At 35.6% G+C, this 576,716-nt stretch overlaps 1 protein-coding gene and 1 long non-coding RNA gene across 7 annotated transcripts; one reads left to right on the forward strand and one right to left on the reverse strand.

Moving 5' to 3' along the window:
* Nucleotides 1-50,445: 50,445 nt before the first annotated feature.
* Nucleotides 50,446-460,040, reverse strand: PCDH7 (protocadherin 7; the record flags this gene model as incomplete). 6 transcript variants are annotated; one of them, XM_082652846.1, is made up of 4 exons in its annotated part: nucleotides 54,437-54,625; nucleotides 90,996-91,035; nucleotides 269,569-269,785; nucleotides 455,988-459,161. In XM_082652846.1, the coding sequence occupies 4 exons, from the start codon at nucleotides 459,159-459,161 to the stop codon at nucleotides 54,577-54,579; spliced, it is 3,480 nt and encodes a 1,159-aa protein (XP_082508972.1). In that variant the 3' UTR covers nucleotides 54,437-54,576. The 6 variants fall into 6 exon arrangements, with proteins under 6 accessions (XP_082508968.1, XP_082508970.1, XP_082508969.1 ...); XM_082652845.1 differs by lacking the exon at nucleotides 90,996-91,035 and adding an exon at nucleotides 242,921-243,016 and having other exon boundaries at nucleotides 54,502-54,625; XM_082652842.1 differs by lacking the exon at nucleotides 90,996-91,035 and having other exon boundaries at nucleotides 50,446-54,625; nucleotides 455,988-460,040.
* On the forward strand, nucleotides 108,672-126,508 carry LOC309821666. The gene is made up of 4 exons (XR_014296650.1): nucleotides 108,672-108,838; nucleotides 110,655-110,683; nucleotides 114,239-114,394; nucleotides 126,426-126,508. It is a non-coding gene; the product is annotated as an uncharacterized lncRNA (long non-coding RNA).
* Nucleotides 460,041-576,716: the final 116,676 nt, after the last annotated feature.

Raw genomic sequence — 576,716 nt, forward strand, 5'->3', positions numbered from 1 at the left:
AGATTCTAATAATGCAAACAGAGACAGAAGTAGAGTTCTGGGATTCTGATCCCCATTGATATTTTTTTAGAGTGAATTAGCCATAGATAATTGTCAAAAAAACAGAATATTTTATTATAGAACTAGAGAAGCTATTGCTGTTCAAACAATGCCCAGATGCCTTCTTCCTCTTGAATTGAATCCATCTACAATACCAAAAACAAATATTAGGGAAAACAACAAAAGCATCTTTCATTTCTAAACTAGATTCATGAGAAAAACTGATGAGAGCAGAAATTAATAGCCAAGCCATTTCAAATGAGGCACATAAACTGGAATTTTACTTTGATACACACTGGTTGAGCAGGAAAAACTAGAAACCATAAGAGGTAATAGTGATTTTATTTAATTCATGATCTTGCACAAACTACTTGATCTGAGAAAGAGCCAAGGAGGCTTCAGTTTCAGGATAACAAATTAGGTAATCTCGCAAAGTCCCTTCGTCAGGAATTGAGTGCTGAAAGCATTTACCATGATGAGGGGGACCCATGAGGAGAGGTCCAGGTAAGGATAATGGGAGAATGGCCAGCCATGCAATTAGAAGGCAAAATTCAGAACCATGATGAAAATTATCTGGTAGTAGAAATCACAGCAGATGGCTGAACTTAGGGAGGGTGATCAATCACAGCATTGTTTGTAGTAACTAAAAATTGGAAATAACTAAATGCCCATCATTAGAGAAATAGATGAATAGAATGTGTAATACTAATGGAATAATTAACAATAGTGTATATAGTGAGACATAGAGATGCACACACATGTACACATACACACACACAGAAAATTAGGGAGAGAGACGTCAAGAACAAAATAAAGTGAAAAATCAAGTCGCATTATCATCCCTATTTTTTTAATCTCACTCTCCGAAGTAAAATTGTTACAAATAAATATACATGTATGTAAAGGGATAAACACAGATTGGAACTGTATACACTAACTTCCTGATGGTATTGGTCTCTGGAAACATGGGCAGAGATTCTTTAAAAGGAAATAGGGGCTTCCCTGGTGGCGCAGTGGTTGGGAGTCTGCCTGCCAACGCAGGGGACACGGGTTCATGCCCCGGTCTGGGAGGATCCCACATGCCGCGGAGCGGCTGGGCCCATGAGCCATGGCCGCTGAGCCTGCGCGTCTGGGACTTGTGCTCCGCAACGGGAGAGGCCACAGCAGTGAGAGGCCTGCGTACCGCCAAAAAAACCCAAAAAAACAAAAAGAAAAGGAAATAGGATTATAAATACTATTCTTTGTGCTTTTCTGTATTTGTGCATTATTTAGGCAATGAAAAACAAGGAAAGAAAGAAAACACAATGAAGTAGATGATATCAAGAGAACCAGACACTTTGTATAAGGACTTCCAGAGCATTACTGTAAAGCGCAAACTGATTCATATGTGTTACTGGCGAAATCAGTTATGAGAGGAAATGTCGTCAGTCTCACTTGCTGTAGGTGATTGCATTATTCAGGACTCTTGGTTGCAAATAACAGAAACCCATGTTAAAGTTATTAAACAAGGAGGCCATTAGACTGAGGTGACTCCAATGCCTTGGTAGCCTCCATAAGCCAAACAAAAACTAAGCCAGAGTTCACTGACTAAGCCAGAGTTCACTTGAATTTGAGAAAGTGAAATTTGAGAACAACCAATCACAGCCAAGTTTTTCCAAACAAGGCAACTACTTAAGCTCCAACCAAGCAATTTTTTTTTTTTTTTTTTTTGCTTTGCTTTCCTTCTGCACCTTCTCTATATAAACCTTTCCCCAATCTCCTCCTGTCAGTGGAGCCACTCCTAACCACTTTCGGCATGGCACTGCCCCTTTGAAGTTGACATATACTCGAATAAACTGAAAATTTGAATGGTCCTCAATTTATCTTTAGCACCCATTAATGCTAACTTAAACATGTGGAACATATCTTAAAAATCCAAGCACATTTTACAGGTAGGCTCAGGATAGTACTGGATCATCGGAAAAACTTAAAACTCAGATGTCATCAGAACTCGCTCAGTTTTGCCCAAACCTACCCAAATTCGGTCTTTTATTCACCTCTGATTCAGTTAAATTGCATCTCAATGATTGTATACAATACCCATCATTCTTTCAGTTTTAAATAGGCACATAGGTCCTTGACACCTATTCTGTCATTCCCCCTTCAAGGCTGAGTATAAAATTTTAAAATAGAATTTATAATACTGTTGTTAGTATCTACCCTTAATAGTCAATTCTTAATTGACTATTATTTTCATATAATATTTGTATAACTATATTATAAATATGATTGTTGCTAGTCATGAAATTTTAGTTCATTCCAGGATTCTATATCTTAGCCTTATTAAGAAAGAGAGAACAACTTAGTGTAGTGATTTTGAGTATCCCACATGATATATTTGTTTTTATTTAAAATCTGTGCTTGGGTTAATTCAATAATGGAGGTTAAGGAACAGCGAATTCAGTCATTTGAGGACTTTTTGTCATTCTATTTAGAGATATTCTTTTATTGACTAACAAAGTATTTTGTGCTTGGCTGAGATGAAGGATCATTTAACCACCCCAGAGAGGCATTTCAAAATTTGTATATTTCGGGCTTCCCGGGTGGTGCAGTGGTTGAGAGTCCGCCTCCGCAATGGGAGAGGCCACAACAGTGAGAGGCCCACATACCCCCCAAAAAAAAGAAAAATTGTATATCTCATAGAATCATTAAATTCAATGTACATTATCTTTTACTTTGAGGTATTTTGATTAACATAAACTAAGAAGGTTTCAGTGGAAATAAACAAAAAAGGTAATAGTTCATCAAAAAAGTGAAAGCATAACACACTACAATGAATTTGCAATTAAAGTTTCATTCTTTACATTTTTTGAACATGCATTTATGTTTAGAAATATACCTACTTCATATCTCTTCTGTTTCTCTTAGCAGCCTCAAGGATGCCAGACATGAAGATGAGAAATCATCAAACTCACTTAGCCATTCCAATTTATTATTTGTTATTATTTTTTACTTTTTTTTTCTTTTGTTGGGTTCACTTTTGGCTATTGAAGTTATGATTTATCCTATTCTTAGAACTGCTTAACTTCACAAAGCATTTCCAAGACCTAAAAATTAAAAATATAAGTATACATTTTCCTAGTGGGAAGGAAGAATAAATGGAAGGAAGTGTGATTGCTAGATTATTGTAGACCTGTGCATATGTAAAGATATATAGAGAAATATAGGTATAGACAGTGAAATGGAGCTCCCAGAAGGAGAGGAGAACAAGAATAGGGTAGAGGGAATATTTGAAAAGATAATGGTGAAGAATTTCTAAATTTAATGAAAATATTTTAACCTGTGCATGTTGTAACCAAGATGGTCAATGAACCTAAAATAATATATACAATAAAATCTATACCTAGGCACGTCATAGTTAAATGGCTATAAAGTGAAAATGAATAGAAAATTTCATCATTGGGCAAAGACATAAAAGCACATAACATACAGAACAATAATGAGAGTTAAGACAGACGTCTCATTAGAAACAGTTAAGATCAGAGGGCAATGATACAGAGTTATTAAAGGCTTATAGGGAAAAAGTGCCAAACAAGAATTCTATATCCAGTGAAAATATGCTTCAAAAATGAAAAGAAAATAAGGACTTTTTTTCAAACATATAGAAGCTGAATGTATATGCTTCTAAGCAGAACTTTATTGCAAAATATGACAAAATTAGTTCTTCATGCTGAAGGAAAATGACAGAAAACAGAACTCTGGATGTTAACAAAGAAATAAAAACACCACCAAGGGTATTCATATGCATAAATAAAGCAGATTTTAAAAATTATGCTTATTTTTATAGATATATGTGTATGTATGCATTTATAAACATATGTGTGTTTATATATACATGTTTGTGTGAGTGTATGTGGTTACATATATTGTGAAAATTACTATAAAATAAAATATATAAATTAAAAAAATAACAGAACTAAAGAGAGAAAAAGATAAACCACAATCCCAGCTGGATATATAATGTTCTTCATGGGAACTGATTTTTTTGAAATAGAAGAAAATTAGTATGGCATAGAAGATTTGAGTAGGATTATTTACCAACTTATTTGGTGTGGAAAGATTACTATACACAACAAAAACAAAGTTCACATTTTTTTCAAGTGCATGTTGAACATTCACCAAGATTGATCATATGTTGAGCCAAAGAACAAAACTTAGTAAATTTCAAAGGACCAAAATATACAAGGTGTATATAAAGCAATGATGAAATATTATTTCATTTTCATTAGAATAGCTAGAATTTAAAAGTCTGACAATATCAAATACTGGCAAAAATGTAGAACACCACGAATTTTCATCGTTGCTGGTAGAGGTGTAAAATGGTAGACTTTGGAACACTGTTCCAATAATGTTATCAATGTCTGACAAAATTGAATAAATATCTCCCTTAAATCAGCACCAGAGAATAGATAAACAATTTGCATTATAGTCATATCATGAGATACCACTAATAATAAACATTTTTTTGAATGAAAGAAGTCAAAAGTAACAGCTCCTTGGAGAATAGGAATTGACTGTTAGCAAAGGAAGGAAACTTTTTGGGATGATGGAAATGTTTTGTATCTTGTTTTACATGGTGATTACATTATTGCATAAATTCAACAAACGTTCAAATGTCAAATGAATGTTTAAAACCTGTGCAGTTTTATGTAAATTACACCTAGATGGACAAATACAACAACAAAGAAAAAGTGAAATTACAACAATTCCAATCAAGAAGTATTTATTGAATGAATACCAGCAGGGTTTAATGGTGATAGAGGTGTAGTTAATGCCAGCAACACAATACTCCTAATCTCCTCTCAAGCAACAATTTTAACTACAGTGAAAGAGTACACACACAAGTTAAATAATAATTTTAAATACAAATGTAAGTGATAGTACAAAACAGTCTATGATTAACTGTAAGTTGAAGTCTTGCCTTCATCTTCAGAGCAGAGAATAAGAACACTTTGAAACTGAGGAATTAAAAAGGCTTCTTGGAAGTGATATATTTGAGCCTGGCATTTCAACCTTAGTTAAGATTTGGTTGAAGGAGACAAAATAAAATAAAGACTGTATAGTCATTACCTCTTAAATTTTACTACTTTTTCTGAAACATGGGTAAATTAGTTTCTGATCATTACTGCAAAAAATTACCACAGACATAGTGTCTCAAAGCAACACAAATGTATTATAATTATGGAGGTCAGCAGTCCATAAAGGGTTTCACCAGGCTAAAATCAAAATGTTGCAGGTTGACATTCCTTCTGAGGGATCTAGAGGAGAATCCATTTGCCTTTTCTAGCTTCTAGAGATTGTCTGGCATATGATAAAATTATAAACATTCCCATTCAAAAAGGGAGAAAATAAGAGGAAAAAAAGGAAGTCACCAGTACCAAACAATTTCAAAATCCAGCCTGGAAAATCCCATTTTGTTTCAGAGTTCTGGAAATAATCCTCTTTTGATTCCAGGCCCATGGCTCCACCATTAGCTGAGTGGTATTACTACCTGTTTCCTATCTGTAAAATTGGTGGGGAGAGGGTCTTATATCTGCCAAGTAGGCAATGTTCACACATTACAAGGATTAGGATGTAGGCATCATTGGGAGACCATTTTTTCTGCCTACTGTGATGGGCTTTAAAAAATTCCTATGATTCTAGTTAGCAGAATTTCCTCACTTGATTAAAGTAGTGTAAACATATTAACTTTCCAAATTATAAACCTGAGAGGTGCTTTAAAAAAAGAAGAAGAAGATGAGGAAGGATTTTTCTTTCACTATATCAGGGAAAATCATTTTTTCACTCTGGGAGGAATTATCCCATTGACCCCAGCAGTGACTATTTGTATACCAAGATTTTCTCAAACCTAGAATGTTATTCCACTCCCTACAAAAATCCTTAAAAGATCACTCTTTCAAATCTTTCAGAAAGCAGTTTATTGGGTGGGTGTTTTAGTTACCTATTGCTGTGTAATGATTTACATCAAAATTTAATTACTTTAAACAAAAATAAACATTTATTATTTCATGGTTTCTGTGGATTAGGAATTTGGGAATAGCTGGCTGGTTCTAGCATGGGGTATCTCATGAAGTTACAGTCAAGATGTGTGCGCTGCAGTCATTTACAAGCTTGATTATGCCTGGAGGATCCAACTGCATGATGGCTTATTCATGGCTGACAAGTTGGTTCTGCCTCTTAGTAGGGGGTTTTGGTTTCTTGCCACTTGTATATCTCAATAGTGCTGTTTGCAAGTTTCCTTAGGGGGCCATCTTGGAGATGGCTGCCACCATAAGCAATACAGAATTTATAGGGAAATCTGTCAGACAGAAGCTCAGTTGTGAAACAAATCCCCACAGGCAGTGAGGAGAAAATGTCCATGATCTATAAAGGATTTGAAATCAGTATTAAAAAAATATTTTGATTCTGTCTTCTAGAATTATCCTTACATTTGCCTTTGGGAAAGAAGACTAAGAAGAAGTATTCAGAAGGCTTCTTGAAAACTAGAATACTGTTGATATGTACATCATATAAGTGGAAATTGATCTAAACCACTGAAAATATTTGCTCCATATCTAGTATCTGAAGCCTTGATACAGCATCTATCAACTGCGTGCTTACGGAATTAGCCTTGCAAAAGTAGGCACAGCTTCTAAAGACTCATTTCGACACATTTTCCAAAAATGCATTGTTTGAATGGGAATTTAGCCAGTATTTTAAAAATCCCCTTGACTCTAAATTTAACATTATGAAATAATCATAATTGAAAGGAAATGTAAGAGGTCATCTAATGTTTTCTCTAAGCAGAACAGTTAAGGTAGTATTCAAAACAAGTGGATAATTATTTGGATTTGTGTTCTAAATCTTGCCTTTTGCTGGTGGTAACAGTGACCTATGGTGATGCCCCCAAGGCTAAAGTTGTTCCTATATTGTAACATAAGTTAAGGTATGTTTATTTAGCTTTTTTGGAAAGATTCAGTAAAAGTAGGTGATGCTTGAGATTGAGGACCAGAATATGGTTAAATAATTAAAAATTCTTTGTTCTGCTTCATCTAAAGGCTTATGGTCTGATTTTTGCAATGTTCCTTTTTAGAAAAAGTAAAAATAACAAACGACTACTGTTGGCCTTAGTCAGAAGGTAAAAACCTCATAATCCTTGGGATACTCATTCAACAAAGATACATGCAGTACTTATTTTTCCTAATATGGGGTTGGACATTATAGAAAAATTGTACAAAACAATACAACATCCTCAACCTCAAGAAACTCTATGTGCCGATGTAGAAAACAAACTTCTCATTACCAAGGAAGGGGAGGGGTGTGGGATGAACTGGGAGATTGGGAATGACATATATACACTACTATATATAAAATAGATAACTAATGAGAACCTACTGTATAACACAGGGAACTCTACTCAATGCTCTGTGGTGACCTAAATGGGAAGGGAATCTAAAAAAGAGGGGATATATGTATACATATAACGATTCACTTTGCTGTACAGCAGAAACTAACACAACATTGTAAAACAACTATACTCCAATAAAAATTAATTTAAAAACTGTATGTGAAGGGTCCTGACGCTTGTTGGTTCAGATATGTCCATTACCCTCTCTTGCTCGCTAGATTCCCCTCGGTAGATCCTGGGCAAAAAGGAGTCAGAAGAGAATGAAAATATCAGCTTTATTTAAGGCTACCCAAAATGCAGATGCATTAGTAAAGGTGGAAGAGGACAGCACTGGGACATGTTGCCAAAGTGTGGTGGATATATCTATTACTCTTTTTTTTTTTTTTTTGCGGTATGCGGGCATCTCACTGTTGTGGCCTCTCGCGTTGCGGAGCACAGGCTCGGGACGCGCAGGCTCAGCAGCCATGGCTCACGGGCGCAGCCGCTCCGCGGCATGTGGGATCTTCCCGGACCGGGGCACGAACACGTGCCCCCTGCATCGGCAGGCGGACTCTCAACCACTGCGCCACCAGGGAAGCCCTATTACTCTTTTAACTTCCTCCTCTCAGGCCCCAGCCCTGATCCAGTAATTCAGCACTGATTTTTCTCCATTTGCCCACATTTAGGCTAAATCTGACAAAACAGATGCTTATCCAGTACAATAGCAAGAACTGTTTATCCTTAGGGATTAATATGCATTTTATCTCCCTGTCTGAATGTCTCAAGATAAACCTAGAGCTACGCAGCAGTTTCTCCCACTGTGACAGGCTCTTAGTCGCCTTAAATAGTCTCGGGATGCATCTGCCATCTGACACTTAAGGTCTCTTTCATTAACATATCTCAGCCCCTGAGTCCTGCTAGTGATGCACGTGGCGTGATTTTGCAGTCACTGAAATTTACAGCCAAACTCAAACAAATGAATAGGAAGATTTTAGGAGGAGCCCAACACCTCATCCGGTATGACTTTATTAATTTATATCTAGTTAGAGAGAAAAAGAAAGCAAATTACAGCACAAGAGCTCCAGAGAATCCTTTAAAGTATGTATTAAAAAGTTGTTTTGAAACATGGAAATATGAAATGGGAATGAATTAAATTGATACCATTTCATTTCACTAATGAGTAAATCTTTAAACAACTATTTGCCATCTGGATAGCTGCCTATACAAAAACTCCTTCAATAAAGAATTGCTAGTCCCTTGTTTATTAGAGTCGTATTTTTTATATACCTGTTCTCTTGCAGGTTTTCAGTGAAAAATGTAAATGCATTAAAATAAAAAGTTTAAAGGTCAAAACCTTAAAATATTTTAGATTACCCATGGTAATATGAATTAATTAGATTAACATATAATTATTGAAACCTACATTAATATGTAGGAGGAAACTGACATAGATAAAGGGAAGCTGAAATATTCTAATGACTTTAAGAATATTATTATGCAATAACTCAGTTTCTAATACTGCAGAGAACTAATAGACTCAGGTAATAATACCCTCGCAGCAAGATTCTCTTTGCTTTAATTTTATCATTGCCAACTCTTAAAACACAGTACTGATGGTAAGTACATACACCTGCATAAACACACATACAATAAGCACACTCACAAAGACTAGAATGTGTTTATTTTTGGAAATCAGTCATCTTTCATTCTATATTTTGTGATCAATGCCTAAGGAAAGAATAGGTGGCATGTATAATTAGCACTTCTAAACAATAATAATAAAATGTATCAAAGGTTAAGAAGTTAAGAATTAAAATGAAGTCCTGCCTTTCAATCCTAGTGGTTAAGCCATTTTTGGTCAAATGTAATAGTCACCATAAAGAGTAGATATATCACGGCTTCCCTGTTAGCACTGGCTAAATATTATTGCTCTGCTATTTCAACAGCAAACTGCAGGCCTTTGGAGCCAGCAGGCTCTCCTCAAGGACTTGCTGATGTGGAACAAAAATATTTTAGTGTGAAAAAACTACTCCCTAGTGCACTTGTTTGCAAACTGCTGAATTTCTAGATAACTTTATGTTCGAGGACTATTTTTGATAGTGCAGATCTGGTGCTGAAATGCCTCTAAAAGAATCAACACTTCTTTTTTTTTTTTTTTTTTTTTCTTTTTTACTCACAGCATGACAAACCCAGTAGAAACACAAAGCTGCTTGGGTAACAATCTTTTATTTTGTACAGTAATTTGTTGTGTTGAACCCAGACTTCACTGTTTTGTGCTTGCAAAACAGTAAAAAGCAATCAAGTGAAATGCAAATTAATATGAAACTCAAATACTCAACAGCTTTCAACTTAGTAGACTCAATTGCCAAAAGAATGTAAAGAAAAGCTTTAACACTGCTGTTAATTATGCTTTTCTTGCCAGGAACACTTTTGGCATTACCTAGAAACTATAAAGAATTGTTTTATTTCATCCAGAAATTTCTGTGTAATTTAATTACTGTTTATTTCTGTTTTATCTTCATCTGCTTTAACATAAAATCTAGCAACTAAGCAAATACTTTTCTTAATGTTTCTGTTGAGATGTATACTAAACTGAAGTCCATTTAATTTCCTTGATAAAGTCTAGTTGAAGTAAGAGTAAATTTATTTTTCAATTGTTGTAATTTATATAGATTAAATTAACTTTTAGCTTTGTGTTGTCTACTGGGAATATGATTTTGCATAGCTAATTATATCTACTTGTTCTAATAAGCTTCTAACACATGAGATTTTAATATGTTTAGGAAAGTGAAATTAATATTATAGATAATTGAGACTGTTACATAGTCTTGTGTTTACACTACAGCCATGCATTAGGAAAATTTTACCATTCATGGATGATGGGGTGGCATATTTTATATTATGCCCTAGGATAGAAAAGATAAGCAAAACATCATGCTTCCTTCATGGAATTCAATATCTAGTGAGGGGATACACATTCAAACAAATAATTACAATAAAAAATACTAAGTATTGTGAGTGTTTTTTATTAAATCAACATATTTTGTTCTATCATCAGGCATTTAAGACCCATCTGTAATGTGATTTTTTTTATTCCTCTGATTAACAGACACAAATAAGTCAGAATTTGGTGAATAAGTTTTTCTTATTACATTTTTCAATCACATTAGGTACAGCGTTAACTGCCCAATTTGCTACCATTTCCACCACTCCCACTCCAGAAGGCCAGAGTATCTCTTTGGTTACCAAAGTCATTTTAGTTTGAGACCCTGAAGTGGTAGTGCCTTTAGTATATCACATAAACCTGCATGCTGACCAACTAAACTAAACTTGATTGGATTTCTAGCCCAAATATTCAATTACAATTGGATAACTGACAAATCTGCACTTTACATTTCAAAATAAGAACACATGCCATCCTTTATATGCTAAAGTGACATTCCTGACCTACCATCTGCCTTAAGAATTTTTCCTAGTTGAGAATAGATTTTTACTGATCCATATACACCTGGTCCCTTTTGTGATAAAAAGCATATATTTTGGAGACCGCTGGCCAGAGTTAGGGGCATGCTGTGTGGATGTGGAAGAGGGCACAGTTAACTGGACTACATGGGGACTGGGCCGTGGCCTCATTAGTTATATACTGTAATCAGTTGAACTCAATAGTCACTAACAGCTTTATTGAAAACCAACAATATGCTCAGCTCTCTGCTGTGACTATACTCTTTCTTTTAGTGTGTTGAACGAAAGAATCTCTATAACAAATATCAAACTTGCTCTTTTGTTCTCTCTTATTTCTGGTGATACAAGGTCTCACTACTTACCTTTTCTTCTATTTTTTTCCATGTTTTTCTCCTTCAGTTTGCTTTTTCTTTTCCCTTTTTTTTGGCCATGCCATGCAGCTGTGGGATCTTAGTTCCCTAACCAGGGATTGAACCTGGGCCCTTGGCACTGAAAGTGTGGGAGTCCTAACCACGGCTGGACCGTCAGGGAATTCCCATTCAGTTTGCTTTCTGATGTCCATATTTCTCTGGGTCCTTTCCTATTCCAACCACTCATGTTATTTATGGGCAATTAGTGGTCTATCCTGAAATACACTTACGTCACACAGCTTCCAAGAATGGGTCTTAGGCAATATCAATCACTCAGTGGGGGCTAAGAAGAGAGCTAGACTTCGAAATGGAACTTTTCTTACCAAAAAATATTAGTACAGTTATCTCCCTAAACTAATTTGATCCTTCATGTGTTGTGATGGTTACAGTGAGGAATACCAATGATTTTCCACAGTCGCATAACAACTCTTAGTTTTAGGCTCATGGACATTTCAAGCTGGAAAAATTCTTAGAGTGCATCTAACCCACTGAAATCCAAAAAGACTAAATAATTTTTCACCATTAGAAAAGCTGGCTAATGACAGAGTTTTGCATTAGTTAAGGTATAAGCTAAGCTGCTGTTATATAGAGACCAAAATGGAGTTAAGTTTATATTGCCATTATCAAAAGGACTGAGAAAACATCATCTATTACTAGATAAGTAGCAGCCTCTGCTATAGCAGAATTCTAAAGAATTCTTGTCTTTATTACAAGTTTAGGAGTCTTTACAGAAAAACAGCCTTACAACTTGAATAACATTCTATTGTTAAAAAATTTTATATTATTAAAATTTCATATCAGAACATCATCTCTGTGGTCATCATCTAAAGACCTTAGATGGTCTTTCCTCGTATCTTTTGTGATCTCTTCATACTACTCTTTATGTGAGAAAAAGTAAAAAATTTAACATATACATAGTATATATATAGTATACTAAAGATATAGTAAATATTCAAGTGTTCAATGTTTGAACCTAATTAAGAAAATTAGATAGAGGTAAAGGTTCATTGACATGAGTCTTAAATCATTACTGTATTAAATTACAATATTATGACATTTGAACCCATGTAAAGGAATTTCTACATTTATTGTAAAATTAACTTATACTACAAAATAGTATTCAAAAAAACTTTACATATGTCACTGGACAAATTCTACTGTCTGGAATATTTGAAAAAAATTAGTTCCCCAAATTAATTTGTAAATAAATGGTTGAATGTACAAATGAGTGAATTGACCAAGACAAATTTTTATTATGTCTTAACTATAGTAACCTGTACAGATAAAATACTTCAGAACTACTTGTTGAATAAATAAGTTCCTTGTGAGATGGTTACCTACTGACTTTGTTTCTTAGATCATTAAAAACAACTTTCATTCCTTCTGACCTTGCATTAAGAATTTGGGGACTTCCCTAGTGGCGTAGTGGTTGAGAGTCCACCTGCCGATGCAGGGGACACGGATTCGTGCCCCCGGTCCGGGAAGATCCCACATGCTGCGGAGCAGCTGGGCCCGTGAGCCATGGCCGCTGAGCCTGTGCGTCCAGAGCCTGTGCTCCACAACGGGAGAGGCCACAACAGTGAGAGGCCTGCATACCGCTAAAAAAAAAAAAAGAAAGAAAAAGAAAAAGAATTTGGTAATCAGAATATGTGTGAATCTATACTAAATCCAAAGCTTGGCTGATCTTTTTCTCCCAACTATTTAAATGCCCCCATTTTTCATATCAAAACTTAGAGGGTGAGTGATATAAATGTCCTTCTACACATATCAACAAAATATCCTAAGACATTTGCTGTCTCTACACCCAGGAGTATCAACAGACTCCAGTAACTTTTGTCCTCTGGCTACTACTTGTATAACATAAGGTAGTACATTTGCTATATTTTTCCAAGACTCCCAAAGCCATCTCCTTCTCTTTCTTTTTCTTTTTTTTTCCCCCCATGAGCTTCCTGTCATTTGTTTCCCTGGAAAGGTTTCCCAATGATATGCTGTGAGAGTTCTTTAAAGAGGTTCTGCCTTTCTTTCTAGGCTTTAGGGTGGGGATTGAAAGAAAAAAAAAGGTCCCATTGCTGGAGACAGTGGGATGTATAGTACAGTTGGCCTATCAAGTCTAGTCTCTTTGTTTCCTTTTCTCTTTGAAAAGCTCTGCTAGAGCCACAACCAATTTTTTTGCTTCATGCCTCCAGCAGGGCCTCAGACCAGCTGACTAGCTGGCACCACATCCTTTGGAACAGGAATTCTTCCCTTTATAGGGTTTAGCTGTCATTGCCCAGGCATTTTATGCAGTATGATTGCTTCTCTACTTCCCACAAACACAACCTACTTTTAGAAGAACTGTATCTATTGTTTTCAAACTGTTGACAACTTTAAGACATTATATGCAAAGATTTCAAAATACAGAAATGATTTTTGAAAACACATGCCATTTAACCTAGTGGGAGCACTAAGGATACTAAGCACTAAGGATATATTAAAATATATAACAGATGATTTTATTGTAAAATTTCTAAAACTAATAACTTACTTCCTGTCTTTTACAAATTCAGTTTCAAGAGCATTTCCAAGATCTGGTTAATAAAAAGTAACTTCTTCATTAGTGTTTGTTTCTATTAGCTATAAGCTGGTGACATCAGTACTTCTCTGTTTCTTGAGTTTATATTTTAAAGCAAATTTAGAACTATAGAGTTATTTTGCTTTCTATTTTGTTAAGTCACTGCAAATTTCAAGCACGTAAATGAAGAATAAACTACAGAGTGCTAATATTTCTATAGCTCTGTTGTTTGACATATATTGAAAGCATACAAATGGAAATTGGTTTTAATAGGACGGCATGCGTAATTGCATTAGAATTTTTCATGTAAACCAATTTTCATGACTCAATGGAATTTCTGCATAAAATGTCTCTGAAGCCAAATTAGCCAAAATAGAACCAATCAAAATTTCATAAATTAAATTTAAGGATATATATGTTCACAAATTTGCAAAATTAATGAAACTTGTTTTTTCTGAAATTAAAACATATAGAAATAAAAGGAAAACAAGGAAAAAAAGACACAGGATACCAGTTGGGGAAAAAAAAGACTTTAGTAGAAGATGGTACAACTTCCTTCCAATATTTGAAGAGCTGTTCAGTGGACACGTCTTATATTTTTGAGGGCCAAAGAGTAGACATAATAATATTAGATAAAAATCACAGAAAAATTGATTACATTTTACTATGGGGGTTTTCAATAAGAGTTATTAAGTAGCTAATCAGTTGCCTTATGAGGTTGTGTAGATCCTATCAGGTAGGTCCTATCATGAGACTTACCAACAAAATGTCATTTCGTCGAGGGTTACACTGAACCAAGCCAATTGTATGCCAAAAAAAAAAAAAAGTGCTCACATAAGAAGTTTGATTTGATATATGTATGCGTATGTGTATACACATACATATATTATATATATTATATAGGCATTGTGTCCCAGAAGCCCTTATTAAAATGAATACATAAATAACCTAGGTATGCCTTCTAGACCTACCCCATTATCATATTAGAATGTCCCAGATTATCAGAACAACTTGTTGACATAAATAAAAGTGATTATTGAGTTTACTGCTGACTACAGCAGCAGCAAGCCCTGGGAGGTAAGAAAGTACCTGAGGATGAGAATACAGCCCTAGAAGAGGCTTCATTAACAGAAAGGATCAGAGACTGACTTAAAGAAAAATTCCATTTGCCTGTTTTGCTCAAAGCATTAAAAGTCCCTATTCATGTACCCTCACAGGAACTCACTCTTTTATCAAGTGTATGTGGAGCCTGATTATGTGCCAGATACTCTTCCAGACTGTGAGAAAAGTGCAATGAACATAACAGGCAAAGCTGCTGCCCACGTGGTGTTTAAAGTCAGCTTGGGGATCCCTAAGAATATAAATTAAAGCAAAACATTGAGATATTATTCAGAGAATTGAAATAAAAAGTATCTCATCAAACTCTTATAAAAGTTGAGACAAAGCAATAAAATTATATGACTATTTGAAGTGTCTCATCTTCCTTTACCAAGAAACTGTCCTAGGAATACAGATGAAGAATTCTAGGGGCAGGACAGGAATAAAGACGCAGACGTAGAGAATGGACTTGAGGACACAGGGAGAGGGAAGGGTAAGCTGGGACAAAGTGAGAGAGTGGCATGGACATATATACACTACCAAGTGTAAAATAGATAGCTAGTGGCAAGCAGCCACATAGCACAGGGAGATCAGCTCAGTGTTTTGTGTCCACCTAGAGGGGTGGGATAGGGAGGGTGGGAGGGAGACGCAAGAGGGAGGAGATATGGGGATATATGTATATGTATAACTTTGTTATAAAGCAGAAACTAACACACCATTGTAAAGCAATTATATTCCAATAAAGATGTTAAAAAAAAAAGAATTCTCGATATTACAGTATATTGATTGATCTTAGAAAAATATTTGGAACAACACTGATTAATTTTGTGACAACTCATTTATATTTCTGTAATTTTTTGAATAGGTAATTTGCTCAAAAAGTTAATAAATTCAAAAACATACATAAAGTAAAAAGTATAGAGTTAAAATTACCCTCCCAGCTTTGTCCCATATTCACCCACTGCCCTTGCTACCTCCCCTGAAAGTACAGTAACCATTATTATTAATCTTCTTTGTGTTAATGTAGGCAAATATTAGTATAAAAATTTTTTATGCAAAAGATAAAGTAACATTCATATTATTCTGTACTGTTTTCACCTAATATATCTTAGCAATCTTTCAATATTTGTCCATAAAGAGCTTTCCTTTTCATTTTCATAGCTGTGTAGTATTCCATTCTGTGGATGAATCACAGTTTATATAGATAGTCCTATTTTGATAGACATTTGTTTTATTTTTCATCATTTGTTATCAAAAATAATGTTGAGTAAATAACACTTTTTCATGCATTATTTCCAAAATGCAAGGGTATTTGTACAATGTAATCCTAGAAACAGAATTGTTTAAAATGGATATGTGTTTGCAGTCTTGATTAATTTTGCTAAAGTGACCTGCACAGAGATACACTAATTTACCCTCATAAATTGAGTGCATAACAGTTATCTATTAGTTTTTTCATGTTATGTTGATACTTTTTTGGATTTTTGCTGATATAGAATGTAAAAAATCATATCTCAGTGTGATTTAGTTTGGACTCTTGCATGGTCCAAATTGTTTTCAGTAATCTTTATTCTAGAAAGATCATTTGGCTAGATAGAAAACCTTGGTTCACACTCTTCCTCTTTAGGTATCACAGATGTTGTTTCCCTGTCTTCATTGGTTGAATTTTGCTGTAGGGAAGTATGCTGGTTTTAACTTTACCCTTTAAGAGATTCTGCCTTAATTTTTTTCATTTTATTATGATACATCTTGATGTTGACCATTCCAGGTCAATTATTCCTCATTCATAACTTAACAATATAGTTTTCATATCCTAACAATGTAAATTTTGTTTTATTTTATTTTTCTTGAAATGTATCATGAGTTTCATCTTTGAATATACTTTTGTACTTCAAATACACTTATGATTATATAATACATCTTCTGGTTTTCTTCTCTGGGTACAACACATTTACTTATGTTGGACCTCCTTTGCGAATCTTCTGTAATTATTGCTTTTGTCTTCTATCTTTATTTCTGCTTTTCTCATTTTTATTCTTTTTACTTATACTGTAGTTCTCCCTTATGCCCCTAAATCCCTGTTTATTTTATTTTTCTAATGATATTGTTTATTTCTGCTCCTTCATTCTGATTTTACCACTTTTGTTTCATCTCATTTTGTTATCTAGTATCACTTTCCTGAGGTTTTGCATCTCTGCTGTTTGGTTTTCCTTCAAAAAGTTGATGCTTCATTTTTTCTTAAAAATTCTTGGTGAAATGTTAGTTTATAATTTTCACCTGCTTTCTCAAAACAACAAATTTTGGGTGTAATTGTTTTGTCTTTTTAAAAATTCTACATCCTTTTTCTAACTTCTTATGATATATATTTTTTAATGCTGCCCTTGCTATTTTTCTCATTACCCTTTATTAAATGAGTTGTCTTTTTCTTGACTGACTAGTCCTTTTCAGAAGAATCCCATGGAGCGTATAGAAAGTAGGATAACAGGATCACCTTCCTGGCTTCACAAAATAAAGCTTCCTTCCTTTGGTATGCAAAGGAAACATCTTGCAAATACAGCTTTGTTAAACTCTGTGTGGCTCTGCCTCCTCTTTCCCTATGGTTCTGTGTCCAGGAGGGCTTCTCTTGCTGTCCCTCTTCACCCCAATTTCCACAACTATTACTGTCCACAAGAGATTCAGTATTTATACTTTATAATCATGTCCTCATCTTCAGGAACTGTGTTTTGCTGGTCTTTTCTGAGATCTGCCACCACTTGGCCCCTTTTCCACTTTTTTTTTTTTTAGTTTACTTCCTCCAGTTCAGTTTTTTTGCCCTATTCCAGATATTTTTAATAGAACTTATTCTTATTTTGAAATCCCTGAATTAAGTCTTTCTTCAACTTTCTTTCAAAATGGGAATTTCTTCTTTTGAATTACTGGAAGGAAAGGGGATAGATAAAAATTTACACAGTTATGCTCTTTCCAGAAGTCCCTATATTGATGATTTCATTTAAAAAAATAAATAGTTAACTAGGAAATATTGGAACGGGGGAGAAATGGATTTTGTCTATTGGGTCTCAGTTCTTCAAATTGGTAGTAAGCCCTGATCCAGACATCAAGCTTTATTCTTTTATTAACTTTTGTTATGATCAGGTATAGAGAAACATTGTTCTTGAGGAATTAAAAGCTTATTTGAAAGACAGAGTAAATGAAAATCCTATGGTTTTTTAAACAACATTATTTTTCTTTACTACTACAAAATAGACAGATGCTATGAAAGCCCAATGTTAGCAAGTTAATTTTTGATACTGATAAAATAAAAAACAAATGGAGAGCAGCCTTGAAAATTCCCTGAGCAGACGAAACCAGTTTAGTCATACAAGCCAAACTTAGTTTAGCTTATTTTGCAAGGCTAAATTGACCTGAGTCATGTCTTGTTTACACCTCGGGAAATTGTAAGCAAAGCTTAAACTGTTTCCGAAGGTTGATATGAGGTAACCACTGACCAATTCTCTATCATTTAAGAAAAATCTAATATTAAAAACAATCACTGTGAAGAATAAACAGTCACTGCCTTCTCACTATATAAGCTGCTTTGTAACAATATATCCCTGAGGCTCATTCCATGTCTTGGTTTGAGTGCTCCCAGGCTACAAACTGTCTTTTTGGTATTTGCACAATAAACTTTTACTAATTACTTCTTCAGCCTGTAAAAAATTAATACACAGAAACCTCAATTAAATAGTGTCAGGAGACCACAAGGGGGAGCTTTCGCACCCTGCGGTAAGAGCAGAGCCCAACAGGAAAGACTCCTCTTCTTTGGCAAGGATGCAGCCAATGAAACTTTAGCCCTCCCAACTTCCTCATTCCTCTCTATAAAAGTGTTCTTCCTTTGCCATGAAGGTACTTGCTTACCCCTGTTGCAGACCCTGGATTGCAATTCTTTGCTGATCCCAAAGAAACCCATCTTTTTTGGAGAGATATCTGGCATTCTATTTCTTTTAGGTTAACAGGTGATACAGTAGCTTTACATCTATTATTTCTGAACTTTCTACAATACTTTTAACTTGACTGCAATGTAGTTCGAAAACTCATACAATTTGAGATTAAATTTTCAACTCCACCATTCCTTCTTTATTCTGCATTTCACTAATTGCACCTGCAATCAACCAGTTTCCTGCTCAATTATTTGCACCTGCATTTTTGCACCTGCAATTTTGGTGACCTTTTGCAATCAGTATGCATGTCTTTATTTACATTTTCAACTTGTTAATCTTACCAGATACTAGGTTTTTTGCTTAAACTCTTCAAAAAAAATTTTTGTGTGCTTCCAAGGTGAATTTGGAGGCAAGCAATAGATGGGCTGACAATGATTTAGTCAAAAAGTTGAGTTATTTTTAATTAAAATAATGATGACATTTTCCAAAAGAACAGTCGTTACAAATAGAACAAACTTAGAGATCAATTTTAAAGGGTTATATACACTTATTATATATTAAAAATACTGTTTTAAAAAACAATAGCACATCTCCTAAATCTTATAAATTATGTCTATTTTTGTATTTACATGTGTCATGGAAGGTTAAAAGGTTATATTGAAAATATGCCCTTTATGCAGGCTAAATGGTTACCTCCATAAGAAGGATTAATAATTGGGGCTCCTGGACCCTTGAGATTTTTATCTTTTGCCAAATGATGTCTAAGTTCAAGTCATGATAATTTGAAATGAAGTCAAACAGACAAACCACTTAACCTGAGTTGAAAATTAATGGTTGGAAATGAATTAACTCCCTAAATATTTAATTACTTATAGATATAAAAGTCAGTGGTCAGGATCAAAGGTAATCTTTTGACACACTATTGCTCAGGAGGGTCTTTCATGACAAAATCTTTAATTTATTTTTAGGAAGTATATATAAGAAAGTAAATTTTTAAAAGTAATAAGTCAAATGGCAACTCCAGTTTGTTCTGAGAATTACTTGAATCTTATGGTCTCTGTTCTATTGCTATTTTTTTTTAAGTGTTGCTAGTAGATGCTGCAATCCCACTAGCATAAACCTAAGAAAAATATTAGCTTGTTGAGATCTTGAGAACTAAAAGTTAATAAACTAACCAAAACTGACCAAATGTACTGTCACCTCTGAGGCCAGATAGATTTGTTTGTACATTTCCTGTGTCTGTTACTCTCATTTATGAAGATGAATTTTCAAAGGAGGAAAGGGAAGATAGATTTATTACATATTTTTCTATTATCCTTCTTGTTTCGGGATTTGCCAGGTCTATGGCGCTTGACCAAAAATTGTGTTTTCTGAATCATGCTTAGGTGGTTTGCTATTGTTCAAATTGAAGGAGCTCATAGGAAATTGCCCCTGAGAAATGCTGCAATGTGTGTGCTGTAAAGAAGTTAATGGAACCAGATTCACTGGGTTATACATTGTTCTTTTTATCAGAACCCTGGAGAAAACACCTCTGGATTTTTCCAGATTAGTCGGGTTTCCTGTGAGTCAGAAGTTAATTTCTGTCTTATGGATACTATGAATGTCTTGACTTGATTGATTTTCCTCTTCTTGTTGGTTGTCAGGAAGTTTAAAGCCAACATTATGACCAACTTTTTAAAAGAGATTAACATGTTTGATATGCATTTTATGTATCCACCATCTTATTTCCCTGCATGTATTTTCTCTTTGCTCCTCATTTTCCTTATTTATGGAGTATGTAGAGATATAACAGCCACCTCAAAAATAGGTATATTCTCTAATAGGACACCAGTTTCAGAAGAATCTTGGATCAAAGAAGCATTAACTGTGATTATTAACACTCTAACATTTCTAACATTTTTAGAGCCAGTGGAAAAATAGCAAAAAATAGGAAGTTAATGTGAAGAGAGATGACAGTTGCTTTGTGAACCTCATGCTTCCTCCTGTAGACTAAAATTGTGTGTGTGTGGGGTGTGTGTGTGTGTGTGTGTGTGTGTGTGTACACCTATGTGATAGGCATAATGGTTGCTCACACACCACTGCCTTGCTAACAGAGCTTTGATTTTCTCAAGACATCAAGAAGAGATCTCTTGATCTCAGAGAAAGTGGGCATAAAACTTCTTGTTTAGAGAGTGGTCATTTTCCATTTCTTGTGAAAGAGATAAAGGAGAATTCTGCTAAGGGTCTTTGCGTAAAACTTTCACAAGCAAGAAAGTGGCATGAGAATCTGTCTTACAGCTCTGGCTTACATCCCTGTCTTAGATAGAGGTCTTGATATCTGGAGCTATAGTAGCCTTCTTGTAGCCATGAGTCAACAAACTTAAGACTAAAACGCCAAAATTCTGAGGATCATGGAGTAGAAACATGGAAAAATCCTGGGTTCTTTATGATACACTGAATAACTGACCTCACACTACCAACTTTTTATCTCTAAACTAATTGCTGTGTAGAAGAAAAACAATATTTTTAATAGTACTTATATATTTTTTTTAATGTTACTTGCAATTGAATGTGTTCCTGATGATACAGTCTTGGAAGACAAAGGTTAGGAAGTCTAGCAAATTTTTCTTAGTGATTGATAACAGAAAGAAGACTTATCTCTTCTACAGTCTCAATATTGAAGTTTATTATAATTTCTTATATGATAGGTAGTCTGACAACTTTCTCTACATTTATTGGTACCTGTCACAAAAAATATCTGATTATCGGGGAAGACAAACCAACAGATATTTTTTCTTTATTTTCATATTTTTATTTTTTAAATTTTATATTTATAAATAAATTAATATTTATATATTTATAATTTTTAGCAGTTAATAATGAACTCCACTAGCTATTCTTCCAAAATTGATATTTTTGATGCCGATATCCTTTGTATTTTTGAGGTAGACTTATCCAATTTAAATTTATTTCAAATAAACAATGGGAGGCCATTTTTCATTGAACACACACTATAACTTAGTGTGTTTTGCAAAGGAAAACCTGGCACTTCTTGCATTAATTTTGGATCAGAAATGGAACAATAGGCCCAGAAACAAGAGAATTTCAGAAAGAAAACCTATAGAGAATTTCAGAACCTCTCTACAGAAATGAAAAGGAAAGTAAATTTATGGAAGTCATTAACATTACAAACAGTGAAAACTATAGTGGAAAGAGTATGAAATAAAGTGCAGAACAGTGAAGAAGAATGTGACATTAGGCAATGAAACAGCAGAAAAAAAATCAAAGATGTGATAGATCATAGATAATATTTAAAAAACATTTATCATTTGCCTAACATTATGCCAGAAAGTTTGCATAAAGAGTTTTATTTAAAACTTACAACCACCTTACTAACTAAGTTATATTAATTATTCCCATTTTACGAATAAGAAAGTTAAGCTCTGGAGAGATTCACTAAGTGACTCACAGTTACACTGCTAACAATTAAAGCAAGGATCGACTTGTGTCTTAGCATAATTGTAAAGTCTATCCTCCTAACAGCCATATTATGGTGCTCCCAGTAAATACATTAGGACAGCAGTGTGTATTCCTATACAGATCACATCTGCATTTTTGTCTAGCATACGTTTGTATATTCATCTATGCCCACAATTCTATTTTCCCACTAATGCTTCAGAGATTTTAGAACTAAAGTCAAATGTTATAATTTGACTATTCATGTAATACAAAATTTTACCATTGTACATATCAGCCAAAGTGTTTTCAGCAACCATTTTCATTTCTGCTCCTCAATTAATGTTAATCACAGTGATTATGCTAATCTAGGTTGTATACAGTATACAAGAAATAACAAGGAGAACCATTTTAGACTAAACAGCCAAAACAAGCTCCACAGTAGACACAAATACTTGAATTGTAAATAATTTGAATCAGGTCATATGCTGAACAAACAGCAAACATTTAAATATCAAAGAACAAGCAGAATTTTCTCTTTATAATAGTACATTTTAACATTTAACTCTTGATGTTTATACTTTCACATTATTTCTGCCCTTTATGTACTTCTACACTATTCTGAAACAATATATGAATCTGAAAAAATAATAACAGTTTTGTCTAAACAAACATTCAAGTTGATTTCTACCAATGGTACTGACTGTCCGTTATGTAATATAACACAGGATGATGGTGAATTGCACACACACTCTTTGGGGAGCTAAAAAAGTGACTATCAGTGCTTGGTAGCAAAAGGCAAATTCAGCTGTGAAAAAAATTGGAGCCTGAGGAAAATGTGCTCTCCTACATACACTTAGAAAATATTCTTCCATGTTTAGAACCAGTTGGCAAAATGTAATGAAGTTCTACAATCAAAAAATACAATGATACATTACAGTCTATATTATTCAATCTGTTCCCACACGGTTGCCAGCTCTCAAAACCAACATGGCAACATGACATCTATTCAGCCCAGGAACTTCAAGCTGATGCTTTTTTCTTGCAAAATCATGCATGGTGGCAAATAAACCAACCCCTATTTTATTTAAAAAATTAATATTTTGTACATCAAAAACTTTTTTCATTAATTTTGATGTGCTTAATATTTTGCTTTATAATATTATTTATCTTGATGACTAAGTGTTTTGGACTTCTTAAACTTTGTACCTGCAGTAAGTGCCTCACTCATTTCAATTAATCCCAGTCCTATACTATATGAATCTATTCTAATTTTATATGCTAAGAATCATAGAAAAGTCCAGGCATGCCCAATGAACATTCTCTATAAATCTGATACTCAAGGACACATTGTGGTATGTCTTTTGGGGAGTTGCCAAAAAAGAAATCATGGCAAGTAATAACCTGAACTAAAGTTTTTCTTTAAAAATGGAATAGGACTAAGAGGGGGAAGACAATCGTCCTATTTTCATGACCTTAGAAACAGCATGCAGGTAAAGGTCTAAAGCTATTTTACAGTCTTCTTTTGTAAGAAGCTTTTTTTTTTTTTTTAAGTAAAGGAGATTTGGCTACTGGAGAGTAAAAATTAAGCAAATTTATTAGAACCATCGCCTCCAAATATGTGTTGTCTTTTGCAAAGTGGTCATCATATTTATATATTAATTCCAGTGATGTTCCTATCAGCATTTTGAAATTCATTCCCGCAACTTGCTCTCAGAGCTAGATTATGAGCCTTAGGAGTGAAGCAGTCTTGTTAATCTAGAGGCACAACACATTTTGTCTTAAAATAATTTTGCCAATTTCAGTGCCTAACACTTACATGAGAAGAATGTTGACTATTACTAGAAACCAAGTCTACTCGCAAAGAATGGCCACATGCCAAGATTGATTGAATTTAAACGATTTGAGCAAGCTTCAAAGGATATTCCAAAAGAAGAAATTAGAAAATATATGAATATAAATGAATTCTGGAATAAGAGAATGGGTGCCAGCTTTTAAGAAACTAGTTCACACTTGTTTATCAATGCTCGAATAGGTTTGCCAAAAATTAAGTTGAATTATTTTATCGTCATACCTTATATCTTATTTGCAGCTGATGTCCTCCAATAGTCTACGGATTGTTAGTTATGCTGGTTTTCTACAGTAAAATCATAGAGTAAAAAAAAAAAAAAAAAAAAAAAGAAAGAAACAACCAAACAAAAGATGTACATATAGTCACATACAGTCAGTAATACCCTTGAAAATTCCCAGACATTAAGTTCAAGTTAGCAGGCAGTTGAAGGTATAACTTCCATCACTGGAATAAGTTGTGATTTCTTTAAGCTGAGCACTGGATGAAGTAGTTGGATTGTATTTAAGAGCACATTGCCAAAAGTACATATCTCTAAATACTAGAAACCCACTCGGTATGGTGATCATTTCACACTATGTTACATATGTGGGAACCCAGGCCAAGTAATGGAAAAACATCTTTACATTCTAGTTTTTCATGGTAGTTCTGGGACATTTGTTTATTGAGTAGAATGTGTGTAAAATAGCTTACACCATTTAGAAGGATATTTGTTTCCTCTATCTTGTGTGTGCGTGTAAGGTATGAATTAATTTTTGCAAGTGAAATGCAGCTATGAAGTAACCTCACTGTATTTAATTGAAGACAGATTTATTTTTAAACTTGCTTGATATAGATAAGCTGGACCTCATTAAAATTAAAGACTTCTACTCTGAAAAATACAATGTCAAGAGAATGAGAAGACAAGTCACAGACCGGGAGAAAATATTTGCCAATCTGAAAAAGCTACATACTGTAGGGAGCATTTTTACTGTATGTGTCCATCTATATGAGATTCTGAAAAAGGCAAAGCTATGGAGACAGTAAAAAACCAATGGTTTTTAGGGACTGTGAGGGTTGCATGGGGAGAAACAGGCAGAGTTCAGAGGATTTTTTAGGACAGTGAAAATACTCTGTATGACACCGTATGTCATTACACATTTATTCAAACCCACAGAATGTGCAATGCCAAGAGTGAACCCCAAGGTAAGCTATGGACTTTGGATGGTTATGATGTGTCAATGTAGGCTCATCAGTTGCCACAAATATACCATAATGGGGGAGGCTATGCATGTATGGAGGCAAGTGGTAGATGGGAGATTTCTGTACCTTCCCTTCCATGTTCCTGTGAACCTAAAACTGCTCTAAAAAAAGTTAATAAAAAAGAAAAAAAGTATATGAATGTACAATAACTAAAAGAAAAAAAGGAAATAACCCAGTTCTACCACTTTTTATTTGAGTGACTCAGTAATTAGATAACATTCTGAAGTTTTGCTTATCATCTGATAAAGAAAACAGAGTAAGAAGCAAGTGACATTATATATATATGTTTATATATAATGTATATTAAAGTGTATTTTTAAAGCATTATAATAGCAATTTTCATCTGAAATAAATATAAATACAATATACTAATTTGAATTATTGTATACATATTAAATAATCTTCAAAAATTCTTACAATTAATTTGTTGTAGTATAATAAAAACACAGATATATATAATTTTCAACCCCCCAAAATTAATGGATATATAGAATCTATCTCCCTTGTAGGTAGCATAACACTAGCTAATATCAAATCACAAAAAGAAATCAGGAGATCTAGCATGTTCTTCACCTTAGCAAATTATTTTTTCCATGGTGTTTTATTCAGTGTTTTTTTCTACTCTTCCTTTCCACACATATTTGTTTTGTGCAACATTTTATGAAGTTGAAATCAGAACTGAAGATCTATAATGTATTACTAATTATTGATTGTTTTAGTAGTAGACAAAGAAGTGTGTCTTCGAAAAGTTCCAGATCTGACTACTTCAGCAACTGTGGCATGATTTACCAGTTATGTTTAACAATAAAGGATATCACACAATACTCAAGGCTGAGGCACACTGCCAGCTTATCAGTCAATCAAGCACTAGTCAGTTTCCTACTCACCACACACTCTCATGGACGCTGTGGGAGAAGAGGAAATTATTGGTGACCGACTCTACTTTCAACTGCTTTTAGTATTTCTGATGTAAAGGAAGTCTTTTCTGACCTTCACTTTCCCACCTTCTAATACCTGTAAATGCTTTTGCTTCTAAATACCTAGAATGGATTCTATGATCTGCCAAACTCTGACTCTCCAATTTGGTCTCCAGAAGTCAAGCCTGTCCCTGAGACCTTGACCACTAGGCCAGGCAGATGATTCAAGGGGAGCCAATCAGAATTCCTTTCTTTGGGATTTAGAACTGCGAACAGGAGATACCAGTCTCAGCTGGGGTTAGAGAGATTTCGAATTCTGGAAGGCTCTTAATTTCCTGTTACAGTGCCTGCACTGCTTCCTTATGAGTTCCCTAAAACACACTTTTATGTCCTTAGAACAAATTCTCCCTTGTGACTTAATCTAGCTCAAATTTGTTTTTACTGTTTGGAACAAAATGTTCTAATTTATGTAAAGTTACTTTTATTTATTTATTCTTATTGGAATATAGTTGATTTACAACCTTGTGTTAGTTTTAGGTGCACAGCAAAGTGATTCAGTTATACAAATACATATATTCATGCTTTTTTTATATTCTTTTCTCATATAGGTTTTCACAGAATATTGAGTAGAATTCCCTGTGCTATACAGTAAATCCTTGTTGGTTATCTGTCTTATACATAGTAGTGTGTGTGAACAGCTACTTTTAAATTGATAGCTCTTATCAAGTGAGTGGATATGTCCAAAATAGTAAAGACACTTAAGTAAATGGTTAAAAACACGTGACTGCCCATATACAAGCTCTCAGCAATACCCAGATATGTCTGGGATTAAGAGGCACATTCCAGTCTGAAATGCTTGGGGAGCACAGAACATTCTTTGACCCACTCTGAGTTAGAGATATCAGGGCCATGAGGTTTCATGGGGTGGTAGATTTGCCAGGTGATTTTTATAAAACTCAAGATTATTGGTCTGTTTATACGTATTTCCTGAACTTTTTTGTCCCTTCAGGGTATGTCTAATATAATAAATCGAAAATAATCCCTTGCTCCATGAATGGAGTTGGAAGAAAAACTTTTATTACATTCCAATTCTGAATGAACTAAGAAAAAACTTCAGATCAAAATTAAAAGCTGAATAGATTTCATAAGAGAAAATATATACAATAAAAAGCTTTGTTATTAGCTATTTTATCAATTGGAAAACTCAAGAACACTGCATCCTGACATGCCCCATGCATATCTGGTCTCTGAAAATTAGAGAGATCGACAACAGGGTTAAGATATTTTGAAGGATGTCTGACTAAAAGGCAAAGCTAAAATGTTGTCTGTTTGCTTAATCTAAGTAGCTAAAACTAGAGGGGAAAATAAATTCCTCTAGGAAATGCCACACAGTGGAAGGCAGAGCACTTCAAAAGTCCAGAGGAAAGGGTAGGAATTTTTAATACAGAGGTTGATTAGAAATGTAAGAACTCAGAAGTGTTTCTCAAAAGTAGAAGGGTTAGGAAATTTACAAGGAAATCATTTCTAATCAGGGCAGAGACCTAGTGAATTAAGTGCTAGCTCACCTGGAAGCCTCAGAGAGTCTAGCCATTGGTTTGAAACAGGAGATCCATTTCTGGCCTTTATGGTGACTTTATCTCAGAAGAGGTATAATCAAGGGAAGAAAGAACGGTGTGACTTCACCAAAGTGATGATGGAGGAGGGAAATTGGATTCCAAAGCCCAATTATGGCTTCAACTTATCCTCTGTGAAGGAATCTGGAGCAGTAGCAAAAGAATCAGTATTTTATGATTTTCTAAACCTCTCTGTTAATTTTGTTATTACCTATATTTTTTCATGTGAAGAATATCAGAGGCCTCTGTGAAGAAAAAGGTCTGCATGGTTCTGTAGGTTAATAAAGAACTAGAGAGGCTGTATCCCACAACAAGGGAAGTCAGTTGAAAAGTCAAAAGAACATAATCTAGATGGAAGCAGCTATCAAAGGTAGGAGAGGACAAGAGCAGAGTGAATCCCTACAAGTGAAAGATAAGGATTTGGAGCTTGCTGAAATAAAGAAGCAACCATGATGACCAGAAGACCCACATGTAGTAAAGGAGACCAGACACTGAGCTTAAAAAGCCAGGGCTGTTTGTCAAGACTGAGCCGGCTTTGGTCTTTGGGGCAAGACCATCACTCAAGTCTGCTGGTCACACTTCAGTTGTGTGACTGGCTAAGTTAGGCAACCTCTTTGTGCCTCAGTTTCTTCACCTGTAAAGAGTAAATAAAATAATACCAGATTAATAAGATTTGGGAGATTCTAATGTTAGCTAGTGTTTGAGGACAACCTTTTAGCATAGAGGCTATTACATAACAGGAATCAATAAGAGGTATTATTAGAGAACAGAAGAAAACAAATATGGAGTGACCTCTGCGTCAGAACATATGCATGATTGATTCATTTCTTGAGCCAACATCTAATTTGTCTTAACATGGGATTAAACATGATTAATCTCTCATGATTAATCTCTCATGATTAAACATGATTAATAGTCTAAAGAATATAGATATTAAAACAAACAAGCAAAAACCTCAATTAAAGGAGTTCAACATATTGAAGAACATGCATGTGAAAATAAAGCAAAAAAATTATCCGTGGAGAAATGACTGATTTTACTACTGAGATATAAGATACACAACATAAACCTGAAACATCATGTGTAGTGTCAAAAAGAAAGTGCTAGGGGCAGAGAGAATGAAAATGATGAGAGTTTGGGGGTAAGTCAAATGGAAGCAGGGACCAAGTAAAAGGACCCCCAATGGACTAAGCTGTAACAATTTGTGCAACAAAATAACTAAAATAGTACTGAATTATAATCCAAAGTTTAAAATAAATATCCATGAATCCATACTGATATAAATAATTACATAAATAAATAAATAGGGAAGAAAAGACAAATCTCCCATGCAGATGAATCTCAATTTATGTAGATACTCCTCCCCCAAGGAGATGGAACATGAGTAGTCATTACTGAGCATGGGCTTCCAAAAAAAGGTGGTATAGGAAAAAGAGTAACTTTACAGTAGAGAAACGTAACAAGCACTACTTCAGCCTGGAGCTCAAAGTCAATAGCAGCAATGATGTCATACTGATAGTGTGTACCTTAGATATGATGTGATGAAAAGCATACATCCCCTCTGTGCTCTTCCTGCCAAAACCCATAACTACTGTCTAACTGTCAAATTCCAACTGAAATATTCTCCAAAATACCTGACCAGACCTCCTCAAAATATTAAGGTCATCAAAAACAATGAATGTCTGAGAAATTTTCATTGTCAAAGGAGCCTAAGGAGACATTAAGACTAAATGTAGTAGTATAAAATAAATAAGCTACTAGGCTATATTGTACAACACAGGAAATATAGACAATATTTTATAATAACTATAAATGGAGTATAACTTTTAAAAATTGTGAATCACTGTGTGTATACCTGAAATTTATATAATACTGTACATCAACTATACCTCAGTAAAAAACAAAAGCAAAAAAGACTAAATGTGTGGTATGATATCCTGGATGGGATCCTGAAACAGAAAAGAACATAAAGTAAGAATTAAGGAAATCTGAATAAAGTATGGTCTTTAGTTAATAAGAATGTATATATCAATATTGGTTCATTAATTATGACAAATGTATTATACTAATTTAAGATGTTAATGGGGGGAGTAGGTGTGAGACTATAGGAACTCTCTGTATTATCTTTACAATTTTTCTGTAAATCTAGAAATATTATAAAATAGAAAGCTTATTGAGACATACTATAAAACAGTAAGATAAGCATTTTCCCTCTCTAATATAGACTTCCTGGGGGCAAGAACACTGTTAGGTGTAACTTTCTATCCCCTATATCAACATCTAGCATAGTCTCTAGAACATATTGGTATCTGGACAAGTTGGTTGAACAAATCAATGAATGCAGGAAAATAGGTACTAATTATCAACAATACTGGGTTTAAAGTCATAAATTATGCCTGGGAGTTTCAGGAAAGTTTTTATAAAATGATAACCAGTAATTTATAGAGTAATATTTATGTATGATGAATACTCCAGAAAGAGCTAAAACCATGTATGTACTTTATCTCTTCCCATGTTAAAATGACATTGTGTCATATTAATAGTTAACTCTTCCCCCTGTTGTTACTATAGTTCAGACATAATGGTCCTCAACTTAATTTGTTCTTTAAATGGGCCAATTTCCTCCTTGCTCCAAATCTCAACCCACCTTCCCTCCTCCTTGCTTTCTCCCTCCCACCCTTTACCTAATCAATTCTTACTCAGTCTTTTAATCTCAGGTTAACTCTCATTTCCTCCAGGAGTGACTCCCTGTCTCCTGGGACTAAGCTAGGTTTCTGTTTTTGTTTTACTATTTTATATCACCCTCTATCTTTGTGTTTCTCCCATGTCTCTTATATCATTGCAAATACACACGCATGCACCCACACATACACATTTAATGACTGCAAACTCTACAAGAGCAAGGATTACATTAGTTTTGTTCACGCTTGTATCTCCTGCAATCTAGCATGATATCTAAGACATGATAGGACACAATACTTACTTGTTATATGACAATGAATGAAAATATATTAAACAGAAATAGAAATTTTAAAAAAGTTATGAAAAATAACAGACAAATGAGTTATCAACTTAACTCCTCTACACCCCCAAAGCCATATTTCCTATCTCTCCCTCTAGCTATTTACTGTAGTTTCATATCTTCTTATCACTCATTTTACTCCAAAATAACATACTTTGCAACTGCTCCCTAGTATTCTCTCTCTATATATAATACGCTATCAGTCCTTAAATTACTTAATATAAGAAAGCTATTACAGGCACACATGATAATCCTTTATGTGCGCTAGAAATCCACATACACACAGAAAGAAATTAAAAGGACATATTGTTTACTGACCTTGCAGCCTAGTTTAAATTTGCTTCAATTTAAGGGACTCCTTGGAATACAAAAGCTATGTTTTTCAGCTCCATGTGCACGTACTGCACTACATGAAATACTTGGCTGGGTTCAGCGTCTGAATCCAAAAATATCTCCTTATGTTATTATGACTGCTGCTATCTCTTACAAAATTAGCTGAGCCGTGGAGATAAGAATGTTCTTCTGTTTCACACATGACATGCACACCCATAAACGTGTAGGCATGAGAGAATAAAGGGAGAGGGGCAGACACACACAGAGCTTTCCTAACCTGGAGCACAAAAGCAATTTTGATCATAAATATTCTGTTCTCTACCTACAGAGTAGTGAGACCCAGTCACAGGATCCTATAGAAATTTACCCAGTGCTAGTTGAATTGATTTATCCTTCCAGTATTTAAAAAATAAAAATTAAAAAATTTTTAAAAGGCTTCAAATATCTAAGTTAGGGTAAATGTGTTAATATATTTTAGCTTTTTTTTTTTCTTTTGCGTACGCGAGCCTCTCACTGTTGTGGCTTCTCCCGTTGCGGAGCACAGGCTCCGGACGCGCAGGCTCAGCGGCCATGGCTCACGGGCCCAGCCTCTCCGCCGCGCGGCATGTGGGATCTTCCCGGACCGGGGCACGAACCCGTGTCGCCTGAATCGGCAGGCGGACTCTCAACAACTGCGCCACCAGGGAACCCATATTTTAGCTTTTTTAGACCATTAAAAATCAGACATTTTGCTTTGCAGAATATCATTAGTTCTATGAGAAAAGTAGGGTTTGGGAAACTCAATTTTGAGGGCATTAAGATAGGAAATAGAAAAGACCTTATATAAGGCAAAATGGCTTAATTTGATCTTATCCTGATTTCATGTAGTCAGAGACCCCTCTAATTAAATCTAATTGCCTCAGTTATTAATGAGAGCTTGTGCACTCTTAAGAACGTAAAATGTCCCTAAAAGCAGATATATTTAGTCTATTTACAACTCAAGGGTCTACTAGAAAAATGCAGCAAACCGTGGTTTTACCTGGGTAAGGAGTTCAGGAAAGTGACCAGAGGACATTGGGGGAACTCTTCCCCTTTTTATCAGTAAATACCCATTTTGCAACTAGGAGAGAGATTAAAACAACACATTTAATTTAGGAATTTGAACTAAATACCTCTATTTGCATGCAAAATATATTGGACTATTTAAAGTGGCAAAATATTAGGGAACATGAAGATATGTAAATACAATGAATTTATAATTTCATCCTAGTAAAATAATTCTTAAATCCCTAATTCATGCCAATCTCTGAAATCCTGCATACATTTTTACTTATTGCAAAAATTTCCACAAAGGCTACTTAGTAGAATTGCTTTCTGGGGACAGGTTGCGTATCAACACTTAAGAGTAACAAAACATCAAATTCTATAATATCCACAAGTTCAGTAAATATCCAGAGGGGTTATTCTACCTGGGTGCCCTCTGGGGCCAGGAAAAGTGCAATCACTTACCTATAGGAGACTAAATCTAGTAAGGCAGATACTTGCATAAAATCACTAAAATGGAATGTAATACATAATTTAACAAAAATATATAAACTGTACTATAGGAACTTGGATGAAAGAGCAATTAATTCTGCACCATCAAGGGTAGTTTCAGAGAGCTGTTCCTTGAACTGGGCTATAAAGAGAAGAAAATACCTTCTAAAAATAGTGTAAAATACATAATGATTATCCCCAGAGGATATCTAGGGATTATTTGGCCTCTCCAAACCATACCCTTCCAAAAATATTAATTTATTCATTTTAAAATTGAGGTACAATTAACATATAACATTGTGTAACTTCACAGTGTATAATGTGTTGATGTGGCACATTTATGTATTGCAATATGACTGCCACCATGGAAGGGAACTTTAGCCATGCATCAAAGAGGGGATATCTCAAAATCTGAAATCTGGGGACTTCTCTGGTGGCTCAGTGGATAAGACTCCAAGTTCCCAATGCAGGAGACCCAGGTTTGATTCCCTACTCAGGGAACTAGATCCCACACGCATGCCACAACTAAGAGTTAGCATGCCACAACTAAGGAGCCCACGAGCTGCAATTAAGACCCAGTGCAACCAAATAAGTAAATAAATATTTTTTAAAAAGTCTGAAATCTATCCTAATTTACTTAGGTTTCACTTGGTTTGTAGGACCAAATTTGCTTTTATCTGAGTGCACACAGTCATTCAGAAACACACTTTTCCCAAGAATAGAATCGTCCAAAGACACACAGTCACACAAAGATAATGTGAAAAATACTCTCACTTACAAAAACTCTTGATTTTCAAGATGCATTCAATAAAATTTCTGAAAAAACAGATAGAAATATAGATGATTTAAGTAATTCCCTCCAAAAACATAAATAATCTTAAGTTTAAACATGTTTTTAAATTCATGGTAAAAGTTATTAAAGACTATGCTGTAACCTTAAGTCCATGTTAAGCATCTCAGGTTAGCCACACATTAAGGAATGAAGTAGACAATCTCAGATGACTCAAAATGATTCCCATTGACTACTGTTGAAAAGAGTATAAAGATGCTTTTGTACATTAAGTGTGAGCAATATTCAATCATGGAGATAGTCTAGGCTGAGCCAATGGAAATTAAAGAAAACAGAGATAAAGAAATGGTTGTGGAGCAAAGATGATAAAATGAGGGCTCATTTGACAGCAGATACCTCTTTACATTCTTTGCAACTTTTCCAACAACCATAAAGTAGGTAGAGTCTCCATAATGTGGATGAGAAAGTGAGTTTCCAATAGGTTAAATAATGGGTCTCTGGACCCCATCAGTGAGTAGAGTGCTGGGCTTCAAAATCATCACGACCTCATTTAGAAGCCAGTGTCTCTTGTAGCTACAATATTATTCTGGATTTAACTTCTATGCAAGAAAACGGAGATTGATGAGCAGTGTCATAGCAAATTTTAGTTGGTTGATTGCAGTGAAAACCATGTGGAAAACCCTGTGATTTATATATGTTAAAGACATTCTGAAAAATGCAGGGTCTACACTGTCCAATCTTTATGGTTAAAGATCTTTTCTTCTACACTCATGCCCTAATTTTATAGTTAAATAATAGATAATGACAGAAAAAAAAAGAGTGACAGATATATTCCAGTGGAATAGCAGGATGCTGTCCTTCATTTCATCTCATAGAAAGCACACACACACACACACTCACGCTTTTTTATACTGAATTTAAAAAGCAAAAGAACAAAGTAGGCTCTAATTCAGGGCACTGGCATTAACCTAGAAACTTTTTCTTTGTCATGTTGGAAAATTGCACCACACTTAACAAGTTGTGGTTTAACTTCATTACTTTCATACACTTCATTAGCTTAGAGAAAGTTAAGTGGAAATAATCTGTGCATATATTATAGTCCTATCGAAAAGATATCAATCTCTTGAGCTGAAAATATGTTCATAAGATTTTACTTTCCTTATATTTAGTGAAGAAGAAATCAAATTACTTTTACTTTATAAGGGAAAAAATCTCAGATGATGTATTTGGATATCTAATTAAAATGCTTATGTACCTTGCCTAATTAAAACTAGACACTTATTCAAAATAACAGGATGTCTAATGTATCTATTTATAAATAACTCAGAAGAAATGCCTAGAAACTAGGAGAAGCAGAGTAACTGAACTCTGTTCATGCATTAACCTTCATTTCCCTTCACTCTTTTCACAGGAACACCTTGTGTAAAACAAGCCCTGTCCTAATCAAGCTTTTTTAACAAACTTCCAGTGGTGACAAGCATAAAGGCAAAACATCTAAAGCTAAGAGTTTAATTTTTTTTTCAGCCTCAAGTGTTATGACCACAACCCAGAAATGCATTAGTCACGCGGGGATTAGAAGATGGCTTTTTTTAAAGGACTTGAACGATTTCATGAATGCAAAATGAATCCCAAGAGCCTGCCTATTTTGATTTGCTTAAATGTCTTTAATCATAGAAAGAGCCTCTATCTGAGAAGACAGAAACTACTTGTAAAAATCCTAGACGAATCTTGGATGAGGATCTGAGGCATTTCATAATGTTTCTAAATATTTGAATGAATAGAATAGGTTAATGGAATTTTGCCTGGAATAGGGAAGAACTCAAACTTGGTTTTAAGACTCTTCACAAGAACTTTCCTAGAACCTAGGTCAAAATCCATTGCGTTGCAGTCTGCTGTCTTCATGGCCTTTATAAACTCTCAGATATGATTCATGTTTATCCTCTCAGGTTTTGAATATTAGGAGCAACAATTTCAGAGCCAATCAAAAAAGAAAGTGTTGTGTTTAACTGCAATAATTTTGCATGCCCCCCATGGAAATTATAGATGTCTATAGATATTTTTGAGAGAATTGCTTTTTCTACAAGATAATAGGAATAGAATAGAATAGAGAGGTAATTTTGTGAATTCATCCTTTCTAAAACAGGCTAAGACATCTGAATGTGTTCACAGTGAAATTAGAAGGCCATTCATTTGAGGATTACATTAGAGAACAGACCGTTAAGAACCTTTCCAATAAGGCTTCCTATAAAGTAGTTAAAAGGCTGTTTTTTTTCCTCCCACATTTCCCCCCTTCCCTCCTTCCCTCCCTCTTTGTTTCCCTCTTTCTTTTCATCTTCTGTCCTTCCTTCCTTTGTCACATGTTGTTGGGCATCAACTATGTGCCATGAACTGGGTTAATTAAATGCTGAATATTGTAGACACTTTGTCTGTCCTCTGGGAACTGAGAATCTAGTTGAGGAGTCTGTTCATGTCATTGATCTCAATGACCAACTGAATCCATCTTGGAGACTACAAAAATAAAAATCAAATCTTCATTCTTCCTGTTAGTGAGTCTTTCAGTCGGTAAGTTAATATTATCTATGATCAACTTCAACTCCATTTATAAATCTTGAAATCAGTTCTACCTCACCTCAAAGATTGGCTACCCACCAATATTTCAATCCCAGACTTTCCTCCAGCTTTTCTTTAAGATTCAGAAAAAATAAGTAAAAGTACAATGACCCCTGAAAGAGCATGACAACATTTTAATTAGCCTTGCTTCAGATTTGCTTATGTCGACATTAGGCCCTTATAATTCTAAAACTGACCATCCAACACGTATTTCTAAGATTTGAATATGCATATTGATTGACTTGGGTTTATTTTTTGCAAACCCTGTATCTTGAATTTTTATTAATCTCACTTTTGAAGTTTGAGTTCTATCAATTATAAACAAACATACATAGAAGTTATAACTCACAGAAATTCAGTAGTCTTATGTAGGCCAAAAACTATGCTCATAGAATCCCCAGAATCATTTAAGTCTCCTTGCAAAGATGCAGTGCCATAAACCTGTGTACTCTGTCCAACTGGGACCACCTCTGAAGTCAGCTTCTCCCTGGCCTCTGAAGTACCACTAGATTATTCAAGAGAGTGAGATGTCTCTGATTTATAGGAAATATTTTTTTAAGGAGATGTTCATCCAAAGCATTCGAAAGTCTCTTTCCCTCCTGAAAAGGTGTGTGCAAATAGTCAACTATCCTGTGTCTGAAGGGCTGAAGTGAATGTGACTTCACTTGTCAACGAGCTGGTAGCACACAGTGGTTAAGGGCAGAGTCTAGAGGCCGATGGCCTGGGTTTGAATTGGTAATTCACTGTTGGGTGACCTTGGGCAACTTGCTGAAACTATTTGTGTCTCAGATTCCTCACTGGAAAAGTGAGATAATGATAATTAATTTTCTCATAGGGTTGTTTTGAAGGTTCTAAGTTAATATTAGTAAAGCTCTTGAAACAGTTCCAGATATATAGTAACACATATATCTATATGTATGTATGTATGTATATATTAGGTTACTTTATGCTGTCTTGAAAATGAGCTGTCATTGACTTGAGCAAAGAGACCCAGAAATAAATAATCACATGTCTAAACCTCACCTTTCTCTTGTTGCAGGTAGATATACCTCCTGAATGAGTGGAAACATGGAGAAATAAAAGCTGAAGAAGAAAGTTTAGTGTTAAGGTCAGATAATCAAGAACAAGAGAGAAGCCATATGGGAATTACAGTAGGAAAGTCCTGTAAAACTCTCCCTTGCAGATTATTTCTTGTACTAGCTATGGGAGACAGTGCTCATCATGCATCTCTCCCTGAAAAAAAAACATCTTGAGGGTAATGATTGCTTTTTCTTTTTCTTTTTTTTTTCCAAATACAGATCAGAGGCATTATTCTGTCTCTTAGTTACCCTAGTTAGCTCTAGGTAGAGGAAATCGTTCCAGATATGATATTCTTACCTACCACTCTTAAGACACAGGAACAGTTAAGCAAAATTCACACAAAATTTCAAGGAGGAATCCGCTGGTTATTTTAGTATAGAAGAAGGATCCATCTCTCTTTCTACCCCAGCTCAAAAATGTGAGTGACATTACCTCTAAACCTAAATTCACTAAAGTTGTTAGAGAAGGGAAGATTCAAAAAGAATAGAGAGATATGTGGTCTTTTTAATAGCATGGTTTCCTAGAATCTATTTGTGGATTTCACTACTAGATAGTCATATCTATATTGTCTTTAAAAAAAAAAAGAAACACAATGGTAAGTAGCTAAAATAATCCAAAGTGAACAAAATATTCTTCTGACTTTAAATCTCATGTTTATTGCCTAAACAATTTGAGGACTGCTGCCCTTTGATTTATTTCTATTTACTGCATATGGATTCTTCGTCTCACTTAAAAACTCTTAGTGTTTTTGTCAAATAAGAAAAGACAACAGTGTAAAAGAATCATTTCCTCTCATTATAACTATCTTGGAGCTCCAATTGACTCAAAGGAGTCGTGTACAGAAAGAATAAAATGGCTTTTTAAATAGGTAGTAAATGGCTCTGAATACTTTTGCCTTATTGTGTTTAATAAGTGCCATTTAAATTGCTGGACCCAACACTCTCTATTACATTTAATCTTGGTGAAAAAAAGTAAAAATATCAGGAAAATGTTATCTATACAAAATTAAGACCAGTACAGATAGATGTTTTAATTCAAGCATCATTTGTAGCAATTGATTTATTTTAATCTCAATGGCAGTATGTAATTTCCTGTTAAAATAAAAGCCTTTTCAAAACTATTTGTAGAAAATGCAATGTGAGTCATTCTGGAGTCTAAATTTTCATGCAAATTCACAATCTCTCAAATATTTAGCTTTTTTTCAATTACTAAAGTGACTAGAACATTCAAGACTAAGTTAAAAGTATACTACTGGGACTTTCCTGGCAGTTCACTGGTTAAGACTTCACCTACGAATGCAGCAGGTGCGGTTCGATCTCTGATCGAGGGAGCTAAGATCCCACATGCTTACGACCAAAAAACCAAAACATAAAATCGCCAAAAAACCAAAACGTAAAACAGAAGCAATATTGTGACACATTCAATAAAGACTTTAAAAACTGTCCACATCAAAAAAATCTCTAAAAATAAAAAGTGTACTATTGAAAAATGATTGTGCTTCTTTTTGACCTGTCTCAGCAAGGAAAGGAGAAAGGAAGGATAAAAGGAAGAAATAGAGGGGTGGTGGAAGGAAGGAGGGAGGGGGAGAGGGAGGAAGAAAGGAAGGAAAAAAGGAAGGAAGAGAGAGAGGAATCAAGGGAAGGAGGAAAGAAAGAAGGGAAGAAAAAGGAATGGTATACAGGCTCAGGGTGAGTGGGGAGATAGAAGAAAACAGAGAAAGAGAAAGAGATAGAGAGAGAGACAGATTCATTTCTAACAATTTCTTTAATGTATGTGTATAAAATTGATTCTGGTTCAGAACATGAATCACCCTCTGTATTTGTTTTGCTCTTAAATGGTATATTGGATTAGGAAAAAGATGTGTTTTAAAATTCTACATTGATGTTTTGCTCTTAAATGGTATATTGGATTAGGAAAAAGATGTGTTTTAAAATTCTACATTGATGTGTACCATGTAAGATACCACAAAGCATGTATTTCTCAACACTCAATAGTGACCTGGAATTTGTTAAGTTTAAAGAACAAATGACCTTTAGAATAGTGGTTTTCGACTAAGGGCACTTTTGCTCCCCAGTCCCCCCTCTGTGAGGGAGGCACATTTGGCAACGGCTGGAGAAATTCTTTTTTAATTTATTTTATTGAAGTATAGTTGATTTACAATGTTGTGTTAATTTCTGGTGTACAACAAAGTGACTTAGTTATACATATAATTGTAATGACTGAGGAGGAGGTACTACTGGCATCTAGTGGGTAGAAGCCAGAGATGTTCCTAAATACCCTCTGGTGTGATCTATCCGGGCTACAATGTTAATAGTGTCACTGGTGAGAAATCCTGCTCTAGAATGAAATTCTTGTCCTTTCCTCACAGTGTGTGCTGAGCTAATTAGGGAAATTCTCTGCACGAGGAACAATAATTGAAGCAGATTTGAAAATCTACATTGGAAGATGATGGGGGATGGTGTTAAACACATAGAAGTATGGACCTTGAAGTCATTCAGATAGGGTTTGGGATTCCTTTCAGTTAATAGCCAAACAGTGTATTTTAATTTGAGTGAGACTCAATTTCTCCATCGAAAATGGAGATAATAAAATCTAATTCTTTTATTTATTTAGACATGATAATGGGATGATATTAAATTCAAAGCTTGGAACATGGGTAGTTAACAAATAATTGTGGCTTTTATCATTGTTATCTTTATTGTTATCATTCTGAAAGCATAAAATTAAACTCATATTAAGAAATTTCTAGGCCTTCCACCAATTTTCCTCCTATCCCCACAAGTTAACTAAAATTAACATCGCTTATATTACAGCCTATGAAATGGCTGTAAATGTAAATTTATTTTTCATCATAAGCACAGGACCTGCAATCACTCACCCCTTTCTAGTTCTTCCCATATTTACATATTTCTACTATTTCACAAAGATATGCCCTTCTTTATTATAACCTCCTTAGTCATTGCCTAGGTTTAAAAATTTATATTACAGCTAAGCATGCAAGTGGCTATCGGTCTTCAGCTGACAATTAACAATATTAATGTCATCTTATATATGTAGAAATTGAAATGCTGCATAAAAACATTAACAAGAGCAGGCAGAGGATGTGTGTGTTTGTATTGTACAAATTTATTTTTATGTATAAAACTCAGACTATATTAATCAGTAGTAGGTCTAAGGAAGTTTAAAACAAAGAACATTTTGATATATATTAATTTACATTATTCTCAAAGCGACACTAAGGATAAGTGTTATTTCTTGTATGTTCCAGATTCCAAAACAGATATTCAAAGTTATGCCAATGTGTATAATAAATAGTAAAGCTAATCTCAAAGAAAGTCATTACAGCCCACTTTTTTGGCTCTTTGTGTTATTATAAATCATAGTCACTTTTCATGAACAATGAATAAAGATACCTATTAACCAGCAATCAGTCACTCAAAATTAGTACATTAGTGAATGTTGAGACTGTTGAAATATGCTGAGTAATTTAGCAGAAAATATGCTCAATTACTTCCAAGAATATTGTTCCATTACTACAAGTAATGTCACTCTTGAAATTCTTCAGAATTGGCACATAATATTCCTTATTAAAAAGAGACCACAAAAGCAAAGATAAGATATTATGGTAAGTATCTTACCAATCTGGGGAGTCTTGAGATTTTTATCAATCTTGGGAATATTGGGGAGGCTCTATTCTTTCACTAGCATTTATGTTACAAACAATGTGGGGAAGATGCTGAGAAACCTGTAGATTCTCTATCTCTGTCTCCATCTCCATCTCTATTTTTATCTATATCTATAACTTTACAAGAAGATCTATGGGATGAGGATGTACATAAATGCAAGAAGCAAATATTCTACCAAGGAAGTGAAAGAAAAAGAAATAATCCCGTTTTTTTTTAAATTAAAAAAAAACACTCCTTTGGATTCAAGAAAGAAAATGAGCAATTGTCTGTTTCTCATCCATAAATCAATTCATTCTTCTGCTGTGAGAGAGTGAGATGTGAGGCAAGAAGCCAGGAGAATTTTGTGAAACTCTCTCCTCTAGGAAATGAGAAATGAAGAAATAATATTTATCTCCCAAATTAGTTTCAAGGAATTAGAGAGATGATTCGTGAGCTGAAATAATCAGAGAAAGTGGTAGGGAATCTAAGGCTGATCTAGGCCTTGCACTGTGGGCAGGATTTGGAAGCACACATTTTGGGATGAGCGGAAATGCCCTAGAGACTGAAATCTACCAGGAAAGTTCAGAAAGAGTGAAGATGACTAACTAGGGCACAGAGTGGTCATGAAGAGATTAAGGAAGATTCAGCTGAAAAGGGAAGAAGATAAAACTATGTGAACAGAACACTGAGAATATGCATCTGTTCTCCGGTATTGTTTTTTTTCTTCAGTGAATATCATTAAGCACATATTGCAGGTATTAAGGTTAAAATATTCGATAAAAGTCAGGTAGTAGGTAAACTCTTACAGAGCTCTTTGGAAACAGCCCTGGGGCTCTAGGCTGCAGACATTATGGAATAATCTTCAAGATGACACAATCAGAATCAACAAGCTAAATCATTTTCTGTTTTGGGTTCCCCTCTGAATTGGAGAGAGGGTCAAATTGGCCCAACATGAGTTACCCAACACCAGGCCAGGGGAAAATGGAAACCCTTAGCTGCAAACAACTGGCAAAGAAAAACTGAGGTGATTTTACCAAAAGAAGGTGGAAGGAGTGCTTGGTTGGTGAAAAGGGCAGATACCCACCAATAGTGATGTATCAAAATAATGTGGAAGAAAGATTAAATAATACACAGTGTGGGTATAAAGAATGGAACTAAGCGGTAGAGCTGTATGATAGGATGTAGGGATGCCTGCTCCTCCTCTTTATTGTGCTCTGGAAATATGGGACACTTGAAGGTACAACCTCTGATTTCTTTATTTTCTTACCTTTAACGTTTAACATTGCTGTTCACTGTGCTTGGAATATTTATTTTCCTCTTATTGTCTTTATCTTTCCAGGTTAAACTTTAATGAGCCTCCATTTTCAGCCTCACCAGCTGCCCCAGCCAGATCAGCCTTTTTATGTTCTAAGAACTATAGATATGTATTTCCTTACTGTGATACTTATTTTTGCATTTAGTATTACCAATGTTCCAACTAACATGTTCCTTAAATTCATGGAGCATGTCTTCTTCAACTTTGGCATTAAGCAGAGTTACAAATATTTGTTGAAATATATATGGTATGATGCCTGTAGCTTCCTTCTGCCACTAAAAGCAGCAGATTCAGGAATTTCCTTCTGGTTTGGTTATCATCTTTGCCTTCATCTCACCCCGCACTCAACCGATTGCAGCAGAATGACCAGAAAACAACCAATAGGATGACCATCAACCTATGAACTCAATCATTCTGCCTAACTCAGTCAGATTGTAACAGAACTGAGACTGAAGTATGCTAATTGAATTAAATTTATATTTAAATAGCCACATGTGGATAGTGGCTACCATATTGGACAGGGTATGTCTAAAAAGTACAATTATTGGCCACAGCAGCAAAAATGGCAGGAGAGGCAGAGATGAGCTAAGTCACAGCTTTGGTTAAGAATGGATAAGGGGATCCATGGCAGTCAGGAGATGAATGTAAGTGTTGAAACTGGGTGGTATAATGAATAACAAGTCAGTTCCCTGAGAGACAGGGCTTCAGCTGCTAAGATGGACCCTAAACTTTCTTATTTCTCACAACTACTGGAACAACCTGAAAATGTCTCAGTTCTTGGAAACAGAATGACACTAAATAATTCAATCCCAATATTAGGATTTTTTTTTTTCTCAGGAAGGGAGATGAGAACAACTTTTGGGTGGTTCATCCCTTTCTTACCTTTACCCCCATTACACTTACTCCCTATCCTTCCACTTTCCACCCCCAAAACACCTGCATACCCTTTCTTCTCTATCATTTCCCCATCCTGAATCTTTTCCAGTTCTTCAAACTTTCATGCTCTCTCAGACCCCCTGTCCTTTATACACAGTTATTTTTCCCTAAAAAACCTCTTCACCCTTCATCCCCATCCATCCTCATTCCTGATCTTGGATACCTCTTTGAGTAGCTATTCCTACTGCAAAAGTCTAAGACAGATGCCTCACAAGCTATCCTAAACAACTTAGTTTCTCATCTTTGACCATACCAAGTTCTTTTCAGTTTCAATGTTGTTTTTCTCTGGCTATCTCCATGTATTTTATAACGCTATAAGAGAAAAGACCTTCTATTACTTGCTCATTGTACCTCAAATATCCATCACTGTGTTTGATATACCTCATATTATTTTGTTAAGTTAATAAATTACACCCACATTTTCTGGAGGAAATGCACAATGTTAAAAAGTTCAGGGGGGAAAAGATATACGAGCAATTTTTCTGCAAGAATATGATACATTTTTAGAAATGTTATTCTGAGTTAAGTTATCCTTATGGACTGGAAAATAAGGAGAAATACTTTTAAAAGTCAGAATGACAATGACCAGTTTAATAGACAATTTTCCAGAAGTTTTTTCCCTCCACAATTGGAGAAGACTGAGAAGTGCCATCACATCTTCGAGAAGCTGTTATTGAAATGCACTTTCTAATTGGGATCTTAGCCTAGAAATTATGCTACGCTCCACACAGTTATAACCAAAACTTACGCACTGGTTAAAACTGAATTGACTTACAGCTAAGATATAAATTTAGAACTAAGAGGAACATCTAGACATTCCTAGATAGTAGTTGACCACGGTGTGAGTGAAATAAATATGTTCCACCTGGTTCCTCTATGCTGGTTATTTGAAACGTGTGTGGAAGGAGTGACACTTCTGGGAATTCTTTGCCATGGTGTTGTAAGGGATCAAGTAGTGCAGAGGTCAAGGCATTATTTTCATGAGTCCAGTGAAAGCAAGCAAGGCAGATGCCATTTCCAAATTAACTTCTGGTAATTTGGCTACAATCCACTATCCTGAGCAATCTTTTTATATTTGTAATTCAGGTTGATATTAAACCTGAGTATATCTTTCTGTTTACATATCTTCCTGCCCTTCTTGAAGAGTGAAAGTATAAATTGGTGCCTTCATCTCCACTGAAGCACCAGAGCAATGCATGATTCTTTTTCACTGTTGGGTCTGATTACAATAGAGTGAAGATTATTTTTCCACCTGTGACACTGTCATTATAATCGGCTGACATATTTATAGTCAAGTGGGAGTGTTTCTCTGATGACTTAGAGCCTTTAAACCTGAGGATAACAAAATGCTGGCTATGAAACACATATAAATCCTAAGCAGAGAAAAAAATCAAATCTCCTGTTATACTATTTGTTTTCATCTAATAAAAAAACGAGCCTGGAGTATTCCAGGCAATTTAAGGAAAGAAGTCGACAGGCAGTATACTAAATATCTCGTTTTGCATCCTAGTAATTGACATAGAAGAAGCATAGCTCAAATACTAGAAAAAAAGACAGTTCACTGAAGGATCAGTTTCTTTGGATTAGGGCTATATTGCTTACCCTGTTCACCCTCTCTTTGCCAATAACATCTATAGCTTTGAAGGGTTTCCCTGTATGGTAGCATTTTCATTTGCCCTTTTTATTTCTTAAACCATGTATGGACTGACAGTACCCAATGTTATGACTGAAAATTTATCTTTTCTTTTCTTCAGTTATGTTGCCAGATTAATTTAGTCAATAAGAACGTCGATTGTTTCTAGACTAGGCATAGATTTTTAAATTTTTATTTATTTATTTATTTTTGCGATACGCGAGCCTCTCACTGCTGTGGCCTCTCCCGTTGCGGAGCACAGGCTCCGGACGCGCAGGCTCAGCGGCCATGGCTCACGGGCCCAGCCGCTTCGTGGCATGTGGGATCTACATGGACTGGGGCACGAACCCGTGTCCCCTGCATCGGCAGGCGGACTCTCAACAACTGCGCCACCAGGGAAGCCCTAGGCATAGATTTTTATGGTAGCTTTTTCAATAGCTTCATTTCTGGAGGTTTAACAAAATCAACTAGTGCTGACTACTACCCAGTCAACATCTACGATAATTCCTAGATTGAAGGTTCAGAGATAGTCATATTAGAAAATGTATATTGAAATAATACAATTTACAAGATGAAACACATCCATATTTTCTATGTTGATCAAACCTTAGATAAATAGGGTCATTGTAGTTGTCAATTTTTTTCTGCATGGTTATATGTTAGTTTCCTCAAAATATAAACTTCAAAGTTAATTTACAGGTTTAGCAGTGTTCATATTTAGGTTTTCTATAAAGATTATTTCCTTTACACTAGTTTGGTAACAACAATCTCTGAAGTTATTTAGCATATCATATTTGCTTTCCTGGGAGAGGAAATAGCTGATGTCAAATGTTACACTAGAATGATAATCTAAGATTTTTTTTAAGCACAATTTCCTTTGGGGGTATTATCAGATGAAAAGTGTTCAATGTTTTAAAATTAAATTGCTTCTCTTATTATTCCAAAGTTTATTCACTCAACCACAGATAATTTTAGGATACTTCAAAATGTTCACTTTTTTTATTGTTAATGTAAAACATATTCATGTACGTAATTTGGAAAACATAAAAAAGAACTAAAAAAACCCCACCTCACTCCAAAAATGCCGTTACATTCATCACTGTATTTCTTATTTTTATTTTACATATGTCATGCTCTAAATATAAAACTTCATACTATTTGTTACTCAACATAAATAAACTGCATACATAAAATAATCAGCCCTTATCCGTGGCATTTAAATCGAAGTATGTTTAAAGCTTTCGACCCAATGAAAAAAAGGAAGTCTTCCACCTCTAAACCAAACTGGGAACTTCCAGTATAAGACACTCTTTTTATCTTTCTTCTGAAATGGACAACGATGATGCCTGCATTGAGAAGATTATGAGTTCCTTTCCAGATGCCTGAGGATCTGTTGTACATCGACCTGCATCTCTTAAGGAGTCTACCTATTGTGATCTAGGGATGAGATTTTTACGTATCTGGTCAATGGGAAGAAATGATCCTGATAACCAGGGTAATCACATAGTCTAAAATTTGAGGGTGGTTATTAGTGACTTTGCTGGATAAAGCCATATACTAACACTGTTCAGGTCAGACAGGGGCATCCTTAAGTAAGGTGTAAGAAAAGGAATTTTAGTGATGAATTCTGAAATTAATCTCAGCTGAAGCCGTTTTTGGTATACCAGGTTGAGGAAACTGTAATTCACTGGTCAAATCCAGCCCAATGCTTTTGTATGTCTCCTCAGCTAAAAATGTTTTATATGCATTTAAATGGTTGAAAAAAAAAAAAAAAACTAGACATTTGTTTTCTTTCTTCTCATACAAATACCTACACAATATCCTTGATTTTGATTCTTAAATTGCAAAGCCTAAAATATTTGCTATCTAGCCCTTTATAGAAAGTCTGTGTATGCTGGTATCTTCTAGTCCAATCATTCACATTGTTTAAGACTTTGCTTCTTATCCAAATCTCTGATTTGGTTTTTCTCATAGCTGAACTAAAATATGGACCTCTGTAAAAAAGAAAAAAATCCCTTTGGACTCCAGAAAATATAATTGCTCACACAATAGATGGATAAATACTGATTTACAAAATGAACATTTTATTCTATTAAATTCAGCTTCAACTGAGAATTATCACTGAAAACTATTTATGCTGAAAGATTACTTTGATATCATATTAATAAAACTCAAAACTTTAAAAATTTTCATAGAATACCTGAATCTCTAGAAACTTAGTGGATCACAAATTTCAGTTTAAGAAACACTATTCTAGTATATTCCAGCTGTACTGTAGGGTCTGGAAAAACATTCAAGTAAGTGTTTCTCTCCTAAAGGCAGGTTTTAAAATTATAAGTAAATGACCTAGCCATCTACTTACTTTACTTTACTTTTTTTTCTAGTATTTTTTGCCCTTACTTCCTTTTCATAAATGTATTATAAAATGGTTTAAATACATGGTCAAATTTTTATAACAAGCCATAAAACTGTAATAAAAATATTTGATGTACTATTGCATAAAAAACACTTGGAAAAAAAACTGACATTATCCTATCAAGTTACTACTAATTTTGCTAAGTCTGGGATGTTGTAATATACTTTCAATTAAATTACCAAAATAAAACATCTCGTTTCTATCTCTTTCTTTAGACTGCTCATTCAGGCGTTTATTTTAATGGACTATTTTTTTTTTAATTAGACACTTTAACATTTTTATTTTTCAAAACCCATTCTAATCTTTAAGATTATATCTGCATTTCTCTGTTGACCTCATGCACCTTTCTTATGACCTTTTCGGTGATACATCATTTGAATCATAACTTTTAATAGAAAAAAATAAAACTGAATATCACAAGTGAACTATAATTTTTGTGAGGCATCATCTGAGAATGTTGGGGGTAAATTTTGCATTTATGAACAACTGAGCAATTTCTACATCTTTCCACAGGAAGTTCAGTAAAAAGACATAATTATTTTTTTGTGGGTCACACATATTAAATTCAACCAATGAGTACAATTTACATTTAACAGCAGCAAGACAGGAAAAAAACGAAGTTAGGCCTAAAGGAGAGCATAAATTTTTAGCTTTTCACATTTTATGTTCATATCCTTTCCTCATTCCATGTAGCTTAGAAAATTTATACTATCTTGGTTAATCACCTTCCTCCATGCAGTTTATAAACAAGTATTAAAGTAGGGATAAAGTAGGGATAAAGATTTGTGTATAAAAATAAACATATATAAGTTTAGTCCCTATTCACTCTGACTCCCAAGAACTCGAGTGATATTGTAAATTTCTATTAAAATAAAGCTGATTGGGTTGCAAATCCTCTAGTCCTGGGTTAGCTACCTAACATTCTGCCACCTCCTGGGAAAACTAGCTTTGCTTTTGAAAGAGGAAAAACACAGGAAAAACACAGGAAAAACACAGAAAAAACACAGGAAAAACACAGAACAAATAAACAGAGTAAGGCAAAGGGCTCTGAGATGAGGACACAAAGAAGTTAAATATAAAGAGAAAAAATTACAAAACCAAAACTCGTGAACAGATTTCTTTATGAAATCAGTCTGTTGAAACCAAAGTAAATTTTGGGAATTCAAAATTATCTGATCAATTTTGATAGTGCTGATTGTTGGTTGTGATCATTCAAGTCCCTAAACCTAGAATGACTCGATATCCAGCCAAGGTCCACAAAAACCTCATTGCCTGATAGATTAGGCCAAGGGTATTCAGCAGGAAAATTAGGCTATGATGTTTTCAAGATTTACAATTTGCTGCCAGAAATTCCATACAAGTTACAATTACTGCCAGAGTATGTTGTGTGATGTCAAGTGAAGATAACTACCTGCCAGTCTGAGTAATTAGTGTCCCCTCTGCTCCCATTCCCAATTTACCAAATGCCTATTTTATTCAGGTAAATGGGAAGAGTTCCTTTTCCTTGTCATCTGTTAAATTATAAAAAATGTTTTCATTGGTACATAAGCTAGGAGAGAGATGTTAACACTGGCAGAATTTTGTGTTAAATTTATTTTCAGTCTAAGAATAATTTAATACAAGTAAAATCTTTCATACATGGCTATTCTAATAGATTGTTCAGTTTATATCACAGGTATTATGGGAATTTTGCAATCAACCTTACAAAAACATTTGTAAACCATAATGTGTGCTGTATATGTAAGATACTGTTATGCTAAGTCAAGCTTCTAAGTAACTAGATGGAACTCTTCAAGGAATCAGAGGTGGTAGAATAACCAAACTTAAGTCTTGGAAGCAATACACACAACTTTTGTTGACCTGCTTTATGTCTATCTACTTTCTAAAATGTATCACTGTATTTTTACATGTTTGAGATTTTAAAAAATATTTTAACCAAAGGATGCAGTCTCAGGGTAAAATATATTTATTAAATCTAAATTGAGAATTTAAAAGAAAAGTAGTGATTTTATTTTATGTTTTACTGATTTAGGTACTGAAGTTTGGGTCTCACCATTAGATGATCATAAAGCCAAATGAATGCACATATTTCTTCAATTCATTACAACTTGCAGCAGACTTTCTCATCATACTTCACCCTTAATTTCTTCTTTAGAGAAGGAGGGCTGTCAGCCAAAATCAATTTACAAAGATATATTTGATTTAAGAATGAATGTGTCATTCTATGTAAAGTATTTTGAATTTTCAACCAAGAAAGGGAAAAAAATGGTAGGGAAACTTCAAGGCAAGCATCTTCAGAATTTCTACTTTTCACATCCGTAGATTTTAGAAGTACTGTTGTGAGATGGGGCAAACATTCCTTGCAATCTATTAGCTTATATAAAAAGTATTTTCTTTCCTTTTCTAAGTCTCTGAGGTGGATTGGAGAAGAGAAGTTGCTTGTTTGAATAAATAACAATTTAATAAACAACATAACCACTATAGTTAGGGTAATAATCTGACAAAGAAGAGTAAATGCAATAGTTTAACATAAAAGACAGTAAATGATTGAAAAAATATAAAAAGTAGAGAAAGTTCAACTAAAAAAAGTGAGTAAGGTAAAAATTCTAATTTTTGCTTCAAGTTTCTTTATATCTAACATGATATAAGGGTTTTTTTTTAGTCTCTTTTTGTATTCATCATTACTTTAGATTAAAAACCAAATTTCCTTTACAGAGATACATTTTGACTTTGAATTAATTTTATCTGAAATGTAAAATTTCTCTAGATAACACCTGAAAAAAATCAATTTTTATATTACTGATGAGAAGTTCTTCCACTGTAGACTTAAGATTTCAAAGCCAGCTAGGTAAATGTCTCAGGAATTATTTTGATGAAACTGAAGAATCCAAGGTCTATTCCATTATAAGGCAAAGTAATAAACAGTTATGCCCAGTGCCCTCTAAATCAACAATTACTGCAGCATCATCTTCCTTATTCCATCTTCATTTAGCAGAAATCATACCATTTAAAATCAAACTGGTACATGCATCCATTCACTTCTCGTCCAATCAAAATTGAATTACCTGTCAACAGAGAAGTACACTGACAAGTGTGAAGCCATTTGACCATGTTATATTTTAATCTGCAGAGACAAAAATGACAAGCAATTTATTTACATAAAACTGTACAAAAGCAAATTAAATTATATAAAGTATTTCATAAATAGTTGGACTGGACAAGTGTTTAATACATTTTGCCATGTTTAGCATAGTTGCGTGCATAGTGACTCATAATAAACGATGATAAATTGTTCTCTGCTTCACTATCAACATCCAAGTAGCAGAACAATAGTCAATGATTAACATTACAAACGGATCGTACCACACTGAATGCAAGTGCTTTAAAATGTAGGAAAACTTGTCTGAAAGTAAACCCTAGGTAGCTGAAAAAATGATGCCTTCCTCCAGATGTTATATATACCTCTGCCCAGGTCACAACTAACAAGCTTTACGATACTCATGATCATCTTCACTCTTTTTTTTTTTTTTTCCTTAAGGACACATTGTATATTTATTACTGATACAATATACCTAAAACTACTGAGATCTTCAGATTTCTCATGCCTGTTTTAGGATAGCTGTTTGATTCTTTGATTCTTGGCAGTTTCTTCTGGTCTCTGTGTTTTATTTTCCTATAAGACAGCTTCCTAGGGTAGCCTTTCAGCCAGACATCTTCATTACCATCTTAGTTTTCTTCCCATAAAAATAATGCCTCCCTTGTTTTCTGAAACTCAGGCAGCAGGCCAGTCAGAAACCATAATGATATCTGGAGGTTCCAAATGAGCATTAAATTTTAGACTGAAGCTACAGACGTTGTAATACACATAAATTTATATAGTTACTCAATTTATAAATGTGTCCTAATGTATAATGCATGCAAAATTCACTTGAGCTTCTTGTGTACAGAAAACAAATATGGTTTATATACTGTACAACCAAAGTGAAACAGCAGTTAAAAGAAAAATAACAACAAAAAAAGAAAGAATACAAATTGTAAATCAATATTTTACCTTGCAAAATGGACTGACTTCACCCCTGATAATCTCTGTGTTACTATTACAATAAATGTTTTAGCCTTCTAGACAGAATTAAGCAGCCCATATAAATTTTGTTTTATGAATGAATGATATTTAAGACTGTTCCACTATCTGAGTTTGTCAGAAGGCAAATTTTTAATATATTATTTATTATTTTCAGAAAATAAACATGGATAAATATACAAGGTCAAAAAAGGTGAGAATAGCCCATTTCCCCTCATTGTCCAAACCCAACAACCGTTTTTTTACCATAACAACAGGTATAAAAGGCACAGTTGCTTATTTTGCATTCACTCATTTATTATTTTTTTTGTTTCTTTTTATTGATTTTTTTCAAAAGCACTCTATATATGGAGTGGCACCAAATTTAACCTATTCAAAATAAAAGTCATACAAACACAAAATATATTTCTGTGTCATGCCAACTCATTATAATAATAAACATGTTATGATAGCTAATTCTACTAGAATTACTGCAAATACTTACAGTACACTGAATTTTATTCTTTCATACCCATTTTAGTTCTAAAGAGGCTCACAAGTTAAATGACAATGACATGGCTGTCTTGAATGTTGTGCAGACGTCATTGGGGAATGTGGATCCAATTAATCCAAAGAGCCCATATGACCCGTATTAGCTTTATAGACAACAGAAGGGTTTTAAGATAGAGTGAAATGAGCTATCTAATGTTTCAAGTGTCTCATGAAAGAAAGAAAAAAATGCATTAAAAAGTTTGCTGCACACATGTGTTATGCAATTGAATATTTCCTTTGTAACGTGCAAGAAAAAATATGTATACATTTCATAAGTATCTTTAGAAGTATTTTGTCTTAATAGGTACTTACAGATTATACAAGGCAGAACTGCTTTAATGCAGTTTCCTAACAAAGTACTAGAATTGTATCTTTCCATAATGTAAATAATAATCAAACATAAACATGTTCAATTATTGATATTTTAGTCCAATGTTTTTGTTTCTTCAATTACATATCTTCTTTCATCCTAACTATTACACATAAACTAACATCAAGATGAAAACTCCATTTAAGAAAGAGCATAAGGAAATGACCCCACCAAAGAGTGGGGGTACCCCACCAAACAGAGGAGTGGTTTTCAAAGAGTACCCCACCAAACAGAGAAGTGGTTTTCAAAGATAAGCATTTGATGACCTATAGTGAATTAACAACCTATATTCCAGGCTGCTTCATGTTGTAGTCTGAGAAATATTGCAAAGCATGAAACTATCCAGAGCTACATATTTTCTACATTTCACTACCTAGTCTGTCCCTGGATTGTTACTTTTTCTGAATGTCTCAGCTCAATTTCCAATTGTATTAAATTATCCTCTGTAGAGGAAGTGACTCAAAACCTGCATATTCTGTTTCTTTATATTACACTGGAAAAAACTGCATATTTTCTAACTTTGAGATGTGTATACCATGAGACATGTCACTGCCCAGAACTCATTTCTTTCTTGTTTACTCTGGCTTGGTTTTAGGAGATTATGTTAAATAACATTCAAATCACATTAATGAGTAAGTCTTTTAGGGTGTCACCTTGTTTCAAAGTTATGAGTCTCAAAATGTGCCACATTGCACAGGATTGAAAATTAATGCACTTTTATTAACATGGAAGAGTGCACTGAACACGTAAAAATTGCACTTGGTCGTTTGAAATGTGGATAAGACCAGCAAGCATAACCTGACTGTACAATGATTATAGTGAACTTAAAGACTATATGCTGATGTATCTTTCTTACCCTACCTACCCACAAATATGATTTTAAAAAGTAAAATCTTCCCTGATAATATTTTTGAAACTAAACTTTAACCTCAACTAATTGTCTATTTTAATACCAAAAATATGTCTCATTGACTTTTCATTTTCTGAGCTTTCAAAGAAAATCCATTTTAAAAGAAAATGCACGCTTTCTGGGTATAGAGAAAATGTAAAATAAACTGGTGTTTGAGGACTTCTGTGCATGCCTGGGTTCAGTGACTTTTGTTACTTAATGGATTTCCACATCAAGACCAAATCTACTTCATGATTTCCCTGATCTGCCGCATGATCTTCGGCCTGTTAATGACATAATTGTTCCAGTTAGTTGATAATAGTGGTGCTGTTCTGAAAAATATATATATAATTTTTTACAACTTATAACTAGTGTAATTGATACATGTGGTCAAGATTATGTATATACTAAGAATATTCAATACAGGTATGGGATTGAAATTGATGCTTCTGACTTGAGAAAAACAACATATGCCAATTTGGGACTGCAATCTCCAACCAGGTATTGTTTAGTTTTCAGCCTTTGTTACAATATTAAAGCTGTGATCCTCCCCCAAATGCTGCTTCTGGAGTTCCCCTCTGTAAGGACTATACCTTTAGAAGGACTCTTATCATTTTTGAGGGATTGCCTTCCATGGTGATTAATCATTTCTGATCACACGTCTGAAATATATTTCACCTGATCTGCTTTCTTTTGACCAACCAGATGACATTCGAACTAAATCAAAGTGACTAAAATCATACTTCAGCTTAGGGATAATGAGAGTGTGCTGTGTTCTGCTAATCAGGCTTGTTACCATGAAGGAAACTTGCAACCATCTTTTTTGTTTGTTTGTTTGTTTGTTTGTTTTCTGGAGGGGGGTGGGGAAGAGAGAGAGCCAGTGTTGGGAATCAGTGAGGGGATTAGACATGCAAGTAACAAGGATGGTTTCTACATTGTATATTACAATCAGGCTAAACAGTATCATTCACTAAAGGCCCGATCTGGAGGCAGAAGTGGCAGGCAAAGCTTTGTCTCTTTGGTAACCCCCTCTTTTTGATTACAAGGTTTTGTTTTGTAAGGTTTTTCACCCCTTATCCTCCTTCTCATACATGAAAAAAACTTTGCTGTTGCTTCTTTATAGCCTACAGGTAAACTTCTCTTCTAGTGAGAGTATTGACAGGAGATGGCTTGTATTCCCCCGTTTTTGTAAGGGGAATATCCTCAGTGTTGGCTTCCTCATTTTTGCTGAAACTAGCTGCACTGAAGGTCTCATAGGATGAGGTCAACTTTTTGTTCAGGAGGTTTCTGTTGCGGTCGCCCATGATGGCGGCTTCGCCATTGGCCAGCTTTTCCTGGCTTCCTCGTTCATCAACAGGCATGAAAGTAGATAGTTTGGGCTGGCTCTTCTTCCTCTCCGGAGAAGTGCGGACGGGCATCCAGCAGGAGTCTGAGTGGCCATACTCATCACACTCACGGGTACACTTCCCAGTTAGGGCTACATCTGGAAGAGGTCTTGAATCTGAAATTCAAGGAGACGGAGCCATTAAAGTTGGCCATTTCTCAATAGGTTTTCCTGACCTATATAAAATTGGAGGGGATATATATATATATATATATATATATATATATATATATATATTACATTTATATAATATATATTACATATCTATATTTCCTTTACCATATTATTTCCCTTTTTTCAACACCCTGCTGTTCATCATCTCATAGAACAATTTTTATTTCATATCCAATAAAGATAAGGTTTTGCAAAAACATCAAATGTTATAGAAAGAGAGGAATGGACAAACTGATAAATTTAAGTGTGTAGAACAGACAGGTATATATGCATGTGTTACAGGACAGGTACATGTGCATATTCTCAAGTAGAAATAAAGTACACATGTATATTTTTATGGGTACAAATTTTTCCACATGCATAAGGAAAGTTATTGAATCCAAAAAGATAATTTTCTGTATTTATAAATTATCCCAGAAATCGTGTACCTTTGCCAATTGGATTCCTTCCTGCTTCTACATTATTCATAGAATGCAAATATGCAAAACCTTATAGTAAAAATACATTATAAAACATCAGGGTGACTCAGAAGTAGAACCTAAATTGACAGCACATTATGTGGTTAAAAAGTAAAAAAGCAAAGTACTAGTGGGTTCCAAGTGTGAGCACACTAGCAGTATCACCACCTACCCCACTCTAGCCCACACGCTCCTGCCTCCCACCTTGTTAATGACCTAGTGTGTGCTGTAGTATAGTCCGTTGAGTGTTCACATAGAAATACATCTGCCAGTGTGTTTGCTGAATGGAAATATTATATGAAATGCAATGTATTGGGTAAATCGAGTCAAAACTTCTACAATTTTGATGAAATGGCTTGTATTCTTAATTAATGGTGTTGCCTAATGGAGTGGGAAATATCTGTCTTCTATTTCTATAAAGCTAAGTTATATCATTATATGTGTCTGTCTTTGGAGAACAGTTATATATTTTCTTACTATTAAAAATATTTTTTTAACAAATTTTGTTTTGGTTTGAAAAAGAGAGTGAGAGAGAGAGAAAAACCTGCTTCACCTCAACAGATTCTAAGAAAACTACCTCTAGGGTTTTATTTAATATATTTTACAGTTTCTTTTATTGCCAAAAAAAAGAACATAATATGACTAACATGACTATACTCCAATTTATATCATTCAGTACCATTTTATTACAAGGCTTGGGACTTAAAAGACTGACAAATTTAACCTCTGCAAATATATTCACAACAAATGAAATCAGTGAGATTTGCATATGCATCCTGGGTAGACTTGGTTTAAAATAGAATAGGGGGTTATTTAAATTATATCCAATATATTTAAACCCTCTGCTTTTGCCTCCATGCAACATCCCCTGTAGTTTGTAATGATATTCCTATTTGATTATCATTTGTATAAGGATATTTTTAGAATTTTTATCCTGCCAAAACTCCTAAATCAAGGCAGTCCAATACTACATGTCATTTTTTTCCTACAGTGATGGGTGGATAACCGAAATATTGACATTTGTCAGCTCATTGATTTTTGAACCACTGTGACCTGAGATTTTTATGCTGTGTGCTCAGAGTTCAGCAAGGAAATCCCATTATTCTTCATAGGAAATCTAGAATTACTTTTCTCTTTTCCAAAGGTAAATTGCAAAGATAATTATTTATTGTAGTTGCAAATACTACTATTTGACTTTTAAGTGAGCAGATCCTATTAATTTTATCATCAAAAAATAAAGCACTTTTCTACTTATCTTTTTGTGCTAAATTCCCTCTGTCTCTCAAACACAAATTTTAGATGCATTTTAAAAATCAAACTATTGACAAATTTTGTGAATGGTTTTTGTAATCTGGTCAGTTTAAATGAGCAAATTGAGTTCTTTGGGAATATTTCTTGTCTTGGGATACTTTGCTTATTTGAAGCTGACCTAAATTCTTTGAACAGACCAAAAAAAAAAAAAAAAAAAGAAAGAAAGAAAGAAAGAAAACCTTATAAAAATGCAAAGTGTGAGATCAGATCTACTTTTTACTATAAACATTCCTTTTTTTGTCACTGCTTAAATAAATTCAAGCTTTTCTTTTTTTCTTATGCCTACCAAGGACACAAGACAATAATCAGAAATTTTGCTACTGAAATAGGAAAAATCTCTACAAATGTGGTTGTCATTCCCTGCAGAACTGACCCAGAATAGTCTCCAATCATCTCTCTATATTTACTTAAGTCTCACGAAATGTGACAGTTTACTTACACAATGACTTACACAGGTCGCTGCTCTTTGGGGATTAATTTGTGTTTTCTGTTTGAAATTCATAGCACCTTGTTTTTTCTTTGTTTGAGATGCATTTAGGGATAGCTCATAGAGCTACCTTAATACTTTAACATCTCTTCCCACCTGTTATACTTAACTTGTGCACCTTGAACTCCCTGTAGCTCATAAAAAAATTATATTCATTTAGATTGACTCAATTTCCAGTCAACTAGGAGTGAGATACTCTTCAATTCATTCCCTCAGCCTTTACTTCATAGTCTGGGTTATAAGCATGACTTTTAATAAGGATCTCCTGTCATTTCCAAAGTCAAAGACTTGATTGGGGACCACAGTGGAAGTTGACAAGACTAATTGGTTGAGACATGTTGCAGTGTTTATCATCAAATTTAGAAAATAATCAAGAAAGGCTATAAGAGATTCATCACAAGCAATCAAAACTTCCAATCTTGATGACTCAAATGAATCCTCAAAAAATGCTAATGATCAACTAACACAATTTATATTATGATGCAATCTATTAAAGGAAGGCATGAGTGGAATAGTATTTTTCTGTGTTTCTGTATTTTCTTATTTTAATTATTCAAGTAGATATTACATATATATGTTTTTTAAAAGACAAAAGTTATATGGGGTCTTACAGAATCATCAAATGCACTTTTTTCTCTTTTTTATAAAAGATATACTCTTAAAATGTCCTATTTGTTGTGGAATTACAGAGGCAGATCTTCCATAAATAGTAATCCTTCTTAGTCTTTCAGTCTTCCACTGAAGAAGGTGTTTTGTGATATCTAAGAACATTATTTCACGCTTTAGTTTAGTACTCTTCCCTTTCATTTTGACCTGAGTGGAAATGGAAAATAGTTAATCAGAACTCTGTTTACTTGGTACTGAGTAAATCAATTAAAAAAGTAAAATGTTCTGTATCAAAATATAATGGTATTCTTTATCAGCATTTTCCATAACCAACTCAGTTCCTTAGAGGTTCCCCCCTACACACGCACTCAGTCATATCAAATCTTGAAAGGACTGGAAGTAGAAATCGTATTCATTAGCTCTTGTTGTTGCTTTAGCATCATTTGCAGAGTTCTCCATTTTTACCTAGCTATGCTATTTACTAGAAACGTTACATAACTTTAGAAAGTTAAAGTCCTTTCTTAGACATAAAGTTAATTTCCCTCTCAAAAGTAGACAGTTTTCAGCCATCATAATATCAAACAATGTACAACACATAAAATACTTCCCCACATTTCATCTCTTTTACTTATCACCTCAACCCAACAGCAAGGAGGATGGAAACAGTGAGGGGTCCAGACTACGGAAGAGCTGAGGCCAAAGAACAAGTGTTTTGACTTTCACTTTAGTGTTTTCCATAACACCATATTGCTTCTTCTTAAAATGTAACAACAAAGTTATTTAGAGGTCAATTACTGCTACCCACAGCCATAAGAAAAAGCTAGAGTCCCCAAAGAAAGAGAAAAAAAACATATCTGACGAGCACAGGAAATAGATGCCACAAAGACACAAATTTTACTACTTAATGAAAAAAATAATAATTCAACCTTTTTAAAACTATACATTTCCTAAAGTGGAGGTAATTATAACTAATTTAAGAAGTCAAGTTCTTTCTCTGAAAAGAAATGTATTTGCTCTTAAGAGGCAGGGAAATGAGTGGGTGGTGAGAAGATACTGCTGCAATGACCTCAGCAAGTAGCGACAGACAATACGTAGCATCATTAGAAATAAAAAGGAAAGCCCAGATTTATGGAGGCATTTGATGTTTCAGGAAGCTGTCCTATACAATTCAGAAGCCTTTAGAAGTATTATTATAGGAGAGCACTGGAATTGTTAAGACTCTTAAAGACAGCTCTGCACCAGTAAAGATTTTGATGGACTCAGTTATGCATTCTGCCAGAATCCTGGTCACCCATTCCTATTCCAGACCCTTGGCTTGGGGCTGAAGATAAAAGGATTATTTCCATTTCCTAAAAGAAGCATGAAAATGTTGCATTTAGTTTTTAAATATTTCCAGAGTTTTTCTTTGTTTTGTTTTGCTTTAAGCTCAGATACTTAAAGCTATATGTATCAATTGCTTATTTGTTTAATATACAAATAATTCTCTGACCGTATGAAATAAATGGATTGCTAATCAATGTGTAGACTCCGAGACAGTCACATCCTTCCTGTGCACTTAGCACATTCTTAACATTATTTGACAAAATTTTGCAAATAAAAAATTGTGCTATTCTCTTCTTTTGAGGAGAAAAATCACACACAGGCACCTTTTCCCTTATTCCTTTTTAAAGTACTTATTTCTCTCTTTATATGTCTTGACTTCCAGTTATCCAAAGATTTCTTTTTCTAGAGACACACCTAATTCTGGTGGAATTTGGTGGACTACAAACAACTTTTACAAAAGGATGAACAACAAATAAAGGCAGATAAATCTGTTGATGTTCCAACAAATAATTTAACATTACCTTTATTTTCTTTAGTCCAAATGAAAATATCATTTTTATTCTAATGATTCAATCAAATGCTTTATTTTATAATAGCTGTCAGAAAATGATTTACTTTTGCCTTACATAATAAATCTGAGAACAAATAATTACATAAATGTTTTACTGGAACATTATTATTATAGGCAATAAAATTTAGGTGTGAGGGGGCGAGATCCAAAAATTGAGTACTGAGTCAGACTTGGCTTTTTTATATAAATGGCCTAAAGATCCCCGTCTTTGATCTATTTGGGGAATTTGGGAAAGTTAAAGATAAGCACATAACAGATCATGAAGAAGATGGAAATCACTGACTCAGATAAGCAGTAAGTGATCCTCCAAATATCCCAACACTTTCTGGAAGAAGGGGAAATTTATAGTTTTGCAAGTAAGTGTTATCCAGTGTTACTACAAGGGGGTTAAGATTTCTACATTGTATTCTAAGTTATCATGAAATCACTTGATTCAACTGAATTAGAAGAGAATAAAGATCGTTTATCCAACCAACCCTTACTTCACTCTCAATTATACCTCTCCTGAGTGCTTCTCTCAGGACAGAGTGGAACTTGTGAAAAGAACGGGAGATTAGGAGTCCCAGCAGTGCTGAGTGTGATTCTGATCCCATTATGTATAAATTGTGTGACTTTGGACATAATTTCTTTGAGCCTCAAGTTCCTCATATGTGAAGTAATAATACCTACTTCCCATGTATTATGGGGATAAATGAGTTAATGTATATAAAGTTTATATCATGGTGTCTGGTGCCTTGTAGATTTTAGGTAAATAGTAGGTCACAGCCCCTGGAGAGATTTAAAGAAGTATAGATTTTTTTTTCCTCTCTGCCGTCTTCCCTGAATGAATGGGTATTAAGGGAATAGGCTCCAGAACCAGGATCCCTGAACTCAAATCCTAACTTTGTCACTTAATAAGTATGTAACTTTAAACAAGTTACTTGATTCATTTAAATTTCCTCATCTTTATAAAGAGCATAAGAATGAATTAACTTCTTAGGATTATTGTGAAGATTTAATGTGTTAATAAAGGTAAAGTATTTGTAATAATTCTTGACACACAGTGGGCCCTCAGTAAATATTAGAAACTTCAGGTGCACAATCCCTTATATGCAACTCAGTCCTCAAAATAGCTTTGAAAACCAAAAGTTTTTTTTCCCATAAATTTACAACAAACCTGACTTTCAGTACAAGGTTATTTTTCATCTTTATTTATCTCACATAGTGTGAATATTTATGTTTTCCGGGAGAAACAGTGTTTAATTAAGGACACTGTCTCAGACTCTTTGATCTTTAAAATTATATACATGCATGATATTACCTTTTATAATATATGAAAGATTTAATTTTTAAGATTTATTTGTTTCCAAGGATTTCAGATAACTTACTGTGGACCTAGTAACAATCATCAGTCAAGAGGGCATGTATTTGGAGTTTCTTTTCCAATAGTACTCATGGATTTATGCTGATAGAGTCTGCAGTATGCCAGAGCTACCACCTACTTAGGAAAATACAGTGGTCACTGGTTACTTATATCAGATGTTCCCCTTAACACGTCTTTATTAAGACTTTGGCAGTGAAGATTTATTCAGAATTTGTCATTATAGTTGCTCAAAACTGAAGGGCAAATGCTCTATTAGTTGCAGTTATCTTTACAACCTAAACAGATCAACCTCACAATTAATCGTTTTCATTTGAAAGAGACTTGCCCCTAAGATGTTGGGTTGTTATCTTGCTTTGCCTGCATGGGCCACAACATAAAAAAAAAAGAGCTCCCTTTTAATGACATGTTAAAAATTAGCAATAAGCTAAGACTAAGAGGTTGAAAATCAAGAAAAGACAACAAAAAGCGGTCGTACATGCGGTACACCCTTCAGAGATCAAAAACAATGAGACATAAAAGCCATCTAGCATACAAACTACGCAGACTTTATGATGTATGTACGTGCTTGTTTTAAGTTGCAAAATAAGGCCAGACGTTCCTCTCATCTTCCTATACACAGCCCTTTGGAGTGTGACATCACTGCCCCTACTGTCGAGATCCTATTTCCACAGCCCTTGAAGCTGGGCTAGCTTTGACAACTGGAGTGATACTGTGCAATTTCCAGGAGAGGTCTCAAGAGTCCTAGCAGCTTCTGCTTTTGCCCTTGGAAGACTGCCATCTCCATTCTGACAGAAAGCGTGATCTAGCCTCTTTGAAGATGAAACATTTTTTGAGAGACAGACTAAGTTACCTCAGTTGGCCCAGTGGAGCCTACCCCCAGTGAAGCCCCCAAGTGAATGCAGCCACATGAGTGATCCAGGCAAAACTTGCAAAAGAAGCAATAGTCAATCCACAGAAGTATAAAAGTAATCAATCTTTGTTGTTTGAAGCTCATAAGTTATGCTTGTTTGTTTGATTTTGTCTCTTTAGGGGGTGGGGAGAGTTCCTTGAGGCAGCAATAAGTCACTGAGATCATGATCATGGACATACTATATTATCTGCAGTAAATCAAAAAACACCCTGAGATGTGGCAACAATATATTCTACTTCTTTTATGTCTTCTTATCATGGGCAACAAACTGACCAATATTATGGAAAGCATAAACATTTTCAGGGCTGTAAGCACATTTAATCAGTAGTTCAAGCAGAGGTCTCCCATAGAAAGCTCTGGAAATTTTGGTCCTGTAATTACAGGATTTCACTGCATTTTTCACCTAACAGTGCTCTAGTTCGGGCTGACATGCCAAGACAATATTAAAATGTTTAAACAGGTTTGAAAGCATCAGCAACTTTTCTCTGTACCTTAGGCTAAACTCAGTTAAACAGCAATTGAATGTATCTCAAGAAGCATTTACTGCCCTGAGGCTTAGACCACTGTCATTCTGAATGTGGTATTAGCGTATACAGTGGAGACTGCAAGCCAAGTCTCAAGCAGTCCTGCTGAATCAACTCAAACATGATTCTGCTGGTTGGTACATGAAAACTGCACTACAGCAGAAAAATGTATGGTGGCTGCTGGAGAGTGATCTATTTATGCACATCAGAGCTGGGGCTTCACTTTGATTTCCCTATTCACGAATGCAAAATTAGACGTGGTGGAGGTTAAGGGAGTATTAAGGGAGGAGAGTGAAAGGAGAGGAATTAAGTGCTGGAAATGAGAAGATGCTCCAAAATTGATCAGAAGAGTTTATAAAACCCAGAATGACATTGGGGACACTATTACACAAGTTAGCGGTTGATCATCCCACTGAAAATAGACCAAATTCTGGTTGTGTGGGTCATTTATGTTTATTTTTCCACTGCAATAATCAAAGCTTTCATGATTTTTCTTCTGGTCTCTTGGGTTTCCTTAAATTAGAAATTATTTGCTTTGGGTGTCATAGACTAATAATCTGATGAAAAGTGTAAGTATTGCCTCCCTCCATAAAGCATGTGCCCATAAAGTCCGCATAAAATTTCAGTGGGGTTCAAGATACCAGAGTAAGGGTTTCAGCATCCTGGTGGATGGAAGAAAGAAGGGTGCATTTTTATACTGATACCTTTTTTCATTTGAGTTTAAATCACTGGTTAAGAAATATTTAACAGATCAACATTCATCCTTGAAATATAGAAATTTACATGTGGTAAATAAATTGCCATTCAAACAGTGACAGAATGATTTAAAATTAACAAACAAAAAAACAAATTCTGAAACACGTATTTAGAAGTAAGGAAAATAATTTAGATTTGATTATGTTAATATTGTACGTAGGTCGTTTAAATGCCTAAATCTAAAAACCCCCAACAAGTTATAAGGCTTTGTATTAATAGCAGATTCATACTTGTGGGTGGATTTTACTGATTGCTGATCACTAACTTGAAATGTATTTTCTTTCCTAGAATCTACATCCAACATTTACACCGGTGTCTTGAATTGCCAGCAGCTGGATCTTCACTAACCATGAGAAGGGAGATGAATAGGTGAATTCTTGTCATTAAGGAACTTTATACAAAACAATAATGATACAGATGAGTTTTTTTTAATTAATAAAATGTGTTAGCCACTGTACATTTGTTTTACATACAGTAAAGTGTGAAGTGAATGCTTCTAAAAGAGTTGCAAATATCAATTTAGAGTCACTTTCCAGTAATGATCTCAAATCTTCAATGTTTTCAATACTGGCTAAAAAATTGTAAAATATATATCCTCAAGAAATATTAACATTGTCTTTAGGAATGGATATTTATTCTAAAATAATACATAAAGGCTCTATTAACTGTAAGAATATTATCTTTGGATTGTAGTCTTGAAGGCAGTGCCCATTTTATCTTTGCTTCTTCATATAACATGTAATTCTATACAAATAAAAAAGCTGAAAAAAAGGAAACTGGAAAAATCAATTAAAGTATATTTTCTCAAACCTTCTTTCCTCCCATATAAACCATGATAAAGCATTTTTTAATTGAAGTACAGTTGATTTATAATATTGTGTTAGTTTCAAGTGTATGGCAAAGTGATTCAGTTATACATATATATATTTGAATTCTTTTATAGTATAGGTTATTACAAGATATTGAATATGGTTCCCTGTGCTATACAGTAAACACTTGTGGTTTATCTATTTTATATGTAGTGGTGTATATTTGTTAATCCCGTACTCCTAATTTATCCCTTCTACTTTCCTCTTGGGTAACCATAAGTTTGTTTTCTATGTCTGTGAGTCTGTTTCTCTTTTGTATATAGATTCATTTGTATTATTTTTTAGATTCCACATGTAAATGATATCATATAATATTTGTCTTTCTCCATCTGACTTACTTCACTCAGTAAGTGGTGAATTAATGCTGATGGAATCTAGGTCCATCCATGTTGCTGCAAATATCAATAGTTCATTCTTTTTTATAGCTGAATAATATTTCATTGTGTGTGTATATATGTGTGTGTGTGTGTGTGTGTGTGTGTGTGTGTGTATCTCACATCTTCTTTATCCATTCCTCAGTCGATGGACATTTAGGTTGCTTCCATGTCTTGGCTATTGTAAATAGTGCTGCTGTGAATAGCGTGCATGTATCTTTTTGAATTAGAGTTTTCCTCTTTTACAGATACATGCTTAGGAGTGGGATTACTGGATCATATGGTAGTTCTATTTTTAGGTTTTAAGGAACTGCCATACTGTTTTCCATAGCGGCTGCACCAATTTACATTCCCACCAACAGTGTAGCAGGGTTCCCTCATGATAAAGCATTTTTTAAAGTGAAAAGTTACAAAATAGGTTGTATAATAAGTAGCTGGTATTAAATATCTAAACATTGAATGTGAACATGTTAAATATTGAAACAAATTAATTTAGTATTTGGGAATGTTTTAAAAAGAAAGAGAATCACTACAGTAGCCATAATATGATATAAATTTTTTCTATGTATTTTTTCAATGCATTATTTTGTGTGAAAGTCTAAAATAGGCTATGTTAAAGCTCAAATCATGTATGAAATAGAACTGTAACATAATATGATTATTTTTTCCACAGAGGAAAATCATAGCAATTTAGATTTACTAAAGATATTACTTTATTAATTTTTTCTAAATGTGGCAAAATCACAACACCTGTTCATTTTCTCCTTCAATGTAGTGATCCTGAGAAACTATACAATTATTCTAATGATGTGGCCATTTTAAAAACACATTCTCAAATTATTTGCATGGGAGCACCTGTTGAAATATTTATCATACAGAAAGCTTATCTAGTTGAAAATACTCCTGTAACAAGAAGCTGTGTTGTAACGGAATTCTATTAGTTATTATGATCCGGGAGAAAGATAGAGTTCCTCCTTTGTGTTCCTTACTGAGGAAAGTTTCACAAAAACCCTGAGTCCTGAAGTACTTTTGAGAGATGAGGCTCTGAAAGCTTTTTAGTAGGAGCTGAAACAATATTTATGGGGAGAGTTTAAAAACTGTTGGAATACTGGCTCCTTAACTCTGGTCAATAAGTTGATCAGTTAAACTAAAATTGGCAAACACGATTAGGACCAAAAGAGTGTTGAAGGGCTTGGGAGCTTAGAGCAGGTAAATAAAAGGAAAAGGAAGGAAATGATCTCTGATGACTAGCAAACAGGACTCAATGAGCAGTTCAAGTGGGGGAAATCAATGAAGCAAAACTGGATCAGTTTGCTTCATTGATTTTTGCTGCTCATTGAAATGTTTTCCTTTATTTACTTCCTATTTCTTCAGAGAGTGACTAAGTCTCACTGTTGAATCTCCCTGTGAGCCTGTGATGAGCAGATAAGCAAGCTCTGGAGATCCTCTTATGCCTACATTATACCTTTTCATGCTCCATGGATTCAGAGGCACTTCAAATGCTCCCTGTGACGCTGTAAATGCCTCACTGAGCCCACAACCTTACTGTGGTAGGCGGAAAGATGGTTCCCCTCCTAAAATGTCTACATCCTAGTCCCCAGAACCTGTGAACATGTTAGATCACAGGGCAAAGGAAAATTAAGGTTGCAGGTGGTAATTTTCCTAATAAACTGTCCTTAAAATAGGGAGATTATAGGCGGCTAGGATACAAACCAAAGAATGTGGACAGGCTCCAGAGACTGGAAAAGGCAAGGAAACAGATTGTCTCCTCAATCTTCCAGAAAGGAAGGCAGTGCTGCTGAGACTTTGATTTTAGCTCCTGGAGACCCATGGTCAGACCTCTGACTTACAGAACTGTAAGAGAATAAATTTTTGTTGTTCTAAGACACTGAGTTTCTAGTAATTTGTTACAGTTGCAATGGCAACTGATACACACTCTCACCACTTCTCTGCTCAGAGTAAGACAGCATATATTTGGTCCTTTCTACCCATATTTCATCCATTGAAGGAAATGGAGTGGAAAAATTTTGATTTTCAAAGTTTTCATTGAGTCATGTTTACCTAATTTTTGAGTATCTGCTCAGGAATTTTTGTTTTACACTTTTGAAAATTTTGCTACATTCTAGTATCTAATAGTGCAAGTTATTTGTATCTGACCAATCAACAAAGTCCAGCAAAGTGCTAACAGCTCTCCTTTCTGAGTGATAACATCTTCCTCCTCCGGCCCTCAGTGATAGCTGTCTCTGGGATTATTACCAGAGAATCCACTTTAAGGCATTCAAAATTTGGGTAGTGTGATTCCCAAGAAAAGAAAAGAAAGAGAATTTGGCATAACATATAGGAAGGAGAGCCAGGTACCAGGGTACAACCTTAATGATGGCTGTCAGATTATTATGGTGCTTTTGACTTCCTAATATTTATTACTTGTGTCACATTTGTCTGTTTGTCCTGTTCCCTCTTAGTAATTAGCAGGAAAGTGCCTAATTAAAAAGCACCCTTATGATAGTTTTAAGAACAGTAAGTAGAATAAATCTCTCCCTACTTTAAAACCCTCTTCTATAAATTTCGATATATGTTTCCAACTTTGTATTTTTGCACAGAAGTTCCTTCAGGATCAGGGTCCTGCTTACCTCTTTCCATTCTTATATGCTCCCATTTGCCACTTCAACAGACCTACTGTAGTTGTCATTTCTAGAAAGCCCTTTGCTGTTCCATGTCTTCATAATCCTAATGCCTTGCTTCTTCTGCTATTCATTGCCTTGTCATCAGTCTCCCACAAATACTTCAAAATCCAGTTTCAGCATTTTAACTTTGAGATTTCTTCTAACCAGGCTGTCTAATTCTGACTTCTCTTTGCCTCTCTAGTCTTCATCCTATGCCTGTCTCTACCACAGCATTTAATGTATTGCACTAAACCATTCATGTGACTTTTTCTGTAACATGTAACTCCCTGTGGCTAGGATTCACAAGTTACTTAACTGTGTACTTGGGACGCTAGCACCGAGCCAGTCACATGCTCAATAAGTGCCTTTTTAATGGATGGATCAAAACCAGGTAGGGAGGGCTTCCCTGGTAGTGCAGTGGTTGAGAGTCTGCCTGCCAATGCAGGGGACATGGGTTCGAGCCCTGGTCTGGGAGGATCCCACGTGCCGCGGAGCAACTGGGCCCATGAGCCACAACTACTGATCCTGCGTGTCTGGAGCCTGTGCTCCACAATAAGAGGCCACGACAGTGAGAGGCCCGCGCACCGTGATGAAGAGTGACCCCGCTCGCTGCAACTGGAGGAAGCCCTCGCACAGAAACGAAGACCCAACACAGCCAAACTAATTAATTAATTAATTAATTAATTAATTTAAAAATAAAACAGGTAGGGAGACATATTGCATGTCATCCCTGATGATTCTGTCTAATTCCACAATGGCCATAGGTAAATGGAGGATAAGGACATATGTTAATTGCAAACACAATGTAATTGGCCAATAACAGAAGGTGAAGTGTTTCAGTATGTGCAGATCTGAATGAATTTCTTTACTACTCACTCTCCTTACCCTCTTTCAGAGCCTGTCCTATAATCTCTAGTTGAGATTTGCTTTCCAACAGAACAATGGAATTGATTGAAATAACCCATGGATATATTTTACAGAAAAATATGCAGTCCTCATCCTCAGCCTGGGACAGGCTAGTGGGGTCACTGGAAGCAGTAGTGGATGCAAAGTAAAGTCTAAGGGGAAAAGCCTATACTTAGTGGTCACAAGGCTACACGTATGAACTAATTTGTTAAGCTTCTTTGGTCATGGGTGGTAGCTATTTTATAGTTATTTTAATGTTTTCAGGACCTCTGGTTGGCAGTTATACAAATCTTTCAATAATAAACTTGGGAAATAAAATTTATTTTGGGCTTTTACACAGCTTGTATCATAGAAGAAAAATTTCAAAGCATGGAGTCATGAAGGAAAGGTATTCTATGTGATGGAAAATGAAAAGAAGAAAGCTCTCTTCTCTCATTCTTGTAATGTGGGTGTATTTTAATAGGAACTATTGTAGGCAATATGCCTACCTATCTTAGTTCAATAAATCTTATTTGCCTTTTCGTAGCAACCTGATGGGTACATGTTAAGTGAGTAGGATCATGGGCAATTTACATCAGTGCTTTTCAAACAGAGAATCATGATCCTCTGGTTGGTGGTTGAACCCACTTACAAGGTTATAACCAGTTTACACCATGTTCACATTATTTCGTAAATATTTTGTTGTAGTTTTTAAAAAGTATGTGTATGTATATTTATATGTGTGTACTCAGTCCCTATGTAAAATAAATATTTTATTCTGGGTCACACTGAATCTATAGCTTAAATCATATCATGTAGAAATCTGTGTACTTCTGGCTACTTCTGAGTAAGCTATATATTATGTGATATTTAATATAAAATATAATTTTAATATGCACACAATGTCATGTGAATTTTAAATTGTATTTTTATCTGTCATTTCAAATTGTACTTCAGAGACTAAAATTTTATCCTCATTAAAAAGGAATTCAGGGGCTTCCCTGGTGGCGCAGTGGTTGAGAGTCCGCCTGCCGATGCAGGGGACACGGGTTCATGCCCCAGTCTGGGAAGATCCCACATGCCACAGAGCGGCTGGGCCCGTGGGCCATGGCCGCTGAGCCTGCGCGTCCGGAGCCTGTGCTCCACAACGGGAGAGGCCACAACAGTGAGAGGCCCGCATACCACACACAAAAAAAAGAATTCAGTTAACTCAACAAATAAGAGTTAGTCACATCCTCAATAACCACTTCAGGAAGTCTACTGTAAATACAGTTTCTTACCTTGGGACATTCTGAATTTACAGTTAATTCCCTAGATTCCAATTTTCTAGAATTATGTGTAATCGTGATGAACCTTCTCATAATCCACTTAAATCCTCGGATAGACTTTGATTTATATCAATCAGCAAAATGGCAACAGACCCTTTAAAAAAGGAAAACTTAATATGACTTCTTAAAGTCATATAGACATTAAGATGTAGGACACATTTAAGCTGTCTAATTGTACCGCTGGTCTAATGCCTATGTATTAATCTGTCACAATGTCAAACTACATACATTTAGGGCTTTTTTTTTTTTAAGTAAAACGTTTCTGTGCTTAACAAACTCATAGTGCAAAAAAATTCAGGAGTGCAATTAGAATGTCATCTCTTCTGCAGATGACTTAAGAAAAGCATGAATCAGAACTTAACAGTCAACATAATTTCACAGATAATCGTGGCAAAATTATGGTAATGCAACAACGCAGAGTACAGTGAGATTAGCAGAGAGTGATGATCAACTATTTATCTCTACCTTCTGCCATGCATGCTCTTTATTTAAGTCTCTTTTTTTTTTTTTTTTTTGCCAATGTTTTCAGTTTTTACTTTGCCAGCAGTGGGCATCGCATAGGAAAAGAGGTTTCATGGTGTAAACAGATTTTTCCATGTGTTCAATGAATTAGCTTCACTGGCTCTTAGGCAAAACAGACTGGCTAGATGGAATTAATTTTAGCAAGCTTTTGTGTTTTGCCCAGGGTCTTGTACAATTCAAATGAATCAATACTATACCAAAAAAAAAAAAAAAAAGATAAAACTACAAGTATTGTAATGAAAATCATCACTAAAGCATATGCTTTAGGAGTTTCCTTTAAATGGCATAGTTAAAATTTTTGTGTACTGTATTAATCATTGCATTGTACTCTGTGAGCACTTAAGTGAAGTATTTGGTGGGAATTTTGCTAATTTGTCAACCTTCTCTTTCTGCAAATAAGCCAAGGACTAGTGGAATTAGGACTTGGCTATGACAGGACAGGGGAACACAGAGGAAATTTCACTATACAGAGAAAATAAGAGACAAACTTTACTGCAAAAAGCTGGCATGAAGTTTTCAGTTTCAGGGAAGATAGGTCACACTATTATGGTAACATAACCTGCAAAAGTAAATTCATTCATTCAAGAAATATTGATGCATCAGGCACTATTCTAAGACATTACAAATATTAACTCATTCAATGCTCACAGCAACCTTGTGGGGCAGGTGGTATATTGCCCCCATTTTACAGATGAGGAAACTAAAGCACAGAGAAGTTAAGTGAGTTACCCAAGAGTTTGCATATAGTGAGTGTTAATGAGGTTGCAAACCCAGACATTCTGACTTCAGAGCTATGCTCTTAACTGCTATACCACACTCTCTCTCAATCAATAACACATCAATGTATTATAAACTCATGTTATAAGTAGGAAAAAAGGCATATTTACCTAAGCTGAATTCAAGTAGAAAAGCATTTCCCTATACATAGAAGAAAGCTAGAAAAAGCAATGTCTCTGGACTTCAGATATAGTAGGAATCTCAACAGTCTTAGATTGAAATAAGGGGAACATTTTTAGTTGGAACAAACAGAAAGGTGAAAACTCAAGAAACGTGTGTAGAAGTTCCAGGGCCTGAATGACATTGGGACAGCTGTCCCTCAGTTGGTCTTTGAATGGGATGAAGAATTTTGTATCTAAGTCAAAATAAGGAGTGTAAACTACTATGTTGGTAAAAAGCCTCAAACTTCTACTATTATTAAAGCCATATTCAGCTAAGAAAAGGTTGCGTCTTCATAATATGTGTCCATTTTTAATTCTACATGGTAGAAAGACACCTCAATTTTGAGGTTTTGGATCATTTTCATTCCAGAGACAGAAAAGCCATGTTTGGAAACCACAGTGTGCTGGGCTGAACTTCTGAGAACAGGAGATGCTGAACCACTCCTTGGTGAACTGAATGTGAGAGTGGAAATAAATGCTTTAAGAATAGAAAAAGAAGTATGGACAGTCATTTCCGGCAAACAAAGCACCAAAGAGATTAGGTAGGACTTATTAATCACAATTGGGTTGGTTAAATTGGGAAAGAAAACCTGACTGTACTGATTCTTAAGAGAAAATGAACACAAAGAGATATCTGGGTGATACTTATCTAACTTGATTCCCTGTATTAATCAGGAAACTGATTAATATCCAAAATTTTAGATTATTTGAGAATATATAGTTGCAACCCACGAAGCTGAGATTTAGTCTGTAGGGATGGGGAAATCAATGTACATTAAAATATAATGAGGTAAAGAGTGGTGCCTTTAAGTACACTTACATACCTCATACTTTTTCATAATGGTATCTCGGAGCAAAAAACCAGGGAACCATGCACAGTGTAAACTTTTACATTCACTTTGTGAAAACCTTTACTTTCATCTCTTCACTGGAGGGAATCAATGAATCAGAGTGATTAACACCCTGGGATCTGAGCAAAGGAAGTCTGATTGAGTCCACGTTCTTCCACTTACCCACAATGTAACCTCCGGCAAATTACTTAACAGAGCCTATCGCATTGGGCTGTTATGAGGATTAAATGAGACAAGAGTGTTGAGTGCTTAGCATAAAGATCTACATATAGAAACACAGTATATTTTTCTGCTGTTATCATCACTGTTAGTATATTTTTCTGCTGTTATCGTCACTGTTACTCTACTATGCTATGTATCTTTTCCACACATATATTTGAATGGGAGAATATTGATTCTAAATTATCAAAAATTATATATTTTTAATCAATGTCTTCTTTTCTTGGCATAATTTAAAGGAGTCAAAAGCTTACATTTTTAGAATATTTATCAATTAATTATAGAAAAACAATAGTTTTCATATATGAAAGATGATAAATTCATGTTTTTGTACTATAAATTATACTGCCAAATACATTTCTTTAAAATAAAGCCCCAGAATAGTAGATGAAAAAAGACATCTTTTAATAAGTTTATTTTAAAATTATTGAAATTAATAAATGTTAAAAATGCATACTACAGGAAGCTTACAAGAAATGTAAACTAATTTAATTTCAAAGATTAGGTGTACGTAAGTTAGTGATTTGTCTGGCAAGTAGCATTGTATTTTATAATTACTAGCTGTTCAATGTTAATTGAAACAATCTATTGTTACTTGCAACTATATCATATTAAATGCTATAAGTAATAATTAGTACTCTACTTGACTAGGTATAATCTCTCATTTCCCCCAAAGAAACAATTTTTACATAATTATTATTTTGCTTACTTTAAAATCACATTTTTTACTGCTTAAATCCTAATTTGCTGCTTTTTTTTTTATACTAGGACAGGAAAAGATGGTAAAATTGAGAAAGTTAAAGAGATTATGTGTCTTCAACACAGTATAATCTCTGAATTATTACTTGGGTGGACTTTACAAGTGTATCAGCATTTAAAAGAAAAAAGAGTTTAAAGAATCTTTAAACAGATCAGAAAGTATAAAATGTGTAGAATCCCAGTTAATGTGAATTAAATTATCTTCAAAAAGAGGGGGAAAAAAGTTAAGAAACAGCTTTCTGTTCTGCATGTTAACTAGCCTAAATAATGCAGAGCTTATGTGCAAAAGCGAGAGAATTTAAAAGGGAAAACAAATATCTTGAGACTTGTCTTTTAAAGTAACTGTCAAGGAGACTTGTCTCTCTGAATAAAAGCTAGCAGTGACTTACGGGATTCATTTATCCTTTCGGCTGTATTGAAAAATGTCATTTAACTATTTAAAATGTTGTCCAGTCAAAATAAGGACTAAGTATCTGCTCATGATATGCCTATATGGCTTCCAAAGAACACACCGGGATTTGGCATGATTAAATGCATTTGAGAATTTCAGTCAGGTTGAGGATACAGAATAAGATGATCTGAGAAGTATGACTAGTGATGCATTATTCATGAATATGGGAAACTAGTAAAATAAAATATGTTGCTTATGGTGTGCCCAGATAGTTAGGGCTAAATATTCCAAAATAGTCAGTATTAGATCTGCTTCTCCTTCTTTGCGTTAAAAAACTTCTGCATAAATAGTGATTCAGATGTAATAATGATGATATTGAATATTTAACCCCAGGGCTACCAAACAAGAAGAAGCACTATAAACTTTTTTTCCTGTTGGAAAAGATATAATTAAACCTGCTATCTTGTAGATAACTAAAGAGATCCACATTTTTTTTCCTCTTACAAAATGGAGCCACTTACAGATGAATCACCAAGCCACTATCATCATGTTAGATTTGCTTATTTTAAACTAACTTTTAAGTAACTGAAAATAAATAAATTTTGATGTATGATATGTCTTACCCTCTCCCTTGGCAGTTTTTCTAAACTGTTCAGTGTGGTTCCTATTTGGAGTTTGGGAGTGTTTTTCTCAATATACAGAAAACTAACAACAGCTACAAATTCTCAACTAGTAATCATATTTTCCTGACTGTATCTCAAAAGATACAGGGACACAAAAAGTCTGTAAAAATAAAATATCTTAAATAGCTAAGCATCCACAGAATATTACACTGCTGCTTGCTACAAACCCAAGATATCAGCATTAAATAAATTATTCTTTAATTAATTATTTTTGAATTTTTAAGCAATCATTTACAGATGATAGTCCTTCTAGTTTGTTCCTCTACAGTGAAGAAAGCTGATCATAGCTATTGATAGTTTCCTCCTCCTCTTCTTTCCTTTCTAGTGCTATTCTGTCATATTTTTTAAAACAGCCTGCTAATTCATATATACCACCTCCTGTCCTAAAAATTTGTCCTAAATGAATATTCTATTCAACCTAAATTGACTTTGGTTAAAAATGTCTTTTTTTCCTCTTGCAGCACCTGGGCATGGAAATAAGGATAAAATGTGCACAGGGTATAATAGCCCAAATAGCCCAAAATCATCATAAGAATTGATTATTCAGTGCCTGGCACAATTTAGGGCATCTTTTCTATTGAGTAAGAAGATAAAGAGGCAAGTATTGTGCCCATTTCCCAGAGTGCTAAAATATGAAACGGTTGCCAAGTGATTTGCCTAAAACAAAGAAATCTAGGAAGTGAAAGAGGTATAAAGAATTTGGCTAAGCTAGGGATCCTGGAATAGATTGTCATTTTCTACTCCTACAACTCACTGTATGAGCTTATGCAAGCTAATTAACCTTGCTTAACCACTGCCTCCATACTCACTTGTAGGAATGTTGTGAAGAAAAAACATGAATCTGCACCTGAAATTCCTGGACATGTGCACATAAGAAGTTTTCAATAAATACGTGTTTAAGAAAGGACAGAATGAAGGGATAAAGGAAGGAAGGTGGGGTCCTCATTTTATCTTCTATTCTTTCCATTATACCTACCTAGTTTTCAGTGAACATATGGCAAATTTAACATAGAGATTGAAAAAATACAAAGAAAGGAAAATAATAGAGTGAAAACATACTGAAAGGAAGAAACATGGTGGGAAAGTTAGGGAAGACAAAAAACATAAAAGAAAAAGAGTGAAAGAACACATGAAGGAAGGAGGGAAGCAGGGAGGAAGGAGAAGTAAAGGGCAGGGGAAAAAAGGATGGAAAGAAGGAAAAAAGGAAAGAAGAAAAGAGTATGAGGAAATTAAGGAAGAAGGAAATTAAAACAAACAAACAAACAAAAACAGGCAAAACAAAATAGAGAAAGATAATGAGTCTCTCAGCTAGACGTGTGACCTGTGGAAGAATTTATATTTTTCATTACCTTTATATAGATTTTCAGCTTTGTTTTAAGGTATAGCGTGTGGATTAATTATAAACATTGACTCTCAAGGTTTACAGATTTATGACAGATTAATCTAGGTTAAATCCATTAGAAGCTGTGTTGAAGCTAGTAGTCCCCTTCTTTTATATATGCAGGCAGTACTGTAAGGCTAAAACATAATTTTAAAAATGACTCTACAGGATATTAGCCCATCGGCATGAAAAATAACAGAGAATGAGTGAGTTGATCAGTCATTTCCTATCATGAAGAAAGAAAATATATAAAAGCCTTTGAAATGAATCTAAAATTGGAACACAGTAGACAAGTTAATGAAAAACTATGGGGCCTGGCAAGAAACAAACAATTGCATTAGGAAAAAAATGTAGATCAATGATAGAGAACACTTGAACATGTTTTAGCATCTTCCCTTCATTTCAAAAAGTTTTTAGCAGTACTCTAACGATTAAAAAAGAGGAGTAGGGCTTCCCTGGTGGCACAGTGCTTGAGAGTCCGCCTGCCGATGCAGGGGACACGGGTTCGTGCCCTGGTCCGGGAAGATCCCACATGCCGCGGAGTGGCTGGGCCCGTGAGCCATGGCCGCTGAGCCTGCGCGTCTGGAGCCTGTGCTCCGCGACGGGAGAGGCCACAACAGTGAGAGGCCCGCATACCGCAAAAAAAAAAAAAAAAAAAAGGGGGGAGTAACCAACAAGAGCTGTCTGTTAAATACACATCGAGATTTACAGTTTTTCCTTTTATTTCTTTTAGGTTGATTTTCAAGTACTGAATCTCATCTAGAGTTTTCAAGATGTTTTAACTAGTCTCTTTATTGTGTTAAAGAACATAGACAGTTTAAGCTTCTTCAAATTTTAGTGTTTTAAGTGTTTTAAATAAACATCACTATTGGTCAGAAGGTCTTCCTGAGGCCCCTCTTTACCTTCAGCTCTTGCTCATTTGCACCATCAGTACCCAAATTACAGCTTTCTGTTGAGGGCAGAACATCCAAGAACAGATTTTAAATTAGATACTACTCAGGTTGACATCCTGTTCCTTTTTTTAAAGGAGTTTCTAAAGACTAAACATGCTTTGAACTAAAATTTTTTAAAAACTAAAAATATGTTAGATTAGCTTCCCAGAAAGAAAGAACTTCCAAATGACTTGGCTAGGCAGAGGCCTATATTTTAGAACAACGTTAAAAAATGTTATTTGAGAACTGTTTAATGTTCCAAAAGAAGAACAGCTAATGACCTAAAATTAGTAGATGTTTTAGAGTGTTCCCAGTGGCTGATTTCAATTCCCTTTCAAAGTAAATCTGAGCACTATAATGACAGCAGAACTTTCATCACAATTTACACAAGCTTTGCTACTTTCTTGTCATGGTAGATGTGGATTTAAAACAGAATGGTGGGCTTTTATAAGACTTTGAAGGGTCATCTCACTTAACTGAAGAACTTTACACCAGTGACTTACTCAAGAAATAGTTACCTGGTTCCTCCTATCAAGTGACTGTGGGAATTACACTACTAATTTAAACATGGATGCTGTCTTAAAGATGCAGAGAATCTACGAAAGGTAGACAAGTATATTAGAAAAATTAAACCTGTTAGAAAGCAATGACTTTCATAACAGAAGTACAATAAATTGTGTGAACTGTTCAAGGAAGAATATACAATATTAATGCTATTTAACATTAAAATTGACCTTATTATTTTTGGATTTATAAATTGTCTATTGGAAATTTTTGAATTGTCATAGATCAAATTTGTTCAAATTATGACTGCCTGTTTTTGGTCTAGTATTTCATTAACATGTCTGTCATTGTCTTAAATATTTATGAAATAAATAAGCTCTATAAATTCCATTTTTGTATAGAATGTTTGGTAACCACTGGATATATAGATATTAATTCCTTCTTCAAAGTGAATCAAATGCATATCAGTAAAGTCAAGTGACAAGTTGAAGGAGTCCTCCATTTAATAAATAACATTTTGTTTTTGTCATTGACCCTGTCATTAAAAATGGCAACATTGGTCCATAACAGTCCCCACCCACATTCACAACATACAGCATTAATAACATCTCCACCCATTCTTCCCTACACAGGCTGACCTCCACTTCCAAGTCTTTCCAAATGTCATTACTCAGTATTGGATGAAAGATAAATCCGTTTTCTTCATCTCTGAATATGGTGAAAAATATTTTTTTTGTAAATTTCAGCCAATTATCTCCATCTGTCATTTTACTCTATAGGGAAACAGATATAGCCTCATCCAAGCTGGAAAATTTGTGTTTTTAGCAATATCATAATGATGCTAATATGCTAGTAAGAAAGAAAAAACATATTGGTTTGATAAATATCCTTCCTAGAATATCACTTGCCACATTTAGATACATGATGAATAATTGTGGAGTAAGTGAATTAATGAATAATAAAATATTTACATCTCAGCATTATGATACTTCTTACTTCTCTGTTGAATGCATCAAATATATACAGGAGTCTTGCATTGTTACCCAGTGAAAAGCTCAGTGCCTTTAACAGAACTAGAGGAAACAAACAGCTCTAATGTACAACACCCATCGCTGAATTGAACTGGAACCTCTGGTAGCATGGGAGAGGTTAGCCCAGGTAAATTGGTTTACTGACTTTTTACTCAAGACAGATTCCAAAGTGCCTTAACTCTTCCCTGGTTGCTTAAAATTTTAATACACAATTCAGCAAACATATAAAATTCACAGAATTTCAGTCAGAATGCTCTAATTCATGGTTATCATTGGTGCTCATACTTAGCTTGATTTACATATTTTACAATTGTAGTAAGGCTGTTTTCTGTTTTGTTTTGTTTTGTTTTTTTCTACTCAGCCTCCTTTATTCAACTAGCATTTGAAACTATATGGAGAGAAAAGAGTAAGCGGCAAGAATTTTCCCAGGATTAAAAAGTCATCGTGACCTGTATGGAGTTTTTCAAGCAGCCCCATAAACTACTTGTGCAAATCATAGTGCCAATACCACTGAAAATGCCACCTAAGAGGTCATGACACAAACTCTGTCCACCTCAGTTCTCCCAGATGTGAAGTGATGATATCAGTACAGCCTAGCTAAAGCCTTGGACAAGTGCTGGTGGGCTTCTGTGAAGTTACAAGTTTCTATGAAACCCCAAATGCTCATAAAAGCAGCATTCTGGTTACTGCCTGTAACAGCCAGAGAAGTCTGTAAACAGTGTTTATGGACGTTTTTATAACCAAATTCATTTCGTTAAACCAAAGATGTCTCATGCTTTTCCAGAGAATTACTATTCTTAAGGGTGTCAGATACAATGATGCCTGTAGAGACTCAACAACGATGAAATGATGCTTCAAGATATTTTGAGCATAAGACAGACTTTTCTTGGGTCAGAGACACTTACTTACTTATGAGGAGGGCTTAGTCCTCCTAAGATCGTTTCTCTCCCCTCCACTGACCGGCCTGGTCTTGTAGGAATCTTTTAAAAACTACATCCAAAGAAGGATTTTTATATATTATATAGCTCCCAGGAATAAGAGAATGAAGAGTTGTCACATCATTACCTTTTTTCCTAGGTTCTTTTTAAATAATATTATTTAGGGGGAGAGAAAAAGAGAGAAGCATTAAACCATACCTAAGGCATTTGGATACAGTGGAGGTTTTTCTTATCCATTTTGCAAGAAAAGAATAAATGTGAATTCAATAGCGATAACAGACTGAATTCTCTGAGCTGGCAAAATGGATATTTTAAACTGATTTTCTGTTGTGTGAGATCAAATTACTTTTGTTAAACTGCTTTAAAATTCAATATCACTTTCTCCTGTCCATGATTATTAGAAGGAAGGAAAGTGTAGAATATGTATTTTTTAAGAATTCTTTTCCTAGTTGTGTGAGTTACAATAAAGAATTCATTGCATTCTATTAATATTATTACTTATAGCAAAATTTAAGAAAAATAAGAATCCTACAGTTTTCCATATAATGAATGAATATAGCTTATACAATATACATATATGAGAAACTTTTAAAAATCAAATTTGTTACATGACCATACTAGCCACAGAAAATTAAGGAATGAGCTGAAAATAAATGAAAGAATTCATACTAAATAGCTGCATATAATTCACAATGAAACTGTGAACTTATCACATTAATCATCTTACCAAAGTGCTTTTTCTTTCCCAATTGAATGTATTAAAGGGGATAAAAAATATCCACAATAATAACATAGCAAAAATTCAGAGGATTGATAGTAATACTGAGCACCCTTTAAAAAATCATTACATACAAAAAAAAAAATCATCAAATTATACTGTTTGTTCATAAGCTTCTCTGTGTTCTTTGTTCAATACACTCAATTCTGTTAAATTGAAGCTAAACATGACAACTTAATTCATGATGTGCTATTTATTTTGTACTGTATTATACTGTGTATGTTGTTTCCTTTATTTGTAGATTTTCAGTAAGTGAAAGTGGGGGAGGGAAAGAAAGAGATCAGAACTGACAGCAAAACTGAATCAGTGCATCCCATGCCAATGAAGTAATGAAAACCCGCACTGTTCCTGCAGCGGCAATAATGAATATAAATAGACAAAGGACGTTGAATAGCTACTGGGAGGAAAAGAATGAAGCATCCATTTCAAGAAAGAACCTTTTTCTGCCATCACAGATAGCTTTGTGGACTGGCTAAATTAGGATGCCATATAACAATTTCATGCTTTAAGAGAAGTCTTTGACAGACAGCTCTCACATATTTTATTTAGGGGATCTGATTTAATAATAGGAGTTCTGCTTGTTATAATAGTTGTACATGCCCAAGTCTCTCTCTCTCTCCTCCTTCCCTCCCTCCCTTCTTTTTCCCCTATCTCTCCCTCTCTCACAAAAGAAGAGTGTTTTGAATACAGATCTGGGTGATTTATAGGATTATAATCATTTTACCTGGGAGGCAGTACCTCACTGGATTCTGGATGTCTAAAATAATATCAATATATTAATTTATTATTTACTCACAGATGCCACACAAATATGTAATAACCCATCACTTAAATGTCAGAAGTAGTAGTATAGTTATAATTATATGAGATGATTTCTTTGACTAGACAAGTTTTTAATTGAAAAATAAGGACAGAATAATATGAAAACCATTTCAGTGGTAGGCGTATGTACTTATAATGCTTAACTTTTAAATTTATAAAATTGTCTATAAATCGACAATGTATTAAGAGTACGGCAGACTGTCACTAAGAGTTATTTTGGGATCTGCAAAATTTCTCATAGCCACATGATCAAAACTCAATAGATAAAATATTCTGTTCTCTTTCTGGGAACATGCTAAAGATAATTCTTGAAATTACACAGAATAAAATAAACTTATTGTATTTAAGTAAGATTTTGGATTTGCTTATGCAGTATGATAGTATAAATGGGTAATTTACAGAGTAAGCCATAAAAATGCTTAAGTTTTAGCTCTCCTATGTCACAAAAGTAAAAAGTTAATTTACTAATGTAGAAGAGGAGGAAACAATATGTAATATGGTCCCCTAGATGAGGATTTATTCTGGTTAAGTAAAGGTTTTAAGATGTAATACATAAGCATCAATAATATAATTATTCTGTGGTGGTCTCTCAAAAGAAAGTCAAATGGAGGATTCCTTCAACTTGTCACTTGACTTTGCTAATGTACATCTGATTCATTCTGAAGAAGGAATTTATGTACATACATACATAGGCAGTTACCAAATATTCTATATAAAAAAAGAATTTATAGAGTTTACTTATTTCCTAAATACTAGACAGCAAGAAACATGCTAATGAAATACTGCACAAAAAAAGCAGTCATAATTTGAATAGATTTTGATCTAGGACAATTAAAAAATGTCCAATAGACAAATTCTAAGTACAGACAAAAGAAGGTCAATTCTAATATTAAATAACATTTTTGCTTCCAATGCTAGACCTGCTTGCTTAAAAAATAACAATAAGGATAAAAAGGGAGCATAAAGGAAAACCTGAAAAAATGAATCAGCTTTTATCTAAATAGGATCTGAACGATTATCCTGAAATTCATGTAGTGTAAAGAATAGCAGTCCTAGACAGTAAATCTGACTATTATCCCAAATAGCATAATTATCTCCTCTCTACTAAATACTCTGTGCTCTTTTCAAAAGGATGGGCAGAGAGACTAATTCTCTGTAGTTATGCAAATCCTGTCTAGAAAGAACACTATCAGTAATAACCACTGGTCAGTTTATTTCAAGATAATATACCAGGTGCTTTCATTGTCAAAATACCTGCATTATAATTCCATTCCAGTTGCTGTTTTTAATTATGAGGTTCTTCTCAACAGGAAACAATCCCACAGAGAACTGAAACAATTTATTTTAAATACTGTAAACAACAGAGAGGCTTTGCTTCATGGATTTGAGATTCCTCTTCATCCTGAGAGCTCACAGCATGTTACGCCAACTGAACATACAGTATTGATACAGACAGATTCTCATTTCAAAACGTTTTGCCTCGTGAAAGGCCTTAGATAGAGATTCAAAAGGCTTTGATTCTTTGTAGTAATTCCTAAATATTATATTTTCTTTGCTTTCCTAGTAATAACGTTTATGGAAATACAAATCATTGTACAAATCAAATACCCCGGTTCTACATAAAATCCAAGAAAAACACTTAGATAAGACACAGCTCTGGACACTAGTCTTCAAAAATACAAATAACTAATTTTTAGAATAACAAAATGTCTATAGGGTTCTTGTACCACATACTAGCAACTAAACCTTATCTGCTTAAAGAAAGACACAAAATCACCAAAACCTAATCATTTTAGGCAATTGAGGGAAGGTTTCCATTGCTCCTTCCAGGTTAGTAAATAAAAGGGCAGCCGAATAGAATTTAAGGAAACGTCAAGAAAAATAAATATCTTAGTTAACTAACATCTGTCCCCACACTGAACTTCTAGAATTTACAATAACATTTATAGAGTACTTATTATATACTAGCCATGATTTTCAATGCTTATTTATTAACCCATTTAATTTTTTTTTATCCTCACTTTTTTATCCTAATTTTGATGAGTCACAAAAAGGTTAAGTAGCTTGTCTAAATCACTGTGCTAGTAAATGCCCCCCTAGCCTGAAGTTGAACTCGGTCTATCTCCTGAGTACATGGCATACTAAGAGTAAAGTTGAAGCCAATACTTAGAACCTAAAAGAAAAAGATATAAATACAATAATCTTTTGTGGGAATGATTTGACACGGGAGACATTGAGTTAATTATTATAAGGCCCATTAAGGTTGGGACGTGCCTTATCTTCCACTGCTTTCTCTTAGGGTGCCCACAACACAGAATTGCTTATTGTTGTGAAAATATATGATGTATGAAACTTCTGTGTCTCTGAGTGGAGTTTCCATTATTCTCATTTGTTTATCATGGATGGAAACTATGTCTACACATGAAAATTTGGAATAAATATCCATATTATTTAAGATAGTAAATTACTAAAAATATTAAGCTGCTGCTTAAATATTATTCAATACTGCAAATTATGAAATATGCTTTAGGCCACATATAAGGTACATTGAGAAATTTGTTTGTAACTTGTAAGAATAAGTCGATTTTCTAGAATAAGTATGAACCATATATTTTAGAACTGAACCTTTATGAAATCACAAATATACTGACCTCACCCAGAGTAGACCACATGGAGATTGTATGATATCTGTAGTGTGAATCTTGATATGAAATTCTGTTAACAAATACAGACTTAAATTTAACAATAGTTTTAAACATGTCATGGCAAAATTTACTACATGAATGTTAACTTGACCCTTAGATGATGTAGATTGCTTTTGGTGTTTTAAGTTTTAAGGTTTGTTCTCTGATATCCAAAGCCATGAACTGCTTGGTCAAAACAACAAATTTCGGGGCTTCCTTGATGGCGCAGGGAAGAATCTGCCTGGTTGAGAATCTGCCTGCCAATGCAGGGGACGCGGGTTCGGGACGCGGGTTCATGCTCCGGTCCAGGAGGATCCCACATGCCGCGGAGCTGCTGGGCCCGTGAGCCATGGCCGCTGGGCCTGAGCATCCGGAGCCTGTGCTCCGCAGCGGGAGAGGCCACAACAGTGAGAGGCCCGCGTACCGCAAGGAAAGAAAAAAAAAAATTTCCTTCAGCAATATCTTTTGTGGTATACACGAGGTGACCAAATCGCTTTCAATCTTTCAGCTTAACCAGCAAACTCATTTTATATCTAATGGAACGTCACATCTTTCACTTTCTGTAATTGAACAAATAAAACTTTTGAAGATGCTTTTCAGGAAAAGATGACAAAGCCTAAGAGTTGCCAGCAAGTCATTGACACAATTCAAACTTGTAAGAATGTATCAGACATTTGATTAGTCTTTCTTCTCTTTCCACTAAATGGCTTAGTCAAATAAACACATTCTATAGTCTACATTTCCTGTTAAATTTTCCAGGCATGGTAAACTTGCCAGTAGAGAGCCACTAACTGAACGTAAACTTGGTCTCGTAAGTATATAGCACCAATTTTCTTGGCAGGCAAATAGTAAATAATCAAAAGCAAATGACTGACCAGTTAGAATGGGCATCATCAGAAAATCTACAAACAACAAAAGCTGGAGAGGGTGTGGAGGAAAGGGAACCCTCTTGCACTGTTGGTGGGAATGTAAATTGATACAGTCACTATGGAGAACAGTATGGAGGTTCCTTAAAAAACTAAAAATAGAATTACCATACAATCCAGCAATCCCACTACTGGGCATATACCCAGAGAAAACCATAATTCGAAAAGACACATGCACCCCAATGTTCATTGCAGCACTATTTACAATAGCCAGGTTGTGGAAGCAACCAAAATGCCCATTGACAGAGGAATGGATAAAGAAGGTGTGGTACATATATACAATGGAATATTACTTAGCCATAAAAAGGAATGAAACTGTGTCATTTGTAGAGATGTGGATGCATCTAGAGACTGTCATACCGAGTGAAGTAAGTCAGAAAGAGAAAAACAAATATTGTATATTAACGCATATATGTGGAACCTAGAAAAATGGTACAGATGAACCGGTTTGCAGGGCAAAAATTGAGACACAGAAGTAGAGAAAAAACATATGGACACCAAGGGGGAAAGCGGCAGGGGGTGGGGGTGGGGTTGTGATGAATTGGAGATTGGGATTGACATGTATACACTGATGTGTATAAAATGGATAACTAATAAGAACCTGCTGTATAAAAAATAAATAAAATTAAATTAAAAAAACAAAAAGCAAATGATTGGTTTCATGGTGTTTATTTGCATGGGGAGGCAGTATATCGTGGATGGTAAGAGTGTTGTCACTTTGGAGCTAGTGTCTGTGTTGGAATCACAGCTCCAGTGAGCTTGGGAAACTTTTAATACTCTTTGCCTGAGTTTCCTCAGCTGTAAACTGGGCTAAAAGTAGTACCTAGCTCCCATAGTTGCTGTGAATACTGAATGAAATAAATAATACATAAAACAAACCTAGAACAGACTTAGGCAGCCCAGCATGTTTTGAGTATTCAGTTAAGTGCTCTGATGGTGATTGGTCTATCTATACTTTCTATTAACAACACTGAGCCTTCAGTTGGGCCACATACTTCCTTAGGCACCAGTCAGTTTACACTGAAGCTAAAAATTTTAGATGGCTCTCAATGAGTCTAAGGTAAGATTGTAATGGAATCTGCCTAATTTATAGAAAAATGAAAAAAAATTATGAATCTATCACTTAGATTATCAATATTAGGTGTACCAACAGCAAACCAAGGCAAAGTGCTCGTATTAGGTATTTAGTAACACATATTTGGGAAAGTAGATCATGTCTTTCACGGTTTCAACAAGACTATCAATTTCATTAGGACTGCAAGAAATAAGCCCTTGAAATTGTTATACTTGTGACAAGCACATCACAGTGAACATATATTTGTCCTGTCCTCTGTATATTAAAATTTAAATACATAGAGTTAAACCTAGAGATAGGAGTCAGCCTGTATTCATTATGACATTTTTACCTCTGAATAAATAAATCTCCATCACGTAACAATTTAACAAAAAATTTGATCTATTCTGTATCTTTGATCAGTTTGTTTCATGGCTCAACTTTTGTTTGTTTGTTTGCACTGTTTTGCTTTATATGGGAAAAGACTGAGGATGACAACCTTACAGTAGTAAAAATTGTTAAAGATATTTGAAAAGCAGAGTCATCGATGATTCTTTAGCACGGTCTTCATAGTAAATTCCTAAAACGGTTATCATTCTCTCTCCTTTCCCATATTATTTCCTGCCTATTTTGCCATTTGATTTTGCAGCTTCTCCCATCACGTGGAAGAGTGTACTTCCTCCTACTAAATTAGGCGTGGCCTTGGGACTTGCTTTGGACAATGGAATGAGATAGAAGCAACATTCCAACACTTCCAACGTTTGGGTGTTCCTGCTTTTGCTTTATTTCTGCCAAACCACGAGAATAAGCCTGAGCTAGTCTGTTGGGGTAGGGTTGCCCTGTTGTCCCAGCAGAAGACAAATGAGAGAGTCCAGCAGAGGTCAGCAAAGCAACCCACAGACAACCCACAGTGGACCAGAGGGGCAGAGAGAGTCCCGCCAGGGAAAGCTCACCATGGTCCCAATGAAAATAACCACCCAACCACTAATAAATGCATAGGGTCTTAAGTCACTGGGTCTTGGAATCTTCTCTGCACAGTTTATTCTTTCTCATTATATGACTAATGCATGTGACGCTCATTGGGAGAAAAGTGAATGAATCAATCAATATTTGCTAATACATTCTTTCTCCAATTTATTTCAAAGTTACTTTGTGCCAGGAATGTTCCAAATATTTTACATAAATTCTCAGTTCATTTCCTCACCAATAAAAATAGCAACTGTGAGCCTTACTTTCCGGCTGTGAGGTAGGTGCCTATGGAATCACAAAAATAGGGTTTGTCTCTTGTGGAAATCTCACTGAGAATGGGTTTCCAGGTTTCCACGCGGCACAAATACTGAATCTTTGAATTAGCGGTTAACTTAGTTAAAAGGAAAATTCAATTACTTAGAATCCTTTTCCCCTCTCTTTCTCATATAATTAGAGAGTGTATTTTTTGCTAGATGCCTTATGTTACAGTCTACAGTAATCGTAGCTCTATTTTTAGAATGTTGGTATATAGCGCTTGTTCTACATTTTTCTCATTAGTAACTTTTTACAAAGTCTCTACTATACTAAATTTCATATTTAAAAAAGAAAGTTCATTTTTTAATAGTGTGGGGCATAGGAATAGAGTGAACATTTACCAATTTCATATCATAAACATGGCCGTGGTCTATTTTAGCCTTGGAGATTAGGGTAATTTTAAGGTAAGCTTTTCTTCTGACTGGCATCAGTGATATACATTTCTTACTCTCTAGGTTTTTTTTTTTGTTTCTTTTGTAAATATAACAAGCTAAATCAAAGCAGTACCATATTTTGTATATTAGGGCTTAACCTTAAGTTGGTTCATTTTGTTGGTATAAAAATTTTTTGGTTATTCTATAAGTAAATTTAATAAAATCTACAAGTAAAAAAAATCTTTGCTAATCATGTTTTTCCATGCAAAGGCATTTTACATATGTTTAATTATCAATGTATATAAAATTCCAATGATAAAAGTCATATAGTACCCATTTTAAGGACTATAAATTCCTTATTCAAGTTAACATAGGAAAAAAATTAGAAGTCTTTAGTTTCACTGATTTCAAAGATTATTATTTCCCTACTAGATTATAAACTGCTTTTATTTCTCCCAACTAAGAACTGTAAACTTTTTTAGAAATATATTGACACGGAATCTATTACACCAAAGCCCAAAGTAAAACTGAAGCAAAAAAAAAAGATTAGAAACTCTCGTCCCGGATGCCTAGCTCAGTGGTACCTGACTCAGAGGAATATTATACTGACATCTCTTATCATTTTGACTGATGTCCTGTTTCTGTCTCAGAAGAAAATAACATTTTCCTTCCCCATCATCTGTGCAAGCTAAAGCAGGAAGGAGATTGCTTTTGACTCATTCTAATTATCAAAACTGCTTTCTCACTCTCATTACACATCTCTGGTCTCTCTGCTGAACTACATTGCTTCAGCAATTTTGTATGCCAGTTAATGGACCTTCTATCACGTATATTTGTATCACCCTTCACCACTTCATTGTGATAAAGAAAAAAAATGCAAATGCGAAATGCATTTCTATCGCTATTTAGTCTTCAACTTACATTCCATCACCCATATATTCACATCATTACTTGTATACTTTAGTGCTTAGTTATAATAAAAATTGTCTGGGTAATTATATCATATATATATATATATCATGATATATATATATACACGCTTTGAGAATGCATCAACATTGTAGATAAGGTTAAATTTTACAACAAGGAATATTATAGAACAGTTTGAAAACTTAAAAAGAAAATGTAGGGCTTCTCTGGTGGCGCAGTGGTTGAGAGTACGCCTGCCGATTCAGGGGACATGGGTTCGTGTCCCGTTCCGGGAGGATCCCGCATGCCGCAGAGCGGCTGGGCCCGTGAGCCATGGCCGCTGAGCCTGCATGTCTGGAGCCTGTGCTCCGCAACGGGAGAGGCCACAATAGTGAGAGGCCCGCGTAACGCAAAAAAAAAAAAAAAAAAAAAAGAAAAAAGAAAGAAAATGTAGAAAATAAGTATATGAAATTAGCTTCTTATACTATGAGTAGTTATCTTAAGAAAATAATTATCCAAAAGTTAGTACAGATTACAAGTATCAGTTGGATTAAGAAGAAATTAAAAGGTTAATGGTTAGAAAACCATACTGGATTACTAAAAGAGGCTGGAATGGTCATCCTTAATTAAACTTCTTAATCTATTGACTAATATAAAGGATGAAACCTGCACTCTTTCATAAATCACACTGCATGCCACTTCCAGAAAGAAAATGTTATTCTAAATGAATCATATTTCTGATCCAGTAGGACAAGTCTACGTAAGATGCCTTTAAAATGTGTGTGGCCATTTCTCCCACTAATATTTTTCTGTTGCAAATAATTTTATAGTAACTGATGTGAAATAAATAGTCAAATGCTGGATTTCTGGGGCCAGGAAGTATGGTTAACAATGTTAAATGGGAAGTATCATGGCATTTATGTTTCAGCCCAAAGGCAGATCCACTTTTAGCACAGAACACAATCAGGAAGTGGCTCGTCCATCTAAAGGAGCAGAGTATAAAACCTCCTTTTAATCACCAGAGGACACAGGGAAGCCTCACTTCCTCAGACACGGAGAAAGCCATGCACATAGCAAGAGAAGCTCTATTCTATGCGTGACATGTATCTGGTGGCCAGCGCACTGCAGAGACCAAAAGAAGGAAAGCCGATCCTTCATAGAAGCACATAAAAAGATTCTGTATATTCAGAGGTTTTTTTCACAAACGCCAGTATGAAGTTTGAACATTTCTGCAAATAACATTAAGGATTCAACTCAAGGAAGCCACTTCCCAGCACAGACTCAAGGTCAGGGAAGGTGGAAAAAGAAAAGAAATGGGAGAACCTCAGGAAGAAAAGGAAACAAAACTGGACTGGAACATAGATGACTGCCTTACACATACTCTGCTAAGTTTTTGTTTTAACGAGTATCTGTCTTAAAGAACATAAAATTAACATAATATTCCTGCCACATATCATTAAACTTTTAAACATATGCATCCCATGCTTATGCTTAAATCCATAGAATAAGCTCTATAATTCTCTATTAATACTCATGATAGCCGCAAGTTTAATGAGCACACACACAAACACACACACAGACCCTTACAGGCAGTGTTATCAAAAATATTCTAGACTAGTGAATTCTACTTCTTCACTGTAGTAAAGCTGCTGTTCCCTGGAGTGACCAAAGTAAGTTTCTAGAACAGGCGTTAACAGAGAATATAGTCCCAGTAGGAATATTCCAGTCAGGGAGTTTCTCTCTCTGTACTCAACTGCTCTCACACATATTTGAGTGGTTTCTAGAATGTTCTCTTGATGTTTCTCTGACTTATATCCAGGCAGAACTTAACACAGACAACCTTGATTTTGTGAATCATCTACATACATTATTTTAAAAATAATACTATTCTTATAGTCATTCATATGAACCAGATTTAAGATAAAATTTCATTGTTGCAAAGCTCATAAAGTAATTATTATCACATTGGGTTAATAGCTTTATATTTAAAACATCCTCTATTTATCCTCTAGTAATTACGACAATTATTCATAGCGAATAGTTTAGTTCAAAGCTAGGCTTTAGACTGGAATTTTTCCACAACCAACTTCATTCCCCATCCTGCATTACACATGAAGGCAGGTACCATCCTTTGGGTCAAAATGAACCTCTTTTCTACTTCATTGCAAATGAAATGCTATCTTCGAAATATCATATACAAATTGTCATTCATTTCTTAAGGTACACTAGTGCCTTCATATTAAATAGTGAGTCCCACCCTCTCACCAACTATCCCAGCCAAATTTTACCAACCTAGCTTTGCACACAACTCTGACTTCCCTTTAGGTTGGCGTACCCCTTGTTTGAGCTGGCACTAATCGATCAATACGCTCATACTTCAGCTGTTCAAGCAGCAGCTAACCAGGCAGTCACAACAAACACAATTCTGGCAGCTCCTAATGTGTGTCTCTGCTCATAATTCACATGCTGTTTGCAAAGAGTTTATATGTAGACCATGCCGCTCTCACAAAGCTCAGTGCTAGGATTTTAAACAGAAAGCTTATTAGGCAAACAGTCCTGCAAATTAAATCATTACAAGTAGTTGCCCAAAATAGTTTGGGAAGACAGAGTGCATGGTCATGTATTTTTACACACAAAAACTAACATTTTCTTGGACAAGGCCACTGTTATAACAAATGATAAAATTCTGGCAAGAAGCAATTAATATTGATTCAATTAAGTATCATATCATTTACCTATAAGAACAAACTAATTTCTTCCCAATTAAAATCACAGAGGTCAAAGACAGAAGGGATGTGTATGAGACAAGTAGATTTTTTTCTACCTGCTATAAATGTTTTTGGGTGGGAAATATGACTTAGTACAATTAGAGAAGAATGCATTTACTCAAAACCTCACACATAATTCATTTAGTACAAACTGAGCAGATTGGACATCACAGTTACCATTCTGAGTGCTATGATGGTAGAAAAATAAACAGAATTTGGTGTTTTCACTGTAAGAGCTTACAGTATACAAGATAATACAAATATTGAAAAACTGTAAATGCACAAAGTCTTGTGCTATACAAGCCCATATCTGGGGGGAGGAATTCTGCCTGAGGCATTGACATGTAATCTGGATTTTGAAATGATTGGCTTTTGCCTACCTAGGAATGGTGTAGGGGTGAGGAGAGCACTCCAGTGACGGGAACAGCATGACTCAATGCATGGAGGCATGACAGGGTATTATGCATTTGGGGGTTCCTAAACTGATCCAGAATGGATAGTCCAGATTATGTGAGGAGATAAGGTTAGAAAAGAAGGTAGTTAAGGTTCTTTAGTGCTATGCCAATCTTATCTCAAATCCTTTGGTCAAAACGGTAAATCACTAATGTTTATAAGTAAGTATGTGGTATGATGAGATATATTTTGAGAGGAGCATTCTTACTTCAGAGAGAGTGGACTGGAACAGATAGGAAAATACTCTAGTAACCCAGTTAAACTAGCATGGGCAGCAAAGCTGGAGAGGAGCAGGGAGACTGGAGAAACATTTTAAAGATAGTAATTTGAAGCATAGAGAGTAAAGTAGAATAAAACAATTATACTCCAATAAAGATGTTAAAGGGGAAAAAAAGTCAAAGAGACTAAATCAAACTTTTTTTAAAAAAAGTGAATGAGTAGTTACAGAGTGAAGTAAGTCAGAAAGAGAAGAACAAGTATCGTAGGTTAAGGCATATATGTGGAATCTGAAAAAATTGGTATAGACGATCTTATTTACAAAGCAGAAGTAGAGACACAGATGCAGAGAACAAACGTGTGGATACCAAGGGGAAAAGGAGGGGGTTGGGATGAATTGGGAGATTGGGACTGACATATAAGCACTATTGATACTATGTATAAAATAGATAACAAATGAGAACCTACTGTATAGCACAGGGAACTCTACTCGATGCTCTGTGGTCACCTAAATGAGAAGGAAATCCAAAAAAGAGGGGATATATGTATACATAGAGCTGATTCACTTTGCTGTACAATATAAACAAACTAACACAATATTGTAAAGCAACTATACTCCAATTTAAAAAAAGTGAATGAGTAATAAAATGTCACTGGTACTTGTCTGATATGGAGTAGAAAGGACTCTACAAAGTTATCTCCAAATTAAATAAATAAATAAAATATCCTTCAACATCATCTAAACTTCCTAATTATGGAAAAATTGCAAGGAAATATAAGAAAATAGGTGCATAAAATAATTTGATATCTCCCAAGCAATATAATTATCAAATGACAAAAGACTCTGGTCTGGCAATTAGCCATACGCTTTGTAAGGAGAACTTTATTATAGCTAATATTAAATATTCAAACATGAAGACAGTATTATGCACATTATTTATTTTTTTCTGTCTGCCACATGAGAATACTAATGTAAACATCAACTTAAAAAAACTTATTCCCAAACATTAACGACCTTTCAGTGATTATACATTACACTAACTAAATCATATTTCATAGTTCTATGAAATATATCATGGAAAAAAGTATGTGTTACTGAATGTGAATGATCTGGATCTTATGATGACTCTAAATTATATCTCCAGAAAGTATAGTTATTATCACTTCTAACATATAAAATCCATAAAAGGTACGGGAAATGAAAATCTTGTGTTCAAGTTATATATCAGATACACATACACGGATCCCCCTGCATGATCCTTGACTGTCATCCTAGAATACCTTTCATAAATCTTTTCCACTTTTCTTTTGTTTTTAAATGCTTTTTTCATTGTTCCACTTTCAGCAGAAATCTTCAACATTATGAACACTGATGCTCCCAGGAATGCTTCCACTTTCTGTTAATCTCAATAGCCCCAGAGAGGCTAGCAAAATGAAGCATTTCATTTCTACATTTTTCACTTGACTTGTAGACTGATACCAGGTGACATTATTACTTTGGGTTGTGGATTTTGTTTGGGGAAGAGGAGAGTAAAACAAAGGATAAAATTATTGTCTCAAAAGGGGCTACATTTTGGGGCTGCCTTACCTACCAGTTTTCATTTAAAGTAACAACTCTAAGAATGATGCCTACTGCTGGAATTCTCCATATCTTATTTCATTTTAAATAATTCTCTGTTACTGGCAGATATGAAAACATTAAAAAGGCTTGAAAAATGCTCCACAGAGATAATATTTAAGTCATTAGGGTCAGAGCCATGTGAAGTTTTTCATGCATAAAGAGATGAGTTTGTTATTGCAAAGTATTCCTACTATGTCCTTTCATTTGTAATATAGAATTATGCTTGGTTCATCCATATTTTACTGTGAGACTGTACAGATGCAACACACACACACAGGGACCATGTCATAGATCTTTGAATTGTTCAATATGGTTTGCGGTGCCTTGCATTTATAAAAAGTATGCTCAATGCATTTATGTAATATGCTCAGTTTTTTAACATTTCAGTTGAAGGGGAGATTTAAAGGTCAGTGCTTACTCTGCCAAGATAAGACTTTTTCATACTTAGAAATAACACCCCACTATGCAGGACTTTCAACACACATTGTTAGGAATCTAAAGGACAACAAAGAGTAGTAGGTTTTCCAGGACACCTGAATATATATAAAGTTTAAGGCACTTGCACTTTGACAGACTTGACAATTGTTAATTGCTTTTTCCCAAGGTATGCTTACTACAAAGAGACAAAAAAACCCGTATCTGGTTATGTCACACACACATATGCACACAATCTCCTCCAAATCTTCTCACTAAAATGCATGAATACCTGAATTATACTTAAAGGTGTAATTTCAAGCAATGCCTAGAAAAATTTCTCTAAAAAAATCATTTTTTTTAAATAAAAATTCCACTTTAGATATAGCAGTTCAAAACCCAGTACATAATTAAATACATATGATGGATTTTACTGAGTGCTTAATGCATGTAAGATTTCCTTTGACAATTCAAATTTAAACTCACTTTAGTTCTTATAAATCTTGCAAGAGTATAATTGACTTAATATTTTTTTTTTCAAAACAGCTAATACATTACTTTCATTTCTATCTCGATTTTCATATAAATGAGAAAAAAAATGTTACCTGGTAATAATCAACAGAGAAGCAGCTTGGGAAAACCAAATGCATTTTCTTTTCTCCTGTGCAGTCTTTTGTATAAGTTTTTGGTGATTTTGAATATGATTCATTACAACCAACACAGTAAATAGGGTAAAATTAATTTTAGAGTTGCAAATGTTCTGATAGGAATCAGTAGAGAGAGTGCTCCAGGCAGAAATTAACAATTTTTCTCTGGAGATTATGAAACCAATTTTCCACATGCCAAAGATATTAGTAAATGCATGTGCAGAACTATCTAGATGAAAGAGCATTTTTCTATAACTTTAAGGACAAACAATTTATATCAGACCATGGTTTTATTTTCCTGACTTATCCACTGATAACTTGTCCAGAAAATTGGACTGGTGTTGAAAGAGCACTGAAGAGAGAGCCAGAAGTTCTGGAATCCAGTTCTGTTGCTGCTCCATAAACTTGAACTAGCCCTGGTTAATTTCTCTATAACTCAGTTTTCTCTAAAAAGAGATTATCCCTAAAATAACCAGGGACTCGAAAATTCTGCTTCTGGCTTCCAGTGCTAACCACGTGAGAAAGGACAAGTGTCTTGCCTGATAATAACCTGTTTTCTATCAAAATTTCCCCAGTTGTTACACTTCAGAAACCAAGAGTGAACATATCATACACTCAAATGATAAAAATCATACGATAGTACATTTCTTCTGGGATTATCTTAACTCAGTTTTACTGAAGTTATTTGCCTACATAAATACCTACCCTTTTATTTAAATTTTTGCTCGATGCTGACTTAAATCTCCTCCCATTATTTTTCTCCAAACCTGCTTCAGCCCCACTGATCTCCTTATAACACTCCTGTATTTCAGCTAAACTGCTCTTCTCTAACTAATCTTATCGAAATCTATTTCTGTTTGAACCCTCAGCTACAATTTCTATCTTCTTCTTGGGGCCTTTCCTGAACTGAAGAAATCAGAGCTATTAATTGATTAAGATTCACGTTATAATTTAATGAATTTGTATGCATTTGTGTATAATGGTTGTGGTGGTTTTGTGGCACATCCAAGGTAGAGTAGCAAGAATAAGAACCATACTCAGCAATGTGTAGCCTTCCTCCCTTCCTTCCTTCCTTCCTTCCCTCCCTCCTAGTCCAGTGTTCACCTTGGCCTTACCATGGCATAGGCACAGTGTTAAACACTGTCGATGTAAAGAAGAATCAATCACATCCCCTTCTTGCAAGAAGGGACAGGCCCATGTAGATACAGAAATCACAAGACATTACTACAAAAGCTAATGGAGACACGTGTCAAGTAATCTTTTCATATTTTGGTTTGTCGGTCAGTATGGTTTAGAGCATGGGCTGAGAAATGTAAGGGACATACCTACTCTGCTTGCTAGCTGTTTGGTCTTCAAGAAGTTTCTTAGCTTCTCAGGGGCTTAACTTCCCCATATGTGAAATGGGGGAAATAATATTCTCTTCCTCAGCTTTTAGTAAGATTTAAGCAGATAATGTATCACAGTCCTTGACATAATAAGCAATAAGTAAACTGCCCATGATATATTTTTAAAGATATCTGTATGCATACCAAGCATTTGCATATATCTTGAGGCAAAGCCCCTCATCCATTATCAATAGATTTCCATAACACGTGTCTTGCATATAGTAGATAATATTTGTAAATTCACTACCTATGATAAATATATGTCTGCCCAGGTTTCCCTGACATTCTTCTGAGTGTATGATTTGCCTATCTAGGAAGAACAAACAGCTTTAGGCAGATTGCTTCTGCAGACACATGCTGCTTATATAAAGGAAATCCACTTTACTTAGAGAGCAGATTAAACCAAACTCAGACCCACAGTATAAGGTAATAGTGACTCCACTTTTGCCCCCCTTTAGGCAGCATAACTAGTGCAGCTTCTGTGCCCTGTAGTGGTGCACTCCAGTGCTTCCCAGACTGTGTCAGTGACAAATGAAATAATATTCTCTCCCTTTGTGTTATGGACTGAATTGTATTACCCTCAAATTCCTATGTTGAAGCCCTAACCCCCAATATGACTGTATTTGGAGACGGGGCCTTTAAAGAGGTAATTAAAGTTAGATGAGTCAACAGGGCTGGTGTTCTTATAAGATAAGACAGAGAGAGACCAGGGGTGTGTATGCAAACAGAAAGGGCCATGAAAGGACGCAGCCAGAAGGAGGATATCTGCAAGCCAGAGGAAGAGGAATTGTGGAAAACCAAACTTTTCTACCCCTTGGTCTTAGACTGCCAGCCTCCTGAACTGTGAGAAAAAAATGTCTGTTGTTTAAGCCCTGCAGGTATATTTTTATGGCAGCCCCAGCAAACAAATACACCCTGCATTAAAATACTGGCCAAGTGTTTCAGCTAGTGTCTAGCTAGTCTATTCTATTTTAGAAGCAGAAGGGACTACTAGAAAGAAGGATAACTTTTCTGAGAACTAAAGCAAGGGAGACAGCTGATATTTATATTATGTGTTTACTTTCTACCAGTTACATAACTTTGCAATGGTCATAAAGTTAAGGTGACCAAACTGATGTGAGCCCACATGGTCTGGTATCAGACCCCATGCTATAACCACAACACTGTTCTTCCTACTGTTTCTAGTAATGGTTAGCTTTGAGACTCTGCAACCATTGGTCAGCCTCTTTGAGTCCTTGCAAATTGAGTGGAACAATATTTACATTGCAAACTTATTAAAAAGACTAGAAATAATGTATACAGACTGGTAAACACCAGGCACTCAATATATAATAATTATTATTATTATGTAGTGTTTCCTAAACACTAATTCAAATTGTGCTAGAAATACATTTCACAAAAATAGCTTATGATTAAGCCTGAGTTTTTCCAGTGTCAGTTGTAAGACCTAGAAACAAAAATACCCTCAGAGATGATAATACAGTTTAAATATGGGAACAGGAAAGCTAACTGGTGTCCCTGGCCTGCCTATTTGGGCAGTGACATCACTTTGTAGGGGGATTGGCAGCTGGGAACATAAATCCAAGATCCTGATTCCATTTTTCTTCTCTCTGGGTGAGGAAACAAGCCTAGGTTTGCCTAAATAGAAGTACATGAAGAATTTAGGATTACAGGGATACTCCCAAATATATTCCATTAGGATAAACCATGGCCTGAAAGACCTTTCCTAGAAAATCATTCATTTAGGTAAGAATCATCTCAAAACATACACATTTCCTTAGTGAGGGTAAAATAACAGCAGCCTACACTTTCAAAATGTCAGATCTTTGATAACTTTGCCTTAGTTTAAAAGAAATCTCTTTAAGACAAGGGCGGGTACTTAATAGTTAACAACTGAATAGGGAAACATATACATATAAAGGTACATAGAGCCTAGCCTGCCTTTGAACTAGGCCAGCTCTTTTTACGTTATACTTTCATTGTACTTGTTGGATTAATCAGGTAGTTAATAACTTGAATATAAAGTCATTAAACCTCACTAGGGAAATTACAAAAAAAATATCAATGACATATTATTGGAGAAAAAAAAAATAGTCCCATCTACACAGTCAGTGCATGTGTGTTACTTGAGAAAACAAGTTTTTGTTTTTTTTTTAAAGATAGGAATATGTCACTGTGTCATCCTCTAAAATAAATGGCAGGCACATGCCATCCATTTGTCATAGATTAGTGGATGTCTAGATGAGACAAATTGGGGACAATTCACTTCCTCTAAAACAAAAGTTACATAATAGTGGTAAACGATTCTCTCTTTCTCTAAATATATACGTACATATATAAATACATAAAAATATATAAGTATATAAAAATATATGCACACAACCTAGGGGCTTCCCTGGTGGCACAGTGGTTGAGAGTCCACCTGCTGATGCAGGGGACACGGGTTCGTGCCCCGGTCCGTGCATCCGGAGCCTGTGCTCTGCAATGGGAGAGGCCACAACAGTGAGAGGCCCACGTACCGCAAAAAAAAAAAAATATATATATATATATATATATACACACACACACACAACCTAATGGGAAAACACATTCACACATTGACAGAAAAACCTATTGAGAGTAAACAAATAAAAAATCAAAGGAATGTATTTTTCATTATTCTCAAAGTGATCAATTATGGATTCAGAGAAAGTATACTTATGGGATTTTTCTTTTCGGCTTATCTCCTAGGATACAATAAACTCAGTAACAAATTTTATGACCCAACATAGAGCAAGGATGATAGAATCTACTAACACCTGGATTGCTCTTTTCCTCACATTGACAAATGTCTAAGGTTTGAAACATGTCCCCAGTTATGTTTTACTATGGGAAAAGGTTTCCCTTGTCCATTTATCACTTTATGCCTGAAAGCGTGAGATTTGATTATTCTTACACCATCACCTAAACTTTTGCAGCCATGAAATTATTTGTTTTTAAACTCTAGACAGAGGTTTAACTTAACCTCCTGAGGCTGTAAATCCCACAGGTTGATTATATGATAGAAAAAGAAATTCTAAATTTGCTACCCTTTAATTTAGTTGAGAGTGTCTACTTTTACCCAGCGTTTTGGGACAAGGTGAAAAGGAGGTTCTTCTCTAGGTCCTTTTTATATCCTTCAATTACTTCACAATTTTTTTTCCCCTCCAGATCCAGTGACCCAACTTTCTATTTTCATGCAAGCTTGATTGCATCCTTTTCTGTATTGGAAAGGTGACTCAAATCTTGGAAAAAAATATAAAATAGATTTTCTTGAATATTTAAGCAAAATACATTCTAAAAACTAGAAATAATTCTATCTGCCAAACTTCTCACAGCAGGGGAACAATTTTATATGATGCAAGTAACTGAGAATACTTTGGGGCCTAGAGGATATCTTTGTACACACACAGTTTACCTATGTTTTAGACTATGATATGTATTATTAGTGAAGTTATGGTTTGTAATATTTCAGCACTTATTAAGGGCCTGAAATATTAGGCAGGTTATTTCCATACAACGATTTTCTATTTACCCTAGATCACTAGCACCAAGGAAAATGAACATCTGATGATGGGAGTACCATGGCAAGACTACCTCAGGCTTAATTAGGTAAGAATTTATAATATCCTGCTTAACGTTAACAAAGCAACAATGTATTGACACAAGATCTACATGTTATAGAATGAAACAATCATTCTATAATAATTATCAGAAGAAACAGAGATAGGTTACTAATTAACAGAAAATTTCCTAAATTAATAGTATACAGGGGTTCTTCTTTTTTTTTTTCTATTTTAAAATAATATTTTTTCCCATGCAGAAAACCTCAGTTGATTCCTTCACTTCCAAGCCTCAATCGACCAGTACTTGGTCCTCTGTCAGGACCAGGAGGTGTTTTTTTTATTAAAAAAGAAATGCTTATACTGAAATCCTTTTTTTGAAAAATAAGAATGAATAATTTCTCACGATGCTCTACTGCAAAACAGAGACCCAGACAAAAGACGCCAACAGAAGTTATTTTGGAAGACATAACAAGTACAGATGTCTGATAAGAAACTTGTAGGCCCTTGAAGGGCCTACAGAGAACCGTTCTGGGGTCAGTTAGTCGATTCTCAATAGGAATAGAAAAGTTATAAAATCCTCTGCCGGTGCCCCCAATGAATGACTCCCATTGCCATTGGTTCCCTATCGTTAATCATCCTCAGATTCAATACTCCAGGGTAAAGGTGAGGGTGGTAGAAAGGGGCTCACTACACCAAAGAAATGCAATTTAAGCTAGGTACAAAATCTACCAGGGGACCAATCTGCACAACCACAATTAATAGCCTAAAATAAAAGGAAAGAAAATGGCACCAGCAATATTTAAACCTAAGGTTTCAACCATAAAAATACCCTGCCTAGTAGATCTATAATTCAGTTCTCTATCTTTGGCTTTTATACAGGTCAATGTCTTTTTTGTTTCTGAAAATATACACCCAACTACTGTATTTGATTTCTCACCTATAGCTAAACCTTTACTAAAAAGATTAGTTTGGCTATCAATATTTAAGCCCAAGGATCCTGTCTTTTCAAATAACAAAATAATTATATGGCAAATTGACATTTGATAGAACTCTAAAGAACTGTCCCTAAGGCATAATGTTTTTGGTTATATTGATCATAAAACTTAACTTGAATGTTTTAAGGATTTAAAGGAAAGTGTGTATTGACTGCAGGCAATGTTTTGGAGAAGCAGCCCTCAGCTGAACCATACATATTTTTTGTTGTTGTTTATGTGTTTCCTAACAGTGGTGTTTGGACCAAGGGCAGGATTTTCTCTAATGCTCTCCCCAGTTCCATTTGCCTCTAACAGATTCTATGAAATTGCTCCCAGTCCCACTGTTGGATGTGCCTTGCTGATTTGCTTCTGTTTATCAGAAATGTTTTCTCTTATCTCAGTATGACCTATCTGTGATTCTGTAGTATAAACTAAAACACTTCTTACCAAGAAAATACACGTTTCTCCTCATAACCCATTGTGAAGATTTTTGAGTCTTTAAGACATGTTTTGTCCATTCTGTAGTCTTTCATTGATTTGTTTTAACATGTACTTATAAAGTATCTGGTGAAGTGATGGTCATACAGCTATCTCTCTTTTTAATGCAAAATCTAAATGGATTGATTCAGTTTTGTATCGGGAGGCCTGGATTGTTTCTGTTCTAGAGATTGTCGCAGATATCTGCACAGATTCAAGTATTTGGTTCTGCAGATTGAATTAGTTTTGATGACTTCACTGCAAGATTTTCTAGACAGTGGAACTATCACCTCATTTTCTCTTTAGCAATGGTAATTTGCAAATGGTTTTCACATACATTATTTCACTCAATTCTTCTTAGGACTCTAAAGAGGCAGGTATTATAATCACTATTTGGAGGATGTGGAAATTGTACAGATGGAAGTTACAGAATGTCCCCAAAAACAGTGACAGTGAATTCACATCTTCTAACAAAATGCCCACCATAAACTGGAAAGGATGAATAGAAGTAGGAAGATCATTTAAGATTCCAGCTATTAGGTGACGATAGACTCAGAAGACACTTATAAAGATTTATAAACAGTTTCTATATTATCTTGTGATATTTTGTTTATAATAGGATTTCCCATATATTATCTCCTTTGATCTTCACAATAACCATAGAGGAAAGAAGGGACTCACACTGTTGCCTTTCAAAGTCTCAGAAGTGTAACTTCTCCAAGATCACAATTATAGGATGAACTTGGTTATAGGAGGAACCAAAGATGAATCACAATGCAGTGGATATATCTGCAGTGCTGCTTTTAAGAAAAACTTATGTTTGCATTTTAAGTTTAACAATTCATCTTCCAACTAATAGATAGACAGAAATTTCACTATACCTTGCAATTTCATTTCTATAACCTCCAAATGAAGCTGTAGAAGACAAATATGCTTCTTGCTCAGGAAAATCCAGCCATATACAATATCCCACTACCTCAAGAGATGGTCTCAGAGATATATGGCTTTAAGGAACAGAAAGAAGTAGAAGAAGCCTATAAGTCCTTTGCTCCCTACCAAATTTCACAGAGCATCTTTTTAAATGAGTGATACCAAAAGTAGAACTTACCTTTTTACTATTACTCAGAGCAAAAGAGAAGGGAGCAGTGCTGACATTGACACCCCCTTAAATTTTAATTAAATGAAAGTGGTAAAAGTGACTCCTCCTGCTATTTTTTAGTTGTCACAAAGCTCTACTCTAAGAGGTTAAAAATAATTCCTTATTGTTTATGACAAAAGAACATCCCATCCTGTTTGAAAATCAGGTAATATCTGTTAAAAATAAGAATACGGCATCCAAGTACCTGCCACTGGACAACAAATGCCCTAGTCCACATTATTCTTTGGAAGATAGAAGCAGAATCAAACACTTACAAGAAAGGTGGGACAGCTTAGTTTAAGCTTTGAAATGGTAATGGATACACACACACACACACACACACACACACTTACACAAAAGAGAAAGGACAGAATACTTTTTTCACCTATAAAGACAAAATTAGGTAGTGGAGCTGGAATTGTCTCTAATGAAAGTGGAAGTTGCTTCCACACATTTTCATTTCCTTTCAGTCATAGAAATAGAAAAAATGAGCATTAGGTGAGAGTCTGTTTGGAACATTATCAGTGCAGATGGCTGGACAACTTGAGAGGTATTATTAAAAGGTCAGTGGAATTGGAATTAAGGAGTCTTCTTACTCTCTGGATCTCTAGTTGACTCCATTTATAAAGTGAACTTTGAATAATCAGAGACTCTTAAATTGTGTCTGTGGGTTGCCTGGATTAACTGGAATTCCCGGAAATGTACACAGAATTGTGTGCAAAACTGTGATTCTGGGCAAGTGTGTAGTTTTTCAGTGAGGGGGTCTTGAACCCTCATCGTATTCACAAAGCATTTCAAAACTCAAGTTAGTTAAGAACCATTGGACTAGTTGATGTGTAAAGGCCCTTTCAATAGTAATGTTCTGGGCTTCCCTGGTGGCGCAGTGGTTGAGAGTCCGCCACCCGATGCACGGGACGTGGGTTCGTGCCCCGGTCTGGGGGGATCCCACGTGCCACGGAGCGGCTGGGCCCGTGAGCCATGGCCGCTGAGCCTGCGCGTCTGGAGCTTGTTCTCCGCAAAGGGAGAGGCCACAACAGTGAGAGGTCAGCGTACCGCAAAAAAAAAAAAAAAAAAAAAAAAAAATAGTAAGGTTCTATGATTTTAATAGAACAAATAGCTTCAGAGAAATGTAACCAAATCTCTCTGGAGAATAGAAATGTTACCACTGCTGACAGATTAGAACCTGGTCCAAAACATAACTTATGTTTGTAGCTTTTTCTAATTCGTTATTTTCTTTCTTCAATGTCTATCCCTACTAAATTCTTTGAATTTCATTTATTATATAATCCTTATATCTAACAAAGATAAAGATTTGACATTTGCCTTTTTATATTTATTTGGAAAAGGATAATCTCATTTCTTAGGGATATAGAAATATGTATATTTTAGAGTATGTATCTATAGAAAATATTTGTACATTACTTTTCTTATATAAAGAGAAACCTTATTCCACATCAACATTGTACCAAACACTTCTCAGAACATGGAATTAGGCAGTTTCTCATAATGTAAAGTATGCAGAAAATTTGAACACGTGCATGGGGAAAGAATAGTAACTCCATCAGGCAAGAGATTACTAAAACGACCACCGGAATGGAAATCATAGTACTTCAGATTGAGCCTGATTATAATTTCACAATTCAACCATTATAAATACTTCTAATTTTTCATTTCCTTTAATCATGCAAGCATTTAGCTACACTCTTTAATTATATATATCCAGAATCTCACTTTCTGTGTTTCTAAGTTGTGAAATTCTTCTTCAGTTAGTGGAAACTTTATGCACAGATTTGTAAGTGGAATGAGAATTATATATTACATATAATTATATATTATATTTTGCTTGAATAAACCTTCCTAATGATAGCTGTGAGAATAAATGAGTATTAGACTAGGATATAAAGTTATCTTTTCTAACCAACTCATTTTTACTTTAATTTTTTAATTTTAGTGATATTTACTACTACGGTTTCATTCAAAATACAGAACATAAATGAATTACTGATTAATAAAAGTTTGAAAAATCACTGTGAATCCACATGTTAAATAAGATAACAAAAATAAGTAATTTTGAAAAAATCATCTGTTTTCATATCCTTAATCTTATAAATTCAAGTTACTTTCCAAATTTTAAAACATTTTCCTTAATTATTTTTATATTTGTTTCTGTAGCAATCCACAAATAATTGAAATCCATAAGCATATATATATAAGCACATTTTAAAATCTCTTTCAAGTAAGAAATAAATAAAATATCAGCAAGTTCAGGAAGCTGCCTTCAGACTTTGGTGACAGAATGTAATAATAGTCTGTCCAGAAATTTCTTCTGCATAATAGGAGTTTAAAAAAATGAACTAAGCTAGAAATGAAAGTTGAAAGTTATAATCAGAATACCACTGAAAATATTCATTATATTAAGAGATAATCTCTAATAATGCTACTTGTCAAGTGTATTTCAAAAAGGATTTTTTAACTGAACAAGTTTTGTATTCTTGAACATTCTGATATATGTTTAAGGGAATGTTTTGAGGAAGCAAAAAAAATGGATCTAGATAACACTTTCCATAGATATTCTCTAAGGAGACATAGGGTTACATTTTATTTAAACATTGATCAGTGAATTCGGAACAGAAAATAGTGAAGAATGAATATAAAAATAGTATGCTTCTCATCAATTTGTAAACCTCAAAGATTGAAAAACAATCTTCTCATATGCAAAGTAAGTGTCCAGTTCTAGAGGAAAAAAAGTCTTTTTTGGCATCATTAGGGTCGTATATATCTACTTTAGTGTAACTGCAAATTTCTTACTGTTTGAATTACAGTCTTAATATTTGTTAGCATTTATATTAAAGACAGATTACAGGAATTCCTTTCTTTCCTCCCCCCATAAAGTCTTTTAGAACAATGCATACATTTAATGCTTGTACACATCAAGGACTCTCTTCTCGTTAGGCACATTTGGCATAAGAGCAATGATCTGAATAAACTCTAAACTGGCATGTTATTCCTGAAGGCTACTTCTCAGCCTGCTGACTTGGCTGTTAGCCACTGAAATCAAAGGAGAGGAAGGGGTGATGACTCGTGGTTTGCATATGTACACAATATCTGAGTCAGGTGTTTCTTAATCACATCTTTAGGGATAATTATTAGGTCAAATTACATTTGACAAGCAGCTCTAAAATCTTACTAAGTTATCTGAGGCCTGCAGAAGAAAATTAGCTTGCTTTACTCAACAGAAATGTATGAAAGCTAAAATGTGGAGCTTATTAACATGGCCATTTTTTAGGATCTTTCCTTGTTGTAAGACTCTGATAGTTAGTTGATGGTTCTGTGAATATAATGTTACTTCTCCATTAGCTAAAATTGCTATTCAGAGAGCATGATTAAGTAGAATTATGGGGAAAAATGAAAAATTTTATAGGAAGCTTTTGTAAATTGCTTGAAAGAGATCCTCAAGTCAGAAAACACCTGTAAATATGTCACTATTCTAAATTTAACCTTAATATTTCTATACCGGGAATTGAAAAATAGAAAAGCACAATTATGATTCAAGCCATTCCTGATATTTTACACAGCATTTAATACAGCACCTATCAGTACAGAGATTTATTTACAATCTCACTCAACTTCACATGTAAGTAATGCCAAGAAGGGAAAAAATAAGATAAATTTTTCTTGGAATTTTGTGTTTTGGTAGAGTAGCCAAAAAATACTTAAATTGTTAAAATAGCAGGGTGGTCTTTAAGAGGCATATATGTTTTTTTCTGTATTTATTACAAATTCTTTTTCTGTTTCTAGAATACATTGTATTATATGCCTTAGAAACTATAACATTTTACAGTTTAAACTATAGAAATAATGTTTTAAAGATATTGTTCAATTATACTTACTGGTATAATTTTGCCAACTTTTGCCAACAACACAATGTCACTGAAGTGTGGCCATTTTCAGCATGAGAGGTGATGAATGACCAGGAACTCATTTATCTAAAGCAAACAAGTGGTGCTCTTAGCTGTTTTCTGACTGAGTCAGAATTACAAGATAACGTGTCTGAAATAGTTCAAAAATGTAGTGCAAATGCACCGTATTAGGAAGTAAAAATGGAATGTCTAAAAGTGTAAGATATTTTGGGTGTTACACATGATATATTATGTCATGTAACTAAACTAAGTATTGGAGCATAAAACCAGACTTTAATACTATCATTGAAAACATTTAAGGTACTTGAAACTTTTGCTACACTCTACTAGGTAGGTGAAAAGAATTATAATTACTAATTTTTAAACGTTGACTTTCGTAATAAGTTGATCACATTGAAAAAATGGCAGACCTGGGTACAGAGATTCTAAGGGAGCTGATGCACTTTATTTTTTTTACATTCTTTATCTTTTATACATTTTAAAGGGTTCAGAAATAATGTTTTAAGTCAAATTACAATGTAAGATGTTCTTTTCATTGCTAATTTGGGGAATTATCATAGATATCCTTGAGTCATGTATTTTTTTCACTAGCAATATTTTAAAGAATAAACACCATTAAATAATGACTCTTGCCTTCAAAAAGCCTAGAAAGAGAAAAAAGACATATACAAATATAACACAAAACGAAAGGTATGGCATGTATAAGACGTAAAGAAAGGCTCAGGGAAAATCAAGAGACAGTCACTAAACTTTCTTTAAGTGTTTCTTTTGTAAGTCTGAATTCACCTAAATAACTGTGCTGCTCTTTGTGTTGCTTGCAATCTGCTGAAAGAAGTATTTACAGAAATTCTTTGTCATATGCACCTCTCAAAATTACCAGAAGAAAATGGGCCTTTCTGTTAGATCCCTCTACATGGATAATAACAGTCCCAGTGGATGGTATTTTGGCTATTTTCATGTATAATATTTCAAAGTGGTTAGAAGCACAGGATGTGGAGAAAAAGGGCTGGGTTCAAATCAGTTTACTGAGTAACCTTTGGCCTTTTACTTGAAATCTCTGCCTCAGTTTCCCTACAGAAATAATTGGGGATTGTAATTGCATTTACTCCTTAGAATTGTTATAAGAATTAAATGAATTAATAGGTATAAAGTACTTAAAAGAATGCTCGTATTATGCCATCATTCTAGTCCCTCCTTTAATTTGAATCCCTACTATATTTTAAAATAATAATTTGTTGTGTCTTAATAGCAATGTATGATGCTCCAGGAAACTGAAGAAAAATATAGAAATTTCCAAGGTAAATACAAAATAAAACATTTGCATATAATTAGTGTGAATAAAAAACAATGTCATCAGATGAAATTCTGAATCAATCAACATTTTAGTCCCTTTCACATTGGCATCCAACTTTTTTCAATGAGTGCAGTTAAGGGAATCAGGGTCCTTTTCATTAAAATTTGTACCACTGTGTTTGTCACTCTTCCTCCTTGCCTTTCTATGCCTTTTCTCATTAGCATAGGTCATGTCTACATCAACAATTGTCTACTTCTAGATACCAGGCTGCTTCCCTAAAAAACATGCAGGCTCAAATATAGGCACGTTTTAGCAAAGGCAATTTTTTTGATATATAGAAAAACATGTCTTTTCTAAGAATACAGATCTAAATATAAAGTGTAGAATTGTGTCTCAGTTTTACTTAAGGATAAGTGTCATTCATTAGTCTTTTAATATAAATCTTCCATTGAATATCAGTCAGTCATCATTCTATTAGCTTTATAAAACATGATAAATGACAGGGAACACGATGAATTCTGAAAGCGAATGAAGGTACAGACACCACACATGATGAAATGATTTTGATCTCCCCATGGCTAGTAGTTGACATACTGATTTGAAATTATTCGAACAGGGTGACTACGTTTATTTACTACCAGCATTGCGAACCATGCCATGTAATTAATCACACCCTGCACTAGCAGTAAGGAAATCTGCTCCCCACAATGCAGTGAACAGTTATTTGCCTCTCTTTCACTTGGCGTCTCTGCAACACTATTGTGATTTTGTTTCCAGAAAGACTTCTGTCCCTGCTATTTGGGGAAATGTATCTATAATATCTTGATCCAAGAATTTCATATTCAACAGATGGTATTCTTGGCTATGTATTCACTGTGGTTTCTCTGAGAAGAGCTGAGTGCTTAATATTGCTTGTTCTCTGCCAATCACCTCTTAGCCTACGAGTGAATTTTGATCAAATATGTATTATTCCTTGTGCTTTGGCTCTGACCCTTTTGGAATTCTGACCACTATCTAGCATGAGTTGCAAAGATACCAGGTTTGTTTTTGTATGGTCCTGTCTTAAAAGAGATGCCCAAGACTATATGTTTACATGCACAGATAAATATAAAATAGTCCCATACTTATAGAGACAGAAACATACACATGTGGCTACTCCTACTAGGACTGATTCTTTTCTGAAAGTGAGATTTTCTCTATACTATTTTCTTTGTGCATATCATATACATATACACCTGTCTTCAAATTTTGTAAACCAAAACAAGATACTTATTATGCATGATAATGTATATAGGATATTAAAAATACTTGTGGGAGATCATCATCTGAAAAGTCTTTTGAAATGCTGTAGATCAAGGATTAGGCTTTTTGCAGCAATTTTAATTTATTTACTTAAAACCAATAAAAGCAACTCTCCTCTACTTTATTTTTACATAGGTCTGGACATCAAAAAGATGAATGGAAGGAGAGAGTGTTAGGGACACCACAGGCTTCACAGAGAGCAGAAACTCAAATCTCATTCATTTTCTACCTCATCTAACAAGCCTCTATAAAGCTACAAGAGAAAGATTCTATTTTTCCAAACAAAGCAAAACCAAGAGTGAACTGGATTAACTGATCCAGTCTTCAGTTTCCTGATGCTTTCTTAGTTGGCAAAAATCCACTATTTGTGTTTTTCAACTTACTTTTTTATTTTCTGGCCTGCTTTAAAGAGTGTCTTCCTGTTAGGCATTAAATCTGCCATCAAACGATTTGACATGGTCATTTGTAGAAAAAACGTTGTGATATCTCAGTGAAGAGGAAGGATGAACATGAGAATCAGATAAGGAGGATGCCACAAAATGTTTTTGACTTTATGATCAATTTTAGAAGTTGCCAAGTCAAATTACTTGTTCAACACTTCTAGATATCATTGCCTAATTAGGAAAGTTGACAAAAATGCTGTACGCTTGTTTAGGTGAAAGCCAACGATTGAATTCAACCACAGTGCTAACTTCTCTATAACAGGGCTCCATAGCCACGCATTTAACTAATTTCACATCTCAGGCTATTGACGCAGGGAAATTAAATTCTTGTCCCTGTAAATGGACCTATCATATATTTCTCAACTTTTAAATATTTGCCTGCAGTCAATCTATATATTCACTATTGGAAAGCAAAGGCAGCCTTCCTTTCCAGTTAGTATTTTATGTACCCATACTATAGGCAGCTCAGCTTCAGTCTTAATATACTTATGTCAGGAAGTATAGAGGCATTTCTTAATCACCTGAATCAAAACTGTGTATCAAATCTTTACATGGAATTCCTGGATAATATTTATTCTTTGAATATAACAAGTACAATGAAATAGAGTAAATGGCAAAAGTGTTGACCAGAGCACCCTATATGTAATACATGATTATAGATTTTTTTATTTCATTTCCACTTTAAAATTTTTAAAGAAAAAATATTTATGATGTTCGGCATTTCCTATTTATCATTTCAGCATCACTGAATAAGGCTGGGGAGGAAAGTGTTACAAACAAAAATACTGCATTAATTCCCTCGGTATTGAATAATAAATTAAAGATAGTCACACGCTGACACAGCTGACTTCTTTGATGAGGTAAAGGGCTTAGAGATTCTGTCCTTCCTTGCCCCACCACTGAGAAATGAGCATCTTGAAGATGGGTTGGAGGGCTCTTAGAGACACTGCAGTCTCACTCCTTAATCCTGCTGGAACATTTACAGCATCACGGGATGTCTCCTTTGAATGTCAAGATTAAGAACGTAATCCTTTAAAATTTGGCTCAGACATATACAGAAATGAAATTAGGTTTTTCACTTTTTAAAAGGATGGCAGAGAGATACTATATAGGTAAGTTTCAAAGAAAAGATCTTGAAAACAAAAAAATTCAGGAGGTGTGTCATAAAGATAAAAAAGATGATTTTTAAGATTCTTTCTTAAAATTGATTGTGGCAAGTTATAGTTCATATCTATATTGTGCAAAAGATATCACAAGATTTAGAATAATTTCTAAATACCAATAATATAATCTGATTAGTATTGAAAACTAAATAAACTAAAATCAAATTCTGATAATGTCAAGATTCAGTTTAACCTTCTTGCTTTTTTAAAAGGTCTTTTTCATCAGTATCTAACAACCGTCCAGACACCCAAACTTGCAGTTCAGTTTAGTTGCATCTAAAAATTTACAAAATATCTGAATTATGCTAAGTATGGACGGACAAATCCTTACTTTACCGTATTTTATTCTCAGCAATTCAGAATAAAACTCATGTTTCATAGTTGTGGAAAATAAATATAATTTAAAGTGTTTTGTATGCATATTTAATATATGGTTCTCCACTTATACTAATCTTATAGTTGTTGCAATTTTGACTATGATTGTTAGCACAGAAAACTTGCTATAAAATTGGACAAAGTTTAGCCTAGAAGTAATGTGGAGTCATTTAAGACTTGTATCTGTAGTCCAAGACTTTCAAAGGCAGTTTAATTAGTTTCATGTACTATTCTGTGTCAGTTTTCTCAACTTCCCATAAATTCATTTTCTATTAGAAATAAGAAGAAAGTAAAAAACAAATGCTCTTCTTAAACAAGTTTGTTTTATATTTAAGAGATTTCTTAAAAGACTATCTGATAGTTTTGACTTTTTTTATTTTTACAGTCCTCCATTCTACAACTGAGCTATTGAAGGACCAGTTGACTTTTTTATTTTTAAATAAGAAGTTGGGGAATGGGAAAAATGAACCTTGGTAACGTTTTTGAGATAAGCTCATGTAATCTCAGCTATCTTGGCCAAAAATCATACAAGGAAACCTAAAATAATAATGTTGCAATATCGAAAGAGACAGAAGTATGAGTCATTGTAGAGGTATATAATTGGGACTTCTTGTGAAGTTCTAAGGAAAAGAAACCAAAGTGCTATAGTAAGAAAATGTTATACAGTGCTTCTAAATCGATATTCCCATTTATAAAATTGCATATAAAATGATCAAAATATACATATGTATATATGATTATTCATAATTGGGTGGAAAATCTAAGAAATATAAAATGTGGTCAGTTTTAGAATAAATGCTTAATAGTTTAGCTGGTTTGATATTTCCTTGATTAGAGTTTAATAATCTTATTCAGAATCTTAAATATAAGAAAGCCTGCTTACTATTTAGAAATAGAATTTGAAAGCAGCTCTTTTCTCGGGAAATCAACAGTATGTATAGATCTTTTAACACCAGAAATCCTTTTAAGGATTTTTCTTCATTATTCCAAAATACTGCAAGTTATGTATGTATTACAGTTCAGTTTGGTACTATTGCTAAGGCCTAGGGCAAGTTTACTCATTTTATAGCTTTCTGTGGCTCCACCTCTTCAAAGAAAAATTTGCTATAGATGACTTTTGAAAACAGGGATAAATGCAAATAAGAAGAATTTTATTTTCTTCTAAAGAACAATCTTATTCCACTTATCATTCACTAGTCATTTACTTAACAGTGAGTTCCAGTGGTTTCTAATAAATCAAATGATTAAATATTATGGGTTTAATAGTACTTTGTTGGTTCACTAATACTTCTTCACACCGATTTTTTTAATCACAGTCAAAACATAAAATGATTTTTTTGTTTTGTTTTGTTTCATCCTAACTATATTTATTTTGCTCTTAATATGTTAGGTAATGTTCTGGGTACCGAGGATACAGAGGTGAGTAAGACAAAGTCCCTGCCCTCCATACTTCCACCTGTAGATGCTAAGACATATTAAAATTTACAGTAATTAAAGCAGTGGGGTGTTGGTACAAGAATAGATATAGCAATGTTACAGATTAGAAAAAACCCTGACTTGTTACTAGTGAGTATACATTAAAGATAATACTACAGAATGGCTTTGGGACTAGTTTGTATAATTTAGAGAGCCTATTTCAAGATTCACTAGGCCACACACATGAATCACTTTTGAGGATTTTTTTTAATTACTTAATTAATTAATTTATTTACTTTTGGCTGTGTTGGGTCTTCATTGCTGCTCGCGGGCTTTCTAGTTGCGGTGAGCAGGGCTACTCTTTGTTGTGGTGTGCGGGCTTCTCATTGCAGTGGTTTCTCTTTGTTGCAGAGCACAGGCTCTAGGATCCCCGGCTTAGTTGCTCCTACTAGTTGCTTCTAGTAGTTGTAGCATGCGGGCTCAGTAGTTGTGGCTTGTGGGCTCTAGAGTGCAGGCTCAGCAGTTGTGGAGCACCGGCTTAGTTGCTCCGCAGCATGTGGGATCTTCCCGGCCCAGGGATTGAACCTGTGTCCCCTGTATTGGCAGGTGGATTCTTATGAATGTTGTTATTTTTTAAGTAATCCAGAAATTTTGACATTTTTATCATATTCACTGCACATACTATTATTTAAAAAAAATTAAATTGATCAATCAAGTGTGAGGCAAAGAATAGGTATCCTAGTTAAACACACCTTTCAAAACAAGGTTAATAACATCTATAGATTTGTAGGAAAAATCAGGTGACATTTTACAACTCAAACATTTTATTAGCGTTTTTAAAATAGTAGAGGAGCCTTTATCCAGTGATGTTTAAATGTTTCTAATTATAGGATTTATGGAGGGCACTCTGAATGATTTAGCAACTAATTAAAACACATGTTCTAGGACCCTGCTTTTAGCCTATCTAAAGCAAGGGCTTAGGTGGTACCAGACCAGGGGGAAAAATTATGTGAAGTGTAAGAAAGTACATGGCACTTCTTACTGAGTGTTTACTCTTGCTACTGATGTTTTCTTTGTATTATGTACTTTCCCCTCATCACTTTATCTTCCTTTTATAATTATTCCTTTTCCTTCCACTGTACACCATACTCTCTTCTATTTCTATGTTCACTGATTTTTTAAAAATTAATTAATTAATTAATGTATTTTTGGCTGCATTGGGTCTCTGTTGCTGGGTGCGGGCCTTCTCTAGCTGCAGACAGCAGGGGCTACTCTTTGTTGCAGTGCGCGGACTTATTGCGGTGGCTTCTCTCGTTGTGGAGCACGGTCTCTAGGTGCGCAGGCTTCAGTAGTTGTGGTGAGCGGGTTCAGTAGTTGTGGCACATGGGCTTAGTTGCTCCGCAGCATGTGGGATCTTCCCAGACCAGGCTCAAACCCATGTCCCCTGAATTCGCAGGAGGATTCTTATAGGTTCACTCATTTTTAACTGCAGTGGAATTAACTGCAGTGGAATTAGTTACATTGTATGAATCCACCCAAATGTGTCGATCTAGAAGTCTGATAATGGACATTTGTGCTCTTTCCAAAGCTGCAGTTCACATTCCTGGGCACATCTCAATGTGCCCCTGTACAAGGGCTTTTCCAAGGTCTATCTAGGAGAAGAATTAATGTGTCGTAAGGTGTGGAAATCTTTAACTTTACTAGCTATTGTCAAATTTCTCCCTAAAGTGATTCTACAAAATTTTACTCCCAACTGTTGTTTGTCAAACAGACAGTATATGAGAATTTCTGTTTCTCCATACCCTCACCATGCTCTTGTTAGCCTTCTTTGGAATCTGATAGTTGTTAAATAGTATTTAGGCATAGTTTCAATCAACCTTTACTTGATTACTAGTGAGACTGAATATCTTTTCATGTTTACTGGCCATTTGGATCTCTTCTCACATCAACTGCTATTTTGCCTATTTTTAAAATTTGGTTTATATATCCCAGTATTGTAAATATCTTTTCACACTCCGTGGTATTCTTTTTTCACTTTAGTTTATCATGTCTTCTGTTGTACTGAGCTTTCAAATATTAATGAAGTCAAGTTTATTAAATGTCTTCTTTAGAGTTTGTACTTTTAGTGTCTTGCTTGAAAAAGAATTGTCCTCACTCAGGAGTCATAATATTTTCATATGCGTTCTATAAGTTTTACATTTCTATCCTTAAATTTTGGGTCTTTAATCTACCACAGGATTTATTTTGTGCATTCTATGAGGTAGAGTTCTATCCATCCCAAACCCCCAAGTATCCCAGGATCACTTGTTGATTAGAGTCAATAGACCATTGTTTTCCCCTGATTTCTAATAGAGTTTTTGTAAATTAATTACTCATATATATGTGGACCTATTTTATAGTTTCTAATTCTGTTCCATTTGTTTATTTTGTCTAACACTGTGAATACCATACTCTGAACTACTCAGGCTTTAAAATAAGTTTTCATGTCAGGTACAGAAAATTCCTATCACCAATTTTGTTCTTAGAATTTATCTTGCCAAATTTTGGACCTTTTAATCCCAAATAAATTTGGAGATGAACTTGTAAAATTATCTGAAAAATACATTTAGGTCTAAATGCCTTAAAAAAAAAATCTTTGAGGAGAATTGGCTTGGGCCTGGCAGATGTTCAAAGCTGACTCCATTGTGGGATCTTTCATAAGTTCCACAAAAGTTCCATTGCTGGGTCTTGTCCTTCTACAACTACAATGAAATGGGTGGCACACCATTTTCTTCCAGCTTCTATATCTGGCCTTGGCTCCCTAGTTTTCCAGGGTGATGTAGACTCTTACTGTTAAATTCCACATTTGACTCTTACTAGACAGAGGCAAAACTAGTTATAAGCCAACTCTCTTCTCTTCATGGCTCACTTCTAATTCTTGGAAAACATCTACATTCTTAACCTGATGATTTCTGGGATACAGGCTGATCCTAAATCAACTGCCTCATTTTAATTCTTTCATCAAAGTAGCTTGTCCCCTCTCCTCTCTCGTTCTCTAGATTTCTATCTGGGATTTAGTCAGTGGACCACATTCCTTCTACATATCAGGGTCATATATCAAATTCTCCAAGTAGGGTCATTGAAGGCTTTCTTTTTAGGCATCTTGGCATGTAGAATGTGCTCTCCTTATCAGTTCCACTCTAAAGGGAGGGTGTGAAGCACATATATTATCAGATCTAACCAAAATAAGCTCTTAAATGGTCTCTACCTATCCGCAATTCCCTTTCAATTCTTTTTCATAAGCATGTCATGATGAGGGATATGAGACAGGATGTAAATTATTTTGAAAGTTTCCTTTGAAAATTTGTAATTTATTTGTCTGCCATTCTCTTTGGTATCTGATATCTGTTGTCTTTGCAACTCATTGTTAACTTCCAACTTAACATCCTTTTGCAAAAGCTTTGCATATGTTTCATTAGATTTGTACATATATATGATATAATCACATTAATGTGTATGTAATATAGATAGCATTTCCAATCATTACAATTTCTTCTCTTCCGTTTTTGTCTTTTGCAGTGATAATGAGCATTTTTGCCTAGTTTCAAATTTTAAAGGTATTCTTCCAATGTTTCATCGCTAAATATAACATTTCCTGAGGATGGAGAAAATTCCCTTTCATTCCAAGTTTGCTAAGCTATTGTTTGAAATGAATGAGAGTTGTTTCATCTGTTGGTAAGACCATTATTTTTTTTCCTTCTTTAATCTTTTAATGTGGTGAATTACATTAATAGATAATCTGTGTAATAACGTTCCATATCTGATCTCCCTTTCTGTTTGAGATCTTCATAAAGTTAACAGCTATAATAATATTAATTCTGTTGAAATGCTGAAAAAGTGCAATTTTGGCTTTTTTCTTTGGCATATGAATAATTTGAGAAAATAAGAATAAAATGTAACTTATTCAATATTTGTTTGTTTGAATAAAGTGTAGAGGACTTTATAAGTATAAAGATTTAAAAGCAATTTAGATGAGAAAACATCAACACCAGCAGTATATTTTAGTACCATTGTTTTAAATTAAAGTCTTATTTATGTTTTAAGAAAGTAGAAAGTAATAAATTTCTATATTTAATATTTTCCTTTGGAACATTTCTGCATGAAAGAAATGCATTATTAAATGTTTTTCTTTTTAATAGTGACAGGCTTCAAAAGAGAGTTAAATAAAGTATGAATTAAAATGATACTTTCTGATAAAGGACATTACCACAAAAGGTGAACATGTTGTATCTGGATATAGGTTTAATTGACATAACTTAGTACACACTAAGAGAGTTGGTAACATAAACTTGATGATGAAGAGCTGGTCCTTCAGACATATTGTGTCATAACAGACAAAATTCATTCTACTCTATTCTAAGAGCTTTAAAAACAGCATGCTTTCAGACTTCAGACTATACAGGGGCAAGCAAAATAACTGCCTCACTAGAATAAAATATATGTGCCAAATAGTATTTGCATGCTACTTAACCCTAAGGAGATTATAGAGATATAAATATTCCTAGGAGATCAAAATGCACATTGGAACAGGCATACTGGCTTTACGCCTACACGAACTATGCCATGGCTTGCTGGAATATTGTGCACACCTTTGAATTTAAAACTGTTTGAACTTTGCTTCTGGGATATGGAGGTAAAATGGAGAAAATAATTGAAGGAAGGAAAGAAGGAAAGAGGAATGAAGGAAATTTTGGATTTAAAAAGCTCTTGACAAATCACATTTCTCATCAGATTTAACGTAGTTACAGACATCAACTCCCATGAGACATGGTAGGACCCATACCCAGATAGTCAGACACTGACCTTTGCTCTCTGTTGTGACATAGCTAGTGTTACCTAAAGAGGAAGAGAGTTGGTCACCTGTCTTGAGGTTCTCAAGTCATAATCCAGACCTCTGGTTCTCAACCCTGGTGCATAGCTAAACTGCCTGTGATTCTTTAAAAAATCACACATCTCAGACATAAAGAATCAGAATCTTCGTTTAGGTTACAGATCTTTTTCTTGTGAGGGAAGATACCTTAGAGGTAGAAACTTAGACTCTGGAGACTGAGACATATGTGCCGGAGGTTCAAGCTGACCAGCTAGCCGAACCAGCTCTGTGATCTGTTATTTTCCTTTTTGATTTAATCCTGGCTCTTTTTTTTTTTTTTTTTTTTTCTGTACGCGGGCCTCTCACTGTTGTGGCCTCTCCCATTGCAGAGCACAGGCTCCGGACGCGCAGGCCCAGAGGCCATGGCTCACGGGCCTAGCCGCTCCGCGGAACGTGGGATCTTCCCGGACCGGGGCACGAACCCGTGTCCCCTGCATCGGCAGGCGGACTCTCAACCACTGCACCACCAGGAAAGCCCTCTGGCTCTTTCAATCCTGAGTGTGTTGCTAATCTATAAATAGCACTCTATCATCACTATGTTTAGTATCATACCATGTAAAAGGAGCACTTTCAGGCAAATGCAAAGGTCATATGCATGATTATAGAACAGAGCTGAATAAATGAAAATAAGACAACGGGAACAACAACAACAAAAAGTTGATGGTAACATATTGTTAAAACATACTGCACACAGCAAATATGATACTGTCACTTTTATCCACATCCGTCTCTGTAAGAAAGGGTGAGGTCTAGACAGTCATGTAATTTCTTTTATGCAGGCTCCCTTTCAAAGGCTTTTTCAGTAAAGCTTTAATAAGTACTCTGAAGATGAGAAGGACATGGTTGATTATATGCTAGTGTAGGAGGAGAGGAAGAAAGGCCACTAACATTTCCTCCTAATTCCTATTAATTTTCCTGGTACAAATGATGAGCAATGTATCAGGGGGAATGAATCTCATATGTAGAGTGGCGTGGCTAGGCCGCTCAAATAGATGAAAGTTTCAACCAAACCAAGAATCTTTTGCCTAGTGTAGAAAGAACTAAGAGTTATATGTTGTCCTTTTCAGTCACACCCAGAAATAGTTTGTATTCATTATTAACAGCATCTTTGAAAATAATGATATAAATATATGGGAATGCTGTATCTTTATTCATTCAACTGAACACCTACTGTCCTAGGCCCACATGTAAACAGTAATGAGCTAAATGGGCAAGTTACTTGCTCTTATATTTTGCAATCGTGGTGTGTGTGTGTGTGTGTGTGTGTGTTGGGGAGGAATGGTGGGAGAGGCAGAATAAATATATAGCAAGGAGATAAATGGAATGATTTCAGTTAAGAGGGGTGTTATGGTTGAGTGCGACTGGGGCTTTGGGATTGGAGATTGTGTCTATCTAATTTAGAACAGATATGGTGCTGACATTTGGGCTAGGATCTGAAAGACAAAACAGCTGTCTGCATCTTGGGGAAAAAGAATGTGTGCAGTAGGAAGAGCAAGTGCAAAGGCCGTGGAATATTGGTGTGTTTGAGGAACAGATAGAAAGACAGTTTGGTTAGAATGTGAGCCCAGAAGAGGATGACAGGAGATGAGTTTAGGATTATGCAGGGTTTAGGTACTGGAATATTTATAAGGCATGCCAAGGAATTTAAATTTCATTCTTAGAGAGATGGACTGGAGGATTTTTTTTTTTTTTTTTTTTTGCGGTACGCGGGCCTCCCACCACTGTGGCCTTTCCCGTTGCAGAGCACAGGCTCCGGATGCGCAGCCTCAGCGGCCGTGGCTCACAGGCCCAGCTGCTCCGCGGCATGTTGGATCTTCCCGGACCGGGGCACGAACCCGTGTCCGCTGCATCGGCAGGCGGACCCTCAACCACTGTGCCACCAGGGAAGCTCGGATTGGAGGATTTTAAACAAGGAATTGAATACCTATGTTGAAAGGGATTATGATTTACCTACCTAAAAAAGATACTTTGTTCTATAAACTTATATATGAACACAGTAAGACAATCGTTCCATATAATCATTATATATCATCAAGATTAGGGCAGAGGTTAGAGAAACTACTATTTTATTACACATAGCAGATGTGCTTCTTTTCAGATTTATCCTATTTGGTGACCTTATATAGAAACAGCCATAACCTTGATCTAAAATGTTTCATTTGTCCATTGAGTTTCTTATGACACTCAATGAGTTATTGTCTCTTCATTTGCTCTGTTCTTGAAATGCAGAGGTTCATGTTCAACTGAGTAAACTGGATGAAGCAATTGGGCTAACAGTTTATCAGATAAATCCTTCAGTTCTTTTTAGTGATTGATACATTATAAATTCTACTTGATCCAAGATATGAATATAATTTAGAAGGTACTAGATATTAGTGGGTTGACTAAGTTACAGCCCATTTCGTTTGTCTATGTAGGCTATAAATCAATTCCCAAGGAATGGTGCTAAAGTTCAGCTAAGATCTTTGACTTCTCTACTCACAGAATTGCAAAGTCTGTAGGGCTATGGAATAAAGTCCTATCTCCTAAGCATAGCACTCAAGTCCCCCACTCTGACACATTATGCCTTTCTACACCTGTCTTCATTTACAAATATTTATTTCATCTGCTTTGACAATTCATCTTATACTCTTTTCATCCACCCTAATATTTACATACCCTTCAGGATCCATGCCAAATGTCAATTTTTCCATTAAGTTTTTCCTGATTCTCCCAAGCAGATTTAATTGATACATGCGTTTTATTCTCATAGCACTCTGCACATTCCAAGTAAAGAATTTATTACATGGCCTTGTAATTATCTGTTTTTATTTCCATATTCCACAATAAAGAATGATTTCCAGGCTTCCCTGGTGGCTCAGTGGTTGAGAGTCCACCTGCCGATGCAGGGGACGTGGGTTCGTGCCCCAGTCCGGGAAGATCTCACATGCCGCGGAGCGGCTGGGCCCGTGAGCCATGGCCGCTGAGCCTGCGCGTCCGGAGCCTGTGCTCCGCAACAGGAGAGGCCACAACAGTGAGATGCCCCCATACCGACAAAAAAAAAAAAAGAATGATTTCCTCCTGGACAAGCATTATATTTTATTCACCTTTTTTCTGAACGTATCAGTAGTTTATACCAGGGAATAGCTCATTTCAGGACCTCGGTGAACTGAATGGATGAGTGAATGAACAGATAACTGCATGCAGCTATCATTTTCACCTTATATTTGATTCATTCCCACAATGTGCTCTGTGTAAGGGGACTGAGATAAAATGACTCTCTGAAATGGCTTCAGATTTCTGGACTTTGTGTCTCCACTCATGCTGTTCCCTGTGCTTGCTGTTGCCTCTTTCCACTAATGACACTACCTGTGAAATCTTACACATTTTCCAAAACCCATGTAAAATGGTTACTCTTCCACAAAGCCTTTCCTTGCTCTTAGTCAAATAGCCATCCCTCCCTCTTCTGTATTCCTTCACACATTGTCAGTGTTTCCCTTTTCCTCATTTCTTTCTAACTGGGTCTGTTTATATTAAGTCATAATTATCGGTGCACAAGCCTTTATGTGTGTATGCAATTACAAGCCATTTAAATGAGATCATATATGGTTTTCTTTGTACCACTCTCTTACAGCTGTGCAGAGGAGCACACATTTTAGGGCGAGACAACTGCAATGCTCAATAGAATAACTGATATAGTTATAAACATTATCCTGTTTGCATTTTTTCAAAATAGATCTCACATATTATTTCTGCCAAAGATGACCAGACCTGGTAAAACCCTTCATTGAATTGGGTATTTTTATTTGTCCAAGTGATTTCTTTAGAGATTTATACCAGTTTTGTTTTTATCTAGAAATGTGCTAATGTGCATCTATGGTGTGTTTTGAACTGCTCCAATACTGTCTTCCAAAGAAAATTAGCTTGTTACATTTCCAAACTTAGAAAAACAAAGATAGTAAAAATGAGTCAGCTCTGACACAAGTTTAGTACTAAAAGTAGTTATTTATATGAGCTAATCTAAAAGTAATAACAACCAAAGAAAGTGTTCTCACTCTCTTCAGAATACCCAGGAATGCAGATATCCTATATTGGTATCTACTATTAATTACAGAATCTATTTAACACTACAGGAAAAGTTCTTTCTAAATGCTATATTCCTGTGTATTTCTAAAAGAACAAAGGGAAAAGGGAATAGCTTACTAACTATTACACAGCTAAGTGAAAAGTGAAGGGCTTATGCCAGGGAGGATGATGGGATATGTGCTCATGAAATCAGAGCACCGACTCTGCAGATGAACTAAGGTGGGTGGGATAAATGCAATGAATTGAGCTCTCTCTGCAGACTTATCCCATTATTTCATCACTAATGAATTGATTTGTCAAACATCAAAAGCAAAGAGTATAGAACTAAAATTTACCTACATTTGCTAAAACCTTCAACTCTTTTCTGTAATTCCAAAGTATGATTCTGTTAGATTGATCTAGTCAAAGATGTATTTAACAGTACTTGGATTATGAAAGGTTACCTCCCAAAAAATGCATTTGCTACCAAATTTATTTTCTTGATGAATAACTGATTTTCTTTCATATGGATAAAAAAATAGTCTTGTTTGTAAATAAATAGACACACATGTACATGAAAGTATATTAAGATGAATTTAAAATATAGCTTCAGAAAGATGATGTGTTTTGGGCATTTGGGAAAATAACAGCCACACAGTGAATTAATACTATGCATTTTCTATATATATATTTCCCCTCTCAGACTTAAAAAAATCTACTAAAGACTATTCTACCTGTGAGTGAGCTTTGAATTACCTTTGCTTCTGTCAAAGCCCATTTAACAACCTGACAGCATGAATCTCTAAAAGCAAATAAGGGCAGGAAGGGGCCCTGCACTCTTGGCTTGGCAGAATTAAGCTTCTTTTCCACAAGGGAAAGGCATCCTAGAGACAGCTATAGTATTTTACACAAACTCAGCGAAATACTACATAGTGTCTTTTTTTGGAGGACCTATATAAATTGTGTCTGATATAAGTCTAAATGTCCCTACGTTGCAACAGTGTATTAACAAATACATACATTTATTCATCTCCATAAATCTAACATACTTAGCTTTAAAATGTAAGCGTTCAGGAGAAAAAAATATAATACAACCTCCTCTGTAAAAGTAACTTCCGATTATGTATTCTTTTGATATTTTTGCATATGTTCTTATAGTTTTTGTATAGAAACCTAAAGACAAAATGATTTGATGGTATTCCTTGAGAAATATTTTCTATAGGCTACACTGATTTTAAAAATCTGATTAGTTCTACATAAGCCTAAGTTTAATACAGTGGTCATTCGATTAATACAACAAAATGGTTTGCTTGAACAAATACCTACTTGTAAACATTCAACACCCAGGCACAGAGGTCTGTGTTTTATTAACCAATGTCCTTGAGAACATATCTATGTAACTTGAGCAACTCCCTTTTCACTAATGGAGTGGAACATCATCGTAGAGAGAATTCTATTAAACAAAAAGTCAGTCTTATTATTGGATCTTGCTGGATCAATGATGCTAAAACATTACCCCAGTTTGAAAAGTATTCATTGTCAGATGTCCGTCTAAATATTTATGGCCATTTTGTTTAAATGAAACACGTTAAAAATTATACCATTGAATGATAGACATATGGAGCCTATGTGTTGGTAAATTGATAAATCATACTCCAGGTGAAGTGAATTCTTTAGAACACCCAGAGTAGAAGTTGATGGTAGGCAAAAAAACATTCATTCTCACACATACATGCATATTTCAGCTTTTCCAAGAAGTCACTTTGTATCAATTCTGCCTTCAATTGAAAGGAAAATTCATTTTAGGCTTGGGCTACTTTTACCTTTTCATTTTTTATTTTTTAATTTTATTGCAGTATAGATGGTTTACAATGTTGTGTTAGTTTTAGGTGTACAGCAAAGTGATTCTGCTATACATATATATATATATATATAAATATATAATAATGTATATAAATATATTCATTCTTTTTCACATTCTTTTCTCATGTAGGCTATCACAGAATACTGAGTAGAGTTCCCTGTGCTAGACAGTAGGTCTTTGTTAGTTATCTATCAGTGTGTGTATGTTCATCCTAAGCTCCTGATTTATCTCTCCCTGCCATGTTTCCCTTTTGGTAACCATAAGTTTGTTTTTGATGTCTGTAAGTCTGTTTCTGTTTTATAAATAAGTTCATTTGTATCATTTTTAAAATTAGATACTTTTACCTTTTAAAATTGAAGTCTGACTAGATAAGTCTATTATCAGATTGAAAACCAGATCATTTGCATTATGTATCTCAATAATACAATTAAAGCATTTGAGCTGTGAAAGATTATTGCATAATATTTCAGCTTTTAAGAAGGCAAAACCTAAAAATAAAATAAAATGTTAGTGTCCAACATTCAAAAATAAAAGGCAAAACTTCAAAAATTCAGCTTACAGTTGATTGGTTGAGAGAATCGCCAACTGAAAATGAACTAAAACTGAGAAAACTTGAGATTAATTTATATTCTTACAAAATACACAAAATGGGTGAAGGGGTCAAAAGGTACAAACCTCCAGTTATAAAATAAGTCATAGAGATATAATGTACAGCACAGTGACTATAGTTGATAATACTGTATTGCATATTTGAAAGTTGTGAAAAGAGTAGATCTTAAACATTCTCATCACAGGAAAAATATTTTTGTAATTATGTATGGTGACAGATGTTAAGTAGACTTATTGTAGTGATCATTTCACAATATATACAAACATCAAATCATTATGTTGTACACCTGAAGTTAATATAACATTATATGTCAATTTTAACACATACATACACATACACACACAAAGAAATAAAACAATAAAACAATAAAAGACAAATACCCCCCAATATAGCTAATTCAATCTTATAAACAGATATAAAAATTAACAAGTATAAGCATGAAAAAAATATTAGAAAAAATTATGCCACATGGACAGGTGATCTAATAAGAAAATTTTCCTCACCTTTTTTTAATAGAAAGTTTTCAGTTTTTAAGGAAATTTTGGTATAATTACATATAACTTGTATTATCATTTGTTCTGAAAAGTTTACACAAAAACTAAAGGTTATTCTAAAGCACTTCAAATCATTAAAGTATCATTTTGAAGGAAATGTATTGCAATCTCAGTTCTGCCTTCCTTAAGTATTATTTTTAATAATATGTAAGGTGATGCTCATTTCTTCTCCCTGGGATTTCTCTGATAGTTTTTTTGGTTACAAAATTCTTCCAATGATTACTGAGAATGCCCTAAATTCCATGAAAAGGAAAGGTATTTTCACAAGGAAACTTGAGGCATGAGGTACCATGGAGACTTGCTTATTTCTGCAAAGTGAATGAATTGGATAAGGTTTTTAATGGCCAGACTGCAGAATAAACCAAGTCCTCCATGGATTAATGTTTCTGAAAGTCTAAAGGCCTCTTCTGCAACAGTTGGCAGAGGGCTGCATTATGGTTGAAGTAAACTCCCTTTTTAAAAACTCTTATTTATCCCTAAAAATAAAGACACAGAGGAGGAAATCATAGAGTATTTTAGAAAGCATTTATATTGTCTATCAATTTAGCATTTATCTCAGATGTAACAGCTATTTCAATATGTAAATACACACACATATTGAGAAGTTATGTGTACTTAACAAAGAGGTCATCTTTTCTGTTACCCCAACATTTCTAGGACAAAGTCAAGGGAAGTATCTGGAACCAAATTTTAAAACAAATGTTATTCTCTGAATTATAGGTCTTATGTCTGTTCTGGAAATAGTTGCATGGCCAGTGTAATTATGACTTATATGAGTCACAGAATCTGCTCTAGGCACTGTTCACCCTATTTATACTCTAGCCCTGGAACAAATACTCAGAAGTTAAGGATACAGTGACAAAGACCGATGTCAGGTGAAGTTCAATGGCCACAGCCTCCTTTCTTATAACTTGAACTAAACTTAAGGATCCCAGCAGACAGGTTAGGGAGACCTCCTACCTCCCTGGAAATCTTCAGTAGTTATGAGGAGACATACAAGGCAGATCACAGCTTCGTTTGAGGTCTGACTTTGCTGGGCTATTATAGAGAATTGAATCCTACTGAAAAATTTGGCCATAGCAATTTTCTCTACAGCAGAATAATGTACTTCACAAGAGAAGTGTCAGATTATTGAATTCTTTGTGCTGAAATGCTCTTTGTACCAGGATGTATGTATTGGACCCTACAAGCCAAATACAGTTCCTATACATTCTGTCCAGCTTCAGCTTACAAGTCATCTTGCTGTGTGGGAATTTTTATACAGCAACAATGTGTTAGTTGAATGCCACTGAATGTTTTTTTTTCTCTTTTCTCTTGAGTTAATAGAATCAAAGGAAAGAAAGAAGACAAAAATTATGAGAATTGTAGTTTCAAAAGTAGAAAAAATATTAAAGTCCCATTTTCCCACAAGACAAAACTAGCAATACATTTAGAAAATCTTGTCTCCATATTCAGTCTCTCTAAAAGTAATTGTGTGTGGACTGTATCAAACTGTAAGCCCATGGGTAGAAGAAACTATGTATTTAAAAACAGTTATGAAGAATTAGATCCTTAAGAAGTAGACAGCAAATATTGAAAAAGCATCTTTTGATATAAGAGAGACTGTGAGGCTTAAACTATTCTTTATTCAAGACTGGAGGAGAATTTCTGCTGTTCTCATTATTTCATTGTATGTATAATTTATTTTTAACAATTTAATATCTCTTGCTGTGGACAATCTTCTACTATATCTTAGAATGAACTTTTCAAGATTCCCTACAGATCTTTAAAAGAAGAAGCTTGTGTGATTCATTGAAATTTTGTAAAAAGGTGTTGTAAGCTCATTAAGAGAAATGAATTAAGTTGGTGACATAATGGAAGCTTAGCAAACATTATGTTACTCCTCACTCATTTCATATATACTTATATTTCTTTCTGGTGCCTTGATAATATTTCATTTTGTGATCTGGTCAATTTTCACTCTCACTCCCTTTATCCTTCCAGCTAATATTTACTGGAAGTACTTACCATACTAAGTACTATAATACAAGCAACAGTCCAGGGCAATGCAGCTAATACTATCCTCATTTTTTGGAGAAAGAAATTGAGTCTCAACAATTTAAAGTCTTGCCTCACAAGGCAAGTAAACAGCAGAGCTCAGAATCCAATCCTGGATTGGATTAATCCTAACCAGGCATATTCCAGCTCATAGATGAAATTTCTCTGAATTAGACTTTGAGAGTCATATCCATTAGGAATTGAAATAGATCTTAGGGATTACTTGAATAGTGGTTCCCAAACCTTGTTTTGTGCAATCAAAATCACTATGGAGTAAAGAACACAGATTCTTGGGCACTGGTCCTAAATTCAGATTATTCTGGACTGGGCTGGAGCTAAGGTATTTGTATTTTGAACATGCTTCACAGCTGAATGGATGGATGTGCAGTGGATTTGGAAAGCATGGAACTCTTCCAGATCCCTTATTTTGAAATGAGACAGCTGAGACTTGTGTTTGTGATGATGAGAGGAATAAAGCCCAGACTTCTCCTCTCACCAGTCCTTTTTTCTACTCTATCATGATCAGCAACTAGTCCTTGTGTATGACTGTACCCGGGGACTGCATAATTATTATTTTATTTTTCTTTACTGTCTCTGCAACTGAGCAGGACCCAATGGGGCCTTCCCAAGACAGACTCCTCCCATATATCCTCTCCTGTAACTCCTCTCTGAAGTACCCAGATAATAGTATCTTATGCATATTTCCTGAGTTTTTCAGATGCTAAAACCACCACCAAATGGAAGAAATTAACTACTTGATGATAGTGATCAAGTAGCCTGCAGACCTACTGACGCCTAAGGATTGATAATGTCAACTGCCCTGTTACCTCACCATCAACCAGAGAATTGTGCATGAGCTGATCACATACCCTCGGACACCCTTCCCTCACCTGGTCTTTATAAATGCTTTGCTGAAACCCGTGGGGGAGTTCAGGGTGTTTTTGAGCAGAAGCCACCTGTTCTCCTTGCATGGCCCTGTAATAAACCTTTCTCTATTCCGAGCTCTGACGTTTTGGTATTGTTTGGCCTCAGTGTGCGTTGGGAACACGAATTTGCGTCGGTAATATCTCTAGTCATTTTCTTTAGAAAACTGTGAATGAAATGAATGCATTTATTGAGACTTGCTTAAAAATGTTCATGAAAAACTGTGCCTTGTCTACTATTATTTTGGTTAAAGGAAACAGAGGGAGCAATTGAACCTTTATGAAAAAATATTTACTACCACAGATGGTACCCTCCATATGGGAAAGCATATTTGGGTTGTTAAGTATTGTGTCAGTGGCCTGACCAAAGCACATTAAACCCCATTTAAAATCAAAGTTCATGTCAAAGTACTTTGAAAGAGCAATCCCACAGTAAAATTCCAGAGGGGGAAGTGCACAGAACAGATTAATAAAGCCCATTAGAAGGTGTCTGAGAAACTGTTACACTTCGAGAATGTGGCTTTGGTGAGTGAGAAAGGCTAATGATGACACCTGAACTAATTTCCCACTTGAATTCTCACTTTGTTTTTAATCTTATATTAAATATGAAGAGAAAAATTAAAGGAATATAAATTTTCTGAAAGTTTCTTAGTGTTTGGGCAGACTGTATGTCTTTTTTTTAAGGGTGGTGGCTTATGAGTACATTTATTCTTATGTAATAGACCATTAGTATTACGTTATAAAACTCATCACATTAAAACAATATTCAAGCTGAACTAACTCTAAGCCCTTCCTTTAACACAGGGGAAAGGAAGCGTTTCCTTCTAATTCATGGATCCCGAACTCCCTGGCCGAGGACCAGCGCCAATCATCAGCCTTTTAAAACAGGGCTTCACAGTAGGAGGTGAGTAGCAGGTGAGTGAGCAAAGCTTCCTCTGCCACTCCCCATCGCTCCCCATCGCTCTCCGTCCCTCCCCATCGCTCCCCATCGCTCCCCATCCCTCCCCATTGCTCCCCATCGCTTGCATTACCTCTTGAACCATCCCTCCCCCATGCCCTCTGGAAAAACTGTCTTCCAGGAAACCGGTCCCTGGTGCTAAAAAGGTTGGGGACTGCTGTTCTAATTATTTGCAGGTATTATCTCCTAAATTACAGAGTGAACCTTAAGAAAAAATAACCTCATCTTGCACTGCATTGTAGTGTCACAGAAACTCAAGTGAAGCCTTACTTGAATTAGATGTGAATATTTGTTGAAGGATGTGGCTGACTTAGAACTGGATGGTGATCATTGGTCAGCATGATGTTTCTGAGGATACAAGGAACACTCACATACAAGATACTATCTTTCAAGAACACTGAAGGGAAAGGTCTAGAACTTAATCACCCTATAACATGTTTCACCTCTATTATCCAGTTTCACCTCTATTATCAATGGAAATCCGCTGCTAACCCTGAAATCGTATTACACAACGAAAAGTGTCCTGATATAAAGTAATTTTTTCCCTGGTTCTAACAGATTCTAGAGTCATAGGCAATTTCTGTTAATATTACAGTGAACTCTAGTGGATAATAATGACCATCAACTCTACTTTGATAGAATGCTTTTTGATTTTCTTAAGAGTTAAAAAGCTGAAGAAAGGAAAAAACAAAGAAGTTAAGGCAAAAAGCATCCAGTCACAATGACAGACCCTTAACACTTACTACTCAGTACCCGCTGATTCATTTAATAATCATTTGTCAAATACCTACTGGACACATGATTCTGTCTCTTAATGCCACGTATTTTTCTAAAGTCCTAACCGACATAGGAACCGCATGTTATATTTCCTCTTCCACTGCTGACTACATGCTTTGTAATGGAGAAGCATTAATTTTACCTTGAATGTGATCTCTTAGCAACAGGTAAGTGAGGGAAAAGAAAGTTGAAAATTGCCACCCTGACTCCAAACTACAAAGTGAAGACAATTTTCTGTAAAGTCCATTTAATTTAAAGTCTCTTTTCTGCCTCTCAGACAGCCTTCCCACTAAGCACTGCTATTAAAGCGCTGCTCATTCCACCTCACCAAGAATTGCTCTCCTGGTTGTTAAGATGACTCACAGCCAAGTACACCAGACTGAAGCTGCCACACGGATCTTATATTTATTACCAATATGCGGGGGGAAGGATGAGAACAAGTCAAATGTCTAGTGTCCCTGCAATGCCAGAGGAAACTAATAACATGCCAGGTTTACACAGCATCTCTCAGAGGGCTGTCTTACTTCCTCACAAATGCACCATGGGGTGATAAAGTTCATTACCATATTATTTGACAACTGGAATTTTAAATTAAAGATTTTTACTACATTAGAAATAAAAGTAAGTCAACTGGAGAACTGTAATCAAGTGTAATTATCTTCATTAATGACAATGTAAGTTGTTCACAATGAAAAAAGCCCTGAAATAATACATAAACAAAATTCTAATTCTGTAAGTATTGTGTTTCTGATGGAATTGATTGTATCCCCCAAAGATACGTTGAACACCTCCCATTACAGAATGTGAACTTATTTGGAAATCGGGTCCTTACAGACACAATTAAGATGTGGTCATACTGGACCCTTAATCCAATATGGCTGGTATCCTTATAAGAACAGGGAAGACAATGTGAAGACAGACACACATGATGAACACCACATGGTTACAGGCAGAGACTGGAGCAATGCACCTGTAAATCAAGGAAGGCCAGGGATTGCTGCCACCACCAGAAGTTAAGAAGTTAGGAATGATTCTACTTAGAGACTTTGGAGGAAGTGTGGCCTTGCTAAGACCTTGATTTTGGACTTTTAGACTCCACAACTGTGAAAGAATAAATTTCTGTTGTTTTAAGCCACCACCACACCCCCTCCACCCAGAACATGCTCCATACAAGCATACAGCAAAATGAGAGAATACTACATGCATATGTGTCAATATTTTCAAAGTTGTTATCTCTGGGTGATAGGAAGAAATCTGACTTTTTAAATACATGTTGTTTCCAAACTTCCTGTATTAAATATGTTATTCTGTTGTATTAAAATAACATATAATAAATAATCACAGAAGGGCTTATCCCCAGCATGGCCAAGTGGACATAAGCAAAATTTTATCTGATTTTATTCTATTGATAATCTAAATTTCTTTGTACCTAACATTCTAAGTTTTCATTTTGAAAACAGTAGTGATACTTACTACATGGCCCATAACATAATGCTAGGTCCCTTAACCTGCTTTTTGATATACAGTATATTGTAATAGACATGGGAAAAAAATCCCAAATAGTCAAATTATCTTGAGCTTTCAGCACATTTTTACAGACTTTGTGTCAGTACAACATCAAGCTTAAAAGTAGTACGTACTTTTCGCTTGGAACTGGGTTAAATCTCTTCAACGATTACCAGCTATTTGATTTGAGGAGGATTGCTAAACTTCTCTTAATCTCAGATTCCTCATCTATAAAATGGTGACATTTATAAAAAACCTACACTCATTGAGATATTATAATATATAGAAGACATAACGAGAATTGCTTAGCCCAATGTCTAACACATGCATGCTCATTAAATATTAGATAACATTATACTCTACAGACTGGGACAGACAATTTAAATAATGAACATACTACTATGAATATCCCCTTGTCTTCAAGAAGATAACATCATTCTTTAAAATCAATTATCTATTGCTTTCAACGTTAGCAGTACCATTTAATTTGTGCAGTCTCTTTTAAAAATAACTTAACCTGAGAATCAGTTTGCTCAACTGTGAAATGGAAAACAATAATACATATCTCATTTGGACAGTTTTGGAAAAAAATAATATTGATAATAACTACTATAATTTATTGAATATGATGATGAGTCAGGCCCTAGATTAAACACTGCATGCATAGTAGTATACTCAATTCTTACAAAATGTTTGTGAATTATTTTGAAGCATCAATGCCCAAGAATTAAATGTAGGTGAACCACGTAAATCTAAAGGAATAATAAGTTGGTGTTAGAAATGATGTATTGTGTACTTGGTTGTATTAAACTTATATTATAGTCTGAATATTTAAATAAGCTTTTTGAAGAAAAAGATACACCAATACATGTATTTTCCCTGCCATTACAATCCACATGGCCCCCAGCTTTGATAAATGCTTTGAATAAATGAATACATGAATGAGTGAGAGAATTAATTAATGAATAATAACCTATCTGTCTGGAAGCATCTGAGTTTTCAACTATGTTAAAGATTTGTGGACTTAACAAGGTCTTTCTTTTTAAAAATTGCATTTTAATCTTTATTTGCTCAGTATCTTTTCAGATATCCAATAAGGATTAACTCAGCAAATATATTATTCACACATGTAATTATACATACACACATGCTCTCTATATGAATATACTACTTACAGTATGTAAATTGTGTGCAGCCTCAAATTTTATATAAAAAATGACAAAACTTGGTGTTTCCTTCAATATTTTAAAAACTATGAAAATGTGAAATTTTTACTTTGCCTAAAACCCCTTTTGCACTTCATACCAATCAAAAGCACACAGGAAAAATCAGGTTTCATGGGACATACACACAGAAACACAAAATTACGTTTTGTATGGCCCTGCGGCATTTTGACAAAATGGTCCTGAAAAGAATGTGAAGAATGAGTATGAGGAGAGGATCATGAATGTAGAAGGAAATTGTTTTTATTGATTTTCATTGGCACTACAGTTCCTAACACAAGAACTAAATTTATGAAATCAGTTATAATTTTGGCACTGAGAGGCAGGCTACCTTTAGCACCCAGAAAGTTGGCTCTCATATCCTTCTGATTATTAATTTCTGAGTTTCAGACCTGTTTCTGATGTCCAAATGATAAAAAAAAAGGACAAAATAAAGGAAATGAGATATTTTAAAAGAACAAGAAAACTATTATTTTTATCCTCCACCAAGATCTCAGAATCTATATTGTTCTTTTATGTATTACTTAATTTCTTTTGCACACTATGCTACCCTGTTACAACAGTAAAAATGTAACTTGGAAACACAGGGATAGAATGCAGTATCCTTAGTGCATTCAGATTTATCCTATTGTTCTAGGAGGCTCTCCAATTTTTTTTAAATGTTGGAAATCATACAGTTATAATAGATGGCTATCATACTGTCAATGGCTTTTGGTTTTCTGATAACTTTACAGAAGCCAGATTTCAGATACCATCTTTAATATAACAAATAAGTGTAATATACAAACTATATGAATCTGAAACAATCTTGTAAGAATGGTTTCTTTGGATGTTAAACAGTTGCTGAATCCATTGTTCCTCTCCCTTGTGTATGGTACTATTTCCATTTGCTTTCTGACACCTTATTAAATGCAATCATAAAGCAGAGTGTTTCCTGGAGCAGAAGAGAAGCAGAGGGAAATTATGTTACTCAGAATATCCTAAATTCAATAAACAAAGTCTCTGTGTATATGCACAACCAATTAAACCATGTTGACTCAACTGGTCAATCAATTCTGATTTAAAGCAAAGGTCAGCTCAGTCAAACCAGCAATCAATTAAAAAAAAAAATCAGTAAAAACTAACTTTCAATGTGCATGCCTGGAATATTACAGGTGATGCAATTATTCCAGAAAAAAAGAAGAGAACTCTAATTATGTAACACTGAGTTTAAAATTGAGTTTTAAGTTTGTTTTGTTAAACTATTCTTTATACTCTTTCTTGCCTTAGAATATTTTTTTAACTGCAAAAGAAGGAAATTAATTTAAACACAGGACACATTTTTCTTTGAGAAAACCTAGATAAATTTTATAATGCATAAAACAAATATGATTTTATATTTTCTAATAGTTATAGTCTCGGGGACTAAACAAAGTAGGATCTTTAGACTAACCCTCTAGAAAACAATTAAAATTATAATCTTTGGATTTTGCCTCATCATCATCATATCACTATCTGAATACCTTATACATTACATGACTTAAAAAGAAATCAAACAAACAAAAATGATTTCATGAACCATGCAGTGTTGGGAGACAAACCTAGCACACCAATTACCACCTGGTAGCTTCTGCTAAAATAGATTTTAAAATAAAATCACAAATATTCAATCCAGGGGACATCTTAAATGCCCAAAACACAGACTTGAAAGAAAACACAGACACTGTAATTTAAGGCTTTCTTAAAAATGATACATGTTCTAGCATTTTATGTTCCATAGAAACCAACATGACAATAAAGGGAAGTCAGTGAAGAACCCAGGCTTGTTCTTTCAAAGAGAAGGCTGTACTGTGAATTGGTTACAACCTGGGCTCAGAGAGGTCTGGACAGAAACCAAGATTCCTTCTTACAAGTGAAATAAACTTGTACAAGTTACTTAACACCCTAGGTCTTGTCTTCTTGAGAATAGTGAAGAATTTCCCTAAATTTGTAATGATACTTAACCAAAATAATGTGTGCTATGTGCTTACTACAGAGAATGTTGAAAACTTGGCATTCGATAAGCTATTATCGCTATTGATACATTACATAAGCTAACTAAATCAAAGATTTCGGACTTCCCTGGTGGCGCAGTGGTTGAGAGTCCACCTGCCGATGCATGAGACATGGGTTTGTGCCCCGGTCTGGGAAGATCCCACATGCCGCGGAGTGGCTGGGCCCGTGAGCCATGGCCGCTGAGCCTGCGCGTCCGGAGCCTGCGCTCCGCAACGGGAGATGCCACAACAGTGAGAGGCCCGCGTACCGCAAAAAAAAAAAAAAAAAAGATTTCATCCACAAGGTGGAGGGTTCCTGTTCTTCTAAGGAAAATATAAAGAAAAATCACTAACTAAAAAAAAAATTTAATCAGATTACAAGACAAAATTACACATTAACCTTCAAATATACAAAAATTGAATATTTTAGACTTTGGAGATGGAAGGAAATGATTGCTTTTAGGGAGTATTTAACACTTAAGGTATATAGATGGTATTAAAAATATACACAGAAGTAGCCTAAGTAGACAACAAACACTTGGTAAAATGAGCTTCGGAGGATGTCCAATAACAAATAATAAAAACTATCCCCTCAAGGGTCGTTAATTAAATGTTTGGCCACTAAGGGCCATCCAAACAATATGGCAATACACAAGACAAAACCATTTAAGAATCTGATGGTACTGGGAGCTCTTTGGAGATGCAACAAATAGGAGTGTCTTTTTTTGAAAATTAAATGCTAGCAAATTATAATTAAGTGACCTCAAATAAATTAACTCTCACTCGGTGGGCTCTTAGTTATTTAAACGTTAAGGGAAGTAATTTATTATCATAGAAAGATATCTAGACCCATAACCAAAATTGGGAAACATGCCGCCACAAAACATCTATATTTTATCTGTATATATGAGCAAAGGAAAATGAGCTTACTACTAGATGCAGCTGATTTATTCTTCATAGGATTTAGCCAAACTAGTATAAACTTGTGTGTAAAGATGAAGGTACCTTTTAATGGTAATCAACACAATCTCTACATTGTTTTGGTCTGATATGCTTGACCAAGCACATGTGCTGTTATAACCACAGAAAGGCAGGCTGATTCCAGCTTTCATTATGCCTGAATAACTGTGGAGTTTTCTAAGCCATTTTGCCTCACTGTAGCTAAGTCTCTTCAATTTGTAGAGGGAACCAAGAGCAGACTATCCCTAAGGTTATTTTCCACTTAATATTTTATACATGTAAGAAAATAATACTTTATATAGTAAATGTATAGAACATTTCAGTCATATAAATCCTTAGAGATAAGATGATATACAATTAATAAGAAAATATTATCTTGATTATAATTTCTTTGGGTTATAGAAGCATAAATTTGAATTCAGAGATATTTAATTCAACTACCTTGTCCTAATTATAAATTATTGTTTACCCTAGAATATTGTGAAAATGGTAATGTACATCTAACTCAAGTTGAGAAGTGTATTATTTTGCTATATATTCAAAACTATTTAATTTGTATCATTTGAGGGTCAAATAAAACAACATTGAAATGACATAGAGCTTAATAATTAGAAGAAAAATATTTATGTAAATTACAATGAACATTATGAATAAGTATGAAAATTTATACAATTTTACTGTCATGTTCTAAATGAGTGTCAAAATAAAGCTGAAGGACTACACCCAAAATGATTTTAAATAGTAATAATTATACAATGCTGTTAGAAATGTTACTGGGTAGAAAGTGTTTTGATTTATATATTTAAAAAACAGGTTTAAGAAATTATGAAAGTAATATAGATGCTACTTGTCATCAAGGACTCATGGAATATTTCTTCTCAAAATGAAGATTTGCTTCATTATTCATTATTATTTCAAGTTAATTCAAATATAAATAGTCATAGACTTCGAAAAAAAATTTAAAGAAAGCAAATATGAACATGATGTTAAGGAATAATGGTATGATAGACAAAGTCAAAGACAAGTATCACCATTTTCAAAAGTAAATTCTAAGGAAGAAACTTGAAATGTTGATGAATCATTGCACTTCTCTGTATAAGGGGGAAAGTTGCTTCAATTTCTATTGAGTCTTGCACTAGGGCCTGTGTTTTTGCCACATGAGAATGGAACAATAGGTTTTAGATCTGCAGTCAGTAACATGTGGCAATGAGTGTCAGCTTGTAAATAGTTTCACAATTCTGTGCATCACTGCCTCTGTTCATTCTTCAACTTGGCTCTGCTTATTCTATTGTTTCCCTCTTGAATGACTATCTAGAATACCCTACTCAAAGACTCTATTATTATCTGAAGCATGTTTGTCTATACGAGAGACTATTTATTAGGTTTGCCACTAGATTGCCAGCACAGTTGGTGTGAAAGACTGCCAGGCAATTAACATTTTCATTCAGTAATTTCCAAAAATATTACCTAGATTATAAGAAGGTTTTTTACCTCCTTAATTAAATCACTTGTCAAATTATATTTATTGTCCTCAGGTAGCACATTAAAATAAAAGTAATAAAAATTTAGAAAGTCATCTTTATAACTAAATGTCATATATGCATTTACATCTCAGGTAAATGCACTCTGCCTAACTAGATGATTACCATCTATTTGTTAGGTTTATAAGTTTTTGGTTAAAACTTGCTTTGACAGACTGGCATATGTAAATGAATATTTAACAAATCAGTTAATATTGCTTACACAACCATCAATGATATATAAGATGAATGCCAAAGAAACGGACTATTGTGAATACTTTATTAAACAGAATGAAATAAGGGAAAGAATACAGTAATAACTCTTTAAGTGAAAATGTGTGTCACCTGATTTCTTTGCACAGATATATGTCTGGTTTGGAATTAATTGGTGGATGTTTTCTACTTTTGTTTTTAGTTTCTCTGTGTGTGTGTGTGTGTGTGTGTGTGTGTGTGTCTTTGTTATAGCAAGCCAAAATTTCTCCCAGTGCTCCTAAATAAAAATATTTCAGTTCTCCAAATTCTTGTTTCATAGCAGATTCTTGTTCAGAATCTCATTGCTTTCAGTTGTCAAAGTTCATTTCAACTTAATTAGATAGTTAAATCTTAAGAATCTCCAGTGAATATCTAGTAAATATCTTTTTGAACTCCTATCATACTTTCTTAAGGCACTTAGTGTGTGTGTATACATATATATATATTTCTTTATATTTATATATACAAATGAATTTACAAATGTGACTTTTCCAGATAGGAATTTTTTTTAATCAAGTAATATTTTTAAATTATGTATTTTTTAAATGATTGCCCTTATACACTTTCATAGAGCGCATGGTGCTACTTTGGCTGTTGAATCCAGTAACAGCATCAGATTCCTATGGTGCTAATTGGCATGTGATCTTCATTACCAGGTGTATCATTAGAGCCCAACTAGCTCACAGACACATACAGCAACGTTTTATTTTCTTCTCTAATCACCGATACAGACAAGCTAATATATGTTTATGTGTAGAAATTAGTATAATTAATTGCTGAATGCCTGGGTTGTTCTCTCTGAATCACTACTGTGAAAAGTGAAAATGTTTATTCTATTTAAAAGATTGTACTTAAGACCAAGCTCTCATTTTTCTATTTTCCATGATGATTTTATTTTGAAGAAAACTGGAGATAAGATGACTATTTAAGTAGAATCAGAAAAATAATGTCAATTTCTGGTGGGTGCAGGAGAACAAGATAACATGACTAAGCTTTCTACTTATGAAAGTCAAAATGTTTTTATTGGCAAAATCCATGAGTAAGAAAGAAAAAGTCTCACATGTTTACAAATATTTTAAATTAAAGCACATTTGAGTGTGCTTTTATGAACTGACTTAACCAAATACCAAATTTGTTGTTAAATAACAACATTTTTCTAAACACTGACGTTTTCTAAAAATAAGCAAATTCTTAATATGTAAATAAAGAAATTGGAATATTCATCGACAAACATACATATGTATAAAATTTGTCTCAATTGGATGTTTGATAAATGGATGAAAACTTAAGAAAATGTCATAGAGAGAAAATATAAACACCCAATGTTTATAAAGATGAAAGTGGCATCTGGAATCTGTTTGCATAAAATACATTTCTCCTTTTTACACTGGAACTCAGCTATGTCCAGGTGGGTAAGTGTCTCCAACTAGAGTCCTAGTGATCAATGACATTAACAATTAGGTGAACATCTAACATTCCTTAATAAGCAAGATACAAAGCAAGTATTGGATGTTCTCTTTATCTCAGATTCAGATACCTTAAATATAATGGGAAATTTGCAATCAATTTATTAAACACATCCTTTTGACTCTCATTATTTTCTTACTCCACTTTTAGGATGCATTCTTAGTCTCAAAGAAAAACATTGCTAACTACAAGTGACTTAGTTATAAAATCTGAGAATTACATTATAATGATGTGCCAATCACTGATCTAGTGTTTCTTCTTTTAAAAAGATGAGGAGGTATCTTTTCTGAAAGTACTTAAAGAAGATAACATTTAAATTATATTTTATATTATAAGGCTCAACTCAAGAACTTATTATGATGCCAGATGTTTACTGAGGTAAATGAAATCATTGCCATTTGAAGTGTTTAAAAGCCTACTACTACCCAAAGTCATTAAAGTCCAGTATTAGATTTTCAAAACCTTTATCACCCAAAGCTTTTGTAGATGCAATATATTCAGCTACTACATGAGAGATCTTAAAATCTGTAAATATTAAATTTATTATGCCAGTTAGGATCTACTAAATTTCTCTGTCATTTAAAAACTTTAACAAAGAAAATGCTTTATCAACTTAAAAATATCATCTCTTAAAACATAGCTACCTTTTTTCATTTTCGTTGGAGGAAGGTATAAAAACATAATATTTTGGGCTTCCCCGGTGGCGCAGTGGTTGAGAGTCCGCCTGCCGATGCAGGGGACACGGGTTCGTGCCCCAGTCTGGGAAGATCCCACATGCCACGGAGCGGCTAGGCCTGTGAGCCATGGCCGCTGAGCCTGTGCGTCCGGAGCCTGTGCTCCACAACGGGAGAGGCCACAACAGTGAGAGGCCCGCGTACAAAAAAAAAAAAAAGAAAACCATAATATTTCACTTGAAGATGAATCACATAAAAGAAGAAGTAAAAATATCAGTTAAGGAGAAAAGGAGCAGGGAATTCCCTGGCTGTCCAGTGGTTGATACTCCACATTTTCACTGCTGAGGGCGCAGGTTCAGTCCCTGGTTGGGGAACTAGGATCCCACAAGCCACAGGGAGTGACCCCCCCAAAAAAAATTAAGGAAAAAAAGGAGTAAAGGTAGCTGTAAAGTTAAAAACAAGTGAGTTTGCATGTCACATCCATACTTCTTACCATCAAACATAAATGCTTTGTTTTTCAGATGTTCCTGTAATGTCTAGGGACAAAACATGTAGAGATAATGCCATACAATAATGTTAAAAAAAGAAAGCCAAACTAAGACATTGACAGCAGTTAGAAAATAACATGAAATGGGATGGGACTAAAATTACGGCAGGTTGATTCAAATATTTGATAAATACCCTACACTCACTCCACATAAAAGAAAAAAGAGCAAAACATTAAATAACAAACATTACAGGGAAAAATTAAAATAAATTGCAGTTTTAAAGAGAAATCTGCAGTTATATTAGCTTAATTGGAATCAACAAAAAGGCACTAAGGACATAGACCGGATGGACATCTGATACTTTTAACCACTCTGCCTTTCCCATGTAACGTCACCATGAGGAGGAACCAGAATCTTTAATCTCGCTGATCTAATGGCATGCAGATTACTTCCTTTAAGTCAGGCAAACTAACTTTTTCAATTACTTATCTCCTTATACAGAATGTAGGTGTTGAAAGAATTTTAAAATACGTTAGAAGAACTGGACCTATATATAATAACTCAAGACAGCTCCTTACAAAGTTGGTGTGGTTTAAACTAGCAATATCTCTCACTCTTGCAAATTCCTATCTATTGTAAAGGTCAGTCTGTATCTCCTTGCTGGTTGTAACTCCAGCTGTAAGATTAATAATCATCAACTCTCTTTGGACACATTTACTTGGACATGTTAATAATCTTCAATACTTCTTACAGATGTGAAATATGTTCTAGCTATTCTGATTTTACATGTTGCTCTCAGGAAATTCTGCTTTGATGGTTTAATCAAAAGCTGTTCCAGGTTACAAGAGTTTCATCTGTTCCAGGTGAGTATTTTATTATCATTACTGCTGAAAATAATTTCAAGTAACCAGTAAGTTTTAGTTGAATAACCTATTATTTCTAAAATATGTTTTGTTTAATGGCATGGGAAAATCAGAAGAATTATAAAATGTATCTACTAACTCCTAGAAAGTAAAATGTAGCTGTAGGGACAGAGCATGCATCCATGACAGGATATGGGACAATAACAGTTTGTAGGTGACAAAATAGTAAATCAGTGTTAAATCCTGAGTGTCATATAAAGTTACAATAAAAAAGAGAATACAGCAACATGAGAAGAGCAGGGAAGACTCACCAGAAGATTAAGAAATCAAACTGAGTTTTGACATGTGAAAAGGAACCAAGTTAGGGGCCTTGTGAGAAGGATGATGTAGGTTGAGGAAACAGCAGGGACAAATGCAGAGAAGCAAGAGAAATTTAATTATGTTTGGGGGACAGGATGTAAAGTTTGGAAAGATAGGTTGAAAAAGTCTGAATGATGAAGTAATGAGATTAGAATTTTGGGTTGGACAAGTGGGTGAAGAACTTTGAGTGAGGGGGGTAACATTATGAAAATGGTGTTTACACAGGATTAGCCTGGTGATAGGTATGCTGAACTGTGGAAATGAGAAGACACGGAAGTAGAGAGACGAGCTAGGGTGACTCAGAGAGTACAGGTGAACACTGAGGGGGATGAGAATAAAAGGAAATATGTATTTTCGCTTTTTGTTTTTATAAGTCGTATCCACTTTTTAGCATCTATTAAAAAAAAAAAAACCGAAAACATAAATTGCCAAGAGAAAAGGTTTCCTAACTGTTGCAAAGAGAGAGATCTGGAAAATGATTTCTCAAAAAAGCCATCAAAGTTCTGGTAAAAAAGTAATTCAATTCCTGAAGGAGCAATAGCAGTCACAACATGACATTTAACTACTTAAAAAGAAAAATGAGAGAGACCTTCAAGATGGCAGAGGAGTAAGACACGGAGATCACCTTCCTCCCTACAAATACATAAAAATACATCTGCATGTGGAACAGCTCCTACAGAACACCTACTGAATGCTGGCAGAAGACCTCAGACTTCCCAAAAGGCAAGAAACTCCCTGTGTACCTGGGTAGGGCAAAAGAAAAATGAAGAAGCAAGACAAAAGAATAAGGATGGGACCTGCACCTCTGGGAGGGAGCTGTGAAGGAGGAAATGTTTCCACATGCTAGGAAGCCCCTTCACTGGCGGAAACGGAGGATGGGCGGGGGGTGAAGATTCAGAGACACGGAGGAGAGCACAGCAAGAGGGGTGCAGAGGGCAAAGCAGAGAGATTCCCACACAGAGGATCAGTGCTGACCAGCACTCACCAGCCCGAGAGGCTTGTCTGCTCACCCGCTGGGGCGGGTGAGGGCTGGGAGCTGAGGCTCTGGCTTTGGAGCTCAGATCCCAGGGCGAGGACTGGGGTTGGCTGCGTGAACACAGGCTGAAGGGGGCTGGGCACCACAACTACCTGGGAGGGAGTCCAGGAAAAAGTCTGGACCTGCCTAAGAGGCAAGAGACCATTGTTTCAGGGTGCTCCAGGACAGGGGGTTCAGAGCACAGCCTAAATGAGCTCCAGAGAGAGGCATGAGTCGCAGCTATCAGTGCGGACACCAGAGATGGGCATGAAACGCTAAGCCTGCTGCTGCAGCCACCAAGAAGCCTGTGTGCAAGCACAGGGCACTATTGACGCACCTCCCAGGAGGAGGAGCTATAGTTTTTAGCTCTTGTTATCATTTGTGGATTTGTTTTTTGGGCTGTTTGCTCTCTTCTTTGTTTGTTTTTTTTATTACTTTTTAATTTTTACTAATTTTTAAAACTTTTAATTTAATTTTATTTTTTCTTTCTTTCTTTCTTTTTTTCTCCCTTTTCTTCTGAGCCATGTGGCTGACAGGGTCTTCGTGCTTCAGCCGGGTGTCAGGCCTGTGCTTCTAAGGTGGGAGAGCCGACATCAGGAATTGGTCCATCAGAGACCTCCCGGTTCCATGTAATATCAAACTGCGAAAGCTCTCCGAGAGATCTCCATCTCAATGCTAAGACCTAGCTCCACTCAACGACCAGCAAGCTACAGTGCTGGACACCCTATGCCAAACAACTAGCAAGACAGAAACACAGCCCCACCCATTAGCACAGAGGCTGTCTAAAATCATACTAAGGTCACAGACACCCCAAAACACACCACTGGACAGGGTCCAGCCCACCAGAAAGACAAGATACAGCCTGATCCACCAGAACACAGGCACCAGTTCGCTCCACCAGGAAGCCTACACAACCCACTGAACAAACCTTACCCACTGGGGGCAAACACCACAAACAACAAAAACTACAAACCTGCAGCCTGCAAAAAGGAGACCCCAAACACAGTAAGTTAAGCAAAATGAGAAGAAAGAGAAACACACAGCAGATGAAAGAGCAAGGCAAAAACCTACCAGACCTAACAAATGAAGAAGAAATACACAGTCTACCTGAAAAGGAATTCAGAGTAATGACAGTAAAGATGATCCAAAATCTTGGAAATAGAACAAAGAAAATACAAGAAAGGTTTAACAAGGATGTAGAGGAACTAAATAGCAAAAAGACAATGATGAACAACACAATAAATGAAATTAAATATTCTCTAGAAGGAATCAATAGCAGAATAACTGAGGGAGAAGAACGGATAAGTGACCTGGAAGATAAAATAGTGGAAATAACTATTGCAGAGCAGAATAAAGAATAAAGAATGAAAAGAATTGAAGACAGTCTCAGAGACCTCTGGGACAACATTAAACACACCAACATTCAAATTATAGGGGTCCCAGAAGAAGAAGAGAAAAAGAAGGGCTGAGAATATGTTTGAAGAGATTATAGTTGAAAACTTCCCTAATATGGGAGAGGAAATAGTCAATCAAAGCCAGGAAGATCAGAGAGTCCCATACAGGATAAATCCAAGGAGAAACAAGCCAAGACACATATTAATCAAACTATCAAAAGTTAAATACAAAGAACAACTATTAAAAGCAGCAAGGGAAAAACAACAAATAACATACAAGGGAATCCCCATAAGGTTAACAGTTGATTTTTCAGCAGAAACTCTGCAAGCCAGAAGGGAGTGGCAGGATATATTAAAGTGATGAAAGGGAAAAACCTACAACCAAGATTACTCTACCCAGCAAGGATTTCATTCAGATTTGATGGAGAAATTAAAACCTTTACAGACAAGCAAAAGCTAAGAGGATTCAGCACCACCAAACCAGCTTTACAACAAATGCTAAATGAACTTATCTAGGCAGGAAACACAAGAGAAGGAAAAGACCTACCATAATAAACCAAAATAATTAAGAAAATGATAATAGGAACATACATATCAATAACTACCTTAAATGTAAATGGACTAAATGCTCCAACCACAAGACACAGACTGGCTGAAAGGACATAAAAATAAGACCCGTATATATGTTGTCTACAAGAGACCCACTTCAGACATAGGGACACATGCAGACTGAAAGTGAGGGATGGAAACAGATATTCCATGCAAATGGAAATCAAAAGAAAGCTGGAGTAGCAATTCTCATATTAGACTAAATAGACTTTGAAATAAAGACTATTACAAGAGACAAAGAAGGATACTACATAATGATAAAGGGATCTATCCAAGAAGAAGATATAGCAATTGTAAATATTTATGAACCCAACAGAGAAGCACTTCACTACATAAGGCAAATGCTAACAGCCATAAAAGGGGAAATCGACAGTAACACAATCATAGTAGGGGACTTTAACACCCCACTTTCACCAATGGACAGATCATCCAAAATGAAAAGTAATAAGGAAATACCAGCTTTAAATGATACATTAAACAAAATGGACTTAATTGATATTTTTAGGACATTCCATCCAAAAAATACAGAATACACTTTCTTCTCAAGTGCTCATGGAACATTCTCCAGGACAGATCATATCTTGGGGCACTAATCAAGCCTTGGCAAATTTAAGAAAATTGAAATCGTATCAAGTATCTTTTCCAACCACAATGCTATGAGATTAGATATCAATTACAGGAAAAAAATATGTGAAAAATACAAACACATGGAGGCTAAACAATACACTACTAAATAAACAAGAGATCACTGATGAAATCAAAGGGGAAATCAAAAAGTACCTAGAAAAAAATGACAATGAAAACACGACAACCCAAAACCTATGGGATGTAGCAAAAGCAGTTCCAAGATGGAGGTTTATAGTATTACAACCCTACCTAAAGAAACAAAAAACATCGCAAATAAACAACCTAACCTTACACTTAAAGCAATTAGAGAACAAAAAAAACCCATAGTTAGCAGAAGGAAAGAAATCATAAATATCAGATCAGAAATAAATGAAAAAGAAATGAAGGAAACAATAGCAAAGATCAATAAAACTAAAAGCTGGTTACTTGAGAAGATAAACAAAATTGATAAACCATTAGCCAGACTTATCAAGAAAAAAAGGGAGTCTTCCCTGGTGGCGCAGTGGTTGAGAGTCCGCCTGCCAATGAAGGGGACGCGGGTTTGTGCCCCGGTCTGGGAAGATCCCACGTGCCGTGGAGCAGCTGGATCCGTGAGCCATGGCCGCTGAGCCTGCGCGTCCAGAGCCTGTGCTCCGCAGAGGGAGAGGCCACAGCAGTGAGAGGCCCACGTACCGCAAAAAGAAAAAAAAGTAGAAAAGGGAGAAGACTCAAATCAATAGAATTAGAAATGAAAAAGGAGAAGTAACAACTGACCAGAAATACAGAGGATCATGAGAGATCACTACAAGCAACTCTATGCCAATAAAATGGACAACCATGAAGAAATGGACACATTCTTAGAAAAGCACAACCTTCCGAGACTGAACCAGGAAAAATAGAAAATATAAACAGACCAATCACAAGCACTGAAAGTGAAACTGTGATTAAAAATCTTCCAGGACCAGAATTCTACCAAACATTTAGAGAAGAGCTAACACTTATCCTTCTCAAACTCTTCCAAAATATAGCAAAGGGAGGAACACTCCCAAACTCATTCTAAAAGGCCACCAGAACCCTGATACCAAAACCAGACAAGGATGTCACAAAGAAAGAAAACTATAGGCCAATATCACTGATGAACATAGATGCAAAAGTCCTCAACAAAATACTAGCGAACAGAATCCAGCAGCACATTAAAAGGATCATACATTATGATCAAGTGGGGTTTACCCTGTAATGTAAGGATTCTTCAATATACACAAATCAATCAATGTGATACACCATATTAACAAATTGAAGGAGAAAAATCATATAATCATCTCAATAGATGCAGAAAAATCTTTAGACAAAATTCAATATCCATTTATGATAAAAACCCTTCAGAAAGTAGGCATAGAGGAAACTTACCTCAACATAATAATGTCCATATACGACAAACCCACAGCCAACATCATTCTCAATGGTGAAAAACTGAAACAATTTCCACTAAGATCAGGAACAAGACAAGGTTGCCCACTCTCACCACCATTATTCAACATAGTTTTTGAAGTTTTAGCCACAGCAGTCAGAGAAGAAAAAGAAATAAAAGGAATCCTAAATCAGAAAAGAAGTAAAACTGTCACTTTTTGCAGATGACATGATACTATATATAGAGAATCCTAAAGATGCTACCAGAAAACTACTAGAGCTAATCCACGAATTTGGTAAAGTAGCAGGGTACAAAATGAATGCACAGAAATATCTTGCATTCCTATACACTAATGATGAAAAATCTGGAAGAGAAATTAAGGAAACACTCCCATTTACCATTGCAACAAAAAGAATAAAATACCTAGGAATAAACCTACCTAAGGAGACAAAAGACCTGTATAAAGAAAATTATGACACTGATGAAGGAAATTAAAGATGATACAAATAGATGGAGAGATATACCATGTTCTTGGATTGGAAGAATCAACATTGTGAAAATGACTATACCACCCAAAGCAATCTACAGATTCAGCAAAATCCCTAAAACTATCAGTGGCATTTTTCACAGAACTAGAACAAAAAATTTCACAATTTGTATGGAAACACAAAAGACCCCAAATAGCGAAAGCAATCTTGAGAAAGAAAAAGGAGCTGGAGGAATCAGGCTCCCTGACTTCAAACTATACTACAAAACTACAGTAATCAAAACAGTATGGTACTGGCACAAAAATAGAAATATAGATCAATGGAACAGGACAGAAAGCCCAGAGATAAACCCACACACATACGGTCACCTTATTTTTGATAAAGGAAGCAAGAATATACAATGGAGAAAAGACAGCCTCTTCAATAAGTGGTTCTGGGAAAACTGGACAGTTACATGTAAAAGAATGAAATTAGAACACTCCCTAACACTGTACACAAAAGGAAATTCAAAATGTATTTAAGACCTAAATGTAAGGCCAGACACTATAAAACTCTTAGAAGAAAACATAAGCAGAACACTCTATGACATAAATCACAGCAAGATCCTTTTTGATCCACCTCCTAGAGAAATGGAAATAAAAACAAAAATAAACAAATGGGACCTAATGAAACTTAAAAGCTTTTGAACAGAAAAGTAAACCATAAACAAAATGAAAAGACAACCCTCAGAATGGGAGATAATATTTGCAAATGTAGCAACTGACAAAGGATTAATCTCCAAAATTTACAGGCAGCTCAATATCAAAAAAACAAACAACCCAATCCAAAAACGGGCAGAAGACATAAACAGACATTTCTCCAAAGAAGATATACAGATTGCCAACAAACACATGAAAGGATGCTCAACATCACTAATCATTAGAGAAATGCAAATCAAAACTACAATGAGGTTTCACCTCACACCAGTCAGAATGGCCATCATCAAAAAATCTAGAAACAATAAATGCTGGAGAGGGTGTGGAGAAAAGGGAACCCTCTTGCACTCTTGGTGGGAATGTAAATGATACAGCCACTATGGAGAACAGTATGGAGGTTCCTTAAAAATCTAAATATAGACCTACCAAATGACCCAGCAATCCCACTACTGGGCATATACCCTGAGAAAACCGTAATTCAAATAGAGTCATGTACCACAGTATTCATTGAAGCACTATTTACAATAGTCAGGACATGGGAGCAACCTAAGTGTCCATCATCAGATGAATGGATAAAGAAGACGTGTCACATATATACAATGGAATATTAGCCATAAAAAGAAATGAAACTGAGTTATTTGTAGTGAGGTGGATGGACCTAGAGTCTGTCATACAGAGGGAAGTAAGTCAGAAAGAGAAAAACAAATACCATATGCTAACACATATATATGTGGAATCTAAAAAAAAAAAAAAAAGCAAATGGTTCTGAAGAACCTAGGGGCAGGACAGGCATAAATACACAGGAGTAGAGAATGGATTTGAGGACATGGGGAGGGGCAAGGGTAAGCTGGGACAAAGAGAGAGTGGCATGGACATATATGTACTACCAAATGTAAAATAGATAGCTCGTGGGAAGTAGCCGCATAGCACAGGGAGATCAGCTTAGTGCTTTGTGACCACCTAGAAGGATGGGATAGGGGGGATGTGAGGGAGACGCAAGAGGGAGGAGATATGCGGATATATGTGTATGTATAGCTGATTCACTTTGTTATAAAGCAGAAACTAACACACCATTGTAAAGCAATTATATTCCAATAAAGATGTTTTTAAAAAAAAGGAAAAAAAAGGTAGAGGTGAAAGAGGAGAAAAATCATGAAGTAAAAAAATATATATATTAAAATCTATCTTTATTCTAAAGAGATGCGTTTTGATGATATTGTTTTCATTTGTTCTTTTCCTTTGATGAGTCTGAAACTCCATCTAATACAAGTGATTACTAAGATAATTCATGTGGTCAGATGCTGGCATCATCAGCGTCATATTCAACAATTTTACAGTGTGTCAGAGACAAAGGTCTCTTTATAATTTCATATGCAGCTAGATTTTTCAGAATCACTCTTACTTGTTAGGATTTTCTGATTCCTGGTCACTTATTATATTTTTGTTTCTTAAATAGGACTTGAGGGCAAAGACTACATAACTGAGACTTGAATGTCCCTTAAGAAAAGATATATTTAAAATCTTTTCTTCACAAAATGGGCCTTGGATTGAAATTATTGCTTACTACCCCTCGATAAAACTAAAAAAAACAATTTCCAGACACATTGTAAACTCCAAGAGTCTATAAGTTCTTGATGTTCAATATAACAACGATAAATTCCTTTTTGTAGTTCTAAAATGTTTAATGGTGAGGATGATATTACCCCTAAGATTGTACTAAGAGAATTCTATATCAGTTTAACAAAAAATCAAAACATTGGTCCTGAGGTATTATATAGAGAGGACACTCTTGGTTAAACCAAGGTTGATAGGCAACTGGCATGAGAACCTATTCCCTCCTACACGTTTTGAACATCTTATACAGAAAAATGACAGTTATATTCAGTACCAAGACACAAAAAATTCCATAAGACTTCTATTAGTATATAAAGCAATAATACTTAGTTTAGATACTTGCTGAATTAACAAATGTCTCTGTCTCTAAAACCATAGAAAACAAATTTATTAGAATGCCACTGATAAGCAAATTAATGTCATAAAATTCAAATATAAACATCACAGAACTAGTGGTCATTTTTTTCTGCTGAAGATATATTAAATGATTGAAATATCATGAACCACCATTCCCACCTACACACACACACACACACACACACACAAACACACACAAATGCATTGGATTTAAAGAAAATCAAGACTGTTCCTGTTTAAGACAAAGTGTAAGATTTTTCTTCAGAAGATTGCATATCTGATGAGGTGTCAACTCAAGGTTGCTATTTTTATGCTGTGAAGGCTTAAGTTCTGCTGCTACCCATGGAAAACATGTGAGTTAGTGTTGTTTTATTGTACTTGTTAAGAATTAATGTTAAAACAAAGGGCCTTATTGAAGTGTTTTAATATCTAGATTAAGAAATTCAATCAAACTCTACTGTAATTCTAGGTTGGCAACTTAACAATAAGATAAAAAATGAAAAAAAAACCCTACGTATAAACTTCAGAGATATCATACCATGGCTGTAAATTCCTTATCTCTGACTTCAATATGCTCCAGCAAAGCACTCTATCCATACAGCTCTGCTGCTGTGTTTTCAGTATGTATGGTTCATTCATTCATTCATCAAACATTGATTGCTTAACTCTCAGGTGCCAAGCTTTTGGAGCACTAGTAACTGGGGGCACACAGATGCATGAGACATGATGTCTGTCTTCAAGAAACTCACAGTTCAGTTGGAGAGACGGTCATGTAAACAAATCATTATAAGAGAGTGAGACGTGCTAACAGATGCTTGTACAATGGAGCTGTGATGATAGATAAGGTATATTTGCTTGGGGATTCAAGAAGGCCTTTAACGGAAAGTAGCATGTGAGCAATATTTTGAAGAAAGAATTGGAGTTTCCAAGGCAGATTCAGTAAAAAATCAATGAAAGAAAATGATAAATACTTATGTGAACTAAGTGACTAAGATTCAGGTGCTCTTCATAAATAATACCCAGCTGGAAAGACATTAGTGGAGTAGAGAACAGATGATGTGAAGGCAGAGGACCTGGCTATAAATGCAAGACAGTGAAGTGACCCTGGAAAATTTATGCAGCCCAATTTTCAATCTCTAAAGTGTAGATTTAAAAAATGGATTAACAGAGTTATTAAGAAAAGCATATAAATCTGTTCTATATGTTCTAAAGCACCTTACAAATGTTATTTACCTAATTATACCTTTTTCTTTTGTCCAGTGAGTATAGAAGTAGAGATCACTTAATTACAAAAATATGCTACTTAGAAACGTCAAGGCCAAGAGGCAAACTTCACATTTCTCTTTAAGATAAATAATATTTCAGTAAAATCTGAGGAGCTTGTAATAAGATCTGTTCGTATTACATTATTGTCATTAATGCCTATGAAGCTAATTAACTCTTGAACAAGAGCATCCATGATAAAGCATGGACCATATTTAAGAGACACCATTTACAACCAAATAGCACCTGAACAAACCAGGTCAGATTCCAAGCTTTTCAGATACGTAAGGTGATGAACTTCTCTGTGATTAAAGCTAATTTGGGTCAAGTTTTCTGTCACTTGCAATGTAATTAACAATCAATATTAACAATTTATGCCCTATACCTGTTACTAGCAAGAAAAAAAAGCATAGTTTATTTCTTGCTTGTTGCTTTCCTAGTTATCCTTCCTGGTCTGAATTTCTCTTGCATATCTATTCTTGGCTCCTCCTAACTTCAGTCTATACAATCTTCATCTCTAAAGTAAGTCACATGCTGTCAGAGACTTACTTATAAGGGATGGGTTACGCTTATCCATAACTAAATTGTCTCTCATGTGACCTGATGCTCAGAGTTATACTATTCTCATCTTAGCTTACCTACCTATAAGCTCCTTTCAACTGGCAAAATAAAAATACACTTTCAAATCATACCCACAGCATACTTTCCTGTTTCTGGTTTACAGTTCAATTATACCATATCATCATAGCTGTCTTTTTCCTCACTTGTACTTTTATTCTCAAAGGGTATTTTGTTTTTTTTATATTGTGGAGCCCTCTTAGGACAGCATTCCGATATTATATTCTTACTGGATCCTTTGGAAGAAGCGCTTCCACTGCACTGGGTTAAGTGCATTTCCTTTGTTGAGTGGCAACAGCAACCTCACTTAAGGAATTAAGCTTTTCTTTTCTTCTCTTTCTAACAGCACCAGCAGGATGCTTTCTTCTGAAAAACTGAGTACCTGGCATATGGAAAAATCAACTATTTGTAGTAAAAGCTTGAGGCTTCTGACGACTTTTGTGGGCATCCCGTATAAATTCACTAGGTTGGAATTAACAGGTCTGTCCTTGCATAAATGAACAGAAAGTCTGCAAAGTAATTCTCTGCTAATCAGAGCAGATTAGTCTTGGATTCTACTGACATGGAAAGATTCTAACTGGCCTCCAGCCTAAGGACTAGTAATAATTATATTACCGTGGATTAGAAAATATCAATATTTATATCCCTTTGTAAGATGTAATCGTTATTTAAAATCTAATATCTAAATTTCACCCAATTTTGTAATACTATGATTATTAACATAGTTTTGGACTTGATAAATATACACCTTCTTGTCTGGAGGCTGAGTATAGCCATAGTTAAGAAATATCTCCCATTAATCTCTCAGTTTTCGAAACTCCTGAGATGTTCTTATCCTATACCTGTCATTTAATAATGTTTAGTAATTAGCAATAGCTTTATTTTATACATCTATTCAAGAACATATTTATTGAGTACCCATTACTGCACGAATCTTGAACTAAATAGCAGAGACATAATTATGTGAAAGGGGAAGATGAGGCCCCTCTCTTTATGGAATTCATGTTCTAACAAATATTTGCACAAAGATTGCTTGAAGTTCAGAAAAGTGCAAATACTATGCAACTATAATATATTAATTATTGTTAAAATATATAACCAAGGTACAAGTTACCTATGCATGTGAACCTTTAAAAATGATAATTGGAACACTTTAAATATCTTGCAATTTTATTTGTTAATTATACTTCAATAAACCTGGTAGGGGAGTGGAGTTCATCTGAATGCTTTTTAATGAGAGAATAAGTGGTGTTTCCTATCACATCAGGCATGATGGGATAGTTTTAATCAGGCAAGCAGTAAGAAACTCAAAGCATCAGAGTAATTCAGGAAAGGAGAATGCCTAGAAGCAGAAAAAGACAACGTCTTATTTTCCTTTCCTTCAAGGTGCCCTGCAACCCTAATATTTAGAAAACCTGGAAGAAAATGCAAAATAAACATGTAATTGCAGTGTCACTTCTTCTTTGAAATATTCTTCTAAAATGTAAACTGACTGTTGAAATGTAAAACATGGACCAGAATTAAAACCCTGAAGTTTTAAAAAAATTAAAGTAAAAAAAATTAAAGTGCTAATTAAAAAACTCACCACACAAATTGAATCAAATAGATTTGCTATCAGATGAGAACTTACCACTTTTCTATGTCTCTTAAGTTAGTTCTGAGTACAGAAATAAATACTAGCCTCAAGGAAGGAAATGATCAAAATGAATGAAGTATATGTAAAGACATCTGACATATTTGCCTTTGCAATTATGAGAGACATCCAATTAAATAAGGCCATTTAGAACTTGATAAAGCATCATTGGTTTCAAAATGTGGAAATGATAAACTCATAAAAGAAGCTCTGAAATCAATCAGCCATCCAATTAATCAATAAATTAACTGAGCAGTCTCTTTCTTCACCCTTACCGTATTTCTCTTTCAATACAGATGGGTGTATTTTGAGGAGTAATTTTTAAAGAGAGAAATGACAATTGTTTGACTTCTATGGAGTAATAGTAATTAGATAATCAGGGAAAGGCAGAGATAGTGGCTCTTATTACAGTGAGCATTTGTCCAAAAGATGCAGCTGTACATGTCTCACTGTCTGTAATCTTGGAATTAAAAAAAATGTACACACTGCTATATTTAAAATAGATAACCAATAAAGACCTACTGTATAGCACAGGGAACTCTGCTCAATACTCTGTAACAACCTAAATGGGAAAAGAATTTGAAACAGAATAGATGCAGGTATATGTATAACGGAATCACTTTGCTGTACACCTGAAACTAACACAACTATAATATAAAACAAAAATTTAAAAAATGTAAATGATGACCAAGTTCAAGAGTACTGGTTTGCACTTTGAAGTTTATAAACTGGCAATCATGTTATAGGATAGTGTACAAATGCAGGAGGAGGGGTTTGCTTTTGAATATTTGCCCTCAACAATGACAGAGGAGAAATCCACATGAAGTTACTCATTAGTTTAATCTTCAAGAACATTTCGAGTCCATCTTATCTGTTTTTTAAAACTGCTGTTATGAAGTATTTGTATATCCAGAGGAAGAATAAAGTTTCAACTATTTGAAAATTAAGCCTATTTTTTAAAAAACTGTACTTTAGTTAACTTGAAATTACTGAAGTTTAACTACCCACATACTGTCAAAATCAAATATAAATAAGCACTATTGTGTACAGAAAGTTATAGTAGCAACTGTGGTCCTTTCATTTTCTTTTATCCCTTTATATCAATTATGAAATAATTCCTGTCTGTGCTTATAAATTCTTCTGCTGGATTTATAACACATAAATTTACAACTATTTCTGTGCAAAGTTAAAAATCATGTTAGAATTTTTCCCATCATATAACGTTTGAAAAGGAAATATTTTAATATGATGGATGTAAGTACCATTTAAACAAAAACAATTTATTTAAAATAATTTAACTTGTTATACTTTGGAATATTTAATTCAAAAGGATTTGCCTCTTTGAATAATTAAATGTGTCACTTTAGAACAGAATTTCCACAAAACTATATATACGTGTGTGTGTGTGTGTGTGTGTGTGTGAAATGTCTTCAAAACTTGAGGATCCTTTAAGTCTTTGCCTAAGTAATTAAAAGTATTATATATACTTTCAAAAAATTAATTAAACATTTTGTACCCTTAGAGATCGATTATATGTCACACAAACTATAAGTTAGATTGTTTGAGTCATGGCAAGTGCAATGGAGAAGTTTTGAAATACGTAATATTAATGAAATTAGCTTAATATTATCTATATATCTCTATAGATATCATATTATCTTCATAACAACCCAAGGAGAAGTCATTAGACCATATTCACATTCTCTAAATAGTGGAGCTGCTATTTAAACTCAAGAAGTCTGATTACAGTGTCAAGCATGGTGTGTGTATACATATTATGGAAAGTAGAATCATTTATAAGCCGTATCTTAATAAAAAGTGGAAAGGCTTGATGTTAAATGGAGGTCTTCCAAAGTGCTAATAAGCAGTCCTAGACTGGACTATTATCTCAGCTAAGCCTCACATTTCATAGCCAAAACTTTACCTACACATATCAGCTGCACAAATAACAAACACAAAGGAGGTCCTCAAAAACTTTTTGATTAATCGATAGTAAGATTTAAATAGCCTTAGTTATCTTGGTAGGTGGAATAATCTATAAAACGTTACTGATGTAAAACCAGTCAAAAGTTGCTAACTTACTGATATATGTTAACCCATTCTATGTAACAATAGACAGGTGGGGTTGCTATGGACAGCAAGATTGTGTATGATGTAAAGAATGCAACATTGCATTTCTGATAAAAATAGATCAAAATCACTCTTCAGGTATTGCAAGGGGTCTTATCAGTAAAAGATACAAATTATAAACTATATAAAACAGGTGACAGTGCCCTCTTGAGGACACTTTTGAAATTTGACACCAGTTACCTATCTAAGAATTCTTCAGGTAAATTGATGTTCTTTTCCATATCCTGGAATTACTGCCTTTTATTTTTACAATTTTAAGAAAATACAATGCAATGAAAGGACTATTCAGGTTGACTCCTCAAACTTTTCCTGAGAAGGTAGCCTTTGTAATATTATCAAATTTAATGCAAGGGTACAGAGCTGGTGTAGGTTAGGTTTCCATAACTATAGGAAAGACATGTTGCAATAATTGAACACATAGAGAGCATTATGGCTTGGTACTGAGGATTTCAACCGAAAATGTTTTAAGAACATATATCCATACCAAACTATAGTAAATCCAGAATTGCATTCAACAAAATATTCTAAATATGCTAAACTTGCATAAACTTACCATTCTGCTTATAATGCCATGACTAACAGAAAGAATAAAATAATCAGTCTGAATGTTTTGTGAAACACTTAATTTAATTCTTTGGTCTAGAACCTTTATGTTCTTAGAAGTGAGAGTGCCCTCTGGCTCTTCATGTTGTCCCCTGGACACACATACACATAGATACACCAACACACCTCCACACACACACACACAAACACACACACAATGTACATTCCTTCCCTAAGTCTAACATCATAGAGGGTTTGCAATCAAAATACAAATACCCATGAAACAACTCTGGAGTAACCTAAAAAAAAAAAAAAAAGCCAAAAAATAAAAAGACCAAAAAACAAAGCAGCCTAAGTTTTATCAGAAAGACAGGGATTCAGAGAGTCCATTTGGAAATCTTCTTAATCAGAAATTAAGGAAGCAAGAAAACAGTCAAATGCTCTAATGGATTTTCTTTCTTAAAATCACAGTGATTCCTATGTGTCACTGTGTGTTAGAACAAATTCATAACATGCTTGGAAATTCCAAGTCATTCATTTATGGATTAGCTTGCTTCCTGAAAAACCTAGCTGGTTATTCAGATTCCTTTTAGGCCATAAATGAGACAAGTAAGAGGTGAAATAAAAACTAAAATAATATGTTTAGGGGTGACTCTCTAAACCTTGGTGGTAGCTGGATATTAACTCTGAGGAAAGGAAGTGAGGGCCAAAAAACCACTGCACTTTCTCTGCTCATTTGTGTTTCAGCTCTGGAAAAATGACAAATATGTAAAAAAACTAACCTTACAAAAAAAAAGAAAGAAAGAAAGAAAGAAAAAAAACGCAAGTTACAATGGATTTTATATTTATTTTGCCAAGAAACTAAGCTTACTGAAAATAACTAATTAATTAACTTAGATATTATTTTGTAATTGTTTGTTAAAACACCAAATTATATAACTAAGACCACGAACATATTTTTGTTGTTTCATCCTTAGTAGTTAGTAATTACTCAGTAGTTTACAAGTATAGTAGTAATTTATTATCTTATAGTAAACGATCATTATCTTTGAAAATTCAGATAACATATATAAGATTCAGAATCTTTGGCCCCTTAGCATGAAGAAACACAGAAGTATCAATCAACAAAATATCAAAACAGTGTCTTGCTCGTCTGTTTTACGTGTTCATACTGTTGACAATTAAATTAAGAAAGAAAATGAGAAGAGAAAAGGAAGCATAATATATTTTTGTCACAGAATCACTATTATTATACAAATATGGGATGTGAAATTAACTATATATTGATGTAAAAAAAGGTACAGTTTTAAAATGTGTCCCAATAGCGTTATACCCTCTGACTTTTTTCTGCACAGCCTTGAATAAAAATTCTGGAATCCACTTTGTTAATGCCGAGAACACTTGGCCTTCTGTACAAACTGCAAATTTCTTACCACTCACCCCCCCAAAACGTGGAATCAGTCAGATTCCATTAACCCTCTCATTATTTTGTCTCAATGGCAGGCACTGCTGTTATTTATTTACTTACTTATCTATTTATTTCTTTATTTAAATTGGCAAAATTGTCTATTAAAAAAAGTGCTGCTTTCAGGCATGAATTCCACTTGAATCTGCCATCTTCTCTCCTTTCTCTTATGATTAGACATCCTTAGAGAACTATAAACTACATCCAACAATCTCCATTTTCTCATCTCCCATTCAATTTTATGCTCCTTACAGGTTGACCTGTGCCTTTATCTTGCCAGAGTTGTTCCCTTGACGGGTTTACAAGGATCTACTTTATAAACTCAACAGCCTGTGCAGACCTCTTAATCTTCTGAAAGTACTGAGACAGGTGAAAACTCCTTGGCCTTCGTGACATGATATTTTTTGATTTTCCTACTCCAAATATTCCTGTTGTGTCAGACCTTAACCTCTACCCACCCCCACACACACCTTAAGCTTAACTGTTCTCCATATTTTTCTGTTCCTCTCTGTAATAGTTGTTTCAGAAATGCCATGGCTTTAAAACATCACTTCCATAAAGATGGTTTGTGTATCTCTCAATTTATCCTTGTCTTACATTCTAATTCTTTATTCTCCCCCATCTCCCTATTTTCCTGGTCGTCTTCCTATGTTTAATGTATTTTAAGCACCTCAAATATCATGTCAGAAATTAAATACACCAATTCCTCCATAAATCATTCCTCTGTTTTCTGTTCCTTAAATGTTTTAATGGCCCTCAAATCTCCAAGAATGTTTTTGTAAACCTCCCTTTAATTTGTCTTCTCATAAAATTAGCTACCACACTTTGTACATTTTATTTCTTTATTATCTTTCTTATATTAACTTCTGCTGCTGATACCTTGTTTCATACTTTTCATGCCTTTCTAATGGAAATATTGTAATGGCACTCTAAATAGCCTTCCTCTTCCTGCCTTTCCTCACTCTACTTTATTCGGTCTATTGCTGTCGGATTAGTCTTTCTAAAGCTTAAAAATGTACAGTTACCTGCCATGGCACGTAAGTTAAAGTCTGGTTGTCTTGAGCTGACATACAAGACCTCATATAATCTGGCCCAATTTTACTTTTCCAATAGTTTGTGTGCCCTGTGATCATTCAATTGTAATATTAGTTGACACAAGTTTAGTGTTTTGTTTGCCTTTGTTCATCTTTCAAAGCTATTCCTACCTATTGGAATGCCTTTTCTCAATGTTCATATATCCAAATTCTTTTTTTTTTCCCTCTGAATACCACTTACTCTCCGAAAGTTTGTTTAATCCTCTGCCATAAAGACAATACAAGATGGCTTCCCTGGTGGTGCAGAGGTTGAGAATTCGCATGCCAATGCAGGGGACACGGGTTCGAGCCCTGGTCCAGGAAGATCCCACATGCCACGGAGCAACTAAGCCCGTGCACCACAACTACTGAGCCTGCGCTCTAGAGCCCGCGAGCCACACTACTGAAGCCCGTGTGACACAACTACTGAAGCCCGCCCACCACAACTACTGAAGCCTGTGTGCCTACAGCCCGTGCTCTGCAACAAGAGAAGCCACCGCAATGAGAAGCCCGCGCACGACAACGAAGAGTAGCCCCTGCTAGCCACAACTAGAGAAAGCCCGCGTGCAGCAACAAAGACCCAACGCAACCAAAAAAAAAGGACAATACAAGAAACTCACACTACTTTAAGTCAGACATTTACACTAAGTTCTTTATGTGTATTATTTTGCTGAAGGCAATCTCTTTTTTCCTGTTATCCATCACTGAATATTATCTGTATTTTTCTTATGACAGTTGTTACACTTTACTGAACATCATATTTATTTTTGTGTAGTTTTCTCCCCCAAAAGAGTAAAATCTTTAAGGTCAACATCCATATATGCTCCTTCCCCAGTGCTTGTCACAGTGCTTCAAGGAAACTAATCTAGGAGTCAATTTACAGGTCTCCGCTTACATAAAACAACCTACATAAAATATTCATAAACATGATACACACATAAATATATATGCACATTCAAACATACATATATATGATGGTTTTAATGAATTACTACAATACTATTCATCAACAAAAATCAAATATTCTTCATGCCATTGTAATTAACAATCGTCAACGCAACATATGAAGATCAAAAAGATTAGATACTTCCTTGGGAAAAGAGTCTTTGTGACGAGAATATCTGACTCATTGCTGTTACTTAAATAATTTGATTACAAGGGAAAGCACTTCTAGGCTTTGATATTTTCTGTTTTTATCTAAAAAAACAGGGAGAAAGAAACTGACAATCACTCAAACAAACATATGAATAGAAATCAAGCCTGAAACACTTGCACATATTCAAACATTATGAATGACTGAGTGCTCTGCATTTCCCCATCACTGAGAGAGGCTGCAGACTCAGCTGATGGAAACCTTAGTGACCTAACTCACTGAGCACGCTGTCAGTCAGGAACACTGGTATCTAGTCGCAGAGGGAGTGCCGCCTGGATTCACATGATTACCTTTTTGATTAACTTTCCTACTCCCATTGCTATCACTTGTCCCCTGTTGCACACAACTCTCTTGAAAGAAAAGATACTCAGTTCCATGAACAGAAAGCTTATTAAAAATTTGTGGTTTATTTTATGCCCCTTAGATAGCATTTATTTATTCCTTGAAATATTAAAGTGTGCTTTTTAAAGCAAAATTACCTTTTGAAAAATAACTCAAAACACTCAGTGGTATTTCTACATCTTCTTCAACAGGAAGAAGCATATCGATTGGGCTAAAAAGCCACATAAGTAAATTGGAACAGCTTGTTTGAGGGGGAAATTGCTCTGCCCTAAAGAAAATGTGAGTAACTAGCAAAGCAATGCCAACTGAAGCGTTGCTCTGCTTGGGGGCAATTCCTGTCTTTGTAGGACTGCTCAATGCCAGGGCCTACCGGACTTTAACTGGCATGCTCTGCTGTGCTCCTTCAGGGATTTTCCTAGAATTGTATGCCTTCTGTCACGCAAGAGTCCATAATTTGATTTTCACTTGCAAAGTTGGAAATTACAGCCATGATAATTAGTAGTGACCAGATTTCAACATGTTAAAGAAGGAGTTTGCTCCTTAAAATGTACTGAGTGGAAAAAAGTAAGGTGAAGAATAATAAAGTGCCAGAATCTGAATATTAACTCAATGCTCTGCTAAACAATTTCTATTACTCATAAAGCATCCCTGGAAGAATAACCAAGCAAACAATTCTAATGGTAGGTAGAAAGTACCATAGACCAGGTAATTCCCTTGTGAAGAAACATATTTCAAAAGAAAATGTGTATTGCACTATTTTTCTTTTCTTACTTAGGTGTAGAATTTCATCTTAAGTGTCCTATAAATGCATAAGCAAACAAAAAACAAAATCCCTAAAGAGTTGTTGTTCCAAATTTGTTTAGCATTATAGAATTTTTAAAGTTTCATAGTGAATATTACAATGCAAGCCTTGACAAATGGAAGTCAGTACTGTCAAAAATCATTTGAACATGTCCTTTCTCAGAAAGTTGAGAAAATTTTTCAACTTCTTTCCCCATGTGCTTTTCCAGTTCAGGTATTTTCTCATCACACATATCAGTTGAATGGAGACTCAGGGGAAAACACTTCATTACCAAGTGGCATATAATTTAGTTTTTCTTAATTTGACTTTTAATTTCCAAACCAAAAAAGTAAACAAGAGGCTATTTATCTGGGCAACTTGAGTCTTCAGTGACAGTAAAGAATGTCATCATCTTTAGCTCAAATGGTCTAGATTATGAGAACATTACTAAATTTTGAGGATGGTTGAGAATACAATGAGTAAAGACCTACCTAATGAATTGATCAAACACTAAATTTTTGCTTCATCTTGGTTTGGCCAACCTAACCTAAACTCAAGAAATGTTTCCAGTTTCTGATTAATGGTAGATATGCTCTATACACTCAAGTGAAATCCTCTATCATTTAATTTCAACAAATTCAATATACTAGAGTAATGTGAAGTAAAGTGACTTAAATCACTATATGTGTACAAACTTTAAGTGAATATAATTTTATAGCAGCAAACCCATTAAAAAGCATTATTTCCTCTTATGAATGTCATACACAATTTGTTGAGCAAAAAATGACCAGACACAAAAGTTCACATCAGTATGCTTCTATTTACATGAAGTTCTAGAACAGGTACAACAAAGAGACAGTACTAAAAAAATCACAACAATAATTGCTAAGGTGGGTCAGGAAGCTGTGGGGAGGTATAGAGGGGAGATTGCAAAGAGGCACAAGGGAATTTCTGGAGATGATGGAAATATTTTATATCTTGATGGGGTGGTGGTTTTATCCATGTATATATTTGTCAAAACTCACTGAAACATACATTGAAAACACCTGTGCATTTCATTGTATGTTAATTATTCAAATTATATCTCAATAAAGCTAACTTATTTAAAAGACAAACATTCGGACCTGGCCACTTGCTCTTCTGATACAGAAGGTAACACCAGATAATCCTAGAACCCCTTTCAGAATCTCTGCTTATATCTAAGACCCTGATTTTTTAACTGAGGACAAACTCTAGGTTAGGGGAGCATGAACTTAGTCTGCAACCCCTAGAAGTTCTGTCTGTTGTCTTGACATTAATGAAATCTACCTATCCTGCTTTGAGGATATAATCATCAAGCTGATTCTAATTAATTCTCTTTGCTTACAAGGAACTGTGGCTGAATTTTTTTCAATTATGAAGTGTGCTTACACACACACACACACACACACACACACACACACACACACACCAACAAAACATTTGGACAAAATAAGCCTTTCAATTGCTCTTCTAACAAAGTTATGATGTATAGAATCAAAGAATAAAAGAATACTTTTATGTTATTCCAGAGATGAGAATAAAGGGCAGGAAGCAGAGAACATTAGGAGGAAGATTTGGGTCTGTAAAAAGGAGACAACAAAACCATAAACTGTAGACAACAGACCATCCTACTTCAAAACATGTCCCTTTTTCTTGAGGGGGAAAAGGCTTCAACTGGCTTTCAGCATTAGGGGCTCTAATTTTCACATCTGATGGTGGAGGGAGTTGTAATGAACACTCCAATATCCTCACACTTTCACAAAAGTACAGTGAACTCTAAAATACTACAGACAAATGCCAAATTGAATCTATGATTTTGGTGTTTCAAACCACACTAACTGAGTAAAGAAGCTAGGATCTTTGATATTTAGGGTCAGTGATCCACATGGAAATGGTTTCAACTGCTTTGGGGCAATATGAATAATGACAGTTCATATTTGTTTTGCACTTATGGGCAGGTGCTGTTCTAAGTACATTGTATGTATCATCTATTTTCTCTTTGCAAACACTCTATGTAGTAAGTTAGTATGATCATTCCTATATTACAAAGAATATTTAACTCTGAGAAATTAAGTAGCTTTCTCAGGTTTAACACAGATTTGTAGTGGCACTTGGATTTTTTTTTTAGAAGTATTTTATTTATTTATTTATTTTTACGTGAGGTATAATTAATATTGGAGAAGTATTTTTGTTGTTTATAGCACTTTATTTTCAGGTATAAACATGTTTTTGTTTTTTAAAAACTCCCTTCAAAACATGTTCAGAAACAAGTTTTATATTAAACAAAGTTTATGCCATGTCTTAAGAAAAATATGCTTTAATTTGACAAAATGGGGTGAAAACACTGTCAAAAATCTCACTCCGGGGGCTAAAGGGGTAAGACACATCTACAAATATTCTTTTTTAATGTTACAAAAGAACTTATTTACAAAACAGAAATAGACCCACAGACATAGAAAACAAACTTATGGTTACCAAAGGGGAAAAGAGGGAGATAAATTAGGATGGTGCTTGGATTTTAAAATACATATGCCATAGAATATTGCATAAGTGCATGCATAGGCTCATTGTTAGTTACAGCAAAGAACTGGAAATAATTCCAATGTCTATCAATAGAAGAACTGATAAATAAACTCTCACATAGGCCTGCAATAATATGCTATGTAAAACTGAAAATCAGTGAACCACAACACCCACATCAACATGGATTAATATTACAAACTAAATTTCTGGTGCCTAAATCACAGAAGAATATACAAAGTATGGAAACATTTACACACAACTCATAAATGGAAAACATAAAACAATATGTCTCAGGGGGATACATACCTATTTGTTAACATTATAATGAAAAATAAATATCAATAAACCCAGTTCTTTTCTATATTATAATTTCTTATTCTATCTCAAATAGTCCTCCAGCTAGTTTTGTGTTTATTTCGTTTATAGTTAAGTTTTTCACCACTAAGGAAAAAATCATATTTGTTGGTTTAGTCTCCTACTTGATGATTCTAATAGCATATTTCAGTAAATGTTTAGGTTTATAATGATTAATGTAAGTAATAATTATAGTAATGTTTTAATGTAAACTATCAGAAGCCAAGTGTACAGAACAATGCTTAAAAAGACTTGTGCCAAGTTCCTTTGCTACTGATAAATGTCATTCAAAGGCCTGATCTAGACTGAGTTACTAGATATCAATTTACTGTAAATTTTTCCCCTAGCTCAAGTAGCTTGGCTAAACCCTTGAGAACACTCCTCTTTTCTTATCTTGTAATTTATTCTCTACAACAAGATCTCTGCTTTGACCATACTTCTAGAATTGCAGGTCAGGCTTGCTCTCAGAAGTCTTGGCCTGGGCCCCAACCATCTGCTGCCAGACATTATTGAATCCATTTACTTGCCTGCCTAAATTCTGAAAATTGCTTGTTTCCATCTTCCTTTGTCAATGAACTCTGATAATCAGCCATGAAACACACGTTGCCTGTCATCTACCTGTTGTCTGATTGAGCCACTGTCTCCTTTTATCAACATATTTTCATGATATTATAGTTCATCTGGGTTTCTACCATGTAAAGCAAAATCCATACTGCAAATGCTAGCCCCATAGCAGGGAAGTGGTGGGTGAAATGAGAGCTGCTTAAATACTCTCTGGAGTGCACTCTTCAGTCTTCTAGAAAAGAAGGAATAGGTTGAAAAGATGACTGCATTCAGTATGAGAAAGTGAAATATTCACAACTAATGTCCTCTATAGGTATATTTTTCAGAACATTTCTTCAGTCGTTTAGTTGACCAACATTTTGAGACTCTTCAATGTTTTAATCATTGAAAATATAGAAATTAATAACACATGGCCAATCTTCTCAAGGTGCTCACTAATTATTGTATGAGAAAAATAATATAGAACTTGCCTAGAACAGCAATAGAAGTATGAACACAGCACAGTAGGACCAGGGGAACTTCCTTCCAGGAGAGCTTGTGATATCTAAGCTGAATCTTGAATAAAATCAATAATAGCAAAACAATTAGCAAATAATTACTATTTATCTACTATTTGTCAATAATTGAGTGAAATGATTTCTAAATATTATTTAATTTGCAAGCAATTGCTAGGTTACATTTCATTCCCAACATACACCTGAAGGAACTGAAATTTAGATTGGTAAAGTCTTCAAGGATGAAGAATAGGGCATTGAATGGGACAGAGATGGGAGTGGGACAATAAAATCAAATTAGATAATTAAGGATTATATAAAATTAACTCAAAAGGGGGGATGATGCTGACAAGTACAGGTTTCTGGTAACTGACTATACTGCTGAACTGAATGAATAAGCATTTTCAGAGCTCTAATGGAAAACTGATGAATTCATAAAAGTGTTAACAAAAGATCAAGATAAAAAAAATTAATTACATGAGACTGAGTGAACTGATGAGGATGATTATAATTTTTGTGACTTTCTGTTTGAATAAAAAAAAAATCCCACAAGGACTCAGAGGCAAAAAATATACAAATCAATTTTCACTGTAAAGTAAAGGAGCTGTTACAGTGGAGGATTACTGGACTGAATGTCAATATTATGACATAGTATGAGTGTGTTTGGTGTTTGGTAATTGCAATCATTGTTGCTTTTGTTGTGGTCATCCATTTACAATGGTTGGTGTCAGTTTATCTCTTATAAAAATAAAATACAGTGTGTATGTGAAAAAACAAACAAACAAAAAACAAACAAAAAAAACAAAACAGTGATTATCTTTGAGTGATAGGATTATAAGTAATTTTCCCCTTTTTCTTATATTTTCAAACTTTTCTATAATAATATATACTGCTTTGATAATGGAAAAATATAAAGTAATCACTAATTAAGTACACACACATAAAAAAAAGAACATGATCTTAGAATTCTAAAATTTGAATACATTTAATTTTAGATACAAAAAAAGGGGGGATGATGGAGAGGTAAAAGTGGTAATGAGGTATGGAATTTTTAAAGTTTTATTAATTTAGAGTTACTAGTGCAATAGAGTGCCTTGCGTTTAATAGATTATGAAGAAATATTTTTAATGAGAGAACAAGTATCACTTGGTTTACTCTCTAACTCAATTTTCTCCACAGTTTCACAATGTTGACCTCATATATATGTTAAAATGTTGGTTTAAGAGTCTTTTGGAGATGGAACCTATTATTGCTACACTTCAACAACTATAATTTCTTCTATCTTCACTGAAAAAGACAAAATAATACCGAGCAAAATACTGAGTAAGCAATTATATTAATTAAAATAATAAGAACATACAGCACATATTGATGCAAAAGACATTTATAATACCTTATCAAGTGTCTATCTTAGCATTTCCTAATGTTTTGTTCAAGGAATGAAAAGCATATGAATCCATACAACATTTTTGCTGACAGTGAAAACTCAAAGGTGAAAGTCCACTTACACTTCTTGTGAACATTGAATGATGTATGCCAAGGAAACATTTATCACTATCATAAACATTTTACTAAATGTGCCAAAAATTATATACAAACATCTTAAGATCATTTGAATGCCAAGAAAACCCTTCCACATTCTCAAGAAACTTTAAAGAAAGCACATTTTAACATAATAAACTGCTTCCCATTTTCCTCTATTAAATGATTATCTGATGTCAGATACTCGTCACTTAGTTATAGCTTAATTACATGGTGGCATCACCATTTGGGGAATTATATTCTAATGCCATGCTCAGGTAAAAGTAATTTACATACCACCTGCTCTTTGGTTCAGTGGATGACATCAGCCACTGCAAATGCAGAGAGGGAACATGTTAGTAAGAAACATAGATATTCTCTGAGGTCATATTGAATTGATACTACAGAATAAGCTAGGACAAGTGCCTCCCTTACTGGAAGGGATGACATCGTCATGTTTTCTGCCACAAGAGACACAGATTCCTAAAGAACCTCATCTGTCACTCAGTGAAAAGTGACCTGAATTCTCATTTTTTTCTCCAAAAGTCCACTTTGAGATATCAGAAAAGCTGTTGATTGTCTATGCCCCAGTCTCCCTGCTTCAGAGTTGAGGATACAATCTTCCACATGGCAAGGGTGTAATTAATTAAGGTGTAAAATAAGCATTTTCCAACCTGTAGATGAAGGTAACAGGTGCAAATTACCATTTGAAAGAGTGATTCATGTCACCAAGACTAACTGTTGACTAGGGAGGCTTAAATCAATCGTATTTGAAGTTCTATTATTTTTAAAATGCTGACAGAGAATCTACACTTACATACATCATTGCACAGATAAGACATGCTCCCTGCCCTCTGGATTTGCCATTTCAGTGAAACAGATGGCAAGATTATAGAATGAATGTGGAAGCAGTGGGCAGGGAAATGACGATAGATTTTTACAACTCTAAAAATGTCCTGAAATGGAATTACCAGTAGGTAGATCACACTTAGATGATGGCACTTTCTAAATTCAGATGTTTATACAAATTTTTTTTATATACAAATTTTTGAAAAGGCACTGAGCAGCTAGGCTTCAGTTGTTCTCATTCTAAAACTGCATTTTAAAGATAGGCATCATCATTCATGCTAATATTTACAATGAAATGTGAAAATCAAATACCTAAATATTTTAATGTACATGTTGTTGGTTACATCATAATGATTGTTAAAATGTATTACTAATAATGAATAATTAGTTTCTTTTTTAATTAAATAAGAGGATGCAATTTTCTGTGAAGAGAAGTATATAATGTAGTGCTTCTGAAGTCCAGGTCCAGTTTGATGTGACGTAGGGGAAGAGATAGAAGAAAGGGAAGGTGATAGAGCATCATGGTAAATGAACAACTGATGAAAAAGAAAGAAGTTTTTCCTTAAACTGTGAAGATGACATTTACCAAAAAGGAAAGAACATTCAAGAAGCTTCTAGGGGGGAGATTTGATAACCCAACGGAAATGGTAGAACAGATTTAAAAGTCAGAGTTTGAAGAGGGAGAAATTGATCAGGATGAGGGCAATTAGGGCAAGATAGGGTTGAGTTGGACTTTTGCTTAATGGGATAAGTCAAGAAAGGTTCCAACATAAAATATTGTAAAAAGCAATGGAAAAGTTAACAACTCAAGGTTGAATATGAAAGAAGAGTTGTGAGCTTTAGGAAGCAGAGGAAGTGGGAACACAGGATTGGACGGAAAGCTTGTAAAACTGGTTGAAAATTATTTCCTGCGATTATTAAATTGCCTATGTAAGTAAGCAACTATGTCTAAATCAAAAGAATTGTAGAAAATTTATTTTAATACCTCGAATTGAGTTTCTGAAGCCAATGTAGATTCCAGTTCTATAATATGATGGAATTGCTTCTAGAGGCAAATTGTACAGTAAAAATAAACCTCTCTGATGCTTCTTCTCACCCCATATCCATTTTTGCTAATTTCTTTTTTTTTAAATAAAATATGCTGAAACACCACTTTTATCCTATGAGTAAGGGATTCCTATTCTTAGTACTTTTCTTCCTCAGCAACGTTGGAAAAGACATAATTTCAAACAATATTTTCTAGCTCTCTTAGGTTGCTGCACATAATCTGATAGATTAAGTGGTGCATGTTGGTGTAAGTTACCATCTGCGAGGCCCACGGCTGAGGCTCATAGAAACACATTTCTATTGGCTTTACACAGTATTAAAAAAATAAAGAGTGGACTAACGAAACTTAAATGTCATTCTTATTTTGCATTTTATGTTTATACTTTGTATTTTTGGGAAACTGTCTTCTGAAAAAAAAACATATAATATTACTTTAAAATGACTCATTCTATAAACATATTCTGAATGCCTGCCAACACATTGGGCATTGAGTTAACCTCTCTACCTATTCCAAAGTAACCTTCAATGGAAGACAAAAGAGGAATTACAAAAGAAAGTAATAAACACTATTATGAAAATAAACACCAAGAAAAACTCCGACACAGTCTTGAAGATAGGAAACAGCCATTACATAAAATCTATTTGTGATTTATTACTGTCCATTACATAGATTCTAAGGTAAAACATCATTTTATGGCAAAATTCAGATCTTTCAACCTCATGAAAAGTGGATCATTTTAACATTTGAATTTTAGTTTTAAAATAATTTATTTTGCATTTACATTATGTGTAAAGATCAGATGTTCAAATTTATATGTATTATTTCCTAAACCCAATCATATTTGTGTGTTGATAAAAGTTATCTTGGTTTTTGAAAGGGAATATGGGTCATACGAGAATTCTTTAGATATATGATGTTACATATAATATACATATACATAATTCTATAATTAGTGGCTAAACATTTTAAGAAGGGTGTATCATCTGATAAAAAATGTCTCTGACCTTAAGAGGTTGTTTATCATAACTTGACACATACAGGTAAATATAAACAAATAATTTTACTGAAGCAGATACAGTAAAGCTTTTTAAAAAGTTAATTGAAAATGAAATAAGCAACTATACATTTTATCTTGATTCTTTCTAAGGTTGAGCAACAAAACTAGTTAGCCCTGCACAGGTATTACACACTACTTATATACAATTAAAATAATCATGAAAATGCCATGAAAATAATTAAATATATAATGGATGAAAGTCATGCCAGAATCATGAAAGACTTAAGTAAGAATTCTAGCACTTATCTGAGGAAACAATCTCTTATCCTTTGTAAATAAGTTTGGAGAAAACTGGAACATAATAAGAACATTTTTCCAAGGAGTTCTTTGACTGTTTCCAAATGCTCTGTTAATTTCTTACACTAAGAAGGGGAGAAATATTTGAAAAGAAAGACGCCTATTGAATATTTGAAATAATATTGTTTAAATAATGAGAGATATTTTCTACATTCTATTAATATTATGTCAGATGTGAAATATTTTTATTAGGTGGTATCAGGAAGGTGAATTAAGAAATTGAAATGCTTTAAATCGGCATTGAAATTTGTCGTAAACTCTCTCCAGCCTTCACTTGTTTTATACTCCTTCATACATACTATGTCTATACCTCGACAATTGAGACCATTTAGGATTTACCAAAGGTCTCAAGACTTGCTTTTGTGAGTATTCTTCCATCTACCAGGAATGATCTTTATTCCAGGGTTTCTCAACCTGGGCACTGTTGACAATTTGGGCTGGATTATTCTTGTGGTGGACTGTCTTTTATTTTTTTCCTCCTTATTCCAATAAACATTTCTATTTTCACAGTTGTACTGATGATAGATTTCTTTTGTACTCATTTTTAAACTTACTTCAGTTTCATTTTTAGCTTGAAACCTACAAAACTATAAAGTGTTATTTGCAAAATGTGAACTATATATATACCTTTTCTTAGAGGTAAAAACACATAAAGAATATGCAGGCAAAGCGGGGCCTCATCTGGGGATTACATAACAATTTAGCTCTGTGGCAGCCACTATAATATCTGGGAAAGCAGAGAAAGCAAAAAGATGAGAAAATGACCCCCAAAAAAGTAACTGAATTTCCATCTTCCCATCACTTTCTATGGATTGAGGCCAGTCCTCAGATACTTGTTAGTAGACTATGCTCATCCCACTTGGCTGAACAGGGATGAGCTGCGACCAATGGTTATAGGAACACATTCAGGTAGGTATAATTAGAGTTCTGACACAAGGCCTGAATGAATTCAATATTACACACCAGTGTATTTGTATATGCATAGAATTTATTAATTAAAACATACAAAAACCAACTTATTTAAAATAAAATAATACAAGTAGTAGATTCTCCACGTTCTACATCCTAAAATTGCTGCAATTTTTCCATCTCCTCTTGGTTCTCTAGATTCATCTAAGAACGGTGCTAACTCTTCAGAAATGCTGGGTGTCTTAGAATTATATTCATTTAGACAAGGAAGCAGAAACCATCTTTTCACCCCCAAGCTCATGACCTTTGGATTGGTCATGTCTACCCTCTTAACTCTTTCAGATTACTTAACTCTTTTTCCCTAGTTTTTGGACTCATGAACAGCTTTTTCTCTGTCATTGTCCCCTGGCAAAGTTTATTCTTCTCTGAGAATTCTAATTCAAAAGATATGGCTTCTGTCTTTCTTATTTACGCTTACGTCAGGGTTACATCTTCTCCCTACAAAAACATCTTTAGAGAACGACCTCTATTTATCAAAAATATTTTATTCATCCATCAAAAATAGATGATGAATAAACAGTAAAATGAATATGTTCTTTCCACTACACTCTTCCAGTAGCCTCTTAGCCTACTTCTCTTGTGGATCTTGTAAATTATAGGAGGTTTAGCAGCATCCTTGACCTCTACTCACTAAATGCCAGCTTCATTCCCCAACTTGTGACAAATAAAAATGTTTCCAGACATTGCCAAATGTCTCCTGGAGGTGGGGGGAAGGGGATGCAAGTTAAAATGGCCTCCTGTTAAAAATCACTCTTTAATCTCTTCATATATACTTGATTAAATCTTAACTATCATTCTCCTCTCAGACGTAGATCAAATATAATCTTTACGTCCTCCTCATGCTACTAATCACTTGTATCATATTCAAACAACCCCATTCTTCTTTATTATAAGTATTTATGGCCAAATCTTATCTATGTCACTATGAAATCTGGTTTAATGCTGGAATCATGCATTTTCTTCCTTGGTGTCTCCAAGAGGGCTTTATCCCAAGACACACCACTTATTTCCTCAGAAAGTGACAAATATTTATTATATAACAGTCAATATTACTATCATCACCATATTCTTAGCCTCTACATCACTGTTTGTGCTATATATTTTGAAAATGTAAGCCATGATTAATATTAATCAATCTGAAGTATGATACAAGCAAGTTCTACTCCCTTTTATTGTTTAAAATTTGAGAGTTAGTCTTTGCTGTTGAATTCAGTAATGGTCTTTTCGTCTTTTCTCTCTGCAGATAAAGTTCATTTCTAAACAAATTAGCTTTTCAATTACTGCTGCTACGCCATAAGTAATTAGAACTCACTGAAACTTTCACAGTCATTTTTTTCCCATTGTTCTTTTCTAGGCAATAAGATAAAATTATGCCGATTATGATTTTTAAAAAAATATATGAATAAAAAATGTAACTTGGCTCTCAGCCTGAAGACAAATAATTCGAATAACAAACTTCAACTGTTTTTTTCTTTCCGTCTTTCTCTCTTTTTTCTTTCCAAGTCTGTGGTTAAGCCTTGTTAGTGTTTGGATAGGATTCTTAAATACAAAACTTTGTGTTATTATAGATAGTAGAGCAAATAATTATGTCTTGCTCTATTATTTGTGAGAAAGCATAACATCCTAGAACTAGATTGCCAATTAAGGCCTAAAAGGGAAGATAACAGAATGAATGAAATTTTTTGAGTCAAATGGAAAATCAATGGTCAGGCAAGTCTGAAAAAAATGAGGGGCGCTGGTAGAGTGATGCTTTTAGCCCTTTCCCTCTTGAAATTGACACAAGTGAAGGATGAGTGCTCCTGGGTTCTCTAGCTCCAGGGTGAGGCCCTAAGTAAGGCAAAGCAATTTGAGGATACAATGAAGGATGGCTGAGATGATGACAAGGCTGGGACCTACAGGACACTCAAATGAAACCAGCGATCTTGAACACCCCATCACACACACACACACACACACACACACACACACACACACACACACACACACACACACACACACACACACTACCCAGACTTAGCTTATTCTCTCAATCATAGTCAGAGGTACTGAATTCACAGTTGGCAGCTCAGCATTGGGTTCTTCAGGGAGCTGATTCATTCATGATTAGAAAATTGGACATTTTTTCAAGACTTAGCCCCCAGTGTAATGAGTTTTCTCTTTGTTTTGTTTTATTTTAAAACTACTTTTGCCTTAGTCTTTGTTTCTCTTCTTTTATGCTCATTAACTACCTAGCCACCAAGGTCTGTCTCTACTAATATATGACCCTTAGGGATCAAGTTCTTATGCTTGAACCCCAGCCTAGAGCTTAGGGCCCTGGTATTTGGTATCAGACCTTCATTATAAGCCTATCCGCCTGCCTGGGGTTTCCAGATATTGCCCAGGTTCCCCATCCCAGCAGTCTACTCGTTTGTTAGATTTCTGAACCATGTCATCTGGGATATAATATGAATTAAGAGTGGTAGATCTAAGCTGCAAACCCAAATATGTCTGAATTTGAAGTTCTCTATTAATTTCCTTTCTAGAGCCAGGAGCCCAGGCTTGCTAGTGCTACACCCAGGTACTGCTATGTTTCCCTGATAGTGCTGGAGTATCATCCCCTTAAGGCCCTCAGCAATGCCTGCAGATATCATGTCTTCATGCTCTGCTTGGGATCCACCCCAAAGAATTTGCTCTAGATTCCACTGACTCCCATCTGGAGAGACCTACCCTAGACATCTGGATATCTAGGACATTTCTGACCCTGTTTTCATATTTGAGACACACGGTCTTTAGAAGAAGACCACCATTTTTACTTTACGATTAGTTAATAGTGCATTAATTAAAATAGGCAAAATATTTCTACATAAAAAAATAGACTTCCATGTTTTTAACTTGGGTAAATTTGCTGGTGATGCATTAATATGCTCTAGTAGTTTTTTGTTTTTTTTTTTCTGGTCACAGAAACACACCAATGATTACAGCAAAATGAATTAACAAGGCCTTCAAAATCAAAGATATATTTAGTATTTGCTGCCTTTCAGGAGGTAGAAGATAAAATTTTGTAATCATCAATGAAAATTACTGCCACCTGTACCTAATTACAACATTTCTAGAGCCTTGCTTTATTAGCTGTTCTGGGTATAGTCAACTATCAAAATAAATCAAAGCCACACAGCCACTTTGGGGTTGCTTCTGACCACTGGGGTAAGTTATGTTCTGTGACATAAGGATTTTTTTTCTATTTTTTCCATACATATTACACTTCCCAAATCTTCAGATTATTCTACAATGAGCATTTAGTTTCTTTTTGAAAGATTAACACATTTCTCAATGTTTTTCATCTCATATGTTACCCATTATGAAAATTGTAGTTTAAGTAAGGCTATAATTAAAACATCTAGTTAAATAACTCTAATATTAATCCTGAATTTTGGATAATTTTGTTTTTGTTTTTGTTTTTGTTTGCGGTACACGGGCCTCTCACTGTTGTGGCCGCACAGGCTCCGGACGTGCAGGCTCAGCGGCCATGGCTCATGGGCCCAGCCGTTCCGCGGCACGTGGGATCTTCCCGGACCGGGGCATGAACCAGCATCCCCTGCATTGGCAGGCGGACTCTCAACCACTGCGCCACCAGGGAAGCCCAATTTTGGAAAATTTTGAAGTGAAATATTATTCCCTTCTGTTTTAAAGGAGATTTTCACATTTAAATAATCAAATTTGAGTGCAGTGTACTGCATGAACATCAAAACAAGAAACAAACAGGGATTTTAAAGACCATACCTAAACCCTTTCATTCTAAGAATATCCCTATGTTTATATCACTACAAGTCATCTCAACTTTTTAATATATGCTAATGTACTAAAGCCCCATTGGTGGATATTATATTTAGCTGCTCAAAGTCAGTATCATATAAAATAAATAATTTGACTTGACTCTAGAAAGTAAGAAAACTTTCTAGAGTACTTCTCATATTTTAAAAGGAAAAAAAAATAAAACTAAAAGTTATAAAAGGCATTAAATGATCATGGCCATTAATAAGTCATCCATATATAAAAAAGAATTGCTATACCTAAAGTTCAATTGGCTAATTTAATTGCCACAGGAAATACAAGCATTTCTATAATGAAATTGAATCAAGATGATAAAATACTAATAAAAAGTAGCCAGCATTGATACAAAGCAGGTTTGCTCACATTGTAAAAGGTTGCAAACTACAATTTCAAAGGAGTCTACAAACAGAACCATGTTTCCCTTAATAATACATTTTAATAAATATATACTTACATATATATAACTATATATGAATATTGTGCATGTATAAATGGACATATATACACATATGTAAATTTACACAAATGTAAATCTAGGGCTTTTTTCCAGAATTTTGAAAAGAATAGTGTAGGATACTATATCAACAATCAAACAACCAAAGTGTTTGATCAAATGCAAAGCAGAATTTCCTTCACACAAAACATAATGCCTGTTGGTGAAAACGTTCCAAGGAAGCTCAGCTGGCAATTTAAAGAGTGCTTGGGGGGATTAATTTAGCTCCTTCATCAAGACTTAGCAGAGAGGCACTAAGAGTTGGGGCTGGTAAAGATACATTTATCTTAACAGTCAGCAAAGCTTGGGCTGGGTTTCCTTATGGCAAATCACGAACATTCTGTGGGACTTTGCCAGAGGATTCTAGTGCAATAACTGCATTAGATTAACTTTGTAAAAAGCTTAGACATACTCGTTAGCTGCTTACTCTAAGGTTTATTCAAAATGCCATCATCAGAAACCCTGGTGAAAAGATTGTCAAACAGATTACTTTGATTAATTAATCGAATTACCAATCAACTAAGCCATTTGGCTCTGTGACATCACTGAATGTATTTAATGTGGTAGACATTCAACATTAGGCCAAGATCTAAGAACACAGGTGTGTGTATCTGTGTGTGTGTTTTACATTTTTCCCCCAAAGGAAAACCGAATAATGCAACATATTTTTCTATGGCGAACATAAAAGGTGTTACAGATATCAGTGATGTGTAGAAACTTTTTAATTCTGTGGGATGCCAAGGTGGCAGAATGTTGTGTCCCAAAGAAAGTAAACGAGGCAGGCAGAATGGCACGTACGCTAATACATATTTGCTCACAGACACACACACTTACAGCTTTAAAGGGAATACATAAAAATTATGCTGCAGACAATGTCTTTATACAAATTTATCATAGCATCTGTCAGCTCCATAATATGTTCATAAAACTAGGAACACGTGTCTTCACAGCATGCTCATTTTGGGATGCCCACTGTTGTTATCTCAGCTTCTCTTGCTGCTAGGCTGGCTGTTGTCTTTCAGATCATAGCCTCAGGAATTCATGTTCCTTCACTTCCACATCAAAACAAGAAGTTTAAATTTAAATACGTCAAAGGTACAACTTGTGGTACAAAAGGAGAGGGAAATAAAACTACTTAGAAAGAGAATTCAAATAACATTTCTAGGATTAGAGGAACTCAGGAAAAATCTCATAGATGACTGGTACAAAGGGATAAAGTCAAAGGGGATTACTGAGTTATTAATACAAGTCTAATCCTAGCAAGCATTTTGGCTATCCCAAAGTCAACGAAACCTCAATGCTGTTTGGAATTTCAGTAATGGCAGTGGAAGACATGTCACAAAACAGCGCTAGATAAATTACTTGATATGTACTAAGAATGATAATTGTATGAAATTCTAAACATATTTACTTCATAAGTGGTTGTCAAAAAATATTAGTATATTATCTGCTAAACATCATTACTTTTTTGGTCTATATGTCCTGAAAACTTCCAGCATTTTCCACAAAGATTTTAGTAAAGATGTTTTAATATTTATATTTTCAGTGGGTGCCATAAAATACATTCTGTTAAGTTCTACCTTTACAAAGACTGAACTTCCAAAACACAACATTAATTAAAATTCACTAGACTTAGAATATGTGAAATAATGGAGAAACTAGATCTTGATATACTTGGGAAGGCACAACTTAAAACATATCTGGGGATTTATATTGTATGACTAGAGATTTTAGAGAAATTTTCTATTAAATAATAGGCAAATGGAAACATTTCTACTTTTCTTCATCTGTTAACTACCTCTGATAATTAAGAAATAAATTATCCACTTCAAAACAAATCTCATAGATTTGCTTGGTACTCAAAGAACAATATAACACTGTGAATCCTAGCTAAGTGGGTTCAAAACATTTCAGCTGAATGACAAGCAAACAAAAATTCTTCCAAATTCTTATACTCTTTGCCAGAGTTGGGATTTCTTCCAACTCTTACTAGAACTACATTAAGAAACAAGTCACTCTCCTAATGCTGTTTGTACACTAATAGCCATTTCATTTGGCTTTTCATAGCTGAAAATTAAGGACAGATGCTATGCAAGATGTTAAATGCAATGTGTCCTATATGTGAGGCAATTTCTCTGAAAATTCCATGAAATTCATGTTAACCTTTTGCTTTTCTTGGATTTCTCTTGAGAGAAAAATGGCACAGAATAGTGCATTTCAATAAGCTGCCCCCAAAAGAACAAGATATTATCAGCGTCATTAATAGGATTAACATTTTTTAGTAAAATTATTTATTATGTAGCTTGAGTTTAATATTAGTAACTTAAGGGTTTAAAAAAGTTACAGAACGCCAAAGTACCTACTAGAATATTTAAAGTAACTATGAAATTAAGTAAAAACACACATTCTTTCTCTAAGTATTATTGCTGTAGTGTATAGTTTTAAGGACTAAATGCTTTGAGGGAAGTGAAAAATAAATGTCATAAGATGGAAAGAGTACAGACATTGCACTCAAACAGATTTAAATTCTGGTACTGACTGATATTTATTTATGTCATGATCTTGGATTATAAAATCCTCCTGAAACTCAGATTCTATATTTCTTAAATAGGAATAACAAGAATAATGATAAGAGGTACCATTTGTGGAAGAGAGCCTAATATGTTTCAGGCACTGAACCAGGTGCTTTGTGTCATCAACTCTACTTTTTTTCAGTAATCCAATTACATAGGTATCATTATCCTAGTTTTTAACAAATGTAGAAACTGAAGCTCAGGTAGAAAAGAAAATGGAAATATAAATATCTACCTTGCAAGGTTTTTTTTTTTTTAAGATTAAAGAAAATTCTGTTTTATTCAGTGACATGTAGAGTGCCCCGGGAAAAAAAAGTACATACTCTTAAAATATTATTTTCCACAGTTCTCCACCCCACTCCACTTTTCTGGAGTATATTTTTCCTGAAACACAGAACTCTCTTCAGTCAAATGGCCATTCACCTACACTGCAGAAATTAGCATTTCAAAGTTTTAATGCTTTTTTTACTGACAAGCATCAATCCATGCTTCCACCCAAATGGACATCAAGGTCTGCAAAGCCTCTGTCTGTGCTTCTCCTAAGCCATGCCTCATTGCATTCCCTGACCTTGATTTCTATCGCATTGTCTGTCCTTCCTGGGTTGAGAACTTTCTCTCTTATATCTCTGAGCACTTTTTTTTTTATATCCAACTCCTTCTAAATCCTAAATACTATTCCTAGGAGCATTGTTATGGATTCACAAAGTCTTTCTTTGCTATACTGTAATGTAAGGCAGAGAAATCCTGTAGCATGTATTTTATACATGACCATTCTTCTGTAATTACAAATAAAAGGAAGGGAGGAAGAAAAGAAGGAGAAAATTGACCCTTACGTGAAGGCAGGGGAGCAAGGGATAGGGGAGCAAGCGAATGAGTCATTATGCCAGACCTCCTTTGTGCTTATATTGTTTTAGATTCTTACCTGCACACACACATATTATTTCAGTTACTCCTAACAATAGGCCTGCAAATTAGGAATTCTCCTCAGTTTTACTTAAGAGTTATTTTAGGTTGAGAAAAAGAAATGTCAAATTATACTGCTAATTTGTGATAAAGCTGGAATTTGATCCTGATCTGACTCTAAAACTCTGCCTGTCAATTCTCTTAGAAGAGGGAGGTTTAGATGTCAGGATAAGAATAGGGATAGTGAAGTAGATAATACGTGCAGGAGCCTCATCTGAGTTCCAGGGTCTGTTTTGATAACCTCCAGAGCATTTCAAACAATGGTCAGCTTCCACGCAAATAGCAGCTCTAGCCTGGACAACAATCAAGTCCGAATGTGGGAGCCAAAGTCTCTACTATTTCCAAACACATCATCCTTGTGAATTCATTCTCTGCTGTTGCACCTTGATCTCACCAGCCAGCCCATCACCTCCTTATATTCAGAAACATCATGCTAACATTTCCTAAGCCTTGTTCCAGTGTCCGTTGAAAATGTTTTCCAGTTTCTGTTTCTCATTTGCTTTACCTTACTAACTCAAGCCTCTTGTTCTAAGCAAAGATACTTGACATCATTTTCCTGATAACTTTATTTCCATTTCCATCACGTCAAACTTACATTTTCTCTTGAATGTTTTTCCTTTATCTTCCTCATCCTTTTCCTTCTTCTTAACTCCTGACCTATTATTAGCTTCATTTTCCTTATTATCATATCTACTTTGCACTGCAGCTTATGATGCTTATATATTATTTCAGTTGCTACATGTAAGCTTTTTGAAAATCAAGGTGCAAGTTTGATTCAACATTATTCCTCTCAAGGCCTAAAGTGATAGCTTACACATAATAGTTTGTAATCAACACTCATCAAAATGGAGATACATCAAGTATTTACAAGTTACATTCCATGGAAAAACTAAGCCCAGGAATGGGGGAGAATTTAAAATTTCCACTTATCTCTCAAGATAATAAATATGATTTACAGTTTAAATATCTAGATTGAAATCACTTTAAACATCTAGGTGGTCTATCTTTGATCCAAGAATGTGTTTTTATTTAACAAACACATAAGAAACATACAAACTATTCAGTCACACATTTACTCTTAATGTATTCTTATACTTCCCCACCATGCTTCAGAAAATGTTCTGCTTCATTACTTAAATAGATTTAATGATACAGTAAGCAAAATTATGTACAATAAAACTAAACGTTAAGAATTTTAGAGCTTATAGTGTGAATTTTCAAGTTATTACCTACTCTGCCATTAGAAATAATCAGACAGCAACTGTGCAAAATCACAAAATCTCTGCAGTGCCAAGAATAACTTTATCAGTAAACCTAGAAGTTGTTTTTCACGTGGAACACATGAGATTTGTAAAAATTATTATTAATACCCAAAGGGCACCTGCATACAATCAGCTGTAAGCATAGTTTGTTGCTACAGAAAATCAAAAAGCTCATTACTACTAACTATTAAGGAGACTTTTCACTTCATAAAAGGTCATTCAAAGGAAATGTTCTGTATTTCATATCTTTAAATGAAAATAATTCTCCTCTAAACATCAATTAGGCAAAAAAGATGTGTAAGTTTTCTAATACAAGGCACATGTATTATTTCAAAACCACTAAGGTTATATTTCACAAAGATGAAGGGTGCTGCTTTGTTTTTATTTTGTGTTTACTTGCTAAAGAAAATAGGTAACTTTCTCAATGAAGTTTCTTCTGTGATAGAAGCTGATTATGCTCATCCAACCATTTTTTTTCCTCTTCCATGGCTCCAGACTAGACCATACTTCCCCACCTCCCTTGAAATTAAACATAGTCATGTGACTGTCTGACTAATGTGATGTGGGGCGTAGAGATACCTGCCATTTCCAGAAACTGATCCATTTTTTGAAATGGTGATGTTTCTTTTCCTTTCCTTGTCTCCTTGAGGAATTGAAAGGACTCCAAGATCTCGGGGAAAGCTGGAACTACAGGATAGAAAGAGCCTGTGTCTCTGAATCCAGTGGAAAGTCTCCCCCAGAACATCGCCAATCAATTATTATATAAGCAAAACATTAAGGTGTATTGAGTTAAGTCACTAAAATTCTGGGGTTGTTTATTACAACAATTAACCTATGCCAACCAATAAAACTTCAGAAATGCCTTTTCAAAAGTATATAGTCCTTTAATTTGATTAAGGTTTTTCCCACAGCCCATTTTGATCACAGTTGATTCCTTCAAAGAATGTCTAAAAAGGAAACAAGGAAATTAAGAGTCTATGTCTGAGCTGTGATGGATCTAGTATATGTTAGTTATACAAATCCCTAGGGGCTGCATGAGCTCACTTGGGAAAACAATTGACAGCATCTTAATGAATTGGAGGTAAATATATCTAATTTCCTGGGCCTCTGCCAGTGGAGACCCCTTGCTCATGCCCATTTCTTGCCAAACAAAACTGGTCAATTTATATCAAGACATTTTTTTCCTTTTTCCATGCATGATTTTATCGTATAGCCTGAATAAATATGCATGAAATATTTGTTGCTCTTTACATTCCTCACAATACCTTCTGAATGGGTCATTTTATTTTGAAATGTAGCATAGAAAGATAATGTTTTCCAAAGAACACAAATATCTTCCTTGAGTTCTACCATTCGGAAGGCAAAGTAAAGAAGGGACGGGAGAAATAAAAACAATCAATTTGGATGAGAATCTTTGCACACAATCAGTGGGTAGAAATCAATGTGAATCCTAGTCAAACACAGACTTCACAGTGGGAATATATACAGCCCTGCATTACTCAAACAAATGGTTAGTGTTACTGTGAACAACTGTAATGAGGCCTGGATTGTGTTTACATTAAAGCAGACAGAATCCTACTGTTAATTTACTAAACCGAGACTGCTGGGTGTTACAGCTTCTGCCGCATTAGAGCAAAGAATTTAGCTTCTGTATCCACACCTCTTTTGTAAACCTACCCCGGATTATTTCCCTGTCCTTTCATTGTTTTCCTTGTTCTGAAAGACAGCACTGGATGCTGGAGAGAGCTTAAGAGGTCTTACTTAACAACTACAATTATTCCCAAGCTTACTGCTGAAGTGGAGCTTGATTTGTCCATAACATGTTAAAAGCTGCTTCTCTAAACTACTCATATCAGACACACACACACACACACACACACACAGTCACACACCTTGAAATAAAATTCAAATGATAAAAATGCCCTATTTTTATAAAATTTGCAGTCACTGCATGAGAGAATCCTCAGTAAGAGATTCCATTAATTTTGACATGTGTTTGGATCTTCTCAGTAATGCACTGTTCATGCTGATCTTTGGTCAGTTTTTACAATGTTGAAATGGAAATGTTGATTAGAAATTAGGTTATTTTTGTTTGTATCAATGGGGCTTTGGGGATCTATTTATATAGTTTTTACGTGTAGTTACATTTCCTTTTTTAAAAAAAAACATTAACACAGCTGCAGTTATCTCTGATTTTATTAACAAGTTACTCCATTTCATTTGCCAAATTGTTTTTAAGATGAAAAATTGAATAAATATGATATGTGCTCACGACTGAAACACTAAATACCACCGAAAGTATTTTCAAGAGTGAAAATTACCAGAAATCCTACTGCCCAGAGAGAGCTACTATTAAAATCTAGATGAATAGCCTTCCAGAATTCCCCCTGCTGCTCCCACCTTCTTTCCTCCTTTCCTGGGGACCTCCAGCTTCTGTCCCCTATAGCACAGCACACAAAACACCATGTACTATCCTTCCAGGCGCTCCCCCAAGTTTCACACTTATGTAAGAGTGTGTGTGTGTGTGTGTGTGTGTGTGTGTGTGTGTGTGTGTAATAGATGCCCCCTGCATTTAACTGTGAGCTCCATGAAGGCAGGAACTCTGTCTTTTTTTTAATCCCCTGGCATGGAACACATGGCTTCATAAAAAGTAGAATTCAATAAATATTTTGGCTGACTAAATGAATAAAATGAGATCCTACTTTTTTAATTGTTTAAAACCTCTTCTTCTGTCAATAAATACAACTGTAGCAAATTTTAAGATTAGATATTTCATGTTATGGGTAAAATTTCTTTAACAATGATCTTATGAAGGCATTATCTCTCTTTTGTTCAATTATCCACAGCAGTGTAGTAGATACCATTGTAGTAGATACATTTGAGTACTTAGCTCCTTCTTGGGATAAATGACTCAAGCTGGAATGTTGGGGCATTAATCATACATACTTACCTGTAATACACATTTTTGAATTATCTCACTAAATGTTGTACAGATTTATATATTCTCACTAAGTATAAATTAACGTGTCGATTTCTCTTCAGTTTTGTCTTAACTGAGTACTAGACCTATATTTTCATCTCTGTAAGTTATGTAGGATAAAAATCTACACTAGAGATATTCAGCTATTTCCCTATAACTTTTGGTCATTTGTGATGTACTCTTTTAAACATGGATTTTAGCTTCAAAATATATCCTAATCTTTTTATGAACTGGGTAGGGGATATAAAAATCATGGAGAAACAAGTTGCAAAAACAAATAGCTAAGGAAAGAATTACCTCAATGTGTGTCAGGTGCTATATAGGAGATGCTGTAAGTTCTCAGTAGGTTTAGAACCTTCATGTAAGGGTCCCAGGTGATTGCAGATTTTGGCTCAAATTTCTAATTCTACCAAAGTATACCTAATTTACAAAACCTCTAGCTCAAATCTCATAGGAATGCAGAATACAATGGGCAGAGCTTCAAGGCTTTGCTTGTATTTGTGAGATTGTAAACGACTAAAGGAAAGAAAAGGCTAGATATCATACTTCTGTCCTGAATTAAAAACTGCTAGGATAGTGTCATTATATGGAGAAAGGTACATGACAGTGAAGATGCAGTTGAAGGATAGTGAGGAAAACATTGGTATAAGGGAGAAAAAATGTTGAATAGGATCAGGAATGTTTTCTTCGACAAACTTAGTTCACTTACACTTGTAATACAATTATAATTTGGTCTAGGTTCAGTGACCTTTGTTTTCCAATCAGATTTTTTTTTCACGAAGTACAGTGGTGAATATTTTCCTTTTATTGATTCAGCTAAACTAAAAATAAAACTGAGATAACTGATGATATAGGAAGAAACTCAAGTCAGGCTAAATATATCAGAATTTTGCAGAAGAAAATTTTCATTATCCTGTCAATCATCACATGCTGATAATCTTCTTAGCCAGCCTTTTCACCAAGTTAATTAAGATTTCCAAATTTTCATAAATGCCAAAGGTTAAAAAATAAAGTTTCATGCTTTGATGTTGTAAGTCTGGGAATTATTAAAACTGTCTAATTTCTAAGTAAAACAAGGTTGAAACTGGCCTTAAGTTACTCAGGTAAATGGATAGTTTTATTGCTGTAATATTATTGGGTAGAAACTTTATTGTATTTATTCGAGGTAAGAAATAAAAGTCTCTTGTGTTAGTAATTACACTTTGTACTGCCATCATTGCAAGTCTTATATATTGTTCAACATTTTACCTATATTCAAGGATGGAATCAATGTATCCTCAACTCTAGGAGAGTTCCTTATTTGTTCCCACTTTCAAGTAAGCACTATTTTAATTTTCTCCTCTCTTTATTGCTGTCACTACAGTGACTAATCAAATAGACCACACTGCTTTAACTGTATAACTGTTGTTGTTTGATGGTGGTGGTAGCGGTGGTGGTGATGGTGGTGGTGGTGGTGATGTGTGTGTGTAGTACTGAACATTAATTAATACATTTACATAAACTTTATGTGTGTGTATGTATGTATGTAGGGTGTCTGCTGAGATGCATTACATAGGCAACCTTCACCATTTCTAATTGAGTCTATCCATCTGTCTACCTATGTATGTACATATACATATATACATACATGCACTATGTGTGTATATAGTACATGTATGTGTTAAATGAATCTTTATACCATAAAGTTCAGAATAGCAAAGATGACCTACTTAATTTCTTGTATCTTCATTCAATTAATAAGTGAATCTGAGTGCCCGTTATATAGTACGTGCTAAGAACTGTTTATATGTCCTCATATATGTGGGACCTGCTATATATGAATGAGTACAGCTAACAAAGTCCTTGCCCCCATTGAGCTTAAATTATAGCCCTTATAATTCTACAAACAGAATGCATTTAAGTTATTAAAAAAAATAACTATCACTTAACTCAATTTTTCATTAGTCATATAAATTATCTCTCATGTCAAATATAGTCCAAAAGATAGAATTAAAGTTGCATTTTGGAAACTAGCAGGATCTAGACTACACCTAGAAGGAGAAGGTAAACAATAACTCCTTCTTAGATGGCTTTTACAGTCTGTTCAGCAACTAGGCCTGCTCTCTCACACCACATGTCCACACTTCTAAACACTTCTATCTAAATGAACTCTCACATTAATTAAGTAAAACTATTAGCCATACACTGTCTATAAGGCCTCAATATTGTAAACAAAAGGAATACAAAACTTACACACACACAAACACAAATACACACACACACATACAGCTTTACCCACACACTATGAAGCAACACTTATACTCAACTATTTGCCTTGAGAAACTGTATTGGAATAGTTCATTTGAGAGTTTCTTCAGCTAAATTATCCTATATATAGTTTTCAGTTTTTAAAAAAAATAATTTTATGCAAACAGACCACAAAATAATAATTTCCTTAACAAATCCTCCACATCTTACTATAACACTATTCAAGACAGCTGCCCACTTCCCCTACCAAAGCCACTGCATTGCATGGATCCAGTGGCACTATTCCCGTTGTAGTTCATGTAAATGGTGCCCCTGGGGTTGTTCAGTGCACAACCCATAGCTGAGCCATAGGTTTAAATGATGACCCTTTCTCCTCTCCTGGCTAATAAAACCAATAATGGTGTTTTGTCAGCAAAATCTGTCTTTTCAGTTACTTGCTTTGCAAGCTCCTATAGTAAATCATATGCTTGTAAAAATACCAGGAGTCAACTTTCAGAAAGAATTATTTAAAAAAAACTCAAAGAATGTTTCAAACCTGTTTCTTACTCAAAACACTTTCTCTTTAAAGTGGTTTTAAAGACCCATATCACCCTCGTAATCTAATATTCATGAATGTGTAGATATTGCATTACCAATTATAGATACACAAAGTATATATTTTCATTGGGTCATCTGGGAATTTAAACATGTTTTGCACATTAACTAGAAACTGTAAAAATAACCTGAACATCAGCCTTTAATAGGTGTTACTTTAATATTCTTGGACATTTAGAAACCAATTACATATGGCAGGTGGAATGCTGGCCTTGAGTAGTTTAATTGCATAAAATAGAATGGATTATATTACACCCACCATTCCAGGCCCACCCTTTTTTGTTGCCAGAAGCTATGTATCTTGGTAACTGTAACCACATCACAAAATTAATCTGTGAAAATTAATGAATGCACATATGAATATAATTAATAGATTTGATTCTAAAATAAGTTTGTTAGATTTTGCCATTTTATGTATTAACTGAAGTCTGTTCTTACACATGTGATCTATACTTCAATTAACTATTTCTAAAGATCCTCCTATAGATGAGGCATTATACTAGGGTGTAGGCAGTTTGAGAAGGGTAAAGATAAAACTAATGCTGTCACTACCTTTAAGAATTTATAATATAGGATGGGGGACTAGTTTTATTAAAGACCCACATACTGATAGTTTTACTCTACTAGAAAAGAATGCATTAAGTGATATAATGCAAGCATGAATAAAGACTTACATGTGAGTTGAGAGTTAGATTCTGGGCAGTGTGAGATTTTAGAAGAATTAATGGAAGAGGTGGAATTAATGGATGCACAAGGATTTTCTATGTCATGCTTGAAAAATATGTTATCATATACATATTTGCAAGGCAATTCTTGACTGATAGAGACCAAGTATTGCATGGTTTATGTTACTTGTTTCCATTGGATAGACATATCACTTATGTCAATAATCTATAAAACACACTGGAAATAACCGCCTGGGTATTCACAGTACATCTTTGTAAGGTTGTATTATACAATTATCATGGACTTGGCATTTTATCATAAAGTGCTGACTTGAAACCATAATAGCCAATTATAGTTGTGTGCACAATAAAGCAACTGGTAGTTTGCTGAGTTTATGCATTCTGATTTTCTGACCGAAAAAGACAGGGCATGAAGTGGAGCTGTTGCCCTTATGAAAAAGAATAGGTATGAAAACTAAAAGAACATTCTCATTGCACATCTGGAGAGTTCAGCCATCAATGTATATTCAGGTACAGATATGGTGCCGTGGCAAAATATATCTTCATTGACAAGGCACTTGGTCAAATTTTAAAATATACATTTATTTTATTCATTCATTCAATAAATATTGTCTTCCATAGGCCATGCAAGACAATCTCTCTCCTCACATTAGCTTACATTCAGTAGTAGGACACACATAAGAAACAAAATAAACAAGTACTTATGAGGCAGTGATAAATCCTGTGTAGGAAATTAGTGTGACAAGACAGAAAATGATCAGGGGGGCCAGAGAGGCTTCTTTAAAGTGACATTTACCTGCAAACTAAATGATATCCCAATCCTGTCTAACAGGTAATTTTCCTGTGATATCATTTAAGGAAAGTGTATTACTACCTTTTAAAGGAATTTGTTATATATCTCAAGTTTTTTGATCTGTACATCATTGGGAAGTGACAAAAAAATGTATTCTTACTTAATTTTGGCCATAACAATTTAGTTAACATAAAATTAATGTAGAACTACAAAAGAAATGTGTGATTCTTCAACTAGCTTATGTGTTATTATATTTTCCTTTCCTTTCCCTTCTTTTCCCATCAGTCAGTCATCTCAACTCCTCTCCTCCCCTCTACTCTTTATTTCTCTTCTTTTGCCTTGTTGTGTATTCTTTTTTTCTTTTTCCTTTTTTTCTGTCTAAAATCTCACTAGGTGTAACACAGGCTGATTATAATAGATTAGCTATAGAAACAAATAATTCCAAAATACACTGGTATAATAAGCCTTTTTTGGGAAGGGTCCATATTTCAATAGACATTTGACATACTGAATAAAAAAGCAATTTGATACATTTTCTTATAGGAACACAGTTCTTTAATACCTTCTTATAAAATGGCTTAATGCATTTTTATCTTCCTATTTGATTCCTTTGATGAATAATCTATCAATACATTCTACATCTGCTACAAAACTGTGACCTTATGGTTGCCCATGTCAGTGGAACTTATTGTCTGCTATTTGTCTTGACTTATTTTGACCACAATGATTAAAAGAGAGATATAAGAACCCACATAATGATAATGGGCTTGATTTTCTGTGTAGATCCAGAGAGGTAAGAAGTCATCTATTTAGCTGAGAAAAAATATATTTCAACATATTTATCAGAAGAGAAGGAGATTGGCATTTATTATCTATCATGTCCATATAATATGTTTGTTTCCAAACTGCTCTAAAGGTTGGAATTATCATCCTAATCTTTTTACTTATTTAAATACAGATAAGAAAAATAAGGCTCAAATTCCTTTTGCCAGTTTTCCTTATTACTTCCTGTATGTGCAGGGCTGATTAAACATTCGTCTAGATGTCTTTTTTTTGAAACTATTACATCTATTTAAAGCATGTGACAAGAGTTGAAAACTAGAGAAGTTATTATATGGCCAAATGTTCTTTCAGAATGCTTAAGAATATTGCTTTTACACTAGGCGAAATACAAATATATTTTTAATATAAAAGTACAAGCTCTGAGTTACAGTACTTCTAAAAATGTAATTTTGATTTCTAACTCATAGTGTCAAACAGTAGAGATAATCAGATCAAGCTAAAGTTGATTCTTATTAATGTTCTTCATCTAACCTGACATTTTCCAATTTATTTGGGCCTGCTGTTATCATTAAGTAAAATGTTGCTTAAAATTACCTATTTTAACATGTAAAAAAAGAAAAAGGTAAAGATTTACAAAAAGCACAAAACAAGCAAACAAATTAAAAATTCCATTAGGCCTAGACAAAAGAGGGTTTGCACAAGTATGTTCTTTACATTTCAACCTTTGATTTCCCTTAAGTTTCTAATTTTTAATACAGCCCAGCAGTAGAAAGGTTGGTTTGAGAAGCCAGAAAAATGCTTATATGATGCTCATTCAGGCATGAATTTCAAAACCCTCTCAGCTTTATAAATGTGAATGCGGATTGCTTTTGCTCTCAATGCATTTTTCTCAGTACAATGAGGAGGACAATATTCTGAGTTTGAGGTTTATACCACGAGGCATTTTTGAATTTTGCAGGCAAAAGAAACTGTTGGAGTCTTATGGTCCAGTAGGGAACACATTTCCGCCCTCCTTTCTACCATATAATTCAATAGGGGCAAAGCTAGTTTTATCTAAGCTCCCCAAAACATTCACCTTTGGCCCTATGTCAATAAAAAAAAAGTCTTACCTCCTAAGAATCGCTCTCTGGAGTTTTACTAAAAAATTCATCTTTACCCTCAGCAGTCAATGAATATCAACTATTCAGTTACGTCTTTATCATCTATAGCAATATACTTCAGGCAAAACCAAAGATGGAGTTTGTTTCAGCATAGAGAAAATCTTTATGGTTAGTTATCAGCGAAATCAGTCCAAAATTAATTTTCTGAAAATATCCCAGTACATAATTGCTATATAGACCGGGGATAGAGATGGTAAATATATGTAGACTTAGGAAAATACTTTCTGATAACAATACAATTAATTGAAAATTAATGACAAATCTCTAATTCTCAGAATATATCCAATTTAGTAATTGCAATTTTGCTCAGTTAGAAGTTGCCAGAACTTTCTACCACATGATGGTAGTTTCAGCTGTGACTCCTGGCAGATTTTGTGCAGAAATTGTGGAGTTTCTTAATACTAACAAAAAATATACAATGTGTGTATGTATGTGTGTGCACACCTTCAATTTTCATATAAATCAGTTAGCTGCTTTCAACAAAAATAATTCTCTATGGACATTGCAAACAGCTGCTTCACTGTTTCCACTAATTGGAAAGAGGTTTTCCAACACCAAAATGTGGAAGCAGGTGGAACAAATGGACTAAAAGAAATGTTATCCTGCTAAAGTGATGTTTGACAATTGATTACTTGAGTAAAGCTAATCTGCTACTTTAAATCTACAAGGTATTAGACATTATACAATATTTCAATGTTAATATTATTTTCTATGTTAATTACACAGAACCAGTATTACAGAAAATTGGATTTGTTTTCAATGCCTCTCACTTATATGTCACTGATTTTCCAAAATATCTCTTTATTTTGATTATTAACCCAGATTGAACTGTGTCATAGGTCATAGCAAAATGATTTGGTACATTATTTAATGGAATGTAAAGTGTGGCAGTGGTAGGTAACGGGCAAGGGACTTAGCTAAAATTACCTAAGTGCAAATTTGAGAATGCAGTGGAAAGAAGAGTTGAAGTTGGAAATAGAAGAAATAAGAACTGTGTTAGCTTAAGGGAAACTTTTTCCTCAAAACTATTTTTTGAAAAGATTTCCCTTAATACAAACCTCACTGAACTGTAGAAAATAAAGAGAAAGATGGACAAAATAGTATTGCAGTCTGTGGGAGTAGGAGTTAGAATCATAAAACGTCCATTTGGTTTCAGGAAATAGGATAAAGAGGTTAAATTGGAGCTTCAAAGCATATTTTACAGCTGTTATTCCTTAACAGGAAACCCTGTAAATTAGCTAGAGAAAATCAGGAAGAGGAACACTAAAATGCATTTAAAAATTTTGTAGTACTTTTATTTTCACCATATTGCCCAGGAAATCTAGCTTACGAAGTGAGAAAATGCATCCTGAGTGTTAAGTCATGGATTTATAAAACAAATTTGGACATGATCTGTGAAATTTGACTTTTAAAAGTAAATCATTCAAGCTCATCAAGTTAAAATCAGTCTATGTTTATAAAACATGTCATTTCCTAAGTTGACCACTTAAGTTCTGTATTCTTCTCCAAATGCTAAAATTCAATTTTTTTCCCTAAGTAATACAGTGGCAAAAAAGGAGAGGTGCAACTAAAGAATATATCTTCAAGTCCGAAAAAACCTAATAATATGAAGAAAATGTTAGCACCTCTCTGGAATTTGATTTAATTCCTTTCATAATTCATTTGACTAATGCACCTTTTCTCCTCTCCAGCTGCTGTACAGAGTGCCTACCTTCTGTCTCAATATCTCTGATCATCTGCCATCTCCCACAGGTAATTTTCTGACTGTTTCTGTTTATTGTCAATTTTTCTTGACATTCTGCCCTCCCTCCCACCACAACTCCCACCCCATGTTGTACTGCAGTGATGAAATCATGTGCAAGAGTTGTGAGTAACAGAAAAGTTTCTTTCGCAATGAGGTTTCAAGGTAATGCATGCTCAGGCAGTAAAAGAAAACAAAGCTGATTGTGTAACTCACTTTTCAGTGAAGCTTCAAGGGTAATCACTATGTGGTTGCCTTTGAGACCTGAGGTCATATACTAAAGCTATTACAAATGATTTAATAAATACATATTTAATTATTGAATCATGTTAAGTGCACTATTTAATTTCCTTACCACAGATGGCACACAATTACTAGATTTACTCAGGTTTCTCTAAGTAATTTCCATTAGCATATATTCTCTCTCTTTTTTCCCCTAAAGTTGAAAAACTCTTTAGACAATTACCCCAGAGAGTGCCCGAATATTTTAAAAAAAGAAACAAAATGATAACAGCAAAACGGACATAAAACTGTACCCTCTAGAAACTGCATCAGAACATATGAAAATACTGAATAGCATTTTTAAGCAAGTATGAAAATTAAAACTAAATTTAATTTCTTATATTTTATACTAAAATTTCATAATGTATTATTTTATACTGTGATCATCTTTGCAATACAGACAATTGACAAGCCTGCTTCTGTGCCAGATTTTCAGGAGGTAAATGAAGGAAGAGAGGAATTAGGAGAATTCTCCAAAATAACAATTAGCCATTCCATGTTGTTGACTAACATCACATACTGCTTGTATTGTATACGCACTAAGTGTCAGGCGGTCTACTTTATAAGCACCAGCAATTTTATTCTCCACAAAAACCTGTGGAGTGTTACAATTATTATCTCCATCTTACAGATGGGAAATGAGACACAGAGGGATTAAGTAGTTTTCCAAGTTGTTCAGCTTGTAATGTAGGAGAGAGATTTGGTCCAAGAAGGCAGACTCTACTTTCTTTGCTGTAACTCTGTGCTATACCAGTACCCCACCTCTAAGCTGGTATTTCATATTTCCTTAGCTAATTTCCTGGTAGCTTTCCCCTAGATGATTAGTAGGGCATATTGATTATATCTTCCTTTTAAAAAAAATCTACAAACAGGGCTTCCCTGGTGGCGCAGTGGTTGAGAGTCCGCCTGCCGATGCAGGGGACACGGGTTCGCGCCCCGGTCCGGGAAGATCCCACATGCCGCGGAGCGGCTGGGCGCGTGAGCCATGGCCGCTGAGCCTGCGCGTCCGGAGCCTGTGCTCCGCAACGGGAGAGGCCACAACGGTGAGAGGCCCGCGTACCGCCAAAAAAAAAAAAAAAAAAAAAAGATAGCTATATGTAATAGGACATTTTCTATCAATTATATAAGGTTGAGTTAGATTCATATTGTACATGAATGTAACTGACACTTTTCTTACATCTATTTGGATTTAATCTGAATTAACAAAATATTAATCTAAGACTGTGCCTAAATTACACATCTCCCTTTGGAGCCTCAGCTAATATTGGTTCAATTGCAATAGCTCCCTTTAACCATGGTCTTCTATAAATTCCTACCCTCATCATCGATTTTGGTTTTGTCTTTCTAAAATTAGGTTAATCATTTTCAGTTCTGTTGAATTTGTCCTTTAAAAACTTTTGTTAATAGCCTCAAATCCTTTCTGAAAATGGGAAATAAATATATGAATATATGGAAGTGAAATCTGTTACTTTTAAACTTTATAGGAGCCTATTAGTGTATTAATTTTAATCCTGAAATGTACAATTGATCCTTTTCTAACTAATGATGATATTTAATTTAATGACTCTAAAAACATGGCTAGCCCCTAATAATAATAGCCAGCATTTATTAAGCCCTTTGTTTGTGCCAGATACTGATCTAAATATTTTACGTATATTATCTCATTTAGTACTCATGACAACTATTTGAGATAAGTATGATTAACATCCCCATTTTTGCAGATGAAGAATGAAGCTCAACAAGAACTTGACCAAGGTCACACCGCTAGTAAATGAACCTGGACTGAAACACAGGAAGTTAGAGTCTAACCATTATAAAATGGTTAGAGTCCTTCATCTGATTTTCAACAAAATTATGTTAACAATACAGTGAGGAAAATCTTATATCTTTGAAATCATATTATGCTGATAACCTAACAGAATATGTTAATAGGCAGAAAGTCCTTGTAAGTCATTGCTTCCGTAATTTAACTTTTTTCATATATGGAACCTATTTTGAACTTGGTTTTTCCCTTTCAAAGTTGATCCCTTTGTGAAGAAAGGCTGGTGATACAATAGGGAAGGAAGCTTCCTCATAGGGGCAAACAGATATCAACTTCCTAGCAGAAGTGGCTCTGTCCCTGGCACCTCCATTCATGTGTATTTCCTTCTTTCCATATCACTTTCAGTGTTAAACTCTGTGACTGGGGAGAGGCTCACAGCAAATAAATGCAAAGGACTGTGGCTCCCAGCTTCCCCAAACTTCCTGTTAAAAATACTTTAAGCAACACTTAGCTCCTCTTTAAGAAAAAAAAAGGAAAAGGAAACTTCAATAACAGATAAAAAAATTAGCACCTGCAGAGCAATTTTACCAAGTTCTTTTACAAGATAAACCATTTGAAATTCAAGAAACCCTACAAGCTGTAAGCCAAATGTGATTAATCTCACACTTTTGAAAGGAAAAGTTAAACTTGGAAATTTGACTTGCCCAATTTTCACAGATATACTGTTTCATACAGTGAAGTCACCAATGAAGATTTTGGAGATGTTTGTTTTGTTTTGCTTTTTTGCGTTTCACTTTGACCCCTCCTTACATTGTCATCCTATGTGCTCTGAAAACAGATATCTGGTTTTCAGAGTTGTTCCAGTTATTTAACTGTGTTATCAAATTAATTAATCACTCTGTTTTTTCATCTTTAAAATGGGAATAATATAGTTCTGACAAGATTACTGAAAATATTGAGATAAGAGAAAGTATGTCACACAGTGCTTGGTATATAGTAAATGTTCAATAAATATTGGATATTATCAATACTTTTATTATTCTTATGCAGCATTCTCACTCCTTATTTTAGTATAGCCTATATTTCATAGTTTAGTAAATAAAGGATATTCTGCTTTGCATTGGGAATTTGTTATAGCATGCATGTATGTATTCTTCCTGCAATCATTTTTAAGGCCAGGTCTCTGTCCCATATTTACTTCTCTCTCTCTCTCTCTCTCTCTCTCTCTCAGATACATAACTTAGTATAATGCAGCATATAGGTTATAACTATCAATTACATATGGAATGAAATTAAATGTGTCTCTCCAATGTGCCAGTTTTTTATAAATGGGAAAGATTTTCCCCAACCACTAGGTAACGAGAAATGTGGTCCCAATAGCTGTGAAGTAAATCTCTAAGGCCAAAAAAGAAGCTCATCTCCTTCAAAACCTTAGTAGGATTTGTATTCACCCTTCTGGGATTCAAACGAGTTTGAGGAAAATGGCTTTATTTTGCCTATACAGCCCAATAGGCTGGTGCTGGATCTGTGCAAAAGGAAAGAAAACCTATTTCATTTAATGTTACTTAAAATGAAGAACGTGTTTAATACAGTTCATGAGCAATGAGAAAATGAAGGTTAGAACCAAAAGCAGACAGTTGCAATTTCTAAAGAAAAAAATTTTTAGCGTATTTTTTGTGGTGAAATGTTTACAGTGTAGAAGTTCTTACAGAAAAAATTTCTTGGTGGGTAAGATACTACTACTACTTAGGATTCACTTGTACATATTCATTGTCCTTTATGTAAAATCTTTCAGCTGGAAAGTCTGCAAAAAAGAAAGAAACTAAAATAAACACGTTTAAATGAAAGTGTTCTTCTGGCAGGGAGCTTAAGAGGTGATCAAGAGGCTTAAAGCACGTAAACACTTGGTAACTATTTTAAAAGAAATTTTAAACAAGCATGATTTATTTTTTCCAAACCAACTGTGCCTTTTTAAAAAGCTGCATGTGAATGAATAACGTGAAAACAGCAATTTTTCTTAAAGGGATGCATTTATCTACAGAAGTGTTATGATTTAAGATAAAGTCATCGACTCAGAGCTAAAGTTTAGACTAATTAAAATATATAAATTACTTTTCTTCTGACCTCAAGGAGAGAGGCACAGGCTGGCAACAGCACAAGCCATGCTCTCAGCAGGAGAATTATGATTATAAATGGAACAGAGCTTCAGATATTACAGGAATGCACATGTCAAAATATTTGGGGCTATAACTATAGACAGAATCAATATAACAGGCACAAGCAGCATTCTCCCCCTTGATTTTTCTATTAAGTTGAGCTGAAAATACCTCAAAGAATAATTATTTCATGCCAAAATTGCAGTAAAGTCTGCATTAATCAGTAAAGCATAGTTTTATTTAAAGAAACATTCTACTTTAGTGACATCTGTTATTGGCTTATAGTGTATTTTTTAGTTTTCTTGGATTATATCTCTATTCCTGTTCAAATCATGGATCAGAAACTAATTTTATTAGCATCACTGCAAAGATCCTGGCCTCTATTCTCAAGACCCATCTAAGTAGAGCCTAAAACTCTAGCAAGTTTATTTATGTCAATTTACTTTAAACAAAACAGTCTACGTTAAACATCGGACCACTTTCAATGGTGCAGTGAAACTGTTGGGCTACTAACAGTATGAAACAGTGCATGTTGCTTCAAATAGCAATAGTCTGATTTGGAACTGTGTGAACATGTACTGGGGTAAAATGCACATGGTGCCTGAATGCTTATCATTTTATTCCCTTGAGAGACTAATATAACCCTAGAGTTAAATCTTGACTCAAATCATGCCTGTTCATTTGCCCCTATAGGTTAAATAAAGATTCTCTATTTTTCGGTTAATATTTTTCAAGTACATGCTTTTATAAGCATGCTGGCGATTCTCTGTTAGGTGAAAAAAGCTAGATGAACAGAATTTGTAGGGGTGGAGCAGGGATTGTTTGCTATGATTGTTTATAAAAGGAAAGCAGCTTGCTCAACATTTTAGAAGAAGCTATGTTGTATCATATTGGCTCAGCATCCTTAATATTTTTTTCAGGAGTTTATAATTAGCTTAAGTAGTACAGTCCAAATGATGCTTTTGTTGTTTTGTTGTTGTGTAAAATTGGTTAATTGGACTTCAATATTATACTTGTTAAGAAAATAATTATTGTATTAATCATAGAAGTAGGGGTAAATATTTCTGTTTCCAACATCAAATATGAACATATTATTGGAGTTTTCCCTTCATTTATGTAACTATTCCCAGCAATAAAAATAAAAACAAGAGGTACTGTTCCAAACAGCTTCTCTATAATCAGATTTTGGCCCACTCATTCTTCACCTCATGATTTTAATGGCTGTGTTTGTAGGTGTGCTTTTTAACTTCCTTTTAAAATGTAAATCCATGTTGGTAAAAGTATGTGTGAACTGTGTTTGGTTGTAGAGAAGTTTGTGTGTCCCTACAGATTTGAGAAGAAGAAATATATATATATATATACATATATGATGATCACCAAATACATCATGTATGTAACTATATACATAAATACAATCACATTATTAACAAAATTTGAGGTCTGATTCAGTGAAAGCACTTCTCATATGAGTGTATTTGTACATTGATTATAAATAATATATATACACACATATAAAAATATGGTCTGTTAATCTTATTCATTATTTATGTATAAGCATATGTTTAATGTATATGAAACAAACTAATATTTAAACTAATTCAAAAGTATATTCTAAAGAAAATTTCAAACTCACACGTACAAATATGCAATATTTGTTTATTATTTTTGTTTTTAGAAACAAAATATATTACCTGGTTTCGCCTAGTTTAATATTTTTAAATGAGGACGTAGGAGTCAGGCTGTGTGACATTTCATGGACTTTTTTTTTTACCCACAGGCTTTTGTTACAGGTGGTTTAATAACCAGCCAACTTATTTCTATAATCTTTGAAAATAATAACTTATGTTGGGTTTAAGTAATTATTAGACACACATTTTTATCATCAACATACTTTTTGTCCACACTACTACCACTCAGAGTTCTAGTTTCACCATCTAGTTAATGTATTTCCTGAAGTTGCCCCATCTTTATAAAAGTGGTGCATACATAGGTCCCAAAATACATAAAATATACCATCATAGTGTAAAGATTAGTTAGCAGTGAAGACAATGATAATAGCACCTCCATTCTGTTACCATTTTACTAGATATAAGAACTACCTTTTTGGACTATACTATTTTCTTGTTCTAAACTCAGTTTTACTAGATTTTATATAGATGGGGCTTGCGCTGTTTCTTTTTCTTTTCTTTCTCTTTTTTTCTTTTTGTCACATGTTTTATTTGGGAGGAAGGAAAGAAGAGAGGCAAGGAGAAGGGGAGGGAAAGAAAGATGGAAGCTATTAGTAAAAGCAATGAATGCTGTGTCCTGCCATTTAATCTACCTCATACTTATTTTAACCTTTTCCTCTTTTCCCCATAGAAAACAGATAGCATAACTAAGTTTTATGTAATGTTAGCCAAGTTTAATCTCTCAGAAAATAATTTTCTAGTATCATAGCTATTTTAACTGCCTATGTTAGGAAAATATAATAATCAACTGGTTTGTTGTGTTTAAGATATAAGATTTTAGGAACATAGTAAGTGAAGGCCAGTACATTCAGATATGAACCAGATGTCTATCTTTATATAAGGGCCTTCAGTGAGAGTGCCTTTGTTCCAAATTGAAAACCCCTTTGAGTCTGAAAAAGACACCCTTCTAGCTTGAACACCTACTGACATTATTTTCTAAATGCTAAAATTGACAGCAGAAAGCTACTGCTGCTTTCTGTAATTCTGTAAAAATCTTTGCCCACTTCAGCCTTCTCAATTGCAAAGCTAGTCCAGATGGGACCATGAAATTTTTGCAGCAAGTTCTACAGCACATAATTTTGTTCAATAAAGTTATTATGCCACACACAGCTGTATACTGCCATATAAATGAGCACATGTGCAATAGAATTCTTGTATTATAAGTTTTATAAGACTAAAATTGAGATTATACAGCCATACACAATAATTTATTTGAAACATCAACATGTGCCTTGCTCTAGGGTTACACAAATGGTGCCATTTCTTCTCCAAGAGAAAACGTTTGTCATTTAATATTCAGTATTAGCACAAATGTTTTCCTCAGAATTATAACCTAAATTAGGCACTTTAAAATACATCAATATATCATTAACTTCTTACTTTAGCATATTAGATCTATAGAAGAATCAATTCTCCCTAACAATGGTGAAAGAACATAATCACTCTCTAAATTTGCTTTTAATTAGCATCATCTGCATTAATTTGTGTAGCTGATAGCAAAACATTACAATACGTTGCTATTTTATATTTAAAATGTAATATATCTTTTGGTCCCATGTCTCTCTGAAGGAAACTTAGCCCTTTTTTCTGCAATGCCTTAGTAAATATTTTCAGATGTATTGCTCAAGAATTTTCTCTAGAAAACTATGTGAGGCTATATTAGGGATGTACTATTCAAATAAATTTCCAGGTAACTATTTGGTCTTCTGCATGTTTAAGAATATCCTGAGAAGTATTTTTTTCTCTCTTCCATCTATATCCCCCCAATTCACTAATTCTCAGTCAGATTTTTGAGTATTGCAAAGGAAATGGTATGTAATCAGCAAGCAGCTGAGAAGGAAGAAAGGAATCCACCATTTATGCTGTTACGTTTTTCACACATTATTTTTTCACAATAATTATGAAATATAGGTAATATTTCCTGGCGGGAAAAATACAAACAAACAAACAAAAACCTAGAGTTCTGAGAAGTTAAGTGAATTTCCATAGGTAACAGAACTAGTGTTCAAAGCCAGGTAGTGTTATAGATGTTCTAGGTCATAGCCATAGTTCAGGCTCTCTAACCCCCAAGTCCAAAGCGCTTTCCTCTATGCCACACATTCTAATGGTGTTTCAACCTCTATCCAGACTCCCCCTCCATAAAGAAAACTACAGACAAATTAATAACAGATTCTCTGGTTCAGTGAAGACAAAAGATTGGTCTAATCAAAACCAATTCCTGACATTTAAACAGAGACCTGTACTTTTTTTGTAACGACAGCTTCCTTGACAAATATTTTCAAAAGTACCTTGTTGGACTAGCCTAACTCTCCTCTCACATATCCTATCTCATTTAATGATACTACTCTCTACTTAGCTGCCTACATTATAAATTTTAGCTGTTCCTGATTTCTCTATCTTCCTTATCCCCAAGTCTAATTCTATTTCACTCTAGAAATATATCTTTAGGGCAGTTGTCTTCAAATATTAGTATGCCTCAGATTCTCTGGAGGACTTGTTAAAACATAGGTAGCTGGAGTTACGTAATAAATATGTTTACTGCCTTGGTTGTGGTGATGATATATATGTCCAAATTTAACAAAATGTATACATTAAACATGTGCAATTTTTGGTATATTGATTATACCTCAATTAAACTAGAAAAAAAGGTTTCTGGACCCCGGATCAGAGGTTTTGATTCAATAGGTGTTGGATGGAGTCCCAGACAATTGGCATTTTTGGCAAGTTGCCAGGTGATGTCAATGCATCTGATCTGAGGACCACATTTTATTTTATTTATTTATTTATTTATTTTTTCAGTAGGTGGACCTCTCGCTGTTGTGGCCTCTCCCGCTGCGGAGCACAGGCTCTGGACGCGCAGGCCCAGCGGCCACGGCTCACGGGCCCAGCTGCTCCGCGGCATGTGGGATCTTCCCGGAAAGGACCACGAACCACATCCCCTGCATCGGCAGGTGGACTCTCAACCACTGCGCTGCCAGGGAAGCCCCGAAGACCACATTTTGAGAGCACTCATCTAGTGTATCCTTTCACTCCTTATCCACAGCCATTGCAGCATGCTCTCCTCATATCTTGGCCAGACAACCACAAAAAAACAACGTCAATCATCACCTTTCTCATCCCCAATCCTGTCTATCCTGGACAATTTTAACAAGTAAAAACACAAACCTAATAAAATTATCCAACAAATTAATGTTTCTTGAATCTCTTCAATGGTATGCCACTGACCAGAAAGCAAGATAATCACTTTCACCTTACAGTTTACCATGCTCTCCGTTTGTACAGGATGTTTCCCTTGCATAAAGTGCTCACTTTAATCTCAATCTGTCTAACTGCTATTTAACTTTCAAAGTCTATTTCAAAGGTCATATTTTTTGTGTATGAAATATGTCCCTGCTCCCCCTGGCAAAGTTCATAATTCCCTATGGTGATTTCCTATTGTGCTTAGTACTAGCTCAGTTGAATTGTTCATTATATTGTATTTAATTATCACTTTTGGACCCTTTGGGGTTTATTTCTGTGTGCCTAACTCTCCACTAAAAAAAGAAATTTAAAATATCTTCAGGTATTTTATTATGATTTTTTTGTCTCCCATCTCCCAGTAAAAATTAGGAGAAGAAACAGAAAACTTGTTTGGCCTGCTGACTTTCCTTTATTAAGTATTCTTTTAAAATGTCTTGATTACAAATATATCACTCAGCATATATTATCACCTCCAACATGTATGTTAATGCAGAGCTGTACTTAGGAAAGAGGTCAACATTATCTGCATGATTTTATAAAAACAACTTGTGTAGGCATGTGTCTCTGAGATACAAATGTCTAAATCAATAGTTATTTTTGTGTAATTTAAGTCACTGTCTTTAAATATACACAGACTTTATCCTAATAAATGCCTCAGGATTTGGCCTGTCTTCATCCTCATTTTTAAAGATTTTTACCTGATCATGAATATTTGATATTTACTAACCTACACAATTATATTTTCTAAATATAGATACAGTCTAAACTCTAAATCTATTAAAATATACCTCCTATACTAAATGCATTTTAAAACCTAGCAAAAGTTTCATTCAAACCAAGACTGAAGTTATTATGGACTAAATGTACAGCAAAAATCCTTTCCTTCCATATCACAACTTATTACTAATATTACTTATATAATTAAAAAATAACTAGTTATAAAATAAAAAAGACGATGTTATAAATTACAGAATTATTATAAAATAAATTTACTTTGTCTTCCTCAAGCACTTAATTTTATTATATTTATCTTTAGCTGGTACATTTTCCCATAAAAATTACCTAAATGGAAATAATGTAAAGCTTTCAGAAGTAAAGTGATTTTAATTGCTCTGGTATGAATAAAAAAGAAAAAAAGGAAAGAAAAGAAAAAAGAAGAAAGAAAATACCCAGTATGTGTTTAAATCACCATGTTTAGAGTTCACTGATTTTATTGTTATACTTCTGTGGCATGTGTAGCCAATTTATCTTTGTCCAATTGATAGGGTAAATGAACAGTTTTCTACGTCTAGTTAAATCCTTTTTATTACTGAAAGGAAGAAAGCAATTTAAATATTGCAATAGGGAGTATAATATCTTAAAAAGATGGGTTTCACTTAAAACCATGGATCATTACCTTTGGAAAAGTTTTTGAATTGTTTTGTGTAAAAATTTGGACCCTAAGGACTATTCTTATCAATTATCTTATAAGTAAGCTTTGTTATCCCTCAATATTATTCAAGCAATGGTGAAACTGTCTCTAATCAACTATACTTTAAAAATAAGACTGAATTTTTTCCAGTTATTTGACTAGGTGAAGAGGTGTTATCAAGTCGCTGTTGCGTTTGTACAATTTCTTGAGGAACCCCCTTTTCAACTCAAAGAAGCATGTCCCAAGATAATCTCAAAAGGTCTGAGCAGGTGTGCTAAACTAACAAAGCCTCTTAGAGACGCACAGAAGTTCTTTGCCTCTTTCCTTTATTTGGCTTTGTTTCAAAGCCTTTTCTTTTTCATGAAAGTTCTACACTTTCTATCCATGCTGAAAAATGTGCTCACCCACTGGAATCCACATTCCTTTCCTTCTGATATGGCTGCTGTGTCAGTTATTACTCTACCTGAGGAACATAGCAAACAATTCCAAATTCTGAGGTATTTCTCCCTAATTAGAAACACCAAAATGAACAACGTAGTTTTTCTGTGTCATCATGTCCTGGCCTTTAGCTATGAGTATTCGAGTGAGATGAGACTCTCTGAAGCTTTTATGAGACCTAAAATATTAAGAAGTAGTACAAAAGGAAAACAAAGGGAAAAGTCTGAAGAAAAACACTTTTTTTTTTGGTATGAAATGGAGAGGAAAAAGAAAGAAAAAGGAAGGAAGGAAGGAAGGAAGGAAGGAAGGGAGGGAGGGAGAGGGAGGAAAGAAAGAGGAAAGACTTTATATATTTATCTATTAGATTAAATAGTATATGTATACACATTGTTGTAGGCAGAAGAATGGTTGACCAAAGATGTCCACATGCAAATCCCAGGAAAATGTGAATATTTAGGTTAATGGCAAGGGGAGGTTTAAAGTGGCAGACCACTTGACTTTGAGATGGGGAGATTATTCTGGATTATTCAGATGGACCCAATCATAGGGTCCTTATAAATAAAAGAAGGAGGGAGGCAGAGAGGGAACTGGAGGGATGACAGCCTTAGAAATATTTGCCCTGTGCTGCTTTGAGGATGGAAGAACTGGGTCACTAGCAAAAGAATGTGGGAGGGTAGCCTCTAGAAGCTAGAAAAGGCAAGAAAAAGGATTCTACCCTAGAGCCCCCAAAAGGAACGCAGCCTTCTTGATACTTTGATTTTAGCACAGTGAGATCCACTTCAGACTTCTGACCTCTAAAACTGTTAAGATAAATTTGTATTAAGCCACTAAATTTGTGGCAAAATTAAAGAAGCAATAAGAAATAAACATACACATACATACACTTGCCTCATTGTTTCTCTTTTAATTACAGAACTCTTGTGTTTAGAGATAAACACTGTCCACATCAATGCCAATAGAAATATATAATTCAAATCACACGTAAGAGCCATGGACATAATTTAAAATGTCCTTGTAGCTATAGTTAAAAAATAAAAAGAAACAAGTGACATTAATTCTAATAATGTGTTTTATTCAACCCCAAATTTCCAAGATATTATATCTATATATAACCAATATGAAATTATTGAGATATTTTACATTCTTTTTATTATTACTAAGTCTTCTAAATTTGATGGGTATGTTATACTTATAGCATGTCTCAATTTGGACTGACCACATAATAATGGCTCAGTTGTCACAACTGGCTAATAGCTGCTGTATTGGGCAATATAAATCTGTATATTAAATCTATATATATATAAGTATTCTGAAGTTAATTTTGGTGATGGTTTTGACTATATATGATTAAAAAACTATATTAATATGTATCTGTTTTTTTGTTTTTTTGTTTTTTTTTTGTGGTATGGAGGCCTCTCACTGCTGTGGCCTCTCCCGTTGCAGAGCACAGGCTCTGGACGCACAGGCTCAGCGGCCATGGCTCACGGTGCCCAGCTGCTCCGCGGCATGTGGGATCTTCCCAGACCGGGGCACGAACCCGCGTCCCCTGCATCGGCAGGCGGACTCTCAACCACTGTGCCACCGGGGAAGCCCTGTATCTGTTTTACATAAAAGATAGTGATTTCTTTACATGTTTCAAAGGGTGCATTCTTTGACTTGATCCAGACACTGCACAAAGTGTCCAAACATAAACACAAAAACCTAAATGCTAACAGGACCATCTCAACCTATGAATCATTTTCAAATAACTAAGTAGAAATGTATGATATTTACATATCTGTCATGCATTTAGGTTTTTTTTTTCCAATTTCAATTTCTTTTTACCTAGTCTACTTTTACTCTTAAAAGAGAGAAATCAAATTTTTCTAGTGCAAAACAAACTACAGTAAAATGAGTATGCTTCTTTACATCTACTCTGAATAGCTGCTTATTCATATCACAGCACAGCTGCCACAAAGCTGTCATGGGTCATGGTGTCTGCTCAGAGAGAGGAAACTGAGGTAGCCAGAGTATTGCAGGTGAAAGCACAGGTATTTTAGACCTTCTTTTCCCAGGGCCAGTTAAATTCTACAGGTTCTCAATTGCTTATAATTTGGGATAATCTATATAAACTACATAGTTCATTCCTAATGAGATTTAAATAGACACTTTAATTAGACATTTTACAGAAAAATAAGCAACTGTAGATTATGAAAATCAATAATCCTGAGGGTTTTCATTTCAACCTAAGCAGGTAGTAGAGTTTTTCCCCATTATGCTTGTTCTTCTAAATAGAGTTAACACTTCTACCAGCATTTTAAATAACTCTATTGATATTTGAAAACCACAACTGGGCAATGCAGTTTTTTTCACCGCCTATGTATGCATTCTATCCAAATAGCTACCAATCTAGCTTTTTTTTTTTCCTTTTCTAGTTTCCAGACTTATACACTTAGGGAATGTTATAAACTGTGAACATATACCCATACAGAAGCACCCTCTTCTAAATATTTGGTGGGCATTGCAGCTATGTTTTTCTTTGCTTTAATTTTATCCCAATCTTTTATTTAATTAACAATGAACTAAATCTTCCAACTTTAGGCTTTTTTTTTTTTAAAGATCATCTCTATTTGGCAAAAACCTTAAACTGATGGTGTTCTTCAAAACTCTTAAAATATTTTATTTCCTGTAAAAAATATAAAAAAATGTTTCCCACATGTTTCCCTTCCTTGCTCTGGCTTTAATTTGCTTTCCTTATAAGGCTGTAACAAAACTTAACACAGTATAGCTGATGCTCAAATACGGGCATGCTATTTTCTTTTTCCAATTGTCTAATATTTATGTTAGGAACAGGCTTTCCCTACAATTAACAAAGTCTTACACTTTATGAATGATGTTATTCATCATCATTATCAGTCTCCATAGTATCTTGCCACTCTGATGGTCCCTTCTCTCTATATTTTAATTCAGTCTAGGTGCATTAGACCCAAGGGCACCGTGACTCACTTTGGAAAGGGAAAACACCATAACTCGATTTCAAAGTATATGAACACCCTGCTTCTTAGATTTACTTCAAAAAAATTGTCAAGCACAGTATCCATCCATGGAGGATCACCTAATGGAAAATGCAGAAACTAGGGTCAGAAGAAACATAGGCTGGCACACATCTCATCTCCTCCATCTCTACCTGCTGCTGAAGTGAACATCTTAGGAAATGAACATCTTAGGAAGTTCTGAGTGGCAGTTGGATGTCTGGGGATTGTTTGTCAAAAAAGAGTGGGACAAATACCCTCATTGCACATTGACATTAATGATAGTAGTTGGGGGACCAAGAATGAAGAACTTACTTTATGTATTTTAGTGTTAGTTATTTTTTTCCATCCCAGTTGGTAATGTCAGCTCCTTTTCTTTCAGCTGATGTCATTTATAAGATTACAGATTGAAGGCCTCTCAAATGACAAGGATCATTTCCTAAGTTTGGCTGTAATAAAGGAATTGGCCCCATCTGAAAGCCAATAGGTACCTGCCTCCACAGTGTTACTATTAAAAGCAAAAGCTAGAACTCAAGAAGAAGCTTCACTGAATTAAATTTATTTCCTCCTTCCTTGGGACAATTTTTTAAACACTTGAAAATTCTATCATTTCTCCAAACTGTATAAGACTGTTGTTATACTGAGGTGCTCTGTAAGACTACCCTATACCCTGTGTGGCCAGTGGAGGAAAAGTACTAAAACTCATTGGCACTGTTTATATTCAGCTGGCTTGGGAATTATCCATTGTTAGCCACATGAAAGAAAAAACATGTTCCTTCTGAGGATATGCTGTACTCATATGACCCCTTACACAGCATTAAGAATTAGACTGGCTGACATGCTGACATTTACTGAACAAACACTATGAGAGACGCACAATGCTTTGTAGTACTAGCTCATTTAATCTTCACCACAATTCTACAATGTATGAAGCATTATTATCTCTTCCCACTGAAGGAAATGAGGACTTAAGAAGTTTAGTTATTTTTCCAAGGTCACTTAGCTGGTCACAGAACAAGAATTTGATCCCATGTCTGTTTGACTCCAAAGCCATGACCTTAACCATCACACCACAGAAGTGTTAAGGCTAGCTCCATGGCTAATATCCATAAAATTTTTATATGTATTTATTGAAATTCCACTAATAAAAATTATATATAATATACCTATATACATATATTAATTATATGCACACATGCATATGTATATATGTGTGTAATACTAATTTGCAAGATATATTTTAATTTTATTGAATTAAGGAGGAGATTAAAAACACAGAAGCCAAGATTAGTCATCTGAAATTAACAAAAGGAACAATGAATCTTCAAAAGAATGATGACCGTTTTTATTCTTTGGGGTCTATTTCACAGGCTAAATTGAAAACATTTAATCTTTGTCTTTTAAAATTAAATGAGAACATGAGTAGCTAAATCTGCACCATGCAGAATGGTAACCACTAGCCAAATGTGGCTACTGAAATTTAAATTAAGATTGAATAAAATTTTTAAAAATTAGTTTCTGTCACATGAGCACTGATCTAAATGGAACTAAGGATTAACTAAGCAATGCTTTTATCAAGGATGTTCTACCCTAATTCTTTCCCCTTGTATAAGCTCTGTCCTCTTTCCCCCTTTCACAACCCTGCACTGTGAATAAGATAAACTGGTTGTGATTTTCACATTATCTTTAATAGGATCCAGTGGACAAGTTGTCTGCTTAAATGAAAATGAAGACTGGCGAAATAAGAACTGACGTTAAGACTTGAGGGTGAGGAGTAGGGCTCAGTTTTCTTTTAACATGAGCCAATGGTATATTTCAGGAGATATAATTTAAGACACAAGATTTCATTGGTGACTTGAATTCTACCAGGAAGAGGAAGCATTCTAAAACAGACAGTTTTTTGAAAAGCATGGCATCTGAACTGAAAGAAATAGTGTGAGAAAGAGATGAAGAGATGAACAAAGCGATGATCGTTTACATCTGTAAAACCTCTTTTTTAAAGTGAGGAAAATAGGATGACTTCCATCCTTACTATAGCCAACCCTGACTTTCTTCATTATTTATGTGAAGAATTTTAGATAGTTTTTTACACTCATCATGAAAACAAGGAGATGGGGCTATTATGCTTAACAATTTCCATAAGTGACATAAAAGAGTTTGCATTTTCAAAATCGGAGGTTGAGCAAGATGGTAATTTAGATTGTGAACCCATTAAGAAGTGGGCTCATGTTATGCTTTGCCCCATTTTTAGCCCTTGAAAATAGTTTCAGTGATAAAGACTAGTATCAGTGGCATCATTATTTTTAATAGCATTAATGATTTTCATAATCACAATAGCATTCGCCACCTTTAATAAGGCTGTTGGATTTTATAAGTGGTTTGCTCAAGTCTATTTAATATCTATTTAATAAGGCTTTGCCCATGGTAGATTGACCTAAATTATTTTAAAACTTTGCATCGTATATAAAAGAACACATTTGTAAAAAAAATTTCAAAAAAGAAATTTGTGACTAATTTGAAAAACAAAAATTGATTTTTTGGAGGCACTGATTAGAAAGAGTTAGAATCTTTTTCTTTCCCACATGGAGATTAAGAATATTTATGGCAAAGCCATAGCATTCTGGAAGAGAATTCTCTACTATCAAAGTTATTATCATGGGGCTTCCCTGGTGGCGCAGTGGTTGAGAGTCCGCCTGCCGATGCAGGGGACACGGGTTCGTGCTCCGGTCCGGGAAGATCCCACATGCCGCGGAGCGGCTAGGCCCGTGAGCCATGGCCGCTGGCCCTGCGTGTCCGGAGCCTGTGCTCCGCAACGGGAGAGGCCACAACAGTGAGAGTCCCGCGTACCGAAAAAAAAAAAAAAAGAAAGTTATTATCTTGTTGAAAAAACTTCTATACCATATATATAATATATATAAACATTGCCCCACTTTTTTGAGGCTATTACTGTATACTTTTCCCCTCCCTAAGTAAACAAATTGTGAACTTCCACAAGTGTGGAATAGGTGAATGCTTGATCTTATTTAAAAACTACATTACATAAAAATTCTATTACAATTTTAAAGAGAATGAACCAACCAGTGTTCAGTATTTAACCTTAATGTAATTAATTTTATGATCCATCAGCCTATTAATCTCTATTCATCGATATCCTAACATAGTTAATCTCTGTATTATATTTTCACATACCGCATACACTATTGAGAATCTTTTAAGAAAACCAATAGTATGTGCATACATCCAAAACATATTTCTAGTCACATCTTGAGGAAAAACTTTTGATAATTTGATAAAGTAATGATTCATCCATCTCACTCAATCTCTCTCCATCTCTTTTTTATACTAAATCTTTTATTTTTCTTTAGTCAGATGATGGGTAATATGTGGGAAATATACATGGCCCTCATTCAATCATTAGCTACTCCTCTGTTGTACTTCCTTAGCTTGGTCACAAATATCTAACTCCAAAACATTGCCTGAGGGTAGGCAGGAGGAGAGGGTGGAGCTCAAAGTGTGCTGTGCCTTTATAAGTACTGCCCATTCTTTTAGTACCTGCATTTCCTTGGAATGGCGCGGCACCTGTAAAAGGTTAACGAGCATAGAGACTTTCAGGCATAACGCAAATTACAGACAGACATACACAGACATTTCATTGATTAACAGACAAGCAACATGCACGCTGCAGGCACACTACAGGTGGCAGATATTACTGCAGCTCTACCACTGGAAGATCTATAAGATCATGTATATATATATAGATAGATAGATAGATAATATATAAAAATATATATAATATGCATATATTTCTTTTTCAACATGGTGAGATACCATTTTCAAGTACTATTTAAAAAGGGGGAAAATTGTTTTTCCACAGTTATATTTTTCAACAGGTATATTTGTCTTAGCTTGAGTTGCAGCAGATATTTATATCATCCTTTTTGTTACAGGTCATTAGAGATCTCCTCAACTTTATCAAATAGATCAATTAAATAGATCTTTTTAAAAGGCTCATTCTTTTTTAAAAAGCCCAATTCACTTACATCCAAAAAGTACTGAATTCACAATTCAGGCACCTTGTCTTCACTATATTTGATAAACAGCTTCACTGCTAAAAATAAATCATGGTCTAAATCACCTCCAATAAATATTTTAAATAGACTCAAACTCTCTGAGTTATTAAAAAGTACAGTGAGGACTTTTTGATGAACTCAAATCTTTAAAAAATCAAGCTGTCAGGTTTTCTAAAAATCCTAAATTATTTGCCTTTAAAATTGCATTCATGGTTCTATGAGAATCATCAAGCATTAATGTACATGCATTAATACTACCATCACTGCAGAGGGCCTACAGAGAAAGAGTTCTTCCATTCCCAGTTTCATTTTTTAAACAATCTCTTGCTATTTTTGTAGCACTCAACACTAATACAGAAGTAATCAAATTAGCATTAGCGGTTCATGTTGCAATCTTCAATTTGTATTGCTACACATCAAAGTAAAAATATTTGCATATCAAAAGTAAAAGAGGTGGGATTTAAATTAATTTAGTGTCTTAAACAAAATTAAGTAGGCCTTGATGGTAAATTAAATGATAAATAGTTCACAAATACCAAAATTGAATATATTTATATTTCTTTTTAAAAAATCCCAAGGCCTGTGTACTAAATGCTAATGAAATATGAAAATTAGAAAAAGAATGGAATATGACAGTGCATATGGAAAATGTTGGGTTTCTCATATTCTGAGAATTCTGTTTAAATTTCATTCATATTATAGTGTTTACAACTATTTATAACTCAGAGTATGTAGGTGATAATTCTATCTATCTATCTAAACATATTTCAATAGTCTGAATCTAATTATTATCAATATTTTACCATGTAGGAAAATGTAGTGGCTTTGATACACCTGTGGGCATAAACATGCCAAAATAATGTGGTTTCCAAAAAATGCATTCCTTTTTTATCACCTGTTATTATCATGAAGTTTCCATCTGTTTACCACAATGATTAATGTTTTAATATTCCTTTCTCATGTGGTGATTCATATGGCTAAACCGGGAGAAACACACAATTTTTATGAATGGATATTTTCATGCAAACACATTTATGTGCTTCTCAGGGGATAACATGTTTTCAAAGCACCAAATCTGGCTTTAAAATAATTTACATTTCTGCTCTAGCTCAGTCTCATCCTGACAGTGACCAAGTGAATGCCCACCATTTGCAATACAATGCCCTCCCTGGACATTAAATATCCCCTGATGTACCTGGGGCATTATGTTCCTTCCTCCCTGGCACATACTCCTAAACTGCCTATTATGAGAATTATTTCCTAGGTTAGTCTATAATCCTGCATTGATATTTTATTTTGTTGCTTCATATTCCAGCTAATATTTAAACTAAAACATGTTCCTATGGTACTACCATGCTTCCAGATATTTCTAAAATATAAAAGAATTGAATTATTCAGACTATTTATCTTTTAATCTTATATGCATATCTGGAAAAGAAAGAAAATGCTATTTTTATGAGTCATTCTCATGATTTTAAACTATGTGACATAATTTGAGAAATACTAGTGACAAAATTCCCCAGAGGTACTATAAATAGTACCCACCAACTACTAAATGGGGTTCATGGAGCTAATCTGACAGCCATACTTAGAAACTTTTAAGGTATTAGCCAGGTGCCCTTACAGAAAAGACATATCAGGAATAGGTAAATCAGAAAAAGAAAGGATTTTCAAGTGGACATTTGGGACAAAATAGATACAATTTATTACCTTCATCTAACTTCTAACTTTCAAGTGATTTGTAAGTTAATTACATGATATTCAGGTAAGGTAAGCAGGCAAAATGATGAGTAGTACATTCATTTATTAATTAAAGAATTCTTATCCTTGCATAAAGTTTTGTTTTGTTGCTCTTGTTTTTTGTTCACTTTTCCCTGTGAGTTGGAAAAGTGGAAGACTTTGGAGTATGGTATAAGAATAACATTGATTAGCTTCTCCATCATAAAATCATAAAGGAAAAGAAAAAATCATAAAATTATAAAGTCACTCTCTCTAATCTATAACCTATGATACTGTAATTTTCATGTAAGTGTGACCTATCACAATGGACTGTAGAATATTATGCCCAAAGACAAAGATATTTTCAAGTGCATTCTGAATATATTAGAATACTTTTAAATTTTAAGTAAGAAAAGTTGAGTTGTGTAAAGATCACCTTTGTCATTGTTCAACCATTTCTTCATAATGATATAATAGTCATTATTTTTTTTGGCAGGGGTCAAGTGAAATAGGGATTGTCTATGTATTTCTCATGGGTTTTGCTTTGCAGATTTGTTATAATACCTATATAACAGTGAATCATTTGATAATCTAAAGAGAGAGTGTTTTGTTTGTTTGTGTGCTTTAAGAAAGGCCCTTCTATCTACAATCTATTTTCATGGGATATAATAATTCTCTTCTCAGGAATACAAGAGCTTAATTTTTTAAAAAGACAAAAAGTGACCTTTTGGGAAGACAGGACAGAGATCTGAATATTAATGTAATCAGTAGCTGTCATTTAGAAGACAAGGAGAAATCAACAGCAGGCCAAAAGAAACTTAAACATAGATATCTACAACTCAATAGAAATTGATAGGAAGAAAATTTCAACTTAAAAAAAAAAAGTCTAAATGTGGATTAAATTTTCCTTGTTTTTAAGAAAGATTAAAAATACCCATCTCAAGTCTCTTAACAATTCCAGGTGGAAATTAGGATGCTTTTCAAGGTGATTCTCACATAGGACAAGGCTTTGATTTAAGAAGGTCACAATAATTAGTATATTCTTGGATTATGACATGTTGCATAGAAAACTATTGTACTTTATTGCTGAATCAGGAAATAGTAATACATCTATTTTTTGTTGTTGTTGTTCTTTTAAAACTACAAAGCCCAGAAGAAATAAAATTAAATGAAAGGGTGGTAGAGTATTTAAGATTATAGTGCTCAGATCTTCCTTTTACAGATAAGAACAAAAGACAAAAAAGAGATAAGAGCAAAAAGACAGTGGTTTGCTCAAGGTCACACATCCTTCAGCAAAGCCAGGAGTAAATCACAAGTTTACAGATTCCAAGAATTGAGAATCGTGTTTATTTCAATGTGAGAATGAGTAAATTGAAGGAAAATCAGCTGAGAACTGATGAAGATTTGATGAAGAATTGATGATAGGCACTATGATACCTGTTTCGTGTACAGTTTTTCATCTCACCCTAATATAATTCATGAGGTTATGGATTTAACTAAATTTTCAAATGGGAATACTGAATATCAGAGACTAATTGTCCAAGGTCACAAAGCTTGTAAGTTGATTGCATGGTTACCACTAAAACCCAAAGCATTCCTCTTTCCTATCCCATGTTCTTTCCATTTTACTTGTTAAAATAACTAAAATTAAGGCCTGCTGTATAACCAAACTAGCATAGAATAATATTTGTTGAAATAATGAGGGTGATGATTTATAAAGCTTCCTGAAGAGGAATCCAAACATAAATTTAAAAAAGTACTTAGCTGTACTTGGGGCTCAAAACAAAAACAAATGAAGCTTTTCAGCAAGAGAACATATAAAACAATGAAGGAACGTGTCCTTACTTTCCTTTAATGGTGCTACTAATCTAGCCTTTGCCCCAGATGATAAATGTAGTTCAAATTTGAGGGGAATTTCTCTTCCCACATATTTACCTTCCTCATGGTTGGCTTTCTTTCTTTTTCTAATATGAGAGTTTTATTTGGATTTTATATTCCTTTGCCACATTTTACTTGGATTATTTTATTGCCCGTGGAGATCTCTGTACTTAACTTGGAAATTTCATTGCCATAGAAAGAAGTAAACTGGTTGCCTTTAGATGTGACTGATAAGAACCCACAAATAATTTTTAGAATTACACATTAGCAGGCAATTTTCTCTTGGATATAATTCTAACTAGTAAGTTTTGCTCTCACTGCATTCTTTCTTTGGGACACCTATCATCCTATATTAATGAGTCCAAAATCACAGCCTTTTAGAGCTAGTTGAAAAGACCTATAACGTTTGTGAATTCAACTCCCTTATGTTTATATATGAAGAAACTGAAGACCTGAGAAATAAAGGTTGATGAAAAAAAAGTTTTCCAAGGAATAAAAGATTCAAGACCAAATCTAGAATTCCTAATCTAGTGCTCTTTCCATACGTACTCACAACTGTAGTGGTAGACAAACATTCCCCTGGCAAAGATTCCCAGATATTTAAAGATGAGAAATGAAGGCTGGCCTTTATCCAGGAATACCATTTTGAAGACTTTTCTGTTTCAGTGTAGTCACTATTTATGAAGCAAGACTTTATATTAAAACTAACCCTTGCATGTTGATACCTCCCCTCAGCTCACCTTTACCTCCCGCACAGAAGTCATGTGATTGTTTTTGTATTTTATATATTTTTAAAAATTAACGTATTTGAATGTAGAATGTGTTTTACTGATTCCTTTATTGCTCCAGCTCTGTAAGCAATGAACACAATTGTTTCTTTCAAGTCCATCAATCTCACACCATAGATACTAGTGTAAGATCACTACTTATTAGTGTAAGAAGCCTTAGAAGTGTAGGCAGTCTCATGAATTTATTATAAAACAATGTGGAATGCTTTTTGTTAAATCTACACAAAGACTTTCTTCGACTCAATGGCGTGGGGCACTCTGACAGCATAGAGTGTCAACAGACAAACGGAAATACACTGTTACAATGCTATTATTAGTATTTATAACAGCTCTAGTGCTCTTGATAAATGAAGCCACATTAATTAGTTTCAGGATCTTATTCTCACTTTGGCATATCCACTAGCACTTCTGAACACGCAATTAAAATATTTCAAAATGTCACTTATGTCTGCATTCTACAAGAAATGCATACTGATTATGGCCACTTGATTTGTACTAGGCCGCATACATTTAGAAACAAATATATGTTAACATTTTAGGGGTTAATAAATCTCTCCTACACTGCTTGCAATAAAATCTGATGAAAAACGAAGCTATCAATGATCATGCAAATGTACAATTATAGTATTTTTCTGAGTATGAAATATTTCCAGTTATATATATTTTTTAAAGATCCAACCCTAGTAAGTTTGCTTTCCTTTTATTTTGGAAAATGTAAATTCACTGAGAATTTGGATGATAATCAGTGAAAGCAGATGGATTTTTGAACATCTCATAAGTTAAGTTAGCTCTTTGTTAAACAAATAGCATAGTTGATTTGAAAGTTAGATGGCAACCCATGCATTGACTTTAAAACAAATTACCATTCCCTCTTAAATTGGGGGAAGATTGATTTTCATCTTTCTCCAATGAATACCAGAAATCCTTCGGTTTATACTAAGAACAGTTTAAAGTTGATACATTTTCCCTTTTCTATTAAAAAGAAAACTACATTATAGATTAGATAGATGAAGATACATGTATATGTATACAGATGTATGTGTATATAATAACTTGACAATATTTATCCAAATTCTTTGGCCAGTGTAATACTAACTTGATTTCTTGTATAGAAGTAGTCAGAGAGCAAAGTAAGCTAGAAAACGGACCCCCTGCGCTACTTCCTTGATCTCAGGAAGAGGCAAGAGATGTCTAGACGAATGTAGAGGCATGTTGTTAACTGCTTTCCTATAAATGATAAATTGAATTTTGTGAGAAGAACATGTTGTATAGCTGGAAGTTCCCAACTGCAATCAATGTTTAATGCTTAAAACACTGAAATATTTTTCTTCAAATCTTTAACTCCTTAAAAATCAATAATACAGGACTTCCCTGGTGGCACAGTGGTTAAGAATCTGCCTGCCAATGCAGAGGACATGGGTTCAAGCCCTGCTCCAGGAAGATTCCACATTCTGTGGAGCAACCAAGCCCATGTACCACAACTACGGAGCCCGAGCTCTAGAGCCCACATGTTACAACTACTGAGCCCACATGCCATAAGTACTGAAGCCCGCGTGCCTAGAGCCCATGCTCTGCAACAAGAGAAGCCACTGTGATGAGAAGCCCACGCACCACAAGGAAGAGTAGCCCCCGCTCAGCGCACTAGAGAAAGCCTGCATGCAGCAACAAAGACCCAACGCAGCCAAAAATAAATAAATAAATTTAAAAAAATCAATAATACAGAAAGTCTCTAAATTCCTCTTTAATTCTGCAGGAATGTTCTAGGTGCTATCACACCTAGACTCAAGTGTTCCTCCCACCTTGGAAATATGAAGGACAGTAAAAGAAATGACGCACACAAAAAAGAGTGGACAGAGAAGTTACTGTTAAATGTGAAGGCAATTAGTAAAGTAGCTGAAAAATAAAAGAAATCCTGACATCCTTAATGGCATTTTACACATAATGTAGCAGGCCATACATAATTTGCAAAGAGTTAGGGTTATTCTGTTAATTAATTGGAAAAGGAGGAAATCTGAAAAGGGATTCCCAAATTAGGAGTTTGGGTAGAGATGATAGCTTTGTTCTGAAGATCAAATCAAACCTGGGTGTTGGGCTTGAAAGGCATCAGGATTCTATCTCCTATGGGTAAGAAAGTGATGGAGGCTCTCTTGAAAGAAAACCCAGAGCATAAGTAGACCTGCCAGAAAAAGTGGGATGGAGGAGAGAAGTGAACAAAAACTGGGAGAGAAGTCGTAGGTGGGAGAGTTTGCTGCAGACTTGTGAACACTCCTAAGGACAGAGTCACATGAAAAGGGAAAAAGAACTAGAGAATGACACATGCATCCAGTGTTCCCTCTCCTCTCTCCCCTGTGCTCCTCTGCCCCTGCAATAGAAACAGAACAGAGCCCGGCCCACAAAGGTGAATGGTACTCTAAAGTGTAAAAGTTATGAATTCTGACTATCTCTACACTGGGCCAAAAAAAAAAAAAAATGAGTAAGGGCAACATTTAAAAAAAAGAAAACCTCAGGGACATAGTGCACAAAGCATTTTCATATCAGACCAACACTGGCATCGGAGGACTTCACATAAAGGAGAAAGGTTAAGAAGAAGGGTGAAAACTGAATCCTTTATTATTCTTGGATGCTGTATTATAATACATAAACTGATATATTCTATTAATTTAAAAGAAGATCTTTGAAGAGCTTGTACTTTATTCAGTGATAGAATATGGGCTTTTAATTGTCTAAAATTGATTTGATTTCTAATAAAATATTTACTTCGACCTTGGGCAGCAAGGCAGCAGATAGTTCAATGTGAGACAGTAATATTATGAAAAATTGTGATATTTTTCCATTCAGTTAGAAGCCTCCTGTGTTATCCATCAAATTCATTTTCCCTGTAACTAAATCTGTCATAAATCTTGGCATACAAAAATGAAATGTGTTTCTCACCAATAATCTACTGTCAATAAAGACTTCAAATGATACAACACTTTCTGGTGGTTTTAAAATGCTTCACAAATAAATTATTGATCTTGGTATTTGACGATGATGGTATTAACAGTAATCTACAAATAGGAAAATGTGGTATGGGGGGAGGGTTAATGTATCCCAACCATTGGAGCTTTACTTTTCTCTTAATCTTTCATGATTATAAATAAACAAACAAACAGAACCATAGGTAAATAAATATTCTGACAAAATTTATATTTTGTCTACACAAAATTAACCAAAATTGATTCCATTTTTAAGAATTTAAAAATTATTGAACAGTTTGAAACAACTTTTAGGAATTTTAAAAAATAGCCAGTTTAATTATAATTATTAGAAGTGTTTTTTTTTCCCTTGCTCAATAATGAATGCATCATTTGTTTCTGGGTGAGTATGATACACCATTTATTTTTTCTTTACCAGCCTTATCTTTTCTTCTCTTCAGAATCCATTAGAGAAAACAAAATATGAATACTGAAGTTAGGAGCAATTCTTAATGTTCATGTTTTGCTTCATTTTGTGTCAGTCAGTATCTGTTGCCTAGACTAAATTCTGTTAAGCATAAAAGGAAATCCCATGCTTGTGCTAGTAGCTAAATATGCTCTTCACAGGAAAAAAAAAAAAGTTAGTTGTAACATCTTAGTTTTAATAAGGATCTTGTGAGTTGCAGATTATTATGACTTTGAATTATTAACCCTATACTTAAGAAAAAGTGTGTTTTGTTACCAGAAAGGTCTAATGTAAACAGTCATGTTGAATACTTCTATGCCTAATGTTATTTTATGTGAGACTTGTAAGATGTAAAGTGAATACAGACACCCTGTATTATCGGAAAGCAGAAGCATCTTTAGCTTCTATACAAGGAAACAAAGAAACAAGAAGTTTCCTTATTCCCCAAAACTATTAACACTGTTGGTCTAATAGCCCAACAAAGGGAAAAGAAACTAGAAGTACAGTTGTTGAGACTATTAATATCACTGTGGCAACAACTCTCTTTAATGGTAAGGTCCCAACATATTCTCAGGGTCCGGGCCATGATGCCATATCAGTGTATAGGAAAATAAACACCTTCAGACTGAAGGTTGTGAATGAAAACTTGCTATAATGTAACACATGAAGCAGTTTATGAGGAATGTATATTCACTACTGAAAAATCTGGTCCAACAAGTAGTGAAGAGCGTAATACATTTAATGCATGTTTGTGACCAGATACTGGGAGAGATACAAAAGTAATAATACATAGTCCCCAACTTCAAAGGCTTTTTTGATTTAACTGGACATCAAAACACATATGAGTGAAAAATAAGCAACAATATTAGGCAATGAGAATAAAATAGTGGAATTCTAGATTTTATGATATTGTCTGCAATATCGTACATGCCAGAGGAGTGATATTTGAGAGTGATGAAAGTTTCTGGTGTGATTTAGAAAATAATACATTTTCTACTATCAGATTGCACTGCAAACGTCAATCCACTTTTCATCTATGATTGAGCTAGTCAACCAGTATTGAACTTTATAACATCAATCTTCTCATTATCTATTCTCATCTTTAGCCTTTCCTTATTTGGCAAAAATTCAGGTAGCCCCAAAATACTTTTGAAAGGATCATTCATTCAGTCTATACGATGACTCACTAATCTTTCTTCACCCATGAACACTGTTATTAACTTGAAAAGTCCCAAATTTTAGACATGGTTTGTTCTGTGGTTGTGTTTAAAAATAAAATTACTTTTATTAATATCCAGAGACAATAATTAATTTCTTTTGTCCTATTCAAGATGAACTTTTCATTGCCATCCCTTTATTTCATTTCAATGAAAACTGGGTCTTTATTATTTAGCAAAGAGCGAAAAAATAGCTTGAATTTTTGACAACATTCACATGTAGTATATTAATTAGTTACTGATATATTTTATTAAAGATATTGCTAATACAAAAGAAGTATATGATCATTTATCAAATGCCAAAAATCACCAGATAATGTGATAGTTACTTTTAAATTTCCTCACAATAACTTTAAAAATGTTATTCCTTTTTTTTTTTTTTTTTTTGCAAATGATGAAATCAAAGCTCAGAAAGTTTAAAAATTTGCCTGAGATCATATAGCTAAATAAAGATTTGATCACAGGTAAATTTGAACCAAATGATACTTTTCCACTAAATCACAGCACTAATACAAAACTTGTACAAAACATGACATGTTTATATTCTTCTGACTGTATGGGCTATCAAACACCATGCTAAGATTATACTGTATGAGGGTTGAAATAATTCTTACCATGGAATGTAATTTTTATCATGGAAAAAGTATTTGAAAAATAATTAGTGACATATAATCATTTTATTTTATGGATGAGGAAATTAAGGCTCAGAAAGGGAAAGTCTGGTACCCAAGGTCACACAACATGTGGAAGCAGAGTGAGGATTGAAAACCAGTTCTCCTGGATATTGATAGGTCCTGATTAATTTATAAGACATTTTCCTATGTAACTGTAGGATAAGAGAGTCAGGACCCTATGAACTCATATTGGACCACATATATGTATAATATTTAGTTCACTGCAACATTATAATGGCTTTTTGAATTATACTCATGAAATATGGCCAAGCAGCAAAGAAAATTCAGAGTATGTAGGAAAAAAATAGCCAGCTGGAAAGTTTTAGATTTATATGAAGATAGGGTATGTGCATCTCTACATCAGTATATATACATCAGCATATATGCAATGGTCTCCACCATGCTATTTAAGTACCAAATGATTTTCATTTCAAAATGGCCAACAAGGGTGTTTGAAAAGGAAAAGATAATTGTTCATACCAAATGTAAAATAGATCTCCCATATAGCACAGGGAGATCAGCTCAGTGCTTTGTGACCACCTAGAGGGGTGGGATAGGGAGGGAGGGAGGGAGATGCAAGACGGAGGAGATATGGGGATATATGTATACGTAGAGTTGATTCACTTTGTTATAAAGCAGAAACTAACACACCATTGTAAAGCAATTATACTCCAATAAAGATGTTAAAAAATAATAAAATAAATAAATAAACACCTGATCAGATGACCTGCCAGAGGAGGAGAGGGCTGGGAAGAGGAGACGCCTGAGATTTAGGCTGCTTAATAGACACAGGGCTTCCCTGGTGGCGCAGTGGTTGAGAGTCCGCCTGCCGATGCAGGGGACGCAGGTTCGTGCCCCGGTCCGGGAAGATCCCACATGCCGCGGAGCGGTGAGCCATGGCTGCTGAGCCTGTGCGTCCGGAGCCTGTGCTCCGCAACGGGAGAGGCCACAACAGTGAGAGGCTCGTGTACCGCAATAAATAAATAAATAAATAAATAGACACAAGCCTACATGAAACCTCACTGCAACGAGGGAAAGGCAGAAAGTAATATGAATCCTGAAATGAAATTCACATAGATAATATCTGAGAACAAAATAGTGCTCACAGATTTGCACTTGGTGATACTTCTTAACATACCACCACATTCCAAGCTTTGCTTCCATACAAGTCATATAACCCCCAGAGATGGGAGGCAAGGAGAGAAGGGGAAGAAAAAGAAAAATCGTACATTGCCTCCAAAAGAGTCTTCCATTGATAGAAGAGGTGGTTCTTGCCTTGACTTCAAAACACCTAACTGAGCTTTCACAGACAGCAAGGGGACAAATTATCTGGGAAATGAGGTTAGGGACAGAAGAAAATAAGGAGAGGGGCTGAGAAGATTGAGGACAAATATAAATGTGGCACAGAGAAAAGAATCCAGTGCTACCTACCTAGATGCTAGTTCTAAATCTTCCAAATAAGAAAACTGACCTAAATATTACTAAAATTTTTGTCATCTCTCTTGTACACATAAGGCTTTTAAAGAAAGATATTATAAATGCCGCTTTGTAAATATTGTGTGTTTAACATGGATTGAAGTCTTTAAAAGGTTTCTAGATAAACGAAATAACCACATATTTTCATTGGGAGAAACTATTTACAAATAAACATAGCACAGATTTAAATAACTTACTATTACTTGTAAAACTATACTTGGTATATGTTTAGTTTAATAGTTACACAGTTTCCAGATGACTTACTAAATATTCTTAATGAAATAAAATAATTCTCACTTATTGACCTTGAAAAATAAGAGATATAATTGTTTACTCTTATTTGACAATGACTTTTGTTTTAATTTCTGGCAAGAATGAGATTGGAAGTAGGCAATAAAACCTTGTCAATGGTAACCAAACCATTTTCCCATACAGTTGTACTTACTGGCTTTTTTTTTGAGCACTTTATATTGAAAGTATTATAAAATCTCCTGGAGGTACTACAAATCTCTGTGATTTAAGAGAACTGTTTTTGAAACTTTAGATATTAAAGCCCACTGATATTGTGATTTGCATTTGTTAATCAGAGAAATCACAATTGTAAAGTGATGGGCCTTTATAAATAACCACATTATGAGGGTAGTACATTCTTTCAAAGTAAGACAAATGCTCACCTGAGGAGGTAGGGATTTACCAGGACTGAAAGGGATTGAAAAAAATAATGGAAATGCTGCAGGAGGTCTGTGGCTGGATACCCAAGGACTGCCTGAGGAACACTGAAGTTCCTGTCTGGCTTAAAGACTCTCAAAGATTTGTGCGAGGGGGCCAGCTTTAACATTCACAGACAATAGGCATTGATACGTTTGAAAATAATCATAACTACAGGTCAAAAAGCATTTTCCGCAAGTGTAACATGAAAAGTGAATCAATTCTAAGCTGCTTTTGGAGTATGAAAGGTGTTCAGGAGCTAAAAATGAATAAACAAATATATGTAACAAGTAAAATTGGAAAACTAACATCATCCTGCTTTGTAAAATAGAAGTACTTTACAAACATAAAACAAATGGGCACAGGTAATATCATCTCTAGACTACTAAATATCATTTGAACATTTAGTAGTCTTCCTAGGACATGAAAAAAAACACACTAAGAATGTCAGGGTTTTTGTATAAGTAAAACTGTTCTTGTATAACAGTGATTTTCCCTGTGTGAAGGAAGGTCCTATGTTATATTAATTATGATGGAGAAAAAAGAATTTTGATGATTTTTGAGACAGAATATTACACATTTTTAGAACATTCCAGAGTGATATGTTTTTTCTGGAAATCTTTTTCATGGCTGTTTTATAAGCCAACCTATGAGTGTTTTGAGTCAATCAGTGTTCAGTGAAACTTAAACCAACACACACACACACACACACACACACACACACACACACACACAGGAGAAATGAAAGGGAAACAGAATGGATTTGCAAAGTACTGCTTTGTCTGTACTTCTCTGAGGGTTATCTGCTCCCTGGACTCTCTCTGCTGGCAGTCAGGCTGCTGCCAGCTCTAAAATCAGACAGAGACCTATAGTGCAGCTGCCTCCTTGCCCTGCTGGTTCTTTCCAGAGAAATACAACCTGTGTGCTTAACTTAGGCTGAGTGACAAAGACTATGAGAGAAATACAAGCCAACTAAATAAAGGGCCTCTTTCTTCTGTAGCTATTACTAATTCCCTCCCTCCCTCAGCTCTACCGCCTTCAAAATAGCCCTCATAAAGTATACTTTAAATAGAGTGATACTCCAGCATTTTTTAAATGGTTACCTACATTAAATATGGCCAGACCATAGGGACTACTGAGCTGAGCTATCCTTTCCAAAGGAGGTTATAAAATACTACCTTACATGCTTAATTTGTCTTGGCACTCCTGGATATTTTGGTTAATTATCAGAAATTAGCTTGAGGGAAAGATTAATTTTTTAAGTAGCCAACACACAACTGGTAATTTCTAGTTAGTCAAGTTGCATGACAGTTTCCACTATTTCTTATCATTATCAAGAAAAATGGGAGGCTTACAGAGTGAAAGTCTCTATCAGCCAATTTACTTCATTAAGTATCTGACTTTTGATTATGAACTGAAGCATGCTTGAATTTAAAAAAAATAACTTTTATATTTAGTGGGAAATTATTAAGTCTTTGTGAAGAATTTCTGTTTTGTTTTCTTCCCCAGTTCACCCAAAGCATTATATCAAAGAGAAACTCACATTTAGAAAAGAAAGAAAAAGATAGGAAGGAAAGAAGGAAGGGAGGAAGGAAGAAAAAACTGCAATGATCAGATTTCATCTACTGACACCTGAACTTAGGACCTGTCTTGAGAAATAGGAAAACATCTGCTAGTATTTTTCTTTAGTGCAATTCTACAGGAGACTTGGGCTGAGTGCAGGGGTATCTGCCCCAAGTCTACACCTCCCACCTCTGCAAACACTCCTTCTTGTCTTTGCTGTTCTGCTAGGAACTGAACAAAACGTGCTTTTTCTAAAAGATAGAAAATAAATTTACATGAATTCAACAAGCAACATTCTCCAGTAAATTTCAGGTTTTTTTTTTTTTTTAGAAATAAAGTAACAATCCATTTGGGTAATTTTTTTCATGGCAAATTTGAGAGCTATTATAATAGAAACTAATAAAATTTTCACCCTTAAAAACAAATTTATACAATGGAATCTGAACTAAATTAAAAAAAAAAAATCAGGGATTTTGACTTCCAGTAACATGGGAATCCTGGCACATTTTGTCCAATGCAGTTTTACCCCACACTCACCTCATTTCACCCACTGTCCTACTGCCATTACCATCAATATTTAGTGCATTCAACAACAGAAATGCTTGACTTTAGTCCCCATCCTCAGGAAGGTCTCAATTATTACTTTGTTCTTTTGGAATGTTACTAGACCAATCTGCCCCAAATTCCAGTAATGTAGTTTTCCATTCAAGAACTGAAGGCAATCTCTTATCACACTCAGTTAAACCACTTGATCTGGCAATCAAGGGGTCCATGATTTAATTCCATCTCATCTATCCAAACTCATCTTCCCAAATAATACTCTCTCCAAACCAAGCTCCCCTTTTGTCCCCAAACATGTCACAGCATTTCTCAATCCCTGCTCATGCTGCATCCTCACCTAATAGCAAATTTATTATGAGTTTAATCTGTGCCCAACATCATACTCCCATATATTTTAGGGAATTTGTTTCTGGATGTCTTATTTTCTCAATCATGTCATCTTTTCAGAGGTCAGCAAAGTAATCTATCATTTCCTCACATCTCTTAATAATACTATTTATTTCTCATCTAGCACGTGTTCCAGAAATATTTGTAAGAAAGAAACCATCTGTACTAGAAGAAAACAAACAAGGTGGTGAGGAATATTTTTTAGAATTTGTTCATTTGAGTATGAGTGTGAATTTATGTTGTCAAGTGAGTCCATCTCTATGGGGTGGGGTGGGGCACGATTGAGATGGACCAGGCCTGACTGTGCAAAATAATTATATGTCATCTTAGGTAGTATGAAGCTTGAGGTGTGGGATGATGTGGGTGAGGCCAGTGGTTTTACGAGCAAAATAAGATCTGTGAAGTGTAACTGAGTTTTAGAGGTAATTTGTTTGTACTGTAGAGAACAATTACATCAAATATAGGTTGGGCATTATAATGCCCTTGATTACCTCACTCTTTGGAAAGTGGTGTGCTCATTGGAAGACCTGAATGCACCTACATCAGAAAATGACTGAATTTTTGAGTTGAAAGGGACTTTGACGGGTCATGTTTCTAAGCTTCTTTATTTCCTAGATGGCAGTGGCCTCCTCCTATTTACCTCTCATAATCCCCATCTTAACTTTGGGACAGACTTGGAATTGAAATAGCCTCTGAAAAAAAATTAACCTACATGCAAAAAAATAACAAAAAAATTAAAAATAAATGTAACAAGTCAGTTGACTGACTCATAGCAAAAGAAACAATGTGTTAAAATACCATAATAGCCCACAAATTTTAGCAACTGCAAAATGAGATATTGGTTTTCAGATTAAGAAAAATTGGAACATTTTTCACTTCCATAATAATAATTCTGACAATTAAAGAGAGAATTATTTTAGTTATAAAAAGATTTTTCTGGGCTTCCCTGGTGGCACAGTGGTTGAGAGTCCGCCTGCCGATGCAGGGGATGCGGGTTCGTGCCCCGGTCTGGGAAGATTCCATATGCCGCGGAGCGGCTGGGCCCGTGAGCCATGGCCGCTGAGCCTGCGCGTCTGGAGCCTGTGCTCCGCAAGGGGAGAGGCCGCAACGGTGAGAGGCCCGCGTATTGGAAAAAAAAAAAAGATTTTTCTTTTCATCTTAAAAAAGTGAGATGGCTAACATCCATTATCACAAAGACTGGGATTTCTTAGATTTTCCGTAAACGTTAAGCAAATTTATAAATTTATAAAGTCATCTCAATATTCTTTTTGGTTGAATGATCTTTGTAGTTTTTGGTTTTAATCATATATGACCTTTTATAATTAGTGTGGCTACTACAAGCCCATCGTTAAAATGAGACATTGACCTAAAATATAACACTCATTATGCACTTTGGTCAAAAATGTTTGAAAACCTCTGACAAAGAAGCTTGTTTGAAAAGCGAGACAACCAGCCAGTCATATAGACAAAGAGACTGATTCTGATTCAAAATCTTGGGAGGCCCAGGGATCTGCAGTTTTAATAAGGCGATTCTAATGCAGACAGCCTGAGGACTACATTTTAAGAAACGCTGATCAAATTTACATTAGTTATCAATAAAGCTGGAATTATTGACCGACAATTACCTGGGACATTTTAGAGAAATAATCCTGCCTAAACTTGATTTACATAAACACACAGCAGGTGTTTGGGTTTATTGTCTTATTGCTTTGCTGCCAGAATTCACAGAGTAATTGGACCCCTGGTTTCAGTCTACTTAGGGATGTTGTTTTGTTTTGTTTTGCCCTGAGATTAAGAAACCTGAATATAAGCTCTGTTAGTCCTTTCTTAAGGTTCCTCTGACTGTATATGCATTTAGCTTATACAAGCAAGTTAAGAAACTTGGGGTCAGAAACAAACTGTCTTGAAGAACTAATGTAGCTTACCTTTCAACTCAACACAGTTTGTACCTTCTAAATCACCTCTGGCAGGGAATTCTTCAGCATATCTCTAATGATATGGATCTGATTACTTTAAAAGGTAGATGATTCTATATTTGGATAACCCGAATTATCCTATTGAAGTACATGTAATATTCCTTCCTAGAACTTTACCTACAAAATTACAGGATTATTGACCTTAGAGCTAGAAGTGTAATTTGTATTTGAACTTACTCTACACTTTACATATGAGAAGCCTGAAGCTTAGGCAGATGAAGAGACTTTCACCACTTCACAGAACAGATTCTGAAAACCTGGGCTCTTAATACTTGATACTACAAAGACACCACTTTATAGATTGCTCTGTAGCTGTAGAAAATATACTAAATCCCTCTTCCATCTGACAAATCTAGTTAATAGCAATATGTTCTGTAAACCAGTATCGATTGCCTGGGTTATGTAGAAGTAGTAAAGAAAACAATGTTTTCCTTTTTGTCTTCCAAAATGGAATAGGAGAAAAAAGAAGTCTGATATTAAAAACGTATCATTCAACTCATATGAAATATTATTTGTGCCAGGAAGAAAGCAACTACTACTTTGTCACACTTCTATGCTGTGTAATTTACAATAAAATGCTGGGAGCATAATCGGTCTATTTCAAAATTGTTATTAATAAAACACTACTTATCTAGCATTACTGCGTGCCAGGCACAGCATGCAGGAAGCAGGCGAGACACAGCGGTATGCATAGCACACGGGGTTCAGACTGTGATCTGACCACCAGCGTGAAAATATCTGATGGGTGAGTGAGGCAAAGTGAAGAACTCTAAGCCTCAGTTTCCTCATGTGTAAAATGAGGACATGGGATTGTTGTGATAATTCAATTAATTAACACAATTCAGAGAGCAAAGTCTAACACACAGGAAGCACAGGAAGTGACTGATAATCAATGGTTATCTCTTTAATTCATGCAAAAATGATCTGTGGAAGGTGATGCTCAGTAAGGTCATTAAAGTGTCTGCAACACTCAGCTTCTAAATGCAGATGAGATTTGAACATGAGTCTGTCTGACACTGATGTTCATAATTTTAACCACTATTATTATTGAAAACCAGAGAATAAACACTTCAAATTTTGTTCCACACACTTCGATGAGAGACAAGATACCTTAAAATCATGTATTTCAACCTGAGTTTTCAGCTGCAGGCATTCTCTTTATTTCTCTTTCTCTCTTACTCTAACTTCTTTCTTCTCCTTTCCTCCCAAGCAGTCTTGGATCTATATGACTCAAAAGTTAAGCAATAGCTTGCACATTTGGACACCTCTCCATCATTCCTTTTTTCACTTTGTCAGTCTTGTAAGTATAGTAACCAAATTCTCTGCTTCATTTGAGTTTGTCAACATATTTCCTAAATTGCTTTTCCAATGTTGTCCTTCAGTTCCTGAAGGATTCATAGAACAGGAATTAACACTCCTCTGGGGGAACCTCTGAGAAAAAAAGTGAAACAAAATCAAACTTCTTTCTTAGGTGCAGTAGTAGAGCTTCAAGGAAAGTAACATGAATGTCACATCTAAAATGCCCAGGGATTCTTTATGTGTTGTGTAGGGGCAACATTCAAAATATTTAACCACTGGCAAAGCAAGGGCTTGAGGCTTTCAGAATGGACACTGGCCGTAAATAACCAGTAAGTCTATGTTCTGCATTCTGGCCTAAAACAGCCCTGTCTGTAGAGCTGAAATGACTCTTTGTTCCTGGCACAGTGCTTTAAACAAAACAGGCACTCAGTAAATATTCTCTGACTGAGATACATAACAAATGTTATAAAGGGAAGAAGAGATTATCCTTTCATGCAGGATCCTGAAATTGTTACATAAATTTGTGGAAAGAGGTAATATGTGTGGACATTAATGCATGAATAGGGGTTGTCTGAAAAGAAAAGAGAGAAAAACTGTAATAGGGCAAAGGACACACAGTATATAGACACATACATGCTTGAGAAACTTGGAGTTGTCTTGTGTCACTATAAACTATTATAAGCCATTTCCAGTTTTACAACATTTAATAAGAATTATTTTAATGTCCAGGTGACATTCTTGTTCACATAGAGACATAAAAACTAATCATTGTTAAGCAGTTCTTTATTAAATCTTGATTCAAAATAACTGGCAAGTGAACTTAACTATCTTCTCAAAATCCCTGATTTAAAAAAAGTAAATTTTTCTTTGTGGAAAAAACACATGCACAATTATGTCAGCAGAAGGTTAAGTGTGAGAAGCATGGGTTTATGGGTTATTTTAGGAGATTAAAGTAGAAAAGAAGCAAAGAAATTCTGCTCATGTGTTTCCCCCAACAGAAAGTCTCTGACCCTGACCCGAAGCTGGGTTGCCCTCTCTTTTCTTTTACTCTGCCATAATTCTTTCTACACATTCATGATCACAGTTTTTCTATTATCAATGTTTATTTTCTTCCCACTGAATCCTGAATTTGTATGGGCCAAGAATTCTGTATGGTTCATCTTTTTCCTTCCTGAAAGCTAAATGGTACTTGAAACACAGTGTCCATTCAACAAATATTTGCAAAATAAATAAAGTCAAAGAGGGACAATGGATACTTAGAGAGAATAGGGTCCTTGCGTCTGATATTTGGATTTAAGGGCATATTTTTAATAAAATCAAGGAACTATCTCAATTTCACGAATATATATTGGAGCTTCTAAATATGAGACACTAAGTTGTGAGTGAAGCAGACACAGTGACAGTCCTAAACTCACACGGTTCTCAGTCTAGGTCAAGAGTCAAGTGCTCAGCCTAAGGCTCCTCAGAGCTGTGATATGAGCTCTGCTGTAAGTTGTGTATAAACTGCGCCAGTTCACTGTACTGGATTCCAGAACAATAGTCTCAACAGTGGGTTTTCATTGGGGAAAGTTCTATAGATTGGAAACCAAAGTTTTGGATTCAGAGGGTATGGATGCCTCATTTCTTGAATTCTTTGATACTTGTGTTTTGGGAAATGCTACTCAAATCATTTGGTTCTGAAGACTAATACTTATTAATGTATTTTTTTTTAGTGTCATTGTAAAAAGGCTCACTTTGAGTGTAATCAATCAGTGCTTATAAATTATATAAATATATATTTATATTTTTATATTTTCTTCTCTCTCTCTCATATCTGTATATATATATAAAGGAGAGAAACAATATTAAGACTACCTCTAGGATCTTAACAGCTCCTATAGGACTCAGTGTTTTCTACTGTTTAAAGTGTACTTTGGGGCTTCCCTGGTGGCGCAGTGGTTGAGAGTCCGCCTGCCGATGCAGGGGACAGGGGTTCGTGCCCCGGTCCGGGAAAATCCCACATGCCGCGGAGTGGCTGGGCCCGTGAGCCATGGCCGCTGAGCCTGCGAGTCCGGAGCCTGTGCTCCGCAAGGGGAGAGGCCACAACAGTGAGAGGCCCGCGTACCGCAAAAAATAAAAAATAAAAAAATAAAGCGTACTTTGGTTTATACAATTGTCCATATTTTCTGCCAATCACAGCCTGTGAGGTTTTCTTGCAAAATCAAAAACTATAATTTTTAACACAGAGAGCAAAGTCAGAAAGATGTCATATGCCAACAGCTGTCTATTGATGAGTATAATATGAATTATAAGAATTGCTTGATTATAAATGTGCAGGAAATTATATTTGGCCCAATTTTAGGAACTATCTATTGCTAGCTATTAGGCTCTTTTATGTTTAGTCTTAAAAGTACAGTCTGAAATTACAATTCAAACAAAACCAAAAAAGTGGGAGGATAAAAATCAATAATGTTTATGACTTAGATTTTTTTGTAATGTTAATCATTGCTTTTCTGTCTTGTAATTTAACATTCTTCATTAGCCTCAATCTTTATATGAATTTAAAATAGCTTTTAAATTATTATAATTTTTATAATAAATTGTTTTTACTTGAAACATCCACATTTTATTTATATTGGCTAATTTTTAAACATCCAGCACATAGAAAAAAATCAAATTTAAAACCAGATGGAATTTTAAAAATCTTTAGCCCAATTTCATAATTTCACAATATGGAAATTGAGGGATACAGAGGCTGACAGATTGCCTGGTTTATTTCCTAAGAAGGGTGAAAATGGAGGTTCCTATTCTGATGCTCTTTTTACTAAAATATGCTCTCTCACAAGAATAATAGAATTTTGTCCTTGAAAGCAATTTTGATAACCTCAACTTTTATTTCTGCTTTAACAGTAGTCTGATGCATAGTCTCAGAGGACATTTTGCTCCCTATTTGTAACACGGCCAAATCTCAACATAGGGTGCCTTTCCTTCTTTTTCAGCTACTAATAATATAGAAACTTTGTGTGAAAGTTGGTGAAGATTCCTTAGTGATTTCCTACTTCTACTCTTAAAAGTTGGAGGCAAAAAAATATATATATAAACAAATATATATAAATATATACATATACCTATCTATATTTATATCTACATCTATATCTCCTTTCTTACTGAATTCATCTCCCACTCCCTTAAAAAGAATACAAAATAAAAAAATAAAAGACTTAACCAAACCAAACTACAAATGTATTTCTCTTCCTTTAGTCTCATATTCAAAGCCCCCCAATTTCTTCTGTCCTTTAAGAGTTATATACTCTGCATATGAAGGCTAACATGAAACACTTTATGGATATTAAATCCTATCACAAAAACAATGACAGTTATCCTCAGTGTGTAATTCAAGAACTCAAAATAGTGTATTTTTGTCCTGAAAATCATTATGTAAGGAATAAGGTAACATTCCTTTAATCCAGTAGAGACGTTTACATTTGTATGACTCAAAGTTCAAATGGCTGGGTTAAAACCTCAATAGAAATTCTGACAGTGTAGTTCTTGCTCTGCAATAATGTATGCTGATTGGAGAACACTGCTTTACAATTACTTGGAGAGTATCTTCCAAGCTCTGACATCTAGCCAGCAGCAGTCAGGGATCTGCAATGAAAATCCTTTGATTTAAACAGCTCTTGCTTTGAAAAGTCTGATGAGTTATAATGTTGATGGTCAGAAACAGCATATATGTTTAACAAGGCCAGGTTATCCACTAAATCATCTGTATGCGCTGAAAATTAATTATCTTGAAAAATTCCAAGAGAAAAATGTACTTTCACTCCACAGAAATACTTTTGGAGGAAGATGGCCATCCTGTCTGGGTACTGCATGAAAATTATCCATAATAATCTGGCTGTAGTTGCTTCTAAATTTAGGGAAACATTACTTTGTTTCTCCTTTAAAAATTTTTCTTCTTGAAGTTCTACAAAACTTCAAAGATTATTTTGTTTTTGATGGAAGTATACAGATGCAAGAATACAAAAGGGCAAAATATTTAACACGACTATCTCCAGCTGGCAAGTTTTGTACTTTCTCCTCTTTAATTTCTCTCAGTGCTGATGTAGAACTAGGAATAAACCTAATTTGCATGGAAGGATTCAACAGCATGAGGTAACATCTCTCATGAGGGATAAATGCTTAGAATTTTGAAGATTTTCTGCTTTGCATGACTGATGAAAGGTGATGTGATATCATGTGATGTATAGAGGGAAGAGCTTCAGGAAAAAGCAGAAGCTTGATAAAATATTCTAGTCAAACATATTTAAAATAAAATTATTTTGATAACAGTGATTCAATGCATGTTGAAAAGGCTGAAAAAATAAATTTATGTTTTCCCAAAAATTAGCCACTAATTTTAAAGATGTCGTCCTATATAATTAGAATTAAGGAAATACAGATTATTTAATCAAGTCATATATCTGCTGATCCAATTACTTCATTTCCCAGATGTGAGTCAGGATCATCAAACATAAATTTACATTTCAAAAAATACCTATCATTTTTTATTATTCTACATAAACTCATATATAATTAGAATATAAATGACTGTATCTTAAAGACCACCTACCAAATATACCACACTAGGACTGCAAATCATTAAAATACAAACCAACAGAAACTAAGACTTTTTGTATTTAAAATAACTGGATGTAAGCTAATGAACATATATTCATTTCTTATGGATTCCGGAGAATGCCTTGAGTTTTTTGTGTGAAAAACCATGGCATAATTATGAATTAAAAAATAAGCACTCAAGGGCTTCCCTGGTGGCGCAGTGGTTGAGAGTCCGCCTGCCGATGCAGGGGACACGGGTTCGTGCCCCGGTCCGGGAGGATCCCACATGCCGCGGAGCGGCTGGGCCCGTGAGCCACGGCCGCTGAGCCTGCGCTTCCGCATGAATTGCCTGAGTGAGGGAAAATACTTGTTGAACAATTTCAGTTTAGTCTACTATATGCTGGTCCTCACAGTACTGCCCTTTTGTTGTCCAAAACTCTGAAACTCCACATCTTCTGCTGCCATTTCTGCCTACCCCAGGGAGGTAAGAAAAGAAGTACATGTGAGGTTTTCATATGCAAAGATATAAAAAGTGAAATGCAATAAGTCCCCAAATAAATATAACTATTGCCACTGAAGGAACTTAATACACCCTGTCATTTCCCCATGGCAAACTAAAGCTGTGAATGAGACGTTCCCCAAAGAAAATTAACTCTGAGGCACAGGGTAGACTCTGCTTTACAACATTATTGGGATAAGATAATATGCAGATCATTTAATGTTAGTTGAAAATAGAGTATTTCTTATAAAGCCAAAATACATGCATTTATTGAAGATACATCAAGGGAGCAAGATAAGATATAAGTGTTTGAAACTGAAAGGTAATATGTTTGTGTCTAATATATTGTAGAATTTGTCCTGGAATGGTTTATCCATGTAAAAATATGGCCTCTCTGAGACTGTCATGATCCATAAGACTCAGGGTGATCTTCTGAATTAAGCCTGGTTCACAAAGTTCAGGAAGGTTTTAACTCACATCAAAATTTCCCTAGAGCTGAAAAATTATTTTGGAAATGAGAAAAAGGGGTAGCTTGCTTGGTTGTGCTGTTTTTTTCTTTTTCTCCTTTCTGACATTCTATTCAGATTTGCCAGGTATCATAAACTCTAAAAGGCACTACATATTTATACACCACTTTACTATCTGTGAAGTGTAACAAATGTAGGAATATCCAGCCACTCCATTTGTAATGAAATAGAAAAAAAAAAGGATAAAAACAATATAAGCAACAGATTAAATTCTATAAATTCACTCTAGCATCTAGCACAGGATTGGGCACAAAGAAGGTATTCTCTATTATTAATTGTTAGATGCAGTTAATTACCACTATTTTTCTAAAAGTGCATTATATTGCAACAGCGCAAATGTATTATTTGGCCTTAAACAATCACCAAGAATTGGGAAAATTTCATTATTTAGAGATCCCCAATATTGAGGAAATATATATACAAAAACTGAGAAAATAATATTATCCAGGAAAAGCAACTTACCAAAGTTAGAAAGGAATATTTAATCTCCGATGACTTTTAAGCCTCAAAACATATGCTTAGTCAACATATGGCATGCTATTTTATACTTGGAAACCTTATTTTTGATTGACTAGATTTAGACCAAAAGCCAGAGGAATCAGTGAGTCAGTCCTTATCAGATCATCCTGATTATAGCTACCATTAGCCAAGGTTTGTGTTTCATACGATGGTTTCAACAGTGGACAAAGGCATATCTCTTCTGCATTTCTCACCCTGTCAACAGCTGTAAACTTCCTATTATTGGGAAATACCTGTAATGTTAAGTGTTAAAAGAACCTTGGCTGATTAGAACACTGATGATAATACAACTTAGTCTTCAGGCTTCTAACTTCCATGGTGGAAGCCCAGCTGAGCTGTTATCACTTCAGCAGAAATAATGAACAAATCAAACAGCTATAGAGATAGATACTAATATTAAGCCAAGACTCTCACATCAATCTCATGGCTCTTGAACGAATGACTTATGTAGAATGACTACACTTAACTGACCACCTTTCTACCTCCACTGGAAACACACACGTGTGAGTACATAAACACATGCACACACACATACACACATCTTAGAGCTTTTTAGTATTTGGGGGGCTAATAGTTTAAGAAATAATGCCTTAGTCTGTCCAACGTGAGCAAGAGTAGCTGATGACCCTTGATACAGATCTGTGGTGCTGTATAACTCCCTCATTACAATGCCAGACAGTTATACTTCCTGAATTTCAATCTATTACAGAGACATCTGTTTATTAACATTTTTAAAATTGTAGATATCCCTGTTTTAGGACCTTAATAGTCTTTCATATACAAGAAGGAATTCAACTCAAATAGTTTCCTCCAAGACCAACTCAATTCGTTCATAAACTAATGTGCATTTGTTCGACTGAATTCTGCTGTTCCTAATATCAAGCTCAGAAGAGGTGCGCTGAATAAATGTGAGTGTTGATTAAGGAAAGGGAAAGGCAGATTACCAACATTACTGTGTGGGTAGAGAGGTGAGTGAGGGAGATTAGTTAGGTCAGAGGAAATGTTTTAAAGTTATTAAAATTTGAAATAACACCCTATGGGCATGTTCTGTTTGAACAAAGCAGCAGTAGACAGCTTATTCATATCTGCAAGACAGGTGAGTTGATTTGGTTCTGTTTGAGGCAAGAAGATGGCAGTAAAAACAATGAGATGGTATCAGGTCAAGAACCCAATAGATAAGTTTTATGCAAGCGTGGTCCATGTCAATTGACAACACTCATGTGTGATGAGCAATCACCAAGATGACACTTTCAAATAACAAGAACAATACGTGGAGGAGGTAGGGGGGAGCTGTGGTTTTGGTAGACTTAGATATGTTTCAATCATAATAAAACCATGACGAGTTGTCAAGTTTTTATAATACATTTTTATAAGCTACTTTAAATCATTTTTGAATAAGATAAAATATGAATGAAAATACTTTAAAAGTGTTATTAAGAATATAGTTAATATTTTATAAATGTTCCCAAGAAATAATAAATGACTGCATTCGTATGGCAAGAGAAGATCTGTTGAAAGAAAATAGTCTGCCTAGAACATCTATAAACCCATATATTTTCATTTCAATGTAAAATAACTATGCCTTCTTTTTTCTTAATTCATATATTTAAGTCACCTAGACTTTTTAATGGAATGAACTCTAATTAAAATTTTCTGTATTCAAAATGAGATCTAACTCAGGTTACTCAGATTAAAACATTTAAAAAATAAATATTATTTCCCTTTCCCTCAACTCAGTAGAGATATTTTTGGTCTCATGTATGGTCTTACTATTATTTTCTCATTTTATATTGTGTAAAAATCATGTGACTATAACTGAAGTTCACATGAAAAATGAAGGAGGCCCCCTTAGCAGCCAAAGTTGATTTTCATCAATCAATAACAGCCAGAGAATCCTGGGACAGAAAATAAGATGCACAAGGTAAATGATATTTTAATTAACTCTTATTTGAGAATGAGCAGTTCTCACATAATTTTCAGTCTCATGTTTACATTTTTTCTGTTTATCTCTATTTGGAAATTATTTGTAGCCCAACAATTTCTACACTTGATTCATCTTCTTTTATCCTGCAATAAGCAGTCACATGTGTAAAGGTTGTTCCTCTAATATTCAGCATGAAACTTATCCTGTAATTTCTTCACCAGATCTCTACTGTGATCATTGTGTAAGTGTTCTCTAGAAGATTAACCCCCAAAAGTAGCTATGCCCGAGGAGTTCTGCCTACAGTTAGCAGTAGGAAGTAGTGGTGCAGGGCAGCATTCTGCTCATTAATAAACTGACTGGCTTCCTGGGGTCTGCATAGTTCCCTGTTACATGACCTAGCTGCTGCCAATTCTCATTTTCCAATTCATTCCTGAGAGCATTTCTCTAAGCCCACCTACATAGAAACTCCTTTTTTAACTGTGAAGTTCTCTATTATATCCATACTCTATGCCCTCTCTACTTGGATGCAGCATTTCCAAATGCATTGAGGGATTGACACATTTATTAAACAGTAGAAAATGTTTCCTTCTTTCCTTCCTTCCTTCCCCACTCCTTTTCTATTTGACACCATCCGTAGGGTATCATGCCTACATGAGCTATTGGGAGCTTGACGTATGTTACTATGTTATTATTTTACAGGTGAGAAATAGAACATGGAGTGGTTAGACTGTCTATCATATTTAGTAGCTGACAATTCAGTGTAAATGCTTTGCCCTGACAGCCAATCACTCATTAAGTCTATCTATGTTCCCTTTCATCTAGGACTTGTGCAAAATAAATGGAAGCTCTCAACTATTTATTCAAAGTAAAAGGGAGAAATAAGTTAATAACCACTTACTAAAATAGATTGAAGACATTACAGTTTAAGTGTATGTCTTAAGTGTATGACACTTAGACTTTGCAGTTTAAGTCTAAAAGTTTCATTATCAACAAGGTAAATCCTTACATGCCAGGGTACTAGGCAGGCAAGTAACCCACAAACACTTGAACATCAATTTAATGCCATCAGACTTCTGGAAGAATAAGCAATATACACATTTTACTTATAATTATAATGTTCATGAAACTATAGAAAAATACTTTCATATAAACTACAGCCATGCCAAAGTATACGCCATAACACTTAATATAGTTTATGTTTTCCTTTATCAAAAATGCTCAGTAACTAGTAGTTCTGATGTTTAATTCTACTTTTTTCCTAAAAATGTATAACTCATCTAATAAGACAAAATAATTTATATCTTTGACATTTAGACTTTATGAGAGTCCTGAAAATAATTCATCATTTTAATTACTAATGGTGCTTTTATATCACACATTTCCTTACAGTAAACTACTCCAAAATCTCACAGTTATTTATAATAAATCTTTGCCTTAAAAATATCTTTATATTGCTAAAATGCTCCTTTTAGTGCCCCTCAATTTATAAGCAAAATTCAAAAACATAATCATTCTCATTATTTAATCTCATAAATAAACTACAATTGGAGGTAAAAGCTAAACATATAGCATCACTGGAATGTCCAATAAATGACATTTTTGGAAAATGTTAGTGATACTGATACAAAGCTGTAGATGATTCATTACTTTCTTAAACTTTCTGAACCATCTAATTTTGCTAATATAGTGCTTTGAGCTTCACACTATTGAAACAATTAGCAGGCTCGCCCACCATTACAAAAATGTAACAAACATTTAAATAATTGATATCTCCTTGAACTACTCTTCAATTTATTTACTGGTTACATTATAATTAAATGGCTAGCAAATATATTAGACTCTTTAAAAGAAAAATATATTATTTTGTTTGGAAAAATTATTAAAACTTAGTAAAATACTTTTATGGTTTATCTGTTCATGACACATTTTTTTTCTTAAAAATTTATTCTTAAATTGGTAATGAGATAATCTGATTTTTGTCTTTTGCCAGTCACTATTTTAATTGTAGCAATGGTTCATTATAGGAAAATTTTGGTCTACTTTTTGTTGATTAAATTAAATAAAGATTAAAATTCTCTCATAAAAAAAAGCTATATCCTTAAAGTCCCGCAATGCCCCATAATCATTTATTTCATTTGTAAACCATTTCACTTCCAGATTGAACTAAACCAATTTGGTAAAATATTGGTGCAACTTTAAACACAAATAACAAATGTCAGTGAGGATATGGAGAAACGGAACTCTCAGATACTACTGGTGGGAAGGTAAATTGGTGCAGCCACTGTGGAAAACAGTATGGAGGTTTCTCAAAAAACTAAAAATACAACTACCATATGACCCAGCAATTCCACTATTGGGTATATACCTGAAAAAAACAAAAACACTATATGAAAAGATACATGCACCCTAATGTTCATAGCAACATTATTTACAATTGCCAAGGTATGGAAGCAACCTAAGTGTCCATCAACAGATGAATGGATAAAGAAGATGTGGTACATATATACAGTGGAATATTACTCAGCCATAGAAAAGAATGAAATTTTGCCATTTGCAGCAACACAGATGGACCTAGAGATTATCATACTAAGTGAAGTAAGTCAGAGACAGAAAGACAAATATTATATGATATCACTTATATGTTGAATCTAAAAAATACAACAAACAAATAAAACAAAAAAGAAACAGGGGCTTCCCTGGTGGCGCAGTGGTTGAGAGTCTGCCTGCCAATACAGGGGACACGGGTTCGTGCCCCGGTCCGGGAAGATCCCACATGCCGTGGAGCGGCTGGGCCCATGAGCCATGGCCGCTGAGTCTGCGCGTCCGGAGCCTGTGCTCCACAACGGGAGAGGCCCGCGTATCGCAAAAAAAAAAAAAAAAAAAGAAAGAAAAGAAACAGATTCACAGATATAGAGAACAAACTAGTGGTTAATAGTGGGGCGAGGGAAGGGGGAGGGGCAATATAGGGGTAGGGGAAAAAGGAAGGGTTATTATAGGATTATATGAAATCATGTGTCTGGAACTTGGGAAAATTGTAAAGCACTATAGAATTCAAAGACTCTTTCATTCAATTATATATATATATCATTAGAACTTTAAAGTGCTTGGCCAAAAATACATGCAGATTTTTTTTCTCATAACTTACACCAAACTCTTCTTAAAACTAAAAGAGACTTGTTAAAAGGAGAATTTTGTTACATAAAGTATATTTCATTTTCTAAAGTTATTCTTTAAATCCAAAAGTAATAAATTGTAGTTTTACACACACATGGATATATTTCTTTTGTCATATATAATAACCTGATACCACTATTAGGGCAACCTAATTGGTCATAAGTAGATTCTGTATTCTTTGATATGTATTTGATAGGTTGCTATGTTTACATAATGCTCATATATCCCTGACATATATTCTGGAAAAGTGAAAAGAGACTATCGATCCAGTTAACCATATGAGACATCTAAAAAGGCACTCTCTTGAGCAGGCCTGGCACAGTACTATTGATTTCCTTCCTCCCTCACTCTTACTTGCCCGCATTCTTAGTCCACCTGCTTGTCTTTTCATGAAACAAACAAATTAACTAAAAGTTAAGCAGATTTAAAAAAACTGTAACTTCCTACTTCACTTATTCTTTCCATGCACATGTACTTTGTTCTGCCTATTTTTAATCTATCTTCCCTCTCTTTACTTTCTCATAGAGCTACCCTCTAATCATCACACTTCAGCATATATTTTCAGTCTCTGAGGCATAACCACACTTTTCTTAAGCGCAAGTGTTGCAAAACATCACCAAATGATTTGATTCCTCACTCCTATTGAAATGAAAACTATTTGGATATTTTCCCCTAACCTAGTGATCCAGCAGAGTTTGCAATAAAGCAAATTAATGGATTAGTTGAAAGTTACCTTTCCATTTATTTCCATGATAAAATTAGAACTTCAGTCCCCTGGAAGAAAATGTCTATGGATATATACTAAAAGATACTTACTATTCAAATCCTACCTAATTCACATATTTAAAGACATATAATATACAATGTCTTTTTAATAATCAGTTCAGAAATAAGAAAAAAGTCATTGATAGTATCACGCTTTATTGGGAAATCCTTTTAAAATAAATGATCCAAAACACCTCTGGAAAGCCATCAGCCTTACCAAGCTCATTTTTTTGTTCTGAAATATAAATTCAGAAATCAGTAAACCTTTAGCATTATGGCCAAGTTTTCCATTATCCTCACAAAAGTGGCATAACTTCTAAATTAGATCTACATTTCTTTGTTGTTTTAAAAAATATTTTCCTGCATTTTCTTCATTACTTGAACACATTGGCTTATCATGGTATTACACGTAACAAAGATCACAAAGAGTTAAAATCCTGAGTAATATGCATTATGGTGTCTAAGGACATTTTTCCCCCTGTCAATTAGCCAATATCCTATTACGAGCAGCTAATGTGCCTGTGTTAACAATTCTCTTTATAATCGGATGTTCTATTTATTTAATTTATGCCTGTTGTCCTGATTAGAGTGGACAGGCAAGCTTAAATAATGATAGTTGAGTCTTGTTAAGGCTTACGATTGGAATCTTTAGTAACTTGCTCTGCTTTATTTGCTGTAAACTCTGGGGGTGTTGCATACTGTGGTGTCCCCAGCCACAAGGTGGTGGTGATAAGGTCATATGAGGCAACTTCTAATTTTAAGTTGGAATATATCTTTGACTGGTTTCACTTCTGGAAAAAATTGTTAGTCTATTACAAAGCAAGTTTGTAATGTCAAGCTTTGCAGAAGGATGCCAACTTCCATGCCTCTCCAGACTACATTACCTAGTGTTTTTCTGATTCTTATGAATAAAATTGTTTGCTTTCCTATTTCATTCTGCTGATTCCAGATAAGCAGTGAATCCAAGGGCACAAAAGAAAGTGTCAACTCACCAAGATCTGTACTTTTAAGCACGCTACTGCAGTAAATTTGGTTACCCCTGGACTGTGATTCAGAAAATCTGGAGCACAGCTCTCTCACGAACTTAATGACCTTGAAAAAGTTACTCTTTTCATTAACTAGATTTCAAAATGACAAATTTTCAGATAAAACAATTTCTTCCAGATAAAATAATTTATGATTCTATGTGAATGCTTTATATTCCACTCTTTAATAAGTTGAAAACAGTCAATCATTAAATTACTTTTGCAAGTTGTCTTTATTACGACTTTGCTATAGTCAGTTTCACTGCAATAGAGAAATAACATTCAAAACGAGGACAGAGTTGTGTCTCCAGATGCAAAAGAAGTGATGGTTCCACAAATGAAAATTAGCGACTTTGTCTCCAGAAGGGTAGTCTTAGTAAGATAAAAGAGCTTCACTAGAACACTGTAGAATTGGCTAAAAATTAGATGACTTATGTTAAAAATTCTCAATACTCAGTCCAATGAAATCTTTGAGAATTATGTCACCAGATTCCAGTACAGAATTTTCGCTATTATGTCTGTTGATTACCATAGAATCACAGACCTTTAGTGTTGGAATCCATTTTGTCTAACTTGTTATCTTATGAATGAATCCCTTTAATAATGACTTTGAGAAATTATCACGCAACCTAAGCTTTGATGTCTTCAGTGATAAAGATTTCAGAATACAGACTAGTCTATGGAGCAGATTTTGTTGAGCATTTCTTAAGATAATACATTTTTTTCCTTATAAGGAAGTAATTTTCTACCATTTACACCTGCTAGCATTCGTTCTGTCTCCAGGAATCACAAAGAATGAGTCAAATCCTTTGTCTCTCTCTGCATTAAAGTGCTTCAAATATCTTTTAAATGACTGTCCTCTCCTCCACCTGTCTTCCTCAGCACATCAAACATTTTCTTGGATTTACATATTTATAAAAGCACACAAGAAAGGAAAAAATATAGCAGCTTAAGTGATAACAATCAATAAACTTTTTTTTTTAATTAGAAGCCTTCTTAGAAATTGTGTAAGAAGCCTATAACATAAATGCTAATTGATCACACGATCACAGCAATCCATGTCACAGAGTCAAAGGAAGTTCTCAGAATCCTTCTCAAGAGAAAACTCCAGAAAGAAAAATAGGTCAACACATGCTATCACTAAAGATAACATCCCTGGTCTACCTTGGTTTCCATATTATACAGATGAGGAAACCATGCTCCAGGGAGGTTAAATATCATTTATTGGAAAACCTAGACCAAAACCCCAATTTATAAAATTCCTTGTCTTCCATACTCCATAGAAAATTGAAAGTTACTTTAAAGATCAGTTTTAGTTAAATCCCTCATTTTGGTGAAATAAGTGAGGTTTTGAGATGTTAAGTGATTAACCTGTACCTCCTGCATTTAACTCCCATCTTTCTAAAATATTAAAAGAAATTTTAAAATGTTAAATTATATATGTGCACATAGTATATACATCTTCTATAGCACTGATGGACAAAGCACATATAGGTTTTCTGTTATTTTGAGAATATTGCCTAAGACTCATATATAACCAAATATAAAAAGGGTATTACTGGGCTTCCCTGGTGGCGCAGTGGTTGAGAGTCCGCCTGCCGATGCAGGGGACACGGGTTCGTGCCCCGGTCCGCGAAGATCCCACATGCCGCGGAGCAGCTAAGCCCGTGAGCCATGGCTGCTGAGCCTGCGCGTCCGGAGCCTGTGCTCCGCAACGGGAGAGGCCACAACAGTGAGAGGCCTACATACCGCAAAAAAAAAAAAAAAAAAAAAAAGGGTATTACTTTGGGAATTGAGGGAGCCTACAAAGAAACACTGAGTATGAAAGAGAAAGAATTTATGTAGGCACTGGAGCTTTTGAGAATATAAAGTCAAGCACTATAATGACCATATGGAAGACATTCATTAAGATTATATAGGTTCATAATATATGAAGCACATTGAAAATTAAAATCTTGGGTAGGGTCAGGGAAAAGTCGTGTGGCATAAAAAGTATTCTCTGCCAGCAAATTGATTAAATTTCCCAGTTCTAGAAAAGGCCATATATTCTGTGTAGGCACTCGCTGAAAGGCAGATGTGCACGGCTTTTGAGAGAGTGCCATAATCTACTTATAAATAGGACTCACCAAGGGACATTGGTAGCAATTTGGCATTAAGAGTTCACATACATGAAGAATTTACTTTGTGGTAACTTTTATTGAGGAAAGTCCATATCTGACAGGGCAGCCTCTATATATCTTTCAATCTTATTTTGCTCTATTTTGACTTCCATGTAACATAGTGTTATATGCAAGCACATATTTAGTCACTAAAGTCAATAATTTGCATTGAGAAAATTGTTTTTGTTTTTTTGTCTTTTTTTTTTTTTTTTTTGCGGTACACGGGCCTCTCACTGTTGTGGCCTCTCCCGTTGCAGAGCACAGGCTCCGGATGCGCAGGCTCAGCGGCCATGGCTCACAGGGCCCAGCCGCTCCACGGCATGTGGGATCTTCCCGGACCAGGACACGAACCCGCGTCCCCAGCATCGGCAGGCGGACTCTCAACCACTGCGCCACCAGGGAAGCTCAAGAAAATAGTTTTTGTTTTGTTCTGCTTTTGTTTTGTTTTCCTTTTACTTCCACTGATACTATCCATGTAAGGATATGTATTTTTTTGTACCAAATTTGTTAGAATGGTGAATGGGCATCTTAAAGAAAAACTCATATCAGGCACCAACTCAAACTAAAATATTTATTCAATTAAGAAATAAAAAGTAGACACAAAATTCTTTTACTTTCATCAAACACTATTTTTTAATTCATTCATTTTTTTCATTCATTTTTATGCATACTTGAACTTATTTTATTTATACATTATACTATATACTAGCCAAGCCATACCTTTATTCTGTACAAATTCAGATCAAAGCTATATGCAGTTTTAAACTGCACCTCCTTTTTTCCCCCTGAAGTTATTTAAGTGGATTTTCTGGGTTCTTCATACTGAACAAATATAAGCATATAAACCGAGGGAGCCCATCATGAATTCCTTGTTCTTTTGATAAAGTATTTTGCACTAAATGAGAATAACCAGAATGCTAGAAGTATCTGCGATCAAGTAACATAGAACAGTTAGGAAAACTTGGGCTATAAACCAGAAAAAGAGAGAGAGAGAGAGAGAGAGAGAGAGAGAGAGACATTATATAGCTAGACATTAGGATACAGTATCTGAATTTAGGTCATGGAAGTACTTTCATTGGGAGAAGGAATAGAACTTATTTTGTGTTTTCCCAATGGGAAAATTCAGGATAAATGGATTCAAGATATGGGAAGGCAGAATTCGATAAGAAATATAAGAAAAAGCTGAAAAGTTAAACATGTCCTCAAATAAAGTGAGCCACCTCTGGATTTTGTGTCACTGGAATCATTCGAGCACAGATTAGTGATTCTTATGATGGTGCTGAGGGATGCATGAACAATCTAAGACTTGATTGGTTGGACCAATCTCTCTCTACCAACTCTTAAAATTCCATGACTAATTCAGCAAATATTCATTCTATGCTCCAGGCACTCCACATAAAGAAAAATAGAAACAAAATGATCCTTATATTCACAGGGCTAACAGACTGGTTAATTCTAAGATTATCTTGGTAGAAAGTGGGGAGAGGAGGGTATTTTGACTTGTATCCTAATATTCCATCAAGGTCTGCTCAATTGTACCCTCTAAGCACAACTCTTTTAGTTCTAAGTACATAGCTCCAAGTTAATGCTTAAGTGCTTATCTTGCTCTCAAAAGCACTGTTTCCACAAAAAAAAGTCCTAGAAAAATATAGTGTACACAAGGTAACGTATCTTAACTCCCGTTTCTCTTTCCAGCCATTTTACCTCAAAGGCTTTTCTAAGAATAATGGAAACATGAACTCATAAATAAAGTCCTTTTTCTCTACCTGCATTGATTTTTTCCCCTCCAAGTTTTATTTCATGTTCTCTTAAATTTCTTTTAGTGTCCGTGGTTTTCAATATCTTTCCTTCAATTTTTTATTGCTTTTCAATTTATTCATTTTCCTAAAATCTTTTTGTTTCTATTTTCTCAATGATTTTTCTTTTCTTTCTTGGTTTATCCTCTTTTCCTCATCTAATTTTACTTCTCCATTTCTTTCTTTTCTTGTATGGTAAACGACTCTTTTCTTATATGGTCCATATTTCCTTTATTTCCCTGTAATGTAAAAAAAGTGTTTCTCTGATAATCTTCCCTCAAAACTTTGGAACATTTTGGTTGAATTTCCTGCTTTCCATGTGAGATATAAGTATATCTGTGCTTCTTTCCTTACCACTAGATTTGATAAATTTTATAAAATTTAAATGATCTTTTTTCTGTGTTTTCAATTATTTTATATTTACTTGGTTTTTAATTGCAGGTCCTAAAATTAGGGGGAGATAATGACTGATTTCTTATGATACAATTTATTAAGTCAACTGTGAATCTAATAATAGTCAAGAGCCACAAGCTAAGGGGAATAAAAACAGAGTAGAGGAAAGTGTGGATGAGAGGAAGGGTACATACAAGGGTGAAAAGGATGAATGATTTCTTTTGAAAAATTCATTCATTTGCTCAGCATTTAGTGAGTAACAAACACTGTGGACATAGAAGAGTTCATAAAGGATAAGATGGAATCATAGAAACTCAGAGTTGAACATGAATGAGAATCCTAGCTTTGCTTGGGAGGAATCAGGAGATACTACATAAGGCACATGGCACTTCAGTCAATTCTGAGTGATTTTGGCCACTTTAGGTTCCTCCAAGCCTCATTTTTTTATCAATTAAATATGAATAATAATAATTTCTAACTCTATGTTACTTAGTATGGATGAATTAAGAAAGTGGAGATTATTAAGTTTATTTACATTGTGCCCGACACACAGTAAACCCTCTGTATGTGTTTGCTGTTATTATTGTTGTGAGTTTTCCAAACAGACCTGGGGAAAGTGCTCTCCAGATGGAAAGACCCAACAATGCAAAGGTCTGTGGACAGGAAAGATTATTTATAGCCATTGAGAAAGATGGGGAGTCCAGATTACAGTGTACATCAGGGTAAAGGTATAAAATATGGACTAGAAATGTAGGTAGAAATGGGATCATGAAGGCCAGCCAATGATTTCAGAGCTTTTTGGAGTAAGAGGCCATGCATTCCTGAATGAAGATTAATGCTCCAGCCTTTAATGGTTAATGGTAGCATCAGTGAAAATGCCTATAAATCAAAAGCGTTTGCTTTGTTTATGTACACAAACAAGTCTTAATTTTGCTACTATTTTAAGTAATACCACAAATAGTGCTGCCACACACTTGCCCACCTATAGACACAATCACTGTTTTTTTTTTTAAGACATCTGCCAATAATCTTCCTAGCCCAAAGGTAGTGTTCTAGTTACATGTCTCATAGATCTGGATGATCACAAGGATGTAATGCAGAGCCTGACACATCCTCAAAACAAGCCCCTACAGGAGCTGGGAGGACCAGTTCCGCTAGTGAAAAATGAAATTAAGAAGGTGGGTGTTTCTCTGTGATGACTTAGTATTTATGTTTTATAGGTTATGACTCTGCTGTTGTTTGAGCCCTGCGGGCCTAGCTCCTTTCAAAATGTAGCAGCCTGAATGAGGTAATCTTGGGACTGCTGAAAGAAATAGTGCCCCCCACCTCCCTCAAATGCGACCAGCTGAATTGACAAAAGAAGGTTTTGAGGAAAGCGATTAGCATATGTTCATCTCTGACATCTGGATGACATCGATTTGTATTTAGATTCACTTGAACTGGCTCATACCTAATTTTCTATAACCAGATCAATAAGCATTATAATTAATGTACATACAGTTTTGTGTAATGCTTTTGAAAATTCAACTGCTATAATAATTGAATTTTGAGTTAAAATTCACAAAGCATTTCCATTTTACACTTTTCAAAGATATGTTATATAAAAATTATTTGTATAACATTGAAAGAGGCTTTTTTTTTTTTTTTTTTTTTTTGTGGTACGTGGGCCTCTCACTGTTGTTGCCTCTCCCGTTGCGGAGCACAGGCTCCAGACACATAGGCTCAGCCGCCATGGCTCACGGGCCCAGCCACTCCGCGGCATGTGGGATCTTCCCGCAACGGGGCATGAACCCGTGTCCCCTGCATCGGCAGGAGGACTCTCAACCACTGCGCCACCAGGGAAGCCCACAAAGTCCATTTTATTCCTGTCGAATCAGTTGAGGAAACTGCATAGCACCTTTCTCTGAAAATGATATAATTAATTCTTCTGTACTCCTCTACATTTAAAAAGTATTCTGCAACTGTGCAGGGAATTCTGAAATGCATAGCATGCTGAAATATGTAAAGATATACTCAGGTTGAGTTATTTTTCTGTATCAGTAGGCTCTGTGTAGGTGGGTAAATGAGTCTTCTCAATATAAAAGAGATAGACTATTAATGGAGAACGCAGAAGAGGGGCACTGCACTGATTCATGGGAACCACCATACCTGTTCATTAATGGAGAGGCCTTAACAGCACTCTTCTTCCATGCGTCTTGCCATGAGGAAAGGGGAGGAAGGGAAAGGTAGTGATGGCAGCAACACCTGGGGAAGGGAGATGGGGAAATTTGTAAAGGGAAAATCAGCAGCCCCTACACAATGGTGTCCATCCATAGACCTTGCCAATAAAACAATTTCCAAAAACCCTAAGCTTGTTTTCTTTCTTTTAAAAAAAAATCTAGATAAATTTCAAAGATAATTTAAACAAATTAGGTATTTCTAACAGCGTTAATCTGAACACTCTCCAACTATCATCTTCCAAGTCTAGGGCATGGGGGCTGCTACGAGTAACGAACTACCATCTATTTCTCACTTTTCAACTGGGTAGTTTAAGGCAGGCCATTTTTCTATAGGTATAGTTGTTGTTGTTGTTGTTTACAACAGATTTAAGAAAAAATACTATTGGATAAACAAGACCAAATGTATATGTATTTTTCCCCCAACACACAGTAGGATTATTAACATTTATTTGTTCTGCCTCCATCTAATTGACATACATCTAATTGCTCACAATGCATCTTCCTTTTTACATTCTCCTAAGGGTATGTAGTTTTGATATCAAAACGACTTCAACTTGTTGATTTAACAAAAAAAGAATTAGATTTGTAGAACCCCTATATACTGCAAGAGGTTAAACTAATAAAAGTTGCAAAAAGTTTTGTGTTTTAATTATATTTTTGTAGACATGGTTTAATCTGGACTATATGTAATTTTTTAAAAGTAAGTATATAGAATTATATGGAAAGAGAGTGAAAAATTTTAATAAAAAGTTGATGATGATACTAAATGATTTGAATTTTAATAGTGATTAACTGCTTTTATAAATCAATATAGGAGATAATACCACACCTGAAAACCAAATACTGCTACAGATATTGCTCTAAGTATTTGTTTTTAAAGAAATCTTTAACTTTGTATGCTTTTATTTAAATACAAACTTTATATGAAAAATGATATTTTTACACTATTTAGAGAAGCTTTTAGACATACTGGAGATAAACTGATTGAAATATGCTTATTTTATGAAGAAGAGGTATTCCCCTGTGGTAGGGGACATTGTAAGGGGGAAGGTTATGCATTTGTGGAGGCAGGGGGCACGCGGGAAACCTCTGTACCTTCCTCTCCATTGTTTTGTGAACCAAAACTGTTCTAAAAAAAATACAGTCAATTTTTTTTAAGTACTGTAAAGTTGAAAGGTAGGAGAGATTAGTTTTTTGTGTGAAAAATAAAATGTTTTTGACCCCTCACACCAATACATTTCTTAGTGTAATATTTATAGAAGGGCTGGGACATTCTTGAATTTTTCCCTAATGACAGGGATTTTTGTGAATACATGTTTGCATTCTTGTTTCTGAATGTGATTCTAACCTTTACTCCTGATGTTTAGGAAAGCAGCTATCACAAAGATCTTTGGGGTTTGAAGCATGATAATCCTCTTGGTTTTGCCTTAATCCTGTTTAGACAGGATGTCTCAAAACTTTCCAGTTTCTCAACTCCTCTGGTCTTTGACACACTGCTTGCTATTAGCCATCATCTCTGTTTAAAATAACATATCCACTTAATGTTTAGGTAATAGTATTAGTCAGCCCTTGAGAAATTTGGAAGCTAATTGTTTATCATAAAAGATTAGCATCAAAGAATTCTGAAGGCACATGCAGTATCTAGGCCTGTTGAATTAAAATAAATGAGCTCAAAGTAGCGAACTTAATTTTTTTTTTGTAGCCAACTTAAATTTTATCTGATATGATTAAACACAATTTTTTGGTAGCTTTGCTTTTTTTTATTATAAATTTTTAATTTTGTGTTTAATTTTAAAAATATTAACTGCCATTACACATAATATTTAAAAATTTAAATCTCCCTCCAAAATTAAAACCTACATATTCCAGTAATATCAAAGTAACAAAAATATAATTATTCCTACATTTAAATATTCCTAAGTGATTATTTGGGGATCAGCATTTTATCTTTGGAAGAATCAAGTGTGGGAATCTCCCAAGCCAGGAACAACAAAAAAGGAATCCTCATGCTCTTAATTTGTGGCAAAATACTTTAATCTAGCATGAAATACAGCATTTTTTTGTACATGAATCCTTAATACTGCAAGGATTTGATATATAGGAAATTCTTCCGTTGATCTTAGGAAGAGTAGATTATTATGAGACAATATATTTGGAAATTAACACTGCACTGTGAAAGACACAAAAGTAACCAAAGGTGTACTTATGAGAAACTTTGGAAAATAAATATACACACACAAAACACAGATGATCACTAATAGTACAGCTTATCAAGATATAACAAGTAATAAAATTATTTTATAAATAGCTGAGTTTATAAATAACTAAAACAACATAGAATGGTAACTGAAAAGATTAAACTGAAATTTTCGAGTCATGAATTCATAGAGTGGACAATAGAACTTTGTAGATTAAGAGAAATAAAAGTGAAAGCTATTTTTTTTTTCATATTTAAAAGGTAGGGCTAGGATAACAAAACCATCTCCATTACTAAAGCGGTATTTGGTAGGAATATGGTTATAGACAATATTATGAGGTTTCTGTTTTTGGAAAAATGTATGATAAAAGTAGAAATACCAATACTAAGATATTGTATATAAAGGCTGTGTGACTTAGTGAAATAAGCAGCACAGAGAACACAACATCGAGCTGTAATGCCAAAGAATAAGGCACAAGACTCGGTTCATATCCTCAAAAAATATAATCATTAGGTGGGGAACAAAAATAAGCATCGAACTTCATAGTGCTTGGAAGTTAAAGGCGAAGAGATAAGGGGATGAACTTTGAGAAGACAGATATGGACAAAGGATGAAAGAAAAGGAAGCTGACACAGCCTAATGCAATGTGGTGGGAAGGAGGTTGTTTAGTGCTGACAAGTCTGAAGTTAGTCAACCCAGAATAGATTGTATGGTGGGAGAAACAGAACACACCTTGATATGCAGAAGAGACGCATCAAACTACATATAAAGAGGGAGATTAATTAGCCAGTGAAACTGCTGTTCTCTGCTTGATGTCCTTAAAGCTTTATCAAAACCTGGCTTGTCTGGTATAAGGATACATGAGAAAAGACCATTACCATACTGCATAAACATTCCTGATAACAGTAGTGTTTTTATCCTATTTGTAAGGTCCATCTTAAAAATACATTTTCTCAAACAATTAGAAAACTGATATTTTAGCTCTGGTTCTGACCCTAAAACTTTCCCTCAGTCTCTCACATTCATACCCAGGGCTTTTTTGAACACAGTCTAATATACTCCTCCTAGGGGGCCACATTCCAGGCAATAAATTGGTTCAATTTTTTCTCATTTTTCTTCTTGCTAAGAGTGGCTGGAAAGTTATCAAAAAGGACAATTTATTCATCTTAATGCTAGTGTCCATAGTGTGTCTAGGCAGGGCTGGAGTGTTTGGTGTTTCCTGCTAGCTCCTGCAGGACGGGGTTAAGATCTGCCCTGGTGGCAATAGGAAAAGAGGTGGAATCTGAAAAGCTTTGCAGAGGAAGGAATGCTACATGTTCTTTCTGCACTCAGGAAAACTGCTCCACTGCAGATATGACATGGCTCAATTCAGTTTTTGTTAAAGAGGAATGAACAGTATTGTTTTTAAGTATAAAATAAACAATCGTACAAACCCTGCGTAAGGTTATCAGTCAGCGCTTGAGTATTGAGACCACGAGGAGGAAAAAAACAGAAAATACAAGGGGAATGACATCATTGTGTAGGCAACACCTGAAGTTTTTTTTAATCAATAAAAATTATAACTGATTTAAGATGAAAGAATGATTATTAACCCTTTATTTAGTTCTCCTTAGTAAGTGGTGGGTTTCTAGTATCTTGCTTGGTATTTTACATTCCTAAGGTTTAAAAGTATAGATTGCTTAACTTAATGGCAATAAAAATCAGCTAAATAACAGTGTTTAATATTATCAACTACAAACTTTAGTAGAACAATTGTGTAATGAAGAAATCAGAAGATAATATTAAAGAGATTTAAGTGCAAACTTTGGTTACTAATACTGAATTATACATTTTTTTTACATCTTTATTGGAGTATAATTGCTTTACAATGCTGTTAGTTTCTGCTTTATAACAAAGTGAATCAGTTATACATATACATATGTTCCCATATCTCTTCCCTCTTGCATCTCCCTCCCTCCCACCCTCCCTATCCTACCCCTCTAGGTGGTCACAAAGCACCGAGCTGATCTCCCTGTGCTATGCAGCTGCTTCCCACTAGCTATCCATTTTACGTTTGGTAGTGTATATATGTCCATGCCACTCTCTCGCTTTGTCACAGCTTACCCTTCCCCCTCCCCATAAGACACAGACCTACTAGAGAATGGACCTGAATTATACATTTTAATTAGGTTTGTATATGTAAATTTAAAGTGTGATATAATAATGCTAGTATATGACGTTTAAAATTTCTTAACTCAATAAAAGCATGAAATATTCTTTTGTTTTTTTCTCTTTAACTGAAGATGTTCATTAATTTTACTTAATATCACACACTACTTCTTGAAAATAAATTTTCATAATGACAAAGTATTGCCATATATAAATCTGAAGTTGTGATACATTTTTCTAACAATTTCATTAAAATATCAAGATTTAGTTGCATCAAAAACATTTTATAAAGCTTGTAGCAGGGCTTCCCTGGTGGTGCAGTGGTTGAGAATCTGCCTGCTAATGCGGGGGACACGGGTTCGTGCCCCAGTCTGGGAAGATCCCACATGCCGCGGAGCAACTAGGCCCGTGAGCCACAACTACTGAGCCTGCGCGTCTGGAGCTTGTGCTCTGCAACAAGAGAGGCCGCGACAGTAAGAGGCCCGTGCACCGCGATGAAGAGTGGTCCCCGCTTGCCACAACTAGAGATAGCCCTCGCACAGAAACGAAGACCCAACACAGCAAAAATTAATTAATTAATAAAACTCCTACCCCCAACATCTAAAAAGAAAAACAAAAAAGCTTCTAGCAAATCTATAATATTGCACTTTATTATTTTCAAATTTCTAATGTTTTACAAATCTGCTCTCTAAAAAAATCTCACAATTTATAGCTATAATAGCATGACCCACTGTGTCCTCCATACAAACTAATCGGCTACCTGAGTGCCTGCTTCAACATTGATTAATGTATTGAATAATGTTCACTTAGAATTTTAATTTTAATTAATATATGATTTACTTGATTAATATAATTAATATTCTGAATTTAGTTTTCCCTAAAAAAACATATTTTAATGTGTTTTTTGCTCATTTTCTTCTTGACTTATAATTGTTTGAGTAAATTTATAAAACTATGTAAATCCTAAATCCTCACATAGTACATTTATAGTCTCTGCAACTAAAAGTTGTTATATCAATTTGATTATTCAGTTTTGTTCATCAAATATTTAAAGAGTGTTCAATCTGTGCTAGACACTGCTGTCACCAGCAGTACTTAACCATTTGTGTTTCAGGACTCCTCTAGCCACTTAAAAACTGTAGATGACTCAAAGTGCTTTTGTTTTTATGTGGCGTATGTCATCATTGGTATTCATTATATTCAAAAATAAAACTGACTGTCTAAAAATAATTAATTGTAAACATATTTGAAAATAGTCATAACAAAGTCATTTCATGCCTACATAAATAAAATATTTTTATGAAAAATGATGACCATACTTTCCAAAACCAAAAAAATAAGTGAGAAGAGTGACATTATGATATGTTCTAATACAGATGTGTGATATGCAAAGAGCTAAGCAGGAGAGGCTCAACATAGGCTCCACAGAAGAGGTGATACTTGCAGTAAACTTAAGAAAGAATTTGCCAGCAGGACAGAGACAGAAGTGAAAGGGGTTAAGACCATTCCAGTGAAAGAAGGGCATGGCTAGACACAGTATGTTGTAATAGAAAGGATGTGAGTTTTTTGGTTTGACAGAGTTTCCTCAAACCCCATCTCAGCTATTTTGGCTGCATGGTTTTGAGCAAATCACCTAAGGTCTGTGAGCCTCCCCTTGCTCTCTTGTGAATAATAAAAGCTACATATTAAGAATGTCATGAGGATTAAGTGAGATGAAATATGTAAAGTATTTTCACATGTGGGAGTTAATTAGAACACTCAGTAATATATTGCGTTTTGTTGCATATTTAAGGAGAGTGAATTGGTTATCATGCTGAGAGCACGGAGTACCATGAGGTCGGGGGGGGGGGCGAGAATGGAAGTTATAAACAGCTGTGAAAAGGGCAGCAGTGAAGTAGAGTGGGTGGAGAGGTTAAAGGTGACTATGAGCGATTTAAAAAACAGAAATACAGGGCTTCCCTGGTGGCGCAGTGGTTGAGAGTCCGCCTGCCGATGCAAGGGACACGGGTTCGTGCCCCGGTCCGGGAAGATCCCACATGCCGCGGAGCGGCTGGGCCCGTGAGCCATGGCCACTGGGCCTGCGCGTCCGGAGCCTGTGCTCCGCAACGGGAGAGGCCACAACAGTGAGAGGCCCGGGTACCGCCAAAAAAAAAAAAAAAAGAAAGAAAACAGAAGTACAATAATATGAAATGAACTACCTTGGAAACTCCAAAGAGAATCACTTTACATGAAGATCTTAGCAAACCCATAGAAGAATCTTGATTTCCACCCAGCCTCATCCTATCCTCTCCCAGGAAAACATACAAACAAACTGCAATTTTAGAAAAACATATTCCAGTGTCATCATAAATATAGAATGAATGTGTAAAAAAAAATGAATGGTAAAAACTTAAGACAAATTTAACCATCTCTTATAGAGGTTTACTTGACATGAATCTCCCAGCTCTCTTTGAAATTAGACTTCAGTTACATTTTAGCAATGAATGAATAAATGAATATATAAATAAAAATATATTTTAATCCATATGAACAATGTATTAAGAATCTGAACTGGCAACTGTGATTTTTCAGCCTGGAATTGAGAATTAGGAGTCTCATAAAGTCTACTAATCAATGTCAACTTATCTAGAAAATACTTTTACTAAGAGTGTGGTACACAGAGAATGTTATGATTTTTCCCCATGCTGGTTTGTACCATCTAGAGTCTATCTTTGATCTTCAAGGCCTTCATGGATAGAATGCTAAAAACTATTTCCCAAACTGCAAACTATTTTCTGGTGATGCACCTTAGTTTTGACAATTAGGGCACAGAGGAAAAAAATACACTTAGTAGAGAAGCATGGTTTTAAAATGTAAAATAAACTTCATCAAGGCCCCAGGTTTCGAATTTTATAAAACACAATAAATATCCAGGCTCAGTGTACAAACACTGGCTGTAATAATACACCAATGACCGATAAGAACACTGTGAATTTTAGGTGAGAAAGTTTGCAATATTCTATGAAGAGTTTAGGATTAGCCTATTCCTTTTCTTACAAAGTATGTTTTATACTAATCCATCATTTTGGCTGATTTCTCCACCACTACAACTCAACCCACACTAAGTTATCAGAAGAGCAAGCAAAGAAAATAAAGCATTAAAGCCAAAGTAATAATGGAAATTATGGTTGGACCTTGGACCCAGAAAATATTAATTTATTCTTTAATTAATTCAGCTTAATAAATAAATAAATACAGCATTTTATTCCACCCAATGCACATGCAAATAATTATAGAAATTATTTTCAAGATAATTTTGTTGTAAAAAAATTTATATATTGTTAAAAATGTAACCAAGCTTTTCACTTTATAATTTCTTATATCCTGACTTTATAAATATGAATAGTAAAGCTCTGTATCCAAATAGACAGTGTCTAACTCCATGTAGCACTCATTATCCAGGACTTACAAATGACTGTACTAATAACTGAAATTAAATATGACATGAAAAATTTTTACCTTCATTTTTTCTGGTCTCATGTATGTGTACATGTATGTGAGGGCAGGACACAGAACAATCAACTTATGGTGATAACTTTAGGATAAAATGTCCCTATTCAACCATCCTTCCCCTGAGCACAATTGCATATAGATTCTTCATTGAAATTTCTCTTTTCCTTACAATATTTTTTTGCTACCTCCCCTCTCTTGGTATCAACTACCATATTCTAACTTTGCCAAGTCAAACAACAGTTGTCAATTCTGTGTGAATTTAGCCACATAAATGTAGTAATCTACTCACAATTGGGAAACATTTTTTTTTTGTCAAAAATGCTTCAGTCTTGAATAAGTTTAGCAGAAGCTACGCTAAGCCATTTTGAGTTTGCCCAAATGAAAATAAAAACAAAATGGATGATTTCCTTTGTAAAATCAAAATAACTCCATGCTGCAGTGTTATTTATAATTTTAAACCTCAAGGAATGATTATTCATAGATATGTGGAATGGAAGGGAAGTGAAACAGTCTGTTCACCGTATCCTTCATTTGAAACACTTTGCCCACTGTTCCGAGTTAATGTATTTTAATTTCTTTTTAAAACACAAGCTGTTCTTTGACTATAAGACATCTCAGACTCTTAGACTTTTTTTTTTTTTTGTATTATTTCCTCTTCAACATACTCATGCACAACCAGAGAAGCAGGCAGCATGCTCTAAGTTGGAATTCAGTTAATACATGAGAACACCTTTTTCAATACTATAATTTAAATTACACGAACTAAAAGGCCAACGTTGGGCAATGCTATTCCCTTGAAGCATATTAATTCATAATGTTTTATTTCAAGCCTATAAAATATGGTATCCTCTTGAGAAATCTGACAGATGATAAAACTGCATTATACTTCCACAAAGTTGCTGATTTCTTCTTATTTGAATCAGCTATCTGAATTAGTTAAATAGCATCAAATTTAATAAACAGCATATGGACCTACTAATATATGAGAAGAACCTATTCTTCCTTTCCCCTGCCACATATATGCTCTTTTATCTTTAAGTGATACATTTCCTGCGGGGGAGGGGGTCCTTGAAAATAAGCCATATGCCACATGGATTTCATTGTAAAAATGACAGCTAAGTTTATTTTAAGAGTACTGTACAAAAAGAAACCAAATTTTTGAAATCTTTGCCTTAGTATATCTTCTCTATTTGTACATAATGCACAAAATATGCTTTTGTATTTTGCTGTTGTATATTTTTCCACTTATGGAAATAAAATTTTGTAAAATTTTATATTGTATGCTTAAACTTTTCGAGTCTTTTAAATAGTCAATTATTCAATTAATGGGGGTTCATTATAAGAAGAAGAAGGTGAAATCACCATTTTTTAAGTAAAATTTACTGACCAAATACACTGAATTTCTCAGTAGAGTTTCAATGAAAATCAATTCACAGAGTGTGATGATAAAAGCTTTTGAAAAGTTCAAGACAAAAAAAAAAAAATCTACTCTTTAAAATGTGGGCCAAAAGTTCTGAAGTTTAATTCCTGGGAGACGAAGAAAGAGGTTAAATATATTTTGATATGCCAAATGCAGTTTCAGAGCACTGGTAATAACCCTGAGTCCCTCTTGCCTACACACACACCAATATTCTTCATTCTGGGGTAATCACTGGTCTCAAATTTCAGGTCTGTGCTCATCAACCTTGGTCTGTTTTTCTTCTAACATGAACTCAATTAAACTTCCTACTCTTTTTTGTTGTTGTTGTTAATACCCTGAGAAAACCATAATTCAAAAAGAGACATGTACCGCAATGTTCATTGCAGCACTATTTACAATAGCCAGGACATGGAAGCAAACTTCCTACTCTTAATGGACCTTTCCATTTCTTGCCAATAAAAGAAACAGGTAAGGAAATACATCAAAAGTAGGCATGTACATGGAAAGTCACATTCTGTGCAAGAACAAGTATTTCTAAAATAAATGTGTATTCTAAATTTTCCTATATCAAATTAAGATTTGCAAAGCCAGGCCATGTAGGATTACAAATGCTGAAAGCATACCTCTTCAGTGGTTCATGCTTTTGAGAATTCAAATTACAACAGCATCCCATTTTTACAAGGCATTACTAGAATATTCTCCAATGTGTACGTTAGATTCCTTTATAGAGACAGTCATGTTCCTACAAGCCATAAATTTAATAAATCATCAGATATATAACTTTCATTCTCACATTTACATTACCAAGTATTTTATGGAGCAATTTTCTTAGTCATAGCAGTGAGACTGTTCAATGATATAAATAAATAAATAAATAAATACTATTTCAACATAAAACCCTTAACTCTAAAGGAAAATAACTATGCTGGAGTCTCACAAAAGGAAAATAACTATGCTGGAGTCTCACAAGAATACAATTCACTATTAAAAGGAATTCAGTTATCAGTAGGGTCTATCTTGGATTGCTTCCATGAAGGTTTATTATGAGTTGTATCAGAAGGACTTTATTATAAAAAGCATTGCAGAAGCCAAGGACACAGTTATGGCTGGGTTCCAGTGAAGAGAAAAATAGCTTGAAAAGCCTAATATACTGCAATACTGAAATTGTTATTATAAATAACTGGTACATTTACATCGGATTATCATACATCTTCAACAGAAACTTGAAATGCCAACTCTGTCAGTATCAGTCTCTGGGCACAGTTTCTTGTTGAGACCTGTTACGCATTATCAGAGTCAGGCATAAATGCTCCCAAAGGGTTTTTAGGCTTATATTATAAAACAAAATCCCTTGTAAGGAAAACCAGATTTTTAGGTGTAAAGGATATTTTGAAATGATGAAATATTTGAATGATCCAGTGAAATTACCCTGAAACAATATTTTAAAATACTCTAACTAAACATACAGCTATTTTAACTTAATCAGCACAGTTCCCAAGTATACATTGTAAAATTGTAAGTATACATCTTATTCTTGAGAGGTAGGGGGGAAGCAGTAGAAGGCATTAGAAAACTACAGCCTTAAATTAACCTTATAGTCCTTTTGTTAGTTATTTACCAAAGGGATTATATTGAAATCCAAGTTGGCATGTTACATAATGAGAAAAATCAACCCAAATTTTAAAGGCACATGCTCTACACATTTTCTATTTGCAATTTAATAAACGTACTTTAATATAGGAGTATTACTTATTTTTACAATAAAAGTCTCAATATGGTAGGAGGCTGTCAAATCTGCAAGTGATTAAACTATTGACTTTAATTTAATGTAACATTTCCAAAATAAAGTCTTTCTGGAGGCATAGTTTATTACTCAAATTATTTCCAAGAAGTGCTTTAGCCTTCTCAGCCCAGCCCATCCAGGATGGTGTGTCATGCATGTGTGCATGCTTGCGTGTGTGTTTCCCAGGTGAGCAATACTGAGTCTTCTTAAAATTTGCTCATAAATTTCAGAACGAGTATCCAAAATATACAGCAACTGATAAGTCAAATTCTCCACATGTTTTGCCATCAAATAAAATATTTGTCCTCAATATTGTCTAGGAAGGCACATCAGGTACAAGTAGATAGTTTGTGAAGTCCAATCAATAAGGATGCTAGCTAAATGAAGTGCAAAAAATATTATAATGGATCCTTTTTCTCTTTGGAATCGATGGCAGTAACCTTTGTTTAGAAAAAATGTGTGTCTGAGCAATAACGTGTACCAATATTTCTCAAGCTGCTAAAATGAAAAGAGCTCAGAGGTAGGCATCTCTCCATGTAGTTATATTATGTTTTCTGTTTTTTTCTCCCCTATTGAGGCAAGAGAAGTGTCTTAAGCACTTCAGAAATGCCGTTATCTTCTTCCTATGGAAGGGAATGAAGGCCTTAGCACTGAAGCTAAAATATATACAATAGATACAAATGAGCAGCAGGGGCAGATGGGAGCTTTTGGTTGCTTGACGACTAGGTCAATTATTAGCAAACTAAATATGCCAGCTTCTCAGTGAAAACAGATATTTTCACTTAATCCCACACTGAAATATGCATTATCTTTTCTGCATGTTCCTAAATACATGAAATGATTCCATGTCAAATATAAAAAGCAATATTCTTATTTCAGTATGAAAACCAAATTACAATAGCTTAACTATTAGCACCGATTGAGTTATCAATCTATATTTGTAAGGCATATCTTCTCCTGACTACTAAAAAATTTAATACAATATAATACTTGAGAATAAAGGACTTGGAAAATCTTTTGTGCAGATGATATATACGCACTTTTACTTGTTTGTGCCAGTGGTTTTGAAATTACTTTTCAATTTATTTTAATTTGTTACTGTATCTAAGGAAGCTTCTTTTTCTTAAGCAAGTTTGAGCAAATTCAATAATTTATATCAGCTGATAGGCATAGTTAAAATAAAGATTCCCCAGAGAGGCATGGGGCTTATGTTGCAGTTAAAAATATGTGTGTCCCAGTCCTGAAATAGCTAAGATATTTTCTAATTCAATCATATACTATAAAAATTCTATTATTTAACACAGTCTAGTAGTTCTGAAATTAGTGATATGGGTAAATAAGTGTTTCTGCTATATCCTACAAAGGGGAACATTTGAAAGAAAAATCTCTAAGAGTTTATAAATTTACTTGTTTTTTTTGCTTATTTTGAAATTTTCAACATTATCAAGACATTAAAAGTATTAAATAAACTTTAAGTATCTTTTTAATACATGCTTTACTGAACGGTTTGCATAATTAAAAAGTTAATTTCTCTGTTTCCACAATCTTTGGGAGTTAGGGGACCAACTCCAGAAGCAGGCTCTTAGTGCTGTATTTTCTCATACACATACATTATCCTTTTCAGTGAAGCACCTTCCCTACCTTGGCAGAAGGATGCAATGAAGGTGTGTGTGTGTGTGTGTGTGTGTGTGTGTGTGTGTGTGTGTGTGTAGAATGAACTACCAATGAAATATAGGCATAAGGAATAAAACTGTATAGTTTAATCAGTGAATAAAGCACCTGGTATTAATTCTTACCCTATTTTGGGCATATGGTATTTCTTTAAGCAGTTCATTATATTGAGTCTATTATCTTAGTATTCTGAAGGGAAAAATAATTAGCATGTTCTTAATTGTTGTGATATGAACACAACTATTTCACTTATGATCCCAGGTATCAACATTTATGTCAGCCCACAATGTAGAGTATTTCTTGATGATGACACAAAATAACTGCTTTACACAAAATTACAAAAATGCATTGTGTTTTATAACACATGCAAATAAAAAGGGGAATTCCCTTAATATCCCTGAAAAAGGGAATGGATTACTGGTTGCCTCAGATAATGAGACAACAAGATCAGTGATTTGCTCAAAACTGCATAATACATTAATGCTTCTGTTATATATAAAATGAAAACTAAATTTTTCCTACTTAAAGATATTTTTAAAATAGAAATCATTATAATGGCTTTCATAGGTTTTCCTGAGCTTTGAATGCAGTAACATAAACATACCTCTTTGGAGCTGATAGCAGCAAAGCAAGAATAATAAATAATAACAGTTACTAAGTTGAGCACCTAGTATTATCAAGTATTAACCATAATTTTACTTCTCTTCTTCTGAGTTACATCATTTATAAAATGCAGATAACATTACCTTCCTCAGAGTGATTCTATGAAGCAAACGAATATGTAGAACCCTCAGGTTATCACTAATATACTATAAAGGTATTCATTTATTATTTCAATTTTTCCTTACCCTTTTTTTTTGTGTGTGTGTGGTTCACAGGCCTCTCACTCTTGTAGCCTCTCCCGTTGCGGAGCACAGGTTCCGGACACACAGGCCCAGCAGCCATGGCTCACGGGCCCAGCCGCTCCGCGGCATGTGGGATCTTCCCGGACTGGGGCACGAACCTGCGACCCCTGCATCGGCAGGCGGACTCTCAACCACTGCGCCACCAGGGAAGCCCACCCTTTTATCATTTATTTTTAGATAATAAAGATACTATTTCATCATTCTAGTAAGCCTTTTTTGATAGATTGTCCTCTTTATGTTATGTTGCGCTTTTCTGGTGCTTCACTCTTTGTGTGTGTAAGTGTAAGAGGGCATGAATGAATCTATAATTCATTTGTCTCTGACATTAGAGATACTTCGTGATGACTTGATTCCTTTAAATTCCCTTCAGCCCTTTATATTTGAATTGTATTGTAACTGGGGTGTTTCATACTGTGATCTGAAAATTATCTCCTATAACTGACAAAAGTTGATTTCTACATTTATAAATGTATTTGGCTTAATTAGTAGTTTAAGAGGAGATGTGAATAAGTGTTATGAATTGGTGCCTAATTGGCAGAGTCTATGCACACTCTGTGATTGGTAGTCATCTTTACAAGGCTTTTCTTACTGCCATGAATTTTTGAGAGTTGGCTGTAATCTCAGTCTTTAGGAACCACTTGGCTACTGGGCACTGAATGATCTTTAATAATTATTTGATGAATATCTCTGTGAGTTACTGTTTTTTGTCATTTACTACTCATTAACAATAAATCCAGGAAAATATATGCAGGCCTCTTAAAGACAGAAGCCATTTAGCTGCAGAAAATAAATGTGAAACTATTAATATGTTTTCTCTGTCTATGACTTTTATTATATTTGCTATAAACACTGGCACTTGTTCACAGTGGGTAGAGAGCCATGTGTTCTTAGCCTTGGAAACTGATAAGGAATTCAAAAGGGGCCAGGAAACAACTTACATTAATGGCAAAATATATGCGAGGCCAGTGAACACTTTTGTAAGCAAGAAAACAATTATGCATTTAAAAATATCATAAACATCGTGGGTCTGATTTAATCTGGAAAAAAAAAAAGAACTACAGAACCAGAAAAAAATTTTAAGGTATCTTAAAAAAAAATTAGCATAGTAAAGTAGTTATCTGATAGAATTTTATTAAATGCTAACTACCTAAAAATATATGTTCATGTATAACTGCACGATAACTCTTTAAGAAAGGGCAATAATTATTATAATTATTGTCTTCACTTTATAAGGAAGTGAGATATTATGTGAACTGATCTAGGTTCCCTTCTTGAAAATGTGATGGAGGTTGAACTAGGACCCAAACTTCTGGTATCAATTCCTTGCAAATGTACATATTGTATTATATACCATAACACAGCAGAATTAAGTTAGGTTTAAGAAGGACTTTTTAAAACTGAAAAATTATAGAACAGACTATTCCAAAAAGTATCCCCAAAAGAGTATAGAAACTTGATAGTCTGAAATGACTCAAACAAAATGACTTTTGGTAGAGAAAATGAATTACTTGATCCTCAAAATGATCTAGATAAGGTATTAGAAGGGAGAAAATGTGCATGGGATGGTGAGGTTTGGAGAGGCAAAGGAGCAAGATTATTAGAAGGATAAAATAAAGAAAAAAATAAATAAAATCTCAGAGTCAATCTGGGGGACGTTCCTTTAATCCTCCTTCAGAAATGAAATGACTGTCAGAGGAGCTCAGAACTTTTCATTAGGGTAAAAAGAGTAATGCATTTTCCCTGCTATTTTCAAAAACTAAAACATAAAGACCAGAGGCTAAGTAATCAAGTCAGAAGTCTTGTACTTTGTGCCCTGAAATAAAATGTGGTTACTTAAAAACACACATGGGGACCTCTAAACCCATGGACAATTGATAGAACTAATTTAATAGCTACTTCATTCTGGGGACATAGATAATACTCAGACATAAGCTGCAAAGGAAAAGCATGTGGGTTTGATTTCACAAAAGAGGATAAAAACAGTCTGGGGCTGAAATAGGCAAGAATTAGATTTTAGATCTTCATTAATTCTGGGAAAAAGAGATGAACCAATGTTGTCCAGGAAACTAAAAGTGACTCTTAAAATTGAATTCTCAAAGAACTAGTGAAGGCTGAATACAATTGATCACACTAAATAAAGGGCAGTAAGCTTAAGGGGAAAAAAAAAACTCAGATAAAATATGGTTCTGTGTGCACATGTTGCTTTCCAATCACCTGTTTAAAGATGATGTATGATTAACATTGCCTCAACCAAAGTGAAGGGAAAGAATAAGGATTGGGCCCTAAATTCAATTTTCTCAAATACTTGTATAATTGAAAAATGAGTTTATTTTAGGTGAATATTATCTGAGAAATTATGACTATATAAATAATGATTTTGAAAATTACATATCAGTCTAGATGTTTCTGATTGACACAGTATTTTGAGAGTCAGGCATTACTTAAGAGTAACCCTGTAAACAATGAAATTGATGGATAATTAATTGAATGTTTAGATAATGCAGAGACATCTTACAGAATGGACCAGAAGCAAGGAGGGAAACAAAGTCTGGCCATTTAATCATGCCTAAAGCTGATATTGAGAAAATCACTTACATATTTAAAAAAAAAATTTTTCCTTAAGAGATAACCTTAAAGAGAAGAGAAAACAAACAAACAACAACAACAAAAACAACAAACATGGGTTAGAGACACAGAATTGCAGCTGCTGCCTAGTACTAAAAGAGTTCCTGAATCTAGGGCGCCAAAGCAATCTGTTTTCAGGAGAGGATCTCGGCCAACGGTAGACATGTTACAGCAGACCTTATCCGCCTCACTGGGTCTGGATGAAGAGTTCCTCTTCTGATTTCATCCTCGCCAGGCAATCTTTTAAGAGGTACACTGATTTTCCTTGGGTCTTCTTAGAGATAAAGAATATTGCCTTGGAGAAGAAGCAGGGACCTTCCTATTTCTGGAATAGGATATTCTCCTGTTCAAAATGTAGTAAACTAATATTCCAGTTGAACACCAAGGTCTTATAATAATGTTTAGAATTTGTTTTGGCTCTGTACAGTTCTGCACACTGATGAAACTGATATTTGGATCTAGAAAAAAATTTTCAGGTACCGCATAGAGGCCACTCAGTAACTGGAAAGGATGCACATTTCTAGAGGTTTTTGATGAACCAAATAAACATATGCATGATTAAATAGGAGTTGAAGTTTTGTTTGGAAATTATTATGTAGCAATTATTTAGATTATCTTGGGCTGGAAGACTAGTTTTATCAATGTAATACCTACTTATAATTCCTACTAAGCAACAATGAATACAGAGAAAGGAGAATACATTTATGTGACATTGATAGTTGTCCTTTCTTAGATAAAAACAACATCAAAAGTGACATCTGCCTGGCAAATCATCATTAGTAAGTCCCCTCACATAACACATTTGGAGGCATTGCTTCCCTTGCATGGTGCACGAGCTGTGGTAAGCATCTTTGACCTTGCATTTCTGTGACTGGAACTGGATAGTCCTTTACAATTTGAATTTATTTATCTTGCAAATTCTGTTTCATTGTTTTCTGTTTTGAAGCATATCTAATTGCATAATATTACTAACAATTGATAGCACTATTACAGTGTCAGGAATCTTATAATCACAAAATTAAAGTGTTTGATGATAACTAAAATTGTTTGATATCAATTATTGGATCTCACCAAAAATGCAATTAGTCACATACTATTTTAATTCCAAGCCAGTGAGATGGACGAATGATGACCTACTATAAAATAAAACATAGAAGTTACATGAGAGGCCAAAACTCACTTAAAAGAGTAATTATTATATCTCAAGGAAAGATAGCAAAAGCTATTATACAGAAATTTCAGACTCTGTTGTACTTTCAGAAAATTTTGTAGAAAGAGCAACAAAAAATCCTGAACATAACATAAAGTATAAGTTGGTTAGAAATTTATTAAGATTGATGTCAAGGGGTGCAACCATGCCCCTGCCTCTGACAATGACATTATAGTGGACTTGCTGACCTTGGGAAAAATTTTCAAGTGTGTTCTTACATTATATCTCCTGGTCTTCTGCTTTCTCAATTGTCTTTCTCAATTGTCTCACTTCTGTTGAATCTCTATTGGCAACAGAGTCCATACAGCTAAATTCAACAATTTTTTTGAACACCTAGGTATAACCCTAATTCTAAATTTCTCCTTAGCCTGCCATGCTTTGTTTGGTTTTGCTTTTTTTATTTTAAAATATCCTTCTCTGAAGCTTATTTCATTATTCTCTTATATTTCAGTATTTTTTTCAGATTCTGTGTTGGGTACAATCTCTCTCTTCTCTAGTGTCATATGCTTAATTGATGGTCACATCTATTCTCCAAGTTTCATAATCATCATGGTGCCAATGGCTCCTAATGCTGTATTTCTGCTATTTATTTCTACTCCCAAGTTTCTAATGTACATTTTAATAGCCTGCTAGATATCACCTGAATTTTTCAAAGGTACCCTAAATCTGACATGTCTTAATCAGGTTCGTTCTCCTGGAAAGATGCTATTCCTTCCATTTTTCCCAAGTTAGCAAATAGCACCTCTGTCTTCCCACCATTGGTATTCTTGGTATCACTCACTATTCTCTATAACATTATCCATTTTTCTGCTTATCAAATCCTAGTCACCCATCCTTCAAAGTTTGGCTACGGTTTTTCACATGCCCAACTCATATCCTATTCTGGTTCTGGTAACCTTTAGTCTCTAAACCTAGAGCTTCTCATGCCTTTACTTTTAAACATCTAATTCTGTACATGTCGCTCTCCATCACAATATCTAACACTTAGAAGGCAGAGAGAATGTCTCATTCACCTTTGGATCCTTCGTGGGAATTTGCATAGAGTAAATGCTCAACAAATGGTTATTGAATTTCATGAATTCTCATAATACTCCAAATTCCCTGTTCATTGTATAAAATTTCATCTATGGCTGTGATGACCTTTTGCTACAAATGCTGGGTTGGTGAAATGAAACCTTATACTGAAAAGAAACAATGTGCACAATTCAGTATAGGGAACTATGGTTCACAGGAATGCAACCTCAGAGTAGCACACCACTCTCAGATCATATGTGCGTCCCCCAATGACCTCATCGTTGGAAATGTTAAGCATTTCAGAGCAGAAATAAAATCATAGAAGATACATTTTGCAATAGAAATGAATGAGTAGATTATTTTTAAACAATAGGATGCTGTTCTATCTTTTTATTACCAAAATATTTTATAGTACTCATTGCAGATTTCTTTTAAATATACAGTATCAAAACTTAGTTTCCTTTGTGACTATCACATTTTAGCAGCTGAAAATCTGTTTTAAAGGAGGCACTTAAATTTGCATGTGTTTCAAATATTTTTTTCATTTTGTAATAAACTTACACTTTCTGTACAGTAATGAGAAGGCATACAAGATAATGAGATTGATGTCAAAAAAATATACCCCTGCATAAATTAAGTAAAATTTATCAGAAACAAGATTTAAAAATAAGGCAACCTGTTGTCTATATTTCAGATAGAAAGGGAATGTGACATAAAGACAAATACCCAAATATTTAACTCGAATCTTGAGATAACAATTACAAAAACAATTTGCAACCACAACAAAAGGAATGAATTGGTTTTTCAAAAAATAAACCTAATCTAATCCAATCTACTCCAATCTAATCATCTGATTTGAGTAATACAATTTGTCTTCTGAAAAGAAATCAGAAGAACTTAAAAAAAATTATTTACAGGCTCTTATTAAGCTTGAAAAGGCTTATTTAAAGTACACGTATTTTTAGTAATTGTCCATATTTATGAGCAGGGAGGGAAAAGAGACATAAAAATAATCTGTTCTGTAGATGAGACCTGGATTTACCATATGCTGACAATTTTATCAATGATAAATTCTGGAGTTTTGGAACTAATTATGTTTAGCACCAAGAAAAACAAAAGAAATAACTTGATTAGAAAAGTAAAACAAACAAATAATTTAACTTCATTTAGCTTGACATTAAGCTTCCAGGCCAATATAGTACTTATTTTTAAATCATGTAGAAGATGGGTAGGTAAAAAGAGAGGCTATGATTCAGATAACATTTCAAGGCCTTCTTCCAGCCCAAGCTATTATTTATAAAATTGAAAGATTTCAGTAAGTACATTTATAATTGTTTCATCTGAATAATCTTCCTCTCCATTCTCTGTGCTTCATACCACTCTGAACTTCTCTGGTGAGCTTTCTCCTTTCCATATTATAGTGAAGTTACTGAAATCAAGGTTGTATCTTCCTAACCTAAGGACTTCCACCATGAAGGCAGAGACTCTTTCTCGTTCACTTCTACTTCCTCAGAAAGCCTTGGCCAAGTTTTATTTTCCACACTTGCTTGTTGAATCAAAATGAATAACCATAGTTTTGTCACTATATAATTACCCCATTAAACAAGGGACAGGGAGGATATTACTCTGTTTTGCTTTACTTAAGAGAATGTTTTTCTTACCAAAAAAAAACTGCAATAGGAAAAGTAACAACCGTGAGTGTTTTAACCTAAAAGAGGAATACTGAGATGAATCAGTTTCTCAATAAGTGGGCTAACCTCTGAGGTTGAGTGCTAACTACACTTTAAGTTAGTTCCAGAGTTCCTTAAATCACACAGAAGATGCTTGAGTGTTATCATATTTCAGCAACATCAAGTTTTTTATATATAACTCTAGAACAAAATCAGAGGAAAAACAAAAGTATATACAATATATAAGCAAAGAAGAATGCAAGTATGGGGATAATACCTTGACTAAATAGAGGACTTAACACAGAATTCATTATCTAATAACTGTGCTGAAATTCAGATAAGCAAATGCTTTGAGAGTCTGGAGGCAACAAACCCCCTAACTGACCTCCAAAGTCACTTTGAGATTTGATGAGAGCTCATTCCCTCCTCAAATGTCATAAGGGTTCAGCAGAGTGATCTAGTTTTAAAGGACTAAATTAGAATAAAAAGGATAATATGGCCACACATTTTATCAGTGTTAATTATTAATATTGAGATTAAAAAGAAAGGGCTGAGAGTTTGGTAGCATACTAATAGGACACTTTTTTCAACTCGTTTTCTCTGTCAGTGTGAATACTTTGCGGCAGTTCAAAGGGAAATATACACCTGAAGAATAATGCATTCAACTGGAAAACTGGGTATAAAATGTAAAAACATTAAAAAAGAGAGAAGAGAATACAGGGAGATAATGACTTCTCCTCATCTTAAATGACAGAGCGCAGGAAGAGTTGGGTTGATTTGATACCTCAGGATAGAATCTTTCTTTCCCCTCTTTTTAGCTCCTTGATATGTTTAAATGTCACTGGGTGTCACCCCTTGGTATCTCACAAAAATGAGAAATTGACTGGGAACTATTCAAGGTGAGAATATCATTCTTACCAGTCATTTTTGAATGCTATCTTTGTGAAACTAAACATTTTATGATGTTTTTATGATTACGCCATCGTGTCATGTCAAATCTACCTAGAGTTAACAATAATCACAATTATTTTATTATTACTATTTAAATAATAGTAGTAAATAATTTTATCATCAATTAATATAGTAAACATTGCTACTCTTTTACTATTTATTTATAAATTATTACGTGCTATTATCTCACTTAGTGTCTTCCACAATCCTACAATTTATTATTAAGTGGGGCTAAGAGAAGTCAGAAAATTACACTGTTAGTAAGAGGAGAAATCAGGATTTAACCCGATGTCCTTAGATTTCAAGCCTGTTTCTTAAGCCAGTACATTCTGTCTACTACATTACCTCTTCTTCTACAGGACAATGTCTTCTTTAGATTCTTTTAGATTGTGCTGCTCATTTTACTGGAAAGCTAGAAAACTGCTGTAGCATACATCTTGATTAGTTGAGACTCTGCTTAGAGATAATCTCTATTATCACTATCCATAAACATTATGAAAAAGTAGGAGTAAATAAGGCCCTCCAGAATTTTTTTTGGGGAGTGTGGACTTGGGGATACTTGGGAGGTACAGAGCCATTTTACAGATGGCTAGAAAAGTAAAAAAATGCAGTCAGACACTGGTAACTAGACACAGTGAAATGCAGAACCATGAAAATGAATCTTTCTAAGGTATATGTCTCTTCCTACAGACAAAAATTTGCAGGGCATTTGTTTTGGGGTATTATGAGTATGCCATTAACAAGTATATGAGCATCTTTGGAAAGCTGGAAGAGACAGTGTTGTTAATTCAATCTAAATGAAAACAGCAGAAACCAACAAGAACCAGATGATAGTACCTTACAGATGACTACTGAAAATTGGGTATGTAAAAGAAAAGCAGAAAGTAGAGGGTCCTTTATCCCACACAAGGATATGAGTTTAGTGTCTTTTCTAATTACCCTTGGTCATATAAAAATGATGTTTCATTTCCAAATGATATTTCAAATATACTGTTATTTACTTCTGAAAGCAATGTGAAAGTCCATGGCAGATACGAAAAGACTTCCCAGCGGAATGCACCATGTTTCAACCCTCAAGAACAATGTGCTCTAAACACTAAAGCATGTGTAGTGAGGGGAATGAATAAAACAGTTAAGCCTAGTTTACATAGGTTTGAAGAAGTAAGAAAGTTTGTAAGTGTGAAATTGAAAAATATTAGCATATAAAAATCAAAATTATATTTTAAATGTCTGAGAAAATCAAAAGCATAAAATTAATTAGGCAGTTAAAATGGCCAAATTTCTGACCATTTAACTTTTTTAAGCCTGCCTTATGGATCAACTCCTATTTTCTTATTTTAATTTATTTCTATGTTATACTATTTGTAAGTTTACCTAGAGGAAAAATACATACTGTTTTGTACCTTTTGTTCGCTCTTATCTGACCAAATTTTATGCTGTGAGGTAAGAAAGTAAATGTGCTTATTCAGTTGTGAGATAACTTAGTCATAATTAATGGTTTTGAGGGCACTGTACCGAAAGCCAGATCAGACCTAAAAATGCCTCTCTTGCACAGTGTAATTTGGGGAGGCTCCAAAACTGTCTCCCATACTGACCTGCTGTTGGACCAACCTTTCCACCTACCTGGCCAGAAATCACACCCTTTGACCCGATTCATTTCTTTGATTTATGTAATACATTCATTATCTACTATTAGAATGCACGTGTGTTATATAAGTTGTGTAGAAGGCCCTAGAATTACTTCTGCTTTGCCCATATTACTGCATATTATCAAATTCACTCACCATCTCACTAAGAGACCCAAAGTTCTCTTTCTATTCAGGAGAAGAAACTTTGTAAGAAAAACTGGATGTGAGAAAAGAATCGCATATGGTTTTCGAGTTAATTTAGTTAATTGCCTTATAGATGATAGAAACAGACCCAAAAGGAGTAAGTGACCTACCCAATCCTAAACGAAAATTGGGATTAGAGGTCAAGTGGGGTGTTTTCCATATTTGAGTTGTTAAACATATTATACGATCAAGTGATACACAGTAAAACAAACTAGCTCTGCAAATATGATTCAGGGGGACTTCTGGAAGAATAAGTAGACCATGGCATGAAGGCAGGGGTCAAAATAAAAACTTACAATAGACCTAAAGAAACTCATAAACACCATTCCAAGACAGACTGAAGCCTGCTGCATAGTTAAGACAAGGGCAAGCTCTTGCATAGTCAATGGTTACCCTTAATGTGGTGGTGCTTTTAAGCCTAATATTTGGTTTTCATTTAAATTATTAATTTATTTTATCATTAAAATATCATTAATGATAAAGTATTTTATCATTACTTAACTTCCCACCATGTACTCCATATTTTAAAATATGTAATCCCATTAAATGTATTTTAATAAAATAACAAATAACCAATTTCCCCAATTTTATCAAAGGATCAACTTGAAGTAAACATACTATTGATATTAATTAAAGGAAAAAATGTTAGTGATTTTTTCATTAATAAATGCATAATTCATGAGGGTTTTTTAAAAAGTATTTTTAATGTATAATTTTCATTGTTCTTTTCCAGAGACCCAAGGGATATAAGTACCCCAGATTTGAAATGATCAGAATAGTGGGTCTCACATTAATTAATAGATTCTAGTTTCAAGAAATTATTCTTACACCGTATTCTTTCACCTAAGCTAATAAGAAAATAAAGCCTCTTTTATCATTTGGCACTAACGTGGGTTGAAATATAGGGTAAAACTTGTTATAAAGAGAATTAACCTATAAGCTCTTAATAAAATTTTACTATGCTAAAGTATAGAAGGCAGAAATAAAAGCTTTTGTAAAACGTAAGTGCATTTCACTGCCTATGTAATTAAATTTTCTTGTATTTTGGTTATTTCCTTACTACAGCATCTGTGACAATTTATTTTTATCATTAGCTGTCTCAATTTATACCCAGTTTGCATCATCACATTGGAATATTATAAAATTATTACACTGGAATTAATCTTCTAAATTTTACAAGGAAAGTTAATCCAAAAAATTGAGTTATAACTGCATTGTTTCACATAGGTTAAAATTCAAGAAAAATGTTTGAGGTAATAATAATTAGGAAATAGGGCAGCATCCAAAATGGCATTTTCATGGAAAATCCAATACAAATCCTGATTAAAACCTAACCAAGCAAAACACTGCAGATTACCTGGATTCCAATTAAATGTGACAAATGAATATTAGACAGGTTTCAACTCCAATTCTATTTATGCCAGAATGCTCCATCAATATTGAAGATGAAACTACCAGAATTCAAGCATACAATTGCACTTTACTGCTAGACAATAGTCTGAAAACCTGAATCCAAAACAACTCTTACTCAAATGTCAACTGCTACATTTGGATCACCCAAAGTGAATCACATCTCCTGTGTCATTACCTATAGATCAGGGCTAACGTGAATCACAGCTAGCAGATGACAAATGGTTACACAAACACTGAATTTCAAGTGTCAGTCACATAAAATCAGGAAAACTCAGTTACATTATTGTGTTCCTTGGCCGTTGACAAGACTGAAAACATAGTTATAAAAAATAACTAAAAGTCTTCCTTGGGAAATGTTTCTCAGTAAACTTTCTAGCCTCTCAACAAGCTCACCAGTTATGTTTTCCATGACATGTATGTTTCCTAAAAAGTAACTGCTATGTGTTTGTCTTATATAATTATGTTTATTATTAATTATTTCTTTCTTATTTTAATGGCACTGAATCCTCAAACTCAAAAAACAGAAATAACATTAAAACATGATTATAATGCCAATGATAGTTGACACCCAAAAAATAAAGATTTAATTGTACTTTATGTTGTTTATAGTGAAACAAGTACTTTTTAAAACACAAATAAAATTACATGATATCATCAAAAGGTAATGCAGATATACTAATGCCCTTAAAGTAAATTAATCCTGCCTTCCTGGGGGGTGGGGGGGTGTATACAAAACATTATTACGGTATTTTTAATTTAATTTTCACTTTCGTGCAAAGCATTTTAAACCTATTTGCCTTAAATATACATTCATCTGCATTGCAATTCATACCAAAAATTTTATGCTTATTTTAAAAAATACTAAAAAAAATATGAATTCTTAAAAACCATATCAAACTCCCATCCACATAAGCACACACCACCATACACAGAGGTAAGCATGACTTTATAGCCATAAGGCAAAATGTATTTAATCTCTGGCTAATAAATCAAGAAGGTTGTCAATCATCAGACCCTGTTTAATATCATATCTGCTCAACCAGATAACAGTGTGGAAAACTAATTATTTAACATGATTTAATTTAACAATAATTTCACTTAAGGTCATTTACAATGTATTATTCTCTAATGTTGGGTTTTAATATTCATAGGTAAATGTCCAGAAAAACAAATCAGACTTTCTCCTGCTCTAATATATTCTATTTGCATATAATCACTAAAGAAACTGGCATATAACAAAAATTTAGAGTGTCTTACTTCACTTGGGGGATGAAATGGTGAAAGACAAAATTCTCTTCAAGGTTTCACTAGAAATAAAAATGTGTGTGATTCCCCTTCCTTTCCCTGCATATAACCAAATCTATTTTTATATATGAAATAATAAAGTTAGCAAGAACTTTACCATTCCATTATTTGACACAAATTTATTCTTCAGGCATCTACTTATAACCTGAAATCCAAAATATAAATCACCTAATTGTCTTTGGTAACATAAACAAATGTGAAAAGTTTCATAAGCACTACTTGCTACCTAACTTATAGGAAAGTGTAACTTAAAGGAAAGTGTACGTAAGGCCAATTGTGATAATATGAGAACCATCTCACAACAGGATAAGAATATAGAGTGCTATAATCTTCTTTCCTCCCTTTCCCTTGCACAAAAATGAGAAAAAACTTATAATTAAATAAAAGGGGAGTTCTAATAGCATTTACAATATATTTTGGAGAATAAGATAATACTGTTCTTCTTTGATTCCATTTCAGTTATCACTTGAAAAGGAGAGGTTTGAAAATATTTTTCTAAATACCTAGGAGAAGAAAGAATCCAGCAAGGTGTGTTTACTGTCATTTCCTTTTACCAAGACTGGATGATTGCAATTGAAGAAATAGTTGCATGATAAAAATGAATAGAAGAAAACAATCACACAAGACCTTTCTTAGCCGCTATTGTTTAGGTATTATGGACTAGTTTAGTCTTTTCCATAACAGGTACTACTCTGATTTATTTGTAAATGTGTTCATTTCTGACAGGTTGTTTTAAAATGATGGTTCAAGTTTGGTGAATTTTATCTATAGAGTTATGTTCCTTTATTTGGCATTTCTGTACTTTTAGCAAATATTGATTATTTCAAATAAAACAGGTTTAGTGTCAGCTATTTTATTTTAGTTTTAGACTGACCTTCGCAAGTCTACTTATTACGGCTCACTAGCGTGATTATGTGTGTGATGTTGTGTTTGCCCCTACCATTTTCCATATGCTCTGCCTCACCAACACTGCCATCCGGCGTGGTCCTTTCATAGTTGTCCTCTGGGAGTGGAAGGGCACCCAGCCTTGGCCCTGATGAACTCTTACTGCTTGGTGTTTCTGACTCCTCCAGCCCGCTGTCATAGCAACTCTGCAGTGACCCCTGATGTGGGTCCTGGGGCTGACTCACAACAGAAAACGTCACTCTACGAAATGGCTGTAAGAGAAAAGATTCTGAATGTCACTAAGGTATAAGATTGTAAATAATCTTATTTTAAAAATATATAAATTACATACATTAAGGTCGACTGACAACTAATTCAATACAAAACGGTTAATATAACATGTTGAAATCTATTTGGTTAACTCTATTTTCTGAGGCAATACCTAGAGCTTAGATTTTATTATGGAAAAACTGAAAATTCCCTTTCTGAAACAGAAATAAGAAAACATCAATGTCACTAACACACACATGTAAATCTGATATTTTACTTCCACATATTCACCATTTTTCTATTCTGTAGTCTTCACTTCAAATATGTTTTACACAAATAGAATCCTTATAAAAACAAGGGTCAGTGATTTTGGAGAGCAATAAATATAGAGCTAATCCATTGTAAGAAGATTTCATTTTTAAATACTTTGTGCATAAGGCAAATGGTTTAAAACTGAGTGTTTTGGCAGTTGACAAACTACTAAAGGTATAGCTGATAAACAGGAATTTAGATGTAGTGCTAGGAAATCGGAATATATTTCTTACTTCATTCATCTTAAATATATTACCTATTGACCCTGAAAGTGTAAGGGTAGTATTGAAATAATAAACAAAAAATTCCTGAGCCAGGGAATTCAAAATAAACCAAAATTTTTAATTGTATGTGCTTTTACTATGACTAATCACAATTTGCTCAAAAAAGTAACATCATGTACAGTCTTTAAGTTGTATTTAAAGTATGATGCAAATCTTTACCCAATGGGACATCACAATTTACTATGTTACTAATGTTGGCTGGATAGAACACTTAATATATACAGAATTTAAAGGTTATCATAACTACAAAACATTTTAGGCTCATTAAGGGAACAAATTAATGCCATACATTGTCAGGGCTATGTACACATAATATTTTGGGAAAAAAATATAAAAAGGTTCTGCAATATTTGTTGGAGATTATTCTTGGCAATAGTTGTATTCATTAAGCTCTTGTATGATTTAAAAGTGGCATAAATGTACAGATTTTTGCACCTATAACTCAGACTGGTTTTTTCTAATATAAAGTATAAAACTAATATTGCCAGAGTAGTGAGAAAGGTAAAGAAGCTTTTTTGTACTTTTAGAACTTGAATACTATTGGTAGAAATCACTAATCACAACTGGGACCAGTAGAATTTTTAAAATGTTAAGGATTATCTACATATGGTAGGTTATTAATGGGAAAGCTAAGAAGAATTGTGACATTTCCCCCAAATATATAAATTGGTTTTACTAAAGACAAACACATGGTTCCACAAATCTTCCCTTTATTTTGTCTCATAGAGAAGATTGGTCAGGAATATTGTCTTGTTCGTATTTCTAACCCAGTACCTCTCCCTCCATGTACATACTTGGAGTATACAGTCTTTATAAAATCTTTTTAATTTAATTCAAAATCAAACTTACAAAGGGAAAACATTTAAGGCACATTCTCTTCTTTATAATGTTTCACTGAATTGGGACTGCAGATTTTTAAAACAATTACAAAGTATTTCTAGTACAAACAGCATGCACACCACGGGCCAAAATTTACTGGCAACTAAATCTCTAGAAACATTTTCCTTATTTCACTAATAATTCTCATATTGCTTTACAGTAGTATGATTGTGATATTTTACCTTATTTCTTAATAAACATAGAAATCAGTTTGTATTTTCCATGCTTTATCTTATGTGTGCATATTTTCTTTTTTTTCTATTTATTACTCCCGACTGACTGCAGACTCTCTGTGAATTGTTTTATGTTTGGTCTCACCTCAGAAGTAAGACCAGTGACAGTCTCCTAAAACTATACTGTTCTGCACACAGAAGATACTCAGCAAATACTACCGAACAATAAAATGTTAATGACAATGTTGAATTTAAGAAAGGATGCCAAGAGTCATGAAACATATTATCACTTCAAGACATAGCAGTGGGTTAAGAAAAACATACAAAAAGAAAAAGGAGGGTCAAATGTTATTTTTAATTCTATTTTAATGATTCTCAAATCTTTTAGAATCAGTCCACTAATGCAAGGAGAAAGTTCAAAATGAATACAGAAATACATAAATTATGCGAATAAATTGAAAAAGAGAAATAAGAAATTATGAGAGATAATGTTCCATCTTGATATAAAAATAGAAAAGAGGGTGATGTTTGAACAAAGGTGGAAATCTTAGAATCTGTGCTTAAATGCTACTTCTACCAAAAGTAATTATAGAATAGCAGAGACAGGTGATAGTCTATGTTTGTAATGAAAAATGTCAAAAATAAAATAATTATTTTTCTATTATGTATTATGTAATAACTACTGTGAATCTGTGCATTTTTTAAACTTATTTTATTTATTTATTTTTGGCTGCATTGGGTTTTCGTTGCTGCATGCAGGCTTTCTCTATTTGTGGCGAGCGGGGGCTACTCTTGGTTGCAGTGTGTGGGCTTCTCATTGCGGTGCCTTCTCTTTGTTGTGAAGCAGGGGCTCTAGGCGTGCAGGCTTCAGTAGTTGCAGCATGCGGGCTCAGTAGTTGTGGCTCACGGGGTCTAGAGCGCAGGCTCAGTAGTTGTGGCGCAAGTGCTTAGTTGCTCTGCGGCATGTGGGATCTTCCTGGACCAAGGCTCGAACCCGTGTCCCCTGCATTGGCAGGCGGATTCTTAACCACTGCACCACCAGGGAAGCCCTGAATCTGTGCATTTTATTTTCTTGATTCCGTACCCTATTTTAACTGTGAATATATTGATCCCCATGAATTATTGTAGGTTACATATTACATTTAACGATGGAAAGAAAATGTTGTAATTTTAAAATACTAAGATCAATATATATACTAGCAAATGCTTAGATCCATTAATAATTCTTTTTTATAAAAAGCTTTTTCATTTAAAATAATATCTAAATGAGTGGAAAATGATTCATAATAAAAATCTAAAATAAAGAATATCACACAATGGGTCATAAAATACTCCATCTATCATTTTTATCTACACGTAAAAATATCCCATTAGAGCTCTACATACAATATAAACATTACATTACTACCTCTTAAACTTTATTTTGATACATTTAAGTAAATAAAATCTTGTGACAAACTATTTAAGTTGGTAATGTGAACCAAATTGGTACAGAATTTTGAATTCTGAAAGAGAACCCATTAATGCAAGAATTAAGTTTAATTCTAGTAATAAATCACACATGTAGATTTAGATAGATAGGTAAATAGATAGGCAGATATTTCGGGAGACAGACAAGTAGTTACACACTATCCTTCATCATTGGGTTGGGTCTATTGAGAAGATAGGTTTTATGGCAGAAGTTATGACACAGAAATTCATATTATTTACATAGTCCAGATATATTGACTAAACCAGAAATGTAAGCAATGTGTTGACTATGTGACAAAGAGAATGAGTTTGCATTGTATATGTAACTATCACTTTGTTAATGACTGATACTCTGAAGCAGAGTGGTTTAAGTGATGATTCCTAAACCTAGATGTGCCTCAGAATCATCCAGAGTACTTCTGAGAAAACACAATGCAAATATCTGGCCTCAGCTTAAACCCAGTGAATCAGCATTCAGGGTGGAACTGGATATCAATAATTTCTAAAATCTCTCCAGGTGATGAAGAGGCACAGAGAGGAAGGAGAAACCCTAGAGTCGAAAGATTATTTGGTCAAAAAGACTAAACTGCTTCAGGAAGCCAGCTGGTCCCCTAAGTGTTCATAAAATTTCCCTGGAGAGTCAACAGAACCATGATTTCATCTTGGGATGCAAAAGTATAATATGAAGATATTTAGTGACCTGAGGTGTCTGAGTTTTCTATTTTTCTGTCTAGGATGATAAATGACTTCATGTCTTGCAAAGGCAAGCTGGTCTATACAAAACAGGAAAAAGCAGAAGAGCTTGAGGACGAGTGTCAGCTTCCCAGATCTTTGAAACTATGAAGATGTGCTTGAAAATTGAGTAAGTAATGCAAGAAAGAAGTGTCCAAGAAAATTGTTCCAAAAATTGTGCATGGGACATGTGTGAGAATTATAAACAAGAGGGAGTGGAAATCAAAGATTTTATTAGGCAAATAAATGATCTAATTAAAGGGGTGAGATTAAAGACATGATCTGACAATTCCCTGCAAAAGAGAAGGAAGAAGAAATGTTGAGGGCAGAGGATTATGCTAAGAAAGAATGAGGGAACAGCAAAAAGAATGGCCAGCAAGGCCACTATAAAGCAAAGCTGTGTGGCTGACTGGATCTAGTCGTTATACCTACACTTGTTTTGTCCCGTTATGTCCCAGGGTTTCAAGGATGTTCCAACAATAATTCTACACATTTAAGAAACTCAAAATCTTATATTAAAACAGACAAAATATAATATGATTAAGTTTCCAATAAAATAAAGGTACCCCCAAAATGCCATGAAACCTGCTTAGGAATTTAGGGCAGGCATTGCAAAGGAGAGGTTTCTGGGTCAAGATCTCTAAAATAATTTTGATAGATAATACATATTTGAAGGCTGATAATAGATTTCATATCTGGGACCAGCAGCAAAGGATAAAAAACAGGGTGAGTAAGAAAACCAGATCATTTTTGAAACTCAGAAGCCAAGGAAGCTGTTAATTTCAGGAAAGAGAATAAAATCTTACGTGATCAAAGCCATCAGAGATGTTGAGAAGAATGCTGATTACCAAAGGTCCATTGGATTCATCCATTAGAAGGGCATTTTTGCTAAAAAATCTCTGAACTCTGGGGAACAATTCTAGGAGATTAAGCCACAGGAAGTAAAAGACCCACTTGTAAATATATGGAGAAATGGAGAAAGTGGGGACAGACTACTAATTTTTAAAATATGGTATGAGAGATGTGGGGTAGCAGTTAAAAGAAAAAAAAGATTTGTGTAAAATCTTTTTTTTTGTCTTTTTTCATTGTTATTGAAAAAGTTTTGCTTTAGGGTAAATAGTTGAAGATGCAACAAAAAGGGCAAGCAAAAATATGCCTAATAACATAAGGTTGTCGGGGAATGAAAGAAATCAGAGACTGGAAGTAAACTAACTAGAATTAATGGAAACATGAAATTAAGAATAAAATCACAAAGGCAAGGTAAACATTAAAACTCACTGAGGAACTGCATGTATGATTTGTGTGTGTGTATGTGTGTGTGTGTATGTGTTTAATGAGAAAAAATATTGTATATTAGAAATAATAGAAAAAAAAATTTATTCCAAGCAACATTATAGATTCCCCATTGACCTCAGACAACTTAGCTGACCCTTGGCTCTTGTGCCTTAGGCTCAGGGTCTGTAAAATGCAGAAAATAATACCTGCCCCTTACTAACTTAAATTCTCTGAGAATTAATGAGATAGTTTATACAGAAGAACCTTAAGCTTGCTCAAAGACATATACTATAAAAGGTATTATACCTCAGGCCACAGCTATATAACTAGAGCTATCTCCCATTATGTTTTAGGTTTTGTTTTTTGTTTTTTTAAGAAAATATAGAGCTGGCCCAGCAATTTACAAAGTTTCTAAATATAATTTTAAAAATTCATATGAAATTTCAGACCTAATTTTCCAATTCATGCACTAATTTTTTATTGTTCTACATGCAAGTTATTTGTAAAACAAATAGGTACACACAGTAACACCCACATCTTTCAAAAACTATTTGAATCTAATCATTTTTATTGAGCATGAATATTTTTATATTCAATTATTTAAGAATGACATTCATCAATTATCTTTTGTTTCCATTATGACACACTAGAGACTTTCACTTGAAGACACACATATATTCAAAGGTAACTCTGGATAATATCCAATCCCTGGGGTGTGGGATGTACCTCCATCCTCATGCCAGGCCCCAGCTGACGAAAATGCATTAGAATTGACTTTGCTTTAAACTACTATAGACTGGGAACCAGTCCATTCTTTATATAATCTTTATCCATTCTTTATATAATTTTATTCACTTTCTGTTCTAGAAATCTAGAGGTCACATGGGAAGTGGATACAGATGTGAATGGAGAGGTCTTCTCCCTTCTTTCATTCCCTCATGCTGTGGGAGTCCATAAGTATGGCTGTGTCTTCCTATCCTCCTCTCCTCATTGAGAATTCTGATGAGCCCAAGGTGAGGGACATGTGATCGCCATGATCATTTCCACATAAAATCAACCTCAGAGCCTTGAAAAGGCAAGCATAGCAAATAAGGATTAAGTTGGGTGCTGTGGGGTTATACAATGTAACATATTCAATAAATGCATTTGCTTATTAATATTTTGGATTTTTTAAAATTTGGAAAACATGAACATAAGTTAAAATGGTGTATTGGTAAACTTGGGATCAAGAGAAAGACAGTCTGCATAGATGAGGAGGGGATTTAGAATATGTCTGGATGACAGAAACAATGCTTTTGTTCTAATGATAGTATTGCAAGGGGTAAGGCATTCATGAAGGGAAGAGGTGATGAGCATTTGATTCATTCTTCTTTTCTGTCAAATTTCATCTCAGCAATTGATAATGTGGACTACCAAACAGTAAACCTAAATCTAGGCAGGTTAGCTGGTTTAGAGGTCACATAAAAAGTTATCAGAATCCCCACTTCGAATATGGAGTAGAAGCCAGATCTTATCCTGGTCTTATTCAGAGAGTTCAAAGAAAGTTAAGTCCATACATTTCAAATTCATTAGAGGACTGGAACAATTTTCTAAAAAGTCTTTTTTTTAATATCTAGAAAGTTGATGTCAAATTCTAATACTGCCTCATATTTTATATTGCAGATTCATTTTTAATTTTTTTTAGAGAACCATATAACTGCCCTGCTTTTTTGACAGTACTGATATAATAGCATATACAATTTATAATCTACACCTTTAAGAAAATTCATTCTGAAATTAACAGCAATATGTTATTCTGTTTTCAGAATGCAATCATTGTCAAATGTGTTTAACATTTCCAAGTGCTACCTATTTTAAAAAAATCTTTGTCACAAAGTTCATTTATAGTCTCTAAGAAAAGCAATAAAGACCAGATGCATATTTGTAAATATATGATAATAATGAAAATTTTATTTTTATCCATTCTTAATTGTTAGATTGATTAAAAGGTAACCATCATACCATAAAAGCAAATATTAAGTCCCATAATCAGACACACTTAAAAATATTGGCCTTCCATCTGCATTATCAAAATCTTCTAAGTTGCAACCTGTACAATAATAATGGATTGTTTTCTCTGATAGGGCAGTGGCCAATTTTTGAAAACGGAAAAGAAAAGAGTTGAACTTTAGGAGTATCCTGTTATACACAATGCTTACAGTAAAAGAGAAAACACAGCATCAGGTTAAGAATGTAGAAAGTTTCCCCTTGGAGTCCATCAACCTAGTGAAACTACTTTTATGAGGATTGCATCTGCAAGAGGATAGAACTCTAATGATGCCTCTGGAAAGAACTTCAGGTTAAATCTCTCTGCTCTGTGTCTTACAGACAACTTTATGGGAAACTTTAAATTTGCACCTTCCTTTTTAGCTTCAATAGTTTCTCCATAAATCGTCTCCTTATCTGGAACTCACATACAGCTGTCTCAGTCACATCAATTATTTCTGAATGGGCTGAAAAGGTTTTTTTATTTTTTCCAATTCACTTCGTTATGTCCATCAAACAGACTTCTAATGACTCTTTGTCAGTCATAAAGCACTGAAACAGTCATGGAGCAGAACATTGCTGAATTATAAGGAGCGCTGGTTTTGCTTTTTACTTTTAAAGAGGAGCTATCTAAGACAGTGAGATCTTTCCTTGCATATGAACAGGTACTTGATTAATCTGCAAGCATTGTCAACCAGTGTCAGTGGCTAGTGAACAAACATATCTAGGATTCCATAGTGCATTAGCTGGAATATGTCTGGCAGAATCTACAAACAAACTTTAATGAGGTCTTTTAACTTTTGGGGGGCATCTTCCTTTTCTAACATGTTAAGGTTGTTCTGTACTTCAAACTGTCTTTCTTTCTTTCAAGCCAATAGCAGATGAAAGGGTATTAAAAAGAAACATGCCGAGACATTTGGATTGGTTAATTAAAACACTCATTTGGGGAAGGAGAAGTTAAATAACTATTTCTTTTGACTTGCATGCAATTACATATTTGACATTATTGTGTATATTTGTCCTGCAGAAACTAAGAATGCAGGTTATACTTTATAGTTCTTAGTCCCCTAGATCACAAACAATTTAATATTGCAAAAGAACAATAATGACAGTTAAAATAGGAGCTATTCATTTCACATGGGTCATGTTGATATTCTGATTTTGCAAATGAAAAAAAAATAATGAATTTAATATTCAAACTACTGCAAGAAATACTGTAACCTAAAAATACAAGCTTGTCTCCTATTTTTTTTCTAATGAAAACTATCAGAAAACAGAACAGAGAAAGCCTAAAACTCTTAGTAAATATAGGCAAACGTTTTTTTCTGAAAACTTCTAAAAAAGATATTGTACTCTAAAACACAAACTGTGGGTCCTTTATTTTGTGGACACGTTGTTTGATCTAGTTTTTCTCTTTCTGCTGGTTTCCATTAAGCCTAGTTGAGGATTTGGCAAACTTTTTCTGTGAAGGGCCAGAAAGTAAATATTTTAGGCTTTGTAGGTCATAGGTCTCTGCCACAATTACTCATTCTGACATTGTCCTGCAAAAACAGTCATTGAAGACACATAAATGAATAAGAATGGTCATGTTCCAATAATACATTTTTTATGGAAATAATTGGAATTTCATATAATTTTCCTAATTCATAAAATGCTGTTTTAAAATGTTTTCAACCATATAGAAATGTAAAAAATCAAATGTAAAAATACAACTTTTCTATTTTATTAACATTTTTCAAGTTATTGTGGACTTTTCAACCAGTGTGTAAAGTCCTCATAAACAGTGTGTAGCAATTATACCTCAACAGTGCCTTGAAAATAGTTTAGATTCAATTGTCATTTGTTAGCCTGTTTTAATATTTACTGTCCTTTTTTGCAAATAACTCTGAACTGGAGAATCAGGAGACTTGGAGTCAAGTACTTGCTCTGATACTAAGAGTAAAATCTGGTGGAAAGATCCATCTTTCAGTTTCATCTTCAACTTTAAAAGGAAGGAGTTATAACAAATGATATTTAACATCCTTTCCAGTTCCTTAATTCTTTGAAACTATAAGAAGATAGGTTTGTTCAATAAGTGAATAAATGGCTGAAATCCATGATTTTAAAGTAGTCTTTGCTCACCCATTAAGAAACTCCTTAGTACATTGTATGGTCTTGAAAACATGAATGCAACTTGAAGAGCATTTACTCATGAACCGAGAACCATGAACAAAAATATGTATACCAACCAAACATTTCAGTCAATTACCTTGACGAAAAGCTACAAAGATGACAACATCTTTGAGAGAGGTGTTTGTAATTAGTAAAGAAATTCTCTGGAATGTCAGCTCCATAGAATATGCTTATCTAAATCTTCCCTACCCTCTGAAACCACCTCTTCTGTGATTTCTTCTTTGACTCAACCCAAAAAAATGTTCAGTTGAGTTCCTACGGTGGGTTAGAGGCTGTGAGATCTCATTCGTCGCTTAAATGTATGCTTCGAAGAGCAGAGGTTAGCAAGGTTGGTATGAAATTGAGTGGTAAAAACATGCTGAGCCATTGATTAGATGTCACCTGCCAATTCATTTGAGACCCTACACAGTCCCTTGGAAGTTTCTATGTTTACATGCACAGAGAAACAGGAAGGCAGAGGGAGTCCTAGTTAGGAAAAGATACTGACAGGCAACTAATGAGAAAAAGACGATCTTTGCAATAATATTCAATCCAACAAAGACTTATTAAGCACTTGCTTTGTGCCTACCACTGTGCTGAAAAATCTACATGCTGCAAATTTAGGCCTTAAGCTCAGTTGGACAAGTGTAGATTAATCATACAAAAGCACTCACAGAATATAAGCAAAGGTTTCTTTCTCCTTTTTTCATTTGGCTATTGTGATATTCATCAAAAGCTCAGTTCTCAAGCTTCTCAGTTGCTTTGCATGACTACGCTACACACCCATGCAGTTCCAGAAGCAGCTGAATGAGGTTGATAAACCTGTGTCTTAAACTACACAGTTGGAGTTAGTCTGCAGCAGTTCAAGGGAGCAATGCTGAAGAACCAAGTGTAACTCCAAAAGATCTGCCCAGGTTTCCAACTATAAAGCACTAAAAATGAACAAATAAACAACAACAAGGACAAAAAATAACCTTTAAAAAGTTACCTCTTAAAATACATAGAAGTTTAGAAGCACAGACAAGGAGCCTGCCTCATAAACACCTGAATCAATCCTCCCATACTGAAATGAATGAAAATAAAACTTGCACTTTAGGATCCACTCAAACAGATGCTCCAGATTTTTTTCTCTTTTTTTCTTTTCTATCTCAGACATTTCATCGAAACTGCACCTGGTAAAATCTGTCTGGGAAATTACATGCATTTTTAAAACACTGGGTTTTCATATTCTGTGGAATGGAGGTTTGTGTCCTTAAGTAGCTTTTCCTGGTATGGATGGATTTAAGTGCCTGACAGGAGTCAAGACAGACAAATGGAACAAGGCTCCGAAGTGTTACTTAAGCATTTAATTATTAAACTGAGCTGAAACCTAACTAGATTCAAGACAGAATCTTCTGCTACCTATGTGAAACTTCTGCTACCCCGGTGAACCAATTTTCTCTGTCATCCCTGCCGGTTTACTTGTTTTATTTTATCTGTACTTTGTTGAAAAGTTACCAGTGTCCCTAAGGAATAGCCTATTCAATGCCCACTATATGCTCATTTTCATTCCTTAATACAAGTCAAACGACTCCAGAAAAATCAGTGAAAGTGGTTTTGGAAGGCAGTAAGGTGGACCCTGATGATGTCCACATCGTAATCCCTGGAACATATGACTAGGTGATTTTACATGCAAGGGGGAATTTAAGATTGCAGATAGAATTAAGTTTCATAATAAACTGACCTTAAAATAGGGAATTTATTTTGGATTATCTGCCTGGGCCAGGTATAATCACAGGATTATTAAAAGGAGAAAGGGAAGGTGGAAAATGAGGTCAGAGTGATGCAATGTGAGATCTGTACTCACCTTCTCGAGTGTTGGAGAGGAAGGGGCCACATTCCAAGGAATGCTGGTGGCCCCTAGAAGCTATTAAAGGTAAGGAGGGGAGCACATTTTCCTCTAGAGCCTCCAGCATAAACACTACCTCATGTTGATTTTAGCCCAGAAAGACCCATTTTGGATTTCTGACATCAAAAATTATAAGGTAAAAAAATAAGCATAGTTTTAAGCCATTAATTCTTGGTAATTTGTTATAGCAGCAATAAGAAACTTATATAGTGGGTCATGGAGCCTGAGACAAGATGGGAAGAAAAGGGAAGTAAAGCAGCTGGACTTAGGTTTCACATTTATGAAAGAGGTTAGTCATCATTCAAATTTAGACTGGTGTTCCATTCCTGGATCACTCCACTTGTAGGGCATTGAGAACCAGCATTTAATTCTAATAACTGTACTTATTTTATAAAACACTCAAATCTATTGCTATGTATTTTATATTAAAAGTGTTTGGTGACTATAAAAATGTCAAAATAATCTTTGTAACCTGATTTTCACATCTGTTATTCTTTTAATGCAGTGAAAATACCAATACCAAACAAAACCAAATTAAGTGGACTAGGTCTCTGTCCACTCATTCATGTGGGGAAAACCACTTCAAATTTACATTTCATACCTCTCTTATCAGATAACTAATATTGTATTTGGGGAAACCCATGGACTTTCAAATCAGGAAAACATAATTTGTTTTCCTGATATTAACTAGAAGTTGAACAAGCTTGGGCTACTTACAATTCTTCTGAGCCAGGATTCAACTTCTGTAAATATAAATGATAATCTCTCCATTTAAAATACAATGAAAAGCCAATTTGATCTTATAAGTGAGTCAGATTTTATATTATGAAGTGTTCTATAAATTATAATGGTGAATTGAGCTCAAAATTTTGTCCATAGGCCAAAGATTTAGGGAGCTGATAATGGTCACTAAGAAAAATTCCATAAACTTGGAAGAAATGAATTCTTCTCACCATGCTAGCATTAAAAAAAAGAAAAAAAGATAATAAATGTCTTGATTTTCAAGAATAGCCTCATCTATACTGGAGAGTTAATAAATCCTAATTGGTGCCTAACTGGAGTTACCATATTCGTAGATATTGCCTCTTGTCTGCTACTTTCTTTCTTATTTCTTCTTTGTTTTATACTTGTGTATTGAAGAAACTTTCTAGGAGGGTGAATTCTTTGTATTAAAAGTTGAATTTTTCAGAAGAAAAATGGAAAATAAATTCACCAAATAAATAATAAGTAAGCATGTTGGCATTTCATGATTCTTTAGGGAAATGAGGATACTCACAACTTGACCCTAACATGAGGACTCAAAAGTGATTCTTATACAGAAGGGCAAGTGTTCAGAAACACTGACTGGAGGTTAATTTTTAGCCATAATTTGAAAATGTAACCAATAGTATCCAATATTTGCCATATATTGTTTCAATATTAAATGCCCCAAGACCAACTTATTTCAATTCCCACCTCCTTGAGAAAAACGGTCAAATTCTTAAGCTTATAGAAAATGCACATTTTTAAGGATGAGGGAAAAACAAGTCCACAAAGCAATAACATCGTAAGACCATCATATTTTATTATTAGTACTACTATTTGGCTTTCTAAGTCTGTTTACATTTCATATTTAGAAGATACATGGGGAGCCGTATATAAAATAAAATACTTTATTCCTTTTTTTTAACCTTATGACCTTTTCCAAGTTTCTGATCGTTTTTTTTTTCACACAGCTTTATATACATTGACATTTTGTACACATTGCTTCACTGATATCTTTTTTTTTCTTCACTGATATCTTAATTTTCACTTTAGAAGTGCTAAAATTGTAACACTTTGACTCCCATAGTTTGTGAAATTCATTATAGTCTATTAAAGTTTTTGAACCACCAGTGCTTCTGCCCCTTGGATCTCATTATACACATTATGTGTGTCAAGAAATAAAATTAATAACAAACCACGTAATTAAGTTAACTCTTGTATTCTGGGGGAAACAAAATAGTCATGGCATGCCTGTTTTTTTTTTAATATTTAACTTCAGTTTTTTTACAACTGCTTAATTGGCAGATTATGAATTAACTAAACATAGCATGTATTATCTTCACCTAGTTCCACAGAGAGCCCTAAAGTAGAGATACTATGCTGAGCAAGAAACTTACATATTGCAACTGAGCAATGGGAAGAGAAGCCTTTCAAGGTGGCAATCAGTATCGATAACTGGTAGCAGACATTTCCCAGAACATATTGCAAGAAGGCAAAAGCTCCTTAATGATATAGCTGATAACGTTCTGTACTTAAAATGTGTAGTGCTATTCCCTAACACTCATTGATTGCTTACCATGTGTCCATTCAAAGCTTATTTAATTTTCACAATAGCACTATGAGGTAAATGTAGAAACCAATACCCATGGAGGTAACTTGCCTGAAGTCACACAGTTGCTAAATGATCCATAGGTTGGTTCTTACTCACCAAGCAATAGCTTGGACTTAATTGAACCCTGAGAAATTGATAAACCGACACTGAGACTTCTGCATACATTCACAGTAGCACTGGCTTAAAGAAACCATATTCTAGCACAGGTCAGCTTACTTAAAAGCAAAGGATGGACTACACAAGAAAACAAGTACTCAGGAGAATAAAGTTGATTATTTTAGCCACTTCCGATAAGGGCTCCTTAGGCTGAAAATTAGACACTCAGCTTTGAACTCCACTGGAGATTATCTGTAGTTTGTTGTTATATTTAAGCCAAGTATAGAAGAAAAGACATATAGTTTACCTTCTACCATGTGGGGCTTAAGTAATTTTCTTAAAGTCCAATAAACCTTCCTGCTTTGTTTTATACAGGTCAGCTGTTCTCAGCATTGCTTGTGCATTTGAATTACCTGGGACACCTAAAGAACATTCATACTTGGACTATGTCCCTGAATTATTTTGGGATAGCGCTCAGCCTCTATGTCAGCAGGGTTGAAAATCCACTCTAATTCTAAAATAAAATGGGAAGTCATTCTAAATTTCAGTCATCTGCCTTGGTTGCCAAGAATATCAGTCCTCAATCGCCATCTATTTATAAGCCCAAGTAGGGTAGGTACATTTCCTTATTCTTCTCTCTATGTGGTTTTTGAGGTATTATTTATGTTTTAATGTCTCATTATAAATTTGTTTTATCATAAAATATCCCAAATCCTTTTGGAAGCAGAAGGCCTACATTTTGAAGATGATTGCAGAAAAACTTAAAACGAATGTTTCTTATCATTCACTTTATCTACTTTGGGAAAACAAATGACTTGGGTATTATTTTCTAAAGACAATAATACATTCTAGATAAAGTAATTTGTAATTAAAACCAACAAAAACTTGGGGTTTTGTTCAAAAATAAGAAGAATAAGAGAGTTTTATTTATTAATTAGTATGTGAATGATCAACATGCCATTAGAATACAAGAAAATTCATCTTCATGAAGTTACCTAATACTTATTATAAAACACGTGAGACCTATTTTGTTCTTCAATTAGCAATCAGTCTTATATGACTAGTGATAACTCTATTTTTCATCATTACAAATATGTATTGCTATTTATGACTTTATTTCCACACAATAATTTACTAGTTCTTCCTTTAAGACCAGGAAATCCTCAGATAGAATGCCATCAATGGCAGCATTATCAAGCACTTCTAAAACCATGTCTTTAGTATCCCTTCCTCCTTTTAACATTTTTTACACCATATTTTTTTCACTTTCTTTTTCTCCCAAATATCTCACATCATTCTACTAACATATTGCATCAACCATCCAGGACAAATTACCCTTGTTCTGTCCTGTGACCTGTGTGCACTGATTTGTGAATATCCATGGTAATGACAACCAGAATTTTTATGCATTGCCTTCTAGATGATGTGTTGCTCCCCTCAGGTAATACAGTAACATTAATTAAAATACTTCGTGTCTTAAGAAAATCTTTCATGAGTGATGTAAATTTGAAGAATATCATACCTAAAGATTAAGAGAAATTTGAGGAGGGAGATTAAACTCCTAAAGTCATAAATATTTCATCTATTCTTCCTTCAACTAGAAAAAGCACTGGACTTGAAGTTGATACCTAAGCTTTCTCATTTCAGTAGGAATTCAGAAACATCTCTTGGATCCTTACTTTGTTCACATGAGCTTTACTACTCACAAGCTCTATGATTTAAGGCAAAATACTTAATTCCTCTAAGCCTCAGTTTCCTAATCTTTAATATGGGGGAAAACTGTGAGCACTTACAACAGAGTATAACTAATAGTTTTAAGTTATGCAATCCAGTACTGGAGAAATTGTTCAGTACTCAAAATCTCTCTAGACCCACATTCAGAAAATCTGTTTGTTTAGGAAAAAAACAAACATGATTGTGATGCACACCAAATTTTGAGAATCCCTGGTATAAACCATGTAAAATCCTGAGCACATTATTTGTTTTATTAATATTACAATTGTTATCAGCCCTTCATTATTATGGTTAATAACCCTGAGAAGCTCCTTATAGCAGTCAATAAAGTGGCAGTCAGGCCCACCCATTATCAGGAAATTTAGTTATGGTGAGAACAAATACCAAGCATTGTAATCATTCATTGCTTTTCCCACCCTCACACACAAACAAATGTATGTGGTCAAGAACTGTTGAAAGATGGGTAGTAGAGTCATAATCAAGTGGGTTCTATTCTAGAAAGATTCCAGGGAAAGTTAAAGACACATTTTGAAAGATGGAGGCAAGAGAAGAGGCAAATCCAAGAGGACATCATGGAAATGACCAGATGACAGCCTTGTCCTGACAGACATGCTACTGCTTCCCATTGGCTGAAAGGCCTAACTGAGAGTAGCAGCGGCAGATTTTACCCTTTACAATCTGAAATACTGCAATACTCCAAGTGCCTCTCTTTAATAAAGTGATTTTATCTATGTTCAAAGTGGATGGAATAGGAATATCTTATACATTTGCATTGTTCTATACAGTCATTCTCCAAATCTATAATGTAAGATATTCCTGGGGTAGTGGGCTTCAAAGTTGTTGATGTTTTTTAATCACTACCAATAGTAAGAAATAAATTTTGCATTCCTATCCTGTATGTACAGGTACACACACACACACACACACACACACACACACACACACACAAAGGGAAGCATGATAATACAATATTTTTCTTTACTGCATGCAGTGTACTTTGATATATATTTATGTATATTTTAATCATATTCCATCTCATTCCATAATCTTATTTAATTTGAAAAAGGTTGTTAAGATCCACTAAATTGATTTTATGCCCCATTACTGGGTCTTAATTACAGTGTGAGAAAAAATGGCATTTGTGAAAAATGGAGATTTCAGCTCCACCTTCACCCCAAGATAGGTATTTAATAATTCTGAGGGTGTGTGTCAGGAATGTGCATTTTATAAGTGCCTTAGGTGATTCTGATCTCTCAAAATACTGTGACCTATAGAGTTAAAACTGTCTTCAGATATAGCTGATCTCACCTTCCCTGATGTGGTCTACCTTCCTGCTCCTGTCTGCTTCTCCACCACTAAAAACCAGAATTGAAGCTTACAATAGACCTCACTCAATTCCATGCCTGGCACCATATTTAACAGATGAATAAACTGAGGTCCTAGAAGGTAAGTGGCAGACATAAATTCACAACCCCTTTCAGATTTCCCTGGTTTTTAAATTCCAACAGGTTTCATATAGATCTCAGAGTTCAACTCAACAAGAAGAAAAAAACAAAAAAAACTTCTCATATGCAATTTATGGTTTATGTCATACAGAGCTTTTCCCCCTGAGGCTACCTTTATGGCTAGAAATAAGAATATATTAAACCAATTTGACTCAAGCCTATTTTTAACGTGTATTTATCATCTTACTGCAAATTGGAAAACTTAGCTTCTCAATTTTCTTATTAGGGCTAAACTACAGATGTACCTTCGAGGGAAGAGAGAAGACTTCTAATGTACTCTGGAGTTACATGAGTAAAGAAGACCATTACAGGACTGAGAGATGATTATACCAAGTTGTAAAGATATTTCCTATTATTGCCTAACAAGATTATATATTGTACTAATTGGCTAAAATTTGAAACGATTTCTCAGTAAAACCAGAAGGAATTTTGCTACCATTCATATGGTATCACTACAGAAAAGTAAATACAACCCACTTTGCTTTTCTACAGTATTGACACATATGACTTATTTCAGAAGGATAAACAACTATGTGTTTTAATTAGCTCCAGTCTGCCTGATTATATTTACTCTCTATCATCAAGAACAAAATGATTAAATCACATAGCTTCTGTCACAGAATTTAGGAATCACAGAAGTCTATCCTTCTTTTAGAAGTCTGTAATCAATAGAAATATATCCAACTAATATCCACATCAGATACCTTTGTATGATCTTGCTATAAAACATGTATATTAATCAGTTATTTTATATCGATGATTAAAGGAGATAACTATGTAGCTTAAGAAATATTTTGAACTGGGAATTCCCTTAATATAACCTTAAAAAACTTCCATTTAGCATGGATATAGAAAATATTTCAAGTTATTAAACCACTGTTATGATTTAGTGGACATGAAATATTACTGAATGAATGAAGGGAACTATTTAAAAATTTTGTATCCTCAAGCACTTTAGATATTTGTATTATCTCTTAAAAAGGAGTTTCTGAGGCAATTTAGTGGTAAAAACAAAAGGACTGTCAGGGGGCAGAAGAAAAGGGGAAAGTACTTGGCTAATACTTCAAAAGCATTCTGATCTTCCTGTGTGTGCAAAGATAAGGGTAAACTACAAATAAGTTACATGTTTCTGCTTTAAAAAGTAGTATATGAAGTCAGTACAATGACACAACTAGTTATTAGCACAAGATATGGTAAATATTTTGAAGAAATAAAACTTTATTTAAAACTTTTCTCAAATTTTTCACTTCATTAAAATTTTCCACACAGTCTGAATTAGTGTGGTTTTACTGTACCTAATTTGTTAAGTTACTGTCTCAATCACTCATCATCTGTAAGATTAAAAAGGAAAAAAAAATTCCTTGCTCCAGTGATGAGGTTTGTACTATATATTCAAAGTACAAGACAGTTCATAACATTTATAACAGTAGAGTTTTGTTATTTTTATCATCGTGATGTGTTACAGTCTGGAGGCGGGGGAGACATTTATAGAAACAAAACATTGAGAATCAGTTCAGAATTGGAATAGCTGCCCAAATCAACAAAAGCAATTAAGCTGCATTGGAATAAATAAAAATTTCAAAGATAACATTTTATATTTTGTTTAGTTGCTAGCTCCACAGCAAGAATTTAGTGCCTGTTCAAATCCATATAACTAAATTGTGAATTAAATGCTCTCTAGACATACCAAATGTACAGTCCAAAATGCAAATATAACTGGATTTAGCCAGAAGTTGTTTATGATGTAGTGAAAGGTATAAAAAAATGTCATTGAAATATTTAGTTATGTCATAGAGTTCAGAAAGAAACAATAACCTCTGTAACACATCATCACTTCTGTCGTGAAAATAATTCTTGTTTATAAGATTGCATGCAACCCTTTGAATACGCTTGATGTTGACTCTGTAGGGTACATCAGATGAAACGGAAAAATCAAGCATTGATAGTTTTGAATTATTGATATGCTCATTGCACAAAGCAGATATCTCCATTGCACACAACCTTCCATGTGCTCAGTTTCACTTTGGATGGGGTTACTGCCATTTAGATTCATTTGTCATATAAATTCAGGCTGAGTAAGGTGATATCAAATGAGGAGTCTGTCAGGAACTGGACCAGGACAAAGCCAGTCCTTGGGGCAACTGGCATCAGTGTTCTTACATCTTTTTTGAAGGTGAGGTATATTTTCCATAACCTTGGATGGTCTGCAAGTAGTGAAGTAGGAAATGACTTTCTCAAACTTTTACCACTCGTTATCTGAAAAGAGAAGTGTTGTTCTGCCTCCTCTTGGGAACAAAATAAATAGGGGAAAATAACTTTCGTAATGGGACAGCAGGTGGGAGAAGGGTGAGGTAGACACTCTCCTGAGATACAGCTATACACGACTGGCTCCATGTTAGAAATACATCACATGTTCCTGTACCCAAACTGTTTGGAAGAGGTTTATTTTTTAAACATCACTTGCATTTTCTGGTTATTTTACATAAGATACAGGACTTTTTCTATTGCTCTACATATCTGAGATCATATGTCATGAATACTCTAGACGAACACTGTAGAATACTATATGCGCAAGAAGGTATGGTAATATACTCAACCATATAGGGATTATGCAGTGCATGTCTTCCTAAGTAGACTGGAAGATTCTCCAGGACACTAGGTTTTACCTTCCTTTGTATCCTCCACAGCTATTGCCACAAAGTGGGTACTCATTATTTTTGCTGAAACTGTCATGCTCATATTGAAAATCTAACTGTTTAAATGTAAAAATATATATTGATTTAACATTCTGTAAAGAGGGAGGCTATATATATCCTCTTGGTATAAAAAGATGAAACTGATGCATGACATAACACTATAATAAAAAAATAACAATATAATAAAAATAAGTACAATTTATTTAGCACCTACCAACTTGCTAAGTATAATGCTAGAGGTTTTACATATGTTGCTTCATTTATTTCTCACAAGAATCATATGGCATATGAACTATTACCTCCATTTTATAGAAAATGATTCTGAGTTTCAGAGAGGTTGAATAACCTTCCAACACTCAAACACAAAGGGGTAGAGCCAAAGTGTAATGCCGGGGTCTGGATCATTCTACTCTTAAAGTTGTTTTTCAGTCGTTGTTTGGGGTCCATGTTAAAACTGTATTTTTTTCATCAAATATTGCTTGTGACCAATGCTTACATTAGCAAGAACATATACTTGGATAAAATGATGAAGTTATGACCTCAAAACACAGAATCTTCACACCATATACAAAAATAAACTCAAAATGGATCAAAGACCTACATATAAGATGGGAAACCACACAACTCCTAGAAGAAAACATTGGCAGAACACTCCTTGACATAAATCATAACAATATTTTGGGGGGTCTTTCTCCTAAGGTGAAGGAAACAAAAGCAAAAATAAACAAATGGGACCTAATTAAACTTAAAAGCTCTTGCACAGCAGAGGAGACCATCAACAAAATGAAGACACGCTACAGAATGAGAGAAAATATTTGCAAATTCTATTACCGATAAGGGATTAATATCCAAAATATATAAACAGCTCATGCAACTCAATATCAAAAACACACACAACCCAATTAAAAAATGAGCAGAAGACCTGAATAGACATTTTTCCAAAAAAGATATACAAATGGCCAACAGGCACAAGAAAAGGTGCTCAACATAGCTAATCATCAGATCAATGCAAATCAAAACCACAGTGAGATAGCACCTCACACCCATCAGAATGGCTGTAATCAAATGTCTACAAATAGCAAATGTTGGCAAGGATTTGGAGAAAAGAGAGCCCTAGTGCACTGTTGGTGGGAATGTAAATTGGTGCAGCCACCATAGAAAACAGTATGGAAGTTCCTCAAAACACTAAAAGAGAACTACCATATGACCCAGTGGTTTCACTCCTGTATATAGCTGAAGAAAACCAAAACATTAATTTGAAAATATACATGCACCCAATATTCATAGCAGCATTATTTACAATAGACAAGACATGGAAGCAACATAAATGTCCATCAACAGGCAATGGATAAAGAAGATGAGGTATATATACATGGTGGAATGCTACTTAGCTGTAAAAAGAATGAAATTTTGCCATCTGCAACAACATGAATGGACCTGGAGGGTATTATGCTTAGTGAAATAAGTCACACAGAGAAAGACAGATACTGTATGTTATCACTATGTGTGGAATCTAAAAAAATAGAGCAAATGAAGAAATATAACTAAACAGAAGTAGACTCACAGATATAGAGAACAACTCGTGGTTACCAGTGCACAGCGGGGAGGGGGCAGTGGAAAGATAGAGTTAGGGGATTAAGAGTACAAACTACCATGTGTAAAATGAATAAGCTACAAGGATGTGTAATATTGCAAGTCACTATACTTCAATAATGTGTGTGTGTGTGTGTGCGTGTGTGTGTGTATGCCACAGAATCTTCTTTTCCCAAAGGTAATTGGTCTCCAGAACATGGCCTTGGCCTTATCAATACCACACTCTAATCAATCTTTGGCAAGATAAATTTCTAGCAAGGCTGACAAACATCATTCACTAGTGCATACTTTGACATAGACACTAAAAATATTTTCTACCAATAACTCCTCACCTGATAGGACATCAATCTAGCAGAGTTGCTCTTTGGGAATAAGTGTTCACTCTAGGGTGCTGTTTGGTTTGATGGCAATGAAAGCCTGGGTGCAAAGCAAATCTTAAGCATCTGAGATCCCGTATTTTTCACTGGAGATGATTCTTTAGAATGTTAGGCTCATTTACCTACAAGAATAATTTCTTAAAAACAAAATAAAATGTCCCAGGCAGTTAATAAGTCATTGTCAAGATTGAAAGATTCTATATCCAACTCTCACAGGAAGCATATAGGTGTCTGCCTGGTACTCCGCACTGTCACCTAGAGGAGTATGACTGACTTCAACCTTTGGTGGCTTCCTTCTTCCATATATATTTCTCAAAATCTTAGTGGCGATGACCTAAAATTTACCACTCCCTAGACACTTATTCTAGCATATTCAGCCATGGTGATACGTGCAGGCATGTGTAAGCAGTGGAGTCCATTTTTATCATCAGGAGATGAACCTTCCATATCATATATAGCACAGTCACATTTCTGCATGGCTACTAGCTCATACATCTGCAAACCTGAAAATGTGCTAAATTGCTGACTTTAAATCCAAAAGTGGAAATAGCCATAAGTGAGTCCAGAAATAGGAAGACAGACTTGCTACCTCCATTGTAGTCCACTGAATACTGATATTTGGTGGTATATGGAAATTTAATAGTAATTCAAGAGGAATGCCAATTCACAGATATTTAGGTTAGATCTGTTTTGGAAAGTAAAATTAAACCTACTTATTAAGTTACCACAGACTTTGAAAAACAATGACAATGGTAGCTTGGAAATTTTTTAATTACTGAAAATAGTATCATTTTAACACATAGACAAATTATTTTCTGCTTCTTTTGTCATGGAAAACAATCTATTTAAAATTTCCATTTTTAAGATTATATAGTATGTGACACAAAACATACAGAGTATGAGAGTAATTTCTTATGAAGACCATAAAAGATTTATTGAGAAAAGTGACTACATACTCATATAACTTTTTGAACAATAGTAATCACACTTCAGTATACTAGTCAGACCTGATGAGGATGCAGCTACCATATGGCTTAGAGTGATTAGTTGTCGAAAGAATTGTGGCCTTTTAAACTGTGGCGAGAGGAAGTGGTCTAGGTAAACAGGAATGATACACTGGTGGAAGGGGTCAGCAATACTGTTTAACTGAGAGTCGTCATCCAGTATCCTATTCCATGAAAAGCCTCATCACATATATTTCCATTTTGGAAAAGAGAATACAATAATACATGCATACATACGTACACACATACTTTGTTATTTTATTTTCTACATACATTATATTCAACATCGAAATAGAAAAGTCATATGAATAACATATTAGGATATGATTATTCATCTCACAAAAAAAGAATCTTCATTTACTAATCATTCACTATTTAAATCCATAAAGAAAAAGTGCCTGGTGTACTTAATATATATGATTTTCACATACCTATGCAGTACAATTTATTACATAAAAAGACTCCACTTCAGAATTCTGTTTAGAGTGACTATTTTTCTCTGCTAGCATTATTTGATTCAGTTTTCAATTCACTATGAAACATTCCAATAAATTTTAATACTTTCTCAATTAATTTGGGAATAACTGAATATGGGATCATTCTTGTGAATTTTCTTCCCTTGTCATGTATGTATATAGTTCGCAGTTTAGAAAGTCTGTCTTTCCATATAGTCTATTTTATAACCAAAAGATAATAATTTCTACCAATTTTCTTCCATATCTTACCTAATAAAGGTTTGGGGTAATACCATATAAAAACCAATTCACTTATTTAACATTCATACTTTTTTACAGAATATCTCTCTTTTCCTAACTATTCTATGTAAAATGCATGTAAGTTAATGTAAATTCTTGGGAAAATGTTCCCTTGACCAAATCAGGTGAAAGTCTGACAGACAACATAAGTGAAAAATGACATCATTGTAGTGCTCTCTCTATATATAAAGTATATATATATATATATATATATATACTTTACTATATAAAGTAATTTATATAGTGCAGACTCTGGAAAGTGCAATTTAACTCTTTTTTTTCTTTCTTTTTTTTTTTTTTTTTTGCGGTACGCAGGCCTCTCACTGCTGTGGCCTCTCCTGTTGCGGAGCACAGGCTCCGGACGCGCAGGCTCAGCGGCCATGGCTCACGGGCCCAGCCGCTCTGCGGCATGTAGGATCTTCCCGGACCGGGGCACGAACCCGTGTCCCCTGCATCGGCAGGCGGACTCTCAACCACTGCGCCACCAGGGAAGCCAACTTAACTCTTAATAGAATAAAACAGCCAACCGAAAATTGGGGAAACAAACAAAAAACAAAAAATACACATACACAATAAACTAGTTGGTTGCTACATGTAATTAAGAGTTTTATATTAGTCAATAAGTGCCTTTTGGTCATCTTTCCTCCTTCCCTAATAGAATTTGTTGCTGCTGCTATTGTATTTAAAGTTTAAACACAGTGGATTTGGATCAGGCACAATATCAAGTTCATTCACAGGGAGTAATAATTTCCTTGGCAAGGTGAAGAGGAATTCTTCAGGGATACCAAGATCCTAACCAGTCTCTTAATCCACATCTAACTTGGTGTTCTAACTATATAAATTATTCCACATATTTATATGCAGTAAATGCCTCTCTGGGTTAGGTCAAAATCAAGCTTAATATTTCTATACCACAATTCATGTTAAAAAGCAAAAAACTGAAATTACAGCACTAGAGTCCAGATAACTTTCAAAGAAAAGCAGCGCTTTCAGTCCATTTAGTAGAGTCTACTCTTATTCCCTGAGTGGCTCAAAACAGTTAATGTACCTCCAAAATGTAATCAATATATTCTCCTATCTCTGGTAAGATAGATATAATCATTCACCGTATCATGAGACTAAACTAACTTGGAAACTCAATTAACTATTTTAATGACTGGAGAGGGGTTAATATATGATTCAAAATGACAGCTGGTAATTATAGGCCTCTTCCCTCATTTAAACAGAGATAGAGAAGGTGATTTTTTAAAAATGCAGGCAGAGGATGTACAAAGCATAATCTTGTAGGACCACAATGAGAGCTTTGATTTTTTTTCATCAAGCATTTATGGAGCAGCTACTGTGAGCCTGTGCCTAACCTTGGGGAACTTTCTGTCTGTGTTGCTTCTCCATGACTAATAACAAAGAAAGTCCACTTAACTGGGTTGCTACAATGCTTGTACAGAAAACATCGCCTATTTGAGTGATGTCAGTTACTTCACCTGGATATTATTAAAACATCACCGGTAGCATTACACTAGGTAAATATAAGGTTTTATATATACCTTTAGAAAAAACATGATTTCTTTTCAAAAGAAGATTGGTACAATGCACCTCTACCTAGGTATCTCATGCATGCCATTTTCCCAAGAAATTTATCAGATTATTGATTCTTTCTTCTCTCTGATCTTGAAAACTCTTAAGATAAACTAATGACTTGAACTCCATTAATGTGCATCAAAATAGATTCTCCTTGAAAAGATTCTCAAACTGTAAAAAAACAAAGTTGAGCATATATCTAGGTGTAAGTTTTCAAAACATTTGACTCTTGGCAGTTTATTTTGACTACACAGTGACCAAAAAAAATAACAAATGGTGAAATCTAATGGAATTCCATCTTTTAGCAGACACATAAAACAAAGTGCACTATAAATCATGTACTAGTCTAAGGTATTTATGTTAAGCATGCAATTAAAATGAAAGTATACTAAGTATGTAGGACATTTTTTCTATCACCTCAGCTTCAGAATCCTTCAAATTAAATGAGTATGAATTGCATTAAATGAAAATCAGACACACTTGGCATACAAATTATAACTCTCTGACAGTGATTTTCATTTTCTCTATTTTAAAAGAGATCCCTAGAAATAGTGGTCAATGGCAAATATTACTCTAAAGTTTTTATTTCTGAAAGTCTGCTAACAATATTTTAGTTTATGATTTTAAATCAACACAAGGGAACACTGTGCCTATCACATAGCAAAAACATATAACAACATTTTCTTTGATGTCTGTACTGATGCCCAAGCTGAACTTATCACCATGTTTCTGTGTGCAATACACACCTCTAGTATTGTACTTATCTTATTATCTTTCAATTCTTTATTTCTGTATTTATGTACCTACTAAGAATTTTCATTTAGTGAGGGCTGGTTTTTGTCTCTGCTACTGAGCACAAAGCATTTCTTTTGCACTTTAACATTGTGAAATTTATTATAATATTATCTTCAAGTCTCATACTATGGAAATCACTACAAAAGCTCTCTGTATTTTAGACTCTAAAGATTATGTTATATAGTCTAGTGTCAATTTGCTATAGCTTATAATTATTATTTTTTCTTTTTAAAGAAACCAGTAGTGAAATATATTTCCTTTATACATGGAAAACCATTTTTAATTTTATCAAACACTCGGTTACTTTTAAGCTACCTTATAAATGTTTGATTAAGTGCCTCCTCTTTTAAATGTATTAATTCAATACAATTTAATAGATAGAACTAAGGTAAATCTATAGTATTCTCAAACTTATTTTACTATGGTTACTTCCAAACATACACAAAATTCAACAAAATAATATAAGAAGTTCTCATGCACACATCAGCCAGTCCTTATAACTGGCATCCCAAGAGCACAACTGCCCAATCCACTCCTCTGTCCACTTTCCTTCCTCTCCAAACAGTAAGAAGCAAATCCCGGACACAATTGCATTTCATCCATATTTTATCCATCTATAAACTATGGACTATCTTAACCAAGCTACCACACCATTATCACTCTTAAATAATTAATATTAATTCCTTACTAACATCAAATATCCAGTGAGCGTTCACATGTCCAATTGTTTCGTACATGTAATGATTTGTTCTATGTTTTTAAAGTAGAATCTAAATAGCTTTCATACATGACAACATGGCAATTAATTTCTATGTCTCTCTTAATCTATAGGTATTCTATCTCATTGTTTTTGTCTTGTCACTTATTTGCTGAAGAGGAAAATAGATGTTTATTTATTTATTTATTTACTGGCTACTGCATTATCTCAGTTTGAATTTTGCTGATTGCATTCTTGTGGTCAAATTCAACATGTCCCTTCTATCCTATGGCGGTATATAGGCTTATCAGATCCTGTTTGTGTTTTATAACACTACTTCACAGAAAGTGCCTACAGTATTTTCAATGTTTGCATTTTAAAATTATGGTGGATCTATTATATAAATCAATTTAGAAAAGAAATGACTCATTGTTGCTTCTATTATGAAAATAAGATAAATGCCCCCTGGATACACACTTATAAATTTCATTGAATGCAAGTTAATTTGCCTACATGTTCTGGCATACAATCCTTCCCGTGTAAGATTTAATTTCATATTCAGTTTGAATCATACCTATACTACTGAATGTAAAATTAACACAATTATCTTAGACCAAATTGTAATAACATTTCTTTAATGTCTTATAGAAAACAATTAAGTTCTAGAAAAAGAAGGGAGTGGCTCTTCATATGTGTTTCATGCACTATTATGGCAAAATTGTATGTACTTTAGATAATGAATGTGTGTTTATTTTTTAAATTAATTTTTTTTGGAGTATAGTTTATTTACAATGTGTGTTAGTTTCTGGTGTACAGCAAAGTGAATCAGTTTTACATATGCATATATTCACTCTTTTTTAGATTCTTTTCCCATATAGGTCATTACTGAGTATTGAGTAGAGTTCCCTGTGCTAAACAGTAGGTTCTTATTAGTTATTTATTTTATATATAGTAGTGTGCATTTATATAGTGAATGTGTGTCCACCTTTTGCTGTAGCCCTAAAATGCATTTGGCAATTGATAATGTGGTTCATTGTATTAGAAACAGCACGATCATTTATTGAGTGCTTACTGTATTCTAGTGTTCTGGACTCCTGGAATAGAAAGGTGTCTTGAGAAGTATTCAGTATAATTCAGTATAATACGGAAGAGAGACACATACACACAGATGATTTCTGCTATAATCTTATTATGGTATAAGTATGTTTATAACAACCTCAGCTTTAAAAATTCAAGTTGAAAAAATAAACACTGATTATTACAAGATCTGATATTTTTACTACCAATAGGGAATTATTATTTAGACATAGCTGCCTTAGCATACCACTGCTTTATTTGCCGAGATTAAGATTTTGAGCCTCTTCACAGCTCTTAAATCACACATGCGTACATACACACACACACACACAAACACACACAGAGCTATCTCAAAAAAGGATAGGAATTCTTTTGAAAGGGACGAAGGAAATAATAATACTTGCATACTGCTTCTTACATGGCATGTGCTGTTTGCACCTATTAGCTCATTTAATTCACTCAACACAATACATATGATAATACAAATGACTGTATATGAGAAAACTCAGTTTTATCAACTTGTCTGATGTCTCACGCTAATAGGTGGCAGAGCCAGGAATCACACTTAGACAATGTGACTACAGGTTATGTGTTTTAACAGTATGGTAAACTGTCTCCTAAAACATGTAGATGAGAAACAAAGGAGAAGCAGCAAAGTGTGTCACCTGGACTGGAGTCAGAGTGCTTGGGCTTGGATTGTGGCTCATGACCTTTTGCAATGTACTTCATGCTTTCTTCTGTCTATAAAATATGAATGTCGATAGTACCTACCTCACCCAAATTCTGTAAGGATTCACAAAAATGGGCGTGTACAGTGTTTGGCAAGTAGTAAGGTACTCAAAAATGTTAGCTATTATTTTTATCATTATGTGCCCAAAACACAAGCAATGTTATTTAGATTTTGTTCTGAAAAAGGGGAGCCACCATATCTAATATACAATATTAAAATTAATAGAAAATGAAGTAGTCAGGGGAAACTATTTCTCCTCGTACCTCCCACAGAAATGAAATGTTACAAAAGGAGAGAGAAAATGGTAAAAGGAAACAATTTGTCAAAAAAGATTAAAGAGTATCTGCTACTTTCACAGTTACTTAATATTCACTTCAACCCCACAAGAAAAATGTTCTTATTCCCATATTACAGTGAGGAAAACTGATTCTTGTTGATAATTCAAAATCACACAGTAAACGGCAAAATCAGGGGGATTTGAAACCATAACTCCCTGACCCTTATTTTTCTACTATACCGGTACTTTTCATACTATAGGTCATGAAATAGTTTAAATAGTCGTGAAATCATTTTAGTAGACTGTGACCAGGAAATATTAGTGTACATCACGTGAAGTGAAAGCAAATACAATTTGGTCAAAGTATTGCAGTTATATGTCGTGCTGTGTATAACCATTGGTCTACTGAGTTGCCATGGAAATTGTATTTCTTAATGTCTGGAGCAGTCAAAAAAATTTAGAAACACACAGAACCATGACACATTCCTCATGTTTGTATAATAGCCAAACAAATATTTATTGATACCCAAAATATTAAAGTCATGATCCAATAACTGCTTGGACCTACACATATTCTTAGAGTACCTCAAGATAAAGAGAAAAAAATCAAAATATGTACGAACACACATATACACACACATACATGCATATAGAGTAGCATACAGCTTTCTGTTCTGTCTCATAGTTCCAGAGAGTACTAGGAGAATTTGGCTTGATGGTTATATCATCACTAACAAGCTGAGTGGGTTGATATAACAATTAAATTTTATGTGCCTTGGGTTTTTGCTCTATAAAAAGGAGATAACAATCCTTTCTCTCTAATTACCTCTGTGGGACTGTGAGCTATTTAGGCAAAAGTCAATGTAGTGATTTAGAGAAATATTTGGGGGAAAGGTGTGTTTGTGTGTGTGAGTATGTATGTGTGTGCTTGCTTAATGGAAGAAACCAATGCTAACACAAAGAATGGCAAAGTGTGAGATAACAAGGCAAAATATGCGTCACAATGAAAGAGAAACCATAGCTTCTTGAGATCACAGGTTCTCGCTATCACCTGTCTGGGTTTGTGGACAATAAAATGGGCGATAAAATGGAAATACGAAGTGCTTGGGAAATGAGGTAGTCTCCACAGATACAGAAGGATATTTGGTGTGCCAGCTAAGAAGCATTGCCTACTAACCTCTGGCATGGTTTCGATCCCCAGTAGTCGCAGCTATTTCTAAGGCAGTGACTTCCGAAAGCAAAAGTTTTACTTTGTTTTTATCTTCTTTCAGCTCTTCAAAGAGCAAGGCACACAATGAAAGATTTATTTCCCCACATGACCAAAGCTCAGAGGTGGTAGATTCACTGACCGTATATTTCATTTATTTTACCAAGTGTTGTTAACAAAGAAAAAAAGCGTTTCTAGCTAACATCCTCTGAGAATAAGTATTCTCAGAGTTGCTGGCCTCAAGTTGTGGCATCCAAAATAAGACGTGTGTCCCCACTTGGTAGCCTGTAAGGCCTGGCCCCTTTGCTTTTTGGCCAGTTATATTACTAGTGTTTAAAAAGTTTTGCATCTGTTACTTTATATATGAACCACATTTGTATTTCAGCCTGGTTAAAATATAAATAAATAAATAGGCAGAATAATGCACAAAAACACAATCCCATCAACGTAAGGATTATTTTGAAGAGTTAGTTTCAAACAACACTGCTAAAAAAAAAAGTGAAGGTGAAACCTACAAGTTACATTAATGAAGATTCAATTTTGGCCATTTTTAAGTTAATATGAGAGCAGCAGATGGTATGACTTAAAATTTTCCTTCCAAAGCTGTTCAGAGACCTAACTTGCAGTCACCAAGCTAGAACTGGTGGTAGGAGACAACCAGAACTCACCAAAATTGCCTCTTAAGTTGTGTGAGAGCTAACAAGTTCTTCAGTGGTCTCTGGATGCCGTACATAGGCATCTTGTTTTTATGCGTGTGTGGATTGTTGGATAGCTGTTCTTTTGACTTGCCACCCATCCATCTTTCTTCTTCTGGGATAAGAACTATCGTTTCCGAGGGAACTCACTCCTCTCCTACTCCCTGGACCTGTGGTGATGTTTTGCTGATCCCACCAACCACTCCAGGATGGGTAACAGGACCCGGTCAACCTTTTTCCCATCCATCTTGCCACAGTGACTGGTCCAGTTTGAGAAAACGTCCTGTTAATTCATACTGACACTGCTCAAAGAAACTGATTCAGAAGTTATGGGATCTGAGTTTGTTCAAAGAGAGCTGATCTGATGGTCTTGGGGTTGAGAAGGTGTAAATCTGAGTTTATAGAGACCACCAAGGAAGAAGGAGAGTGAGGCCAGAACAGAGAAGAGCAAGGAAAGCAAAGAAGCAATCAAATCTTGATGTCATTGTTTGAGTCCCCAGGGCCAGCCATACCTGTGGCAGGACAGTGCCTCTGGACTTTCAGTTGAGTTTGCCAGTCAGTTCAGTTTTGCACTCTCTATGTTTGTTTTACACGAATTCACTTCTCCCTCTTCTGATCATTGTTACCCCATACTATTTTTTGTCACTCAAAGAGTAAACCATTTGCCTGCATCTTTGCTAAAAAAAAAGAGTGGATGGCCTATGAGGCTTCAGGTAATTTAAATAAGCAGGAGAGGAAGAAACAAAATAGAAATATACTTTTAAGGAGATAGAACTTCTGTTCCTGTGTTTTTTGTTTTGTTTTGTTACAGAACTCCTGTTCCCGTGTTTGTTTTGTTTTGTTTGCTTCAAGTTGTATGACACAAAGCAGATGCTACCTCAGTGGATATAGAACTTTATTAGAACTTTAATGCAGAGGTGTTTCTACTGAGCTATTCTAATAGTGATTTCACTGTTTTTCAATGAATCACCACTACAATACCTCTGTGTCCTATAATAGTTATGTGTATTCTACATATTGCTTTAAAACTGTACATGGATATTTGGTTATTGAGACTATTTTTTTTGTGTGGTACGTGGGCCTCTCACTGTTGTGGCCTCTCCCGTTGAGAAGCACAGGCTCCGGACGCGCAGGCTCAGCAGCCATGGCTCATGGGCCCAGCCGCTCCACGGCATATGGGATCTTCCTGGACTGGGCACGAACCCACGTCCCTTGCATCGGCAGGCGGACTCTCAACCACTGCGCCGTCAGGGAAGCCCTACTGAGACTATTTTAATTAAGCTCTTTATATGAAAAGTCCTTTGCAATATAAACTTTTTATAGAAAAGTTAAAAGCTGATTTTTTTCTTTTTCTTGTGTAGCTGTGTTTTTCTGTGTGACCATAGATGATGACAACTTACACATTAGAGATCCTCCCTGGAAACAATATAAACCACCTTTTTTCACTGGCTATTTTCCCCAGTTAGTTAAAACTTTTAGCTTTCTTCAACTATTCCTAGGTATTACACCTTGCCAAGAAGTTAAAATTCATCCTAAGCTATAATATACTTAAGGACATTCCATTAGGTATTCCATGAGTCAATCTTATATATTAAGAGTGGAGGTGCCTAACATTTGGTTCTAAAATAGAAACTATGAAAGAGCTTTAGGGAATCTGTTGACCACTGAAGTTGTGTGAAAAAAATTTCAGAAACATGTGTCTGAGTATATTTTTCCCCCCAAGGAAAGTATCCTAGCTTTTTTCAAATTCTCAAAAACGTCTATAATGCAAAAAATGTTATTAAATAAGAGCAAGAGAAATTTTGATCTTTAATGGGAAAGTCAAGAGAAAAGGGATGCTACCGTGTTCTCAGAATTTCCATCTTCTATTTATCTTGCTGAAAAACGGATTTAATACAGTGTCAGCGTCTGCAGGTTGTAGGGTTATGAATATGTAAAGTTAACCATGATATAATCTGCTCAATATTGCATGTCATCATAGCAATAATTGCTTTTTTGTTCAGTGGTCAGTGTGCCTGCCAGGAAACGTAATCCAAATATGAATTAAATGCAAGAAGCATATCTCCATGATATCACAATTAAGCTCAGTGCAGACAGACCTGAATCTTAAAGGCAAATTTATAAACTTTCAAGGATATTGTCACATAAATGGTAAGAATTCAGGGCTCAAGGATAAAATTTTGCAAAAATACACTAGAATCATTTATGTGATCACAGTTCTGAAATTTAAAATTATCTGATATAAAGATTTTCCTCTTAATGAACATTCAGTTATGTTAATCCTGGAAAATAATCACTCTTGGTGCTTTTGTGTCTAGAAATCAGGGTCAGATCACTGTTTCAAGTCATTTATTGAAGGAAAAAAAGGGAAGCACCAAGACAGAAGGAAGGAGGGAAGAAGAGAGGAGGGTGGAAATAAGAATCAAAGAGAGTAATTTTTACACTAACTGCAAATTTGCAGAGAAACTTCCATCTCCCTCTAAGTTCAGCTGCTTTAATTTTACTCCATTTCCTAATTATCTTACAATATTCAACGTGTATATTTTACTTAATACTGTTAAAGGATCTACTTTTGATATTTTCCCCACTTAACTGTATTAGTTAGGAGACTGGCAGATTAGGCAGCTGAAATGAAGAGACTAAAAAACAAAACAAAAAGGCAGGGTAGCTTAAAAATATCAGAAATCTATTTTAAATCAAGGTCTAGAGGTGAGTGATCCAAGCTGGCAGTGTAGCTCTGCTTCAGATGGTCACTTGGATGCCCAGATTCCTTCCATCTTGTTCTACCACAATATCCAAAAACTCTGTTTTGCCCAGGGTCACTGGCTGTGCCTCATTATCCATTCTAGCCTTCCCTCTCCCATCACATGAACCCCATGGAATGTCAGAAAGACCACATTTCCCAAGCTGCCTTGCAGGTAGGTAAGATCATTTGATTAATTTATGGGCAATAGCATGTGCACATGCACAACAGCATGATATACAAAAATTGGGTTATGCTTTTAAAGGAGCAGAGGTGACCTCCCCTGCCTTTTATTCTCTAACAGGCATCATGGAGAGCCACAACAACACAGTAAGGATGGTGAAGGATGAAAACACAGGAGCCTATACCTAACACCATAGAACCAAGCCACTGTACCAGAAAAATGGGTTTTTATGTGAGAGAGAAATAACATTCTACTCTTGTTTAGGTCGATGTTACATAAACAAATTTATGTCACAGCAATTGCGCCTATATCCTAACTGTTGCATCAATACAATACTTGCTGCTTTTCCTCCCACTGTTCTTCTGATACAAGCATACTTGTAAGTTCCGCCCATCCACATTTTTTTTCATATTGGGTTATTTGTTACAAGCAAAATAAACGAAGGCGCCATAGAAATTTAGATTTCTCATTACAAAAAAAAAAAATTGCCTCCAAAACTTTTACTTATCTAACCATCCAAATGTCCATATCCAGAAGAGAATCAGCCGTGACACCTTTCCAGTTCTGTCTATTGATTCCTATGTAAATTGTCTAAGAACAGAAATTTTTGCCTAAAGCTGTATGTACTAAATTTTCCACTGAATACCATGTAGCAAGCAGCATAAAAATAAGAATGAAATAGTAGGAAAAAATAGATTATGAAAAAGATAATGGGATAGAGTTGAAAGCAATGTGTCAGAGGTGTAAATTATGGGTGGGAGCTAGAATGGTGAAGAGAGAGGTGTCTCTGAAGAAGGCAGAGGGATAGCTGATCTGCCTTTATCACTGGCTTGCTGCCTATTTTCTTTCAGGTTAGGCCTTATTGTATTTTATTTTATTTTTATTAAGCACAAGCATAGTTGCTTTAGGCATGTCCATTTTTGATAGCTACAACTTCCTCTTCCTACCATTCATCTCTCACTAATCAATACACAATGCAGTGCCAGAGTAATTTCGTTTTTATAAGACTCATACCACTTCCTGACACTTTTCACATTTCTTCACTAATTATTTTCTGATTTTGACACCAGATGGAGAGTTCTCGTGCTCACTAACAGCCATTTGCTCTCCACACATTGGTCCAACTTCTTTTGCTCAGGCCTGGCCTGTCAAGCTTTTCTGGGGGCCTTTATTCCTGTCACCCTCCCCAAAAAACATCATGTCCTAGTATAACTTTGTCCTTACCTCCTAAGTAGTTGTTTTTTTTCATCTAATATTCACTACTATTGTCACAAAACACTTCTTAAAACTTTCATAATGCCCCTCAATTATTACTAAGGAGACTTTCCATGGCAGAAAAAAAAAAAAAAAAGATGAAAACAAGAAAGTGTTAATATCTGTCAGGGCTGGGGCAAAATATATTACAAAATATATGTCGTAGGTAAAAGACTTACAACCTGTTTTTCAAGTAAATACCTGCCCTGTGCGGTCTAAACTAAGTTTTAATTTTAAACTATAGCTCTTAACAAATGTACCTCAAAATTTGATTGCAATATTATAATACAAATGTACAGTATTATAACAAAGTATCCTTCAGAATGTGTTAAGCATAATGGCTGTATCCCCACTACTATCTACACAATCTTTACTTTGGAACATTTTTGGATCTTAAATACAAAAAGGTAATAATAAGAACAGTTGTTTTAACTTCTCACATCCAATGCACATTAAGCCCAAAATAAATATAAATTTAATATATCACATACTTGGCATACGTTTACTGCAACTTTGCCTATAAATAATTTCCATTCTGCTGTGCTTTCCTATTCCTTGGATGAAAAAAGATAAGAATACTAACACTATAGGGTGATATTAATGCATACTGCAATCTGTTACCTTTGCTGGCTGATACACTTGTGAGTCACCCAGGGTGAAGTGGAGGGAAGGTAATTGAAATTTCCTGGGACTGACACTCTTCACAGACATCACCGGGGACACCTTCAGTACTCATGGATGTTACAGGCATACTTGGTTAGAAATCACAAATGCTCCTGAGAGAAAAACAGACCTCAGAAACTACTTACATAACTGTTAGACAGCATACACCTTAAAATCAGGGAAACTAATTTTCACCCTCCCTCACAGGACAGAAGAGAACATTCACAGGCCCTGTTGAGATTAACAACCTCAGGTCTAGCCAGACTCAGAACTACAAGCCTTCTTAATAAATCTTTGCTGAATGAATAAACAGTAACTATGTGTACAAGATACATAGAAAATTTAATTAACACATTCATCTTTAAGTAAAAAAACCTTAAGATAAGAACCAACAAAGCAGGTATAGATTCAGATGAGCCTCCATCACTTCCACATAAATTCAAAGGGAACCTGAGTGAGTCCAGTGCTGAGACTTTTTTGGTTTATTTGTGTAGAACAGGCTTATGCATTAATGTAGAGAGAAGGGCAACAGAACACTCTGGAAAGTAGAAAAGAAATTAGAATCATTATTGTGATTCTGCTACAAAGGGAATGCAGAAGCTTAGACTACTTGCTTAGATGCACCAGTCTTTCTCTAAAGAGCCTGTGTTATGAATTGAATTGTCTTCCCAAAATCCATATGTTGAAGTCCTAAACCCCAGCACCTCAGAATGTGACCTTATTTGGAGATAGGGTCTTTATAGGGGAAATCCAGTTAAAAGGAGCATGTGAGGGTGGACCCTTATTCAGTGTGATTGGTGTCCTTTTAAAAAAAGGGAAATTTGGACACAGAGAGATATGCATACAGGGAGACTACCATATGAACAGGAAGATGGCCATACAAGCCAAGGAGAGTGGCCTGCAACAGCTCCTCCCCACACAGCCTCAGAAGAAACCAGCTCTTGAATTTGGACTTCTAGCCTCCAGAACTTTGACAGAATACCTTTCTGTTGTTTAGGACATACAGCACAGTACTTTGTTACAGCTGCTCCAGAAAACTAATACAGTCTCTAACTCTAAAATACTATGATCTAGAGGAGGGTAGACTTCAACAAACCTGGGAAAAAATCCTACTGGATGTGGACTGGGAAAAAAACATGTGTGCATTTGGGGGATTTGTAATATACCAAGTCTGAGAGCAAGCAGAAGCAGTAATATATATTCAGGAGACACAGTAAAAAAAAGAAATAATATTAATTTTAATTAAAATCTCCAAAGGCTATAGCTGAAGAGCAAATGCTAAATGCTTTTAATGAGGCTGAAGTAGCCAAGTAATGGGCTCTGCTATGGGAGAAAAGGGGGAGGGAGCCACCAAGAGAATCAATATTAGAAGATTGTTAAAGAGTCACAATGTCTCTACATGAAATAAACAATAATGGCATCTTTTTCCCAAGTTCACTATTTAACATAGTCTGGCTGAAACAACTAGGAACTTTCTGAACCATTAAATAGTTTTCAAATACTATTAAAGTTATTTCCACTTTTATTCTTTAAAATTTAAAACAAGTCACCAAATATAAATAAGTAACAAAAACACAAAAGTATATTTCTATTGATTTGAATTTATCCAAACCAGTGTAAGGTGGCATTTACAGTATGAACATGGAGGCATATCACATGTCATAGTCAACATAAAGAAATAAAAATATCAATTTTAAGCTGAACCTCATGACCCCGTGAATATATTGCAAGACAACCAATTGAACAATATGACCCACATTTCCTCTCTAAGGAAAGAGAGAAACTAGCTAGATGATCATTGTAATTAGTGCTCTTCAAGTAGTTCTCATTATTTAGAAATATGTTTTTACAAATTGAATTTACATGTTTAAGTTACTAACAACAAAAGTATAAGTATTTTAATTTGTAATTTTCTATTTTCTACTCTGATTCTAATTCTGTATTACTACTCTATTTCTTCTGAAAAATCTTCATCATTATTTGTTTCCAAAAGAACAAGGCAAGTTTCAGAAAAATCATTAAGTTAATATAACCAAGTAAGATACAGTAGCCATGTGATTATTCTCTGCTACAGAGTTAAGAAAACTTCTCAAGTATACGTTAGTAACATTTTGATAACGTTAAAATGTTATCAAATTTTATATATTCTTTTAATCGAGAGAATTTTTAAGATGGTGTTCGAATCCTCAGATGTAATAGATAAATATTTCATACCAAAGTTGGCTCTAAAGCAGGATTCTACTTATTGAATTTCATTTTCCTTTTAATTCTTATTGTAATGTGCAAATAACTTCAGGCATAGTGCGAATGGAGGAAGAGTGGTTGCCTGAACAGTCTGATGCTTTTGTTCTCCCTTGTTGAGTAGAAATAGTATAGAGAATAAAAGAGAAACCATCCTTTCATCCTAATATAACTGATAAATCCGAAAAAGAAATCACTTAGGCCTGAATAATCATAATGTATTCATATAGTTCTCTCGATATAAATTCAGCAAAACTAAAATTCAACAATACATCCTATTGCTGAGTAAAAAGAGAAGCCAATTATAACAATGATGACCAATATGAGTAGGCAATACTTACTGAGTGTTTATTAAGTGCCAGGCACTGGTCTAATTGCTTTACATGTGTTAACTCACTGAATCTTCATAAGCAAGCTAAAAGGTTGACACTACAATTACATCTATTTTAATGATGAGAAAAATGAAGCACAGAGATAGTAAAGAACCTGCCCAAGATCAACACTAGGAAGGGGCAGTCTAGCTTCATAGTTCTTGCTCAGACCCGTTTTGCTATACTGCCGCTGCAAGGAAGACATATATAGACAGCTCCATCTGAATGCCTCCAATGAACTAAGCACTATGTGTTTGATTTACGTGAAATGTCTGTTGATGAGGGACTAGCACTTACTGAGGTTAAGCTGTTCAAGGTCACTGCTGCTCAGTGATGGCAGGAATTTGAATTGATGTGTATCTGAATCCACAGCTGGGGTTCCTTTTACAATATTCACCTCCAGGTTATCAAGGACCATAGGCTAGCACAGCAGTCTGAAAACTACTGCCCACAGGCAAAATCTAGCCTGCCACCAGTTTTTGTAAATAAAGTTTTATTGGAGCTTATATGAGCCTCGTTCATTCATTTACTATTGACTGTGGCTGCTTTTCTGCTATAAGGACGGAGTAGAGTAATCATAACTGAGACTATACGGCCCACAAAGCAGAAGTGATTGGTTGTCTGGGCCTTTACAAAAAATGTTTGCTGACCTCTGGTCTAGGATGTCCCTAGCTGAGATCTTAGCAGAATTAAAAGAACATTGTTGTGATTATAGTTGCCATCTTTTGTATTTAATTTACTAATAGGTAAAAATTGCTAAAGAAATTAAAAAAAAAAAAAAAAAAAACTAAGGAGACCAGAATTCCTGCTATGGGTTAAATTGTTTTCCGCATGAAGATGTGTTGAAGTCCTAATCTCTGGTACCTATGAATGTGATATTGTTTGTAAGATAGAGTCCGTGAAGATGAAATCAAGTTAAGATGAGGTCATTTGTATGTACTATAATTTATTGTCATATGATTGCTGTCCTCATAAGAAGAGGACAGCACCAGGGAAGACTGAGACACAGAAAGAGAGCAGCATGTGACGATGGAGGGAGAGATTGGAAAAATGCAGCTGCAAGCCAAAGAATGACAAGGATTGGTGGCCACCACCAGAAGCTGGGAAAAGGCAGGGCAAGATTTCACCCAGAGTCTCTGAGATATCACCGTCCTGCTGACAGCTTGATTCTAGATTTTCAGTCTACAGAACTGTGAGGGAATAAATTTCTATTGTTTTGAGCAACTATTTTGTGGCACTTCATTATGGCAGCCCTAGGAAACTACTACAATGCTCTTTAGGATATGCAGAGACAGAGGTTAGCACTAAATTACCTACTTTGAATAGTGTATCACAGGTTACCAGCTGACCATCAACAATTTGTTTTTCTTTAGTAGACTTATAATTGGGAGCTATCCATTCGGCCAGAGACAACATTTCCCTGCCCCCTGTCAGCTTTAGTCAGGATCAGAAGACTTGTACTCATCAACAGAATATCAGTAGCAGTATAATGACCAAAGTGACTAAGGAAGCAGTCTGCATTCTTCAGGCTGGTTGCAGAGGATCTAGCAGAAGGTTCAAAAGCCCAAGGGATGGTGGAGCCACAAGATGGAAGGAGCCCGAGCCCTGGGAATATTCATGAAATAAAACCCTCCCCTCTGCTAACTGATCTGTATGTCAGTGAAAAGTAAAACTCTATTAGGTTAAGCAGTTAGAATGCTTTTATGTTATATCAGCTAATATTACATCAACTTCATTAACTATTAAACACAAAATCTAGTTTGTAGAACTTGAACTCCTCATAGGTGTTACATTATGACAGCCCTATAAAAACCAAATGGGGAAGGACGTCACCAATGTAAAGTTCATAGACATATCAACCCAAATTCAAGCAATATTTGCCATCAGCGCAAAGACCACAGAAGAGCCATATAAAATATTTGGCAAGAGGACATCCAAACTACGGCTACATGGTGAACAAAAAATGAGTAAACTCAGAATTTTGGCCAGATGTTTAGAGGTAACATGAAGTACAAAATCTAGCAATAAGATTTAGTTGGGGACAGCTGGGAAAGAAATGCAGCCCAAAGATCAATGTGATACATAGCCAAGACTGGGCTTGAAGCAAAGTGTGAAACAAGAGGTGAGGATACATGAGTCACAGACAACTCTCCTTCTTGCAAACAATGGTTTCTAAGTGACGTCAAAATGTGATATTTCTGTGGGTGCAGAGAGGAAATCAATTGGTGCTATTTTTGCACCTCCTAGATGAGATAACACATGTTGAGAGAAGTGTCTGTCAAGAATGGGTCTTGAAACCTGCAACTCCGTAGAGGCTATTTGTGACTAGGAAGAACATTTACCTGCCTTGGGTAAAGAAAGATGAAATATTAAATGCAAAAATTTCCAAATGAGACATTCTATGTTTTTCCTTTCTTTTTTAAAAAATTAAGTCTACTTGATTATTTTCTGAATTTGCATAAGCTAAACTTTGATTTATGAATTGATTTTTATTAATGTTTCCTTTGCATGTGATTGCAAACTTCTTTTTTATAATAAGTCCTAAAGAGACTGCAGGTTTATGTCCTGGGGCAGCACGCTACTGTACCATCACTGGCTATGCCACCATCTTGGAACTGGCATTCTCCCTTGCAATATTTCGGTGCTATCTGACAGAAGGAATCTAAGATTATCACGTTGTTCTCCATCACTAGCTGGGGTTAAAAAAAAAAAAAAAGAAAAAAAAAGTTGGTAACATCCTTGGCTTCCTTTTGATTTTGCATATTTTTAATTCACTCTTTTCATTTTACTAATTCTTCTTCATATGGATGAACTATTTTTGCAGATGAAAACTCAAAAAGTAAAGTAAAAAATCTTTGAGTGGAAGTCAAACTGTACATCAGAAAGCTAGAGTTACAGATAGAAACATCTGTCAACATATGGCGATGCAGATGCATCGTAACACCTTTGGGTTTGACAGCTTTGCACTGGATGTGCTCTTGGGTAAAAGAACAAATTGCTTTTGTTTTCTTGGATTCTGAAACAACAGGCCTATGCTAGGGATAAAGAATTTTCGTTACTAGATCCTGGCTTTCATCAATCACACTTGCATAAACATAGATTTTTCTTTTCTCCATCAGGGGTCTATCATTTAGTTTAAATGGTTTAAATTCACACAGGGAACAAAAGGATAGAAAAAAAAAAGCACATGGAATTGCTGTTACACAAACAGAAGTCTTTAGATAAGCATGATAAAATGGAAAGCACTGAAGTTTCCTCATCAAAGTAGCTACCTCAGAAAATATACAATGGCTGTTCCCAAGTGTTTAGAAAAAGGCAGAGACAATTCAGCAAGGAACTTAAGTCAACCGTGCAATGTTTAAAATTGGAGTTTTGCAAGCTGTACCATTTTGTATGATCCTAACATGCAAATGAACCCAAATCACCATTTCTTCATCTTTAAAATAGCATTATAATAGGGATTAAATGAGGTGATGTATGTAAAACACTTAGCACCATGCCTGGCATACAGGAATTTCGCCAAAAATGGTATCTTGAAAAAGTGAATATTCATAACAGTTGGTATCATTAACTGAAGTCCTAGTTAGTAGTGCATGAATTTTTATTTCTCTCAGAATACATTTCTGACAGCACTATTGAAAAGTAGTGAAAATGATGGATTTTACAAGATGTGTAATGATGAATAATAACTATTAATAATAACTAATATGGCTTCAAATTTGAGCCTTTTCTGGTGAAAGGTTTTGTGACATCCTCTTATAGAAACACCAACACGATTGACAGACCTAAATGTTAACATATATTAAAAATACCATGTGATTTTTAAAGCGCATCTTAATCTGAAACTATATGTTGTTTCATATAGTTTGCGTTTCTCGAAATGAGAATTTCATCTCTGATAAAATTCAAGCAGCTCTTTTGAATAGTCCTACAATCAGACTGAAAACTGAATGCTGTTTTCCCCTCAGGTGATCCATATGGGTGACAGGGCAAAATAGGCATATTCCACATCCCATGCAGTCTGTCTTCCCCTTTCTCACAAGGGAAGTGGCAACACCAGTGAATCACCAAACCTTCCATGGGCTCCTACCGAGTGAAACGCACTGTGCCAGGCTCTCAGATGGATCCACGGATGTATAAAACCTTGCCTTTCCTTCCCCCAAGAAGTTTACAACTTTGATGATAAGACACAGGAGAAAAACATGAAAATATGAATGCAAAAGTTATTGGATATGTCATGTACCATCTCAAAAAAGTCTATTTTCATTGCTTTTAGCTCATCAATTATTTTATTATTAAGTGCCTTGGAGTGTATGACAAATGTTCTAGATTATCACAAAGCACATCACAAAGCATACACATTTTCTCCATGCTTGGATTATATTCTTTAAAAGTCAAACAATTTCCTTGAGGGGGGGACTTTGGGAAATATTAAATTGGCCCTTCACCTCCAGCACCACCTTTCTCCTACCTTAACACACAGAGGCTAATTCTATATGGAATAACTGAATCAAATCAGAACTGAAAGTTCAAACCAGCAATAATTCTTAATCTGTGGTCTGAGTTTCTGGAAAACTGCAGAGAGAGCTGATCTATGCACCCTTACAGAAAGCCTGGGCTGACATATCAATTTGATCTCTTCACCCTAGGCAAACAGAATCTCTGATAGCAGCAACGGAGGGTGTTAGAAAGACATTTGCCATTTCTACCACATGAATCTTAGTTTTAACTCACACTTAAGGGTATAGTTATATTTCCTGTTCCCCCTTCTGTCTAGCTCTATGTTCTGGGGGAAAAAATTATTGCAAGTTTGCTGCCCTATCAAATGAGAGCCGCATACAGAAACTTCTTTATTAACTGTTGGAGGGCTTCCTCTGTTCTTTTAAAGCCCTATTTCTCTATAAACTATTGTCTTGTTCCAGTTTACCATGTAAGGATTTCAGAGGAGTAAAAACCCATCAAAAAGAACAATACTTTTCTTTTGCCCAAGATACTGTTTGTGGAAAGCATTTTCCTTTTATGGCCATGGCTAGAAAGCAAATGATTACTCAGCAAAGCTATCTAAGAAAAATATTCATTTGCTTCATTTCACAGAAATGCAACCTGAAAACCTGAACAGAAAAGTTAGAAAACAGAGTAAATTTGATCTAACATTATAGCCACCTGGTGTAAAAATGACTTGATTGAAAATGTCTGTGTCAAAAAAGGGAGGCAGTAGTGTGTGACAGAAAGCATATGGACTTTGGGGTCAAACAGATCTGTTTTTTCCTCAGTTTCAGTCTATTACCTTAAGTTTACAATGTTAATAATAATAATACTTTCTTGGAGATGTTTATAATAATACGTTCTTGAAGTCATGTAGATTTCAAAAGTAAACCTGTTAGGTAATAAGTGAAAGTAAACTTCTCTAACCACCCCTCATTAGTCACACGTAAAAAAGGCTAAATTTCCTGATATAGTACTTTAGCCTGGAAATACCAGCATCATTTATTTTGCCAAGTAAAGCAATGAGGGTAAAGGAAGGAACTGGAAGGAGTCATATGACACTGAGCAGAAATAGCTCAAGATTATCAGCTAATAACAGAGTTTTAAAAAGGCAAGAGTGGAGTCATAGCATGTTCACTTAACAAATGAGAATTTTTAACTATACAGCTTCAGGGAACAAAAGAGAGGGAGACCAGGCTGTGTACAAACTTTGTCCAATTTTCCACCCCATGAATATATGCCCCCAAATTTGAGGTGATAGCATTGGATCTGCTCTCTCCTCAGTCATTTTAGTTCCAACCTTCTGCTCAGCATGTGAGGATCTTTCCATGACAAGTGTGATTCAAGGGTCAAATAACACATGGTTTTCCTACAACATATTCTATGAGTATGCCAACTACTTTGGCTGGTACCTAACTTAAGAGTCCATTACTCATCACCAGAGAAAATAACCACTATGTTGGAAAGGCAGAAGGTATGTACAGTTGTATCAGTTCTTTTTTATGAAGTTTTCTAAGGTAATTTTCCTCAAAGTATGATGCCATTGTAAACCACTAAGAATATGTATAAATTATCATTTACTTTCAATGATTGTCTCATGACCTAAATGTCATAGCTATCAGAACTCTACAAGTTGATGTTTAATATGGTTAAAGCAGCCATTGCTCAGACGCTCAGATCCCCTCTGTGATGAAGATGGTCCAGCCTCTGTTTAAGATCCTGAAAGGATGGGCCCTCACTACTTGCCAGGTTTCCCATTTTATTTCTGCATATGCCCCATTTGAATGTTCTAATACTGATCAGAAGCTACTTTTCCTGTAACTTTTAATTATAGTCCTAAATACTACATCTTAATTCCTCCTAAACATGACAAATCTTCAAATATTTGAAATTTTAAAATGAAGCCTTATAAACATGCCAAGTCTTATATTCTTCAAGTCAAACATTATTAATATTTTCAACCCTTCTTTGTATGACCCTTTCACCATTCTGAATTCCTACCTCTTAAAAATTATTCCAGGGCTTCCCTGGTGATGCAGTGGTTGAGAGTCCACCTGCCAATGCAGGGGACACGGGTTTGTGCCCCGGTCTGGGAAGATCCCACATGCCGCGGAGCGGCTGGGCCCGTGAGCCATGGCCGCTGAGCCTGCGTGTCTGGAGCCTGTGCTCCGCAACGGGAAAGGCCACAATGGTGAGAGGCCCGCGTACCGCAAAAAAAAAAAAAAAAAAAGATTCCAGTTTTTTAAGTGTATTTTGTCACTTGTTACCTGAGATGCCTAAAAAGAAGCACAGCTGTTGGCTTGAAATTTGGGGAGCTTCCCAGGTAAAATCTGAAACTGGCCTCTGTACACAGAAGGCAAGGAGAGACCAAAGAACGAGGTAAATCACCTCAGGTTGGAAGGTGACGGGTTAAATAAGCAAGAGAACTTACATATGATGCTTGTCTTGGGCAGCGGCAAGACGATGAGTAGATCTCCACGCCCACTTGCCAGAGTCTTAAAAGATTGTACAGGGGCTTCCCTGGTGGCGCAGTGGTTGAGAGTCCGCCTGCCGATGCAGGGGACACGGGTTCATGCCCCGGTCCGGGAAGATCCCACGTGCCGCGGAGCAGCCGGGCCTGTGAGCCATGGCCGCTGAGTCTGCGCGTCCGGAGCCTGTGCTCCGCAACGGGAGAGGCCACAATAGTGAGAGGCCCGCGTACCACCAAAAAAAAAAAAAAAAAAAAAGTGTGACCTTCACTGGGTTCAGTCACATATACTGTCCAGATGGTCTCAACAACACCTTGCTCTCTCAAGACTGCGTCCTTGAAAATGGCACCCGCTGTGCAAACAGTGGGTAGAAAGTACATTTCAAGCATGGAGGTGGGGCTGAGGAGCCTCTGATTGCCTGGGTCCAGCTTTCGGGTCAACCAGAGATCTCGTCCTCTTGGTGACCTCGCCTGAAAACAATACAACTAGTAGTGTCTGAGCAATGTGGTACCATCTCTCAGCTCCTATTTCTCATATGCTATAATCTTAATCAAGCACTCTAAAATCAATGGGCTCATTTTGTTGTGAGAGCTACACTCAGTGCTAACTTATGTTAAACTTATAATCACATGCAATTCCTGAAGATTATTTTTATATATGTTGCTCTCAAAGTTTATCTCCCTCATTCTTTATTTGAATATTGCCTTTTAAAAAAGTTTCCATTATCCATATTAAATCACATTTTATAAGACCCCACCCTTAATCCAGCCTGTAAGAACCTTTTGCACTGGTTTGCTTCGAGATGTTTACACATTGGATCAAGCCATGGTATCCTGGTAACCAGGAATGTGGGACGGCATCAGAAGTTTCCTCAGCTGAACTTTGAAAATACAAACTTTTTCCTTCACCGTATAAGACGACTGTTTTGGAGAATACAAAAGCACCTAATTTTTATGGACTGACTTTATTGTGCAATAAACAGTCTGTCATCCATTTATGTTTAACATAGAGTCTATAGCCCGCAGATTCAGGAATGAACAAAAATTAAACCACTTTCCTTAGTAAACTAAGCTCCGTTGACAATATGATTGTATGCTTATGTATGGGTGTGTGTTTTCCAATAATTTGTCTTTCTAATATAAAAGTTAAAGGACTTTCTCATAGTAATTGTTTACTAACTTTGAGTCTACAAATTCCTCTTTTTTCAAGAAGGAAGAGAATTAATATTGCACTTATGGGTTTATTTACATGTCTGTCTCTCACTATAAGCCTGAATGTCCTGAGAGGTGAGGGAACATGTTTTAATTGGTTTTTGTTTCGAGTGTAATTAATATGCTCCTACTGTAATTAACACATTCCACTGAATGAATAAATATATTAATAAATGAATGAAAAGGTCATAGAATTCAAAATCAATATGGGAACAGAGAGATGGTCTTGGGGTAATTAACCAACTTCCTCTCTGGTTGCAGAATCCCTCTTCCAGTCTTTTGTGCCGCTGTGCTGAGCCAATTACAGATTAATTACAGTGAATTCTTGATTACTGGCATGCAGTCTAGCTGTTTTGTGGATTACCTATCACAACTACCGCTGAACTTATCTGCTGCCCGCCAGCATATGTCTGAGTTACAGTCAGCTTCAGTGATAGCAGCTGCATGCTTCAGGAAAGCACATTTATGTTGATAATTCTGTACAGAATACATAATTATGAAATTCATTCTGGTGGGGGCTGGAGAGAACCAAAAGGCATTCCAAAATAGAATGCAAAGTTTGTTTTTTAATTCCCAAAGTAAATGAGATGACTTGGATAAAGAGGTTCAAACAATTTATCTGTATCTTTCCACGATAGCTTGATGGAGCATAATTAGTATGCAGCCTATTCCTCACCCTGAAACTGGCTACCTGTCTCTGATAACTGATAATAATTGTGCCTTATTTTATTTTATTTTATTTTTTGTGGTACGTGGGCCTCTCATTGTTGTGGCCTCTCCCATTGCGGAGCACAGGCTCCGCACGCGAAGGCTCAGCGGCCATGGCTCACGCGCCCAGCCGCTCCGCGGCATGTGGGATCTTCCCGGACCGGGTCACGAACCCGTGTCCCCCGCATCTGCAAGCGGACTCTCAACCACTGCACCACCAAGGAAGCCCCATAATTGTGCTTTATTAATTCATGCTTTCATCTAACAAATATTTACGAAATGCTACAGTGTACTGGGCAAAATGCTAGGTGTTAGAGATCAAGCATTAGGCAAGAATAAGTATGGTTCCTGCCCTTAAGGAGCTTAAAATTTATTTATTGAAATAGACCTTGTGGTAGGCAAGAATGCCCCCCAAAGATGTCCACACCCTAATCCCTGATACCTGTGATTATGTTATGTTACATGTCAAGAAAGAACTGAGGTTGCCGATGGAAGTAAGTTTGCTAATCAGCTGACTTTAACAGAGGCAGATGTTCCCGGATTACTATACTTTTTGTACAGCAGCAATAGGAGACTAAGACAGACCTTCAACAAATAATCAATCAGATTAGATTTTAATTGCAATTGTATAATGTAGAATAAAGACTGCAGAAAATGTTATAAATATGTACCTAGAAAAACTTACCAAAATTGAGGTTTCAGGAAAAGTTTTCTGAAATTTAAGCTGAGATTTTAGGAAGGAAGATTTCAAACCAAATGAAATGAATGTGGAAGAGATTTGCAGGAACAGAGAATAGCATGTATGAATGATCTGAAGAGAGAAGAAAGCTGGTAATGCTCAAAACCTGAACAGCCTCTGTGGATGATGCAAAGTGATTTTGTGAAGAAGAGGCCTAAGGCAATGCTAGGAAAATAGCTGGAGTTCAGACTATGCACGGTTTTACAGACCATGATACAGACTTTCACCTTTATCCTATGGACAATGGAACTTTCTGAGGGCTTTATACAGGAAAGAGATATAACCAGATTTGTATTTTAAGATCATTCAGGCTCATTTTTGGATTACTCACTGAATTGGGAAAGAGAATGTAAACATAGGAAGATTGTGCTGGACACTCATAGCAGTGTAGATGGGAGGCAATGGAGGCTGGTACTGGGGTTAGTACAGCAAAAATGCAGAGGAAAGGATGGACTCCGGATCCCTTTGAGATATGGACTCTGTAGGACTTGGTGATTATTTGGAGGTGGGCTGAAAAAAGAAGAGCTCGCAGCAATGATTCCTAGTCACCAGTATTAACAATGGTTCCATACACTGAGATGAAAAATATGTTGGCAAAGCAGCCTAGGAAAAAAGATCAGGGGTTCCTTTGGGAATCTGCTCAGTTTAAGATGCTTATGAGAAATCTATGCAAAGATGGTTAAGAATGTAACTGGAACACTGGCCTTTTTAGTATCCAGCAAGATGGCACATACTTGGCATGTTTGCTGCCACTCCTTAATCAATCTGCCATTGGCCTCAGAAATCTTCCCAAAATAGTGTTCCCTATAACAATCACCAAATGAAGGAAGTTGGTATTGGGAATAAATTTATTTTCTATCCATGATCTAGACTATAAGCAGCGGCAAACCTTAAATTGTTATTGGAAATGCTATTAAAAGGAAAAAATGCTAGTACTCACGAGGAAATATTTAAATTATTTTGCCACTTCTCTCCTCTTTTTGTGCTTCCTTCCACTTTTCTATTTGAATTTGATTTTAATGGTTTCCATTAGAGACTTCATCATAATGGGGAACTAATTTGTTGGAATAGATATGTGTCAACATAACTCATTTGAAAAAAAGAAAAAACTCAGTATATAATCCTAGTGTACTTTACCATCACCACTACCATTCTCCTACACACACACACACACTTTCTAAAACAGAAAAACCACTTCCGTTTCTCTTTTAGAATTTCTTTCTTTGGTATCAATAAATTGATTGTGTGTGTGTGTTCTTTAAACCTGAAGATGTTTTGCATCAATAGTTGCTCAAAGCGGTTAAGAATATCTATTTATATGTTTCTGTATGAAAAAGACATATTTCCTATGAGAATTTTTTTCTGGCTACTAGATTGTAGTCATCTATAGCATACTCTAAAAAATTGAACAATTCCCTTATGCCATTTCCATCACTTTTTACTGAGCACATAATTTTTTATTGGAAGGAGCTTGTGACCATGAGTCCAAATCCCAGAGTCCTGGAGCAGCCGCAGCCCTGCTACTAAGTAGCCATTTTCCTTTCGACAAGTCACTTTAAATTTTCCCATGAGTTTCAAAAGTAAAATTAAGAGTCTTGCACTAAATAATTCATAAGTATTTTAAAGCCTTAAAATGCTATAAGCTTAATACATAAGATTATAATGTCTTAAGTGTCACTATGAAATTACACACTGCATGTTAAATATGATTTCTCTCAAAGTGCCCAAATAGTAACACGTGTTATTAATATATGGCTGTAGACGCACGGAGTTCAATTGGAGGAAAATTTTTTTTTTTTGGCGGTACGCGGGCCTCTCACTGTTGTGGCCTCTCCCGTTGCGGAGCACAGGTTCCGGACGCGCAGGCTCTGCGGCCATGGCTCACGGGCCCAGCTGCTGCACGGCATGTGGGATCTTCCCGGACCGGGTCACAAACCCGTGTCCCCTGCATCGGCAGGCGGACTCTCAACCACTGCGCCACCAGGGAAGCCCCAATTGGAGGAAAATTTACCATGATGAGATGGAATAAAGATGATCTGAATAAGGAAAATAAAAGGGGGAAAAAAAGCAGTAGATATACATGTGGACCAAAGGTTCAAAATAGAAGGTCAATAGGTAAATGGAGCATAGTGGAAATGTGTGTATTATGGGGAGGGGTGGTTAACATAAATCAAGTCATAAATATCTCTTATTTAACATTAGCTGTTGCGAAATCAAGTCACAGTGGCTAAGCCTATGTTATAGCAGAATCAGAAAGGCTTAAAACAATAGGAGACTATGAAGGTGATAAAACTCGAGCTTCTCATGCAATTAAATTTCTGCCTCAGTCCCTGATGTTTGAGGTTATTTTTTATCACAAGTAGCAACAAATTCCTCGTAAACTATACCTATGCTGCAGTAGGAAAAAGAATTATTTTGTCTATCTTTCCATACGATCATGACTCTTATATTTCAAGTTGAACATATGCATTTCCCTATGATCCAATAATTTCACTTTTATTATATACCCAAAAAAATGTGTGTATATACACACCAACATACATGCACAAGAATATTTATAGTCATATTAAAATAATGGCTTAACACTGGAAACAACTAAAATATCCATCAACAATTAAATGAATAACAAACATGATAAATTAATCCAATGAAATACTATTCAGCAATGAAAATGGACAATTTACAGCTATACGTGACTTGGATGAATCTCCTAAACATTCCGTGATTTTGAACCAGAAACCAATTTTAAAACAAGAAAATCTAAGAAGTCAGGATGGCAGCTACTAGTGGAGAGGAGGTAGAAGTGATGTTTGGGAAACACATAGTTTACGGCAGACTAGCCACATTTATTTGTTAATTTATGAGGTACTTATATTGATGTGTTCATTATTTTAATGATTTATTGACTGGTACACTTAAAGTTTGTACATTTTTTTGTGCCAAACGTCAATACAAAATGTAAGTAATGATTTCCAAACCTCACCAATGAGTATATGGAGAAAAGTATAATTAGGTAGAAATCACCATCAGACTTACATTTGAGTCATTCAACAGTCAATATTTAGGAACTCCTATTCCTACTGAGAATACTTTAGGAGGCAGAAGGCTAGTCCTTGACCAGTAAAAATCTTACAAGCCAGTAAAGGTGAGATAGAGGTAAACAAATGATTATGATACAATGTGATACACATTAGGGAGGGGTTCTCTGCCTGGGAACTACTGACATTTTGGTCTGGGTAATTCTTTATTGTGAGAACCTGGCTTGTGCACTGTAGAATGTATAGCCGTACCATGCCTTCTACCCACTCGATGCCAATAGCACCACTTCTGGTTGTGACAACCAAAAATGCAAGAAAATGCCAAATGTTCCCCTGGGGGTACAATAACCCCTCGTTGAGAAACACTGTATTAGAGCCATATATGGCAGTTTAGGGTTACCAAATGGGGAATAGCTAACTGCTTAATCAGAGGATGAGGCATCGTTTTCTGGGCAGGAAACCAATATAATATCTTCTTCATCCCATTAAATTTTGGAGCAAGGGGAAGTTATTCCATAACTACAGGGCAAAAGTCCAATTTCCCTTAGTAGCACTCTAATCCCAGAACACAAATGAACTTTAAGAAAGCTTTAAAAATTGTAAAAGGGAGACATTTATTGGTAATGTTAAAGCTTTCAGGCCAAAACATCTCCCTTATCTGGTTTTAATAAATATGAAAGAATTTATTTTACTCTAGTGTTTCTCTCTTGTATATGACCAGAAAATCATTTATTTACTTATTTTTTCATTTCTTTAACTCACTTTGGGTAATAAGTTCTCATGAATTATGTTTCCATAATCATGTGGTTTGGAATTATACTAAATCAGCCTCATGGTATTATATAAAACCTTTAAAAACGTAGTGCTGCAGATATCAGAATGTCAGGAGAACAAATATTTTCATTTCAAGTAAGAAAGACTAAAAATCACTTGGTGCTCCACCTGATGTCACTTATGACCCTTTTGTTGTTTAGCTGAGAAAAACTACTGAGAAAAGAGTAAAAAGCAAGATTTTTCTCAGTGTATTTATTTAAAACCTGCATCAACTAAAGATTCAGCAGAGACAGCAAACTCTAAAAGGATATTTACAATTGCCATAAGATATCTTGGTAAAAACACTGTACAAAATATACTCTCAATTCTGAAACATAATTCTGTGATATCTCACTTTATGTACACTTAAAAGAGGGCTGTTTCAGAGGCAAATTTCTTCATTTCACAATGGCCAAGGCATTAGGATGCAAACCTCTTCTTATACGAATAAGGGTTACCTCAGCATGACTTTATACGTTGCGAGGTACAGATTGCTAAGGGCAAGAAAGTTTTCTGTGGGGAGAATAACACGAATCTGACAATTCTGGGTCCTATAAAGGAAATATGTTAAGCTACAGAGAATTTCACACTGCTGACATTTCTCTCTGAAATTCTTGGAGAGCCCAGAACAATTTTTGGCCTGCATCACCTCTAGGAATTTCCACTGGGTTTATACACAAAACATCATCACCTTATTACTAATTATTTTCCAGTTTAAAGATATGTGTCATGGATAAGCTGGAAGACTAAGGATTAGAACTCAAAGGACCTGGGAAGGTAACTAGAGGTACAGCATTGTTTTGACCTGTTTCTTCAACCATAAAATGAGGGCTTAAAGGTTCTCATTTCTATGGACCTTTTCAGCTTTCCTACAAGATAGACCAGACTCCTTTATGTGCCCTTAATAGGATTATATGTTTCCATGCTTAGAATTTATACATAGCTTATAATTTGAAACTAATAAGGACCAAAGTGAATCAGAAGTTTAACGTTGAAAAAATAAGTCAAATAAAAAACAAACAAAATACTTCTATGTTACTTAGACATAGTATGTGGCTGACTAAAATATGATTATTTTCTACCATTGAAAATATATCAACTATAAATAATCTGTATAATGTTATTTTGACATGTACATATATCCAAAGATAATTATAACATTGTGCTTATTTTCTAAACAAGAACAATAAAAACAATGTCCCTAAAACATTAAATAATATAGTACTATGTAAGGAATTAATGTGTGAAAACTATTCATTTAACTACATTCAATTTATGAACCATAAATTTTTAGAACTTCAGAATAGTCAAAAATCATCTAACATAAATCCCTCAATTGACAGGTAATGAAATAAGGGCTACAAAGCAGAAAACAGATATCTTTTTCATTTTTTCTTCTCATTTTGTTGCCTTTTCAACATAATGTGTATATATAGCTATTTTGCTCAAGTGGCTATTATAACATAAAGTGTGGACAAAAAAGAAATACATGCATTAATTGCTCAGACCATTGTTAAGAGAATGTAATGATCACCCAGCCAGTCATGCTATACATACATGCAGTATATCATTAGGGAATCAGAACCAAGTGAGTGGGGGTGAATCAGAGAAAAGTAATTACCTCTACCGGAAAAACGACTCAAGATTGTGTAATGCTAACGTTGAATCATTAGAGGCATCATCTTCTTATTCAAAGAATAGAACTTTAAGTGGCTAAGGTGGGGCTGCCATGTAATACAGCTGATTCTGTAGAAAACCCATGAATCTCTCTGTCTCTCTCTTGCAGCTCTGCAACAACTTCACTTGATAACCAGGAAGTAAGTTCTAACCACAAACTCCAGAGGTCTATCCAAAGCCAGTACGTTTAATATACTGTAAAATATGTAGATTAAAATGTCTCCTTTTAATGATTTTGATACAGGAAAGTGTTGTACTTAAACAGCATCAAAACAATTCAGTTCAAAAGCAGATGACAGCATACTGGATGCTAGAGATTCAGACAAATATAAAACGTTTTCTTTCCTCCATGAGCCTAGAACCTAATAATCAAAACTGAAATTAGCCTGCATTTGTACTGTGAAAGAGTAACATGCTAAATTTTGAAAGATTAAAAAGAAGAATCCTAGTATGTTCATATTTACCTTTGCATAAACTTTTAAATACATTTAATAGCTTCAAAATTGGAACACTAAAAAAGAGCAGATGATGTTAGTTGGGGCCTGGGGCAGATTGAGCGGGAAGGTGATCACTTGAGAAGATAAGATTCTAGGCAGATAAACAGAATAGCTTGGAACAGTATATGCTTGTTCACATAGACTCTCAACATATGTAAGGAATGATGCATGATCTGAAAATTACAATAAATAGATAAGCCATATTTGGAGACTATAACCTGAAATCTTCCAATTTGAAAATACAGGTGATATTAAAACAAAGAAACAAACAAGAAAACATTAGGTAATCATTCATTTAAACCTACCAATATCCTATCTGCTCTACTTCTTCAGGGTAGCACAAAGAGATATTTTCTTCTGTTCAGTAGTGTATGTTTTGACAATCTGAGAGTTCACCAAACCTGTTTGTTTCCCTGGAGATTTTTCTTCTTTCTAAGACCCTCAGAGAAGACAGAAAGATCATGTTTTTGAAACCAGAGAGACCTGGCACTCCACTACTAACTAAACACATTGCAAAGTATTTGACCTCTTTGAACTAGGTGTTGACCTCAGATTTCCCATCTGAAAGATGAGAGCCATCTTTTACAGCTCTGAGAATCCAATGCCTTATTGATGTTCGTTCATTGGTAGATTGTCCAACAAACGTTAATTCTCATTTCGTTCACTAATTTTAGTATTTACCCTCCAAGAAATGTAAAAGATTCCCAGCTTCAGTCACATTTTAATAAAAGTTTACTTTTTATTGGTTTTCCCTCTGAACTAGTGTTCAAAGTGCCAACTCATTGAGAGAATTCTTTCTCGTACTTCTCAAAGAGATTTACTGTCTTTATATTGGCTTGGCCAAAAAATTCGTTCGGGATTTTTCTGTAAGATATACTTTCCTATATCTGTTAGAAGCAAAAATCTCCCTGGCTTTTAGTATCCTTTCAATCATCTCAATTCTTTCCTTTTCTAACCTGGAATGATTTTGCCCTCCAAAAAACTCAGAGCCCCCTTCACTGCACATACAGGGGGACAAAATTAATATCTTCTGTTTTTAAAACATGGCTTGCCAAGAGGGCAATATACAAGCATTAGGGCAGACTAACTGGCTTCACCTGATGTCAATGTGATCTTCTAATTGTAATGCAAAAGTTGATAAAATCCTTAAATGCTGAATCATCCTTACACATTGACCATGTCTTTGTTACCCAGAGTTCCACTTGACTTCATTGGTGTCTAAAGGTGCCCAGGATGAAAACAACAGAGTTTTGAAGAGGCAAATAGAAAGTCCTTTAAAAAAGCATGCACCGTATTAAAAACAAAATGAGAAACTTCACTACAGCAAGAGTAGCGACAGTAAAGAACAAAAAAAGAAAAGAATAGAAAGAAGAGAATGATCTGTAGAAAACATCACAGTCATAAGCTGTGAGGTTCAATACGAGAGATAGAGAACATTAACGCTGTTGACCAATAGATCTGTAGCAGCCAGCCTTCAGACAATGCAGAACTCCTGCAGGTAAATGATCTTATTTCCACTATTCAATGATACAATAGCATATGGCAAGGTGGAAGAATTCAAGGCAGGCATTTAATACATTCAGCTCAGAAACTACTCTCACCCAGAACACACTTAAGGTAAAAAAAAATCAAGTTTCATGTGGAGTGTCAGTACAACAACAAGATGAAGAACTAAAGGCCCAAGGGATACTAACCCAATGATAGGAGATCAGTAAACAGCTAATTAGCTTGGTTACATATACTTGGGCATTTGCTACTCTTGCCTAATAAAAGACACACTCTTGGTTACAGAGATATTATCAATATTATTTACCTATTATTTTAAAAACAATTCATGGTATTATTAACTATTAACTTGCTTATCTATAGGTCTATCTCTGAATATAATTCTAGTAATTGAGTACCTGCATCGTTTAGAATAATAAATGTATCCTCACTACAAAGGAAAACTTATGGTGGCAAAAACCAGAAAACAACAAACAAAAACAACAAAAGAAGACATAACAAGTTGGAACTTTTTTTAAAACTGCGAAAAATGTTTGCAAAATATCATATATAAAGAGTAAATAACCAAATAGATGAGAAATTTAACAAATCAGTAAGAACCAAAAGGACAGACATGGTTGTGCTCATACAAATAAGAACAAAAGACAGGAAAAGGCTTCTGCTGAGCTAGAAAAATAAAATATGTTTCTTCGTGTAGATCAGAATCGTAAACATTTTAAAAATTGACAAGGATCTGTATTAGCCATGTTAAAGGAAATGGCAACCTCAGGCATTACTGGTGATGTATTATGGTATGAATCAATGCAGGCAAAATTTCATATGCATATGAATAATAAATCTTTGCATAGACATATGACTGACAGTATGTTTGCCAAAATATTAATCATGGGTTTGAGTGGCTGGTGTAATTTTTGTTTATTTTAGCATTTTTTTTCATTTAAACCTGTATTACTTTAAATTTGTGCCCAAGTATGTACCATTTTTACAAAAGCAATGATGCTACTTTTATAACAAACCTCATTTCAGTTCATGTTAGAGTTTAGCCCAAATAAATCATGCCATAAAGCAGAAGGCTGGGATCTGTGCCGTGGATTAACATAAACAAAGGAGAAGTGATCCAGAACAAAAAGGCTAATATAAATTACCTGGTTTTCAGGGTCTCAAAATAGTCTGACAAAGGTACGACTGGTGCAAGAGGGCAGGATGTGGAAGAGGGAAAACACATTTGATGAAGTGTCAGGATATCATAATAGAGCTTGTCATGTTGCTGCTGTTTGGCAGGACAACCTGAGTTTTCGGTTCCCTCATCTCAAAAGTGAGGAGTCTGGGCTCAACTCTAATGTGCTAAAAAACTAAGATCCCAAGAGCACCTATTCACAACCCAACCATGCTTTGCTGACACGAAAAAGCCTTCTACGTTTTGCAGGAAGCTCTACAGACAGATATAAACTGAAATTGTATTGGAAAAGAGCTCCACATAAAAAGTTAACTTGGTGAAACCACATCCTTTATAAAGGTTGAGGGGTCGTGGTCTTTAACAAATAAGATGCTCTGAGTGAGGGGAGATAACTTCCTTATGTCACCCTCAATAATAATGCTAATGACTTGATGAAAACAGCAACCAGACAGTCTAAAATGGTTAGGTTCCTACAGCATCGCTGATCTGAAGCAGACAGCGAAATTAGATTTCTAAAATATGCCTATTAAATGAAAAGCATTTGGAAAACACACCCTAGAAGGGAAGTCGCTGTAAAAGGTAGCAAGGTCGCGATGAGAGTCAAACAAGAGGGGAAAAGAAGTCGTGTTTTGACAGTGGGTTTGAAAAGGTTTCATTCAAACATCACCATTAACCTTGTTTTCTAATTTCAGAATGTATTTCATTTCCTCTCTATTTCAAACTTCACGTTGACTCACCACCACCACTGCTGTTCCTTAACTGAAATACCTGACAAAGTGGAGTCATTTGAAGATTAAAAAAGAAAAAAAAAAAAAAGCTTCCCAAATTGCTCTGAGTTAGATGTACAATTTCACAGTCAAATATTACAGGATTTTGTTTTCAGAAAGTAAATCTAATTATCTTTCTTTTTTAGCAGTAAAAGTGTGGATTTTGAAAGTCATTAAACTCATATTTTCAGTAAGCCTCATATATACACCTCTGTTTAATCTTATGTGAACAAATTATAGTCCTGGCTTACACTGATTTAAAACATATATAACAGAATGTAGTTAAGTACTTGCAAAATGACCTCCAATTCACTTCAGTTATATTCCCCTAAGCATTAATAGGATACATATACATATATGTGTAAAATTGTTATTTCATATTTCATAAATATAAAACTGTGATCAAGCTTATATTGGTATATGACAACTTCAGAATATGAATTCTGTTTTTAATATCTGACTTCTAAGCTTTAGTAACATCTTATAATCTTGAATTATTTAAGAAGCTCTAAGTTTAATCTGTATTTCTTCTTTTGCCTGCCTAAATTCTCAGTCTAAAAGAGAAAGAGAACATATTCTATTATGAAAAGTAGGTTCGGGGGCTTCCCTGGTGGCGCAGTGGTTGAGAGTCTGCCTGCCGATGCGGGGGACACGGGTTCATGCACCGGTCCGGGAAGGTCCCACATGCCGCGGAGCGGCTGGGCCCGTGAGTCATGGCCGGTGAGCCTGCGCGTCCGGAGCCTGTGCTCCGCAACGGGAGAGGCCACAACAGTGAGAGGCCCGCGTACCGCAAAAAAGAAAAAAAAAAGTAGGTTCGAGCAATATTGAGAATTAATAAAACTCCTGTACATCCATAGAGGGGGAAGAACCCTTTTCTATTCAAAAATTAAATGTAAATACTCCAAAAGATTACTATAAAAATAGTGACTTAACACAGGATAGAGTGTGTTAAATCTTATAAAATCACATTTTTTATTTTTCTTTTTATTTTTTGGTAATCTGTTAATTCCTTTTGGCATAACCTCTCAGATGAACTAAATTTAGATGTTAAGAGAGAAACATTTTGTTTAAAACCAACGTAGAACTCACTGTATTTTCTAAAAATGTCCTCATTCCATCAAAAGTAAGAAAATGGGTTCAAGGGAAAAAATCAAAAGGGTTAAGTTCTCACTTGGTCCTTCAATAAAATTACTTGCCACTGCATTCAGCTGATAATCACCCAGAAGTGCCCCTTCCATTAACAATGCAGAAAGATCCGACATTTTACTGATGGCAGTGGCCATCCTGCAGATTAAAGCACAATGTAGATTTAATCTGCCTAATGATTTGATAGTCTCAAATGAAGGATTCTCAAATTTCATGGTTCTGACCTATTCAGGGTGAATAAGCATACAATAAATTGCCTATCCCCTGACTCTGTAACAAGAAAAAGCAGAATTGGACTATTCCTGGATTAACTCCCATGTATTACTAAATTTACCAACATAATCTGCATGCTGCAGAGCAAAAGATCACCCTATTAAACATATTTCAATACATTAACTTGCACTGATATATGACCATGTTTGATGCCAATATGGTAAGGTGGTAGCAGCAGGTTACAGTGAAGCCAGATTTCAAGAGAGGCTCATTTGACTGGTAATTAAGGATAACTTCCAGTAAAAGTGATTTCTCATCAGGCAGGAAAGATACATTTGCTGCAAAAAGCAACAGTGCCCACTGGCCAGCTACAGAGTCAGTCACAGTCATACCAAATGTGCACGCCACAGTCACGCTGGAGAGTCTGGCTAAAGGGACAGTGACCCACCGATGTCTTAGGAAAGGACAAGAGTTAAGAAACAGAACAAAGCACAACTGTAAATGAAGAAGCAGGTGTACCTTGATGTTTTGCTCTGAGCATGACAAATCAAACACCTTTAGAAAGCTTTAATTTATGTTGCTCTCCCTAACTCAGGCTGATTAAATTAGAATCTCCATTATCCAGCAGTAGTGCTGCCAATGCATAGGCACTTCACCAACATGGAGCTTCCTGTCCTTGTCAACAGACCCAGAAATACCACAACAGCAGATTTTGTGCACATTAAAAATTAGCAATGAGCCTTCTGGCTTCAGAAGGCAAATGCTTGACCTCCACTCCTTGAGTACAAGAAAAGATTCTTGAACCAAGGTAATGACTGGATCGTGATTTTAGGTGAGTCACTTAACTCGGAACCACAGAGATCTTAATCAGAAATATACAAATAATAATACATGCTTTGATTGAAAATAGCTTTTAAAATGATAAACATTACATAGAAGGTAATTCTTTACTTCTTGAATGCTTCTAAAATGTATTGCCCCTCACCTACCGCCACAGTCTTCCATCCATCCCTTCCACTGCTCCCAATTCCTTCAAACAGATTTCCATGGTAACCAAGAACAACTATAAAAATTCAGACTCCTGTGTGACATTCACAAAGAATATGCATGACTCCAGTAATTTTACTTTTGCTGCACCAATCTTAACCCATGTTTTCACATTCCTTTCAGCTTAACCCCCAAGGACCATCCTCAAGGGCTTTGTCTCTGGAACATTGTATTTTCCTTGAAGAAAGTGATAGAAAGAGCAAACTAAAGAATTTTAGAACTGAATAAGATATGCAAAAGCCTCACTTATTTAAATGAAGTCTGGGCCAGGGAGAATAGGTAACCACAAAAAGTTACACAGTTAGTGAGTATGAGAGCTAGTGAGTGGTAACCCAGTTCCCTGAATCCCCAAATCAATGCTCGGTATCTGGAGACATTTTTTTGTATCACAACCGCCAAGGGTGGGAGGGAGCAAGCTGCTACTGACTCTAGTCAGTAGAAGCCAGGGACTCTGTTAAATGTCCCACAGCACAAAGCACAGCCCCTAAAGAAAGAATTATATAGTCCAGAATGTCAATAGTGCCAAGATAGAGAAACTTATCTAGACTATGAGGTGGGGAAATGGAAAAATTTTTAATAGAAGTTGCAATAAAGTTTAAATTATATCTTGAAATGTCAAAGCTAGTGTATTAATAGTGGTTTTCCTTTCAAATTTCCACTCTCTGCCCAAGTACACCATGAAACAAAATATGTTTCCAATTCTTCATAGAACTGGTATTTACTATCATCACATTTCATTTTACCTTGAAATGTTAATTACTGTACAGCAGGGCTCCATGGTTGATTTAAATTTACATTTGCTTTTAAATTTGATTAATCTAATCTCTTAGAAGCCCAGTCTTCCATAGCTACCCAGAGGAAAAATAGGCTTTTGAGTACACAATGGTTTTTAAAAAATCCTGGCTGATTTGGTAGTTACACTTTTACATTAAAGTCATTTTTAGCTTTAAGTAGAAGAAATAAGGGGTGCTAATAGAAGAATAAAATATATCCTCATTAACCCTGGATATCTGTCTTGAATATCTTAGGCATATTGTGACACAGTGATAAATACAAGAGAAAATATAGCTTCAGCTTACTTCCCCTACTCAGAAAATATGCTACCTTTTATGAATATCCTAATGTATTTAATTAAAAATTAAATATAAATATATAAAAGTTGAATGAGTCCTCCTAGTAACCAGTATGGTGCCTTACATAGAACCACTTCCTCTATCTAGCTTTCTACTCACCTTCCCACTCTGCCTTCTGGGACTCTCTGACTGATAAATCCACTGTAAGAAGGTTCTTGCTGGCTACACCTAGAAGAAGTGGTTAATGATAAATGGAAGATAAATAACATTGCTTAAATACTTAATTCTCACCAAGCACTCTCCTAGACATTTTATTTCAACCTAGAAATGTCAAGTATTGGCAAGCATCCTCTCCATCACACTCCAAGGCAAGTCTCTCTAATCAATCATATCACTTTCCCGATAACTAGGATTTATCATAAAGTCCTTCTCAATGGGGCACACCAGCAAGCCATTACCAATTAATCTTTATGAAGCAACAGGTTGAATGAAACCCATTTGCCATCCCTGATAAACATTAAGAACATAAATAAGAAACACTTTGCTGTTCAGTGAGGCTGGTCAACATTGTTGAACAGAAATTTTTCCCTTGAGATTGGTGGACCTGAGTTTAAATTCTGATTCTGACAGTTCCACATCAATTTCTATGATCTTCTCCACCTTATCCCCCACCCCAGGCCAGAGCACCTGAAATTCTGGGATGAAGGTATTGAAATTTGGAGGGCACGATATTATGAAATAAGTGTTTCATGTGCAAAGTTTTAAAGTCCTTCTTCCTTCAAGGATTTTTCAGAAAGACTGTTATGATTCAATAAAGAACATCAAGTAGTGCTATTTGATTTGATCACTAAGAGGTTTTCTACTCTACCACCGTTTTGGTTAACATATTAATAATTTGAGAGTACTTCAAGGAGTCTCAAGGGAGGGTTTAGGAACCTGGCTGATTAGATGAAGTAGTATTGCTGAAGGACAGATTCTCCTCTGATATATCTGAAGTCCTCAGTAGCTTGGGCTACTGCCTAGATCTGGAATAATTATTTCCCCTACTCTCTATTCCCCTACACCCCTGTATCCATGCCTTTTACTTCCCTGACTTTGATGCAATTGCTAAATTTTATACTTTTATTCATGTATAATTGTATTCATATATACATGAATCTCTCTCTCTCTCTCTCTCTCTCTCTCTATATATATATATATGTATATATATATATATATATATATATATACACACACACACACACATAAACAAATGGCCTCTATTGAATCTGATGTGACTCTGTAACTTGGTAACCCATGCCTTAGCATGGTATTATATATTTTGACATAGTCTCTTAAATATAAAACGTTAAAGTGGCACAAAGAGACTCAATTCCCTAGGCAGAAATAGAAATGTTTACATCACCACCTTTTTTAGATAGGAAAACAGTACTCTTAGGTGCTTTGTTGAACTAAACACCATAAAATAGCAGAGTATTAAATGACAATTTCTGCATATTTTATCTATTACTTTCCTTCAACAAATATCTTTTCCTAGGTTATAACTTTGGTTTTCTTTGAGGGAAAAACACTGAGCTCCATTACTTCCATGTAGCCATATATATAAGCTGATTTTCTTATGTATGTATTAGTTTTCAGGAGTAAATTATTATAAATTACCATTCCTATTTATCTCATTAGTGATGTATTTGAAATCAATGGCTATCAAATTCATCATCTCAACAGTATACTCGGAAGTCAAATTAATGATAATCTGCTATGGCCTGAATGTTTGTGTCCCTGCCCCAAAATTCACGTGTTGGAATCCTAACACTCAAGGTGACGGTATTAGGAGATGGGGCCTTTGGAAAGTGATTAGGTCATGGGGATGGCACCTTCATGAATGGGATTAGTGCTCTTATAAAAGAGACCCCGTAGAGCGTCCTTGCCCCTTGTGACATGTGAGGATATAGTGAGAAATCTGAGAACCAGAAGAGGGCCCTCATCGAACAGTACTAACACCATGATCTCAGACTTCCAGCCTCCAGAACTGTAATAAATAAATTTCTGCTGTATATAAGCTACCCAGTCTGTGGTATTTTGTTATAGCAGCCCAAAGAGACTAAGTCATAATCATTACTTAAAAAAAACAACTGTACCCTTCTCAGTTTCTTAGGATGAAGAGAGGGTAGAGTGGTAGTTCTATTAGTGCTATATCTAAAAGACATCTTTCACATACATGATCTTATTTTAACCTGACAAATATCTTTTTTTTAATTTTTACAAAAATTTGTTTTATTTATTTAATTTCGGCTGTGTTGGATCTTCGTTGCGGTACATGAGCTTCTCATTGCAGTGGTTTCTCTTGTTGCAGAGCACAGGCTGTAGGCACGCGGGTTTCAGTAGTTGTGGCTCGCAGGCTCGGTAGTTGTGGTGCACACGCTTAGTTGCTCCGTGGCATGTCGGATCCTCCCAGACCAGGGGTCGAACCCATGTCTCCTGCACTGGCAGGCGGATTCTTAACCACTGCGCCACCAGGGAAGCCCAGCCTTACAAATATCTTTATCTCAATGTTACAACTGAAGCAACTGAAGCTCAGATATGTTCAATAATTTGACCAATCATTCAGTTTTCAATCATTTACCTTCAGGTAAGTTGAAGTCCATTTGCCCTTCATGCTAAAGGCAAAAAACCACAAACAGTCTTCTCTTCAGTTACAATAAATGAATCTTCCCAAGCAGAGTTTGTCTTATGCCATGGTGTGAAAAAAACATAGGTTTTTAGAGCTTGGTAAATTTGTGTTTGAATTCTGACTCTGGCACTTAACATATAAGTTTTCCAAGTAATTAGAGGAATTGGGTTCCAAAAGAGGTGAACCTGATCCCCAGAACCAAACTTAACCCATTATAACAATGCCCTCGAAGGAATCCCTCCAATAATATCATGTTTTTTATCACTTGTGTCGTACTTCAACATAAACACACACACACACACACACATTTACTTTTACTTTCTCGGTCTCATAAGAACTGAAGGAAAGTTGCAAAGTCATGAAGAACATGTTCCTCACCCTAAACAAGATTTCACATTTCCAAAAGCAATCCTTGGGTCACTTTATAAAAATTTCCAGAGAAATTGGCCACCTTCAGTATCTCCATCAGTCAGAACAAATGATAAATCAAAAATAGGAACCAAACAAAGTTTCTCTTATGCAGACAACTGAAGAAAACGCAGGAAGTCAAGGAAAAGAAGCATGGTAACTGAAGCACAGTGGTAGGTGATATTGCGAGAAAACCAAGAAGGCCTCACAGAGCCCACATAGAATTACCAAGTGGAAAGTCAATCGGGGAGGCAAAGTCTGGGTACTAGGAGTAAGCAGGCAGCGGGCATGACGCTAGTCTGGGGTCTGGTGGTGAGTACCCAACTGTGGGATGGGGCCATGACATAGGCTCCCAGTCCCTTGGGAGCTTAGAAAAAGAAAAGTCATGCCTCAAACATAGATGCCAAAGGTAGCAACCTAGTTAAACAACTAGATACAAAGCAAGGATGCAGAGTTAGAAATTCTAGCAACAAAACAAAACCACAAAAACCTGATTTCTAGACCTGACTCTGAATGGATTTGGCACAAATGACTTAGGCTCTCTGAATCTCAGTTTTCTCACATATAATATGGGATGAGACTAAATTATCCCAAAAGCTATTTCTAACACAAATAGTCTATGGCTTGGTCAGAGGAATGAGGAGAAGAGCAGTTCTTTTTTTTTTTTTTTTTTAACATCTTTATTGGAGTATAATTGCTTTGCCATGTTGTGTTGGTTTCTGCTGTATAACAAAGTGAATCAGCTATACGTATACATATATCCCCATATCTCCTCCCTCTTGGGTCTCCCTCCCATTCTCCCTATCCCATCCCTCTAGGTGGTCACAAAGCACAGAGCTGATCTCCCCATATGATGCAGCTGCTTCCCACTAGCTATCTATTTTACATTTGGTAGTATATATATGTCAATGCCACACTCTCACTTCATCCCAGCTTACCCTTCCCCCTCCCCATGTCCTCAAGTCCATTCTCTACATCTGCGTCTTTATTCCTGTCCTGCTGCTAGTTCATCAGAACCCTTTTTTTTTTTTTTTTAGATTCCTTATATATGTGTTAGCATACAGTATTTGTTTTTTTCTTTCTGACTTACTTCACTCTGTATGACAGACTCTAGGTCCATCCACCTCACTACAAATAACTCAGTTTCACTCCTTTTTATGGCTAATATTCCATTGTATATATGTGCCACATCTTCTTTATCCATTCATCCGTTGATGGACACTTACATTGCTTCCATGTGCTGGCTACTGTAAATAGAGCTGCAATGAACATTATGGTACATGACTCTTTTTGAATTATGGTTTTCTCAGGGTATACGCCCAGTAGTGCGATTGCTGGGTCATATGGTAGTTCTATTTTTAGTTTTTTAAGGAACCTCCATATTGTTCTTCACAGTGGCTGTATCAATTTACATTCCCACCAAGAGTGCAAGAGGGTTCCCTTTTCTCCACACCCTCTCCAGCATTTATTGTTTGTAGATTTTTTGATGATGGCCATTCTGACCGGTGTGAGATGATATCTCATTGTAGTTTTGATTTGCCTTTCTCTAATGATTAGTGATGTTGAGCATCCTTTCACGTGTTTGTTGGCAATCTGTATATCTTCTTTGCAGAACTGAGAAGAGCAGTTCTTAAAATTGAAGGTGGAGTGAAGGGAAAATCAATTATCAAAGCAGTCTCAATGCTTAGCCATCAAATTGTAGTTTAAAAGCCCTTTCCATTTCTTCCATGAAGACTGAGCACAGACGTGGAGAACCAGTTAAAACATGCCCTCCAAACACAGATTATATGTATATGCATACAGAATACCTTTTCAGTGGAAGTCTTCACAAAAAAAGTGTAATTTAATTGTATTTGCAAAAACACAGGATTATATCAGAAGAGATAATAGCTGGTGTCTGTGGAGAAAGACACTTCGAAACTGTATGAAGACACAGGTAAGAAAATTATAAAGGATCGAGGAAAGAAGGGGCAGACAAAGGAAGCGGAGGAGACTGTTTCTTTTGCAGAATAAAGGAGATTATGCTACAGGCAGAAAAATCTTATAGACAAAGACTAGAGACCTCACAGAATTTTACCTTTCAAGAGAACAATTTTAACCTGAAGCCACAAAGTATAAACCTAGGTTTCAGACTAACACAGATGCATCTGTGTTCACAGAAGATGGGGAACCTATTCTGCCTTGGATTCAGGGAATAGAAGTTAAAGAAGAAACAGCAAGGAAGAAGAGGGACCTCAAGAGTGTGGGGCTTGAAGAGGAAGAGGCCAGTGTGGAGCTGGGTAGTGAGTGGAAGAAAACAATTAATGCTTTGAATTTAGTGAATTAGCAGTCAGAACAATCAGCAGGGTTCTATTTTACAGACAAAGAAAATGAAACCCCAAAAGGCAAAGTAAGTTAAGAAAATGATGTAGCTAGTTAATTTGAATAAGCAGAAGTTATATATCTGTAACTAACTTAATCCGCATACACACATGCACACACACATATATAATATAATACAGTATAAGAGTGTGATTACCATTAGTAAAACAGAACCCACTAAATTGCTAAAGATCTGGCCTATTATACCTTGGGCAGTCAGAGGAAAGAAGGCTGAAAGTAATGTGAAATGGACAAAAGCCCTAAATTATCAGAGACTACCTATACTGAGAGTCAGGAAACCCATGTTGTGATCTGACAGCTAGTACGCCATTATTCATGTGATCTGGAGGAAATTGCCTCATCTTTTTTTTTTTTTTTTTTTTTTCTATACGCGGGCCCCTCACTGTTGTGGCCTCTCCCGTTGCGGAGCACAGGCTCCGGACGCGCAGGCTCAGCGGCCATGGCTCACGGGCCCAGACGCTCCGCAGCATGTGGGATCTTCCCGGACCGGGGCACGAACCCACGTCCCCTGCATCAGCAGGTGGACTGTCAACCGCTGCGCCACCAGGGAAGCCCTGCCTCATCTTTAAAATAAGGAAGTTGAACTACCATGATTTTTCATTACACCAGCCTATGATTTTTCCAAGCATGGTCTTTGGTGGTAGGGAGAGGAGAAAGAGTTAGTCCTCTTCTGTACACATACACACAACTGCCAAAAGGCCAGGTTTCATCTAATGGTATCTCTTGGATGGTGGTTTTCCACGTGGCCATTTAAATTATAAAAATATAGATATCCCCATGCTATTTTTCCGTACCCACAAACTACAAATAAATGAATGGTTTTAGTTGGAATGGAATGTTAAAGATCAATTACTGACAAGGCAAAATAATGTTGAAACAGCTTCATTTTTGAATCTATAAAGAACCTAACATGATTTCTCCAAAGGGTTTAACTTCAGTAGTGTGCTTTTCCATTCTATAATTAGTAATGAGAAGAGGTCTTGAGGAAAGAAAATAGTATTTCCAAAGCAACATAGTGAGGGACAGTTTATCACCTAACTAAAATAGGACAATTTTAATCACATGTTTAGGTCATTGGCTGTAACCGTGGTAAGCTGTTACCATGAAACATCCTAAAATCAATAAAGAAAATGTTAGAATGAGAAAGAAGTTGTAAATGGAAATGTTAAGAGATTCTTAACTACATTGTCTTAAATTCTAGTGTTGGAATACAAACTGAACTTTAAGCATGATTTAGCAGAACTCTGAAAAGAAAGACCTCTGAACCACAGCTCTTATTTTTGATTGTACTGAAAGCTAGCAGTGCTGTGTTTATGCCAGAACAATTTAGTCAAGAGTAAAAGTATTCATTTAGGCACACAGCTCTCATTGCATCTGTCCTCATCTGAAAAGAAGAAAACCTAAATGATAAAGGAAGGAATGTACTTTGCTACAGAAATCTTTCAAAATGCCTAAAAATCACCATTTAGTATGCGAGGACTGTGATAAATACACATTAAAAACATAATTATGCAGAGAATTACTGATGATATATTATCTGTACTGTATTTTTTTTCCGATTGGATCACATAGCTGTTTACACAGAACACTTCAAATTTTAAAATATATTTAGAGTTGCTACCTGCAAAGTTTTATGTTAATTTTTTTTTTCAGATTGCCACTGCTACACTCACTCAAACTATTTTTTATTTATTTATTTTTTGCGGTACGCGGGCCTCTCATTTACCTTACAAACAATAGTTCTCAACAGAAGGTAATTTCCCATCAGGTGACATTTGGCAAAGTCTGGAGGTATTTTTGATTTTCCAACTTGAGTGGCACTATTGGCAGCTGATGGATGGTTACCAAGGATGTTACTAAACATCCTACAATGCACAGGACAGTCACCTGCAAACAAAAGAATTATCTGGTCCAAGATGTCAGTAGGGCCGAGGGTGAGAAGCCCTGTTATAAACAGAGTCAGACATGCAGCTGTCACTATTTAAGTCAAAATTTAGTGTGTTTATATAAAATATATATTTTATTTTTTAGAACAGTATTGGGTTCACTGAAAAATTAAGCAGAAATCACAGAGATTTCCCATATACATCCTGCTCTCTGCAAACACACACACACACACACACACACACACAAGTACACAAAACGCCCCCACTATCAACATCCCCCACCAGAGTGGTACTTTTGTTACAATCAATGACGCTACGTTAACACATCGTCATTACCTAGAGTCTGTAGTTTACCTTAGTGTCCACTTTTGGTGTTATATATTCCATGGGTTTGAACAAATTTATAATAGCGTGTATCCACCATTAAAGCATCACACAGACTGGTTTTATTGTCCTAAAAATCCTCTCTGCTCTGCCTATTTGAAATTATTTCCTGTGTTTTTAACTTTTATGCACATCACAAAGTAACTGGTATCGTTTCATAATGAAGTCATATATTGATTAGATGCATCATGAGGTTGGAATAGGTTTTATTAAAAGAACTGTAACTTCAACTCCACAAATAATAACAAATTAATAAACATTAAACAAGTATTCTACAAATTTTTGAAGTTACATTTCAGTGTCAAAATAAAATCTCACACTAACATTCAAAGTAAACATGAAAGACAATATTTCCATCCATCTGAAAAGGCTTAACCTCCTGTTAAAAGAACCAATGTGCTTTTAATGTGTTTCACCTTTTGAGACCAATGTGTAATAAAACCCTCAAATTAAGTAGATTGCATTTTAGCTTAGATAAACTAATAGCACAATTAGAGCATCACATAATTCACCATTACTTCTCCAAGGGAAATCACTTAGGTATTTAAGCTCTTTATAAGAACTTCACTGATAAAGTAATGACTATCTACAAAACCCCCCTGAAGATTAGTGGTATTGGTTCCCATCATAGGTGATAAGAAGGTGGGATGGGGTGGGGGGGAACAGATACTATACATTCTAAGATGCACTTTTTTTTTTTTTTTTTTGCGATACGCGGGCCTCTCACCATTGTGGCCTCTCCCGTTGCGGAGCACAGGCTCCGGACGCGCAGGCTCAGCGGCCATGGCTCACGGGCCCAGCCGCTCCGCGGCATGTAGGGATCCTCCCAGACCGGGGCACGAACCCGTGTCTCCTGCATCGGTAGGCGGACTCTCAACCACTGCGCCACCAGGGAAGCCCTAAGATGCACTTTAAAAATCACATAGGACGTTTTTAAGGACATTGCTGTGTTTCTCCCCTCCATCCCCCTCAAAGTGTAGAAGAAAGGTGGCTTGTCTAGTCCCACCTGACTTTTATCATATGGAACAAAATGAGAAAAACTGGATCTTAGTTATTAGATATATTAATTTGCACTTTTTTCAATATTCCTCATCACCATACCAGAACTAGTTTGCTTATGTTGTTAATATGCAAATTGACATGTGCTCAAATTCTTTTTGAAACAAAGGATATATGTATATATCCTTCCTTGTTTCAAACAGAATACACATTATATATATATATATATATATATATATATATATATATATATATATACACACACACATATACACACACATATTGTAGATTATATGATTTCTGTGAGTACATGATTTGGGGAAGGAAACTTACATCTATAAGTTTCTACAGAAGTTTTGGAACTTCTTTCCAAATACCTTAATTCTAAACCTGCCTTAGAAACAACTATGAAAAGGCTCTTAAAAAGTTAGGAAAGGGATCTTCCCTGGTGGCGCAGCGGTTGGGGGTCCGCCTGCCGATGTAGGGCACACGGGTTCGTGCCCCGGTCCGGGAGGATCCCACGTGCTGCGGAGCGGCTGGGCCCGTGAGCCATGGCCGCTGAGCCTGCGCGTCCGGAGCCTGTGCTCCGCAACAGGAGAGGCCACAGCAGTGAGAGGCCCGCGTACCGCAAAAAAAAAAAAAAAAAAAAACGAAAGGCCAAGTATGAAATAGAAATTAGGCAGTAAAAGTCTATGAAAGTCAACACTTACATATCTGGAATCCACAGAGTTCACAGATGATTGATTAGAATGTAACTATTTGAAAAGCTTATTTTTCTGATAATTATAGCTAAGTATATAAGAAAAAAATAAATTGATGATCACGTTTTTTGTTTACTCCCATAGCAGCAATTTAGCAATAATAAGCTGAGTTTTCCATTTCTTGGTAACACTATAAGACTTAGGAAAACTCTACACAAATTGTTAATTTTTCAGATCATACTGTTCATGCCTAATTGATATACATTTACTTAGTAAGAGAAAATAAACATGTCCATGTGTTACAAAAAAGAATCCAGTGTTTGGGAACCATCTACAGTGCAGACTCAAAATAAGCCACATATGTAAATAAACTGATTTTCCCAACTTTCCAGTTGAGAAAATTCCTGGACATTGAAGACAAGAGAACCATATTTTAATAGAAAATAGAATTTCATTGTCAAGGTTATTTATTTGCTTCTGGGTACTGTGATTTCTTTCATAACAGAGACCTGCAAGAAAATCATCACTGTGAATTTCTGCCTGAGGTTTTGAAAGAATTTTAAATGCTTAGGCACAGAGAAGTATTTTTTTGCCACTGGGAGAAAGTGTAGTCGTAAACTTATTTAAATAGATTCTTGTGCTGATAAGAAGAAGCTATTCTAATCTTGATGAAAAGGTAAATTGCAATCTCAGCCCAAATATACCACCAATCTCTAAAGAACAAAATCTAAGGGGCCGCAGAAGCAAGATTGTTCTTTAGATTATGTGTTAAAATTAGCTTGAGTAGGTTTTTTGTTTGTTTATTTATTTGTTTGCCTCATGTCTAACAGAACACAAGCTGAAAAATGTGAAGACAGAAGTCAGAAAGTGTGACAGTCTTTGAAAATAATTGCTATATCCTCAACTGGAAGAATTACGTCTATTTTACTTTAAGTCTCCAATCCACCCATAATGCAAGGTAGGTTAAAAAGGATAGGTAGAAATAAGATATACTATATAGCTCAGCAGGCATCTATAAACTTCTCCCTAACAATGTTCAAGTTCTCAAAAATACTATTCACTTATTTATTCAATAAATATTCACTGGGGCCCTAACTTATGCCAATATTTATAATTTCTGGGACTACAGCATTGAGTGAGACAGGAACTATCTCTTCTCTCATGGAAGGATAACAGGGTTTGACAGACAATAAATGTATAAATAAGCAAATATCAGGGAGAAGTAAGTATATGAAAAAATAAAACAAAGTACTATGGTAATTACTACAAGTACACATCCAGTGTCCCCATGCTGCCCTCTCTCTCCTGATTCTTCCTCCATATAACCTTCACAGTTGTCTGCTAAATCATCAGTCTTACTGTGGCACATACCCGCTAAAGTTCTTTCATTAACTCCTACAGAACATAATCTGATATCTGTGGTACTCCAGATCCTTGAAACCTCCCTTCCTTACCTGTTCCCCTTCCAACTTCACATTCCATACAAAGTGTGCCATGTCACATTGAATATAACTTTCATTTATCCATTCATATATCTACCCATTCAAGAAGGTATTTATCAGGATGCCTATGTGTGCTGCTGACACAATGTTGAATATAAATATTCATGGTCCCTTCCATTATAAGACCTAATCTCTGGTATAGAAAACAGATCCAACAAAGAAACTACCAATTGCAAACGTGAAAAGTGTTTCAAAAGAGGAACATGATACCATCAGAATTAATAAAAAGGGATGCAATCCTCAGATGAAATGACAACTGGGCATCTATTGGCATGTATCTTTAGATGTTTTAATTAAGTGTTTTTATGTGTTCAATAAATTTCTGCACTCCTCAAGGGCAGGTTATTTCTGGGTTTCCAGCCTAGTATATAAAGCATTATATACAACAAATGATAAAGGAATTATTTCCAATGGGTTTATATCTCTTCCGAACATTTTATAGATAGCTGAGATTACTGTTAAAAGCAGAGGCGAAAAAAAACAAAAGCTCAGTTTTTATTGTTGTCAAGTTTGTTTTCCACATCAAGCTCTTCCCTCTTCCTCACAGCCAGCTCATGTAACCAACGGCCTTTGTCTTGAAAGCTTATGAAACTCTGTTGCCAGACTCTGCATTCTTAAAGAAAATATATTTACCTGCTGACAACTTCCCTAGGGGTAAAGGTCTTAAATGTACAGATAGGAAGATTTTATGTCTGGTAATAGAACACTCTAGAGAATATTAAACTTGCTCCATCCTTTATATGTACACTATTCATCCCCAGACGGTAGCCAAGATCCACTGGAAATTATAAGGAGATGAAGAGAATTCAGAGTTAGATAACTCTGACCTGGCCTAGTGTGGCTTTTATTTATATTTTTATATTTCTGGGTATATGTATCATTTTACATTTTCACATATTTAGGGGGTAACTCCAAACCCACATTTAGAGGTCATGCACTCAAGCTCTCACCTACTTCCATCTATTTGTGTTAAATGCTTAAGGCTGAAAATGTTTCAACAAGATCATAAAATCACATCATGTCAAAAAAGCAACTTTCTTAGGATGTCTGGAGGGTAATGTTTTGGATAGATTAAACTAAAACATCATATCAAGGAAGTTGCTGTCCTGCGAAACATAATGTTCTTTTTAACTATAAAGATAGAGCCCAGAGCTGCAGAACAAGAATGGCAAAGACATTTAATTTTTTTTCAACATATAAACGATTTAGCTCCTTGAACTCATTATATCATGATGAAACTTGAGAAATCATTTTTTCCCTATAAAAAGCTCTGGAAAAATCTTACTATGAAGAAAATTGTGAAGTCTTAAGGTAAAATATGTGGCTTCTTTCATCGTCTTCTTTTGCTCCTGTCTTAATCGAAGATTATTATCTTGAAAAGAACCAAGTAATACCAGAAAATTAATGTTTCTAGCTTCAATTTAATTGTTTCTTTTTTGGAGTACATTAGAGCTATTCTAAAGCATTCTTGGCAGGTACAGTACTTCAAGGTATGCATACCAAGATCAGTTGCATTTATTTAAATCCTAGTATATTTTTTAGTTGTTATTTTAAATGCTTTAGCAAAGGAATTTGAATTCCCAAAACTGGGTCCTTATGCATGGCAGTGTTTCCCTTTATATGAGAAAGCAAACTCTTGATTTTGCAGAAAAAAAGGGCCAAAGAAATTATATGAGAGCAACTGTATGTCCTTTTACAGCTAGAAGTTGGCTTTACACATTCCACGACTCATAAATAAACAGAAGAGTTCTGTGAACTATATGCAGATGGCTGGGTCTACACTGGGAGCCTTTTGTGATGACTTTGGTTTGATTCCCTGTTTTGCCATCTCTTAAAATATCTGCAAAAAAAATTTTTTGCTCTGCTCCTCAGAAATAGGACAAATAGAATTCTGTAACTTGAGAATGTGCCCTCTGCTTCCTTGAGGCTTTATAAAGCTTGAAGAAATCCATTTTTCCTCCTCATTTTGTTCACATAAAGCTATCTGGCCCCACGATTGGCATTAAAAAGGCTTTATGTTTTAAATATTTATTGTTCTATTTGTAAAGGATCACACAATAACAGAAGTACAATGAGAGAGGCGAACCTACAAGGTGGTAGAAGGAAGTAATAAGCCAGAGGGGGGAAAAATCCTACAAACCACATAAAGGAAGAGATGAGATCAGCCACCTTAAGTAAGCGAGTTTAAGGTTACCGCACTGGCACTGAGCAAAAGTGTGCCTGCCAAGCCCCAGCGAGAAAAGGAGTGGGAAGAATAAGGGCATTTGACGGAGCAAGGCAGGGAGACAAGGTACCAAAGTCAAGTGGAAATGCTAAAACAGCAGTTACCTGCCTTTTTTTTCTTTTGCTTTCACCTGATTATGGCACAAATTCTAGCAGGCTGGTAAGAACATTGGATTAAAAATAAAAGAAGAAATGAAATAATATGCATACCAGTATTTATCATTTAACTGTTGCAAACACTTTTGTTCAACTATCTCCACTCCTCCAAACACACTTATCTATACAAAAATACACACACACACACACACACACACACACACACACACACACACACACAAACTCTTCTCACCATTCCTGCTATAGCAACAATCATTTGCTTAGCTAATCATAAAGCTTCTCTTCAACAGCAGAAGCCTAAGGGCTTTGGCAATGTAAAAAGTATTGGCATTTCTCTGATGTATATTCAAAAATCTATATTACAATTCTTAATTCAGCATGCATGAGTCAGCAATAGATATACTGTATCTTTAAAAAGACATGAAGGTTTCCAGTCAAGCCTTTTAAAGCTTTACAAATAACATTTCAAGAGGGTTGAGAATGTGGGCTAAGATAGCAGATGGCTTTTAGTACAATACTGCTCCAGGATCCTTTGATTTTATTTCTTTTGCTTTTTGATGGTGCTCTCTTCTGGTTTGTTTTGATGACTTTGTGGCCTAATGGATTGAAATCAGACAGCGAAGCTGAAAACCCGTAAGTCTTAACGACAGAGAGCAACTTATTGGGTGACCTTGAGTAAGTGTTATGTTTCCCTTATTGCAGTTTCTATGGCAGAAAATAAAAATTACCCTGACCACTTTCCCCCCAAGGATGGTCCAAGGAGACTAGTAGTTATTACTCAACTTGCATAATATGAAATAATAATATTAGCTACCATTTATTAAGCATTTCCATGAGCCAGACACTATTTTAGGTACCTAGCATATTTTGTGACTTTTAATCCACACAATAGCCATATAAACTATGAATAGTTAACCTCATTTTACAGAAGAAATGAGGCCCAAGAAGTGTGAGGACTTGAACTTAAGTCAACTTGATGAAAAGTTCCCTTTTCTTTCCTTTACGTGACCTGACCTCTGCTAATGAATAATAATAATTAAGATTAAAATATTTAGTAATTAACTGGTTATATTATATATATAGCAATTATATATACTGTGTAATACACGGCAATTACTACACTTATACATAGTATGTATATAAAAGTTATTAATTGGTAATACATTATTGTGAATTCAGGGTGGCCTTTTAGCACTAGCCTTCTATTGTTACTTGAAAATAAATACTCAAAGAAAAGAAGGATGGAAAAATGGAATGAGGGAAGGAAGGACAGAAGGCAGCTATGCTTTGTTCACAGTCCATAAATTACTATTAGATTTCTGAATGTGTGAATGATGAACTGATTTGCAAGAATGGTTGGTCCCTGGTTTGAGAGTGAAATCCTGGACCCTAGACTTTGTTTAATTAGTGATCCTTGGTGGAATTATTTTTCCTGTAAATCACTGTTCTGCAACAGAAAATAAGATCCACAGTGCTTTACAGTTCCAGGGAGCATATGGAGAGAAGGAATCTGAATTTTCAATAAAAGAAAAGAAGAAGGAAGGCAGGGAGGTGGGAAGGAAGGAAGGAAGGAAAGAGAGAGAAAAGAGAAGATTCTTAGATTGCTCTACCAAAGCCAGGGACTCACTTGTTAAATGAGGGTTTTTCTTTCCAAATGAGCCTTCTGATAGATCACTTCCATGTGGCTAAATGTATTTTCTGTTTTTATTTAAAATTGCAAAGAAAAAAAAACTTTAAAATATGTTTAAAAAGTGGTGATAAGTTAAGATGATGTAAGGAGTTTAACTGGAATGATTCCAGCCACTTCTGAAAACTGAGGTATCTAAAAACTGCCTAGGGCTTCCCTAGTGGCGCAGTGGTTAAGAATCTGCCTGCCAATGCAGGGGACACGGGTCCAAGCCCTGGTCCAGGAAGATCCCACATGCTGCAGAGCAACTAGGCCCATGCTCCACTACTACTGAGCCTGCACTGTAGACACCGCAAGCCACAACTACTGAAACCTGAGTGCCGCAACTACTGAAGCCTGTGTGCCTAGAGTCCGTGCTCTGCAACAAGAGAAGCCACCGCAATGAGAAGCCCGCATACCACGACAAAGAGTAGCCCTCGCTCACCACAATTAGAGAAAGCCCGTGCGCAGCAATGAAGACCCAACACAGCCAAAAATAAATAAGTAAATAAATTACAAAAAAAAAAAAACCTCCCTAATTTCCGTATATCTCCCAAGAATTGATTCCAGAAAAGGAAGGATCAAGTCCTTGAGTCTCTTCAAACTCCTAATTCCAGTGCCTGGGGAGAACCACATGCCTATGGTTTTTCAAAAAATATGTTTTTCTTTTTCTTTCATTCTGCCTGTCATTCATTCAGCAAGGACCTCAAAGCATATTAGAACATTAATTTATAATACTTATGCATATGTAGTGGAATCCCCTAAGATTTTAAGGACTAACTTGCCAATGGAAAACAGGCCATATGGAGCGCCCAGGCATTCTGAACACAACTGAAGTTGATTATCTCCCCTAGCCCCCAGCTCCAGCATGATGAAGAGGATATTTGGCTACAATATTTTGGAACCTAAGATGCTCTTGTGGATTGTGGATGCCAAATTGGAATGGAATTGATAAGACAGTAATGGATTCAAACACAATAATATTATACATATTTCTCATCAATTATTTTTAAAATATGCACTTTGTTTAGTTTCATTTACACAGACATTAACAATAGAGTGAGAATTAATTTCTAGAAATTGGAGAAAATAAGTTTTCAATTGGCATGTATATTAGATTCAACTTATAAAATAGCACCTTTTCAGGGAAGTCATGCAAGTTTGTCAGAGTGTAAAGGAGAAATTGTGTAATACCTCTGAGTTTATCAATGTGAAAAACTGATGGAAATTGGTAAAATGAACCCCACCCTCTCTTAAAGACTCTACAGACTCACATTTTTCTTTTTTAGCCTCCATTTTCCATTTTGTTGTTCATTTCCTTCCTTGTGTAACACCACCATCTTGCATGTCACGGTTTGCCCTATTTTTTTAATGACTTAACACTTTCCTAGATAAAATGGTGGGCAATTATCTCTGGAATGCTGCTGAAAAGAATTCCTTAAGCCTCTGGCTAGTTGCAGAAGGGCTTACATTAATCACTCTCTCTCTGCATGCTTGTCTCCTGTTAGTAGTGTCCAACATCAAGTCAGACAGTCCAAGCAGGGCCATCAATAGAACGTTAAAAGGGCATTACTACACACTGCAGGTGAACAGCAGGAACAAAGCCTTTGGCCCCGAGTAATTTAAATAATTTCTGCCCAGGTCTAATCCTGTGCTTTGGGGCATGTTTGTTGCTGAAATCCTTGTTAGACTACTTACCATACAATTGCTGATCCAACATAAAAAAAAAAAAAAATGTGGTTCTTGTATTCCAAACCACTCTTGGTTTAGACTTGGTGTGTCTGTCACTTGCTTTTTATTTTTGAAAATACTGACAGCCAAAAGCTAGCTTCTCATTGTAACATGTTTTATTTGTGTCTCAAGGAGGGACCCAGAATGCCCTACTGTGCTAGACTGTGTGGCTTAAAGTGAGTCAGCGGCAATGAACTCTTCACTAGCTCAGTTAGTGAAGTTCAACGGTGATTGAACAATGATTTTGACAACGATTCAAGGTCACGATAATGTAAATGGGTGTATTCTTCAGGAGCTTTTTCCTCTAGTGTTTGAAACCTGCAGATGTTGTAATACCATCTTGAAATGATCTGAACCAGCTAGAGCCAGATATTTTTTTCCCATGATAATAACCTCCAGGCTACAGGTTTTATCGTAATACTATTTTATTCCCAGATCTACTGATCATGTTTTCAAAACTATTACTCCTCACAATAAAACTTTCAGGAGAGAAATTTAAATTTTCATAAACCACAGTAAATGTTGCTATGAAAAAATTCACCAACACATACAACCTCCTGGGCAGCTTTGGTTAGTCCTTATAAGATAACAGGTGTTTTCAATCAAATGATAATACCTTTCCCTACACTGCTCATTTCTTCCACATTGCTTTATTTTAAACTGTTTTTTCTTATACAAATCTATGTATATATATATATATATATAAAAATCCAGATTGTTAGTTATATAGTTTTCTATTTCATATGCTCATTTCCTCCTGTGAATCTTCACAGCCATTCTATAGCACTCATACATCTGGCCCTGGATGCGTGCATTTTATCCCTGTTATCACTAGTAAACCATACTCTCCATATAAGATGTACACAGACTACATCTTATTTTTCTTATTCATCTCTACATTATTTCTAACATCTTATAAATAATAAAAGCCCAATAAAGTGATTAAAGGACTCAAACAAGTTAGCTTCATGCTTTGCCTTCTCTACTGAGTCAACCAAATACGAATTATAAATATGACTGTGAATTAAGGAATAGAGTAAATTAGCACTGCTCACATCTTCAATCTTTTAATTTTGATCCAATAGCAATCTGAGTCAACTGAATACGGATTACATAAGGTAGTAAAATAGAGGTGAAAGTAATGTAGCTGTACTTAATGTGAAATAAGGCTTCTTTTTTTATGCTTTGTGATTTACAGCCTATGTCTTATTTTTTTAAAAAAAATTCAAGATGCATTCACATTCATGGATCCATTTAGTATTTACATCACCTTGTGAAGTAGGTAGAAAAGATATTATTACTACCACTCTACGGAAGGTGAAATGCAGATACTGAATGTATTTGGGCTGTGAGCTGCCCAAAGTTACACGTTATCAGTTGATAGAATAAACATTAAAATGTCCAAGTGCTGGCCTCAGGGTCTTACTATGCTGGCTCTTCCAGCCCTTGCTATAGAATCTTTCTGATGCAACCTCCATATGATTGGATCTCTCAGCCTGTAGGACTCTGGGCTCCCTGAGGATGACTTTTTATTATTATTGCTAATATAATTATGACTAAAGTTTCCCAGATACAGCCTAGCATTAGCACATAGCAAACCCTGGAAAATGCATATTAAATTGATTTGAAGTCTAACAACCAACAAACCCTCTCAACTGCTCCTCCCACACTAACGGTTTATTATTATATATGTCTTTTCTATTTTTCACTCTATTGAATATACATGAAATTACACTTCTTAGACTAATTTTATCAATGGATTTGTATAAAACCATTGTTTCTAAAATTTAAGTTTTTTTAAGAATAAATTAGGACAGTGGTAAAATATTGCTTTGTTTAGTTTTATCAGATCTCTCCAGAATGTTTTGCTACATAAATCTAATAATAACTAATAAATAATGGATTTTTGAACAAGGGAATATCCTTAGACATGTGATTATGTAAAGGGAAAAAAGCCAATTTTGGTCTGTCTGAACAAATGTCTTGGAAAAGACTCAGAATTTTTTGTTTAGTTGAAAAATGAAATGAATATTTTTACCAAAGATCATCAAATATAATTTAGTTCAACAAGCACTTAGCAAAAGTTAACCGTGTAGCAGACATAGTTGGGAAGAAGACATTACCTCTGCCTTCAAAGAAGCAGGAGATGGGTGTGGTTCAGAGCTCACCCTCCTCAGGTTCAAATCCTGGCTCTCCTTCAGGCCATCAGTGTGACCTTGGCAAGGTAACCCTTCTCTATCTCAGTTTCTCCTGTACAAAATGTTGGTAATAGTTTCATCTAGTGTATAGCTTTAGTGTGATGAGCACAACCAACTACATAGTTTACAGGGCTTAGTGTCAAATGCAAATGAAGTGTCCCTCATTATAAAATGATCAACAATTTCAAGACAGTAACAGTGAAGTATTAAACCAAGGGCTGGGGAGGGGTTTCTCAGAGTGGGGCCTGTGTAACCAGATAGGCTGATGCCCAAGAAGACAGCCCTGGTGATGAATAAATGATTAATATACATAAAGCAGTTTGAAGAGTGCTTGGCACGTAGTAAGTGGTATAGTGTTAGTTCATAATTAAAGAGTTTACAGTTTCTCTAAACATGGAAGAAATATAAAGGAAAATGGTAATTGTTTTTAGATACCGGCTAGATCTCATTTTCGAATGAGCTCTCAAGTTTGTAACAATGTTCTTTTCATCTGCCCTGGATTTGGGGACACATCATCGACATGTACCACCTCTTATTTATTTCATAGAGATCATATCCTTCCATCTTTCCTTCACACAAAATATGCACAATGTGAGTTCCATCCTTTTTTTATATGGCATTTATATGATACTTCCCACTTGTTTACTTGCATAGTTTTTGTCTCAATATGGCACATAGTATATGTAACAGGGAAGTTTCTTAACAGGAGATTCAGGTCCTGGTCTTCTCTCCACTGTGTAGATGGAAAGAGACTTTCACTTTATTGCTTATGTCTTTTTACATTTTCTCCCTAATATACAATTTTTAACTGGAAAAATATATACACTTCTGTGGTATCAAAATAAAGGCCCCCCCCTCAAAGATATCCACATCCTAATCCCTGGAATCCATGAATACGTCATGTCACCTGGCAGTGGTGGGAGGCAGTGACATACGTCACCTGGCAGTGGTGGGGGGCGGTGACGTTAAGGTTGGAGGCGGAATTATGGCTGCCAATCAGCTGACAATAAGATAAACTATCCTGGATGATCCAAGTGGGCCCATGTAATCACACTGTAGTTTAAATGTGGATAAAGGAGGCAGAAGAAGTCAGTGCTAGGGTGATGTGATGTGAAAATTCCTCTACCGGCCATTGCTGACTTTGAAGATGGAAGAAGGGGCTATGAGCCAAGAAATTCAGCCAGGCCTTACCAGCTGGAAAAGGTAAAAACAGATCCTCCCTTAGAGCTTCCAGAATGGAATGCAACCCTGTTGGTGCCTTGATTTACCCCACTGAGACGCATTTCAGATTTCTGACCTCCAGAATTGTAAGATAACAAATTTGGGATGCTTTAAGACACTCAGTTTGGGTAATTGTTACAGCAGCAGTAGGAGAGTAATATAACATCTATATGTAGATGTATGTGTGTAAATACCTTTACACACACACACACACGCACCACACACACTCACTCCAGATATACTTTCGAGCATTTGAACATTGTTTTCCTCAAGGTCCAGTAAATTCCCTCATAAATACTGTTCTTTCTTGAAGTCAACAAAGAATCTCACTCCACACTGGGCGCCAAACAAGTTTCCACCTCGGCTACAGAGATATCTCAGTAGAAATGCAAAGAGCCTGCCTTCTTTGACTTAGACTGATAATTTTGAACCTCCACACGGTTCAACTACACTGAATTTACTCCTCTATTATTGTGTTGGTCATATGAGCTGATAGTTAATATACTTCTTTTTTTTTTTTTTTTTTGCGGTACACAGGCCTCTCACCGTTATGGCCTCTCCCGTTGCGGAGCACAGGCTCCGGACGTGCAGGCTCAGCGGCCATGGCTCACGGGCCTAGCCGCTCCACGGCATGTGGGATCTTCCCGGACCGGGGCACAAACCCGTGTCCCCTGCATCGGCAGGCAGACTCTCAACCACTGTGCCACCAGGGAAGCCCAGTTAATATACTTATCTGTCTTAATCACTAGACAGGGACTGCCTGCAGGACAGGGACTGTGTCCTTATTCATATCTCCATATCCATGATGTGACAATGCATGGCACATAGAAGATCCATCAGTGTTTCTTGATTTTTCTTGATTTAAATTAATGAATGAATAGCTAGAAATTTCTTTAAGCATACACACACACGCACACACACATCACACACGCGTACACCCACACACCACAAACACACATCGCACACACACCCCACAAACACACATCGCACACACACCCCACACAAACACACATCACACACACATCACACATACACATCCCACACATACACGTGCACACACATCACACATGGACGCAGACACACACACACATCACACACACATCACACACGCACACACTCCCCACACATATGCACACACACATCACACAAACATCACACATATATCACACACACGCACACACAACACACACACACACACAGACAAATCGCACACACATCACACACCATGCACACGCACGTCACACACGCACACACACGCACACACATGCACACACATCACACAGGCACACACATCACACACGCACATCCTACACGTGCACACACCACACACGTGCACACACACATCACACACACGCACATACACATCACACACACACCACACATGCACACACATCACACATATATGCACACATATGCACATACATCACACACACCCTACACACATGCACACACATCACACATGCTCACTCACACACATCACACACATGCACACACACCACACACACATCTCACACACACACACACACTGGGGTAAATGTATACTTTTATTTAGCAACAACATTAGGAGATAAGCACTACATTGGTTAGTGACATTAGTTGGCAATGAACAGTAAAGTCTGATTCAGAAATCCAGGCTTGTGACTATGAATCATTAGAGCTTTCTAATCCCAGGTTAAACACTGATAAATGAAAGAGCAACAGGTTTCATTGCTATCAGTTAATATAACATTAACCAAGAATTGGTCAATGCTCACAAGTAATTTCAGGATTCACAGAATATATCCAGTAGCATAAGAGACAGTTAAAAAAACAAAAACAAAAAAAACTCTTCAGGAGCCTAAAAGTTAGACACCATTCTTACGCATGTCATGGATAAGTGAGATAAAATTCTTCAATAGTGGAGTCAAATGATCTATTTTTATGTTATTATACATTGTATCTTTTCTAGTTGAAACCCAGGTTCATTCACCCACAGCAAGAAAAAGCTCACAATTCTGCCTCAATCTGTGATGTTGAACTCACTTCTAGATGTGAATTTGTACTCTTTTCAAAAGAAGTTTAACAAATCCCATTTGTTCGTGTGTGAGTTACTGTGCTTTTCTAAAGTGCCAGTCTTGGGGGTTTACTAAAATGACAAACCACTTAAGTACTGATTCATATCTGGCTAGATTGCAGTGAAGGGGCATACATTAAAAATACAGATTCATAAAAATTATAAGACATCTGAAATATAAACCATCGATAAAAACTTTAATCTTAGGGACAGAATTTAGCAGAAAGAACACTTGCTTAGCAGAGCACGACAAGGAAGTTTTATTGACGACTGTATCCACTTCGGTAATAACCCTATGACTAGGTGATTCATGTCCATTTTATAGATGTGACTTTGTTTCCATAGCTAGGAAGGAAAACAGGGCTTCCACCACCGACAGTTTGCTGGGTGAACTGTAGCTAATACATCTCTTCCTGGTTTGGAATCACCTGATGGGGGAGGGGAGGGTGTGCACAATGACTAGGGGCCCTTCTTCCTTTTTGTGTGTTTTTGGTTCTGTTTCTGTTTTAATGAATCAATTAAGAATAGTTTCATCAAATATTTAAATGATGGAAGAAAAAATGTTTTTTTTTTTAAATTTGTTGGCATCCTCATATCCACGATCCCATCATTGTGTTAGGAACTTGTGCCAAGAACTTTACAAATGTTGTCTCATTCAAGTTAAAACTTACATTAATACTCATTTTTACAAATGAGATTTTTGTCCCACTCCTACTCAATGCCAGGAACAAGATGTGAACCCAGTTCCAAAGTTAATCAAGTCCATACCCTTTGTCTTTTCTAGACTAGTTCTCAAGATGGTGGCCAACAGCAGAAACATATCTCATATGAATAAATTCCAGTTATGATTGTCTTTGTCTATTTAATTTCCCAGGCATAAATGGATGAGGGATAAAATCTGGTCAGTTGGAGAGGAAGTTGAAACATCACAGATAACAGGACAGATGCAGGAGAGAGGTAGCTATCAGTGCACAGAAGAGTGTCGAAAAGCATAAGCACTAAGGTAACTTGTGGGAAATGGCTAAATATTGAGATGCCTAAGTAAACATACTTTCAGAAAATTATTTTAATGAAATGCTCTCACTCTAGTAAAATGGATTAGACTTTTAATGTACCTAACAGAGATAAGTGCAACAGTCTAGTAAAGAGAAAAAAAAAAAAAAGAGAGTAGAAGAAAGTAGTGAAAACGTGTAGACCTTATGAGGAAATAAGAATTAGTGAGGTAATATTTTAGCTAGAGCAATCAATGTTAGGATACATAAAACTTTTAGAAAAATAATATCAAACATAATTTGAGAAATGAAAGAAATTTGTGGTGATATTGAGAAAAGCATAAATAATTCTTATTCTGGGATGGCTAGAAAGCTAACTAAAAGGAGAAAAGTAACCGTAATGACCTCTGAAATCCCCCAGATTTAGATCCAAGATTTCTATTGTTATTATTAGTGTTAGCACTACAGAGCAGGAAAGAGTAAAGATAAATGAAGAAAAACAAGTCCTATCTAAACTGGGGAAATGAGAGCCAGACACGGAAGGAAAGCAAAAGATGCATGAAGGATGATTAGAAAAGGGACTAAAATAAAGAAAACATGTTATTTTATTTTTATATTTTTTTAGTCTAAAATAATGAAATAGAAAGTGTGCAAAATATGGTACCTAAATCCATCAACAGCAGGATGTACAAAATTATAATGTCTCTATTACATCACCAGATGTAGCACTTTTGATTGCTAATTGCACTATCAGATGTATAGATGTATGTAATGTGAATAATTTATTTTCTGGTTTTTTTTAAACCTAACTTTCGTTCTTGTATACATTGACAAGATTCAAATCTACAATGTACATAATGTGGAAATGCAGTTTTAAGTGATTATGATATAAGTACACACTTTTCAAAGCATTCATATTTAATTTAAATAACATGTATTTAGGAATCTTAGTTGAATTGGATTTGACATGTGATGCATTTTAAAATGTCTCAAGATTAGAGTCTATTAAAGAAAAGATTGCTATAAAATAGAGACTGATAAAGAGAAAAATGAAAGGAAGCAGAATAAATAAGTTTAAAAAATTAGCACTCCACAAAACCAGGGCAGATTCTGATTGGCTAGACATGAAACCATGATTTACTGGCCTATTTGCTCTACTATTCAAAAAATAACTTGTTGTCAACCATTCATTCTTTTTGCTTATAATGTGGTTCCCTAGACACTTGGTGGTAAAAGAATTTCCCTTTATTGCTGTTGAGAGAGTTCTGAGCATATTTTTTTAACAGCTGGCATTTGCAGAAGTACTTTATGGACATCAATTAGTTCCTGCTGACAATTGCTTCAAGGAATAGAGCTGTATCTGTGGACTCAGGCTGTTGCTTCTAAATACTGATATACTGATACTCTATGCACCAACCACTTTGCTTCTGAAGCTCAAAATCTGATTTATTAATAGGGATTTCACTCTCCATGTTCGCTTATAACTTGAGAAACTTCTAAAACCGCCCCTCAACTTACTCTCTTCTAATCCATACCATTTGCTTTCTCAAGTTATTGTATACATATGGATTTTACCTGTTTGGTACCCTTTAGGAAAATAAGGAGACAATTTTCCATATTTATGCATTTGTATGTATTTAATTTATGCTTGTGGAATGAAGTGTTGGATTACATAACTAGAACCATTCATTCTTTCTGCTTATAATGTGGTTCCCTAGGTAGAGCCCTCTCTCTGTTTTATCACACACAAACCCCAAGATCATTTCCTCAAAACCTCCTTCCCCTCCGCAACTAAACACAGAACAGAATGGCATCTGGATAGACTGCTCCAGCTCAAAAAGATAAAGTAACAAACAAAGTGCAGACACATGGGCATCTGCACGTGAGGTAGAATCTGGATTAAACTCACGCATCAGCTTTCATGTCCAGGTTAATTTACTCAAAGAAAAACACACCACAGCAGCAACATTCAGAAAGTGCTCACAAGGCTTGGGGACCATTAGAAGCTTTTATAAAACATAGTCAAACGACTAGGTCAAATGAGTAAGAAAGGTACTGTTTAAATGTTACTATTAATACCTATGGTTAAAAACAAAAACAACAACAACAACTCAGAGTCAAGCGAAAGGTACACTGTACAGAGAGTCCAGAAAACCAGAAAACATCTGGGCAGCCATAGTTTTACACACGCATGATAGTGAATGTGTACATTGAGAATAAAGAAAAGTAAGCAACCACATAAAGGAGAGTTACTCTAACCAGAGAACCAGGCTCTTGGACCATGGTCACAAGCTTTATATTTTTTTTCCCACAAGAGTCAATTCAGAAAAAAACAGGTATGTTTATTTATGAGCCACATATTTTCATTACATTTTTTCATATCACTGTAATAAGACTCCATGATGAACACACATATCCTCACAATGTAGATTTCCTACTCACCTAAAGAGAAGACTATTAATGAGAAAATTGGCAATACTTTTAAGCCACTAAAATGTGAATAACTGGGTATATCTCATATGTTGACAATGGAAATTAAGAAGCTCACTGTGTCATATTCCACTGGAGAGTTTCTCTATATTGGTCACCAGAACCAAATTTATGATTGTGGCTTCAGCAAGCATGTATTATGTATTTGCTCTTACCTCTGTAGATTATGCACGTGGTATTTCCCTGTTTCCAATATATTTTCCTGCTTCTTTGTTAAGGATGGTATTTATTAAGCTGCATTTAGTGAGTACGTAATTACTATGTGCCAGCCATTGCTCTAAATACTTTACGCACATCAACTTTTATTCTCTCAATACTAACAATAAGAGTACTACGTAGTTCTGCTGACAATTCAATAATTTACAAATTCAGTAATTTGTAAAGTGCTTAGGTCACCACCCAGCACATAGAAAGTGCTACATAAGTAAGTGTTTTGCCAAACAGTCATATGAAATAGGCTGTATTTGTTATTCTCATCTTACTCATGAAGCAATGGAAGCAGAGGTCGATTAAGGAACTCCCAGAGATCAAGAGCTAATGAGTGATGGGGCTGGACTTTAAACACCAGCAATTTAACTCTAAAGCCTATATTATTAACCATTCTTAACAATGGGGCACTGCCACTTCACAGAAATGTGCATGGGTTGTTCCTCCAACAACTTGATGCTGAACACCTCCTCCAAGAACTTTCCAGAACTGATATCTGTACACACACTAGATTGCAGGCTTCTTTTTTTTTTTTTTTTAAGAAGATGTTGGGGGTAGGAGTTTATTAATTAATTTATTTATTTTTGCTGTGTTGGGTCTTTCTGTGCGAGGGCTTTCTCTAATTGTGGCAAGCAGGGGCCACTCTTCACCGCAGTGCGCGGGCCTCTCACTATCGCAGTTTCTCTTGTTGCAGAGCACAGGCTCAATAGTTGTGGCTCATGGGCCCAGTTACTCTGCGGCATGTGGGATCCTCCCAGACCAGGGCTCGAACCCGTGTCCCCTGCATTAGCAGACAGATTCTCAACCACTGTGCCACCAGGGAAGCCCAGATTGCAGGCTTCTTAAGAGTTCAAACCAAATTATGTCACACAGTCTTCTCCAGCAGGGTACTTCTGCACGGGTCTGCACACAGTGAATGTATACTAGATGCATGGATGCCTGCATAGATTGATGGCCTTGTGAGGATAATGTAAGTGATAACGTTTTAGCTTTAAAAATTTAACAGATATGAACTGAATATTTTATGCTTCAAGATACAAATATCCATCCAGTTTAATTATCTTTTCATTTTTTATTTCTGCATAGATGACACCCAGAGACATGTCCAATGACCACTCTTTCTGTACTTATCATTCCTAAAACTATGCTTTCAAAAAATGCCCTGACAGTCACGAATGCATAATTTTGTACTTCTTGAAAAGATGAGTACTTCAGTACTCAAATCTTTACAGATTTGGGCTTGTGCCCCAATTCTACAACCGTGGGTACTACTACCTGTGAATCCTAGATAAAGTTATTTAACCTCCATGAGCCTCAGCTGCCTTAGCTTTCAAACGGGAATACATAAAACAAAATAACAGTGGGCACAAAGTAAGCACCATATAGTGAGTATATAAATTGCTTTTCAGACTTTCTCCAAGGAAGTAAGGAATAAATGAAAAACCAATAATTGTATAAATGAAATTTAGCTATGACTTTATTTGGGTTGGATATGTGGATTTTCTTTGCATTTTTATCTTTCTAATCCTAAAATAGAAATGTATTTACATTGTTTATATACAAATTGACTATTAGAGGTAGGACACATAAGAGTGAAATCTAGAGTAGCACTGGGAAGTTAAGTTGAAAATTAAAATTTCTTGAGAATAATCAACAGCCAAATAACCGTATCTCTAAGAATTCTCAGATGACAGCCTCTTCTAAGTGTCATGGTCTGCAACATCTGGTGATTTAGAAATCTCTAGATGTACTTGGATGGGGTATATCCTTTTCTGGGTACAGGTCCAAAAAAAGAAATTCCTGGTTCTTATTTTCAAGTGTGACACTACAGGTCAGTATTGCCTAAAGTGGAGCATGACGGGAAAAAGCCCCAGAATGGCTTTTAATATACTAGGTATGCTAGAGGCTCAGTTGCACTGATGATGGATAATTAACAAACTGTATTTCTGTGATGCATTTTTCAAAAGCGTATGTTTACTCCTATGAGGCACTGTTTCAGGTGTGTCTCAATGTTCAGTGCATTTATTTTATTTACGTATATTATCCTTGTCCCAGAGAATCCTAACCACAATAAGACACAGTACACTGACTTTCTGTCAGTCGTGCTTCCCTTCCACAAAATCCACTAAACTTAGTACAGGTCCTTGAAATAAATAAATAAATACATTACAGTGCTGCCCTGGCTTTAATGAGGTTATCAAATGGAGGAGAACTTAAGATTTGCCATTAGGTTTTAAAGAATGGTCAGCAGAAAGAAGCCTTCTTTGGAGCATGAATAATGAGAAGGACGCAGCACTAATGCTTGAAGGGAAGGAGGGGAGAAGAGAGGGAGAGAGGATGGAAAGAAGAAAGGATGGAAGAGGGAAGCAAAGAATAGCTTTTCTAGCCAGATACAAACCAGAAGCCAAATTTGCAAGAAAATTCTACATTTATCCAAGTCATGTTCCCAACTCTTTTAAGGTACTGGCAGCCACTCCATCTTATTAAACATTCATCTAAAAAGCCAGTCAATGCTTGGCCTCGTCTGACCTGCCATTTTAGAATTTATTTTAAAGGGAAAAAATTAGCCATACAAAAGCATATTAATATCTTCTGATATGTTTAAAACTGTCCAAGGGCTGAAGCACTTAAACCACTGTAGCTCTTTCTCAAAACTCCCTAATTCAGTTTTGACTCTTTCCTTGTCTTGGCCGCATGTGTTCTTTGTGTTTTTACAGAGAAGCAGCTACCTAGGACCACCACCATGGCAAAGCAGCAGTTAAGCAAGAAGCACCAATAACAATACACAGCTGACATGTTTTCTTTTCCTTGGCTTGCTGACAGTCCTCAGGAAATGAAGCATGTGGTTTTGATGAAGTAGTTCCTTAAATTTTAATGTGGCATTGATATATCTTAGGATTCCTAAAGGTTCATGGGCAGTACACTAAGGGAAGAGAACTAACAGCTGAAAAGAAAAAGAAAAAAGAAAGTTTAGTTATATAAAAGTATTCTGTAAAGTACAAATTAGAAATGGTACTATGTTACACCAAAACAAAATACCACTGATAATCTTTTCATTCACCTCACAGATTCTCAAAGTCAACACTGAAAAATGAATCACATAACATGCCTTCTCTATGAACCAAGACACGAGTCAACAAGGCTGAAGCAGTAGGGAGCAAACACTGGTGACATTACCTAGTGTCCTAGGTGGTCCCCGTCATCTCAGTTACTGGCATCACCATCTATGTGGCCTCTCCCATTGCGGAGCACAGGCTCCGGACACTCAGGCCCAGCGGCCGTGGCTCACAGGCCCAGCTGCTCCGCGGCACATGGGATCTTCCCAGACCGGGGCACGAACCGGTGTCCCCTGCATTGGCAGGCAGACTCTCAACCACTGCGCCACCACGGAAGCCCCAGAACAATCTTTATGTCCTTGCTGTTGTGAACACAACCTATCACATCTATTCATGAAGCTCTATCCATTCATCTTTATACACGCCTTGTGTGTCTCTCCCTGTCCTTCCTTTACCGCTGCCACTTGATTTGTTAGGTTACTCATCATCTGTCTCCTGGACACTATTCCAGTCACTTTGCCACTGACTCTTGTCCTCCCAATCTATTTGCTGCCAGAATTATCTTCCTGTAATACAAATCTCAAATAATTACTCTTTATAAACTGTTGATGACTTCCCATTTCCTACAGAATAAATTCAAAACACCTTTTCACGGCATTCAGCTAGCTCCATGCTACCTGCTATCCTGCTATCTTTCCCTATGCCGTAACATTCTGCCCTGGGCTTCTCCTTCCTCAACCACAACAGAATTTTCACAGTTCAAAACCATTTTCATGCTCTTTAACTGTGTTTGTGTTGTTTCCTCCTTCTCAGCCATATTTTTCTTTATCCATTTTTTAAGGAAAAAAATGTCTTTAAATTACCTTAACTGTCCTCTCAGCAAAATACCACAGCCGCAAATCTGAAGTTTCCCAAGAGAACATCAAATCGGATTTCAGAGCAGGAAGTGTCATCTCGTCCACTCTTTTAGATTGGGGGACAACACACACAGGCCACACCTGGTGGGCAATGACTTAAAGACAAGATAATGAAGATTTCTAAAGCTATCACGAGGAAGAGCTAAACAAGAAAAGTTTCCTGGATGATGGAGGAGGAAGCATGTATATAAAGGAAGAAAAAAAAGAAACTTCATTTTAATTACGTACTATCAGACAGCTGTCAGGAGAGATTCTGCCTTTGCTATGAATGATATTTCTCTAAATCCTCCTAACTTACTGGCCTTTTGAGATTCTGGGTTCCTTACTTCAAATTTGCTGAAGAATAAAAGGAAATTGCTTTTGCTGAGCAAAAGGAGAAAGACACACTTTTGGAGTGAGATGTAAATTGTAACCCTAAAATGAGAGAAATTGGAAATTCTCATTTTTGGTTGGGTGTTTTTCATTCTGCAGAGGCAGCACTCTCAGACCTGTTCTGAGTTAACCTGTCCCGTCCTGAGATCATTTGAGGATGTTAGATTTTCAGCTACTCTAAACACCAAGATTCTAGCTACTGATGTTATCAATCTAATAAGAACGAGGAGTTTCCATAATATGATTTCAAGGAGCCTCAATCACATTCTGTTCTCTGAAAGGCATTTCGTCAAGTGGTTCTCGTTATCAAAGACCCCTGTACACCCAGGAAGCATCCTATTTAAATTTGCAGGGACCTTATTGTAATCTCAGCAGTATCTGGTTGTCAGCAAGAAGGTGGCATAATGGACTATAATCATCTTGCACAGACTAAGGACAGGTCTAGCAGAAAATGTTTAATTCTAGGTGATGGCTCCTGCAGAGTCAGTAAAAGGCACGTACTAATAAGCAACTGCAAAAAAGTGGCAGTGACGACATACTCGCTTCAAAAAGCAAACTCAGCACATCTGTGGCAGCTAATAGAACCATTTTAGCTGCATGTCAGGCTATGAAAAATACCAAAGGACAGGAGCACCAGAGTGAAATGGATAAGAAGACAACAATAATAACAAAAAGAGATAAATCAGAATATCTGATCATGCCTCCATATTTTTACCAGCTGAAAGTCAGGTGAACCATATTATCAAATCTAGGAAATAAAAGTGTGACAAAAAGCTTGCATGGGACAAATCTCCATGTTTTAATTTATTATAAATATCACACACTGTAACCAAACTCTTTGCTATATTAATATCAGTCCAAAGCTCATTTCATTTTTAATAATGCCTATATTGTCACCTACTACTAATCCAAGCTCTAAGGCTTTTATCTTTGCTATGTAATGTTTGATTTTTTCTTTTCTTCTTACTCAAATATAAAATGTGAAACTCTGCAAATGAAGAAAAAGATAATGCATGACAAGAATCCTGCTGCTTTTAAAAGGGAATGAATTCTTCACATGATTTCTAAAGGCTTCTGTTACCTCTGGAAGACTTAGAGTCAAAAGGGTTCTCTAGAAAACTGGGAGCTAGATGAAGAATACTGCCAGGGTCATAAAACCTCGTGTAGATTGTCCTTTGCTCACCAACACTCTGCACACCTGCATTCTGTAATGAAGGACAGTCCTTGTGCAGGGACCACAAGAAGCACTGATGCTTAAAAGCCACATACTTGAAACGTCTAACAGAAAAAATATAAATTTTTTATATAAAGAAGTGGAATCACAATATAAGGAATCCAAGATGGAGTCATAAAAATGCACACAATATCCCCATAGGAACGCAAAGTAGCTATTTAAGGCTTACAGTACCATCTATCAGCCAGGAAAATAACACGAACAAAAGATGAAAACAGAACACCTAACCTTTTACACAGCTCCCTGTCAGTCTAGGCCAGGCCGAGGCTGTTTAATGCAACACAAGAATGAGAAAATGTTTCTGGATGTGGCGCGTGACTTTCCAAACCCAACGTGCACTGGCCCACGCTGTGAAACATTAACAGCATCTAGCCCTCCGTTAGGTACGGCTTCAAATTTCCTGATTATTTTGAGTAAACATGAAATTAAATAATGGAAGATTCTCGAAAATACATGTAAAAGTAGATGTTCTTGGAAAATAGATTTGCTTAGGTGGGGGGTGAGGTGCGGGGTCACTCCGATGACCTCACTACCAAGGAGTTGAATTAATCATGGCTGGGAGATGATGGGAATGCTCGGGTTTCCGGCCCTTTAAGAACTTTATCTACGTTATCACCCAATATCTGAGATACTGCTCCTTTGCTCTCACCAGTTACTGTGCTGCTCTGTGATGGGGCTTAACTCAATTTATCTAACTCTTAATTTAACCGTTAATAAAAACTGAGCATCAGGGAACATAGCTCAGAAGGTTCTGAACAGTGCCTCTGGGATACACATTTTATCCTTCCCACTGTTTCTATTCTGGTTACATCAGTATGCAGAAGCCATTTTCAACTGAATATTCCTAGACACAATACAATTGTATGCAGAAGGATGGGTTTGAGTTTAAATTAAAAGTTTCAAATGCTGGCAATTCCTACATGCATACAGCACCAGTGCAAGGAAATCCTGGGCCTCCGTGAATGCAGGCCATTTGTCACTGGGGATTATGAAGGAAATCCATGAATGAGCAAAGGTATCTCTCTGAGTGTAAGAAGACAAGTGCATTTGCAGCAGAGGAATGTCCCTTATGTCTATTCCAGGGCAGTCTAAGCCATGGGAAACCTTGAGTGGACAGGGAGATCTTGGCACAGCATCTGAGTGAGACCCTGAGAAGGTCACAGTCCCTGTTTTTTCTCAGAACCGGTTAAGCCACATTTATATTTTCTGGACATGGTGCCAAGCTACAGACACCCCACATATCCTAAGTCGATGCAGAAACTGCACATACCCTTTTCCTCCGATATCTGAAGGGAGCCAACCTCTTTCCTCTGCATGATATCAGTTTGTCTGGAAGCCCTCAAATACAAGGAAACAGATGAAACTCTTATTTTGGACCAGCACTTGGCAGAGAATGTATCTGCAGAGGGAACGTAGACAGGGTGGTAAAGACTGACCTAAGTGTGAATACAGTGCTGTCGTTTACTAGCTATGAGGCCAAAAGGCAAGACACTTAATCTCTGTAAGCCCCAGTTTCCTCATCTGTAAAATGGGTTAAATAAGAGTACCCATCTCACAAAGTCATTGTGACAAGTCCTTACAACAAAGGCTTGGCTTGTGATAAGCACTCAAGAAATGTATATTGTGATGATGATGCTACAATATCAAAAGTTAAGCCGTTATTTTGAAATGAGGCATAGAAAAACACTCAGTTGTGAGGAGCGCAGTGGTGGGAACTTGTGCTTGAAATACTCTGCAAAACTCAGTAACAACCTCCCAAGTTTTCTTCACCCTAGGTCCTTTTGATAAATCTTGTATTTCCCCTGTGTGTCATCTCCAGTAAATCCCTATAGTCTATTGTACTTTTGCAAATATGCCAGATAATCAACAGATCATATTTAAAACAAAGTGTTCACATTCATATTAAAATATGTCACTCCCCCCCAACCCCATTTGCCCCTAGATGAACTGTATATTTTATATTCTGATAGTCATTTTTATATAAGATATGTTGGTGTGTTGATTATAACCTACATACTCTCAGAACTTCTTTATTCCTTAAAAAACAGCTAGTGTTATTTACTTAACATAATTTTTTCCCCTACAGTAATATGCTCAGTTTCTAATCAGAATAATATATTACTATTTTAAAATCCATTTGAATATGATTTATAATCTTTCACACATTGCTGCCCATATGGTTCTTCATAGGCAAATACTGGTCAAATATACTACCCCTGCAGATTAATATGTCACTTCTTACATATTCCTAGAGGGTTCAGAAAGAACTGTTTTCATTTTTTTTTTAATGCCTGTGTCAAAAGTGTGACAACAAAGATAAACTAGGGACTCACAACTCTTCTGGGGCATTTTGTACATGGAGACACCCTCACAACAAAAAAATATATTTTAATTTATTATTTCTTTTGCAACTTTGGACCTGTTATAAAAGTGTTCATATCAGTTTCTCTCTTTTCTCTGTATTCTGTGATCTTTTTTAAATAGCAAAAAGATTTTCCTATCATCAAGCTATCTAAAATGTTTAACTGAAAGAGTCCAAAAGTATTATCTGAAATGCTAAATCTTGATCTATTAGGATTCTTTTACTCTCTTAATCATTCTGATCTTTGGTTTTATGAGAATTCAAGATGCTATTAACATTTTTGGAGCACATTCAAAAGACAGAACATGATTCACATTCATGTGAAGCCACTATGTGGCTTCATCCAGGCTTTATTCAGAACTTGTTTATCAGAAGCTATCTCCTCTAAGCTCTATTCAAGACAGAAGACGCCTCACTACCCATATTCATCCCCAGTCCCTTGCAGAAAGCTTTAAACTAATTTCCTAGGGGATTTACTTACCAAAAATAGATGAGCTCTTTGGTCAAGCCTGATAACAGGAATTTATGCATCATAACTTGTTAGACAAAAGTTCTACATATTGAAAATTATCTGAGCAAAATTCACCAAACAAATGCTTTCATAACCAACTTGAACCTAATTATTCAAGAAACTATCATAACATTACACACTCATCAAATTAACGGCAGGGATAGATAATCTGAAGATGAATCATTTAACTTGTCCTTAGCAAAATGGCAACAGAGTTTATTTTTACTTTATTCAATTTCCCCCTAACAATGTAAAATTCTTGTACAAGCACAAAGCCATCTGCACTTAATTAATCACAGAATCCACCCAAACATGATCAGATCTCAAGAGAATGAAAAGTATATATATATATATATATATATATATATATATATATATATATATATACTTTTAAATATATAGAGTTAAACACAGTCTTCATATAATACATTTAAATCAGGGCACACCTAGATGAGCTAGAAAAAGCTGCACTGCTCTGCCCAACCAGTGAAATCTCTAATTTCAAGAGAGGAGCACAGATAGCCAGGCATAAGTTCCCATCAAAACTTTTTATCCTGTTGATACTGATTTTCTTCCCTAAAAGACACAGCTTACATTGAAGGTCTTGGTACATGTATGGGAAATTTCTAAAAGAGCTCATTCATTATCAGAAATGGTTCCTATACCCTCAATAGAGAAGAAGGAACACATCACCTTAAAAAAAAACATTCATCAGTGTTCTGTGTTTTGTGGACAACAGCTCAGCCACCTCTGCCTCATCCTGTGACAATAGGAATGATTTACTATTCCCTTCCCAGTCAGGAGACAGAAACCAGAAATGGTTAGGAATAGGAATAATTACAGTGAAATCAATAAGATTACGTTTCAGAACCGCAGGTGTAGGGGAAAGAGAAAAGATTACAAATCTCACTGTTGGGTTCTATTTTGCAATCTTTCCTGCCAGTAATCCTTTGGTTTCCAGGTCTTGTCATGCTTATTTGTTAGTCATGTTATTCCTTTAGGGTTGGTTTCCTGGGATCATTAAGTTGCATATTTTGAAAAGAACATTGCCCTGGGAACCTGGTGTTCTAGATTCTAATTCAAACTCTCCAGGAAGAGTGGGTATGTCTGAAACAGGGGCATTCGACAGATGCTTCCTTAAGTCTTTATCAATAAAGAAGTCCTGATTTTCCAGTTCTGTGGAGCAAGTCTGAGGGTTACTATGGTTATCTGGTTACATATACGTATATATGGAATTTATTATGATAATTAGAGTTGTTGGGGTATCATCAAAGGGAAAGGGCTGATCTTTCATTGCAGTAAGAAATCATATGTTTAGGAGTTAACAACAACTAATATGTATATGTATAGCTGATTCACTTTGTTATAAAGCAGAAACTAACACACCATTGTAAAGCAATTATACTCCAATAAAGATGTTAAAAAAAAAAAAGATTACATATAAGATTTCAGAGACAGCAGAAGCAAGAAGAACTACAATCCTGCAGCCTGTGGAACAAAAACCACGTTCACAGAAAGATAGGCAAGATGAAAAGGCAGAGGGCTATGTACCAGATGAAGGAACAAGATAAAACCCCAGAAAAACAACTAAATGAAGTGGAGATAGGCAACCTTCCAGAAAAAGAATTCAGAGTACTGATAGTGAAGATGATTCAGGACCTTGGAAAAAGAATGGAGACAAAGATCGAGAAGGTGCAAGAAATGTTTAACAAAGACCTAGAAGAATTAAAGAACAAACAAACAGAGATGAACAATAGAAAAACTGAAATGAAAACTACACTAGGAGGAATCAATAGCAGAATAACTGAGGCAGAAGAATGGATAAGTGACCAGGAAGACAGAATGGTGGAATTCACTGATGTGGAACAGAAAAAAGAAAAAAAAGAATGAAAAGAAATGAAGACAGTCTAAGAGACCTCTGGGACAACATTAAACGCAACAACGTTCACATTATAGGGGTTCCAGAAGGAGAAGAGAGAGGACCCGAGAAAATATTTGAAGAGATTATAGTCGAAAACTTCCCTAACATGGGAAAGGAAATAGCCACCCAAGTCCAGGAAGCGCAAAAAGTCCCATACAGGATAAACCAAAGGAGAAACACACTGAGACACATAGTAATCAAACTGGCAAAAATTAAAGACAAAGAGAAACTATTGAAAGCAGTAAGGGAAAAATGACAAATAACATACAAGGGAATTCCCATAAGGTTAACAGCTGATTTCTCAGCAGAAACTCTACAAGCCAGAAGGGAGTGGCATGATATACTTAAAGTGATGAAAGGGAAAAGGATACAACCAAGATTACTCTACCCAGCAAGGATCTCATTCAGATTCGATGGAGAAATCAAAAGCTTTACAGACAAGCAAAATCTAAGAAAATTCAGCACCACCAAACCAGCTCTACAACAAATGCTAAAGGAACTTCTCTAGGTGGGAAACACAAGAAAAGGACCTACAAAAACAAACCCAAAACAATTAAGAAAATGGTAATAGGCACATACATATTGATAATTACCTTAAACGTGAATGGATTAAATGTTCCAACCAAAAGACACAGGCTTGCTGAATGGATACAAAAACAAGACCCATATATATGCTGTCTAGAGACCCACTTCAGACCTAGGGACACATACAGACTGAAAGGGAGGGGATGGAAAAAGATATTCCATGCAAATGGAAATCAAAAGAAAACTGGAGTAGCAATACTCCTATCAGACAAAATAGACTTTAAAATAAAGCATGTTACAAGAGACAAGGAAGGACACTACATAATGATCAAGTCTTCCCTCCAAGAGGAAGATATAACAATTATAAATATATATGCACCCAACATAAGAGCAACTCAATACATAAAGCAACTGCTAACAGCTATAAAAGAGGAAATCAACAGTGACACAATAATAGTGGGGGACTTTAACACCTCACTTACACCAATGGACAGATCATCCAAACAGAAAATTAGTAAGGAAACACAAGCTTTAAATGACACAATACACCAGATAGATTTAATTGATATTTATAGGACATTCCACCCCAAAACAGCAGATTACACTTTCTTCTCAACTGTGCACAGAGCATTCTCTAGGATAGATCATGTCTTGGGTCACAAATCAAGCCTCAGTAAATTTAAGAAAATTGAAATCATATTAAGCAGCTTTTCTGATCACAATGCTAGGAGACTAGAAGCCAATTAGAGGGAAAAAAATGTAAAAAGACACAAACACATGGAGGCTAAACAATACGTCACTAAATTACCAAGCGGTCACTGAAGAAATCAAAGAGGAAATCAAAAAATACCTAGAGACAAATGACAATGAAAACACGATGATCCAAAACCTATGGGTTGCAGCAAAAGCAGTTCTAAGAGGGAAGTTTATAGCTTTACAAGGCTACCTCAAGAAACAAGAACAATCTCAAATAAACAAACTAACCTTACACCTAAAGGAACTATGAAAGTGTGATTAAAGATCTTCCAACAAACAAAAGTCCAGGACCAGATGGCTTCACAGGTGAATTCTATCAAACATTTAGAGAAGAGCTAACACCCATCCTTCTCAAACTCTTCCAAAAAATTGCGGAGGAAGGAACACTCCAAAACTCATTCTATGTGGCCACCCTCACCCTGATACCAAACCAGGCAAAGATACTACAATTAAAGAAAATTACAGACCAATATTACTGATGAATATAGACGCAAAAATCCTCAACAAAATGCTGGCAAACAGAATCCAACAACACATTAAAAGGATCATACAACATGATCAAGTGGGATTTATCCCAGGGATGCACGGATTCTTCAATATACGCAAATCAAACAATGTGATACACCATATTAACAAATTGAAGAATAAAAACCATATGATCATCTCAATAGATGCAAATAAAGCTTTTGACAAAATTTAACACCCATTTATGATAAAAACTCTCCAGAAGGTGGGCATAGAGGGAACTTACCTCAACATAATAAAGGCCATATATGACAAGTCCACAGCAAACATCATTCTCAATGGTGAAAAACTGAAAGCATTTCCTCTAAGATCAGAAACAAGACAAGGATGTCCACTCTCACCAGTATTATTCAACATACTTTTGGAAGTCCTAGCCATGGCAACCAGAGAAGAAAAAGAAATAAAAGGAATACAAATTGGAAAAGAAGAAGTAAAACTGTCACTATTTGCAGACAACGTGATACTCTATATAGAGAATCCTAAAGATGCCACCAGAAAACTACTAGAGCTAATCAATGAATTTGGTAAAGTTTCAGGATACAAAATTAATGCACAGAAATCTCTTGCATTCCTATACACTAATGATGACAAATCTGAAAGAGAAATTAAGGATACACTCCCATTTACCATTGCAGCAAAAAGAATAAAATACCTATGAATAAACCTACCTAGGGAGACAAAAGACCTGTATGCAGAAAACTATAAGACACTGATGAAAGAAATTAAAGATGATACAAATAGATGGAGACATATACCATGTTCTTGAATTGGAAGAATCAATATTATGAAAATGACTATACTACCCAAAGCAATCTACAGATTAAATGCAATCCCTATCAAACTACCAGTGTCATTTTTTACAGAACTAGAACAAAAAAATCTTAAAATCTGTATGGAGACACAAAAGACCCCATATAGCCAAAGCAGTCTTGAGGGAAAAAAACGTAGCTGGAGGAATCAGACTCCCTGACTTCAGACTATACTACAAAGCTACAGTAATCAAGACAATATGGTCCTGGCACAAAAATAGAAACATAGATCAATGGAACAAGATAGAAACCCCAGCGATAAACCCACGCACCTACAGTCAACTAATCTATGACAAAGGAGGCAAGGATATACAATGGAGAAAAGACAGTCTTTTCAATAAGTGGTGCTGGGAAAACTGGACAGCTACATGTGAAAGAATGAAATTAGAACACTCTCTAACACCATACACAAAAATAAACTCAAAATGGATTACAGACCTAAATGTAAGACTGGACACTATACAACTCTTAGAAGAAAACATAGGAAGAACACTCTTTGACATAAATCACAGCAAGATCTTTTGTGATCCACCTCCTAGAATAATGCAAATAAAAATAAAAATAAACAAATGGGACCTAATGAAACTTAAAAGCTTTTGCACAGCAAAGGAAACCATAAACAAGACGAAAAGACAGCCCTCAAAAATGGGAGAAAATATTTGCAAATGAATCAACAGACAAAGGATTAATCTCCAAAATATATAAACAGTTCATGCAGCTCAATATTAAACAAACAAACAAAAAATCCAAAAATGGGCAGAAGACTTAAATAGACATTTCTCCAAAGAAGACATACAGATGGCCAAGAAGCACATGAAAAGCTGCTCAACATCACTAATTATTAGAGAAATGCAAATCAAAGCTACAATGAGGTATCACCTCACACCAGTTAGAATGGGCAGCATCAGAAAATCTACAAACAACAAATGCTGGAGAGGGTGTGGAGAAAAGAGAACCCTCTTGCACTGTTGGTGGCAATGTAATTGATACAGCCACTATGGAGAACAATATGGAGGTTCCTTAAGAAACTAAAAATAGAATTACCATATGACCCAGCAATCCCACTACTGGGCATATACCCAGAGAAAACCATAATTCAAAAAGACACATGCATCCCAATGTTCATTGCAGCACTATTTACAATAGCCAGGTCATGGAAGCAACCTAAATGCCCAATGACAGATGAATGGATAAAGAAGATGTGGTACATATATACAATGGAATATTAGCCATAAAAAGGAATGAAATTGGGTCATTTGTAGAGACATGGATGGATCTAGAGACTGTCATACAGAGTGAAGTAAGTCAGAAAGAGAAAAACAAAAATCGTATATTAACGCATATATGTGGAACCTAGAAAAATGGTACAGATGAACAGGTTTGCAGGGCAGAAACTGGGACACAGATGTAGAGAACAAACATATGGACAACAAGGGGGGAAAGCGGCAGGGGGTGGTGGTGGTAGTGTGATGAATTGGGAGATTGGGAGTGACATGTATACACTGATGCGTATAAAATGGATGACTAATAAGAACCTGTTGTATAAAAAAAAAATAAAAGAAAATTTTAAAAAAAGTCAAAGCAGGGACTCAAACAGATATTTATACACTCATGTTCATAGCAGAATTATTCACAATAGTTAAAACATGGAAGCAACCCAAGTGTCCATTAACAGATGAATGGATAAGTAAAATGTGGTGTATACATCCAGTGGCATATGACTCACCCTTTAAAAGGAAGGAAATTCTGATGTATGCTACAACATGGATGAAACTTGAGGACATTTCATGCTAAGCATTATTTCACTTAGCATTCTTTCATGCTAAGTGAAGTAAACTAGTCACAAAAGAACAAATATTGTTTGATTCTACTTATATGAGGTACTTAGAGTAGTCAAAATCATGTAGACAGAAAAAAAAAGATTTCATGATGTCAATAAAATGGTGGCAAGTTTTTTGGTTAAAAAAAATCATTGAATGTCTAAGATAATTTAATAACCACATAAGATGATGCTTTGGAAATCTACCATGTGTTTTCATCCTCAGGCTAAAATGAAAAGTGCTTTTTCTTATGGGAAAAAAAAAAGAAAAGGAGTTAACAACAGCTAGTCCATACTATGGGAAAGGAACAAAGGCTTACTTTGTGGATCCCAAAGCCTTCCTTTGAGTTGATATGGAAAGTGGAGATATGGAGACTCAGAAACATGAAATAATTTCCCTATTCAACACAACAGATATTAATGAGTACCTCCTATTGGTTAGGCACTGTAGTATGTACAGAGGATACAGCAGTGGAAGAAAACACACACACAAACTCCCAAACTCATGCAACCTACGTTCTAATGGGTGAGAGAAAAATAGGCCAAATAAATAGGTAAATATTATACACATACAGTACGTACATACATAGTTACTTACTTACATACATACAATCTTAAGAGGGATTGAGGAAAAGGGAAGAAAAGTGGGAGTGTTTGGGATCTAAGAGGAAGATGCTATTTCAAATAGAGTGGTCAGGAAGTCCTCACTGCTAACATGACCAGAAGCTATATGGGGACTGGAAGAAACACCCCAGAAGGCAGAGCAAATTTGAAGATTCTGAGCAGGAAGTGGACCTGGCTTTGAACAGAAAAGGCAAGTGTGGTCAGAGTGAGAGGAATGTGGTCAGAGATGTCTTTAGAGATGTAAGGAAATCAGATCATGCAGGGTCTTGAAGATTTTGGCTTTAACTTGCAGTGAGATGGGAAGCCACTGGAGACTTCTGAACAGAGAAGTAATTTGAATTATATTTTACAAGATAATTTATATTTTTAAAATTTATATTTTTATATTTATATTTTTCCCTAGTTCTTACTCTGATTACAGTTTTAAAAATAGGCTGCTGTAGGGGCCAGGGTTAGAAGCAGGGAGACTAATTAAGAGTCTTTTAGACACTCTTTGCTATGCAGAAGAGATAGCAGAAAATTAAACAAAACAATAGAGTAGCATGCATGTCCCTGTATAAAAGCAAAACAAAACAAAACAAAACAATAAAAGCCCTGTAACGAAAATCCACAACATCCTGAAAAAAATGCAATTGCCGACCAGTCAATTTTTCCAGGGTATGAATACAAGTATCAGAAGGGAAAAGCCAACGAGGATGAAAAAATACATGTTCAACAAATTACACAAATCCCTAGCATTTCATTTGCTTTATATTATCCCTACAAATATGTTCTACATCTACTTACTTGTTGAAATTTATAAAACAGATACATGCAGACAAAAGGAAAAATTGAAATCCAAATGCTTAATTTATAATGCAGCCCCTTTTATGTTAGGACACACTAGTAATTAAACTTGGCCTAAAAACTAAATTTTAAAATATTAAAATAATATAACAAGTCAGTACACTGAAACCTAGAGAAAGAATGAAAAAATTTTAAGCATTATGAGTAGAAGCCTCAGAAACCATATTTCATCCAGTTCTTACAACATCCTGTAAAGTAGAGGGAGATGAAAAAACTGAGGCTTCAGGATGTTAGATGACCCATGCAAGGTCCATAGCCAAGTAAATATTAGGCATTGATTTGGATCCAGGTGTCTAATTCTAGATGCCATTTTCTTCTGTCTAAATTCCTCAAAATAGAGATTGCATAGCAAATAATCAAATACCTAAGAATGGTCAGTACTGCCAATAAATTGCGTCGATATGACTGATCTGTACTCTATTGGTTTGTTCACTGAATTTCTGGTGAAGTAATGCAGGAATAGAATGCAGTGCTAACTCATGATAAAGCCTACTGATGAGGTTCTTCTATATTTGAAGGGAAGCAAAAAGCCTTTCATAAAAATATTCCTGAAATGTCCCTTTTCCTTAGTTCTTTCTGATAAATGCCCTACCCATCAGTATCTTTTTTTTCCTCTACTGTTTACAGTGTAATCTTGACTGAAATCTAAGTTTTAATAAAACTTATATTGAAATGCAGATATATATTTTTGTACAATATACAATCACTTTTTGGAAAACAGGTTTTGTCTCCCAGTGCCTAAATGAAGAGATAGAAAAATGTTTCAAAAATCATTCTGAATTCCTATGGTAAAAGTATGCACTTTCCACTTCTAAAATCTATGAGAAGTAAAATAAATCTCTTTCCAAAAATGTACCTTATTTTGTAAAGAATTACGATGTAGATTTAATTTAAAAGAAGCAACATAATTAAAGAGGAAAGTCCCTCTTGTGTCAAAACTTGACACAAGAAAATGTGTTTCAAATTGCAGCTTTTAAATTTAAATTCCTCCTTAAATGTTTCTCTACAAAGTCAATCACTGCAGCAGAGAAGTACTTCAGGGATTTTAGAACTGAAAATACATCTTAAATCAAAATATGCCACTAGCAGCTTTATACAAAAACTCAAGAGACAACCTGACATCATTTGAATTTCTTTAAGTGTGTACAATATATTTTAAAATACATTTGAAGCCAATTTGGTCAAATTTAACTGGATGTATTTTTCTGAGTTTACCATAAAGAAAGACAAAATGATATTTTAATAGGATGAACAAACCCACTGATTCATCTACAAAACATTGCAAATTAATAATCGATAAGGAGTCTCACGGGAGGAGTATCCCTATACAATTTACAGATCCATTCAGTAATTTATTGAATGAATCCACCTGCATTGTTTCAAATATCTTTCCTCAAAGTTCTATCTGCAGTGAGATACTGGGTATATTTCCTTTTTATTGTTTTCATTATATTTTACATACACATGCATACATATATGTAATCCATACTCACAAATAAAAATGAACATATACATTTATAGTCTTCATAATATAACTTAAAATTTAGCTTAGCTTTATCCTCTTTTTTATTAATATATTGCTATTTAACTTTTGCTTGTTGATCAGTCTCAAAGCTTTACTCTCTAAACCCACCAGTACAGGGATAGTGTCCTATAGTACTTTTTACATTCCCATCACATCAAACATAATGTAGGAAAGCAGTTGCTCAATTCATGAGTCTTAATCAACACATTTGCTTTAATAAAAATTATGGGAGAAAATGGACTCTAATCCACTCCTATATACTTACATTAGGAATTAAATGTGAAGAGCTTATTCCAAAAGCTAAAGGATATATTTATTTAATAAATTATATAAAGTCTATACCAATATTTCAGGCCTTAGCCATTTTTCACAAGGGGAAAGAACCTGTGTGATTTGTTTCCATATGTTTTTGTACCAGGTCTTAAGCAGCGGTGCAATGAATGAACAAAAGTCAACAGGGATTGCTAATACAAGTGGCTTCCTCATATAAACAGAAAATTAGGTAGGTAAAGGAAATTCCTTTCATAGGCCAGGACAAAATGAAAAATATCACCAACAATGACATTTAGAGAGGAAAGAGAAAATAAAATAGAGTTGATGCTGCATTTCACATAATTTTAAGATAATCCACTGAAGAGTAAACCAAAGAAAATCACATTTAAATGAGCCAACAATAGATTTTCATATGATGAATGAAATTTTTACTGTGAATCTGGTATGACATTAACGCTACAGAAGTATTTGGAAAGGCATGATGAAAACATTTCCAAAGTGTGTTTACAAGGGTATTTGTTTTTTCACATATATATGGATATTCCAAACATATACATATTTGCATATAGATAAACGTTATCTATATATATAAGTACATGATACCTATACGTAAAAACAGGTAATAAGAAACTGGGACATGAAAGTACATTTGTTTATCCAAAATTAAAAAATAATACAAAGAAGATGTCAAAATTTTGTGATAACTGCAGACATAGATAAATCTAGGTATATCACTTTGAATTACTTATGCAATTCTTTAAAAAAGCAAAAAAAACACAAGGCTGAGCAAGGTGAAATTACTTTTTTTTAACATCTTTAATGGACTATAATTGCTTTAAAATGGTGTGTAAGTTTCTGCTTTATAAAAAAAGTGAATCAGCTATACATATATCCCCATATTCTCTCACTCTTGCATCTCCCTCCCACCCTCCTTATCCCACTCCTCTAGGTGGTCACAAAGCACTGAGCTGATGTCCCTGTGCTATGCGGCTGCTTCCCACTAGCTATCTATTTTACATTTGGTAGTATATATAAGCCCATGCCACTCTCTCACTTCGTCCCAGCTTACCCTTCCCCCTTCCCGTGTCCTCAAGTCCATTCCCTATGTCTGTGTCTTTATTCCTGTCCTGCCCCTAGGTTCTTCATAAGCTTTTTTTCTTTTTAGATTCCATATATATGTGTTAGCATATGGTATTTGTTTTTTTCTTTCTGACTTTCTTCACTCTGTATGACAGACTCCAAGTCCATCCACCTCACTACAAATAACTCAATTTCATTTCTTTTTATGGCTGCATAATATTCCATTGTATATATGTGCCACATCTTCTTTATCCATTCATCTGTTGATGGACACTTAGGTTGCTTCCATCTCCTGGCTATTGTACATACAGCTGCAATGAACATTGTTGTACATGACTCTTTTTAAATTATGTTTTTTCTCAGGGTATATTCCCAGTAGTGGGTTTGCTGGGTCATATGGTAGTTCTATTTTGAGTTTTTTAAGGAACCTCCATACTCTTCTCCATAGTGGCTGTATCAATTTACATTCCCACTAACAGTTCAAGGGGGTTCCCTTTTCTCCACACCCTCTCCAGCATTTATTGTTTCTAGATTTTTTGATGATGGCCATTCTGACCAGTGTGAGATGATATCTCATTGTAGTTTTGATTTGCATTTCTCTAATGATTAATAATGTTGAGCATTCTTTCATGTGTTTGTTGGCAATCTGTATATCTTCTTTGGAGGAATGTCTGTTTAGGTCGGCTGCCCATTTTTGGATTGGGTTGTTTGTTTTTTTGATATTGAGCTGCATGAGCTGCTTGTAAATTTTGGAGATTAATCCTTTCTCAGTTGCTTAATTTGCCAATATTTTCTCCCATTCTGAGGGTTGTCTTTTCATCTTGTTTATGGTTTCCTTTGCTGTGAAAAAGCTTTTAAGTTTCATTAGGTCCCATTTGTTTATTTTTATTTCCATTTCTCTAGAAGGTGGGTCAAAAAGGATCTTCCTGTGATTTATGTCATAGAGTGTTCTGCCTATGTTTTCCTCTAAGAGTTTTATAGTGTCTGGCCTTACATTTAGGTCTTTAATCCATTTTGAGTTCATTTTTGTGTATGCTCTTAGGGAGTGTTCTAATTTCAGTCTTTTACATGTAGCTGTCCAGTTTTCCCAGCACCACTTATTGAAGGGGCTGTCTTTTCTCCATTGTATATTCTCCTTTATCAAAAATAAGGTGACCAGGGCTTCCCTGGTGGCGCAGTGGTTGAGAGTCTGCCTGCCAATGCAGGGGACATGGTTTCATGCCCTGGTCCAGGAAGATCCCACATGCCACGGAGCGGCTAGGCCCGTGAGCCATGGCCGCTAAGCCTGCATGTCCGGAGTCTGTGCTCCACAACAGGAGAGGCCACAACAGTGAGAGGCCCGCGTACTGCAAAAAAATAATAATAATAAAAAAATAAGGTGACCATATGTGTGTGGGTTTATCTCTGGGCTCTATCCTGTTCCATTGATTTATATTTCTGTTTTTGTACCAGTACTATACTGTCTTGATTACTGTAGCTTTGTAGTATAGTCTGAGGTCCAGGAGACTGATTCCTCTGGCTCCGTTTTTCTTCCTCAAGATTGCTTTGGCTATTCGGGGTCTTGTGTGTTTCCATACAAGTTGTGAAATTTTTTGTTCTAGTTCTGTGAAAAATGCCAGTAGTAGATTGATAAGGATTGCATTGAATCCGTAGATTGCTTTGGGTAGTATAGTCATTTTCACAATGTTGATTCTTCCAATCCAAGAACATGGCATATCTCTCCACCTGTTTGTATAATCTTTCATTCCTTTCATCAGTGACTTATAGTTTTTTGCATACAGGTCTTTTGTGTCCTTGGGTAGGTTTATTCCTAGGTATTTTATTCTTTTTGTTGCAGTGGTAAATGGGAGTGTTTCCTTAATTTCTCTTTCAGATTTTTCATCATTAGTGTATAGGAATGCAAGACATTTAATTAATTTTTTAATTAATGCATTAATTTTGTATCCTGATATTTTACCAAATTCATTGATTAGCTCTAGCAGTTTTCCGGTAGTGTCTTCAGGATTCTCTATGTATAGTATCATGTCATCTGCAAACAGTGACAGATTTACTTCTTCTTTTCCGATTTGGATTCCTTTTATTTCATTTTCTTCTCTGATTGCTGTGGCTAGAACTTCCAAAACTATGTTGAATAATAGTGGTGTCTTGTTCCTGATCTTAGTGGAAATAGTTTCAGTTTTTCACCATTGAGAATGATGTTGGCTGTGCCTTTGTCATATACGGCATTTATTATGTTAAGTTCCCCTATGCCTACTTTCTGGAGGGTTTTTATCATAAATGGGTGTTGAATTTTGTCCAAAGTTTTTTCTGCATCTATTGAGATGATCACATGGTTTTTATGAAATTACTTTCTTGAAGCAACCTTCAAGTTCCCTAAGCCTGAGTTACTTGCCCTTCCTCTACACTGCAGGATGCAGTATTAGTCATGTTGTACAGTGTTTCCATTGTGTTTCTGTTGCCTCCACTAGACTATAAACATCTTGAAGGCAAGGATTGTGCCTTATACAGCCCTAAAGTCCCTGTCTTTAGCATGATGTTTCGCGAAGTCAATGGTTTCTTGAGTGAATAAATGATATTTTTTGGGGGGTATCCAGACACTGGTGGAATACTTGCAAAATCACCCCATGAATCACGTTCCAAAATGAATAGTTCAATGTTTACCAATGTCTTTGTCTGCCTCCCCTTTAATATTTTCAGAGTTGCAAATAAATATGCAACAAATGAAAAAATGTCTTTTAGAGGTTAGATTCTCCTCTATATTTAAAAACATAGTTTGTGATATCCAACAGTCCAACTACTTATTGGAGGAGGGGCTGGTGTCCTTTAGTTTTGAAGATGACGCTATTACCTACCTTAAAAAGACACACCCTTTTATTTCCAGTGGCCCTCCTATATGCTTAGTATAATAGATTTGCAAAAGTTCTATTCAGAATAGAGCGAGAGTATGGCATTCTGATTGAGTTACCTCATCTCCCTAGATGTGTTAACCACCAGAAGCTCAATATATCTTCATAATGCTTAGAATTACGTTTCCTTCATTTTCTAATTAAAGGCTGATTATATCTATGACAGTTAGAGAATTTAATATGTGCATGTTTAGTTAGTTGAAAAATTAAATTCATCAGCTCACCTACTCTTCACTACAGCTATTATACTAACAAGAAAAATGTAGGTAGCCTTAATGTTATTCTCTCAACATAAATTAGATAAATAATGCTTTCCCTTCATTATATGAGGAGGAGAAAGAAAAAAAGATAGTACTGAGAAGAGTGTTTAGAAAATAGGGAAAGAACATATACTTTAAGAAACTGATTGAAGGTGGAGTGGAATGAAAACAATAGTATATACTAGAATAAAGTTTTACTTTACCGTATAAAATTTTAAAAGTAGTTTAACAGAATTTATCAATATGATTTATAATATGACTCACTTCTCAAATTTGGATTTTGAATTTGTCCTAGAAAGTTTATTGATTTATTAGTGAACATTTGTATGAAATGTACTTAAGAATTCATATTTTGATTAGAGTACTCAATTAATCCTGACTGAATTTCTGAGGGAGAAAATGTACACTTCAATGTAATTTTGACATGTTATAATGCTAGGTAATATTTTCAAAATGTATATGGAGAATAATAAATGGTGACAAATTCACAGTTATTGATATATCAAGAGATCTTAGGACTTAATGATAGTCTCAAAACCATAGTACCACCTACCTTACACCCAAATGTACTACACATCCCAGAACACTGAGAATGTTTCAATGGTAGACTTATTTAATCAGTTTTATTTATTTAAGCTGTCTGGTTGTAAATCTTTGCTTCTCAGGAATCTTAAAGATTTAGGAGCAGGTACCTTATTCTCCAGTCTTGGAATAGGCACATATCTTCTATTATGTGGTTGTACTTTGCATACATTTGTCTCTGTCCACTGAACTTTAATTTGGGGACCATGTCTTGTGCACCTCTGAATCATCCCACCCTATACTTTCACAAGTCTGGGCCTTGCCCTTGACTATTCTTTCTCCCTACAAGGCCTTCCTGTCCTCTACCTAGTAAAATGGTACTTGTATTTCAAAGCCCAACTCCAGTGCTCTGAATCTCTTCCTGACCCTCTCTGGATACCACCTGCCCTCAGTCAGGGCCACATTATGACTTCCATGAACCCTAGGCTCTTCTGCCTTTACAGACACTTTGATCATTAAAAAAAAATCTTACAAATTATATATAAGGACTGTGTTGTTATAAAGATGGATGTAGTAATATTACATATTAAAACATTTTATTTGACTGAAAAGGTCCTTGTTTTTCTTCTGATTTTAAAAGAAACTGAAACACTGTCATGGGTCCCACACTAAAAAGTATTGTGGGTCCAAAGCATTGTAACTACTGTGCCCAATGAACAGTCAGTTCTATTCCAGTGTCCTTCTCCAATGCCAGAGTTAAAAGATTCTACAGAACTTTTGTTCCCATAGCATTTATTGACACCTAACACAGTGACAAGCAAAGAGCAGCCCCTAAGAAATTTTGTTTAATGTTGCTAATTTACATTTCACCCTTTCTTTATCAGTAATTGATTACATTTTACCTCCCTAAAACTTACTGTGAGTTCCTCAAAGAAAGGGCCAAGGTGTTATGCACTTTTATAAATCTAGAGAGTCATAAATTATTTGGTATAAAGTAAATATCTATTGAATTGAATGAAATTGTGCTCATCTTTGCTAACTCACATCAGATGCCACTGACTGCCACTTGCAAGGAAATGTTCTTCCAACAGAGAATACACACGAGAGCAATGTTTGAAGCTTCTGATTGTCATTCAAATGTATCCAGTTTTCCGAAACTCAGTTCTGATACAAAGTACACAGATAGCTAGAAATTATTTGTAATGGTAATCCATTACAAAGAGTCACTTTTGGATTTAATCAGCTGTGTTCTTATATTGGCATAGTGCCTCTATTTGACTACTAAGGTTTAGCCATAGATCTCAAGATGAAAATACCTTATACAATACAGAAAAACAAATGAGAGAATGAGAAGTTGCCTTAAAAATGATAATTTACAAGAGCTTCCCTCATTTATTTATTATAGTTTATTTATTTGCTATTGATATTTTTCAACATTGATTTCCAATGAGTATAAAAGCACAAAATGAACTAAGAACTTGTAGCATATTATATGAACTGCAAATCTAATTATTAACTGTTGAATACTGTCCCACATCTATTTACTAAAGTAAAATGAACTAAATACATAAACTATTTGTTTATCCATTCATTCATTCATCTGACATGTAATAAATGCCTATTATAGATATTGCAGCCAATATAACTATATTTACAGAAGATCTCAGTCTAGTGAGATAGACAAATAAACAGTCCATTATAAACATTATCCACTCAGATAATTATTAGGAGAGGTGAACTTTTGTGCTAGTGAAAGGTGAGTGGGGCACCTAACCCTGATTCAGGTTACAAGGGAAGCACTTCAGGTTTTTGTTAATTAAATCTTCAAATGGCACTGTAAATTATAAAAGCCATGAAAGAGAACTAAAAATGTAAAGTATAGAGAACAAGAAGACTTAAGTCACCTATAATCATACCACACAGAGTTGAGCTGCATGTTGAAGAACACGGAAAATGTAACAAGAAGAAAAACAAAGTTTGCATTCCAGGCATGAACAAATGCAAACAGGAATGAGATGGCATCACAAAATCTGAAAACATGCTAGAGCACTGGGGCCAGGTGCACAGTCTATGTTATACGTATAATGTAAACCAGACCAACCCATTCTGCCTCTGCAGAGAGGGACATAGGGGTCATCAAAGGCAGATAATAAGCAGGAAAATTGGTGTCTCCCTCTAGGTCCAGATAGAACCCTCATGCATCAGGAGATGCAAGGTTAGTGAATATTCACGAACTTCTAAGTGGTTAAAGCTCAGAATGAAGCAGGGCTACAGCAATTCTACATACTGATTTTCCTCAGAGATAAAATATTTCAGTCTTCAGGTGGGTGACAAAGATTGCCCTACTTCAGAAGCCTGGATGGTGATAGCTATCTCTGCCTCCTGTGAGGGACTTACTTTACAAAATATTTGCACATTCTTCATTTCATTAATTCTTCATAACAACACAAAGACTAGCAGAGGCATTTCTCACATTTAACCACCACAGAAATGGAGTCTCACAGACATGCAACGTTCTGTTCAAGGTCAAAGGGTTTCAAAACAAAACCAGGACTAGTGCTTCCCTTTCCCTCTTTTGAGCAGGGAGACCAGGTTATTCAAGCCCTATAAAGTCTACAGTGGATAACACAGAGAGCTGGGGATGGAGAGGAGTCGGTACTGCTATCTAAATGATTAATTATGAATGCTTCTTTATTGCCTTGATTTATTTAGATAATCGCTTAATCTTCCATTTTGTTGAGTATATGTAGCAACATCATTAGTCCAATTTGATTTTTTTTTTTTTTTTTTTTTTTTTTTTGCGGTACGCGGGCCTCTTACTGTTATGGCCTCTCCCGTTGCGGAGCACAGGCTCCGGACGCGCAGGCTCAGCGGCCATGGCTCACGGGCCCAGCCGCTCCGCGGCATGTGGGATCTTCCCGGACAGGGGCACGAACCCGTGTCCCCTGCATCGGCAGGCAGACTCTCAACCACTGCGCCACCAGGGAAGTCCCATATTTTCTTTTTGAGGACCAATAGCCATTTTAATATGGAAACCTTTAACAGAATTACCAGATGGGTGCTTTATTTGCTTTTAAAGTGGGTTACAAATAGTAGCAATTAGTCATTGATGAAGACCTCTAAGTCGAGAGGTTTTTCATAATGCAGCACCATGATAATTTTTTATTTCATCTGTAAAACAAATACAAAATCATTTGTAAAAAGCAACATATGTCTTGACAATTTTCTAATTATCTGTGTGTAAAATAGTCAATTCTCCTGCACAGATGGAACTTTTCACATGACACATTTTTACTCTAAAGCCTACAAAAGATGACTAGAAATTGGTGAGTCCATATTTCTACAATTTGTTTTTATCTGATTCTACCCAGTTAGAGCCCAGAGTTATGTTTATTTTTCCCACAAAAAGAGGTAACTGCTTATAAAAAAAACAAGGGAGGAGGATGGGTGCTGAGTTGAAAGCTGAATTTACTCAGAAATAGCATTAAAAACTAGACTCCACACTTTTCTCAGTGAAAATAAGAGGGGAAGGTTGCCAGATGGAAATCGTCCAAGTGGTGTTCTTTTAGGAATTGTGCCTAAGTTATCCTGAAGGAGGAACAAGAAAGAGAGAAAGATAGACAGGAAATTTTTAACAAGATGCCCTGAAAAAGTTTTCTGGCTTTACTTGCCAGTAAAGAAGCCAAAAACAATTATTATTATTCAAACAACTTAATGAATCCATATGAAAAACCACTAAGTATTTTATACTAGGAAATGTAATTTTTAGTAACTTTTCTGTCATATTTGGAATTTATCAACTGTATTCTCTCTCTAAAATTAATGACTGATAATAGCATTTAACCATTTTTCAACACGTTTGTTCATTTAGTCAGTACTGGCATCTCTTCCAACCATCCCACAGCCTTTGTACATGTCTGGATCTCATTCATCTTCTGCAAACACCAACACAGATGTGCCTACATGCCCACCTCTCCCTCCTACACCAGCTAAGAAAAGAAGCCACCCATGTCACTGTAGGTACCCCCAAGAGAGCCCACTGTGATTGCAGTTTGTGGCCACTGTCATTGTTTTGGTTCCTTCAGGAAAAAATGAACCTGGGTTGAGACCTCTTTCTTGAGAGTCTCCAAAAATGTATGCTCTAATTAAACATCTCACTTTGGGATTTACAAAATATTTAAGGTCAGAAAACCTCTCTCATCGTCCATCAATTGGAATTTTGAAACTGTGCCAGTAATCACCAAATTTTCTTTTTCACAAACAGATGATGACTGTTACAATATGTGCTGGGTTAGGCCTACAAGTGTAATAATATTTAGCTGCCAAGTTAGAATACTTGCTCCACCCTATCTTTAGAAATGCAACCAGAATCCAGAAATGTAATATTTGTGGTTTCAGACTACATGTAGAAAGCCTAATTTTATATCCAAATCTTAAGTGATTATAAGGAGTTAGTTGGGGCTGCAAACATGACATTATGTTTGATGAATAAGAATCTATTCTATTTTTGTAGTGGAAAGCCCATGATTGCAGGTCATGCATGCCTGATATCCTCATATATCTACCTTAAAACAGTAATCCATGAACATGCCTCCGTAGTCAATATCTTGATCCCAAGTGATATTTATAATCACAACACATGGATTCTCAAGTAAATATGTATCCTTGCATCAGAAATAATAAGTATGTTTTGCATTCCTTTACTCAAAAGGAAAGTGAATGTAAGGAAGACAATACCTTGGTTTTGTTTGTATTTCATTGATTACACTTTGGAGAACTATTGATATAACAATTATTATCTTCTGATATGTTAACCTTATTAATAAAATAATTCATGATTCAAGTGAAGTACTTATAGGCTTAAATACAACATTCAAGTCATTTTAGCAGTTCCTTCTATTATATATATATATATATATAAAATCTTCTATAAAAATCAAAAGAATAATAGCTCATTTTCCAAAAATAGTAGTTTTCCAAGAGAACTCCAGATCCAAAACAAGTACTATTTTATTCACGTCAGCTTTTACAAATGTGAAGAGGAATGCTAGAGATGCTTACAACATTCCAAATGCCTAATACACCAGCAGACACCAGAGCATCATCTAATAATCACTTTACTTATATGAACAAGTATACACAAAAATAAAATTTAAGAACTCTGATGACCAAAATGTAAATAATCAAGTAAATCAAATGAAACTCTATGATAGATTTTTTTATTTCCCCAGATTTAGGTGTGATCATTTTGGGCGAACTAAGGTTTGGGTGGAAATTGCAGATCCAAATGAGTGCTACCAAACCTATACAATAGAGCATCATGATGAAGAGGGTCAAGGAAGCCTCTGTGAGGACCTGATATCTGAAGTGAGATTTAAATGATGAAGAGGAGGCAGGCATACGAAGACTGGAGGGGAGAAAGAGTGTTCCAAACAGAAAGCATAACAAGTTCAAAGTCTCTGCAGGAGGAAATCTTTTGGCATGTTTGAGTGACAGAACAAAGGTTCATGGTGGCTTTGGTTTAGTGAGTCATTCTGAGAGTGAAAGGAGTTGAGGTCCCAGAGGCAGGCTGGTACCTAATCAGGTCATGCTTGTAGACCATTTTGGAAGATCAGATTTTATTCTCGTTGTAATGGAAAGACACTGGCAGATTTTAAACAGGGAAAAGACATGTTTGCATTTGCACTTTAGAAATAACACTCTAGGGGTATTGCAGGGAGCGTAGTAGAATCAGAGACACAGCAGATGTTGGTGGCTTGGATTACGATTTAGACAAGAAGGTCATGAAAAATGGTCAGATTTGGTATAAATTTTTGATGTGAAGGTAATAGAATTACTGAGGGATTGGGGTGGCATATAAGGGAAAAGAGCAAAAGATGATCTCAGGGGTTTTCCTCTAAAAAGAAAGTGAGTGGATATCAGTACTATTCACTCACATGAGGAAGATTTATGACGATGGCAAACTGAGGTATATGAGGAAAAAACTCAATGGTTCTACTTTTACTCTGTTATGTTTGTGATAATAATAACTAGCAATTACTGAGCACTTATTCTGTGCCAAGTATACCTCTATACACTTGTATATTTAATTTTTTATATCTTTTACCTAATCCTCCCAAGAACCCCATGAATTAGTTCTTATTATCATTCTCATTTTAGAGATTAAGAAAACTAAATTACACAGAAACTAACACATCATTGTAAAGCAATTATACCCCAATAAAGATGTTAAAAAAATATTAAAACTAAAAAAAAAAGAAAACTAAATTACAGAGAGATTTGCCCTAGTCAGCCAGTTAATAGAGTCATGGAGAATCTGGTGCCAGAACCTGCTGCATGGCCACTGGGTACTACTGCCTTTACCAGTGGAAAAGCTGAATAGGTAGTTGTATTGAGTATGGAGCCCAGGTGAGAAGCCTGGGATGGTGATACATAAAAACAAAATCCTGGGGCACCACATGACTCAGATATTTAGTAGAAGCAGCATAGGAGACTAAGAAGATGTAGTCAGCAATGGAGAGGAAAACCAAGTGAAGATGGTGATAAGAAGTGCTCCAGGGAGAGGGAGTGAACAACCACTCAAATGCCAACATTTTAGACAAGGAGACAGAACTGACCACTGAATTTAGATTTCATTATATTCTAGAACACTGTAAAACACAGTAATCATCTTCCTATCTCAGGGTAAAGAGGAAGAGGGACATTCTCTTGCACTTCCCCTCCTAATTCTGAGACACTGTTCTATTATCTCAGTTCAATAAGCCCTATGTCTACAAAACCCAAACAATCAATCAAACCATCTGTCTTCTAAATCTTGTCATCGACAAGTACTTCATCAATTCACTAGAATAATTTGGCAGCTGGCTTGTTTGTTTTTTCATTTTTGGGGTTTTTTTCTTCTATCACTTGTCACTATCCTAGATGACTTGGATGACTCATTCATCTATTTAGCTTCAAAATTCTTTTACCCCTATATTCAGTGGCCGACACTCCCACTCAGCTTTGGCAATCCATACCCATAGATACAAAATAAATTGTTTCTAAACAAAAAGTGTTCTATTGTACTATCCAGAATTGTGAAATTCTCTTTTCTCATTCCCATCCCACTCAGGCCCACAAAAATTCCTCTTAGGCATCAAAGGCTGATGCTCTTTCCTGGCTTGACTGTCATCTCTTTCTAACTGTGATCCCCCTGATAACACACTTTCAGGAGTGCAATTGATTCTCCCATTCTTTGACCTTCTCTCACAGCGGCCTTGCCAATCCCATTACCAAATCAATCCTACCATCTGTTTGCTCTCCTCCTCCTCCTGGGCTGCCAAGAGTTACTGAGAAAATTGAATAACCGTGCTGATTGACTCTGCTACAAATTTATGATTTCCGATGTCAGCTGAACTCTCAGAGCTGCTTAGCAGCCCTATTACTCATTCCTACTTGGCTGGTCTTCCCATTCCACACAGCAGCTGTTCCTACCACACCCTCCTCAGATCCCCCACTCTCACCCTCACTCCCCTCAACCTCAACACATGGTTTCACCTCCTACTACTGAGAACATTGGGACTATCAAGCATGAACCCCCTCCACTTCCCTCCTCTATGTCTCCAAATTTATTGGTATCTTTACTCACTGGGACTTCACTTTGCATCTAAGAAGAAGAATCCTTATTCTCTTGTTCATCTGACCTTTTGATTCCACTGTTCCTGCCTCTGCCAAGATCTTGTTTCATCAATGTGCTTTCTCTTTTCCGTTCAACCTCTAACCTTCTTTCAACATACAAACCTACCTGAATTTTCCTATTTTGTAAAAAAAAGATCTTTCTTCCCCTCTTCCACCATCAAGTTGCTGTTTTCTTTTCCTTCCTACAAAGATTCTTGGCAAAGGACCTTGCATTCAATGGCTCTGCTTACTTAAACTGGCTCCATAAAATCTGGTGTAATCTTAGCTGGCTACCATGCTGATGAAACTATTCGAAATGCTACACAAAGGACGCTTTTCTCACTCTTCAGTTTTCTTGATCTGAATGCTGGGAGTTTGGCTTTAATATGAATACATTTACTTACTAACTGTTTCAATTTGGGAAAGCCATTTAAAGTCCGTAAGATTTAGTGCCCTCCTATGTAAATTGCGGATGTATGGGTCACTTTTAAGGATACCTCAGGGTCCTTTGAGGAAATTACTTTCACCCACTGAATTTAGTCTGGTAAAACTGTTATTCAAAGTGTGTTGCCCTTCTTGTCAACCAAAAGGTTGACAGGTTACCCCAAAAGGCTATTTCAGCATTCCCTCTCTGGAGTCTGAATAGTGAGCTTGAAAGGAACAGTTTACCAACCCCTGCTAACCTCTGAATTGACTTCTACCCTCTGGAGCTGGAATGGACCTTTCTCTTTCCTGAGCATGTTTATCCTCCGCTAGCACTTTGTGAGCCCCATCTGTTAGTTCCAAAAGCCATCTTCAGTCTAAAATGCTAAATTGTAAACTTGGTTTCTATTGCTTGAAAATAAATTTTATTATTAGGGTTAAATGAACTCATCTGTGTAATATTTTTAGTGCAAAGTTTAGTGACTAAAAAAAAAAAGTTTAGTGACTAGTAAAAGTTAAGTCAATTTTTGCTATTATTATTGTTTTTGATATTGTTATTATTAGGACATCTATGAGCAGAAACACTTTCCATTTTTTCCAGCTTTTCATCGCAGTTTTCTTCAGATTCTACATATACTTCTTTTATGGTGTCTTCCCCACATCTCAACAAGATTGGTCCTTTGCCATCTTCTGTTTTTACACTCTCTGTGAACTCCCTAGGGAGCTCATATACTTGACTGGAGTCAGCTATCACTAAATGTAGATGACCTGTTTAATTCTTTCTTTTCCCAAGCTTAATCTCCTACATTTCAAATTCCACTTTCTTATTAAAATGCTCAAAAGTAAAATCTAAAACAAAATTATTTTCCATTCCTCTCCTCTCTTCCCCAACCTCCAGTCATCTGCCAAACATTTTACATCCATCTGTCCATATACCTCTTGATCTGTCTCCAAAGTCGTGGCATCAGAATCACATGATCAGACTTTATCAGACTATCCGAGTTCCCTAACAAGTATCCCTTTCTCTAGTACTTTTACTATAAACTGCCCTCCATTCTTCCCACAAAGCCATCATTCTAAACCAAGTATTGCATTATACCCCTGCTTGAAAACTTGCAGTAACTTCCACATGTTCACAGGATAAACCCAAACTCCTAATCATAAAATTCAAGGCTCCTCTTGAGCTGAATCTACTTAATCTTTCCAGTTCATATCTAGTCACTCTTCCCATGTTCCCTATACTCTAACCAAACTGGATGATGTGTCTTTTACCAAATAAATGATTAATTTTGATGCTTTCATTATTTTGCTCATGATTTCTTCTCCAGTTGAAATGCCTTTCTTCCCTCCTTAGTTTAAATAAACTTAATTTATTGTAAGCTTCAACGCAAAAGCTTCTTGTATTATTCCCAAATGACTTCACTTTCCCTCTTTATCTCTTTTGCCCTATAGCACTTGTAACACATCTGACCCTCTTGGTAACTAGTTCCTTAAAAGCACAGATGGCATCTTTCCCACATTTATATTCCCAGACTCAAGCACAGTGTCTGGGCTAAAGTGGTATTCAGTAATTATTTTTGAGTAATTGTTTCTCTCTGGTGACTCAGAATAGAAAACTACATTCTGAAATATATATGGACATATATGAATATGTATGAATAATATATATGGACATATATATGAATATGTGAAACAGACATATAGAGAAAATATATATTTCAAAATATTTATTACATATCTAAATATGTATATTTAGATATATGTGTATGTGCATCCAATATAATCCAGAACTTTTATACTTTTATACTCCATTTGTTAATGCTTCAGCAGTCAATACATGACTCAACACTGACATTCGTATTCTCGACATACTTCACTTATGATATCAAGAAAAGTTACATTCAGAATCGGCAAATCAAGCATTGAGAAAATTCTACGTTATATACAATGGTAAGATATTCTGACAATATGGTATATCACAGATTGTAGCTTTTCATAATAATATTAGTAAGACAATCTGGATTTCTAAGTTAATTTTTAAAAGAAAACATTTAAGTCTTTCAATTAGAGAAGACGTGGTGAACTGCCAATCCATGGATAATAGCAACATTAAAGGCATGATGGTATTCCCTCTGAAACCTATCAAACACAATAAAAATTTCAAACAAAATTACAATCTTTTGTTTAAACAATTATATTAAAAAGCATACTGAATATGATTTATACAGGATTTTGCATAAATTTTATGATAAAGTATAAAATAGGCATTTGAAAATTGCACATCGAGAATGTGGATATTTATCTATAGAACTGTGGCTTAAATACTTTGCATACATAGGATATGTGCAATGTCTGCATTATATGAATATTAAGAATAATTTCAGCAACACAGAATAACTTTACAGGACATCTTTGCTGGAAAATTTAACAATGTTAGTAACACATATTAATCATTATTCATAGACCAGGGGTTTTAATTCTTGAAACACTAGATAGCCCATGGCATACTGTAGTCCCATTCAGCTCTAACAGATTGAAGCTACATTTCCTTGGTTGCAAGTCAAAGATCACACAGAAAACATCCAGGCAGAAAGCATCTAGTCTAATAGAATATGTATCTTTTAATTGGAATTAAAGATGAAAAAAAGAGAAAAAAAAAAGAGTAACTCTGCAGGCTGTGCCTTCAGTATTGATGATCCTTAAAAATTCCACTGTTACATAACTGCCAGAACAGTCTCACTACAAGTGAAATCCTATGAATTGTTTTATTTTTTCAAAAGAAAACAGTGAGCCTTATAAACAGCGGAACTGTGAAAGCCATATCTGCATTATCTGTGGCATTAATTCTTTTTTTTAAAACCATGACACACAAAAGCAAGCAAAAACCACTGAAAATGATATGCTGCAAGGTCAAAATAAAAATACTTTTGGGTAAAGTGTGAAATAATAATCAGCTTATAGCTTGAGGAGTGAGTTCAGACAATGATAGAGGTAGAAACGGTATGGCATCGATTTGATGAGCAATGATTTTTAGCCTTCAGCCTCAAGATAGTCTCCAAGCATGACTTGAGATCGAGATCATAGCTTAACATCAAGGAAAGTCTTTTTTTGAGAGTCAGTATTACAGCAAAAGAATTTTATATTTAAATGATGCTTTCTATCTATATCTCAGCATCATATAGATTTGCCAAATCATCACACATAAACATTTTAAGTTGGACTGAACTCCACGTTTAAAGAATAGTTTCAAGTCTATGGATTTTAGAAACCATGCATTTATATGTATTTCTTTTATTATTAACTATTCTAATTCCTCTAGAATAAGTCTAGAATAAGGAAATAAGTCTCTAGAGCAGAGCAGTATATTGGTGCCAAGAAATGACCAAAGAGAGCTGTTGTCTCTACTACTTCTTATTCCACATAAAGTGTGGCCACTAATGGCATAGAATTCCAAGCCTAAGAGAAATATGTCTCCGTTAAGGCACAATCCAGATTCCTTTAGGGTTATTTGTTTCTTCCCTCTCTGGAGCTTTGTTCCCACTGCTTTGAGAGTTATTCCCCTAGCAAATCATGGCCTCCACTGCCCTGTACTTAAAGACCTCTGCTGTCTGACTCCCATTTCTCCCAGGATCAAGTTGAATCTCCTTCACATGAAATCTAATGCCATTTACATCTTGATCTATTTCCCAGTCTCCTTTTATATCATCCTGCCTTGGCATCTACTTGTCCTCCACCAGACCCCTTACTCTTGGTACCATGTAGTTATCACATCTGGGTAATATAGTTATCTTGGTAATAACAGAATTTCTGCAATAGAGTAGATCCCGAGTAACACACAGAGTGTACATGACGTATGATATTTATGTATATAAACAGATGCACATCACCCCAACTGTTACCCAGCAGTTAATTCTTTATAGGAATATGACATCCACTGCACCTAATCTATTGTAGCAATGCAATAAATATTTATTGAATAACTATTTATACATTACATTGAATGCCCTAAAATCACAAAAAAATCCCCTTTATAGCAACAAATGAATTCAATCACTGTTTAATAAGCATCTACTAACTTACCATAAGCAAGGCACTTTGCTAAGAACTGGGTGGAGACAGCAAATATGATTCAGGCTTGGATCTTCCCAGTGAAGAGATTATGGTGTAATAATAAAATAGTACATATATTCACTTACATGCACAAAAAGATTCCATCATTAAAGTTAGGAAGCTCCAGGTAACATAAAATCACACAGATAAAATGACTTAACATTAACACTCACGACCTGGTAATCAGAAACAGCTTATAAAAGAAGAATCATGGAAGGTAGGATTCACTCATGTAAAATTAGAAGACAGATTTGCTGGAGGAGATAACAGTATAGGTTAAGATAAACTGGTAGGAAAGTGTGAAGTAGGTAAAGTCACTAGAAATTTACCAAGCTTAACAGAAGCATCGAGTTCATGAAAAGAATGAAAAGTATAAATGGGAAACGGAGATCAGAGTCAGAGGAATATGATTCTAAATTAAGAAATTGGAAATGTATTAATTAGAAATGATCAGGTGCTAAATGTTCCTGAGCATGGCCTAAGAAGAAGCAAGTTGTTCTGTCCTTGCAAGATTTGGCGGTGGCAATGTATGGGATACTTTAGCCTTCGGTGTAATATCTGAATCCATTATGTATACTTTGTACACAACTTTAATAGCAGTTCATGCTCTCCATACCTAGCCATGATCTATTTTATCTCACAGTCTTGATCACTGGCCACTAGCACATACAAAAAAAGCACGAGACAGCTTTCTTTATTTAACACATATTTTTATGATCCAATATTGCTAGATGACACAGTAAGTGGAGTAACTTCTAATAACAGTCATCAGGGCATATCAGTTTCAAGTTCAACTAAACAGCAAGTAATGGTGACAACTGGAGGATGGTGCTAAGCCTTACGAACCTCTACGTGAAAAGTAGTCAATAAAACAAGTTAATAGAAAAATTACTGCAAACTATTTCAAGAAAACTGAAATAAAACATTCCTCACAGTTAAACAAAACTGAATGGCAACACAAATGATGCAGCAATAGCTGAAAAGAACATGTCACAGTATAAAAGGTGCTCCCCACAATTACGACAGTGATTAACATAATTAATCACTTAATTTATTTTGATTAATATAACTCCAAATATTTGAAGAAAATGAAAGTGAGAATATGAGCTTACCAAATTACCCTGTTGAAGTCTACTAGAAATAAATAAATAAACCTGTTAGATATTTCACCATTGTTTGTTTTAATGAGTAGTTTCTAAATGTTAAGAGACTCATGGAAACAGCTCAAAGTATCCATTGATAATTGATCATGTTTTATAATATTCTCATTTATAAATATTACCATGTTTTATAAGCACGTTTGTATGTTCTAAATAATCCCCAAAATACCTTTCCAACACATACTAAACAGCAAGCTTATTTGTAAAGTTTGTTTGGTCCACATCAAAAAACAATTCTAAAATCAAGTTTAAATTCGTGTAAGGGTTTAAGGAAATAAGGGTTTAAAGTCAGGCATATCTGAAGTTCGAATCTCAAACTAACTCATGACCAGTGTTTTTGGTGTAAAACAAATTTGCCTATTTTTAATAGCAGATAGCACTCAGAGACACCTACTATATGGCGGGCACTATTGTGTATTGTGTTCAAAGTGCTTCTGGAATCTTAGCTCAACTAGTGAATAGCTACATGACTGGTGTCAATTTCTGAGCCTTTCTTTAATAATAGCTGTTATTTATACATTCTCACCCCATGCCAGGCATGGCCATAAGTGGTATATGTCAACTTATATTAACCCATTATATGACATATAACATATAGCATACTAATTCATGCACTTTTCCTAATATTACCATAAGACTTCTATTATCTTCATTTAAATACATGACAGGTTAAGTAGCTTGCCCAAAGTCTCAAAGACTGGTCCATAATCAATGCTCTAAACACTTCATCTTTTAATTCATGAATTATATATACCTTTAAGTCATATATTTTCACAGGAACCCCAAGAGAGGACAAAATACAGCAGTTCAAATACTTAGTAAATGTATTTAAACGGAAAGATCACTCACAGATCAGATCGTTATCAGGTAACTATCAGACCAAAAATTAAACTGCAACATTCTGATCATCTGAAGATGTAATAACAACTAAAAAGAAAGAAGCTTAAGAATCACACATCTTTGTCTTCATCCTAGCACAAATGTTTACTGAATTATTTTTATCACAAGTTCCATTGTCCTTATTTTAGAAAATAGAACTTCTAATTGATTATATACTATCAATTAAAGATCCACAATTTTTATATACTTCCTATCCCATTTGCCCAAAATTTCTGCTACGTGATAAGGGAGCAATTTGAATTGATGTGTTAGACAAGGGAAAGAGTCAGGGGGAAAACAATTGCTTTTTTCTCTTTATAAGGTTTTGTATAACAGTGTCTTTAGATTTCTATAAATATTCAGTTCTGTGTACAATAAAATATCTGTGAGCAACATAATAACCAAAGTTACATTCCAAGTGGCATTCATACATTAACTGCCAAAGGAGGCTACAGAATAATTTTTGAAAGGAAAAAAAAAAAGCCCTCTGGACCTACTATAGTATGCAAACTCAACGGAAACGAATAGCCTAATGATATATCCATGAGGAAGTAGCCAAGAGTTCAGTGATTGGGAAAGAAAACTTGACAAAATCTAGGTATATTAGTCATATCCTCAAAATATTTTATTTCTTTGCAAGTTCTGAATTGTCAACAGTGTAAAATGAAGAGAAAAGTACCTCCAGAAGGTTTGCTATATTTTATGGCTCAATATTCATAACTAATACGGCCATTCTTTCTACTGTTGTAAAAAGGCAGAACCAATCAGCTGGCAGATGACTGTCTTTGGCTCAGCAGAAACTTCCATTTCATGTGATAAAGTCAAACACACACAATATGAATATGTTCTCACTGGGGAGGGAAGGAAGGATAAGAGACCCCTTTCATGTCATTTATTTTATAAATTATTTCTAAGATGCATATTTGTTTTTCCTCAGGCCTGTCCAAAAGCAGAGTTCCATTGTCCCTTTCCAAAATGCAGTCCTTTGTAAGTCATTTCAATGGTCCTTAATAGAATCCTATCAATCACCACATTATACTTTCAAAAATATGATCACCCTAATACATATTTTTATCTCAAAATCGTAAATGGAACTTCTTTTTTATCGAAGTGTATCCTTTAGTCATTTACTTGTCATTTACTTGTGGTCACTTGGAACTTAAAATGTACTTCAGTTAACACTTGCACATATTTGATAGGCTTTTAATTCGTGGATGGAAGTATTTCATACCATAAAAATTCTTTTAAAAAATCTGTTCTGGATTCAGAAAAAAAAAGCATATGTATGTTCTCTTCTTTTAAAATAAAGAATTATTTTAAATTCTGGTAGCATGTGATACAACCATCAACAATTCTAAAGCTTTCTTTTTTTCTTTTTTCATTGTCTCCATTACGCCCACTGGGAGTACAATGGCTTAGGCCACAACATGAAACATCATGCTAGTTAAACTGCCCAATTAACTGGTATAAGAAATAGATTGCATGAAATAGATTGCTGTATTACTTTGTTTTAACTTTTGTGTCATTTCAACTTGGTAACCACTAATTTAGAATCCTCTAATCATGCTCTTTCATCCAAATGTTAATCTCAGATGGCACGAGCACATGATTGCTGGGGAGCCCCGGAGTAAGATACGTACTGCATTTCTTCCTAGTATTAAAAATGGTTTATTGAAAGATTAAAAGATCCTGTGTCTACAGATTCTTGGTATTCATTTGAATACAACCTCTTTTAATGTAGTACTAATAGCAAGACATCCTCAAAAACATGTTCTCAAACATCATCTAAATAGTGAGGCATTTGCTTGACAAGTCATCATAGGATTATGAAAAAGTCTCATGTAATAAATTGTTTCCTTAATATTATCAGTGTTTTCCTTAACAATTTTTTTTTTTCAATTACATGACTTTACCAATCAAGTTTCAATTTTGGGTTCCAAAAAATGGCAGATTTATTAGTAAATATGCAGGGGTTTTAAAGTCAACTGGCAGAAAGTTAGACTATGCTATATCCACTTGAAATGTGTTATCGGGAAGCAGCCAGTTTCTGATCCTTCTGGAATGCATATACCAAATGTCTGCTGCTTTCATGAGACTGACACATAGGGGAGAAAAAGTCCTTGCTGATCCGCCTTTTAACAGCTAGACACAGAGAGAAGAAGAAAGATTAGAGACTAAGGTCCCCTTCAGCTGTGACTGAGAGAGAATTTTCACTGACAAAAATGGGAAGTGGCAATTAAAAAACAGGCTGAGCTGTACCTGATCTCAGAACTCCAATCTCTTAAAATCAAAAATGTTCATTTTTCCCCAAACATCTAAGGATAGAGTCTAGAAAGATATTCATTTTTAATCACATTAATTTTAACTTCTCATTAGAAATTCACAAAAAGCAGCATAAGATAGGTTATTATAGACGTATTAACATCCACAAAAATACAGAGTAGCCAACTTTATCATAAAAAGTGTAAAAATTACTGAAACGCATGGTCTAATAAAAATCTGTAGTTGGCTTCGTTTTTTTTTCAGATGCTCAGATGCTAAACTGTGATATGAACTTAAAATATAACTTTCTCATGTTTTCACCAGCAATGCTATGCGTTCCCAAAAATGCAGAGCCACTTCTGAGGCCTACATTTTCCACAGTCACAATTGTTAGTCAATATATTTCATCTAAAAAGTAGTTTCAAATAGGCAAAACTGAGCATTTTCAGTGGTTGTTTATTTGTTTTTTCCACTCCAATATGCTTACTTAACCAATAACTATGTTTAAAATGAAAGCCACTGGCTTCCTTTATAGTAAATATGATCCAATTCAATTCAGCAAGTGTTTATTTTGTTTATATTTCATACAGTCAAATCTTATCATCCAATAAATGCAGCACTATTTTCTGCCTAATGAAGGACTTTGAAAATAAAGCCCTAATCATATAGAATAGATCTTTATTAAATACTTGCAAAGAATAACAACGACTTATTTATGGATTGGTTGTCATAATCAGCATTACCCTTAGTTTTTATGATAACCTGACATAGCTCTCATTCTTAAGCTTCACAATTTTTAAGCTACTAATAATGAGAAAAAACTGTATTCCCTTATGATTGTGGATAAAATGATCTCCAAAAATTGTTCTTTAACCTTTTGGAAACTTTCGTCGTTGGATCATGACAAAGGTTTGATTTCAGCTTTCACAATTTCCTTTCACTTGTCTATGCCTGAAAGAATTACAGAGCTCCCAGATTTGAACTCTAGCAGATCAGAAACTGATGCATTTTCCCTGGAGAACCCGGACCTGCACAATTTTTCTGAATTTCACACCAGAGCATATGGAGAATACTGAGGGCTTGTCATTACACTTTTCTGTAAGGTGCCTTTTATTTCACTTTTGCCGGTGATACTGAGTTTATTTTGGCCCATGAACATATCAGTCAACAGCCACCTCACTCTATTCATGTCAATTATAAAAACAACACTAAGAAAATTAATAATTACCAGTGTTTACTGAGCTTTTGTTATGTCATACTCACTTTGCCTGGCTAAATCTCATTTAATCATCGCAACTAATTTATGAGATAGATACTGTTTTTAACTTCATATTACATATGAAGAAATGGAAGCAGAGAGATGTTATTTGTTCAAAGGTCACATCATTTATGTGTGTGAACCACGTTTCAAACCCTGGCTGCCTGGATTCCAGACCCTGAACTCTTAACCACGGTGATAGTCCATCATTTAGCATATGGCATTGTAATAATTAGCCTGCGTGGCTGGAATTCCCATTAAACTGGGAGCTCTCCTGATTCAAAGAATGCAGCTGCCATTTTCCTCAGTCCACCCAGATTCCAGCAGCAAAGTCCTCATTTAAAAAAAAAAATATTGATGCAAATAGTCCATATTTATATTAATATATTTTAAGCATGCAAAGCAAGTAAGTTAGAGAAAAATTTCTCTTCTTCCCTGTATACAGTATTTAGAACAGACCTTTTTATCACAGATTCCACCTTTATATAATATTTCAGTGAGCTAGAACTTTTGAATACCTTTCACATCTAAGTCATGCATTCTGAATTGGCCTCACTCAGACTAATAGATATGTGATCTAGGGAACCACAAAATTTACCTCTGCACCCACAAATAGTTCCAGAACCTATCTTGAACCCCCATCTATAATAGTGTTTGGCATGAAGGCTCTGTGGCCCACCTGTTGAGTGCAGCCTCAGAAACCAGACTGGCAGAGCTCAATGCTCAGCACTACCTCCTGCTAATTCTGTAGCTTTGCAAATTTACCAAAACCCTCTGTTCCTCATTTTCCTCATCTGTAAAATGGGTGTCATGACAATAATAGTATCTACCTCATGAGGTTGATATAAATATTAAATAGTGCAATTAATATATCATCTACACAGAGTTGACTCTCGGTAACCTAAGTTTAAAAAATTATCAGAGAAATATGAAAATCTGTTCAGCTAAATTATATTTACCAAAACAGAGAGGTAGAATAACAGCAGTTAAAAAAATAACAAGAACTAAAACCAAAAGCATGCATTTTAATTCCCAATAATATTTTAATTTTCTTTTATATCTTGGCAAAAGTTTTACCCATTTGCATCCAATCTGATGAATTCTGGACATAACTTTTCAATTGGTAATTCTCATTCATGGTTGCTCCACTGCTCTATATAGCCATTTATCTTGAGCCAAGTGCAGTCTCCCCTTGCTCCCCCACTTTTTTTCCCAAATGGATAGAGGCACGAGGCAAGGGTAGAAGTTTTATTTGGAAATAGTGGGACTTAGGAGAAGCTTGGTAGGTGGAAGCCTGCAAGTCTCCTATCTAAATTTCTAATCTTGTAAAACAAAGACTAGATTGACAACATTAAATTTTATTATCAAAATCAGTTCCATAAATGGCCAGAAATTCACCTAAATGAAAAAAAATTCAGTGTGACCAATTCTCTAAATATGTATCCCTGAAGATTATCCACACCATCTTTGTGATATTGAAAGTGACACTATTTTGCAAGTCAGTATACTGCAATGAAAAAAAAATCCAAATGATACGTATGATTTCATTTTGCTTCCCACTGTTTCTCTGACCTTTCCCAGTTGGAGTAGTAGCAGGAAACTAAAATAAAAGTACTGTTTTTCTGTGTGAGGCACTTTGTGACTAAAAATTAATCGTGAAATTATAACAGCTGCAAGACTCCTCTGCCTGTTGCTTCTCCTACGCAGAGAATACTATTAGATGAAAGAGCCTACAGCAATAAACATCAGGGGCTAGTGTTTCCTTCTCCTCTGAACCCAACCAGGCTGATCCAAGTACAGAAATGCCTTTGAAGTTACGGGGACCTTCATGTGCTGATCAATCCTTGGGGGGTAAAGAGCAAGAAAAACTGGTTCTAGCACTTTAATATATTCTGCCAGGGAATGCATTCAACTCAGGGTAGTCCAAAAACATTTCCTCTGTTACAAATTGAGTGATTTTGTACTTGGGTGCTGCTTGGTTCAATTAACTTAGAGGGAGGTATTGATCCCCGACGTGATTATTTGTACCTCAGTACATATTTCTATTAAGTCAAACTAAGGTTGGAGCAGCAAAAAATATAAATTCATATTTTTCCTTGGCCCTAAGGTGTATGTTGAGATTTGGGTCAGTTTTAGTGGAAAACAGCATATGATTCTCTTAATATGGGTGATCAGTATTGATTATTGATATAATCAGTGTCCCATAGCACACTGTTAATATTTCTAAGTTATCAAAATCTAAGAATTAAGTTTACTTATCAAGAGTCAAGAATTTAAATGATCTTAAAACTGATAGTGCAGTCCAAACCCATCATTTATGGATGAGAAATCTAAGCACCTGAAAACTCAAAAAATGTATACTTTGAGGTCTGGCTATTTAACAGCAGGGTAAAATTTGGCATCAAGACTCCTGACCCCATTCAGGGTGCTTTTCTCCAAACATTCTCTAATTTATCTCTGTCAAACCTTTCCTCTTTATCTTAAGTAGCTAAGCTCTTCACTTTCAAATTGTAAAGATGCAGAGAACGTGTAGTTTAAAAACCAGCAACATGAATATATTACACGTCCCATTATGTTTTAAGAGACTATTAAAATAAAAAAATACAGACATTTTATAAAGTAGCCTTTTTTATTATTTTGGTCACAGAAAAATATTCAATACAATAGAATTATACAGTTTGTAGACTTATAATTTATTATAATAGCATAAATAAAGACAAAAATCCCTGCAATAATATAGATAGGGTACTAGCTTCAGTTGATTGTCACGTAGAAAGAAAAGGTAAAAATTTCAACTATAAAGTTAAAGGGTAAGATAAAGAGAAATGAATACAAATACCAGAGAACAATAGTTTCAAAATTATTATGGCACATGGTGACCTCAAAAAATATGTCAATCTGTTTTAAATACTTACTATTTTATCTATGTTAATATATGATCACTTGTTATATAATTTACACTGAAGAAAAACGGGGAAAAAACATATGTAACTTATTGGTAGATTAAAAAGTTATAGTTAGAACACAAATATTTCCCCAGTCTCATCTATTCTAAGAGAATCTGTGATTCACATCCTCTGTCACTGAGTGGAGACCTTAAGGAATATAGTATGACTTTCCGACTGTCTTCAAACCGATTTCACAAGAGCCTACTCTCATTATTTCCAGACAGTGGTACCATTTTAATTTAAATGGCTCAATTGCATTAAATATCATACTTAATTGGAGAACCTTTGCAGTAGTCATTCTATCTTCAGAATTGTTTCCTTTGTGAATAATAATTTTTAATAATGATCATGGCACATACGAAATGGCTTAAGATGGTTTACTCACCTCTTTACATTCTAGGTAACAAACCAAAGTGCAAATGTCAATCATTAAATTTTACCTCCTCCCACTTATACACACACACACAAATGCATACGTATACACTCACACCCATACAAAAATTATACTTTATACAGTATCTTCAGTAGAGTAAGTAACTATAATGCAAAGAGGTGCTTCCTGCATGCAATTCATTTTTAACAAAATCTAAAAAGCCCTCCTCTGCATACATAAATGCATAGGACCACAAATTTTAAAAGCCAGTTTCCTATTAATTAATGGCCATACATTCCTTTAACACTTACAGAGTTTACCCTAAATTCAATCAGAAATTGTGTAAAGTATCTGTGAGATATATTGTGAGCTTCTACTTTTACACCATAATAAATTATGTTTCAACAAGTATCAGACTGACCTAAATTTTATTTTCTCTCATGTCCACTAGTTTCTCACTTTCCCTGATTGGCAGTAGTATTTCTTCTTTGTGCCTTATGAAATAGCCTTGAACAATCTAATTTTCGCGGAATTCAGTCCTGAGGTATATACTTCCATTTTCTTTGTTGATCTAGCACAGCCTCAGGTGATTTCTACATAATGCATCCAATTAGTTCAAGCAAGACAAATGAAATCACATCTATATTAATCTCCACCTTATTAACCATAAACAGTAACAGGATACAGATCTCCATTCTTTGCTTGAGTCCATTCAAGTGCAAACTGAAGGAAAGGAATTTTCTGTTATTTTCATACTCTTGAGTATGATGATATTTCATTCTGTTTCTGCACAGTAATTGATAAGATTGCAAAACCTCTCTCACATCCCTTCTTTATTCCGTATGAGAGCTTGATTTTCTTTTTCAGTTGGTTGCAAATTATAGTTTGATTCCTTTTTGCAGAGATTGTAATTTAAAGCCATTTTTGTTTTCTTCAAAATCAGAGCTTCATTTTAATCAGCTAGTGGTCCTGCCCCTTGGGAATCGATTTCTTTTTACACAAGACAAATCCAGGTCTATTAGGATCCAACACATTGAGTTGGAACATTACATGTATTTCACTTACGAGCACATACATTCATTTTACACGATTCCTCAATGTGGCCAGGGGGTTTCGTGGTCTGCACTGTATCCACCTATAAAAAATACAAAAATATATGTCTGCTTTACAGGGATGTGAGTAGGGTTTTGCTAGCCTAGTTCCAAAGTTTGGATGCACATCTTGGCTGATAGTATTCTTTCCTTCTTTAAGATGTATTTGCAGTGGCCATAACCTCTTTCAGAAGTCATGGAGACATAACTGTTCTAGCTACAATTAACAACCCTGGGGCACCTAGATCAATACTGCTGGCTAATCGCTTGGATGTTATCTCTGACAAGAGATATTTGCATGGTAAAAGAAACATTGAATTAATTGTTTTTCAGGCTTCAAGTATTTGAATGCTATGAAATGTCACCCCGAGAGGGGCTGTCAGGAGAGGGGGTATTGCTGGCTTTATTTATACTATAAATACAAAGAAGAATGAAATGGTAATTCTGTTGTCACTGCTTTTACAATGTACTGTCCCTAAGATCTCTGGGAGGTGAGCTTGATCTGAATGTTCACACCCTTCAAAGTAGCTTTCTAGTCTCTAAATGCAATCATTAGATAGCTCACTGTCTACAGAAATCTGAGCAATTTACACACTATCAACAAATGGTCTGCTAATCTCTGGTCAAGGATGAATTACTCTCCCCTTCAAAGTCATGACCATAAGAAGGCAATGTTTTCCACGAATGAAAGTGATGATAATACTCCTTCAAAACGTTTTGGTGCTATCACATTGGTGCTAATGTGAGTTTTAAATAGTGTTGAATATTTATCTCTCTGAACTTGAACCTGACGAATAGGCTGATTTCTGCTCTGAGTGCCAAAAAGTACACAGAATATTGTTTCCAGTTTGATGGTGCAGTTGATGTCAGGAAAACCTTTAGTGAGTTTGAATATTGCCAAAAAGATAATGAATCACTTCCATAAAATAAAATAAAAGTGCTACAGTTCACTACCAAAAGAATTAGAATATTTTAAGAATTAAAAAATATATATATTGCACCTAATTTCCAATGTCACAGTGCATCAGCAAATGAGAGTCAAAGTTAAAAAGAAGTAAATGATTTCTTTCACTGAATAATCAACTAACTCACATTTGAAAATAAATGGTATAAGAAAAGGTAATGTCTAATTTAAAAATTGTTTATATTCAAGAGCATAAAGTGTTTAAAAATTGCTCTGACTGCAGATTATCCATATTAGCTGTATAAAATTAAGCAGCTTTAAAATGTCTTAATTTATTAAATTAATTTTTATCTTTTCTTAGAAATAAAAAGAACATTTTTTTTCTTTCTCTAGCAGGTCTAAAAGTTAACATAACTTGGGATATTTTATGGCCAATTACACACAGAGGACAAGTTTACCGAGGAATCTATGATAAGTGAGTGTTCATGATTTAAGTTGTAAGTTTAAGATGGACAAAGTTTATCTGATTTTACACAAACCAAACACTACACGTCATTTAAAAACTGCTTATACAAAGGTGAAAGCTAAATATTTAAAAGTTTGAGATATTGTTTTTTATTCCCAAACCAGCTACAGTGATGTAGCAGTAATGCACACCTAGACTACATTAGATCTTCCTGTTAGGTACTGTGTGCATGTGTGTGTGTGTGTGTGTGTGTGTGTGTATAAATGAATAACTTCACAAAAGTAGTTGAATACTTGATAAATAGTTAAATAATAAATAAATAATAAATAGTTAAATACTTGATAAGTGCTGTGGCTATAAATATGTGTATATATATTTTCAATTAATGAATAAATAAGTAAAACAATAAAAACAGGAAATCAGAGGTGTCAAAGTGTTTAATTTTCTATTTTCAAGACCTTACATACTTTTAACTTAAAAGCATATCCAAGAATTAGAATGCATTTATGTAATATGGTCACCATACTGCCACTCAGCATAATGAAATCCTCTTATTAAAATGTTATTGAAAAATAGACCTCTCTCATTTCACAAATTAACTATGTAAAGGCAGGTTTCACATTTTTGTGGTTTTAAGTTTTGATGCACAGAACAAAAGCATTTGTGTAATAATATTCACCTGTCACTGAAGCCAAGAAAAATGGATTCTTTCCTCACCATTAAAGATTCATGTTTAAAAACAAAAGTGCATACCTCAAATCACTTATTGAGCTCAAGCAGAACTACTTAGGAATCATCATTCTGAAAACAATCATTGGTGAGGGTCAGGGTAGAAATGGATGTTACAAGGATGTGTTTGTTTTGATTTTAATCAGCTAATTAAAATGGCCCTGGAAACAATTTTCAGATCACTGCCACTGAGGAGATAGGCTCTAGTAAATCAGACCAAACCAATCTTTCAGTGAGGTCCTATTCTGTTGAGGATGTATAGACACAGCTTTTGTCTTCCCCTGTCAGCCATTCTCCTCAAGTTCTTCTATCACCTAGGCAACAAGCCACACACACACACACACACACACACACACACACACACACACACACACGAGAGAGGGAGAGAGAGAGAGAGAGAGAGAGAGAGACAAAACCAAGCCATTCCTGGAGCACGTTTTACCAGGCCATCTTTGTATCTCACTCAGTTTCCATTTCCTAACCAAAGAGACTGAAATAAGCTGGGAATTTAATTATCAAAAATTATCAATAAAAAGTTAACTTATAAAAGCTTTGTTCTTCTTTTCCAGACTTCCCTGGCCAACAACTGGTGACTAGTGCTAGGAGAGGGAAGCTGAATCATGCAGAGAATAGGAAAAGAATTCATATTTAGGTGTAAGAAACACTCACACTCACACAAAGGAATAGACACACTCTTAATAATTCTGAAAAAACTTCCAAACCATAAATAAGGAAATATATATATTTTGAAAGGAACATGTATCTAGTTTGTACTTATTTTTATTAGGTATGCTTCAAAACTAAATCACACACCTATGTAACTAGTAGAAATTAAGTACAAGAGTGTGTTGAATGTGTTTCCATATAATTGGCAATATGTAAAAGGATTCTATGACTATTCATTGTTTTTTTTCTCTGACTGATGTTAAAATCTAGGGAAAAGTAAAAGGTATCATATAAAAAGTAGAGTCTAGGGGCTTCCCTGGTGGCGCAGTGGTTGAGAATCCGCCTGCCGATGCAGGGGACATGGGTTCGTGCCCCGGTCCGGGAAGATCCCACATGCCGCGGAGCGGCTGGGCGCGTGAGCCATGGCTGCTGAGCCTGCGCGTCTGGAGCCTGTGCTCCGCAACGGGAGAGGCCACAACAGTGAGAGGCCCGCGTACCGCAAAAAAAAAAAAAAAAAAAAAAAGTAGAGTCTATTCCATGACACAGAAAATCAAATTGATGGTAGTTTCTGCAATCTAGGGACAAGAAGTGGACATTCATATTTTAGAGCATAAATGCATGATATAGGAGCTGAGTCAGGGCAGAGCCACTATCAACATCGAAAGTTTATCTATTATTTTTTTTTAAATACTGGAAAATCATTTAAAATAGAAAGTGGGACAGAAGGTAAACATGGCATTTGATGAATGGAGAACTATGAGAACGACAATTCTGAATGGTATTATGGTGTTTTACTTCATTTTGATTTATATAAATGAGGTACGAAAACTCATAAATTATAATTATTAGTTAATATATCACTTGCATAGATGTTTATTACAAGATTGCACTTAATTATCTAACTTAAACTCACAAAGTCCTTGTGAAGTTGCTATTATAAGTTTGCTCATTTTACACATGAGGGAATTAAAGATCACAGAGCTTAATCTCCTTATATAAAAATCACATACATAATGGGAGAATCAGGGCCCCAAACCAACTTTGGTTCTTGATCAAAGATTTTTTTCCTTTACATTATGTTTCCTCATAATTGTTTTTTAAATTTGACTTTGAGTCTTTTAAAAATGAACAGCTAAGTTATAACTGCAAATGTCTCCATTTTTGCCATGGTTTAAGGAATAATAAGCAAAACTACACAAGTTTCCTATACTATTATAAATGAATGTGTTATGAAACTCAGTTCTAGAAGCCTATGTATCTATCAGATTCAGGATTCTATCATAATTACTTAAATTTGTGAATAAAGAAGCAACTTCAACATATCTGCAAGTTGTCTAAACTGCCAAAAAAAAAAAAAGAAAAGAAAAAAGAAAGGAAAGGAACCAATAAGACAAATCCTATCCAATCAAAGAAAGGGAAGTTTATATCCATTTACATGTGTAAGAGTGCACACACACACAAAAGGGCCATTCATTAGCACTGTTTAATCTGCACTCTTTAGAAAAGAGGGCTTTTAGATTGTGAGTCAATCACTGAACTGGCCATGGAAGGAAAGGGGCTAGATAATATCATACCACTTCCTCATCATAGGTACTTTTCTCTGACTAAGAATACGAATGATTTGGACCCTAACAAAAGCATCCCCTGGGTTGGATAGCCAAGCAATCAATATTGACTGGCTGACTGTTAGAATCATGGAATCTCAGAGTTAGAAAGAAGGTCAAAGGTTATAGAGTCCAATCATGTGAAAGGCATTGCAGGAGGCATCAGGGGAAATACAAAGCAACATAAGGCATAGTCCTGGTTCTGAAGAAATTATTTATACAAATATATACAGTTTACTAATATAAACAGATTACTAATCTTGAGGAGGAAAAGATAAGAGCCCAGGGCTTCCCTGATGGCGCAGTGGTTGAGAGTCCGCCTGCCGATGCAGGGGACGCGGGTTCGTGCCCCGGTCCGGGAGGATCCCACATGCCGCTGAGCGGCTGGGCCCGTGAGCCACAACTACTGAGCCTGCGCGTCCGGAGCCTGTACTCCGCAATGGGAGCGGCCGCCAACAGTGAGAGGCCCGCGTACCGCCAAAAAAAAAAAAAAAAAAAAAGATAAGAGCCCAGGAGATAAAATTACAAGAGCTCTGAGGAGGAAGACGGCTCACGGACTAATTGAACCTAAGCTGGGTCTTAAAATAAAAGATAGGTAAGCTTGACATCTACAGAAATGAGGGAAAACTGCATTCCGAGAAGAGAGAAAGTGTGTGAGGAATATGTGAGGTAAGTGAGGAGGCAGTGAGAGGATTTCCCTGCCTAAACCAGAGATTTCTCTAACTCCATTCAACTCCATCACGAGCTATTTTCTCTACTTAGCTCAAGTCTACATATAAAAGAAACCACTGTAATAATTAAAAACAACAACAAAACTGTCCTGAACATCCTAAATTAGAATTACACAGACAAATTACGGTAACTGTCAAAAGCCAGAGAATGCAGAAAACAATTATTTGTTAAAACTAATGTAATTAAGTATTCAACGATTCCTGCTCTAGAACCTCCTGTACTTAAAGGTTAAATCGTGTATGTCTTATTTCACAATTTTATTTTTTCTTGCTTTTTCTAGAAATAATATTTTAAAGAAATACTCTCTCGAGAAATAGGGATCAATTCAAACAGAAGGCTAGGCACTAAACAAGCAAAAAACATTAGACTGGATCCCAGCATTACAGTTCCAGTGACATTTGGTCAAAGTTGAGCATTAATGAATTTCCATCCTTAAAGCTGAGAATAAAAATGTAAAATGATGTAAACTTAAGCTGTCACCATTATCCTCTTCAGACCATAGTATTGTTCACCTTTGGAAACAAAAGCAGAACTAGCTGGTATTCATGTGCCAAAGCAATAAGCTGCCCCAAAGAAACAGAGACTAGATGTTAATGAGAAGATGAAATGAATACAGCAAACTCGGCTGTTCTTAAATGCCACTGAAATTGCAATCGTGTGTCTGAAAAATTGAGAGCTACTTGGGGAGCCTTAAACACCCATAGAGGGAAGTAGAAAGCAGTCAAAGTGTTTCCAGGTGATGGATAAACTTACTAAGAGTTTGATCCACTAACAAGGAAATGAAGTAAATATCCAACGAATTAACTGAGTCTTGAAAAAGTAAAGGTGAGATAGGACAGAATTACAAAATCCAACCAACCAGTTTCCTGCTTATGAAAGATAATGTTAAAAGTGTAAGAACTGGCACCATAAGTATGTGGTCCCTTGGTTTATAATAGATAAATTTCTAAGTTGAATATAATTGTCTTTTGATATGATTTGTAGTTGACCAGCTTTAAAATCTTGCTTTCTGATCGTTAGAAATTTCTAGAAATGTTTTTTATAAATACTTTCGTGAATACTAAGTGGTGCTGATTTAAGGATTGATATGAGCATATTAAAATATTGACTTTTAAGACACAGAAAGACATTATATTAATAACTAATGCAGAAATACAACTCCAGAGATAAGGAACTCACTTGAAATCATCCTCTACAAAATTATTCACTTTACCAGTGATAATACTGAGGCCCAGAGGGGTGACAAGACATATTGAATGTAACGCTACAGACCTAGGATTAAAACTAAATGTCTTCACTCCCAATTCAGTAGTTTATTTCCATTTAATTAATGGGAATTACATCTCAAAGAAATGAAAAACTGGGGGATGATATTATTTAAAGACCAAGTATCTCTAATTTCAGTACATTCCAGTTGTGAAATGCAGGGAAGATACACAAATTAGATAGACTTTCTTTTAAGTTATAGTGAACTTTGCATCAATAATGTCAGTGGGCTCATCAAAAACAACCAATGGCAATTATATGTCAAAAACCAAAACAAGGTTATTTGTAATAAAAATGTTTCTGCATGGACTAAGTTGCAGAATCATTTTTTTATTTTGAAGAGCTTGAAAAATCATTAAGAAATTAATAGAAATTACTTCAAGCCAAGCTTTTTTATAGTTTTATTTCAAAATTTTGGGGGGTGGTCCCAATCAATATTGCATAGAACTTTTTTAACATGCCTTGTATGAAAAGGACTGTAAATCTCATACTTTAAAATAGGTCACAAGTCTTAAAGAGTTTAATCAAAAAGCAAAATGGTGTTTTTTTAACATAGAGAAGATTATTTGCTTCTTTTTTGCTCCTTTGTCTTATAAGTGCAATGTGATGTATTAGTTTAATTAAAGTCTACCAAATTATCATAAGGATTTTATGTGCTGCAAATAATTGGCTTTGTTCTCTGCTCACTTTTTCTTAATGGAAGCAGAACATTTTTTTACATGATACTTAGTGTAAGATACCAGAAAACTACAGGGAAGAAAGGCAAATGAGGTGCCTAATGAAGTGACCTTCCTCATCTTGGACATGAAATAAAACTAAGCCTACACTAATGCAATGAACATAAGTCAGTGTTTTCAGAGAGTTAAGAGGATAGGTAATATTATGGCTCAGAGCCAAACCATACCAAGAATTCTTCCATACATAAAAATGACAATCCCATTAATTTGAAAAGCTGATAGGCCCTAAAATGAAGTAAAATGTATAAATAGATCATGTTATAAGATTTTTTTTTATGGAAACCATAATGATTCAATCTTTTTCAAGGGACAGATTTAGATGATAATACAGATAAAGCATATTACCAGGTACGCCTCTGATAAGTGACAATTTAAGCACGTAAATGAACAGAGAATTAATGAATACAGCATATTAAATGAAAGTTGTTTCAGAAAGTAACAGTACTAACTAACGTAACCACTCTTGCCAAAGGTGAATTGGAACAAATTATAATTAAAATATACACTCATTTACAAAACACTGCTATCTCTAACAGTAGTGTAACAAAAAACTGAGAATAACCTATGAACATGAAATCAGTTAACTGATTATTTTATGAAATGTGAAAGACAGAAATTACCAGTGACTTTCTTATAGTATAATTCCTAAAGTACGTTACAGAATATGTATAAGACATAAAGGATAATCAGTAGTGATTCTTTTGTTAGGAAAAAATGTGATCACTACCATTTACCACTGTCCTGAAAGAAACATAATCAATATATTACAGACTTCCTGAAAATTTTTGAGCTTTTAATTCATCCTCTGAATTACTTTTTAAAAAAAATTTGTGCTTCTATTCCTGGCCTCATAACATGATAAGTGTTTTCAATTACGAATAACTAATACTCTATTGAGAGTTTATGAGATCTCAGGCTAATGCACATGGTCCCTAGAAAGTAGATACTATCATTAACCCCATTTAACAAAGAAGGAAGTCAAGAACTGAGAAATTAACTTGCTCCAAATCACAGTTCTAAAAAAATGGCAGCATTGGAATTTTAGAGCCCAAGAGGTCTCATCTTTGTGTCTGTGCTTTTAACAAGACTACACTCTACTGCCTCTCCAATTAGTGATAAAATTTTTCTTAAAAGCAGGTTTTATCACACTTGCTATACCTTTTCAAATATACTCAACATTTTTTGGGTAGAGAATATTATTGCATTTTTAATATGGCCAGAAAATGTGTAGCATCTGATCTTAGGTTTATTAAAACTCTCTCTCTCTCTCTGTCTCTCTATCTCTCTCTCTGTCTCTCTTTCTCTCTCTCACACACACACACACACACACGCACACACACAATAATTACATTATTACATTTATGAAGAACATACGATAGGTGTACATAATGATAGACTCAGATGGTGTTAAGCCAGGAGGTTTTTTCCTTTTCCTCTCTTCTTAAAGGCACAGTATGTACTTGTGAAATCGCATGACCTCAAAATGTGCCTAACTAACAGTTAAGCCAAGAAAATGATAGTCTTCCCAACCCATGACACATGTTTTAAAAGTAATTCTCTCATCGGTTGTCTCTGAAGAAACATTCCTAGGAAGGAGTGCTTCCTCAGTGAGCGTACATGCATACTTTGAACAGATATACTTGATTTACTCCATTTGTTTTAAGCCAAAGAGTGAAATTTAAAGATGACAAAACTGTCATCTTTAAACCACAGTGATATTTCATTTTCCCCTTCTGCACTATTTAGATTGCCTGGAACTGAAATGCTTCCAGAGGATCCTGTGTCCAATTTTTCAAAGCTGTCACTTTCTAGCAAATCTGCTTAAGCAAAATACTTATGTTGTTAGAAAACAGAACAAACATACATTATAAAATACATTCTATTCTTCTGTTCAGGTCAAAGTCTTATTCAAGAATGGGAACTTGGAAGAAAATGTGGAAATAAATTAAAAGATGACTATGATGGATTGGTTAAAGTCAATGAATCTGGTGCACCTCTGATTAGTTTCCAGAGATACACTTTGACTTAGCTCAGTAGAGTTTTTCACACAATAATCATATAATCAAAATGTTATTTTCAATACATTCACGAAAGCCCATTAAACTGAAAAAGAACAAATACAGAGGAAAAAGGGACATTGAAAGATGACCATGGTTACTCTTCCTAAGATCATGTCTATAGCAGCAATTATAATGTTCTTGTCAAGCTTCCATGTCCCAGAGCATAACAAAAAATCGTCAAGCATTACACTTGTAGACCTCTGGCCTCTCCGAATTGTGAGCATCATAACTCACATCCTCTAGTACCCGACTAAGTAAAAGCACAACAGTAACAAAATGCAAAATAATGATGATAAGAATGGTGTGAAAGACAACAAAACTTCAGTTAACACCAAAGAACTTCCAAAATGTGAGATGAGACATGTTTTGAAAAAGTTCAGTCATATTGAATTGAAATATTACTCAATATTCTTAGCACAGAGTATGCTTTCTTTATTCACACATATACATATACTCTAAGTTGTCTCTATACATGTGGACCTTTTTTTCCTGTATGCATGATTACACACTTCTGGTTTAAATTAATCTTTCCAAGTTTATGCAGTAAAAATTACGTAAGACTTACAATTCCTTCCATTGCTTTAAAAAGCTAGTCATGCCTCAGCAAAAGTCAGGACTGCTTATGGTGTACAATCTGAAACCCCTTCTCTCTCAGCACTTTAACACTAGATCTGTCACCCTTCAACACCACAAAATCAATACCCTGGAATGTCATGGTTCTCTGATGGCCCACAAAGTCAAGGCATGATCAATTTCAACTTCCTTATTAGATAGAAATAGACTTAGATAAATAAAAAAGATTTTATTCAAGTTAAATTCAATAAAACAAAGGAATAAAGGTAGAAAGAGTCAGAGTTGTTAGAATTCAGTCCAAAAAATTTACACTTAAATCTAGATCCATTTTTAAATCCAACTAAATTGCATACTCAGCCAAAAGGTATATATCAGAAATTAAAAGAAGCCTAGAACTTACTGTAATCCCCAGATTAAGAAATGCTATCAATTAAATGTGTATGTGTGTGTGTGTGTGTGTGTGTGTGTGTGTGTCTGCACACACGTGTTTCTTTTATTGCATTAGTTAATAAACAGTAGGGAAAGGACGGTGTCTGAGTTCTTTATTGTGTATCCCTAGAAAACAGGGTAATTTTTGGCTTCATTGCTCAGTAAGAATAAGAATCTTGTCTTTCTTGTCATAAACTGTATATCCTGTATTTAGAACAGTCCAAGACATGGAGTAAGCCCTCAATAAATATTTGATTAGTATATGAAAATCAATGCATACATTAAATATAATCTGGTACATAAACTTACCTGAGGGCAAAACTTCCTCTTTCTTGTTCACTGCTGTATCCCTGGCTTCTATAATGCCTAGGACATAACAGGCACTCAGTAAACAGCTGTTGTTTTGAAAGACTAGAGAATGCCTCCTATTTTACTAATTTCTAGCACTCTGTGGAATTGAAGTTTTTCAAGAGGTTTTTTTTTTTTTTTCCTGTAATAAACACTTTATATGTCAGTGGTTTCAGTTTGCTCCTAAATTTCAACATACATAAACTCAAAGACTTATTATTTAGAAATGCCTAGAAAAAGCCAGGCCTGAGAGTCAGGAGACATGGAGTGCAGTTTAGGTTCACTAACTTGCTATGCAACTTTGCCTCTCCAGGCCTCTGAGTCTCATCTATAAAATGTAAAGGAGGGATAGAGGGAGAACAGGATGGTTCTCAGGTATCCTCTTGGGAATGTGTAGGTATGCAACCTCTTGGGTATGTGTAGAGATATGGATTTTTAAAAATCAATGAAAGGGACTCTACAGGTCAGAGAAAAGCTCTAGAGCAATCCTATTAAGAGAGTTAAAAGAAACTGGAGTCATTCAACTGAACAAAGAAAATGCTGAAAATGCCAAAGGGAATCAGACCATTGTGAGAGGACTCACAGGTATGTGGTACCCAGACCTGAGTTGCTACTTCCTGGTCCCTTAAAGCACAGAGTATAGCTTGGCTCACTCCCTTGTCTTCCTACACCATCAAAACTAAAAAGAAAAATACTCACACTCACATCTAGCTTTCTCCAAGTGGACAAAATGTTGGCCAATAACATATAGAGAAAAGTCCTTGAGGAGGGAATCCTCCTCAGGACAGAAAGGAAATGGAATCAACGGAAGTTTTTCTTTTTCCTTTTCATTTTTGTCCCTCTTCCTTCTTCTCATCTGAAAAGAAGGGCAGAGTGACTGGAGAAGCAGCAACCAACTTGGGAATATGAGAAAAAAAAACCCCAAAACTAAGGATAGTGGAGCAAGAGAACAGCAGCACCATGATTCCTCAGTGAAACTTGCTGACTGACGGCTTCTTGAAACTTGTTATAAGGGAAAAATAAACCCTTTACTTAACCATGATTAATTTATTACTTTCAGCTAAATGCATTCTTAAATGACATATTTGCTAAGGGAAAAACCAGAGAGAAGGATTATCCAAAAAAAGACCATGGGGGATAGGAAAAAGAAAAAGAAGTTATGACTATAAGGGCTCCTATTATTAGACACCAAATACAGGGCTGTAAGAGTCTCAGTCTGTCTGACCAATTACCATGTTTCACAAAATTTTATATCACTGACACCCTACAGAAAGGAGGCAGCTTCTAAGTGTAAAAAGCTCTAGAGCAGGAATCAGATGACATGGGTTTGAATTCTGGCTCTGCCACTTAATAACCCACTTAAGTTTTAGCAAGAGTTTCTTCAATATAAAATGGAAGTCACAGCATTTCACTGATACGGTGATTGTGAGGATTAACAATATAATGCATGCAAAGACACTTTCTAGATGCACAGTGCTTAACTAACAGCTATTTACATGGTGCAAGTAAAACACTTAGGTACAGGTTCTGACACACAGTAAGTGCTTATTTATTATGATCATTGTTATTATCAGATAATACCTGTCCATATCTTCTCTAGAATATCTTGCTCATGAGCCTTCTCCCCCCAGGCATGGCTGATTGAAAAAGTCAGCTCTTAACCTTGGTAGAGCCAGAGTTTCTCTTGCTGGCATTTGAAATTGGTACCCAGAAAAATTACCAGTCTTGCAGACTGATGGGCATATAGCATGCAGATTAAGAAACTATGGAGTTGTCAGCCATGTTTTACCATATAGAGTAGAAAAAGATAAAAGGATCATCTCCAGTGTAAGAAGAAAGAAGTGGATGCACAGAGAAGAGAGATGGAGAGAGAGGGAAAGGGAGGGAGGGAGAGGGAGAGAGAGCACACAGGTGCTGGTGGTACTGAACTTCGAATATGTTTATGAAGATTGAGTTCCATGTACTTCTAATTTAGCATAATATATTCTGAGCTAGTTTCTCTTACTGGCAATCAAAGAGTGCTAACTAAATAAATATATTTGGGGCTTCCCTGGTGGCTCAGTGGTTGAGAGTCCGCCTGCCGATGCAGGGGACACAGGTTCGTGCCCCGGTCTGGGAAGATCCTACGTGCCGCGGAGCGGCTGGGCCCGTGAGCCATGGCCGCTGAGCCTGCGCGTCCGGAGCCTGTGATCCGCAACGGGAGAGGACACAACAGTGAGAGGCCCGCGTACCGCAAAAAATAAAAATAATAAATAAATAAATATATTTGTTTTGGTGTTAGCATTGAAACATGTTACCAAGTTAGTTATAGAAAATCTGTATCTGGCTTCCCTGGTGGTGCAGTGGTTGAGAGTCTGCCTGCTAATGCAGCGGACTCGGGTTCGAGCCCTGGTCTGGGAGGATCCCACATGCCGTGGAGCAACTAGGCCCGTGAGCCACAACTACTGAGCCTGCGCATCTGGAACCTGTGCTCTGCAACAAGAGAGGCCATGATAGTGAGAGGCCCGCGCACCGCGATGAAGAGTGGCCCCCGCTTGCCACAACTAGAGAAAGCCCTCGCACAGAAACGAAGACCCAACACAGCAAAAATTAATTAATTAATTAATAAACTCCTAAAAAAAAGAAAATCTGAATCTATGAAAGCTTTATAAGAAAAGGCCACACATAATCCCCTTCTGCTTCTATAATTTAATGTTAGCTCTATGATTTTATGATAAAATTTCATGAAGAATTTGGAAAAGGCATATACAATTTAAAACAAAAAATATTTTTCTATTTATTTATGATTCCCGATGGCTGCAATCATTAAAGAAAATGTGAGATTAATTAAAATGCTGAGGCTACACAATATTTTCTTGAAATTTTTAATCTGGGTGTCTTCTTGAAAAATAAAATCAAATGAAAAGTCACATTTACGTATGCAATTTTCCACGTTTCCCTCCTGTGAACAGCAAACAGCCTGAGTAAGAAAACACAGATTTTAGGTGCCAGGAAAATAGAACTGACCAACTTCTAAACACTCCCTGACAATTTAGTGAATGCTAGGATACTCTGAGTACATCATGGTACCCAGAACTTAGAATCAAAGTATGGGTTTTCTGAAGGTGGATACAGCCAAATTGCTAAATGCTTTTGGATGGAGTCCCAGAATGCAAGGGCTTATGTGTACAGTTTTGTTTTGTTTTGTTGACAATGAAGAAAAACCCCTAGGTTTCACTACAATTCTGGTTTAACAATAGTCATTTTTCAGATGTAAGACTGTTCAAATATGGTCAGTTCCATGTAGCTAGGACAAAATTTTGAATTTGTTCAAAATAAGAAGTAGAGATTAAGTGTAAGAAATACAGGAGAATACTTCCATCTGGTGACAATAAATAAATCAAATGTGTCCTGTTTAAGACATTCAGGTAACTGATTTTGTCAGTGAAATCTTAGCTTCCAACGGAGAGAAGTTTTAGACATGTCCTTCCCAGAAAAGAGAAGACCCATATTTAGAGTGTTGATACACTCTAAAAAATAATAGCGATATAAAGTAAGTCTATAAGCTTATATCTTGCATAGTTTCTTTAATAATAAATCTTGAAGTGTATACAGATATTTTTGAAGACAAACTATATATTTTTCCCTTAAAATGTTGTTCATTGTATAATTTCAGCAATAACCAATGGGATTTTTTGATAATTATTAAATGAAACTTTTGTTCAGTTTTCCAGTTTTTCAATGAGGAAGCTATATTTCATTCCTATGTTTTTAATAGGAATTTTAAAAGGCTTCTAATTTATAATCATCTGGAGCACAGCTTATAGCTAACTTCTACACTAGAAGTTAGCATGATGTAGGCAATTATTTGTGGGGTGAATGAATCTATAATAAAAAGAAGAGTGCACGCTATCACTGAGCGCTCTATTCCCACCTGAGTTTCATATTTCTCTTTCCATTTACTTCACCCCAAACAGTTTCCATAACAAACACACTGGGTAACAGGGCTAAGACACTCAACGCTATTTCTCATTGTTAAGAAGCAGGAAGTCATAAACCAATTTCAAACCACAATCCCATAACTAAGGAAATCTGCCAAAAGACATGAAAGCCATAATGATTTATTTCTTGAAAGGAAAGAAAACCTGATACCCTATTTCAAGCAAGGACAAATGGAACCTGGTGCATTAGCAGTATCTGTGGGATCTACTTTTAGAACAGATATTCCTTGTTCGAAAACAGAGCATGAAATGATGTTAATCTGTAAGTGGAGGAAGCTGTTCACGGCCCTCTAACCAGAGCATGGTGTACTTGAATTATCCACCCTTTCACTTTTCAACTCAGAATACCCACCAAGCCTGCACCAATGGCCATTATGAGTACTCCACTCTTAATAAATTCATTGGGCATTTTACAAGTACAAAGCCTGTAGGATTGGACACTTCAGAGTAAATTTTAGCTTCATAATCAAGAATATGGCTGAAAATGCCAGTTAGTGGTGCAAAGCACAAATAACCAAACTTTAGCTATAGAAAAGCCCTTTATGGACTAAAAATATCCACTATGCAATCTATCCCTGACTTTGCAAGGAGGCTCACCAGAATATTAATAATCAAAGATATCCAAATAAATTGCTGCTGAAAAGTGATCTCTTGGCTAAAGAGAATTACGTAAGATAAAAGTGAAGTGGGGGCTTCCCTGGTGGCGCAGTGGTTGAGAGTCCGCCTGCCGATGCAGGGGACACGGGTTCGTGCCCCGGTCCGGCAAGATCCCACATGCCGCGGAGTAGCTGGGCCCGTGAGCCATGGCCTCTAAGCCTGCGTGTCCGGAGCCTGTGCTCCGCAAGGGGAGAGGCCACAACAGTGAGAGGCCCGCGTACCGCAAAAAAAAAAAAAAAAAAAAAATAGAATTCGCCTAAAAAAAAAAAATACATAAACATCAAAACTCACTCCTGGACTCATCAATACTTAACTGGATGCAAATTATACTTCTATTTGGGGGAAACTACTTATCAGAAGGGGAATGTCTGCCAATAATTGCTATGAAAACATTTATTTGACACTGATCCATGTTGCTTACCAGATTCAATTATTTTAAATAATAAATGGAAGTAGAAACAAAATCATTGTTAATCAATATTAGAGTGATTCTGTTGTAAAAAATCTACTTTTTTGTGTGTGCTATTTTTTTTATTTATTTATTTTTTACATCTTTATTGGAGTATAATTGTTTTACAATGGTGTGTTAGTTTCTGCTTTACAACAAAGTGAATCAGTTATACATATACATATGTTCCCATATCTCTTAAAAAAATCTCCATTTTTTAAAGCTACCTGAAACTCTCATCTCCTAAACGTGATTTAAGAAATTTGATTGAAAGAAACTTGATTTAAGAAATTTAGTTTAAAATAATGCTTTATTTCAATTTGTTTTCACAACACATATCATCACCTGTTTGCCCATAGTTTTGTTGCTAAACACAAGTCCTTCTAAGAGAGGTTTCTAGTTGATTTTAAAGAGACAGGGGAAAGAGCACAATAACAGAAATTGGAAATCAAGTCAGAGGTAAGATGGAAAATATATATATATACCCAACAGCACCTAGTTAAATAAACTTACTGACATCGTAAACAGCAAAATCGTGTTTGTAAAGAACTTTTCTCTTACTTGATAACTTCCTACTCCACAACTTTCACTCCGTTACAATATTTATTGAGTGCAATTTCCTGCTTTAGGATGACAGAATTGTGGGAAATTAATCTCTGATTCAGGCTAAGGTCTTCCTGTTCACATCCCCTCTGCAAATGGAGCTTCTTGGGGAAGCTGAAAAGACACCAAATGTTTCACAGCTGAAGCTGTTCACCTGACCTTCTTTTGGTGACATAATTTTATGTTTTTGAAAGTTCTGAGGTTTCCCTTATTAAGCAAATGAAAGTTGAAGATGTAAACATACTACTTATAATAGCCAGTATACTTAGTAAATGTGTATTCAATTGTGGAATTTAACAATAAATTCAGAGATCAAATAAGTTACAATTGCTAGATCTTTCAAAACTCATCAACTGATGCATAGCATTAGATTTATTGTAATGGCAGCCACACATTTATATCTACTAAAAATATTTTATCCAAAAATAGCATAAAAACTATTTAAACAAAATTATTCTGTCTAGTTTTTCCGTGTATCATATTGTTAGGGTACAATGACGATTAAAAGATTATTGAACAATTTTCTCCAGCGAAGTGGAAGTGGATATCACTTTCAACTGATAAAACTATAGCAATGTAGGATGGGAGATGAGTTACCTAAATTGGAATTTTGCCAGCTCCTTTAATGGTTTTAGTGTAACAGAGCTTGAATTTTCCTTTCTGTTGATGTTTATTTCACTGCCTGAGCAATAAGATTTTTCTGAGAAGTTTAATTCTCTCAAGTTTCCACTTCAATGTTCTAAATTGCAAGATAAATACCAAATTCTACCTTACTAGTAAGATCTGATATGACTGTTTTATTTAAATTCTAAAACCCTTTTTCACTCAGTACTTCTAGGAGACTAAGGGTTTCCTGATTGTTGGCAGAGCTACTAAAGATTCATAGCCCCAATGAAAGTAAGATTTTCATCAGTCCAAATTTTTAGGAACAAACCGTCACAGTTCTTGTTACCATCTCTTTCTCTTTTAAAAATGCACGTTGCACTTCTGCTAGCAAAAGGTCTCAGATTGGCTGGAATATCCGATAGACACTACCTTGTGCTGTGAAGTTACCCGATCAGTATTTTCTCAGAGGCAAGTTTACCACTTGATAAATCATTAGCATCACTTCCTGTAGCACTGAAGTTTTCCATAGGGGTTCCTAACTAACTAAGGGCTAATCATCTGAGGTCTTATTTAGCTCTTGAATTCTGATTAGATCATAGTTTAAAGTGGATGACTGCAGACTGCTAATTCTTACCTGACAACAGGGTGAACAAAGACTACATATTCAGCAAATATGTTTTATCTTTCCTTTTAACAAATCCATACCTTACTATTGTATCATTAAATGTAAAATCATGATGAGTTTAGCTGTTCAGGAGAAAGACACTGATAAGATTTCAGTGGCTACACGTTATTACTATGGAAATTTGTACTGGCTAAGTTATTTACAGCCCGTTACTAATTTTAAAATTTGATATGGCATTACAAAAATATATCAGGTGAAGGTTAAGGCCAATAACAATGTATTATAGGTCAAACTCATGCAACAAACATTTTAAAATAATTTAACCAAATATTTGAGATTATTAAACATTTTTATTCATATTTCTTTTTCACTTGTAAACCTATCTTTTAACATCTTTTTGATAAACAGTACATTTCATGCATCTGTTTGTAACTGAAATAAAACTGTATTGATTAATTCCAAACTATTGCAATTTGAAGAGAATGTGATGAAAATGGAAATAACTATAATATAAATGAATCAGATATAACATTCTAGAAAATCATTATTTGGTAAATTTTTATAAAAAATATTAATAAAATACAAAAGAGATTTTTTCTTATATAAATGAGCCACTATTTTACTATTTTATATATACAATTGGTCCTCTAGGTTTGAGATTTTATATAATACAGTACTTCTACAAATAACACACATTACTATATGATAGTTGTAAATACAGCCGTATCTCAGTTAAGTAAATTTAAAAACATGTGTTTTCCCTCCACTCACTGAAGCACTGAAGCAGTTATCATAAAATTAAAATTCCAAATGATGTATTGTTATCATTTAGCACATCAAAACTCTTGTTAGATCATATCATTTTGCAAGTGAATTCTTACCAAAAAAAATAGTAACCAAAACTTGAATTTTAGGTGCCCTTTTTAAAACTGTATATAAACATCCTCTCAAAATTCTGGTAGTTGCAATACTAGATCTAGCTTACAACACAGTAGCGTTTTACATTTAAGCGGGGGGCGCTTTTCAGTTTCTTTTTTTTTTTTTGCTTTTTCCTCCTACACGTAAAGGAAAAGATCCCACTGGTATGGAGTCCCCAGACTCTCTTTCCTGTGACGTCTCTTCCAAGCCCACTAGTGTCTCTTAATAGGCATTACTGGGCTCCCTTCCTGTCTCAAGGGAGTTTGGCTCCGCCTCCCTCCCTCCCAATTATACATATGCAGGCTAGATAATTGACCGACCCCCTTGACTGACACAGTCTAAATGGAACGGACTGCCTTCTAGTAAACCACTAACAGGTGGGAGAGGAAGTACTAATTTATCAACCTGAATATCTGAAGTCATTATTGACTCAAATCCTTTCATACCTTCTTTAACTCTCCCAACTGTTAAAACGCTCCACCCTCTAACCCCTGCACACTGCACACTCTCCTTGGTTGGAGAATACAGAAAAGGGTTTAAAAATTATGTAGAATCTGCAAAGAAAAAAGAAAAAAACATATGTGCACGCATGCATATTTAAATTACTTTTTTTTTCTCAGCATCCTAGATTTACCAATCAGATCCTAAAATTTAAGCAGTTGTAAAGTCTAGAAAATACAATTGTGAAAATAAGGAAAAACTTATCCCCTTGGTCCCCTTGGCATCTGTTCATGCCAATGTCTCCACCAGAAGTACAAGAGTAGCTCATGAAAGTGTAAAATCAGAAAATAAGCAGAACCTTGGACAAGTAGTTCTAAAGGTACCTAAAGTTACCAGGCCCTAAAGATACACTTCCAGAATGTTTAAGGAAAAAAAAAATGGAAAAAAAATCCAAAACCAAACAAACAAAAAAATATTCCAGAGTGTTAAAAACAATAAAGAAAAATCTCTGTGAGGACAACGTATAGCCTCTATTCCAGGCTAGAAGGTATGATATATGATCATTAGCTATGAAGTCATCAGATGCCATGGATAAGAGGCCTTTCTTGCTCTTAGATTTAAGGTGGCAAAATAGGATTTGTATATCAAAGTTAGGAGGGTTTTCAGGTTGGTTATCCAATATCATGACTTTATCATTCCAAGTAGTTTTCAGGAACAATGTGCAGGAAATGAGACACCTTAATACATAATTGCCACTTTACTTTCCTTCTTACTTGGACTCAGGTACCTGAATCCATTCTAAGTGACTGCAGCCCTACTCCCCTTTCCCTTAAGTGGCCTCTTCTTAATTACAAAGAAAATTCCCCAAGCAGATCATATATGCAAGAATACAGATGAGATAAGAGACCAGTCAATCAGGTCAATTGTGTGCATTTTAGTAGAATTAGGATGGCAGTCATCATCTTAAAAAACAATAAAGATTTGGTGAAACTTAAGGCCAGTATTTTAAGGCCACTTGCACACTTTATTTCTTTCAATATCTTTATATTGAAATATATCTATATATTTAACAGCAACATTTACTTCTATGTCTTTAAAATATCTGCCATCATGATTGATTGGGCATTGTTACATAGATAAACGTTAGGGTCAACTATAAACTATAAACCCTTTATGATTCGAAATTCTTGAGTCGTCGTTACTTAAAATTATATACAAGGATGGCTCATTGACGTTCATGACAATTAAATCTGTATGGTAACGTACCTATTAAACACACATTCAACCATTTGGGGTGGAAATTTTACAAAACGTGTTCCATAGTAACCTGAATTCTTAAACAAAGGATACATGAAGACTCCAAGATCATTATAAATACTAATCAGGCTGTCTAAGCTGGTGTCATCTGAAGTCAATGAAGTATGTGTAACTTTACTTATGGATCCAGATAAAGATTCTCTCTTAGATACATATATTAAATACTTATTTACTTCTGATATCAGAACACATATGTAGTGTTAATTACTTCATTTGGATTCTAATTGGCTGCTTTAAGTTAGGAGTGGGAAAATAAATAAGTACATTTGGTACAATCATGGATAAATGAGAAGCAGCAGCTTCTGAGTAAGGACCCAGAAGTGAGTTATGTGAGGTTTCCAAAGTACATTTGGTAGCACCCTTTTTTAGTTACTTGGTACTCTTTTTTCTTGTTTCTAAGTTCCATTTTTGTTCCAAATAGTAAAGGTTATGCAGTGAATTATGCTTAAAATGTATAAATTTATCAAAATGCAAGTATTTATAGTAAAGCAAGAAGAAACTTAGATACCAAATTACTAGGATGTGAGCAGCATTATCTTCCTTTTTCTCTTTCCAAGTGGCAGCTTAGGATATTGAGACCCTATTTCATCATTAATGAAAAGGGATTTGAGAAATAGTGGGATCAAAACCAAAACTGATCCTGAAATCCCAGGCTAACAGAGCACTCTGGGATTATATTTCCTACTTCTGACTAGACAGCTACACCCACGAGGTAACAGCTGTATGTGATGTAACACTGTGACTTGGTAATGAATGTAGCCTCAACATCAAGAGAAGTTTCTAAGCTTCCATGTTTATCTTATACGTGGGTAATTTTACATAAACAATTTAAGAGAGCCATCGATATGCAAATAATTTACACTGAATTGTCTATGTATGAGAGACCTTCATGGTGAATCATCTACACAAAAATTTTAACTCTAATTTGACTTTATATCAGAATGTTTCTAAAAAAATCTTACTCACTGACATATCACTGTACATGCAGGATTAGAACAATAAAGATTTAAAAATAATACACCTATTTTAGGCCAAATATAATATATTTAAATTGCTGTTTGCAATTTATCCATGCCCTTCTCATTTGGGTGAGTAATCAATTTTGGAACATTCTGACTGTATGTAGATTCAGTCTAATGATAGATAAATATGAATCCAATAAGTTGATTCTGCTTATAAAAACCAAGATAAATAACATGTTTATTCGATTTTGTGTTTATTTTCATTCTACATGGTACAACTGGCTTTACATTTTCAAAGCACTTGCTGCCTTAATCTGAAGATCTAATGCAATCCAGTCCAAGACAGTAATAATAGAAGACTAACATTTTCCATTTAAAATAATATTTTCTTTGGTCTTTGAAAGTCCTCGAGGGGTAAACTATTTTAATTTAATAGCTGCAATTGATCTTCAAATATTCAGCAATATTAAAAGCAAAGGGAGCCATTTTTCTTTTATCAACCAAGTTAGAACTAAAATAAATGAAGATGTTCATAGCATGCGTTCAGGAAGCAAGGGAAAAGAAGAGTAAATAACTTTTGACAATCTTCTTTGAACAAATGATGATATGGTGAGAGTCTTGCCCTTGAAAAACTGCAGCTCTTATAGTTTTATTACACATTGGCCCACTTTATTTATTTATTCATTCATATTTAAGATAATAATCATCAGTAAATGGCCTTATTATATTATTGGTTATAATGTTTCCTATTTCCTCAGAGAGAAAAAACCCACTAATCTTAAGAAATATAAAACTGATAAAAAAGTCACTCATAATATTTTGGCATTTTCAAAATACACAGTTTTTATGTCCAGTCCTCCCAAGCATCCCATGCCAAGGATGCTTATTCCAATTCTGGGAGTTTAAGTGGCATGAGGGTTAATATATAAATATAATCCAGTTAGTTATCTCTGAATTCTATTTTATGTTATATTTATATCACACAATCCCTTGAACATGTGTCTAAGACTTTAAACTAGAGAGAAGCCCGTGTTTCATTTAATTGTTCGAGAAAGAAGCATGGTATAGAAGGGGGTACTCAAGGGTGGTTAGAAGATGCTCTCTGAGAGCATATCAAACCGTTCTGTCTCTTACTTGCTTTATGATTTTGACATACTAACCTCTATGTTTGTGTTTTTCCAGCCAAGTAGGTAAAATAGCATACCTACCTCCTATTTCTGTTGCTTGGATTTTATAATATGATGCATTTTAAGAACTTAGTGCCAAGCACATGATAAGCACGAAAAGAAAGCATGTTTTTATTTACCACTGAAAGCTTATTTACTAGATTTGAAAGCAATTCTCTGAAGCTGTGTTGTCCAATATGGTAGTCACTAGCTCTTGAAATACAGTTACTAAGTACTTGAAATGAGTACCTGAAATATGGTTACTAAGTACTTGAACTGAGATGATGCGCTGTTGTTGTAAAATACATGCCAGATTTTGAAGACTTAATTTTTTATGAAAGGAATGACAAATATCTCATTAATATTGGGTCGGCCAAAAAGTTCGTTCTGGTTTTTCCGTAACATCCTATGAAAACCCCAAACAAACTTTTTGGTCAGCCTGATAATTTTATATTGGTTAAATACTCATAATATTTTGGATATATGAGGTTAAATAAAATACATAAGTAAAATTAATTTTATCTGCTTTTTGTGTGTGTGTGTGTGTGTGGTACGTGGGCCTCTCACCGCTGTGGCCTCTCCCGTTGCGGAGCACAGGCTCCGGACGCACAGGCTCTGTGGCCATGGCTCACGGGCCCAGCCGCTCTGCGGCATGTGGGATCTTGCCGGACCGGGGCACGAACCCGTGTCCCCCGCATCGGCAGGCGGACTCTCAACCACTGCGCCACCAGGGAAGCCCTTATCTGCTTTTTTATTGTATTATTATGCCTACTAGAAAATGTAAAATTACATGTGTGGCTTGTATTATATTTCTATTGGATAGTGCTGCTCTAAAGTATTTTCCGTAAGAATTACCCAGCGTGCTTTTTAAAAATGTATGAACCTGGCCCATGCCTGATGTGAACAAAAGCGGAACTGCACTTCCTAAAAGCTCCTTCAGTGAATCCTTGCAGGCAAAAATCTGAAAACCATTTCCCTAGGTCTACATATATTGGATGCTGCCGAGAATCCAGCCTCTTTCTGACCTTCAATCTAAAAGTCCTAAAAGATTTGACTATTCCTGCTTAGTGGCTGATGAGAATATAGTTAGATACAAGTAAGAGGCGCCTATTAGACAGCAGTTCCTTTAGGAAGCACCCAACCAAATGGTCAACCTCAAGATTAAGGGGAATTTGCAGACACCTGATTTTAGAAGTAGAGTTGAAGCATGTGGGTCTTTCTTAATGTAGGGTGCAGACAGAATTACAAAGAGGATGACAAGGAAGAAGGCATTCTGTGAGACCCGATGTGATTCATTTCTGGATATGTCTCCCTAAGACACGCACACAGTTGAGATCCAGAGGAGGGGAGAAGAGTCAAAATGAAAGGATGCCTTACTAAGTTGTGGTTCTCACATGGGCTTGGTGGCGGGCTCATCAGTGTCATTTGTCCTTTGAGGAATATCATGGTAGAGTGAAGTATTTAATAAATTCAATCTAATTAAGAATAAAGAACAGTTTACATATAGAAAAATTAATACATTAAACTTGTTAAATATAAAATCATATAACAAGCTTATTTGTACCCGAAAAAGTGGCTCATTTTTTTACATTAATATTAGAATAAAAGTTTGCTGGCTGTTTATTCAATTTGCACATTTTATTCTGTCATGTGCCAGAATCAGCAAAGAACTGATAATAGGCAGCAGAAGTAGAAGTAAAATGTATAGAAGAAAATCGAAATTGAGAAAAAAATGAATGCATTAACTATTTTTTCCAATAATTAGAAAAAGACCACTAGTAATTTACTTTAGGAATAGAACACTTCATTTTAATTTCAAATATTATCACAGAACCACCAGCCAACAGCAAGAAGAGACCATCACTCATCAGGAGAAGAAACCAGCAGATTTTCTGTGATATAGTCTAGTCGTAGCCAACACTTCTCAGAGCCCTGGGAAGTGAGAGAAGACTTAGGATGAGAAAACAAGAGTTCTGGGGGAAAAGAAGAGTCACAACTCCAAGGAGGCTGTGAGGAGGAAGGAGGGAGGAGGAGAGCTGGCAGGAAGCCAACAATGATGAGTGTTTGGAGCAGCTGAAGACCCTCTTCTCCCATTTCTCTCTTCTCTTTTAACGTCTTCAGTAAGAGTTATGAAACAGACATTGTGGGAGGAATTTTGGCACGGGAAGACCCACAAATATGTAGAAACGCTGGGAAATAGTGTCCTTGAGAAGGAAACAATGGAACCTGAAGCTTAACTATCGTACTTCTTGGGTTGTATTTAATTTGATTTTTCTTTTCAGTAATAAAAATTGTATGCATGTGTTTATATATACCGTGTCTATTTCCAATGTACAGAGGTGATGCCAATATTTTAGAGGAAGAGTTTAATGAAAAGATAGGCCTAAGATTCATTATTAGGGGGGTGGGGCTGGAGAGTACAAATAAACCCAAAGAAATATAGAGAGAAATACAGCTCTAGCCTTCTGAGCCACATTTGTTTGTGACCAAAAAATAATATGTAGGATAGATCTGTACTTAGAATGAAGATTTGTGTATGACCAATACAATGATGACACTTACTGATGTAAGCTAGCATTTGTTATTAATTTATTTTAAAAACATTTCAATTAAATTAGATCACGGTATTGCAGAAAAAGGCTTTGACATCTATTATATAGGTAGGTATTTATATATATATACACACACTATATTTTATATTTTAATGTATTTATTTGTATTTCAAAAATATTATAGCTAAGATAAAGCATCATTTCTACACTTTATTCTTTTTTCTTTTCATATAAAGATAAACCTCTGGCATCCAGTCATTTAACATTCAACATTCAGTCTCCATTTTTTGAGTCTTCCTAGAAAATAGGAACTTCATCTTTCTCTATACAACACAGATTAGCATAAACTTGGCTGTTAGATGTTTTTTTTGGGTTTTTTTTCATCTTTCAAAGAACCTTTACTTTCAGAATTTCCTAAGCACTGATCTAACCAATTCCAGGGAACTCAATATCCTCTGCCTTACCATTAAAAAAAAAGACCTCAAACTAACTATAAAAACAACAAGGAATCAGGATAGAAAATAAATAGGATGATTGCTGTACTTGTCCAAGAAGAACTCTGACATCCTTTACATCTCTTGTCTCAGCATTTTTTTCATAGCACTTGCCACCATCTAATCTTAATACTTTACACACTTATATCATTAATTATCTACATCCCTCCAGTAGATGTGATAGCAGTGATAGCAGTGATTTTTATCAGTGTTGTTCTTTGCCATATCCCAGTGCCTTGAGCACTGCCTGGCACAGAACATGTTAAATATATGTTAAATAAAAGTTTGTTGCTTACATTCATTAATTTGACCACTGAAACTGTTCTATAAGCTTTTATTGAGATCCTACTAGGTATGGGACACTGGGTATTCAATGATAAATTAGATATAATCCTTTTTGCTGAGCAGGTCACATTATTGTGGGAATAGGCAGATAAAAACTAATTACAATGCAAAGTGACTAGTGTATGTTGAATAAAGACCAAAAGCAGGAGGATAACATTTAGTATGGGAGGTAGGGAAAGCACTGCATAGGAAGTGACACTTGAGCTGAGTCACTACGTCATGAAATATACGTGTGTTTCTGAGAAGGGAGAAGGATCAAAGGACATTTCAGACAGAGGAAAAGGAATGTACAAAGGGACGTATCTAATAAAGGGAACGTTCCACAGGGCAAATAGCAAATAGTTCAGTGTGGCTGGAGCACAGTGAACTTGAGAAATAAATCAAGAATCGTAGATGGATTCATTCATTTGTTAAGAATCTTTCTGTTCTGCTCATCATTCTTTACTTTATCCCATGGGATGCAACTGAAGGTTTTACTTGTTGAGAAAATAACTTAGGAGAACAAAGATGTTTTGAGGGTTCAGGACTAGAGGCCTCTCTTTATTGTGAACAGCAGGGAGGAAGGAGTACGGGGAGGTGAAAAGAGCTTTCAGAAACCAAGAAGAAACTTGTTTATAATAGCTTTCCACATTTAAACTTCTCTAAACAATTGTAAGAGAACCAAAACAGTGCATCACCTCTGAACATCACCAATAGATGAAGAAAGCAGTAGCTTATTATAAAATTTTAGAAAATAAATTTTTATATGCAATTTACTTATTCAAAAATAGAGATGCACGTGCAATTTTAAACACTTAAGTTGTTTAACTTTCTAAGATCACGCACATTTGAGCTTCTGCCCCCATTAATATTACAGAAAAGCACAAACACTGTGAGAAGAGAAAAGCATCTGTGACGTCACAGAGCTCTGGTCTCCAGTCCAGCTCTACCCCTTACTAACTACACAATCTTGGGCAAGTTATTAAAGCTTGAGCCTCAGTTTCTTTAGCTGAGAAAGCCAACATAAAAACAATATCCATCGGCACTGAAAGAATGAAATGACCTAATCAGCCTAAACACACCTGGCGCAGTGTTTGATATACAATAGATCCTCTGTTGATATGGATTTCCTTAAGCCTCATTATAAATAAAATTGTTGAAGCCATCTGAACACCACCAAATAATTATAGACACTCATCAGAAACTCTGACCACCCATCCACTTGTTAAACTATGCAATTAGATAATGTCAACAAAATACATACGGGTTTCTCAAGAGTTGACTTAAAATATTTAAATACCAAATCAAATCAGAGATAAAATACTGAAATCTCTTAAAAGGGTACCTGCATGACATATGAAAAATGATGAATCTCTTTAAATGTCTCACATACTTCCCTGAATAGTATTATCTTGTGACCTTCATTCTTTTTTTACAGCAATAAAAGTAACTTGAGCCTGACAAGATTTATTGTTTCCAACTAATATCTCCTGCGTTGGGTGTGAATTTCATTCCCATTAACACCTTACAATTTAGGACCTTTAATTCATAACTTTTGCAAGCATAAAACACCTTAGACTCTAAACAATCTAAAATAAATCAATATATCATGTTTTCCACACAAGAAAGGGAAAATAATAAAGTGATACACTCTTGCTCACATCACTGGGGCTGCTTGAATATGACAACATCCTTCCCTTTCACTTGATTAATGACTTGGGAATGCTTTGCTGCCTGCTTGATACGGACCTAAACTTATTTCAGGACATGTTCTAATGAGTCACGGTAGAGGCTAATAGTAACCCCTTCTACCACTGCCTCCTTCCTCCAAAAAACCCTAGGGAGTGTTTGCAGCATAGCTTGATGGCTCTGAGTCAATAAGACAGGGCTAACTGCTTGAGAAGGCTTAATTTTAAGTTAATAATGACTGTCCAACCTGACTCCAATGTGACAAGCCTGTGTATTAGAGATTCAATGTATCTTATGAAAATGTATTTCAGAAGCATACTGTGCCATTATGTTTGGTGGTTTCTATTATCAGTAACACTTTTGGATAAAATCAAGGTTTCTATCAATAAATTTCATAGTAGTCAAATATATTCAAACCTTATTTTAAATTACAGATATAATAATTTATTTTCCAGTGCAATTCCTTATTTATGTGTGCAGTGAAATCAGTAGTACTGGTAACTACTCCTTTGGGAGGAATACTTAGAAGGGGCTACTTTGCAGTTTTTAAAAATTCATCACATATGCAATAATTTTTATTTCTTCATTCTAAATTAGAATGTAAGCAACACGAGAACAAGAACAGAGCCCAAAACAATGTAGGTGTTTAATAAATATTTGTTGAATGATAGAAGAATCAATCTGTCCCCTAACAGAGCCTAAAAAAGCTCCCTGCTGTGGAAGCCCAGCTTGAACACAGTCTGACTGAACCCTGTGCCAAAAATCCATAGATCATATGGCACATGGAATGCCACCTTACATGGTGAGTCCTTGGTAGTCTCCCCTGGGCTAAGTGCCTACTTGAAGAAATGTCTCAAGTTTGCCTACGGTACACCTTCATACATCAACTTAGCAAAATTTGTAATTTATGTGAAAATATACTTCTTATAAGATTCCTGCTAACGTAACCACATTACCACTCAGAGAAATATGCTGTTCACAGATTACAGCAACTGCATATAAACTGAGTGACTTCCATTCTGTTCCTTATCAATAAAAGAGAGAGTTGTAAAGGTTATCGCTCTCTTTACAGTTAAAGATATGTGAAGGGAAATGAGATATGTACCAGCAACAAAAAGAATCTGTATGGAAGAATTAAGAGAAATGATTTGACCGTGTCTTTTATAGTGCCCATGATTGTTTATAATGACTTAAAGAGTCTCCCAGGCATGATGCTGACATTTATGGTATTTTATCTTCCATACCAGCCAGTTGAGAACTCTTCCACTTTCATTAATATAATTTAATCAAAGATTCCTGGAATCTAAACACTTCCTATTCTTTTCAGAACTTCCCAAAATCCGTGACACCAAGTTCAAATGCTCCCATTCTGAAGCCTAATATTTTTAATTGGGTTATAGTAATACATCATTTACTTACCCCATTGGAAACTGAATTACCACTTATTTAAATAGCAAAAGTGTATGTGGGGCCAAACACCTTTATTCACAAAGTTTGTCCTGTTTATTTCCAGGTGTTTTTACCCCAAAACAAGAAAGGAAAGAGGAAGACAAGAGACTGGGTGTATAAGAATCTGGGTCAAAGTTCCATCACCAGCTTCTTCGGCAGCCGCCAGTAATCACCAAGTTACTGGCAGCCGCCAGTAATCACCAAGATTCACTGAAAGATGAGGACTTAGGAAGGTTTGCAAAAAAGTATCAGTAGCAAAGAAGAATCCACATCTTCTAATATTTACTTGCATTTTAAACATTCCTCACATTCAGATCAAAAGATAGCTTTGGACATTCATTGTTTTGAGAAGTGGAGATATTGAGGCTAATTACTCAATTATAATGAAATTTTCCTTTAAGCTTCAGGTTCAAAACTAAAGAGAAGAGACAGCAGGTAGTTGCTGCTACACCCTCACTCCTGGCATTATTCCCTTGGTTTGCAAATGTTTTGGGGAGACAAAATGATTAATAAATTTTATAGAGGCCAAGGAAAATATATGTGTATTCATATTTAAACAGAATCAAGTTTAGATGCATCCACATAATATAAAACTTGAGTCCCAATTATATAGCTGACAAACTTAAAAAAATCTGTCCCCGAATCATGATTATTTCACAACTTTCTAAAAGATAATGATATAAGAAATATTTCCCAGTGTGCATGTGAGGATTTAAAGAACATTTTTATAGTTGAGAAACAGAAGAGGGACTCTTATTCTTGAAATGTTTCTGAGATCTTTGATCCTCTAACACGTTAATGAGAATAACCCAGCAAAGGACATTTATTAAGTGCTATCACTTTTGAACATCCAAATGCCTCTGTAAAATCTTCACTAAATTAAGTTCACTCAGAAATAACTGAATTGTTACAGCATCAAGTTTAAGATATTATTTTAAAAGATTTAAATTTAAAGACAATATTCTGAATGGCTCATACCATACAAGGGTATAGAAGTTAGAAAATTTTTAGAAAGGTAAGTCAGTTTGCACTAGCATTACCCATACATCCAATGATTCTTGACTACTTTGTAGATACAGTTCCAATATTTTAGCATGGCACAAAAGATCCTTAGAAATAGGAGCTCCACTTTATTTCATCACCCACTGTTTCCACTCTGTCACAAAGGACACCTCTAAGTCTCGTACTATTTCCATTTCCCTGTCCAGAAAACACCTACTTGACCTTGGAGGCTCTGTCAAGGTGACTTTCTACATGCCAGGAAAAATGAGTATCTCCTTTCTCTCTACCATACTACTTCAGACATACATGCTCCAAGTGTTGCAGTAGTTTGTTTATATAAATATCTCTCCTACTACATCCAAAGAAGCTTCCAGAGTGGGCACCATTTTATATCCATTTTTTGTATCTTCTATACTTGGACAAGTACCTGGCACTCAGCACACTTTCAGTTACTTGGTAAATTACTGAATGAACACAAATGGACAAAGGCATATAGTTGAACAAGGTACAAGCAGATGCTTACTCTATTTTAATACGGTGAACAACACAAACTATCTGGGGAAGAATTAATTTACAGATGTATTTCTGAATTTTCCTTTTCTTCAAATTTGTACCCATGGTTGACTTTACTCTCTGCATATATACGAACCTATCCACAGACATTATTTCCTCATGGACTCACAGAGTTGAATATTAATTAGAGACAGTGATTCATGGTTGGGGTTAAATATTTTCAATTTCTCACACACACCTGTTCTGTCCACTCTCATCCTTATCCATAGGATCATGTTTTACACCCAGGAGGTTGACCAATATAGATTACATGCCCAGGATGCCTTGCTCTCTGGCTTATAGCCAGGTTTGTCCAGTGGAAATTCTTGGCCCAGACTAAAAAGAGAGAGAAGAAAGAGGTCAGAGTTTTTATTCCCTGACTCCAAGGCCACTTTGGGCAGCCCTCTCCAAATGTTTCTCCTTTTTTATTCCATTAACTTCTCTCTCCCCTTGTCGCCTTCTGCCTAGAGATGGGACAGAGTGGTCATTACTCACTATAGGGCAGGGTCTCTCTACCTTGGCATCATTGACATTTTGGGCATCACATTTCTATGTTGTGAGTAGCTTCCCTGTGTTCTGTACAATGTTTAGCAACACCCCTGGCATCTACCTAATAGATATAAATAACCTTTGTAGAGAAATCTACAATTTATAGATTACTTTCACCTATTTAATCTTGCCTGAGCTGCATAATTCTATAAATAGATATTATCAGAATACTTACTTTTACAGATGAGAAAATGAAACCCATAGATATAGAAACTAAAACACATGAACCTAAAAATCCTACAAAGTAATAATCATTTGTACAAAAATTTTTATATCCAAATCATAATCTCATTTCATACTGGCCTTGTAAACATTTATTGAACTTAATTTCCTTATATTATCATTTGCCTGAATTCCAGTGTTTCATCATCAGGGATATTGTGTTTCCTATGAAATGCAAAAGTCATGGTGTAATCTCTGGGCATTATATTAAATGTGAGTGATATACTTAGTCATCTATTATCTCTTTTTCTATCCCTTAGAAGAATAATGTTGCAGGCATGTTGTATTGACAATTGAACTCCTCTTCAAAGATCATTTATTCTGAGCCCCTTCTACAAAAATGCCCACCAGAATCACAAAATAAAAATAGAATAACTCCAGGCATGCTTATGTATTTGACTGTTTTATGTTAAAGTAAGAAAGCTGTTTAATGAATTTCAGAAGTCTAGAGACTGCTTCTATCTTTCCTCTTCTCTTATAGAAAACCTGGCCCTATTGAAATTTGCTCATTGAGACAAACTGAGATACAAACTGCCATCAGATTTTAAGGAACCAAGTGATGTCAGCATATATGTGCCCTGAGAGGTTCAGAAATCAAAGAAGCAGCAAGTAATGTCTCCATTAGGATTTCAGGGAACACTGATTGATGAGAATTGGTGAGACCACATCTTTTCTCCAGTGTCAACATTTATTTATTTATTTTTTCTTTCCTAGGGGGACACTATCTTGGATCCACAGTCTCCAATGAAAGTACAGTTAAGACTAAACTGAATGCATTTGAGTAAACTACAACTGAATAGTCTTTCCTAATTCAAAGCATATCCTTTCCTCAGTTGATAACTAGTCCAATCATGGTTAGTATGGGCTCCTGCAATCAAACAAACCATAAGCCATGGCAATTAGAAAGAGAGGAATTATGACTAGTGCCAGATATAATTACCTTTTACTGCCCTCAAGATAGCGCTGCCATCGTGTTATCCCTGTAGTGGTAGCACTGTCAGGTCAAGTCCTAAAGAGTAAAGACACTATCCTTTGTTGAGTTTCTGTATGTCCCAGGGTCTGTGTGTCCATTAACCCATTTAACCCTCATAACATCTCTACATGGCAGATATTGTGAGGATATTGAGACTCAAAGACAAATCAGATTTACTCTACCGCAAAGCTAGTCTCACCTCTTTACTGCTTCTGGTTGAGCGAGTCAGTCAGACCCTATCTAACAACAATCATAGTATTTGTACATAATTGGTACTTAATAAGTTCAATAAATAAACAGTTTGAAAAGTTGATGCAGTCATAAACTCCTAATAAAGTTGAGAGTGAAATCAATCATATTATATTTCAAAACAGTTAATGGCTTTATATATAGAAGTTTATCTTACAGAAAAAAAATTACGTCGGCTTTTTCTATCCTTAAGCTCTTTCAAATACAAATAAATTCTTTTGAGGGAAAAGTAAGATATAGTAGAGGTAAGAATGAAATACCTATTTGGTGATAAGATAAAATGTTGAGATTTCACAGGAAAAGAAAAATCAGGCTGGAGACTGCCCGAATAATATTTTGTGGTTTATAACATGTCATTATCAAATTTTTGGAATGTTTGCCTATCAGACCTATAGTGAGCAGAATGATGCCCCCCTCCCAAGATATCTGCATCCTAATCTTGGCAAAAAGGAATTAAAATGACAGATGGAATTAGCTTCTAATCAATTGATCATAAAATAAGGAGATTTTCCTGGATCATCCAAGTGGGTCCAATGTAACCACAATGTCCTTAAATGATTAAGAGAGAGACAGAAGAGAGCCAGAGTGATATATGAAAAAGACTCTTAACCAGCCATTGCTGGCTTCGAAGATGGAAGAGAGTCAAGAGCCAAAGAAGGTAGGTAGCCTCTGGAAACTGGAGAAGGCAAGAAAATAGATTTTCTCCTTGACCCTCTAAAAAAGAAGAACATCCCTGCCAATACATTGATTATAGCCTGGTGAGACCCATTTCAGAATTCTGACCATCAGACGTGTAAGAAATAAATGACCGCTGTTTAAATCACTATGTTCATGATAATTTGTTACAAGGGCAATAGGAAACTAATTCAAGACTAAAGTAAGGCCTGGAAGACACCTGGGAAATGATGGTTAGATGCATTAGGCAACATCACGTAGGACCTGAATTAAGTCTCCTGGCTGGGGCTTCCCTGGTGACGCAGTGGTTAAGAATCCACCTGCCAATGCAGGGGACACGGGTTCAAGCCCTGCTCCTGGAAGATCCCACATGCCGTGGAGCAACTAGGCCCGTGAGCCACAACTACTGAGCCTGCGCTCTAGAGCCCGCTAGCCACAACTACTGAGCCTGTGTGCCACAACTACTGAAGCCCGTGCGCCTAGAGCCCGTGCTCCACAACAAGAGAAGCCACTGCAATGAGAAGCCTGCGCACAGAAAGGAAGAGTAGGCCCTGTCGCCGCAACTAGAGAAAGACTGCATGCAGCAACGAAGACTCAAAGCAGCCAAAAATAAATCAATTAAAAAAATAGAAATAATTAAAAAAATAAAGTCTCCTGGTTGTATAGTACAATGTCTCCATTTTCTTAGATGTAGTTCAACATTAACTATATAAAGTGTATTAAAACATTTTAGCGTTACACAAATGGTTTTAGCCAACACCTTTTAAAAAATCATGATATAAATTGTCATGATGGAGAATAATTCAAAAATGCATTAAAATACTTTAAATATTAAAACATCATATATCTTGTTCAAATGATTAATTATACTGCTCTATTCTGATACATGAAAGAATTCACCATGATACCAATGGTATAAAAGACCCAGTGATAAAAAGAACCTTTATTACTAAATCCTCAAAAGTCCACTGAAACAAACATGTATTTACGGTTTACTAGACTCTACCCAATTAAAAAACTGAAAAAGAAAAAAAAGGAATGAAGGAAGGAAAAGAAAAAAAAATTCTCTTCCATTAGCCAGACTTAGATAGTTGAAATAACGATTGATAGTTGGCATGTTTCTACCTCAAGTCAATTTCCAATTCCTAAAAATAGTTGCTAGTAATATTAACATAGTAACCCACTAACAGTCACCAGTGTAAATATACTCTCAATAGAATATCCCAACCTATGTATTAGCTTAAACCATTGCCCTGAGGGAATTATACAGAGATTCTGCAAGACTTTCTAGGAAGTGAATGGAGTGGATTTCAGTAATAGTTACTGAAAATAAGGCCTCAGGAGACTGGAAAAGTTGGCAGCACAAAAACAAGGAAACCGAGATGCCAAAATATGAAGGGAGAGATTGCAACCAAGGCTAGTTAAACAGTGACACCCACTCCAGAACATCTACCTCTTTGCTCTCTCTTCATGCTGTAGGTCTTACAACTGAAGCTAATTTCCAGAAAATCAATTGCGTTGTTCTTCCAATAAGTAACCCTTTTTAAGGGTCTTTTACCATGAGGCTTGACAAGGACATTTAAAACATGCAACCTTTCTACATGCTGCTTCTTTTTAATACTTTTCAGAAATGATAGAAATATAATTTTTAATTTTTTAAAAATTATCATCTAGGTTAGAGTTAACAGCCTCTGTTATCTCCTGGGGGTGAGAGGTTTCCAGACCAAAATTTACCCTAAAATTTAAAATATAATATTATCTCTTTTGAGGAAAAATTATATATACATATATATGTATATATAAAATGAACTAAGTAATTAGACCCTGAGTATCATTGGCAGTAAATAAGGAATACCTTACTCCTTATTGCCACCTGGACACAAACTAAAGATCTATTGTGAAGTGATCCTTTTAAGAGGTCAAGGGAGGAAGAATGATAGGAGAAAGGTCAACCAGAATTGCTTTGTCTCCAAATGTTTTCCTCTGTATTCTGGATAATGCCTTATATAAATCCCTTCATTAGAAAGCTTCACATCAGGGTTTTTTGTTATTCCAGAATCCTCCGTGAATAGAAATATAACTTGGAGAGGCAATATCTTAAAAGCTATCATCAACCAGTCACTTAAGCAGGATTATCTAGAAGCCAGTTGATAACAAGTACCAGTGTTAATAGAACACATGAAAGGTGCTCGGATAAAACAAGACAGCACCTAGAAGAAATGAAAAGCACTTAAAATAATTAGTAATCACAAGAAAAAATCATTATGATTTTCCTTAGGATCTCCGGGGCTATAACACTTTTGACAATCAATGCATAAAACAAATACAAGGTGTGAAAATACAAGATTACATGACTGTTTTTAGGAAAATGTAACTTATGGCTCAGACGAATTGTTCTATTTTTCAAAGTTGCCTCAAGCGGGTGTAAACATTCCAGTAATGTTGCCATGATTAAAAGCATCTATATGATTCCTCTCTTGGAAATCGCTTTGCACATGTGCCTCTTTTCTTTCAATCTCTTCAATGATAATAATAGTTCCATTTGAAGGTGGTTTGACATCAGAAAATTATTTAAAATCATTTAGAGCCAAGTGTGAAGAATTCAGAGTAAACAGTTACAGTGAACAAGTTCAGTTCTTGGTCAAAATGACAGAATAACAACAAAGCAATGAGGTTAACTGAATTGCTCATGCGCTGGCTCTAATTTCAACAATCTAAGAAAAAAATCCCTTTGAAATGCATAAAAAGCAATAACCTGTTGAAATGTAAAGGAAGATGGGGTTCCAACTCAGCTCCCATGAGAAGAGTTAATGCCTGTGGCCAAGGTTGCCAGATTGGTGCAGGGTTGATGCAGGAGAAAGAAATTAAAGCCATGTTAGAACTTCCTTGTGAAGTCATTATCTATTATCAACCTTCCTAGGAATCAGTAAGTCCTTCCCAAAGTCCGTATAGCTCCCATTATAGTTGTTATCATACTACATTAAAAGGATACTTTGGGGCTTCCCTGGTGGCTCAGTGGTTGAGAGTCGCCTGCCGATGTAGCGGACGCGAGTTCGTGCCCCTGTCCGGGAAGATCACACATGCTGCAGAGCGGCTGGGCCCGTGAGCCATGGCCGCGGAGCCTGCGCGTCCGGAGCCTGTGCTCCGCAATGGGAGAGGCCACAACAGTGAGAGGCCCGCGTTAGTCCTTTATAGCTTTCTCAATGCTGCTGGGATCCTGAAAACTTCAAAAACATTCAGCGTTTAAAATATTCTTATCACTTGGCTGCTCGGTACTTAACTGACATCTGACTTCCTCTGAGACAGTGAGAAAACTCAGCCCGCTTGGTGGGAAAAATGTAGCTAAAGCAAGTGTAAAAGCTTACAAGATGCCACAGGGGAAAGACAAGAGCAGCACCTCAGACTATCACAAACTGACTCCGCTGCAGAGGATGCTGCAGGATGAAGGGAAACACAGATTACCTACAATCCAATGTCTTTCAGGAAAATTGCCAAGTGCAGAATGTCCACTTTGCTAAAGTCATTATTCGAGCAATCTTCCTCCCCAGCTTGAAATCTCCTGGGAGAATTAATAATCAGTTTTGTGAAAGCAGCTTTCAAAAATGTCAACATGCCCCCAAAATTTCAATGCTCCCTAAATTGATTTATCAACGTATGACTGTGTTAAAGCTTAGTGAAGTCTGAGCTTGTGGGAGTGCTTGTGTGTGTACGTGTATGTGCATGAGAAAGAAAGAGAGTAGAAGTGAGAATGCGGAGTAGAAGGGGCACAGGATGTTATGTTTTATTCTCTAGTACTTTGCTCAGGGCTTGATATCTTTTTCAGAGTTTTTCAACTATAAGTTTAGGGGGAAATGCAGGCAATCATGAAAGTACAAAAAGATACAACTTCCTATCTATATTCTCTTAGCACTTTAATTTTTTTACTGTCTTTTGCCTTTGCTGAAAAAGTTCTTCCCCACTTTTTTTTTCAATTATTCCATAAAAAGGCCCAGCAAGAAACCAGCTTAAATGATAAAAAAGAAATAAGCCAAATATTTTTTTGGACCCCTGAGCAAAACCCTTCATTTTTTTCCTTTTGTAAATTGAGACTTTCCTCTCTAGTTCTGAAGCATATTTTTTCCTCCTTTCTTCAATAACACATTTCTGCTTTTACTCAGAGTGATAAAATAATGTCTTCAATTCTCCTCCACAGGGGAGTGCTAGGAATAAAATGACAATACTATTATTTTTGGTAACAAGATAGTTTTAATTTTTTTAAACTAATTCTTCTAGGAAAATACTAAGCTTCAGCTTTGGCACCATTACTTCATTTCTGAATCTCCCTCCATCCTCCCTGAAGGTAGTTTGTTTACTAACATAGAAATTACATTCATCAATATCCAATGTTTCACTGTTTGATTTTTACAGTTTATTACATTTCCCATGGAGTTTTGAATAAGTTGGAAAAATGAGACAGAGAAAAACCGAGGGGTCTGTTCAACATCAGAGATCAAGACCAAAATAAACCTTATAAAAGCTGCATCTGTCTCTCTGCCAGGATTGTACCCACTAATGCAGAGGCATATTATATGGTAAGTCATGCTTTTAGATGTGAGGATCTGTCTGCATTTCAATGTCTTTGTATATGAACTAGATTGTGATGAATAATTTCTTTCTTTCTGATACTATTTTATATCAAAACAAAATTCACAGCTCAAGTGGCAGCCCTCTTCTAGTCCTTACTAATGCTAGAGATCAAAAGAGCAGCACACAGGTCAACTCTGAACACAAGATAAATTGCATAAGTGTGCATGACACAGTAATTAAGGACTAGAAGTGTGGCTGGATTTCCTTTGTTTAGGCTTCACACAAATCACTCTCATTTTCTTCACATGGCACCTCTGTAGCCTGAAACATAGAACTGAGAATTTCTGATGTAGAGAAATGTATACAGACTATATAGATTACAGAAGTACTGTGTACAAATTGATTTTTTATTCACAAGCCATGTCTGTTCTTCCTTCACAGTGTGCATATGCTATTCCATTAACTGTAATGTGACATAGTGGGGACATCAAGCACTTTAAGTTCCTCAAGGTTCACATCATCCAATGATCGGCAAACAATATAGATACTGGAAAGCATAAGCATACAGTAAAACTAAATTCTTCGTTGAGCCACTTCTCAGGATAAATAGAGCAGTTACATGGTTGTAAATGCTTATTTGCCATTAGGAGTTTCTGCCTTGTGCTCTGGCAACTACTGTTCTTGCTTTACAAAAGAACAGTCAAAAAGTTCAAAATTAATAGCAGTGAATTCTCAAGAACACATAAGCAAGTAATGTACTTTTATAACTTGCTTACTGTGGAAGGTAAGTATTCATACTATTTGCTGCTGGGGACTGAAAACAATTCCCACTTGCCTAAGTGGATAAAAAACAAACAAACAAACAAAAAAAAACCTCACAAGGTGTATCCAGGAAACATTTTTCTAGAGTGACAGTAGTACAGACAGACTGAATTATGGATTTCATCAGGTCCTTACAATGTGGTTGTGCCCTATACACGGCATTCTTTGTCTTTTCTTCTCTTTTCCTCTTTCTGAAAGTGTACCAGTAACTACACTGAAGTGTACAGATTCATAACTAATTATCCCTTTTCAGACACTAAATTTGAATGAGCTTTCCAACTCAAACCAAATTGTTCCATCCCCTACTTTGCTCATACTCTAATGCTCCAGTAATTTTAGAATGTATGTTTGATGCTCACACTTAGTAGGCCAATAACTAACACTGATTAATTGCCAGAGTCCTTTGGCTTTAAATTGGTTTTTTCCAAGTGGGAGTTAAACTTTTAACCAAATGGTAAAGAGGTGATATATTGGGCTCTGTAAGAATTCAAGTGAGGTCTGGAGGGGATTATTAGTTGGGTTCCATACCAGTTTATCATACTTTCTTCCTATTAGTAGGAAATAACTGTGAAGCTGGCATTATTTTTAATACTTATTGTTAAGGAAAGAAAATTCCAGGGCTTCCCTAGTGGCGCAGTGGTTGAGAGTCCGCCTGCCAATGCAGGGGACGCGGGTTCGTGCCCTGGTCCGGGAAGATCCCACATGCTGCGGAGCGGCTGGGCCCGTGAGCCATGGCCGCTGAGCCTGCGCGTCTGGAGCCTGTGCTCTGCAACGGGAGAGGCCACAAGAGTGAGGGGCCCACGTACTGCAAAAAAAAAAAAAAAAAAAAAAAGAAAATTCCACAAATTGTTGACTGTGGCAATAGCCTCAAAAATTTGATTCACTAATTCTGAAGCTTAAAAATTTTAAATCATATAAATCATATACTAAGATCAATCCAGATCACAAGTGTATTGAGATATTGTATAACTGAATCCAGAGTTATATTACAAAGATTCACATTTTGAGATATCTACCTGTTGAGTAAATATCCTATAATAAAAAGTATCATCAACACGTTAGGAAAGCACTATCATAGCAAAAATGAGTACATTTATTGTCATAAAGAATCAACTTCAGATAGGCTTCACTGGTACTCATCTGAATTTTAAGTGATTAAAAATGTGTCTCATAAAGAAACATATAATGTTTAAATAAAGAAATAGAATGATAATACGTTTTGAGAGAAAAAAACTGTGAAATGACGTAGGTCATATTTTAATTGAATATTTAATAATGAGCACCTAATTTAAAGAAAACCAGAGTATGTTATAGGAAATCTTACAAGGAATTCACTTTCACCTTTTCTTTTAAATGTTCTGAATGATTAGGGGAAAAAAAACAAAAATAAGAGAAAACATGTCTTTTTAGTAAAAGGTAAACAAAATGTATGATTTTAAAATCTTCTAAGTAAAATTTTATTCTCTATATAAAGGCATTTCCTATCCTAAATCAATTGACAATTCACAAAAATTAATGGATTTGTTTTCTCCTAGTTGTATTAATAACATACACCACAGACGATGAAAACTTAACAAAATGAAGAATATTAAAATAAAATAACAAAAAAAGGGAAAAATATATTTATGAGGTATTCCCCAAAGAACAGAATGGGTAGAAGGAAGAAGGGAAGTGCTTACTAGTCTAATAACTATCTTCCGATCTTTTGATTTGCACTTTAAGGCTTGAGATGGCACTATTAAAAAAAAAAATTGGACCGAGTGACCTAATTTCAAGAACATAGTAAAAGGTATTAAAATAGTAAGGCTGAAATTTCACTGAAGCCTTTAAGAAAAGTCGAGTGAATTCAATTTCATCCTCACAGAACTAGTTGGCTGTAAAATAAATGTGTTCCCTCTACTTCGCATATGCACAGTTGTGGAGAGTATGGCCTCTGTAGCCAGACTGTCTGCACTTGAACCTCAGCTCTGACGCTTTGTAAATTGTGGGGCAATGAGCAAGTTACTCAACTCCACTGTGCAACACTCTCCTCATCTACAGAATGAAGACAATTACAGGTGTTCTTCATAGTGCTGTTGGACCTATTTAATAAGTTAATATATATAAAATACGTTTGACCAGTGCGTAGAACACAGCATGCAGTATAAGTTTACCTATTATTTATGTATTATCCAACTATAATTGAATCTCCATGGGGGAAGACATGTGTGTCTTTTATTTTGCTGCTTCTCCAGTGCCTAAAACAATGCCTTGCATATAACCACATAATTGGCATAAGATAATCACTCATTGAGTATCTGCTCTCTGTAATGTTAACTGTATTACCTTTGTGTGTGTAGTTATATGTATATATGCATATACATATCATACATACATATGCACATACATACACACACATTAGTTTCTTATTAAAGAAACATTAAAACATTAAAGAAAAAGGCAAGAAATTTTTGTAACAAGGTAAATTTTAATGCTCCTGACCTAATAGTACGCCCATTGGTTTGGAAAAAAATCGGCATTACCATCTTTTGTCCTTAATCCCCTATAGAAAAGCCATCTCTCTATCTAAAATTGGTCCTTGTGTTCAACAGTTAAATACACCAAAAAGCAGATTTAGATGCAATTTTTAAAAAAGCAAAACAAAACCTTTACGTTCATGCCATACTTATTGCCATTTCCCTGAACAAAAGAACTGATTAACTTGCCATTTTTAATATAGGGGGTCAAATGTAAAATTAGCTCAGGAAGCTTAGAAAGGTACTTCTTAGGAAAGGTCTATTCAGCTGTTATACTCCGTTGTCTAGAAATTCTGACCAAAGGACAGAAAAGAAGTTTCTTTTCCCAACATTGATGAGTTAATCCTGTGTTATTACCCTAAAATATAACCACTTCCTACAGCCCACTGGATACATATATAGTTCCCAGGCTACTCATTATGTATTTTATTACATGACTCTTTAATTTTTTTAAGAAAATAAAAAGGCACAGTGAAAAAAAAAAAAATCCTTGATATGTCCATGGATTTGTGTTGATGCAAAGTGTTGCATGCATACATAATAATAGTTGGTGAAGAGTCACTCAGAGCTTGGGACCAGCCTTGGTTACAGGTTTGGCAGTTTCCATATGCCAGGAGAAATCAAACCCATTGGATCTTTGTCAGACCAATTATGCCACTGTGTGTGAAAATCCACTGAGACTGTCCTTTGAAAAGAGGGATTATTAAGCCTACATTATTAATGTTTCAACTGACTCCCCCCACCCCTTAACCCCTATTCCTTTTCATTTGGACTTTAATGCTGAAAATATACTAGACATTTAAGACTAAATATTAGCATCATCATTTTAAAAGACTACTGTTACATTTGTGGAACAATTTCTGGACTATTTTATACGAATATTGATTTTACATTAATTAATATACCTACATGCACTTATATTGGTTGGCAAAATTAAAATAACTAAGATGTTATGTAATATCACAAATCCCTGTGAAAACTGAAAATTGCAAAAAACATTCAAAGATATGCATAAAAAGTTAGATATAATAAGCTAAACAATGAACTTCAAATTTTATGCACATGCATACATGTTATAGATTCATATTTTTTCACAAAAGCTATAGCAACTGTACCAATTTTTCATCAGTGCCAAGAACACATCTAAAGGGCTGCCTTTTGGAGCCAATCTGAAAAGGGAAAATGTTCTTTTAAAATGGAAAGTGTACCTTCCTTCCTATGAATATACCAACTGTGGTGAATGACAAGCTCATGAAGAAACAATGGTCTATTCCAATGTGTTCTGCTCAGACCAAGAATAGAATCTGCTATGGAGTGACGTGTGTATCCCCAAAATTCATATGCTGAAGCCCTGACATCCAATGTGATTTACTTGGAATTAGGATCTTTATGGGGCTAATTATATCAGAAGGGTAAGGCCCTAATCTGATAGAACTGGTGTCATTAGAAGAAGGGAAAGGAACACAAGAGCTCTCTCTCTGTGAATGTGCTGGCACCTTGATCTGGGACTTCTAGCCACTAGAACTGTGAAAAAGAAATTTCTATGGTTTAAGGCACATAGTCCATGGTATTTTGTTATGGCAGCCCTTTTTGCTGAGGATACATCGCAAATATTGTGGACTAGAACGAAATGCACATAAAAGCCTAAATATATATATATATATATGCAAATTCAAATCTATCAAGACTACTATATCAATAATAATTCTCAGATTTGTAGAGAGAACTATGTCAGAGAAGAGTTGACTGCAGGTAGCTGAAGGCCCCTGTTTTACATAAAGAGGATGGGACCTAAGAGGTTTTGTTTGATTTTATTCCCCAGTTACATGTGTCACATGGAAAAAATAATAGAACCTGCCTCCTGGAATTGTTAGGAGGAGTCAATGTTATAATGTGGTACACGTCGTTGCAGAGTGATTGGCACAGAATTAAAGCTCCATAAATGATCGCGCTTAATGTTAGAGGCCGGACATGAGAAGTGAAAGAAAAACTCCCAGGAAATATTGTATGGAAGAGGAAAGGACTGTTAAAAAGTAGTGAATTTTTTAAAGTATCAAAATGGATACAAACTATTTTAAGTCTTTCCTAAACTACTTGCTTTACAGCAATAAGCTATTTCTTCTCCTTTTTCCTATCGAGATGTCATAGGCTCTGAAATGACTTCAGACAAAACCCAGTGGCTATTGCTCTAAGGACAGCACACACCCTAGTTGCACCTTGATCGGGGATCAGCATAACTCTGAAGAAATCAACCAGGATAAGAGAACATCAGAGGCTTCAAACAAGTGATTGTGACAAAACAAACAAACAAAAACCCCTGAAACCAAAAACCTTTTAAAAATAATGGATAGTGAAAATACCCCAAAAGTGTACAATAAATGCACTTCAAGAAGGGCTTAGGGAAATTCATGGATAAGGAGAAGTACTATCTTAAGTTTCCGTGGCGTTTTACAAGTCCCAAATGTTTTATGTGACCCTCATAAGCCCTGTCATGTAATCAGAGCAGGGGTTATTACGTAAAATGACACCAGATGAGTTTGAGAGGCTTCAGGACTTGAAAGGACTTACATAGGGTGCACTGGCCAGTTAGTGAGAAAGCCAGGGCAAGAAGGCAGATTTTCCTATAACCTTACTAGGCTTCAGTTTTCTATTTTGCCAGAGGCTGTCAAAAAGCAAACCAGTAAGCAGAAGTTAGGAATTTCAGGGGCTTTAAACCTCATGTTTTGTAGTCTTACCTACCCTCTGCAATCAGAATTGAAAAGGGGGAAGTGTTAAAAATTCAGGTTTCTGGGATATAGTACAGACCTATTAGAACTCAATTTCTGAGAATGGAATTAAGTTAGGATAAGAAACAGCTACATGGCAATAATGTGGCAAGCATCAAGCATTTTGATTACAGTAATCTAATAATAATAGTAAGGAGAAGGTGAGTCTATTGCCATGCAGTGGTTGTACTTTTTTTTTCCTTTTTTTCTCCTTCTTTGTTTTTCTCTTTCTCCCAAAAGTACAGGGGTAGAAAATGAATGAAGACAGAGCACTTGGACCTGATACTCTAGGCTGAAAACAAAACCCAAACCAAAGCAAAACAACTAGTAGAAATGGGAGAAAGTAAATGTTTACTACTTTTTAACACCAGTCTTGCAATCATATCAAGCCTTGACACTTAGTGTCATCCTTCTGGTCACCAGGGCCCTGGGCCAAAATCAAGGCCACATACATTTGCTTTTGTTGGGACTGAATATTCTTTTCTGCTATAATCTCACCTTACCTCCTGACTCCCAGCTGGAGTCCAAGACACTTGGTGCCTTAACAGAGATCTCAGTCTTCTAAACTACTGAAGGCTGTTCATTCTTCCTCATGGCTCTAATCAAAATCCTCATTTCTTAAGAACTATTGATCTTTGTGAGGTACTGACCTAGTTATCTGCTTACAGCAATTTACACCCAGGTGTGCCCAAGACTGAACCAACTCCTTCAGAGGTCATTTGCAATTTACAAGAGGTGCCGCTTAGAATCTCTGGACTTCTAAGGACTGCTTTTAATTTGCAAGGCATTTCTCAGCTTCTACCTCACTGCCCACCACTCCCCAGTAAGGGCATATTCTTTCTTCTAGACCTCTTTCCTGAGTACACCAAGTACACGTTTCTCTTTACAGATATGCTAGACTCTCATCTTTAAAAACGACTTCTCCTCAGGGGCAGTCAGAATGAAAATGGGGAAAAAAGATCCATTATCAGTGAGCATAGGTTGGTACAGTGATTGAATAATACCTGCAGGACTATATAAATTGATGAATACAGAGACTTATGCAAGCGTTCGGGTGTGTGTGTGTCCATTTTTCCTTGCAGATGAGGATCTCCACAAAAATCTTGAAAACCCATGTGTCTGCACACTTCTGCACAGCCCCTCAAAATATATCAGAAGTCTGTTGTGTGACCAGTGCCTCCCTCACATGTTTGCTTTAGTTTTATCTTTTTTAAGGGTTTGGTGTTTATAACACCACCAAGAAGAAGCGAGGAGGGGAAATCAGAGAATTATTCATTTGGTACAGAAACAAGTCATACATCTTGCAGAGAAGGCAGGGACTCTAGCCAACCTAGCAGGTAGTCTTCTGTCATGGAGACACCCACCCAGCAGGGAAAGAAAATAACAAATTAGGAGTTCTTAGAGACCAATATAAAAGGGTCATACCACAGTCTGGTGATCCCATGTGGATGGATTTTCAGTCTACCTAGCAATAAAGCCCAGGCCCTTTGTTCATTCATTTGTTCCACAAGTACTTTGGGGGTGTCTCCTATATGCTGAGAACTCTAGTAGGCACTGGGAATGCCACGACAGACAAGACAAACTTGGGGGCAGTCTCTCTGAGCTTCATGTATCCCTTGCCTTATGTATATTATTTTTGCACAGAGGATAAGGGCCTTATTTTAGCCATCATTTTAATTACAAAGCCTTGCATGGTGTATAAAAGATATCGCAAATCAATCTATTCTCTATAAAATAAATGGATAAAAAAAAAGTCACACACATCCAAGAAAAGCGTTTTGCAAAGTTACAGATAGAAATTATTCCCAGAGAGCTATTTCAAATTGTGGGATTACTTCTGAAGGATCTCAGTTGTTTTTCTAGAGATAGGCTCAAAAATTAATTAAGATTAGAGTGATTTACCTAGTTCTTGAGGTTTGTTTGTTTGTTTTTAACCACATATGGGGTTGTTGTTTACAAAGTAGGGTAATTAATGAGATCTCCAAATTATACCCAGAACTCTTTTTTTTTTTTTTGGTAGTATAAAGTGTAGTTTGTGACTGGAAAAAGTTTGAAAAGCTGGGCCTTTTCTAATTCTTTTGGGAAGAATTTACCTAGGTAAGTCTAAAAATATAGTGTATTTGAAAGCACAAATTTCACCACCTTCCTCAAATGCTTTCAGTACTTTTGAATTCTGACTGGCTATTTCTTCAAAGACTTGATAAAGTTCTTAGCTAGTTCCATCAGAGTGCTGAAAAAGCTGTTCATTACTCTGGTTTGCTCACCTCAGAAATAATAATGGTGCTTTTTTTTCACTGATTACGCTGAGAAGCAAACATGCATTCAATGCTTTGACCCTTAAGAAGCATAATGCAAATATAATCTATAATCATCATTTTTCTGCTCTGTAATCTTCTTTTTAATATAGTAATTTCATGAGGACAAAGACTCTATCTTATTTTTCTTTGCATACCCAGTACCAGCTTATATTAATTGTGTTAAAAGAAAAAAACTTTATTTAAGCCAGTCTCTAACATTCCCATATTCCTCTTTATTTCTTTTATTATTATTATTATTTTTTGCGGTATGCGGGCCTTTCATTGTTGTGGCCTCTCCCGTTGCGGAGCACAGGTTCCAGACGTGCAGGCTCAGCGGCCATGGCTCACAGGCCCAGCCGCTCTGCGGCATGTGGGATCTTCCCGGACCGGGGCACGAACCCGTGTCCCCTGCATCGGCAGGGGGACTCTCAACCACTGCGCCACCAGGGAAGCCTCATATTCCTCTTTAGATTTTGTAATGGAGAAGGAAGTATTGTCTTGTCGTTTTAAATAAAATATCCAAATGCTAAAATATATAAGGTGGGTGGGTTGCTCTGAGTTTATCTCCAACTCTCCACAGAAACCTCCCTACATGGCAAATTCCAGTAACTGAAAAGGAGACCTGAGGAGGAGGATGACATCTGGGAGCAAGGGGTTGGAGCAGAGAGAAATCTGGAAGTCTGTGCAGGGATAGGAACCAGTGGCGAAATGCTCAAAGATTTAAAAACAAACAGAGGAATGATAACAGACTTCTCAAAAGCTTGTTGCTGTTGATTATTTTGATTCAGCTGAAAAGCACACTAAAATCCTTGGGAGTCTTAGTAATTTTGTTGTTTTGATTTATTATGTTTTTCTAATCATAACAGTAAAATAACCACTGTTCCCTACCCCGAACAATCTAGAGGGATGGTTCTCAATCCTTTTCAACTGCTTCCACAAAAAGACAAATTTTTTACATAGCAACCAAAAGCAGGAAGACACACAGGCACACAAACACAACTGAAATAAAGACTGCACAAGACGATATTTACCCTTACTACATGAATGGTGTACTTGAAATTTTTCTGCTTTATTTCATATCTTTCGAATTGTGGTATGGTAGAAACTCACAAATTGATTCATGTCCCAATAGTGTGTTGCAACCCAAGTTTGCAAAATTCTGCCTTAGAATGGTCCTTGTGAAGGTATTCATAAATACCCCCTCCATGTGGTTACAGATTAATTTATCCCCAAATTCTGGACTTCTTTTTTTGGTCTTTTGGTCTGTAATTTGTTTTGAGTTGATGTGATTTGTTACAGGATTTAGTTTAAGTATATATCTAAGGAACTTTACTACTTGGGATGAGGAAACATAATATTTCCTAGAAGCCAAAAGTGGAATGAAGTTTTTTCACCCGTTTCTTACACTGGTCCTTGTGCTCAAAACAAAATGAGAGGTTGATGAAAATTAGGTTTTATTCAGGAATTTCACTATATTCTCAGTGATATTTCTGAAAATTTCTATTTTGCAAAATTAAATAAACAGCTAATAAAATAAAAAGCCTGAAATACATGCACTGGTGATTTACATGGGTTAGTGTGCATTTCCTATCATTCCACAATTTAATGTTGTTCCAGTATATATTTACATTTCATAAAGGGCTTTTATATTGACAATAATTCACCAAAAATTTCTCAAGAGTCTTGAATTCTTAGTATTTCCAAACTTGGGGAAAACTTTAATAAGGCAGATGATATGATAAATATAAAATTATCGAAGTTTTCATATGGAACACTTATTTTTAAGCACATAAACACATACAACATAACAAATAGAGACATAAAAATATAAACAGAGAGAGTTAGAGGGACCATACAGAGAATTCTTGACTTACTTAGCAAATCACTATTTATACAACTAAACTTCGGCTACCTGCTTTCTCAAAAATATATAACGTGCTGAATTCTCAGAAGCTGCTTGAACTTATGTTATCTGACATCAAATAGAATAGCCTTCAGATAAATGTAGTCCACAAAAATAGGTAGCCACATATTCCTTCTGAATGTGACCACAGTGACTTCAGTGAATCTAACTTAAAGGTTCTAAATTTTCTTAAGGAATTTAATAACAACAGCAACACAAATCTTAAAAATTCTACAGATATTTTGGTCAGTATTTCAAGATTAAGGAAAAACCAGTCCATTGGCAGTGCCTGTGGTAAACACAAAATAAATCTCTCAAGTTTGTCTTACAGACAATAATTTTTATAAATATTGCTCCAAGTCCTTGTATACACATGTGTGGGAGCAAACACGCACAGTGGCATTTAGAAATACACCCACACAATGCAAAGGAGACACCATCCTTCACTCTGACAGACCTATCTCCCTGATCTGGAAAAGGCTTTGATTATGTAACACTTTAAAACTATTGATCAATTTAGGATTTTATACAAAGTCATTTTTTAATGTATTATAGACAAAGACTTCATAGACTTAATTTTTCTTGGTTTACACAAAGCCAGAGTCTTAAAATCATTGTTGAAATATGCTTTTGGTTTTTATTTTAAAAAGACTTCACTGTTAAGTTCTGCTAACCACCATTCTGAGAAAGGAATTCCTGGTGACTTAGACATCCGTTAGTAGCACATTTCTTTATTAATACTGTTTCTTTTATATGTTTATTTCAATACTATTTTTCCTTAAATGAGAAAAAAACAAAACAAAAAACCTTGAAAATCAGATGCACAACAAGTGGGACAAGCAGTGATTGGCTGACACCCCACGGCCAAGGGCAGGCTCCAGCAGGTTGCGAAGTAGCAAGGTCATCAGAGTATGGTGCATAATGGAGCATCATATTAGAGTGGAATTCAGCCAAACACAGTAATGTATGGATGCAGACGCATCTGAAAGAAGGAAAATAAAGATTTATGCAGGTCAAAAAAAAATGCTATGAAGAAATTTCCCCAATGGCTTATGCCCAATTGGAATGCTGTGATGGAGGTTTTGGAGCAGAGAAATTTTTATTTGCAAATTATGTGTTTGTAAATAATAAATATGTTCAGGGGGAAAAAAATTAACTTGTCAGATGAATCCTACTTGGAAGCTTTAAAAGTTTTTTTTGTTTTGTTTTTACACAGCATTAGAGTTCAATAATCTGGAATTTAGTTCATCACTAAATTACAGAAAATAAACCTTTATTCCGCCTTTAAAACATTAATTCACCAGAAGTGATAATTAAGACTAGTTTTAGTGGTTTCAGCTCAGTTCTTCTTGGAATGTGATTTCTCCCACAACACTAATGCTAAATAAAGCACTGTGTAATGTTCTGAAACATGGTCCCTGCTTTAGAAAAGATTCTAAGGGCTTTTAAAATAAATAAGAAAGAAAAGCAAAGCTGACTCAAGATATATAGATATAGATATAGATATATATAGATATAGATATATATAGATAGATATAGATATAGATATATACACACACACACATATACAGAGTCTACTATTTCTATAGAGTCATAGTAAATAAATGGATATACAGCCTTGCTAACAGCCTAGCAATTGGTTATATACAATTTAAACATAAAGCTCTAAACAATTATTATACTAAATTTTCTACATAACCTCCACTACCATCCTCTTTTAGGAAAAGAAATGATGTTAAAATGTCTGAAAGCATTGGGGGCTATGGTGAAGCAATGGTTTTGTTATATTATAGTTAGTTTTAAAAATAGTTCACATTTTATTTTTGAAATTAATAAATTCAATCTTTTATATTTTATCAACAGGTAAATTTAGAATCTAAAATGCTATACTGGTTAACTGCATAACAAGGAAGCAATTCAATTGAAAAATAGCAAAACGTCACATTCTTCTATAAATTTTCTAGAAAAAAAATTTAGAGGAAATGTTAGTTCAGAATTGTGTGTTAAGGATGTTAATAAAGTAAAGTGCATCTACACAGTTGGCAAAATGCAAAGGAGCATAGAGCCAAAGGAATCATCACTATTGATGGAAAAGGTAAAAGATTATCCCAATTAGAATGCATAGAAAGTTTCATAAATAATGTATAGAAAGCTTTATTCATTTCCATTACAAATATGTTTTTACTGAGGATATATACTAAATGCTAGGTAGAAGCTTATATCTACTGTGATTGTTCTGCTAAAATGAAAAATTCTCTCAACTTGTTGAATATATGTTCTAAACCATGTTAAGTTACTTTAATGTCCATCATCATTTGCTATCTTACATAAGAGGAAAATAACTATGAATAACTATGAATTTCTTTTAATCTATCAAATTTGGATTATAATTTCCCTGATTTTACAGATATAAACTAGAGCCTAAAGCAGAATTATATACTATTGTAAAAAAATCCATTTTAATAGCCAAATATATAGCTATACATACATAATTAAACCTCAAGAGATTTCTGTCACTATTGAAATATATACAGAAAAAGAGAGAAATTCAATTTTTTTTCCTACAGGTAGCATGATTAAAAAAAAAAAACGAACATTGGACTCTCTGCACTCCATGACTTGGACTCTAGTCCACATTATACCCCTAATAATCTTAATGATATCAATCAAATTAACTTTCATACTAGGCCTCAGTTTCTTCTACAAAATGAGGGGGTTGGTTTGGTTGATATCTTTTAATTCTAAAATGTGATAACTTAGTAATTTTAGATACAAACATTAAGCAATTGATTATGACATATATTATGTCAGTTTTATATGTGTTTAAGTTCAAATGTTTCCTATGTATCAATGTATGAATATCACAGGAAATAAAAGCCTAATGGAAACATAGTTGGTTTATATGGAAACATCTGTGTATGTATGTGTGAGAGAGAGAGAGAGCTTGATATATATTTACCACATGTGCATGCTTTTCAGCATAAGAGATATGTACTTACTCAAAGATAAAAGATAACAAGAAAGAATGATTTTGCTATAGTTGTCCAGCTGCATGATTTACTTAGAACCCTGACTTAAATTGACTTTGTGGTCTTATGTCAAAGTCAGTAATTGACTTAGAAGTTTGGGGTAAGATTCAAATGGTCATACCTGGACTTCAATAAAAATTTGTATATTCATTAGAGATAAATCAGTGGATGACCCTTTCCTTGTTTCACAGACATCCAGAAAGCCAAGTATTGTTGCTTTAGTAGATACCTCCTGACTAAAGACACAGCCTAACTTTCATCAGTTATTAGTCTCTTGCCTATGATTTCAGGTCGTATGTAACAAAAATCTCAACATATGCAGATTCATTGTGCCTCTTGAAAGTGTCCTTGGTCATAGACAGGAGAATCACATTGTAGAAGTTATTTTTATAGAATTAAAGCTGGAAGCTGTGGTTGGCATTTCCACTATAATACATATGGTGTAATATACATTCACAAATAAATTGATATTCAGTTTTCTCAGTGCTTAGAACTCTAATAGATGATGGCAAGTCATTATTTGTTTCCGAAATGGAAGTAATTAAAAAAAATAATTTCTGCCATAATTTTACTAAGTATACAATGAATAGACTGAACACAGTTTGATCAATTAAAGGGAACTTTATTCAGATGACATGCAGAAGTTCCTTAGGCAAGAGAAACTGTCACTGGAGTTAATATGAATTTTTCTTGAGTATTTCAGTATCAGCTACAAATGGCTTTTTAAATTAATGTTTATTCAAGCTGTATCCTCTATATGCTTGCAGAAATAAAGTACCTTACTTTCCATTTACTAAATAAGATGAAATTCTTACTTGCCAGTTCATTATCTAAATAATATTATGGCAAGGATAAGCTCAAAAGAACTTGAAAATAATATGCAAAGTGGGAACTATACTTTTACATTGCCTATTAATCTTTTGGAATTATACTATTTTTAAGAAAATTGAAAAATACTTAACACATAGTAAAATAAATAGAAAAATAGAATGATTCTGGCTTCATTTCACAAGTCAAAAGCACAGCTGAACTTCCAGTTCACAAAACTTTAACAGCCACCAAGACCGGGTTTACCAAGTAAAGGGAGAATGAAATGGAATGGTGTACACTTAATGCTGTCAATGATCCCCATTTTTCTCAACTAGACAGATTATTAAGTTGAGAACAAGGGCTTTTGTTTGAATTGCAAAGGTATGAACTATGAAAACCTGCGCTACGTAATCAGTTTTCCTAATGTGTGAATTTCAGAAATAATTCCGGCATCTCTGCAACACATTATCTCCTAGATTCTGCCCAAGAGTAACTATAGAAGATTGATTTGAATGTCTCTAGAGCCTATGAAAACAAACCAAAAAGAAGGGGAGGGGGGCATTATTTACAAACTTTTATTTCTACAAAGCTGTTTAACTCATTATAATGTAACCATTAAGAGGACTTAGGAGCAACACTTCATACCAATTCTCATGAAGATAAGAACACTGTAAAAGACATCATTTCCATTATATCACAAGTAAAGAACTATGATAAGAAATTCAGGAAAAATATAAATAAAAAAACGCTTTACCTCAAATAAAATCTCATATTTTTAATTAATCCCTACTGTAAGAAATTAAAAGACAGCAACCCTCAAGATTTTCTTTAGATAAATTTGGCATTAAAAGGGAGAAATTATAAGAAAATGCTGCATTCTTTTTTTTAATTTTATTTTTCAGTTTTAATCAAGGAAAATACAGTTTGGCAATGTTTAAAAACTAAACGTAATATTTTTAAAAAATAAATATAGAAAATCATCTATCTACATTACAACAAAAATGAGAACAAAAAAGATCCTGTTTATTATGTGAGATGTCTAAACAGAACGTAACTTTGTAAATGGATCCCTTGTCTCCTGACAGCAATATTGAGGAGATGAAGCATATCAATTACTATTACTAATTACATTAAGGGGAGTGTATTTCATTTGCCTTTCTTTCATTTTAGGTCAGCTATTTATTGTGGTTAAAACTTTATTCATCTTTTGAATGCCTAACAACACAGAAGTTTTTCAAAGTCACTTTTAGCAAAGTGCATGGTTTATTTCAATGGCTTTGTAGTTTTTCTCTTCTGGTATATGGATGTCTTTGCTGAGTTAAGAGACTAACACCATACATTAGTTTATTTATAAGCATATCACTTTGCCTTTTAAACAGGATGCCACAACAGTCTTGATATTGGCTGTTTTAAATATTCAAGAATATAGAGCTAACCCCATTTGATGAGCTAAATAAAGCTTAATGACAGCACAGAACATAGGAAGTGGTTGCATAAAGTATCAATAAATCTGCCACTTGATATGTCTACTCAAAATTTTAAGATTACATAATTTAGAATGCCACAGGACAAAAAGTCCTATTAAGATGACAGTGGAGAAATAAGTTTTCTGCAGAAAAATCTCTTCACATGCTTTTGCATAACACATTACCATTTTCTAAATAAATTTCTACAGATCTTTATTTGTGGGTGTTATTATAACTAACGTTATAAAAGTGCTGTTATTTTTAACTGGAATCGTCCTTGTTTACAAAACAGATAAAAGCACCAAAAACAAAACAAAAATCTTCTAGTTCCAGGTAAAAGCAATAACACAACAACAGATATACTCTCCACTTGCTATATTTCAGTTTAAAAGAAATAACTCAGGCTCACGTGCATGAAAAGACATCTTTTTGAAAGTCATTTAATTCAGTGTAGTTCAAACCTGTGTTTTCTTGGATTGATTTGATAACTGGATATAAAAGCATGTTGTCTTTCTCCTTATCCAAATACCTACAGTAAACTACTATATATCAAAGACATTTCTTTAGAAAGTTGATTTTTTTAAATTATGACAATAAAAATTAATATTTATCTCTTTTCTATAATATCTTTATTGAGCCCATCAATAACATCTTCAATGAGGCTATAAAATAACTTTTTTCTTCGCCTTAATTATTCTAAGATCTCACATTCCACATGCAAAACATATTTAATAGAAAAACTGTTATTGGATATTAATTGACAGACATAAATGTGTTTCTTGAGATGTTCTGGTGGTAAGAAATATGTGACGTTTTATTAGCAGAGTTGCTACAGCTTTAGACACAGAATTTTCCAAAAGGTTTTTATTTGTTGTGTGTCAAACCTTGATGGGCGTGAAAAGTAAACTTTCTGAGTTATACACACACACACACACACAGACACACACATATTACATGAGCAAAACTTTCAAAAATAAATTTTATATTTTTTGAAGTTCACCTCAGAATACACTTTTTTTTTTTACTGTTGCCACATTTCACTGAATAATAACTGTGTCAAATATTCCATAAAGCCTTTATAGTCTCAGTATATCACAATGCACATCAAAATATTCTTGCACACACTGCATCAAACATGAACATTTTTGTTGCTTGGCTTAAATAATAAATGGTTCATGTAATTTACTTTTGCTTATGAACTTTTATTACCGAATACAAATAATATAAAGGCCGACTGCATATCCTTATAGAAGCCTAATTGTATAGATACTTAAATAATAAAAATGTAGCTTTGCATGGTATTTGCATATCATTAAATACTGTAAGTCAGCATTTTGTCAAAGTAGTCAGTTTTTCAATATCTCGGACTTAGTACTTCATTTGCATAAATCAGCATCTGCTGATATATATAACATAGTTAAAACTTTTATAGTGCCCAATTTGCATAGACAGCAGAAGTAACTTTAGAAATTTTGTCTTTGGATACAATTATCCACTTAGTAGCACAAAAGAAAATAATTTCAGGTTAAAACTAGCCATCCAAACAATACTTACATATTTATCTGGAAACAGAGAATGTAGAACGAATTAGGATTGTCAAGTACTAAGAGAAGTGTAAAACACTGCCTACAGTGTTTTCTTTAGTAACTTAGTAAACTCTGGTATAACATGCAAAATACAGTGGTGTACCTTTTGTACATGGCCTCTACTAAATAAATGGTGTATGAACTACACCAACACTAAATTCCTGCTATTAAAACGTTAACTAGTAGCTTTAAGAGAGAAGACAAAACTTTGCAGAAGATGCTCTGTCTCAGATACTTAAATATATTTGGGATGCATCTTACCTGTTTGCTGTACTTGTTATTGGTTTGACAGCTGTACTCAGAGCAGTGATCTGATCCAATTGAAATGTTGTCTCCTGCTCCCACAAATGTGTTAGCTGGTGGTAGATCTTGTACGGCCTGGTGTTTTTTTCCTGCAGTTGGTGATTGGGGGTGAAGCTGGACAGTAGGCAATGGGGAACTAGATTTGTAATGCCTGGCCAGGTCAGGACTGCCAGGCCCACCGTTAACTGATCGGTATCGGCCCATGCTTGGGCTGTCTGACAGCTTCTCATTGACACTATCATACCTCTGTCCATTTGGTTTAGAAGCTTCTACAGTGACAATGCTGCTGTAGAGAGGCTGCTTAGATTTTTTGTTTCTCTTGTCCTTTTTAGGCTTTTTAGATTTGTCATGCTGTTGCGGTGTAAAAAAGTCTTCGTGATCTTTTTTGCCGGCTTCATAGCCATTTTTATTTTTGGACCGGCAATATCTTGCCATCACTACAATTAAGATGATTAGAATCACCGTCATAATTCCAGCAACAACCCCAATGACAATACTGAGTCTCTGTTTGCTTATTTCATAGCTTGGGTCACCGGCTATATCCTGGGTGAGTGGGGTGTGCAAACTTCTGGCTATCTGGGAGTCAATCACAGTTGCATTAGAAACACTTTCATTGACAAACACATGCACCAGAGTCGTGGTAGACTGGGAAGGCTGGCCACTATCATTCACTTGCACCACCAATCTGTGCAAGCCATAATGCTTTTGGGTGAGTTTTCCCACTAAGGAAACCACACCACTGGTGGAATCAATCTCAAACAGCTTGAAGGGATTCCCTCCCACAATGCTGTAGTTAAGGTCTGCATTGATGCCATCATCGCTGTCTGTTGCCAACACCGTAGCTACTACTGTCCTGACATTACTTGAAGGTGGCAGTAAAGTGTAGGAAACGTTTCTGGGAAGGGTAACTGTGGGGGCATTGTCATTCTCATCCATCACAAAGAGAGAGACTGTAGCTGTTGCGGATCTGGGAGGATCTCCCCCATCCACAGCCTTGACTCTGAATGTGTATGTGGTCTGATGTTCCCGGTCAAAAGACATTGTGGAGTAAATGGTCCCCGTGTCATTTTCAATGGAAAAAATATTACTGTTCTCCTCTATGTACAGACTCATCTCCGCATTGCGCCCCTTGTCAGCATCCATCACTGTGACCATTCCCACGGGACTGTTGGGCTGCAAGTTTTCTTTCACATAAAAGGTAAAGACGTCCTGCATAAACTTAGGGTCATTGTCATTCTTGTCAGCCACCTGCACAATCACTGTGGTGCTGCCCTGTAGCACCGGGATGCCTTTGTCTTTGGCGTTAACTTTAAACTCATACCTGTCAGTCTGCTCGCGGTCCAGCACCGTATTGACGAGGACGTCCCCAGAATCTGGGTCGATGGCAAAGATCCCCATCACGGAAGAGTCCAGCGAGTAGGCGATCTCAGCGTTTTTCCCGCTGTCTGCGTCTGTCGCCAGCACCGTGGCTACCCTCTCGCCAGGGATGTTGTTCTCGGGAAAATATACCTCCACCACCGACTGACCGAAGACGGGCGGGTTGTCATTGGTGTCTCCCACCTTGACAATCAGGGAGTTGTTGCTGGAGAGGCTGGGACTGCCCGAGTCCACCGCCACTATGACCACGTTGAATTCCCGGGTGGTCTCATAGTCCAAAGGGGCCGAGGTGTGCAGGAAGTACTTTTTCTTGTTCTGGTCGCCCTCTGTGTCACTGGCCGGCTTGAGTTGGAAGGGCACATCGCCCACCACGGTGCAGGTGACCACTCCGTTCTCGCCTTGGTCTCGGTCAGACACCTGTACCAGGGCGATGGGAGTGTCGACCAGAACGTCCTCGGCCACGTTGGCCACCCCGTCCTTTAGTGGGATACGCCCGATCTTGCGGATTTCAATGGACGGCACATTGTCGTTCTCGTCCTTGATATTAAGGACCACCGTGGCCTTGTCGGTCTTGGGGGGCTGCCCGCGATCGCGGGCCATGACGGTGAAGCGCAGCTGGTTCACTTCCTCGCGGTCGATACGGTGCAGGACACTGAGCCAGCCGGATGTCTCGTCGAGGCGCAGCAGGCGCCGCACGGACTCGGTAGCCGCCCCGAACACGTACTCGATCTGCCCGTTGACCCCCACGTCCAGGTCGGCGGCACGCAGCTGCAGGATGGGGGTCCCCGGGGCGCTGTTCTCCGCCAGGTCAGCCTCGTACACGCTCTTCTCGAAGCGGGGACTGTTGTCGTTCACGTCTGTGATAAGTACCCGCAGGATGGCCTGGGAGGAGCGAGGCGGGTCGCCACCGTCGCGTACACGCAGGGTCAACTCGTAGGAGTCTCGCTGTTCGCGGTCCAGCGCCCCCTTCACGATCAGCTGCGGCTGCTTTTCGCCATCCGGGGTGTCAGCCACCTGCAGTTCGAACACGCTGCTGCGGCCGCCGGTGCTGGTCCCGCCGCCGCCCTCTGGTGCGTCCAGCCGCCTCTTGGAACCACCCGGGCCGCCGCCGCTCGCGCCGTTCCCGCCGCCCCCGGGGTAGGGGGCGCTGTCTGCAGGCCCGGCGCGCCGGCCCTCGCCGCCGCTGCTGCCGCCCCCGGGTTCCTGAAGCAGCTCGTAGCGTTCGATGCCGTTGCGGCCGAAATCACGGTCGGTGGCAGTGGGCAGCAGGTAGAGAGTGCCCACTGGCCGGTTCTCCTCCACCGTGAGCGTGAGCACGGGCGACGGGAAGGTGGGCGTGTTGTCGTTGATGTCGAGCACGATGACCCGACCCTCGAACAGGTCCACCCAGCTCTGCGAGGGCCCGATCACCGATACCTCGAAGTCCAGGAAGCACTCGTTTTCGTCGAAGATCATCTGACACTGGGGTAGCTTCTCGCGGTCGATGCGCCGCTCGCTGGTACTCAGCTCGCCGGTGAGGTTGTCGATCTTCAGGTACTCCGAGCCCGACTCGAGGCTGAAAGTCACCTCACCGGAGCCGGTCACGATGCCCAAGTCCGAAGCGACGTTGCCGATGCGGACGTCTGCTGGGCCCTCCTCGGCCAGTCGGTACCGGAGGAGTTGCTTGGCGGCCGCCAGGCTTACCGAGAGCGGCAAGAGGAGACAGCAGCCCAGGCACCAGGCGCGCGCCCATCCCATGGTCCGCATCCTCAGCATCTTCTCCTGCTGCTGCTGCTACTGCTCCTTCTAATCACGGCCCCCTAGGCGCCCCCCTGCTCCGGGGCCGGTCGCCTGCCCTCCTCCCAGTCCTCTCCCCTCTCTGTGAAGGGAAGAAGCGAGAGGGAGAAAAGGGAGGGGGCAAGAGCAACGTCCAGAGTCGGCCAGGGGGGACCAGCGAAAGATCCTTCTTTTTTTTCCTCCTGCTTCCTCCTAAAGTTATTGTTTCATAATTCATGCAATGGGTGCTAATCGCCCGCTCGCCAACCGCCGTTCAGTCGCAGTACTCACAGTTCACGGGACACTGAGCGCCGCGGACTCGGAGCCCGCCCCCCGCCCCCACAGAGTCATCACCGCAACGCGCAGAGGATCCCGGGCTCCCGTCCCCGCTCTGTCGGATGGGGCCGGAACCGGTCTGTCAGGCCGGCGGTGGAGCCGGGAAGCAGCGGGGAGCGAGCCTGCAGCCTCCCCGCCTGCCAACCCCGCTCGTCTTTGCTGCTACTCGAGTTGCGTCCAATTCACGTTCCAGCCACTCACTCCAGACCCAGCTTCTGCTCCGGCTGCCCCGGCAAACGTGAGTCGCTTCCTGCACGAGGTGCTAGGGCTAGCAACAAGCCAGTCTCAACTCCGACTCCGCTCAGGCAGCGGCGGAGCCAGTCAACAGATCGAGAATGAAAAATCCCGGCAGGTCGCTTCGGGCACCGTGCAGTGGAGACGACACGAGTCACACAGCGGTCCGCTTCAGGGTTCCCCCCGCGCGCGGAAGAGCAGCCAGAGCCATCTTCAGGGACGCCCAGATAGTCAGTCCCTTCTCACCCCAGAGAGCTCGGGTTTCTCTTTTTTTCTTAACAACTCTGCGCAAGGTCATTAGTCACGAAGCCGTGACTGAAACCGCAGCAGCCTTTCGCCCGCGGGGGTGAAGGCTGAGCAGTGCGCACCGCGCGGTGCCCAAGTTTGGGTTCGCAGCCGCAGAGTCTGTGCCTTTCCTCACCTGCATTCGGCCCGCATGTCAGAGCACTGGGATCTGCAGCGCTGTGCGCGATTCAGGGAGGAGATTGCAGCCTCCCTCTCTCCCCGCTCTCTCTCGATCCCTCCCCTCCCTCCCTCTCTCCTCCTCCTCTCTCCCCCCTCCTCTCCCTTCCCCTTTCCCCTTCTCCCACTCCTCTCTCCTGCACGCTCCCTTCTCCTTTCTCCCAGTCCCAATGCAGGCAACTCGAGCTGAACTTGATCCCTATGCAGTTCAAAGGTGAGCAAACCAGGCTCGGTGCGCAGGCGAGGTTGGCCTGGCGAAAGACCCCAGCCGGGCTCTCCCAACGGCAGTTAACAAAGACGCCCAATTCTGTCCGGATTTCCGAAGAAAAGCAAAAGGCATGGGGGGGTGGGGGAGAGGAGTCAGAGGCAGCTGCCAAGTAGCTTTAAAAAAAAAAAAAAAGAAAGAAAGAAAAAATCCAGTTTGCCAAGGGGATAAAAAGTGCCAGTCGGTTGTTGCCTCGGAAGTGCCCTGGCACGGCGGGTGAATTCCGCAGTTGTCTCGTCCCCTTTGGTCTGGAGAGTGGTGCGGGCGCTCCCGCCGCCCCTTTGGCTGCCACGGCTCAAAGGCACTCAGTGGCAAGCGGGAAGCTCCCGCTCGCTACCCGCGAGCCGGAAACCCGCAAGTTTGCCCAAAGTGGTGGTTGCTGCTGGGAGCTCACTGCCTCGCTCGCGGCTCAAGCATGTCCCTAACGCTGCTGCTGCTGCGGCGGCGGCGGCAGTAGCAGCGGAGCCGCGGAAACTACACACTAGCAGTGAAGGAGGGAGGAGTACCGGGGGGAGGAGAAAGGAGGGAGCCGTAGCCAGCCGCCCCGCTCCGGAAAGCCCAGCTTCAGCTCCGGGGGCCACTCCAAGTGTGCACAACCCCATCAAGTCCCCCATAAGCCAAAACTTGCCCCTCTCCCTCCCCGGCGAGTGCAGCCGCTGCGTTCTGGGAGGAACTTGCTTTCCCTCCCTGGGGCTGGTAAATTTCCTTCTCGCTCTGACTAATGCCGAGTGTGTGTGTAAGAGCGCCGGGAGTGTGTCAGCAAACGTTTCTCCTTCTCCCCCTTCTCAGATGATGTTCCCCACCTCCCGAAGTGTCTCTGGTTCGCGAATTAGCATCTTGGTTAAGGCTTGGTCGGCTGTGGCTTCGGGGACCCCGCGTGCACCCAGGGAGCCACGCTGGTGTTCTGAGAAACCATGATGGGCTGCAGTGGTTAAGAGAGAACAGCAAACTCCAGAGAGTGGTAGAGGGATCCTTTTTTGGGAGCGCAGAGTTAGGAGGGCTCGGGTTGGCGGGGGGCGCGGCTGTCTTTGTTTAAATGCTTGGTATCCCTGTCGTCGCGCTTGCTTACGGGGGTAGACCGTGTGTGTGCGCGCGCTTGGGTAATAAACACATGTTGGAAGCCTCGATATTATGTTCTGAGCAGAAAACTGCAGCCTTTAGTAACTGGCAAAGTGTAGCGTCACCTATCTGGATAAAAGGGAAATAAACTTTAATGGCAACTTTGTGTACCTAAGTGTCCCTAGTTCCTTTTCTCTCCTTCTTTTGACTTTGTGCCACTTGATCGTACATGGTATTCCCCCACGCGAGGCTTCCCCAGTTTTCAGTCACGGCCACCGCAGCCCGCCTCATCGGATCTCAATTTTGGTCGTGTTTTCTGAAGTGCAGCCAGTTACTCTTCATTTATTTCAGCGGCTGTTAAACAAGGGGGCCCAGCCAGGATTGGGGGGGGGCGGTTTTAGGTGGGCAGGAGATATCTGGAGAGAATTCTTTCCACCTCAAAAAAGAAAAGGGGCTACTGCTAGGTTTTGGTTGGTCCTCAGCTCGTCTGCACAATTTATAGGCATTGAAGGGCCTCCTCTTAAAGGAAAATTTAAAGCGAAAAGAAGCAAAGAGAAAGAAAGACGTCCAGAGTGGGTACTCTGCTTTTACGAGACCTATGTGAGGCGGCAGCATGATATAAAGAAGACAAACACCAATAAAGTCTACGAGCAGTTGTAGCGCGCGGTTGTTTAGGCGGGTGCAGCCAGGAGGAATGGGGGAGGGGCGGCAGAGATTTCCAAGCATTCCCTATGGGGGACCGTAAAGGTGCGGAGGAAGGAAGCGTGTGTGGTATGTGCCAGGGAGCGGGCGGGTATTTTCCAGTCTGCTAAAACAGCAGCACTCTGGGGGTAGCGGCTCCCCCTCCGAGGCCAGGCCGGGAAGGCGGCCTTCCCGCTCCTCTTCCCCATCCCCTATCCCCCACTTCCTACCCTCTCGCCGCCACCAGAGCCTCTCCGCTCTGTATCTGCAACATCAGCGAGAACAGCCCGGCGCGCAGACTCAGTGCGTACCGCCGCAGTCTGAAGGCGGGGGGCGGGGGGCGGGCGCCGCAGCGCCCCAGAAGCCGGCTAAGTGTCAGTAACGCCAAATTCCCCTTATATCTGGCAAACTCTGGTTTATCAAAACGCCTGCCTCCCTGCGACACCCGGTTCCATTTTTCCAGCGTCCAAGGCGGAAGACTGAAGCCAGTCCACTCCGCGGCCTTGCGCCCGCGCGTTCCACTACGCGGCAATATGGTGCAGTGCACTCACTCCCCTCGCCGCCTTTACTAAGATTTTGCAAACTTCAGGCAGCCGCATGGGCAGAGACGTTGTGTACTCCCTCTTGCCTCGCCAGTCCATAAACTTGAACAAGCCCCTGCGAATCTTCAAACATTCGCCCGCCGCTGCGGCGCGCAGTCTCCAGGCGCGCACCAGCGAAGGGCTAAAGAGTGAGCGACTTTTCCCCAGCGCGCTGAAATTTCCTTCCCAGTTGAACGGAGGTGGGGGGCGGGGGGAGAGCTCGTCCTTCACAGCGGAGTGGTTTCCTCATTGCAAGCGGGAGGTAGTCTCCAGCCCGCCCTTCCTACTCTCATCCCTACCAACTCCGCCGCCAAGCCAAACCAGCGTGGGAAATGGGTGCGACGTGTGCTGCATGGAGAATTGCGCGGCCAGACTGCTGAGGCCTTGAAGCCTTCTGGACTTCCTCCCTACCCCCACGGTCCCCGGCTCCGACCTTTACGCCGGAGCAGCCAGGAGTGTTGGCAGATTTGCCTAGCCGTTTGGTTCTTGGGAAAGGGAACGGAATGGGCGGGGTGGGGTTGTGGGCGAGGTGAGGGGAGCCCTCGGGGTGCCTTGCCGCGGCCGAATCTCCCAGTCCTCTTCCGCCCCCTGTCTAGGGACTAACACTCCAACTCCAGCCTCCAGCCGGCGCGGAGGATGAATGGAGGCGAGATGCCGTCTTCCCCACCCCCGCCCCATTTCCGCAGTCTTAGAGCCAGTGTCTCAAGTGCTCAGCAATTTCATTAAACGCAACCGGGGGGACCGGTACAAGACCTCACCAAGGGAATATGATATCCGGCTTCGCTCCCACCCACAAACCCCGCCCGGCTTTTCAGACCCGAGGCTGCGTTTATCTTCTCAACCTGAAAGGGTTCAGAAGGAAATGGGATCGAAAGTGTAACCGGCTGCAATAAATTAAAGAGACCGCTGCTGCTACTGCTACTTTTGCGGCCAGAATTGAAGAGACGAAACGAGATCAGTGTCCTAAAACCTTAGTTCCTCAGATAGGACGTCATCGCTTGTATGAACCAAAATGTTTGAGAGACTTTGAAATGTTGGGGATGTTTGTTTTTCTTTTTTCCTTTTTTTTTGTTTTAGGACAATAAAAAGAAATGTCCCTTTGAAACCTAGGTTAAAAAAGAAAATTGATTATAGAAATACCATCCCATTCTAATAGACATTTTATAAAAGCTCGGCCAACGATTTTTTTCCATGCCAAATATTTTAGCCTAACTTACAATATCCGGTAGTTTTTGGTTTTTACTTTTTAAATATACCAACTAAGCTTGCTTACTTGAAACTACTTTGCAGTTAAAACATTTCAGTGACTGAGCTGAAAAATAGCATTCAGGATCCGTGATGTAGTTTAAGCCTCAAGAAGAGACAGGAAGCGGAATAACAACGACAACAAAAGTTTATGGGTTAGAATGAATTACAAAGAAGTAGGTGTCGGAGATATAATCTCTGGGGGGCTTTCATTTATTATAGACGCTGTATTTACGATAATACAAGAAAAAGGTTAAATACAGTAAACATGATAGCCAGTTCTGGAAAGAAATGTAAAGCAGTTTGACGGGAAGGGAGAAAGTGACTCAAGAACGCCACCAAGGGACAAACTGAGGAAATGACACCCCTACATCCTCAAATTCATTGACCTTTCATCTTTTTCAAAAGGGTCATCTGTATCCAATTACATAGGTGTAAAGTTTTTGAACTCTTTACGATCAATCATTTCTCCAACTACTTCTGTTAAATTTGATATTTTAGTCTTCTTTCTCTAAATAATTATCAAAAATGACGTCCCTTAAACCTATAACATTTCAAACAGTAAATATAACCATTGTCTTACAGCAAGTATGATTCTGATTCTTGGGACTGAGAAACTATAGGCATATTTTGCAGTCTTAAATACACACTTGTAGTATTAAAATGTGTAGTAGACTGAAATGGCTAAATTATTCATTGCAGTAACAGACTTTTTGATGGACATTAAAACTCAGCAGTTTAAATACGGAAACCACAGATTTCCTTTTAAGCAGGTAGTAACTGCTTGCATCAGTGGTTATTTCATTGGTCTCCAGCCAAGAAATAAAACAAGTTGTACTGTTTAAACCATGAAATCATGTAATGCAAAGCCATATATTGCAATATATCAATACAAGAACACAAGCTAAGAACTAAACTGATTCATACTGCCTATTTGGATGACTATTAAACATTTCCATAAGGCTACTATAAAAACTCTGGTTGAAGAGAAAGAAATTCATGAAAATAATTTTGAGTTTATCTAAATATTAATTTATAGGCTGTGTGGTTTACTGATTTAAATGCAATGTTTTTGGTTTTAAAGTGACACCTGGTAGAAATAATCTTCACTTTAAGTTTAGCACAGATTGAGAGATTTTTATTTTTGATTTCTAGAGTTTTAAATGCCAAAATATATGCAATAAAGCGTAGATTTACAATTTATGTGATATATATATATATATATATATAGCCAGTTACTATAACTGATGAACACATTGCCTTTTATTTACAAGATAATTTGTGGATTTTTTCCAACTTTACACTAATTTTTATACATTTGCAAAAATCTAAATTTAGGAGGAAAAGAGTATTTAGCAAAATCTGGGTGAATTTTTGGGAAAAAGACCCTTGATAGTTTAAAACAGTATATCCTATTATTCGTGGCCATCTGAAGCAGTTCCCTGTCACTATCTATGGTAAAAATTGAACGTTACAATGCCCTTTGCAGGGACTTGAGACATTTGGCATTTCTTTACTACCATGGCAGGATATGTCAAATGCTGCTGTGAATAATGACCTCTAAGCTAGATAATATACTAAGGGTTTCAGGGAAAAAAAAATCTCATTATAATGGCTGGTATGAATATAATACTCAAATAAATGACCTTGCTTGTACTAAGAATTCTTGAAAGTTATGAATTAGCTTTATAAGTTTTAGCCCCTATGTTGACCTGTGCTAACTAGATCACTTCTTGTGTTAATTACCAGTACCAGGTGGTACAAAACTTCACTCAATCAAGTTTAACCCACTGTATTCAGAAAATACAAAATGTAGTATGTTTCTAGGGTGGGTAATATAGTAAATCTGACTGACCACTTTAGCAGCAATTAATTTTCCAATGATAGATGCTGATCTTTATATGGTAATCCCTGGGACCTTTCCCCAAATATTTCTGACTTCTGGACCTAGGGTAGGATTACTCTTTTGGCCCCCTTGTGGCTAGATGAGGCCATTGACTAAGTCTGGGCAACCCTGAGCAGAAATGGAAGTTCACTTCCGAAAGGAACATGGATGGCTAAAATGAAATCATTGTTCAACTCTGTCAGTCACACAGATTATTAAGCTGACCTAGGACCAATACCTGGAAACCATCAATACATTTCAGACCCACGTTGATTTTGGAAAGCAGTAGTATGTTCTAAATGCCTGTTTCAGCACTTATTTGATGAATTATACAAGTAAAGCTGGATTAAAAGGCCTACCAAATAGACAATATGGGTTTCAACTATAATCCCTATAAATCAGCAGTTGTTCTATTTAGTCACAGGTGGAGATGCAAGTTCCAATGCAAGGCAAGTTTTTGCTATTTACATAAAGCTATATAAATTTGTACCTGGTGATTTTCAACATTAGCAAACATATTTTACTCTTTTCCCCTCATAACTGGTGTAGCATTTTAACAGTTTGAACAGGACTTTGATAAAGTATTGTTGATGCACAGTGAGTTGGAAAGATAATATTGATTCCTTGTACTTACGGTTATTGTTTTTATTTCTTGTTTTGGCTGTGTCGCTGATTTTCAGTTTTGTCTCCAAACGACTAGAGGAAAAAAAAAAAAAACCAAACACTATATGGATATAATTAGAAGCTTTTGATTTGGCTGACTTATGAATAACATATTAAGTGTTTTGGTGCATTATTAAACAAATAGCTGTGATTAGTAACAGTATATATCATCAACAGTATATATCTGAATTCAGCACTGAGAGGTTTACTAGATCTTTCTGTTTTTGAGTGTTTCCTTGTTTCTCTCTCCAGATGTTAGCCTGATCATATCTGACTATTTGGAGGAAAGAAATAGTACCTATCCTTGTCTTTTCAATGACATCTGATATAAAGCTTCCTTTGTCATCTAACAAGTGGGAAGCTTTGCTTCTATCTTCCTTGTGAAACAGATTTATTTAAAACATAGGAGAGAGGGTGAAAAAAACATACGGGAAACTTAAAAAGGTATCACTGAAACTAAGGTAACGTCCCAGTTTCTGTTTTATTTTGCCCTATAAAATCGCATTTTGCAAAGGTCTATAAACCAATATTGCCTTCAACTACCAAAAGTTACTCTTTAGGCATCCCTGTCAGTGTTCCTCAGTTTCTGAATTACTCCCTTGGGCAGACTTAATGTGATGCTAAGGAATCTCAAGCTTTCAGGGTCTCTCACTTGCACCAACATTTTCCAAGACCTTGGGGTGAGGGGGGCGGTGCAATAATATGTTTACACAGTCACATGTTTTTGAAATTTTCAAGAGTAAGAATTTTAAGTGCAATAGGTTAATAACACTGCTTCCTTCCTGTTCAATTTCCTCTGTCAAACTTCTTTGTTTAAATGGTGTTAGAGAGCCCCAGGCATTTTGGAGATCTAGTTAAGGGAAAGCTGAGATGGGGATACACTTAATGTGGGTGTGTTAAGAATGTATTTTTATGGATTTACAGTCTCTTTCATTCATAGTCATTTCTAACAACCGTGGTACGGATTTGCTTCCAAGAATTTGACATCCACTGCACCAGCTTGCCTTGTGTGGTGGCACAAAGGTTCAGTGCCAGAGATTCTAAAGTAATGAAATATCCCCCAGTGGGGGTTCCTGGAAATATATGGGTGGTGAAGTGGAATCAAGGCTTAAGTGTGTGGAGACAGAAAAAAAGTCTGTAGAAAGTTCTTCTAATTATTAGGCATAAAATTCCAAGTGGAGAATGTGCTTCTCATTGACATCTAATTAAAACAAAAATTCTCTCTTGTAGGAATTACTCAATAAGGCAGAAGATGTGCACTATTCTTTTGATTGTCTGTGTGTGTGTGCAATTTCTAAGCAGAAATTGTACAACTACAGAATTTATCAGAGTCCCTGTGTTTGAGGGAACAAATATGCAGCAATACTGCAGAGTCAGTGTGTGTGTAGTTGGGTGACTTTTGCATCCCAGTTTATTGGAGTTAGCGCATCTGAAACATCTTTTTCTGACAAAGTCTGGCACTTGAACATGAAATGGCACACCCTGTATCCACCAATGCAATAAAGATACCCTAAAGAAACAAATGTTTCAGTGACAAACTCTTACTGTAAACTAGTCATCAATATGTCAAAGGATGTTTTATTTATTCAATTATCAAGTTTAATACAGTGCAGTAACACTTAAAAATCTATTTCAATTGCTCTTCTGTATGCCTAATTTCAGATTGAATGTATATATCATTTTTTCAGAAGTCTTGATCATACCAAAGTTCAAAAAAGTAGTATTATAGGCATATGTCATCAGTCCATTTATTAGTTAGTAAGTTATGGGTTTGGGGGAGACATTGTGATACTTTTTTTTATTTGTCAGATCTATAAAATGTGGAATTTCTTATAATTTATGATTTTTAAATAGGTATTTATTTTGTAACTATTTTGGTATCTTACTCTATATACTTTTTCTTAAGGAAGGCCACCCAAATTATGTAAAGTTTACAAAACCTGATTCTGTCCTTGCATTTAATAATTAAGAGCATAGATAGAGAGTGGTTTAAATGAGTAAAACATGGGCATCAGAGAATCCCCCAAATCATAAATTCAATTCTGCAAAATAAACAAATGCTACGACTTTAAATAATCTAATTTATAGATAAATACTGCTTAATGGTATTTTCCTAAGGACAGAAATCATATTGCTATAACAAATTATTTTTGGACCAGATTGTTGGTGCTGGAAGTTGGTCAACTGGTAGCATGGTGAGAAAGAGTTGGGCAAAGTATTTGGAAATAAAGAAACTGGTTTTGAATTCCAAGACCTCTACTTTGGACCTCTGTGATTTTTGATGACTCTCCCTGAACCCTGATATTTCATCATTTAATTCAACTAATCCAACATGTATTTAAATTCTTTTTTATATCAGCCCCTGTGCCAGATTTTGAACATAAGTAAAGTCCTATACTTGCCTTTAAATAGCTCATATTTTAATTCTGTCTATATAATGGGAACAGCAAATCACCTTTTCGGTTGCTGTGGGTAGTAAATATGATAATTTCATAAGAGAACCTAATACTGCCCAGAACAAATTAAATTCTTAACAAAAGTTATTTTTCCTAATGCTCTTCTGAGAACTTAGGGTTGAGTATCCTAGATTTTTCAGAATCTTCATTTCTGTTTTGTATGCATTTTCATAGTTTAGAATTGGAGCCATTTACACTTGTATTGCTCTTCATTTGTTCAGCGGTCAGCAAGCTATAGTCTGTAGGCCAAATCTGGCCCTTGGCTTGCTTTTGTATGGCCCCCTGTGTTATGAATTTTTTTTTTTAATACCTTCAAAGGGCTGTTAAAAACAAAAGAAAAAGAATATAGGACAGGGACACAGCATGTGGCCGGGAAGGCCTAAATTATTTACTATCTGACCATTAACAGAAAAAGTTTTCTGATGGTTTTTTGGAATATCAATTTCATGAGTATAATGACAATACTGAAAAAGACAGTATTTCATGTTCCATGTGAGAAAGGAGCTACTGCAATATGTAAGTGCACAGATGGAACGTATGTTGCTAAGCGCCATGTGTAAAGCTCCATATCCATAAAGCTCTAACTCAAGTATACCCAATGTCACATTACATAATCCATGTGCATAACGATACACTTTCATCATAACACAAAGAATTCACAGTGTACCTTGTAATTATGGTCATTCCTCTTACTGAGAGGTTGATTCTCTGTTCCCTCTCCTTGAATGTGGGCAGATTATGTGACTGGTTTTACCAACAGTACACAGTGGAAGTAACACTGTGCCAGCTCCTGTCCCTTGGAGCACTCTCATGGAAGCTGTAAACTACCACTTAAGAAGTCTAATTACCCTGTGACCACCATGCTGGAGAGGCCTCATGGCATGTGGGCACTATAGGTGACAGTCTCAGCTGGACCTTGACTTTCAGTCACCCCTCCAAGGCACCAGACATACCAGTCAAGCCATCTGGAACCCTTTAGATCAGTCCGTCTGACAACTGAATACCACTGAGTGGTTGACACCATAGTCGGCACCATATGGAGCCAATGAATCACCCACCTGAGCCTTGCACAAATTTTGACCCACAAAAGTTGGATGAAATATTAATAAAAGTTTATTATTTTAAGCCACTATTGTTTCAGGGTGTTTGTTACCTAGCAATAGATGGCTGGAACATGAGAATTCTGTTTGCAAATTTAACAGACACTGAATGTCAGCACCAGATTTAATAATGATAATTGTTATCATATTGTGGCTCATCTGTGTGCCAGACAGCATTCTCAACACATTTCATAAGGTTATCATTTAACCTATGAAGATTATTGTTTAATATAATATACCTATAAAGTTATTACATTACAGAGATTATTTTTTATGTAGAACTGAAGAGGATACTGAGACTTAAGGAGGTTAAATTTCCTAATAACCCTGTGAAGTTATTAGATTATGGGGATGATTTTATCCATAGTAAGATGAGGACACTGAAACTTAAAGAGGTTAAGGAGGTTAAGTAATGAAAAGATATCACAGGTATTAAGTGACTGAGGCTGGGGGGATCCAATTTAGTTCATTCATATTTGAAAACTCTTGCTCTGATATATTATAAATAATACCTTATATTATGATGGAGAAATGATCTAATTAATTTATAAAGTTTTACCCATAAGCAGACTCACCAAACACCTTTCTTGTTTATATACTTCATTTAATTAATCTTATGTGGTTCTCTCTTGTAAAAATCTGTCTTCAGTGTAACTGATTTTTTTTTTTTTTTTGCAGTACGCGGGCCTCTCACTGTTGTGGCCTCTCCCGCTGCGAAGCACAGGCTCCGCCGGCCATGGCTCACGGGCCCAGCCGCTCCGCGGCATGTGGGATCTTCCCGGACTGGGGCACGAACCCGTGTTCCCTGCATCGGCAGGCGGACTCTCAACCACTGCATCACCAGGGAAGCCCAGTGTAACTGATTTTAACTGACAGTCTGCTCATAGCTCTCTGGACTGAAACATAGAATAGGGCTGTATTTAAATGTACCTATCTCCCTTATGACAGATCAAAGCAAGTATGCCATTTGTTCCTAACTTTCAAGGGCCCTTCATTTAATTCAGAATGTTTTGATGGAAATATTCAGTCCAAGGAGCTTTATTTCCAAAGATGACACACAGTCAATATTTATGGAAAAATCCCACGCATTGATATTTCATTTCTGCTTCACTGTAATGTTTTCGTTACCTTTATGATCCATGCCACAAAATATTGTTATAGTGTGTTAAGCCACAGTATGGTAGCAATTATCATTATCTTGGTATTTTCACAAAGAGGCCCTCTTTAAGACGATTATTGATCATCTAATTTTTGTCTGTAGAGCACCATTTTGTAACAATGATCAGAGCAATTGGTAATATTAACTGAGCACTTATGGTATACCAAGGACAATTCTAGGCTCTTTACACATATTAAATTAATAAATAGTCCAATGGATTAATATTCATAACCCCCTCAAATTGTATGTAATTTATGCTTTTTGTACTTATTTTGATCCTCCATCTTCTATTATGGCCTTGACCTTCATTACATGCCTGAAGGATCGACAAGTAATATGACAAGAACTTTACTACAAACTAGGAGTGTCTTCATAAGTGGACTAAATTACTGTGCTAGTCATTTTTTGTTATTCACCAAAGGGCATTCCTGACTACATTCAAGCATAGGAAGGACTATACTTCTATAGATGTAGAAGTCAGGGTGGCCATGGGAATTGCATTGGTCAATGACATATAAACAGAAATGATATGGGTCTTCTCCTGGTGGAGGCATTTAAGAGCCAGCACACAGTGCTCCATCTTTTCTTCCTTAACATTATATTAGTGTTCTCTAGAGAAACAGAGCATATATAATATGGGAGGGAGAGAGAGGGAGAGGGAGAGGGAGAGGGAGAGGGAGAGGGGACACCAGAAGAGCCCATGGCATAAATTCTAGTCTAAAAATAGCACACTCAACCCAAGAAGAGCTGATGTTTCAGTCTGAGTCCCAAGCCTAGAAAAAAAAACAAGGTCACAGCTCAAGCAGTCAGGAGAAGTTTCTCATACTCAGTCTTTTTGTTCTATTTGCACCATCAACTGATTGAATGAGGACCACCCACATTAAGGAGGAAAATCTGCTTTACTCAGACTACTGACTAAACTGTTAAACCCAACCAAAAACATCCTCACAGACAAAACCCAGAATAATGCTTGTGGGAACAAGCAACAAACGTTTGTTTCTGGATCACTAGGGGTAATAATGGTGCTACTTGAATTTCTATCCCTTGATTCCTACTTGATTCCTGAGAATCCTGGTTATCAGGGAAACAGCACCGTGTATTCAACATTTACTCAGAGCATATACTGCCTTCTAACGAACGTTTCCCCAGCCCTTCAAGATACTGCCACCTAACTGGCACTGTAAATGAGTTTTCAAAAGGCCATTTCACAGTTTTATCAAGCCAGCTACTTCAGGATGGTGGGAAATATACAGCAAAACACTTTGCACACTTAAGCAATGCCAAGGGAGGACTGAAACTATGTGGGGGAATAACAAAGATCATCACACTGCTAACCACCAGGATTAGAAGTCCAAACACTTCTGCCCACTGCATTTTGAAATCAAAGTTGCTAAGGAAAACACAATACCGTCAAGCCCTGGATGGGACAGGGGTTTTACTCACATAGTGAAGAGACAAAGATCAGCTTCAGTAGTGTACATTGGTCCCTTATGATTAGCAAGTTCCATCTCATCCACTCACCCCCATTCTACTAGCAGCTGAAGAAGGGCCACTTGCCTAGATGTATATCTCTCATGCTACAGTAGAAGGACTTTGACTCCTCTTCCATGAAGTCTGAAATGCTAAAAGGCAGGGTTCTGCCTGAGGGCCATTGATGTACATGCCTAAACAGAAAAAAGCAACGCTTATTGAGACAGAAACAGAGAAAGATATTCCCACACAAGTTGATAAGCCTGCAACAGGCTGTGTGGGCTCTTTATCTCTTGGTGAGGAAGTGGTCCAGGCCCAAGGCCCATTCTTATATGGCCAAGTGGGGGTGGAAACACCTCACACATGAGACTGCCTTTCCAAAAGGGAGCATGATAGAACAGTGAATTCCATGAGCATGAACCCATTGCTACACTTTTGCTGCGAATTGAGTACCTCGATCAGAAGCAATGCTGAGCACAATAACAGGATGGTGGATAAGGCATTGTGTAAATTGATGGATGGTAGTTTTGGCAGAAGTACTACTACATTCAGGGAAGGCAAATTTCCATCCAGAGTGAGTTTCTATTAAGATAAGAACAAGAGACTGCCCCTTCTATGATGGAAGTAGTCCGATGTAATCAACCTGTCACGAGGTAGCTTGTTGTTGATCACCTTCAGGAATGGTGTTGGACCTGGCTGATGGCAGATTGGGCATTCAGCCGTGACTAGAGCTAGGTTGGCCTTGGTGAGTAGGAGTCCATGTTGCTGAGCCCATGCATAAATTTCATCCCCCCCACCACGGCTACTTTGTTTTTGAGCCCATTGAGCAATAACAGGGGTGATTGGGGAAAGATGCTGACTGGTATCTCAGAATGGGTCACCTTATCAACTTGATTATTAAAATCGTCCTCTGCTGAGGACACCCTTTGGTGAACATTCACATAGGACACACAGACCTTCATATTTTTTTGCCTTTTCAGAGAGGCCTATCCACATACCTCTTTCCCCAATTTTTTTATCACCAATTTTCAAGTCATACTCCTTCCAGGTCTGTGAGCATCCAGCCAATCCAATGGCTATAGCCCATGATTCATTATAACCATACTTCTGGCCATTTCTCCTTCTATGCCAAGTGAACAACATCTGTACTGCTTGAAATTCTGATCACTAGTAAGGTTTCCCTTCACTACTGTCATTCAGGGATGTCCCATAAGAGGCGAGAGAGCTGCAACCATCCACTTTCAGGTGATGCCTGCATATTGTGCAGAATCATTTGTAAACAAGATCCCTGTGTTCTCTTCCTCTGTCAACTGATTGTAGGAAACTCTCTATGAGGTCAGAGATGCAGACAGAGAGAGAAGGTAGTGTAGCAGGAGTGGGGACCATGAACATTTGGTCCACTTCTTCATGTAACTTTCTTGTGCCTTCTGGGCCTGTTTGGGTTCAATCATATATGTGTGTGTATGTATGTGTATATATATCTATATCTATATATCTATATCTATATCTATATCACTTCCATTTAATAATGGATATTGCTGTGCATATCCAACTTTATGAGACCCAGCACATGATGGGCAGCTCACATCATATCATTTCTTCCCAGTTAATGTCTCCATTTTAACAGTAGACACTGTGAAAAGCTGGAAGTTCAACTTGAATTGCAATTCAGCCAGCTACAGGAAATATTTTGGATTCTTGAAATTCTTGGATTTCCTCTTCCAGGTACTTGAGGCATTTTTGTGACTATTCCTTTCATTCTTTGAAGGTGCTGCTCATTGTAAGAAATGGTCATTCCAATAATTGATTTAAGTGTGTATACGCATACGGGTGTACATATTATGCATATTGTGTGCACGTATGTGTGCATATCTGAAAGGGAGAGAATGAGGGAGAGATTCATTACTTTATGCTTTATGAAAGGTGTTATCTCCATTTTTGAAGCACTGTGATCTAACCTGAGGATATACATGTATGTGGAGCAACATATGAGGAAGCCTGAGCCACTGTACTGCAGGCACTGAACCAATGTGATGTGACATGTTAAACAAGGAGGTTTCTTTTTCTGGAGATTTTAAAGAAAATGATAGATGGATATTTATGGGATTTTTGGAGACTGTGGTATTGCCTAGAGGTAAAAAAAATGAACAAGATTAATAAGGTTATTTCTATATCTCTAAAAATCTCTGAATGGGGCAAAATGAAAGGTACTAGCATGGACTTGCCTTGGAGGCCAAGAGTGAGGAAAAATAGAGCTACTCTGTCTGATCATTAGTTGTGCTCCTTCTATAAGGGTCAGAATCCTGCAGAAGGAATAGAGGGGCTATTCCCTAAGAAAGTAATTGTGAGGATTTAACTGAGATCATGTATATAAAGTGCTCAGCACAGAGATCAACATAAGAGTTATGCTTCACAAATATTAGTTTGCATTCCTTTGGCCATTTCACACATTTTCTGATTACTTGCTTATCTTTGGATATAAGATGAAAGTGAAATTTAGCACTGATATTCAGTATAATGAGGAACTAAATGGAGAAGAGATATGATCTAATCAAAATGAGTTAGTCATAAACTCTTGCCTTTGAAAAATAATATAGTAAAGTCATATTTATATCAAGCTCTTAACTTTTCATATCTATGATTTTTCTTTTATTCCTTGAATAGCCCCAAGACTTTGGTCAGACTGGTTATTATCATCATGTGCTTGATGAGAAAATTAGTGACTGTGACTTGCTGAAGTCGTAACTATTTTGTAGCAGATTCTAAATTAAAAGAGAGTTCTCATGATTGGTAGACTGCCTCTAAGATGGCACCCAATTATCCTTGCTCCTTGGTATTCATGTAATCTCCTCCTCTTTGGTGGGCTGGATTTAGTGACTCACTTCTAATAAAGAGATTATAGTGAAAGTAAAAGTGTCATTCCCAACATTAGGTTAAAGAGAGACTGTGGCTTGCACCTGGACTGTCTCTTGTTCTCTCCTTTGTTGTCTTTGAGGAAACCTGCTGTCAGTTAGGAGTAACTCCATAGAAAGGCCCAAACGGACAGGAACTGTTATCTCTGGCCAACATTCAGCAAGAACCTTAAGCCTGCCAATAGTCACCCGATGTGCTTGGATCTTCTGAGACCTGCCAACTGCCATGTGAGTGAGCTTAGAAGAGGATTCTCCCCAGTCATATTTTCAGTTGAGACCACAGACCAAGCAGACACCAAGCACTGTTGTGATAGATCCTGAACCAGAAGCACCGGCTAAGCCACTCCCAATTTCCTGACCCAGAGAAACTGTGAGATAATACGTTTTGTTGATTTAAGCCACTAGCTTTTTGGGTATTGTGCTATGCAGAAATAGATATCTAATATACATGATTTTCAACTCTCTGCATTTCAAACATCTAGTCTATAGAGCAGATGTTATTTACTAACTAATCATTGAAGCTTTGGAGTTAGAGTCTTCTGATGCTTAACTCTGTGACTTTGGCCAAGTTGTACAAACTCTCTGTGACTCAGATTTCTCTTCTATAAAATGGAAATAATAAAAGTAGAAACTGCCTATGAGAAAGACAAAAAGTAAAATCTATATAAAGTGCTTAGAATGGTGCTGGCCCAGAGACAGTGCTGAATACATATTATTATCATTCTTTCATTAAAATAAACAGCATAACTGTTATCACAAATAAGTGGAGACAGAAAACTAAGCAAGCATTCAAACATTCAATTGTAAATATGAACCAATGATATTAACAATATACACCAACAGAAGAATAAATGCACAGCATAATGTGGTAAATAAAAGGACCAATCATGAACTAGAAGTTATAAGACAGGGAGGTTCTGGCATACAGTAAGTCCTCTACATATGAACGAGGTCCATTCCGAGAGCTCGTTCTTAAGTCCAATTTGTTCCTAAGTCCAACAAAGTTAGCCTAGGTATCCAACTAACACAATCAGATATATAGTACTGTACTGTAATAAGTTTATAATACTTTTCACACAAATAATACATAAAAAACAAGCACAAAAAATAATGAAAACTTTTTTTAATATTACAGTACAATACCTTGAAAGACACAGTTGTACAGTACAACAGCTGGCATCTAGTGAACAGGCAAGAAGAGTTACTAACTGGAGGAGGGAGAGGAGGTGGGAGATGGTAGAGCCGAAGGATCGTCAGCAATAGGAGACGGAGGGCAAGTGGCAATTTCACTCACTCCTGACATTGACGCCACAGGTTCTGGTTCCTTGCTGGGTTCAATTCTATCTAGCTTCTTGAAAAAACAATCCAGTGATGTCTGGGTAGTAGCTCTTTTTTTCTTGTCATAGATGACATGGTAGCAGTGGATTGCATTCTGAACGGCTGCTGCAACCTTCGTGTACCATTCTAAGTTCAGGTCCTGTGCCTCAAAAACTAACAGTGCCTCCTCAAATAAAGAAAATCCCCTGCCATTTCCTGTGTCCTGAATCTCTTCAGTTCTTCAGTTACTTCTTCCTCCTCTTGTCTCTCTTCATCCTTTCTCTGGGCCTCCAATTACATCAGGTCGTCATTAGAAAGCACCTCGTGTTGCACAGCAAGAAGTTCAATGAAGTCGTCCTCTTGCAGATCTAGTTTGAAATAAAGATACTGTACTACTGTACTCTATACAGTACTGTACAGTAAAGTACACAAAAGCGCAACAACTCATAGAGGATGGACGCACGTGACAATGTACACCAGACACGTGAACTAACTCACATGATTGGACATGTGAATGCATGTTCGCATCTTTGAAAGTTCACAACTTGAAAGTTCGTATGTAGGGGACTTACTGTATTTCAATTCATGATGATTACTCTTTAAGAAGATAGTATTTTTCTATTTAATTGTATTATTTGCTAGCTGTCTTTATTTAGAAACCTCTTTGCATGGAAGTTTATAGGTGATTTGTCATCTAATTATATAAATGTTAATATTTTAATAAAGATTTTTATTAAATTTGTTATACTTAGATATACATAAATATATATGTATGTTTATTTGTGACTATATTTAAGTACAAATGGAGACATGTCAAAAGTATTAAATAGCATTATTTAGAGGAAATTATATATAGAAGTAGCTTGATTTATGGTATCCTAAATAAGGAATGGAGTGGAAACAGTCAATGTTGCTTTTGGGCATCTTCTGAGAGATACCACTAAGAACAGAAATAACCCTTAGGCATAACTGCAACACTCCAAGAAGGACAAACACGGAATGCCAGGACTGAAAGACTGAGACACAAGATAGGCCTTAAAATATATAATGATGATTGAATTTAGAAACTAAATCACATATAAAAGAATTAGAGGTACACTAAATACTACCATTGCTGTTTTTGTTTTTTAGAGCATTTAAAAAAATGAATTTAAGTAATAAAGACTCTTGTTTAAATATGTAAATTAAAATGTGAAGAATTATAAACAAATACAATTTACTAGAATTGCTTTTCAGCATTTTCTATCCTGCATCAGACCTCTTGAGTTCAGCAAAATATGTATATTTTAAAGATCTGTAGGAACAACAACTTCTTTTAATATATTAAGGGAAAAACTCCTAGGGACTTTTCTTGGAAAAGCTGAAAATAAAAATTACTTTTATCAAATTTATTAAGTAGCACTGTATGTTAATATTTGTAAAACATGGCTTTTATATTTATGGTAAAGAAAAGGGCTTCTTTTTTTGCACATCGTATCTAAAATCACTTTACAGATAAAGATTGTTCGAAACCTTAACATTATAATGACACAATATGGTTTATACTCCAAATTTGTAAATGCATATTTTCTAGCTTGTTCCTTATGGACATTATGTGTGTGTGTGTGTGTGTGTGTGTGTGTGTGTGTGTGTGTTGCTTTGATAAATAATAAGCGAATTGGTGGTATAGGGATATTTCACAGACCATGAATGCATTCTAGGCCTATTCTTTGTTTCTTTCCTTTACTGCCATTGCCATTTTTAAGTAAAAAAGACAATGATATTTCATGATTATTAAATATCATCTAGGGATGAACTTATATAATGGGATTGAGTTTTATAAACATCTACCAAATTATCTTCAGTGAAGGGCCACTCTGATGGAAATCTCCTGACTGATTTTAAAACCAAATGCTCATGTTTCATTTCCAGAAGGAAGCTTGATTGGAATTTGATGTCTCTCACACCACAGTGTCTTCCTTCAAGGGCAGTGAAAACGCAGAATGGCACTTGCCACAGAACAAGAAGTATTATTTGACAAGTAAGAGCAGAGTAAAAATGAAAGATTTCAGGTATGGTCAGGTGCCTGCAGTTGCTAAAGGAAATGTTCCCACAGTGGAGAAGTGAGGCTGCTAGGTGTTTCCCTTTCTTCATCCAACAGTACTAACTGACCTAAAGTGCATGATCTAGTGCTGAGTTTTTCTCATTTTACTTCTACTCTATTTCAGACTTACCTGTGATATTTCTTCTACCATTTTCTCTTGCTGTTTCTTTTCCTTTGCCCTCATCTATTTTTTCTCTTCCATGTCTTTAAAATATATATTGAATTTTAAAAATTAGAAATGTCATACCTGCTTCTTGTAACAAGTCAAACAGCACAAATATACAAAGTGAAAAGTAACGATATTCTCTTACCAAAAGGTGTCATTCCCTGAGGTAACAGATACTAACATATTGGTGACGTAGCTTTCCTCATTTTACTCTAATTTCATACAAACATACAACTTGTGTGTGTGTATATATATGTATAGATATAAGTATATATGTAACTATATATACACATATATGTATATCTTTTATTTTTGTTCTTTAATAAACAGTTAAATTATACCAAATACTTTGCCTACAAATGAAACTTTCTCCAAGTCAATATGAGCAGTATAACATGATTTTACACAGCTGTGTAATATTCTATATTCTGAATGTATTATCTAATTCAGTTATTCTCCATAAAGAAAGAATTTAGTATGTTGGTAAACTTTTATCACCAAAAAAAAACCAAGAAAAAAATGCTTACTTCCAGGAACAAGACAAGTTTGCCCACTCTCATCACTATTATTCAACATATTTTGGGAAGTTTTAGCCACAGCAATCAGAGACGAAAAAGAAATAAAAGGAATCCAAATTGGAAAAGAATTAAAACTGTCACTGTTTGCCGACGACATGATACTATACATAAAGAATCCTACAGATGCTACCAGAAAACTACTAGAGCTAATCAATGAATTTGATAAAGTAGCAGGATATAAAATTAATGCACAGAAATCTCTTGCCTTCCTATACACTAATGATGAAAAATCTGAAAGAGAAATTAAGGAAACAGTCCCATTTACCACTGCAAAAAAAAGTATAGAATACCTAGGAATAAACCTACCTAGGGAGACAAAAGACATGTATGCAGAAAACAATAAGACACTGATGAAAGAAATTAAAGATGATACAAACAGATGGAGAGATATACCATGCTCTTAGATTGGAAGAATCAATATTGTGAAAATGACTATACTATCCAAAGCAATCCACAGATTCAATGCAATCCCTATCAAATTACCAGTGGTATTTTTTACAGAACTAGAACAAATATCTTAAAATTTGTATGGAGACACAAAGAGAAAAAAACAGAGCTGGAGGAATCAGACTCCCTGACTTCAGACCATACTACAAAGCTACAGTAATCAAGACATTATGGTACTGGCACAAAAACAGAAATATAGATCAATGCAACAGGATAGAAAGCCCAGAGATACACCCACATACCTATGGTCAACTAATCTATGACAAAGGAGGCAAGGATATACAATGGAGAAAAGACAGTGTCTTCAGTAAGTGGTGCTGGGAAAACTGGACAGCTACATGTAAAAGAATGAAATTAGAACAATTCCTAACACCATATACAAAAATAAACTCAAAATGGATTAGAGACCTAAATGTAAGACTGGACACTATAAAACTCTTAGAGGAAAACATAGGAAGAATACTGTTTGACATAAATCACAGCAAGATCTTTTTTGATCCACCTCCTAGAGTAATGGAAATAAAAACAAAAATAAATAAATGGGACCTAATGAAACTTAAAAGTGTTTGCAAAGCAAAGGAAACTACAAACAAGATGAAAAGACAACCCTCAGAATGGGAGAAAATGTTTGCAAATGAATCAAAGAACAAAGGCTTTATCTCCAAAATATATAAACAGCTCATGCAGCTCAATATTAAAAAAAAAAAATCTAATCAAAAACTGGGCAGAAGACTTAAATAGACATTTCTCCAAAGAAGACATACAGATGGCCAAGAAGCACATGAAAAGCTGCTCAACATCACTAATTATTAGAGAAATGCAAATCAAAACTACAATGAGGTATCACCTCACACCAGTTAGAATGGGCATCATCAGAAAATCTACAAACAACAAATGCTGGAGAGAGTGTGGAGAAAAGGGAACCCTCTTGCACTGTTGGTGGCACTGTAAATTGATACAGCCACTATGGAGAACAGTATGGAGGTTCCTTAAAAAACTAAAAATAGAATTACCGTATGACCAAGAAATCCCACTACTGGGCATATACCCAGAGAAAACCATAGTTCTAAAGACACATGCACCCCAATGTTCACTGCAGCACTATTTACAATAGCCAGGTCATGGAAGCAACCTACATGCCCATCGATAGACAAATGGATAAAGAAGATGTGCTACGTATATACAATGGAATATTACTCAGCCATAAAAAGGAACGACATTGGGTCACTTTTAGAGATGTGGATGCATCTAGAGACTGTCATACAGAGTGAAGTAAGTCAGAAAGAGAAAAACAAATATTGTATATTAATGCATATATGTGGAACCTAGAAAAATGGTACAAATGAACTGGTTTGCAGGGCAGAAATAGAGACACAGATGTAGAGAACAAACATATGGACACCCAGGGGAAAGTGGCAGGGGAGGTGGTGGTGGTGGGATGAATTGGGAGATTGGGATCGACATGTATACACTATTATTTATAAAATGGATGACTAATAAGAACCTGCTGTATAAAAAAATAAAGAAAATAAAATTTTAAATTAAGAAAAAGAATTCTGAAAGGATGCATTTCTGGAAGAAAAGTCTGAAAAAAAAAAAGGCTTGGGCCAAGGAACAAAGCAGGAGATATTTAAATAATTAGCATAATAGTATGCACTGACTTCCCTTTCTAGGTTCCTAACACTGGGAAAGTAACCTAACTTCTAAGACAGAATACTAAATGTTAAATGAAAGTTCCCAAAGCACCATAAGCCAAAATGAAGTTTCAGACTATGTGGCACATTTTCAAAGACATTGTAGAGTTTATAGATGGATCAACCCATTAAGATATAATACTTAAAAACACACATGCACCTAACAGGGTCCCAAAATACATGAAGCAAAATGACAGAATTGAAGAAAGAAACAAACAATTCAACAATAATAGTTGGAGATGTTAACACCTCATTTTTAATAAGGGATGTAACAAGTATGGAAGATCAACAAGCAAATAGAAGACTTCAACACCAGAAGCCAACTATACCTAACAGACATCTATAGAACGTCTATAAAACACTACACCCCCCAAACAGCAGAACATTTCCTTTCAAATGCACACGGAACATTCTCTAGCATAGACCCTAGAGAACGTTTTTATTGTGAGGCCAAAATAAATTTAAAAGGATTGAAACCAGATAAAGTATGTTAGAACTCAATAAGAGAAAATAAAGGAAATCACAAAAGAAATCATAAAAGAAATCACAAATATGTGTAAATTATATAATTCTTAATGACCAATAAATCAAAGAAGAAATTACCAGAGAAATCAGAAGGTACTCTGAGTTACATGAAAATGAAAACACAACCTAATAAAACTTAGGAAATGCAATGAAAGCAGTATTCTGAGAGAAATTTATACCTGTAAATACTTATGTTAAAATGAAGTATCTCAAATCATAACCTAAGCTTCCACCATAAGACATTGGAAAAGGAAGAGAAAATTAAACCTGAAGGTAGAAAATAATAAAGACTAGAGTGAATATGAAGAAAATACAGAAAAGAAAAACAACAGAGAAAATCAATGAAAAGTTATTTCTTTGAAAAGATCAACAAAATTGACAAATCTTTATGCAGACTAACTAAGGAAAAAAAGATGACCTCAAATTACTAAAATCAGGAATTAAAGAGGGACATAGCTGACAACCTTACAAGAATAAAAAGCAATATTAGGGAATATTATAAAATCTGTATACCAACAAATGAGATAGCCTGAATGAAATGGATACACTCCTAGAAAGACATAAACTATAAAAATCAATTCATGAAGAAATAGAAAATGTGAATATATCTATAAAAGCAAGGAGATTAAATTAGTAATTTAAAAAACTTTCCATAAAAAAATCCCAGGCCCAGATGACTTTTCATTAGTAAACTGTAAAATTTAAAGAACAATTAATGTGACTCCTTCACAAACTTCCTACAAAATAGAAGAGGAGGAAATACTTCCAAAATCATTCTATGAGATCATGTATTATCCTGATACAAAACCAGACAAAGACATCATAAAAAATAAAATTACTGAGCAATATCCTAATGAATATATATGTAAAAATCCTGAACAAAATACTAGCAAGTGAAATTTATTAACATATAAAAAGAATTATACCCTATAACAAAGTGGGATTTATCCCTAGAATGCAATTAATGTGACACATCATATTAACAGAATAAAGGAAAATAAACACATCATCATTTCCAGAGAAACATAAAAAGCATTTGACAAAATCAAACTTTGTTTTATGATTAAAACACTCAATAAATTTGGAATAAAAAGAAACTTTCTCAACCAGATAAAGGGCATCTATTAAAGAAAAACAAAAAACATAGATAACATCATACTTACTGATGAAAGTCTATATAGTTTCCCCCAAGATCAGGTGCAAGACAAGGCTATCTTTCACTACTTCTATTTAACACTGTGCTGAATGTTCTACCAAGGGCAGTCAGGCAACAAAAATAAATAAAATGCATCCATGTAGGAAAGGAAAACTATTTCTAATTGCCAATGACATGATCTTAAATACAGAAAATCCTTAAGAATGTCCACAAAAACTTGTGTAAATAATAAAGGAGCTCTGAAAGGTTGAAGAATATAATATTATTATACAAATATCATTTGTATTCTGTAAACTAGAAATAAATAATCAGAATATAAAATTAAGAAAGTAATTTCTTGTAAAATAACACCAAAAAATAAAATGTTTAGAAAAAGTTTAATAAAAAGATAAATGTAACACGTGTACTCTGAAAACTGCGAAACATTGTTGAAAGTAATAAAAGAAGACCTAAATAAATGGAAAGACATTCCATGCTCCTGTATCAAAATAATTAATATTAAGATGACAATACTGCCCCAGATGATACAGATTCATTGTATCCTTATCACAACTTCAGTTTGCTTTTCTGAAATTGACAAGCCATTCCTAAAATTCATATGGAAATGAATAGTCAATATAATCTTTAAAATGAAGAACAAAGTTGCAGGATTCATACTTCCTAAGGAGATTTCAAAACTTACTGCAGAGTTACAGAAATTAAGACATAAGCACAGACATATAGATCAATGGAATGGAACTGAAGGTCCAGAAATAAACTCTTATATTTATGTTCAAATGATTTTTGACAAGGGGGCTATGATAATTCAATATGATAAAGAATAATCTTTTCAGTGAATGATAGTGGAACAACTGGATATCCATATATAAAAGAATGAAATTGGGCCCCTTTTTTAAATCATATACAAAAATACCTCAAAATGGATCACAGACCTAAATATAAGAGCTAACAGTATAAAACTCCTACAAGAAAATACATCTTTGTGACCTTGGGTTAGGCAAAACCTTGTATATAACACCAAAAGCTCAAGTAACAGAAGAAATAAAGATACATTGGAGTTTGTCAAAATCAAACACTTCTGTGCAACATACAATGCCATCAAAAGCATGAAAAGACAAAATACATAATAGGACAAAATATTTGCAAATCATGTTTCTGATAAATGTTTTATATTCATAATATATTTAAAAAATCTCTATGAATAACTTTTTTTTTTTTCTTTTTTAAGGTACGCGAGCCTCTCACTGCCGTGGCCTCTCCCGTCGCGGAGCACAGGCTCCGGACGTGCAGGCTCAGCGTCCGTGGCTCACGGGCCCAGCTGCTCTGCGGCATGTGGTATCCTCCCAGACCGGGGCATGAACCCATGTCCCCTGCATCGGCAGGCGGACTCTCAACCACTGAGCCACCAGGGAAGCCCCTCTATGAATAACTTTTAAAAAATAACTGAGTTTAAAAATGGTCAAAGTATCTGAATAGACATTTCTTTAAAGAAGATATACAAATATCCAATAAGCAAATGAAAAGATACTCAGCATCATTAGCCAGCAAAGAAATGCAAATTGAAACCAAATGGGATACTACTTCACATCCACTAGAGTGACTATAATACAAAAAGACAGATAATAAATGATGACAACAATACAGAGAAATTAAAACTTTCATACATGGCTGGTTAGAATGTAAAATGATATAGACCCTTTGGAAAATACTTTGTCAGATCTTAAAGATGTTAAACATGGAGTTACCATATGACACAGAAATTCAACTCCTATGTATTTTCCTAGGACAAGTAATAAGATATGTCCACATAAAATCTTCTATGCAAATGTTCATAGTGTATTATTCATTATAGCCAAAATGTAGCAACAACCTAAATGTCCATTAACTGATGAATGGATAAATAAAATGTGGTGTATTCATACAATGGATACTATTTCACAATGAAAAGGAATTAAGTATTGAAACATCCTAAAACATAGATAAACCTTGAAAACATTAGATTAAATGAAAGAAGCCAGTCACAAATGGCAATATATTGTATTAATTTAAATAAGATGTCGAGAATAAGCAAATCTACAGAGGCAGACAGTAGATTAGTTGGTGCCTAGGGCTGTGGTAATTGGGACCAATGGGGACTGACTGCTAATGTATACAGTACTATTTCTTTTGGTAGTGATGAAATGTTTTCAAATTTAGTATGGTGATGGTTGCACAATTCTGTGACTATACTAAAAAAACTATTGAAGTTTATACATTAAGAAAAAGAAAGGAAATACTTTAAAACCCTGTTAAATGGCTCATAATCTACTCATCCACACTGAGGGCATAAGAAAATGTCAGAGCTGGAGACTGGGGAAATTTTCTTTGGTGAGAGTTATGCTGTGAGTTCCAGCTTCCTCAGTTACAAGATAGCAGTTTTAAGAAGACCATTCTGAGGGCTCATTAACATGTATCTCCTAGACTTTGGAGGATACAATGGGCTGGCATCACCAAGTCTGATTAATTGAAAGGATGAATGACTGGCTGGCTAGCTACTCCAGTAGTGGAAAAAGGAGGGCTTGCTGCTTTGTCCAGTAATCTAAATCCCCAGAGTTTGTTCAGGGCAAAGGATGTGTGAATGTTTCCCATGGATCAGAGATTGATCATCACCATGAAGAAGATACAGTATAAAGTAATCACTGGCCCTGTCCTAATCACCTTCCAAAATCACCATTTTTCCAGAAAAAATGACTGCCTCCTAATGCAATCATACTGAACATTAGGTTTCAACATATGAATTCTGCGGGTACATGAACATTCAGACCATAATAGAAATGTTATCTTAGAACCAGTTGTTATATTCAAGCCGACAGAGGAGGAAAACATATGCGAGGCAGAAGAACAAGGAAGAAGCCAACCAAACTTCCCTTATCACATGACATCTTCCTGCCAGCTATGGGCCCAGACTGCAAGGAGGGTGAAGCCTCAATTTTAAATCAGTTTCAGAGCTTTGATAATTACATGGAACCAGAAATTCTAATTATTAAATTGATACTATGTTTAGTGACTTAAAGTCATTGTAGAAATTTCTTGGAGTGACCAGAAAAGTCACAGACTGTCTAAATTTTCACATAGGAGCCAGAAGAAAACTCGCCCCATTGAGTGTATTTGAAAGGCAGTGGGAAACACAATTTAACTTGTTTGTAATTATATCCCACCAGTCATGCTTCTTCAAACTCTGAAATGAGGATAATAATAATACCTAATCCCTTCTTAACTGCCTAGCAAATGAGTACTTTGAATTAATGTTATTACTTCACTTTGCTTTTACCATTGTTAACATACCTTCTAGAACAGTGGTACCGAACAGAATTTCTCCTGTAGACAGGAATGTTCTCTATACTGTCCAATTAAGTTAACCATTAGCTGTTGAGCACATGAATGTGACTAGCACAACTGAGGCACTTAATTTTTAATTTAATTTAAATTAATTTAAATGTAAGTAGCTACATGTGACTAGTGGTTATTTATTGGGCAGCTCAGATTCTAAACCACATAGCAAAGAAAAATGACATGGGTCAGAAAAGTTGACTGTAATTTCAATCCTAAATTCAGCCTTTGGAAGACCTTTCCAAACCAAATTATTGTTTCATTAGTGTAAGTGGTGATGCCAGAAAAAACTCAGAATGAATCACAAGCAAGTAGAAATGTAATTTATACACAGATTAGAGTTGTGTGCAAGAAGAATTACAAACATATACACAATGAACTTTGCCAATACTAAAATATATTCAAACTAATTTTTAGACATCTAGTCTGGTTCATTAGCATTGATAGTAAATTGCCTGTGGGATTTAAACTAGCCACTTCTTAATGATACAAATTGTTAAGCATAGTATCTTACTAAGAGAAGCTGCATCATCTTACTCTATGAATCTTAGACAAAAAGATACGTATCCACCTGATTTGAATACTCCAGCATAAACCTGTTAAAGGTTTGGGGTAATTCCTCTGTAATATTAGGGGAGATTAAAGACTGGTAAAGGGAAGGACATTTACCTGTCTTTGGTAAATTTCCTAACCTACTCTTTTCTATAGCTTTAGTAAGCAAGGTATAAAGCAAGTCCTGGAGTAAGAAGGCAGAGTCAACAGGGCTCCATGTTGAAGTCTATAGCCTGGGAGAAAACATTAGAGCACACTTGGCATTATTCTCAAGCCATATCAGACGTAGGGGGAAACCATACCAAAAGTAATTCTGGCTGTGTTCTAACTCAATGTAGAGCCAAACAGCAGTGTACTGTGGTATTGTTGTCACATTAAAGATTTATGTCCACTGTGGCATCTTCCATATAATGGATCTAAGAGTTTTGACTTTAATTTTTATGAGTAATATTTAAAATTGCTTTTGCTTTCTCCCCCTAAGCACCCCCCTCATCCTCACCCCATACAGGGCTTCTTGTACAAAGTTAGCAATGCAACCTCTGCCTGGGAATAAGGCAACTGTAGACAACTTATAATATTCAGGGTGTATTCTAAGCTAGAGACTGCCTTTACACTGTATCTAGCCGGAACTTGACAGGATGCTGTGGCAGCAGGTCATAGAAATCAGAAGTTCTAAAAGAAATGTGAGATCAGCACTGCTTAAGAAGGTAAATGACTGTTAGAAATATATTTATATATTTGTACAGCATATCTAACATTTGTAAAGTGCTTACCCTATATGTGGCACTTTATATGAATTGTTACTCGTAAATATCTTTATGAGATAAGTGATATTTTAGTCCCAATATACAAGGAAAGAAACCAAGGCTTGCAAGAGACTAAGTAATAGCAATGCTCAAGGGGACATAATTAATTATTGATAGAGGTCCTGAGCCATTCGTTAAGCACAATGCAATGTGGTCTCTCTGATACAGAATAGAATTCTCCCCATCAATCAAGGTGAAAGGTGGTGCCATCAGCTCCCTGGGGTTGTAATGACCTACTGATATATGAAACAGCATGCAGGCGCTCTATAAATATAATTTGTATCTAACCTAAATGCTCTTTTCATCTTTTTATAATCAATATAGAAACAACTGACAAAGAAGGGATGAGCTTGCTAATGTTGCAACTTTGTGAGGTCCTTACTGGAATCTGATCAAGGGAGACTAGGATGATCACTTAAGTCTATCAGAACTCTAACTTTCTGAATTTAAAATCTTGAGATAAAACTTTCCCTCAATATATATTCAGAAAATATTTTTTATTTTCACTAAACCTGTACCCTTCAATATAGTAGTGCTTCAAAAGCACTACTCTCTTTTATGAGGATGTGTTTGCATTTGGGTGTCTGTCAGGGTTTTTTGTTTTTGTTTTTCTGTAAATAAAAGGCTCTACCCTGGCTAGCTCAAGCACACAAGTATATTAGGTTTAAGTTTACAAGTATATCAGTTTAGAATTACCTGGAGGACTGGAGCCAGGCTAGGAAGTTATGCTGCCATGACTTATGCCAAACCACAGAAGGAGAAGGTGTTGGAGAAGTGAGGAGTGAGGTAAGTGGGCGTGGGGGACTTCTTTAGGCAAAAATCTGCTGCCACTGCTGCTGTGTACCTAGGATATGGGGACTGGTCATCAGGGGTACTGCCTTTACAGGAGATGGAGTATGTGTGGCAAGTGTGGCACCTTCCTCGTGTTGTTCACTTCCAAATTCACATCTCCACGGGTGCTTCTAATTGTCAGAAGCTAGGTCATGTGTCTCACCCAGCTGCGGAAGAGGCTGAAAATGTGAATTTTCTGACTTGTACTTTGGAAAGACATGGATTTGTAATGTGAGAAAATGGACCAAGAGTAAGGAGGTAGGTTACAAGAGATGTTGTTTAGCCATGGTTAGGACAATCCTCTACAGTTGAGAAGAAAAATGTTGGCCTTGAATTCATTCTCCAGACTGGAGTTTATTCTTAAAAGTGTCAATATTGAGTAAACATTAATAAAAATGGAAAAACTTTCATAGACACTTTAAATGAACCTCTGGCTTTTCAAAGAGAAGATGGCTAAACAAAGTGTAAACTTTTCTTGATGACATAAAATTTAATATAAACTCCAATACTGTGAACATGATTACATAGTATGAGGGAACTGATTACTCATTATCTGAATCCTTGAAGTTACTAGTCATAAAAGAACTGATCACTTATAAATCTGATTTCATTTATTGGACATTCTTCCACTTCTAATTATCATGGGGGTATGAAATATCCTGGAATCAGATATATCCAGGTTCAAATACTAGCAGAAGAACTTTGGGTGTTTTAATAACATTTTTGATGGTTATGTGAGATGATGAATGTGAAACATGGTTCATAGAGCCTGGTGCATTGTAAGTACTCAATGAATGAGAGCTGGTGTTGTTATGCTTGCTTTCTTTCCGGATTTTTCTTTGTAAATCTGCCTAATGTTACTTTTACTGAACATGTCTGCCTCTCACTCTGCTAGTTAGAGCTCTTTCACTTTGCTGCTTCTACTCTGTTATGAGAGTTTTTATTACGACCATTCAGTTAATAGCTCTTTAGGGTACTGATTTCTCAATTCCATGGTCTGCATCTGTCCTGTGTATCTTTATAGGGGTGGTCATAAAGGAACCCCACTGCCCACCAAATCAGCCTGTATTGTTCTTGACTTCTTGATTTCAAACCTTTAATTTCTCATCATCTCTGTTTGGTGTTTCCAGAAGGGCTAGCCTGCCTTGCAATGCTTTAGAGGTAGATTCTAATGTATAATTGAACATCTTATTGGGCAAAGGTTAAAGAGAGAAGAAAAACAACAACAAAAGGAATTTTTCTCTCCTCATTAGCACATAAGAAGGGATTTGGAGCCAGAGAAATCTTTGATTCTAAGCCAATTCATTTATTACGCAAGATATTTAAGCAAAACAGTTAAGTTCTCTGAAAGATTTTCCTGATCTGTAAAACGGGAGTTCAACAGCTGACTTGCAGGGTTTCTGTGTAGATCAGAGATGCATTAATTTCCCAGGGTAGGGTCTAGCATGCAGTTGATGTTCCACTGTCCTTTTCATTACAGATGGGAGCAAGCCAACAGATAGCAGTAGACTCCTGGGAAGTGAATGCTGACTAGCATGAGGTGGGAAGACACCCCAGAGAAAATATTATCTACTTCTGCTCAAGGTCAGCCCTGTCAGCTTGCCAGGAGGCAAAGACCTTTAATTTCACTGTGTCATTTTCTCTTCCTAAAAGTACAGTCTGACATATATTTGCTTTTTAAATTGAGGTGAACTAAAATTAATCTCATTATGGGAATCTTATAGTCCTTAAGGTACTTGGAGACTCCAGAGTGTCACAGAACTAGGATCAAAAACCCTGGCAAGACGCCAGAGGGAAGAACGAATGCAGATAAGTGGACGCCTGTGGGGCTGGGGGTGAAGGGGAAGGGGATGCTTATGCATAATTTGACTCCTTTTGACATTTTGTCAAAATATTGTGGCTCACATGGACAATTGAAGCCAGACTGTTTCTGAGAAATCCTTAAAGAACTGCCTTGTTTCTTAGCCAACAGTTCATATTTTTGAAAGTCATTTAAATTTAAATTTTATTTAAATATTCAGTAGAGGGCCATTATTAAGCATTAATGTGCACACATACTTTGGACAACCATAGATTCTGAAGCTGTTTCTGGAGCTTCATGTGTACCTGCTCTACATTAGAGGACAGGGCATATGAATATATAACTCGGGGTTGCTGTGCTCTCCAGGTAGAAAAGTCTGTGCTTTTCCATAAGAGAAGGAATTAAGGAGTAGCTCCCGGGAATAAAATGAGGTTGATTTCCAGAAATCCTTATTTTTTCAGATGAGGTCTTCCAGTCCCAATGTGATAGCTTCCCTTGGTCAGGCTCTCTACTGTCCCCTTGGTTTCCTGTCTCTTTAATTCTCTGCTGGTGGTCTTCTGTCCACGTTGACATCCTGAATCTCTGTACCTTAAATCTGTGAGTACAGGACACTATCTTCCTCGTTATCTTAAGGGTTCTAGAGCTTCCTGGAGAGAAAGCTTTTAAGACTGCCTCTTGTCACATACTTTAAAATATTTAAGAAACAATTTGCTTAAAAATGCCTATTGCTCTGGTCTAAATTTAAGCCTCTGTCTTAAGTTTTATTATTTCCATTTTCTTGATTTTGAGAGCCATTATACCATCTATATGTCGCTCCCTCCAAAGACAGAAACTATGTCCTTCTTTTCTATGCTGATCATGAAAGTTCTCTGTCAGTGTTACCTCTTTTGCCCATGATATTTTGTACTGCAAGTTTGCCTGTTGTCATTTTCTTATTAAAAACAGCACAATTAGCTATATGTATCCATCCCTTCTTCTGTCTGAAGACAAAATAGTATAATCATTAAGAGCATGGCTCCCAGGGTCAGATTCCCTAGATTTGCTCACTTCTTTTTAGTGGTGTAATCTTTAACAAGTCATCCGTTGCCTTAACTTCCTCATCTGTAAAATTACTATCTTAATAACACACATGCAAGAAATTGTGACAATTAAATGGGTTAATCTATATAAAGCACTTATAATAAAGGGGGAACCTAACTTGGCCACATGCCACCTCCCAGGAGTCTTTATTCCATGACTGGTTCATGTTGGTCTATAAATACCCTAGTTCTATTGCCCCTTGTGTGGGTTGTATGGACAACTCTGAGACACACCATCCTCACTGAGTCTCAGAATTCCTCGGTGGGATTAAGTTCCAGTTACCCATTGGTGTAACTGAATTAATAACACACACTTTACTCCTCATGTTCCCTTGTCTATCTCACTAACCCACTCCACTGCTGGTTCTTCCTGGGACTACCTTCCAAATAAACTACTTGTGCACAAATACTTTGTTTCAGGGTCTGCTTCTGGGGGAAAACCAAACTAAGATTGATGCCATGAGAATACAATATTGCGAAAAGGTCATAGAGTGACAGGTCCTGGCACGTGGTACATATCTGTACATTTCTTTGTTTTTTCATTCATTGATTCATTTTTTTTTTTTTTAAATTTAGTTGGTCAGTGTATTACGGGAGAGATCCACAGGGTCTCCAGAAAACAGCCCACCAAGCTAGCTGAGAGAAGCAGAGCCCTGAAAATTACAATGGCTGGCAAGAAAGGAAGCTTTCTGGTGGCCTCACTGGCTCTGGCTACTCACTGCTATAGGTGCAGGAAGTGCAAAGATTTTTATAAAAAAGTATTTTTTTAAATAAAGGTCTTCTCAGACTTTACTGAACTTGCTTCCTTCGTCACATATTATTATAAGTGACATCATGAAGTGGTTCTCAACTAGGAATAATTTTGTTCCCCAGAGGACATATGACAATGTCTAGAGATGTTTGACTGCCATGACTGGGAGGGGATGCTATCAATATATAGTATCCAGTGAGTAGAGGCCAGGGATACTGCTACTAAATGTCTTAAAATGCACAAGATAGCCCCTTATAACAAAGAATCGTTCAGCCCAAAATGTCAATAGTGCTGAAGCAAAGAATAGGGAAGGAGAATTTGTCAACCTGAACTGTAATCTCTTTGAAGAAGATTGGTAATTATTTCGCTTTGAAATAAGCCCTATTGCATCAGGTAGGAGAATAATAATTTCTGATAAAACAGTGCAGTCTATTGCAACACTGTCCCAGGGGACTTTCTGCAATGACAGAAATCTGTATCTGTCCTGGCCAATGTGGTTGTCACTAAATCCATGTCGCTACTGAGCATTTGAAATGCGACTAGTGAGACTGAGGAAGTGAATTTAAATTTTTACTGACTTTTAATTAATCTAAATCTAAATAGCCACAAGTGGCTAGTGAGTACCATATTTGACAGTACAAGTGTAGTGGTTGAGATATCAGAGGCTAGAGTCAGAGAGACCTGAGTTCAAATGCGTACTCTGTCACTGCCTTAGTAGCTCTATGAGCTTGAACAAGATATTTATCTTCTACAAGCTTCTGTTTCACCATCTGTACAATGGGGATAAAAGTTGTACATCCCTCACAATACTATTGCAAGGATTAAAGACAAAATATATAGCACAGCATATGCATGTATACATGTTCAATGAATTATTATTAGTCATATGTGAACCATTAATATTCACTTACTAAGGCTTCTTTCCACACCTCAGTCAGCCTTAGCAACAGGAACTAGAAAAAAGTTAAAACAGCACACTCCCTTCCCAGAGCCCTGAACTCTCAATCTGATTTACATCTCTATCTATGGGTTTAATCCTGAGTATGTTCATGTAAATATGTGTGTATGTATGTATGTATGTATGTATGTATGTATGTATGTATGTATGTAATCTACCATCTATCACATTTTAACTACAAATTGTCTATTCGTAATCCATCCACATGCAACCCTCCCTTCTTGTTAATTTTGACTTTATGTTTGAACCACACTGCCAGCTTGCATTCCTGTTAATTATGATTCTGACTGAACTTGGCATGCATTTTGAGAATTTGGGTAAAGGTCTTTCCTTTTTCTCCTCCTGACACCTCTTCACATGAAACAAAGCTGTTTGTAAATATTTTCACCCAACTGACCCTGATATTTACAGATGGGGTCCTAGAAAGGCTGTGGGAGTGTTTCATTTAAAGAGAGAAATTAAAATAAAACTTCGTCTAGAGTTTTTCAACAATGCTTAACATTACTTGAGAAAAAGGGTCACCGTAGTTAGTTTCAAACATACCTACTTCGTGTGAGTTTTATGTAGCTCATATAGTGCTCCCATTTTTCAGAAAGCAAAGGGAACAAATGATCATTAAGAAGACACCATAAAAAAGTATTTAAAAGTATGTAATGGTTTAGCTTTATGTGAACATTTACTAGTTTGTGAGTAAGTATGCAAGACAGAAAGAAATAGAGATGAAGGGAATGTTTTTTGCTTTTCTTTTTTTGTGTGCTGGGGGCGTTTAAACCAATATACTGAGTAAGTACATCAGTTCATTTATCTCAACAGACATCGATATCATCGTGCTTTCTGCAGAATAATGCATCCTGCAAGAACGATGCCTTGAATACCTGAAGTCATAATAAAACAGTATGCCTACAGATACACAGAGATACACATGAACATAGACACACCAACACTCACATACACACGTTTGAATAAACAATGAAAGAGAAGAAAGAATACAGGATTTCAGGAAGTATAGACACCTTTAAGTCAGCACTAGATAGATTTCCATCACCATTTTCACAAATTTCCACTAGGATTAATGTTTTAGTTATAATATTTAAGTTATATATTATTTTTAAAAGTATGAACACTTAAAAATTATGTGATTCTTAGTAATGACATCCTAAGGGACACCTGGCCATGCTGGGACATTGTAGGTGTCGACATGCTTAATATTTGTTACAGGAAAAAGAAAACGTGTAGCATGTAATGCACAAAATCAAAGCTATTGAGTAAAAGGCAACATTTTCTATTCTTCAGGAAAACTGGCAACATCAAAAATACATACTGTGCAGGGAGAGGGGGAAGATGGCGGAAGAGTAAGACGTGGAGATCACCTTCCTCCCCACAGATACATCAGAAATACATCTACACGTGGAAAAACTCCTACAGAACACCCACTGAACGCTGGCAGAAGACCTCAGACCTCCCAAAAGGCAAGAAGCTCCCCACGTACCTGGGTAGGGCAAAAGAAAAAAGAAAAAACAGAGACAAAAGAATAGGGACAGGACCTGCACCAGTGGAAGGGAGCTGTGAAGGAGGAAAGGTTTCCACACACTAGGAAGGCCCTTCTCTGGTGGAGACTGCGGGTGGCAGAGGGGGAAAGCTTCGGCGCCACGGCAGAGAGCGCAGCAACAGGGGTGCGGAGGGCAAAGCGGAGAGATTCCCACACAGAGGATTGGTGCTGACCAGCACTCACCAGCCTGAGAGGCTTGTCTGCTCACCCGCCGGGGCAGGCGGGGGCTGGGAGCTGAGGCTCCGGCTTCGGTCGGAGCGCAGGGAGAGGACTGGGGTTGGCGGCGTGAACACAGCCTGCAGGGGGTTAGCGCACCATGGCTAGCTGGGAGGGAGTCAGGGGAAAGTCTGGACCTGCCGAAGAGGAAAGAGACTTTTTCTTCCCTCTTTGTTTCCTGGTGCACGAGGAGAGGGGATTAAGAGAGCTGCTTAAAGGAGCTCCAGAGACGGGCGCAAGCCGAGGCTATCAGGGCGGACCCCAGAGACGGGCATGAGATGCTAAGGCTGCTGCTGCCGCCACCAAGAAGGCTGTGTGCAAGCACAGGTCACTACCCCCACCTCCCATGCCAGGAGCCTGTGGAGCCCGCCACTGCCAGGGTTCCGGGATCCAGGGACAACTTACCCGGGAGAACGCACGGCGCGCCTCAGGCTGGTGCAACGTCACGTTGGCCTCTGACACCACAGGTTTGCCCCGCATCCATACACCTCCCTCTCCCCCGCCGGAGTGAGCCAGAACCCCCGAATCAGCGGCTCCTTTAACCCCGTCCTGTCTGAGGGAAGAACAGATGCCCTCAGGCGACCTACACACAGAGGCGGGGCCAAATCCGAAGCTGAACCCCGGGAGCTGTGCGAACAAAGAAGAAAAAGAGAAATCTCTCCCAGGAGCCTCGGGAGCAGAGGATTAAATGTCCACAATCAACCTGATGTACCCTGCATCTGTGGAATACCTGAATAGACAACCAACCAACCCAAATTGAGGAGGTGGACTTTGAGAGCAAGATATATAATTTTTTCCCCTTTTTCTCTTTTTGTGAGTGTGTATGTGTATGCTTCTGTGTGAGATTTTGTCTGTATAGCTTTGCTTTCACCATTTGTCCTAGGGCTCTATCTGTCTGTTTTTTTTTTTTTTAACGTAAATTTTTTTTAATACTTATTTTCTATTTTTTATTTTAATAACTTTATTTTATTTGATCTTACTTTATTTTATTTTATCTTCTCCCTTCCTTCCCTCCCTCCCTCTCTTCTTTTTCTTTCTTTCTTTCTTTCTTTCTCTCTCTCCCTCCCTCCCTCCCTCCCCACCCCCTCTCTCTCTCTTTCTTTCCTTCTTTCTTTCTACTTTTTCTCCCTTCAGAGCCATATGGATGAAAGACTCTTGGTGCTCCAGCCAGGAGTCAGTGCTGTGCCTCTGACATGGGAGAGCCAACTTCAGGACACTGGTCCACAAGACAGCTCCACGTAATATCAAATGGTGAAATTCTCCCAGAGATCTTCATCTCAACACCAACACCCAGCTTCACAAAAAGACCAGCAAGCTACAGTTCTGGACACCCTATGCCAAACAAATAGCAAGTCAGGAAAACAACCCCACCAATTAGCAGAAAGGCTGCCTAAAATCATAATAAGGCCACAGACACCCCAAAACACACCACCAGACGTGGACTGGCCCATCAGAAAGACAAGATCCAGCCTCATCCACCAGAACACAGGCACTAGTCCCTTCCACCAGGAAGCTCACACAACCCACTGAACCAACTTTAGCTACTGGGGACAGACACCAAAAGCAATAGGAACTATGAACCTGCAGCCTGCAAAAAGGAGACCCCAAACACAGTAAGATAAGCAAAATGAGAAGACAGAAAAACACACAGCAGATGAAGGAGCAAGATAAAAACCCACCAGACCTAACAAATGAAGAGGAAATAGGCAGTCTACCTGAAAAAGAATTCAGAGTAATGATAATAAAGATGATCCAAAATTTTGGAAATAGAATAGAGAAAACACAAGAAACATTTAACAAGGACCTAGAAGAAATAAAAATGAAACAAGCAACGATGAACAACACAATAAATGAAATTAAAAATACTCCAGAAGGGATCAATAGCAGAATAACAGAGGCAGAAGAACGGATAAGTGACCTGGAAGATAAAATAGTGGAAATAACTACTGCAGAGCAGAATAAAGAAAAAACAATGAAAAGAACTGACGACAGTCTCAGAGACCTCTGGGACAAGATTAAATGCACCAACATTTGAACTATAGCCGTCCCAGAAGAAGAAGAGAAGAAGGGACTGAGAAAATATTTGAAGAGATTATAGTTGAAAACTTCCCTAATATGGGAAAGGAAATACTTAAGTCCAGAAGCACAGAGAGTCCCATACAGGATAAATCCAAGGAGAAACACGCCAAGACACATATTAATCAAACTATCAAAAATTAAATACAAAGAAAACATATTAAAAGCAGCAATGGAAAAACAACAAGTAACACACAAGGGAATCCCCATAAGGTTAACAGCTGATCTTTCAGCAGAAACTCTGCAAGCCAGAAGGGAGTGGCAGGACATATTTAAAGTGATGAAGGAGAAAAACCTACAACCAAGATTACTCTACCCAGCAGGGATCTCATTAAGATTTGATGGAGAAATTAAAACCTTTACAGACAAGGAAAAGCTGAGAGACTTCAGCACCACCAAACCAGCTTTACAACAAATGCTAAAGGAACTTCTCTAGGCAAGAAACACAAGAGAAGGAAAAGACCTACAATAACAAACCCAAAACAATTAAGAAAATGGGAATAGGAACATACATAGGAACATATCGATAATTACCTTAAATGTAAATGGATTAAATGCTCCACCAAAAGACAAAGACTGGCTGAATGGATACAAAAACAAGACCCATATATATGCTGTCTACAAGAGACCCACTTCAGACCTAGGGACACATACAGACTGAAAGTGAGGGGAGGGAAAACGATATTCCATGCAAACGGAAATCAAAAGAAAGCTGGAGTAGCAATTCTCATATCAGACAAAATAGACTTTAAAATAAAGACTATTAGAAGAGACAAAGAAGGACACTACATAATGATCAAGGGATCAATCCAAGAAGAAGATATAACAATTGTAAATATTTATGCAACCAACATAGGAGCACCTCAATACATAAGGCAAATACTAACAGCCATAAAAGGGGAAATTGACAGTAACACATTCATAGTATCGGACTTTAACACCCCACTTTCACCAACGGACAGATCATCCAAAATGAAAATAAATAAGGAAACACAAGCTTTAAATGAAACATTAAACAAGATGGACTTAATTGATATTTATAGGACATTCCATCCAAAAACAACAGAAAACACATTTTTCTCAAGTGCTTATGGAACATTCTCCAGGATAGATCATATATTGGGTCACAAACCAAGCCTTGGTAAATTTAAGAAAATTGAAATTGTATCAAGTATCTTTTCTGACCACAACGTTATGAGACTAGATATCAATTACAGGAAAAGATCTGTAAAAAATACAAACACATGGAGGCTAAACAATACATTACTTAATATTGAAGTGATCACTGAAGAAATCAAAGAAGACATCAAAAAATACCTAGAAACAAATGACAATGGAGACAGGATGACCCAAAACCTATGGGATGCAGCAAAAGCAGTTTTAAGAGGGAAGTTTATAGCAATACAATCCTATCTTAAGAAACAGGAAACATCTCGAATAAATAACCTAACCTTGCACCTAAAGCAATTAGAGAAAGAAGAACAAAAAAATCCCCAAAGGTAGCAGAAGGAAAGAAATCATAAAGATCAGATCAGAAATAAATGAAAAAGAAATAAAGGAAACCATAGCAAAGATCAATAAAACTAAAAGCTGGTTCTTTGAGAAGATAAACAAAATTGACAAACCATTAGCCAGACTCATCAAGAAAAAAAGAGAGAAGCCTCAAATCAATAGAATTAGAAATGAAAAAGGAGAAGTAACAACTGACACTGCAGAAATACAAAAGATCATGAGAGATTACTACAAGCAACTCTATGACAATAAAATGCACAACCTGGAAGAAATGGACAAATTCTTAGAAATGCAAACCTGCCAACACTGAATCAGGAAGAAATAGAAAATATGAACAGACCAATCACAAGCACTGAAATTGAAACTGTGATTAAAAATCTTCCAACAACAGATGCCCAGTACCAGATGGCTTCACAGGCAAATTCTAACAAACATTTAGAGAAGAGCTAACACCTATCCTTCTCAAACTCTTCCAAAATGTAGCAGAGGGAGGAACACTCCCAAACTCATTCTACGCGGCCACCATCACTCTGACACCAAAACCAGACAAAGATGTCACAAAGAAAGAAAACTAGAGGCCAATATCACTGATGAACATAGATGCAAAAATCCTCAACAAAATACTAGCAAACAGAATCCAATAGCACATTAAAAGGACCATACACCATGATCAAGTGGGGTTTATTCCAGGAATGCAAGGATTCTTCAATATACACAAATCAATCAACGTGATACACCATATTAACAAATTGAAGGAGAAAAACCATATGAGCATCTCAATAGATGTAGAGAAAGCTTTTGACAAAATTCAACACCCATTTATGATAAAAACCTTGCAGAAAGTAGGCATAGAGGGAACTTTCCTCAACATAATAAAAGCCGTTTATGACAAACCCACAGCCAACATCGTCCTCAATGGTGAAAAACTGAAAGCATTTCCACTAAGATCAGGAACAAGACAAGGTTGCCCACTCTCACCACTACTATTCAACATAGTTCTGGAAGTTTTAGCCACAGGAACCAGAGAAGAAAAGGAAATAAAAGGAATCCAAATCGGAAAAGAAGAAGTAAAGCTGTCACTGTTTGCAGATAACATGATACTATACATAGAGAATCCTAAAGATGCTACCAGAAAACTACTAGAGCTAATCAATGAATTTGGTAAAGTAGCAGGATACAAAATTAATGCACAGAAATCTCTGGCATTCCTATACACTAATGATGAAAAATCTGAAAGTGAAATTAAGAACACACTCACATTTGCCGTTGCAACAAAAAGAATAAAATATCTAGGAATAAACCTACCTAAGGAGACAAAAGACCTGTATGCAGAAAATTATAAGACACTGATGAAAGAAATTAAAGATGATACAAATAGATGGAGAGATATACCATGTTTTTGGATTGGAAGAATCAACATTGTGAAAATGACTCTACTACCCAAAGCAATCTACAGATTCAATGCAATCCCTATCAATCTACCACTGGCATTTTTCACAGAACTAGAACAGAAAATTTCACAATTTGTATGGAAACACAAAAGACCCTGAATAGCCAAAGCAATCTTGAGAATGAAAAACAGAGCTGGAGGAATCAGTCTCCCTGGCTTCAGACTATACTACAAAGCTACAGTAATCAAGACAGTATGGTACTGGCACAAAAACAGAAATATAGATCAATGGAACAGGATAGAAAGCCCAGAGATAAACCCACGCACACATGGTCACCTTATCTTTGATAAAGGAGGCAGGAATGTACAGTGGAGAAAGAACAGCCTCTTCAATAAGTGGTGCTGGGCAAACCGGACAGGTACATGTAAAAGTATGAGATTAGAACACTCCCTAACACCATACGCAAAAGTAAGCTCAAAATGGATGAAAGATCTAAATGTAAGGCCAAACTCTATCAAACTCTTAGAGGAAAACATAGGCAGAACACTCTATGAAATAAATCACAGCAAGATCCTTTTTGACCCACCTCCTAGAGAAATGGAGATAACAAAAATAAACAAATGGGACCTAATGAAACTTAAAACCTTTTGCACAGCAAGGAAACTATAAACAAGACGAACAGACAACCCTCAGAATGGGAGAAAATATTTGCAAATGAAGCAACTGACAAAGGATTAATCTCCAAAATTTACAAGCAGCTCATGGAGCTCAATATCAAATAAACAAACAACCCAACGCAAAAATGGGCAGAAGTAAATAGACATTTCTCCAAAGATGATATACAGATTGCTAACACACAAATGAAAGAATGCTCAACATCATTAATCATTAGAGAAGTGCAAATCAAAACTACAATGAGATATCACCTCACACCAGTCAGAATGGGCATCATCAGAAAATCTACAAACAATAAATGCTGGAGAGGGCGTGGAGAAAAGGAACCTTCTTGTACTGTTGGTGGGAATGTAAATTGATATAGCCACTATGGAGAACAGTATGGAGGTTCTTTAAAAAACTAAAAATAGAACTACCTTACTACCGAGCAATCCCACTACTGGGCATATACCCTGAGAAAACCATAATTCAAAAAGAGTCATGTACCACAGTATTTATTGCAGCTCTATTTACAATAGCAGGACATGGAAGCAACCTAAATATCCATCGACAGATGAATGGATAAGGTAGATGTGGCACATATATACAATGGAATATTACTCAGCCATAAAAAGAATTGAAATTGAGTTAATTGTAGCGAGGTGGATGGACTTAGAGTCTGTCATACAGAGTAAAGTAAGTCAGGAAGAGAAAAACAAATACTGTATGCTAACATATATGGAATCTAAAAAATCAAAATGGTTTTGAAGAACCTAGCGGCAGGACAGGAATTAAGACACAGATGTTGAGAATGGACTTGAGGACACAGGGAGGGGGAAGTGTAAGCTGGGATGAAGGAGAGAATGGCATGGATTTATATATACTACCAAATGTAAAATCGCTAGTGGGAACCAGCCACATAGCACAGGGAGATCAGCTCGGTTCTTTGTGACCACCTACAGGGTGCGATAGGGAGGGTGGGAGGGAGGGAGACGCAAGAGGGAAGGGATATGGGGATACATGTATATGTAGAGCTGACTCACTGTGTTATAAAGCAGAAACTAACACTCCACTGTAAAGCAATTATACTCCAATAAAGATGTTTAAAACAAACACAAAAAAATCTGAGTTGACTTAAGCCACTGATACTTCAGTGTTCTTTGTTAATTGAAGCCAAACCTAATACATCCCAAGTTAAAAGACTAGTAGGGCACAGGCTTTGCTTACAAGCAAAGTCTTTCTGAGAGCTGTAGAAATAATCAGATGATTATAAATGAATATGTAAAAATGCCGTGACAAAAGTATGCAAAGAATTTTATGGGCACATATAAAAGAGTCACTTAACCTGGACTAGGAAAATTTCCTGAAGGGATGTGACACATCAGCTTAGTCTTGAAAGGCAAATAGGAATTAGCAGAAGAAAATGAAGTCAGACGACATGTGTACAAAGGTGAGAATTGCAAATTTTGTGTTATGTTGAAATGAATATATGAGGGTCAAATGAGTAGAAGTGATGTTTGGGGAGGATAAGTTGACAGGATCCAGGTCTGAGGAACTCTTTTTACCATGCTTTGAAGGTTGTATATTATTTTCTCATGTACCTTCCCTAGGCAATGAAACGTTCACAAAAGAATGAAATAATCAGTTATCTTTACAGTTTTGAAATTGAAAAAAAGAAAGTATTATATACCCATGATTGCAGTTATGTAAAATATAAACATGGATAATTGAAAAGTAGTATGCAAAAATGGTTATGTGAGAGTAGTATGAACATAGGTAAATGGTGTTGCCTATTTAAAATGTTATTATATAGTGCATTCAATTAAAAGGAAAGTTAATATAATGGTCTGACTAGGTAAGAAAAATAAAACTAAAAATGTTTTTCCCCAAATCTTAAAAACCTATGGAAAATGAAAATATATGTTTACAAAATGCAGTTAAAGGTCTGATGGGAAAGGACTTATTAAGATAAGCAGCACAAATGAGATGAAATGAGCTTTCTGTAGCTCTCTTGCTAGGAAAATTAACTTATACAAAAGGCAGAATAAATATTTTAGAAGACTGTATTGACAGATTGAAAATTCAGAGAGGGAAATTAAAAATAAATGAAAAAGAAATCCTAGTAAACAGAAATCTATGAAAGATATGCCCTCAAGTTTTCTGTTCTCTGGTTATCTAATCAAACACTAATCCAGGTACTGCTGTGAAGGGAGTTTTCAGATGAAACTAAGGTCACTAAATCAACTGACATTAAAATACGAAGATTAGATTATCAAGGTGCATCCAATGTAATCACCTGAGCCCTTAAAAGCTAAAGAGGAGGCCAGAAGAGAGAGAGAGGTGGAGGTTTCAGAAAGGGAAGCAGAAGAGATATCTGAAGCATGAAAAAGACTCAATTCTTCATTGTTTGTTTTGAAGATGGAGGAGGGGTGGGCATGACCAGGGAATGTGGGCAGCTTCCAGAAGCTGAGTGCAGCTACTGGCCCACAAGGTAAAGAAAAGCCTTAGTCCTATACCTACATGGAACTGAATTGTCAACAACCTGAGTGAATCTAGAAGTGGATGTATCCCTAGAGCCTCCAAAAAGGCATGCAACCCTGTCAGTATCTTGATGTCAGCCTCATAAGACCTGAAGAAGATGGCACAGATGAACCCACTAGATCTCTGAACTAAAGAACTGAGATAATAAATTTGTGTTGTCTTAAGCCACTACGTTTGTGCCAGTTTGTTACAATAGCAATACAAAACTAATCACTTATAAAAGAAAATGTGAAATAAGATGGTAGGGAGATGGCGAAACACATGCTTCAGTCTTTAATCAATAAGTTGAAATATACTGTAGTGATCAAGGCTGTACATTCTGGAGCCAGATGGCCTGGGATCAAATTCTAGTTCCATTACTATTTGTGTGGCCTTGGGCAAGTCTCTGTCCCTCAGCTTCTTCATCTGTATAATGGGGATAATAATAGTTCTTACTGTAGGTTATTAAATTATTATATGCAGGGTTCTTAGGATAGTGTCTAGCATGTGGAAACTTCTGCATAAATGTTAAAGTTGTTTAATTTGAAAGGATTAAAGGTTAACCTAGGTGTTGGCAAGTCCATGGACTGTTTTTTATGGGCTGAGAACTAAGAGTGTTTTTATTTTTTAGAAAATGTTTTCAGACCCATAGGTTAAGTTTACCTATTGAAAGATATTTCAGATTTGATAAATAAAAATAAAAATTTAACTGTTTACAAAAAACACATCTAAAACAAAATGACACAGGAATGTTGAAAATAAAGGATGAGGAAAGAACTACCAGAGATATGTAAAAAAAGTAATTGAAGCAATGATGTTAGATATAAAGATAACTAAGAGTAACATTATCAAAATGGATAAAGAAGAATTTAAAATATAAATTTTTTAAAACATAATTTTGGTTGTTCAATAAAACTACCTAGTAGATTACCAGAATTTATTTATTTTTCTATTGTTGAACATTTAGTTTGTTTCTAATTTTTTGCTATTTTAGATAAGGCTACAATGAACATCTTTGTACATAAAACTTTTACCATTCAGTGGATTCTTCCACTAGGATACATTTCCAGAAGTGTATTATTAGGTACGAAAGCATAACCGTTCTAAGATTTCTGATACTATTTCCAAATTGTCAAAACTGAAACAGGAGGGAAGGGGACAGGGCACAAACTTAAAAAGAATGACATAGCCATAGGACGCAACAAAAACTGATTAGAACTAACTAGGTCCAAGATTGCAGAATATTTGACTTCCAGTGGACCTTGAGCCTCATCATATGCTCACTGTAATACATTAGCATAAGCTAAGTGACACACCCATCAGCACCATGACAGTTCCGAGGCTGACCATCAAAGATTAAAAAGTGGGAGGCAGCCCAATTCCTGGAAATCTCAACCCCTTCCTCCAAATAGTTGGAATAATCCTCCCACTCATTATCTTATGAAATTACCCACTCCGTAAAAACTAACTGCCCCATATTTCAGGGCCTCTTCCCTTCTGAGATGGCCCATACTCTGTAGAGTATGTTTCTCTCTAAATAAATCCACTTCTTACCTACCACTTTGTTTCTCACTGAATTCTTTCTGAGATGAGACATCAAGAACCTGAGCTTCATTAAGTCCTGAGACCAGGTGTGTGATCTCAATTAAAAGATATTGGGTTCAAGTCCCAGTCTGAGTTGAATGGTTTCAAAACAATTGTACTAATTAGTACTCCAACTGCATAAATTAATCTTTTTTTAATACATCTTTATTGGACTATAATTGCTTCACAATGCCAGTTAGCTTCTGTTGTACAACAAAGTGAATCAGCCATATGCATACATATATCCCCATATCCCCTCCCTCATGAGCCTCTCTCCCATCCTCCCTATCCCACCCATCTAGGTCATTGCAAAGCACTGAGCTGATCTCCCTGTGCTATGCTGCTGCTTCCCGCTAGCTATTTTACATTTGGTAGTGTATATATGTCACTGCTACTCTCACTTTGCCCCAGCTTCCCCCTCACCCCCGTGTCCTCAAGTCCATTCTCTCTTAAACTTTGAATTTTTTCTGAAAAGATTCTGTTACTGGAAAGAATTGTTAGGAGAGTAATATATATTTTCAATTCCTCTTAATGTTTTAGAGAAGTGCTTCTCAAATTTCAATATGCATACAAATTATCCCCCCCATCATGTTACAACATATTGATAGAACCTGATGTAGTACATCTGGGGTGAAGCCTAAGACTCTATTTTCTAGCAAGCTCTCAAATTGTTGTGATGCTGCTGGTTTGATTCCCTGTGAGTAGGAAGGCTTGAGGCTTAAGCTGCCATAGAGAAGGAAGTAGGAAAGTCTTTCCTGAGTTTTAAAAATGAAGCAAGTTTGAAAAATCTCACTTTGAAAGAATGTTCCAAGCAAAGTAATCTCCCCAAATTATCTCAGTCAGATAAAAGATCAGGAAAATAATATGATAATCAAGGAAAACTTGTTAGTAATATCCCCACACCATGAATGTACGTATAAACATCTATTTACATATATAAGACATATTTTACATATTTATCATTTTAGTCTTACAATAATCCTATTATTATTAATCCTTTCTAAGTTTAAAAGGCACCAGTAACATGACATTTCCTGAGTCATTAAGTATTTTTATAAAACATGCTTTCCAATGCTAGCAGAGTACTCTAGTTCATGAATATGTGAAGATTTATTTAGTTAGTTGCATTATTTATACATTGAATTTGTTGCCAGTTTTGCCTATATAATTCTCCAGTAGCCATTCTTGTGTATACATTTTATGTGTATATTTTATTTTATTTTATTTTTATCTTGCACTAAGTTTCTAACTTTCCCAGAGAAAGTTTCCATAGTAGCTTTCATTTCTGCATCAAAATATAAACATTCCTTCTTAAGGCTCTGATAAGTGTTATGAACTCACCTCACTGACATTGGATATAGGCTTATGTCTAAAAGGGTACCAATTTGAACATGAGTAATTACCTCATGATTTGAATTTTACTTATTATTATTATTTTAATGAACCAAACCAGTTAATATCAGATAAGTCAAGAAATGTATCTGAAGGGGCATCAACCTCTTTTAGCCAAATGGCTTATTTGTTAGTTTTTTGTAGTTGCTAAAATACCAGAGGTGTTGATGATCTAGGTACAGGAGGTATTTATTATGGTACAAACTCCTTCTTCAGGGAAAAGATCTTCAACTAAGATGGAAATCAAAAGATCCCTATGCTTTAGATTTAGAGCTGCATGTCTTTGGAATGTTTTAGTAAATCCTTCTACAGTGGTTTCAGAATATTTTCCTTTCCTTTTGGGTGCACGGTTTCATTTTAGCTTATGGGAAAAGGCCTAAAAAAATGGTTCCAATCAGGTTCTGAATATAAGCTTCCAATGTGGCCAACTTCTGATCATAGAGATACTTAAAAAAAAAACAACAACAACAAAACACCTTTTAAATACCTTGTCAAGTTTCAGCCAGGGGAAACAATAGGTATTCTTGGCAGTATTGAACATCCCCATGCACACAAGAGGGGTCCCCAACAGGGTGCAAAAGCTACTATTCTCCCAGGATTCAGAGCCACTCTCAAAGATAACCAAAAGAAAGACAGACTTAAGACACTTCCCCTGAGAGCTGGAAGCAGTCAGTAGGACCCCAGCTATAAATGGAGGGCAACCCACATTTTTGTCCAGCCATAGTTTGAGGGACCCCAAACTGACAGCTGCCAAGCCAAGTTCTTAGACAAACAAGAAGGCAAGAAAGGATTGATAACCGATGTTTTCTTTCTGCCAATTTGAATTCAGAAAGAGACAATGTGAAATTTTACCTTCCTCTCTTGATCAGACACCACAGATAGAGATCTGGGAGTGCTGACTTTGGTAGGAATTCTTACCCTTTGCCGCCTTCTGCCGGTTTTGCCAGGATGCCATCCGTAGGCTCCACAGTCAGTGGATTGTCCCAGCGGGTCTCATTCTGGTCACCAGAACCTGTAGAGGAGGAAAAATAATTTTCCTTTTACCCTCTAAAGTGTATGCCTGGCTGAGACCTCTTTTTCTTTAGGGCATCTTTTAAATGGATAAGCTTATCTCAGATGGTTAAAAGTTCTCCAATGTGGCCACTGTAATTGAATTTTATCTTTGCTAAGTTTAACCTCTGTAGAACCAAAACTAAAATGGAGTCCCTTATGCTGGGGATAAAATGGAGCTTACCAACACAGGAGCATTTAAGAAAGTTAGGTAACAAAACTTTACCTAGCAGAAGTCGCAGGAGGGCTTCCCCTGGTGGCGCAGTGGTTGAGAGTCCGTCTGCCGATGCAGGGGACACGCGTTTGTGCCCCGGTCTGGGAAAATCCCACATGCCGCGGAGCGGCTGGGCCCGTGAGCCATGGCCGCTGAGCCTGCGCGTCCGGAACCTGTGCTCCGCAACGGGAAAGGCCACAACAGTGAGAGGCCCGCGTACCGCAAAAAAAAAAAAAAAAAAAAAAAAAAAAAGAAGTTGCAGGAATTTGCAGTTCTTAGAAATCAGCAGAGGATGCCAGCCAGTCCCCAAATGCCAGGTCTGTTTATGCCCTCTCTGGAGGTTTTGGTCCCGTGACTAGGCTATCCTTACCCAAATAGGAAAGAAGACCACCAGGCCTTCCATCCGCTGAAAAAACCAACTCTCGAAGTTACCCCATAAAAAGCCACAAGTCTGTGAGCAACTGGGAACACGTTGCCTTCATAGCCCTAAGTTTGCCTGCTTGCAGGTCAAAACCTTTGCGATACACTCATTTTTTTGCTTGTTTTACTCATAGTGCAGAGTTTGGCTTTTGATGCCTACTTGTTCAGCCTTAAAACAAAACTTTGTTCACCTGGGCCTCACACTGGAACCAGTCCGGTTTCTCAGTCGGACCGGGTCCGACCCTGGACCCAGTCCGACTACGGCTGGTTTCCTGACTGAGACCGGAAGAAGAAAAGCTTCACAAACTTCTGAAAGCTCAGAACGAAAAGGCGCAAAGAATCCGGGATCCCATAGGGACTTACCCGCCACCCCATAGGCTTCAGGCCCAAAGGTACCTACACCTGCTCGGTCATTGTTTCTGGGGGGGCTGTCTGGGGTTTACTAGGTTTCCTCTGATACCGGAACTGTTTAAGATAAACTGACGCATATTACAAATTTTAAGAGTTTGAACAAAAATCAATTCCGATAGAGCAGCGCTGAACTACAAGTGGTCAGGCAGGCCCGCAACTGTGATTTTATTTCGTCCTTTACTTACTATTGGTTAGGTTGTGTATTTTTTTTTTTTTTTTTTTTTTTTTTTTTGCGGTACGCGGGCCTCTCACTGTTGTGGCCTCTCCCATTGCGGAGCACAGGCTCCGGACGCGCAGGCCCAGCGGCCATGGCTCACGGGCCTAGCCGCTCCGCGGCAAGTGGGATCTTCCCAGACCGGGGCACGAACCCGTGTTCCCTGCATCGGCAGGCGGACTCTCAACCACTGCGTCACCAGGGAAGCCCTAGGTTGTGTATTTTCACCCATACTGCTCAGCCCCTTCTACCACTAATGACATCTTCATCTATTTTGTTTGGGGATATTTTCCTCTCACGTTATTTGCTTTTTGTTATTGATTTGTGAGAATTTACTTTATGGTAATAATACGAGGTCTCTCTCCTAAAAGTTGCAAGTGGTTTTTCACTGATGATTGTCTTTTTTTTCTTTGTTTCTGAGAATGTTTGACCTAAAATATTTCACATTTCCTAGATTCTAAAAATCCATCTCTCACATTATAGCTTCTTCCTTTGCTTTCATGATTAGGTACACCTTCCTTTCCTTCCAAGTAAACAAAAGTAACATCTATTCTTTCAGTGATGAAATAGTTTTACTTTTTAGCATTTCACATTTTATACAGAGGATGATACTTTTACCCTTCAGAACCAGTTATCTCAGCACGTTTTAATTTGGAAATTCGTCCTATCCTTATTGATTTAAAAATTCTCCATCTATCCTATTAGAAATAAAACATTGAATTTTGAAATATTTTCTCTAATTCAACAAAAATATGTGTGAAACACTTTGTTTTTAAAGGGCAGACATTGAGATTTTTTAATCCCTACAAAATATTATGCAAGATCTCTGACTTTTGAGTTCAACAGTTTCTCCATCATTTTTGAAAGTTCAACAGGATCTTGAATACTGAATCATTTTGCAGCTGGTTATAAAAATCTAACTTTTTGAGTTATATTTCATATCCTAACTCCTGTCCTTACTTGAATTTTTTGTGGTCTTAAAACAAATGTACATTCTTCTCAGTTTCCAGACATATATTTTTATGAAGGGCAAATTATATAAAGTTCATGTGCAAGATCAATAAGTTTTTTTTGTTTCCCATAATAAAATTCACTTTTAAAATATCTACTTAATTTTTACAGCAAAAGATATTTCAATTATAATAAAATAATATGTAGCAAATATTGTAATACAGAGGACAATAGTATTTTTAGTTACAGAAAATTTGATTCATCTTTAAAACTCAGGTCTCACAGATTAAACTAGATATATATTTAAAATCCATTTTCTAATAAAAACAAACAAGTTTTCCTCTTTTACTGTTCCCTCATCATCCCAAAGTAATACATCTGAATTTGATACATTGATTGGTTCATTGAAATTGAGCTCTTCAGTAGATGATGTTTAAATATCAATCGCCTTATGAATATTTAAATTCAAGAAATGTCAAATTAAAGGTTTGCTCATCTTATTTACTTTTAAGAGTTCTTCAGAAATATCAGATAAAATAAGATCATACTTGGTGGCAGTTTAAAACTCTTAAAAGGCTGATCTTTGCATAGTAATACTCCAAAATATTCAAGGGGAACATATTCAACTATAATGTCACCTTTGGGTTTATTAAAAGAAAGCTGCTTCGATCTCAGCAAAACCTGTTACATTTAACAACATTTTCCAATTAACTCTTGATTTAATATACTGGATTTAATTCTAAGCTAATGCAATGGAATGAAAAATCAATTGTATTAAGCAGTTTTATTGTATGATTAAAATAAGTATCAATATAGTGGTAATTTTTGTTACATTCCATTTCTGACTGATTACATTTAATTTTTGAAGAACCCCAAAGGCACTTTTGTTATATATTTTTCACTTCTTTTCAGGCAAATATTTAATACTTTGAATTTTGAAGCACTACCTTAAATCTGTAATCTAAATGATACCCACATACAATTTAGCTTAATGGGTAAATTTTATTTCATAAATATATTTTCCTTAAAAAGGAATCCAACTGAGTCCTTGGAAAAGCAATGTCTTCTATTGCCTTTAAATATGATTTAGTTCATCAACGTGTTATATATACATATATATCTGAAGTTATTTGTTTACAAAGTTTATCTATTGACTATAAGAACATCAATGTTCACTGAATAGTGTATACTGAACCCTTTCTACTTTCTGAGCATAGATTAAGGGGGATGGGTGCATATAAGAGAACAAAGTAACTGCCCTGAAGGAGCTTATTGCAAGATCATATCTGTAGCTTATTCTTCATATAGATATAGATATAAATCTGTTTGAAAATGCCCAGAAGCAGCCTGACCAAACTCAGAGAAAAATGTAGGGTCATAATGTTTTCCAGAGGCAATTTGGTTTTCTTTATGAAGTAGCCGGGGTAGAGTTGACTTCTTCAGGGGCATGTTAGCTCTCCAGTTCATCTGTCCAAATTCACATCTATATTTTGTCTACATACTACTCCGCTTTCCCTCTCACACACAATCTAGAATTATTGATACCTTCAGCTTTTGACTCTGTTCATCTGTTTGACTCTAATTTCTAACCTTATTTCTCATCTCCCTGACACTCACAGATAATTTGACTTATTTTGCCACAGGTCTTCGATCCCAGACTTCATAAAGGATATGCACGTCATCTGTCTTGCTTGGTTTCTTTCTACCTCTCACCTTTACAAATCACAACCCATCCCTCAACTTGCCCCAGGACTCAGATTCCCACCATATCTAGTGGGATTCCCACCATATCTATTCCAACCATATCTAATTAGCTCCCACAGATTTTTTGACAATAAAAGAGATAGCCATAATAAATCAGTCTTGGCTGAATTAGAATATTTTTCCTCTCTTTACATGATTTCCTAAGCAGTCATCAAATTCCTAAAGTTTGAATTTCTTAATTCTCTTGTAAAGGACTCATTTTTGTTCTACCTTCCTTTTCTTTTAAATGAAAAGTACAAAGCATAGTAGAAAACACCTATGCTTCATTTTCCTAGAAATTAGCAAATGTTAGGATATTGTTACTGTCAATTTTTATAAAAGAATAAACCATCTTATGTGAAGTTGAAATCCATTATATAACTTACCCCAGGCCCATTCCATTCTCTCTTGGATATATTATATTATCTATACTCAGTGTCCCCATTCTTGTCTTTTGTTCATCCTTAACATTACTCCTGTTCGGTTTTTGCCCCATCACTTCACATAACTGTTCTTTTCAAAGTCACAGTAACTTCTAAATTGCTAAGCCAGTGGGCAAATCTCAGTCTTTTTAAGTAATCTAGCAGCATCATTTGATACATTTGATCACACCTGTCTCCTTGAACACATTAATTTCTTAGCTTTCAGCATATCACACACTATTAGTTTTGCTCCTGTAAACTAAATCTTGCTTCCTTGTTCATTTTCTTCTCCTGGATCTCTTAAAATTGGAGTGACCTTGTCATCTTTTCTAATTATATTCACACATTTGGATTTTTCATTCAATCCAAGGGTTTTAAATAAAATTATAGACTCATAATCTCTTATTTTTTATTTTTATTTTTGCAGTACGCGGGCCTCTCACTGTTGTGGCCTCTCCCGTTGCGGAGCACAGCCTCTGGATGCGCAGGCTCAGCGGCCATGGCTCACAGGCCCAGCTGCTCCATGGCATGTGGGATCTTCCCGGACTGGGGCACGAACCCGTGTCCTCTGCATCGGCAGGTGGACTCTTAACCACTGCGCCACCAGGCAAGCCCTCTTATTTTTTAAATTCCTCCTTCTTTCCCCTAAACTTGACTTCTACACGTGGATATCTTATTGCCATCTCAAACTTGTATGCTAAGTGGAACCCCTAATCTTCTCCCTAAACCTGCTGTACCCACAACCTTCCCCATATCAGTTAATGACAACTTCCTTTTAGTTGCAAGTTAGAAGTTAGATCTTGAATCCAACTTTGACTTTTATTTCTCTCACATCCCATATTAAACCCACTTGGAGAACTTGTGGCTCACCTTAAATACCCTTCTGACCACATCTCTGTACCTCCATCTCTATTACCCTGGTCTAAGGAATCACTTTCTCACTTTTATAGCAATATCCTTCTAACATGTCTCCCTAATAACACCCCATTGTCCATGTCATCTAGTCACAGCAGCTACAGTGATTCCTTTAAAATAAAAGTTAGGTGACATTACTTCTTTGCTCAAAACTCTTCCTTTACTCTAAAAGCCAAAGTCATTACAATAGCCTACAAAGCCCTACAAAATTTTGTTCCTTCTCCCGTCTCTGCACTTGACAACTTCCCAGCTTGCACGCTTTTCTCTATTCACAGACATATTCCCACTTTTTGCACTGGCTGTTCATTGTGCCTGAAATTCCCTTGTGCCAGATGTCTGCATTGCTGTCTCCCTGTGGCAGATTGTTATGGTTGCCAAACATTCTTTGCTTTAAAAAGGTTTTTGCTACCCCATTGGGATGTATGACTGATCTGCCTAATGAAATGAACAGTGATATATGCCTCTCCAAAGTAGAAGCTTTAAGAGCTATTGTATGATCTTTTCTCTCTGCTATGAGATCTGCATGATCCAGATAAGGGCTTCTCCTTTAGCATAGACCCTGGTATGAAACAACAGAGAGCAGAAACACAGCTGATTTATGAGATACTTGTAACACAAGAGAGAAATATATATTTGTTGTTGGAAGTTGCTGAAAATTGGGATTTTTGTTATTGTATCATACATAATGAAAGTGAATATAGAAATTAGTGCCAAGAATCGGGGTGCTGATTAAACAAATACAATCACCCTTCACATTAACTTTCCCTTTGGTACCCAGGGAACTGTTATTGGAGTCTCAACAGATGATTACAATGTTGTGCAGGGATGAATAAGAGAGAGAATATTGCTAAACTGCCTTGGTTGATATTGGCTGCTTTGACCAGCCACTATAAGAAAGATATTAAATTAGAAAATACATAATTGGCTACCTTGTAAGCAAAACCGAATGGGAATATAGAAAGCTCAGAAATTCCCAAAGCTTCCAGGTGTAGAAGCTGTCGCTACTTCTCATTTCCAACAGATAAAAAATAAAACTGAGATAGCCTTTGCAAACAAAGGCTAGTTTAAGCTCAGTCTCTTCTGAAAGTACTAAATTAGAATCATGGCCATAAAACCCTTTGTTAAAGTCTCCAAATTGATTAAGGTAGTGCCTGATGAAAACTTTGTTAGACAAAATGGCTCAAGCAAAAAAGAATAAAGGCATGGATTTCCCAATAAGGATTGGTAAGTTCCAGTTACCTGCAAATAAGTCTTGAAAAATGAATAATTTGTGGGTAAGCTGCTAACATATGAATTGGGAAACAGAAGAAAAGCAAACTATGCTTTTGAAAGAGTTGTACTGCCAAAGGAGTCATTAATCTGGATTTAAAATACACTGTGACTCCTTGAGACTTAACTTCGGGTATCCACTTTCCACAGACAGAAAGGAAGATAAGAAAGCTGTGTAGCCCTCAGGGAGAATATTTTCTTCAATGTTCTCTTCAGATGAGAACTTAGGAGACACAGAAAAGGAAAATCTCCTAGAGGGAGCGACACATACCAAAAGAACAGCAGACTAGGATTTACTTCAAAGTAATGCAAGCTGGGCCTAATTAAGGAACATTCTCTTCCTCCAGGGTGGGAGCCCTTTGTAATTTCTCCCTGGGGAGATTTCAGTGTTGCTACATATTAGTGATGATGTCTGTTTTCTATTCTCACCCTGTTTAAATGGGAATGTTTCTTGTGGGCCGTCTGTCTGTATTCCACCACTGTGTGATGTGTGTTGGACAGATAAATAGACTTTTCAGTTCTTGGATCTTTGGATCAGGAAAAGCTAATTATGGGCCTGATCTAAAGACTACCATATCATGGACTTTGAGCATGATGGCACAATTAGGTTGTTTTTTTGTGTGGGGGTGAGGCACGTGTATTTTATGTGAGAAGGAGAGGGAGACAGGATGGTATTATTGCTTCCAGTTACTCCTGACACTCCTGTGAGATGAGTACTCCTACTTCATTGCTATCGGGTTTGACCAAGTGACATGTTTGGGGCAATAAAAAGTGAATGGTATTTGTCTCTCTCTTTCTGACTTACTTCACTCTGTATGACAGACCCTAGGTCTATCCACCTCATTACAAATAGCTCAATTTCGTCTCTTTTTATGGCTGAGTAATATTCCATTGTATATATGTGCCACATCTTCTTTATCCATTCATCCGATGATGGACACTTAGGTTGTTTCCATCTCTGGGCTATTGTAAATAGAGCTGCTAACACATATATATGGAATTAAAAAAAAAATGTCATGAAAAACCTAGGGGTGAAACAGGAATAAAGACACAGACTTACTAGAGAATGGACTTGAGGCTATGGGGAGGGGGAAGGGTAAACGGTGACAAAGCGAGAGAGAGGCATGGACATATATACACTACCAAACGTAAGGTAGATAGCTAGTGGGAAGCAGCCGCATAGCACAGGGAGATCAGCTCGGTGCTTTGTGACCGCCTGGAGGGGTGGGATAGGGAGGGTGGGAGGGAGGGAGACGCAAGCGGGAAGAGATATGGGAACATATGTATATATATAACTGATTCATTTTGTTGTGAAACTGAAACTAACATACCATTGTAAAGCAATTATACTCCAATAAAGATGTTAAAAAAAAAAAAAAAGTGAATGGAAGTGGCATGTTAGTCCAAGAAGAATGACATTTAAGGGCATTTTGTGGTTCCTCCATTCATTTTCTCTCCTTCTCTGACGTGGGAATGGCATGCTCCCGATAGAAGCTGCTTCTCTAATCTGTTTCCTGAATTTACAACTTGAAGCAGTGCCACAGCTGATCCATAAAGGTCATGCCATGTACCTGGGGAATACACACCAGTTTTTCTAAACCATGGTGACTTGGGGGTGGTTGACCCAGCATAACTCAATGAAAGCCAAATGATAAACTAATACTCCTTGAAGTCTTTGCTCAGATGTCACCTCAATGATGTCTATTGTGACTATATTTAGAAACATTTCAAACCCCATTTCATCACTTTGAATTTCTCTTATCTTGCTCTATATTTTCTATACCATCTATCCTCTAAAACACTAATGGATTTTTTTTTTATGGTCTTCTTCCCCTGACTATAGACTCTATGAGGTCAGCAATTTTTGTCTGGCCTCTGATGTCCCTGGCACAGAGTAGCCCCCTAAATTTATTTGTTGAATAAGTCAATGAATGAGTTGTTTTGTATCCAATATGATTTACATAAATTATATTATATTCTATGTGATTGTTAATTTTATATGTCACCTTGACTTGACTTGCCCAGTTGTTGGCCAAACGCTAGTCTAGATGTTGTTGTGAATATATTTTGTAGATGTGATTAAAACTTAAGATCCATAGACTTTAAGTAAAAAAGATTACCCTCAGTAATGTGGGTGGGCATCCTCCATTCAGTTGAAGGCCGTAAGAATAAACAGGTTTTCCAGAGTGGAAGAAATTCTTCAAGACAGTAGCATAGAAATTGTGCCTGAGTTTCCAGCCTTCCAGCCCTTCTACCCATAATGTGAACGACCAATAGTTTATTGCTTGATAATTGTATCTATGCTGAAGATTTGATATTTGTAAACATTTAAATAGTTAATATTTAATTTATAATTACTGAATAATACATAGGTAGCATTGCTTGTAATTTTAATGGAGGTAGTAATGTTACATTTTTAAAAGGATATTATAATTCAGATTTTATTAATTTAGGTTAATCAGCATCAGTCAAAATGAGTGAGATAATGTAACTATAATTGCATTTCTTAGAGTAAAATCTTAGAATGAGGCAGACGTTGGATGCTCCCCTTATGAATTTCTCTTCCCCGTTCTCTCCCTTTATATATGCACACACATGCATATTACACAAAGCATGAACACATATATGTGCACACACATATATACATACGACTGTGTATGTGTATGTATAAATTTATTTCGGAGGTTATAATCTAACAAAGAATAAAAGAATAATTCACAAAATATTTTTTACGTAAGCTATATATGTTTAATAAATATATATCTGTGAACTATATACAGAATATATTAAAATGCATTAGCTAAGTACAAATTCTACTGCTGCTGCTATTGAATACTACTGCAAATACTACTAGGAGTAGCTAATATTTACTGGGCATTTTTCTATGTACCTAGCACTGTGCTAAATACATTACATCTATTATCACATGTTGTAACCCTCACAACAATACGATGAGTAAGGTATCATTGTATTCTCCCTTGCACAGATGAAAAAATCGAGATACTGAGGGTTCAAGTGACCAAGTTCATGCAGCTACTAAGTGGCTATGTTCAAATCTGAACTCATGCTGTCAGATGCTGTTATGATTTGTGCTTGTCTTTCCTTCTGGTGTTATAGGGTATTAAACTATTGTCTTAGAAGCTCATTTGACCGCCAGAGTTATTAGCATCTCTAATGCCTTCCATGAGAGAGTGAAACAAATGCCCTTGAAAATCCAAGAAGAGCCTAGGATGTGCTAGCCATTCAATTATTATTTAGTAAACAAAAAAGTAAATGAATAGGGTTCTGAGCCAGTTGCATTAGTCTGAGAACAGCAGTATTTAATAATTTTAAAAGTCAAATTTGATTAGAAAACTGTACCGTAATAAGTGTCTTGAGAAATAATTTAATTCAAAATATTTAGTACATATGTCCTTCAACTTACTGTTGTCAGTTAATATATTCCACTGCTAAGTATTTTAGAAGTCTGTGGGTTTTGTTTCCAAGAGCTTCCTTGTAGAAATCGGGCTATGTTAGAAATAAACCTTTGAAAAGAGCAATATGGTGCAGGAAAAATGTTCATTTTATGGAGGAAAACCTGACAAGTTAGAGGTCTTTCTCTAGACAGTGGGCTTCATTAAATCAAGGGTAAGCGCACAGTCTAATGCTTGACAATTTGCATCTTTCATATTTAATTTGAATTTTTCTGCACCATCTATTCCTACTTGGATTTGTCCACAAATCCAAGACTCACACGTTTCCTTTTCTCCCACTCTGCCTTGTCTCCTTTTTTCATTGGTCAAGACGTCTAATAAATGTTTACTTTTGTCATTTCTTCAAATCCATAAACTCATAGAAATCTCAGCCTTGGATGGAGATTTTTATTTTTCATTCTGAATCTCCCTGGAATGCTAAGAAATGGATATTTTGTAAACACACAGGGAGGAAGGTAATAAATTTGTTCAGGAATCTGGAGTGAGAGGGGACGTTGAGAGAGTCATTGAAAGCATAAGGACATGAGGGCATTAAATGGGACTCCAGTGGCCTGAACGAGTTGACATATCTCACCACACAACACAGATTTACTACTGTGGAGAGAACAAAAAATGAGGAAAGAATGTGATTAAAATTCAAGAGGAAAAACACTTTTCTTTTTCCCTTACCTGACACATCATGTGCTTAACATGTTGTGTTTCTCCCAAAACAGTTGGTATCATTTGCGTACATTGTAGAGAATGCAGATGGTTTTCTGCTGAGAATCAAGTAAGCCCAGGAGGTCACACTGGGAATAACTAAAGTCTTAAACTACATCCTTGAGAATGCTATAATTTTTAAATCAAGGCCTTATTATTTAGTACCTTAACATATTTTTCTGTGGTTAAAATATTTGTGCTCTTGACCCACTTAGGAAAAAACAAAACAAACAAACAAAAAAACCTCAACACCTACCAGTAAAGCGAAGGCTAGTAGCATAAATGATTGAAGTGTCTGTAAAAACACCTTCCCAGGAGAACAGCCTGCTATTGAAGTTCAAATCAGCAAATATACTTGCCTCATTATTTTCGCATGCCGCACATACCTGCTGCTTTCCCAAACTTTGGCATGTCACTTTCTATCTTTACAAGTATTCTGCTCTCATCTAGTATTTTAAGAAATGAAGGAATCCAAAAACCCTTGAAGAGATAGGATATTTTAAAATGTATTACCAGACTAACTATTGAACTATATTCTAAAGTTTGCAAAAATTGGCCCAACTCACATTCAAGTAAAATATTCATCTTATTTTTAAAACAGTGATGCCAACTAACAAGAATAGATGTACTAGTGCAGTGGCACTTTGGTTAATAGTCTCATGGTTGGACTTGAATTGGAGGCAAGAGAAATTAAGGACACTGAGAATTAGGGAAGGCAGTCATTTCTAATTTATATTAACTCTTATTTTTCCTGAAACAATTTATTGCTATCAACTATAGTTGGGTAATTTAAATTTGTCAGAGAATGTTTATCCCAAATGAAAATCATTATCCCAAAATGTATTTTAAAACATTCATGTGTTCATTTATTAAGTATATCTTTTTCAAATGTCTATAATAAGAATGGCACTGTGTGGGCACTTTGCATGGATATAAGGATGGTTAAATATAATTTTTCTTGTAGGTTGACCTCTTCCAAGATTGTATTAGTAAATAGAAACACATTTTAATAAGTGTAAAGTTATTTCAAACTGTAGATATCAAAATTGTAAATAAAACAATTATTATGCTAAACATATCAATATCATACAGTTAAACAGTAAACAAATATCTTTTAATAATTCCAGGCAGTGATGAGGGTAACGCAGCCATCTAAAGGGATGGAGAGTGAAGGGGTGGAGAGAGGAAAAACCTGAGAGAGAAGGTTGTTTCTGATAGATATGCTGGGGACAGCTGAACAGATACCTAAATAATTGAGGGAGGGAGTTATACAAAGATTTGGGAGAAGACTAGGAGGAAACCGCAATGTCACAAAGTGCAAAAGCTCTGAGATGGAAATCAACTTGGTGGTGTTTGAGGAGCAATAAAGATGGAGGGAGAATGGTTGCAATGAGTTGGAGATGTAGGCAGGGGCAAAATCATGAAAAATGATGTAGGCCTAAGTCATGGTAAGAAGTGTGCATTCTGTCAAAAAGTCAGAAACAGGGCTTCCCTGGTGGTGCAGTGGTTAAGAATCTACCTGTCAATGCAGGGGACACGGGTTCGAGCCCTGGTCTGGGAAGATCCCACATGCTGCGAAGCAGCTAAGCCCATGAGCCACAACTACTAAGCCTGCGCTCTAGAGCCCGCAAGCCACAACTATTGAGCCTGCATGCCACAACTACTGAAGCCCGTGCACCTAAAGCCTGTGCTCTGCAACAAGAGAAGCCACTGCAATGAGAAGCCCGTGCACCGCAAGGAAGAGTAGCCCCCTGCTCGCCACAACTAGAGAAAGACCGCACACAGTAACGAAGACCCAATGCAGCTAAAAATAAATAAATAAATAAAAAATTTTAAAGAAATTCAGAAACAGCAAAATTAAAACCACCAGATCAATAAAATAGTATTTAGTAAGAGTTTATTATGCATATAAGAGCAGTTCTTGAACTGGGAGCTTTCAAATTCAAGACTGATATGAAGCTCTGAGGTCCTTTGTTACAGGATGGCTTACAGAGTGAAAATGAGGAAGTTGTTTAACCTTTACAATGATTGGTTATTACAGTGAGGTTTCCAGAGGGCAGGGATTGGTTAAAAGTGATTATCTTGTATCATTTTTAGGAAGATGACAAGTTTGTTTTGATTATCAAAGGGATTTATAAGAAATAACCTAAGTTTCACTTAAATTCAAGAAAAGAGTTAGATTTAGTTTTGCCCACATGGCTTAAATGGTTTTGTCTGCTCAAGGAGTTTTCAAGTCTGGTCTCTATTTTGTGTTTTACTTTAACACAGTGGATGATGAAAAGCCATTGAATGGTTTTAAGTATAGATGTGAGTATATAACAGTGTGACTTAAGAAAGCAGGCTGCCTCAGTTTCAATCCCAGTCTGTCTGTTATCAGCTATGATCTTGGGCAAGTTACTCGTTTTTCTTATCTGTGAAATGGAAAAGTAAATGTGACCTTCATATTAGGTTGTTGTGAGAAATAAATGACCTAATATATGTAATGTATTAATTATTCATATTTAACAGAGTTCACTCTTGTTACTTGTGGAAAACAGACCATAGGAAGCCAGATAGGAAACATGAAGGCATTTAGGTGGCAACAGTATACAGAAGTCCATTCTGGAGACAAAGAAGCTCTTGATGTTTAATGTTTGAAGTGATGAAAAGTGATCAGATTTAACATATATTATGAAAGAAAACCTGGGAGGACTGAGATGGATTAAATTTAAATTATAGGAGAAGAAGCGGAGATGATAACTGAACAATTGGCATGATAGTTATAGCAATTGCCGAGGTACGAAATGTTATTGGAGGGGATGAGTTGGGGTGGGAAAGAGTCTAGAGCCTTGTTGGATGTATTAGGGTTATGCTCTTTATTAGACATTTGGAGATATTGGGTAGAAAGTTAGATATACAAATCTAGTGGGGCTGTTGATGACTATAGGTATAAATTTCAGGGTCACAGTTTAGAGTTGATATTTAAAGCCTTGGGAAAGAACAAGTGTGACCAGACAGAAAAGGGAGTAATACCAAGGACTGAAGACTGGAATACTACAACATTTAGGAGGAGAAACAAAAAAAGAAAGAGTTGCCAAAGAGTTAGGAAGAGTCCAGGAGACTGTTGGAGACTGTTGCAAATTACATCTGCAACAGCCCTATTTCCAAATAAGGTCACATTCTGAGGTATTGGGGGTTAGGATTTTAGCATAATTTTTTGGGAGGAGGGGGCATAATTCAACCCGTAACAATGTGTTAGGATGAGACATAGAGGGACAGATTTTGAAAAGTCTTGTATAGAATGCTAAGTAGTTGGGTTTTATTCTAAAAGGCTCTGTAAAGGCAATGAAAAGATATTGAGTGACAAGAGTGGAATTAATATTTTTGTAAAGATAATCCTAGTAGCCGTATCGTAAATGGATTTTAGAAGGGTAGAAAAAGAGGGTGAGATTAAGGGAGGAAACTCAAAGGCAGGAGCACAAATTAGTGGCAACTACTACAGTAATTCAGGAAAGAAAAGACGAACACCTGAATTTGAATAATGACAAAGAAGTTGGAAATAAAACCCCATTAACTTACTCCATTACCACTGCCACCTTCTCTAGAACCCTGTCATGTTCCTAGGCTTAAGCCTATTTAACTACTACTAGGATAATTAGACTCTTAACTGGGTCTCCCAACTTCATGACTTCCTTCACTCTAATCCCACCTACATTACTTCTAAAACATTACTACTAAATACAATATTTTAATGACTAGCCTTTGAATATAGAATGTATTACTCAGCTCAGCCTATATTTGTTTAAATTGCTTTTGGCTGCAAGGAACACTATACTTAACTCAATTTGTTTTAATCAATGAAAAATTTACTATCTTAATAGAGAATCAGAGGTAGAACAGACACCAGGGTCGGTTGATTCAGTAGTTCAGTGGCATCATCATCTTGCTCTTCTATGTCGGGAATCCCTTCACTCTCAGGCTGGTAATAAGATGGCTGCCATGGTCCCAGACTCGTATACAGACAAGACAACATAAGAAGGAAAAAAGTGAATATCTTTTCCTCTGTTCTCTCTTATTGGTAAGGAAGCTGTCTCCAGAAGCATCTCTACTACCTCATGTCTCATTGGCCAGAAATTACTTAAGACTGCCAGTCCATGAGTTGATCATTGGCAAGCAAGGGGCATCAAATTACCATGATTGGCTAAGATTCATCATTCGAAGTAGAGTATAGGTTGAGTAGTCAAGACACTGTCCTAAGTGTTTTATATGTATTATAAGTATCAATTCACTTATTTATATTATCAACTCCAACATATATATCTAGCTTTAACTTCCATTACTTGGTATTTATGTTGCATAATTGAATAAGGTATTAATATTACGTGGCTAGGGCTGCCATAACAGGATACAAGATGGCTTAAACAATAGAAATTTATTTTCTAACAGTTCTGCAGGCTGGAAGTCCAAGATCAAGCTGTGAGCATGGTTGGTTTCTCTCCCTGGCTTGCATATGACCGCCTTCTTGCTGTGTCCTTTCATAGCCTTTTCTCTGTGTGCATGCATCTCTGGTGTCTTTCTGTGTGTCCAAATCTCCTCTTCTTGTAAGGACACCAGTCAGATTGAATTAGGACCACCCTAACAGCTTCATTTTAACTAAATCACCTCTTTAAAGGCCCTATACAAATATAGTTATGTTTTGAGGTACTGGAGGTTAGGTCGTTAATATATAAATTTTGAAGGAAAGGAGTTCAGCCTATAACACTATCCATGAACATTCTCTGAACATGTTTATCTCCAAAACCTTGATTCATATTTATTTAACTGGGAATATTCTGTACCTTATCTCTGTCTTCCAAATCATTTCATTTTGTTCAAGATGTATCTCAGTTGTGATTACAAATGAAGTTTATCTCAACAGTAGATTTTAATATCCTCCCCAAATTTTTATGTACTTAGGAAAATGTCCTCACTCTTTTTGATATTACAATCATTTGTACACTTATCTTGTATCTCCACTAGATTATAATATTCTTTAGAGTAGGGATTATATCTTCTTTACCATAGTATCCCTTGTACTGTCTGACAGTGTCTTGGCCATAGTTGCTACTTAGTATAAGTGTGTTAAAATAAAAATGTACACAGGAATGTAATTCATATACAGCCTCTTAATGGGAATTGAGTGGAAGAAACATTATTATTTCTTAGGTGATGAGGGAAAGATTTGTGGATGAGCTGAAATTTGAAACAGGGCTTGAAGGATGGGTAAGATTTTAAAGATGGAGATCTGACAAAAAGGGAATTAAAGGTTAGGTTTAATGCTCATTCAGACCAGAGGTAGAGGAACAGAACAAGCTGAACTCAGAATTTAAAATAAGAAGCACACATCTGTGCAATAACATGTAGTCAGTTTGATTGTACTCTAGGGTTTGTTATATAGTAGTGAGAGCTAAATCCAGAAAGACAGTTTGAGACTAAGTCGTAAATGATGCAAATGGCATTCTAAGGAAGTTGGAATTCCTTTGGTAAGCAATGGTTAGTCACTGAAGGATGTCATGTATAGGAATAATGTTAACCAAAGCATTGGCTAAGGAAAAATATGCAGGCTCTAGAAGTATCAAGTTTCATTAATAAAAGTAACATGAGGAATGTAAAGGAGCTTTGAAGGTGGAAGGATGATGATGAATTTGAAAATATGAAAGGATATCAAATAAAAATATCCAGAGGACAGTGTGAAATAAGAAAATTACAAAAACAAATATTCTTGCTTTCCATCATGAGATTAGATATTAGAAAATAGAAAGCTATTTGGTTATTTGAATGTATCTACTCACTTTTGTATTAGAACTGGTCTATGGCTAAACATTAGTCTATGGCTAAGCATTAATGCTCATATTTGGAATTTGTACTTATTGTACAAATTCTATATCAGGGCAATGCAAATTTTTAATCCTTAACATTTTTTAAAGCCATTTTAGTTTGCTTTGTCAGATATTTAAGAACATATTAATGTGAGCAAAGTTACATGGTATATGTACATTTCTTTTCAAATATCCACCTTCTTAGGCACCTCATTTGTAATTAATTTGCAAAATGTATATCAAACATAATGTTCCAGATATCTCTTCATTAATAAATATAAATATTAAGCCAGTTTAACTAAATTTTATTGTGCTTTATTTTTCTAGCTGGTGAAATTAGGTAACAGCTATACTGAATTTTCAATTTTTAATTAAAACCTAGACTAATTCATTGCTCCAATTACTTTTAACTTGAAAGATACTATTTTGCTTTTGACAAAGCATTTTTAATGAGATACTGTAAATTAGTTCACATTTACCTTTTGTCTATTTCTTTTCCATTACTAATTTTAATGACCAGCAATTAACTGAAATTCCTGTTGATTTACATGAATAACTTACTGGCAGTGTTTGCCCTATGTTTGTTAAACATATGTATAACATATAACATTTTTAAAAATAAAGTTTTACCTTTAAAAAAATTGTTGTTACAGCTCAAGGTATATTATTCATGAATAATAAAATATATATTTAGCATTCACAAAAATAAAAATATGTGTATGTATGTACACAAATATATATATTTTTAAGCAGGCTATAAATGTATAAATATATGAAGTGGAAAAAGATGCAATAAATCAGGCAAACTAAGTTAAAAATAATGTAAATAGAGCACTGCTTTAAAATTATGGTGAGGAGACACATTTCAAGTAATTTGGAGAAAAAAATTCAAATTGTAGTGTCCTTGGCCACCCACTTTTATCGACCAGTTTTCTTGTAATATAGTGACTATGATTAGAAAAGATGACGTATTTTTCTCCACATCTTTTTTTTTTCCTTCCTATTTCCCATTTTCCAGAGAGTTCCTTTCTATTTAAAAATTGCACATATGTTTTGCACTCTTTGGATTTGGGGACTATAGTGGTGTGACCCCCCCACCTCATCCTACCCCAGAAATTTGGAAATGGATGAAAGACTGATTTTGGAATCTTTTGTAATCTTTAGATTACTCTGAATATTTAATCACAATACATAGAAATGAAAAACACTAGAAAGAAATAGAAGATCTTTTAAATCAACTATCTTGGATTATAAATAAAGAAAAAAATAGCGTATCTAAAGAATGTGTCTATATGAAAAGAAGTGGAAGTTGAACAACCATGGAATTATAGAAATATAGTCACAGGGCAAATAAAGTAATGCCCATTTGAATCTGTTGGGAATACAAACGTGAGCAAAATCTGATCCCTATCTTATTGTGTCTCCTGGTGAGAGAGACAGAAAAATAAACTGAAAATAATAATTCACAGCCCTAACTGCATAGTAGAGGAATGCACAGGGTATACAAGGAACTAGAAGGTCCAAACATTGTGCCAGCCTAGTGTAAGTCCAATAATGCTTAAATGAGTAGGAATTCCTCAGTGAAGGGGAACAAACAAAGATATAGGAGTAGCAAACTGTATCGTGTATTCTAGAAAAAAAAAGCAAGTAGTTTGGTATAAAACTTTAAAATCTCGGCGGTGAAGTTAAAATGGTAGGGAGGAGTCAGCCTATTTGTCTCCCATCCCCCACCCTGATTTTTTTTTCTATTGCACTTACCACCTTTTAGCATATTTACTTATTTTGTTTATTGTCTGCCTCGTCTTCTAGACAGTAAATTTCAAGAGGACAGATTTGAAGAGCTCAAACCTAGAGACAAATCAAGAGATTCTATCAGCCTTTGAGAGAAACAAGAATCAAGTATAGAGAGGGCTGTATTTCGGGAAGAGAAGGGTGAGGGCAGGCCACTCTTTTAGGTAATAAAAGCAAGGGGACTCACTTGGTGATGGGTAGAGTTTGAGGATGAGAGAAGGATGATTAAGGGTTGACAACATGACTCAGTTTAGTAGGCTGTTGGATACATGACTTTTAGAACCATGACAAATTTTGTGTTGGAGGTATAGATTTAGGAATGTTTAACAAATGTTTCATGCTGACAACCTGTGCTTATAGAATAAAAAAGGTTCTGAGAACAAAAGCCTGGAATGGATGAAGGGTGAAGAGGCTATATAGGAAAGGGGAAAGGAAAGGTGTAAAATTCATCAAGGGATAGTGGGGATGAGGTAAAAGGAAAGCCAATTTCAAGAACAGTGAAATGATTCATAAATTTAAAAGCACCAGTGAGTTTTAATAGGGTAAGCAATAAAATGCACTCTTTTAATTTGGCAATTTGGATGTAAGTGGTTACCATAAAAGGATATTTGCTGGAATGGTAGGGACTAAAGCTAAATTCCAGAAGACTGAGGAGTGAATGGGAGGTGAGAGGTTGAGAATATGCATATGTGCTGTTCAAAGGAGAAGAGCTTGTCCTATAGTATGAACTTGTCTGCTTCCTGGTTTGCTGGTCATGGACAAATAAATCTGTTAATATATCACCTTTCTCTGATGTACTTTGATTTTCAAAAGGACATTTCTGGAAAGGCAATAACTTAACTTGAAAGACAAATCATCTCATAATGGAAAATACAGGTCACATATAGTATAATACCTACAAATACTAGCTCATATACCACTAACATGTATCAGCCGTGGCTCCTTGCCCTTTCTAATCCCCGCTCCCTTGGCTCTCCCTCCTCTCTTCTCCCCCAAACCAGCCTAATTCACAAAGACAACACTGGTTTAGCGAGCAGTCAATAGCTACTCAGCCAAGCTTTGCAAAGGATTTTGCTTTTTGGCTTATAGACCATGTCTCTGTAGCATGGCTAAGTTGATCCTCCATTGCTTGATTTATTCTTCATATTTTGCCTTGGATGTATTAATAGAACAATCAATCAGACCTTGACAGGGATCCAAATTGGTCACTAAAGAGCCCAATACAATGAATCATGCATAGATTTGCCCTTTTTTGGGGGGTAAATAAATAGACCTGACCTTGGTTGGGCAAATGTTACATATGAATGCACTGTACAGCTTTTTATTATACTTACAATATCTACCTTTCAAAAGCATTAAATGAGAATCTTTCTGCTTTATAATCCTTCTGAAAAAATAATATAACGTATTAAATATGCACTGTAAAATACACTTAAGCAGGTGACTCTGTACTCCAGGTGCTTCAGACATTTATTCAGGTTAACAATTATTTAGGCGGCAGTTGGAAAAAGAGATGATCAGGAATGTTATGTTTGTTGCAATTTTGTAAGATTATGTTTGTTTTTAAACATAGGTTTCTGACATTTTTTAAAATTAAAATTGTATTATTTTACAATTGGAGAAGATGAGGCACACATTAAGAAGACCAATACAATGGAATAATTTGCAAGGAAAAACTGTTTTAAGTAAGAGTTATTTATCCTATTATTTGGGAGCCTAAGAAATGGAATGTTTTATATATGGGCATAAATGTACCTGAGCATCTGCAGAAAGGCTTGAGGTAATTGAAGGCCATCCTTAAGAGAAATAAAATAGCCTTTCATTTCCACATGATACCAGATTTCAAAATACATTTGGATCACAATTTTAAGAAAATCTATGTATATGCTTGTCAGATCAACAGGGACTGGAAAATTCCATCCAGTCCTATGTTTGTTACTCTGTAATCATTTCATACTATGGATAAAGACATCCCTAAGAATCAGTGAATCTGACTGATTTTCTTGGTCCTTTCACTTTGGTACTACTTTGTCCACTAAATAGTAGCTTTGAAAGGCATGGAATTTTGAGGAGATTTGTCAAGAGGGAGAAGTTATTTCAGATGATGATAATATGTAACTGGAATATCAGTTTCTTCATTTTCTTTTCAGTGATAAGCTTGATAATCAGATCTTATCCAGATCTTCCTATATTTAACCAGTTCTTCCCAGTGTAAAAATATTGAGGGTGGGAATAAGATATGCCCTATGTGTTTTTCCTGTGTCTTATACCAGGACATTACTGCTTGTTGGGTTTCTTGAGAAGTCTAATCTAGTTGAAGAAATAATATCAACCTCTTCTACCCACCACCTTTGCAGCCAGAGACCCCGCTAAAGGCTTTAGGGTCCTGCTCAGTGTTCAAGGTACCCAATTTCTCTGGAGCTGTAGCTGAATATAACCAGAAAAATATGGTCTGGAGAGAAATTTGTCGTTGGGTAGAGGAAGTATTATTAGAAATATTCTTTGTCCAAGTATTTGTAAAATGTTGGCAATGTTACTAATTCCTCAAAATTATTATGAGTTTTATATTATATTATTGTATATAAAAGAGCTAGAGGAGTGACTGGGAAATTATGATATATTAATTAAAAGTTGTTTTTATGATATGTTGGCCAGACGAAAAAAGCTTGCTACAATTTTTAGTATCATCTTACTTGCACCTATTTTTCCCTTTTCCAATGCTTTCGCTTACTTCATATTTGCCAAATGTTTTCTTCTTTTCACCACTTTGCTTCTCATGCAAATTTACTAACAGATTTCCTGCTATAAATGTCAAAAAGGACTCTGGTGAGTTTAGTACGTGTGCCCCAGTGTGTTAAGAGCATTAAACACTAGACAAGATCAGCCCTAATACCAGAATGAGTAAATGGCCCAGTTTCTGGGACCTTTTTGTTTGTTTGGTTTCTTGAAACAGGTGAACAAATAATACATTCTTCAACACTACCCTGAGGTATAAAGCTTTACATATACAAGAAGCTTTACAAATATTAATTAATGTTAATAACAGCCATATGGCAAAATCAATTTATGTTTGGTTCAGCTTTGCAAAGATTACTAATAGTTATTCCTAAAGAGTGACTATCTAATTTTGGCATCTAGTCTGGGACACATAGCTCAGAGGACATGGGCAGAGCAAGGGTGTGTAAAGGCAATACAGGTACTGCCTGGACTTATTAGATGTATGAAATTAGGCAAGTTATTTGGCTTCTCTTTGTCACAGTTTATTTGCTTGTTTGTTTTGTTTTGTTTTTCATTTGTAAAACTTCGCTACCTCATAGGGTTGTTATAAGGATTTAATGAATTCCTGTATTTAAACATTTACCACAATGCCAGGGACATCCTGTAAGTGTAAGTAAGTGTTCGTTGACTATTAGCTAATGTCTCATTATTAAGCATTTTTAAATTCAAACTGCACTTATTGGGTACTTCATAAATTTAAGGACCTGTAGAAATATCATAGGAATCTTTTAATTAAGAATTTCTACTTAATACCTGGATATTACAATTCAGCCATTGTTTAAAGCACATAATTATAGCTTTGTCTTCTGGCAATAGCCTTTTGTCCTCGTTCAATTAAAACTAGAGTTCAAGATTTTCCATTGTTGAGTCATTTGGTTTAATCTTAAGATTTAGTGCCAAGACAATTACTCCTTTCTGCATTTCTGATTAATTGTAGTTTAAATCCACATATTTTGAAATATAATAACAATTATTTCAGGGAAAAGCAACACAAAGCCCCCATCAGAGAAAGAGGAGCTTCCTTTTAGTGGAGGAATAAATAAAGTAACCTGTTGACATAGAATATTCCAACATCTAAATTGATCCAAACATTCCAAAAGTCATACTTAGTGTGCACAGATTTCTACTTAATTTCAGAAAGTTAGAATTGAATGGGGCCTTATGTAGTGGCTAGCCCTACTGCCCTCACTTAGGAGAAGTGTCTGACTTTCATAAGGTTGTAGTCAATAGTGCAAGTGAAGTCAGAAAGCTGCTCTCCCAATTATCTGGGCAAAAGGATTTCCTACCTTGAGCATCACCTATCCTTCGAAAAGATGCAGAGGGGATGTTTAATAAGAACTTGTGGAAAGATGAATGCTGATGTCCATTCAGGACTCTTTCTATTATTTCTCAATATCTGTAAATGCTTTAATATTACTCCAGTCTTTGATAGTAATGTTATACCCAGGCCTGAAAAATAATATATATTGTCCTTGAGGATATTCCTAGAGGAGAACTGAATACATATTGTTGTATCCTGGCTTAGATTTTGAGTGTCACTCTCCTAGTCACTCGGTGATTTGGGTCCTTTTTCCATGTGATGTGTCTTCCTGTGGGGTAACTCAGTTGATTAGCTATGGGTAACCTCTATGGACCCATCTTTCCCAGCGGCTGGAATGCTATCTTGTTCCCTTTTCTCTTCTTGTGACTTGACTCCCTGCGAGGTCTCTTCAGTAATAGAATTCTTCTGGGTGCTTTACTTTTACCTGCCTCACTTTTGCTATGAAAGATAATCTGGGGTTTTGGCTCAGCTGAGAACATTTGCTGGCAATCCTCTGCCTATCTTTTTACCAGATGCTTTAGGGGTCTTGTAAGTCTTCACTAGGATAGAACAGTGTAATCTAAGACCTGTTTTCACAGATTCAACTTTTAAATAATTATCCATGAAATGAAAAAAAAATGAGGCTAAAGACTCACCCAAAGATATGGAGATTGGGTTTGAGAACGGGTTACACTGTAAGGGGAGAACTTTGTTCTTTCTAGAGTCGAGGAACAATAAATGCATGTGGATGAGGAATTGTGTGGTTCTGGTTGTCCTTCTCATCCTAGTGGCTATAATTGGTGTTGTCAATACCGTGTCAACTACCTCTCCAGCTCTGAAAAACAAACTTCTACTTGTAGAACTGACTATATCAGTCAATGATTTCATCTCTAAGTATTATTGTGGCTGAGACTCATACTCCACACACTTGGTTTGGGGAGTAGGCACACAGCATTGACTTGGTACCCTCTGTGACTTGGAACAGTGCCCATTCTATAAAATGGGCATGATAAACTCTCTAATTTGTAAGGTTACTGTGATGATTTATTGAATTAATGCATGTAAAACCCTTAGATCTAGGCCTGGCTCATAATAGGTCTTTATTAAATATTAATTATAATAAATATTAATTTATGGGACAATATACCTAATGTAAGTTATTGGTTTAAGAGCTAAGCTTTTCTTCACTGAATTAATTTAACAGTCAGTAGAGAACATGCTTAAACTACAAGTTTCTGTTTTGTACTACATCCAAGGATCTACCCAGTTTCATGTCATAATTGGAATAAAGTTACCATGTTCCTGAGAGTTTGAGGAGAGACAGGACCTGGTGTAATATGGCTTTAGATGTTTCAGATTCAACTGGTAATGTTGAGAGCAGAAGTCACTGGTGCTAAGGTGAATTATTCCTAGCCAGTCTTATCCAGCACTTTGTCAAACAGCTGTTGAGACAAGAAAATTCTCGGTAAAGAGAAGAGGGTTAGTGAAAGCATGGGTGAACAGCCAGGAGAGAAACAAAGGCAAAAAAGGCCAGAGATTATCAAAAAGTTGGCTGATAAAAGAGGAATAAACAGTAATATAATGAGGGACTCTTGATCAACAATTGGAGGAGTCAAAGGACAATTTTTAGTTCACATTTCAGTTAAATCTCTTAGACATCTCTAGGAGAGGTAAGTTATCATGACACTCATTGCTTGGGAAGTAGTCAGTGTACCATCAGCCATAAGTGTATTTTCCTCCTTGTGTCTATATGGCCTGCCAAATTCTCCTTTAAGGCTATAATGGTTGACTTTATGTGTCAACTTGACTGGGCTAAGAGATGCTCAGCTGGGAAAATATTATTTCTGGGTGTGTCTGTGAGGGTGTCTCTGGAAGAAATTAGCATTTGATTCTGTAGACCGAATAAAGAAGATCACCCTCACAAAATGGGGGGGGGCATCATCTAATCTGTTGAGGGCCTATATTGAACAAAAAGGCAGAGAAAGGCAAATTAACTCTCTCTGCTTAGGCTGAGGCAGCCATCAGTCTGATGCCCTTGAACATCAGGCTTTCGGATTCAGACTGGGACCTACACCATCAGCACCAAGATTTTCAGTCCTTTGGACTCACACTGAATTATACCACCAGCTTTCCTGGTTCTTCAGCTTGCAGAGAGCAGATAGTGGGACTTCTTGGCCCCCATAACTGTGTGAGCCAATTCCTATAATGAATCTCCTCTTATATCTTATACATATTCTATTGGTTCTGTTCCTCTGGAGAACCCTAAAACAGAGGTCATGGCATGGATAGCAACTGGAGAAATATTCAAAGTAGCTTTTACAGCTATACAGTGGTGATTATAGCAAGACTAAAGAGAAAGAGATCAGTACTTAAATTTTTCAGAGAAAGAATCAGTAGATTTGGAGATTGATTGTGTTTGTGAATGAAGGAGAGGAAGTAATGGGGTGGAGAGTTGTTATGTGAATGGTGGTGCTAATGCAAATGATAAGTGATATGAAAGGAATAGATGGATTTAGAAGTCTGCAGAAATGCAATCTGATTCACAAAGATTCCTCCTTCAAGACAGTTGCAACTTCCTTCACCATCAGCAGCAGCATGGAGGTGGATAGGCCAAAATCATGCAAAATTTATAAAGCATCATATATGTGCAAGGGAGATGCCACTGAACAGAAAGCTCTCTTTTAAGTGCATTTTGTTGCAGAAATTTTTTCTCATTGCAATGAATTCATTTTTCTATATTTAGTTTACAGCATATAAAAGCAAATATGGGTCTTTGAACAAGATTCTTTAAAATATTCATGTCTTCTTCCATCACAGCTTACATTATAAGCAAATTGCTACTTAGTTGCACAAAGCATACATAAATGTGTTGTGAATAACTAAACTTTGAGAGGGTTCAGTAAGTTAGTGACTAGTATTGGAAGCATATTATTTTTTTCAGTTTTTAAATTTGTTTCAGAGTTAAACCCAAGACACATTGACTTCATAGGAAAGTATTGGAAGCATATTTGAAATAACTAGAATTATGGAACCAGAACATTAACCCACGTTTGCCATATAATAAGAAGCCATAAAATAATACTTCACATTTATCTGGGTTGAACATTTTGATTAGAGCTTGCTTTATAATTGCAAAAAATTAACACTTTTGCATGGAAAAATGGCAGTAACTATGCATTCAATTAATGAGGATTTACTGAGTTTCCGTGATATGCTCACCACTAGGTACTAGATGTGGCAAAAATTGTTGCTTACCCTGTATCCCCTTCTCCCCATTCTCTTTACAAACAGAGCTCTGGTATCAACCAGAGTGATTCTTTTAAGACATCTATAATTCATCTGTCAAAAACTGTGTAACGTTCCAACCTTTTTGTTTTTTGCTGTACGCGGGCCTCTCACTGTTGTGGCCTCTCCCGTTGCGGAGCACAGGCTCCGGACGCACAGGCTCAGCGGCCATGGCCCACGGGCCTAGCTGCTCCGCGGCATATAGGATCCTCCCGGACCAGGGCACAAACCCACGTCCCCTGCATTGGCAGGCAGACTCTCAACCACTGTGCCACCAGGGAAGCCCTTGTTTTCCTTTCTTTTGGATATATACTCAGAAGTGGGATTGCTAGATCTTATAGTAATTCTATTTTAATATTTTTGAGGGATCTCCATGCTGTTTTCCATAGTGGCTGAAGCAGTTTACATTCCTAACAAGAGTGCCCAAGTGTCCCCTTTCTTCATATCCTCGTCAACACTTATCTTTTGTTTTCTTGATAATAGCCATTCTAACAGTTGGTAGGTGATATCTCATTGTGATTTGGTTTGCGTTTCCCTGATGATTTGTGGTACTCAGCAGCTTTTTATACATCTGTATATCTTCTTTGGAGTATGTCTGTTTAGATCCTTTGACATTTTATAATTGAATTATCCATTTTTTGAGTTGTATGAGCTCCTTATTTAACTGATATATGGTTTTCAAATATATTCTCCCATTCTGTAAGTTGCCTTTTTATTTTGCTGCTTGTTTCCTTTGCTGAGCAGTTTTTTTGGGGTTTTTGTTTGTGTGTGTGTGTTTTCTGTAGTCCCATTTATCTATTTTTGCTTTAGTTGCCTGTGCTTTTTGTATCATATCCAATAAATCATTGCTAAAACCAATGTGAAGAACCTATCCTTCTGTGTTTTCTTCTAGTAATTTTATAATCTCAAGTCTTATGTTTAAGTCCCTAATCTATTTTGAGTTAATTTTGTGTATTGCATAGATAAGGATCCAATTTCTTTCCTTTGCATGTGGATAAACAGTTTTCACACCATTTATTGAAAAGACTATTCTTTCCTCATTGTGTGTTCTTTGCAACCTTGTCAAAGATTAGTTTACCATATATATATCAGTTTATTTCTGGGCTCTCTATTTTGTTCAGTTGATTTATGTGTCTTTTCCTTCTTCTAGTACCATACTACTTTGATTACTATAGCTTTGTAATGTAGTTTGAAATCAGAAAGAGTGATGACTTGAACTTTTTTCTTGCTCAAAATTACTTTGTCTATTTGTGGTTCTATATAAATTTTAAGATTGTTTATTCCATGTTTGTAAAAAATGCCATGGTGATTTTGATAGGGATTGCATTGAATCCATAGATGGTTTTGAGTTGTAGGGACATTTTTAACAATATTATTTCTTCAACCCATGAATAGCATGTCTTTCCACTTATTTGTGTTCATTTTAATTCTTTCAAAAGTGATTTATAATTTTCAGTGTATAAGTCATTTACCTCCTTGGTTAAGTTTATTCCTAAATATTTTATTATTTTTTGTGATATTGTGAATGGAATCATATTCTTAATTTCCATTTTGGATAGTTTGTTGGTGGTGTATAAAAACACAGTTGTTTTTTGTATGTTGTTTGTTTTATCCTGCAACTTTATTAAATTTGTTCTTTGGTTCTGTGTGTGTGTGTGTGTGTGTGTGTGTGTGTGTGTGTGTGTGTAGTCTTTACAGTTTTCTATTATATCTTCTGCAGAGATAATTTTGGTTCTTCCTTTCAAATTTGGATGGCTTTATTTCTTTTTCTTGCCCAAGTGCTCTGAATAGTTATTCCAGTAAGTACTACGTTGAATGGAAGTGGTGACATTAGGCATCTTTTCCTTCTTCACGATCTTAGAGGAAAAGCTTTCAGTTTTTCACTATTGAATATGATGTTAGCTGTAGACTTTTCAAATATGGCCTTTATTATATTGAGGTGCATTCATTCTACACATAATTTTTTGAGAGTTTTTATCATGAAAGGATGTTAAACTTTGTCAAATGCTTTTTCTACAACTATCGAGATGATTGTAAATTTTTATCCTTTATTCTGTTAATGTCATTTATCAAGTTTATTGATTTGCTTATGTTAAACCATCCTTCCATTCCAGGGATACACCCCAACTGGTAATGTTGTATGCTCTTTTTAATGTGCTGTTGAATTTTGTTTGCTAATATTTTGTTCAGGATTTTTGCATCCATGTTCATCAGGAATATTTGCCTGTAGTTTTCTTGTGTTGTCTTTGACTGGCTTTGGTATCAGGGTAATGCTGGCTTCATAGAATGAATTTGGGAGTGTTCCCTATTCAATTTTTTTGAAAAATATAAGAAAAACTTGTCTTAATTCTTCTTTAAATATTTGGTAGAATTCACCTGTGAATGGTCCTGGGATTTTCTTTGTTGGGAAGTTTTGATTACTGATTCAATCTCCTTATTTATTTTTGGTTTGTTCAGGCTTTCTTTTTCTACTTGATTTAGTCTTGGTATGTTGTATGTTTATAGGAATTTATCCATGTCTAAGTTGTCCAATTTGTTGATATATGTGTTTGTAATATTTTTTATGATTTTTAAAATTTCTGTGACATCCATTGTAATGTATCTTCTTTCATTTCTACTTTTCTTTGAGTCTTCTCTTTTTTTGTTTCTTGGTTAGTCTGGTTAAAAGTTTATTTTATTTTTTTTCAAAAAAAAGATCTCTTAGTTTTGTCAATTTTTTCAAATGTTTTTCTATTCTCAGTTCCATTTATTTCTGCTCTAATCTGATTTCCTCTCTTCTGCTAACTTTGGACTTAGTTTGTTTTTCTTTTTATAGTTCTTTGAGTTATAAAGTTAGGTTGTGTATTTGAGATTTCTTCTTTTTTAATGTAGGTGTTTTTTGCTGTAAACTTCTCTCTTGCTACTGATAAGTTTTGGTATGTTGTGTTTTCATTTTCATTTGTCTTAAAGGTATTTTTTTAAATTTTCCTTTTGATTTTTTGACCCAATGGTTGTCCAAGAGTGTGTTGTTTAATTTCTACATATCTGTGGAGTTTCCTGATTTTCTTTATTACTGATTTCTAGTTTTAATCTGTGTGGTTAGAAAGGATACTTGGGATGATTTCAATCTTCTTAATTTTTCAGACATTTTTGCAAACTAACCTATGAGCTATCCTGGAGAATGTTCCATGTGTGCTTGAGAAGAGTGCGCATTCTGCTGCTTTGGGTGGAATGTTTTATATATTTTAAGTTAATTTGATCTATAGTGGTGTTCAAGTCTCTTGTTCTCTATTGATTTTCTTTCTGGATGATCTATATATTATTGAAAGTGGGGTGTTGAAGTCTTCTATTAGTATTATATTGCTGTCTATTTCTCCCTTCAGATCTGTCAATGATTTGCTTTATATATTTAGGTGCTCTGATGTTGGGTGCATATATTGGGTGTAATTGTATCTTCTTGTCGAATTGACTTTTTTAATTATGTGATTACCTTCTTTGTCTCTTCTGACAGTACTTGACAAACTTTTTTTCTCATATAAATATAGGAACTCCTGTTTTCTTTTGGTTACCATTTCCATGGAATATCTTTTTCCCATACCTTCACTTTCAGCCTATGTGTATTCTTAAATCTAAAGCTAGTTTCTTGTAAAGAGCATATAGTTGGATCTCACTTTTTAACCCATTCAATCACTCTATTATCTTTTGACTGGTGAGTTTATACCATTTATATATAAAATAATTATTGATAGGTAGAATTTACAATTGCCGTTTTGTTATTTGTGTTCTCTCTGTTTTATAGATCTTTTTGTTCATCTCTTCTTCTCATGCTCTTCTCCTTTGTGTTTTGATACTTATCTGTAGGGATATGCATTGATTCTCCTTTATTTGTCTTTTTTGTATCTACTGTAGGTTTTTTCTTTGTGCTTATGATAAGTCTTGCATAAAAATTCCTATAATTATAACTGTCTATCTTAAGCTGATAACAACTTAACTTAAATCACATAAAAAACTCTATTTTTTTCTTTACTCTGAAAATCTTTCCAAACTAGAAGCAGTAAACAATACCATTTTTTCCTCATTGCTATTTTGTATGCAGTTTTTCAACTACCTACTTATTTTATTTGCACAGTATCTAACACTTTCCCACTCTTGCAATTTCCATTGTCCCTTTCTGAATTGTCTGCCTCTCACTTCATTATAACATAATTACTAAAAAAATCTGTATTATATTACTCCATCTTTCATAATTATTTGCTTTTTACCTATAAAATAAAGTACAAACTCCTTGTCATGGAATTCAGTTGTCCTTCAAAATCTGTTTTCGCTCTGTCTTTTAATAGTAATCTTCTTAATTTAACCCCCATTCTCATGTACCCTAAGCTCCATTCACACAGGTATGATTTTTGTTGCCCATATATGCTGTGAATCTTTCTTCAACTGTGCCTTTGCAAGTGCTGCCTTTTAACTAAAGCTACTTCTCTTCTTGTCTATAAATTTCCTACTTATTTATATTGATCAGTATATATAGGTTATGCTGCAGTAGAATGCAAGCCCTAAACTCATGATTTAACAAAATTAAACAGTGATACTCGAAGTATGGTCCATGGATATATAGGATTCCCTAAGATGCCTTTCAGAGTGTTGGTGAGGGCAAACCTACTCTCAAAATAATAGTAAAATGCTATTGTCTTTTAACCTTGTTGACGTTTGCACTGATGATGCAACATTACGATTAAAGACAGTGGTTTCAAACTAAGCTACTATTAGACCTTATATTTTTCACTATATTTTGCTGGCAAGAAGGAAAAACAAGGACAGTTTCAATTGAAAAGATCCTTGATGAAGCAGTAAAAATTACCAATTTTATTAAATTTTGACCCTTGAGTACATGTTTTTTTAGTATTCTATATGATACAATGGGAAGTATGCACTTCCACTACTCATAAAAGTATGATGATTGTCATACAGGAAAAGTACCTGTGCAATTGAACTGCCAGCTGAATTAGCCCTTTTTTCATGGAATGTCATTTTTACTTAAATGAATCACTGAAAATCTATGCTTATTTAAAATTGGGTATTTGGCAGACATTTTCTAAAATAAATGAATGAAATGAGCCTGTTGCTTAATGGAAAACAGTTGACAACTTTTAAGACCAATGATTTACATTAAGATTTCAAATGAAATAACTTTGGAAATCATATATCTTTCATAGTGAACTTGACAACTTCCCAATACCTAAAGATTTTGCAGATGAGATTTGTGATAATATCAACAATTGTTATTTTTAAATATTGAATTTAAAAACATATCAAAAGCTGGAAAATCTGAATAATTCAGTAAATCAATTTTTTTCAGGTGACCAATGCATGATATTACATAATTATGCCTCAATAAAAATCCATTCAAAATTCAAGATAGATAAAATGTTTTAATGAAAGGAGTATAAAAAGTTAATTGATATGGCTTTAGAGTCCTAATTGCCATTAACTCTTAAGAAACTACGACTTGTTGAGTATTTTTGTCTAATACCAAAGAATAAGATCCATAATTATCTGAAAAGCCTTAAAACACTTCTCTCATTTTTAACTACATATGTGTGCAAGGCGAGATTCCCTGCATGTACTTCTATTAAAACAATATATTTCAACTGATTGAATCCAGAACCAGATAAGAAAATTCAATTTCATTCTATTAAGGCAAATATAACGAAATTTAATGTTATTAGATGCAACTGTTCTCACTAATTTTGTTTTTTGAAATATACATTTATTTTACATAAGATATGCTATTTTAAATGTATTACAAATAAAAGGTTTAAACTTTAATACATTTCTGCTTTAATTTGAAATATAGGAATTACTGTTAGGTAAAACACATATAAACAAAGTTTTTAATCTCAATATTTTTTAGGAGAGCAAAGGCGTTCTGAGCCTAACATGTTTGAGAACCACTACAAAAAAAATGTATTTCTCATTTATACTGCATCTTTGACACAAGAAGGTAGGAGACTATATTCCAGATTGATGTTTATAGACCCAGGGTAATAGAGGCCTTACTATCTTATATTTGTACCATATGTTTATTGTGAATCCTATAAAAAACAACAAGGAAGCAGACATGTAACACACATAGAAACATACTAAATTCTGTGCAGTGGTTTAAGAGCACCCGGAGATAGGGAAAACGAAGGAAGATGTCACTAAGAAGTTTTAAGCAGGAAGTGGCACTTCAGTTGGATTTCCAGTGAGTGGCTGCATATGGACAGGGGCATGGATACAAGAGGATTATTCATAAAGAGATAAACAATATTAAAGAAGGCTCTTCCAGATTTGTCACAAGTTGCCTTCATAGTCATGAGGAATTGATTCCAACTTTAATGGAAAGTCTATATTGGCCAATAGAGGAAGATTATGTATTCAAAAAGCTAAGTAAGATTAGATTGTAATTGATTTAAAACCTGAAGCCGAAGAGTTGAGGTTTGATCTACTAAACATAAGGGTTTTGGTTTTGAGGAGGGACATGATGTGTGTAGCATTTGAAGAAGTTTAAATTGGTGTTAATGGTTCATGAGATGATTAATTGGATGTGGTTGAGACAAAAATCAGAAAAGCCAGCTAAGGATTTTTGAACTAATTTTAAGTGTTAACAGTATGAATTTTTAAATGGGGGGTGAGGGAGGGAGGATAGAAAAAATTAGGAGAGGAAAATTTTAAGACACAGAAGAAAAAATAAATCAGTTTTGTTGACTGACTGACAATTGAGAATGAGATATTTGTCTGTTACTAAATACTCTTCAGTATACATTCTTCTGTGGAGCTTTTCTTGACTCTCTTTTTCAGCCATTCCCCTACTCAAAAAGCATTTCTCCCAGCACTTAGTGTCCACAGAGAGTAAGCTTCCCAATTTGTATCGTGATTTGTTTCCTTACATGTATATTTTGATGGGTATATATCAAAAGTCATTAAGATAATTTCCATGTATGACTTGAGCCTAACACAATGCTTAACACATAACCAGTGTTTAATAAATACGATTTGTTGAGTGCATGATAGTATTGTATAATCAATGTATCAATTCAAGAAAAATGATTTTTTATTCATTTATCTAAGGTTCAGAAAGTGTAGTTGAGTGACATTAAATAAATAATACAAATAAGTACATTAGCTAAATTTTTCAGTTTCAACTTGGACTTATTAAATTTTAAAGGCAGAGCTGGAGTGTACTTGCTATACAGAATACATGCAATACATAGTATGACATTCCTCTTCCCTCTCTGTTACTTAATAGTGTAGCATATGTTCCTAGCAAATAGTGCATGTAAGTCAATGTGAGAAACTTTCTGACAAAATGACAGTGAAATATAAACCAAGACATGGGCCTACAGTTACATACCACCAGACATTTGCCAGATACTTTTCTAACTGCTTTCCACATATTTATCAATTTTATTCTCAATATAACCCTATTATCTCTGCTTTATACACAAGAACTAAAACACAGGATAGCTAGGTAACTTGCTAGATATTACATGTGTATCACATATGTATGTAACAGAGGCAGTATTTGAGGCACTCCATACTCCTGACATCTGTCCTTGGAACTGAGATTTTCCTACTAGGACATTACGAAGTTGCAAAAAAAAAAAATTATTAAAATGGTATTAAATTCTATATGATAGTATTTTATAATTGTAAAGGGTGACTTTTTTTTCTCTTTCAAGAAAGAGCGATTGGCTTTTGACAAACGAAGATTACATGAGGAATTCATAATTGTTTTGAAAATCCCATGTATTTATACATCCAAAATAGTCAAATGCTTCTTATTTTACCAACTAAAATTGAAAGATAAGGATTTAAAATAGGGAAATAATGATGCAAATCTCTCCTATATAGATTTAGAATCCAAAGTTCTAGAATACAAATGCAGAGTTGGATATGTAAATGATTCATAGCCTATGTGGATCTTGAAAATAACAAAAGGCTCTTACTAAAAGAAAAAGCAACACATTATACACTAAGAATTTCTCAAAAAATGTGAATGTGAGAGCTACTAAAATCATGAACACATTATCATCATCATTTTCATCAGTTGTTTTTAAAATATATATACAGGGTTCATGATACTGAAATAAATGCTGCAAATCCATAAAAATATTTTTAAAAATTGCAAAAGAGCACCAAAAAACCCACCAAAAACCCACCGTGTATTACTAGAGACAGTGGCTTATTTATTGATCAAAGCTTAACAGTTTCCAATAAACGAGAGTATAACATTTTAAAATTTTAAATAATTTATATAAGAAAAGTACTCCTACATGAAAGAGTTAACATAAAATTTTCTGCAGAGTCTTCTGAATGTTGGAGAATCTGACTCAATATTTGCAACAAATTAAGTTTCCCTATATATAGAGTTGACATTCATATTTAAAAAGATCAAAAAGTGCCTTTTTTTCTTTATTATTTTGCTGTGGGTAGATTTATAATTTTTGGATGGAAAGTATTTTTTTCCCACAAAAGTGTTGAGATTTGAAATGAAGACTTGAAGTAAAAATGACAGCCTTTATATGCATAAGTATACAATCAAATTCAGTGACATATTTGTTTTCTGAAAAAAAGAAAATTTGCTTTTTCTTCTTCTTTTTTTTTTGTGGTACGCGGGCCTCTCACTGTTGCGGCCTCTCCCATTGTGGAGCACAGGCTCCAGACGCGCAAGCTCAGTGGCCATGGCTCACGGGCCCAGCTGCTCCGCAGCATGTGGGATCTTCCCAACCGGGGCACGAACCCGTGTCCCCTGCATCGGCAGGAGGACTGTCAACCACTGTGCCACCAGGGAAGCCCAGAAAATTTGCTTTTTTAAAAAGAAAAAGTATTCATTTCACATTTCTACAAACTAAAATTAAAAGTAACAAAAGAGGGGCTTCCCTGGTGGCACAGTGGTTGGGAGTCCACCTGCTGATGCAGGGGACGCAGGTTCATGCCCTGGTCCGGGAAGATACCACATGCCACGGAGCGGCTGGACCCGTGAGCTATGGCCGCTGAGCCTGCACATCTGGAGCCTGTGCTCCACAATGGGAGAGGCCGCAACAGTGAGAGGCCCGCGTACCACACACACAAAAAACCCCCACAAAACTAGTTACTTCAAGAGTGAAATTGAGTTCAAAAGGGGTGATTTAATTTGATATTGGAAGCACCAGGTGTTTAACTCAGTCGTACCTCATTATAAAGCATTTCCCCGTCACAGGAATCCAGCTTTACTGCAGGTTCAATCATGTTTCCCAATAGGTATTTTTGTTCCGTGCCTCTTTCTCACTGTCCTTATATCAGAAATAGATAGGGCTTCCTTGGTGGCGCAGTGGTTGGGAGTCCGCCTGCCAATGCAGGGGACACGGGTTTGTGCCCCGGTCCGGGAGGATCCCACATGCGGAGCGGCTGGGCCCGTGAGCCATGGCCGCTGAGCCTGCACGTCTGGAGCCTGTGCTCTGTAACGGGAGAGGCCACAACAGTGAGAGGCCCACGTACTGCGAAAAAAAAAGTAACAAAAGAAATAAAAACACAGTTCTAATCATAATTGGTATGCTGAGAAATAGGTTAGAATTAAGATAATCATTCTGATTGTTTTTCTGCAAGAGTCAGTAAAAAATAGTGGGTCAGTTCACAATAAACTTTAGAAAAATATGATGCACAGATATACTTTTTAATGTAGAATGTATATGCTTGAAAATTTGGCAGATATTTAATTAATTTTTTTTAAATTGAATTAAATTCCAGTTGGCTAGATGAGTTTACAGTTAAAATGGTCCTCGTCTAAAAAAATGTTTCTTGTACTTTCAGAATAATAACTTTATATATATGTTTAACATAGTGTAGTTCTATTTATGTCAGTGTATGTGTGTGTTGCGTAAAAAATAGACTTGAGTATATACTGCTCATTTAATTTCAGTATTCATTTGAATTATCTTTTTTTCTGAAGACCTAAATAAAATAACATAAACATTTGAAAAGAAGTTAGGCATCTTATGTGAAGGTATTCTTCTCTGTAAAAAATAAAATCAGGGCTTCCCTGGTGGCACAGTGGTTGAGAGTCCGCCTGCCGATGCAGGGGACGCGGGTTCGTGCCCCAGTTTGGGAGGATCCCGCATGCCACGGAGTGGCTGGGCCCGTGGGCCATGGCCGCTGGGCCTGTGCATCTGGAGCCTGTGCTCCACGGTGGGAGAGGCCGCAGGAGTGAGAGGCGCGTGTACCACAAAAAAAATAAATAAATAAAAAAAAATAATAAAATAAAATAAAATTCCTTTTTTCAAACAAATAAATTAGAAGATGATGATTTATATCTCAAGACCACCTTGAGTATTTTTAAAATTGTGATTTCCCCTGATGAGTGTCACAAGCACCTAGTTCAGTTATATGGAATTTAACCAAGATCCACAGGTGATGCTGATAGATGTACACACAAAAACTTCATTGCTTTATTGCATTTCAAATAATCATAATTTACAAAAATTTCATAAAATATTTATGCACTTTCTTGGATTCCCCTGGCATTGCCTCTAAAACCTTCAGACACTGGCTTCCAAACACTGTTCTGAGACATGATTTCTCCATTTAGCATATCTGGATATGTACCACTTGGCTGAATGGACACATCTGCCATTCACTGGCTGTGTTGTTTCAAAGCTCATCAAGAAGCCAGTCAAGTGCTTCTCATCCTTCCCTGTTTTACTAATTTTTATGCTCAAATATCTTTTTTAAAGAACTCAGTCTAGAACATTCTATGTATACACAATTTAGAAGAAAAATATTTTTCGTATTACGTCAAATACACTTGTATTTACAAGATGTCTTTAAGTGTACCACAATGAAATGAGTCACAGAAAAAACAAATCTAGTCTTATAAAGCTAATAATGCAAAAACCAAGAGTTGAATACAGAACAAAAATTAGCTCATGATGGTGTGTGATCCTCTTAATGTACTGTTGAACTTGGCTTGTGCATATTTCGTTGAGAATATTTGCATCTATATTCATTAGGGATATTCACCTGTAGTTTTATTTTCTTGTAGTTTCCTTACCTGGCCTTGGGAGTAATGCTGGCCTCCTAAGATGAGTTTGGGAGTGTTCTCTCCTCTTCAATATTTTGGAAGATTTTGATAGGGATTGTTAATGCATTCTTCTTTAAATATTTGGTAAAATTAACCAGTGAAACCATCTGGTCTTATGCTCTTCTGTGCTGGGAGGTTTTTGATTACTGAGTCAGTCTTCTTACTTGTTGTTGACTTGTTCCAATTTTCTATTTATTCATAGTCCACTCTTGGTAGGTTGCATGTAAATAGAAAGGTACCCATTTCTTCTAGGTTGTCCAATATGTTGGCATATATTTGTTCATAGTAGTATCTTATGATCATTTATACTTCTGTGGTATCAGTTGTTATGTCTCTCATTTATAGTTTTATTTATTTGGGTCTTCACACACCATGATCAATTGGAATTCATCCCTCATATACAAGAATGGTTTAATATCTGCAACTCAATAAATGTGATACACCATATTAATGAAAGATGATCATATGATCATCTCAATAGATGCAGAAAAAGTATTTGACAAAGTTCAACATCCATTTATGGTAAAAACTCTCAAGAACTTGGATTTGGAATGAAAATAGATCAATATAATAAAGACCACATATGACAAGCATGAGGCTAATGTTATATTCAATGGTGAAAGGTTGAAATATTTTCCTCTAAGATCAGGAACAACACAAGGATGCCTACTATAACCACTCTTATTTGACATAGTACTGGACGTCCTTGCCTCGGAATCAACCAAGGAAAATAAATAAAAGGCATCCAATTAGGAAAGGAAGTGAAAGTATATCTCTTTGCAGATAACATAGTTTTATATATAGAAAACCCTAAAGAATCCACCAAAAATCTGTTAGCTCTTATCAACAAATTTAGTAAAGTTGCAGAATATAAAATCAAAATACAAACATCAGTTGTATTTCTATACTCTGAAAATGAGTTATCTGAAAAAGAAATAAACAATCCCATTTACAATAGCATCAAAAACAATAAAATACTTAGAAATAAATCTATCCAAGGAGGTGAAATATTTGTACACTGAAAACTATAAGACATTCATGAAATGGAAGAAGATGAAAATAAATGGAAAGATATACCATGTTCATGAATTAGAAAAATTAATATTGATAAAATGTCCCACTGCCCAAAGCCATTTATAGATTCAGTGTAATCCCTGTCAAGAGTCCAATGATATTTTTTACAGAAATGGAAAACATAATCTTAAAATTCTTTTGGAACCACAGAAGTTCCCAAATAGCCAAAGCAATTTTGAGCAAGAAAAACAAAGATGGAGGCATCACATTTCCTGATTTCAAACCATTTTACAAAGCTATAGTAATCAAAGTAGTATGATACTGGCATAGAAACAGAAACATAGAACATTGGAAAAGAACAGAAAGCCCAGAAATAAATCCATGAATATACAATCGGCTAATGTTTGACAAGGCAGACAAGAATACTCAATGCAGTCTCTTTAATAAGTAGTGCTTATTAAATAAGTAGAGAAAATGGTATTCACATATAAAAGAATGAAACTAGAACCCTGTCTCACACCACTCACAAAAATTAACTTAAAATGGATTAAAGACTGAAATTTAAGAAGTGAAACCATAAAACTCCTAGAAGAAACAAAGAAAGAAATCTTCTTGACATTGGTCTTTGCAATGACTTTTTGGATATGACACCAACAGCACAAGCAACAAAAGCAAAAATAAACATATGAGACTACATCAAACTAAAAATCTTCTGCACAGCAAAAGAAATGTTCAACAAAATAAAACAGCAACTTACAGAATGGGAAAAAAATATTTGAAAATCACATATGTGATAAGGGGTTAATATCCAAAATATATAAGAAACACATAACTTAATACCAAAACAAGTGAACAAAGAAACAAAAACAAATAATTTAATTAAAAGTGGGCAAAGGACCTGAATAGACATTTTAACAAAGAAGACCCTCAAACGGCCAACAGGTACATGAAAAGGTGTTCAGCATCACTAATTATCTAATAATAAGGGAAATGCAACTCAAAATCACAATGAGATATCACCTTACCCTTGTTAGAATGGTCACCATCAAAAAGACAAGCGATAACAAGTGTTGATGAGGATGTCGTGAAAGGAAACTCTAATAAACTGTTGGTGGGAATGTAAATTGGTACAGGCACTGTGGAAAACAGTATGGAGGTTCAGCCCGAAATTAAAAACAGAACTGCCATATGATCCAGTGATTCTACTTCGGTGTATCCATTTAAAAAAAAAAAAGGGGACCTTCAAGATGGCGGAGAAGTAAGACGTGGAGATCACCTTTCTCCCCACAAATACATCAAAAATACACCTACATGTGGAACAATTCCTACAGAACACCTACTGAATGCTGGCAGAAGACTTCAAATTTCCCAAAAGAAAAGAAACTCCTCACATACCTGGGTAGGGCAAAAGAAAAAAGGAAAAACAGAGACAAAAGTATAGGGATGGGACTTCCCTGGTGGCACGGTGGTTGAGAGTACACCTACCGATACAGGGGATATGGGTTCGTGCCCTGGTCCGGGAGGATCCCACATGCCGCGGAGCGGTTAGGCCTGTGAGCCATGGCCGCTGAGCCTGCGCGTCCGGAGCCTGTGTTCCGCAACGGGAGGGGCCACAACAGTGAGAGGCCCGTGCACCGCAAAAAAAAAAAAATGTATAGGGATGGGACCTGCCTCTCTGGGAGGGAACTGTGAAAGAGGAAAACTTTCCACACACTAGGAAGCCCCTTCACTGCTGGAGACGGGGGAGGGGGGGAAGCTTTGGAGCCACAGAGGAGAACGCAGCAACAGGGGCACAGAGGGCAAAGCAGAGAGATTCCTGCACATAGGATCAGTGCCAACCAGCACTCACCATCCAGAGAGGCTTGTCTGCTCACCCACCAGGGCAGGTCGGGGCTGGGAGCTGAGGCTCCGGCTTCGGAGGTCAGATCGCAGGGAGAGGACTGGGGTGGGCTGCATGAACACAGCCTGAAGGGGGCTAGTGCACCACAGCTAACCGGGAAGGAGTCCAGGAAAAAGTCTGGAACTGCCTAAAAGGCAAGAGAACATTGTTTCAGGGTGCACAAAGAGAGGGGATTCCAAGCACCGCCTAAACGAGCTCCAGAGATGAGCGCGAGCTGCAGCTATCAGCTTGGACACCAGAGACAGTCATGAAATGCTAAGGCTGCTACTGCAGCCACTAATGAGCCTGTGTGCAAGCACAGGTCACTATCCACACCTCCCCTCCCAGAAGCCTGTGCAGCCTGCCACTGCCAGGGTCCTGTAATGCAGGGAGAACTTACCGGGAGAACAACTGCACAACTCAGGCTGTTGCAATGTCACGCCAGCCTCTGCCGCTGCAGGCTCTCTCCACATTCTGTACCCCTCCCTCCCCCCAGCCTGAGTGAGCCAGAGCCTCCTAATCAGCTGTTACTTTAACCCCGTCCTGTCTGGGTGGGGGAACAGATGCCCTCAGATGACATACACACAGTGGCGGGGCCAAATCCAAAGCTGAACCCCAGGAGCTGTGCGAACAAAGAAGAGAAAGGGAGATTTCTCCCAGCAGCCTCAGGAGCAGCGGGATAAATATCCACAGTCAACATGATGTACCCTGCAACTGTGGAAAACCTGACTAGACAACGAATCATCCCAAAATTGAGGTGGTGGACTTTGGGAGCAAATGTAGACTTGGGATTTGCTTTTTATATCTAATTAGATTCTCGTTTTATGTTTATCTTGGTTTAGTAGAGTTTATTATCATTGGTAGATTTGTTTATTGATTTGGTTGCTCTTTTCCTTTTATATATACATATATATATATTTTTTTCTTTTTTCTCTTTTTCTGAGTGTGTATGTGTATGCGTCTTTGTGTGATATTGTCTGTATAGCTTTGCTTTTACCATTTGTCGTAGGGTTCTGTCTGTCCATTTTTTCTGTTTTTTGTGTGTTTTTTTTGGTATAGTTTTTAGTGCTTCTTATCATTGGTGGACTGGATTTTGGCTTGGTTGCTCTCTTGTTTCTTTCTTTTATTATTTATTTTTAATAATTTTGTTTATTTTTTTATTTTAATAACTTCATTTATTTTACTTTTTTCCTTCTTTCTTTCTTTCATTCTTTCTTTTTATTTTCTCCCTTTTCTTCTGAGCTGTGTGGCTGACAGGATTTTGGTGCTCCAGCCAGGTGTCAGGTCTGAGCCACTGAGGTGGGAGAGCAAGTTCAGGACATTGGTCCACCAGAGATCTTCTGGCCTCATATAATGTCAAATGGCAAAAGCACCCAGAGATCTCCATCAGAACACTAAGACCCAGTTCCACTCAATGACCAACTAGCTACATTGCTGGACACCCTATGCCAAACAACTAGCAAGAAAGGAATACAACCCCACCCATTGTCAGGGAGGCTGTGTAAAATCATAATAAGTTCACAGACCACCCAAAGTACACCACCAGACATGGTCCTGCCCACCAGAAAGACAAGATTCAGCCTCATCCACCAGAACACAGGCACCAGTCCCCTCCACCAGAAAGCCTACACAACCAACGGAACCAACATTAGACACTGGGGGAAGACACCGAAAACAATGGAAACTATGAACCTGCAGCTTGCAAAAAGGAGACCCCAAACACAGTAAGTTAAGCAAAATGATAAGACAGAGAAATACAGAGCAGATGAAGGAGCAAAGTAAAAACCAACCAGAGCAAACAAATGAACAGGAAATAGGCAGTCTACCTGAAAAAGAATTCAGAGGAGTTATAGTAAAGATGATCCAAAATCTTGGAAATAGAATAGACAAAATGCAAGAAACATTTAACAAGGACCTAGAAGAACTAAAGAGGAAACAAACAATGATGAGAAACACAATAAATTAAAAATTCTCTAGAAGGAATCAATAGCAGAATAACTGAGGCAGAAGAATGGATAAGTGACCTGGAAGGTAAAATAGTGGAAATAACTACCACAGAGCAGAATAAAGAAAAAAGAATGAAAAGAATTGAGGACAAACTTAGAGACAACTGGGACAACATTAAACACACCAACATTTGAATTATAGGGGTCCCAGAAGAAGAAGAGATAAAGAAAGGGACTGAGAAAATATTTGAAGAGATTATAGTTGAAAACTTCCCTAATATGGGAAAGAAAATAGTCAAGTCCAGGAATTGCAGAGAGTCCCATACGGGATAAATCCAAGGAGAAACATGCCAAGACACATATTAATCAAACTATCAAAGACTAAATACAAAGAAAAAATATTAAAAGCAGCAAGTGAAAAACAACAAGTAACATACAAGGGAATCCCCATAAAGTTAACAGCTGATCTTTCAGCAGAAATTCTGCAAGCCAGACAGGAGTGGCAGGACATATTTAAAGTGATGAAAGGGAAAAACCTACAACCAATTTACTCTGCCCAGCAAGGATCTCATTCAGATTCGAAAGAGAAATCAAAACCTTTACAGACAAGGAAAAGCTAAGATAATTCAGCACCACCAAACTAGCTCTAAAACAAATGCTAAAGGAATCTCTCTAAGTGGGAAACACAAGAGAAGAAAAGAGCCTCCAAAAAAAAAAAAAAAACCAAAACAATGAAGAAAATGGTAATAGGAGCTTACATATCGATAATTACCTTAAATGTGAATAGATTAAATGCTGTAACCAAAACACACAGGCTCGCTGAATGGATACAAAAACAAGACCCATATATATGCTGTCTACAAAAGACCCACTTCAGACCTAGGGACACATACAGACTGAAAGTAAAGGGATGGAAAAAGATATTCCATTCAAATGGAAACCAAAAGAAAGGTGGAGTAGCAATTCTCATATCAGACAAAATAGACTTTAAAATAAAGACTATTAGAAGAGACAAAGAAGGACACTACATAATGATCAAGGGATTGATCCAAGAAGAAGATATAACAATTGTAAATATTCAGGCACCCAACATAGGAGCACCTCAATACATAAGGAAAATGCTAACAGCCATAAAAGGGGAAATCAACAGTTATACAACCATAGTAGGGGACATTAACAGCCCACTTTCACCAATGTACAGATCATCCAAAATGAAAATAAATAAGGAAACACAAGCTTTAAATGACACATTAAAGAAGATGGACTTAATTGATATTGATGTTGATAGGACATTCCATCCAAAAAGAACAGTTTCTTCTCAAGTGCTCATGGAACATTCTCCAGGATAGATCATATCTTGGGTCACAAATCAAGCCTTGGTAAATTTAATAAAACTGAAATCATATCAAGTATCTTTCCCAACAACAATGCTATGAGACTAGATATCACTTACAGGAAAAAAATTGTAAAAAATACAAACACATGTAGGCTAAACAATACGCTACTAAATAACCAAGAGATCACTGCAAAAATCAAAGAGGAAATCAAAAAATACCAGAAACAAATGACAGTGGAGACACAATGACCCAAAACCTATGGGATTCAGCAAAAGCAGTTCTCAGAGGGAAGTTTATAGCAATACAATCCTATCTCAAGAAACAAGAAAAATCTCTAAAAAAACAACAGCACACCTAAAGTAATTAGAAAAAGAAAAACAACAACCACAAAAAAATTAGCAGAAGGAAAGGAATCATAAAGATCAGATCAGAAATAAATGAAAAAGAAATGAAGGGAACAATAGCAAAGATCAATAAAACTAAAAGCTGGTTCTTTGAGAAGATAAACAAAATTGATAAACCATTAGCCAGACTCTTCAAGAAATAAAGGGAGAAGACTCAAATCAGCAGAATTAGAAATGAAAAAGAGAAGTAACAACTGACACTGCAGAAATACAAAGTATCACGAGAGATTACTACAATCAACTATATGCTAATAAAACAGACAACCTGGAAGAAATGGACAAATACTTAGTAAAGCACAACTGTCTGAGACTGAACCAGGAAGAAATAGAAAATATAAACAGATCAGTCATAAGCACTGAAATTGAAACTGTGATCAAAGATCTTCCAGCAAACAGAAGTCCAGGACCAGTGGCTTCACAGGAAAATTCTATCAAACATTTAGAGAAGAGCTAACACCTATCCTTCTCAAACTCTTCCAAAATATAGCAGAGAAAGGAACACACCCAAACTCATTCAACGAGGCTACTATCACTCTGATACCAAAACCAGACAAAGATGTCACAAATAAAACTACAGGCCAATATCACTGATGAACATAGATGCAAAAATCCTCAACAAAATACTAGAAAATAGAATCCAAGAGCACATTAAAAGGATCATACACCATGATGAAGTGGGATTTATCCCAGGAATGCAAGGATACTTCAATATATGCAAATCAATCAACGTGATACACCATATTAACAAATTGAACGAGAAAAACTATGTGATCATCTCAATGGATGAAGAAAAAGCTTTCAACAAAATTCAACACCAATTTATGATAAAACTTCAGAAATCAGGCATAGAGGGAAGTTACCTCAACATAATAAAGGCCATATATGACAAACCCACAGCCAACATCGTTCTCAATGGTGAAAAACTGAAACCTTTTCCACAAAGATCAGGAAAAAGACAAGGTTGCCCACTCTCACCACTATTATTCAACATAGTTATGGAAGTTTTAGCCAAAGCAATCAGAGAAGAAAAAGAAATAAAAGGAAACCAAATGGGAAAAAAAGAAGTAAAACTGTAACTGTTTGCAGATGACATGATATTTTACATAGGGAATCCTAAAAATGCTACCAGAAAACTACTAGAGCTAATCAATGAATTTGGTACAGTGGCAGGATACAAAATTAATGCACAGAAATCTCTTGCATTCCTAAACACTAATGATGGAAAATCTGAAAGAGAAATTAAGGAAACACTCCCATTTACCATTGCAACAAAAAGAATAAAAATACCTAGGGATATACCTACCAAAGGAGACAAAAGACCTGTATGCAGAAAACTATAAGATACTGATAAAAAAATTAAAGATGATAGAAATCGATGGAGATATATACCATGGTCTTGGATTGGAAGAATCATTATTGTGAAAATGACTCTACTACCCAAAGCAATCTACAGATTCAATGCAATCCCTATCAAACTACCAATGGCATTTTTCACAGAAGTAAAACAAAAAATTTCACAATTTGTATGGAAGCACAGAAGCTTCCAAATAGCCAATCCAATCTTGAGAAAGAAAAACGGAGCTGGCTCCCGGATCTCAGACTATACTACGAAGCTCCAGTAATCAAGACAGTATGGTACTGGCACAAAAACAGAAATATAAATCAGTGGAACAGTATAGAAAGCACAGAGATAAACCCACTCATATATGGTCACCTTATCTTTTATAAAGGAGGCAAGAATATACAGTCCAGAAAAGACAGTCTTTTCAATAAGTGGTGCTGGAAAACTGGATAGCTACATGTAAAAGAATAAAATTAGAACACTCCCTAACACCATATACAAAAATAAACTCAAAATGGATTAAAAACCTAAATGTAAGGCCAGACAGTATAAAACTCTTAGAGGAAAACATAGGCACAGCACTCTTTGACATAAATCACAGCAAGATCCTTTTTGACTCACCTCCTAGAGAAGTGGAAATAAAAACAAAAATAAACAATTGGGCCCTTGAAACTTAAAAGCTTTTGCACAGCAAAGGAAGCCATAAACAAGACGAAAAGACAACCCTCAGAATGGGAGAAAATATTTGCAAATTAAGCTACTTGCAAAGGATTAATCTCCAGAATATACAAGCAGCTCATGCAGCTCAATATCAGAAAACAAACAACCCAATCTGAAAATGGGCAGAAGACCTAAATAGACATTTCCCCAAAAATGATATACAGATTTCCAACAAACACATGAAAGGACGCTCAACATCACTAATCATTAGAGAAATACAAATTAAAACTACAATGATGTATAACCTCACTCTGGTCAGAATTGCCATCATCAAAAAATCTACAAGCAATAAATGCTGGAGAGGGTGTGGAGAAAGGGAACCCTCTTGCACTGTTGGTGGGAATGTAAATTGATACAGAGAACATTGTGGAGGTTCCTTAAAAAACTAAAAATAGAATTATCATATGACCCAGCAATCCCACTGCTGGGCATATACCCTAAGAAAACCATAATTCAAAAAGTGTCCATGTCCCACAATGTTCATTGCAGCTCTATTTACAAGAGCCAGGACATGGAAGCAACCTAAATGTCCATCGACAGATGAATGGATAAAGAAGATGTGGCACATATATATAATGGAATATTACTCAGCCATAAAAAGAAATGAAATTGAGCTATTTGTAGTGAGGTGGATGGACCTAGAGACTGTCATACAGAGTGAAGTAAGTCAGAAAGATGAAAACAAATACTGTATGCTAACACATATATCTGGAATGTTAAAAAAAAAAAAAAGTTTCTTAAGAGCCTAGGGGCAGTGGCTGAGAGTCTGCCTTCCGATGCAGGGGATACGGGTTCGTGCCCCGGTCTGGGAAGATCCCACATGCTGTGGAGCGGCTAGCCCCATGAGCCATGGCTGCTGAGCCTGCACGTCCAGAGCCTGTGCTCTGCAATCGGAGAGGCCACAACAGTGAGAGGCCCGCGCACCGCAAAAAAAAAAAAAAAAAAAAACAAGAACCTAGGGGCAGGACAGGAATAAAGACGCAGACGTAGAGAATGGACTTGAGAACACTGGGTGGGGGAAGGGTAAACTGGGATGAAGTAGGAGAGTGGCATGGACATATATACACTACCAAATGTAAAATAGATAGCTAGTGGGAAGCAGCAGCATAGCACAGGGAGATCAGCTCAGTGCTTTGTGTCCACCTAGAGAGCTGGGATAGGGAGTGTGGGAGGGAGATGCAAGAGGGAGTGGATATGGGGATATATGTATATTTATAGCTGATTCAATTTGTTATACAGCAGAAACTAACACAACATTGTAAAGCAATTATACTCCAATAAAGATGTTAAAAAAAATCACTATCTTGAAGAGATATCTGCACCTTCATGTTCATAGTCGTATTATTTACAATAGCCAAGACATGGAAACAACCTAAGTGTCCACTGATGAATGAATGGATAATAATATATATATATAACATTATTTAGCAATAAAAAAAGGAAATCCTGCCATTGCAAAAATGTGGATGGACCTTGAAGACATAATGCTAAGTGAAATAAATCACACAGAGAAAGCCAAATGATTTAACTTATAATGTGAAATCCAAATAAAGAAGAAAAAAACCAACAACAACAACCCAACTCATGGAAACAGAGAACAGATAGGTGGATAGATGGTTGTTGGAGATGGCAGTGGAGCATGGGGGAAATGGGTGATGGTGGTGAAGAGATACAAAACTTTCAATTACAAGATAGATAAGCCTTGGGGATGTGATGTACAACATGGTGACTGTAACTAACAATTCTGTATTCTGTATTTGAAAGTTGCTAAGAGAATAGATATTAAAATTTCTCTCACAAGAAAAAAAACAACTATGTGGGGTGATGGAAGTTAACTAAACTTACTATGGTAAATCACTTTGCAATTTATACATGTATCAAATCATCATGTTGTATACCTTAAACTAATACAATGTTATGTATCAGTTATATCTCAATAAAACTAGAAAAAATTAACTGGTACTTCCTTCATATTTTTGACTAATATTTCCTAAAATTTTCAGTTCACAGTCTACTTTATGGGAATAACTGAAAAATTTTTGTGCTTTTTCTCTCATCCCATGTGCCCATAAGATCTTGCCAATCGTCCAAAGAAACCATTACTCAGCAATAATTTTTCTTTGGGGGATGGAGGCTGTCAGATTTGTTTACCTGCTATTGTGAAGTACAAGAAGTCATGACATGTCAAATAAGTGGGAGTAATACTGTCTTATTCAATTTTGACCAGTAGAGGATATGGGGGACAAAGATAGACAAGTGTGTTTAAGTTTGATTAGTACATTTCTGGTATGAATCCCTTAATATAAGCACTCTTCTTCTCTTATTTTCCCTTTTCTGAGTAGAAATTTCACTCAAGGAAAATTTATCTTAGTAATCTGAAGCATGTTTTTTATGACCTAGCTGATCTACCTTGTCATATGCTATATCTAGACCAGTTCTCTGGATTAGGTATAGTTAAATATTTATATCAGAATTTATATTTTTAAAAATACTCTACTGACCATACCAAATGTTCATGAGAATATGGAACAACAAAAACTCTCATACACTGATGTTTGTAGTATAAAATTTTAAAACCACTTTGGAAATTAATTTGTCAGTTTCTTTAAAAAGTTAAACATATACCAGGACTTCCCTGGTTGTCAAGTGGTTAAGGTTCCACACTCCCAATGCAGGGGGCACAGATACAATCCCTGGTTGGGAAACTAAGATCCCACATGCTGTGCGGTGCAGCCAAAAAAATAAATAAATAATAAATAAATTAATTAATTAAACATATACCTACCATATAAATCAGCTATTCCATGCTTAGGTTTTTATTCAAGAGAAATGAAAATATATATCCATACAAGCAATTATGCAAATATGTTTTAGATTTATTTGTAGTATTGGGCACTGGCAACAACTCAAGTGTCTATCAAGTGTTGAATCGCTAAATAAATTGTGTTATATCCATACAATGTAATACTACTCAGCAATGAAAAGTAATGCTGTGTTAATATACACAACAATTTAAATCTCCAAATAATTATACTGAGTGAAAGAATGAAGATCAAAAACATATACACATTGTGTGATTCCATTTATATAAAATTCTAAAAAATGCAAACTAATCTACAGTGACAAAAAAGCACTCAGTGGTTACCTATGGATGGGCCAAGGAATGGCAGGACAGGGTGTAGGGATGATAAAAGGACATGAGAAAACTTTTGGAGGTGATTGTTATGTTCAATTGTATTGATTTTGGTGATGATTTTACAAGTATATACATATGACAAAATTTGTTAAACACTTTATATATGCAGTTTACCATATCCAATTATGGCTCAATATATAAAATATAAATAGATCAAATACTGTTATTTCTAATTATAATCTGTATTAGTTATCTACTGCTTTGTAACAAATTATCAAACTTAGTGGCTTGAAATGACAGCATTTTATTATCTCAGTTTTTTTGACTCTTTGTTTGGATCAGGAGTCTAGGCACAGCTGATCTGTGTTTTCTACCTCAAGTTCTCTCTCAGGCTGTAATCAAGGAGTTGGATAGGCTGTAGTCATCTCAAGGCTGGGCTAGGGAAAACCCACTTCCAAAGTCACTCACATGGTGGATGGTAGGATTCAGTTCCTTGGGAACTGTTGGACTAAGGGTCTCAGTTCTTTGCTGTACATTGGTGATAGGCTGCCCTTAGTTTCTTGCCATTTGAGTCTCTCCATAGGGTAGCTCAAAATATGGCAGCTTGCTTCATCAGAGTAAGCAAGTGAGAAGAGTGAGAGAGCAAAAGACAGAGAGAGACAGGGAAAGAGAGAGAGAAGGCATAAATCACAGTCTTTACTAACCTAATTTCAGAAATGACACCCCACTTCTTTTGTCATATTCTATTCATTAGAAGCAAGCCAAGAGCAGGGGATTACACAGGAGCATAAATACCGGGAGGAAGACACCACTGGGAACTATTTCAGAAGCTGTCTAACATATATTTTCTGATAATTTATTAAAGACACTGGGAATAGAATATTTATTAATTCATTATACACTTAGTGTCTCACAAGTCATTTGAATAAATAATAATTATTGTGAAAGTGTCTTAGAAAAAAATTCCCTTACATAAGAATTTTGCTACAACAGTATCATTTAAAATAACTTTGTGTATTATCTCAGTGACGTTATGCTTGGTAATATTCATTTGGACCCAACTTCAATCTAGCCATTAATCACCCTACTATCTGTGTGGGGTATGTTGTATGTTGTGATAAAATATAAAAATTTAGAACATGTGCTGTGTCCTCAAGGAACTAATGATCCTGTTGCAAAGCTAACCTATAAAACGTGAAAAAAAATCTAAAATAGACTTAATACATATAAATGATAAACTGAATGACACTGACACTAACCCTGAGGTTGTCAGAGGGAAAAATGATAAAGTTGAAGTGTTTTGGAAAGGTTTTATTTAAGAGTTGAGGCTTAAGCTGGGCCTTGAAAAACAGTGCATTTGTCATTGTTTTCCCTACAAATATATGACTTTTCTTAATATTTGAAGAATGCTCAATTGTGTATTTTTTGGCAAGAAGAAAAGTCCTACTTCCCAAGGTACATGTTTCCATGCCAACTGGCATGTAGTGCACTGGCAAATGATTCTATCAAAAGTTTCTACCTAGAATTTTTCATATGGAGCAAATTAGACATAGACGAAATAAATTCCTTTGTGCTGGTGGTGTATGGAGATGTGTTCTCTGCTGCTGAGCCCTCCAGATCTGCTTTGATTTTTCTTGATTTTCTAAGTCTAGTTGTCCAGTCTCCCAGTAACTCTGGGCTACTAATAACTTTCTTTTTTGCTTAAGATAACATCTGTTTTGCATGCTTCCATTCAACAACTTGGTTAACACAGCCAAATGTCATGTAGGCACAGAACCACTCGAAGTTTGTTTCGTATGAGAAGAATGAGTCTGCACAATACCTGGGGATGAAAGAGAATAAACCCTTGACTTTTAGAAAATTGTCTTATGTCTATGTGGGTACTAACCCCTTTGGGGATGGAATGATTTCTAAACCCGGCTAAATACCAGATAGTTTACTTCATTGTTGCAGCAACAATAAAGATCTTAAATATAAAAAATATTTTTCAGCTATTAACTCAGCCTTTAAAAATAATATTTTATTACTACAACCTGGAACTAGATGGCTTTAGATGGGACTATAAAACCAATAAAGCATTCAGCATAACATAATATGAAGGTCGAGTTAATGCTATTTAATAAACATTTAAGTCCATCTAAAGCCATCTGCATTTTTAATCACTTTTACCTCTTTGCTGACCTGAAAGGGAAACTGCTATAGAGTAGCACTTTTTTTATGCATATCATTGAACAGTTGGCTTCTGAAGTTTGTGGAATCCATTTCCAAAGTGAAGGCTGACGTTTTAATGTGACTCCCTCTGTATTCTGTTTTGGCTAGACCCGTAAGTACTAGAAGTGCAGAGTTAACAGTACATTTCGCTCTGACTTCAGCATTTACTAGTAAACCTAAATACCATTTTGAGAAGAGTACATAATAAATGCATTCAGACACTACAGCTGTTTTCCAAACACATAATGTACTAATTTGGAAAAAAATCAGCAACAGCTGCAAATACATGTTAACAGCAAGGTCTTCAAGGGAAGGCCTTAATAGGTTTTGTTAATCAGCATGAACCAGGTGTGAATAAATAATTAACACACTTAATAACAGAGCCCTGTTGCCCCTACTGCTGTAGCTAAAGTTCTGATAGCCTTTCCTCTAAGTTCAGGATTTAACTGCAATATTTAAAAGAAAAAAATATTTAAATTACTACCAATTCAATAAAACTAAAGTAAGATTAAAAGAAAAACAGAATATTGGATATGGATACCAGGAGTTACCTTACATAATCTAAATGCATTTTAATCTTATAAATAAAAATAGATGTCAGATAATACATTTCATTGGCATATTATTATTATTATTTTTTAACAAAGAGCTAGTGCCTGTGAGTCTAGAATTGATTAAGCAAAATTTACTTCATGGAGAACGTATCAGTATATTTATTAACATTCTGATTGTTACATTTTCCTTTTGAAGAAAGGAAATGTTATAATATAAAAGATACATGGTCTCAACAGTAAGTGACTATGAAGTGCACACCAGAACTCTGTGGTTATTACCCTTAAATCCTGTGCTGTGTCAGTAAACCTACATGTATTTTAAATACTTACTGTGTAAGGGAGTAGAAAAAAGTGTAAGACATTAATTTTATTGCGTGTAAAATATAATTGATGAAATCTTAACTTTTGTTAAGGTTTAATATTTTGTTGGATATTAATAAAGCAACATGACAGAAAAGTTATCATTTTATAGGAGAATGCATCAGGCTCTGGGTTTAGAATATGTTGGTGGTTCTCAAAGAGTTGTCCCAGGACCAGTTGCAGCAGTACTACCTAGGAGCCTGTTGAAAAGGCAAATTCTCAGGCCCCTCCTCAAAGCTACCAAATCAGAAATGTGTGGGTAAGGCCCAGGGATCTGTGGATTAAGAAGCCCCTCAGGTGATTTTGATGCTCGCTAAAAATTTAAGGCCAACTCTTTATGCTTGTCACTAATTCATATTAGAGTAATGTTAATTGACCATGGCATAATTTGATGACTAAAGCCCACATCTGGGGACAAAAGCTGCTTAGTATCCCCCACACTGTCAGATAAGACACCAGCTGTTGGTGTCTGTCACTTAGGCTTGCTGACAGGTACCAAAGAGGAGAAAAGTCACATGCCACCAAGTTATTTTTCTGTTGCTATAGGAAGTGGCCTGTGTGGGAGATCACCTGTTGCAGAAGTGCATTGTTCCCAAGGGAAGATTGTCCCTCCCTTCTTCAACTAATGCGGATTGAGGAGATTAAGGGTAATTTACTCTCCAAAGCTAAAAGTGGGAACTTCAAGTAAAGTTACCAATTCCAAAACTCTCACTCCTCCACCAATAGCAGTATTGATGTTGACCTGTCAACTGATATTTGCAATCAGAATGCCGAAGGAGACCATGACAGATGCTGCTTAGAAGGAAAGTTACAGGAGTCTTCCATAGATGATATGAACACCTTCAAAAACGCTTAGGCTTTGAGCTATCTTGCCCGTTTCACACACCCCAGTGGCATTTGTCTAGAACATTCTTCCACAAGAGGGCCATTCATTAATATGGTGGACACCTGGCATTGGAGGATAAGGAAGAGAGGAAAGGGCCAAAGAAAATGATCAGGGAAGGTTCAATCCCTGCCCACTAAAGGCCCACACTCTATAAAACTAACTGTTAGGAACTGAATGTTTTTGTCCCTCCCAAATTCATATGTTGAAGTTCTAACCCCCAAGGCGATGATATTTGGAGATGGAGACTTCGGGACGTACTTAGAGGGTACGTCCCAAACAGGGTGATGAGGGTATGGTTCTCATGGTGGGATTAGTGCCCTCATAAAAGGAGACACCAGGCAGCTTGCTCTCTTGCTCTCTCCATGTGCAAGCACTGAAGAAGGGCCACGTGAGCACACAGTGAGAAGGCAGTTCTCTGAAAGCCAGGAAGAGAGGCTTCACCTGAACTCAGCCACACTGGCACCCTCATCTTGGACTTCTCACCTCCAAAACTGTAAGAAAATAAATTTCACTTATTCAAACAACTTACATGTGAAAGTGAAGAAACAGAGCAATTATTTGACTGGACTAAGGTCACAAACTAAGGGCAGGTAATTTAACTTGTGTTCTATTAACTTAAAGAAAACTTCCCTAAAAAAAAAAAGAAAAGAAAACTTCCCTGAGTAAATTTGTTAAGCCACCCAGTCTATGTAATTTTGGTTTTGGCAGCTTGAGCAGAATAATACATTAAATGACTTTTGTTCCTGGTGAATATTCTTGGGCTTCGGGAGAGATGGTATCCCTCTCTTCGTCCAATCTGCAGGAACATTGCATTTTTTCAAAGGCAAACTCTTCCTCTCTGGGTCCTATTGGGAATTCCATTGATCTGAGGGCAGTGAGAATGTGCTTGTGGGAAGGGCACTTCTCAGCCAGCCTTGTGGGGAGGTGGCTGGAGGCTTTTTCAATTTATTGAGAGATATAATGACCTTGCATTCTCAGCTCAGCAGCTTTGTTCCCATGTCTAGAACTTGATACTGAAGGACATCCTGTCATCCTCTTTGAAAAATGAGGAGTCTTTTCTCAAAATAGGAGTGCCAAAATTAATTATAATCATATTATAATCCCACATTTACTGAAAGGTAACCATGTGAGAGGCTATGTACTAATACAACATAAATGTCTAATCCTCCCAACCAGTCTGACAATGGGTACCATTAGTGTTAGGTGAATTGTGTCATCCCAGAATTTACATGTTGAAGTCCTAACCCCCAGTACTTCAGAATGTGACTTATATGACGATAGCATCTTTACAGAGGAAATCAAATTAAAATGAGGTTGTTAAGGTGGGCCCTAATACAATATAATTGGGGACCTTATAAAATGATGAAATTTGGACAGGAACACAGGGAGGACACCGCGTGAAGATGAAGGCAGCGATCAGGGTGATGCTTCTACAAGCCAAGGAACACCGAAGAAGCCAGCAACCCTTTAGCCAGCAGCTAAAGGAGATTCAAGGAACAGATTCTCCCTCCCACTCCTCAGGAAAAAAAAAATAGCCTTGTCTTCCTTGATTTTGGACTTCTAGCCTCCAGAGCTGAGAAAATCAATTTCTGTTATTTAAGCCACTCAGTGTGTGGTACTTTGTTAATGTGGTCCTGGGAACTAATAGAGGTAACATTACTATTTTATAAATGAGGAAATTGGGTCTAAAAACTCATTAATAGGTGGTGTAGTGGATGGACACTATGGTGGCTCCCATGATCCCCGCCTCCCCATGTTCATTCTCTTGTGATCCTTACCCCTTAAGTGTGGGTGGGACCTATGATTTACTTCTAACCAATCCATTATGGCAAAGGTGATGTGACTTACATGATTGATGATTTGCACTGAATTCTGTTACATAAGATGGTAACATCTGTCTTACTAGAGGACTCTTTTGCTAGCTTCCCGTTGCGGGGCACAGGCTCCGGACGCGCAGGCTCAGCGGCCATGGCTCATGGGCCCAGCTGCTCCGCGGCATGTGGGATCTTCCCAGACCGGGGCACGAACCCGTGTCCCCTGCATCGGCAGGCGGACTCTCAACCACTGCGCCACCAGGGAAGCCCTCTTTTGCTAGCTTTAAAGAAGCCAACTAACATGTCATGATCTCCCATATAGAGTGGGACATGTGACAAGGAGCTGAGGGTAGCCTCAGGCTGACAGTAAACAAGAAACTGAGGTGTCTCATTCTGGCAACCTTGAGGAACTGAATACTGCCAGCAACAACAGTTTGGAAGGAGATCCTTCCTCAGGGAAAACTCAGATGAAAACCCAGCCCCGGCTAACACCTTGATTATAACCTTGAGGAGAACCCAACTAGGCCATGCCCAGACCCCTGAATACAGAAACTATGAGATAATAAATGTGTTTTTTCAAGCCACTTTTAAAGTTTATTACTTTTAAGTTTGTGATCATTTTTTTTTTCAGCACTAGATAACTAACACAGGTGGTACTGCCTCCTTAAAACTCTATTGTTAAGCAGACAAAGAAAATTCCCATCCAAGTTTTGTTGAATAAAAGACCTGGACATCCCAGATAATTTTTTTTTTTTGAAATCAACATTCTGTTGTACAGAGAAAAAGGCACCACACTTAAAGACAATGGTGAATTTAGGATTCTGAATTTAGAGTTAGAAGATTTGATTTTAAGCCCTGTCACTGCTACTTAAGTGACAGTAGGACCTGGGGCAAATTTATTAAAATGTTGTCTTCTCTGCTATAAAATGGGATTAATACTATATGTGAAAGAACCTAGTATAAGGTGTGGCATATACTAGGAATTAATAAATGCTTCTTTTACTTCTCCACCTCCTTTAATTCCCTGACAGAGCCATGTATTCACACACACACACATACACACAAACACACACGGCCTGGGACCTGGGATTAGGTAGGCTAGGACCTTTGAATAAGTCGGTCCATAACTAAGTTAAATTAATTAACAAGTGACACAAGGAGACTGGTATTAGGTCGCATTTTAGTGACAATACAAATTACAACACATTATCATATTATCTTACATAGCTTCATGGCATTATTTCATGAACTTCTACAAATCACTGGTCCGTGAGAAACGTGCACAGCTTACTCTCAGCTGCCATTTTGTTATGGATATAATTTATTTGTATCTATTATTTTTTGCAAATAATACTTTCAATTGACTGGCCTTGTTACCTGAGGGTTATATATTCTATGATGAGTTTGGCATCATTTTAACCATATAGCAACAGTGGAATAAAATGGATAATTTGGGGCTCAGGGTGGGTAGAGAATAAAGGAACTCTTGCACTGGATACTGAAAACTTAGGGAGTTATTGCCCCAGGAGAGGTGGAGTTATGAGGACATCCCTTACAAATTACCAACTAGAAGGGAAGTAAAAGAATCAACCCAGAATGAGCACCCAGCCTCTGTGAAGAAGATAGCTCACCCAGCATTTCTGTATAGGAAGGAGTTACGATTCTGGTGGGAAATGAATAGGCAGGGAGACTTGTTTTGAAGCTGTGTTGGCATAGTGATTTCTATTAGATCAAAAAGTCTCACCTCTGTACTAAAGAAAGGGTATGGGTAAGAAGTGAAGACCTAGTGTCTAGAAAATCACTCTCTTGACATTTCTTTTATGGGTGTGAAACCTTGAGCAAATCTCAATTCTCTCATTTGTAAAATGAGAATAATAGTGTATAGCTTATCCAGTTGTTGTAAAATAAATCAGTGCACATTAGATACTTGACATGATACATGGTATATAGTAATTACTCGATAAATTGTGTTTTTATAAAAATGTCATATTATTAATCAAGAACCTAAAAAGTAGTAGTTTATCAAATCAGCCACCACTATAGGGATACAGAACTCAATGTAATACTTGGAAAACTTATTTTCTTTCTGAAGAGTTTTATATTTTCTTCTGGATAAAGTTGGCCTTATATAACCAATTTGGTACAAGAAATAATTGCTACTACCTGGTGATGTACAGGGACACTTTGTTTCAATATGAAGCATGTGTTCTGAAAGGTGACAGGGATGTTTACATTTATTTTAGCCAGCCAGAGATATTCTGTCTCTGATTTTGTTCGTGGAATCTGACTGCTTTGTTTTCCATCAAACTGAGGCAGATTTCAAGTTTCCATTTATTTTCAAAGGCTCTTGTACATATTCTTTTCTCTTTTTATACTCATACAAAACGTAATTTCTTGAAAAGTGTGCATGTGCATAATATTGATCTAGAACCGTCCATCACATAAGTGATACTTAGAAGATAAACAAAACACATTAACATTTAAACAGAATTGAGTTTGGCCCCATCATGTTATCTATTTCTGATATAAGGACAGTGAGAAAGAGGCACGGAACAAAAATACCTATTGGGAAACATGATTGAGCCTGCAGTAAAGCTGGATTCCTGTGATGGGGAAATGCTTTATAATGAGGTACGACTGAGTTAAATACCTGGTGCTTCCAATATCAAATTAAATCACCCCTTTTGAACTCAATTTCACTCTTGAAGTAACTGTAGTTTTGTGTTATTTTTTTTACACACAGAGTGAAAGTAAACTTATCAACTATAATTGTGCTAAATTGTTCCTAAGGTAAGGGAAAGCTGGTTTCAAAAAGGCCACATTATCATCTCTTCCTAATTAATAAGGCCACCTTCCATCCTTGTATTTATTCATCTCCATAAATTAATTTCAATAAATGATTGCATAATGTCTGTTTTACATATTTCCAAGTGTGGGTTACCAATTTATGTCATCCATTCTTCTACTCAGTTTCTTTTAATAGGTAGGTGTCTTAGTCTACCTGAGCTGCTATGACAAAATACCATATACTGGGTAGCTTATATTTCTCATAGTTCTGTAGGCTGGGAAGTCCAAAATGAAGGTCCCAGCAGATTTATTGTCTGGTGAGCACCTGCTTCCTGATTCATAGAAGGCCATCTTCACTGTGTGTCCTCACATGTCAGAAGAGGCTAGGGAGCTCTTTGGGGTCTCTTATAAGGGCACTAATGCAATTCATGACCTAATCATCTCCCAAAGGCCCTACCTCCTAACACTAGCACATGGTGTGGGGGGAGGGGTTAGGATTTCAGTATATGAATTTAGGGAGTGGGAGACATAACCATTCAGTCCATAACAGTAGGTGATCAAAATTATAATTTAACACAGCAATACTACTATGCATAACGATAGCCAACATCTATTACTTTCTTTATAGCAGGTATCATCCTAGGATTTTTGTATACATTAACTCATTTCATAAGGAAGACCCTTCATATTACTTACCTCTCCAAGGTTAATAAGAACTTGTACTCTCTAAACCTACCCTTGATGCTTCAGCATAATATAAATAAGATCATCTGGCTGCCAAGAATGACACAAGATTCCCTAAGACTACTGTGTTCTTTTCCACCTCTGAGCCTTGGCCTGAGTTTTGCCCTTTGTCTAGAATGCTCTTTTTTATCCTTCCACTTCAATTCTAATCATCTTTTAAGACTGGTTTTAGATATCACTTTCTTTAGGGAGACTTCTTTAACCCAGTAAGACTAGAAAGGGAACCACTTCTTTGGACGCAGAGTGGTGGATACTTCACCCCATCATAGCCCTTACCAGATTGGGAAACTTGTATATGTTATGCTCTTTGATCATAGGGACTACATCCTGTTTATCATATATAGCAAAGTGCCAGGGCACAGTGGGTAGCCAGTACATACTTGGTGAAACAATGAATAATTAGATTAATTATATTTCTAATTCCATTTGGATTACTTTCCAAATAATTCCTGGGTTATAAAACACAACACAGAAAGGAAAGGGAGCGAGTATTGCAGGGCAAGAATATTCAGAGTTACTAATGAACAATTTGGTTTTTTGTCAAAATCCTAGGTAAGTTGAAGAAAGGATAGGGAAATAGATCTCAGAGCTTTAGACAGTTAATTCTAAAGATATTAACTTTAAAATGTCCTTAGTCAGGGTTTTTTTTTTTTGCTCTTTAGTTATTGAGGGATTTTCAAGTCCATTTAAAAAGCACTGCCAAAAACGTATTAGTAAGAGTGATTTAAAGCTAATGGTAAGGAAATTGGATGAACAAAAATACAGAAACAAAGAACAACTCCAAAATAAAATAAAAATGCAAAATAAAAATCTCCACTCTATGGACCTTTAGAATGAGCAAACTACTTACATTTCTGCAAGGTAGATTAATCTGTTTCTTAAGAGTGAAATAACATTAAAACTAACTGCATTTCCTTGTTTTTAACAGGTTTTTGATGATTAATGATACCTCTAGTTTGAATGCTTTGAGGACTAATATTTAAATGGGAATCAAGTAGTGTTTAAATACCAAATAAATTCTTTGAATATTTAATCTATGGCTTTCAGAAATCAGATACAGAAATAAAAACCATATATATATTTTAAGATAAATATTGAAAACAAATCAAAATGATGCATTATTTATAGAATCGATTACAATCAGAAGTATTACATATGCACCTATATCAATTATGTTAGAGTTAATATATTTAATAACTGAAGACTTTCATAACAGCCTCTGAACTAATTATAAAATGAGCAAGCTATTATCCATCTTTCCAGTTGTTTCTGAAATATCCTTGAATATTTAGCTTTGTTTTGAGCCAGGCTGTTGTATATTAGTTTTATAATTTGACAGGAAATTTAATTTATTAATCAAATATATTTGCATTCATTTTTTTTTCACTAAATCTTACCCGCAAGGATTCAAATCTAGAAGAATTATCTAAAGGGATTTTCTCAAGATGACTGAGACATTATGAAACTCTGAAATAGAATGTCTTGAAAGTCTTAGGGTTAAGTATAATACCATTGTCATAACAAATGCCCAAGAAATAGATGCTTTAATTATTACATAACATTGATAAGACAACAGCTATGGTTACGAGTTTAATCTTATGGTGTGAACAGAATTTGTTTTCATAGGCAGTTAGCTGATCAGCGTGGAGCTAAACAGTAAAATACGTGAATGAAAGAACCCATCTGATTTCTTGGCATTGCATGGATTCTATGTGGTTGTGGAGGTTGCTCCAAGTGTTCAGATTTCATTTCATCTTTCCAGGCAATGGAGACACTGACTTATTGGGGTGGAAGTATCCACATAAAATTGAAGGCCTTATTCAGAAATGTGGTTTTCCTTCAAGGTAAAGACATGTCTTTCCTGTGTACAAAGATGAGCTCAGCAATTACTAGCAGATATGAAAAAAAATAAATAAATAGCAGCTGCCATTTATTGTGGCAGTAATCGTACATACTTGATATCTAATTTACAATCTGTTTGGAAATAAATATCTGCCTTTGTCTATGAGGGTCACAAGTCTCAGAGAGGATATAGTTTTCCCAAAGTCATGCTGATGATGGGAGGTAAATTGAGCACTGAGCCAGAACTGCATGGTCCAAGCCTGTACTTTTAACCACGGTGCTACACTTCTTGTCCAACGCATAGGTGCTTCTTAGAACACATTCTCAGGTTCCCTTTTGCTGACTCATTGCAAGATGCCTCTGACTAACAAAATTCTCAGTAGCACAACCAAAAGAGAGGGTTAAATTATCTTGGATCAAATATATCTTATTTCAACGTAAAGCTAATATCTTGAAAAATCGGAGATAAAAATAAAACATTTATTATTAGATTTTTTCCATATCTATGCTTCAGTTTTCAGGCTTGTTGTGTTTTGTTTTGTTCAGTTTTGTTTTAAAGTCCTTGAGGTCTTCTAGCACCTTGTTACTCTAAGGTAGAACAAGGACCAGCACCAAGGGCATTTTATGGGAGCATCTTAGAAATGCAGACCTTAGGTTCCATCCAGACCTACTGGATCAGCACCTGCCTTTTATCAAGATCCTCAGGTGATTCATAGGCACATTAAAGTTTGAGGCTCACTGCCCTAGCAGGCCATCAGAATGCTTTTAAATAGCCCTGAGAACCAGAGAGTAGACACAAGTGTTATAATCTTTCAAGGATCAACAACTCTATTTTGATATTACCCATACTTCCAAATGGGAACAGAAGCTATTTCATAAATAATCAATCAGCTGTCAGTCCCACCCTGGTTCTCAGCTTCAGCAGTGATTTCCCTAACAGTTGACATCATTTGATTTCCATCTGTAGGACTCCCTCGCCTTGCCTCCTATTTCTGGAATCCACCCTTATCTATGAAAAGAATGACTTACCAACTCCAAATTTGTTATCTGTGGCTCGATTTCAAGTCATTCCCAAATGCTGTCCTGGTTCCTGCCATTTATGTAACTTGGCTTCTCTCTTGTTCACTGCTCCTCTACTTCAGGCCAATAATGTCTCATATATTAATCTCTCTCTATGTCTCTCAAGATTTGTATTTCCTTTTCTTCTTTCTATCTTCTTGGTGCCCGTACCTCTTGAGCTATGTCCTACTTATAGTTTGCCTCCTGGATTTTCTGGTGGCTTATGCCTGCTCAGACATTCTATGATTTGGCTTCAGTATTCAATGATGGTAAACTATGCAACCACTAGTTTCATGTTTTACTTTGTCCAAAAAAGAATAACAAATACCGATCAACTCACAGTAAATCACTTATTATAGATATAATTTTTTTAATGTACGGATTAACTATGAACTTGCAAACTTTGTGTCTAACTCTCCTACAACTATAGTCTGTTAGTTTTTGATGATCAGGAGTTTGATTTTCAAAATTACCGAACTTAGAAAAATGTGGTAACTTTAGGTTTTTTAGACTTCTTTTTCAGAATCCACTAAGCAGATTATATGAAATGGAAGTTTTGGCAAAAACAAAGTCTACGAAACTTTAGAAAACATGATATAAGTTATTCAGAAAATTATACTTAAAATGTAAATGATACTTAAAAGGTAAAGACTTAGTGTTAGGTCTATTATTTGAAAGTGAAAGAAGTAAAATGAACCTTAAGTCTCTGCTGCCTGGTCTTTTTTTCCGGCCCAGGAAAAAGACCAGGAATCTTGACCATCTTCAAGATTCTGGTTTTGGATATATGTGCCTACCTATCCCAACTGCCTACAATGAAGAGAGAGGTTTTTGCAGAAATCTACTCTGTGCCTCACTTTTCCTTCACTCTGTGCTTCAGGCCTATCTAAATGCTGCCTGAGGTCTAACATCTTAGAACAAAATACATTCATTGCTCTCTGTCATGTTACATTTAATCCCTTCTATTGTCAGCATGCCCTCTAAGATTCACAAAATCCTCTCTTTTTCTACCAAAAAAATCTCTCTTTTGATTAGTATGAAACTGTGTTGCCATAATCCCCTTCTCACTGGCTTCTCAATGTCCATTTGTTCTGTCTCCAAATAGTTCTGTCTGTGGCTTTCACATCACCTGGAATGCCTCCTGCTCCCATCATGCCTGTTTCTTTAGTGAATTTATCCAACTTCCACAAAACAGTAAATGAGTTCAAACTGTTCCACCTATCACTTAAAAAAGGCTTTCAGAATTGAAGATTTTATGTATGGAGGTATATATATATTTACCTGTACACACAGATATAGGAAAGTACATATATGTATACATATCAATGCATTTTCAGAAACTGAACACATTCATGTAACCAGTTCTCAGATCAAAGAAGAGAACATTTCTGCCAACTCCTTTTAGCCACTTTGTACTAAGACTAAGACTTCATTCATACCCATTTTCTGTGCTCCCTACCACCGTCAGCCAGGATGGGCTAGAGTATACTGCAGTAATAATCTGATTCTCAGTGGACTAAAAGATTAAAGATTTTTTTTTTTCCAATGCTACGTATCCACTGAGGCCATTGCAGTCTGCTAAACCTTAACTTTATTCGTTATCTGAAATTTTTTTTCTCATAGTAAGAAAATTGAATTATGGAGAATTACACCCAGATACCTGAAGGCTTACATTGTTCATATTCTCTTTTAACCATCTTTCTTTGAATTCTACACAACTCATATATTTCTTTGAAGAGTTAGTCCAATTTTCCAATTTACAGCTATAAACACTATCATTCTCAACACAGAGCATATTGATTGCATACCTACTATTAAGTACTGTGTATACCCAGTATTAAAAACTGTGTTTAGTCCTATTAATCAGTAAGTATAAATAGGAGATATGGATTTGAGTCAAAGGGCATAAAATCACATTGGACGATATCATAGGGGTTTTGCTTATATGAGACTACTTTTCCCCTTTTTGTTGGACAATACTATTCAAATTGCACTCAAGGCTTGTACTGAGGTTTTCGGCCCACCCTTGAAGTTTCTCTCTTATGTTTACAGAATTGTAAGGTAGTAGGTAAATATTTTTTGTCCTCACTGATTTTATGTCATAGCGAAACACTTTTGTCTAATTCCAGTTCACAAAGATTTTATTATATGTTTTCTAGAAGCTCTATAGTTTGAGGTTTTACATTTAGGTCTATGATGCATTCTGATTTGGGTTTTATATATGTTATGAGATATGAATCAAAGCTCTGATTTGATTTGATTTGTATATGGATATCCAATTTCAAATTGTTCCAGCACCAATTTGTAGAAAAACTATCGTTTTCGACTAAATTGCCTTTTGCAGCTTTGTCAAAAATCAATTGTCCAGATACATGTGAGTCTATTTCTGAGTTCTATTCTGATTTTTAAAAAATCTATCTTTATGCTCCAACCTCAGCTTCTTAATTACAGTAGTTTTATAATAAGTATTGAAATCACAAAATGTTCTCCAAATTTTTCTCTCACTTTTTTAGCTATTCTAGATTCTTTGCATTTTAATGTGAACATTAGAATAAGTTTGTCAATTTTTATTTTAAAAACCTGCAGTGATTTTGACTGGATTATATCAGATCTATATGTCATTGAGGAAAATTGATATCTTAACAATATTAAATCTTCTGAACTAAATTTCTCCTTTCATTTGGGTCCTTATCACTACAATACCTTCTACTTTTCAGTTTATCTGTTTTGCACAACTTTAGTCAGGTTTAGACCTACATATTTCATTGTTTTTGATACTAGTAGAAATGTTATTTTTTTAAAAATTCAAATGTTAGCATAACCCTGTTGTACTTATTTAAGTGATTGCTTTAGGATTTCCAGTATATATCTTTAACTTACCACAGTCTACTGTCAAGTGATATACTACTCTTCAAGCAGCATATAAATCTTCCAACTCCCCCCCATAAACAAACAAACAAAAAATCCAAAGCAAGATAAAACCCTGGCCTCTCTTGTAGTTTGTTCTGTAATTCTAGCTGCCTTGGTCTTTGTGGACCTACAGCTCTGTCTCCTCAATTCAGGAAGACTGGAAGCCTCTACCTTGTCTCCTTTCTTTCATTCTTTTAAAGAAATATCTTGGACAATCATAGGGCTTACCTCCTTGGTTTCCTGTGGTAGGCTGAATGATAGTCCCCCAAGATGTCTACCCCTTAACCTCCAGAACCTGTGAGTGTTACCTTATACAGCAAAAAAGTCTTTGCAGGTATAATTAATTTAACAGTCAGTCTTTCAATGGGGAGTTTAACTTACATTATCCAGGTGGGCCCAATGTAGTCACTATGCTCCTTAGAAGAAGAATGAAGGAAGCATGAGAGTCAGGGGAGAAGGTCATGTGATGCTGGAAGTAGAGAAGCAAGTGATGCACTTTGAAAATGCAGTTGGGAACACAGGCCAAGGAGTTCAGGGGACTCTAGAAGCTAAAAAGGGTGAGAAAATGAATTGTCCACTCAGAACCTCCAGGGAGAATCAGTCCTGCCCACACCTTCACTTCAGCCCACTGAAACTGACCTCCAGAACTGCAAGAGAATTTTTAATTCTTTTAAGTCATTAAATTTTCAGTAATTTATTACAGTAGCAAAAGGAAGCTAATACATTTTACGTCTTTCAGGGGTCAGTGTCTTTTGATTACTGATGTTCAGTGCCTTGAAAACCATTATTTTATCTGTTGTGTTTGTTTGCTTTTGGCTATTCCAGATTGGAGGGTGAATTGATCCCAACTACTTTATCTGGACTGAGTATGGAAATCCAAATACGTTTTGTAATTTTCAGGGAATAAAAAAAGAGAAATTCCTTGAAGATCCATGTGCGGAGTTGCTTGTTTTAGAGGTAAAAGTTAGTATTCTGAAGTATATGATTTTATGCAGTTAATTAATTGATGGTAGGGAAAGTGAGTGGCATAAAGATGGTGTCTTCAACTAATAGAAAAAGAGAGAGAAATTCATACTGTCGTGTAGTGGAAGTAGCATAGTATGGTGAAAAGGCAAAGAGCTTTGGAGTCAGACTTCAGTTTATTTCTCGATTTTACCCTCTTCTTTGTAAATGAGGTAAGACGTTAACTACTCTAAGCCTTGATTCTGTCATCTGAAAGACAGGGATAATGTTCTATGATTGTTGCAAATCATGAATGTAAAGGACTGGACACATAGTAAGGATTTAATAAATGTAAATTTCCTGATTCATAATGTCTTCTTTTTTTAAAAAAATAATTGTTACTGGAGTATGGTTGCTTTACAATGTTGTGTTAGCCTCCAATGCACAACAAAATGAATCAGCCATACACATGCAGATATCTCCTCCCTTTTGGATGACTTCCCTCCCATTTAGGGTTCCCTGTGCTATACAGTATGTTCCCATCAGTTGTCTATTTTATACATAGTATCAATAATGTATATGTGTCAATCCCAATCTCCTAATTCCTGCCTCCCCACCGCTTTCCCCCTAGGTATCCATACATTTTTTCTCTACCTCTGTGTCTCTATTTCTCCTTTGCAGATAAGGTCATCTATACCATTTTTCTAGATGCCACATATATGCGTTATAATATATTTGCTTTTCTCTTTCTGACTTACTTCACTCTGTATGGCACTCTCAAGGTCCATCCACGTCTCTGCAAATGACCCAATTTTGTTCCTTTTTATGGTTGAGTAATATTCCATCATATATATGTACCACATCTTCCTTATCCATTCCTCTGTTGATGGACCATTTAGGTTGCTTCCATGTCCTGGCTATTTAAATAGTGCTGCTGTGAACATTGGGGTGCATGTGTTTTTCTGAATTATGGTTTTCTCTGGGTATATGCCCAGTAATGGGATTGTTGGGTCAAATGGTAGTTCTATTTTTAGTTCTTTAAGGAACCTCCATACTGTTTTCCGCAGTGGCTATATCAGTTTACATTCCCGCCAGCAGTGTATGAGGGTTCCCTTTTCTCCACACTCTCTCCAGTGTTTATTGTTTGTAGATTTTCTGATGATGGCCATTCTGACCAGTATGAGGTAATACCTTATTGTAGTTTTGATTTGGCATTTCTCTAATAATTAGTGATGTTGAGCGTCTTTTCACATGTTTGTTGGCCATCTGAATGTCTTCTTTGGAGAAATGTATGTTTAGGTCTTCTGCCCATTTTTTGATTGGGTTGTTTGCTTTTTGATATTGAGCTGTATGACCTGCTTATATATTTTGGAGATTAATCCTTTGTCAGTTGCTTCGTTTGCAAAGATTTTCTCCCATTCTGAGAGTTGTCTTTTGGTTTTGTTTATGGTTTCCTTTGCTGTGCAAAAGCTTTTAAGTTTCACTAGGTCCCATTTGTTTATTTTTGTTCTAATAAGAAAGTGAGGTATTAGGCAACAGAGGAAGGGAGAAGGAGGGTTCAGACTCACTGGTTAGTAGCAAGGGGCTCTTGGATGAAAACTAGAGTGTTAAGGAAGCAATTGTAAATTTTTATATGAAAAATGATACTGTATAGTTTAAAGTTGAGACTTGACCTGTCTGTAAGAGCTTTTCAAATTGGAGCTATCCTTGAGTTTCAAGGCTGAGCTAGAATTGAGCCAGAACTGAGAGCCAAAAATCTTTTGTTCCAAAGAAAATACTTAGAATGACTAGGTTAATTAACTTCAAAGTAAATCCAAAACTGCTTCGCCTGAGCCAGCCCCCTGATGGAGCCACCATCTCCTTAGTGAGCTCTGGGGCTTTTGTAAAAGGAAAACAGCACGTACTGAATGCCTAGAATTCAAAATTTTAGCTCTTGAGCCACAGGACTTCACAAACCCTACACCATTCATCGACTGAGGCATTGCTTTTTATCTTCTGCTCACCTCTGTCATTCCGTACATGTTAATCTTGGTAACTTCCTGCCTGTATCTGGTCCAGGAACTTCTCCTGTCCTTTAGAAACTTCCTGAACTCAAATGAGCAGGTCACACAAAAGTTAATTTACAGAATGAGGTAAAATTGAAATTTCATGTTACATAACTTTTCGAAGATTTTAAAATTCTTTAAATTTCATATTCTGTCTTAGAGGTAAGCTGCCTGGTTTGAATCCTTGTCCTTTTTTTTTTTTTTTTTTGGTTGAGAGTATTGGTTTTTTTTTTTTTTTTAAACAATTTTGTTGAGATACAGTTCATATACCATGCTGTTCATCCAATTGAAGTGTGCAATTCAATGGTTTTTATCATATTCACAGATTCAGTCTTCGAGCATTTTCATCACCTTAGAAAAAAAACCAGCAATTTTTGGCTATCATCTATCCCTATATCCCCCTGAGCCCTAAGCAACCACTAATCTACTTCTGTATCTATAGATTTCCTTATTCTGAACTTTCGTATAAATGGAATCATATAATATGTGGTCTTTTGTGACTGGCTTCCTTCACTTAGCAAAATATTTTCAAGGTTCATCCAAATTGTAGCCTGTATCAGTGCTTCATTCCTTTTATGGCTGACTAATATTCCATTGTATGGATATATTGTATTTTGTTTATCCATTCATCCATTAATGAACATTTGGATGGTTTCTATCTTTCAGCTATTAGAAATAATGCTACTGTAAACATTTATGTACAAATTCTTGTGTGGGCATGTGTCATCATTTCTCTTGGGAGGAGTGGAATTGCTCTTAGGACTGGAATTGCTGTATCGTCCATTATTTTCTAGCTTTGTCACTGTGGAAAATCCACTTAATTTTTCTTAGCTTTTCCTCTTACTCTCCTTTATTTAAAAAAGACAAAAATGTACCTCATTATCAGACACCTGTAAGAATTTTATGTATGTAAAAGTGCTTACAACTATCTGGTGCATGATAAGTACTAAATAAATGTATAATTATCAGTATTTCAAATTATGCAAATATATTTTGATAATTATTGACTATGCTTTTGTTATAGCACAAGTTTATATTTAATACAGTTACTTTAAAAAAGCTTTAAAAAACTCAAAATACTTACTAAATTTGGGGTTCTTTTCTCTTTAGAAAGCCTAGATGTTTTACCTATATAATCCTATTTTTCGATGCCATTATCCGAGGCATCAGAATACTGTCAGAGGCAAAAGACCTAGTGGCTGTTTCAGAACTGCTTTTGCAAACTCAGTGCCCTAGAATACCAAGAGGTAAGGGACTCAGACAACTTATAGACTTTGAAACATTGGTTTGTGTTATTTAATCCATTAAGACAGAAGTAAGTGATCATGGGAATAGGCTATGTAAACAATATATGTTGCTTATTTCTAATAAGGATTCCAGAGAATATCTAGTGCTTTTCAAAATGTAATATGCCCGAAAATCACCTAGAGATCTTGTGAAAATATGGATTCTGAATCAAAGTCTTGACTGGGGACTAAGCTTCTTCAAGCATAGCAAGGTCCCAGGTAGTATGTCTGTGTTGCTGGTTCTTGAACTACACTGTGAAGAGCAAGGTTTTAAGATGTGGATGATTAGAAGAATGACAGGTGAATAATTGAAGCTCTTTAGCTATTTTGAAGTCTATTATTGTACACCAGGTACACCTCTTACACATTTGAGAGGAATATATTCTGTGGTTCTGAGGTTCTTTAGAAATTGCAATCATAAAATATCCCTCTTAGATGTTATGTTTCTCTTAATGTTGATTTCATCCCATTGGTCATTTCACTTGTGTGGCATATTCTACTTTAGAACTAGGCTACCAAATATCTATCCATTAGGAAGTAAAGATAAAATTGGCAATCTTCTGATTGATAGTATATGATCATAACATAAACATGACGAGTTGAAAATTGGAACATTTTAAAAATCAGTAAAATAATTAAGTTGCCTATAAAATACCCAAAGTTTATGTCCTCCCTCCCTATCTTCCACAAAAAAAAGTTGTAATCAACAGAACTATTGCCGTAGATAGTAATAGGTTCATATACATGTTGCCTGATGAACAAAAAATAAAGACAAAATGTTGGCTGAGAAAATATCTGAACCCAAGAAAAATCTCTGAAGACTTAAATTTGATAGCAATAATTAGAAAAGAGCAAATCATATTTTAAGGCAAAGATTTTGAGGAATAATGAATTTTCAAATTAAGGTTTATATTTAACTGAAAAATATATCAAAATATTCCATAGAAGAGAATTAAATGTTCCTTAGCAGTAGAAT

Source organism: Grampus griseus, assembly GCF_964374135.1.
Source record: "Grampus griseus genome assembly, chromosome: 4".
NCBI lineage: Eukaryota > Metazoa > Chordata > Mammalia > Artiodactyla > Delphinidae > Grampus > Grampus griseus.